A 576716-nucleotide genomic window follows, 5' to 3' on the forward strand; every position below is an offset into this window, starting at 1 on the left:
AAAACAGTCTGCTTTAGTACTGCCAATTCACTTTATTTAATTTGCTGTTAACATGACATGAGCTCCCAGAGAGCTTTTCAGCAAAATACCTGAAAATATGTATCAAAAAGAGAACAAAATCCTTAAAAGAACTTGCTAGTATTAAAGTGTTACTATCTGAAACTTAACTGAATAGCAGTCTTTTTTTTTTTTTATTATTATTAATTTAACTGAAAGACCTTACATTTACATTTGGGTTACCAAAACCCACTGTTATCTTTAATGTCATTGTAATTTCAGAGGACATCTATTTGGTTATTTTCTGGGTCCTTTCCATTTCTGGACTCTGGCATATAACTATATTAGTGACTATCAGTATTACCTTAATTTTAGGAGCTTGTGACAGCTGTCAGTTCAATCACAGGTGCTTGAGATACTGGTCTTCAGTTATCTACATAATGTGCAAATCAATCTTTGGTCTTCTCTCTGCAGCACTTGGGATCTTTGGGTTCACCCAGCACCCACTGCTCAATTGCCTTTGATTGAGACCCAAATGTGTTTAAGAAGAGTAAAGATAGACTCATCTGCCATGGAAAGAAGAATTCCATTGATTGATGATTTATTCATATTTCTGTGTTGACTTTAACAAGATTCTACTAGTGATAATGAATCTGTAAGTCAATAGCTTTCATACCAAAAGCAGAAATGTATGTTTAATGGGACTGGTGAAGCTGAGTGTTTATTCTGGGTTAAAGTCTAAAAGGAGAAAAATATACTAGGGAACTTTTAACTGATCCACAGTAATATCATACATATTTTCATTCATATACATTTCAGAAGAAGCAAAAAGATCTCTGTTAAATTAGTACTCATCCAAAGCCAGGAAATAAAAATTGTAAAGGATAGCTTAAAAGCAAGTTTCCCCCATTGTCAAAACCCATCTGAAATGTCTACTGGATACTCATGATTTCAGGATTCATACTGGGCTGTGAGGCATTAAGAATGTGCTTCATAAGTAGATAAATTTACACCCAGATTCAAAGCTGTGTTACTCAGGTTTTCAATCCAGAAAATCCAGACATCTTTCCACTGTGCAGAAATTAGCATTCCAGCTTCATCAATAACAAGTCACGCTCATTGATGAGTGGTGGTAAGTGATCCTTTCTGAATGTAGTATAACTTCCATGCCCATATGTATCTAAACCATGGAAAATGCTTTTGAAGATACTTTGTACAGTATATATATTGTTTCCTTTTTTATGTTGTTAATGTTTATATTACTAACAAGACTTAAGCTAGACACATACACTTGCATACATCTGTTGGATTTGTACTAAACGTTCATGTGCAAATTCAGACTCCTGAACTAGTGTATTCAGGTTTGTACAGAACTAAAACTTATTTACAAGTACAAAGTATTTCTCAGCTGTCATAAGTTTGTAAATAAAATTTCTTCAAATTGCAAAAATAGAAAATGTAATTAGATCTAATTCTTCAGTTAGTTACAAATCCTAGACTCCCCAGCCTCTGAGAAAACAGATGGATGGACACATCCTCCTTCAACAAAGAAATACCTCAGAACTAATACTGATGATATCAGCAGTCTGTCTTTGGAAGGCACAGGTGATGAGTCAAAACTGGTCTCAGATTGCATGTGACTTATGAACCTGCTCTTAAGTTTGGGCCAATAGTGGAAATTCGTGACAACAAAACCCACAAAAGCCCAAACCTCACAGAACAAGCTTACCTTGGGTATCTTCAGGCTGTCTTTGCAGGTTTTGTCTTTTGAAATATTTTGCTTAGTCAGGCTATTTTTGCTCAAGTAATTTTCATGGGGCAGCTTTAAGTCATTTTTTTTTATGAGGTACAGACAAATGGTGCAATACATCTTCTCCTCAGAAAAAGAAAGAAAAAAACGGAAATCTTTGGCAGCCTACTTCAAGGAGAAGTCATAGACAGATACGTTAAGGTTGCTAAATGCCTTGTAATACTTGGCTGTGCTGAATCCCCAAGGATGCTGGTGACTCCAGCCAGCTCTGTGTGCATTTGTAATAGCTCAGTTCCTGGCATTATCATTATGTTTGTAGGCAGATCTGCATAAGAAGAACAGAATTCTAACAAGCTTCTAAAAATGTAGGAAGTCATAAAAGTGGGGGAAATTAGTGTGTAAACAAATGTATAAAAAGCTACTGAAGAGAGGAAAGGAAGAATTCGTTCTCTCAGTGTGTCATATATTATGCTAAAGGCAGCAAGGAATAGTCAGAACTAATATGATCGATGAAATGGTAAAACATTCCAGCAAATGTGTTCATTGCTTGTCATCTGTAGTCTGTAAAATGGGTTAAATAAACATTTTATCTATGCTTTCAAAGGGTTGCTATGAGTAGCTCCTGCCTTTTGGAGGACTGATTGACTAGTGATCTCTTGTGTTCCTTTCCAGACTTGTGATTTGTGGTTCATAAAGTACAATAACAAGATACTGGCATTTGAAACTTTACAGTGATTAGTATTAAAAAAAAACCAACAAAAAGCTAAAAATAAAAAATAAATATTAAAAGGACGCTATAAACCCCCTTTTATTTACTATATCCTAAATGAGAAATCACAAATACTTCAAAAAAAATCTAAGATTTTTAAGTAAAGTACAGGAATAGTTTAACTGATATTAATAAATTCTTATAATCCTGCAAATAGATATTTTGGTTATATGTTACCAATATTTTCATAAGTAAAAAAAGGGAGAAAAAGCTGTATATTGCAGCATGCAAATTAGCATCTTGACATATCTTTCCCCTTATTTTCAATATGTATCTTTTATTTTGTCTGTTTCATAAGACTCTGCAAATGGGACAAAAGAAGTTTGTGGTAGTTTATGATTTACAAGGAATCACAAAAAAATAAAATATTTGAAAATTTCCCTAGATTGCACAATACACAGTTAAGTCTTTTTCTGTAGGGAAAGAGGCTGCTGTCTGAGTAATGAAATACCATCTTCAGAAGTGAATGCCTAAGTACAGCAGCCTGAGAAAGTATCTTAAAAATCAACTTGCATTAAGCATTTCTGAGGCCTAAGAAGTCATCAGCAAAATTAAAAGAACATTCTCAAAAAAAAAATGACATGGAAAAAAAAATCAAAACAATGAAAAGAAAAAAAATCCTAAGGCATCTTTGCAATTTTCAAGTCTTGTTAATTACAACAGATTGTCTGCAGGTGGCTTTTTGATCTTTATTCTTCTTCATATTTTATTTATCTTGTGAAAATATGCACTTGGAAAACTTGTTTAATTCTGTCTTAAAAATATTCCCAGTTTTAAAAAGATGCCTTCTAGTTTTCCTAAATGCCAAGCAAAAATGCAACATAATATAAATTCTGCACCTCAAACTTTTCTACATTAGGTTACCATCAGAACAGATGTCTTTAAAAGAAAGAGATGGAAATAGTAATATCCTAATAGAAAAAGACACTTTAACAAAAGTATTAAGCTCCTACCTTCTGTCTTAAGAATAGGTATAATTCTCCTCACTGTGTGAAAAATGAAGAAGCTACCTTTCTCATGCACTGTCTTATTCTCTGTTCTTTTCTTTCTGTGATGGTCTGATAAATTTCTAACTTCAGCTATCTTTGTCATCAGATTGTTTAAAATGTATTCACATAATTTTCCAGATTCTGGAGGACCTCTTTGTCAGAGAAATTACAGAGGATATAGCCTCTATTTGATGAAATTGATTGTTGCTAACTTAACAGATACGATTAAAAAAAGATTAACAATTTGATTCATCGTTTGTAGTAGGAACCCTGTTTTACCAGCAATTATTTTTAAAGAACCCTAAAACAACACATATGCCTCTACTTCCGTGTGCTAGTATTTTATTTTCTACCAAGTAAGACTCAACATTTGCGAATATTATGGTCTGTGGATGTGTCTCATTGGTAATTTGGACCATAGCCTATGTGCTTGCTACCCTTGGCCTTAGAGCTTCTAAATGTGTAATCCAAATTTGAACTAATTTTCCTAAATCAGTTTCTTTTTTACATTCTCTGAGTGTACCTGTGGCTTTTGGCACACACAAAAGCCCTATGTATAACAGCTGGTATTCTGAGTTAAATCCTCAAAGTTAAAGGCTATCTGCATAGTCAGGAAAGAAAGGCATGATCCTAAACTAAATTAGATGCCTAAAATTATATGATGATAATGTGGACTCTGCTCTAACACTGGAAATTACTTGCTGTATTCCATTTGCAACACAGCTTTTGTTGATGAAAAATATACTCTGGAAAGATACAGTTTGCAATCAAAAATTTATTCTGAATGATGTTTAATGGCACCTCATCGGCTCATTCTTCTGATTGCCTGGCTCTTGAGGTATCTGTATTTAGCTATTATGCTGCTAAATTTGCAGGATTTTTTTTTTAATTTATCTGACTGTCATGGGTTCAGCCGTAGCAGTCATTTTTCTCCTTCTTGTGGCTGGTGCAGTGCTGTGTTTTGACTTCTGGGCTGGGAACAGTTGCTTGATAGCGAGCATGTTTTGAGGGTGTTTTTGTTCAGGGCCTTTTCTGAGCACGTGCTCTGAGGAGGGGAGGCCGGGAGGAAGGAGAGACAGGACACCTGACCCAGGCTAGCCAATGAGGTATTCCATACCATAGCACGTGATGCCCAGGATGCAACTGGGAGAGGGAGCAGGGGGGGGTGGAGCTCTGGAGGGAAATGGAGGAGGGAGCACGCGGTGCTCGGCCGGGCAGGGTGGAGTGAGTTATGGGTTGGTGGCTGGTGGGGTGTTGTATTCTTTTTGCTTGTTATTGGCTTTATCATTATTATTTGTAGTAGTAATGGCAGTGGTGATTTGTGTTGTGCCTTAGCAATTAAACCATTCTTATCTCAACCCGTGGGGGCTACATTCTTTGGATTCTCCTTCCTAACTCTCCGGGAGTTGGGGGAGCAAGGGGGGGAGTGAGTGAGAGTACTGTGAGGATTTGGTTTAAACCACGACACTGACTACAAATATTTTTTCTCAGAACAGAATAGAATGCTTTTCAAATTCTTTCCCATGGTTCAGTCTCATGGAAAAAAGGACCAATGAAATCTTTGGATCGGTAAAAAATTATTGAGAAGAAAGAGAAGCTGTGGGTCTTTGTCTATGACATTGAGATACTGCTAGTGAAATCCATATTTTTAAAAGAATATTGAAAAATTGGAGCTGATGAAGAAAAGAGCTATTGACATGCTGCTAAGATTAGAATGTGTCTTGTTGTGAGGAGCTGAGCTCAATCTGTTTACTTTATGTGAAATAAAATCGAGATGTTACTTGATTACAACGTATGAGTATATAGTGGTTAATAAAGAGCACTTAAACCCAGTAGAGAAAGACGTAATTAATTTCTGGTAGCTGAGCCACAGGCATTTGCATTAGGAATTTGGGACAGCTTTTTAACAATTATGATAATTAAGTGCTGAAATAAATTATTATAGGATTGCTAAATTTACCATCTTTGAAGTCCTCTGCATGGCTGGAAGGACTCACAACATGACATTCTGCACTTGTTCCAGCTGAAATTCTGATGGTTGCATGAGAAAGGTGCTACTGTCTCCCTCATTCTTCTTGAAAAAAATGCTGTGCCAAAGAAAATTGGATTGTTTTCTCAAATTTTTCCCTTAATTAAACACCAGTTACTGCAGTTGAACACAGAGATACATGACTGAGATCTAATGACTTGTGATATGGAGTCTAGCAAAATAAATTGATCTGGTTTTGTCTTTTGATTTGCAAATCCACAGACTTCATACAGAGTACTGAAATCTGGAGTAGCAATGTAACTGTACTGACTGCACACTTGGCTTTTCTCCTCATTTTGTGATGGTTGCCTACTTTAAACAGTTTTAGAGTTGGTTACAAGGATGCTGGAGAGGGACTTTTCATCAGGGCCTGTAGCGATAGGACAAGGGGTAACAGGCTTAAACAGGGGAAGTTCAGGTCAGATATAAGGAAGTTCTTTACTGTGAGGGTAGTGAGGCACTGGAAGAGGTTGCTCAAAGCAGTGGTAAATGCTCCATCCCTGAAAATGTTCAAGGCCAGCTTGGGCAGAGCCTTCAGTCACATGGACTAGGATGAGGCGTCCCTGCCCATGGCAAGGGGGTTGGAGCTAGATGATCCTAAGGTCCTTTCCAACCCTAACCATTTTATGATTCTGTTGTTATATTCATAATCTGCATGTTTCTGGGCTTGGGCTTCAACCATTTTTTCCCCCAAGGGGTTACCTATTTCAGTGGAGAGGTTGTTGTGTTTTTTGGAGTACAATCAGAAAATCTGAGTAAGTTTTTCTGAAGCTGTTTATATTAGTTTTACAAAATAAACCTACTTACTAGTACAGACATTTTCATTCAGGTGAAGAAAAACTTAGAAATAGTAGTCATGGCAGAGCAATTACCAGAATTCCAGAAGGCATGAAATCTGCACTCCCTTGTTCTGGGCGCAGGCTTTAAAGAAATGCGATATGAGAGATAAAGATGAGCAAATATCACTCAAAAGCAGTTTTATTTATCTAAGATGTGTCACATCCAAGTGTCTCATGCTCGTGTTTAGTTATATGATATGTTAAAGTCAGTGTGTTCTTCCAAAACAAAATCAATCAAACATGTCAACTCGTAATCCCTACCAATTAGTGGGGTTTCCATTCATTCATTCATACAGGTAATATGTCTTGAATACAATTAGCTACAATACCAAACCTGTATTACAATTGCCTATTATAAAAAGAAAAAAAAAAAGAAAAAAGAGAAAAAACTTAACTATTCATTTAAACTATTATTGGAAGTCTAATTAGGATTGCAGACTCTTTGCTCAAGGCATTGCATGAATAGACTGTCTCTGAAAATTTATATTTTAATTAAAGGTGGAAAACCAGGAAGCATACATGCAAAATGTTAGTATTTTATATCTATAATGTCACTCGAAGATGTTTATAAGAAAAGAGGATCACATTAGTGTTGTATTGCAAACATGACTGCGTGTTTTTATAACTATAATTAAACCAGTAATCTGAATTATGATAGCTCTGCATCGTAATTCCTTGCTACCTAATTTCACGTAAAATAAATGCATATTTACACCATGCTCAGTAAGGAGTGTGTATTAAGGTGCCATTTATGCTAAAAATCAGGATTTTTTAAAAAAATATTTCATTTCATAGTGAATGGAAAAGACACATTAGAAATTTTGAATAACATCTTAAAATTAAAATTTTGTTTCAGTGAGGCTCAAACGTTATGATTAATGACACATCATGCCATTAGACGTAGAAAGTATTTTGGTGGTTTTATGTATGTTAATAAATATACTGGAAATAGGAAGTCTAAATGAACTATATCAAACCAATTAAATAAAATATTTTGATCTTCTAATATAAATTGTTCTGCCAATCTAATGTTGAAACATATGGGGAAGTTAAACTATTCTCTTTCAATCAGTTTACCTTAAAGGGAGACATTATTAATATAAATCTATGTAAAATCCAGGTGTCATCCCATATTTGGCACTAAAACATGAAAAATGTAGCTTAAAGTGGTCCTACAGAAAACAATTTTGTTAGCCAACTTGTAAAGGTATGTAAAAGTCAACCTCTATTGTTTTGGAAAACAGCTTCTCATTTCTTTCCTACAGCCCTTTAGAGCACAAAGTATGATAATGGCCCATTTTGATACGTGCTTAATTGCCTTTGCATGTATTTTTGCTGTATGAATTTGTGGGGCTTTCTACCAAAGTTTCTGTGTCAATAAATAATGCCAGATGTGTCTCTGTTCACACAGACAGTTGCGCATATGCTAAAGTCTTCCTGAAATGCTAAGTGCATACCAAAACTGTAAGCAAAGAAATGCCCAATGAATGAAAAATAAAATCTGGACAGGAAGATGTATTCAAGGACTTGTACTTTCAGTGTGATTAATCACCTTAAGTGTTTTTAACTTCAGTCAGTGAGTTGACAAATAAGAAATAACTATAATTTAGAAAAAATACCTATTTTAGAAAGTCTTTTGCAGTTCTCCAAATAATAATCTCATATTTGATCACTGCTTTATTTCTCAAATTATTCATTTAATTCTCTGTTTGTCAAATTGTCTCTCAAATAATTCTTAGTGCTAAAATGAGCATAATTGAATAGATCTGGCAAAGGGCAATTTATGATCTCTTTACATAATGATACATTGGAGCATAATTTTTTCTTTATTTTGGATGTAAGACATACCTACCATTAAGAACTTTGTTTTTTCAATATCTTTCATGTAGAATAGACTCAATTAGTTTTAAAGCATGTATGCATTAAAAAGTTGGTTTTTTTCTAAATGCTTACTGGGATTGAACTATGTCTTCATGAATGGACTGGAAATAACAACGTATTTTTTATTACCAGGCAAAATGTTATATAATTTAGATTATTGTAATGAGTAGAAGGTAGGACTATGTCAATTTTCAAATGCTCTGGTTGAAAAGGAATAGTGATTGTTTGCATTTTTTTACTGTGAATTTTTAATGGTTATTAAGACAGGCATTTTTCTTTGCTTCTATGCAAGGACAAACGATCAACTGGTATCAGTTTTATAAGGTTTAAAGTTCTTTTCCTACAAATACTTACTATACTGCATTTAATTTTTTTTTTCCACAATCATCAGGTGTGAAGCATAATGACATAGTCAATAACCTATTCTGCTTTTAAGGGTAATTCCTGAAATGATTTAGTTAGTTTTATATTTAATCTCAAGACATACCACAGAAGAAAAGATAGGAAGAAGAAAACAAGAAATGAAGGGCTGGGACTATAGCTGCCTACCAAGAGATTTTCTATAAAGCCCATGAAATAATGCTTTAAGACAATTACAGTCAGCATTTCAAATATAATCATCACACGTTTGATTTCTACAAGATCTGGATTCATAAGATAAAATCCCAATCTCTTTGAAGTTAGTTTCAAAATTCTCATTAACTGTCATTAAAATATTCTCATTAGTAAGGTTGGAACTTAGCTGTCAATACTCAAAGGAGTTACTGCTGAGCATTATGATTATTAACAACATTTGTAATGATCCTTCTCTTCCATATGAGAATATTTTTTCCATTTATATGAGCTTGTTTGTCTGTTTCGTGTGATTTGACTCCAAACTCTTGAGGACAGAAATTAATTTAAGAATGTTTTGTATACCCTCTTACTGAAAGGGCCTGTGATTTCGATTTGAGCATCTGTGTGCTATCAGAGTGCAGTGGTTTAATAATAATGGCATGCTAAACAGCTAGGAAGAAAATTACATACAGAAAGACAATTAACTGGAATATGATAATATAGGCTACCACCTACATTGTCTTTTCATGGTAATGGCTGTTGAAAGAGACTGAGCACCACTGATAAGCATTTTAAAAATGGAACAGTGGCAGGTGCTATATAAAATTCAAGAGCTATTGTTTAAATTTAAGAAATATTGACTAAGAGTCTGATTTCACCCTAGGAAGCCAGTTAATTATAGCTGAGTCTTTATTCAAAAGCTGAGATGACATAGCTAACAGAATTACGGATAGATGAAACCAAGCTAGTCTTTGACATCAGTGATATAAAGTACCCTGCTGCTTCCTATCTCATATGAAGGAATAGCTACAAATTGCTGGCATGGTTGGTGATACACAGTGGTTAAGGACACATATAGTAACTTCACTATGGAAAAATAAAAATCATTCAGATGTAATTTATATGTATTTGATATAGACAGTGTTGCTGTCCTTAATGGAAACTGGTAAACAGAATGAAAATTGTGTGGTTACATACATAATTTCCTGCAAGGTAGACCTGAAGTACTAAAGGGAGGAAAACCTTTTTTTACTGGATTTTGATAAATTTTAAAATAGTTCTTCTATTTTTATGGGTTAGAAATGCAGCTTTGGTCTGTGTTGGATAACTCTGTAGAGAGTGGAAAACTATGAGAAATAAAATTTACCAGGAGGTAAAAACTGAATGTCAGGGAAAATATAATTGATTTGAGTAGTTTGAAATATGCAAGGGCAAAACAATTCTAGTTCTGATAGAAGTTACCTAAATGCCTGTTCCTTTACATCAGGAATATTTTGATGTAGAAAATAAGAATAAATCTAAAGTCTTCTAACAGGAAATCTTGTATCTCAAGTGTAAACGCTTATCACAGGAAGACAGATAGGAAAGGATATGTAAAGAAACTTGTTAGATATTACAAATAAAGAGAATATGAAAGTACATTCAAAATTAGTAAACTAGGTAAACCTGACAAAATAATTAAGAACAAAAGTCTGAGCAAGGCTTACAGAGTTCCTAATCCTCAATACAATACAGATGGCCAAACTTCAAGAACTCCTATGGCCTATATTCCCAGAACACAAATACTGCTTTCTGGTTTTACACAAGAACAAGCCGTTGGCTAAAAAGACAACCCAAAAATACTCCCTGCAGTGCAGCCTTAATACTTACCCCATTTTAGAGACATGCAGGTTTACTTTCGTGAGCTGTGGACCCATATCTCCTATTTATAGGAAAGAACCATACTACTAAGTTAAATTGTGTTCTGGGGAAGGGGTGGTTTTTTCTCTGTTCTTCATGGAGTTTCATCCTTTACATTCTAAGTCCAAAAGTTAATCAAGAAAAAGAATGCATTTAGTACTTGGGACATTCACTTGGGTAAATGGATTTAGAATTTTATGTTTCTATTCTGATGAATATAAAATGTATTAATTTAATTACTCGAGCTACTGGATAATTGTAAGACCAATGTGGTGTTTATATGGCTGTTTCCAGAGAATTCAGGGGATTCTGTCCTTAGAGGAAAAGTGGTCTTTTGTACAGCTCAGATAAGGGGCTTAAGAGATCTTATAGGAATTTCTAGTGGTTACTTTAGCAAGACATCACCTTATGGATGTGTATTTAGGCAGCTTTTGGTGCTAGCTCTGTAACTCAGATGTTGGCTCAGGCTGTCCCACTGTATCTAGCAGATGCATGCCTAGTCAGTTCCCAGGCTATTATACCAGCAGCAGCAAACGTCTAGTAAGTACAGGTTTTACCCACTTTCATCTTCTGCTCCTTTGGCTAGATATGGTTGGCAGAGCCACATAGCTGATGTCTTGTCACAGAAACTCCTAGCGAAAAAAAGGTGGGGAGACAAGCAGACCATTCACTTTGCAAGCTTCTTTTCTTGACTTCCCACAGCACTCTGCAGGCTCCCTGTGCTGTTTGCATAAGCACAGGTTTCAACAGACACCAAAGCTTCTGACGCATTTTATAAATTACTATCAAGATAAGCTCTCCTGCCATCTAGACAAATTACACCCTGGGCCAACATGTACTTCATCAAATGCTTGGTAGTCACTGCTTGGGATGTTTTTCATTATCTGATCCTCAGTGAGAGATCAAGAAAAATCTGTTAACAAAACCTAGAGCTTAAAAGAAGTCAGAGATCTGAACCAGTATTTATTCATTTTTAGTTTTAGTTTTTGTAAACTCTGGTCCAGCATAAAATATTCGTTACCAGATAAGTCCTATGCTTCACCAACTGATTTTATTTCGAGTTGTCTTTCTGTAGAGATGTTAGTGTGTGGCTCCTAATTACTTACTTCACATATTACCTCACACCCGATGGTAACATAAAAGCATATTTATGAATGTAGGTGGGAAATTACTAATATGACAGTATCTGGAAATGTCTCAGAATGTTTGGGAGATTTCAGATTCTGGTAACTTTGACCATATTAAGGAAAATGCTGTCATGTGCACCAGCACCTCAGAGCTGAGACAATAAGTTATATCTGAGATTTGAGACATACTCAACCTTACCAGTATAAAGGATACTGGGCAAGATTGACTCTAACTACAGTAAACTAATGAAAAATGGTGGAAAGCGTAAAAAAAACAAGATAGCATTTATTCTCTATCAAAATGTCTGTGAATGGACCCAAAATATAAAAGTTAAGTGATGCATTAAAATCAGAGGAAAATGTATTCCTGACAGTAAAACTGCAGGTAGCAGATTTAATGGTGATATAAAAGTGTAACCAGCCTGGAAGAGCTGCAATCCTAACCTTTTTCCATAGTTTGGTTTCTTCATTGTTATTAAATGAACTTTTATTTACTTAAGCTGCTGGAAGCCCATATTCACTGCATTGTCTGCATGTATCTTTTACATATAGCCTTCATACAATACAATCTTAGTTTAATTCCATCCAGTGTTTTTAAGACATCTTTCACTACTTCTTCATTTTACAGTCCATATCCGCTAGTAGAGTGTTTTGTTATTTGCTCTTGCAGTTTTTAGTCACTGATGTCTTACACTTATTTTGTTGGTGGGTCAGGAAAGAAGAATGCTGTGAAATAACATATAGCAGATGTTCTTAGAAAATACTGTAATGGTTCAGCTACCTCAGAAAAGACTTGTTTTTTCCAAGATACCTCTTGGTCTCTCTGTTTGGTGTCATAATGTGCATGCAGTAGGATTAAATCATGTGTTCACCACACACAGTTCTGAGTATGTGCTATTTCTGGGAGCTGACATGCCTAATATTTACACAGTAAATAGAATTCACTTTGCCGAACTCTGAAAGTTGCAGTGGCATATACTCATGATATCTCATTTATTTAATCTTTTAATAGCTCAGGAAATTACACTTGAATTATTTTCTATCAGTCTTGAGAGCAGAAAAAAAATTACTCTAATGTCCTATACTTTAAAAACAAAGAGGGATGTCTATTGTATTGGTTAATATATATTCTTGTCTGGAAGAAAAGGTTCAGGAAATTATTTTCTCTATAGAGATTTTTCACAAAGACTTTCACAAAAAAAACATTTTCATGAATTAATGACCATTAGTGGTATCAGCTGTTTTCGTGTTTAAGATGGTCATTCCTTAGTGAAAACAGTTACTTCACAGAAAATTGACTAATTTCCAAGGAATGTAAGTTACAAAGTCACATATTCAAGTGGATTTTCAGTGAATCATGACTAGTTTAACCACCCACAACATATCTAAAAGAACAGTTCTTTAATTCAATGATCTGATGATCCGTTATCTATTTTAAAGGACAATACCTATTTTTTTTTCTGAAACAAGATAGAAAGTGCCTGAATCAGGTCACTGTGAAGCAACACAGGACATATAGTTAATCATATAACTGAAACTCTTTTTAAGTGGAAGCACTGTGGTAAGTCCATTTATTTTAGCAGCATCTGAAGAAAGGCCTCTTCAGGAGCCTGCTTAGTCAGGTTCCATGGGATATAGCCCTTGAGGGCAGTGAGGCCCAAGACTGTCAGTTGATATTCAAGGATCACTTGCTACAGGCTCAGAAGTGTAGAAGAAAGTGCAGCAGGAGAGTCAGGAGATCACCTTGGATGGATAAGGAGCTGCTGAGGAGACTTCAAGGGGAAAAAAGAGGCTTATAAAGAGTGGAAGCAAGGGCAGGCTGCCTGGGAAGAATACAGGGATGTTATCCAGGAAGCTAGGGATCAGGTTAAGAAAGCTAAGGCCCAGTTAGAATTAAACTTGGCTAGGGATGTTAAGGATAACAGGAAGGGATTCTACAGGTACATTGTGAATAAATGACAGACTAGGGACAACACAGGCCCTCTTCGGAAGCTATCAGGAGAACTGGCTGCCCTGGATTTGGAGAAGGCTGAGGTTCTTAATGACTTCTTTGCCTCAGTCTTCACTGGCAACTGCTCTGACCACACCACCCAAGTCTTGGAAGGCAGATACAGGGACTGTGAGAATGAAGACCTTAGGTCCACTGTAGGAGAGGATCTGGTTCAAGACCATTTTAAGAATATGAATGTGCACAGTTCCATGGGACGTGATGAAATCCATCCGTAGGTCCTGAAGGAGATGGCAAATGAAGTTGCAAAGCCACTGTCCATCATATTTAAAAAATCATGGCAGTCAGGTGAAGTTCCCAAAGACTGGAAAAAGGGAAATATAACCCCCATTTTCAAGAGGGGGAATATGGATGACCCGGGGAATTACAAACCAGTCAGTCTCACCTCTGTGCCTGGGAAATCGTGGAGCAGATTCTCCTGGAAGGCATGCATGAAAAACAACAAGATTCTTGGTGACAGCCAACATGGCTTCACTAAGGGGAAATCCTGCCTGACCAATTTGGTGGCCTTCTATGATGGGGCTACAGAACTGATTTACAGGGGTGGAGCAGTTGATGTCATCTACCTGGACTTATGCAAGGCATTTCACATTGTGGAATCCCACATCCCAACCTCTAAATTAGTGAGATATCAATTTGATAGGTGGACCACTCAGTGGATAAAGAACTGGCTGGCTGGATGTAGGCAAAACGCTGTGCTCAATGGCTCAATGTCTGGCTGGAGACCAGTAACGAGTGGTGTCCCTCAGGGATGGGTGTTGGGACCGGTCTTGTTCAACATCTTTGTCGGTGACATGGACAGTGGGATTGAGTGCGCCCTCAGCAAGTTTGCCAATGACACCAAGCTGTGTGGTTCTGTTGATACGCTGGAGGGAAGGAATGCCATCCAGAGGGACCTTGACACACTTGTGAGGTGGGCTGATGCCAACCTCATGAAGTTTAACCATGCCAAGTGCAAGGTCCTACACCTGGGCTGGAACAATCCCAGGCACAGCTATAGGTTGGGCAAAGGAGAGATTCAGAGCAGCCCTGTGGAGAAGGACTTGGGGGTGTGGGTTGGTGAGAAAACGAACATGAGCCGGCTTCAGTGTACGCTCACAGCCCAGAAAGCCAACTGTATCCTGGGCTGCATCAAAAGGAGCGTGACCAGCAGGTTGAAGGAGGTGATCCTGCCCCTCTCCTCTGCTCTCCTGAGACCTCACTTGAAGTATTGTGTGCAGTTCTGTTGTCCTTAACATGAAAAGGACATGGAACTGTTGGAACAAGTCCAGAGGAGGACCATGAGGACGATCAGGGGACTGGAGCACCTCCCATATGAAGACAGGCTGAGAAAGTTGGGGCTGTTCAGCCTGGAGAAAAGAAGGCTGCGTGGAGACCTCATAGCAGCCTTCCAGTATCTGAAGGGGGCCTACAAGGATGCTGGTGAGGGACTATTCATTAGGGACTGTAGTGATAGGACAAGGGGTAATGGGATAAAACTTGAACAGGGGAAGTTTAGATTGGATATAAGGAAGAAGTTCTTTACTGTGAGGGTGGTGAGGCACTGGAATGGGTTGTTCAAGGAAGTTGTGAATGCCACATTCTTGGTGGTCTTCAAGGCCAGGCAGGAGAGAGCCTTGAGTGGCATGGTTTCATGTGAGGTGTCCCTGCCCACTGCAGGGGGGTTGGAACTAGATGATTGTACAGTCCTTTCCAACCCTAACTATTTTATGATTCTATGATTCTAAGGAATGGAAAATGAATATCATCACCACCATTCAAAAAGGAAAAGTCTTGTATATCACTCTTACAGTAGTTAATACAGCAATTTGTCCTTCCAGGAAATCACAATTTTGTCAAAAGTTTACAGTCATATTATTCATCTGCCAAAGGCACTACAAAAGTAAATATTTTAGCAGTTTCTGCAATATGGCTTTACCAAACAGTTGTCCTTGATCTGCAATTTAGAAAGACTTCTGAGGAAGTGTTTTTCTTAATGAAGAAAATATTAGTTTTAGATTCTCCACAGATGATAAAAGGGAAAAGAGAAAAGGTGCTTTGATGCTTTTATGAAAAGATGGAAGCAATTCACTTGATAGTCTAGGAAGGTAGACTGTGCAAGGCTACTGTAAATGGAAAAATAAATAATGCGAATGTATATCTTCGTGAGTGTGCCCATGTGTCTCAATCAGTATAGAATCAATAGCAGGAAGGACAGGGCTTTGAGCAACTTGGTTTAGTGGAAGGTGTCTTTGCCCATGACAGGGGTGTTGGAACTAGATGATCCTTTCCAACCCTAACTATTCTATGATATGTGTGAGGAAATTCATATGGTCTATTGTGTTGTCTTTGAATCTTGTTCTGTTTCTTACACAAATACTCTTGTTACATGTTAAGTTAAACACTGGAGTAATATGAATACTTTTTTTGTACAAGACACTTGGATTCATTCCAGAAAACAATATAGGGTTTGGTTAAAATTGGACTTCCATGAACACTAATTTCCTGGTATTGGTACTCATGCAAATGTGCAGTAACTCAATCTTAAAAAGTATTGACAATATATGCTTCCAGATCTGTATCCAAAGGAGTACAAGTGTCAGAAGAGAGGAAGATTTAGATAGGAGATTTGGTAAAATAAGTAAGCCACATTTTTGGCTTAACCTAACTGTGACTAAAACTTGGTAATTATTTTATTTATTTGTAACTTCTTTTGTTTTGTTAAAAGCAAATAATTGCTCTTAAAGATTATGAACGCTAGAATACTCTTCTTATTTTGACCCGTATGGTATCTAGTGGAATTAAAAACTTCTTGTGTTTCACTTCATATTTTGGTTCAGACTTAAAAAAAAAACGTAAGAAATGTAAATCTAGACCTGGAGAGGAGAAATTTCAGGAAGTAACAATAATGCTCTGCTTCTAGGAGTAAAGATTTGGGATAAGGTTCCTGTTCTCATTATGAGGGTAGACAGACTTTCACAAATTCCATCAGAAATCAAGTTTTTATTGAATAAATAACATTCCCTTAAATTTTGATCCAATTATCTTTCATTTTTAATTCTTAGAAATGTTTCACTTCTTACTAAGTTTTTAATGATCCCTTATTGCAGTGGCCTAGGATAATTTCATGATTTCTACAGAGCTCTTGCTGTAAAGGTATTGATGATTGAAGCAGTATATATTTTTGCTTCAAATAATGAATAATTATATCACGTAAAGAAGTATTTGAAACAATAACTCAACAATAACTTTCCTAGTTAAAACATATGCAAAATTTCTTAAGTTAAATCAAGTATTTTTTGCACTGGAAGCTTATTAAAATGAAATGTACATTTTATATTTTTTTTTTCCCCACTTCCTGTCTGCTCTTTGATGTTTTCAGAGATTTGTGTCTTTCACTTTCACAGGAAACTGCTCTGATTGAATTCTTAAAACTTTCTCCTTTAGTTAGCATTTTGCATTCTAAATTCAAGAAAGAAGTAAGAGTCCTGAGATGAAAGCTGACAACTGCATGACATGTAGTTCTTGATTTAAAGTTGTGTTTATGTGCTTAGAATCAGCTTGGAGCCAAAGTAGTGAATTATTATTCTTGGTGTCACATGAAAACAAAGAGTGTCACAGTTTATAGAAACAAAACAACTTAATGTCCACAGCCAGGTTAGCTGTTAGTAAATGTTTGCAATAAGGCAAAATCCTGAGATATTTAAAAGCTTTTTAACATTATTAACAACTGAGTATTTATTCCATTGGTAATTAATGTGATCCTTCTGCTCTCAATTTCTTATTCTTTCAGGATGCTGGTTTTCAGGCAGTAACCGGACAATGTGTCTAAAATGCAACATTAGAAATCAGAGTAGTGCTCTGCAAGTTAGAATGATGCTGATCTTCCACAATTTTTATCAATCACATGAACAAACAAAAAAAACAGCAACCCCAAAACCCTACCAGAAATAGATCACAGGTCATAGTATTTAGGCATTCTTTCAAGATGATGGGGAGGGGAGAGTGTAAGGGTGATCTCTGCTGCTGGTGACAGGGTATGAAGGAATGAGTGAAATGTGTCAGAAGTTCAGACTTGATGTTAGGAAAAAGTTCTTCCCTGGGAGGATGGTCAAGCATTGGAACAAGCTCCCAGGGGAGTGATCACAGCGCCAAGTCAGTGTTAAGAAGCATTTAGAAAATGCTATGCCTTAGCTTGCTCTTTGTGGACTCTGGAGCTGGACTCAATGATTTTCATGAGTTTCTTCCAACTCAGGTTGTTCTACAGTTCTGTTCTACATTTCAGATCTGTTCATAAGCAGCCATTATTAGACATAATTTAAAGATTTTACGGCCTCCAGCAAAATTTCTTTGTTGAAACTCTTCCACATGTTGATAACAAAATAATTCTTGATCAGAAAATAATTCACAAAATAATGAACATTACTCATAAAAAATCAAAGGTAGGTAGAATAAAAAGTACTGTGGAAAGCTTCTTCCCAGGTAGCAATCAAAAGATGAAGATATCTTTTAACCTCTGCTACTTTAAATTTGCCATGTTAAAATTAGTCACTTCGTTGTTTGTGCAACTTCTATGGTATTCTCTAACCAAAGTGACTTAAACACATCTTAGATTCTGTGTTCCTGTATCTTCTTCCCAACGGAGAAATGCATACAGCAGAACATTTTTCTTCTGTGTGTTTTTGTGTGTTTTGAGGGGGAGTGTGTGTGTGTTAGTTTTAGGTTGTTTTTTTCAACCCTAACATTCACAATTATTTCTGTTAATAATAAAGAGAAAACTTCAAGGAAACATGTTTCACACCTGGAATAGCCAAAGCAATGTTTCATAAATTTTTTTTCTAAGAGAGCATATCCTGAAGTACCAGCTGAGTCCTTTACATACCTGTATTTCTACAATATATATTTTATAACCTAACAAGCCTCGCTACCTTTGATTATGAGTTTTTTAGGAAGAAGGGATAGGAAACGCAGTGCACAGAGAGAACTGTGTGATGAGAGGAAGGGCAGTCCTGTTAGAGATAGGGAAAAGATGATACAATCATCAAGGACATAGAGAACAGGCAGATATAAAATCAATGTATTTTCAGAACAAAAGGCAAGAATAATGGGAAATTTAATTTTCAAGGTTTGTTTCTGTGGAAATTTAAGAAGTCTTTAAAACATTATGCTATACCAGCTATTTTGTATCAGCTTGCTATAGTGACAGATGTGCTCTCTCTTTTTCTCTCTTTATTTAAGTCCAGACTTAAAGATCTTCAAGAAAACACTTAGCAGAATGACATCTATATGAATGTGCACAGAAAGGTTCCCAATTACATTTCTCCTGTTGCTGACTTTCAATAGAAAGACTTTTTTTATGATGTTAGAGAAGGTAATGATGCAAAAAGTGCAAAAAAGTTCAGGCGTGGATGGTATAAAAAGCTTGCAGAAGGTATGCTGGAAAAAGATAATGGACAAAACTTCAATACATATGCAGAAGTAAGTATCTTAAATGTTTGAAGAACTTTAAATTGTTCATTTTCCTATAAACATGTCCTTCAGAGTAAAAAAAAGTTGTAATAAATGTCATTTATAAGTATTCAAATTTCAGATGAGAAACACATGAATATGTATTAAAATTCTTTACTAGTAGAGTAATAGTGTTGATGTTCTACTGCTTAAGTTCTATTATTACATTTGGTCAGTGTCCATAATCAACTTCAAGATGCTTAATGTTAGTTTCATACTGTTACATCCAGAAAATATACATGCATGTAAATTTCATGAAGTATTTTATTAACTGAACTATTCAGACTGTTTGGAAAAACATGAAGTGAATTTGCTGGGTTGAATGGAGAAAACAGTGGTTTACACAAATGCTGCATACACATTTTAAACTGTTTTGTTTTAAAAATTTGTGCTGTATTTATTCTTCTGTATCTTGAAAAATGTATATAGGTCTTATTGTTTTATTGGTATTTTTAATTGTTTTTCTAGGTCTATTTATTATAAGTTGAAGTAACATACATAGCAAACTTAAGGAGACTAGGTTAAAAGAAAAAAACATTTTACAAGTTAGAAAAACAATATAATTAAATCTAATATATCAGTTCATATCGAGAACATTGATTTTTAGTGTGTGTAAAACAACTGCTTTTTAGGAAAGATCCTGATATTTGTGAAAGAATGAGTTTTTGCTTTTAAGTTTATTCAGAAGTTAGGAGTTACTTTCCTATGGAAAGTAATAAATTTTACCAGTATTCTAATTTCCGTGTTTTAAGATCTTTAGGAATAAAAACAAATTTTACTTCAGTTACTTTAAAATTTGTGTTTCCCATTCAAAAATAAGAAACTTTTTAGTTCCTTATGTAACTCTGTTACTTTTGAGATGTGCAATTACAACTTTGAGACAAGATTTTTTTTTTTTGGTAGATGCAACACATTTTCTCCTCAATAATAGTAAAATCAGTCAATGTAATAACTACAGTAAGGTATATACTTATGAAAATATTATGTTAACCAGGAAAGTCTTTATCTAACAAAATTGAATCAGTTTTTTTGTCCAGACTCAAAATAGTAACAGTTACTTTTCCAGTTATCAGTTAAAATATATGGGATGCAAATTTTTAAGTAACTATTTAGATTAAGAATTTACCTGATGGAGTAAGTTCAAAAGTCTATATTGAAGCAGAAATACTTAAAAATGATGTTCAGATGAGACATTCTTTGAGCTTTGATGTAACTGAGATGTTAGGAGAGGAAATGAACCAAATAAGTAATTAATGTATCAGCTTGAAACTACTCCCCCTAGTATTTCTTACCATACAAAAAAAACAATTAATGGGATGCTAAATGTCCAGTCATTAGGTGCATGTCCATGAGCTGAAGTGGTAGCTACCAGTGTTTGAGGGCATGTTCAGACCTAGAAGAAGCTTGATTGATCTTTGGTGTAATATAAAGCTAATCTCTCAAGCAAAGGAAGCTGAGATGTGATTTTATGGTTCTCTACAGCTTCGTGAGAAGGGGACATAGAGAGGTAGGTGCTGATCTCAAACACTGGAACAGGCTTTCTCCAGATGTGGTCAATGCCCTATGCCTGTCAGTGTTTAAGAGCCATTTGGACAATGCCCTTAACAACATTCTTTAACTTGATCAGTCCTGAATTCATCAGGTTGGACAGGATGATTACTGTAACTCCCTTCCAGCTGAAATAGTCAATTCCAGTTTTATTCTAAAACCTCCCTCCCTTTTGGCAAAATTCCACTTGCCAATAAAATGATTTTTCATTCAAAAATTTTTTATAATGCCCATTACTACTGTCCTTTTTTTTTCTTTAATTTTTTAAAAAAGAACAAACCTGAAATTCAAGACATGATTTGTAAAAAACAAAATAGATGTCTATAAAAATAATGCAAAGAGGTTCTTTAAAAGGACATTTTTTCCCAAGTATAATAACTTAGAGTATATCAAGAAAGTTTAATTTCTCATATATATTTATAAGTATATATTTTACAGAGTGGTCTTCTCCCACTGATTTAGGGCCAATTCTTCAATAGCATTTTTGCTTTGCAATAAGGATCTTGATGCTTAGTAGTTCTTACATTTGGGGTGTCATATAATTAGTCTTTTTGCTTGACTGACTTTTAATCCCATCAAATCCAGTATCAGTTACGCTTCTAATGCTTGTGCAAAAAGAATCAGAATGTCAGGTGCTTTCTGGACTCAAAATATGTATGGGCTGACTTTAAGCCACAAAAATTTATATTAAGAATCTGTGAAACTGGATTTTAAAACAAGAAATTATATTTTTCCAGCATACCTGTATTCAGTACTCATGGCTATTCCTGTAACACAACCCTTATGAAATGAAACCCTCTATTTGCCAGGAAAGAGTTATTCACAGAGAAATCACCAAACAACTTTATTTTCAATGGGAACACAATGGAACCTTTAATTTTGAAGGTGCACGTGATTGATTCCGTTGTTTTACGCAGTCAAAAATGCTTAATAAAAATACTAATTTTAGTAATATAAAAATTATTAATATTTTATGTCTTTTCCCAAGCATAAATCTGTATTTGTGCTGTCAAGATTTATTGAAAATAGATTAATGGAGGATAAAATGGAACATTAGTTCCACTTTGCTGCATTGTGTAACTTATAGGGCAGTGCTGGTTTTACAGATGGTGGTCAAGGAAAAAGACATGTAAGGGAGAATTTAAATTCTTAATTTTACAGTCTTGATAGTTTTGAAATCCTTAATGTGGGGCTTATTAATTTATGCCAGCAAACATATTTTTTCCAAAAGCCCTGGAGGAAAACAGTAGATTTTGATTGGAATGCCAATGTAAAGAGGATCTTTTCTCTTTATTGCATTTCTTTCTCTAATAACAGATTAGGAGGAGCTGCAAGCACCTCTGTCATCCCTAAAGCCTTAATGCAGCTGCTTGTTTCAGTCAGTGATGCTAAAGTAACATGTAATGGACAGTGTGAAGTAATAATTGTATCACAAATGTTTGGTAAATGTGCCAGTAAAAGTTCATGAACACTGAACCACCTGTTTTTATATTAATTCATGTACATTGCACATCTCTGAAATCATATTACTAATAGCCATTATTCATTAAGTTGCAGAGTTAACTTGTTCTTATTTAGGACTTTGAGTGATAGTACCGTATAATACCAGACTTTTTTCATTAATAGGCTGTCTGAGGACTGAATGGATCTGTATACAATAAACACTGTTTTAAGAAGATAATTGATTCCCTGAATTTCTGAATTAAAGTGAAAAGTTTGAATTTCAGTGTTTTAGAGGGAGCATCTAACATGAGCAAATCAGAGAATGAATGAATCCACAGAGGTCTTCACTGACTCTAAGAATGTCTACTTTTAATTACCAGTTGTATTAATAAACCTCTGTGTCAGTACAAATGGCTTTCTCGATTAAAGGGCAGTCAGTGGAGATATAGCCTATCATATCTATCATATCATATCAATCAATCACCACTTATACCCATATCATAGTGGAGATAACCCATCTCCAAGATGAGATGGCCATGGAAAACAATTTAACAGTGAAAGCATGAATGACATTCTGTCTTCTGATGGAAGTTATAGTTCTGGAAGGTATTGATAAAAAATAATATAGATATGAATAGAAAATATGTATGCATCTGTTTCTTTTTTTTGTCATAATAAGGAAAACAGATGGCATTTTTATTGTTTTCTTGAGGAATTTGTTAGCTGAAAGTATATTTATATCATCTGAAAGTTCTTGTAACCCAATTTTCTTAGAGTATGTCTTTGTGTCTCCCATTTGATCTCTAACACCATATGGAACAAGTTTGGAACTGGACTTTATTGAGTGACTTCTCACCATCAGTCCTTTGACTCTGAAAACCTTTGGAAGTCCCATTGACAATCTTTACCTCTGCCTTTCAAACTTTTATAGAAACGGATATTGGATAAAGTATATTTTCACACTGTGCTTGTCTCAAAGCAATTAGTCTCCATCAGCTGTTCAAAACTGTATTCTTCAGACTTTTAATGATGCACACATGTATTCTCTGCCAAAAATGCAAAGGAGGAAAAAGAGACTTGATAATCTGGGTGCTGAAGCTTTAATGAAACAAATCCCGTGTAATCATGTAAATCACCATTTGGCTGCCTTTTCTGGACAAAGAAGTTCATTCTCTACCTGCTAAATGGTAAGCCTGCATGGCACAAAAAGATAATTCTTCCTGCTTTGTGTTACCACAGTTCAGTGGTAATACTGTGTCACTAGTGTTTGCATTTTGCTATACTGATACTCAGTGGGGATTTTTTATGTAAGCTTTCTGTTCCAACAGAAATTCAAAGATAGCCTAATACTAAAATAAGACTATAAAATTACTGACTCTCTTTGATGTATCTCAGAGTAGCAATTAGAATTGTTCTTCTTTAACAGCCAAATGATAGTGGAGACTGAATCCTTTAGGATTCAACAATGTTTTCACATGTAAGGAATATCCTAAACCATGTTGTGCATTGAATTTGCATTATAAACTATACTGTGAGGTTGCTGAAATTGTCTGGGCTTTATACAGTGAATTCCAAGTCATATCTGCAAGTTTTCATTTTAGCCAGTGCTTCCACAAAATGTGTAAGCAATGTTATTCTGGTATGATCTATGGCTTGATACTAGTTATGTTGCTTTCACTCTTGTGTTTTGGTTTTTTAATTAATCAAAGAGCTTGCTTATTAAAAATTACTAATAACTTTGGAGAGCTATTCTTATCTAATCCAGAACAACATTTTCTTAAATGATTACCATCTAACTTCATTAACACCTCACTCTCTGTCTTACTTAAAGAAGATTATTGAAGCTATAGGTATACTAAGTACATATTCATAATAACTAATAAAATATAGCAAGATATCTTTCCTTTTTCATTCCAATAAGCATACAGCTGCCCTTACTTTTAGACTACAGCAGACTGTGATTAAAAACTTAAAGCTTATTTACATTTCAAACAGTTCAAATTTATCTTCGCACTTCCAATGCAGCTGCATACTTAGCAATGTGTTCTTGGAAGGTCCTTCCATTTCCCCCTAGGGCTGGTGATGCCTGCTGGAGTGTCACTGTGCTTCCTTCTGTCTATGCTCTCTAGCTTGCTGCATAGACTAGCAATTTGTAGAACAGACAACAAGCTGTGAAAAGCATTTACTGTCATGGTGCTGCTTCAGCTCTGTCTTATTTACTGGATATAATGGAACTACTGTCCAGGAAAATAGAGGTTTTTACTCTGCTCTTACTTCAGAAGAGTGAATGTTAGTTTGGTCAGGCTTCTAGGAAGCCTCTAAGGCAGCCAAAGTTTGTACTGCAGCTAAAAGAAGCATTTATTAGCTTAGTCTCACTTCTGTGCCACTATTTTCTTTTTGTTGTTGGCAAAAGCTTTTGTGCAGCTTTTTGCTGAAATGAGTTAAGGAAACAACCCAGGTTAAAGTTCCCACAAGGAACAAACAGAAATGGTTACTTTGAAATCCAGCTGATAGGTCAGACCAGATAATATTTAGAAACCCTGTGATTAAAGTCTTTCCAAAGATGAATTACTCAGAATCATCCATCATTTATACATTTTCTAGACAAGACCTTGTTAGGATGCCAGGTCTCATCTAAGAGATTGCTCAGATCTTTGGTAATGTTCCTGACATGAATGATAAGGGTTCAGTTGAAGTCAAATCTGATATTACAGGGTATATTCTGCACCAGATCTGAAGTGTAGATTTTAGGGCACCCAGGAACACTGAACCACCCGTTTTTACGTTAATTAATGTACATTGTACATCTCTGAAATCAGATGCACAAAATAGAAAGAACTTTTTAGCATTTAAAAGGGAAAAGGATAAAAGGCCTTGGAGCACTTCTCAGGTATTTGTATGAAGCATTTCATAGTAGAGCTCCAAATTTTTATTCCCTGCAAACCAGAAATGAGATTTAACAGATGTGATTCCTTCTTTGTTGTGTTTTCAACATTGAAATCCATGCCAGACATTTGGCTACAGCCAAATATATTTTTTAGCAAAAACAATTTTTGTATTAATTTTATATCTAATTTTACAAGACAGTACGCCCTGTACTCTCAAGACACATTTTAGTCTAAAGTCAATCAATATTCTATGTTGCATCAACTTTATATAGATAATCTATATAAAGATATATAGATTATATGTAAAGATATATAGATTATAGAGAATATACCTGAAACTGTGAATAGTTTATACATATAATTCACCAAATAAAGAATAATTCAGCAGACTGCTTAAAATGCCACCTTTTGCTGCACTCTTTCTTTTTTATGTGTCACTGTAGGGTGGGTTCTTCGTGATTTATAGTAATGAAAAATATGAAATGAGAATAAGGCACACTTTTGGATCTTCCCAAAGCCTCTCAGTGCCCAATTTTATCAACTTTATGATTTTTCAACAGAATTACATACCAAAGATAAGGTTTTACATGCATTTAAACTACTAAGCAGTTAACTGGTTTTACTGTAGGAAAAATCATTATATATTTGTGCTATCTAAAAGAAATAAAAGTACACAGAATGTTACTCTATAATTTATTAACTTACATTTGATCCTTTTTGTAAATTTATGAGCACTTGTTGCCAACATGGGCACCGCAATATCATGTTTAAAATGCAAGTAAATCAAGAAATCGTTCATTATACCTTGCATCCCCATAACACAAGCCCTTAATAGAAAAAACCTTTACATTGAATTAATAACAGCATTCATATAACTGTAATCAGTAGAACAAAAGAAATAACCTTGAATACTAAAAAAATGAAGGATTAGAGACAAGCTAGAACATTTTAAATGCTTACTATTTCTTCTTTATCTACATGTTTTTCATGTAATAGTATGTTATTCCAAATTTTGTCCCCAGTTGCATCCAAGGAGTTTCCCTAAGGGCAGTATATATATGTAATATCAGAGTAGACAGTCAGTGCACAAAACATAAGCAGTATAAAAAGGTCAGAATTTAGAGACTGTGGAAGGGATGGCTTCCAAATCCACAGAGAAATGAACCAAATGGGACATTATATTTAGTTTATTTAGTTATATTATAATCTTTCATTTTGAATGGAGTTGCAGTTTCTTAAATTTATAATTTATATTACAATAGTATTTTTATGAAATGGAAGGTTTAATACTTAATACATACTTAACCATGTATGTTATGACTAGAAAGTGCATACAATGATGAAGGAGTGAGATATGGGCAGAATATGGAGGTACTTAAAGAGATTTTAGCATACTTCTTTTAGAAATGGTTGGCAACTTCATAATCCCATTCAGGTTGCCTGCTCTGCACCATCACACAGAAGATGTGACATGGCCACCCTAAGAACTGTTTTGATTTACAAAGTGCTATGCCTAGTTTATAAGTATTTACACCTCACCTCATTTGTGTTATATCCAGTCAGATATAAGCTGTAATGCTCTATTTCAAAGCATCAGATACATGGCTGCTGAATTCACATATGGCACAAGCAAACTCTGATCATGTATTTGGCTGAATTATTCCTTTTGTCATCTGCAAGCTTTTTCATAGATTAACAGTGGTCTTCATGTTTACAAGACAGGACTTTCTGCTGTTTTAACTCATGTAAGTGGTGGCAGGAATAGGGCCTAAAAAGGCTTGATCACACATGTTCTCTGAAGTACAGAAAATATTCAAACATGATTTGTATAGCTATGCTCTTGTTTAGGTTCAGCTTCTGATTGGTCACTTGAGATTAGAAGAAAATATGCTGGCAAAAGCACTGTGACCTGATGGAATTTTAAGGGTACTGAAGAGCTTTTTGCCATTGACATCCTTCAGAAATCATAGCCTCAGGCCTTTCTGAAAAATAAAGTTGTGTTCTGTATTTTATATGACTTTCCCAATGCAACTTCATACCTATTTATCTGATAAAATTCAACATACTATTTTGCTGTATTTATTACAATTTGGTGTGTGTTTTTTTGTTTGTCTGTTGGTTTGTTTATTTAGGGCTTTTTTGCTTGCTTTTTCTGGCATTCCAAAACAGCTCATTTTCTGCAGGTCCAAGATTCATTCTTCATGACTATGGTAGTGAGGTCCACTCATATGCAAGAGGCTTCTGAGAAAATTCAATTCCTTTTTTTTTTTGCTTCCCATTTTTATTTATTTCTTTTTCTTTCAAGCAAGTTGCAAAGCATGAAATGGGCCAGATTAGTTTCAGAGTTAAATATGGCAAATTAGTCATTTGTGATTTAGCTAGCTGTGTTTTTAAAACTTAAAGCTCACAGGTTCTCTCTGTTGAAAGGGGAAGGTCTTGTGATCCATTTCTTGGCCAAAACAGAGCTCTAAACAGGTATTCCTTTAAATAAGCATCTTATTTTACATATAAATTTTTCAAATGTTTAGTAACCATAATAATTAGTACATCAAGAGCCCAATTTTTATTGCCTTTACAGACTAATCTTTTATATTTACATAAATCCTGCATCAACAGTGTAACCATGGTTACATACTTATAATTTAACCTTGCAAGTGGCTTATCAAAATATCAGGTACTAAACCAGTGCTGTGACTGAGTCTACATATCCCAGCCAAACAAGCACCACTTTTGTTTTCTAATTAACTACAAGTTCTTCTGCGTAAAAATAGTACTTCCTAATCAAGAGACTTGTGTCAATCAAAATTCTCCATCCTGAAATTTCTCTTTTGCTTTTCCAAAAATCTGAAACTATTAACAGAACCTATTGGCTTGGGTTTGTGTTTTCCTGGATCAGTATTCCTCTAGTGAAATTTCCTTGCAGAAAAGATTTTCCTTTTGAAGGTGGTCTAATTCACTTGCTAGAATGTCTGCATTTTAGTGAAACAGAGCTTCAAATGTCTTTTATTAGTTTATTGACTGTCAAACAACCATGTAACTAATTTAAATTAAACAATCTGTGCTGGGAAACTTTATGTTTCCCAACATCATCTCACAAGCTATCACAGAAGTTCTGGACAGTTGTGTTATGTCAACTCAGCCTTTCTTATGTGAGTTATTTCAGCATCACCACTGACCTGCTGGCATCTCAGATGAAAATGGGAAGGTCCCACATGACCTACCAATCAACAACACATCACAGGAAAAGCCCTGTAGCTACGTAATCATTTTTCCAGACCATCTGGTTCCTAGTCTTTTTAGGAAGAAAAAGTTCATCATAGAACTCTACATGGGAACAGCCACAACATTGGACATAGTAAAAAAGTACTTCAGTAGGTAGTGGTGGTCTACAACACTTTCTTACAGAAAAATTTGTATTAGCTTAATTAGTCCTGCCTCTTCAGAGTGCTCATGTTTGCTATTTTCAGTTTCTCACAGCACACAGTTCATTTTTTTCTTTTTCATTAAACCTCACACAAACATAGTAAAGAAAAGCACCTCTGATCACCAGTTACACAATTCACTTGTTACTCCACTTAGAATTTCTGGTAGAAAACATTTTGATTCTTATTGTTCTTGTTTGGTTGTGCTGTTTTGTTTTTTTTTTTTTAAACAACACCAATTCAAATATGGCAGTTAGATGCAGGTTGTGTTAAAGTCCAGACTGCAGCATTTGGTACACATAGGGTCTAGATTCTGCAAAATTTCTCTGGGAAGCAGTGAAGGAGAATACAAAATACTGCAGCTGCCTAATGCTGTGATCTCCCCTCTGTAAGGTTTGTAAGCTGTATCTTGCTCTGTAATGGCCTGCTGCTGCTCCTGAGCTGGGTCAAGGTAGAGGGAGAAAGTTTACAAAATTTGAAGAGAAAGGCGAGGGGAAAAGAACAGAACCTCCACCTGATGCAACTGACAGCTTTATAAACTTTTCATTATTTCAATACAACTCAAAGAGTAGCTGACTTGGCTAAGATTGGCAGAATTAGGAGTCAGAAAAGTACTCCAGAAAAGTACTATAGATGCATTGTGCCTTCTTGCATTCCCAAGCTAACTGTGCAGAGATAAAAAAAATAAATAAATATGATTCTGAGTGCATATGCATTCAGTACCTATGCAACGCTCTTGTGGAATTCGAGCATTATGGATTCAATTCTTTACCATTATTATTCAACTTTTTTAACATACGGAAGCTCAGTTGGTGTACAAATTGTAAACACTCATTTAATAATATGCTTGTTTTTTCCCTGGGACATTTTTCATTTTGAAACAACATTTTTACTTCTTTCTTGGCTGCCTGAAGAGTCTCTCAGGGACTCAGTTATGTGGAAGTGTTTAGTTTTCTTGGTTTTCTTTTTCTTCTTCCCTCTCACCTGTTTCACACTCTTTGGAAAAGGCAGCAGGTCTCAGTATGTTAATAAAACATTTTTATCCTCCTTCTCCTGCTCCTAACTTGTTTAAATGTTTAAGTCTAGAAATACTTACAGACTGTGCTGTATACCTCTGTTGGCACAACAGAAAAAACAGGAAAAGCATCTCCTAGGCTGAAATACAGTATTGTAACATTAAAACACAACAAAATAAAAATGTAACATCCGATGCCTGGACTATTTCCCTATTGATCACTCTCAGTCAATGAAATAATAATTAATCATGTAATTCTTAAAGTGAAGAACAACAAAACCTCTATGCAGTCCCTGAGGAAACTTGCATATTCTAAATTATTTACCTAAAATTGAGATACTTGTGACTACAACATAACATTTCAACTAATACATCCCTTGTAGTCTGCTGCATCTATTGGTACTTGAAAACTGTTGTAAGTAAACCAAGGAACATATTAGTTAGGAAAAAAAAAAAAACCAACAAACCACACATTGTAAGTCAAACAAGATTGCACCAATGAAGTATGGCAAGGATAATATTTTTCTTCATATTGTTTGGTAAAATCTGACTCTTTGGATCAGGGAATTCCAAACTGTGATGCTATATAGCATTCTACCTTCTGAAGTATCTATGTAAGTACGAACTTGCCTTCAGTTTTAAAAACAAAGTTTGCCAGATCTCTGTGCATTTTAGGTCCCTTTTGAACTAAGCCATATGAAAGAATAACACCATACGACTGTCCTGCTTCTACATGTTGATTCTTTTCACTCTTTGCATTACAGCCCAGTGTTTTAAATCAGCAATCTAAAACAAAGAATGTTTCATCTTTAATGTTTGCCACATTAGAAATTCAGTATTAGTAGTAAGGTCATCTTAATCTTACATTCATACTCCATTCCCTTGATCCCAAAGCCAAGACTGAACAGAAAACCTCATGGCTTCTAGCATGTAATAAGTAATATTCATTCCAAACCATCTCTCAGCATCTTGCAGTACAGAGTTTTGTATGAAACCACACTACATTGGCTGTCGATCCCCCAGTGAAAAGTAAGGTTGGCAAAGAGAATGTTAATAAAATCAGATTTAACAATGTTAATCCTTAAAAGGAGACCAAAGAGTGCTTTCAAATTATTTGAGTATCCATGAATTTCTAATAATAACTGATATTTTCTGGCCTTACAGAGCAATTGTTGCAATCAATCTAACTTACTCTCAGTTGATACTTGATTTCAAAGTAACAAAGCATCATAACAGCCCAAATCTTGCATATGGAAAAAGACTGGGCAAAGTTCAGTAATAGGAGAAGCAGATTACTCTAGGATAACACCCCAAAAGAAACAAGACATGACATAATTGCTGAGGTGAGCGGCTCGAGAGAGGACGCCTTCAACACCTGAGCGGGTTGAAGCTCAGCATCAAGGAGCCTCAACTCAGAGCAGCGAGAGCCACTGAGGGAGCCTCAAGTCCTCATCAGGACTTGCCCGGGAGCCGGCAGCTCAGCTGACGTGAGCAGGGACTCGCAGGGGGCGGAGCCGGGAGGAGCAGCGCCAGCCCTGATTGGTTAAAAACCTGCCCAGGGAGTGCGAGTGATGAGGAGTGCGGCAGGTCGAGCAGGATGGTGAGTACTTGACTTACAATGAGGGCCCGGTCTGGGAGCTCTGCCCTGGCTGCCCCGGCGGTGCCCAGCGTAGGCACCCAGACAGAGCCGATGAGAGGGGAGGCTGCAGTGCAGAGCTCGGAGTGTGGAGGGTGCCTGCACTGGTCTGTGAGGGAAAGGTGCACAATAGGCAGGGCTGCACTCGGTGCTCCCTGGTGGAGGTCCTCCTGCAGCGGGGGCTGAGCTGTGGAATACTGTTAATAGGCTGCAAGATGTCAGGGAAGCTGAGAGGAAACAGGACTGCTTGCTCCAGGCCCAAACTGTGCAGGGTCCTCAAACGTCCCCTGTAGTTCATGGAGGAAAAAAAGAAGCCGTTAACCAGAGAAGCTGGGAAATAGTAACAAAAAACCCCAATCCAAAAAAACAACAAAACAACCCAAACCCAAAAAATTAAAAAAAAAAAAAGAAGAAGAGGACAATTAAAAGCAAGGGGCTTTCTCCTAAATCTGATGTCCCCACTCAGAACAGCTTTGTTGTCCTGCAGGGGGTTGATGAGGATACATACTCACACCAGGAATAACCAGCTGATGGATGCACTGGTAAAGATCACTACTGGTGCTGCCAAGAAAAAGCGGCGGGTCATAGTAGTAGTGGACTGTACTTTGAAAGGCACAGAGGCACCCATCTGTCGGCCTGACCCAGTCTCAAGGGAGGTGTGTTGCCTACCTGGGGCACGGATCAGGGATGTTGCAGAGAAGCTGCCTGCTCTAGTAAGTCCCACTATTACCCACTTCTAGTGATCCATGTGGGCGCTAGTGATATAGATAGCAGTAGCCTGGAGAACATAAAGAAGGACTACAGGGCCCTGGGAGAGGTGCTTAGGGGCTCTGGAGCTCAGACTGTCTTTTCGTCAATTCTCTAGGGTAAAGGGGAGTACCTTAAAAAGACTAGGTGGATTGGCCAGGTTAATAAATGGTTAGAATGGTGGTGCCATAGTCAGGGGTTTGGGTATCTCATGGGAGATGGGACTCAATTTGGGAGGCCAGGTCTGCTGGGGGCTGGTGGAGCTGATCTGACAAGGGGAAGAGCAGTTTTGGTAGGAGGCTTGCCAGACTGGTCAAGGAAGCTTTAAACTAGATGTGTTGGGGGAGGGGGCATCATTCCATCCCAACACACCCTGTCCATTGCCAACACTTATAATAAATGCTTGGAGCAATGTAGAGATATTCCAGCTGCTCCAGCCAACGAGCTGGCTCTATTTGGAACTCGGCTCATATGCCTCTATACAAATGCCCGTAGCATGGGGAACAAACAAGAGGAGTTAGAAATGTGTGTACATCTATGGTGGTATGATGTAATAGGCATCACAGAAACATGGTGGAATGGCTCTTGTGACTGGAGTATTGGAATGGAAGGTTACAGGCTCTTTAGAAAAGACAGGCCTGGCAAATGAGGAATGGGAGTTTGCTATTTATGTTACGGATAGGCTGGAGAGTACAGAATGCTGTCTCGGGCCAGGTGAGCAGTTAACAGAGAGTGGGTCAGGGTTAAAGGGAGAACAGCAATGGGAGGCATTACTGTGGGGATCTGTTGCAGACCTCCTGATCAAGAGGACTCTGTAGATGAAGCACTCTATAGACAGATAGGAGCAGCCTCATGCTCACAGGCTCTTGTCCTCATGGGGGACTTCAACAACCCTGATATCTGTTGGAGTGATGATACAGCCCAGCACAAGCAATCCAGGAGGTTCCTCAGTTGTGTGGAAGACAACTTCCTTATACAAGTAATACAGGAGCCAACAAGGAGAGGTGTCATGCTTGACGTCCTGCTCACCAACAGTGAGGAACTTGTTGGAAATGCAATGTTCCAGGGCAGCCTTGGTTACAGTGATCATGAGATGGTTGAGTTAGGGATCCTTATGACAGTGAGAAGAGTGTGGAGCAAGCTCACTGCCCTGGACTTCAAGAGAGCAAACTTTGGCCTCTTCAGGAACCTGCTTAGAGGTTCCATGGGATATATCCCTAGAGAGCAGAGGGGCCCAAGGCTGTTGGTTGGTATTCAAGGTTCACCTGCTACAAGCTCAGGAGTGTTGCATCCCAACTAGAAGGAAGTGCAGCAGGAGGGCCAGGAGACCTCCTTCGATACATAAGGAGCTGCTGAGGAGACTGAGGGGATAAAAGAGGCTTATAAAAGGTGGAAGCAAGGACAGGCGGCCTGGGAAGAATACAGGGATGTTATCCAGGAAGCTAAGGATCAGCTTAAGAAAGCTAAGGCCCAGTTAGAATTAAACTTGGCTAGGGATGTTAAGGATAACAGGAAGGGATTCTATAATTACACTGCAAATAAAAGACAGACTAGGGAAAATGATGGCCCTCTCCAGAATCTATCAGGAGAACTGGCTACCCTGGATTTGGAGAAGGCTGAGGTTCTTAATGACTTCTTTGCCTCAGTCTTCACTGGCAACTGCTCTGACCACACCACCCAAGTCTTGGAAGGCAGATACAGGGACTGTGAGAATGAGGAGAACAGGCCCACTGATGAAATCCATCTGCAGGTCCTGAAGGAGCTGGCAAATGAAGTGGCTCAGCCACTGGCCATCATATTTGAAAAATCATGGCAGTCAGGTGAAGTTCCCAAAGACTGGAAAAAGGGAAATATAACCCCCATTTTCAAGAAGGGGAAAATGGATGACCCAGGGAATTACAGACCAGTCAGTCTCACCTCTGTGCCTGGCAAAATCTTGGACCAGATTCTCCTGGAAGGCATGCTAAGGCACATGAAAATCAACAAGATGGTTGGTGACAGCCAGCATGGCTTCAGTAAGGGGAAATCCTGCCTGACCAATTTGGTGGCCTTCTATGATGGGGCTACAGAACTGATGGACAGGGGTGGAGCAGTTGATGTCATTCCACACTGTCCCACATGACATCCTTGCCTCTAAATTAGTGAGACATAAATTTGATAGGTGGATAGGTGGATAAAGAACTGGCTGGATGGCCACACTCAAAACACTGTGCTCAATGGCTCAATGTCCAGCTGGAGACCAGTAACAAGTAGCGTCCTTGAGGGATCGGTGTTGGGACTGGTCTTGTTCATTATCTTTGTAAGTGACATGGACAGTGGGATTGAGTGCGCCCTCAGCAAGTTTGCCAATGACACCAAGCTGTGTGGTTCTATTGATACGCTGGAGGGAAGGAATGCCATCCAGAGGGACCTTGGCATGCTTGTGAGGTGGGCTGATGCCAACCTCATGAAGTTTAACCATGCCAAGTGCAAGGTCCTACACCTGGGCTGGAACAATCCCAGGCACAGCTATAGGTTGGGCAAAGGAGAGATTCAGAGCAGCCCTGTGGAGAAGGACTTGGGGGTGTGGGTTGGTGAGAAAACGAACATGAGCCAGGTTCAGTGTGCACTCACAGCCCAGAAAGCCAACCATATCCTGGGCTGCATCAAAAGGAGTGTGACCTGCAGGTGAAAGGACGTGATCCTGCCCTTCTACTCTGCTCTCGTGAGACCTCACTTGAAGTATTGTGTGCAGTTCTGGTGTCCTTAACATAAAAAGGACATGGAATTGTTGGAACGAATCTAGAGGAGGGCCACGAAGATGATCAGGGGACTGGAGCACCTCCTGTATGATGACAGGCTGAGAAAGTTGAGGCTGTTCAGCCTGGAGAAAAGAAGGCTGCGTGGAGACCTCATAGCACCTTCCAGTATCTGAAGGGGGCTATAGGGATGCTGGGGAGGGGGTCATTTTTAGGGACTGTAGTGATAGGACAAGGGGTAATGGGATAAAACTTGAACAGGGGAAGTTTAGATTGGGTATAAGGAAGAAATTCTTTACTGTGAGGGTGGTGAGGCACTCGAATATGTTGCCCAGGGAGGCTGTGAATGCTCCATCCCTGGTGGTGTTCAAGGCCAGACTGGAGAGAGTCTTGGGTGTCATGGTTTCATGTGAGGTGTCCCTGGCCATGGCGGGGGGTTGGAACTAGATGTTGTTAAGATCCTTTCCCGCCATAATTATTCTATGGTTCTATAAGTGAGTGTCCTGGGTTCAGCAGTAGCAGTTGTCTTTTTCTCCTTCTTGGTAGCTGGTGCAGTGCTGTGTTTTGACTTTCAGGCTGGGATCGGTGCTGATAGCACCTATGTTTTGAGTTACTTCTCAAATATTTGGTTTGTCCAAGGACTTACTGAGCCTCATGCTCTGCTAGGAAGGAGGGGAGCCTGGGAGGAGGGAGAGACAGGACACCTGACCCAGGCTAGCTAAAGAAGTATTCCATACCACAGCACGTCATGCCTTGGAGGCAACGGAGAGTTACCCAGAATGTTTAATACTCTTGGGGGTTGAAGGAGATATAGGTCAGTGCTCAGTTGGGCAGGGTTGGGTGAGTTATCCATCGGCTGGTCGTGAGGTGTTGCATTCTCTTCACTTGTTATTTCCTTTATCATTATTATTGTTATTGGTGGTAGCAGTAGTGACTTGTGTTATACCTTGGTTCTTAATCCGTTGTTATCTCAACCCGTGGGAGCTACATTCTTTGGATTCTCCTCCCCAACCCTCTGGGAGTTGGGGGAGCAAGAGGGGGGGAATCAGTGAATGAGGTCTGTGGTTGGGTTTAAACCACGACTGTGAGGAATGACCACCAATTTTTATATGAATTGTATTTAAATTTCCAGGAAGACATAACACAATAGGGAATTTATTAGTAGGTGGTTTTTAGTATTTATCATCATGGAGCGTCTAAACTTCAGGGCGTTGACTACAACTGTCATTACAAGAGATGAGATTTATGTTTGTAGTTTTAACAAGTTATGAATACATGCTTTCATTGTGAAAATGTTTACAATCATCCATGTATATTTGTCTGCTCTCTCTCCTGCTGCTTCTGTGCGCACCAGTGTAGGAGCAATGTAATTATGGAATTGCTTATTCTTGGTTAGCATCACTATATTTCTTAAGCAATCAACACTTTATAATGCACAGTAATTTAACAAAGAAAACTAAAACTCAGCGTGAGAACTGCCAGTAGGGATTTTGCCTCAGAGAGCTGACACTTGATTAGATACCTGTGTTAGCACATCTCTGCTTGTTTGTTTTCTTTCTTTATTTTTTTTAACTAAAACTGTTCATGTTTTTGTCCTATTTCGAACAAATTCAGATATATAATGTTTTCTTTCTCACAGCTTGATGCTACAGACTTTCATTTTAATAGCAGGTTTAGAGTGGGCTGGTTCTAGTGCCTAGATATCACTGACATTTTTGCTTTTTTCTGACTCATTGTTTGAAACATCTGCTTGCACTGTCAACCTGAGAGCTGTCTTTAAAATCATGCATCTTGACATATAATTAACCAGTTTGGAGAAAGATGGTTGACCAAAGCTGTACAGGGTCAGGAAAGAAGCTCGTTGCTTGGCACATATTCATATGACCTAATTAACCTAAAGGAGCTGGAGGAATTAACCATGCTTTCAGTCATTTCTCCTGCCACTGTCTCTCTACTTTTACTATTTAATGTACTCAGTTTTCCCACACAAGATTTCCAACACATTTCTGCTGAAGATGACTGCAAGTTTGTCTGCTTTTTACTGATGGTATATAATTGCCCACCAGGAATGAAGGCTAAGAGGACCAACTTTCATAAAGTTGAAAGCAATGATGTTAACTACAGATCTGCAGAACTGCAGGTAGTAAGCATTATGGATGTCATGCTTAGAAGGGAAAAAAACCCTAAAATATGTAGGAAATCACTGCAAATCATAGTAAGCGTCTGACTTGGGACATTATTGACTGGAAATCTTAAATAATATAAATTTATTTTAATTCAAATATTAATATGTTTTGAAAAGCACAGATAATCTGAGTTATTTTATCCAATTCTTGTTTTAAGAATTTATCTAAGTAGGTCATATGTACTCCATCCTGCATCTTTAATTATTAGAAAATGTTTTAAGATTTTCTTAAATGACATTCTTTGGCACCAGAGTAAACACATATGACCATTCTACAGAATGCCATTCTTCCATATTTAAGCCTGGCCTCCTTTCCCTTGTAAAGGATAATAGTTAAAAAAAAACTTAATTTTCTAAACATTTGTAATTTCTTCAAATTTTCACTTCTTCTGTAATATTTGAAAAAGACCTGTGTATTATGAATTAAATTAAGCTCACTTTTCAAATACAGCCTCTCTTTGACCTTTTGTTATTTAAATGTATGTTATCTTTGGTTCTGCTGAAAATTATTTTCTCCTCACACACTAAAATCATGAGGTTTGCAAGCATGACAGCATGCAAAGCACTTAAGCTTGAACACTGTGGTAGAAGTCTTACAATGACTTAGTATGTCAATGTTTTGGGTGTTTTGCAAATGAGAATATTTGTAGATATGCATTTTCTCAGAAATATGCTTTGTTCTTTTCACAGTTCAGGGTGAGACCCTGCAAAGGAGAACCACTGGGAGGGTTCCTTAAATGAATAGCATCAAGCTCAGGATACTCTGAGCTGAAAGCAGTTATTTGATATTAGATAATTTGAGAAATCCTTCATAAAAGCTTCTTGCAACTTGGCATCTTTTCATAGCCCTGCTAGAAAAAGGATGCTGAATTAAATGGTCCTGGGTCTGAACAAATACCAGCATTCTTATGTTTTGTTAATAAATTTTAGATTAACATGGCTTTTTCATGAGGAGACTATGGCTAGTGTAAGGCTTACCTTGTCTCTCAGAAGGAAAACCAACTTGATGATTTCACAAACAGGATTAAAAATAAATGCCTAAAAATTGTTCTGCTTGTAATTATTAAGACTCCCAGCCTACTTCAGTGGGCTAATAGCTAATGGGAAACAATGATATTCTGGTCTTCTTTTTATTAATGTATTGATTGGAAGAAACAAAATCTTCTTTTTTTTTCAAGGTTTTCTACTATTATAGGTATGCCCAAGATTTTCTTTTTTTCTTACATAAGAGAGAATATAGAGTGCTTCAGTAACTTTAGTCAAGTTGCATAGGATGTTCATTTGGCTAACCAAGTAAAAAAGAGACTGTAGTTTTTCATATCAATTTAATGTAAGCAATATTTTTATTTAGATAGTATAATTGTTTATCTGGACATTTTCAAGCATATTATGCTAGGTTATAAGCTGCTTTTCCTACCATAAAAAATCTTTAACAATAAAGATCAGAAAAGAAACAAGAATAAATTAATGGGAAGAAATATGTTATTCATAGGCCAATATTAGTACAGGTAGTATAGCCCTACCTCCAAAATTATAAATAAAATACATGGACCTTAAAGAAGTGCAAGCAGAATGTGCTTATTATGAACATTTTATTTTTTTTTATAGCTTTGGAGAGCTGTAAAGAATCATGATTCAGTGCACATTAAACCAGCTAATGACATACCATTATTTTTAGGTATTTTAGGAAGTAACTTAGAGGTTGCTTTACGCAACATACTAAGCCACATTTTGATTCTCTTTAGTTGCCTTTACATAGATAGCATAAAAACCCCAAGATGGAATATTTATCTTTAGGATATTTCTTTGGAAATAACTTTAATTAAGAAATAAGTATGAGTGATTTTGAAAAGCAGATGAAGAAGGCTATAAAACCCCTCAAAATTTAAAGTGTCTAAGTTAATATTCTTTTTGTCAACACAATCTTAAATTTAAGATATAATCCTTTATTACAATTCATAAAATCACTTTAATGAATATCGTTCTGTGTCATAGAATGACAGAATTGTTTGGATTAGAAACGATCTTAAAAATCATCTAGTTCCAACCCCCTTACACAGGCGGCAGCTCCTTCCATCAAGCCAAAACCCCATCCAATCTGTCCTTGAACACTTTCTCTTAGTGATCTGGACATGTTCTGAACATAATAGTACTTAGGGAACATTAAAAACTCCCACTTCTGATGAGACTATTTAAAGCTAGGTGTCAGATTAGGGCTGGCATTGGTTTGGTATTGGTCAGAAGATGACAAATTATAAGTAAGGTTTTGGAGGGCTGCCATCCTGGATGATGATAAAATTAAGTCCTTTTGTAGACATTGTCCTAAAGTTCAAAAAGAGGCTTCTTGAACTTCTGTATTTATGCTGATTCAGTAAAAATTAACTTGAAAATGCAATGTGAAAACTGTGCATTTCATCTTTTTGGGTCACATTTAGTAGTATACAGACTACATCAATACTAAGTTAAAAAAACCAACATTATTTACAGTCTGCATGAAAATTCAACATTTAAATTAAAACATTTAAAAGGGATTGAAAATTATTTTAAAAAATTGTGATTTGCTCTCTCTGAGAAAGGCCCACCAGGAATTTAGATGCAAATTGTCAAAACTTGTCACTGAATATAATGAAGTTCATAGCATTCACTGTTATATCCTGGTGTAAACCAATTTGCTACAAACTTTGTAATCTGTCATGACTACTGTTTTTTTGTTTTTTGGTGTTTTTTTTTTTTTACTTAACAGCATTTACATATTTAAATGGTATAGGACACATATATAGAATTCATCATTAAAAATGGTTATCTTAGAGCACATGAATTTCATTTAAACTGTAGAAAATTGCAAATGTAGGTACAATCCTAACACCTGTCTCTGCTGCTTTGCTAAAATACTCCAGCACAGCCTAGAACAGAGATGTAGACTTTTCCAGCATGCTCAGCACCTGAATTCTGTGTTTTTAATAGCAAAAGGCTGGGCACTCCTTACCCACTCTCACAACCACGAAGAGGTATTTCAGCCCTGATGGGCATCTTTTTAGACGTCCATGGTTGTCATGTTCCTTACAACAGCTGCTGCCTCCCATGCACCCAAGCATCCATGTACCTCATCTGAGGCAGTGAATCACAGCACGTGGTTACACATGCCTCTGGTTCTCTCTCTTTTCTCCCCTTCCTGCCAGTGTTACTCTTTGTATCTTTGAATTCAGCCAAAAGGCTCACACTTTTACAACTGGGTGATGTCTATATGCTTTTTTGAAAAAGTGCAAACCACAATCCAAAAAATACATGCTCAGGAGTTACTCTGCTATGTAAGCAATGAGAAACTATTTTTTTTAGCTCACTCCAAATATATATAAATGGTAGTGGTTTTAGCAATTATTATTTAAACTCACAAACTACAATAACAAAAGCCATAGCTTTGATGCAGCTTCATTAACTAAAGTATTTCTACTGCATGTCCTTTTCTGTTTAAAAACTGGGTGTATACTGTATCTCTAAAAAATATAAAAATAGTTCTCTATTTTGCTCATACAAATATTTTAAAAAATGAGTTTACAAACCTTTTCTAGTGCAAACCAAAACTTTAATCTTCATAGAAGCCTCACTGTAAATTACTTTTCTGAAATACTTCACCTACTTAGAGAAAAAAGTGTCATTGCACATTTCTAGCAAAGAAAGAATTATAGTACTTACCAAAAAATTATGCTCATGTAATTCTTACAAACTCAAACATTGTACAAAGAAAATAAAGGTCTAAACTTGGTTTACCATGATCTCCTCTGCAGTAAATAAATTTGATAACAGATTCATTTAAAAAGTAAAATACAATGTCTTAAACTCCAAGGTTAAGAGCACTTTACAAATGTGATAACGTTCCTGTATGTGTGTGCATAGTTGTGTAATTGTCGACGTCCCTTGCTGGGACACTGTAACTTAATCTTCACAGTACTTTGGATCCTTTGTTAGACCACTCACACTGTCTGTGCTAGACTGCTTGTAGAATTTATGTGAAAAGTTTTTGCAGTTTATACAAATTTAGAAAGCCACTATATGATCACATATTCTATTATTGCATAAAGAGCATGGATGTTCCTGTTTTGATAGACATTCTCCATGTTAGGAAACAAAGTATGCTGAGTTTGTTCTTTTGCAACCTTCACCTGCAGTGCCGTCACATCTACCAACCTGGAGCGAGAATGGAAAAGTAACTGGAGAAATAAACTTGGAACTGATAAAGGCATTTAGTGATTATTTCTGTTAGTACAGGAGTTCTCATAAGTTACTAGAGAAATCTATTGAATCCTAAACTCTGAGAAAAAAAAAAAAGTAATAGGATTTATTACTTCAATCTCCCAGTTTAATTAGGTGAAAGATATGTCCACAATTGAAAGCAGTTACTTGCATTTTGTAACTTATTCTTTGCTATTTAATTCAGGCCATATACAAAAAATGGTACAGAATCAATTACTGTACTTTGAATCTGCAGTGAGCAATATTTGCAATGATTTAATGCGAAAAAATGAAGTAAACCTCTTGTTTGTTTATCTTGCCTTGAGCATGACAGCTCAGCTTCAAATGAAAGTGCAGTTGCTGCACTGTTGCATTATACAATAGACAGCTTTCAGTAGTTGTTGCATTGAATCTTTTTGAAATTTAGTTTAATATTAGTTTATAAGTATGAACTGTTTTCTATACAGTACTTCATAAAAAAAAAAAAAAAGTACATCTAATTATTTCCATGAAATGTTGTGTTCTCATTTTAAGGAGCCAGTCTAACGTCTCACATAGCAAGAGAACTATGATACAAGAGTGTCACCTAGTGAACGATTTGGATGAATGACACAAAACCAACTAACTGCCTCAGTAGTATTGTGGGAAAATCACTGCTGGGGGGGAAATTAGAGAAAACTGAGGTCTAACAGAAGTTGTAATATTACAGAAACCTTTTATTGGTAAAATACAGTTGCCAATTGATGCGCAGAGTCTACTCCACCATGACAACATAACCTGCTACTCTAGAGGAGCAACGGAGCGTGGAGCAGATTGGAGACGCCATAGCCAGGCTTTGTTGTACCCCCTGCAGGATTGGGAACTCGATGGTACTATGCGGCTGATAAGCTACATAGCAGCTGCCAAATGGAAAATATAAGAGAAGATGTTCATTGTTGAGCCAACAGCTGTGGTAAAATCACATTCCTTAGGTGAACCTTGCTCATTATAATATTGTAATACTAATGCACACATCCATCACAAAGTTACCCACCTCCAAGGTATGACCACCCCTCACTGAGCATACACTTTATACTTTTTGCCAGCTATACCTTTAAATGAGAAACAAGATAATTTCACACCAATCAATAATAAAAAATGTATTACTGGAGTCATTCAAGCTCCATCTGAGAGTAAAGAAAAGTATAAAAGTGAATGAAAGAGAGAGGGAGATAAGGAAGACTCCATTGTAAATTCTGGCATCAGGCTAAACCTGTCTTCTCCCCCATAGGGGCCCCTATTGGGTAAGAAATTTATCTTATGACACTAAATAACTAACTCACATTAGCTATGATTAGTGATTATAGTCTGGTGGCGTATCATTTCAAGCTTGGTTTTGCAGACAGTCTCTGTCACTGGCAATCACGAACCTTATTTTGTCATGATTTTATAGTAATAAAGGATGTTATTCTGTACCTGTTAGTAACAGTCCTTTGTGGAAGCTAGCAGTTGCCAGCAGCAGGTAACACATTCAAACAAAGTGGGAAGACATGCTGAAGGGTCCCCCTTATGCCATTGGTATGTTTCCCTGAACAAGTGAGTCAAATTGCCCTCTGATCCAGAAAGAAATTTCAGTGGAGAGTCCCTATAATGCCATGCTGACAGACTGATCAGGCACAAGTGTGGAGACAGTGTTCTCACAGGAGAATGGATATTTGGTACATGAACTCTGAATAACTCTGAAAGATACAGCAAGGCCATGAGAGGCCCAAGGAAGCTCAAGTAAGCAAGATAAGAAGAAGCTGGAATTCACTGAGTTATGAGAACTGTGGACTGTTGGCAAGCTTTCGAGGTCAAGTTCTCACACCTGTGCTTAACCAACTATATGTTAGTCCTTAAGGGTCTTCAAGGCATGTATCCAATCATAATATACCAAATTGCTGTAGGTGTGTGTAAGCAATAGTATATAAGAAGTTAATGCTTTGCAATAAATGGCTTTTTGTCTGATCATATTGATCTCTGACTGAGTCCATTCCGTGGCACACAAGGGTCTCAGCTTACCTGGGGTGTTGATTGATAGACAAATCAAACACTAGGGGTTAAGAAAATCTCTCCCCCCACCCCCACTTTCATGAGATAAGTATCCAGATTTTGAGTCATACTAAAAATATAGCTGGTTAAACAGTGGAAATACTCAAAGCATTTTTAAACTTTTCTTCTGATCAACACTACACACTAAAGAAAAATTATTTGAAGCTTGCACTATTAAAAGGAAAAGAATAAATTGTCACTTCTCACTTCAAGACATGGTACATATCCTTCCTTAATATCTTCAGTTTTTGTGTACTAAAAACTCAGTCCAAAATTCCAAACCCCAAATACTAAATGTAAAGTCAATTAAATTAGAAAGTTAATTAGATTTATTTTTCTAACACAAGCTTAATATTTTCTGAATTGTTGAAAATATTTATTTGCTTTACCTTAGGAAGCAATAAATGTTTTCTTCAGAAAAGTCTGAATATAATATTACCTGTGGAGAGCACTTAGCACTAAAGAATTTTTTATGTCTTTAAAAAAGTTAGTAAAATTCCACACTAGTCTATTTTAATATTATGCCATTATGCTATGTTGCAGTGCAATAAAAGTTTTAAGGTAAATCTGAATATAAACTCTATTCTTATTATAGTGTTGTCTTGTTCTTTGGTATTCAATAAATCAATGATGTATCAGGAGAGATAATCAGAAAATACTTACAGAGTTACAGCTACAAATTGCAGTTCTCACTAAGCAGACTATTTTGTTGGAATTTCACTGCATGTGAAGGAAAAAAGCTAAATTAGGCAGTCATTGTTGACAATTTTTACCCTACAGATAGCTAAAGACTGGGGGGAAAGACTGGGGGAAATATATTTAGTAACATGCCATTATTTTTAATTACACAAAAATTATACATTTTAGAGTTTTGATATTACATGTGCACTATAAAAAGACCACTTATTGAAGTTTATTAGACTTCTAATATGAAAAATTAAATAAAATTTAATTGCAATGAAATTAAATTTTAGGGTGAGACACTTAAAGTGATAGCATATCCTGTTATTATCCAGACCATGAAACGGTTCATCCACTTAGTTTCAGCTGTTCCTTTATGTTCTTCCTATCTGTAATCATTCCCTGGACTAGATTCCCTAGGACTAGAATCCCTCTAGATTCCTTTCAGTTATCAATTCCTCTTTTAAACTCAGTCATACTTTTCCCAGTTTTGCCTGTCTTGTTTATTTGTTATAAGCTACCCTTTTATTTTCTAATAACTTCCCTTTCAGCCCCTTAGTCCTCACTTTTTTTAACCAATGTTGTAGAGGAATAATGAGGAGAAATAAAATAGCTGTGGAATTACAATAGTTGTGGAAATAAAAGCTACAAAATAGCTGTTAAATAAGGTAAACAGTACTTAGTGATTCAGTCATGGCTGACTTCAGTGTAGGTTTATTGATAACAGTTACAAGTTCAACACTGTTCTGACCATCTGAGGCATGGAAATGCTATACTTCGAAAGTCTGAAAGCTTGAGAATATGATCAACAGAAAGTTACCTTATTCTGGTAATCAGTATAAAATACTATTAGCCACTCGGTGTAATACTATGACAGATTTGTAGCTGTCCACAGAATACAGGTCTGTGACAACTGCTTTAAAAATTTCGAGACTATCTTTTCATCAATATAACAGAACACTTTTTCTTGGCTGAATATTCTTTTCTTATCTATGGATTCATTGTGAACTTCGAATAATGATCATGTTTTGTAAAATCTTCCAGCTTGTCTCAAAGAACAGTTTGTGCATGCAGATTCTTCCCTTTAAGAGTACTGTCAATTTTCTCTACTTATTAGCCAAGCTGTGAACAGTATTTTATTATCATAATAAAAAAATCCATGCTGTGCTTTCTATGTAATATGTGGCTCTAAATCTCTTAACAAGTTGAAGTTGTAAATAGCCTTTAATAATGCAGACATTTATAATTCTTCTATTCTTCCATGTTTTATTCATGAATGACCATTTTTTCAGATTATGATCATTGAAGATCATCGAGGATCATCTCTCCTGAGAGAAGGTCATTCTTGGACAATGCTGATATCAGCTTTTCTTCCATTCTTTAGATGATTTTTCCTCCATTTTCTTCTTGTAATGACTTCTATGCATAATCATCTTCTTCAGGAAATATGTCTCTTTTCCAATGAAGGAGAAAAACCCTGTGCAGTCATAAATTCAAGTTTGCCTGGAATTTAAGAGAAAGATTTTAAATTGTACTATTATACTCATGCACAAAACACTGTAATCTAGCTCTAAACCAAAATAATTTTTGAGTGCATTCCCAGAGGCAGTGTAGCCAAATCTATCATGCTATACTGCAAGTACAGCAGATTTCATTCGTTCTCCCAAACAAAAGCCCATATAGACTCTGAGTTCTGAATGTGCATATTTCTTTCTGTGCAATAAACAAACTTGGGATTTTTGAGGTATATTACTTGTTAAATTAAAACTGTTTCCACCCAATCCTCTTTCCATCTGCTTTATAGATTGCTATTTCATTTAGTACAATAGCAATCTATTTACCAGTTTGTTTCTTCTGGTACTAAGTTTCCAACTATATCTTCTATTACACTGCTGGCAGCATGCTCAGAGCTACATTTCCCGCCTTTCAACAATCTTTAGAAAATGAAGTGTTCTCTGGTACTATACTGAGACAGCCATAGTTCAGCACCCATGGAAAAAAATTAGGAAGGCAGTACTGCTTCAGATGCAGTGTGTTCCTGGATGTCCTGCAACACCAGGGACCACAAGACCACCATGTGGTGGGTGGCCCTCAGTAAGAAACAGATGAGGAACACCTGTACCAAGGTGTGTGAACACCTGTAACAAGGACACTGACAAAACAATGAGATTAGCACAACCCCCCCACCCCCAACAAACCCACAACCAATTTGGAATAATTCTGATGGGCTTGCTGATGTTAGTATTAAATCATTAGCTGTCTGGGTCAGTCAGCTGCATTATGTCCTGGCTTCTTTCATCTAGCCATCATCTGACCCTCTAGCTCTTCCTCAGGACAAACAACTGCCAGGCTTTCACACCTAGGAGTCAGCTTCTCTTCCAACAGCCATTCTGAGCCCTCCTACTAACACAAACAGTAGTATTTATACCAACATCTCCACAAGTAGTTACACATATTACTCCAATATAAGGGAAATTTCCCAGAATCATCTGGGCTGCAGGTGTAGTGTGCTAGTGATTCACATGCATCTCATTTAAGCCTCATGGAGAGGAGGGAACCTAAGGCTTTTCTGCAAAGATTTAAAGAGAAGGCTAAAAGCAGGAGCTCCCTGCTCAGAGCAGCAGGATGATTCCCATTAACAGGCCAGTAGCTGTGCTTCCTCAACTGTACCTAATAGAAAGAACATGCTTGTGTGATCAGGTCATTAATAACAGCACCTTTCCTTCATGTAAGTGCCAGCTGTCCCAGAATAAGAGGACATGATTATTCATGGGGTTTGTTGTTTTTCCTAGAGATTCAGCTGATTTTTAGCAAGGGGGCTGAGGGCATCCCTGTTATAAATGCTTACAATCCAGCAGGATTGCACTATTGAAGGCAAAATGTCCTTGTAAGCTTTAAGGCTTCCTGGGTGAAGAAGGAACACAGAACAGCTTCAGCTGGGCCACAGAGGTCATCTTCTGAAGGACAAACGTATTGAGTAATGCTGTGCTTAGGAGAAACAGCTTGTCTTGCTGGAGAGCAGTTCACCAAGAGTATAAGCAGATGAAGGAAGGTAGTGTTAAAACAGGTAAACTCACTCCTTCTGCTGCTGTTGTGAGACACTTGCCAGAGTGTGAAGGAAGCATTTTGCAGGCTGCTCCAATGACCAGAGCTGTATTTATCCCAGGGTAACTGGGAAGCCTATGTGGACAACTGCTTCTACTAGGCATGTGGATTCCACCAGCACCTTTGTCAACAGCTCTCGGGGGGCAGAAGAGTTGGCATCATCTGCTCAGGAAGAAGAAGGTGTAAACGTTAAAGGTAAATCTTAAAAATCTGTTTTGTTTCACTTTGAAGGCCCTTAAGCAGTAGGGGGGAAGATGTACATATCTGAATTCATGTATAAGCTTTATGACTGTATTTATAGTAGCTATTGAAGTACTAATGATATTACAAATATTTTGCAGTGTAAAGCCAAGTACTCCATTTACTTTTCTAGGCTGAAGAAGGATGTTCTTGTTCATTTTCTCTTAGTTCCTGAGAGTTTTGTTTTGCCTGAATCTAGCTAATGATTTAAATTCTTCTCCTGTTATACAGCTGGATAGCATAATTAAAGATATAGACAATCTTTAGACTGTGCCTTAGCAAGGTGTTGAAATGAGCAAAACTTTCAGATGTTAACTTTTCAACTTCTTACACAAAAGCCAGAAGTATTGTGTTTAGAAAATCAGGGTTCCTTTTGCTTTATTTTAAATCTGTTTTAAATTTCTGGTTTTCTCCTGTGATATGCACAAATCTTTTTCTGAATAAAAAATTAAAATACCTATATTTACACAATGTATTACGGAAATCTATTTTGTGGAGGAACATGATAATGCTGCACTAAATAATACCACAGAATTGTGATTAAGAGGTGGGAATGAATTATAGTTTAATGACAGCAACATCATCAGAATTAAGTGTATGGGGATCTACATAAGATACTTTTAAGTTTAAGGTGCTGTAAGAAGCATGCTCTTCCCTTATGTATGCCTAAGTCATATGTAAACATGTATTGTTTCCAGTTTTAGCTGAACTGATTTACTTTCTTGTAAGATTTAGCAATAAACACCAGACTTGCATTAAATACATGCCTCAACCTAGCAGTATTCAAGGCCAGGCTGGGCAGGGCTTTGAGCAGCCTAGTCTAGTGGAAGGTGTCCCTACCTGTGGCAGGGGGTTTGGAACTGGAGGAGCACTAAAGACCATTCCAACCTAACCGTTTAATTAAAACCAAAAATATGAAAAATGTTCAGGGTTCCTGTCCCTTTTTTCTTCCCTGCCCCCTTTCCTGTGTATAGCAATTTGCCAACTAAGGTACTGTGAGCAGCATTAGTGAAACTCTTGCCATTGTTGGTATAGATCTGCAGTAGCAGAGCAAGTTTTTGTGCTATGATGAGTGAGTTTTCAGCTTATTACTGCAGCTGCATTTTCAGTACTACTGTTATCTTCACATGAAGCTATACTACAATGCAGTGTTTAAAGTTGGGTTTATTTTAAAGCATGTTTTGAGCATAATGTTAGACTAGACGTCTCCTGTGGCTCTTCCAGCTTCAATTATCCTGTGATATGATGAATGTTGCTTCAGAGGAAGAGTTTTTCACACTTGATGAAATATGCTTTTCATTTTTCACAACATATTGAAAACCTGTAGAAAGCTTAAAAAAATATTGATTTCTAATAAAGAAAACTATATTTAGTAAAACACTCCACACATCTCAGTTCTAGGCAGAGAACCTATTTTTCAAGCTTTGTTTTTTCACCAAATTGCATAAAAGTAATTTGCCTGCTTTTGTTTTTAATCCATAAACGAAGGTAGGTAAATTCAGTATTATTTTTGTTGTAACAAGTAAATATATAAATAAGCTTCAGTCTAGAGGTTCTAATTTTTTCTTTAGACATTTTACTAGTCTAATACAGAGGATTTAATACACTTAAAATGTGGTTCTTTATCAGATCATGTCAATTAAAATGCTTCATATAGATGTCAGAAGTGAACATAACTGCTATTGTTTTTCCTAAGTATTTACAAATCTGTGAGGGGTCTATGTAATTCAGATTACACTGGAGTATGCGTGACTGTATCTGAAAGTGGTATCAGCATGTCTCTATTTTTTCTCGGATTAATTTATTGTTTCTTTTGTAGTGTCTAGGAATGGTTTACTAAACTGTTCTTAGTGTTAGAAAAAAGCCTTGAAGTTGGAGTATTTCTTTCTTTGGTAATATTTTATATAGGTAGCCTGGATGAATGGTAACACTGATCTCAGAAGAAATTCTTCAATCAATCATTCTCAGGCTGACTTAAGTGAGAAATAAAAAGAACAATTATTTAAATTACAGAATAATTTCTGTTGGATGAACTCTCCAAAGGTCATCTGGTCCAAAGCTAACTTTAAATTCAAATTTTGCTAAGAAATTTCAGCCTGAGATTTATTATTGAATCTAAGTAGCAGGCTATCTCATCAGTTCAAAATAATCTCTTTCCAAAATGCAAGATAAATGAGTACTTATCTAGTGCATATTGATACATTCATGCTGGGAATGATGGCTTATGCATTTCTTCTTTTTTTAAGATGCAGACAGACTTTTAACTCAATAACAGTTGTGCAAGCAAATTACTTCTTACAGCTTGTGGTAAAGACTGGCAGCTTATTTGCAAAGATAATGGGATCATGCCTAACTTGCATGCTCTAAGTACTGTTCTTTAGCACTTCCAAGAACCTGTAGTTTATCTTTTTTTTTTTTTTAGGTTGTTTCTAACTTTAGAAGCTCTAAATTTTAATATATTTCAGTTCTCCAGATACTCATTTTCCTTCCATCAGAAATAACATTGAATGAGACTGAATTATATTGCCTTTACTAAAAAATTATAGAGCTTTAATTATGCTCATTCTTTAATTATTATTTTTTGTAAACACCTAGAAAAAGCAGAGGTTTTTGTTTGTTTGTTTTTGTAATAAAAACACATTTTCTTCAGTGTTATGTTGGTCATATAAATAAATCATATAATCTAGATAAGCCACAACAGTAAAGGTAACAAAGACATCCACTCTGATAACGTAAATTCTCTTTTGCAACAGAATAAAATCAGTCCCTGAGGGTGTTTCCTTTTTCTAATGTACTGGGAGCAGAAATAAAGGTTGTCCTGGTGGTGCTTCATTCCTATTACCTGTAGTAAACCTTAGGGGCACCTCAAAGTGGAAGCTATTTTTCTTGTTCAGGAATCAGCTAAAACTTGACCATCCTGTCTTATCACTAAACTTGGAATCTACATGTTTCCTAAGGCATGAGTGTAGTAGGTGTAGATCATTTGATTGAACTGTGACATACAGGTAATAGGTGGTTTTCATTGGAAAAAGGAAGGAAATGGGAGAATCAGTATTTGAAGGAACAGGATCTACACCAGCTACCCATAACCAGAAGTTTTAAATTTTAATTGATGAGGCTATCTTTATATTTAGATTGCAAAATAGAAGTTGACCACCAACTACATCAGTACTCTTGATATTGGTCTTTTGACAATCCTATTGCAACTTTAATGCACTTCATAAAAAGTTACTTTGTGTATATTTCTGGTTCTATTTAGGTGCATAAAAAATCTGTAATATACCTGAGAGTTTTGAGGGTTTTAATTGGAAGACAACAGGAATGTTGCTCCTGAAAGTCAAAATAATGGTAACATTGTATTTGCTAAGCCAAACTGATATCATCATCATCAACAAGACTGAGATAGCATATTGCAACTTCGGAAAAACAAATAGATTTAAAGGAAGAAACCAGTTTGAAATGACAGGTTACCCTTACACTTTTTCCTGAAAAAAAGATTTAATGACGTTTTCCAAGTAAAGAAAGCAACAAATCCAGAAAATTTTCATAACTAAGAAAACGAGACGTTCAAAGTGCTTACTGCGAACTGAATGTTGTTATCTCACAGTGAGAGCCTGCCCACCCCTAGAAGCTAGCTCAGCTTAATTTCAGTAGCTAGCACATGTCTCTTTGTTTTGCTGAATTGAAATGTTCATTTATATAGAGTGTTATTTGTATAAGTGCACTCACAGAAGGTTTAGAAAAACAGTAATTAAATATAGAAATATCCTGTGGATTTTACATTAGGTAGTGCCATTTTCTGTAACATAGCTGTAAACATGAAATACTAAAAAATTGTATCTGAGGAACAGCTCTTTGGTTTTTCGCAAGGATTTGAAACATAAGAGAATCATTATAGAGTATCAAGACATTAATCTATGGTATCTGCAGGTATTTTAATGTGATTTGGTTAAAGGTAGTTTTTCTTGAAGCAGCTTACCTTTCACTGAGAGCATTGGAGGAAGAGTCACAGCAGCCTCAGAGATGACAGAAAACCCCTTCTCCTAGGGACCTGGTCTAGAGTTTGTCTTCACAAATACAATGAAAGTATCTGGATAGATAGCTAACCTGGGGAAAGGACCATACTCTGGAAGAACACAGTGAGTAAGGGAGCCTTGTGTACAAATAATTTTATATTAAACTTTGAGTCTGCTTTAAAAGTTGTTAGAGCTGTGTGTGCTGTTGAACACCACTTTAACCACACTTAGTGATAATAATGTGCCATCCTTACCAAAAAGGTGGTGTTCTGGGCTGCTTAGATGCTGCATTTGTGCATCTTCTTTCTTTTGGCTTAACTAACTTAATTCCCACTCCTGAGGAAGTGTGCAGTCTTGCATCACACTTGTCAACTCTACCTAAAATCCGTCTTACTCGAGCCTGATTTGTAATCATGTTCTTGTTTTTCGTTTGCCTAGAACATAGCACCCACAGTTGGATGTAATTCCTGGGTGCTCAAGTTTTTTTTCTTTGTTGTTTGTTTTTTGCTTGGTTTTTGGTTTGGGGAGGGGGAAGGGGGGGGGCTTTTTTTTTTAATGGATGGTTTGGCTTTTACATCTGTTTTTTTTGTCTGAAGTGTTTGGTACCACCTGAAGGTGCTATTAGAATGAACATGCAGACAGCCTATGCTAGGTCTGACAGAAGACTGTCAGATCTGCTTTGCATGGGCAGTAAGATGAAAGAAATGTCTCTAGTGTGACCTGTGCTTGGCTCTATTCTCCTGGGCTCCTCCTGTTCCTCACTTGCCTTGTTTTGAAGTGTCCTGGCCTCTCACTTCAGCATTCTGAAGTCCACATAACACACAAGGTGTCCTCAACCTATAAGGAAAAAACAATTTTTTTTTGAGTTGTGGACTCAGTGGGTATTGTACAGTACTTCAGATGACTATGATAGTTTTTCATAGGGTAATGCAGTGGTTCTTAAGTGCCTAATTTATCGAGCAGTGGAATGATTCTCGCTATCAACTTTTACAGGTTCTCAGCATGTGTATAAGGAAAGGGAAGAACAGAGATTGTTCACCAGCATGTTAGTTTTTTGCTGCTATTCTTTTTCTTGAGTTTCAATTTTATTTTGCTTTTTAAGTTTGGATTAATAGTTATGTGCAATAAGAAGTTTAACTGGGGTTCTATGTATTCTATTTAAGTTGTGGAAGTAGCACAGTTTTCAATCTGTTTTTCTGCAGTAAAATAACATGTTATAAATATTCTGGGCTTAGAACACTGCAATTGAATTGTACTGCCAAATTGATTCTTTATTTAAAAAGGAGCCCTGTTGGGAAAAAAAGATTAATGTTACTGCTCTGCAGTAGCTCTGCCAATATGCTTCCGGCTCATAAGTTAAAAAGCTTTGTTTTTGTTAGGGTGAATGTTTAAAGATTTGTATGTTTATTTGTAAATATGTATGATTTTTTATATTTTCACTTCTTCCTAAGCAGGACTTCATAAGCTTACAGTAGTTTATACTGGATTTTCTCTCATAGCTTAGGTAAATTTATAGATACCTTTCATTACACAGGAATCAGAAAAGCTCTGAACTTGAACTGGTAAGAGCTCCACTGACTTCACTTTTCTCAAAAGGACTTGCAGAAACTGGGACAATTTAAATTTGAATTTTTAAAATTTGAATACATTAAGTCTGTCCAAGTCTAGTTGAAATTATTTTGCTTGCCAAATGCTGTTTATTATAGCAGTTCATACATGATTCTATTAGCAACTTAATTCTTCAGGTAAAAAAAAACCCTACATATTGTATACAAACATTTACTTACGTATGTTTATTATTCTAACGTGTGTATGTGTATTTCATAGGGGAGAGGGCAAGAATGTATAACAATTTTTGTCTTTCAAAGTAACACTGGTTTTGTTCCCTGTTTACTGCAAATTTCTGAAATGGTTTGCAGAAAAAAACAAAACCAGAAATAAAACAAAACAAAGTGAACAAACCCTCCCCCCCACCAAGAAGAAAAAAAAAAAAAAACAGAAAAAATCAAGGAAAATACAAATGCTTCTGAAAATGGTAAAAACCATTATTAGAGCACCTCTCATCAGAACAGTGCTTTGGTGGGTGGAGAGAACAGGGAGCAGGAAGGAGATTCACAGGGAAATGGAAGACAAGTTATTGGGAGTTGCTGCCTCTTAAGAAAGTATTCCAATCTTGAAGATTCAGGGGAGAAAACTATTTAAATGAGACCTTTAAGGTTCGGAGTTCAGCCAAAATCAGGGTTGGTTTGTTTTGTTTTTTTTTAACGGCATATAAAGTGTCTTTTTCTCGACCTGCAGTGAGTAAGATGCTTACAGCAGTACAATCCCTATACAAAGGTGAAGGAAAGTACAGAACTTGCAGAGGTGCACACTGAAAAGTGTAACAAATATTGACTAGTCGAAACATTGGTTACCCTAATTCATTGCTTTACTTTCATGCTCTGATATTAATCAGATTTTTGATGAGTTTGTTCCCCTTTTCAAACATTATTCAGAGTTAAACCTCTCATGCAGATTTCACATGGAGAATAGTGGTATCTGTAAGTTTTCCTGTGCCCGAGAAATGCCTTACTGTTTGATATGAACAAACCCACTGAGCCCCAGAAAGGAAAGAATCCAAGTAGATTAGAGGAAGTGGCAAGCTTGTGGGTTTTCTGCAAATTAGTGTTCAGGTTTCTGTTATTTTGGGGGTAGCTGATACAGCTGAACAATTGGCTGATTGTAGGGGAGAAAGGAGTGAAGGATTGGCCAAAATTTCCTAATCAAAAAAGAATAACAAAGTAATACAAAGAATCAACTTTCTTTATGCATAGTGGTGTCTTCTGATGGGCAAGCACTCTTTTGGATTGATCACCTTGCTGACAAGGATGGACAGACTTTCTGTTTTCAATAGGAATGTTGCTCTTCTGTCTCTGGTGCAATTCTAAACACTCCAAGGGGTCTTCTGTCATGTACCTTAGCTTCCAAAGCCCTTCCCTTGGGGAAAATGTGGTATAAGCCCCCAGTGGTAGTTGTTTTCCTGCTTCATCTATTTTATTCCGAGAGTTTCTGATTTGGGTAAGTCTTTTACATCTGTGATACCTGCTAAAAATATGTGTTTGCTACATGCAGAAAATAGTGTTTTCTATTTTCTCAGAATAAAAGCAGTATCTTGAGCTTGTTCAGAAAAGAATTACTAGCTTAGAAACAGGACATCCAGCTACCAAAATACACAAACTTTTAAGGCTATTTATAGCATTTCTTTTTACTCCATAGAGTTCCGGTAAAAACAAAGATGTCAAACCAAATTATCTGAAGAATACACTTTTGAGAATTTCAGTATTTGTAAATTCCTCAGACAGAGGATGGGATGGTGTCATGGGTTCAGCAGTAGCTCATGCTCTGCCAGGGAGGAGGGAGAGATAGGGCGCCTGGTCTGGGCTAGTCGGGGAGGTATTCCATACCACAGTCCTGCTCGGGGAGGGGACTGGAAGCTGGCCGGAAGGGAAGGGGTTAACACTCCGGGCTGGGCTCGGAGAGGGAACTGGAAGCTGGCCAGGAGGGGAGGGGTTGGCTCTCTCTTCCTGGCTGGCCTTGTGTTGGCGGGTGGTATGGTATTCTCTCTCCCTGTTTGTCTCTAACATTGAGTTGTTATTGGTACCGGTAGTGATTTCTGTTATACCTTGATTGCTGGACTGATTTTACCTCAATCCATGGGAGTTGTATTCCTCTGGCTCTCCTTCCCATCCCCCCGGGAGTGGGAAGGGGGGGGGGGGGGGGGGGGAGGGGAAATAAAGGGGGAACTGTGCAGATTTAGTTTAAACCACGACAGAAGGCAGTACTGCACATCCAATCAAGTAATGCTCTCTCACACTTTAACCCAGCCTGAAGATGTAGGAGTTATCAGTGAGTTAATGCTTTCTAAAAATCACAGGCTAAAATAATAACAGTTGGGAAGAAATTCATTCCACTTTGTGAAGTGAAAAATGTCATCCAATATTTTTTGTTATTAAAATCAGTGTATAATTCAGTCTTGTTCCTTTTAGCTCTCTTTATGAAAAGGAGAAAAAATTCGTTTAGGCCTAATTTGTTTCCATGATCCACATCTGTGCACTTGGAGTACATTTTTCCTCATAATAGCAGCTGATGAAACAACTGATGTTTACTCTAAACAGGGCTTCAAATTTAAGAAAAAAATGTAGATGAATTCTTTCCCTTTAACTGCTTCCTTGAGGATGTGAATTTAGGATAAGTACTTCTTTGCCTAAAGCAATAGCTACTCAACATTATGAAAGTGTGAAAGTTATAATCAAGAAGCTAGAATGTGGGAATATGTGGTTTGGATACATGTGAAGAATGGCCCAGGCCCTTGAAATTTATTGAAGGGCTTGTTACATATTGAAGAGCATATCTTCCCTTGCCTCCTCAGTCTTTCCTGTACGACTTTGCTTTCTAGCTTTTCTTTTGCACCTATCCCAGTGCAATACATCAAGAATACTTTTCAAATATACATTGCTTACCCTTAAGGAAGGCAGTATCTAATTTTTTTTCTTCCTTTTGGTTTTGTTTATTTGCCTTAAAGGTCCTGGGACTACCTCACCCAAAAGTACTGCTCTGTGGGGTTCCTCTTTTTCTGTCTTCAGTGGAACATAGCTGGGACCAAACACATGGCAGAAACAGTATTTTGGTAATTATGGCCTGCCCATTCATGTAATAAGTGGCTGGTATTTCTTAGGACCATTTTCAGATTCTCACTGTTTTCACTGGGCACCCACAGATCTTCACCTATGCATCCTCTTTTGTTAAGACTCTTGAAACATCCATTCTCATTTTTATTGTACTGCAAATATAGGGGACTTTTTTTTTCTTGAGTTGTCATAGTTGTTTCTTTTCTGACTTCTAGGAAGATAGAGTAACTTGGGGTTCTTCTTAGTGCCAGGTGGGAAATTAATCTGCTATCTCCTTGAATCTGTTTGAGGTTTGTATCCTATGGATGAATACAAATTTCATCTGTTTATTGTTTAATAATGTGGATAAAGATTCCCAACACCGCTGCTGAAGGTGGAAGAAGGAGCACCTGTACCATATTTCTCACCCTGGTTGATTACACTGTAAAGCAGGGTAGGAGCTACAGCTTTGTCGCATCACAATGTCATTTTCATTAATATATCCAGTGACAGCTGGGATGGCCTGATGATGTGCCAAGTAGCCAGGCAATCCGAAGAAAGACAGGCTTCTGAGTATAGCAGCCACCTGAGCAAGAAATACAGGAATTAAAAGTTAGCAGAGCACTAGGCAGAGTGATTCTGCCAGCTGAGAATTGCCTAACCCATACTAACTGAACATGGGAAGTTCTGCTTGATCTTGTGAAAAATCTGTTTGTGACATGCTAATCGTGTAGTGTCCATTGACTATATGATGGAAATTCTCAGATGACTGAGAGGTTTTGTATTCTAAAACCTTATTAAAGGTGCAATGAGAAAAGTCACAGTAATTCCTGTCAGCCAGGGTATAGTCTGTTTTTATAAAGTTTAGTGTGCTTTCATGAGCTGAGTAGGTTCATTTTCCACTATTCATTGCTGAACCTCTTGGGAACAATTCATGTTGCTCTGTGTTCTTCTGAAGACTATTTTGTTGGAGGATTGACCTTTTGCTTAATCTTCGGTGGTTTCTTTTGGTGCTTTACATTGTGTAGGTACTTTTTTTTGCATCTACTAAGCTTTTGTTGTCGTTGCCCTTTCATGTAGTCCTAGTGTGAATCTTGAAGTAATAATGACTTTGGGACAGAGGTGAATGCTGTCCCTGAGAAGGTTAATTCCACTGAAGATCAGATTCTATTCAAGCTAAAGACATTTTACTTTCCTTTTTTAAACACTCTAATCCTTCATTTTTGCAGTGAGAAGAAAATAGAAGTTAATGATTTTACTATTAACATTTGAAAATACCTTTTTAGAATGCACTTAAAGCCAGCAATTTTTAATAAATTACCAAAATAGATCTTGACCTGATTCACTGAATATATGTCCTCCATTTTTAGGGAAAATAACTTCAAAACTACCCATCTTATCCTGGAAAAACTACTGGGTTAAATAGTGAAATTAAATGTAGCAGCTACTACTAAGAGATTCATTTATTTATGTAATTTTTATTATCCTTTCTCCCTTCCCTATCCCTCTTCACTCACCCCCCAACCCACCCTCTCATCATAACAGTGAGGTTATAATATGACTATCCAGTCATTCAGGGAGAAACTGAGCAGAAACATAGTGACAATTTAATTTTTGAAAGCTGCCATGCCTTTCCATGTAGCAAAATTGAGCACTCTTTTAGTTAGGGAGCTTTAGGAACCTTAAATGTGACAGACATGCAAATTCAGTAAATCAAGAAAAGCTTTCTCAGCTGGGATTTCATGTCTAGGTGGGCTGCTTTCAGACCTATTTAAAAAACAGTATGTTTGTTTACCTTTGTTTTTCTTTTCCTTCCTTTCTTAGTTTAAGTTTTACATTGCAGTCTCTATAGCACACTAGCTTCAGTAAAGACAGTAAGACAGATTTTAGTTTTGGTGACTTTTAATTTGGCATTTTCATTTAATACAACTCACCAGGAGGTTCATTTTTCTTCCACAAAATTACATGGAAAAGTTAGACAATTCAGCCATTGGAATAGTGACTTTAAAACCTCTAAATATTTCAAATCTTTTTCGTAACAAAAGAAACAAGTGGATTATACGATGTTTTTACTGAATCCCACAGTTACTTCTCAATAGAATAGCACGATATTCAACAGCCTATATGATAAAGAAATTCAATGTTTTTTAATGTAAATTTCTTTTCTTTTGGTTGTTTTTTTTTGTTTGGGTTTTTTTTTTTTTTTCATTTGTCTCTAGCACTTGCAGGCAACCTCTTTGTAAGGTACATTTAATTTTGCTCTAAGATGCCAGACAGCTGCTGGTAAAAGCTATGGAAGGACTATTCAGAGAACAGAGGGACAAATAAAAAATTAATCATCCAAGTGTTATGTAATTAGAAGTAATTGACATTTCAACAGCATCCATGTGGAAGTATAGCCCTATTTTTTTTTTTTTTTTTTGTGAAGGAATATGCTAACACACAATAACATCATGTTCACAGAAAGCTCATTATTCCTACTGACTGATCTCAACAAACAAATAACAAGAATATTGTTAATAATTTGCAAATCTAAAAAAGTAGAATTATATTCTTTGTTCTAATATTTGTTTGCTTGGTTTTGCTAGCAGAGGAGGAGCTCATATTTTCTGGTTTTTAGATCCCCAACAGGAAAGATGATGCATGTATTCAGGTAATTTAATGAAGGTAGAATTAATGGAGACTTGAATGCTACCAAACCTTCTGGCCTAATTTTACTCTTGCTTCCTAACCATTCCCTTCCCTCCCCTGCTTCCTACTATTTGCAACCAAAAGCATTTCGGCTACAGAAGAAAAGCATATGCAGTTATAATGTTGCTTATCCACCTCCCCAGTCATTTCACATAGTAACTTTGCCATGGCTCTCACATTGCAGCTGTAGCTAAGCCAATCCTTGCTGCTTCTACAAAGGGATGTGTAAAATCTCATTCCTTTTGCTTGCCCAGGGAAGTCTATACAATAATTTGATTCTAAAATACATTCTCTGCATCCTGGAAGAAAGAAACACAGCAAAGCTATTTGCACAAACTCATTTGTGATTCCTTGGTTAGAAGTACTTATTCAATAACAGGCTGAGAAAGGCCCCCAAGCAGTTATGTTTGGTGAAAAAGAGATAATGTTGTGCTAGGAAAGAGGATGTAATTATTCTGCACCCCATCTTTTTGGGGACTGTGAATGCACTATTCTTCGCAGAGTCTCTGCTCCAAATAACTTTTAATGTACAGCACAGAATCAATATTTGTTTAGGCAGACATGAACTGGACATGTGGACATGTATACCTGGAGCTGGAACCATTCAAAGGCAAAAATTGGTTTTATTTGGATGTTGCAGAAAAACACAGTAGCAGTTTTTCACTACAGACAATTTCAAATGCTTCATTCTTTATGGACTTTGTTTCCAAATAAGTAAGATATTAATCATTATCTTGATTGTCCTGCCTTTTCTTCCACTGCTACTTTCTTGCTAGTAATTGTTGGACTATATATGTTTTAAGACTTGACGGTTAGCAGCTACTGGTTCATTGCGTGACATACATACTTTGAGGATAAGAACTCTAAAAGCTTTTATAATTGCCCAAGTGTAATAGGGGAAAAAAACCAAAACAAAGCAAAAACAAAAAAAAAAAAAAACCTTTCATTTCAGTTATTATCAGAACTTCTCTGTCTTAGAAGTATCAGTGAAAGATGGTTTGACCTATTCTTCACTGCAGGGAGATTGTAAGAAGTACAGAGCATTTGCCTTTTCAGGCTTACAGATACATGTCATGTCTGATGGCTTTCCAGTGGAATATGAATCATTTCCCACCTGGAAGCCATTAATATGGCACTCTACTGGTGTGGAAGTCCAGTGCAAAGGCAGGCTTTACTGCTAGTGCTGTGTTGTGGTTTAAGCGCAGCCAGTAACTCAGAACCATGCAGCCACTTGTTCACTCTCCACCTTTCCCCCCATGCCACCCCAGCTCCTAGAGGGTTGGGGAGGAGAATCAAAAGAATGTAACTCCCGCAGGTTGAGATAAGAACAGTCCAGTAACTAAGGCATAACACAAACCACTACTGCTACCACCAATAATAATAATAAGGGAAATAACAAGGGGCAGAATATAAAACTAAAAGGGGAAAAGGAAAAGAGAACAATAAACTCAAGTGATGCACAACTCGCCACCTGCCGACCAATATCCAGCCTGATCCAAGCGGCCATCTGGGCCTTCCGGGTGACTCCCACAGTTTATATGCTGGGTTTGACATGCTGCGGTATGGAATACCCCTTTGGCTAGTTTGGGTTTGGATCAGATGTCCTGTCTCTGCTTCCACCCGCCTTCTCGTGCCCCTCCTCCCTGTCAGAGCATGAGACTGAAAAAGTAAACACTACTTAGCAACAACTAAAAACATTGGTGTATTATCAGCACTGTTCCCACACTAAGGTCAAAAACACAGCACTGCACTAGCTACTAAAACAGAAAAAAATGAGTGTTACAGCTGAACCCAGGATGCACTGCCATCTGCTGATGTGGCTAAATGGCTTCTTGGCTCATACGTGTGTATGATGGCATATTAGCAATAATCATAAAGAAAAACTCATTAACAGTCTCACTTCTATAACAAATGCAGTAGAGAATGGGATATCTCTATTGTATCTCCATACTTTGTCTTGCATTTTCATTTATGTGTTTGTGAGGGGGCTTGTGGTGTGTGTATGTGATTTTAAGCTATATCTTCATGAATAAAGGATCAATCTAGAACATGAAACTGCTGAACTTTATCAGCTGTTTATAGATAGATTATTATAACTTGTATTTTTTTAAGCATGACAGTCTTTGAAGTGTGCATAGATATAAACTCCCCTAGCAGACTTATTTCAGTTTAAAAACTTAATTAAAAAAATGTATTAATGGAGCCAAGCACATTATGCTTAAATTAAAATTAAAGTGCCATGGACTATTTTCAACAATTCTCTTTGATTGCCATCTATTTTCAAATACTGTATTGTTTCATTTTTGTCATGATATGCCTTATTATGTTTAGCATTTACATCTTACCTGGAACATTACTGTTCAAGATTTTAAAGAACTGCTTTTTCTCCTAGATGTGAAAAGGAAGTCTCATTCAAAAAATCAGCACTTGGTGAGGCCATTATCTACTTTTCAAATGGAGCACAGATTTAAAGTTTCCTCTGATACAAAGGATGACAAACAGGAACTGTGTAGACAGCTATTGATTGAATCGAACAGGTTGTGTTGCCAGCACAGGAGGGCGCTCCCAAAGCTATACCAACAACAGAACTGTTGGGCTAACAGCAACCTGATTTGGAAAAGAAACTGCCATGTTTTTCAGAGTGTAATTTTTCCTTCTGTTTGTAGCACACCGTCACCCATCAGGTTAATCCATGCATCTCAATTAGTTGAGAAGCATAATAATAGTACACATTAGTTCACTAATCTTTGAAGCTTTTGTATAATGGCCAGCTACACTGATTGATTTGCAGAGAGGTAGAATCTTTTACTATGACTTGATGCACATAAGTTTTTTGTTCCTGTTAAGGAACATTAAGTAGGTTAGATTTGTCACTGGTGTCACTCTGTTAGCAGACCAAGTGACTGACAACATCATCTAATCCCTTTCATCCTGATTCTGTGATATGGATATAGTTGAGAATGAAATGTGAAAAAAACAGAGAGGAAATTTTTTGAAACTTATGAGCATGCAATTAAAGTAACTACTTCCCTGTTGCGAAATTCAGCAAGAATATGCCTGCTTTGCAATGCTTGCAAGCAGCTGCAACCAAAATAATCAAAAGTTGTTGTGTCAGATAATTTCATGCTAATATGGTGTCCTGCTGCCTTTTCTAAACAGAGTAGGAAATGGTACAGTAAAGCACCCTTGTGTAATATATGCAGAGGTTTTAGGACCCTTCACAGTATTTGTCTAAAATACGCTGAATAATTCATGGTAAGCTAATTAGTTAATTAGTGTTGTATTCCAGTGGAACTTGAGCTATCTCTGAATTTGTTTTTCTGCCTCTTTGCTGTCATGTTACATTCTGGAAAAAAGTGACAACAGAAGTCCTGTCTCTTGCATCTAAATTATTTCTCTGCAGCATTTTTCTCAGTTTACAAAAAATATTTTGTCCACTATCTGTTCTAATTTTGTAAGTGTGTATAACAATGATTCTGCATGTGAAATGCAGTGAAATGTATCTGACAGTGTAGGAGTGTTGAGTGTTGTAGCTAAGGGTACAAGCTACTGCTACTGCAGGAAGCAGAGCTTAGTGGCTCCCTATTTTTAGGGCCTGCAATAAAGCTTAGCACATGACCATCATATTGCATTATTATCTAAAATGAAAGATTGCTACATAATGAAGGGCATAACCATTTTGCATGGTCAGGTTTGAAGTCCATGATTCAGCATCTCTTGAACTCCCACCCTTGTCGTGCCCACTTTTGTACTGTCAGACATGTTTCAGCTGGAGGGTGGCAAAGCCCAAGCTGACACAACAAACGAGATTATTTTGGGGTCTCCCTTCAGCTGCTTTATTGCATTGCAAAAATAAACAGGCTTGTTTGTTGTTACCAAACGGCTATCCATAATCCAGGAATTATCAGTACCACTGCTGGTTAACAACTAAAGCTAAAGTCTTGAACCTTTCCTCCCAGATATCTGGGAAGTGCTCACATAGTCACACACAGATTCTTTACAGTTACTGAGCTGTGATTTTTCTGAGCACTTGGGCAAAGTGGAATGGCCTGTCTTAAATCACTAGTGACTGAAGGCTACCCATGGTGTGGAAAGAGTAGTGACTGTTTGCTCACCTGGCCACCACACCTGAAATACAGTGTAAAAGACGGTCAGGACAAGTAAGTGATGCTCAACTGCTTCTGTATGCTCTGTTGGACACACAAGACAATGATAAGAGTGGATAGTAGAGGAAGGGTGGGAATTTCATTAGTTCCTTAAACCACCCTAAGTCTCAAAATAAGAATTGTTCTAGGAAAGAGCAGAAATTAGGAATGTCAGATAAATTGCAATGTATATGTTGTGCTGGATTCACACTCCTTTTCTGGGCCCCCCATTGCCCACCATTCCTTGCTTCAGCACAAGAGGAGGCAAGGATTTCTGTGAAGAAATTTGCTCCCAACTGATGGTTATTTTGGAAGTTCTTATAAAGAACTATGAGTGTGTGACTATTATTGCCTTTAACAAGTACGACTAATAACAGGAAAAAATGCTATCAGATGAGATACTTCTTTCCCTGATAGTCAATATGTCTTTTTGCATGGCTGTATCATTGGTCAGGATAAAAAAAACCAACCCAAACATAAAGTAACTATGGAAACACAGAAACGTCATCCAGTGTCTTCATCACTCATGTTTATTTTTAACACTATTGAATGCAGTGAATGGTGCTTCACAGGTTGAAATAGATTTTTCTGAATGTCTTTCCTTATTGTGTAAAAGGTGCAAATGGGTTTTGACATAAATGTTCAACCAGATTTGATTTAAATACTTCTTGCTAGGGATAGGTAAGGCACACAAGATATCCCCATTTAATGAAATTCTTCCCAACCTTTGTCAAAGTGCAGTCTCTCAAATTTTCTGAACTGAATTGGTGTCAGCTCAGTTCCTGGCATTAAGGAAATGAGGAAAAGAAGAGTGGTAAGTGGTAAGAGTGCTTCTTCTTGGTAAGAGAAGCAGTAGTTTAGATGTTTTGAGTACTTGAGTACATGGTATTGTGCTATTATATAGACAATCACAAATATTGAAACAGCCAACAACTGACATTTATAAGACCTGCTTCATTTCCATACCTTAAGAATTACAGCTGCATGCTTAGATTACTAATTTTTAGGAGGTCTACATTAGAAATCAATCTTTCATGTCTTTGCCAGCTGCTTTATCTAAAATCAAAAACCATTCTATGAGGAAAAATTACCATCTTTTTATCAGGCTGTGTAAGTTCACGCTGTTGGTCAAAAGCAAAGGTGTTATTGAAATACCATTATTCTTAAATTGATGTTAGCAGGGACACATATGTAGTGATCAATGTCATCAGTAACACTGAACACATAATTTTTTAAAAGGCAAACATTTTCTAGCTTTATCACAGTAATGGGCTGAAATTTTCCTCCACTTCCCTCCCCTCCTCTCCTTTTTTTCCTACCCTACCAAATTTTCAAAACAGCAGTAAATTTCATTTCACTGGTAGCCTACATGTAATTTGAATCCAGTAGAATTATGTAAGCCAAACTTGACAGAATGGGGACATATATTTTAAGGAAAAAGAATGCACACACGCCACTTAGGTGTTTTTCCCCTCTGAAAATACAGCACCATTGCAATTTTACATCAAAACAGCTGATATTTACATATGCATATGCTCTGAATATGATTTTTTTTTGTCAAAATCATTCATTGCAGAATAATTTTCTTCATAGTAGCTAGTATGGGGCTACGTTTTGGATTTCTGCTGAAGACAATGTTGATAGATTAAGGGATGATTTCATTACTGTTGAGCAGTGTTTACACAATCAAGGCCTTTTCTGCTCCTCACACTGTCTTGCCAGGACTTAACCTTTAGTTATGTCCTCTTAGTTAAGTCCTCTGCTGCAAAGACAGTTGAAGATTTTTGAGATTTGCCTTTCTTTGGCTTTCATACCAACTTGGGACAAGTCAATATTTCTTCAGTTTTTCTAGTAGCATCTTTAGGCCTGATGGTTACTAGCCATTGTTATATCTTTTTGAGATGATTCAAAAAAGAACTTAAAATCTTCTTGCACAGTCATGCCAAAGACTTCATAGAGCCTTTCAAGCCTCTGACAAGTGGCTTTAATACAAAATTACTGATATTGTTTAAATGCTTTCTCTTGGCATTTCCTTCTATAGCTGCTCCATTTGTGTGGATCAATGAAGTGGTCATTATTGACATGATCATGCTAATCATTACTACAACTGAGATTTTTTAGTGATGATTCTTTTCTTAAGCCATTTATAATTTAATAAATAGCAGGGCTATTCTACTGATAATGCTACAGGGATTATCTTTGAAGAATTCCTACTGGACATGTGATTACAACCCTCAAATGCGATGTGAAGAAACTTGCATTCCCATGTGGAATTGTTTAAGAATTTCCTTCCCTGATCTTGACCAGAATGTTCTTCCTGAGGAAAATGCACCTCTTTGAAGGAGAATTTAATTAGAGAAATTAGATTTTGGAAGGTTTTTCTCCTAGTCAGTCGGTATTTGCCAAAGTAAATGATTTCAATAGAAAATGTCTGATAGATTCCTGTCTCCAGGTAGATAAAATTTGCTTTTTTCCTGTAATGATATGAATATTTATATTCCTTTTGAATGTGTAGATTGTTTTTTTTTATCAGTCTTTAACATCCTTTCTACTAATTCCAGTTTGAAAGAGGTAAAAAAAAACAACCGACCAAACAAACAAAAAAATCCTACCTCTGTATATTGAAAAAAATGAGATACAAAGAAATAATTTTCCTCAGGAATGGCTTAAATTAGATTTCTCAATGAGTTCCTGCATCTAGCTTCAGCTTTGTAGGGAAGCAGAAATAAAATAAAATCTAATTATGTTGTACAGGACAATATATGTGTTTCCCTTTTAGCTACCACTGAGAATAATTTAATTTATAGATGAATGAGGAGCAGAATGTAGATGAGAAACGGGATGTCTTCGTTTGGTTATATTAGCATACCAGACTAATATGTAAATACAATGTATGTTTATTGTGGTGGATTTTATTGAAGTGCTGTCAATTTCATTGTGTAACTGCCAATGCAAAGAAGTGGAAGAGAAATAACAGTTAATGTGCTGCCTTCTACCATTTTTTTTTCATTCTGTTTTGTGAAGAGAATGAAGTATAGTAGGTTCCCAAGCAGAATCAATAATAGTTTGAGGTCAACTGTATATAACTTTCCTGGCACTATTGTTTTGTAGAAGCAGAATGCTGCAGCCCATGCTCTTCAAAGTCACAGTTTGCCACACACCCCATTGGGACTTTGTTTTTCTTGTGTAGGTTTCCACAGAATTCTTATAACAGCCATCATTATTTCTTACTAACATACACTAGCTGCTTTGTAGTTTTCTGAGAAATCTTGAGTGGTTTTTAGCGGAGATGCTGAAAACGTTAAAAAACCTCACCAAACAGCAATCTAAACCTGCAAAACCTGACAGATCTATATGTGTGCACAGAGTCCAGCATTTTTCTGAAAATGGCCTTTGACTGAACATAACTGAACACATGCAGTTTTTTTGGGGGGGGTTTCTTATGGTCAGTGAACCCAGCCATGAAGGAGGCTCAGAAGTTGTGCAGATATATCAGGTGCAAATATCAAAAGTGCTAACACTTAAAGCCTGTTTTCAGAGAGGCTGATGGACCTTAAATGGGACTGGAGGTGAATCTTTACCTGTGGCAGTTCAAGGTTTTTCTCAAAGACTATTTACTGGATGGGGACAGATTGGTTATGTGTCCCTGCTTCAATATTGCATGTTGGTAGATAATATTGAAACATTTCTAAAAGATGTTTACCGTGAATTGTTATTTTGTTAAAAATGGAAAAAGATAACTATTGAAATAAACTAAAATCTAAGCATAAAAAGGGTTTAACTATGGATTATATGTGGAAGATGTATTTCTCTTTTTTTATAATTTTAGGAAATGAAAAATATAATCAGATGCTCTAACTCTAAGAGGAAACTTGTGGTCTCAGCAAAATTATTGTGGCATGAAAGTATGAGGCTGAGCCGAGCTGGTTATCACCCACATGTGCTTGTGTTTTGATTGAAAGCCTCAGAGTACAGGAGTTTATTTTAGTTTCTAGCAATTATTCTCTATTGGTCAGTAGCACCAACATGATGAAGGTACAAGAACTACTTCAAAAATTAAATATGTCTTGGTAAAATACTTTGAGAAGCTTTCATAGAAAGTGCACTAAAGCAAGTGAAAAATAGAAACATTACTGAAACTATTTAGCTGTTTCATATCAGTTGGTAGCGTTTTGGAGATATGCCTTAAAAACATTTCTCCTTGAGTGTCTGTTGATCCTGGCCTGTGTGTTACACCATTCTGAAGATATTGTATATTACAATCCAGAATACATTGCTAAGATAATGATATCTTAATTATACCTAATTATGCTTTTCTCATTCTTGATTTCTCTTATGCAATTCAACATATTTCTACCAGGCTTATTGGCTTACTCCGTAAGGATACCTGACAAGAAAGTAAAGCCCACAGAGGCTTCAACTTCTGGGAATCAATCCTTTAAGCAGCTGTCTCCCATATTTCTGGTGAGCTGGGGGAGGGCAACACTCTCGTGTGTTTCAGAGCCATGAGGTCAGTAGTGTCCCCTTCTAGAAAGACATTTGCTCCTGTAGATTCCTGCAGAAGAGAGCTACCATGACTACGAATAGGGATATGGAAGGTCTTTCCTCTGCCTTCATCTTTTTCCCTGGTAATATAATGTATCTTAATAAACTCTGAGGGGGGGGGGGGGGAAGAAAAAACAAACCAGTCTGTTTGGCTTGATAAAAATGCCTCTATAGATGCTTCATTTTGTTTCTCAATTTCTTGTATTTTTGGGAAGGCATGTTACTGAATACACTTGTGGGTGGAGGAAGTATGCCTTTTGCATAATGAATGACATGTCTAAATATACATCTTTTGATCACTATTTCTAAATGTGGACCCATCTGTTTTTCTAACCAGTTATGCAATCAGGCCTGGAAAGCTTTAGTAGGTTGAGGTGACAATGGTGGAAGAAACATGCTGTACTTTAATATTATGGCAGAGAAAGTGTTCTGCTTAAAAATGAAAGTAGGTGTACTGGTTTGAGCAGTAGCAGTTATTTTTCTCCTTCTTGGTAGCTGGTGCAGTGCTGTGTTTTGACTTTCGGGCTGAGAGCAGTTGCTGATAGCAAGTATGTTTTGAGTTACTGTTCAAAAGTTTGGTTTGTCCAAGGACTTTTCTGAGTCTCATGCTCTGCCAGGGAGGAGGGGAGGCAGGGAGGAAGGAGAGACAGGACACCTGACCCAGGCTAGCCAAAGAGGTATTCCGTACCATAGCACATCATGCCCAGGATGTAACTGGGAGAGACCCGGGAGGGCTGGAGCTCTGGGGGGATGGAGGAGGTATCAGTCAGTGCTCAGTCGGGCAGGGTGGGGTGAGTTATAGGTCAGTGGCTGGTGAGGTGTTGTATTCTCTTCACTTGTTATTGGCTTTATCATTATTATTTGTAGTAGTAATGGCAGTAGTGATTTGTGTTATACCTTAGCTATTAAACTGTGCTTATCTCAATCCGTGGGGGCTACATTCTTTGGATTCTCCTTCCTAACTCTCCGGGGGTCGGGGGAGCAAGGGGGGAGTGAGTGAACGAGCTGTGAGGACTTGGTTTTAAACCACGACAGTAGGAAAACTTTAAACATCAAGAAATATGTATATAATCCTTTATAATTACATAGCTTGTGCAGTAAATTAGATATATCTACTATTGCAACAAATATCTGATTAGTACCCTTAGAGATACTATTGCAAGTGAGGCTTTAGACCAATTCATGTTAAGTTCAGGGGTAGGAAAAAATTATATAGGGAATATAATACACATAAAAAAAAATGAAGTAAAATTGGAGTCTATAAATAAGGAAACAGTTATTTTTCTTGTCTGAGGACTATATGACTAGAGGGATTGAATGACACATTAATGGTCATTCACTACATGTATTTTATTCTTAGTTAAATAACAGTGACAAAGAAGAAAATTACTTGGAAAAATGAGATTTTCATGGTAGAAAGAGTAATATCTTATATAGAACAAGGACGTTGAAAATGAAGAAAGATAATAAAGTCTTGGTTGTGTGATCTGTGCCTGCTCAGGTTCATTAAAGTTTTCAGTGGCAATCCAGGATTTAAAATGCTTTTAGTTTCTTGTATCCTGAAAACCTGAGTATTTGTCTTGGTTTGAGGAAACCTGCATAAAAATTAAATATCTGGTAATTTTCAAGTATAAAATAACATTTGATAACATAGCCATTTTCAGAACATTATTGGAACTTGCAGGACAGTTTAAAGTAATCTGAAAGGCAGTGTGACTTTTATGTTGTTTTTTTTTTATCACCTATACCATGTGCTGGGACAAAAACACCTATCAAAATCTATTCTGATAGGTGGACGTAATCTTTGAGTTCTGCTCCTGTTCAAGTATCTTTTTGGTTGTTTGTTTTTTTTTCTTGTTGTGTTGTTTCGTTTGGGTATTATTATTATTGTGTTCAGGGTTTTTTTCTCCCATTTTGGAGGACACACACTACTTAAAGGAAAGTCACATAAGTCCAAGACCTTCAATAAAACATGGTAACACTGAATTCCTCCCCATCCTGCCACCTGCCCCACCACCCTTTAACTTCTGGAACTTGCTGAAAATGACTATTTTTAAACTGCAAATGCTACATAACACTTTACTGTACTACAGGCACTGAAAGAATGAGTTACATACAATGGTATATATATGCTTTAAAGTGTTTTGTGCTATAATTGAAGTCAGAGGATTTTTTCTTTTGTCTGTGTCAGGTATTTTTGTAGCAAATTATCTTGTAAGTTAATACTGGAAAATATAATGTTGAGATGACTGACAGTGTATTTAAGTTTGGACTGAATTTCAGAAATATGTGAAGTAAACTGAATTGGAGAGATAAATTAAGAGGAAAATGTGAAGTTGAAACTCTATATTTTGAACTTCCATCTCAGAAAGTCTGGTCCAGATTTGCCAGTCTCAGATGTTCTCTGTAGTGTGTTGGTTTTCAGTGCTGTAAGACTGCCACACTAGCTCAGTGCTCCCATAGCCCAGGGCTTGTCTACCTGTGTCTTAAAAAAGCTGGTCACAAATTCTCTTTCTGATGCATTCAGTGCTGCAAGATTTCCTTAGAAGTTTTCAGATGGACAACAGTCACTTTATAAACCCTTTGTGACAGCTTTTGTTTCTGGTTTATTTCTTTTTTTTTTTAAGTGTAGAAGAAACAGCTGTGTAACCTCAGCTGTGATAACCTGTGAAATCATGCCAGTGTAACCACAGAATGGGAAAGTTTGACAGTAGATTATATGAGGTTTGGAAAATTACAGCTTTTTATAATGTTAATTCATAGCACAAAAGAGGGATTTGATTTCTTTTTATAATTTAAACACACTTTCTGATAAAGTAGTAGAATGGTTGTTATGGATTTTGGGTTGGTTTTCTTTTTTTCTTTTTTTTTTTTTTCTTTTTTGCTATTCTCTCCCTGAAGATCTCAAAGCAGTTTTTCAAAGTTTTGTTTAGATCTGAGAATTGTATGAGCGAACTTGGTGAGATTTGATTATTTTTCATGTTTTTATAGAGAGATACAGTTCATGTTGGAAATGGCTTTAGGAAAAAAAAAAAAGACCTGCCGTCCTAATTGTGTTCCTGTACATTAGATAAGTCTATGAAGTGTGATGGTTCTGTGTTCTGCAGTGTTGAGATGAACAATATTATGAAATTAGATAAGGCTTCTCTGACATTTCTTGCGTAAGTATCAGGATACCATTATCTTTCCTTGCTGAACCATATGCTGATTGCTTTTTTTATGTGTTGCTGGATTTAAAATTGAGTGAAGAAGACATATTTCCTCCCCTCTCCCCTCCCATCTATCTGTACAGCATTTCCAAATTTATATTACTTGGTACATTATTTTTAAACCAGTTATGTGTTCTCATTCTCTTTTCCAACTTGGGTAGCTGCATGATAAAATGTGTTCAGTAGACTGGGTGTTCTAGTAGTGATTTCTGTTTTTGTGGTTTAAACTGGCAGGCAGCTAACCACCACACAGCTGTTCACTCACTCCCCATTGCCACTGTGATAGTGGAGAGAAACAGGAAAATTCATGGGTTGAAATAAAGACAGTTTAGTTAAGACAGAAGAGGAAGGGATAATAATAAGGATAAAAGAAATAGGATATACAAAGTCAGTGATGCACAATGCAATTTCTCACTATATTTTGAAGTCACTTTAAAGCACATACAAGTCTGTTAAGCCTTACTTTACTCTTTTACATTTTGATTGACATATGTCATGTTCCAAAGCCTCTGTGATTCTGGGAGATGTGTTGTTCACCCCTGGCTGTCCTGTGAGCTTCAGCATATGCTGCTTGAACAGAATGCTCAGCAAGTTCTGACATGTTTCTGTTTCATTAACATGAGCAGATGGTGTGCAACGTTGTTGTCATGGTTTGAGCATGTTTTGAGGGTGTTTTTGTTCAAGGTTTTTTCCAGCCAGGTGGAGGAGGGGAGGCCGGGAGGAAGGAGAAACAGGACACCTGACCCAGGCTAGCCAATGAGGTATTCCATACCATAGCACGTGATGCCCAGGATGCATACTGGGAAAGAGAAGGCTGGAGGGGTGGAGCTCTAGAGGGAAATGGAGGAAGGAGCACGCGGTGCTCGGCCGGGCAGGGTGGAGTGAGTTATGGGTCGGTGGCTGGTGGGGTGTTGTATTCTTTTCGCTTGTTATTGGCTGTATCATTATTATTGTGTTATGCCTTAGCTATTAAACCGTTCTTATCTCAATCCGTGAGGGCTACATTCTTTGGATTTTCCTTCCTAACTCTCAGGGAGCTGGGGGACTTGGTTTAAACCACGACAGTTGTCACACTGTATTTTCTAAAATGTACTAAGGAGTAAAGACAGCTGACCAGATTTCTTGTTCCTGTTGTAATGGCATATAAGGTGGCTACTGGCTCTGCAGCAAGCCTTGGTCCTGAATCTTATCCTTGATTAATAACACACAGAGTTAATAGGGTTTCTGAACATATATTTTCTCTCTCCTCTATAAAGTAGCAGATACTACTTTTTATAGCTTATTCACTGAAAAATCTTTATTCTTTTCAGTTTTCAATGTATTCTTCAATAATAATAACAAATCACAAAACAGTATAAAAATGAATTGGCTTGCCAGCTTCTGTTTTAATGCCTAGTTTTGTTATGATGCCATCTTGGGGTAAGACCTGTCCACCAGTCTTCCCACTCCATGGTCTACATCCTACTGAGGGTTGAAAGGAAATCTGGGTGCAACATGAGCTAGGAGACACCTTGGTTGCCTTCTGCTGAGAAGCATCTTGTCTTCAGTGTGTTTTGAGCTAAAGACTACGCTGCCTGTGGTCTTAGGCATGTCTTTGTTTCCATTCTTCTTAACAAAGAGAACAACAAAACAGACAAAAAAAAAACCCTCTCTGACAAAAGTCAGTTTTCTGACATGGCTCTGGGGCCTTTCTAAATCAGCAGGAGAAGCTGACAGAGTTGCAAGTCTTTGTAAATAGTAGTTTTCAACAGAATTAAGTGTGAAATCACGTTGCTTTGAGCACAGTATGGACTGATAAAGATAAAAACTTCAAGCTGTTATAGACAAACTTTCAGCCAGTGCTCAGTGTAAAACATATTTCTGGGTTTATCTGTATTAAGTTAATGAGGAAACAGATCTGAGTCCCTGACTATTTCTTCTGTTCTTCTGGATGCTGTTCTTCACTGCTTTTTTCTCTCTTTTGTTTTCAGACACACACATGCATCCTTGAGTGTGGAAGGGCTGGCAGGAAAAAAGGCAATGGCAGCCCCTCCTTCACCCCTGTAAGTCTTCCATATCCCTTCCTTTTGGATGATAAGGTGTGCCTGCATGTACTTTCAGGATAATCCTGTGGTGTCAGGGAGGCAGAAAGAAGCTAGATGTTTTGCTCTGTCTACCTTGACAGACATGTGGTGACAGGCATGTTAAGTATTAATAGTACTGCATGTGGCAAGTGGAAAACAAGAGGTCTGAAGAACAGATGATTCAGTATAAAGGTATCTGAAAGAAAATTTCAATCAGAATGTTGTTCTCCTTTCCCTGCCCTGATATCCTCTGATACCTATGTAGCTTTATTCTCATCCACATATTTAGTTAGGGATTATGAGTTAAATAACATTCACAAGGCTGGCCAAGGTTTCTATAATAGAGCTAGGTGTGAACAAGCAGGTGATATCCTAACTTGTGGCTTCATAATTTCACAGGTATAAATTTCATCCCAGATTTACATGATTCTTCTGAATTTTGGAGCTAATATCAGCAGTTAAAGCCACTTCCCATTCCTACTTGATTCTCAACCCTCTACAAACAAAACCCTCTTGCTCCTTCTTTAAAATGTTGCAACAGCCTTGAAAAGGATGAGGTTTTACCTAAACGTACGCATAGAATCATAGCATGCACAAGAGGAAATTATTATTTAATACAGTAAAAGTTCCATTGTGAATTACAGAGAAAAATTGAATTCAAGATCTCCTCCTATGCATGTGGCAAAGAATGGATATTATTATTCTTATGTGAAGACAGTATAGCAAGTACAGCAGGTACACCACCCTGACAAAAGCCCTGACAAGGACCTAACAATAGCCCATGAAAGCTTCAGAAAGAGGCCAGGAGAGGTCCCCAGGTGAGCAGTTCTGGTCCCAACAACGTGGTGGCAGTCAGTGGGTGCAGGGGCCAAAGAGTTGAGTCCTGAGCCCATAGCAGGCTACATGACCACTTCTGACCACATCTCAGTTTCAGATAGGATATAAAACAAGCCTCCACAGGCAGCTATTTGGAGTTGGTCCTCCTCAGAGCAGCAGTCCTGCAGATGAGGACTCTCCCCTTGGGTCTGGGTGTTGTTTAATGGAACCCCTCACTCCCTTTTAGGTGAGTGAGTGCCCAGTTTGGATCATTGGCCATAAAGTTTAAGAATCAGCAGTAGTGATGAACCCATGTGACATCCCAAATCTGTAGTTAATGTTGGTGTAGTGTGATCAATAAATTTCATTTAGCCTCAATGAATTGGCTCCATGACAGACAGGTGTTGGTTTGGGGGTTTGTTTTCTGCGTTTTTTTGTTGTTTTTCTTTTCTGAAGTAGTGTGATATTCAAGATGCAAACGGAAGGTTTTCCTAGAAACTGAGTATCGATAAAAGGAAAAAAGATCACATAAACACAATCTGTATCTCTTTTAGGGCTCTTGTTATAAAAGATCTTACTTCCTTGGAAACATATTTCACAGATGGGTGAAATTTCCTGGGTTTTGACAAGATTTCTGTCAGGAAAGTTGTTTCTTTTTTTTTGGGGGGGGGGAGGGGTTGATTTTTTTTTTTCCCTTCTATCCAAGGTAAGGTGTGAAGGAAAGTTGGCGTTTACCTCCCTAATGGCATTTTTAGAAGCAATGTCTATGTACCCAATTAATTACTTGCCAATGAACATGTAAGATTAAGGCTACATTCCAGCATGAGATGCTGAAATATTTTTTTTTAAACAAGTAAGGAGATACATATATGCACTTCCCACCCTCAGACTGCTCTGGTCCTCGGAGTTTGAACAGAATAGAATCATAGAATAGTCAGGGTTGGAAAGGATGTTAAGATCATTAAGATCATTATGATCATTAAGTTCATTGATGCCCCTGCTATGGCCAGTGACACCACACACTAAACCATGTCACCTAAGACTCCATCCAATCTCGCCTTGAACATCACCAGGGATGGAGCATTCACAACCTCCCTGGGCAACCCATTCCAGTACCTCACCACCCTGACAGTAAAGAATTTCTTCCTTATATCCAATCTAAACGTCCCTTGTTTAAGTTTTAACCCATTACCCCTTGTCCTGTCACTACAGTCCCTAACAAAGAATCTCTCCCCAGCATCCCCGCAGGCCCCCTTCAGATACTGGAAGGCTGCTATGAGGTCTCCACACAGCCTTCTCTTCTCCAGGCTGAACAGCCCCAACTTTCTCAGCCTGTCTTCATACAGGAGGTGCTCCAGTTCCCTGATCATTCTCTTGGCCATCCTCTGGTGTTCCTCCTTTCTGTAGGCAGATATCTAGATACAAACCCAAGGTGAATCTTGCAAAAGTATTAGCATTCATTTCCTGAAAGCTTCCTTTAAACAAATGTTCTGGGGTTCAATCTGATCACGTCCACATTCCTCCTTCTGCCCTTGTGAGTCTGATGCTAGAGTTATTGTGATGCACATCTGTAGCAGTCTACTGAAAATGTTGCAATTGCATCCATGTTTTCTTGCCTAGTTGCAAGGAGGAATATCCTGTACTGGTCATGAGTATCCAAAGTAATACTGTAAAACTTCCTTTTTCCTTTTTTTTCTTCAAATTCTGCAAATTCTGAAGCAAAAGCTAGTGCTTTGAATTCTTTTCCTCACCCCTTTTAACAATCAATTAAATCAGTTGAATCTGAGCCTGTGAGATTTCATGGTTTGCAGATAACTCTTCTGTATTGAACAAGTCTGAAATGCTAACATGAGGCTGAGAATTCAATTTTGGCCCATGGCCCATAGACATGTTGAAATTTTTTCATAAATGTTCCTTCCTAGTCCTTCTCCACCAAGAATAAATATATCCATGCTAGAAATTCAGAATTCTGTTTCTGCAGCAGAATTTTTATTTCAACTTTGAATTGAAATGTAAATAAGAAAGATGATTTTCATAAGTAAGATAAAATACCAATCCAATTCAAGTTTTGCAATGAATGAATGACTTCTAGTGAATGCTGGTGAAGTGTGAGGAGACTAAAGTTTAAATGTTATAGTAGTATATAAATAACTTTGTCAGATCACATGAATAGCAACAGCTGTGAGAAAACACAGTTGTAAGGGCATGTATGCATTTTATTTATTTGTACAAAAAAAAAAAAGACACAGAGTCTAAACTAATCCTGCTCCAAAAGGAGGCTTGCTTTTTCTTCTGACTCTCCATCTGCTCCTTAAACATAACCATTGGTCTTTTCAAATAAGGTGTGCAGTATGCTGCATATAGTTGTTTGTAAGAAATACCCCAACCTATTTTCTACAGAGCTCCCAGCCTGTCAGGCCGTAGTAACTATTGGTCATTGCTCAGGAACTGAATCAGTGTTGCTGAACAGTTAGCGTAATGGGTAATCTCTGTAGCAATAGTTCTGGTCAGAGTCGAGGTCCAGGTGTTTAACTGTATTTTCTTCCTTGAATAATTTTGTATTCAGAGGGAAAGACAAGTGAGCCCAAAATGATACACAAGAAATTTGAAGATCTCTCAGTTTTTAGGGGGATTTTTAACATCTTCCGATGCAGCATGTGTGTTGATTATAGATCTGTGTTGCCAACAGATTAGTTTTATACAAACAAGGATATATTTTCAGACACCTAGAACTGACATATTTTGCTGAAAATCGCTGGGTGTCAACTTCAATTGCTTAAGGCATTTGGTGATCTTTCTGTAATACAAGCAGAAACACTGTGTTCAGTATATGGTGACTGCAGAAACTGCCATCTCAAAATGTGTAACTTCTCTGGATGAGGTGAATTTAAACATCATTGCATAATAGAGTGCCTGTGGGGTTTTTTTGTTTCCATGGTTATTTTTTCTTCTATGTGTATATATATATATATATATATATATATATATATATATATATTTCAATAAGTATACCTTCAAATATGCTATCTATACTGGGTATGCTTTGAGCTAGAACTGCATTGCTGTTACACTATGCTAGCTGTCTGAGGACAAACTGTGGGTGGAGGGAGATGATTTTTTCCAATCAGTGCAGAGGAGGCAAAAATGAGGATTATAGGGAGGAGAATGAAGATAAACGAGAAGTCTGAGAACTCAGAGCAAATTTGCTATTGAGATGATCCTCCCCTAATCATCATCTCACTTCAGGGAATGAGCTTACGTGGGGACCATGTCATGCTCCTCACTCAGTGAGGGCAAGGTGCCTGGAAGTTCACTAGCTGCAGTCTGGTTAACAATGGTTATAAATCCAATTTATGGGATACCCCTCTGGCTAGTTCAGGTCAGCTGTCCTGGCTCTGCTACCTCCATGCTTCTTGTGCCCCTCCTCACTGGCAGAGAATGAGACTGAAGAGTCCCTGATCAGTGTAAGCACTATTTAGCAGCTAAAACTTCGATGTAATCATCATTGTTCTCAAATTAAAGCCAAAACATCGCACTGCACCAGCTACTAGGAAGAAAATTAACTCCATCCCCGCCCAAACCAGGACAATCTGCAACTCAATATATGCCAACATGTGAAATAACACATTCAATTATTGTCTCTGTAATTAGTATGAAGTGGCTAAGTTTGGTACTAGCTCTTTCTATGTGGTTTGAAGAAAGTGTGGAGAATGTGTTTGATAGATTTTTGTTGTTGTTTTACTTCATTTTTCCAAGAGAATATATTCTACTATCTTGTTCCTCTTAGGTCTAAACTGTCTGAAGGATGGAGTGCCAAATTTAAAAGTAAAGAATCTTTTAACAAAACCAATTGGAAATTTATATCTACACAATTTATTTACCTTTGTCTGGATAACTACAACAAGGAGATAAAAATAAGCTTATCTCAAAGAAGATGTCAAAAAAAAGTATTAACAACAGATATTATTAACAGAATAGTGTTCATGTCCAGACCTTCATCAAAAGGCATGAAGAAAAGCTTTCTCAGCAACAAAACCAGGCAAACTACTTATTAATATAAATCCGTAAATAATTTGTTGAATATTTTAGTGGAGGAAAAGCAGTGTAATTTTTTAAACTAAATTATTCATGCTTTGATAACTTAAAAAAAAAACAACCTAAGAAAAGAAACGTGCTTAATAAAGGGGGAAAATTGGCAACAAACCCTCAAACAAACAGAAAATTAAACATTCCACTTGATCCAAGGTTTTTTTTAATGGTTTAGCCAGCACAATGAAAATCAAGCAGCTCAGCTGTGCAGTAAACTCTAATACAAAAATACACTATATTAATCAAAACTGCGACAGTTGATAGAGAAGCATTGAACTGGTAAAGCAAGTCCACACGAAAGGAAGGCATCTTGAAATTTATAACAGTACTAGAAATTTTGTGGAATGACTTGTATATGAACTATTTTATAAATCAAACCCATACACTCAAAATTGAGTGTTGTGGGGTTTTGTTGGTTTTGAGTAGTTGTGTTTTTTCATTATTATTCCGTGTGTATGAAAGAAGAACTCATTTTCTGTTTTATTTTTTTAATAGCTTTATATACAGAAATTATAAACCATGTAATTTTTCACTGTGGTTGCACAGCATTATTTTGAGTAAGGCCTGTCAAAAACTGCTCATGCCATGGAAGCCCAGCAGTATTTCTAGTGCTGCAGCTCAAAGAAAAGGCTACAAACACTTTCCTTTTAAAGTGTGCTGGGTTTTTTTGTTTGGTTGGTTGTTTTGGGATGTTTTTGTTTGTTTGGGTGTTGTTGTTTTGGGGTTTTTTTTTTTGCTTGTTTTGTTTTGCTGGGGGTTTTGTGTTTGTTTGTGTGTTTGCTTTGATGTCTTGCTTGGGATTTTTTTTTTTTTTTGCCAGAATTAATTTGTACCTGACAAAAGTTTAAGAAATCCTCTTTTCTAACTGCAAGTCATTTTGAACAAATCCTCTAACCAGCCCCACTAAGGAATAGTTTTAAAAGGAATTTTAATATTCAGTACATGATTATCTTTTTAGTGTACTTTGCTGCAGAGCAATAAATATAGAAGCACCATAAATTAATACTATTTATAGATGGCATACTGTCACTTTTCCTATTAGTGACAGGAATATTAAAATTACTGTAAGTTTTTTAAATGGTTAGTTTCTAGTTGTGCTAATGAAAAGGAACTAAATGAAGGAGTATTAATATCTATTATCTGAAAGAACAGAACATGATAGAAATGTCCAAAAGCCAAGTATTCACTTCAAAAGAATGACTCAACATGTTAATTGATGAAATAACAGGAGATATATGTTTCTGTATGTACTCTAAATGAGTAGGCCACTTAGCCCAAGAAGTGAAATCCTGAGTGGACCTGACTTACATCTTTGATGTGAGACACAGTAAGTCGCAAATGAAAACAAACAGTAGTTTGAGTTCATTTAGTACTTCAAAAGCTGTTTATGAAGAAGTGAGTAAATAAGTTATTGCATATTTGTTAGGAAACTTAAAAGTGTTGACTACCTACACTATGATAAAGGTCAGGGTAATAGGAAGCTTAAAATATAATAGCTAAATAATGAGACATGAACAAAATTCCTGTCTATGCCAAGGGAGGATGGGGAGAAGGAGGACAAAGAAATACTGGTGGGTTGTCTTTTTTTTGTGTGTGTGGTGTTTCTTTTTGTTTAAATTAGTGTGAACACTGAGTTTCTAAAGCCTGGTAGCAAATGTTGTGACTCTAAATATGAAATATTATGGTAACATCTGTTACCACTGATGCCTTAGCAAAGAATAATTTATTCTTTCTGTTACTACAGACAGTTTTTACATTATTCCACTAACAATATAATGAGACTACACAGGGAGGCATAGACTTAAAAGTGGCTTTGGCTTTCTGTGGTGGTCCAGTAGTCTGCTGTAAAACAGGTTCTTTCCAGCTTCCCCATCTCTAACGCCAGTTGAACGGATAGCAGGAGGCAGAAAATATGTGCCTTTACAAATCAGAGCCTTGTGGTTCTTGAGAATATAAGTGGCCTGGTGTTTTGAAGAACTGACAGTTTGTGTTCTATGAATTACCTGAGGAATCCTAATGGAATAGAAAGTGAAGGTGAAATAATGCCAATGGAAAAGAAAAAAAAAAAGAAAAGAATCTTGAGATCTTGGACTCTTTGTAGATTCGACAGGTGCTGTGAGCTGTATTATGTGGAAATTGTAGGCTCGTGGTTGGTGTGGAGCTGCTGAGTGACATGCTTAGTGAGAAAGGACGTGGATAACTGCAAAAGCCCATACATCTCCCACAATGTATTGTATTACAGTATTGTTTTCACTTCCAAATCTCTGTAGCAATTTATGGGGAAAAAAAGGAGAAAAAAGAAAAAAGTCACTTTATGTTTTATCCAAGCCATTCTTCAATGTTTCTATTATGATAAACCAGAACATTTTTGCTACTGTTTTCTTTTTAGACCTCAAAAGAAGTGAAGAAAATAACAAGTTTCTTTCAGGTTTTTCTGATAGACTACTTCCACATCCATCTTCTTACTTTTTCACAAGCTCTTGGGAGATACATTTCTCAGAACATGTTTTCTAATGTGTGACAGAAATAAATTGAGACACAGCATTTTACTGGAAAAACTGTGACAGTTTGGGCTCCAGGATAACATTTCAGCACTTACTGATAGCACCAAATGCAAAGAAACCAAACCATTTTTGGGAAAAACAGACAAATGACACAAAAGTCAACTTTGTTATTTGTAAAGTGAAACCAGGAGTACATGAACATGTGTCTGAAGCTGAGTTGGTTTGTGTGTGTAGTTTGAGTATTAAAACCCATTAAATGTCAATTGTATGCTGTAGAAATTTGAAGCAGAGTGCAGTTCCTATGAGGGAAACAAAAGGCATTTTTATTCGGCAGAACGAGAATATGACTGAGGAAAAAAAATGTATGCAGTCTGATTTGACAGATGGTGATGACTGCAAAGCAGTCATTGGGATTAATATCAAATTAAAAGGACCTAATGTTTATAGGGTTTTCTCTATATGAAGAGATGGCATATATAAATCGAGTTAAATTGCATTTGCCTGATGCAGATGCTCTCTTGTTTGCTTTGATGAAGCCACTGTAAATTATTTGATTCTGTTTCTGGGAGATATGCAGGTACTTGTTTAAAACCCTGCCTTCTGTCTCTGAAATGATTTGCTTTGTCAGTATGTGTTGCTGTTGTGTGCTTGTGTTTGTAAGGGAGTAAGATAGTTGGCCTATGTAAATAATGCTGCATTGAGGCACTTTCTACTGTCCATTTTAAGTGTGGTGAAGGGGTGTATCTGGGGATGAAATAAACTTATTTTTCTAGCTAAAAGGACAAAAAAAAGCATTTTATTTCTTTTTTTAAGAAGTCTATCCAGAATTTTTCATGTTTGTTTTTGTTTTTTTTTTTTTAACATTTTCAGCACTAAAACTCATTTTCTGGATAGTTATACATGGGGATTGGGCTCAGGTCTGAGGATTGATGTTATGAATAACACTCAGCTGCATGGTAAATGCTAGACATCACAAGATCCTTCAGAAGGTGATAGTTATAAATTTTATCTAAGCAAGGCTAGGCCAGCTCAAACTGTAATGTCTGTTGGTCATATACTGAATAAGGCAATAGGATTTATTTTGTACCACCTTTGGTGATGTCAGAGACTTCAAAATCTAATACCTCATTCAGATTTAACTATTTTGTGAAAGGCATATGGAATGAATAAATTTGAAGAGCAAGTACCTTCTCATTTTCAACAACAGCATGATAGGAATATAGCTGCTAAAAATAAAGTGTTTGATGGTGTGTGTGTGTGGAGGGAGAGTCAAAACAGATGATATTTAGCTGGGGTTTCTTAACTAGTTTTCGCAGTGTGCCCTGCATAATTTCTTTAAGGATACATACTCCTGTCCTTTGGAAATTTTGTCAAATATACCAGGAAGTTAACACACTTGCTAAAAAAATCAATTTGCTATTCCAGTAAGTGTTCCAGTTACTGAATTTCACACATGAAATGAGATGTATTAACCAGTTACCTTAACACTCTTTTACCAAATTAGGTAAAATTTAAATGAACTAGATGAATGCAACATTCAAATTGGCACCATATCTACATTTCCTTATAAAAGCCACCATGAAGAAAAGAGAAATCCTTTTGATTAAGTAGGGTTTTGGGTCTAGAATTTTAATCCATGATTATGAAAAACTACTTAATGGCCTTATTCTGTCCTTCAATTTATCTTATCTGAGGCTGTGCTCTGAGGGAGAACTTTCTCATCCTTGTTTATGCGCACTGAATTTTACAGCAAAAGCTTCCTTGCAAACCTTCAAATGTCCAGAAAAATACACCAATTTCTGAAATATATTTACATCTAAGTGTTTCCAAAAAATCTCGGCACCTTTTTAAGTAAACTGAGGAATGTGTCACTCACCTAGAATTGTGTCGATTTGACAGAATTTCAGATCTCTCTATATAACAATTTCTTAGTTTGACAAAGAGTAAAACTTTCCTAACTTTCAGTGTGAAAAACTCTTTGTGGTGAAATGTCTTCCTGTCAAGAGAGCTGTTGAGAGACAGTAGTGCAATATTCATAATGCCTTTAATGAGTAAGGTAGCTTCAATCCCTTAAAAACCTCATGAGATTAATATAAGTTGGTTACATAAAGGACAACTAACTTGCTAAAATTATGTTCCCCATTGCTTATTTAAATAAACTCTTTCCATTTAAAATATATGCCACAATTTAGAGCAAGACAAATGTTACAAAAAAAAAAAATAATTCAGCTGGTACCAGTGAAATATTCTTCAATAATGTATTATTCGAAAACCTTTCAGCCACCTATACCGTGAATAATAAATACTGAACAATTGCAGTGAAAGGTTCCTAGCACACTGGAGCTAAAAATTGTTCAAGATGCTGTAGAAAGAACCACAGTAAAAGTTTTTATTCCCTTATGGGTTTTTAAGTGCAAAATTTGGCCACATCAGCAAGAAAGAGCTAAATGGTAAGTAACTTAACATTGAATCCATGTACATTTGATATCTATATTACATGAATAGAGGGGTTTCATCTTCTTTCATGCTTTCATGAGCACTGAGAAATGCTGAACTACTTATCATTATATGACTACATTAAAACATGGTTGTCTAAGGTTCATAAATTTTTCCAGACTTTCAAGAAAAAGGAAAACAGAGAAAGGCATACATTTCCTCAATTTGTAGAAATGCTTATCAAATAGTTCATGTACCTTTTATCTTGATTATTTCACTGTGCATGATATCTGTGAAGCATTTCACCTGGCCCACTGTGGAAAATGGGAATGAAAATGAATAGTAAGAACCCTGGCCCTTTGTATCTTCAGTGTGTCTTTGAAGCTCTTTGTTGTTCAGCTTTTTTTTTCTCTCATATATACATTACATAACTTTCTTTACCTGGTACTAAATAGAGATCAAACATTGGAGAAGAGTTATCTGGAAGGCATATGCTGCAGAATGTACAACAGCAGGGTGATTTTCATTTAGAAGCTTAGATTTGTTTGCCTGCTTGATCAGGAGCTTCTCTTTCCCAAGTAATAATAACTTTGATAATAGCTATCTGTGAAATCACTTGGAAAACTGAAGATGGTAAAGAAAATAACAGCTTATTATCCAAAATTCATACTGTAAGTCTGTATGTATACTTGATATACCTGCAGAAGTTTCTTACAGAAGCTTTGTGTGTTACTGTCATTTAGAACTTAACAGCCTAAGAGGGGTTTTCTGATTAAGCATATATTCAGTTTCCTAACATTACACTGTATGGATATACTCATTTTTATTACTAATACTATTAATGGCTGATTATATACCCTTATTATCCTTATCTATATAACTTCATAATTTTCACCCAGTTCTTTAAACTGTCTTTAACAAATAGTTGTGAGTAATCACCCTAGAAAAGGATGCACTTTTGTCCTTCTAGTTTGATGAGACACAGCATTAGAAATTAGAAATTGTGGTTTAATAAGAAATCATAGATTATAAAAGAAACAGAAAAATCTCCGAGCATAGGCTTCTGGAGTAGTTAGTAGACATGGAACACTATTAGGCTTCTATATAGGTACTAGAAATGTATTTGTATAAACCAGGAAATCCTGTCATTTATTGTTCTTGTGTTACCTTTGTGTTAAATGAGTCAATGTTATGACACACATTTATGTGAAAAAAGTGTTTTGACTAAAGTCACAGAGGGCAACAGCAAAAATACTGTTTCGTTTGAAAAGAAAAACATTCAGTCCTGCCCAAACAGGATATTATTCGATGCAGACAGAATAACATGCTTAACAAAAGTTACCTAAAATAACAGAGTTGACAAAGCTTATAAACTCATATTTTAAATATTCCTGAATTTTAATATTCGCTTAGTCTGAAGGGGAGTATCTGCCATCTGGTGGCTAAAATGTGCAGTGCACTTTGAAGATGAAGGATTAGATGCTCAAATGCCAGTGATTACCTTCATTGTCTGTAAGCAAACGCTATTAACTGGGGACAAAAAAGTTCCCATTTTGAGTAGGACTGCAGTGTTCATCTAATTTTGGTTAGCTCATATCAGTAGCAGACAGACATAACCTTAATAAATGCACTGCTAAATATGATTGGAAATACTGGAAATACTGAAACATGATATTTGGCTCATACATCTATTAAAATTGAGTATGATTACTTTCTCTGCCCTCCTATGGGGGACTGGGTGGGGAGGATGAGAGGGAAGTCCACCAAAATGCAGCAATAAACATGCCCATTTTGGTCAGTCCTAACCACCAAGAAACAGTTTTTCATACAGGTGATCTTGGCCCAGTGAACAGTGATGATGATACCTTAGGTAGCCTACCAAACAGAGTGAATTGAGAAAAACCAAAGATTTGCCAAGAAAAGGAGGACTGCAGATGCAGTTGAAATCACACTCAGACAAAACTTTAAGGTTTTTCTTCTCTCCTGCTTTGTATGCAATTAACACCAAGTTAAACATCCTTGTATTTGCATGTGTATGTAATTAGGCTGCATGGGATACATCAAAATTGTTAAGCTTTTCTGTTTCTTTCTTTCCATCTTCCCTGTAGCCTTCAATTACTTGCCAATCTTCTTTCCTTTTATCCTTTACTGCTACCTTGTGGTGAACTATAGAAACATCATTTTTTTCCCCTCCCCTTTACTTACTGTAAATAAGAATGCTCAAAGAACGCTTTAAAGCAAAGAATGGCAAGTGATTTAGTTGTATGTACTAAGCCTCACCTTGCATTTAAATATTTCTCTGCTTTTAAACTGCAGGTGGAATATGAACACCGCAGAGATGTTTCAGTCGAAAAGCTGCTCTGACCTTCTTAGTGTGGAAAACGCAGTTCTGAAAACTACCTCTTTAGAGGAGCAAGAACCTCCAGGTACTAGCACGGTAAATTGTTAAGTATATATCCTTCAGAGTACTGCTTATTTACATAATTCATGTCTCTAACTTGTAACAAATGAAATAATTGTGCAGCAACTGCTGTGTGAGTGATTATTCTAATGTAGAGTGTAATATGGACATCTTCCTTAAAATTAGAAATATCCATAGGTAATTCAAATGCAAGGAGTACGAAAGAGTGAGTAGGAAGGAGAGAGAGGAACCTAAACTGTAACAAAGTTCAGGATGGATACAAGAAATGAAATTGCTAGAAATAGTGATTTATCAATTGCCTTTAATTGTATTTAAGATGGTTACAGGAAGTGATATAAACTTTACTGTTGAAAAGAGAAGTTTCCAGAATAATTTTTTTCATGCCATATACATATTTTCTTTTCAAATATCAGATTTGCACAGTGTAATTCAGAAGTGGACAACAAATGCAGAGTTCTCTTTCTTTCTGAGTCTTTGTTACCATCTTTTATAGTAAATTAAATGCTGAAACTTTTCAATTTCTACCATTTCTACCCATCCCACCCCACCAATTTCTACCTTTGGCTTTCAGTTACTTTTTCTTTGGTGTGCATAGCATGTATTTAGCTTTTCTGCTTTAGAAACCATCAAAAGCAATGTGATATTTATGCCTCTTTTCTTTACTTGCCATATCTTTTGTATGTAATTCAAATTTCTTTTTTCTGTTTTCTGAACCTCCTCAGCTTTCTGCTTAGCTTTTGAAGTCGAGAGACTGTTAAATGAATTTACTGCATCAAAGATGATTGGTTTAAGTCATATGACTTCCGCCTCTATTTATTACACTGGATTGGTTTCTCTCAGATTAAAATGTTGTTCCTAGTGTGTACACTGAGAATTTTATTGTGCATCCAAAGTCCATTTTTATCTTAAACCTGACTGAAATAAAACGTATCTATAGAGTAAGTATAGTACTGCTGATTACTTTTCATATTTGTACCTTTTTTTTTCTGTAGTCTAGCTTGTAGTAAACACTTTTGTTATAAAAGTTAGGAAATCAAAACCAGTTACCTAAATGTATTCCATCAGCTTTCTTTCTCCCTTTACCTGCCATTATGCTCAGTCCAGGCAAGTTTTATTGATACTAAATGATGGCTAGTAGATTTCATGGGAAGCTTCATGCTTCTGGTAGATACTTTCAGGTTCTAAAATTACAATAAAAATACAGAACTTTAAATTCTAGTTATTTCTTTTTTTGCACAAGTTAAAATTGTCCACAAAAATATGCACATATTTTCATTAACTCCAGTGACGCTTCTGCTTAAATACTTGAAAAGAGGTATCAAAGTCTTTGGCCAAAAAATCCTTTAACAAAAGAAGTTAAATAAACCTAGTCACATGCAGACATAAGCCAAGTCTGAATTTAGTTTTATTACAATATTATTTTTGTGTAAAACTAAGTCTTTTAGCATAAAGGTCAATGTACACAACATGTCAAAACCTCAAGTGGTTCTAATAAAGTACTGAATAAATGGAATGCTTCTTTGTTCAGCAGTATCTAATACTTCAATTTGATGGTTTTTAAGCTGGTACATGGTTACAGTATTCACTGATAGCATTGATAGGTAGCAAACTTACAGGTCCGTTCTTTCTGTGTGTAAATTTAGTGTATTAAAGTTAATTTGTCTCCTGGATGTACACAGGTGAGACCCGAAAGTACACATAACAGTGACCTTCCTTACTTCTTTCAGTAAACTGGGTGTGTTATATATCAGTTCTACTGTTCCCTTCATAGAAAGTCACTTAGGCTTCTTAAAGCAGTGGGGACATTTGTGAACTGCTGTCCGTGAGAGGCCTCTGCTGAAGTGTGCTGGGTCCCAAAAATTTACCTGCCAGTTCTAAGAGTTTAGGTGATAGACATTGCTTTTATTGGTGCTGTCCCGACTTTGTCAATATTTTAGCCTGCTTAATGCAGAAAAAAAGGTGGCTCTGCATATGTCACCAGCCTTATGTTGTCATTGCAATGAGTTAAATAATCCAGACTGTATGTGATTACCCTTGCCTTCCCCATCACCCACCACAAAATATTGGTCAAAGTGCCTGAGGTCTTCAACGTCCACCAAAGGAAGAATAACAGCACTCCCTCAGGTGGGCTGGATCAGAGGTCTAGGCACAGAGAAATTATCTGGAGACCTGTCACTGACTCTCAGGAAGTCCCAGCAAGTCACTGTAGCCTTTTCTTTATTCCAGTTTGGAATGAGAAGATCTATAGGGACATCCACTCCTCATAGTACTCTCATCCATGTCTAGCTGAGGACAAAAAATGCATTCAGAATGCCAAAATGCCCTACAAGAAGAGTTGTCAGCAAAAGGAATGACGAATAATTGGGTGGGGGTGGGAGGGAAGATATACTGGACATAGCATACTTTAATCAGTCTTGGAAATGGTTTAGACAGTAAAGGCCAATGCTATCATGTACTCAGAAGAAGAAAGTCATGCAAACAATAAAAACAAACTGCTGGAAATTGAATGAGAGAACTCTGACAGCCAGTGTATAGACAGTAGCTGTTAAAGAAATGACACATCTGAATTTTTTTCTTGTGTGCTCAGTCATTTGTCAAGTTTATAGAAGAATAATCTGTCTGTCCAACAACTGAGAAATACCTAGTAAAGTTATAAAAGAAAAACCCAAGGTATAAAACAGGTAGGAGGAGATATATGCATATGAATGAAAAGATGCATAAGAAGCTTTATGTAAGAAGTTTTGAAATAAAACTAAGAATCTTTTAATAGTAATGATGTTATTTTCAAGCAAGATATAAAAGAGTTATATTAACAGTAGAGTAGTGCACCCAGTAAAATTTTTCTTGTTTGTGGTGCCCAGTAAACCCAGAATCCAGGCATGGGTCACACTGTAGTGTCTTAAAAAGATTCCTTCGTAAGTGTGGCAAAAGGTTATTCCAAACAGTGAATTTGACATCAGGTTACATCATCCACACAACAAGCCTCATTAGCTACAGCAAAATGCATCTACTCTACAAAGAAATGTGGTTGCCTTTTTGATTTTTGTTTTCCCCAGAGTTATTTTTTTAAGCTCTCCCATAAAACTATTTCTAGGCTGTTTGATATTTCCTGCTTTAATGAACCGTGATGTTATTAGTTATACCCAGTGGGACATGCCATTTTCTATACAAGCAGTTAATATAATTGGCATTCCTGGGGAAGTTCGGAGTCTGAGCGAACAGTACCACCTGAAACAGAACATACTTAGGAGTATATGTCCTTTAAGGGAAGATTCTCCAAGGAGTATTTGATGATCATCACCTAGATAGTAGAAACAATTGTCACTAAGTTTGTTGAACAGACATGAAATCCTGCTTAACTAACCACTACAAATGGTTTGTTAATTAGAGCACCAGAGACTTATTTTTTCTACCCTGATTCTGCTAGGATACTGTCAATGATGTATTTCCTCCTTGTACTTTCAAGTACATTGACCAAGTTTTGCATGTGTACAAAAGCAAAAGGCCTCTCTTCTAACAATTAGCTGAACCAATGTTCAATGGTTCAATGAACCAAAGACTTATAAGGCTTTGGCATGGATTTTTTGCCTCTTATTATTGGCATTTCAGTTAAAGACTCCTTTATCTGAATAACTTAAGTTGCATTGCAGAGAGATACTTTCATGTATGACTGCTTGGTTATGGTATCTTATCGAAAAAATGCTATAACACAAAGGGAGATGAGATATCAGGGCATGAATGTAAGTGTCTTAAAGAAATCTCTCATATGAAATAAAGCACAGAACAACATCTTTGGAATGCAAAACCAGAAACACAATATGTATTTAAAACAAAAAGGGAAGTAGACCATAATTGCTCGTGTCAATGGTTCCAATGATAGCTTATTTATCCTTAGTGTTTTAGAAAAGTAAAAGGGTGTGCTTTTGGGGAAGGCAGGCCATAGGAGTGGAAGGGAACATGTGGCCAGAGATATTGCCAAGGAAGTAATATAGGTTAAGATGCTGGTACAGAAACGCTGAAGTCCTTTGGGCCATGGAAGGCTTTTGCACCTTTTGAAAGTCTGTGTCTCTTCTGACATCTTCAGTATTTCTCCACTCCAGTCCCAATACTTATTGGAAGAATATTTTCTGCATACTCTCCAGGGTGTTGTCCTTTTCATTCCTTCCTGCCACAGGACATCTACTCTTGGATGAAAGTGATCCCAGAAGATAATATGTATTCCCTGGGGGAAGTGGAGGACGATTTTGAGAGATAGAGGGGGACGGCTTTTTTAAAATACAGATTGATAACCATTGATCTGGATCAAAAGAGCTGTGTTATTTCCAAAAGACAGCAGAAACTCTTCCAGAAGCCTGTTTTCCTTGACTCATTAGCCAGGAATTTGCTAAAGGAGCCAGTATGGACAAATGCAGTACTTACGTTAAGGCAAAAGGAAGCAAGAGGGACAGGTGAAAACAATATCTGTTCTTTGAAGCAGGTAATCCCTCATAACTGTTATGTATTTCCTGTTTTACTAGACATTGGGTAAGACCCTGTTTCTTGTTTAGAAAATATTAGAAATCTAGTCTGTCGAACCATTATCTGGTTAGGATTTTTAAGACCTTTAATTTTGATAAGAGTAATATATGCAAACTCTATTAATTACCAGTGTTTTTGACATCTTTTTCTAATCAGTGCCTAAAAGTCCTGTACACTATTTGAGATTTTTTTTTCTTTTCATGAATCTGTATGTGCACAAACACAATAGGAAAGAAGTGGAGAATAAATATATAAGCTTTGTGTGATGTTTTTTGGAAAATGACAGTATTTTCCTCTGACAAACTGCTTTAGAATTGACATTGGTTTTCTTCCCAGTAGATTTATCTGATTTAAATGGTGTTAGAAACCACTTCTCAGGTGGTTTCAGGACAGGACAGAAATATTTTTGGTTATTTATGAAAACAATTTATTGCTCACTTGCTATTTGTGTTTGCCATTAAATTTTAGCTATCTGTGGTCTAAAACAGTTTCATGAATATTTTTTCTCTTGTAAAATATTTTCTAGGTAATGAAGATACTGTTCATTTTGGGTGACCGAAACTGTGGTGTTGGCCTTAGTGTTTTTCTTTGAAATAACTTCCTTTTCTGAGTTGTTACTTCTTTTATTTTCTATTTTGGTTTACTGAAATGACACAAGGCAAAATTGTTATTTTCTGCTTTCTTATAAACTAGGGTTGAACAAATTTAACTTATGTCGTGTGAAAATTATTTCAGTAGTCCCATGGTGGGATTGTAGTTGCTGGTACCCAGATCTCCATACACACAAATGCTCACTGAAAGAGCCCTCTGACCTAGGAAAATAGTTAAGCATCCCATAATAACTCTTGTGTATTTCCCAAGTTTTCCCTGTATCCCATAACAAATCCTGTGCTGGCATAAGCAGCAACCTACTTCAATCTTTTATTTGCTTCATGTAACCTATTCTGTCAGCTCACAGTGATGGGCATACCCCAACCCTAAGGGTTGTGGGTAAGGATTTCCTGGGATATGGACTTCCTCTTTCTGATTTGCTTATTGCGGTTACCCCACCTGCTGTCATGCTTCTCTGCTCCTTGTCTGTGGAGATGAGCTTTTTATCACATAACCTAATGTATGGCAATTAGAGCAATTTTAGAACTTTATAAATTACTGTGGACCAGAGGTGTTCCTAATAGGTAGTGACCTAGAAATAGCACAGCATTATGATTAATTAGGTTTTTAAATTACAGCAGGATAGTAGTAAAGCTAAACAATAAAAAGAGCAGCACCAAGGAATTTCAGCTGCTTCAGCCAGTAAGTTGTATGTGGCCCAACTTAAATGCCTCTATGCAAATGCATGTAGCATATGGAATAAACAAGAGGAGTTGGAGACATGTGCATGCCTGCAGGGCTACAATCTTGTTGGCATCACAGAAATGATTCCTGTCTGGCATGTTGGAATAGAAGGATACAGCCCCTTTAGGAGAGGCAGGCAGGTGTGATGAGGAGAGTGTGCTGCCCTCTATGTCAGTGACCAGCTGGAGTGCACAAAGCTCTGCCTGGGGATGGAAGAGGATCCAAGCAAGAGCTTATGGGTCAAAATTAAAGGGAGGGCAGGGACAAGTGACATTATAGTGGGAGCCTGCTACAGCTGCCCAAATATTAAGGCCAAGCAGATGAGCCCCTCAATAGGCAGATATGAACAGCCTCACATTCACAAGCCCTGGTCTTCATGGGAGACCTCAATCACCCTGATATCTGTTGGAGAAACAGGGCATAAGCAATCAGGAGCTTCCTGGAATGCACCAATAATAAATAACTTCCTTCTCCAAGAGGACTAAATGGAACTAGATGATCTCTAAAGTCCCTTCCAACTCAAACATATCCATGAGTCTATGAATAGAAAAAGATATGTAATATATGAAAAGAGAAGACTTGGCAAAATGTAGAATATTGCGAATTTTTTCATGAGAACCTTAACTTCAGTTTGGGAAGCACTGATATTGCAGATTTGCACTGCAGGCATGCTTGGCTACTTGCAGAAAATACAGGCTGGGGCTTCACAGCCTGTGATGTGTAGAAGATGGGACTGGATGATCATGATGGTCCATCTGGTTTTAAGTCTGTTACTTAATGAACTGCCAAACTCAACTACTTACCGATGCCACATGTAACTCTCTTCCCTTCTCCAAGTAAAAGGAAATTTCTAGTTTTCAAAACAGAAATATGGAAGTGCCAAAAAAACACAATGTACAAGGTGAGGGTGTTTGTTACCCTTCTCACATAGTAGAAAAGTAATGTACCATGAAAGCAAAACAAGCCCAACAATAAATTATAAAAGAGAAAACTGTGCCCTCAGTTTCAAACAGTAATAATTCCTATTTGATACCTTCTATTCTAAACTGCCTCATAAATAGTATGATTTAGTGAAAGATTTATTTAAAATCAAACTTATCATCAATTTACTTTGTGAGACTCTGTGTCTAGTCAGAAAGGGAATTTTGCTGCCATTTTCCAAAGCTGTCTGGAGGTGTGCAAGAAGGAAGCCTGTTTCTAAAGCAACTTAACTTACAGATCTGCAAATAGAAAAGCATCTCTGCTTTTGAAAGTGTTTTTCTATCATCTTCTTGGAAAGGGTAACAGATCAAAACATTGTACTGAAGATGTCTACACAAACATGACATTTAATATGTGGACTGAAATAATATGTCAAAATTGCACTTAACCAGTGAGAGAGAGACAAGACTTAACACTTGGTATACCTTTTTCCCCTATTAGCTTGTTCCTGATAAGCAAAGTGTTAGAAATGGAGAACAAGAATTATAAAATCTTTCCAACATGGCAAACCACTTGTTCTCTCACACATGACTACTTTAACACCAGCCAATGTCCCAAACTTAACCTCAGGTATCCAGCAAGGTTTCTTGTCTCAGGCTTCTCTAAATAGCTTTCAGAAAAGTATTGCTGCTTTCTCTTCTCCCACTTTTTACCCTTTGCTTTCCTAAGCCTTCCTTTTCCAAATCATACCTTCAATTGCTGTGCTGTCTCTGAAGAAGAGCCATAGAAGTTATGTTGTGGAAAATTTCATTCACGGAGATAATATAACTCAGATAGACTTCAGAGAAAGTGAACAGAAGACTAAACTGGTTTTATCCAACAATACACACATAGAGCAGATGGATGAAATGTGACTGTCTGTATCCCAGACTAGCAGCTTCTAAAGAAAACCAAGATGAGCCTGAAATCATTAGGTACTGCCACCTCTTAACAGTCTGCAGAAATTCATTTTAAAAATGCTTATGTCTCTCATAAGCACCCCTGTATGTTGTACTGCTGGTATAACTGTAATGTTGCAAAAAGATGCCATTCATTACAATGATATACTAGGATGCTGGCCAAATAACATCTATTGTTGGTCAATAATAGCCAATTGCAATGTCTAGTTATAATCACCTTTTTCCTAATCATGGGTTGTTACTGGTTTGCTTTGTATCAGTACTTTGAGCAATTCACAAGGACCTTTATTAGTGCAATATATCCTGCCACCATTGTTTTTTAGTCCATTACCTGTTTCATTATGTTCTTTGAAAAATATATGTTAGTCTTCAGTAAAAGAGGCTTTTGCAGACAAGGTAGTTGTGCTTTGTTGGTTTTTGGTTTTATCTGAGTACAAATAAGTACATGTATTTTTTGTGTTCTTTTGCGTATTTCCTGTCTTTTCAGAAGCAAAACATAAAACCCCCACCTCCTATAGCTTTGCCAGATGACACTTTTTTATGGATCATGGTGTTGTAATTGCTGAATTACTGCGTCTAGTAATTTACGTTCTCTTTCTTGTTCACAGTGGGCTGAACTGCAGATGGCAGAAGCCTTGAGGCTTGTTGCTTGTAACAGAGTGGTGATTCACCTATCTCTTTCCTCTAAATATCAAGTCCTGCCAAGAAAATGGAGAAAGTGCAGTTTCTTTCAGTTCCTAGCCATGTCCTTTCCCTGTCTGAAAGGTTTATGTATTTTTTGTAATTGACTTTTTGCTGTTCTGAAATAGGATACTCAGGATTGCAGACAGAGGTGCTCTTCTTCCACTGCCTTTTCTGGCTGGGGTACTGCACATACCAGTAGTACAGACTAACTGTATTTCTGGCTCTTAAAACACAGACTGGCCTATAGCTGTAAACTTCATCATCTATATGCTGCTGAGGGGTGGTCTATAATAAAACTTGCAGTCCTGTTGGGATAACTTTTTAGAGTCTAGAGCATCTGTGGTTATTCTGTGCATTCCAAGTTAGTAATGATAGAATGTCATGGTTTGTAAAGCACACAGAATGCTGTGTACTGAGGTAAGAAAGTGTTTAATAGTTTGGTGAGGGCAGCAATAATCTCTGTTGCATAGTACCTGCTGGAGACATAAAGTCTGGGCAAAATCTTTGGCATATACCAAAAATCCCAGAGGAAAAGGAGAAGGCAGAGTTTGGGGAAAAAAATAGCAAAATGGCAAACTGAAGAATTATTTTATACAGTAAGATGTTAGAACTTCTAAAAAAAAAAAAAAAAAAAGAAAAAAGAGGTAGAGGCTTTCTGGCAAAAGGAAAAAATTGAACTAGGTTTTCTCAGAGCAATAAAGAGGATTTTTCTCTTTGAATCAGTAAAACATCAAAATAGTAAGAAATGTCATGAATGAACTGAGAAAAATAACTTATTGGACTAACAGGAAGCAGAAGTTTTAGAGAACTGTGGTAGATGGAATGGATTTTGGATTTTATGCTATGTATTCTGAAGGCACATGTGTATGATAGGCATGACAACTCCTGTCTTAAATAATAAGAACTAACTTTCTTGTACCATCAAAGAAAATTAGCAGTGAATAAGTCAAGTCAATCTATCAGTTTTTATTTATACTATTTAAAAAGTAGTAATATATCAGAAACAAATATTAGTGTCCTCATTGTATGAATAATAACTGTTTTGTGAAGTTCGGTGATTTTAGTATTAAACAATAAGTTTGAGAAATGGCATTTACTAGAGTCATGTGTTTGTTTACTAGAACCTGATAGTGCCGCAGATTACCATGTAATAAAATCTTTCTATACCAATAGATTGTAAACAGGGAAAGTAAGAAGAGGGAAAAAAGGGGGAAAAGGATAGGTTGGAAAGGTGGTATACACAACATTGGAACAATATTATTGAAGAGTTTCTTAATCGGTTACAAAGGTATTTAACCTTGAGAGCAGTTTATACTTTAAAAAGTGTTACACAGCATCCTCTGTGAGACTGTAAGGCTGAAAAACTGGGAAAAAAATGACAGCACAATAATAACTGTGTGCAATTCATTAATTTATTGTGCAAAATATTACGGTAGTCTAGCTCCCAAAGTTCTGTGAAAGGCTCTGTGAGCAAGTGGCAGCAAACTGTCAAGAAGGATGAAGTTTAGCCTTTTACAAATATCATGAAGCTATCATTTACATAAATTAATATAAGATTCTACATCACATTTCTAGCCAAATGTTTAACTGATGGGCTTAAATAAGTGTAATGCAAGTAGAAAACATCTGAATGTATTGCTCTTATAGAATACTGAATGCGCTACCTAAACTCCTTCAAACTGCCACTAGATGGTGACACTAACCTTGAAACAAGCTGAGCTTGATGTATGTAGCTTTTTCCTGCTATTAAAGCACAGTGCTGAAAACTGCATTTCAGACTGGTATATATAGTCTGGAAGCAGTAATATCCACTAGCTGTGTAAAACTGGGAAAAAGTGTAACCATTTTTTATTTCAAATTAATTTTTAGAGCCATTTCTGAGTAAAGATCATTCAGCCATCCTACCTTACTGTCTTTCTTCAAAATGCATTGCATTGCATACATTAGTGAGGATGTAAATGTCATAGCTCTACAATTTTATAATTCACTATTAAAAAGGACAATACTAGGCATAGTTTGGAGCAATTCAGATAGCTGTAAAGCAGTTTTGGGGAAAAGAATTTATGGAAATGTTCTGTTCAAGTATGTGTATTTACTTATTTCCTACCATCTCAGCAGCATTGTGCAATAGATTATGCTTTGCAGATTAGAACTGCAGGTTTTGGCATTGGGAAGGATATGTAATTTTGTGAAAGGGCATTTCATACATAATATGAGCTACTTTTGAAATTCTATTCAGTAAAATATTTTTACCAGACATTAAAACACACACATACGTGTTTTGCTCAGTAAGGGCTTTGTAATTATTTTGAGTTCCAAGAATAATTATTTATTCTACCTATATCAATGATCTCAACAAAACAACAGCAAATTCTATTAATTTTGCAGTGGGCAGAATGTCACCTTTGAAGCTTAACTCACTCTTTGGGTCCAAAGCAATAGTTGCTTTGAAACTGGGATTTAGTTTGGCATCTTCCAGAAGACAGCCAAACTAATTTATACTCTTTCTTCTCCTTCTGTTCCCTTACCTCCCCTCAGACTTTTAAGGTTGCAAATAAATATTTCTGATATTATCTGTACAATTTAAATATCTTCAGCTAATGATCATTTTATATTAGTGACATTTTCTGGCCTTTTAGATGTCTTCTACTGGTTGTTCTTGGCTGTATATACACCTCCATTCATCATGGAAAATTCTTCCAAGATCTGGAGTATTATGCTGTAAGGCTTGAGGTCCACTCTTAGGGTTAACAGAGTGTCCAGTTCCCTCAGTTAGGGACATGCAATCCCCATGAGGTACTGATCTCTGAAGCTCTTCTTCTACATTAGGGTTGCATCTGTCCTTCTTAGCGTTACTTATCTATGCATAAGTATTAACATGTAATTCGCTTAACAGATGTAATCGAGTCTTCAATTTCTTATTTTCCTTATCTGAAAGAAAATCTATCAATGTTCTTCAACCTAGCATGCCATTCTGTTCCAAAATTAAGATGTGGTGAATTCAAGGTTGAAGTCTTGTCAAAATCACTGACAGCATGACATAACTCATCTTGGGTTTGCTCAGTTTCCAAATTGCTATGTGTAGAGATTAAAAGCTGAGTGCAAGCTGATTAATATTTATCTGATAAAGAGGACTAGATGTCTATGGCTTCCTAGAATAGCTATTTCTTACTATGAATAAAAACATTTTGTTTTTTCATTGTATATTGAAATCTTACTTCCCCATTATACGTTGAAAGCTCAACTCCCTTAGGGTAAATTTTCCAATAGCTTTGTTTCTTAAGATTATTAGCATGATCATTATCCCTGAAGAAATTTGCTTGTCATCAGATGAGGATCAATGTGTAATTCTGCCTTATGAAATAGAATGATATACCTGGGAATATGTCAGCGTGATGAACTTTAGTGTTTTAGTTTGAAACTGAAGTGTGCTTTTCAAGTAAATAGCCCAATTACCTGTGTTTGCTGTGCTTTTGTTGATGTTGTGGAGAAGCCTCTGAGTGCTTGAACTGGATTCCTTTCAGACAAAACTAAATCACAGATGCTCTCCAGGAATATGCTTAATGCACATCAGCCATCCTTTGGCATTCGGTCCCTTGAGCTAGAGTGGAGCTAGTTGAAATAACCTATAAAATTCATACACTGTGGGCAGTAAGTTCCCAACCCAATTATTCATATTTGCCAATGTTCTTTTTTTTCTGTGCTGACTGCTAAATACATATGGGCTTGTGCTACAAAATTCCAAAGATTTTTTGCCTATTTATAGTCTGATTTCTATTAGCAACACCAGATCCTTTAAAATTGCTAGACAGAGCAATAGGAGCTGTGGGGCAGAATTAAAATCTCAATGGCTAAATAAAAAATACTCTTATTACCCAGTAAACCACATATTCAAATGTATAGTTGGGGATTGGGAAGGGTTAGGTGCTATACCTATAAAGTCACTTCTTTAGATTATGAATCCTATTAAAGAAGACCAGATGTCCCACTGAGCTGGTTTTGCTCTCAGTATTTCTCCTGTAGGTACTATAAGAAGTAATTATTCTGGCTTCAAAATAATGAAGTCAGCTTGGAAGAGGACAAGCTTTCAATAAACATGCCAAAAATTGCCTCTTTTTAAATGCTGTTTCTTAGAGTTGGCTGAGGAAGTATTATTGTTGTTTATTGCTTTATAAGAAAGCCATTCCAGCTAACTAGTTTGTCAAGATTATTGACCCACAAGAAAACAGCACTTGTTATAAAAACAAAACTGTAGTCCAAGCTTTAGATAATTTGATGTGAACACTGTTCACAATTAATGATACTGAAAATTATTAATGCCAATAAATACATTGGTATGCCCCTACATAATTTTTCAAGCCTGGCAATTGCACACATGGTGGGAGTTCTCAAGTCATTGTTTATCAATGAGAAGTAGGGAATGAGCCAAAATATGGTCTCCAGATATCTTCTTATTTTTAATATAATATTTCTATATTTTTTCATCTAAGTTTACAAAACAGCATGGAATTACCTACTTTATAATTACCTCCTTGAAAGGCATCTGCATTGAAAAATCTGAACCACCAAGTATACACGCTTAGTTTCTACCTTCTATATGGTTCTTTATTTCTGCAGTGTTCCACTATGATCATGCTGCATATGTTTACATAAATGGAAGTACTTTTCATGTACAAGATTTCATTTCTGCTCTTCACTTTCCGTCAACTCTTGCCTTTACTCAGGATTTAGTTTTTTCTTAGTCAGTCAGTGCAAGATTTGCAAGTTATCACTGCTTCATTTATTTAACTTATATATCTGCAAAGCAGGGTGTTTCCTGCAGGGAAGCCTACAGGAATTCTAGAAACAAGAGTCTGTATCATCAGATGACGAAAAAACACAATATAATAGATTCTATATTGCCCTAAAATGTGTCTCAGTGTGTTCCTATTGATGCAGAAAGACAATTGCCATTCCTTTTATACAGTGCTGGAAATGCTGGTTATATGGCCATGAATGTTGCAGTTGATTGATGTTTTACACTGTATGCACTTCCCTTGCTAGATAGAAAAATGTTTTACTGGAACCATAAAGTCAGAGAACTAAAGTTATTTGTTTTAATAAGAGAAGAATGTCCTAACTTTCTGATCACAGAAGCCATTAATAATCAAAGACAGGCTTCTTTTTCTTATAACCAACAAAACACCAAAGAGCAAACCCGAAACTTTTCTTGTTAACTTTATTTATCATGCTTTACAGGGTTTATTTCTCCCTTTGCATCTACTATTAATTATTTAAGAGATAGAAGGCGAGAGGAGAGAGATGTTTTCAGAATAGATTAAAGGAAAAGAGAGACTAAAAGCTGCAGAAAGGAACTGGCATCCTATTACCATACAGTAGAAATTACAGAGAGAAATTATTCAGAATGGTGCTGAAGAAGTGAGAAGCAATGCTATCTGTATATATTATATTTGAAGTTTTGCCTGCTCCAGTTGCTTAAATAAAAATAAACAACATCTTCTGGCTAGCCCTTGCAATTTTCTTTAGCCAGTAACACCTATATTATTAAGCTTTTCCCCAAAATAATGAGAAATAACCAAGTTCTTGAAAATGCAAGATTATAACATAAATGTAACACAAACATTATTACAGGGGTCAAATGAATGCCAACACAGGGACAAAATGCGGTAAGGAAAGGTCCATAAGCTTCAATAAGTGCTTGATGAGAAACATATCCAGCCTCAAAGGTATGGTTTCAAAGACCAGTCTTGAAGTTCAATAGGAAGACAGACGAAGATAATTAAGCTCACATATACTGACATGTTATAATGACATGTAAGATATACCAGTAGTTCAGCCTTGTAGCTTACATGTGGAAGTTCAAAACTAATGCTGGTAAATTGTTTTGTAATTGTTATTCATGGTCTATATCGCCAGTAACTTGAGTTCTACAGCATTTTGTTTCATATTTTACACTGCATAATATATGGTCCAGTTGTAATACGCCTTTTACTCACAAGAGAAAATTTTGCAGGCTGATATGAAAAATATTTTCAGGGCTTTCTGATTAGTGGAAGATTAAACATCACACACGTGCAATACATAAATAATTTTCTATTCTGTAAGGAGGCATATATAAAAAGGTAACATAATGGATTATTACACAGATTCAGAGAAATGGAGAATTATTATCTAGTGAATGCAAAGAAGGGTGTGATTATCATGTAGCCTGATAAGTTGTCACCATGCAATTGGTGAAATTTAGAGCAGTAGAAATTATTTTATGTTATTTTGATCCAGCCAGACCCACTTCACAGATCAAACAATAACTCTCTACAAAAAGCATAGTAGAAAAGAGACATATTAAATTTGCAGGATGAAAAGTTGTCTGTGGCTTGTAGGAAAATAAAGGGAGTCCCCTTAAACAGCTGTTGAAAACCATGGAGTTGCAGTAACCAGTAGTAAGTGGCTGTGGTTTCTCTACTATGGGCATCATAAATAGCTGTACATGTCACCTAGACATTTCTACATTCTGATGAATGAACAATGAAAGGAGAAGATGAATATGGAATGTACTTTGTTAACAACTGAGGCAATATTATGTGCATGTAAAATATAGCCTTCCTCACTGCCAGTATTGCACAAGTGTGCACCTCATGTACATTTCAGACATGTATGTAAGATTAAGATTCATTGAGCATGAGTTCCCTCACTTCATTCTTTTTGCATAGCTCAGAGGCATAGATATAGCTACAAAATGTGATCAAGTTGGAATTTTAGTTATAACAATACAGTTGTCCTCTCCAATTGATTATTTTGGTAAGTAGGAGGTAATGGGATCACATGTTGGTAGGGATGGAGCATCAATAGTAATCTATGCAGTTGCATCAATGGTAGACTGCAAAGCAGTGCTGACTGGAGATGTGTCATCTCCTAAATGTGATTGTGCCAGACCTCTAGTAGGTGTAAGCATGGAACAGGTCCAAACTTTTCTAGTAGGAGCAAGTATGAAAACAGGACTTATGAGATCTTGCTCAGTCTCATAAGATAATCGGCATGTGACTTTTTTTACTTGCTTTCCCAAACAAGCTTTGTTCCATCAAGTAGACTGTTGTTTGAATAATTACTCTCATTTTAAGAGGCACGAAGGTGACACTATATTTGTGAAAACGTAAAGCTAAAAGTTCTTTCTCATTGCTCAGCAGAATGAAAGGTGGGGAGAGCAGAAATGCATAGCAGCTTTTAAAAATGGGACAGGAGATAACAAGGAGGGATTACAGAGAACCAAAGATGAGGTAAGTGGGGGGAAAATGGTTCATCTGCCAAAAAGTCACGGAACCGTCTAGGTTGGAAAAGCTCTTTGAGATCATCAAGTCAAATTATTAACCTAGCACTGCCAAATCCACCACTAAACCATGTTCCTAAGCACCACAGCTACACTTCTTTCAAAGACCTCCAGGGATGGTGACTCAACCGTTTCCCTAGGCAGCCTGTTCCAGTGCTTGACAGCCCTTTCAGTGGAAAAATTTTCCTAAACCTCTGGCACAATTTGAGACCATTTACTCTTTCCTTATTGCTTCTTACTTGAGAGACTGACACCCACCTCACTTAAATCTCCTTTCAGTTACATGTAGAGAGTGATAAGGTCTTCCCTGAGTCTCCTTTCCTCCAGACTAAACAACCCCACTTCCCTCAGCTGCTCCTCCCAAGACTTGTTCTCCATCCGGTTCACCAGCTTCCTTGATCTTCTTTGGACATGCTCCAGCACCTCAACATCTCTCTTGTAATGAGGGGCCCAGACTGAATAGAGCATTCAGGGTGTAGCCCTCAGTGCCAAGTACAGGGGGATGATCATTGATAAAGATATTAAACAGAACTGGCCTCAATACTGAGCCCTGGGGAACAGCACTTGTGACCAGCTGCCAACTGGATTTAATCTTAGTGCATTGGTTCTCAGAGATGCTAAGGTAACATTAAAGTTTCCTGCACAAAGTCTATTTCCTAAGACTGGTAACCAGTTGAACAAGTGTCATTACACTGAGCTAGTGTTTGTTCAAACATGCATGTGAGAGAGAGCTAGTATCCCACCTGGCTGATCTAAGGACAGTACACTTGTACTGAATTCATAGGAAACAGTTTAGGTTTTTAGTAATGATAGGAAAATGGCTATCCAATTTGATTTTGGGGCAAAGCTATGGCAGCCCAGTGCCTGTTTTGTGTTTTATTGACTTTTTTAAAATCTAATAGCTTTCAGATTAAGATTCAGGATAACGGCTTTTAAAGAGGAAGCATCATACCCAAGTTACATTCCCTGGTACTTGTATCTTTCCTTCTCTGCTCTTTATTACTTGTTTGTTTGTTTTTCAGCTTCCTGATATTATTTTTCTCTACTCTTGCTGCTTCTTTAAATTTATTTTCGTTTCCTAAACAAATGAGGAATTTTTTAAGCTATGAATGTATTTGCACTTGAATATATGTACTTGAGTATATCAAGTACAACTACAATATGAATGTATTGTAATTAAGGGAGAAGAAACATCTTCATGTCTTGGTGTCTTAGAAAACTGAATATTGCAGAACTGTAGTTTTTCTCAAGTATAACCTCTTGGCTACTACTTCTGGAGACAAATAGATTACAGTTAATAGAAATGCCTAAAATAGCTATAAAAGGTGTAAAATAGGACTTTAAAACAAATGGCTTTACTTCTGTATGATTTTGAAGTTTACACAGTTATTTACACCTCTGCAAAGTCACTGAAATAATCCCTGAGGACAAAATCACTATTTTGTAATTTTGGAATGTTATTTGCCTGAATTTTACAAGGGCAGAGAGAGAAACAGAGAAAATCAGTTTTTCTCCACACTTGCACTATCGTGTTGTCACTGAACATATTATATAGTAAAGCAAATTTTTTAATGTTAATTTTTATTTAGCGTTTGGTTCTTGTTTGTTTTTTTTAGAACACAGAAATTTCATTCCTTTAAACCCCCTGTTGTTCTTTATGATAGCTCCCTTTACTATTTACGCTTATGGTGTTACTTGCTTAATCAGTCTTGACTGGGCTTGGTTGTGGTAACTGATTAGTAAGGCACTACATGAAGATTAAGGGGTAAAACTATTCAAAGCCAAGTACTGACTGTCTTAAGTTGGGGTCACAGCTGCAACTGATTTCCAGCGCCACATTGTCTTTTTCTTTGTATGCTTAAGCCATGACAGTACCATCCCTTTTTCTTTTACTTTTTTGATGTAGTGTCACTGGAAGATTAGAATCATAGAATCATTAGTGATGTCACACAGAAAATCTTGAACATCATAAACATTCTTCATTTCTTTTACCGTGGAAAATATATTTCATAACCCTTAGATTTTCCTTATGGTTAGCTGTTGAAATTCACACTATGTATTACACAAATCTTGTTTGGACAGTTGTTACTCAGGAAAAGTTATATGAATCACCATTTACATGTTCTATAAAAGGAAAGAAGCAGTGTGTCTCGCTAGACACTGACTTTCTTTTCCATCTGTAGAACCCACTTGAAAAATATTCCAATGTAAATGTAGTTACTATGTCTAAAAGCCTTTTAAAAGCTATATGAAACTATTTGAGACAGAGCTAACAGTCTTGTGTTCACCGGCAGTGAGAACAGAATGTGCAGTCAAAAGCAGTATAGTAAAAACAGGAAAAAAAAAAAGAAATTTACTAGGTTAATTTTTCATACTGTGTCAATACCATTGTAGTACCTGAGCTTTTGGGAAATGAGTGTCCCTAAAGGATTGTTTGAAATATTATGCTTAATACGCAAGTATATAAGAAACTAAAAAATAATCTGATGTGTTGTATAATTATAAGCATAATCCTAATATGGAAATGTAGTGATACTGTCCTGAATAGCCACAAGCTAGACAGGGACATTCTTCTGCTTCTGTGAGACTTTCTGTTTCCAGCCAGGGATTGCTGACTGTAAGTAAAATTTCTAAGTGCAGCTATTTGAAAAACATCCTGCTATTATTTTTCAACTGAAGAGGTTATTTTGTAGCAGGTTGGGGTATGGTTACTATAGTAGGATTGCATCCTGCTTTTAATCTTTTTCTGTCCTTTTCTCCAAAAAAGAACCTTATGAAAGTACTGAGAGATTCAGATGGGGGAAGTGCTTCTGCATGTGCACATAAAGGACAAAGCTGAGATACATTCTGTGAGTACATTTAGGATTTGGATTATTCGATATCCACTTGAAATTTGAACCTTTTGCACTTTTTGTACGTCAGGGTAAGTAGGAATGAGCTTTCTACCTCCTCAGTAGGGAGGAATGAACTTTCAGTGGCATTCCTGAGTCAAATGAGAGTTATTAATATGACCACAATTCTGTGCATATGCTACTTGAACGTGAAAACAGAGGCAACTGGCCTAGCCATACTTCTAAAAAGTATAATGAACTTATTATAGATTGGGTTAAGGTTTGACTTACACACGTAAATAGAAAAGAAATTTGGATGGAAAAACACTCTCCTGTATTTATTCTTCTCCAACATAAATTTAAAATGCCACTTAGCGTAGAATGTATCCTTGCACGTTTTAATTTGTAAGTATATAATTGCAGATAGCCAACAAATCTTGAGCTGTTCTAGTATTATAAATAAGTATTTGGATATGACCTAATATGATAGATCCAATGAATATATTTGTCACATTTAAATTAATCATTTATTACAGAAGAAATGAGTAAAAACTTTCTTTATTTCATTGAATATTTAAAGAAAGTTTGTTCTTATTCTGTTGAGACTTCCACAATTCAGTAGCCTAAATTAAAAATGAGAGGGGGAACAAAAGGAAGGACTAAAATTATTTTGGCAGATATGGTAGGAAACAAGCATGAAACAGCTGGAGCGTACTTAGAATATGACAGTGTTATTCTGTATTTCTTTTTTGTTGATGCTTCGGGAGTATAAGTGAAAGCCAGCTTCAAAGTAAGTATCTACATGAATTACAGGTGTGGCTCTTGCTGGAGCACATTTTTATCTCTGTGCCACACGCATCTTTAGTTTAAGATGCTTGTCATTCTGGTGTGCAGCCTCTAAGATTTGTTTCGTCTGTTCTCCCGTGTGAGGCCAAGTAAACTTCTTAGCTTTGCTGTCTGCATTTCTGCATCTGCTATGTCTTTGCATGTTGAATGTATTCTCCTTCATATGTTTGACTGTCTCACGAGTGTCAAAACGGTTCTGGTTAAGCAGAAGGAAATTTCTTATAATAGACCTCCATAGGCCCCTTTCCAGAGGTTTCTAACTGCTTTTCTGGGTTATTATTTCCTTCCTAATTCCAGTGATACATTTTCTTCCCCCTCCCCTTTTTATGTTTTTTGTTTTGTTGTTGTTGTTTTTTTTTATAATGGTTAGGAATAGATTCTTATAGGAGTGAGTGCACTCTAAGTTTTAATTTTTTTTCACCAGTCAGTAAGTGCCTTCAGGTAATGCATCTTCCAGAATCAAGAGGATTTTAAATGATTAGGAGTGTTAGACAGCTTGGCTTACCCTGACTACTGATCTTAGATTTCTTGTATTTGCCTGAAAAACCTACAGACAAGACAGATATTAAAATTGACTTTCCACATTTTTTTTTCAGAATCACTAATCCCTTGCTCCAGGTAGCTTTATAGAAGTATTTACCAGCAATTTGTTTTGTTGTTGGTTTTGGTTTTCATTTGTTTTCTTTTGGGTTTGGTTTTTATTTAATGCTCATTACATTAGCATATCTAAAAAAAAAACCCAAAAAACAAAAACAAACAACCAACCCCAAAATAGTCATTCTATTAGTGTTTTACCAACAAATGCAATAATTTGTATATGAGAAAAATGAAATACAGAATGGAATTGAGTTGCTTACTTTCTGTCTGAAGGCCACTTTGAATTTAATTTTCTTCTGGTGAGATTGATTTTTTTCCAGGGGGAGTGTTCTCTCTGTCATGATGATATACATGTAGAATAAACCTCAGCAAACCTGATTTCAACTTTATAGAAAATAATTACAGCATCCTGGTAATCAGGCTCAGGTTTCTGAAGACTTTTGAATCCGTTATTGTGCTGATTATTTTTGCCCACTCATACAGTTTTCTTCTAATACATTTTCAAAAAATCTCAATTTAGTCTTTGCATGGGCTCATGGATATCCTGCAGTAGCTTTATATAGACATAATGTTTATTTTTCTGTGTTATAATACCTCAACTAAAGTCAGATGTTCTCAGGTAAGGGTATTTCATGTCTTTAGGACACTGAACTCGTGATAGTATCTTCAATTGTATGCATTAGCTTTGGACTAGTTTTTGAGCTAGTGTAATATTTTTTTGTAATTCAGCTTACTACTGCTTGCAAGAATCTTGATTAGCTTCAGTTACAGATTACTAGAGACAAAGATATCTTTTAGTATTTTGTTGTTGGGTTGGGTTTTTTTGGTCTTTCACTTGCCTCACAGGAACAGTGATAGGAGCTAAAGTTGCTCCTTGTTGAAGCAGCTTTCCTGTTCTGACAGATTAGTCCTGAGGTATGCAGTTCCTTTAAATAAAATAAAGGATGCTACTGCTATACCAAGTCAAGGCAAGTCAGACACTGAGGTAATGAGGGACAGACCAAGGAAGCAATCTTTGATTTAAGCCCAGCTGCTCCTCAAAAGTAAGCTTGAGTGACACTACACTACGAGGTGTAGATTCTGTGGGGTTCAGAGGGAGTTGGTGATGCTTATTAAGTTAGTTAATCAGGAAATTGAATGTGGAGATTAATTATTTTCTCATAGTAACAATTATTTTCAGCAGTCTATTTAACTAGAAATAGTGTTTTTGGTTGAAAAGATCTGTGATCATAAATAAGTTCATTATATGGCAGTATGCAATATACTTGAATTCTCTATTCTTAAATGTAACACCGAATGCTGTGTTAATTCAGTTGTATATGGTTTTAACCATATACTGCCTTAGAGTATATGTAGTAAGAAATTTTCTGTCATACAAACTCTTCCAAAGAATGTGATGATAATGTAAGTGCTGATAAATACATTAAAGTATAAAGTATTTGCATATTTAATTTGCATATTAAATTTTCCTGTGGCTCTTTGCAAGGCACTTTTGTTCATAGTAGAAGATCCTATTGGAATCTAGCTCTAGTAGCAAAATAACTAGCCTCAGATATACTCTGATAATGACTATATTTAGTTCATGATTTTTTTTATAAAGCAATAGGAAACCATGCTATTAATCCCTTAATTTAAATGTATATTTTATTCCAAAGAACAATCAAATATTAATTTGTTTTGTCTGCTACAGATAGAGGATCACAAATATTTATATGCAGGGAGTTCAGAGATGGTGCTAGGAATTATTCCCTACTGCATAGATCCAGGTGTTTAATAATGCTTTTGATACCGTATGCAACCACATTTATATTACGATGCTAAGCAACTTCTTATACGTATCTCTCAATTCCAGAGCGTGCTTCTCTAGACAGAAATATTTTAGGGTCTAAAATTTTAAAGTTATAACTAAAACTTTTGTCTATGAAGTTGGACATTCTAACCTTAACATTATGTATATTATTAATAACATTAATATTTTTAATAATATATTAATAAATTTAGATTTATTGTCTATGGTTTGTTCAGTAGATATTTTTATATGTCTTGCTTATTTTACTGTGACAAAACACAGTAAAAATAAAGAGTAGGGCTTTCTAAAGAGTAGTCTGTATAAGAGAGGTTTAAATTCATCTACACTGCCCATTTAGGCATGATTAACAGATTACTCATTTGAAGAGTTATTTGCCTGGCAAAATAGTAGCCCTTCACCAGTTCACTAGTTTACTTCTTATATTAGACACTCCCTCAATAAATACCTGGAAGGTCAGTCAGAAGCATGAGGATTCCCTTCTGGTTCTGTATGTACATCAACGAGGTCAGTTATCAGCAATTTTTTTCTTAAATTTTCTCTGACCATTCGTTCTGCTTAAAGCACTTGGTTGCTGAGGATGAAGAAGTGCTTTTATTCAAAGAACTAGTTTGTGATTGTTAGTGACAGTACCTGAAAATACAGGGCATTCAGCTAAGGAACAGTAGGACAGATTATTAGCTGTTTGTATGGGAAGAATTTCTACCTACAGGTATCAAGCAAGAGTTGAAGCATTTTTTATTTCTCTGTTTCAATCCAGTGATAAACAGGTTAATATAAGCCATCACAAGAGCAGAGCTGGAGCAGTCACTCAGATAATTGTCATCTTTGCTGCTGGCTATTGCTTGTTAATAAGTCCTGTGTCTCTACTGCATCGTGAGATCCTTCACTATTTGTGGACGCTACAGCAGTGATGCCTGGAGAGTTTTTTATGGTTATCGGAAAGAAAGTAAAATGACCCATCTATTACAATTTTTGCTGAGTTAAGCACTAGAAACAGGTTGGAACAACAAGAACAAACAGGCTCCTATCAAGCAAACATAGCTGCATTTATATTTCCGCAGTAGGATTTTCCACTGATGATCTCAACAGAAGGGTTGTTGTTGGGGTTGAGTTACCATGGGTGGTTGTTTACTTTCAAAGCTTCAACCCCTGTCTTCCTTTCCCTGTTTCCCAGGCTTTGAAGCTGTAAAATAAAGGCTGCATTAGGTAGGGGCAAGAAAATCACAAAAGACTAAGGGAAAACATGTTGAAATCATGCCATACAGCAAAGTCACTTCAACCTCAGATACTTTTTTCTTACCTCCATCACAGCTTTGTGCAACATGGTGGATATAGTTTCCATTTCCACAGGTGCTTTGACATTGTATCTCTGAGCTTTTCAGACTAGTTGTCCTGCAGAGTTTGTCAAGCTCCAGTATATGACTGCTTTTCCAAGGTGTGGTTACAGTTCAAATGTTTATCTGACTCAATGAAATGTAGGAGAGAAAGTGATCAATGTCAAAGAAATTGTCCCATTTCTCTTGCTGTATGAAAGGAAGACAACTTTCTTCTCCAGGACTATCTAGACTTTTGGCTGACAATCAATCTGGAGGTTACTATTTTACTAACCACCAGAAAATAACAGAAAAAAACCCCAAATCCTCAGCCATCCACAGTGAGATGGGGAAAGAACAAGAAGACAGAATGAAGGATAGCTCAGTAGATATAGCACAAACCTTTTGCTTATAACTAAGAGATCTGGACTCCAGGTGGACTCTATAACAATGACAAGGAAGAGAACTCTTCAGTTAATATTTAGGGGAACCAGTTAGAACCAGCTAAGGAGCTGGCAAACAAACAAGGCTGGCCAACTACAAAGTTCAGCCAAAGGATGAAGAAGATTATGAAGAAACGACCACCAGGGGTCCCAAAGACCACTATCACATTATTGTATTCATGTGGGAAGAATTTTCTAGAGATATGATGTAATGCATTTGAAACTTCATGAATATGCATGTAATTTAATGAATATGTATATTTAATTATTATATAGTCACAGCTTGTTTAGTGCTTGAGCAGGACAAGCTTGGAGGAGCTATCCCCCATGTCTCCTTGGCACCGCAATAAATAATACCTGCTTGTCAATTTAAACTTTGTTGGCGAGTTCTTAGAGTTTTTCTATAAATCACAGAAACAGCCATAAATAATTTCAAAACTGATAAAGGAGTATTTTCACAAATAATAGACTGCCACTTTTGCATGTGGTACACTTAGTTCCCATTTCTGTGTGAAGTGGTAAGACACTAGTCTGACTTACATAGTGTCTGGAGTGATGTATCAAATCCAGGGACCATTGCATTAGATCCCATAAATCTTTAGCAATCACTTACTGGGCTGTAGAATAGAAGCATTTCTTTTGCATGCTGCTTTTCCTCAGCTGTAGTATAGAACCTCTTTAAAGATCAAGAGATCCCATGCACACCAGACTCAACTTCTGAAAGCTCTATTCAAAAATGAGCTAAATTAATGTGACTTTCCTGCTGAATGTCTTTAGCAATTTGTGAGAAGTAAGCAGTTGGTTTTATTTTTGTTCAGAATTAATTTCAGCCCAAAGATCAAGGAGTGTGCAGTCATAAAGACAGGAAATTTATTTCTAGATGAGGAGTGACATGCATCTTCAGAGTAATTTAGAAAGCTTGACTTTCATTTATTATCCTGTACTTGCTCTTTTGGGATCTGGGATCGTAGCTTCTATTACTAGTAGTATGTAAGTTCTCAATCTGCTTCTTGAAACTGGAGGGTGAAGAATACAGTAGTAGAAGAAATACTTTCTTTTAATTTAAACTGCAGCTGAATAATTCAATCTTGAAACAAATGGAGTGTGTTATTCATTAGTGTTCTCAGCCTGAAACTTTTCTTTAACTATAAATACATTTTAAAGATTTAAGAGAAAAATGCTTCTGACTAGGAGGAACAATATATCTATGTAAGATTCTACTGTCTTTATATAAAAAGCATATTTCAAGTGGTTAAATTACACATGTGACACTTTTTTAGTGAGTTAATTTTGTAACTTTAATTACTTGTTAGACTTGAATTTATCTACAGTCTTGAAACTGTAAGTGTAAAAATTTGGACTGAATTGCATATTAAATGTGCCTGCTAACTGCCACACAATGACACTAGTCTTTCTTGCAGGAAGATAGATTTTAAAGAGAAAAAATGCTCAGAATAAGCATGCCAGAATGAGCAACAGAGAAGATGTTCTGTGACAATATTTTGACAGAAATATACAACAGAAAATCCAAGTTAAAGATGAGGTATAATGTCTTGCTTTGATCAGTGACCAAGATAGAAGAGCTAGTAAGTAGTTAGTGGATGGCCTGATTTCTGAACAAGAAACAAACAAAAAAATCTAACCTGAATGAAAAATGGTGTATTTATACAGCTTTATGTAGCTTACATGCAGAAAAAATCATACACACCCATATTACACAGATTTAACATTTTTGAGAGATTTACTAGTTGTGAACTTTCAGTTATGGTTTTAATTTAATGAAACCCACAATTTAGGTGGTGTTAATCTTCTATGTTTTCTACTTTGAGAAGATGAACTTTAGGTCATGACAAACCTGCACAGGAGTTGGGAATGTACCTTTCCAGAGCTGATAACCTATCCAGCAACTCTGAAAAGAAAATTCAGTTTTGTATGCTTCAGTGCTCTAAAATGATTGTAGTTGTTAACTGGCAAAATAATATGCAAATGAACTTAAATCTCATCTGTAAACAATTGGAAACATATCTCATTCAATCAAAGCTATAATTTTGAATAAAAAGTTTATTATTAACATTGCAGAACAAAGTTAATAACTGCTTTAACTCCAGTGAAGACCAACAGTGATGTTACTCAAAACCCGAAAGACTTTACAAAACAGTAACTCTACAATCTGCTTGCTCGTTATAGCAGTGACATGTCCCTTAATGCTACTTACATTGAGGAGGCACATATTTAGTCTTTATTCTGCATCTAGATAAGATAATAGATATGAGATAATAATCTCCTGCATTTGGGGAATAAAAAAACAGAATTAGAGATGTGTGCATGTCTATGGAGATATGGAATCATTGGAATCATGGAAACATGGTGGGATGGCTCCTATGACTGCAGTGTTGGAATGAAAGGTTATAAGCTCCTTAGGAAAGACAGGCCAGGCAGATGGGAAGGGGATGTAGTTATTTATGTCAATTTTAGCAAAATGCTGAAAGTTACAAAAAGAATTGTGTAGTTTCAGACACTTTCTATTATATTTGAATAACCTGATGTCCCCATAGAGAGGTTTTGTTTGTTTTAACTAATGCAAATAGAACATTTAACATAGACTAAGTTTCTTGTTGAAATACTAACAGAGTAACAAAAGTCAACCTGAACCAATTGAGCTTGAATTGTAGAATTTAGGCTGATAATAACTTCATAAGCAGTTTTGTTAAAAAACTCAATACATGCTGAATGATATGATAATGTTCTTCTACAGTTAAATAGTTTGTCTTGGCAAGTATGCATAGTAGAAAAAAGGTAAGAAGTCATGTTAATAATTGCCTTATTTTCTTACATGGTATAAAATTCATCATTATAGTAATTTATTAATTATTATATTGGAGGAAATTAGACAATATATTTTCTTGGTGTAGTTACTTGAAAGACAGAAATACATGGTTCTACAAGAGACAGATAGCAAAATAATTGCATGCTGAATTTATGAATATTGAATAGAAAGAGCTACAACATCAACAGTTGGGAAAGCTGCTGTCATAGCCAGCCTTACCTTTGGTGTAACTCCCACACACAGCTTTGAAAATGTATCTATCAACAGCTGACGGCTTAAATGGTAGCTGTAGAGTGAATTCTAACTTTGACTTCCTGAAAAAGGAGTCAGTCACTGTGTGGCTTATTAACATAACTAGTTGTCATAAAGATGCAAGCCTAAAGATGTACTTGCTAATTAGCCATCTGAAAACTGATGTTTCTCCCCCTACCCTTCCTTCCCCCCATTAATCATTCTTTTTTTTTTTTTTTTTTTTGAGAAATGAGGATGGCATCATTACTTCGAAATACCTTGGCTCCAATCTTCTTTCTCCCTGGGATGAAGCATGACCTGGAGAAGTCAGCTAAAGCAAATAAAGTTCAGATAAAAATTTCAGATAAAATTCAGATTTCACATTACAAAAAAGTTACTCTTGTGTGTATTGTTCTTGAAAGGTGGCATTTTTCAGGTTTTTAAATGGATCTTTTCACACTGTTGGGAAGACATTAAAATGTCAATAAAAGATCAGAAGCTAAATACTTGTTTCCCCTTTATGCATTACAGAAGCCTTTCTCATGGTCAGTTGAGTGTAATATCATTGTCATTTTGTGGTAAAATCTGTAAATAAATTTGTTTATCCTGTTACGAGGTTTGAACTGCATAAAGGAAACTTATATCTAGTTAAGTTCTGAATCTCCAGTGAAATCAATAGGAATCACATGGGTTAGGTGCCTATGAAGATTCTCTGGTACTTAAGTGAATCCTAATGACACAACTACCTTCTGCCTTTTAAGAAATGCTTTTGTATTTCTGCACAGGGGTAGGGAAAGTATTCAAATGTTCAGGATAACCCACTTGAACAGGGATGTTCCTTTTTAGCAGAGTACTTTCATTGCTGCTTTTTCAGACTTTCACAACTTCTAAAAATCGTTTACGTACTGACATATTTTGTAGTGTAAACTCTGGCATCAAAACTTATATACATGGTGCAACATTTCTTGAGATGAGCTTAGTGTTGTGGGGTTCAAAACAAAGGTTTTGACTGATAGAGCAATCTGGAATTCAAGATGTTAGTTTCACCTAGCTCTAGACATGGGGGAAGGAAAAACTGTGACTCAGTAATACATATTTTCAGTTATCTGCTCCCAGTAAGAGGAAGTAGAGCCCAGGAATGATAAAAGAGGCTTCTGTTGGAATGAGATGCTTTGCAAGGACAATCCCAAACTCCTGCTTCTTTACCATGAAGCTGACAACAGAAAACAAGAGATACCCTCAGCTCTGGGTAATTTAGAATCTAACCTAAAGTGCATATATTTAGAATTTTTTCTTATATTAACTGCACTGCTTATTTTAAAACTGATAGTCACCATCTTTTCCCTCACAACTTTATGCAGAACTCTTCTGGGAAACAGTAGCCCTGGGTTTTGTATAATTTTTTAGTGGGAGGTTAAATGCCACGTCTCCTAGGAAAATACCCTATTCACCTAATTAAAAGCCAAAGCAGGCTCTGCTAGCCTCTGCAACTGTGTAAATATCATCAAACAGAAGCAAACAGAAAGGAATAGAGTGGTAGGAAGGTCTTGCTCCTTGCTCTTGCTCCCAGAATTGTTTTTGCATTTTACAGTTTAGGATCAAATATATTAAATTGTCTTCTACTTTTGAGCTAGGAGTCCTCAGTTTCAAGTTAGTGGACTTTAGGTCTTCTCTGTTCCACTCTCTTTTTGGTTACATGACTGTCTCTCAGAGAGAAAGCTTGAAGCTATCCCTGTCTGATTTGGCATATAAGATGCTTATTAGGGCTCTTTTGCATGTTCACACTTGGGACTCCTTGGAGGATTTGGTCACTGTACTTGTGTTCTATGCGCTAAAGAATTTGATAAATTTTCTTTACTATAGATGCTGTAATTGTGCAAAGACACAAAAAATGAAACACTCATAACATTTCTGAGTTCAATAAGTAACCATGTTGCAAAATTAAAGCACCCCCAAATTGAGAGACAAATGCTGAGCTGGGTTTTGTGGATTCAGTTTGGGGATTATCTAAAATAATATTGAAGAGCCTAAATCCTGACTTGGATGTAAGTGTTGATGAACACTGGCACATTGCCAGTGAAGTTTGGCACCAGCCTTTCAGTTACTACCACCAAGATTTAAGGACAAAAAGTTTTATTATATTTTTTGTGTAGTACTTCCATACTTAAAGATGCAGCTACTGCAGGGTGCATATAAACAGTTAATAGCTTGGAGCTTATTAACAATAAGCAAGCAATAAGTTGGTGAAGAAAAAACCCCGCCAAAATAAAACAAAGTGTTAAAATAGCAGGCAACAGTAACTGCAGACTTCTGTAAGAGGGAAGAAATATACCTGCTTACTGTTTCAAATTAAAACACTGGCAGCTGCATTTCCTCCATCATGAAGCTGATCAGTATTTTGCAGAGTATGATTGTGTTGGAAGTGAAACCTAAAAGTATTAGAGTCAGCATTAGCATACCTCTAAAATGGTTTTCTTCCGTGACTATGGATGGGGAGAGTAATGTCAGACTGAATACGCTGCATGTCTGTTTTCATTCCCTAGAGAGTTAAAAAGTCAAACAGAAAGAGCCCCACAGCAGTGCAACATGAGCATTCAAACTGTTACATCACCACAACTCTCTTTTATTGCTACTGTAAATTTTATTTTTATAGTTGTTTAAAGGAGAAATGGTTAACAGGATGTAAAATTTAGATTTGAGAAATACATTAATTTAAAACCAAAACCAAAGCGGACACCTCCAAGCCATAGCATTTATGGTGTACAATCTAAATAGCTTAAAATGCTGTCCTTGCCTATTCATAGCAAGAGATAGAGCAAATGAAGCTCTATTGCTAGAAGAAATTATGAACTTTGATGAGGTGAGGCATATTCACCTAATAAAAGTGAAAATGAGATTTGAATGGTAAATATTACAGGAAATCAAGAAAGCTCTGCAAGGGAATATACTTGCGGGTTTAGTCAAAAAGTTGAAGTGCATAGGAAACAGTATCACCCACAGTAACTATGGCAATTGAACTACACATGTTCATGCTCAAATCAGAGCCAAATTTTACAAAATAGTTTTTGAGGCCACAAAAAATCTGGCAGGGGCCCCCAGCTGGCACCCCCTCTCCCCAAATTGAAATGGGTTCAGATTTTTCTTCACATTAGAAAATTCAGTAGTCATTAGGACATAGAATATGAATATGGCAAAAAGTTTCAACTAACATTTACAGAGGAGTACATGTATAAAGAAGTATAGTGTGTGTTCTATATAACGGTGAAGTACTGAACTAATTATTTTTATTTATGCAACACTCCAGCATTCATTAGCAAACAAAGTAAACACTGATGCTCCTGCCTTTAAATTATCATAATATCAGCAGAAAAGGGGAGTTTTAAAATTGCTGACATACCTAATATGTCAATCTAGGACCTAAACCTGGAAGAGAACTCTCTGTTCTACATCACATTTGTTTGTCTGTGTACTCACCACAGGTCAGTTTTCAGCACCCTGCCTGCTTTGTTTTGCTACTTTCAAAGTAGTGGATGCTTTTAGATCCATTAAGAGAACAGTTGGCTCCTAGCTAACTAATTTATTTGAAACAGCTATTAGCAATGAATGTGTATGGATACATTTGAAATTTTAGATAATATCTTCTCAAATTTATCTGGAAAGTTATTATCTGAATTTAAAATGGTAGAACATTGAGTTAGGTAATTTCAGGATTATAACTGCTCCCAGACATTTTTAATGGAGTTATAAAATTAGAAAATATGATCACAAGTCTTCTATGGCAAGAATGCAGTGAGATTTGCTTAAAAATCCTACAGTGTTTTTAAAAATAAAAAATAGAATTGTTTTTCATCTATTCTGGAAATTTGTTCTTGCCATTTAGATCTGAGACATTAATATATGCTCAGAGACAATTCCAAGGTTTATTCTATAATCATGAGAGAGAAGAATTTAGACTAAAATAAAATAATAATAATAAAAAAGGTCATTTGTTAAGATGTTAAGAAAAACATGAAAGACACCAACGGATGTAGCATTTCAGTTTCTCTATTTGTTTAACATTATGTAAGTAGCTATGTTTGAGTTTATTCCTTTGAAGTTAATAAGAATCTTTCAATTGCAGTCTTTCAATAGAAATTCTACTGTGCTTTGGTTTAGGCTCTGAGGGCCCTCTCTATAAAAGCATTTTGTTACCTAAAGATGTAGATGAGTCACTGATGCAGGTGGCTTTGTAAACCCTAACACACTGATACACTTTTAAAGCTGTGTACTTACTTGCTGTATGAAAACTTTATGCCACTGAAGGTGTTTTGCATTGAGTTGCCAAGTTTATTGACTCTAGAAGGTCTGTGGAGAATAGAAGACAGCAAATCATCTTAATTATGTTGGTCTCCCAAAGAAACATAATTAAAAATGTAATTTGCCCCTTTGCATGGAACAAGTTTAAACATGAATGCTTCAGTAAACAGATCTACCTATATAATTAAAGAAACATTCAAAATCTATTTAAAGCTCATGGAAAGAGAAGTATAAGGCCACCTTAGTGTTTCATCCTACTGTCATTTTCATTGCCAATTAGACACAGGTGTACGTTACATAAATAAGAAAAAATGAGTGTGATGGATGTGATTATAATTCATCCCAAGCATCCTTTTTCATTTTTTCTCCCTGTTCTAATTAGGTAGTTTCCAGCTGTTCAACATTTGCTACTGAGATACGCCATTGGAGAATCACATCCCAAACAAAACACAACCATTCTGATTGCAGCGTTCTCGTAAAATAGAATTAGAAATATTATGGTAGACAATTAAACAGAGTTAAATAGACAAAAAAAATAAGTACTGCAACAAAAACAGTGAAGAGGAAAATGTGTTTAAACTTAATAATGTAAAAGTAGAATGAGGATTTGGAGAAGGCTGAGGTTCTTAATGACTTATTTGCCTCATTCTTCACTGGCAAAGGCTCTGACCGCACCACCCACGTCTTGGAAGGCAAACGCAGGGACTGTGAGAATGAAGACATTGGGTCCACTGTAGGAGATGATCTGGTTTGAGACCATCTTAAAAACCTAAATGTGCACAAGTCCATGGGACCTGATGAAATCCATCTGCGGGGTGTGATGAAAACCAGCTGCTGAAAGAAGTGGCTAAGACACTACCCATCATATTTGAAAAATCATAGCAGTCAGGTGAAGTTCCCAAAGACTGGAAAAAGGGAAATATAACCCCCATTTTCAAGAAGGGGAAAATGGATGACCCAAGGAATTGCAGACCAGTCAGTCTCACCTCTGTGCCTGGCAAAATCTTGGAGCAGATTCTCCTGGAAGGCATGCTAAGGCACATGAAAAACAACAAGGTGCTTGGACTTGTGCAAAGCGCTCGACACTGTCCCACGTGACATCCTTGTCTCTAAATTGGAGAGACATCAATTTGATAGGTGGACCACTCGGTGGATAAAGAACTGGCTGGATGGCTGCACACAGAGTTGTGGTCAATGGCTCAATGTCTGGCTGGAGACCAGTAATGAGCAGTGTCCCTCAGGGATCGGTGTTGGGACTGGTCTTGTTCAACATCTTTGTCAGTGACATGGACAGTGGGATTGAGTGCACCCTCAGCAAGTTTGCCGATGACACCAAGCTGTGTGGTTCGGTTGATACGCTGGAGGGAAGGAATGCCATCCAGAGGGACCTTGACACTCTTGTGAGGTGGGTTGATGCCAGTCTTATGAAGTTTAACCATGCCAAGTGCAAGGTCCTACACCTGGGTTGGAGCAATCCCAGGCACAGCTACAGGTTGAGCAGAGAAGAGATTCAGATCAGCCCTGCAGAGAAGGACTTGGGGGTGTTGGTTGATGAGAAAATGAACATGAGCTGGCTTCAGTGTGCGCTCACAGCCCAGAAAGCCAACCATATCCTGGGCTGCATCAAAAGGAGCATGACCAGCAGGTCCAAGGAGGTGATCCTGTCCCTCTCCTCTGCTCTCGTGAGACCTCACTTGAAGTATTGTGTGTAGTCCTGGTGTCCTCAACATAAAAAGGACATGGAAGTGTTAGAACAAGTCCAGAGGAGGGCCACGAGGATGATCAGGGGACTGGAGCACCTCCCATATGAAGACAGGCTGAGAATGTTGGGGCTGTTCAGCCTTGAGAAGAGAAGGCTGCATGGAGACCTCATAGCAGCCTTCCAATATTTGAAGGGGGCCTACAGGGATGCTGGTGAGGGACTGTTCATTAGGGACTGTAGTGATAGGACAAGGGGTAACAGGTTAAAACTTAAACAGCCGAGATTTAAATTGGATATAAGGAAGAAATTCTTTACAGTGAGGGTGGTGAGGCACTGGAATGGGTTGCCCAGGGAGGTAGTGAATGCTCCATCCATGGCAGTGTTCAAGGCCAGGTTGAACAAAGCCTTGTATAGCATACTTTAGTGTGAGATGTCCCTGACCATGGCAGGAGGGTTGGAACTAGATGATCTTAAGGTCCTTTCCAACCGTAACTATTCTATGATTCTATGAAAGCCATATATGCAATGGAAGGAGAATGTAAGGTCTCTTGCAAAAAATAAGTGACTTTTTTGCAAATTAAAATTATTCATGTGTAATTTTATAATGTTAAAAAGTGTCATGAACACAGAAGCAGCTGCATCTTTCCCTAAATTAGCTGTAGTTGCATCTAGCACACTTAAAAATGGGCTGGACTCCTAAGGAAATCAAATTGAAAAACTGGTAGTGAAGTACAGCCCTACAGATTTAGGCTTGTCTGGTTTGCAGTTTGATGTGATTCCCATGGAATACGAGAAAAATACTTTACCCACTCTAGAGTGGGTCATGAACCCAAAAATTACAGGCAGTTGATGTGGGCTAAAGAAATGCACTTACCTACAGAGCCATCAATTGACTGTTAGTCTGATTAGGTAACAGAGAAAGTGGTTACAGGGACCTCTTGAAGTATATGATGTGGCAGATTTCTTACTCCTCTCTCTTAAGTGCATCAGTGTTTTTATATGTATGTATTTTCTAACACAGTCTGTTTAATTGCTCTGTCTTCATTAATCTGCAAATTCCATGCTTGGTCAGGGTCTTACAGTGTGTAGGGTGTTTCATTTACTGTGGATACCTGCTCTTTGCTCTCTCCCTGTAACCCTGAAACTGACAGAGATTTGTGTTTGTATCACCATGGCTTCTGCGATCATCTTGTGCTTGCCATTAGGATATACACAAATAGAATATATATATGTATATATATACGTATAATGCTTTCAGAACTACTTGTTATTCATGTCTGCTAGGTATGGCAGCAACACCAGTACATAAGCAAAGTTGTTTTGCAATACAAATAATGAGTTGCTTTTGTTGTTTTCTTTGTTTAGAAAGTCTAGGATAGGCACCATACATGGAAGCCAATGTATGGCAATTTTATTCAGCTGCTGTTGAACTTCTGGTTTCCTTTCTGTATTTAAATATATGAAGCAGTTTGCAGTATTTTTGGTGGCTTGCAGGGATAAACATTAATAACTAATATTATGAGATTCTGTGCTCCTTTCCAACTACAGTACTGCCCGTATCCCCTGTATGCTGGCACCTGAGTTGTGTCTGCATAGGATTTGTAGGTTAAATGGCAGGAAACCATCCACTAGCAGCTGATGGTCATGAAGTACCAGCACCCTGTGCTCTTCTGGATGGGATGGATGCAGCTGCACAGGCTGCCCATGGCCAGAGATTTAACACAGGTGCTGGAGTATTCCCTGATGGTCTCAAACTTGCTAATTAGTGTTAGAGGCACCTGCTGCTGCTACTCCCTTTCACCTTCACCCAATCAAGAGGGCAAGATCTTCTCCCAGGGCACAATGCTTGCTTGTTTTCATCCTTGATGTCTTTCCAAAGGATCATCAAGACTTTAAAAGTGTTTTTCCTTGAGTTTCTTACAGCTGTACAGTTTCTGAGTACATAGCAGGATGTTGCTGTTTTGTTGAGTGCTGGTAAGTATATAGAGACTTGAAATAGTGAGTGCTGGGGATTGATTTATTTATTGAGTAGTAAAATTCTCTCAATGTTCAGAGCTCAAGAAACTAATATAAATGTTGAAATACCTCTTTGATTTCTGCAATTAGACAAAATGTTGCAAAGACTTAAAACTCTATTGCTAAAGGAAGATATGTAGGGAAATTTAAAGTATGCAATCTGAGCATTCAAAAAAATGTAAAGCAAAACTTCAAAGTTATTGCTGTTGTTGGAAGAAGTTCACAGTTCTGGAGTAACCTGTGATTAAATACTTGTGGCTTTTGCATATTGTTTTCATTGCTAATTATTAAATATTGTTTTGAGATTTGCTAGCTAAGTACTTTATTCTTACTAATTGTAGGTAAATATTAAAACTTCATGGTTTTATAAGTGCTAAGTTTTAAAATTTTGCCTGCTTATAATGTCTTACCTGGTAAGAGCTGCCTCTTTCTTTATAGACTTGGTCATATAAACTGTAACTGTTTGTTTAGGTTTTTTTGTTCTTAAGAGTTTTTTCACTAAGAGGATAATCTGCCAGTTCAAGTGCTATAACTATAACTTTTAACAAAATTATTTATTGACCAAGCTTCAGGGGAAAAACTTGCTAGAGAAGACTTAATTTGACAATTTTTTTAAATTTTCTAGGTTTCTCCTATTTACAGCTGCACAGGGCTGGCTGACTCTTTATCTCATTAATAGTGTTTAGAGGAATTATTTAGATGTGAATGTTATTATTTCTGTTATGTGTTTGAAATTCCAAATGTTTATCAGATGACAGCAAAAAAGCTGAAAAAATTTTGGACAAGGTTTCCAGCTGTTACTGTGCCTACCTTTAATGCATATATGCTCTAATCAGATAGAAGTGAGTGTTAGACCCTTTCTCTTCATCATGCCTTATAGGTTCATGTGTTCTCTAATTTAAGGTCTTATTGTGGCCTAATGATAATATTTCTTCTGTCCCTCCTTGCATAAAAACTGATGTTCATCTATCTTCTCAGCTTCTATTTGATACTCTCTTAAGTGTTGTTTTTGCTCTTAGTCAAGCTTGAGGATTAAAAAAACATTAAAAAATGTTTGCTTAAAAATATTTACATCAGACTAGGTGATCACAGATATCAAGCTGTTCTAACATCCTGGGGAATCACATACAAAAGCTGTCTTAAGTGGCCATACATTCAATAAGTGTTATCAAAATCCCACATTCTTGGCAACTGTATTTTATTTATACGAAATTCATTCTCTATAATAACTGTTACTTTGGCTTTGAAACAAAGCAGATTGTGGAAAATCAGTGGCAGAAAATCAGAAGCACTGGCATTTAGAGAAAATAATGACTTGGGTCTTTAATTTTGGTTTTTTGTTGTTATTCCTTTTTTAAATTGCTTTACATATCTTTACTGATAGCTGGAGTTAGCAGTCAGAACCCAAAAATTGTGGTGATGGGAAGGGCAAACATGATCAATTGTGGTGTTTCTAAAGTAGAAAATAAAGGCTGAACTATATGACATTGTTATAGGTGATAAGAGAGTCTTATGGTCCCGTCATCCTACCACTCCTTCCAAACCAAGGAATATCAAATGAGATTTTCTAGTTGCTCAGATTCAGGTCACTATCTTGTGTAAAACCTATTGCTTTTGTTTAGTTTCATTGAGCTATAACACGGTTTGGCAAAGAGAGGTAGAAATGGAGTTAAGCATCCCCGCTTGCAGAGACTTGAATAATATATAATTGTAACTGAGATGATAAACTGCATCATACTTTGGCATGTTTTAGGATAAAATGTTCAGTCAGAACTTATGCTTCAACTGAGTTGTTGGAAGAGAACTTCTAGTGTAGGAAGTATACAGCTTAAATAAAACATTAATCACTAAAATAATTAAATCTTGCCAAAAAAGTCAGGGAAAAGAATATATAATTTTATTTCCCTGTTCTTGCAAATAAAATTTATATTGGTTAATTTAATTCATGGACAGTCTGAAAAAAAGAATGAAGTTCACTTGACCCCTTGTCTTAGGGGACAGAAAGGATTGACTTTCATGTGTAAACTGGAAACAGCTTGTAAGACTTGCTAAGATGCTTCACACATACAAAGGTGTGTTACTAGTATTCTCTGTTGCAACCTCTGTGTATATGTAATATGCGCCTTTTGTGTGTATGCCTATCAGGAACAGGTCTTGCAGCTGGTTGGGCATAGACCTGTGTTGGACTACTAGATCTGGCCCTATTCATCTAACAAAGAGGTGGTTTTGTGATACAGCTTTTTCAAAAAAATAATTTATGTATTTATTTATTTAGCTAAAGCAATGTCTGCGTAGTGGTTGTATTGGAGCTAAAATGGAGTTTCTGCCATGCCCTCTTATGTTTTGTGTTTGAGGAACAAAGTGTTTTCAAAAGGGAATGACCATATGGAGTCTGGCCAAAATTGTCCCTGAATCAGGTATGTTGTTTTGGGTAGTGGCAACAGCTTTTGTCTAGGAAAGCATGTGAGTTCTGAATGTGGTTTGGTGCTTCAATAAAACCCTCTCTGCCTTCCAGGATCTTCAGGTAAATGGAAAACTTAAGAAAAGATAAGAACTTGGCACGAAGCCAAAGTAGGCTTTTTTGAAGACTGTAAGATGGAAAGTTGTCGTGTATTAATACGCTATTTCAGTTTAACCATGTCTTAGCACAAGATACGTGTTGTGGTAAATACTGGAATTTAAATGCCAGTTCTGTTTTATGGATATTAAGGTCCTTTAGAATTTGCTTCTGTTTTGTCTCAATGACAATGAGATACTTGGGTATTTTGGTTTATTTAAACATTTGGTATCTGGCAGAAAAAAAGAAGCTATTCACCATCTCAAAAGATCATAATCACACAATTGTGTGAAGAAAATATGAGCAGGGTTCCCCTTTCTCCAATAGGTTTCCTTGTGATTTTGTCCATGTCTTGTTTGCTTGTCTTCAATAACTGTCAAGCCTAGCACTGCAGTGATGGCAGGGGAGTAGCAAGAGGAAAGGATGGAGGGGGCAGTGGGTTTTAGTTTGGCCATTTTTAACTGCAGTTCTGGGTGTATGCAAGAGAGCTTCTTAGGGAGGATCCCTTGTGCAGGGAAGGTGTAGTAGGAACAGTATTTCTGTGGGGCTTAAAAGAGCTTACTGTGGCGCTCACAAGCACTTTAACACTGTTTCCTTAAGTGTTTCATATCTTTCAGAGATCAGATTTATTTAAGGCAAAGAAGGAATAAATCCTGCTAATGCTGCAACATGCCTATCACATTAAAAAAAAATCCTATTTGAACTACTGCGATGTTTTTCTGTTTACTTCCATTACATTTAGGAAGCTGGGTGCTGCATCAAATAGAAATTATTTGAAAGAAGAAGTATAGTCACTATTTTCACTTTGTTTAGTTTATTTGTAACAATGAAGGCCGACAGCTTGTATTTTTTGTATTCTTTTCATAATTCATGTCTTTTTGATCAGTTATAGGATAATTTAATTTTCCATTATTATCCTACTTTTTAATGGTTCTTTCTAGTCCATCTGTATCCCCTGCTGTTAGTATCTTTTAACGTATTGTATCTTTCTGTTTTCTTCTGATAGTCTAAATTATTTTCCCACATCTGACCAGTTTGCCACCAAAAAGTGTAGAACTTGTTATGTTGCTTTCACAAATATTTGTTTTAAAGTTCAGAATTTCTTAAGCCCTGGTAGTATACATAGGTGTGCTTTTTCTTCAGCTGAAGATACATCAACCTTTTATAATTTTTATGAATACTTATGAATGTCTATTCATTAACTAGAAAGAACGAGTTCATTAGTGTAATAATATGATAAATGCTGTTGAACTTTTCTGCAGAATTCCTGGCAGTTTCATTAAATATGAATAATTTAGTGGTCTTTAATTAAACTTTCATGCACTGTTCATGAGAAGGTTAGTTTAAACTCTAATATGTATCTCTAATTAACACAATATATTGTAAGATATATTGCCACAGGGAGGTCCAATTTTTAAATACAGACTTTTTCCAGTTTAAATGTCAAAATACCATAGAATTTTAAGACTAGCAAAAGCAAGCTTCTGTGTCATCTTTTAAATACTGTGTCAGTCTTTATTATGAATACATTTCTCAAATATCTTAAAGTTACATCATCTTAGGGTAATCAACCCCTTTTTAACTTTCTAATGAACAGCTGAATCTAAAAAAGAATTCCTATCATATGATATTATTTTTTACAACATTCTTTTAAGCAGATACATGAATTGGCTATGAATTTTCTCTATTTATGTAAGGCACCACACTTGTCTCTGCTAATACCTAACTCAAGCTAAGTATTATCTTAAACACTAAAATTGAGCAGTGTGTGTTCTAATTACATGTGCATTCTAAGAGGTAATTATTTTTGGACACTCAATTTCAGTAAAGGAAGAAGCAGCTGTCATATTTCTAGATATGTACTAAATTTTCTGAAAGAGAGTTTGAAATTGATGGCGCTTTCACGAGGTTCATTAGCTAAGCTGCCTTATTTATTTATAATTTTTATAACAATGGCAAATAAGTAACAAGACTTGAACTGTGTATTTCTACACCTCTTACTTCTGACGGTGCAGTTGAGGTGAATGCCTGTGAAGAATCTCAGTGCCAGAACTTTAAAACGGATTCACAAGGGGAATACATTTCTAAACTGAATCTAAAATGGTGCCCTCTTCATGCTGTCCTATTTTAGGGGGTCATGGCTATAGGGTAATGACATGTATTTGTTTTTTGGGTTTGTGTCTTAGCTAGTAGACTCAATTCTAGACTGAATTTTTTGTTCTAAACCCAGAAGAAAACAAAAATAAAATGCTACCATGTTTTTTTTATATCACTTTAATTATTTTTCACTTTCCTTTTTTCCTTGTGTCACTCAGAAAAAGCTTGTGCATGTTCAGTGGCACACTAAAAAATGGCACCATATGCTCTATGAAGTCAACTACCAGTGCAGGTTGGTTGGGGAATAATGACATAAAAAAGTAAGCATTCACATTAAATTTTTTTGCTTTTGTTCACATCATATTATTTCAACTGAATTGTGGGCTGATTTACTGAGTAGGTTACTGAATGACTCCTCAGTTATACCCTCACTTGTTCCATCATGTATTGCAGCCAGAATTGTGGAATCACCTCACACACTGAGATCTGCCTGACCTCTGTCAGCCTAACAGTCTATGAAATTTTAGTAATTGACCTGAGCACAGTGAATATACTGACACACAACGTTCACAAAACAAGCTGTTTATGTATTCTTATAAGAATTTCAGTTAATGATTTAAACTTCATTTTTAATGTTTCTTTTTATATACATATATACACACATACGTATATATATAATATATATATATAAATAAAAAATGTCCACCTCTGTTATTTCATAGGCTTTTGGAGTTATGGAAAACTTTCAAATTGCAGAAAGAGATACAACCATGTATAGTGTGGAAAGGGATTGAAATTCTTAGTGAAATAAAGTCTAAAGATCTGGCAAATGCTTGTATTTATACAGTTGCTGTTTAAAACTGTTCACATGCTTATTTTTAATAAAGATAAGAAAGTGATATTTAAATTCCATATTTTCCTTAGGCTAAGCATTGCTGTTATTATCTTGGCAATAAAATCTTCATTTAAAGTCACATATTCCTGATCACCACAGTGTAGGTCATCTAGACATACATGGTTTTAGTTCAGAGGACATGACAGCTCTGACCTGTGCTCTATTTGCTCATGGACTCTTGGCTACCCTCTAACACCATTATGGCACTGAGTAATATTTCAGTGACCTAAGCATGCATATGCTGTCGTGCTGCTGATGTAATTTTGGGTTCCTACTCCTCACCCCAGAACAGGATTTTAATGTCCACTTGAAATGGGGAGGAGTGTGTATGTAGTACTCCAAAGCATTATGTTAATAGCTGCAGTAAAAGTGTGCACTAAAAGTGTAAAGTTTAATCTTTTATGAAACAGTGAATTGTCACCGCAGAGGAGTACCAGTACTGAAACTAGCATTGTTACTAGTTTGGGGAACAAAAAAGAAGTCAGCATTTTGAGAAGTTGTTCTGTTTGCAGCACTGAAAACTGCTAGATGTATTGGTAAAAAGTGAAAGGAACATAGCTGGTAGAGATATAGATGACAACAGTTTTAAGAGGTCTTGATATGTGCTCATGAAACTATAACATGTTTACCACCTTTTTAGATTTTCCTCTCCTTTGGTCCATGTTGGGTTTGAACATCTGCTAAAAATGCCCAAGAAGCATAATTATACTTCTTACCCTGTTCAATCACCTCTTGCTCTCTTCTTTAATTCATAAATTATTTTGAAATTTGTAAAGTAGTGCTAGAAGCCCATTGAACAGGAGAGAAGGGAAAGCGATTCCAAAATACAACAAACAATATAGAATGAAGACAACAACCCCTCTGCCTCTACCAAAACCTATATTTAACTAATAGATTTTTCTATTTCATTGACAACATTTTGTGACTGGCAGAACAGTCACAATATATTGTTAAACCTACATGTTAAAACAATTGCTAATTGTGTTTGAAGGTCTGAGTGTATATTATAAACATTACTAGGATAAGAAGCTAATACGCAAGAATCTGTAAAGCTGTAATTACAAATTTGCTATACCGTAGCTCTTCGTATATATTCCACATTCACCTTTTGGTCATTTGGAAGTGGTACAAGCCAATGCACAGGCATCATTTTGTGTTAAAGAACTGGTATGTCTCCATTGAAAGTGCAGGTGCCTTACTCAGTGTGTTCTCAAGCAGGGAATGATAGGCTGACAAAAAAGGTGGATGGAGGAGCAGACTGTTTCTGAGACGGCTGTGTCAGGGTAGAGCACTGAGCACACTTACATGTATGCATGCTAGTCTGAGGGAAGTGCGTCCCTTTCAAGGCAATATGGTGCAAACCTCATTTCCAGAAGCAATGGAAGTCCCATGAGCGCAGGAGTGAAAGGGAATTTTGGAAGCAGTCACCAGCTGCAATCTTGCCTGCTTAATCATTTTCTCAGTACAATGAAGTAGCAGTCTGGCTTGTGCTGATAATTAGTAATGTCTACTAAGAAAAATATTGCATATAGTGTTGCTATTTTTGAAGTCTGAAATTTTGCTAAGGACATACCAAGCTAAATAGCTACAAGGCTTTTATTTGGGTTTTTTTTGTTTTGTTTTTTTAATTTTTTTTTCCTCTGTGTGTGTGTGTTTGGTTGGGGTTTTGTTTGTTTTTTGTTTGTTTCTAGCAGGAATTGAGTCAGTCCTTTGCTTAAATATTGCTATTTTTGAACTTATAATGCAAAAAAATTTGCAATCCTGATTGTAGATGAAATATTACTGGAAGTGTGAAACACTGTTATGAAGACACTGAAGTATATACATTTGCACATTTGTGTTTGATATTTCAAAATGATATATGGGTATTTGACATTCACACCTGACGCTGGTTTTCATAGGCCTGTGACTGGCTCTAGTTTTAGTCATAAATGTGTTTTATATCCTCTCACCTACTCAAGATTTACAGTCAGAAAGAGTTATGAATTTCACTACAAGCTTTAGAATTTTCCTACTGCAGTGGATGTCTTAGTACTAGTTTCAATGGAATTACTACATCAGTTGGGCAAAACTAGGTGATCAGAGGTAGGTTATGAGGTTCTGGTCATATGTCAGTTTAATTAATTTTCACTTTTCAGTCTTCTAATAAAGTATATTTATTACTTTGACCAGATACAGGGTAAAAGAACCCTAACAAATCAAAACCTGATTGTTATGTTTGCTGATGCTAAGTTGTTAGCACTGCATTTCAGCAAATAAAAGAAAATAAAATAATGGGGTAAGCATTATCCAAAGTAGCTTTCAGAAGAGGCAGATAAAATTTAATAGTTTATTCTAGTTTCTACAATTATTATTAGGTATGGGGTTTTAAAATGATAGTGCAAACTCAATATTTAAAGAGTATGAAAATGATTTATGCTTCTAGACAGAATAATCAGACTCCCAGTAAAGCAAGCTACAGGACACAATTATTACAAATAGAGACCTTATTCAGATGTTTTTGAGAAGAAGGCAGATGAATGATACACGGGAGATTGCAATTTTAATAGCAATTTAAAGGTAAAAAGCCTTCCTTTAACAAAAAAATATAGATGTGGTTTTGCTGAAAAACATTCAGTTTTATTTACCGAAAGATTACAGAATTTGCTTCTAATTTACACGAAGAATGCTAGGGCTGAAATGTAAATTGCTCTCAATTGTAATTCAAAAGATACTTGAGCATTTTGAATAGCATTCCATTTTATTTTAGGCATGTTACGTTCTTTTTGCAAGTGAGTCACACTTCTCTGACTATGGTGAAATACTATTCCTATGGAAGAGAGTATCATAAATACTCTGATATCTTTTGGTTCCTTAGCAGATATTAAGGCAATGACAGAATCACCTATATAGTACAAAAATAAAAAGAAATTATCCTTTCTTTTACGTATTTTTTTTCTCATGTCTGAAAAAATGTGGTGGTGTTGACAAAGTCCACTGTGGCAAAAGGGCAATGACTGGGCAATTTTCAATATAATTACTTATACCCAAAAAGGAAGTACTGAGCAACTAACACTGGAGGAGAAAAAAGTGGTTGGAGTATGGAGGAACAGGAGGGAATGCTGTCACTGTCTAACCCTTCCATAAACCTAACATTATAATCTTGGCAGCTAAGAAAGAAGAGATCCAAGAAATGGAACTAATGCCCATTTAAGAAATTCAAATACTGCTGACATTCAGAAGTGTTTTATGAAGCCTGATATTAGACATAAAACAGTTATAGTCTCAGCTATAAAAACAAATAACCTTTTCCTCTCTCTCAAACCTAGTCTGAGTTTTCATTACAGAAAGCCTCTCTTGAGAAGGATTTTTCTCAAACTACCATTTCACAGAACTTGTGTAAAAAGCCTGCTTAGACAAAGTATTACTATTATTAGTTGTATAAAGACTTTGACTGAAAAGCAGTTTCCTGATAAATTTTAATGTAAACATCCTGTACATTATGGGCTGATGTAGATATTTTTTTACATAGTTGGATTGGCGCTTAACTTAGTCTCTGCTCTAAAGCAAGCTTTACATCTTTAAGCAGAGGTTGGTTACATCATTAAGAGGGGTTGTGGAATCTCCATGCCTAGAGATATTCAAAGAAAAAAAAAAATAAATGGGGGGAGAGGGGGAAGGGGGAGCACATCAATGTACAAGATAGGATCTACCTGGCAGGGGTTGGGGTGGGAAGCAAAGATCTCCAATAAGCAATGGCTCTTGTGCTCCTTGGTGCTTGTCATCTCAAGGAGTAGGGTTCTTGTCCTTATCTAGAACCTTGAGAGAGGCTGGGGAAAACAGAGAGGAGCTATGATTTTCCTCAATATTTTAGAGCTATAGTCTTCAAATTTCCTGTTTAAAAATGCAGAGGCCTCAAAATCATTGGCTATTAATAGTAGAGTAGTCCATCCATTCAGGGGAAATATATGAAGTATGAGCATCTGTGGAATTTTCTACAGTAAGTTTCAATTGACTATAGCAGATTTGTGTGTTCATTTCCATTAACTAGAGTAGCCTAAAATTCTCAGTGTTATACAACTTGTTTTTTATTATTTTTTTCTAAGACCTTTGTATTGCCTTTTTTTTTTTTTTTTTTAATAATAAAACCCCTTAGTCCTTAGTAGAGACACTTTACTTGGACAGAAAGAAAGCAAAAATAAGACAAAAATATTCGTCAGCTATGCAGGGATATGTGTGTCTTATTTATTGCAGTTTTTCAACTGAGCCTTGTAATTATTTTAGGTTAAGCATTTGAATGTGTTTGTGTCTTGCTTGATGGGACAAAAGTGTCACCTGTAATATTTTGAGGGTGAAAAAGCTGATAGATAAAGCAATAAAGCCAAATGCTGTAGGTATGCAATTACAAGGGTGTGGGAGTTTGCACTGACCTTTGAGTGGTATGCAAAACTGTCTATTAATATCTCATAAATTATTTTCATGGTGCTGTTTTAGATAAATGTCAATATTTATTTCAGCTTAATATTGTTTTTAATGAATGCAGCAGAAGCAATGTGATTAGGCTGTGTAGAAAAATGATTCATAAGCAAATAAGGAAGCTATCTAAAGCCCTGGTTTTTGCATAAAAATTCTAAATACAAGCTAGATAGGTACTGTATTTTACTGGAGCTGGTTGCTTTGGGATTTTGAAAGTGTGTGTGTATGTGTTTCTTTTTTGCCAGGTCAAATTATCATTAAATACATGCTAGTGTAAAAGTGCCATCAAGCATTAAAATGCAAGTCAAACCACACAATGAAATGTGCTCACTATATTTTATTAGTATATACCTTTGTTTCAAAACTACAGATTTCCTGTCCGCTTCTAGTCACGGTTATAGTTAATATGATCTCATTCAAAACATATTAGGGGTAAGAGAAATTACTTTTTTATTGTTATAATTTTTGTACATAGGGTAATATCTGCTTTGCAGCTATTTGATTTGGTTTTATGCAGTTTTGTGTGGTGAAGCCTCTTGGGTCAACTCTATATCAGCTTCACTAGGAATTGCTCTGTACGGAGTAATTTATCATCTTGGAAATAGTTTGCACAAAGTGGTAGCTAGGCTCTTCCTGCTGCCTGATTCACCTGCTTGTCTCAGATAGCATCCTGGTATAGACTCAGCCTATATATTAGCACCCTTCAATACCTGTAAAATCAAACCCCTAACTAACTAGGCAAGTCAAACGTGTCTAAGTTATAGATCTGAAATTACTACTGTCTAAGACCATTTCTGTGCTATCTGAGCTTATGCTAGCACCTTCATTAAATGCTGGTAGCTAGGAGCTTTGCACCTGTCAGATTAGATACATGAAAGCACATAATTGAGCCTTCTTGAACCCTGTGGAATTGAAGTGCTGTTTTAAGCCAAAGAGTGCACCAAGTGCTTTACTGTATTTGAGCTTTAATGCATCATGAATTTTACAAGAATAGGATCATGTTTCTGTATATGAGTTTAAATATGCAGGTGCCATTCTCTGTATGCATGGTGCAAACTTTAGCAAATGCTTCTCAAGCAGTCACTGAACTTCAGAAGTTTGTAACTAAGAGCATGAAAGTCACTTGCCATCTTGATTTGGCATTATAAGAAGCATCCATCTTTCTATATTAGTACCTTCATATGTTTGATACAAAACCAGTAATGACGTAAATACGGTATTTTTAGAGTAAGGATTTGCAAGATGTTAAGTTACAGCTTAGAAAAAAAACACCTAATCAAAATAACACAAGTTTTCTAATCTCGGAATCTCCGCGATGCAATTGTACACTGTATCTGCTGTGACCAGAATCTCCACAAATCCCTCTGTCTCCTTCCTGATCACACAGGCACACTACTACAAAATTAGCATTCAAGAATAAATTTCAGCCTTCTAACACTTCCAGAAGTTCTGTATAGGGGCAAAAGTCTTCCCTCCATCCAAACTCATCTGTTCTGGAAACTCCAGGGAAGAAATACTTTAATGAGCTCCATGCACATTAAAATACTCTTTATTCAATGCTCTATATCAAATCCTCTCTGGAGGAGATGCTGTGAAAGTCTCCCAGAAATGTATAACATGATAGCTCCTTGCAATTTGTTTGATTAAAAGCATAAGTTTCTGCATACCGACGATGAAATTAAATCTTCCAAAACTCTTGGTATATTTAAATTGTGCTATTAAATTTCACAGACAAAATTTATAGTTCTTCCTGTTGGATGCATATGTATCTTATTCTATGCTAATAAGTGCGAAGCCAAACTCAGTTAAGAAGGAATGAACTCAAGTGAGAGGTGCTGAGCTGAGGTACTTGAGCTGGGCAACTGACTGTGACTTTTATTTTGGGTAGCGTACATTATGAAAATGCCTTGTATTGAATCACTAAAACATGCAGTCATTGACTGCAACAATTAAAAGCAATCAGAAAAAAATCACTCTTGTGTGAATATTATATGAAGTGAACATCTTTCTAGGAGTTCTGTTTATTTTCTTTGCTTAGGCATAGTGAACAATCCCATGAGGTGTTCATCAAATATTGTCAGAAGGGTGTGTGTGGGGGGAAGTATTTGGTGGTTTTGATTCAAAAATCAGCTTATATACAGAGTATATTTCTATTTTCAGACAATTTTTATTGGTATAACTGGCTGCAAATTAAAAAATCCGCTTTCCAGAGCAAGTAATATTCTTGGGGGTTTAATGAGTTTACATGAAAGGAAAAGAAAAAAGAAAGGCTAATTTTATTATAATAAATTTGTCTGCTAGAGTATGACGAAACAAAAAAAACCAACAGTTGAAACTGGATAGGAGGTGATAATGTCCACTTAAAACTGAATTGCTAAAATATGCACATCAAAATTACAGTTGTTTTGTAGGGGTTTTTAAAGCAGAATATAAGGACTGCTTACTGACTTTATTCTTTTTATTAATATCTAGATTAAATAATAATTAAATAGTGTTCTAGGAATAATTCAGCTGTTGTCCATGATCTTGTTACTGTCATGATACTTGTCAAAACTAACACAAATGTCATGCTAAATACTTTGTTACAGGCAAAACAGAAACACACCTTTCAAGGAAAGTGAAAAGCTGTTACATTCTTAATTGAAATCCTAACAGACTAATCTAAGAATTATTTTTAGGAGTTCAGATTTAATTATTACAGAAAGATAAAAATAAATAGAGTACTAGTACAAATACCCCTCACAATAGAGTTAATACTGCAGGTAAATAACAATTCAGTTAAACGCACACCTTTTAGTAGTTCTTAATCTTTCACTGCTGTGAGAGATAGTGAGGTGGAACAACAGAGGAAAATATGGCAAGTTGTCAGCATCCCTTTGCCAGAAGTCTGATTATGATGTTTTCTTCCTCTTTGCCCTAGAACATATAAACTTGAGCTATTCTTATGCTTGCTAGGACACCTTTACACCTTGTTGTTTCCTCACTATTCTGAAAATGTGTTCTGTGACGAATTTTACATGTGTTAGATTCTTGTTTCTTTGCTCTGTTACCTGCAAAACCATTTTTGTCCAGAGCTGGATTATTGATTCTTCAGCTGCCTGTTAATCAATAGTTTCAAACCCAGGGGTATCCACTGCAAGCTTGTGCCCATCTCTTGACATTCCAGGTACTCCCAGGTGCTGCATCTGACACTACCATTTCTAGAGGCTTTTGCTATTGTGACAGGTCTGTATTCCTCTTATGCAATATTATACTACTGAAGCCATAAATACTCCACTCTACACAGAACTTTCAGCTACTATGCATATATAAAAAATATGTGTACACCATACAAAGATAAGTACATGAAAAACAAGTTAAGCATACCCATGTGTTTGTTAACAAATTCCTGTTTTAGCTAAACCGAGTGAAAAGAAAGCTTGAGGCAGGTCAAGACAAGTTCAAAGCAAACCAGCCTGAGAAGTGTTAGTCCTGAGGCCTTACAAACTCAATAAGAAGCTTGAGACCTACTATTAGTGATAGGAATACCATATTTATAGGACCATGGGGTAACACATATAGTTTGTCGTTTATTTGCTTCTGAAGGGACAAATACAAACCATTCTGCTATTGTGAAAATGTGTGTTTTGATTAGGTATTTACACCTTGTTTTAATTGCATGAAGGCAGAAAATATTATTCATAATCAGTGCAAATATTGACCCTAACTGAAATACACACATTTCTTATCAGAACAAATTACTAGGCTTCCAGACAGTTACATCAAGAAGGTCCAGTTTATTGTAAATAAATAAATAACATCTTTTGCATGTGATGTTGGCATGCATAGCAGCAATAGCTAATGTTTGGAGGGAATAGCTTTCACCTATATTTCAGTATTTACAGCATAGTTTATTAATTTTCAACATTTGATTTCTTGTTCTTTTTTCTAATGAACACAAAAATCCAGTTCAGTGACAGCATTTCAGTTCAAAACCTGTAGCTGCTCAATATGTCTAGTATAAAGGGGCAACATTGCACTGAGGGTCCAGTATATTGCTTTTATGCCTCTAACACATTTGCATTTCTAAGTCTCTGGAAAATTAGCCACATAAACCCATTTTGGTTTATCCACTTGTCTGGGGTTTATGGATAGGGCTCGTACACTTTTTCAGGAATACTCTTCTCTTAAGAAGTTATAAATTTCTAATGCCTTTATGATATGATCTTTAAATATAATCAGAAGGGTATAAGCTTAAAATATGTATAATTTCCATAAAGACATGAAGCTATTTTTTTTCCAGATCAAGCAAAAGCTGTAGAAATACATTTTATTTTTAGAATCATAAATGTTGCCTTATCCAAACTCCTGCTCAAGGTTAGAGCAGATTGATGAGGCCAAGCAGATTGTGCAGCCAAGTTTTGTTTGACAGTTGTCTTTGTATGGAGTGTTTTCTTGCAAGTAGTTGGAGTTCCCTTGCTTCAATTTTTGCTTGTTGCTTCTCCTTTCACTGAGCACTCCTGGAAGAGACCAGGTCTATCTTCTCTCTAGATCCCTGTTAAGCAGGTATAGGCAACAAACAGATGACCCTGAACTTTTTAAATAAGACACAGCTCTCTCAAACACCCCTATGAAGACAGGCTGAAAGAATTGTTCTGCCCCGAGAAGAGAGGGGTCTGGGGAAAACTTAGAGCAGCTTCCAGTTCCTAAAGGAGACCTACAAATGTGGATAGGGAAACTTTACAAGTGTAGGTAGTGACAGGACAAGGGAGAATGTCTTTACACTGAAAAGGGGTAGATTTGGATTTGATATTGAAAATAAGTTCTCTACTGTGAGGGTGGCAAGGCACTGGCACAAGTTGCCCAGAGAAGCTTTGGCTGCTCCACCCCTGGAAGTGTTCAAGGCCAGGCTGGATGGGGCTTTGAGCAACCTGGTGTATGGGAAGGCATCCCTGCCCATGGCAGGGGGATTGTAACTAGATGATCTTTTAGGTCGGTTCCAACACAAACTGTCCCATGGTTTTATGAAGCAAAAACAAACAAAAGGAAAACAATAGCCTGCTTAGTTACAGGATGTAGTTCAGCACTGCAGAATTTCTCTTCTCTTTCTCATGTGGCTGAAAATACGGATTTTCTCCATTCTATAAGGTATGATGCTTTTTACATCAATGTTTTTCAGCACATATCTGAAATGTTTATTAATTTCAGGTTTTCATTACATGAAACAAAAATGGTATTAAACATTGTATTTCATTGTTTTCAAAGCAATGTACAAGGCTTTAAAAAGTGAATCTTGTTTTGGTTTTATTGAATTGATCTAAAAACTGGCACAGAACAACAGGAAATATGAACATGGGTATAAAAGAAGGTAGTTATTTTCAAACTAGTGAAAGACATTTAATTATTCCTTTCATATGGTGACCAATTTAACATTTTAAAGCTGTGTGTGGCTGGGAGGCTTTCTCAGCCTAAATGTACCTATATCTGAAGTTTTACTCCTGGGATTGTTAGGTTACTGTTTTCTTTAGCCTGAATTTATAACCAGGTGTATATTTTTTGTAGTTTGTTTCCTTATGCCAGTATTATCTTTACTTTTCCATGGAAAGAGATTTTTATTTGCTTTGCTTTTTTTACATAATGCTTTTTTATAAACATGAGTTATTTTCCCTGTTGGTCTGTTTCTTTGACCAAGGTAAATAAGCCAATATCCTCTCCTTTGACCAGCTCACCTGCCTATTTCCCAGTTTAGGATTAATTTATTTGTTTCAGCTGTAGTCTGAATATATCTTCCTTGAATACAAATGATTATTCAGTCTTCATGTGAGTCTCTGTGTGTGCTACTGCCTGGGGGTTTGTGTGTAGAACTAAACCTAATACTACACAGGAGCTGTAGTTTTCCTCTTTCTTCCCAAAGTTTATGATATAATAACATCATGTGCTGGTACTGTCTTCAGGCCTTTCTCTCTCTTTCTTATAGTTACATTTACTTTCCATATACGTAACTACCCAAATTCTTCTCACCCATTTCTACAAAATGCCCTACAAAAGTTGTTGCCTGCAATTTTTTGTATGACAACAAAATATCTATTTTTTCTACTTGCTTTTAATCTTCTACTAGTATTGCTCTTTAGATTGGTCCTGAAACATTAGGAACTTTAAAGCAAAGCTCTTCAGTCCTTATTCCTAATTCTCAAAGCAGAGGCTAAACTCAAATAAGTGGCTTTATTTTTTAAATAGACAATTGCAATTTTGCCACATTAAAATCAGTGTGATTTGATAAGAGAAGACTATGACTAAAAACGTGTTGTAGAGCCTTTCCTAATGAACATCTCCTCATTTCCTGGCTTGGTTTCAGTCAGCTCTGTGGCTTTCTGACTTCCAGTCCTGTTTGCACAGTTTGGTCTGTAGAACCATGATGTTTCTGTCCTGGAAGGGTCTCTATCAGTTCAGTCCTTAAACTATTTCTTGGACTTTGCTTAAGCTTCAGATTTCTAGGTCCTTGCTGCTGTCTCTGCTGATCGTACTTTGGACTTTCTTACTCACCATGGGAAAAGTAGTCTTCCTAGAGATTCCCATTGGAAAATTTAGAGTTTTCCAAACAAAGGCTTTCAACCTAACAGAAGTGAGAAGAAACATAAAACAGGCATTAAAACTGGCCTTTAAAACACTTAAGAAAAAAAAAGCTAATTTCAACACAATATGACAGTAGTAGAACAGTGATGTGTCTAAGTGCACATGAAATAAACATGGTAGCTGTAGGGTCGTTTCCATTCAGAGTGCTTAAGATTTTGCTAAAATAGGTATTTACATAACTCGGTTTTGACTGCCAAGAAAAAGATAAAGGCAAATTCTAAGAATTATTTGCAACGTATGTAAATTCCATTTAACTCTAATCAAAGAATATCTCTGATTTAAGTAGAGTCTTAAATTATATGGAAACCTATTTTTACATGTCTAATTGTGGAAGACAGTGTTTGGGATTTGGTTTTGGTTGAACAGCTACAAACAGATGAATAGTGAAAAATGGGTGTGACACAGTGAGATTTTATTTAAGAATTCATTAGATATGTTACATCAAGAAACTCTTCAGTTTCAATTGGCTCAAATATTAATACTGTAAAATTCATTTTCCTTGGAGGGAAAAAAAATTGTATAGCTTGGTTAGATAAATATGATACTTGAAAACATTTTGCAAGTATGAATTTGATCAATTTTTGGAAGTATGAATTTGATCAATTGAAAGGAACAAGAAACCTGATATTTTGCACAGCTATTTTTCTCTTAAACAACATAAATATTTCCTTTGTTTGTGATTATATTTTTATTTGTATTTTATTTTCAGTCCTGTGCTTCACAGTCTGGCTTTGTTAATGTCTTCCTTATACTAATTATAATTTTATGTAAAATATGAGTCTTGTCTATAGTAAAAAAACTATGGGGTAGCTGTTGAATTTTCAAGGGATAATAAAGGAAACTTACGAGATCTGAAGTCGGAAACTGAGCACTTTAAGAAGTTATGCATAACTTGCTGAGCAATCAAATTGCTGTGAGGATGAAAAGATGGGAAATTTATCACTGACTAAGAGTTAAATGAAAAATAAAAGTAACATGGCCTTGCATCTATGTTTCTTTCAAGGAAAACTTGTAGATCTCCCGTTCTCTGAACAGAGCTAAGTCATCCATCACTTTTGAAAGCAAAACAAAATTGATGCAGTTTGCTATATCTGATTAGAAACCATCAGGCATGTGCACAAATAAGCAGGCAGTGAGCTAAGGAATAACAGAGTTACCAAGTGAAAATTAGTACAATTTATTTTGAAATAAATTACCTTGCAATAGAAATGCCTCGGAGGTAATATTAAAGACCAGTAACATAATTCAGATTATGTTTTCTGTACCAGTCTAATATGAAGCCTATTTTTAAAAAGTGGTTTTCCTATGAATAATTGTCATTGATTATATTTCTGAGGGTATATATATATATATTTTCCTTCTTTTCCTTGAAATTATTTCTTTATGAAAGACATACTGTGAAATATTTCAATTAAAATGTTATAGCACACATCTTTGCAATGGATAACCTTTATACATAGAGCGCAGAATAAACACGTTTACTGTGGAGTAGAGTAAGTATGTAGTAAGTATGTATATACATCTATATATACACACACAAATCTGGATATCTATGTACAGAAGTAGATAATGCAAGTGACGGTATCTATATAGCAAAGGATGCACTTCTCATTATCCTCTTTCTGTGTATCTAAGCCTTTGGAAGAATTACTTCTATTTCTCATTAAGTGGAGTTGTACTTTAAGTGCGCAAGGATCAGCATCCTTTTGTTGCAGTAATTCAGGTGAAAGTGGAAACCTCTTCAGCTAAAGTCAAGTGAAGGACTATAGTTGAACTGACCACTGCAGTATTGACTCATGACGTTCTTGGGTTTTTTATGGTTTGTCATGTAACAGAGGTTTTCTAGTAATTTTAAAATGTCTTCAGCCCCCTCACTGTGTGTGGGATTAGTTTTGGTTGTTTCACTTTTTAATAATATATTTCTAGAGCATAGGATGGCAGGAGTATGTGATAGTGTTAAAAAGAGAGAGGATGTTGAGATGAAACTGGAGAGCTATCCTGGGTTGTCACATGGAAGGGGGAGATTTTCTCCACCCCTTGTGTTTGATCAGTTGGATGATAAGAATCTAAGTAGGTATTGGCTTTAATAAACTGCCTTATCAATTGTGTTAGGCTTCTCCTTGAAGAAACTAGTTTGTTAGATTGAAAAATACATTATGAAAACAAGCACAAAAACATTCTATCACAAAAGCAAATATTGGATTGGACAACCAAGGTATAAGGGAGCTGGTGTGAAACAGGGAACACTAGCACCCCTTCTAGTTTCCATTTCCCTCATCTGCTACTTCTTCATGCTTAATGGCTCTGAACCTTTCACCTATATGCTGAAAGGACAGCAATATATAAATGAGGAACAGTGCTGAGCCAAAAATCTTGGCTTTTTCTTACAAGTAAGAAAAGTACACATAACTTTTTGTTTTACGTTTCTTTTTAGTTACCAACACGAAATATAGACTTAACCCCTGGTTGGTTTGTATATCATTATGTAAACATTGGTTAGTCAAGTGTTGTCCAAGTCAAGTGAAAAAAGCTGGGTAATTTTAATAGGACCAAGACTAAGGTCAAAGGCATTGATTGTGATGAGCATGGAAAAGTATAAAATATCACTTGTTTAAAAAAAAAACCTAGCCAAAACCCAACAGAAACAACAACAACAAAAAAACCCAAATCAAAAATGAAACCAACCAACCAAAAAAAACCCAAACCTTAAAAGAACCAGAAAAAAATCCCCAAACAAAACAAAAAGCTAAAGTCCACTAGTGGCAAAGGAAACTCTACCAAGTTCAAGTTCTATGAGATACTTAAGTCTTGTCTTTTGTTAAGTCAGTGTGTATTTGCTGTGATAGGCAACCCTTCTATCAAGCCAGTACTGATATCATTCACTATTGTTATTACATATACAGTTAAGGAGAAAAATACGATGACAAGGAACAAGAAGTGCAAAAGGTAAAGAGAAGTGCTCAAGTATTTATTTAAGGGGATTAGGTAATGGAATATCCATAATGAGTTATGGATATCTACCTGAATCATAGCCAAAGTTTGGTAGTCAGCCAACACCTGAGAAATCCCCTGGTGGCATAGAACTTGTGCAGAAACAGCTCCTGGATTAGTCTGGCTCACATTTGTGTAATCTCAAAGCAAGACAACCCTGCTGACTCCCTGTTGACTCCCAGCAAGCAGCTACAAGAAGTCAGAGGATTACAAAGTCCTCTAGTACAATATGGGCACATTAGCCAGATTAAAAAGAGCACAAGTACTTCTGTGGGATGGTTTTCATAATTATACTGTGTATTGCATAGCTATTTAATTTCAGGAAAATACTTGTATTTCTGTTGTACTTACAAATTAAACACCATCATTTCAAGTAAGTACATATTCTCATGCGATCTCTACTCGAGAGTTAAAAAGGGTCAAAAGAAGATTTAATTTATTTGACTGGGATTTCTAGAACTGTCAGCAAACTCAAACTTTTATAAGTGTTGAAATTAGAACCAAGAATACGATATATTGTAATATTCGTCATCAAATAGGTAAAGTTATTTTTTTAAGGGCTGAATATTATGATTTGAAAAACAAATTCTTGTTTTAATCATCAAGAAGAAATAAAAAATTAATATTGGTATATTCTGACATACAACTGAGGTTTATAGTTTGTACCTTGTATTAATGTTGGTACAGACTTGTATATGTAAAAATATGTATGCAGTATGTGTGTGTATACACACTATGTGTATATACACAAGAAAATATAGTAAGGGCTGCTATTTGTGCAAAAAAGCTTTTTGATCTTAGTGCTGCTTTCATGTAAGAATTTGTCTTTCTAGAAATTTGTCTCCCTTTAATCATTCCTAGCCATGGTTTTGGCAGTAATCTTTAAAACAGCAACAGTAATGAATCAGGAGTATGCTTAGGAACCTTTAACATCATCTTTTGAGGTTCCTGAAAAGGCTTTGAATTCACTTAATAATGACAATTTTTTTCTTTTAACATGAAACAAATGTTATTATTTGAATTATGCAAATGCATAATCCTTATTGCTTGCAAAACGTTCAAAATTAGAGCTGCTCCAAACCATGGCAACCTGGTTTTTATTTTGGGTTTGTCTGTCTATCTTAATTGAATACTAAGTTTCTTGCAGAACTCCAAAGCTCAAGTACCAATAAAAAAGTTTAAGTGTTGTAAAATCTATTCTAAAGCTAATAGATGTGGTGGACTTTTTTTTTTTTCTCTGCTTTATTTTGTGATATTCATTATTCAGTAGAATATAGTACTCTGTGTTACAGTAAACCAGTACTAAATGCAGAGGAATAGCTGAGTGAGAATGAGGCTTTTGCCAGTGTTGTAGATGTGTTTGTGTGTATGTGAGATGGCAAGCCAAGGACTGTGGATGTTTTTCTGCCACAGAGAAGACTTTCAGCTGTGATGCCAAGAGTACTATTAAAGCTGATATTGCTAGTAATTAGATACAATCATCACATTTACACTGCAGTCTTGGATGTGAAAGTAACTGCTATAGCCACTGATGATCTACATATGCATGTGTAAAATTAGCTAACTCATTTAACTAGATTTGCCTCAATTTAATCAGTGACTTGGTACAAAAAGTATCTTAAGCATTCGTTATCAATCAAGGAGAAATAAGCAGAGGTTATGACACTAAATAAACATTATTTCTACAGTTTGATATACTTAAGAGATTAATGCAGTAGTTCCCAACTTGTGGGGAAAAAACATGAAGTGTTTATATCCCAGTTCTAAAGACTATTCAGAATATGTGACTGTGGCTGATGAATATTTACATAAACCAGGACAACATATCTGTACTCAGTTTTGTTTTGTTATTTTCCCTCTCCTCCCTCCCCTGCTGCCCCAGTTTAGATCTGTTGCATTTTAATCCTCCATCAGCGTCTATGTCTCAGTTAAGTTGCTACCGTGTATAACTGCCCCTTTAGCAGTTTTATTTGTTGAATAAATATAGCATATTAATTTGATTTAGTCAACATTTATGGGTATTACTGAAGCTGTACTCTTCTGCCAAGTTTCTGTTTGTGTTCTTTTACACTGTAGATGCTATACTGGTATTTTTTCTTTGTGACATATAATCATCTATATATGCATCTTTCTCTTTAGGTAGGGCCTCAGTTTATTGTTTTATCTTCCCAGCTTAAATGAGGCTTTTTTGTTTTTTAATTTTCTCTTAGTAAGATTTTTTTTTCCTTTTTTTTTTTTACCTCTTTTTTTTTCTTTTGAGGACTAAAAAACAAGTTAAAGGAGAAATAAAATTTAAATGATAGAAAGCTTGGAACTGGTATATCTCTACCCGTTTGTAATTGATTGCTGTAATTTTAAGAGACTGCGGGAGAAAGCTACGGATTTTGAGTGGTTAGGGAAGAGCACTGGAAAGCACAGGTGGGTGATGGGGCTCTTCTTCAGGGCCTCATGTCCCAAAGCTGCATCCTCCAATACAGTAGAGAATGTTGTGGATCACGTGGATGTTATCAGGTTAAAACCACAGTTAAACTGTACTGTATTTCAAGTTTACGGTGTTGAGGTTTTTACTGTGTTGCAGGGGCACAGAACCGATGGCAGTAATCCAATGTGTATTTTTTCCTTTTCCAGACCCTAGATAATGTATAAGACCAAATGAAAGAAGTAGGACACATTTTCAGGTATCCAAATAGCACAGTTCTTCTATTTATTAAAAATTCCCTGAAGGCTGAAATCTCTAGCCCAATTATAGTTTTTATAGTACAGATCATTTGTGAGTACAAATAGGAAGCAAATCAAAGAAAGACAAAGATAGGTCCTTAGAGATCTAAAAGTCATGATGGAAAGAGAAAACATGACTCTCTGAAGTGGTAAATTTTAATCTGATGAATAGCAAAGTATTGAAGAGTCTGTTTCAGCATTCTGTAACAGCTGTGTTCTTTTGTAGTCAACAGTCTTCACTGAAATGTAATGAAGGAACAATCTCACTCAGCATATATAACATTCAAGGTACGTCAAGTACATATTTCAGAAGAGTAACAGAAAGAAAAGATATACAGAAAACTGTCAGGGTAAGCCCTTTTGGTACAAATACATAGAATCGTAATTTACCCTACTTCTTTACACATGCCGGATTAGAAAATAAAAAAAAAAAGGATAATTTTCCATTAAAAAAAACCCTCAAAATTACATCTTTTGAATTAGAATGCCTTTATTTCACAAGAAGGGCAAAGCAAGTAGGTGAAAACCTATCCTCTTGATGTTTTGCTTTTTTTTTCCTCCGAATTTGAAAGAATTATAATTTCATAAGGACCCCCTAATAGATTGCACAATAATCTTGCTCAGATGAGAGGATTTTAGATAAAAACCCTCCCTGATGCTACTAGAGCTTTTCCTGTACAGATGGAGACCGCTGAATTATCTGGCCGTTATACTCTGTTGCACAGGATTTAATAAGATTGAAGAGAGTTAAAAAAATATGGGATAAAAATAAGAGACACTCAACAATTTTGCTGAAAAAAGACTTAAGAGGGGTTGACAGAAGAACTTGTAAGAGTTACTGGTAAGCATTCACATAAACCAAGAAATGATTGATAAGGATGAAAGATAACCAATTAAACCTAGTAAAGATATATTTGTACAATGCCTGCAATTGTATAATTAAAATGTTCACTGTATAATTCTACATCTAGTAGTTTATCGGATTAAAACACAAACATTTACGTACAAGAAATAGTAAAAAACAAACAAACAAAACCTAAAAGTGTCAAAGTGCAATTGTGGATTCTCCTAGGTTTGAATTTGGAAACAGTGTTTTTCCACATTCTTGTTGATTTAGTGATTTGTCTAGTGTGAGACATCAAATAATCTGAGCAGGGTCAGGAAAATGGGTGTCATTAATGAAGATGTCAAACTGCAAACCTGGTCTTGTATAAAGTTATTCATCTTATCTGATGAAAGTTTGCATGTATTAACTTTAAAATTAATTTACTTAAGGTCATTGAAACATTAGCAAATTTAGAGCAAGTTATGTAATCTATAGATTGAAAGTGTTCTCATACAAAATTAAACTGTTTCATTTCTCTCTCAAATTAGTTCCCAAGGTAGCTGCACTAGAAACCAGAAGCATACAAAAAGTATCACTCTTAAATCAATTTGGCACCAGAGAAAGTTCGTATTTTATAAAGAACTGATAATCAAAGACTCGGGCTGCCTGTAGCTGGAAGCTAGGTTTCCACCACAGAGTTATGATATTGCAGGCAAATTTGCGGTTGGAAAGAAATTGTTTTCTCACATGGGTAAGATGGATAAATTCTGTAAATTGCCTTATTGTATCTGGAAGTATTACAATAGTTAGTCTACCTATTTAACTAGTTTTAGTGACTTCCTTAATGCTCTGGTTCTTTCAGGTAGTCTGCTGCTGCCTTTCTAATGCCTTTGCTTTTTCAGTGTTGCTACCACAGGGACTAATAAAGAAGGGTACTGTTTTCCTTTAATGTAGTCTCTGGGTAATAAGCTAACAAAGTAACAAACAGAACTTGGGCCATCACAACAATGTCTCACCTAGCTTAACTAAAAACCAAAAGACTATCAAACAAAAGTGTGCAACTCTGAATATTTAAAACTATGATATAGTGATAAAATGCAATTCTTCCAGTAACTGGAATTTATACACCACAGAATGTATTTCTTATTCCTTCCAAAATGGGTTTCAAACAATATTAATATTTATGCCTTTGATTGTTTTGATAATTGCTAGACATGCTTAAGCATCTGCATTAAGCCGCTGATGCTTCATACACATCAGCTATCGCTGGAGAATATGAATGCGATAGGGCATAGAAATGGTATCACACACATTTCTGTAAGCCAGTGTTTGAAAGTTTCCACAAGTGCTTTGTTCTCAACTCAGATTCAAACTGCCTTAAAATTTTCTGGATAACTCTTTATAAGCAATGTAATTGAAGATGTAGGGCATTTTAGCCAAAATCATGGTCACTCTATGTTAGTATGAGTGCTGCCTTGTGTTTCTCTCCTACAGTTTCTGACGTTGTACAGCAAATCTTTGAGATGCTGACAATTTTCATACCTCCTTTTATGCTTTGACGAAAGCACCACACAAAGAAATAAATGGAGAACAGTTTAAAGTATGTAACAAGAACTGAATCTGGGACTAATCAGATTCTTGGGTTTTAGTAGTTTTGGTAACATCCTCTTGAGCTGAATTCTTGTTGGATAAGTAAATTGATATTTGGACATGGTTTCTGCAGTCTGGTTTACTGAACATAAGGGAAATCCTTTAATTGTTCTCAATAAATAAGGAATTCTACATGAAATACTTCATATGCTGATGTTGAATATTTTTAGTTAAACATCTTCTGGAATAGGTGTTTCAAGGAGCATTCATGTAAACTTCTTTAGAAGAAAAAGTGGACAAAATCTCAGTTACATGGGTGGAAGCTAAGTTATGGGATTGCAGCTAGTGTGGTTGTGTGAGGGCTTTAAAACACTTGAAGAAACGCAAGGTACTCCTTACTTGACAAAACTCAAAAGAACACTGAAATAACACCCTTATAGAATGGCTGACGAACTTGGAAGTTTAAAAGGTGAAAAAAATACAGGTAAAATTTTGGGGTTTATACTGAATTTGGAAAAAAATGCAGTAGAATAAAGATTATACAACTAAGGTAACTACCAACAATTTCTTTTCAGTATCCTGAAAATGTGTTACTTTTAATATCTGAGTTTATAAAATATTCAATTATTTAATGATTATTACCAAGAGATCATCAAAGTCAATACTGGTTTTTATAACACTGTTTTAACATACCTGGGAGGTAAATAGATTGAAAACTTCCTTAATTCTTCAGTTAGTCACAGAACACAAAATCAGTAGAATTAATCATCTTCTGCAAGGAAAGAGTATGTGATTAGATGATTCACTTTTAAGTATATGTCAAGTTCTAAAAAGGAAACAACTTCAGTTCTTCATCTTGGTTGGGATGAAGGATGAAATTTGAAATGCCCACATCTCTCAGGAGAGTACTTTCTCTTCTGAAAAATCTGATCTGAATTGCTCAGCGGAGTCTTACAGTTCTACATAAGATGCTTTTATGCGTGCTGTTCACATTCTGAGTCATGTAAACTTGCAAGGAAAGGAGGAAAACAACACAGACTGAATGCTTGATGTTCTACGAATTGCTCCACGTTATTTTTTTTTTCTGATAACACAGATTACATTTTTACATTTACTCTGTAGAGCACGGGGTGTGATAGCTATATTATAGATCACCAAATAGTTTCTCCTGTTACATGTCTGATGAAAAATGCACAAAAGATAATGGGAAACTCAGTTTTGAAACAAAAAGAACAGCTACTAATGCCAACATGAAATTTTGAGCTGTACGGAGCAAGACAAAGCAGAGTATGGTAAGGTGTGCCAAAATACAACAGAACCTTCATATTGAGAGTTTTCTAATTATTTTACATGTATCTAATCAAAACAAATACTGCTGGAAGAACTCAAGCAGAAAAGGAATGACTATTCTTCAAGTCTTGATGCTTAAAATTATGTATCTAAATCTTCAGTTAGACTCTATGGGAGTCTGGAAGTTAATAATGCTAAAATACAAACCAAAATGTGAAGAGTTGGATGCTTGTATATCAAATCAATTGTCCCCTTGCTTTAGAGCCCCTTGAAGAAAAAACATAGGAATAGTCTCGGTCATATGTTAAATAAAAAACATTGTCCTACACTTAAAATCACCAGGATTATCTGTTCTGGGAGATTTGGAAAACTGTCAGATACATAAAATCATGACTATTCATAAAAGGAGAAGTGTTTGATTGATTTAGAAATACCTATAAATTGTTCATACTTGAGTTTGAAAACAGACAACAGTTTCAAAAATTGCAAGATGGAATCAGATGGAAAATCAGTTGCAGTTTGGATCAGTAGGAATTTTATTTAATTCCTTCAAAGACAACACATGGAAAGAATCACTCTAAGAATGCCTTATGAGAGTTTTCCTAATATGACACAAATTTGTCCATCCAAATAGGCTGCATGAATAGACCTGTACCTGAAATACTTTCTGCAGACTTGTTATTAGTATATTAAGAACTTTTGGGTATACATATGTATAATGAATAAGCGCAAGTTCTGTGTTGACCTTTTTTTAGTTTTAATTACAATCATTTAATTGTTTTAGATGGGTAGTAGGTGAGGGATTTGAAAGCAAGCCTTGAAAGCTAGGGTAGAATTTTAAGCAGGTTGGCCATACATACAGGTGAGATTTATTGAACAGTTATTGCTTATAGATTTGAAATGGCATTTCTACATCTTAATATGAAGGGTTAGTCTTTGACAGAAGTGAGCTTGGCAAATACACAGAAATAAGATCCATGCATCATAATATGTCTAAATGACCTAAATTATTTTGCGATTTTGTTTATGACAATGAACTTTTTCTTCCTTTTCCAGCTAAGATTTAATTTTGAAACCATCATACTGTTTCATATGTAGTCATGCACCATTTCATATATAGTCAAATACATACACTGGACTAGCTGCATACTTACTTAAATGGACTCACAGGCAGCAAATGAAAGCACTTTCTACAATACTGCTTTTAATGTTTGAAAATAGATACACCATTTTCATTTTTGTGAACTCTTTAACTTTTTCTTAAGTTCCTGTTAGAATGCTTTAGCATATTCACGGTGCAATGATCTTGATTTTGCTTTTGCATATTTTGTTTTAAAGTGAGGCTACTCCATTGACAATTTAGAAAAGAATCACAGCATAATCTCCACAAAAGCCCTTATTACAGTTTAATACTGTGTTTACTTTAAACTCTAAAACAATATTTAAACTAACTAAAGCTTCACTACCAATAGGTTGTATATTAACTTAGTCTGCTTTGCCACCACATACACACTGACACCTCTATCTGACCTAGTGTTAAACTAGCTACTGAGATATCTCTGTGCTGCGTGGATGGGTTAGCAGCCACAGCTGGGACAGATAAGAACTTCATACTTGTTTTTTTACATCCACAGAGACTTAGACTACAATATGGTCTGAATAGCAGTCTGAATATATATGAATATATGTCAGACATATGAGTACATGTCTGAATAGCAGTTTTAAGTAAGAGAATGTAATTTTGCTACACTTTTGTAGCTGGTCTTAGCAATTCTCCTAATAGGCCTTTGTATTGCTTGGCACCTAACACAGGTTTGAGTGTAATATGATTTTATCTTGAAGGGCTTTGGGTAATTATCTGCTATCCAGTCATATTGTTGTCAATTCCGTTATAAGCTACATTATGTGTGGTAAAGCCTGTAAGTAGTGCATAGTACTGGAATGCATCTGAACAAACACTGTCCTGCTGATTTCCTTTCCTTCTTCCCTACTCCTTATTTTTGGAGCACTATCTAATAAAGGCAAGCACATATATCACATAAATAATTCATTCATTTTGCCATTCCCGTATTTGCCAAATCACTGGTTCTCAAGCTTGAATATTCATTATTCAAACTCATGTGGGAATTTATTAGGTGAATAAATCTTCATCTGTAGGCAATTTTTAATAGATGATTATGAAGTTTACGAATTTACATTGGGTTTCTTCTCTAACAGGAGATTTAGACATTCTAATATGACTTGCAAATTGTTATTTTCAGATAGATGCTGAACTAAGTTTCATAGTCCTGCAATTGAGAGTAAAAATTTTTGTTTAGTTTGCCATTCAGTGGATGGAACCATTAATGATTCATCCCTCAAACTTTCTCCTCTGCTTCTTCTCTTTTGAGCAAAATCTTGCTAAGTACTTTCCAGAGGGGAAAAAAAAATAAAAGCAGGTGAAACATGAAGTGGCCTTTCTGTATCTCTTTTCCTATTCTTCTACCATATGCAGCATTTTCTTATTCATTCTCCCATCTCTAGCCCTTCCATATGGTCCAGGAGTTTAATTCTGTTCTCCCTTTCTCCTTCTCACCATGTTTTTTCCTATTCCTTGACTCATTCTTTTGTCTCTATCACTTCATAATCTTTCTACTTCCTGTACTCAGCTGTCCAGAGAGCATTTTAATCTGTGGTCTTGTCTTGCCATGTAACCTAGTGTTTCTCTCAGGAAATACCACTTCCTGTAAATATAGTTAAGTCCTATGTTTTTGTGCTTCAAACCCTTGTTTTTTCATGCTATTTTTAATACTGTCGATTCAGTGCCGGTTGTATGTCAATTTACCTCAATTCAATCAAGTCAATCCACACCTCTGTCTAAAATGTAACTAGATTTTTCTCAATCACTCCTCAAGACTGTGGAAGACACCATTATACTGTGAGTGAAGTAATTCATACAGGAAATGTGTTACCAGTGACAAAAAAAAAGAAACAGAACAGTGTTTTGTGAATGGAACAGCATAATTGCAGGTGGAATAAGAAGTGTTTCAGGGTTTATCCACCTGATTGCTGCCTTGAAAATTGTCTTCTGCATCTTTGTTGTTTAGTAAGTCTCTAAGAACAACCTCCTAGGTGATTAGCAATTATATGTGCCTGGAGAAAATATTTTTTTTGCAAGTAGACATTGTCTCAACTATTCACTTACTAGAGAGCTGCTGCAGAAAACCTGTTGTAGTCTGCGTGAACAGAGATTGTGTTAGAATATATACAGAATACATATACAGAATATTTACAGAAAAGTGCAAATTGAATAATGCATATTGCACCTGTGTTTCAAACCTTGTGATTTACTTAGCAAATTAACAGTCTTTTATTAAAACTTTCTAATGTAATTTTATTTAAATATCACTCAATACCTTAAGCATCTATACTTGCAAATAGCACGTAGTGGTTTTTTTATAATATATGCTATGTACTGTGTGACTCTAGGAATTCTGAAACTTCAGATTTCCTGACTGAAACCAAATAAATGACTTCGCAGAGGTGCAAATCACAAGATCATAGAATGGTTTGGGTTGGAAGAGGTCTTAAAGATCATCTAATTCCAACCCCCTGGCATGGGCAGGGACACCCTCCACTAGACCAGGTTGCTCAAAGCCCTATTCAAACTGGTCTTGAACACTACCGGGGTGGGGCATCCATAGCTGTGGGCAACCTGCTCTAACACTTTCACCGTGGTAGACAGAACTGCATAGAAGCATGTATCTAGAAATGTAGAGGTGTGGCATGTATTTTGATCCTGTTCCAAAATGTTGACAATGTAACTGTGTTATATGCATCTTTGTACTTTTTTAGTGACAGAACACAATGCATATATATTCTGTAGAAAACATTGAGCAAATGAGCACAGCATGCATATTTTACAGTGAATATATATAGTTTCATTAAATCCACAATATTGGATCATATCAGGCAAGCAGTACCATTTATGTTAAGAGGAGTGCATGCCGTGATTTTTCTGAACTCACTTTGAAGTTCAGTGGTGTGTCTTTTTCTATTGTACTCAAATATTAGAACATCACTACTGATGACTTGTAATCACTGCTTTTAAATTTACATGTTGATTGATAAGGCAGGATTATCATGTGATTAAGAATGAATAAGAAATAGGAAACTTCTGTTCTCAGCAGTGTCCCAGATTTCTTTTGTGACTGCTTAAACAGCTTATCCTCTCAGTATTCATTTTCCCATTTAAGCAAAGAGGGCATCAGTATTTTCTTTCCTTGTGGAAGTATACAGGAGTGATGTCTTCTGTATTTGTCAGTACTAGTAAAGTAATCAGATGTGTGTTAAGGATAAATACATAGATTTCATTTTCTAGTGGATTTCAACTACTGATTTGCTTTTAGAATCAGAATAAGATTTTTTTTTTCTGGCATTTTTCTTCAAATTTCAGTATATTCATATGCAACTAGGTAATCCTTTTAAAATAAACTCCTATACATTTAGGAAGAATGAAGAACAACAACCTACTAGCCTGTTTCTGACTCCAATAAAAATTACATGAAGGATAAGACATACTGCAAAAAAAAGAGATCTTCTAACTGAATATTTAACAAGCTGCTGTGCCCTCTCTTTTTCAGCTTTTTGAGTAAAACACTTGTGGAAAATCTGATATTTTTGACAAATCCCAGCTTTTCAAATATTGCTGTCCTGGTGAACATAGATTTTTACAGTTAATCGCATAGAATGTCATATGCAATTGTAAGTCTGTCGTGTTAAATTAGCTAAGTTTTGGAGGAGAATTAGCTAATCCTGAAATGGGTTCATGGAGGTGTACAAAAACTGGAGTTTCAAGTAATCTTTTTGCACTCCTCCTGTTATTTAAGAAGTATGAACCTATTAACATCTCACACTTCATATTATTGGCAGGATTAAGGTGGTTTCTTGTGAATGTCAGAGTTTATAGAGTGACCGATGAAAAAGAAAGTAAATTGGATGCAGAACATAAGACTACAGCTTTAATTCTGTCTCAGGAGCTAAATTATAGGTAAGAAGTATGACAATATCTTTTTTGCCTTAGGGCTTGCCAACATGAAACTGGCATGCTAGCCCTTTTATTTATTTTATTCCTCTCTACAGAACCAGTGACAAGAGAGTTAAAAATTATTTGCAAGGAGAAAAAGAGAGATTGGGATGCAAGCGATGAAATTGCCATACTCCTTGAAATTCTTAGCTTTTTCTTTTTTTTTTGGTTGTTGTTCTGTTTTTAGTTTTATTATTCACTTATTTTGCCATAATGTTGTCTGAAAAGACAAAGGATTCTGGCTGAGTGTAACTGTGGACTGAAATGTGAAACAATGACAATGTCTCACAGCTGAAAAGTTAGTTGCATTCTTTACCATATCTAATTGTTGTAATACCAGTATGAATGTTTGATGAAATTTACCTCCTAAAATGCAAAATCCCTTAGTAGAAAATTCTGCCATATCAAAGTCATAAAGACAATAAGCCAGAATATTTGCCCCATTTAATATTTCCTCTGCTCTTCCAGGACAGGCTGGTTGCTATCAAGGAGAGATGGGTAAGATGTGCCTTATGAACCTTATTATATTCTCAACTTGTTCTCTAGAGCTGTAGGAAATGTCTCTCACCCTGCACAGATGCTGGAGTGCCAGACCTGCTTGTTTCAAAGTCAGTAAATGCATTTTTGAAGGACAGGTTACTTTGTTCTTAGTACAACTTGGAATGGAATCAGATATATGATGATATATATGGCTAGGAATGAATTGGGCTTCACATCAGTTCCAGACATGCAATCACTATTTAGATTGATTTGTTCCCTAACAAAATCCACTTGAAAACAAGTGATCATTCTTTGTATCCATGACAAAGAATTAGGACGAATGCAGGAACCCTCAAATTGTAGGAGAAATGATTCTTTGCTGCTGTAATGATCAGAGTTCATGGATGCTTACAGACTGCATGGGTCATTTGATAATATCTAATGTTTGAATGCTGCCACAGAAGTCTGTGTGACTTTAAAAACTTCTGTGAAGCTTCATTCCTACAATAACATGTAACATAAACAAAAGGATGATATTTTAGGTTGCAGTTTTCTGTGCCTGTACAAAAGAATACTTTCATACCTTGTTGAAGCAACTTAACCATTGATGCTGAAGGGGATTTTTATTGGTTGGGGAAAGGTTACTGAAACTGCAGTGGCAGTGAATATTAATGGTTTGCTAGTGTGCCTCAGGTTAGGTGTGGTGTTGTGGGTTTGTTGGTGGTGGTGATTTTTAACAAGGTGTCAGAGAGGTACCTAGAGATTGTAGGTGATTGTTACAGATCACTGTCTCTCGGAAAACACAAAAATATGTAAGGGAAGATGACAGAACTGCTTAAAAATAAATCCAGCCTAATGAGGGCTCCTCCTACTTTATCAATAAAATTTCGAAAGCTATCTTTTCTGTAACATAAGGTAAACAATTATTTTCTGGTCTATCACAAACTAGCTAAGACTCTCAGCCACACAGCATCTGTCTGCAGAAATCTGTGTGAGACATACAGTATATTCAGTGTTAGCTGACAGAAATAAATCATGCCAAATGTGTAAAGATATCATGATTTCTACCATAGAGCTCATAGGTAATAAAAATTCAAAGAATCTAAATAGGTTAAGGCTAAACTTACAGGCTAAACAAGCCTAATCCAAAACTTTGCCATTCTTTTTAATACTTAATCCTTATGAATTAGAGTTCTCAGTATGGTTTTAGCACACACTTTCATGCTTATACATTAATTTTTCATTTTCTAGATAAACACATCCTGATATGATCATCTTAATATCCATTTAAATATTAGATTGAATGAGCTGCCCAATAATGAAATGTAGAATATTAGCTCTTTCATTTCCATAAGCGAATACTTTCAGCTGTGATATTTTCTGATTTGACTGTTTAGTTTTTCTAGTCAATCTAATAAGGACTGCCCAAAAGAGAGGGGGGAAAAAAAAGTCATAATTAATATTCTTGTTTAATCTGTTATCAGAAAAAGAACTTGTTCCTTTCTTGCCAACGCTTTCTACAAGCTCCTCTCTTTAGAGTGCAATACTAGGATTCCCCGATAGATGCCCTAAGAGATCTCTTATAAACATCACGACAAAGTACTGAAATTAAGTATTTTCAGCTTTCTCTTTGTGTAGGGGCTTCTTGTTTGGTGGGGTTTTTTTGCTTTATTTTGTTTTATTTTTTTATATTTATCTATCTATCTATCTATATATATTTAATCTACCATCGAGTGTATTGATTTTGGATTTCAATGATAATGAATAATACAATTATTTGATCCCAAATGGTTGAAAAAGGCTGGACGAAAAGAAATTTAACATTTATCCTCATAGCTCAATTGTTTTTCAATAGTAAATTTTAATGTGGATATTAATTCCATAGTGTATTATCTCCTTCCTGTTTAATCAGTTGTTACTTTATATTCACACCATGAGAGTGGCGGCAATGTCATCTTGTCAGAATCATTATCATTGCAAAGTAGCTGCACACTGAAATGAACCTGTAACAGTTATTTCATTAGAAATAATGTAGAAATCTACAGATCTACCCTCAGAGCCTAATCTCCCCTCCCTCCCTCCTCCCCCTCAAGTTTACATCTGCTGTTTTGTGTTTTCTGTTAATTTGAATTCTTTGATGAATTTTAAATATAGGTTTCTTGTGTGTGAACACTATTGCATATCCTTTATTTAAGTAACTAAGTGCCTTTGTGAGAACTGGCTTTGAGGAGATATGGGGTAAACCTTAATGTGCCTTTATTATCCTTTCGTCATTTGGGAGATCTCCTCTGCCAGATGGTTGGCACAACCTTTCTCCAAGCCACAAGTAAGCTAATTTTCTTCTACATCATTTGCCAGTGTGTCTGCCATTCTGGTGCTTATAGTGCCCTGCTGTTACAAAAGCACCAGTCCAGGTCTCAGGACACATTACTGTGCTTTTTTGATCAGGACAGAGCTGATAGTGGATGCCTTATCATCTTTCATTAGAACATTAAACAGACATTGAATGAATTAGACTAGTGGAAGATGAGGGAAAAATGTATGTGTCCAAACTTCATGCTGTGAGACACACATATTTTGAGAATTATTCATGCCATCTCATGTCAGAGCAGGCTGAGAGTTCTTTTGCTGTCATTGCCTTCAAGCTAATCAATGATCTTCACTAGTAACAGCTGCACTGAAGGGGCAGGTGTCTTCCTCCAACAACAAAACCAAAAAAAGAATAATTTGTTAAAAAGGAGTGGAAACTAAGCCCTGTAAAGGGCAGTACTGTGGTTTGTATATTTTGAAATAAGATTTCTTTATTGCTTGAATTTATCAGGGCCTAAAACTATTTTTGGTATTAACCAACTAATGGAAGTATGTTTGACGTGTTGCAAAAGAAGAAGGGTAAAGACTTCTTTTTTAGTCTTGTTTACTACTTTGCAACTGCCAGGTTAGCTGGGACAGTAAAGTAATTGATTTTTGGTAGTATCAGATTTTAATATCCTGAACTCCTTGGTAGCCTGATAATGTGATTCATGGGAACACTTTTCTTGTTTTGAATGTTTAAAGATTTATCACAGAAAAATAAATTGTTGTTTTTGAACTTACAGGTTGTGAGTGGTACCTGGATATACAGAAGTCACTGGACTAATCTGAAGAACTGAAGAGTAAGTAACAGTGCAAGTTTATGAAATTTCCTGGGTTTTTTTTTCCTTACTGTGATTGCTCTTACAAAAACCTAAGCACATAAAAAAGAAAACCAAATCCAAAGATACTTCAAATAGCTTTAAAAGTATTAGCAGTGGAAAAGCCAAACAAAGAAAAATAGCTACTTCTGAAATACCATGCTTACTCTCTAATTCTGCATTCATTTTGTGTGCTGTACTGTTTGCAATGTAAGTAACCCTTTCTCCATAATTACTTGCAGTAGGAAAGGAGATCCAAGTTTGTCAAAGAAAGTGACTATTGTTCTATATTCATTGAGTTATGGATAGGCTGTGAAGTATGAGAGCAAATATTTTGGACAAACACTGAACAACCAAACAACTTTTATCATCTATTATTTGAACTGACTTCCACTTAATATATTCAGACTTTGATCTTCTTTTTGTCTTACATGAGGTTCCCTGCTGTATTGGATCCTATATTAAACAGCTCTTCATAAATACAAAATAGAGAATCCTTATTATTAATACCTATAGTCTTGACAAGCATAAAACAACTTTGAAGTTCCTCTGTCTTTCTCACCTTCACAAGAAGGCATTAGTATCTACTGCACAGATTCTCCTCTGCCCAGTACACACTCAGCAAATTCTTCAAATACAGTAATTCATGTAGAAAAATGAAAAGCAAACATAACTGACTGCCAAGCACATGAGACTCTATATCAAACTCTGAAAATTGCACGGCATACTATGTGGGATCATAAACTACCCAAATTAAGGTTATGGAAACCAGAAACATACTACTAAGCATCAGCAGTCTCTCTGGACTAACGATTGATTCTTAAACACAGAAGAAAGTCTTTATTAAAGTTGTGTGCATTGGTCTGCATTACATCACATAAAGCGATATTGCAGGGCAATCCTCTGTGGATAAAAATGTTTCAACTGCAAGCAGTGGTGATGTAATGTACGGGTTGCAAAAGAATGAAAAAAAATAATTAGTTCATTCACTTTTTTGTAGGGGTCAAAAAATGGACCTCAGAAACTATATCCATTAAGAGAAGACAGAAAGCTCTCAGGAGAAGAATAAGCAAAATTTATTTCTAACTGTTGCCTATGACAGCTGATAGTGAGCTAAATTGGAGGAAAAAGTAGAAAATGTGTGTGCTACAAATACATCAAAATAATTTAAATTAAATATGAGCTTTGTAAAGTGGATGTCCCAGTGAGTGTCCAATGAAGAAAAATGAGCATCATCAGATGCATTCAAAACTGCAAGAATGCCAAGATACCTTAATGTATTACACTGTTGTATCATTATTCACACTCAAATTTAAGAGTGCAAGTCCTCACAAGGTTTAGAGATTTCAAGAATTTTTTTGGGAGTCTTCCATGTGGTATTTTGTGGGTTTTTTTTTTTTTGTCTATCTGTTTGCAAAGCCAATCAGTAAGCTATAGTATTTCAGACCCAGCATAATTTTATAGACCTCCTGACTTCATTAATAAGATTATATAAATGTTTCTGTAATTGTTCATCATTTGTTTCATGCATGTTTATAATGGCAGAGAAGAATGGATGAGCAAGGTCCCTGTTCACCCTCACAAGATTTCCACTTAGCTTGGAACAAGTAATTTTTTGGGTTTACTTCTGTCACAGGAATTTCTAGTGCAGCTATGCTACTAGGAAGCAAAGCTGACTCAGTATCAGTTTTGTACCCCAAAACTTGTCAGTAAGTAGCATAATTTAATTCTATTTATGCTTTGCAAAAAACCTGAGAAGGCTTAAGAGAAAAAAGAGGGAAGAAATAGAATAATAGCGGTTTAGAAAACACTATCCGGATGCCAGCCAAGCTTTATAACTCACAATTATAAAGGACTGTATCAACGGAAGTCTGTGTGATCTGGCTTTATATTCTACACTTTGTGTGTAGAAGTTAATCATGTTATTGCAGTGCCATGACCTAATTAGCAAGAGCCCCTTACAAAATTGTGATAAGCTAATACAGTCTGACCTATCTTGTTTCATTATTTCCCCTGTTATCTAGTTCAGTTCTTTAGCTATGGGATTTAGCTGGTTTTGCTTCTCAGTACAAGTTTGTGCCACATGTAGAAGTACAGTACAAGTCATCCAGCATGCCTGTCAAAACAGATGACCTCCATCTGGCTTTACCCTAGTCACGGGTGATTTAAAGACACTTTAATACTTTAATCTGTAGCAGGTTTTCCCAAAAGGCCTGAAGCAGGTAACATAATGCCATGATGAATAGATACTTAATTTTCACAGTGATTTCACATTGAAGATTAAGTAGCTTATTTTTAAAAGTGGTGGAATGGTGGATAATAAATTAATTTGAAAGTAGTAAATCAGATAACTAAACCTATTATCTCACTGTAAAGCAGATTCAAGCGAGACTTCAAACCATTGTTTCTTTGCTTCACTTCCGGTAAATGTATTTCTAACTTTTTAGGCCATTAGCTCCCAGCTGGGTGCTTTGTTTTGTTTTGTTCATCCAAAGGATGAGCAGGGGATATAATTAACAGTCTTATCTGGAGGTGGATTTTTTTCCCGTGTGTTTTTCATAACTAAAGATGATTCACAGTAACATGTCAATGTTTTTGGCATGGGTTAGGCGCAAGGAGCTCTACTTGGACATTCAAGACATTGAAACTTGCTACAGATGGCAGGGATTACTGACACAGGCTGCGCAAAGCCACCAGCATACTCGAGCTTTCATACAGACGGTCGATATATTAAGACTTATTGCGTAACATCCACCCTGCGTTAAACATGGAAGCACACCAACCCTCTGTGCTCCGCTTGGGAACTACTCGCTGTTTCACAGCAGTTGCCACTCTTCCCGGGGCCGCTACCTTGTGCCCTGAGCACTCCGAGGGCTGCCGCTTGGGAAGCGGACGGTGTTTTCCGTGTTTTGTGGGGGCAGGAGACGTAGGTCCCGCAGGAGGGCACGGAACAGGGGCGATGTCCCCAAGAAGAGGAGACAGGAGCGGGGAAACGCTGAACTCCGTCAGGTCAACAGCCCTCCGATGAGAGGGTAAAGGGTGAAGTACGAGGTACTGCTTCCCCCGCCCCATAAAAGGAGATGGGACAGTAATGACTTTGAAGATGGGAGGGGGAGTTAAGAGCAAGTTTCAGCAGACCGAGAGCGACGCCAGCAGCTGTGGGGGAGCTGGGCGGGCCAGGGGCGGGCCGGAGGCGGGGCAGCCCATGCCGCGCCGGGCCGAGAGGAGCGGTGCCGAGCCGAGCGGAGCGGAGGCGCGGGCAGGCGGTGGAGGCGGCAGTCGGGCTCGGCAGTAGCGGCGCTGAGCGGGGCCGGTGCTGTCCGCGGCGCTGCGGGTGCTGAAGGGCGGGCGCCCCGCGCCGCCTCCCCGCGGCGCCCCGGGGCCGGGGGGTTCCGACCGCCACCGGTGTCGGCCGGAAGCGGCGCCGGGAACTGCTGCCTCGAGTTTTCTCCGGGCTAGCGGCGTCCCTGCCGGATCAACTCTTGGCTTTGTGAAACGGAGAAGCGTTCCTCATTCCGCGGTCCTTGCACGGGGAGCTGGCGGGGTTTGTTTTCTCTCCTGTGGACTTTAGTGAGTCTTGGGTCAGGTAAGCAAGAATACATATGTATGTTATATAGCTGATATCTTCATATAAGTGGTGGTGGGGTGGCCAACGGAAGAAGGAACTGGCAATTAATGGTAGAGCAAAGTTGGGAGCTAGTTAGCCTTTAGGTCAGCGGAGGGGCAATGCTTGGAAAGGAGGTGTGCAGTTTTCGGTGAAAAGGGCTCTGTAAACAAAAGACGAATCACAAATGTGAAGTTAGAGGCTTATTTTCCTTCAAAACTTGCTGGTGGGATAACGTTTAAATGTTTGAAAATATTTTATTTCAGAAACCCTGTGTATTATAGAAAGATATCAGAGGACATTGTAGAGGCTGCTTTGTGTTAACACCAGCTTTGGGGGACGCAAAAAGCTCTAGCCGATTCTGTCTGGGGGAAGGTGGGATACGTGAGGTCATTCTGGGAAGTGGAGAGCAAAGTAGGAATTAAGGAGGATTTAAAAACGGCCTCATGTTGCTCTGTGTTCTTGTGCGTGCACGTATGTGCGTGTGACAGAAGGACAGCGATACCTTGTTACTCGGTGCACAATTTAATGCTGTAACACTATGAACATGTGAAACTACACCTTTGTGAAAAGGTGTAGAAAGGACTTCTACCTCCAAGGTCAATGTAGTGTGCAAGTGCCCATGAAAGTTGAGGATTGTTTCCTTTGGTATTGACTGATAAATGTCAGGCCTTCCTCCAGGCTACAGCCAGGTGTAACTTCGAATCCCCAATTTAATAGTACCACATTATGTTGCATTATAGGACTGCTCTTGTAGGTAATTGAATGGAAGTGGGAAATGTGGGCAGATAAAATGTCTTGCTATTTCAGCTGTGTTTAACCTTTTGCAAGCTTGGTGGGGCACTCTCCTTCACAGAGGGGTTTTCTACCGCTCCTGTGTGGTAAGAGTTCTGCACGCGTGGAGCTGAGTGCTTCGCAGGGATTTCTGCACATGCAGAGAGCTGAGTGCCACACAAGGGTTTCTATATATGCAGGGCAGAGCACCATGCAGGGATTTCTGCACACACAGAGCAACACAGGAATTTTCATCACTCGGAGATTAAGGCTGATTCCAGAAGGAATGGGCTGCTGCTGCTGCTTGTAGCCAGTGCTGCTGAGATGGCTGAACACAACAGGCAGGTGAATGAGGTCTCCACCCTGTATTTTTTAGCGCTATGTATCACTTCATACTCTTGTGGCTGTGATGAATTTTCTTTGGAACTGAGATCTAATCCACAATTGTTTCCTTACATAGTTGTCCTGCACAAGTGCTAGCATGTCTGAACTGTGTGAGGTAACTTGCTGATGAGATGAAGCTGATGAAAGGAAGCTTGCTTCGTATTATATGGTATTATTTTGTACTCTTGCATCACTTATTTAAAATTAAGATGGGTTGTTTTTACTGAATATTTTTATCAGCTAGAATATAAAGGTAGCTATTGGGCAGCAGCACAGAACTACTGAAGACTGGTTCTCAAATTGAGGAGAAAGTAGTTTAAATTGTCAAGGCTTTAATTAAGCTAAGGTGGAATTAGGAAATACATATCTTTTACTGTTCCCTCCTCTCTCTGTGCCCTCCACCCCTACCCCATTACAGCTGTTTCTGTAAAGCATCTGTTGCCTTCCTTTCTCAAATGGTAGGGAAAGTTTATTACCCAGCACTTGCACTGATTGCAAACCTTCACTGCTTGTCTACCCATCAGCTAGGACAGCTTTTATCGGCTGTCATTGACATGAATATTAATTTGCTTTGAAGCATTTAAGTATAATTTTAAATAATTATACTTTCTGAAGTATGAAGATTTTGCATACTTGCTTTCTAAAGTTACATTACAAAAATGTTTGGGAAAAGTTAGTTTTGATGCATGTGGTACAAACAGGAAAAAATCCAAAACAATCCCCAAACTGAAAAAAAAAGAACCCAAATAACCCCAACCTATTAATTATATGGCCAAACTTTTGGTGTTTAAGTGTAAATGTACAGGGCCTGATTTGCAAATCCTTGTTCACTTCAGTAGTCTTTATTCATACACAGAGACCTGTTAACTGCAAAGGGACTATATCCATCATTAGATGAGTAAAAGTCATTGATCTTGCTGAAATCAGTCATTTCACCAGCATCAGTCAGATGATAAACTTTGATACTAAGACATTAATTCTTCGCTTTTAAATTTATGTCTTATATCTGATTGTATTTTCTGTGTAATTTTTTGCCTTCATTCGTACTGGGCTCCTTTATTTTCAATCACATTAAAAAATTGAGATTTGAAATGGTATGTAGACTGTCAAGGAAGTAAAATGGCACTGCTGTTTTTCAATAAAATGGTGGGTCTTTTTGTATATATATATATATATTTATATATATGATGTGTATATAGATGTATAAACACCAAGTGTGGTCCATAGCCATTTTGGTTAACTGTTCTAATTACAAATAGTCTTTATTATTTTTTTTTCTCAGTAGTAATCCTTCAAGCATATTTGTATAGTTCTAAGGATCTGATTTTATATAGTGCACAGTTCCAAGACCTTGAACACCACCATTCATAAGCTGAAGAAAACTGGATTCTAATGACTTGACCTAACAGCTGACTGCAGAACTAATACAAACTTGGGGAGGAGTCTTGCCATAACATGAGTATTCAAGGAAACTCCCTATTAAAGTGCTGCTTTGTAGACCCTGCTTACATGATCAACACAAAAAGATAAGAATGTGAGGGCATACATTTACAATTATTGAAGTTTTCAACATTCATACAACCTATCAGACATCCTAAACTTACATTTGATGGTGGATCACTTGGCTATTTATTTGGCTATCTTTGACAGTAAATAGGACTCAGAAAAACTCAAATAAGATGGTTGTTCAGATCTAGGTGTGTTCTAGATCTATCTAATCATGATGGTTTGTCATGCAGATATTTTTGTGTGTGAGTTTACCCAATGATCCTCCATGTTTGTTTTAAAACCCACAGATATTAAACCCTAGAAAAAAAGAACTTTTACAATCACATAATGAAGTCTCTAATAAATAGCAAATTTTTACCTCCCTCCCTCCTGTTCTTCCCCTTGGGATAGATGCACACAGTTCTAAACACGTTTTTTATATAACATTTTAGAAGCAGAATGTAAATTTTGTGTCACCCTTCTCATACTCTTAAGACACTATAAAATAATAATGAAAGCAAGCCTCTGCTTGGTTTTGTTAGTTTCAAGAAAGGTGGAGGTCCAATACAAATAGTTCTGCTTTTTAATGATTCTGAACTTGGCTTAGAATTTTTAAAGCGAAGAGGTCAAATGAAACTTAGCCAATTCTGAATATTTTTCTCAAGACTGGCAAATAGTATGAGATAATTCAGGACATTAAATATCTCAGGAGTAAATCATGGGCTCAAGGGGGAGTAATACCACTTTCAACTTTGTTCTTTGGTTTTTCTAAGCAAAAGGAGGAAAATAATTGTTAATTATTAAGTGTACATGTCCTATTATGCTACTTAATTTTAAAGCAAATAGATTAACAAGTTTATTTGCAAATCTCTTTAACCCTGCTTTATAGCTCAAGCTTTTTTTTTCCTTTTTTTCTTTTCCCTTTTTGTTTTAATCATAAGGAATTGCTGTCAACAAATAAAAAGGCTGAGAACCTTTTTGCATAGGATATTATACATATTTAATACAGTGCTCTTTTCCTTGTCTCTTGGTAGACAGAAAAGACAAAGAACACCCTTTTAAGTTATTAGAAGAACAATAAGTTAAACTTTATAGTAAAGAGATAAGTTGTGGGTTGAATAAGAGTTGTGGTTGACCAGCACCTTTGAAAACAGTGCTATATGAAACTGTCTAATACCAATATCAAAGATTACTAGTGCCTAGGGAAGTAATCAAGAGCAATGAAACCCAGAGGCTAACTCTCTTTTGTGCTATTTTACAATTTATTTTTTATTTTTTTTTAGGTTAGTTGAGCAACCTACAGTTACAAAGCCTTGTCTCCTAGTAGGCAGGTTGTGTTCCTTTCCAGTACTCACATTTATTAACAGACATGTCTTCATTTGATGGACCAGTGCAGACAAAGAAATTTCTGCACAGTTAGCATGGCAGAAGAATTGCAAGAATTCTCCTAATTTTCATTTCTTCCTAGTCATTGATACTTCCAGTGATATGGACTGAATATATCGGCCAAGAGGTGTAGTGAAATAAGCTGAAATCAGCCAGACTGTTATGGTCTAGCCAGTCATGTTTTCTTACTAACTGGTTATGGCAATGACTTGAAAATATGTATTTGTTATCTATTTGATAACAAAGTTTATGCATGTATTTACCCTTACTACCCTAGAAATTATCATAGTAAGTCTATTCAGTTAATCACTCTTTCTACCATACACAGAGTGAACTTAGTGGTGAATTGTTTGCCTGCATTGCCAAGTTGTGCAAATCTTAAGAAAATAAGAACTTCTAAAGAGTTAAATGAGGGAAGAGTTGGCAGTGCTTGCACTGATTGCTTGAAGTAGGTTGAAGTTCAGGGTTTATTTGCATTTGAATTAATTGAGATTGGTGTCCAGCAGTGCTTTTCAGCACAGGCTTCAGAAAGACTTTTTTGTATAATGAAGTACTTGAAAATGTTAGTTGGAAGATGAATGATATTTAAAATACTTCGTTCCTGGCAGAGGGAGCTTTTTTCTCATTTTCCTAAGTAAGGCTTATTGTAATTCTGAAACATTTTTATCAGTGAATGGGTGTTCTTGTGTTAAAAGCCACTATAATTTTTAAATCAGCATATTAAAAACTTTCTGAAATAATTTTTGGTTTCTTCATAAAGAAGTTCTTAATACCTACAAAAAGGAATAAAATAATCTTAAAATAGCTCATAGCATTAATCAAATAAAATGTTATTCCTTACTAAAAATGCTCTTTTATTAAATGATAGGAACTTCTAGTTTATTATTTTGCATTCTTTTGGTTCCATTAAAACCCCAAATATTTTAGCTGTTTTCTGTGTTGTAGCTCTGAATTGTATGTATTTTCGTTATTATAAAAACTGTCATCCTAAATAATATGTAAATTATTATACTTTTTAATCACTTGTCAAGAAAATAATGAGTAATGAAACAAAAACAGGAAGAAAATTTTATTCTTTCATGACAGGTATTGGAAATAAACTTTTTCAAATACTTTGCAGATGATGAGATGCTTCGAAGTTGAACATTTCAAGTTCTGTATTTTTTTATATTTTCTTTCATAAACACCATTTAAAACAGCACTATAGTAATATGTTACTCATGGGTTTTGTTAAATGTTGTGAACCATATTTATTATGAAAGAAAGAAAAAAAACCCCACTTTCACAGCACTGTAGCAGATCAATGGAAATCATAATTCATGTGGAAGAGCAGTCAAAAAAACCCAAACCCTTCTTTTGTTTCCGTAGAGACTGAATATATTGCTACTAATATTACGATTATATGTATGATGCTTTTTCATGAAGACTGTATTTGATGACAGTTAAGGCCTTTTTAGTGATAACAGGAAACAAGAGCAACAGAAGCATTGGATACATGAAAATGCCATGATATCCAAGAAGATTTCTTTAGGAAAAAAGTTAAATTAACTGCAAAAAAAGTGGCCAAAATATCTATGAATATTATTCCTTATCCAGTCTAAAACTCCCCATTTCAGTATATATATCCATTGCCTTTTTTGCTGAACTCACTCCAGTTTATCTGTAGTTTTCTTGCACTGGGGCTTGAAACAAGAAATAGTATTATAGATGTGGTCTGACTAAGATGTTGCTGACCAGTCTTCAAAAAAAAGTTGCAATATGTATCAGGTCGAAGGAGGTGATCCTGCCCCTCTCCTCTGCTCTCCTGAGACCTCACTTGGAGTATTGTGTGCAGTTCTGGTGTTCTCAATATAAAAAGGACATGGAACTGTTGAAACAAGTCCAGAGGAGGGCCACGAGGACAATCAGGACTGGAGCACCTCCCATATGAAGATAGGCTGAGGAAATTGGGGCTGTTCAGCCTGGAGAAGAACAGGCTGCATGGAGACCTCATAGCAGCCTTCCAGTATCTGAAGGGGGCCTACAGGGATGCTGGTGAGGGACTATTCATTAGGCACTGTAGTGATAGGACAAGGGGTAATGGGTTCAAACTTAAAGGGGGGGGGGTTAGATTGGATATAAGGAAGAAGTTCTTTACTGTGAGGGTGGTGAGGCACTGGAATGGGTTGCCCAGGGATGTTGTGAATGCTCCATCCCTGGCAGTGTTCAAGGCCAGGCTGGATGAAGCCTTGGGTGACATGGTTTAGTGTGAGGTGTCCCTGGCCATGGCAGGGGGGTTGGAACTAGATGATCTCAAGGTCCTTTCCAACTCTAAGTATTCTATGATTCTATATAGAAACAAAATATATATACATAATTGAAGAAGAAAAGTAAATTAGATTAGGAAAAATCTCCGTAAATTGCCTCAAAAGGATTTCTTTTTTTCTAGGAAAGCATAGCATTATGGCCTTTAGTCAAGACCAGCATAAAAATGCCAATGCTGACTATCATGCCTAGGATGTTTTTGTTCCCTGTATAAACCCTAGATGAGAATGCACCAAGTACAACTATATATAATTTTAAAGATTGTTTTCTCTACATGGAAAAGTTATAAAAACTAAGTTTTGTTTTAAGAAACTGTTTGGCACCATCAGAATTTTTTTTAAGCAAGATTCAAACATATTTAGTATATAAACAGAAAGACTAGTATCTGCTCATCCTGGGGGCTGTCTCTAAACATGAGGAAGGCCAGAAGGTGATCAGGTGTAGTCAACGTGGATTTACGAAAGGGAAATCATGCTTAACCAGCCTGATTGTCTTTTACAATGGGATAGCTGGCTGGATAGGTGAGGGGTGGTGCCACAAGGACGTTGGTCTAGATGATCCCCAGTGATCCCTTCCAACCTCAACCATTCTGTGATTCTGTGATTTGGTTGTTAAATCTGTAGAATGAAAACTAAGACCAAGTACCTTTTGTAAAGGCAGATTTCCTCAGTGTTGTCAGGTATTCCTCAAGTCTGAGGGGTGAATGCTCAGAAAATGGTCAGAAAACCAGTGTCATTTCCAAGTGTTTGCTCAGTTAGCCCTACAGTATTTACAGGAGTACAAAACCTGATATTAAAATGTAACATCATATTTTAACACTGAGTCCTTCTTTTCTTCTTCACTTTGTTTAAAGATAGAAACAAGTTCAGCTCATCATCTGTTTTAGCAGTGGAAAGGCCACAGAGAAGGAAGAGAGGCTCTCCCTGACAGTATTTTTGGCTTGTCCTTGTAAAATGGAATTAAGTCACATGGGTCCTCCCTCTCCTTGCAGCAGCCAAGGTTAGCCATAACCTCATCTTCAGTGAGAAATCGATGTTTTTAATCTTGAGTGCTCATTTTCAAATTGAAATACAGTTCATCACATTGCTGTTCTTCCATATTATCAAGTCCTCTGACAGAGATAATTCTAATTTAAAATGAACCACAACACACAGCACCAGGTTATGATAGTTTGAAGACTGATCATATTTTGCATTTATTTCCTGTGCCTTTTAAGTTGAATGAAGCTCAGCTAGTCTAATGCAAAGTTAAAGTAGTGGTTTTAAATTTGTTGTTTCTCTAACATACATGTTATTCTTCTCTCTTCCACTGTACACCTTTCATATTCTTAGGTAATTCAGAAACCAAGCAATAATTAGTATTGGTAGTATTTCCACATGAGTATTATATTTCTATTTTAGATTTTGTGATTTTTGCCCCAGGCTGTTTTTAATAAACAGTAATAGTCTGTAAAAAATGTTCTACACATTGATGCATGGGCTGATTTAGTTCTTTCCCTGGGACACTGAAAGAAAAGCATAATTAACATCACTCCTGAGATTTAACTTTTATATTATGCTAATTATTCCTTGAACTGGAAACAATTTTTCAAGTGAATTTAAACTGTGTTTCTTAGTTATAATTACATTTTAGTCTATTGTCTAATAATAGGCTGATTCTCTTTTCTGCTTAGAGAATTATTGTCACAAAAATATTTGAACAGTCTACATTTGTATGTTCTTGTTGCAGTCAGTGGAGCGAGGGGAGGTTAGCTTTACCTTAGGGGTTTCATTTGAAGCATTAGTAGAGTGCTTTAGGCATCAGATATTAAAATTTGTGTCCCTTATGGACCAAAAATCTAATATTCTACTATATGTGTCCTTTATATCTTTTCAGAATGATAGTCATATTCATCCAGTGCTTTAGGTTCCCAGTAATTTCTTCCATGCATAAATAAACTTTACAAAAATTGCTTCCATGCTTGTCTTTGTAGAAATTGATGTGGCATGTATATAAAAAGTTAATGAAGCTATACTTAATATTTGATTTATATTTCCAAAGCCTCAGAAATCAATATAAAAAATAACACCCCATATTGTATAATTTCTGAGTTAAAACAGCTTTCATATTAACAAAAAGATATAAATGAAAGTTTGTTATATATTTTGCTGACTATACTGGGAGTGTTTTTGTGAAATTGTGCCATATCTGACTTCTCCATGAGCTGTGTGAAGTCATATGGCTAAGAATGTTGGGTTTACCATTGTCTGCTTTCCTTGTGAGAGACAAAAGGTCCAAATTCAGTGAGTTAGTCTTGCATTTTTTATAAACAGAGTATTTGTTCCTGAAATTATATATAAATGCTAGAAGAAAACTTTTAAGATCTGTTCATGAAACTCTGAATGCTGAAAATGTAAGCAGGAAGTCTTGTACCTTTGTTATTCTTTCTAATAAAGAAAGTGAACAGTAGATTGTATGCATGCATAAAAATTCTGAATCATAGAAATTTGCCTTACTGAAGTATTAAATTGAGGCTCTTCCAAAAAAGTGTTTCAGTGTTGTGTATAAGATATTGCAAAAAGGATGCCATGGCAGATTGATTTATATCCGTTAATATCCCTGTAAGACCCAGTTCAGTGTCTTTATTGCTGTTGCTCTTGTCAGTGAATATTTAGGGGCAAGCAGCTTCTGAGCATGCTGTTTGTCCTGCATATAGATTAGGTTTGTAAGCCAATAATCATTGAGGTTTTCACTGTTTTGAGTAGTGTCAAAATTCTCCAATAATTGCATCAGAATTATTGGTGAGATAGATGTAATGCATAACTATCTTTCTTCTATTTGTGGTATTTATGTCCAGCAGTAATTATGCACTTCAGTTTTCCCGTGTAATCTTTGTAAAATACTTAGGCAGAGGCCTTTCATATAGCTCATTAGAAAAACTGTTCCTGTTTGCTGGATGTCATAGCATCTGTTAAGAGTAATAACATTGATGAAATAATCCTAAACCAGAAAAAACATTACTCATGACTCACCATAAGAGAGTAAAATAATGAGATAGCTATTTCCTTTAAAGACACAAAGAAGGGATGTCCACCGTAGCTGAACTTGTGATATTGTGGCTACTTGTCTTTCTCCCAATTTCTAGTTGGAAAAAAAAAGGTGGAATTATTTGTGTAAAAGTAAAAAAAAAAAAAACACAAACTTTTCTGTGCTCCCAGACTGACTGAAAACTGGTATGGTTACATTTACATTAATATTATCATAGCAGGTTTGCATCAGTAAAAATATGAGGATAAATGAGACACCATATGTGCAGCTCCACACTTAATTGCTACAAGAACACTTCTGTAATGAAGATCATGGCATTGTTTCGAAATTTGCTTGCTTCTCTTTATCCTTGCGTGCATGTTATTTCTGGCCATCTGCGGGAAATATTTTGAAATTATAGTCAGTTGGCCACTCTAACAACAGAAGAATATTAATGGTAAAAATTGGTTTTACTAATGAAGGCGCCTAAATTACTGGATGCTTACCAAGGGCCATTATGACCCACAATTTCAGTCTTTTTTTTCCCTGTTATATAATGCAATTAAACAACAACCCCCCTAAAACCTAGAATGCTGCTTTAGAACGGATACAGCATCAAGAGAAGTTAATGTCACATAGTGATCACAAAACTTTGCACATGTCATCTACAGGATGAAAACGTACTACTACTTCTGTCTAGATGATTCAGTGTTCCAACAGCAGAAAAGCCTTCTATGTTGCTGTGGGATTCAGGGGCAAGTTTATAGTCACAACAGGAGAAAACAGACACCCATGTGACTAGGCTTTCTTAAACAGCACTTCAGTTATATTTTAAGTATGTTGATTTAAAGTTTATTGTGCTTACTTTGACATTATAGGGGGAGCAAAACCATGAATCACAGAATAAGCTATGTATTTTCACATTGTAGCTAATCAGGTAAGTCCTTACTGGACTCTGATACCTATCAGGAAAACAAAAGGTAAAAGTATTAAACTATATTAATCCATCATTTTGCAGTCAGTCACTACATGGAACTGGTGGAATGATTTAAAAACATTATTTGTTTTGCTGAAGTGAATATGATTTTCCTGTGGTGTGTAAAGATATTGAGAAAGTAGGTGTCATGCACAGACCCTATAAATAGTATAAATACTTAAGTGTTTTACTTAAAGACCAGTTTAGACATCCTTCAGTTTGCCCAAACCCAAAAATGAAAATTAAGCTGCATTAAAATGCTGAGAAATATCAATCAACATGTACTGGAATTACGATTAGAAAATATTAGCACAGCTTTTATAAAAATAAAAAAGTTTCTGTGATGATAAAGCATACACAGAGAAAGTACTATACCCTAAAACAAGAAGTGAATTTTTAGAATAGCATTAGTTGATTTGTTTTAAGGCCGCTGCTATTCCTCTTATCATGTTATACCCATTGATCATTCTTTAATTTCCTTCTATTGACCATATACTGACCAGTATTTCTGGCCAGAGATTAACCATTTCCTCCACTGCCCTCCACCTCAACTAGCTATCAGTTGGTATACCGTGGCCTAAGATCAACTTGACCTCTCATAGAACAAGCCAGCTTTGTTCAAACTTATGTGAAACTGATTCAGAGTAGTGTGTTACTGTGGACATATAGCAGGTTCTAACAGTAATTGTCCAAGATAAATTAGAACAGAACAGCACAGAGCTATGATTTCAGTCACTGAGCTGCAGGTAACCACTCCCCTAACCCCCCAAGGCATAGTTTTGAGCTTTTCTGTCAAGGCTTCTGCTGGGATACTTTGTCCTAATGGTGTAAATTCAAGTGGGTGATGAAAGTCTTATGGGAATGTTATTCTAGAAAGAGATTGCTGTAAAGCAAACAGTCTTATAGCTACATTTATCCTCCCAGGCATGTGTCTGATATCTTATATCGTATATCTGATATATTATGGTTTAAAAAAAAAAAAGAGCTGAAAAGGGCTGGCTTGCCTGTCATTCTATAAAATGGTTATTCTGGAATAGTTTTTAAATATCCCATTTGTAGATTTGCACCTCCCTTGGGCTTTTAGAGTAGCCAAAACTGGGGTAAAATATAGACGTGATAAAAGGTATTTTTTTGTGTGTGATGTTCAAAGAATTCAAGTAACTGAAAATAAAGGATGATTTTGGATTCTTTTAATGACATGACTCTCATTTTCCCACTATATCTTGTGTATTAATGTGATCCTGCCCCTCTACTCTGCTCCTGTGAGACCTTCCTTGGAGTATTGTGTGCAGTTCTGGTATCCTCAACATAAAAAGGACATGGAACTGTTAGAACAAGTCCAGAGGAGGGCCACGAGGACAATCAGGACTGGAGCACCTCCCATATGAAGATAGGCTGAGGAAGTTGGGGCTGTTCAGCCTGGAGAAGAACAGGCTGCATGGAGACCTCATAGCAGCCTTCCAGTATCTGAAGGGGGCCTACAGGGATGCTGGTGAGGGACTCTTCATTAGGCACTGTAGTGATAGGACAAGGGGTAATGGGTTGAAACTTAAACAGGGGAAGTTTAGATTGGATAGAAGGAAGAAGTTCTTTACTGTGAGGGTGGTGAGGCACTGGAATGGGTTGTCCAAGGAAGTTGTGAATGCTCCATGCCTGATGGTGTTCAAGGCCAGGCTGGATGAAGCCTTGGGTGACATGATTTAGTGTGAGGTGTCCCTGGCCATGGCAGGGGGGTTGGAACTAGATGATCTCAAGGTCCTTTCCAACCCTAACTATTCTATGATTCTATGTTGTACACTCAGAACTCTGAGGCTGTAGTACTATTACAGGCCATACTGTACTTAACAGCACCACTGGATTGTCAGTTGGGCTGACTTTAAGCATGGGAGGCTGCCCAAAACAGCCAGCTACTGGGAGAGAGCAGCAGTGGCTCTGCTTTTGTTTTGTTTCCAAGCATTCCACTGGGAAATTGTGGCTACCAGCTGCAGTGCCAGCACTGAGCATTGATAATTTTTTATTAAGTGAGAAATTAGGGAGCATGAGCAGTATGCACTGCTACAAGTGATATCCCCTCTCTCTCCTTATCATCTTCCCCTTCCCCCTCATCTCCTACCCAACTCCAATAAAAGGAAAAGTGAACCTGATTCTTCAGTATGCCTTTATCCTTCTTTGGCATTCTCTTCTTCTTGCTGGAACTTTCTATTGTCTCAGGCCTTATTTTTGGAGAAGGCAAAGAGAAAAGGCTTGACCCGGGCTTGTCATCAGGTGTGATTTGTGATGATCTGTGCACTGTATTGCTCTGAAGGACAGAAATTGTTATTCTCTGTCTTCATTAGCATATAGATTTCGCACATTAATGCAGTTGTATGCTTAAGATGTTGAAGTTGAGAAAGAAAGGTGGATTTTTTACTCTTATCAGTTGGCAGGGTAATCCTGCTTTTCCACCATAGACCAAAATAGGAGATTCCGAGAATACTAGAACAATTATTTGAAACTTATTAATATGAATGTGATTAATTAAAGAAAACAACAGAGGCTTTCTTTCATCTGAATAGCCTCCACTGAGGCTCTTTTCTCTGTTTAGTAGTCACATAAGAGCTGCAAGACTATAAATGTAATAGTTTGCTTTCTATGTTGCTGAACAAGGCAAAACTTTTATTTTCTGCACATATAATCTGCAAAATAACTTTCAAAACCCTCTTTTTCTGTTTTGATTAATCATTGGGGGTTTGCAGAAAATCTCACCTGGGTAACAAGAAGTATTTGAAATTGTTGAAGGGTGGGTATTCCCAGACCTTCAAAATACAGACAGAGGCAAGAGGAGCTTTCAATTTTAATTGTGTAGAGATGCTTACCTGAGTCAGCACTGAGGATACATTCATGCAGACAGTAATTGATTCATCAATAAAGGGCCTGTGTGTAGCTGCAGTACTTGGACATTTGCCACCAATTATCTGATCGGCATCTGTGGCTTATAATGTTCAGACACGTCTCCTGGCTCCTTGTCATAGAGTGTTGCGCTTCACAAAGGTGTCCTAGACAATCCCAGTGTCTATGTGGTTGATTCAGAATTAGGAACATTGTCAGGGTGGGATGAAAGATGAAGGACAATGTTATGTTTCAGGAAAATAGGGTGATTATTTTGGAGATTGTAGTTTCAGAATGGATAACTTTGTATGAGGAAAGAGATGCTCTTGCCTGTACAGACAGTTCATACTAGATGTGTTATGGAGTGTCTGGTGATGGTCGTACCTAAGCCATCTGAGCTTTCATTTCTGGTTGAAATGTATTTTTTTTCTGTTAAGAGGCTCTTGTTAGTGTTTCCTGCCACCACAGATGGTCAGAGCATTAGTTCCAGTAAATTTTACATTTATTTTTCCTGTATTTCTATTGTATAAATAAAATTGAAGATGTTTACCATTTTTTTATATTATATAATACAGTGGTGGTGGAGGAGTCCAAAACTCATTCCTTTGGCATAGTGAACGTTTCATCACCTCATACTAGCTACTCCATACTTTATTTTGTATTATCCTCCTTCCATTCTTAGAAGTGACAGTTTTTTTAACTAATGAATAATTGAAAAACCTTATTTTACAATCCATTTTAGCTACAAGATCATCAGGACACTCTAGGTTTTCTGGTTTACTGTCAGCTCTCCAGTATGCATTTGGAAGGCTTTTGTCTAGTAGATATATTGGAGCAGTATAAAACCATAAGCTGTAAAACTTTGTAAGATAGTGTAGCACAGTTAAAACATAGCAGAAAATGGAGGTTCTGATGTTAACGAATAGGATTGTGAATAAAAATAAAACAATAAAAGAAATGCATTGTTTTATTAAAAGTATCTATGCAAATTTAAAGAAGGCTGCAGTTGTTCAATGAAAAAGGAATATGATATACTATAAATAGTAGAATGTAAAAGACCAAGTCAACTTTCACAGTCAAAAAAGTTGTTTTTTTTTTCATCAGGTATGACAATGTGTTTGCTTCATTCTACTCAACACTATTCATTTCATTTTACATAAGGGAAGAAGATCCTTCTTTTATTCACTTGGAATTTAACGTCCAAGTGAAGCAGCAAGTTTAGCAGACACCAGAGTTTCAATTTAAATTGAGGCCAAAGATACCTTCAAACTTGTTCCCATAGCATTCCCAAAGATTGCAGCTGAGCTGACAGGTTTTGGACACTTCCCTAATTGATGGATCCAAGAAAGCTATTGAACACAACACATGGCACTAGCAACCCAAGCCAGCTTTATGACTGACAGTACAAGTGCAATTTTCTGTATTTCTTTGTGACTATGCTGACTTCAGGCTCATGAATAAAGTTGACCTTTGTGTCAGTAAAGAAGAGAGACAAGTCAGTGCAAAGCAGGAAAGAAGAGAAGCAAAAAATTCCACAAAAGTTAAATTAAAAAAGAGAAAATGCGTATCACTATTTTTGATCTTCAAGTACGGAACACTTTCATCTATTTTATTATTTCTGTGCAGCTGTATGATTAGACACAGACTTTTTAAAAAGACATTCACAAGCAACTTTGGATTTAATTAATTTTAGTTAACGGAATTATTTTAGAGTTTTGTTTCCATCCTTGTGAACTTCTACTGTTACTAAGTCCTATAAATAATGTAAAATTCTTGACCCAACATACTATATGTTGATTTTAGAATTGTTTTCATGTTTTCAATTAGGTCAGGATTTCATCTATAGTTGACTTAATTATATTAGTGCAGTCCCTGGAGGAGAGCACCAGAGGGCAAATGTATTTGTGGTTCAATCCTGATAAGGACAGACTGCCCTCAGCTACAAAAAAGTCCTCGCTTATTTAAACAGCTGCAACATTCATCAGCCCTTTTGCTTACCAATTGAATTGTGGTTCAATGCAATGATACCAAAATTTGTGTGCACTTTTGTTCTCTGCAGTCTGATGATTTGATATTTCCTATTAGTGTTTGTACTGTTGTGCATACTCTCAATTACAACATGATGTATTCATATCCTGCTAAGTGTTCATCTGTGTTTAAGGAAGCAGGGAGCTCATGGTTCCTTGCATGTCATACTTTCCCATATCATGTTTCTTTCTGATATGCTCTCTACCTATCTTCCCGTGTTATGAAGGCTGCTGAAACACTACTTTGCTGCCCCTAAACTACCATCTCTTTTTATAAGTTATTTTTTTAGCACCTTCTTTGGTCCTTTGCAATTTTATTGTTACCTCAAACCCTAGTAGAGGTAAAACCCCCAAACCTATCTGTTCTAATGTTTGCCATTTTGATGGTGGTCTTGAGCCACAGTCTCCCAGTGGGTTGACTTTAAATCAGCTGTTTAAATATGATTTAAACAAGCTTAAAAACTCCTTTCGCTGGGTAACAAAGATGAGACACGTCTCTGTTGGCTAGAGCACACCAACAGAGCAAGTTTCACAGGTGTAAAGGGACAAAATGATAATATTAACCAGAATGCTTACTTAATAGAAAGAAATTCTCTAAATTATCATGGTAGTTTGAGTAATGGTAGGCATATCATGGTTTAGCGTTCATTCAAGGAGTCCAGTAACACCAAGGCTTCAATGTTTTTATTGGTAACTAATGTTTTACCAAACCTCCAAGTTTCCTTGAATAACAAAAGGGAGAAGTAAGGGTGATAGATTAGCATATCATAGCAAACATGGAGACACTTTAGTCTTTAATTCAGCAGCTTACGTTTTCTAGAAAAACAAATTTGTCTTTAGTGGCCATTTTGCCTTCTCTAGAATGACATATTTGCTCAAAAGTACACAATGATTTGCTCAAAAGTGCACAATGGAAGCATCAACAGCTGTTGTTTCTTCTTATATTTAATCTGTGTTTGCAGTATTTTATTTAAGTATTTTATTCTACTAAGTGAACGACTTGAAAACCAAAATATTTACCTTTTGTAGCATGCACAGAGCACACAGTTACATCATGGTATGTTAGTTGTTAGTTTAAAAATGTTGTAAAATATTATCAGTACCAAAGTATTTGCCTGACTTCTAAGATGGCAGATTTTATATTTCTGATTTAATAACATAAATGAGTTGAATTCCCATGGGTTCAGATATTGTCATGATGATAAACATTAACCCTCTAGGATATTGAGGAACCAGCTATAACAAGCTTTCTTAATGAGTGAAGGAAGAAACTGCCTTGCTAACAGTATAACTTCCACAAACTAGAACTTTTATATATATTAATGATGGTAAAAACACCAGTTTCCTGAGGTTGATACTGAAGTGTTAGGGGAAAGTAAGATCGGCACACGCAACTCAGTTCTATTAAAAAAATCCCTTCTGAGAGATGTGAAATGTAGTTCCCTCATTTTGTTCTGCTTTCTATAATATTAAAGATATTGTGAGATTGAAGTTTTGGGATTGCAGTAGTGAGATCATGTGAAGAACATGATAAAAAAAGGCTTAAAATCGCCATTTCTCATTTCATTATAATTCACTGAAATCTGTGTCACTGACAGTGAGACATCTGGTGTTATCCTTTAAATAAATAAATGTACTTAAAATGGTAAGATTCAATTAGAGCATTAAGTTAGCAGCAAAGATTTCACCTCATAAGTGTCCCTGCTGCACCTTCATTCCAGGTGTTATGGCCTTTCAGAAATGCCCCCTGTTACAGTCGGGCCAATTGTGTTCAGGCTTACCACAGCCACCTGTAAGCTTTTAGGCCTAATTCCAAATAAACTCTTCTAGGGTTTGCATCTAGGCAGATACAGCTTGTTTGCTTCCCCTGCACTTGTTCTCTGGGCTTCTGTTGTTACCCAGCAGCATGTGGCAGTGCAAGCAATGTGAGGGGAGAGAGAGTTCTAACAGTGAAGAGCGGGGAAAGCTTCATCCTTATGCTGGCTGCTCATGATGGAGGTGTCCTCAGGGATACATCTCAGAGCCACCTGACATGTTTGTAATGTCTACACAAAGACCAAGTGTGGTGGTACAAGATAAGGAGCACAATGGTCTGTATTCCACCTTCTGCTTGTGTGGAATGATAATTTTGCAATTTAAATCCGGAACGGAGTCAGGGAGAGATGGACAGGAGTCAGCAGAAGGCTGAATTCAGCTGGCATGGTGAGTGCTTTTCATCAGAGTTTAAAAAACTGTTTTTCTGTGCTTATGTGTTCCAGCCCATGAGCTGTCAGCAGCATCATTGGCTGTGTCTGTGCCAGCCTCTTTCAGTGGGTGAAGGATGAAGAGCGTGTGCCTGTGTAGTCAGTCGCTGTAGCTGCATAAAGTAAGAGACAGAACAGATTGGTATACAGATTACGAGCTGTATGCTGCTGTGGCAGCACAGTGTTTTGCTGTTGCAAGCCCCAGGCTTGCTGTATGTAGTTAAGGTGACCTAGCAACTCTGGTTCAAAGTGTGGCTGCCACTTCTGGAGGAGAACTGGAGATTGACAGCATAAAGTGTGCTATGTGTGAAAGCTGGCAGCAGGTCCCAGGGGTGAGAGTTGCCATCATGGTACTGTGATCTGCATTGCATTTTAGCAAAGACAAACTTCACTAGGTATAAACTATGGCTGCATTCACAGAGATAATCTGATACTGTGATTACTCTTTAAGAACTTGCAGGTGTGATAACACAGCCAGCTTGGAGATATCTCTTGTGAGGTTTTTGAGGACTTGGGACTGCATGTGTAGATGTGGGGGCACAAGGGTGTGGTACAGTAGAAGCTGGCTAATGGGAGAAAACCTACTTTTGGCTAAAACTCCTGCTCCTGATTCAAAGTTCATGTAATATAATAATCCCTATTTACATGAAAATTTGCAGATTCCTTTCTGCCATGAAACCGTAATGGCAAATAAAAGCCTTTTAAGAAAGGGTAGTGGTTTCTGTTCTTTCCTAGAAGGTATTTGCATCCATCAGTATGTACAGTGAAGTCCTCAGAGTCACAGGCAATGGAGCATAATTTATATTTATTACTGTAGCTGTATTATAAACCTATTAGTAACACTGAATATGTGGCAGAACTTATGCTTTTTATCTGATCCACACAAAACAGACAATTAATTTTATTTTTTCAGATTAATAGTATGTAAAAAACAAAGACTGACATGTCCTGAGGGACAGTTCTACTGTCTGATATGTTAAAAATGACCTTTTAAATAATTCCTGGTTCATATCTGATGTGTCTCCTCTCTTAAAAATAGGAATACAGTGATCTAACTAGTTTATAAGACTTAATTTATTGTACTTTGTAGATGCATTAAGTTGATTAAATCAGTGTATCAGGATGGACTGCTTCTGTTTTCAAATGGATTATGTCTCTCTTCTTAATGTCAGATATCATGGATAGTCACTATTTAATAACACTGAACAGGAGCATAATAGGTGAGGAATTTTGGAAACATTTATTCAGAAGTGGAAATTTTCTTAATTTTATGTGCAAATACAGTTTAAAATAGGGCATTCTCCTATTGAATTTTAAACTTTCAGTCTTCATATGGATTCTAGCTTTCATTAATTATGTATCTATATAATCACATCTGGAATTGGCTGTGTATAATATGATATTTTTCAGTGTTTTCAGTTTGTGAAAAGTGCAGCATGGGGAGAGGTAAAAAAGTGCTTAGTATATATTCATATATAACGCTTACAATAACGGCATTTCTCCTAGTCCAACAATTTCAAAGGAAGAGCCAGGTGGAGAACAAAATTTGCATTACTAATGAACTGCTGGAAAAAATTTAGAAAACATAATAAACTTTGAGAGGAAGCACTCACCATGGTATTGTAGAATATATTAATCATGATTAGATATTTGTAAGGAAGGTGTCAGAACTGGGTTTTAGTTTGTTTTCCACAAAATATTGAACTTGAAAGGGTGTGAAAAGTACTAGCAGGAGCAAAAAGGGTGATGGAAGTTTGCATTGCATTTTCTCAAGGATTGGAAGACATTTTCTCCAACTCAGGGTGATTAGCTCATCCACATGGATAACTAGCAATACCGTGAACCTTTTGCTTACAGAATAATGTATGTTGAATTTACTAGTGATAGCTGAAGTTCAAGGAAGTTGCATATTCAGCTTATGTAAGACTGTCTGCCTCAGTTTTGGATGTGTGTTTGAATGCTATCCCTGTCAATAATATTTGAGGGTTTGAGTGCAATAGAAATATTAGAGATTATTGTGTATAAATCAGCAGATTTGGAAACACAAAGAGTTTAATGCTGTAGCATCAATAGCTTAAGTAAAGAGGCAGTTTATAACTTTATGATATTTTGTCCTTTTTATTAATTAGTAAAATAGTGATTTAAGTATAACTGAGCATCTTGCAGCATAAACCACTTCTAAAACAGTCCAAAACTTTCAAGGCTAGATTAGCTCCAGTTGTTCTCCTGAGCAGACTAAATTGTGTTTGACTGCATTCTACCAAATGTATTCAATAACTGCATTTTAAATCAAGATCAGTGTATACTAAGTAGAATTTTACCAAGCAGAGTTTTCTTTAGTGAAATAAAATATCTCATACTTGTTCTTCATCTGTTTCAATAGAAAACTGATTAGTTCTTCTTTGCAGTTATAGTTTGAACAGTATTTTCCCCCTATTTCAGTGGTAAAGGTCAGCTTGACGAATATGTGGATTCTCATAAGGCAACTAAATCATAACTGTTTCTCTGTGAATGGCTGCAAACTGAATACACGAGTAAATATTGTTATAAAAAGGTTTTGAAGATAAAATTTTGGAAAATTTTGGGAATTGTATGAAAAGAAGATGACAACACAAGCTACAAATTATATGGGGTAGAACAGGTTACTTCCATGACCTTACAGGCTGAATTCCTTTACCTAAATTAGAAAAGTTACATGCTCTATGGTATTAGGTCTGCATGATTCGAAGGTACAGCTCTCCCAGCAGTGTTCCTCAACCAAGAGTTTTAAAGAAGAAATTTGTCCCAGAGTAAAAGAATCCCCTAGTGGATAGTAAATAATAAAAAAATTTCAGAAGTAACTGAAATGCAGAGAATTCAATAGTGAGAAAACTGCAGTATGTATCAAATTCATGAATGCTGTAAGGATTTTAAGATTAATATCATTATGAATAGTCTGCTGTTTTCTACAGATCTCAACTAACACCTGGCATCTTTTGGCCTTCTGAAATTGTTTATTAAGTTATTTCCAAGGCCCTGCAAAAATAAGAAGTAGTTCCACCCCATATTTACACCACTCTAATGTTTAAAAGATCTTCTGTTTATTTCACTTTTCACCTACTTCACCAGAGGCTATCATTATATAGCTGTTAATCAAAGTGTACCTTATATTTCAGAAAACCTTGCTCTGGTTCTTTATTTGTAGCAAACACTGATGTGATACTGTAGAGAGAGGCCAATACTGTTTAATAACTACTTATTAAATTGGTGGTCTATGGTAACAGCTTAAAGGACAAGTAAAGAGACAGGGAAGGAATGGGCAAATTTGCATATTTTCCTGAGTTTATTTACTCCCTGAGCTAGAAACTGCAGCTAACCTATGTCTAATACCCACTGATGAACTTTAGCTCTTTAAGTTTGCTTCCTTTTTAAATTCATGTATATTTTAATTTCTGTAATATTACGTGGATGTGAAGAACATTGCTTCTGTATATTCATATAACCATGTTTGGAAATCTGATGAGTTTATTTAACCTATTTTGTTTACTCACTCTTCAAACAGAGACCAATATGTACCTCAGGGTTTTCCTGTTTCTTCCTCTTTACGTTCCTCATTCTATTATATTTTTAAAGGAATTTAAGCAGAGAGTAATACAGTATTTAGTACAGTGATGCACCAAACACTTAGATAAGAAAACCTCTATACCCTCATTACTTAAGCATAAAGAGTAGCTGTAAATTAGATGTTTGCATTCATAGGACATGAGATATAGGAGTTATTGTTAATAGTGGTCTGAATTTCAGTTCAGTGTTTAGTGGCAGACAGAACATATGTATACACTATAAGGTGTGCTGGAATACTTTTTATTTCTCTATTTTAATTTACAAGTTATAATATAAATATATCAAAAGAGCTATATTGTAATATGTGGAGCTTTTATTTATTAAAGTGAAAAATCACTGCATGAGAGAAAAACATCACTGGAAAAAAATGGTAAAGGTCACGAATGTATCTGCTTGACAAGCTCATTTCAGAACTTTCATAGCAAAAGTAAATTCACTACACTGCTTTCTGGGTGATGTCCCAGTGATGTGACAAACCCAAGAAGAAAAATATGTGTTCAACAGCATTTCACTGAAATTGTCAAATCTAATTGAATAACACTTGCTTGTTTCTTGGAATATTTCTCAAAGCTGGTCTCTCCACTGCCTTCTCTGGCTATGCAGCTGTTTAATTCAGATCCTAAGTGTCATTCTATGGCAAGTCTGCTAAGAGACAGAAAGTGAGAATAAAGCCTTATTCATCTTTACGGCACACATGCCATCCATCCCGCCCATTCCAAAGTTCTCAAAAATATATATATGTATACTGCCTGGGAGATTAAAGTAGAACATCTTTTTCCACTTTTCCAAGCAGAGAAAGCAGAAAAATACAAAAGACTAAGTTGCTTGTATTCAGGGGCTCTGTATTTGTCAAACTCTAATATTTCAAAACATTTACTAAAATCTGTTTTAGTAATGCTTAAAATCTTTGATTTTTTTTCAGCATTTTCCTATGACACATATACTTTACCTTCTGAAAAGGCAAATACTAACTGCAGACATGCTACATATTTGGGGGATTTTAGGTGGCATCTGTTCAAAAAGCTGACTTTTTAATTTACATTTTAAGTGTTCATCCAAGTAACAGGCAATGAAGTCAGAAACTGAACATGTAGTAATTTTATCTTCTTATGGACAAGTACAAAGGAGAAGCCTTTCAAGGTCAAACAACTTTCAAAACTATAAAGACTATGCTTTTACACCACATGAAGCTAATATATATGCTGTTTAGGTGGGAGGATGGTGGAATGTGGCTGCCCTTACAGTCCTCTGTGAAATGACTGTTCTCTAACATAATTTTCATTGTATGGAGAGATATTCCACAAGTGCACAAGGGGAACAAGGGTTCAACTGTGCATAGCTAGTTTTAGCATGCATAACTGCTAAACTAATCTGATTTGACCTTGAAAGTCAACAATAAACTATTTTCAAAACCTTTTTTTTTCCAGAAATATAACAAAGGGGTGTTTTCTTGAGATTAAAACTCAAGATTCTGATTTTTTTCTTACTTATTTCCCCCCCTCCCTGTAATGGACTTGTTCCAATAACAGTGATACTGAGAACTAACATGCAGGCAGTGAAGGAAAATGCTATGTCACAACACACTTGAATTTTTAGACTTTGAAATAATCTTTTCTGTTATTTGAAATCAGTGAGCTAGACTTGTAGTAAGCCCATAGCAAAGGTCCACTAGAACATCTGACCGGCAATTCTCTTTTGGTGGAAGTATGAGGGAAACCCAAGAAAATTTTTTCACTGTGTCACTTCCTATCATCACTTTAATATCTAGTTACTGGACAGGTGTGAAAGAACGAGCCTCAAGTTATTTATATGAAATGTCTCTCTGTAATAGACATTGTTGTCTTTGTTTCAAGTAATTTACTGCTTAATATATTTTATGAAAGATTTCCTGGGCGAGATACCTCCCCTGTGTTTATTTGAAAAGCTGGAATACTGAAAAAAGGTACTTGAAGTAGGAACTGTTAGAATAAGCAACAATAAATGAGAAGAAATCTTATTTTTTTTAAGGGGGAGACTCAGAATGAGATTGGTTTTGGTGGAACAAAAGATAGGTGATGTCAAAGTAGTATGGTATTTTAATCTTGAGTTTGAGTATGATAGCCAGGCAGGCAAAAAAGTCAGGTAAAAGTAATATGAAATGAGAATGAAACAAGTGGCAATCATCAAGTGATTTTACCAAGTTTGGTAGGCTAGTCCCCAAAGAAGGGTAGAAGACTTATGCAGGATCCTGTGTACTGTGACTATAAACAGAGGGAAAGCTGGAGTCCATTTAATACCTTTGATATCCCCACAGGAATTAATTCTGTGCAGGTCCCTGTCTTTGAATGACTGTGAGGACTATTTACTGTTATATGAAGAATGATAGGAAGGAAACACACAGTTTGTGTAACAGCGTTCCCAGAAGCATAACTGTAAAGAATACAGGATAACAAGTGATCCCCACTTTGTTCACATTTTATGCTCAGCTGATTTCCTATAAAAAAATGAAATGTTAGACAAGACTTAACATTCTGTACACACTCTGGGCTCTTAGGGCTCACTATGGCATTTTGCACTTATTCATGTATATCATTATTCTTATCAGATATTTCTACATTAGCATGGTAAGTGCATTAGAAACAAGGTAGAAAGGAAAAAAATAATAAACACTTCTGTGTAAGTCGGCCTGCATAGATGTTATTAATCTCTCTCACATATTCCAGGACTACATAATATGGGCTAAACAGAATGACTTGCACGTGTCTCAAAGTGTTGAGGATTAGTGTGCCATGTTGTTTGTTTAGCTTGATAGTTTCAACACAGATGCTGAGTATCAGTAATAAATATTAAATATTTCTAATAGGTACCGTAATTACTTACAAAATGAGCATTTGTAAGTCCATTAAGAACCATATAAGGAGACTGTCATGCCACATGTATCTAAATATTCTGTATGATTGTTATAGGTCTTCCATAGATCTGATATTATCTTTATGAAGTTATAATGTCTTTGTCCAGTTAAGAGCAGCTCTGGCACACATTCTCTGCTTTTTTCAGCATCTCCTCTAAGGATTTTCTCATAAATTTCAGAATATAAGTTTGTCAAGGTCTTTAACATTAGAAACAATTTGTGTGTTCTTCCAGATTGTTGTGTATCTCCCTTTGTAATATCTAAAATCCTAGTTTTAGTACTAATGGGTCACACATTAGCGTGTCATAGTAGCTGGAGGATGTAATGTAGGACTAGCTCATCAAACCAGTCCGCTTTTGTCTGAAAAAAACAGATTTTTTGTTCATTTGCATAGAATTTTTTTTAATAATCTGTTTTATAATACATCAGAACACTTCAATCAGCACAAGCTAGGTTCTTATGGTGACTGTAGGATGACAAACTTACAGGCAGAATGCAGATGAAGTGGACGATATCTATAACTGCATAACTGTACATATATCATATTGTATGCAATTGACCAGATACATTTCATCAGTAAGTGCCAATATCTACATTTAAAATACAAAGTCTTAAACTGTTAATTTGACATTCTAGTTTAATATAAAATTTGCAAATAAGTAAGCATCCTTCTCATAGCTTCTTCCATGAAACAAAAGGTTACATCAGCTATTAAGACTGGCCTTGTCTTTCCCCTTCCTCATTTCTTTATATAATGTTTCAATTTATGAAGGTGAAATATATGTAAGGAGTCCACAATATTAAGGTTTGCATAAGAATAAAAACTGGATGTAAATTTCTTTCAGTTTTCAGTGCATCATAATGAAGTTACATTGATTTGTTTGAAATCTGTAGCTTTACATGTTGCACAAATTTCAACAAGGTGCCATTGTTTATGCAGATGAGAGTAGTTGTTGATCCCCTTCTCTACATGCAGGAAAATGCACTATGTCACAGTGTTACCAAAGATCTGTTAAGAAATATTGCAGTCTCTGGGATAAGAATATTTTCTTGCTAATAATAAAAGATCATTAGACAAGTATGAAGCAATGTGTATGTAGAAAACTGTACCAACAACAGAATATGAAACGACTATTTCTGAATGTCATTAGTATGAATACAAAAGTATTTATAAAAATGTCCTATGACCTGATAGTTTTTAAAGATGTCAATTGTAATTTTTGACTTTTTTCTAATAAGTAGTAGAATGCTGGTGCATTTACCACGGTAGTGCTTTGCCAGCTCAGGTCATCTGCAACGTGAGTTGTAGGACTCTGTAACAGAACCAAAAATCAATACCAATCTAAGAAAAGGTTTTCAAATAATCTACCCAGAATTTTGCACTTGATTGCAGTGAATTCTGGGGCAAGATGTGGGGAGTTTACTTAATAGATTGGAAATATTTTTATAATGCTGGCATATGCAATAAAGCTTATAGACTATACATAATTTCAATAATGCAATTTAAAAATTGTTCCAGAATATTGACAGAAAATACAGTGATTTGCTTACATTTAAGATTTCAGTGGTGATAAGATAAAGTTGATAATAGATGTATGCTAGGTGTTTTGCACTTTTTGGTTGTGAACAGTGCATCATAGGAGATGATATTTAAAAGAAAATATTGATGAACATGTGATTGATAATCATCTCTTTTTCTTCATTTGAGAGAAAATGTTGATTTTTTTGCCACTGCTTTTCTATGATGTCTTTTCTGAGGCTTTTCCTGGTTGTTTGCTCAGCAAGTCTCTCATATGAGCGTTGAATAGTTATGATGAAACATTCAGTTCAGCACAACCTAATTGATACTGTGGTTCCAACTACCTGTGTTTTCTTTCTGCTGTTGTGCCAGATGGATTACTCTATTTCTGTGATATTTATTCATGTCCACACATTGCATATCAGTATTGTAAACTTTTATGGTATGAATTGTGCCAAAGTAATACTGCAGTCAGTCACTGAACTTTAACATTTTATTTTGATAGGAGCAGACCTGTAAAGATGTTTATGTGGTGGTCAACTGTTTTACTTCTTGGATGCATTTTGCTGGGAGCAGGCGGGTGGCCAACCAAGAAAGGATACGACTTTCGGCCTTATCAGCCCCTAGTAAGATTACGTCACAAGGTACAGATTATTCACTAAAACTTCTGACTTTTCTTCCGTGATGGATGGATAAATTACATACAGCCTTGTCATGTTTGTGTTTATTGGCGTAATACTCAGAATTAACTTTTTCAGTAGCAACACCTGCAAAATATTGACTTGATTTGGCAAATAAAGGGGTGCTGGTTTGATTTGAAAATCCAGAAATCTGTCAAAGATAGTGAGCTAAACTGTTCTAGTTTCACAGAGATTATGTATATCAACAGAAACTTGGAGAGAGAGCCAGGAGAGGTTGTCTCTAAAAGCAACTGTCAGCATCTGCTTGAGGCAATGATTTGTCCCAGTACTTGCTGGATTTCAGTCCAAGAAGCCCAGAACTGCCTTTCAAAGAAACATAGTTTTGAAGTTAACTGATGAACAAAAACTTGTCTGCACGAGGTAGATGTTCACAGCGCTCGCTGAATTTAGGAGTTTTGAACTGTCGAATAATGCAAATGTTTCCTGAGATTCTGGGTTTCCCAGCTTCAAGATCTGTATGCCATTCAAATTTTCCCCACTTGCCACACCTTTGTCGTGAATCCAGGACTTCCAGAGCAGTTCTCGGCTAACAAATCCTGATGCTCTTCTGGTAGCTAGGAGGAAAACTGCTGTGGAAGTCATGTAAAACAAGGAAAAGAGCTGTATGAAGCTACCTGATCAGCTTCTTCATTTCTTCTTGGAATTGTAGTTATGGAAGCAACATCTGAGGGGCCATACATAAGGCCGACAATTAGGACAACAAGGATGATAAAACTTCTTTTCCCCCTTCTGAATGTGGACGCTTCAACTAGAAACTCTAAATATTTGCTTCTATTAATGTTTCAAGATCTGAATAGTTTAATTTCTCCATAGTTTTTATAAAATATGAAAGCTATTTCTTCTTGGTCCTCAGTTTGAAAAAATGATCTAATGTCATGGAATCGTGGAATCATAGAATAGTTAGGGTTGGAAAGGACCTTAAGATCATCAGTTTCCAACCCCCTTCCATGGGCCGAAACACCTCACACTAAACCGTATCACCCAAGGCTTTGTCCAACCTGGCCTTGAACACCGGTGGTGATGGAGCATTCACAACTTCCCCGGGCAACCTATTCCAGTGCCTCACCGCCCTCACAGTAAAGAACATCTTTCTTATATCCAATCTAAACTTCCCCCATTTTAAGTTTTAACCCATTACCCCTTGCCCTGTCACTACAGTCCCTAATGAATAGTCCCTCCCCAGCATCCTCATAGGCCCCCTTCAGATATTGGAAGGCTGCTATGAAGTCTCCATGCAGCCTGTTCTTCTCCAGGCTGAACAGCAACAACTTTCTCAGCCTGTCTTCATATGGGAGGTGCTCCAGTCCTGATCATCCTTGTGGCCCTCCTCTGGACTTGTTCTAACAGTTCCATGTCCTTTTTATGTTGAGGATACCAGAACTGCACACAATACTCCAAGTGAGGTCTCACAAGAGCAGAGTAGAGGGGCAGGATCACCTCCTTGGATCTGCTGGTCATGCTCCTTTTGATGCAGCCCAGATTATGGTTGGCTTTCTAGGCTGTGGGCACATACTGCCAACTCATGTTAAGTTTCTCATTCTCATTTTTCTCTTCCACTTCTTTATATCTGAAAGTTGTAGGTGATAAGTTATTACCTGATTACCTGCTCTGGTTTTAGGTAATAAGCAGATTGCCCCAAAAAGTTTACTTTTGCTTTTGGCATTTGATCCTATCTGTCTCAGCATATAAAGAGGAGGACCTGATAGCTGAGTTCTCAAACAAGCAAAATATTTGCCTATTAGCTGATTATTATACACTATTTAGGTGAGATATAGAAAGTTTCTAACAAATGAAAAATAAAATATTGAAATTTAAATTTCACTACAGTATTGTGCATCCTCTAGGGAATGCTGCTCAAGTAGAATAAAGAATGCATCAGACCCCACACAAATAAATACGTAACTATATAAGCACATAGGTGTTTACAACAAATATTTTGAAAACCACAAACTTTGTCTCATCAGTTTACTTCCACTTATCAGCTTTAAACAAAATACGACAAAATAGGACAAGTAGTTTGAAATCTAGAATTACTGAGGGAGACCAGTAGTGAAACCATGGAATAAACCATGTGTGAGAGAAATCACATGTACAAAAATCCCCAGAACAATACCATGAAGAATGTGAGAAGAATTAAGGACAGGACATGAGGTGCAGTGAACATAATTTCTGAGATTTAGATGGTCTCTTAGATTAATGATTGTATGTGCAACTGGTAGTATGTTGCTGTTTCTTAATAACACTTCTAATCATCTGATAATGCTCATAGAATACTTAGAATAGGCTGTCTTAAGCATTTTGATAGTGGAGGCTTTCGTACATGCACGTGTGCCTGTGTCAACATACATATATATATATACAAAAACGAAAGGTAGAGAGACTTTGCCTCTATTTTTCATTCATTATATATTTCTGAAAAACATATAAAAATATACATGCATACAGAACAGAAGCAAATGGAAGTAGATTTTGTATTTTCAAAACAGGTAAAGCTTAAAGGGAAATAAAATGAATGCTATAAAAATATAAAAAAAAATTAAAAAAAGGAAAAAGAATGATGAGACATGATATAAAACTTTAGTCTGAAGAAAACCAAAGAAAATATGTTGGGTCTTTTTCCTAGGCAATATCTCTAGATGAAAAAAAAAATGGTTTATAGTTCAGCTTTTGGTATTATGGATACATATTAGTATAAAGAAAACCTAAGAATGCAAAACTTTTCTGAAGACAATTTTTAAAACAACTTCTGGCACAGATACTCTTATTCAAAACATATAAATAATATATTAAGGAAGACTTCCTGCTTCAGTCAAACACTTGATAGATCAAGTGTCAGATTAAGTTATGAGAGTAGAATACTTACTACAAATGGAAGATGATAATGCATACCAGCAGAGTTACATTTTCTTTGACCAAGCAATATGTATGCAAGTTTATGAGTGCAAAGATTTGAAATAAAATAGATAAAAAAACCTCCAAACCACCCCCCTCCATAACTGCTCTTCCACTAATAAAAGTTTATTTTATTTAAATGGTAGTCTAGCCAGAGAACTCCAAATGTCAAACTGCAAAGAAAACCAATTCTGTTGGTACTTAGGTATTATTTTGAAAAAAATTGTGTTCAAAATAGAAACATGCATTCATATGAAAAAGGGTTTGCTTTTCTAAGAGGGATTATGAACAAATTCAGCACCTCATGCACAGAAATTCCAAGTAGGCCTTTAGTCTCAATGCATGATAATCTGAACGTGTGACAAAAGCCTGTGTAAGGAAATAACTTTATAATTAGGCAAAAACTTTACAGATAACAAAACTTTTCTCTTTTTTTATTTTTTTTTTTTTTATTGTGAAGGTGATGAAGTACTGGAGGAGGTTGCCCAGAGAGCTTGTGAAATCTCCATCTTTGGAGATAATCAGAAGTCTGCACAAGGTCATGGGCAACTTGTTGTAAGTGACCATGCTTGAGCAGGGAGGTTAAGCCAGGTGACCTCCAGAGGTCTCTTCCACCATTCTGTGATTCATTGTAATACATAATAAATAATGACGTATAGTAAAATATAACCTGTTTATATTTTTTAATGTTTTCTATATTTAGCCTAATAGTTGTGGTATTTTACTGAAAGGTTTAAAGATACTTAAAAAAATCAGAATTTTTAAAAAATCTTTTACAAAAGTTTTTAATAAAGTTTACAAAAATCTTTTATTAAAAAAATATTTTTAGAAAATCTGAATGTTGAATTGTAACAAGAGACAATATTCCTCAATCTACTGTTTTAATGGGGTGACAGTAAAATATGTGCTGAATTAAATTGAGAAGTTCTTCATGTTTTAATAACAAATATTTGTAGCACCAGTTGATTAACAGGTTGTCCAAAGTGTTTTCAAATCATTTTACTTAGGAAAATACCTATAGTATCTTTATCATGTCCATTAGCATTCCTTTTGGATGTTGCATTCGAAAAGGACTATGAACATTTATTTTTCTAGTAACAGAATATTCAGATACGTAATTTTCATCCTCCACAGATGACATTGTCTGTGTTCATGTTTCCATAGATTTTTGGGTCTTTTTAGATTGTTTATAATAGATTAAATAGAAGGACTGATTCTTTTAAAATTATATGGTGATATCTCATGTTACTTGCAATAGAACAGAATGTGTAGCTAATTTAATTCTTATGCCACAGCTGTATCCATTTTCAGTGGTGGAAATTCTTATTATTGATAGAAATTTTCAGTCCTGCAGTGTGTAAGATTCTACATCCAGGTTTACTTTAGAAGATAATAGTGCTGCCTTTAAGAAACCAGAATATTCAGTGGCAATTGAAACCACTATTTTTCAGTCTCCAACATTACCTTTTTTTTGGTTAGAATTGTAGAAAATCGCAGTAAAATATGATTTAAGTATATAGATGTCTAGTTTCTGAGTCTGGGCTGCAGTGTTTCCTTGGCTAATGTCAGAGCAGTTTGACAGTCTGTGAAGTTGCCATGTTTTTGCAGTAACTGAAAGTTAGATCTAATGCTATGGACAATGCTGATTTCCCAGCTTTCCTCTTTTTATTCTTTAAATATGCAGCAATACCTTACCACGTAGAAATTTTTTTTTGTGTGTGTTTAGCTTGATCTGTAGGAAATGACAAACTATTCTCCAGTAAACTTTTTAATTTATCATATGTTGTATTAACAAAAAGGTTTTCTAATTTTATTGTATGTTAGTTGGAACTGCTTTAGTATTACAGTGGAGTTTTTAATATCCAGTAACTAAGATGAGTTGCTGACTTTCAAGTATTAGCTTAATTTTTTTTTTTTTGAAATTTTCTAACAGAAAATCTGCAGTAATTTACAAAATATAAGAACTTGCAGCAGTTAGTGCCTAAATTATAATTATGGCCCAAACTATAATTACAATAATGTTCATTAACATGGCCATTATAATGGCGATGAAGATCAAATGTTCAATTGCATCGTTTATATATGATGGGAAAAGATGAGTTGACTTGAACTAGAATGGAGAAAAAATATTGCAAAACATTCCTCTAAATTTATTTTCAGCCCCTTCCTTTGTTAAATGACACATCTTATACTTACATGGTTATGCTGAAAAATATCAGGCTATGTCTGAATAGCTTGTGAATTTCTTGTTAAGCCAGTTAATCCTTGGTTCTTCATTTGTCAAAACACTGAAAAATTTTGTAAGGGACTTTCCATTTGGGAGTCTTTTTGCATTGCTGCTGAAGTATTGTAAGCAATTTTTAAGTACCTGGGTTCCCACCTGAAATCATTAGGAAGAATTTGTAGCATCCTAATGAATATTGTTGTAATTTGCATGGCTCTGACAGAGAGCAGTATTTATGCAATGTCTTCAGTAAAGAAATGTATGCTCTGAGATTTCCAGGTAAAACAGGAAGGCAGCAGCCAATAGAATGCTGACTGTTGGCTTCTGATTCTCTGTCAGGGATATATGGAATATTAATTAGCCTGCACATTCATATGTTATTCCAGAGCATGCCAACTCTGCATATCTAACACATGAACGCACAGCCCTCCTCTACAAGCCAAGTGATTCACATGGTTTAGGGGAAATAATATGAGCACAGTGCTCCATTGTGAATGATATTATGGGTAGGGAGTTTGGTTTTAGTCTCAAGGAGCACTCTGTGAAGATTGCTAACCCAACTGTCATCGCCTAAGTACCTTTTTACTTAGGACTAATTCTCATCTTGTGGATTTAAGACCATTACATTCATTATAGTCAGGATTGTAATGCCCACCTAAGAGCAAGCACGGAGTGGGCAGAGGATGAGGAGCAATGATCAGAGGAATCTGTATAATGGAGAGAGGGAAAACAGGAAATTTGGAATCTGTCTGGGCCTGTTTCTAAGCCTCAATATGGGCCTGGGCTTGGGAAGTAGCTTTGATCAGGAGCAAGGTTTTTTGTCCAGCTGAGTATGTGTACAGAGGGTACAAAAAAGTGGACATGCTTTGTTTTTAACAGCTTTCATGGACTCCGTGTAACAACTGATTTTGTCATATTGATTCAAATTGTTTCCAGCCTTGTCCTTATTTTGTCTTGTTTTACCAAAGGGCTAATGGGATCTGAGTCGGACATGCAATGCTCACTCTTGTTTGGGTTATTTGTCCAGACTAAAATAGTTGTTTTGACTTCCTGTGAAAAACCTGCCTCTCTCCCTTTTCGCCCCTCCCTCTGTTATTACTGTTGCTGTTTGCTGTTAAATTAGGCAGTTCAGTTCTCATTAATTTAGGCCTCAGGATTAGGTCAGTTTAGGTTTAGATTAGAATTGGGTCCATTTTAGAAGTGTTTAGGCAATAATGATTTTGTATGAATGAAACAAAGCAAAAGAGCGGACAAACTTGCATAAGCATGCACTTCCAGTTTATTAAAGACAAATTTGAATGTATAAGCACAAAGCGTGGAATATATGCTCTGTATTTAGGTTTTAGCCTAAAGGTTATAAAATGTTCTGCCTCAATTAAAAGCACATTCTGTGTTGTAATGAATTGCCTGTAAAGCACAGACAGGCTGAGTGTTCAATGATTTTATTTTCATTTAAGGTATCACAGCCAAAAAAGAAATGCGCAGACAGTAGTGCTTCAGGATTGAAAAGTAGCCTGAGCTTTCCTTGTGTGGTCTAGTCTCCAAACAACTGAAGGTTTATGGTTCACAGTGTTTCTCTGGCAAGCCTGTTTGCCTGCAGGATCTGAGAAGTCATAAAATTTGATCTTCTAAAATCCTCTGTTAGAGAGAGAGAGGGTAGAAAAATCCATTGCAGTAATATGCAGCAGTGACTTCTGAGGACTAAGAACAGAGCTTTTCCTGAGCATGTCAATGCTGCTCTCCGCTGTAAGGTAACAAGAGGTTTTTTCTTCCTTCTGAGGCTCCCTGAACACAGTATCTATGTCCTATGCAAATTCCAGGATTCCATTTAAGTAACAAAGCTCACTTTCTTCCCCCACGCCCCCTCCTTAATTTATTTTCTAACTGTAGTCAGGAAGTCTTAGGAAACTTATTTTAAATTTTATTTTGCTGTTCTCAGGGATAGGGGTGCATTCTGCATTCTAATCTGCTTTTTTCCCATGGGCAGTAGCATTCAAAAGGCATAGCTATTTTTTTTTAAAGTCCCATTACAATCATTGTATATTAATAAGCTGACACCAATTAAATGTTATTTTTGCTGTCTCTCAGTACATGCTCAAAGCATTTTTAATGAAGTCTTAGGAAAGCTGCTTGTAAAATCTGTGTAATTTCTTTTACAGTCCTCCTTGCAAGTAGTCATTCTCTGGTAATTCATTGAGGGGTCTGGGGCAGGATTTAAAAGTCTGGAATTAAGGCAGGTGTAAAGTTCTTTCAAGCTGCCTGCTGGTGCTTCCATTGGTAACTTATTAGCAACACACAGCTGTAAACATTTAGTCAAATCTTTGGGGCTCATGAGGAAGAACAGCTTCATCTTTACTACTGTACTGAATCTTTTGCTGTGCCTTTCTTTGTGGTCCCATTACTGAAAATCACCACTGTGGAAAAGTTTAATCTCACCCAGTTATTTTAGGAGGTGACAAGATTCAGGTGTGTTATCTACCTTTTGATTAACATTGCCTTTTTAATTTCACCTGTCAGCTTGGCAAAAAAGAATAATATATGAAGTAGTGGTTGATGAAGGTAGTGTAATTATCTTCTGTAGTACTCAGCTTGGCCTTCTCACATTGCGCTGTAGGAAGATTTGCAGTTAGCCTCTGAATAGATAAGACAATGGTTTTGTTCCTTTCTGGTGTTTGGGAGTTGATGCAAACACAATCTATATCAGCCATTACTTTGGATTCTTGGTTAGTATTTTTTTTTCTTCCATAATCAATTAAAGTGGCAAATCATTGTCAAAAATTGCAATCAAAATCAAAGCAAAACAAAGCCAGAAGGTATCTGTTTTTTTACATTTCTTGGGATGCTTTGCTTTTGCTCAGATTCGTGCAGTTTTGATTTTGAAGATGATGAAAGAGTCTAGATACTTGAAGTGTATGTTGCTACATTGAGTTTGTGGGATCTGGCTGGTTTCCCATGCCCTCCTTCCTGTCTCTTACTCTTCAGATCCTCAAGACTACTCTGTATGTAATTCAATCTCTTTTTTCTTCCTAACAGCCAAATGTTTTATTTTATTCTTTTCCAGAGCTTCTTTTTCTCAAGCACTGTTTCCAAGGATTTAATACCTATTTTCATTACCTAGAAGACAGTGACTTTTATTATCTTTATTTGAGCCTTATTATCTTGGTTTGTTAAAACAAAGGTTATATACTGTAGCATAGACATATGCTTATAATGTGAAAAATAATATGCAAAAATCAATGTCCAAATATTATTAAAGAATAAACATATATAAATGTGTATAGTAGCCTTTCCTTTTGAGAGTTTTGTAGCTGGAAAGCTCTTTAAGTTTATTTCCCTTGTTTATCAGTGAAAAAGCCTCTTCTCTCTTTTTAACTTGGGGACCTTTATTACTGAAGTAGTCTCTGCTTACTGAAAATGCCTCTTGTTCTGGGTGAGGTGAATGCATAGATTACAATAGTTGTCATGACATCATATTTTTATTCCTACTCTTTTTTTAATTGCTTTTAGGATCATGTAAATTGGCCAGTTTAGGGCATTCTGTTTGTTTCTGTTAACTGAATCCATGGTAAATCTTACCAGACAAGAACACTACATCCATCAGTATGCTCAAATCTCTTCAACTGAGAGCTAAGGAAACGTGATGTCTTTCAGTTTCAGGTTTTTCTTCCCCATAAATAAAGCCAAACAGCAGCAACTAAAAACCCAACCCACACAAACAAAGCAACCTGCAAAAGCCCCAGCAAACAACCAGGAACCACTGGGTTTGTCTTTCAAATAATGGTGTCTGTCATCAAGCTGCCTATTGAAAACATTAAAGGTTTTGGTAGCTCTGCTTAGGCCTGATACACAAAATAAATGGAAATTCTAATGTCAGCTTAATGAAAAGATGCCTTAATTATGTCTATTTTGACATTTATTCATTGGTATGAGTATGCTTAAGTGCTTTTAAGAACATGGAAGGTTAATGCCTAAAACATAAAAGTCAAAACAAAGATCTCTCAAACTTTAATAAAAAAACCCTAACAAGTGTTACTATTTGACCTTGTTAAAAATGATCCAAGAGATGAGCAGGAGATTATTGTTTCACTTGGCATGCTTTTTTAGCTCTTTGTCAGTTTGAAGTTTTTATTTAATGTAGTTTGTTAACTAGGCTACATTTAAACTGTTCATACAAATGAATGTGACGTATCAACAATGCAACGTATGAACAGTACATTTATATAAAATAAGTAGAACAGCAATAATTTCTTTAGCTCTGTGTGATATTAATGACATCTGCTTAATGGTCACTCTTCATTCTGTCAAACTTTTGCAATTGAATTCCTTCACTCAATATGTTGTAACAAAATATTAATCTGAAATAAGAAAAATATAACAAGCTTATTCTTTCTATGTCCCCTTGTCCCATGAAAACAAACCAAACAAAAATTATCAGTCATTTGTTTAATGAATAGCCTATAACTCTGGGTTTGTAATCTGGAATAAACAGACTATCATTCAACTGTAATTTCTAAGAAGTAAGGTCTATCTCTCTTCTGAGGCATCACCTCCTTTGACCTGTTGGTCATGCTTCTTTTAATGCAGCCCAGGATACGGTTGGCTTTCTGGGCTACAAGCGCACACTGAAGCTGGCTTATGTTCGTTTTCTCATTGACTAACACCCCCAAGTCCTTCTCCACAGGGCTGCACTGAATTTCCTTTTTGCCCAACATGTGGCTGTGCCTGGGATTGCTCCAACCCAGGTGTAGGACCTTGCACTTGTCATGGTTAAACTTCATGAGGTTGGCATCAGTTCACCTCACAAGCGTGTCAGGGTCCCTCTGGATGGCATTCCTTCCCTCCAGCGTATCAACAGAACCACATAGCTTGGTGTCATCGGCAAACTTGCTGAGGGTGCACTCAATCCCACTGTCCATGTCAGCAAGAAAGATGTTAAACAAGACCAGTCCCAACACCGATCCCTGAGGGACACCACTCGTTACTGGTCTCCAGCTGGACATTGAGCCATTGACAACAACTCTTTGAGTGCGGTCATCCAGCCAGTTCTTTATCCACCGAGTGGTCCACCTATCAAATTGATGACACTCCAATTTAGAGACAAGGATGTCACGTGGGACAGTGTCGAACGCTTTGCACAAGTCCAGGTAGATGATGTCAACTGCTCCACCCCTGTCCATCATTTTTGTAGCCCCGTCATAGAAGGCCACCAAATTGGTCAGGCAGGATTTTCCCCTAATAAAGCCATGCTGGCTGTCACCAAGCACCTTGTTGTTTTTCATGTGCCTTAGCATGCCTTCCAGGAGAATCTGCTCCAAGATCTTGCCAGGCACAGAGGTGAGACTGACTGGTCTGTAATTCCCCGGGTCATCCATTTTCCCCTTCTTGAAAATGGGGGCTATATTTCCCTTTTTCCAGTCTTTGGGAGCATCACCAGACTGCCATGATTTTTGAAATATGATGGCCAGTGGCTTTGTAACTTCATTTCCCAGCTCCTTCAGGGCCCACAGATGGATTTCATCAGGTCCCATGGACTTGTGTACATTCAGGTTCTTAAGATGGTCTCGAAGCAGATCCTCATGTACAGTGGGCCCAAGGTCTAGGTTTTCACAGTCCCTGTGTCCGCCTTCCAAGACTCGGGTGCTGCGGTCAGAGCTTTTGCCAGTGAAGACTGAGGCAAAAAAGCCATTCAGAACCTCAACCTTCTCCAAGTCCTGTGTAGCCAGTTCTCCCGAAAGCTTCCGGAGGGGTCCTACATTGTCCCTAGTCTGTTTTTTAGCTGCTATGTACCTATAAAATCCCTTCCTGTTATCTTTAACATTCCTAGCCAAGTTTAGCTCTAACTAGGCCTTAGCTTTCCTAACCCAGTCCCTAGCTTCACGGACAACATCCCTGTATTCATCCTAGGCCACCTGTCCTTGCTTCCACCTTTTATAAGCCTCTTTTTTTCCTGTGATTTTTTCTCAGCAGCTCAAGTTTTTTTTGTTTTGTTTCAGTTTGGTTTGTTTTTTTTTTAAGATCTGAGCATTAGCCAATCTGACTTCCCATATAAAGACCGCCCTTTTCTGTAACTCATTCATTCCGTCTGTAACTGGGGCATAAGTAAAGCATGTCTATCAAACAAATTACTGAGTTTTCAAATACTTTCTTTACCTTAATATTTTCAAATAATCTCCCTTGATGGTTTACTGTTAACAATTTGTAAATAACAGAGTTCATCATTTGGACACAAATGTCTTCCTTCCAATGATTGCTTCCTGGTATCTACTCTATCATTAGACAGAATGTAATGAAAGTCTTTGGTTTGGTATAAGAAAATGTTTGCAAGACATTATTTATAGTTTATTATTAAAAGCAAACTCTGGTTTAGTTGTGCCTACTAGTATCAGTCCAGGGCAGGGAAAAAAAACAGATGTCTTTATATAAAGAAGGAACTATACTATTTATCTGTATATATATAAATATTTTCTTTTAACCTACTTGCTTCCAACATTAGCTCCAAGGGAAAATAATTAAAAGCTTTAAAATACTTTGCCTACTTCACAGTGGGGAAACTGTAACCAACTGTTGCCATATCTGCAGTTTATATAGCTTTACTTCATGATTCATTTTGAAAAGTTAGTTGAAATTCAGCAATCAAATACTGAGCTAATCTTGAATTTTCTAAGATTCAATGGAAAAAAAGTAATCTTAATTTTACTTTGCAGTTTCCTGAATGTCACACAGTAGGTAATATGGTATAACCTTTCATCAAATCTCTGGTTAAAATGAATGTATTCCTCAAATATATAGTAGAATACATCACAGAAGGGCAACTGATTAATATTCCTATGATGAAGTTCTCTTTTTCCTTTGTAACACTACCTTATCTGCCCTTGTAAGATGAATGGTAGGAACAAAGCATCATTCCTAGAAATTCCTTAGGATATTGGTTTTAATCAATATGGTAGATGTACTACAATTTCACCCGTAATTATGTCCCAACACTGACTAAATATTACTTGTATTCATGGATTGTAAGAAGGTGATTGAGAATGACTATGCTCTCTAACTGTCATTCTTCCTGCAGATTTTCTTTTACCTAGACAAAAATTTACAAAGAGGAAAGATAAAGCCTAAATAAATGAGCCTCAGACTGGCTGAATTATTAAATGCAATGTACATTATGTGGTTTTTGGAAAATTACACTTAAAAATCATCTCTGAAATTTTTAAAAAAAGGGGGTGGGTTAGATAAATTACTCCTATTGATGTCAGTGGGAATTATGCAGTTAAGATCCATCTATACTGTTTTTTTCTGGGGAAAAAAAGCCTACTGTATTATCAGGAAATATAATATTTCTCAGTAATTGTGAGGGTACCTGGATTTTTAGGAGCTGTCAGGAGGGAGAAGATAACAGAATACCCATTAAATACTGTCCCTTAGAATTTCCAGTGATCATTTAGTAAGCTAAAATATTGCCTCTTGGAGATCTTTCTACCCCTTCTTTGTCAAAATAAATATATACACTGAATATGATTAGCTTATGTCTGGAGGAGATGAATATACTTTTCTACAGCACCTTATCTCCACTGTCCTGTGTTTTCTTATTCTTTCTTGGCAGGCTGGAAGAAAGTATGTCTTATGCAGTCTTTACATGGGAAAGTAATTCTACCCTGAATGACCATTTCAAGTTTAATTCAAAATATGCACAAATAGCAATAATCTACTTCTGTATAACTATCATTTATGTAGGATGCATAGCTCCTCCAATTCAGCTAAAGAGAATTGTAGCCTGGATTTAACTACATAAATTGGCTTATACAAGTGTCCTGGGTTCAGCAGTAGCAGTCATTTTTCTCCTTAGTAGCTGGTGCAGTGCTGTGGTTTTGACTTTCAAGATGTGAACACCACTGATAACACCAATGTTTTTAGTTGCTGCTCACTAATGTTTACTCTGACCCAGGACTTTGTGAGTCTCATGCTCTGCCAGGGAGGAGGGGAAGCTGGGAGGAAGCAGACAGGACACCTGACCCAGGCTAGCCAAAGGGGTATTCTATACCACAGCATGTCATGCCCACTCTATAAACTGGGGGCAGTCACCTGGAAGGGCTAGATGACTGCTAGGTTGTACTGGGTATCAGTTGGCGGGTGGTGAGCAGCTGTATTCTCTTCCCTTGTTATTTCCCTTATCATTACTATTATTGGTGGCAGCAGCAGTGGTTTGTGTTATACCTTAGTTACTGGATTGCTCTTATCTCAGCCTGTGGGAAGGATGTATGTGGTCTGTCATCAACAAAGAAAGTACAAAGTCATATTAAATAAGTTATAGTTATATTTTATTTCTGTAAGAGTGATCTACCTAAGAAATTTATGCAGGGTAAGCTTTTATGCATGTTCTGTTGGGTAAAAAAAAAAATACTGCTTTTTTCTATTCTGCTCAGAACTGTGGCCAGTTGTTTTAGGACAGTTGCCCTAATGAAGGCAGTGTATGTGTGAAAGGGTAACAGCCCATGAAATAATTGACCCTTAAAACCAGCATGAAGATTTTCTTATTTTTTCCATTTTAAAAAAGACAAAATTTGGAAAAACAGGCCCTTCTCTACTTCAGTAAACTTGAAAAAAGACTGTATTTGGCCTTTGCTTTCTGTTTTCTTGGGCCTGTAGAATCCTTAAGATTCTTGAATTCAAAGATAAGATAAAAATCAAAACTATTTCTCAACGTCTTTTCAACTGCAATAGTAATCAGTGTATAAGCCTAACTCTAAGGTGCTTACTTCTTTTGGGAGCTGCCTGCAGCCTGATGCACAAAGGTCTTTTTACACTAGGCAGCAGTTTTGGAAATGTGTCTACATGAACCATGAGCAACTCTGCCAGAAGAATTGTTGCTTTTAAAATGCATTTATCTTTGCCTATTTTGGAAAAGGATTGTTTTATTGAATGTAATACATGGTGTATACATTTGGTGTATACAATGTTACTGTGACATTGCATTGCATGAAGTTTGGCTTGGTACTGCAGAACATTAAGAGGTAGTCTGTAACTTTATCCCAGAGAAGTTGTTTCATCTTGAAGGTGATGTTTTTTCATCTGCTCTGTTTTACATGGTACAAGGATTTCTTTAAGACTAGTATGTGCCCTATCAACACATCTGGGGGATAATGCCTAAATAGAAAAACTGCGGATTAGGCTTTGTGTAGAGCTTCCACAGCTGGTAAGTGGGCAGAAGAAAGTACGTCTTTTGTTGGACCCTGGTCTGGAGATAGCTTTTCTTAAAAGTATATAGGTATAGAAATGATGTGGAACTTCTGCATATTGTTATTTCTCCTCTGCTTCGCTTTGAGGGGTTGTAATTTGATGCACACAAAGAAGAATAACTGCTTTATACTTCCCTTCCTGGGTCTGCAGTGATTGTTCTCTGTATTTTTTGGGTTTCTAAATCAGCAAATCAAGAAACAAATCATCAGATTTCACAGTTCCCCCCAACTCTGTGGGGCTGGTGTTTTGGGGGGTTTTTTGTTTCTATTTTTTAATTAAACGAATCTTTCACTGTTATCTAGGCCTCCCTAATACTGTTGAGTCCATTTCCATAAGGGTTCATGATTCAAGATTGCATCAGATTTTCTCCAGAGGCCTGTAAGGCTTATTTTAAGAATGTAGTATCTAGTAATACCTAATCCTGTGAATGTCATTACTTCTGAAAACTTCAACAGTTGTATACTTTATTTTATCTCTCCCTAGCTACCTTGCTTCACATCTTGTTTTCTTCACACAATCTTACATTCATGCGGTGTGTTAATTGAAACAAGAACAACCTGAGGTGTACTATTTTACCATAATTTGCTGCCATAAATGGTGGTTGTCTCTAACAGTACTGGGCTGTGTATGCAGAATACCAGTTCAAGAGTCCTGCTGCAAGCACTAAATTACAAAGCTCTCTTTGTAGTTTAGTAATTTACTAAAAGTAGGTAGTGTTCTGAAAAGAGCAACAGGAAAATGAATCAATTTATGCTCATTTTTTCTTCCTTACTGTAGTAAGCAAGGCCTCGTTTACTGCTCCGAACAGAATAGCTTTACAAACATAAATGTTGTTGCTTCTGCTTTGCAGGTATTTTTAGTTTAAACTGCTCTTGTACTGCAGTTGCTGAGAGTCTGTTGAAGTCTGATTCTGTGAAACTTTTTGAAGCACAAATATTCAGCATAATGTCACTGATCAGATTGGTTCTGGGAATAGTTTAATAAATTGTTTTGTGCTGTATGTGCACTTGCTCTCTATGGCTGTGACCACACTACTGTTTCATTCATGAAAAAGAAGTTTCTCCACACTTAGAATTCCAATTTCTTGTAATTAAAGCTGTTACATTAATATAAGCTAATATACGTTAATACAAGCCAATATAGCTTATGTGTGTTTTAACAGCTTGGTAGAAAAAATTATCTTAGTACTTCTCACACTGAAAAATTATCTTTAATAACAATTATTCCTTTAATTATTTCTTTAAGTGATTAGATAGTAACAAAGTACCCCTACCGCAGAATGAACATTAATGAACACAAACCTAATTTTCTGCATTTTAACTACACTTTGATATGACTGATGAAAAATTTTCATTATAAAATGTTAATCTAGCAAATAAGTTCGCACTCCCTTTTCCAGCGGAGTTTCTGTAATTAGCGTTTTATGTTTATTAAATTATTATAATTTTTGTCACATATCAAGGACAAGCTACCATATGTTTTAGACTAATTAGCACTTTGTTTATTTTAAGAATTCCATTAATTCTTTCTAAATACAGCCAGCTTGGAAAAGAAGACTTTGCCTGAATTTTACAAGAAAGAAACAAGGCTCTTTACCACTAGGCCACTCTGGCAGAAACAGACCCAGATCCTCGGCAGATGTTTCAGGCAGAGAGATGAGTGAGTTTCTAGATGTAGTATGTATGTACTACATGCAAGTATGTAGTTTGTCTTTTCAAAACAGAATTAAGTGGAAGTCGGTATGCTTCTGTTTGCCATCCATGGTATATAAATACCAACTCTTATTTCAGAAAGGGAAAACCAAAGAAAGTGTGCATGATACGTATTTACATGGGGCTAAGAACTAGGTTTACTGTTTCCAAATTGCCCGGGGGATTTTCTTAGTCCTAGAATATTACCTATCTTTACAGAGCAGCTCTAGTCTTTTGTGTAAACAACTGTGTGCCTTCTTTGGAATCACTGTACTTTACGAGTTCCTTTGGCCATCCTGCTCTACTCCCCATTTGCTAAAATGAAGCCTTTTTTCCTAAATAAAATTTGATCCTATACCAACATTATTTACTAAATATGTCATTTCTGAACACTGACAATGTCAAAATGTTAGGATGTTTTAAGAGATATTGATACTATTAGTGTGTTAAGACGAAGAGAAAATAGCACTAGAAAAGGAGCTTTTATATCTTTCAAAGGCATTTCTGTTCATATTTAAATCAGTTTCTTTACTGAGCCTAATTTGATATGTGTTGCAAGTAGTTTATAGCTTATGATTTGCCAGAATAGCAATTTGAGTGGTTGGCCATCCATGATCTTTTTTAGTTCACAAACACAGCAGAAAATTTGACATTTTCTCCACTTTTATCCACTGTGCTTTGAAAAGTTTACATTCAATTAAGTCTGTTAGATGCACAAGAAAGGTTTCTTTACGGTTCTAATATGTTCTGCATCAATACATTTTATCAGGCTGACAAAATATGATGCAACATGAGACCATGCAAAGCCATGCAACTTTTCTGATTAATTTGGTTGGAAACTGTTAAATTCAAAACTATTTGTTATCTTGAAGCTAATAAAAAAAAGCTTGGAATGCAAGATGACTTGTTCTGCTTAGGGATGACTTATACCAATAGAAAACAATATATATTATGGTTCGTTTAACCATTCCAGCATTATTTAGATGGTAAATATATGTCATATCTTTGACTGTTAACAAGTGAGGTGAAAATATCTTGTTTATGTAACATAATGCAATACAGGAGAAAAGCAACAGAAATGTGTGTGAAAGCAGGTCTGCTAACTCCTCCACACCATAGGGTTTATACAGAATTAGCATGTTTTACTTCGTACAGTGATGTTAGCATGTTTATATGCTTTCTAATCGCATACTGGTAGAAATGCTTTATTTTCAGGCTGAATAGCAGCAAAGCCATTAGCATGCTGCACAAGTACAAGAGGAAATATCTGTAATGATGAGCAATTGTTTCTTTACTTCTCTCATGTTCCGTGACTCTCAGAGGTTTTTTGGTTGGTTTGCTTGTTTCCAGTCTGGGTGAACAGCTCCCATTTCCTTGAGGATCTGACCTTAATTTTTTGAAGTTATAAGTGCTTGTACCATTTATTCACTAACATAAGTCATTGCATCATAGTTGTTTTCTGCATAAATTAATTCACATACTTTCTTTTAATAATGAGGAAAATCTGAAGGTATATTTAATGCACCTTCAGTATAATTTCTTCTGGTGTTTTTACTCTCTCTTTTCAGTTGAAAAGTCTATTATAGTAGGCTTTCCCTAGGCAAAAGGTTAATTTCACAGTTCAGAGATGCTACACCCAGTCTAATCACTGGTTAATCTTGAAATAACTTGAGGCCTACAGACTTCTTTCTACCTGGATGCACTTGGCTTCTACCAAGGGTCTTGCTGGCCCAAGACATATCACACTGAGGCTGGTCTATGATCTGCTAGCAAAGTTTTTCCTGAGTAGGGTGAATGGGAGCTTAAAATTAAAATTTGAGTCTTTTGGGAAATCTAAGTAATGAAAAGCTGTCCTCAGCTGATATTAAAGAAAATAAATATATTAGAAAAAAATAAAGTATTTAAAGAAAAGGTATTTTCTGCTAAGGCCGCCTTTTCTTGAAAATGTTTTTCTTTTTTTTTCATTTTGTTCTGTTTTGTTTTTTAGTCACTGAGATCTTAATGTATTCCATTAAATGAAAAATTCTGTGTTTCTTTTATTTTAAAATTTCATCTGTCACTTTTTTTCCCTCCCAAACTTTGCCAATCTTCTTGCGCTCTCTTATCCGTAAAAAGGTCTTTCTTGATCTTTATAGTGTTTCTTTTCTCCTTTGAAACCAGAATTTGATTTTTAAGATTGCTTTCCTGCAAGGCTACTCTGATCTAGGAATCAGTTCTTGAATTCAGTCTTCAGAATCTGCTTATTGTAGTGTAAGCATCAGACATTATAGGCTTTGCAGCTTTGTTGGAAAAAAAATCAATTAATGTAATTGCAGACTAAAGGAAAGGAAAAAAGACTAGTGAGCTCTGTGAGAATAAACAGTGTTCATGGAGCATATAAACTGCACGGAGTTTCACTCTGACCTCTTAAAAGATATACAATTAAAATAAAACCAAATTCTCCTTTGTGAAGACTTGAAGAAAGTACTAAATGGATCTGTTAAATCAAATGCTGTCTATAGCTTAATGAATAATAGAATAGTTATGGTTGGAAAGGACCTTAAGATTATCCGTTTCCAACCCCCTGTCATGGGCAGAAACACCTCACACTAAACCATGTCACTCAAGGCTCCATTCAACCTAACCTTGAGCACTGCCAGGGATGGATCATTCACAACTTCCGTGGGCAACCTATTCCAGTGCCTCACCACCTTCACAGTAGAGAACTTCTTTATATCTAATCTAAACATCCCCTGTTTCAGTTTAAACCCAAACATGTCTTATCATATCCTGTATTTCAGGAAATACCGTTCATTTTATTTATTAAGAACATACCTGAAAATGCCTTACAGTCTAGTACACCATATTTTAATGTGAATAAAGGCAGAAGTCCTCTTCCTCTCACTCTCCCTCTTCTCTTCCTTTCAGTACCCAGAACAAAAAGCATCTCATTTGTAAAACTGAAGTTGCAAATTCTGGGGACAGATAACTGCCTTGGGTAAATTCTCATAGCTGTTCTTTTTCATGTTATTGAGGACAACTAGCTCAGTGTATACTTAACACTAAATATCAGCTTATGCAGGAAATTGCTTACTGTATTCATTCTCATATAGGTGATATGAGGGTGATTGGTGAATACATACAGTTGTGTACAAGTGTGTTATTAAGGAAAATGTATTGATTTACATACTTTCAAACTTTCTTTTTATATGGACTTCATTGTTTCTGAAGACCTAACTTTTTATTCAAAACATAAAATAAACCTAAAAATACAATTGGGAGAACATGCTGTGGTAGCAATTATTGTGTGAGTTGTAAATAATTCTTCAGTGTTCGCCAAGCAAACAACAGGATGTGTGTCAGACCATGAAATCAAGATGAATAAACAGAATATCTGTCAACTTTCGTTGTAGTTTCTGGGTATTTAGAGTAAGTCCTTTGGTAAATGAACTAAATAAACTTGCTGCTTTTTATTTTTTTTCTTTTTTCTTTTTTTTCTTTTTTCTTTTTTTTTTTTTTAAGGGAATCTTGAAGCTGGAAGAAATGGTTGTGTGCTTATTCAAAAATAGGTTCAGAAGTTTTATCAGCTGATGTTTTCTAACCATGGAAGTTTATATCCATATTTGTGTCGTGTTGCCTCAGTAGAAGGCATCTTTTCCTGTTATTTGATAATGTATTTTTATGTTATTTTTAAACACATTTTTACAGAATTGTAATATAATAGTATTTCAAAGAAAAAAAAGATGAGAAATAATGAAGTAACACTACTATGGGAAAAGATTGGTGGATTAAACAACTAAGGGGATTATAGTGGAAAATCTGTTGACTGTGAATCAGCTATGTAATTCTATCTTTTTGGAAGCAAAATGCTATTTTGAAATATGTTAAGATATGTTATGTGTTGCTGATGCAGCTTTAGAGCTGATGTGTTTAAAAAAATCCTTATAGACAACTCTGAATTGGAATATCGGAGTACTTGGCAACACATACTAAAAAATTCTTAAAAATAGAGAAGACTTAAAGATAACTGAAGGAAGAGAGGATGACTTTGTTTTGCTTAAAAGTTGAAATGTTTTCTATATTCACTGAGATGGAGGCAAGTCAGGAAAAATAAGAAAAAGTATTACTTATAGTTTAAGGGATTTTGACTTTTTTTCAGGATAAAACTCAGGACAGTTAAGCACTGCTTCAGGTCTTACACGGTTCTGGAACACTGTCTGCATATCATGCAGTAAGCTGGCAGTGGCCTCTGCAATTATCTAGCTAAACCAGTTGCTTAAACCAGATGTAACTTCAAAATTAGAATTATAGAATGCTTAGGGTTGGAAAGGACCTTAAGATCATCTAGTTCCAGCCCAGATTGTATAGGGTCTTGTTCAGCTGAATTATGAGCATCTCCCAAGACAGAGATAAAGTGACAGAGACTGCACAGGTTCTTTAGTCAGTGTGTTCCAATGCTTAATCACTGTCATTGTGAAAAATGTGAAAAATACCGTGTGAGTTTAAAACCAGGTTATATAGGAATCTTTCTGCAGCAGGCAAAGTGTAATTAATTTTATCTTGGAGCAGGAAGGAGGGTGAATTAGACTGTCTCTGTATGTCTGTTGTTTTTGTGTTAACTAATTCCTTAAATAATACATTTTTCTGCTTTTAATTGCAGCAGGAAAAGAATCAGGAAAGCTCAAGAAATAAAGGTAAGTGTTAATTATTTTCAAAATGTGGAGATAATTGTTATCATCAAAAATCTAACATCCATTGTTGGTAAAACATCCAGATAAATTGTTTCCTGAGTGTTTTGGTATTTGATATTACAAAACTATATCCAGGAAAGTGGGATGAAATGTAGAAAGTAAGTTAATAAGCTACTATTTTTGAAACTCTGCTTGAGATGAACAAAGCTGACTGCTGTACTCTGGATAGGATGGGCTGCATGGCTTCTCACCAAGTTTGTGTCCTCAGCTATGAACACTTATTATACTTCAGTGAAGCATCAGTACCGTCACTTTAGCTTCTACCTCTCCAGTAAATCTGTGACTGGATGTGATTCCAGTTTGTGCACAAACTGATCACATCCTTAGTAGGCTGCCTTGCAAAACCAGTATCAGCTACGTGTTTTGCATACAATTTTTTTATACTTTCACTGCACTTTACTCAATGCCAGTAGCTAAAAAGTACATGAAATAGAATATCCAGGTTAAAAACCTAGCCTTGTTTCAAGAAAATTAGAAGAGTTCAGGAAACCAAATAGTGTATTTCATGCTTACTCGTATGACGCGAGTTAGCTGTTTATAATTCAGCTATATATATCACAGTACTCATTAATCTCAGTTTTCTTGTTTTCCTTCCAACTAAGACTACACACAGACACCTGAAGACAAGCTAAATCCAATAGCTGTTTGGAGTTGTGTCAGGACAATTACATTATTCACACTGATATCATGTTTTACATCATCGAAGGATCTGTGGTCCTTCATTTGAAGCATGTGCATAGTAAAACCCTTTCAGTTTCAACTGTCATATTAATTAGGTGTTAATTTAGTTAACTAACCAAAGAAACAGTTTTCAAAAGCTGGCAAAATATTGCCCACAGCTACATCCAAAGGAAAGCATTCTACTTGTAGGGAGATATCCATTACCTCCAAACAGGCAGTGACATTGGTGCCCAATTGCACAGAATTTATTGTGATTATATCTGTAACATCTTTTGAGAAAATTTTCAATCTGCTAAACTTCCTTCATGCTGTGCATGTCTCTGCCTGTACTGACAATTCAACTTCGAAGATTTCGGTGGTCTGGAAGACTACTCGTGCATGTAGTAGACTTTGGGATATATATGTAGGAACTCTTAATTGATTAATGCTTTGGGGGGATTGTTTTGTGGCTTTTTTATTTCTTTTTTTTTGCCTATTCTTTTCATATTCTTTAAATTTCTTATTTGTTTTCATGTGTTCTTTTTCCATGTTAATGCAAAGTTTCAGAACGATATTTTTATTTCACTTCTAACTTAAGACATATAAGATCTTGAAGGTGTTTCTTCTTAAAATATTGGTTGGTTTGGATGAAACAAGGTTAAATTAATATTTCATCATAAATATTCTTCATTGTCAATAAGCAGCTACCCTTCACGTGTGCAGTATCTAAATATGTTGTTCTCTGCATGTGTTCTTGTGAGATAGGTAAATGCTGCGGTTTATCCCCAGCTGGCAACTAAGCTCCACTCCGCCACTCACTCTCTCACCCCCAGTGGGATGTGAGAGAGAACAGGAAGAATAAAAGTGAGAAAACTTGTGAGTTAAGATAAAGACAGTTTAATATGTAAAGCAAAAGCCACACACACAAGCAAAGAAAACCAAGGGATTCATTCACCACTTCCCATCGGCTGGTAGGTGTTCAGTCATGTCCACGAAAGCAGGGATACATGCCAAGTAGTTTCTTGGGAAGAAAAATGCTATAACTCTGAATGTCCCTTCCTTCCTTCTTCTTCCCCTAGGTCTATATACAGGTCGTGATGCCCTATGTTATGGAATATCCCTTTGGTCAGTTGGGATCAGCTGTCCTGGCTGTGTCCACTCCTAGTCTCTTTGTATATCCCAGCCTCCTCACTGGTGGGGGTGGGGGGGGGGGGTGTATGAGAATCACAAAAGGCCTTGGCTCTGTAAGCAGACTTGTAAACAGCAGACTTGACTCTGTGGAGGCCTTGACACTGTTCAGCAATAATTAAAACATCCCTGTACTGTCAACACTGTTTCCAGAATAAATCCAAAGCCCCATACTACCTACCATGTGCAAAATTAACCCTTTCCCAGTCCAAACCAGCACTTAAATTATCTCCAGGGTCTTAGGACAGGGTTCTAACAATATTCCTTACTCTTTCCACGTATGGCAGATACCATAGAAGGTAAAAGGACAAAAACATTTTCTGTGCTTCCTTTAATATTCTGAAACTCTCAGAACCAATATTTTAGTCTTAATACAGAGCACCACTATAGCTCATGTTAAAGATTCCTACCAAATGAAACCGGAATCTCTGATGTGCCTCATAACTTCCATTGATACCAATGTTTCAGTAGCTGATTTTTATCAAGAATTTTTTCATAATAGAGAAGACTATTTTTACGAGGAGGGTATTGCAGCAGAACTATAGTCAAATACCTTTTGACTTCAGAAGGATCCAGACATTAGTAACAAGCACCATTCTATATCTTTTACTATAAAAGCCTAACTTTTTAATTTTTCTTAATCTATTGCTATAAATCTGATTGCTAGTCATGTTTTAGCAGTGATGTTATTGTTTTGTAGTGTTTGTGGTTTTTCTCCTGACATTTTTCTGACCCATTTGGTTTTCCCATCTGTTACTTCTGTCAGCCACTAAATCAATCACACCAAAATAGAAACCAGTACTCAGACATACCCTGTTCTGACACTAATCCCATCTCTCTCTGATCTGTGATATTCTTTTTCATGTTTTATTTAATGGATAATAGACTAATAGACCTTTGTTGTTACTGTCTGAGGAAAAAAAAAAAACAACACTGCTTTTATGTAAAATGATACATTAACATTTTACAAATTTTGTATATACTGGCAAACTTCCTTATACTTCTGAGACTTCTTCGTGCATGAAAATAGTTATCACCAGAGCAAAATAAATATTAGTTTCATAAAACATGTCTTTAATATGAAAGAAATAACAAGGCAAAGAATTACCAACTAAAATCTCACTAAATTTTCTTCCTGATTTGGAGTCACAATTTGACCTCCTTTACGTCTCCTTTCCAGTGCTAACTCCCTCAGACAAATGAATATTTTATTCTAAACCTTCACTGGACTTTAAAATAGATACTTGTGGAGTAAATTGGAAATATGTTTGCCAATATCAAATTGTGTTGTATTTAAGCAATGTGCAGAATTTTCTTCTCAGCTTGCTCTTAACTTTGGAGACTTTCAGGTGCTTTTAAAAACTTACATTACAAACTTTAAAGTTGAAATAGTTTCTGACAACATTATTCTGGAAGACTTTTCTTTCTGAAGAACCAGAAGGCTGACTTAGTGACACATTGATTAGGCAAACTTCAAAGCCATCTCAATTCCTTTGCTTAGAAAAAGCACAAGCATCCTGGAAATAGTGAGTCACAAAATACTTCAGTTAACTGGTAATGTTTCAGATGATCCATTCCTAAACTCAGTCATGGTTATTTTGAATTACAGAACAATAATTTTCTTTTTTAAGAACTAAAAATCAATCTCGGTATGGAAAAGCAGTGTGCAATGTATATTCCTAAGAAACAACAGTAGCAAAACCAGAGAAAATCTACTAGACCAGAAAAGCTAAAAACTGGTTTTGAATTTAGGTGATCATTTTGCTGATATGGAACAAAGAGATGATACTGTATACAACTTGTGTATTTTTGGCTGTTTGTTTTAGCGAATTAAATAACAGTTGTGAAGGATACAAATATTGCTCCAGATAAAATTTGGAAAGCATGCACTTTTTGTAGCATTTGCAAAATAGCCTGCAAATTATTTTAGTGATATTAACTTGAATGTTAATATTAACTTTTACTTGAGTACATTTGAGACTGACTCTATAGTATACTGATCAAATTTTTGCTACCTACTATTGATCTAAGCTTTGAATATTATTAACAGTCAAACCTAGAGTTTAGAGAATACTGACTGACAGTATTTTAATTACAACCTGAGTTTCTAATTGTATTCAGTCCTCCTCATTTCGTGCTTACCTTAATAATTTGAATGTAAAATCACTGTTGACTCACAGATCAGTTTCAAAAATATAATTATCTATTCTTATGAACATATTGCCAGACTCCTCTGATATCATTAATAAACATCTATTCCTTTTATGACCTTTAGCTACTAAAATAAAGAGGATACCATATGGATATCACTTATATATCTTACTTGCTTTGTAGTCCTTAAAAACTTAGCATACTTGCACAACACTTGTGGCCTTGTCTGGGATTCCAGATTGGTGGTGGTGTCTTCTTCTATACAATGATAAATGTAAGACAAAAAGGAGTGAAAAAATGCTTAAGACTGTTCACAATTGAAAGAATTTAAGGGAAAAAAAAAACAGTAAGGCCTTAATTAAAGCAATAACTTCTAAAAGTGACAACTTAGCTGAGATACTCTCAAATGCCAGTGGGCAAGCAAGCTGTTATGTCTGTCCTGCATTGTGACTGGCTGTTATTATTTTTTATAATGGCCAAACCTACATATGTTCTGATACAGTATAGATGGCATCAGCAGCTTATGTCATGTTAAACCAATTAACTATGACAAAAAAACGCACTTTGTTACTTTCTGTAATGTATCCAGTGACTCATTATGTCTGCTTGATCAAATTATTCTAAATGTTTTTCAACAGACTTGTATTATATGAGTGTGGTTAGAATGTGAACTTCAGTCCTCCTAGACTGAATTGATTAATGTTTTAGTTCATTACATTGTAGTATTCAGTCTCTGCTGGAGCAGTATGTATCAGAAAAAGAAAAGTATATGTATATTGAGAAAACATTTTCTGCGTATATCTCTTGCAAGCAATTTAAAGGAGAATCAGATCTTATATAACCTTGAAAGATGAGTCTGTTGAACATGATTTCCACCCTTACTCTTAATTTTTGCACCACTGTATATCACTCAGATGCTAGCTGAAGCAATCAGAGTGTTCATTTTTACCTTACTCGTTGAATAGCAGGGATTGATTCATTTTGTTATCCACTAAGGTCATGTTCTAGTTTACTCCAAGCACACTCTTGCCACTGCTTCAGACACTAGAACACAATTAACAGTGTCAGATCCTGTTAACGTTTACATCATAACTGGAAGCAGATATTAAAGTGAAGTGCAAATTAAAGGCTGCTAAAAGGGCTGCCACTAACAATTATGGTGGGGCAGTATTAAATTTCTCATTTGTTTCCAAAGGTCAGATTAATAAAGCTGCATGGCACATTATCATAAAGGGTGGACCCAGCTGTCTGCTTTGATTATGCTTAAAAGTCTGGTGTTTCTAAGGAGACTTTGCAAGGAATGAAAGCATCTATTTTAACTAGCAGTTTAAATGTGGGTAATTATTAGAACCTTTTCTGAAAAGATCCAAAGAGATTGCTGTCGATAAAATGGCTTTCTGCTTTTCAATTTACAGATATAAGTTTTCTTTATCAATTCATTTCAGTTTTTAATCCTTAAATGTTAAATACCTTCTCAAGTACCTGAAAAGCTAATTCCTTAGGTGAATCAGCTGTAAACTAAGCTGCCTCAAATATTAATAATAGACCTTTCTATATCTATTCCAACATGACTTAATGAAACTTTCTGGTTTTCTTTTTCCTTTCATTACATTTTTCTTGATTCACAATGGTTTTCATGAATTCTGTTACAAGAAATAGTGTTGGGGTTTTTTTTCCATAACAGCAACAGTTTCCTGTTGTGTCGTCTACCTGCCTATATGAAGAAAATACTCTCTACCATTATTTCTACTGTGAAGAATATAGGGATCTTTAGGAAAAATGTTAATTATATGGTATCTAGTACAAATATCTATCTACCTATCTAACATCATACTAATCTAGTACCCTGATACATGAATAAGCAAAATCCTATGGGTATTACAGAAATGAACATAACTTCAGTATCACAGGTATATTTCCCATTTGGTACTTAAAAGACCACTAGTATTTTAAATTATTTGGAAGATAAAATCCAGGTTTGTTGGTAGATAGAGAGCAAACCGTTTTCGATCCAAAATTTACACTGGAACTGATCCCCATTTATGCACAGCTTCTTCAGAAAATCGTTTCAGCACTACTGGGATTTAAATGAGGAAAATTTTGTCTTCTGAAAATACCTCTCGGACCATACAGATGCTGGACATAGATATTCCACAGATAAGAACTACAAGCAGTTTAACTATTTATAAAGACTTTAATTCAGGTAAAAAAAAATTGATAGATTGTTTATAACTTAAAATTTAATTCTCTAGAGTCAAATGAAAAACTGTGTTTACATTGCAGGCATTCAAGTAATTAGTATGAAAAGATGCAACACTTCTTTGCTTATGCAATTGCATGCATCTTTAGTAAATTAATGCAACTTTGTATGCTTTCTACCTAGTAATAAAAAATCCAGGCATTTTTGCAAATAGCTATTTAAGGTTTTGTTAAAATGTGAAAATTAATTAGATACTGGGATTTTTTTTTTTTTTTTTTAATATGGCAAAAAGTTGCCAGTAGTTACTAAGATACAGATGTGCATATCTTAGAATCATAGAATTATAGAATAGTTAGGGTTGGAAAGGACCTTAAGATCATCTAATTCCAACCCCCCTGCCATGGGCAGGGACACCTCACACTAAATCATGTCACCCAAGGCTTCATCCAGCCTGGCATTGAACACCATCAGGCATGGAGCATTCACAACTTCCCTGGACAACCCATTCCAGTGCCTCACCACCCTCACAGTAAAGAACTTCTTCCTTCTATCCAATCTAAACTTCCCCTGTTTAAGTTTCAACCCATTACCCCTTGTCCTATCACTACAGTGCCTAATGAAGAGTCCCTCACCAGCATCCCTGTAGGCCCCCTTCTGATACTGGAAGGCTGCTATGAGGTCTCCATGCAGCCTGTTCTTCTCCAGGCTGAACAGCCCCAACTTCCTCAGCCTGTCTTCATATGGGAGGTGCTCCAGTCCCCTGATCATCCTCGTGGCCCTCCTCTGGACTTGTTCCAACAGTTCCATGTCCTTTTTATGTTGAGGACCCCAGAACTGCACACAATACTCCAAGTGAGGTCTCAGGAGAGCAGAGGAGAGGGGCAGGATCACCTCCTTTGACCTGCTGGTCACGCTCCTTTTTATGCAGCCCAGGTTATGGTTGGGTTTCTGGCCTGTGAGTGCACACTGAAGCTGGCTCATGTTAATTTTCTCAGTGAACAAAACCAAGGAATGTTGTTGAAGGAATTGAGGTTTAAACGGAAAATGAGATTGTGATGGTACAGATTTCAGGGAGCCAGACTAATGGTTTTTGCTACAATCAAGGCTATAATTTGGAAACAAATGAAAGAAGGAAAATAAAAACTTTATGATGATGTGAGTAACCAACATGTCATAAAGAAGCACGTGTGTTTGTATCAAGGAAGGTTTTCCTTGCAGGGAAGAGCAATAATAAAAAGTATTAAATATATGGCAATACTTTAACCTCATCTGACATACTGTATCTATGTCTGAATGTTCACATTTCATATTGAATTGAATTTAATCTTGAAAAAGTACAGAGAAGTGCTACAGTGATCAGACAGTATTTTATAAATGCAAAAGCAAGATCTTAGCTTGTTTTGCCTAGCAGAATGGAAGACTTGAAAGTATTTTGGTAAAAATTCTTGAAATGAGTATGGAAATCCTGAGATAAGAAGTCAGCTAGGTTATCATTATTTTAAACAAGAGGCAATTCTCCTTTTATACAACAAGACATTTCTCATGTGCAGATAATTCCTCTTTGCATGAATTAATATGATAACACCAGATTTAAAAATAGCACATGTGATTGCGAATGGTAAAGTAAAACTGAAATGAAACCTGTTTCAGGATGAATTTCCATAGTTCTGTGGGACTAAGGAGGAGATTTGGTGCCAGTTCAGTTCATGCAGTGATACATTAATGAAAAAAAAACCCTCAGGAAATTACTTGAAGATGGTAGAAGGACCCACAGCCTTCTCTTTAAAATGAAGCACAACTTATCTAATGCATAATACCTTAATCTGGTTGCAAACATGAGGGCTGATGGGGAAATAATGTTGTAATCAGGAATGACAGTGATGCAAAATAGGAACCTTTTGCTTCAAAGATTAAGCAAACCTGAGTAGGTAGTGTTGTCAGGTGTGCCCTGTAACCAGAAATAGTCCTTACACGCTGACTTGAAGCACAGAGGCACTCATGAACGTTGAATCTTTCTGCAAACAGCTTGTCATGTTCCCATCTAAACCTGTTACTGATCTCTGGAAGATCCAGTCTCAATTTTTCGTACCAGCCATTCATATCTTTGATGATATGATATGGCAGAAAGTAATCCATGTTCTCAGAAGAGGACATGTATAAGGCTTTGAAATGCAACCTCCTTGAATATTCAGTTGTAGGATATGCCTTTGAACTTCCAAAGCTTTTCAGAGATCACATATTTGAAGTAACTTCTAGATTTTTTTTCATAGTCATGGAACTTAGCTTCCAGTTTCAGATTCCAAGGAAGAGTTAACTTCATGTGAGGTAGTCTGTGTGAAAACAGTTCAGGGGAACATTCAATTTGGATTATGTTTTTACTTGCATATTGTTTGTCATTTGACCTACACTTCCATCATCTCTGAGGACCTGATGAATCTTTAAGAAATAACTGTATTTTATTAATTAATAGTAAAAATATTTTCTTGTTTTTAAGATGTTATCCGAAATCCTAATAGGATAAATTCCTGATGATTCTTAAGTTTTTTTTTTTATATTATGTATGGATAACTTTCAGAAGTGTGTCTTACAAAATTTTAACAGTTGACAAGGTTTGCCAAATTATTTTTTTTTGTTCAGATTCTGAAGGGATATCCATATGGTATAATGGCAATGGTAGTAACAAACTGTCATTCTGTGTGGCCCTCCATAAGCTAAATTTATTGTTAATAAAGTCATGGTTGATCCTCGGTTAAAATCATAAATCATTACATATCTATAATCAACTGCCTTTGTATCCGAAAGTGAAATGATATAGTAGGATGCTTTCTTCTCTTCCTGCTTTTTGGACTTTGAAATGTGTAGAATCTATTTGCACATATGTTGTAGTGTCTATATGTTTTTTATTTTTCTAGCATGTGGCTTCTTGTCTAGATTTAGCCTAAGTATAGGCTTAGATTGCTATGCTGGCAGAGTCTCAATACCAAAACTTTCAGTAATAAGGTTAAAATTATTTCCCTTTTAAATTATGCAAAAAGGACACAGGTACAATTGTGAATGCTGCCCCAGTAGCAGTAATCAGTGAAATCTCAGGTTTTGTTCTTTTAAAAAAACATTAGAATCAATGATGGCATTGCTTCAGTAGAAATTTAAGAAAAACTTTTATTATGGTTCAAAAATAAATAAATCTGAGAATATTAAAGCAAGTATTTTTCTTGGCTTTATAAAATTCTGCATAGTTCTGATTAAATGAAGGCTCTCAGGAGAAAGGGAAGAATAAAGTATTGTAGCAAATAGGCATACAAAAATCCTAGTAGTATTGTGAGTGCCACCAATGTTCTAATTAGCACACATTGATTCTTCTTCATAAAATGTAAAAGCTGTGATTGTGTAGCTTTAAGAAAATTGCCCACTAAAAAAAGGCACTACAAATGGGGAAAAAAACAATAAAATACTGGTATCATAATTTCTATGGTTAAAGGATCATATATATAGTTTGCACTCTGGTCTAATTAGCAGTAATCTGACCCCCTTTCCCCAGAAACAATGAAAAATCTTGTTACTCTATAATCATCATTGACATCTCAAAAGCGGTATATACAGTTATCAATATGATTGTTGACATAAAAGTGACAAAAGTCACATAGCATCATTAATGCTAAAGAGAATGTATTTATATTGCTTAAACAAAATCTTTCTAGGGTTGTTCAACATGCTTGTATGTAAGCATATATGAATAAACTTTTAGAAATACACGTGTTTGTGTTCACAGCCGTATACACACAAAATGTCAGGACTGAGCCATAAATAGATGGAGTTTTAATTTTTAGTTTTGCTGCGTTTTGCAAGTTTAAAGGTGAAATTAGTTGTGTGAAGCGGGAATCTAGGCTCCTTGTTCACAATGAAAAATGTCACAGTTACACATTTCTTCAATATTGCAGTCAAAATGCAGATTAACTTTAAACTGTTTTCATTATAACTAGGTAATTACAGTTTAATAGTAACTGAAACCAATTTAGATTTTTTTTTCTTGTACATCATGAAAGATGTTATCTTTGCATCTTGAGACAAAAATGAATGTAAAACAAAGAGTGATTTCACATGAGCTACACTTGCATGGTTATGTGAGGAAATCATAACCCCTGTGCAAGTACTTATTATTTAACACTGAAATTTAAAAGCTTATTTTTGATGTAGGAAAAAGAAATGCATTTTAAAAAATTATTAAAACTTAAGTTAAATGCTTAAGGCAGCCAGTGCAAGTATTTTCTGTACCATTCATTAATATAAAGGCAGATAGAAAACATGCTGAAAGAAGTATGAAACTTTTTTCCATACAAAGGTTAATAATGACGCTGAATGCAGAAACTTGTCTATGTGGTAAAGATGGCTTTAAATTATATATTGGGATGGCTACTGGTAATAATTTTGCACATGGGTAGTCATTATTTAGACTGTTCATAAATTTGAAATAGACCTGGCTGGATAAAGCCCTGAGCAACCTGGTCTGATCTTGTAGCTGACCCTGCATTGAGCAGGAGCATGGACTAGAAAATTCACAAGGTCCCATTCAACCTGAATTACTTATGACACCTGAGTCTTTGTTCTGTGCATTTCTAACTTTGCTTAAAAACATGAATAGCTTGACAGAGATCACTCTGAACACTGATGATGCAAAGAAAAATCTTACAAAGTTACTTGATAATAAATATTTTTCACAGGGTGCTGGTTGGAAAACTTTACAATTTTTAAGTGAACAGCAAATATTTTTGATCATACCAAGTGCAAATTTTTAAAGTGACTGTTACTGCATGTTTAATGACTGTATTTTTAGAACCCACTCCAGATATCTGTAACAGAAGTTTAAATATTTTCTCTTTAAAATAATTCAGTGTAAGAAAAAAACTATCATTGAAATGTGGCATTTCATTCTATTGACGGAAGTAGTGAGGTTACATTTACATAACAGTAAAAGCAATGTCATGCCATGTAACAAAGATGAGCTCCATCAACTAACAGGCTATTTAGGTTTTATGTAATGTCTTTAATACAAGCCCTGAGTTTGGTGTTTTCTCTGTTCCAGAAGATTGGGAATTAGTTGTTTCCCTTATTATCTGATTATTATTCTGTGCTTTGCCTTTATATGAAAATAATGTTAAATAAATAGAAAATACCCCCAAAACAAACAAAGGAGCAAAAATCTCACCTCATGATCTTCATATCTAGGACAAACGATTTTCCTTTGAATTGCATAAAAGTGTTGTTGAGTAAAATAAATACATTAGTGGAAGATGGAGTTAAGGATTTGTCATTGGACCATATATTAATTTAGACAGGAGTAAAATTTCCCAGAGGCACAGGGATGGAACCATTTGTTTCTCAAAGGTTTCACTCACAGATATTTCAGCAGTGTAAGGAGTACTGTTTTTTTTAAATGTATTTGTATTTCTGAAGCCTTTTTACTATTTAAGCAAAAGAATGGCATACTCCAAAATGTACACAAAATCAGGGTTTGTTTTTTTTTTTGTGCAAACAGAATATCTACCCAGAAGAGAAATGAGAATCTAGAAGAAAACATTTCTTGTGAACCTGTAATAGGCTTTAAATACGTATTTTAAAACCCCATCTGAGGGTATCATGTAATCTGCTGCAAGTTAATAAAATTACCAGGAAATCTTGAGCATTTTCCTGTCCATTTCTTTATTTCCTCTCCAATTTGAAGTGTTGAATTAGGCAAGGTTTAGAAGTATAATGTAGTTCAAGATTAAAACTAATCAGCTGAAGTATCCAGTAGCACAGATAGTCTTGGTTTAAGCTTGGTTTATGGGAGATTTTTTGGTACAGCATGTCACCAAAAAATTACTATCTGCGTCAGTGTACGCAGTCTAGATCAATGTCATTTAAAGCATTAGCATTTTTCATATGTCTATATTCCAAAATACTTGCTGGGCATACTGATTACTGAATGTGCAGGTGTGTGACCTGTTATAATCCTCTTTTCTTGCTTATTAAAAGAGAAAGAGTCTTTTTATAGGGCCACTTATGTTTATAAGCAATCAGTTGCAAATGACATTTCTTCCTTGCCTCTCCTGAGAGATATCGTGAGACATGAAGCCTGCTTACTTTCTTTCAAGTATTTCTGTACTGACGGAGACTGCCTTTTTCCACATGCCTACTTTATTCTTCCAATTGTGGCAAATGCTTAGAGGTTCAGGGAATCATAAATGCAAGCAAGCTACATGCTAGCCATACAGAGCATGAAGGTCAGTACTGTTTCCCTCACTGGGATTGCAATGTCCCATCAGACATTTTAGCAATCTGATCTAGTTGCTATCAGAAAAGTCAATATTTGCATTTTGTTGAATATGCATGTCCACCAGTGTTTGGAAAAATGGCTATTTGGTGTTTGTGCTTCTATGATTATCTCGTTTGCATGCACAAGATACTATCTGCAAATCCTCTAATGATTCAAAGACAATGCCGTATGGAGTTATTAGATTATTAGGATTAATTCATTGCTATTCTAAATTAAAGAGGCTTAGAATCTGAGGTTCTTTAATTTCAGTCAGGATGCTGGAAGGACAACTTGAAGAAAAATTAAAAAAAAAAGATTCATAGAATGTTAAGTGTACACAGAAGAAGCTATTTTAGTACGTGGTAGGTTTGCATATCACTTTACGAACTCCTGAATCATACTGATTACTGAGAAATATTAGTTTACCTGAAAACATTAGTGCAAAATAGATTACTGATTTTTAAATGGCCTAAAAATTACCTAAGCAATGGAATTTTAATGAAAACCAATTTAAAAATTAAGAATTTTTAAGTGGTGTGCAGTCATGTTTTGCAGGCCATAGAATCAAAAGTTGTTCTGTATGGGCAGAATCTTGTATATGTATACTGAGCCTGATTGACTTCAGTGGGCTTCTGCAGATGTATTGAATTTTGACTGCAGAGAGAAACTTAGAATACATTGCTCTGAAAGCTTTTATAACACAGAAAAAACCCCATGATTTTCAAAGATCCATGGAAGTATCTTTGTAATACATTTACAAATATTGCTTCCTTATGCTTTGGAAAGTATTGGGTAGAGATCAGTTATTTAAGTATTTGTAGCTCTTTTCAGACTGATTCAATTAATGAAAATACTCTTGCTTTCCGAATGCCAGTGATACAGACTACCATAAAATATTATGAAGTCACTTGCCAATAGTGTGACTTAGCACAGTTCTACATTCAGTGACTGAGTTAGGAAAGGTGGGCTGTGTTTAGCAAAAAATTAGGGGCCAAAAAAAAATAATCTTGCAGTCTTCCAGGAATCGATGGGAACAATGCATTTTAGAATTTTGTTTACAAATAAATACCCATCTTTAAACATAATTTTGACCAGCCCATTTCATCATGCCTCTTATCATCCAGGATGGCACCTGTAGAAAATGGAGCTTGTCATCAGAGAATTTAGGGAAGTGTTTTAAGATACTAAGAGGTATACCTGGGCGCTTTTGGCCCCAAACTCAAAATAAGAAAGAAAATCTGGACACTGGTGAACCATTTCAGTTATTTGTGCTTTAATTTTTTCCTTGGTGTTTGACCCTAGGACTTGTGAACTCTAATAACCTTTACATTGACTGTGTGAATCATGTCATATATAAAAAGAAAACTAACAGACTCATAAATTTTCAGTCTGCCCTGAATGTTTTGTAACTCAAGATGGTGACAGTACTTTGAGAAACATTAGAAGATTTTCCACTAAGCAAATAGATTGAGGGGAAAGCTTTCTTAGAAGTCAGGAACAGGAGATTTTAGGGTCTAAATAGGTTGTTATTTTCTAAATAAAAAATAAACAGCACTTTATTATCCATGAAATATATCAGCAGAAGCTGCAAAGATAACATTACATTTAAAACTGTCTATAGAATGACATCCTTTAATTTGAAGGCATGCTCATGTTGTGTTTTGTCTGGTTTTGTTGGTTTTGTCAAAGTTATGGAGCACATATGTAATCCAACCAGCTACTGAAAAATACCTTTATTTGCAGAATCTGTATGTGCAGTTACTGGTAGGATTTTTTTTCCCCCAGCATCTCTATGGAAGAAAGTAGGCCTTTAGGAACCAGGAACTGAAATCCATGTTACATCAAGTGAATTTGTTAAAGCTATGTGAAGCCTATGGTGAAATGGCTTGAGAGGCAGACCCCTACTTACTGATTCTGTGAGTCTGCCTGGTCTTTCCACACAGATGTATAATCAAATCCACAGTTTATCTCTTATGTTATCGTGTGTATTTTTGTTTAGTTGGTTTTGTATTGCTTTATTTTTCTGAGAGAAAGCAGATGGAAAATGTCTTGCTCCTTTTTTGTCCACCTTTTACATATTGACATGTTTTTCTGGAGTTAGAATGTCATTTTTAAGAATATCAAACTGACTTTCTGGCTCTTGGGCTGAAATGTTTGGCTAGCCCTATACTAAATAAATAACCAGCAAATTATAAATAATTTGGTAGTCATTTTATTCTACTAAATAATAAAATTCATATAATGAAAAAATAAACCATTCAATTTTTTATTATCTGAAAAATTGATAACTAGTTTGTGGTTTTTACATTATTCAGATAATAGAAAATGTGTAATATATTTGGATTTGATCTGCTTCTTCCCTTCAGCAACACAAGTATGAGGCTTAGCAGAATACATATTACCTACTAATCTCTAAACCCAGAAATATTTATGTTGCCGAAAGAGGTATCTGAATACCAGAAGTAGTATTTCTGTGGCTCTCAGTGGTGTAGTAGGCTTTGCTTATAGTCTAAATGATAATCAGAATAATCACTGGGATTTCTTCAAATATATGAACGTATTAGTTAACTGCTTGGTACTAAAATTATATTTAGTGCTTGTATTTTAAAAAGAGAGCTGCAGTCAATAGGTGGTATAACACTGCCTGGTTTTTCCATAATAATTAATGTCCACAAAATTAGTATTACCTTGATTTCAGTTTGCATATATCACTAATAGAAAGCCATATACTTGTCATGCAAATTTACAAAGAAATGTTCAAGGCCAGGTTGGACTGGGCTTTGAGCAACCTGGTCTAGTGGAAGATGTCCCTGGCCATGGCAGGGTATTGGAACTACCTGATCTTTAATCTATCCTGTGATTCTAAGGAGATGTTAAATGTTTTTTATAGTAATAGTTTTAAGATAATGTGTTTGCTATGTGTACTTGCTAAAGCTCATGGTTATTGTTAATTTTTTTTTCTTTTTTATTAATAATATAAATGCTTGAAAAGATGTTGAAGCTAAGGAAATGATGCACTGGAATTTGTTTATTTGTTTTAATTATTGCAATTTGTTTTTCCGAGCTTTTTGTTTGGACAGATAATGATGAAATGATGATATGCTATAGAATTTAAGAGAGTGGAAAACTTTTGAAGATAAATTAGGATATATAAAAGTTACTTTTGGTATGCTAAATGACTACTGAACTTACACCCCTGTTGAAGTTGCTGAAAAAAAAGATTAGTGTACTGTCTAATGCTTTTAATACAATGATACAAACCCAAAAGCTACTAAATAACATGGAAAGTATTTTTTTAACTTCAGACAATAATAGGATTTTTAATAGAGGAGGCCAAAGTTGCAGGAGTGCATTCCTTAGAGGACTTAAGGAAAAGGCATGCATCCTGAACGTGAAATGGGCTAAAGTGGGAGATATAATTTATGATTCCTATGCAAATTTGAAGAAAGCCTGTGAAATTGTAATCCACAGGTAAGTAAAATCTGAATTTGAGTGCCTATCAAAGAAGGAACTGGTTGGAAAAAGTTAATTTTATGACTGTAATTAAAAATCAGTTAAAGATATATTTGTAGTGACCTGGTTATATAGTCTGGCAAGAAACACATAAACTGGAGCCTACAAATATTATTTGTTTTATAGATGTTATCTGTTGACAGCTGTCAGATAGATGGCAACTCTAACCTTAATGTACAACCAGTCTAACTAGTGTTACAAAACATGATTTTTTTTATGGGTGAAATTAGTTTGTTAGCTAGTCTTAGAAGCTAGGGCTTCCGCTAGAACAAAATCTAGAAGAAAAAATGAATTTAATAAGAAACTGCTCCATATATGCACACATAGTGTCAGTTGAAGGGAAGATTCAGGAAACAGGTATGAACCCTTAATGTTACATTTTGAGTAGCTTACTCACAATTACTTGCCACTGCTAACCACCCGTCTTTCCCACTGGACAGGCATCACTTTCTGAAATGAAGAGTCTGCTCCCATTTTGTCATGTAGAGATTAATATGCTCTTCTAGGATATGGAAGATCTGAATTTGAGTGAGGTCCCCCTGATTTTGCTATTGAAATTAGACCATAATACAGCCTTAGAAAGATGAGAACTGAGATACAATTCAGCCCTGTAAGTCTGCAGATAGTTTGTTTTAATTCAACCTCAGGTGACTGTTATTTGTCAAAGAAGTCAGATTAGAAGCTATTCTGATGATTACAGTGTTGAGTTCATGAAGCAGCTGTGGATATTTTGTAGCTTAGTGGCTGTAATCTTACAAAAATTCCACGGAAGTGCACAGGAAATCTTTTCAGGCAGCAGAACAAACACTGTTTCTGACTATCTGGAGTTTCCTTCATATATATGAACTAATATAATTCATGCAGTTTTCTGGTCCAATATACTCTTGAATGCTCATCTGGCCCATGTAGCTGCAACTGTAGGATTCCACATGTATCTCTGTATTGGAGATTCCTGCATATATGGGTTGTCCAACTATAGAGTCCAGTAGTCTAAAATGCGGAAGTTAGTGTTAGCCCATGCAGTACTCCTGTGTAGCTAATTCATTCTCCAAGAGTTCTACTAAAGTTAAAGGCTTCCTGTGCCTTTATTTTTGGGACCTAATAACAATGCATTTTGCACAGGTAGCACATCAAAACTGGTCAGATTTTCACAGAGAAATCATGTATCTCTGGAAGAATAATACAGCTGCACTGACCTTGCTTGTCCTTCTTTAATGTCCTCAAAAGTTTTAATCTGAGAGTTTCTTCTGTACATTTTTCTGTCATCGTTTCTCATGGTACCTCCTTATCCTACAATATACAAAACCACGCTCCTGGCTTTTAAACACCAGGTAGATCACAAGTTGTGTCTAACAGGTATTTTGCTGATTTGGTAGCAGAATTTTGAACTGAAGAGTAGCCCCAGTATGAGATTACATTTGTAATCCTTGCTTGCATTAAAGGAGTCCAGAATTTTGTCTCAGAGGAAACCATTACAATATTTGCGAACCACTAATCTGTTCAGGGATTTTCCGTTGTTTATCTAGGGCAAGTTTATTGTCTAGTGATCCTCTTTAGTATTTCCTTATTTGGAGGAACATTCCAAATATAGGATAGGCAGGACAAAACTAGTATACAAGGTAGAAATTAATCATAACAAAATAAAACTATCCACATAGAGTAGATTCCACATAGAGCCTGAAAGTGGTGGGGTCCTATGTTTATCGTTCTAAAGTGAAACAAAAACCAAAAAGCAATTAAAGAAAATCTTCCTTTGATCCTGAAAAAAATTCTAGGTTCTTAAGAATTTCTTATTTGACTCAGCTAGACACAGTTAAAATATCTGATTGTGACAGAAAGTGGATGTGTTATTATTAAATGTTTATACTACAATGTAAGATGTCTGAATGGAAAAAGATTATATCATTTGATGATATTATTTGGAAGTTTTCTTGGGAATCACTAATACTCACTTGAGAGAGTTGTTAGAAAGTTAGGAGGATGGACAACAGACATTAAAAACCTTAGGTTATGAAGACTACATTCTTAAGGTATCATGTTTTCACTGAAACGAGTGTGCAATCTACAGAAGAATTTGCAAAAGAAAAGCTAGACTTATGTCAGCATGCAGAAAGATGATTGTACTCATATTGAGGTTGCCTAACATGACAAACAACCTTCAACTTGAATTGAAGAAAGGAATTTCATATTTATTTATTTTTCATTTCAGTAGCAAGAAACTACTTCAGCCTTTCAATTTTTCTAGGGTATGCTATTCTGTCATTGAGAAGAGAGGCAATTTTTATGTCTCCCCAAACCATCTAATGTTAAAATTGGAATTCTACCTGTAAGATACCAGAACTCATGCAGATTGCAGTTCAGTTTCTGATGTGAACTTCTCTATTAACGATCAGGCAAAACGCATCTATATCAGCCTCTCTCTGTCAGAGTTTAGTTCTGTATATAAAGTTCATCTATGCACCAAAGCCAACAAAAAAATACTTCTGACAATTGCAGCACAGAACAAAAAGAGGGGAGGAAAGACTGAGAAGATAAAAAGGATACTCCTAGCAAGTCATGACATAGACACAAAGCAGTACCAATAACCTAATAATATTAAGGCACTTTTTTTTTGATGTTTCTGTTCCTTTTCAGGGTGTAGAATGTTACTACATTCCTAAAAAAATATCATTATGTTCTTGGCTTTAGGGAGACGCCTGTAGGAACTGAAACCCAATTTTTTCAGAATATGCGTGTAGCATATTCTGGGTTAGTGAATATGGAGCATATTAGTACAATGGAGCATATGACTGCATTTGTTTAAATGTGGTCAACATTATCTGTACACCTTGAGTGTACAGTTTAAGAAAAAAACAAAAGCAAGGAAAACTAGACCACCACCACTGTTTGAAATAGCTGTTTCTCCAAGGTTTAGAGACAGTGGTAGAAATGGAACAAAAGTCACCAGGCAACAAATCCAGTGTATTAGACCTTAGAACATGGTTTCTGAAACATATCTATATGTATCAGAATTTTTAATAGCATGAAAAACAGTGGAAAAGTTGAAGATTTGAAAAGAGTGTTTCCTTTTTCTTTCCTAATCTCATTTTATTTCTTGAAGCTGAAGTTCGATTGGATGTTATGCCAATAAGAACAGCTTTAATTTCAATATTTGATGTGTGTTTATATGGTACTAATTTACTTTTTTTTTCTGGGAGCTGGTTACATTACCCACCGCAATAGGAAATAAATTTTCTGTGCCATGTTTTGTAGTTAATAAGAATTTTATTCTTTCCATCCCCATCTATCTGTACTGTCCATAGAAAACAAAATTCTTTTATAGTTATATTCGTTGAGCATTGATGATGGATTTTCTTTTTAGGAGGTTTTTCTCTAAATTTTTTTTTTGTTAGTGAAACATGGTGAAAATGTAAACAAACTGTATAATGAAAAGTTTAAAACTAAATGAGATAAAGCCACAGAAGCAGAGGAAATTGTATTTCCACATTATCTATTACTGCAGGAAAATTTTAGGCTTATGTAAAAGTCCCCAAAGCTAGAGAACTGGAGGTTGCCTAATATATACTGGGATTTCTTTAGGTGGATCTTCAGCATACAGCACGAGTTTAGTATTCCTACTTAAGGCATTTTTAATAGGAAAGTGTAATTTAACGCAGGAAATGTTATAATTTGTGAAATCCACTCAGTCTTTGTAGTAGTAGTTCCAAGGTACCATGAAGCAAGAATATATGATTATTAGGAACAAAAAGAGCTAATATGCCTCTTAGCACTACTATTGTAGTGTTGATGATGATGTACTCAAGGTTTACAATGCACTCATGCATCTCACAACAATAGGCAGCAGCCTGAAAAGTCTGCTGCTACCAAATTTTCTATGCTCTACAACAAAGGAAGTTAAAAAAGACAAACAAGGAAACACAGAGGGACTTGTGTTCTTTGACCTCTCTGAAACAATATTTTACCTGTAACCTTCCTATGTTCTGTCATTTACCCTGATAACTCTGGATTTGCTCCTGTGGTCTGTAACTAGGATGTCAATTCCACTGTGATTATAGAGCAGAGATCCATCCCTAAGCCTGATTATGATGGGATCACAGAGAAAAAAAGAAAGCTTTTATAACCCTAAGAAACTACAAAGATGGGGAGAGCTTTATGCTGGTGTGCCAAGAAAGCTGAAGATCAGGTGGAGATTTCAGGCTGACACATGACTTTTAGTACAGTTTCAGCAATAATCTGTTCTTCAGTGGTTGATTTCACAACTGATACTTTAAAAATGTAATCTACCTTAAATGCTGAAGGACAAATGTAGCCTATCTGCAATTTCAGGCTTCAGAAGTTTGATGCCAGTTTTTAGAACATGAACTGTTCATGTTCTTCTACTGCACTGTGCACAAGTTACTCCAGAGCACTTGGGTCCCTCCCTGCCATACCGTTCAACAGAAAATGTATTTTGTATATTTTAAATTGATCAGGAATCATGTTTGAAATGAACTGATTTTAAATAGCAGCAGGCTTATGAAGCTTTATTTTGAGTGCAGATTTAAGTTTTATATCATGCCTATTGAAAAAGAAAAAAAAGTGGAAAAAAGCTATTTATTTCTCCATATTAAGGTATATGACATGAGCATTGTCACAGAAGCCATCTGTGATTTAAGTTACAGATACAGGTTGCAGATACCAGTTACAGAGAAAAATTAATTTTAAGAGGATTACATATGATTGTATTATTGTAACTCTGACCTTTCCACACTTTCAGTGAGCCACAGGTAGAAGTCCTGTGCAAATTATGGAAAATTTTAGTTTGTTTTTAATATAGCACACAGGGCTATTTAAAAGCAGGTAATTGAGTGAAAGAACAAGCAAAATGATGGACTGGTGAATACAGCTAGCAATGAAATAAGCAAACAGATCCAGTAACAGTGCTAAAGTTAGCGCATCTTGCAGATGATGACTGCCCTTAGTGACTAGGGTGAAACTATTTACTAGAATTAGGAACGTGTTTACTTAGAAGAGGTCTTACAGACTTAGCACAAGAAATTTAATTGCTTGATCAATTTTAGGTAGCATTAAAATCTCTTTGAAACCCTTTCTCTCTTTAATAAAGCTCCTGGTTAGTCTACCTTGTATAAGTTGGTTTTTTTGCCTTAATAATGAGCTCTGTCCAAAAGTAATTTAGCTGTTTCCTAATCAGTACATAGCTACCTATTTATCAGCTACCTGAGGATTAGTTACACTTTTTTTCCTTTTTTATAGTCTGGCTTCTTTAAAAAATTAAGATTATGGAGTAATCTTTTTTCTTTTTTTTTTTCCTGTTAGTGTTAGTTGCCTCATAATAACTTTTTAAGACCATTGATCAGATTGAGTCAACTTTGAAGGAGAAATTGAAAACTCAGAAATACATTCTACTAGTTTTGTTATAATCAGCTACTTTACAGAGTGAACTACTTAATCTCAGAGAGGAAAGGACATGTTTTCAACAAGTGTTGCACATAAGTAATGTCAGGCCTACCATCACATACATGCTGGCATGTTGTCTGGCTCATCATCATGTACTCTGCCTGTTATCTCATAGCATGTTATAGGAGGCATGGGTTTACTGTGGAATGGGAGAAAATTTTGGGGCAAAAGAAAATAAAGAGAAAAGGCAGACCTGAAAGATAGAAGATGAAAATCTGAGAAGCCAAGTTTCATTAGACTGAAGGCGTACTGATCAATCTATGCTCTTTATTTTTCTTGCTGGATGATGCCAAATGATTGTCATTTTCTTAATAAGGAATTGATATAAATTCATAAAAGAGGTGGAAAAGGCAAGCTGTATCATAAACTTAATTTTTCTGGTACTGAATGGAGGACTGAGTGCCTTCCACAGAGTACACCTTGGGTAAGGTGTAGGTAGTACTCAGGATTTAAATAGAAACCTTAAATCTTAATTCTTATGCAAGCAGATATATAGACCTTTGTACTTATTTTTGGCCATAATCTCAGGGCTGAATCATGTGGGCTCTGAACACCTGATTCAAATTGGTCATTAGCCAGTGGGGGGAGGGGGGAGGATAACATGCCTGTCTTCCCTCTTGGCTTCCACATACTCCTCAGAGGAATGGATCACCTGCATGGACAGTTGGCTGATGATGTGTGTCTAAGCTCTCTGTTTTACCAGAGTGCTCACTGGTGGTGAGCAGTTGTATTCTCTTCCCTTGTTATTTCCCTTGTCATTATTACCATTGGTGGTAGCAGCAGTGCTTTGTGTTATACCTTAGTTACTGGATTGTTCTTATGTCAACCCATGGGAATTTCTTTCGATTCTCCTCCCCATCCCTTTGGGAGTGGAGTGAGTAAGTGGGGGGGGGGGGGGGGGCGGTTGCATGGCTGAGTTGCCGACTAGGCTTAAACCACGACAGGGGTGTTGCTGTGTAGTAACAGCTACAGTGGTACAGTATTCTGGGGGAGAACAAAATTTTAAGATTCCTTCTTCTTACCTTTACTAGAATTCAACAAATGAACATGAAAATTATCTTGGGGTGAGTGAGGATTTTTTTTCACTTTTAAAAAGGTTTAACTCAGAACGAAGGAGACATTCAGATGATGCAATAATTTGAAGTTGGAGTAGCAGAAATGGGGAAAAAAGAAGGAAGTACTAGGTTCTGTACTTTAGAAGTAATGACACAAAATTCTGTTCTAAAGTATTGCAAATGACAGCAGAGAGATGTGCATGTGTATTAGTGCAGAATGAGCAGTATTCATCATTTTTCTTTTCTAAAATGACACTAGAAAGAATACTCATTTCATTGCAAGAGAATGGAAGAGATGAGAGCTCTGAGCAGATTATATGACTCCCGTACTGTGTTATCTGTTGCTAGATTTTTATATGGTTAAAGCTTAACCCTAGGTGTACCCTCTATAAAGAAGCTTTATACTACTGAGTACCATTAATGTGAATAGTATTAATGGAACAAGCTGTGAAGGGAACAGGAATTGCTTTCCAGTATAGAAACTGACTGCACTGTTTCAGAGATATATGGAGAAAACTTTCTCAGTATGGGGAAAACTGAAAGTTCACTCATCTTGAGCTTACTGTCCACCGGGACCTGCAGGCCCATTTCCACAGAGCTGCTTCTCAGCAAGGCAGATCCCAGCATGTGCTACGCTCTTGGATTTGTGTTTACATAGATAAGAACTTATATTTGTCCTTTTTGAAGTTCATAAGGTTCTTCTTAGCCCACTCTTCCAGCCTACACAGGTCTTCCTGCAGGGTGGCTCTCTCTTCCAAAGTGTCCACTTCCCCACTCAGTTTGGTATCATTGGCAAAAAATGTTCTCTGTATAATTCTTATGTAGATGATGTTTATAAACTATGCATTTATTGCATAGCGGCAATACAAAATATATTTCAAAAGTCATCTGTTCATGTATTGTTTATAAGAGTGCAAGTCAGAAAGCTTGGCGTAGGAAGACCAAAATAGAAGGATGACTTTTCATCACATCTTTCAGCATCATATAATTATGAATTTTATTATCCCACTGCCAGAAATGCAAGGAAAAATAAATACTGAATAACAAAGTTGCCTAGCAAAGCTTTTCACATTAAGCAAGTTTTGACTGACTAAGGAAAAATACGTATATGTTTGTGAATCTCAGCAAAAGAATCTAGGCCCAGAATTTCAGCAGAGGAAAGGTTCCTTTCTCTCTCATTGGAACAAAAGAGAAGATCATAGGAAAGAAGGTTTTTTGGAAGGAAGAACAAGAAATGTTTGACTGCAACACCTTATTCCCCCCAAAAGAGCCACTAGCTGTTTTTAGAACTATTAGGATAGCTGAGAGTCACAGCTTTTTCTTGAAGAACTATACTTCCATTTTACTTTCTAAAAGGGATAGCAGTATTAGGAGAAGCAATCAGAGAGTTCCAGAATAACACCTCCCTCACTCTCTAAAGCACAAAGAATGAAAGTGTCCTTTGCTCTTCATGCATCCCTCTTCACACACAAGCTATGTGAATTATGTTGAAGAATGCTTGATAAATATCTGCCAATAAGACTTCTTTTCACCTCACATTTTACTTCCCTTTTTTGTTTTCCCTTCTTCAGAATTATTCTTCAGAATTACTACATTTTTTTTGTACTCAGAACATAGTACACATGTCAGTATTCCATAAATCCTGTTGTAAAATAGATTGGAACACACAGTTTATAAAATAGTTGGATGTATAGCCTAATACAGGGATACAGAGTTATTTGTCTGGTGATAGATGTTGTTGGACTTATTAATAAAATGCTTTTTTTTTCAGTTTAGCCTCAGATTTTGTTGATGTTTATTTTTAAAAGACTGTGTCAGCACTAGAATTAAAATAAATCTAGTTTTTAATGCTACTTGACTTGTTTTCATGAGACATTATATAAAATGAATTATGCATTATTTCATGCATACTTGCAATGCTGTCTTTTTAAGATTAGGTTTCATTTCAGAGTAGATTTAATTTCATAGTTTTATTTAACACTTGAATCATCCTGGCCTTTGGGTTATGGTTATTCTACTGTTTTCTGCTTCAGCTTAGGTTTTATAAACATATATTCCTCCCATTTCTTTACATGCCTGTAACATTTTGCTTTTCTTCTTTGTTTTTACATCAGTTGTTTTTCAGGAAAGCTGCATTTTCAATTAGATTTTTTCAGAATAGTTCAACAAACATAAAACAAAAAAAAAATCCCACTGAGTTTCTTTAGTGTCATGGTTTGAGCATGTTTTGAGGTTGTTTTTGTTCAAGGTTTTTTCCAGCCAGGTGGAGGAGGGGAGGCCGGAAGGAAGGAGAGACAGGACACCTGACCCAGGCTAGGCAATGAGGTATTCCATACCATAGCACGTGATGCCCAGGATGCATACTGGGAAAGAGAGGGCTGGAGGAATGGAGCTCTGGAGGAAAATGGAGGAAGGAGCACGTGGTGCTCAGCTGGGCAGGGTGGAGTGAGTTATGGGTCGGTGGCTGGCGGGGTGTTGTATTCCTTTCACTTGTTGTTTGCTGTATCATTATTATTTGTAGTAGTAAATGGCAGTAGGGGTTTTGTGTTATGCCTTAGCTATTAAACCGTTCTTATCTCAATCCGTGGGGGCTACATTCTTTGGATTTTCCTTCCTAACTCTCAGGGAGTTGGGGGACTTGGTTTAAACCACGACATTTAGATAACTTTATTTTCTAACATTCTCTTGTTCTAGTAGGAGTGAAGAAATTATAGTCTTTCCTCACAGCCTGGTCCTTGTCATTAGGGTTTTTTTTTTAAGAATTGCCATGCTTGAGGGAATTCATCTTCCTCTTAAAATTTCGTAATCTCAAGAACAAATTCCTACTGCTATGTCCAAGTCTCTAATTACTTTTTTCTACCTATGCTAGAAATTCAGGCTATTGAAGTCCCAGAATTTGCACCTGTCGTGGTTTAAACCAAGTCCCCCAACTCCCTGAGAGTTAGGAAGGAGAATCCAAAGAATGTAGCCCCCACGGATTGAGATAAGAACGGTTTAATAGCTAAGGCATAACACAAAACCCCTACTGCCATTCACTACTACAAATAATAATGATACAGCAAACAGCAAGTGAAAAGAATACAACACCCCACCAGCCACCGACCCATAACTCACTCCACCCTGCCCGGCCGAGCACCATGTGCTCCCTCCTCCATTTTTCTCCCGAGCTCCCCCCTCCAGCCTTCTCTTTCCCAGTATGCATCCTGGGCATCACGTGCTATGGTATGGAATACCTCATTGACTAGCCTGGGTCAGGTGTCCTGTCTCTCCTTCCTCCCGGACTCCCCTCCCACCTGGCTGGAAAAAAAAAAAACCTTGAACAAAAAACACCCTCAAAACATGCTCAAACCATGACATTATCCACCCCTTATTCCATACCATTCACGTCATGCCCAGATCCCACATTTTCAATACACCATCACTCTTAAGTCCACCCCTCGATCATGAGACATCTCTAGTTGCATCTCTGGACTGATAGCCTGAAGTATCTGGGCCCACCAAAATCATTCACCGTCCCCTTCAGCAGTTCTACAGCTTGCTGCTGGGGACTCCATACAGCTGCCGTCCACTTCCAATGCTTCCAAAGCACTGGAGGGGCCCAGTGGATCAGATACCCGGCTATACTGTCCCACATGCCCTGCCACTCATGACTGTCCAGCCTTGGGAACAGTCTACTGGTGCTCCTATGTACTTGTCTAAGTTTAGACAAGACCCAGACCTGACTCTGCTTAACTTTTGGGATCAGACAAAATGGTTGTGGATGGAACACACTCTGTGTGTGTGCCACCATGCCGAAAACCATCACAATCAGCAGGCAGGTCCCAAGGGCACCCAAAAGCCATTCATAACCGTCAGAACTCTCAAATGATGCTGCTGCACTTGTCACTGGGGCTGATGTAGCTGCCCTGCTTGCCAGCTCTCCCACTATCAGCTTCTCTTCTCCCGAGTCCAAATCTTCCTCCTCTGCCTTGCTGGGAAATGCTGCGTGGTCTCCTGCCTCCTGCTGGGGCTCGGCGGGTGACTTCCGGGGAATGTTCTCGGCTGCTGCGGGGTTCGGAACGGCGGCAGGACTCGGTTCCTCCTCTGCCTTGCTGGGAAGTGATGCGTAGTCTCCTGCATCCTGCTGGGGGTCGGCGGGCGACTTCCGGGGGACACTCTCGGCCGTCGGAGGGTCGGGAACGGCCGCAGGACTCACCTGCCCGGCTGCCTGATCCCCCTGCTCAGCTACCGCCCTGCTCCGCTCCTCCCCCGCCTGCTCCCGCTGCTCTGCCACAGCCGTTTGGCTCCCCGTGCCGCTCTCCCTGGCAGCCTCAGCTGCCGGCAGCTCCCGGGGCCGCTCCTTCCTGGCTTCACGCAGCTCCACACAGACGACGACGAGGATAAGGACAAGGACGGCGAAGAGCAGCGGGACGGCCTGGTACAAGTCCAAGTCCACGGCCACGTCCATCCCCCCTGCTGCCGGAGCCCCACCGTATTACAAGCCTCCGACACAAACACAAACACATCCAATCCATATACAAAGTACACGGCAAAATCCCGAAACAGCGAGATCCAGAGAAAAACCTCTAAGAGCCAATAAATCAGCATTGTGACAAGAGACCATAAATCCGCTCAGATCTGTTCTTATCTCAATCCCTCGGGCCCCACGTTGGGCGCCAAAAAAAAAATGTCGTAGTTTAAACCAAGTCCCCCTACTCCCGGAGAGTTAGGAAGGAGAATCCAAAGAATGTAGCCCCCACGGATTGAGATAAGAACGGTTTAATAGCTAAGGCATAACACAAAACCCCTACTGCCATTCACTACTACAAATAATAATGATACAGCAAACAGCAAGTGAAAAGAATACAACACCCCACCAGCCACCGACCCATAACTCACTCCACCCTGCCCGGCCGAGCACCATGTGCTCCCTCCTCCATTTTTCTCCCGAGCTCCCCCCTCCAGCCTTCTCTTTCCCAGTATGCATCCTGGGCATCACGTGCTATGGTATGGAATACCTCATTGACTAGCCTGGGTCAGGTGTCCTGTCTCTCCTTCCTCCCGGACTCCCCTCCCACCTGGCTGGGAAAAAAAAAAACCTTGAACAAAAAACACCCTCAAAACATGCTCAAACCATGACAGCACCTGACTGAATTAATGCAAAATTAGTTTCTCTTGGAAAATATTAGAAAAGTTAGGAGAGGTAAGAAAGAACCATGCAAAATAAGGCTCTTGTGAAGAAGCAGTAAAGAAACATACACATCCTTGCATTACTTTACATTGCAAAATTGAATTTTGTTTTCTGGTACTGAGGAGGATAAAGCCTGTAGTTCAAGACAAGGCTTCTGTGTTTTATTTTCTTTTGCAAAACAGTTGCCTTATTTAGTTCCCTTCTTTTCTTAATCTGAAGCTGAATTATTTTCTGCGTGATCACTGAATGTTTAATTCAAGTCCACCCAGAACGTTTGAGTATCACAAACTTAACTGGAGAGTTCAGTAGATCTCTGACATATTTTTTTTCAAATTACAGCAGGTTAAAACATGAATGGCTGTTGTTTTGATCTTCAGTTTGTCTTCCCTTTTTTTGGTGTAAGTTATCAACAATGGAATGGTATGTCATATGAATAGGAGAATATTCTTACACTGGAAAATATTTAAAAGAACTTGGTATTGAAAGCAATTCATGGTGGAAGTATTGATTATTCACTCCTTTGACATCATAACATAGATGTGCCTTTTTCCAAATACTGTAGCTGAACCAAATAAACAAAAGGAACCAGGTATTCTACAATTTCTTTAGCTGTGTTTTGTGTCTTTCCTTAGATGTGAACTTAGGAACCAAAACCACGTGGTTAAGATGTTTCACTTTATTTTTATTTTTCTTTATCTTTGTATCTTCTATCAGACTCAAGTTCAGTCTTGACAAATTAATTTTCCAAGAATTACACTGACTGTTTTTGGTTTTTTTTCAGACTGATAGCTATTTTCCAAGAACTCTGAACAGCAGCAAAGGTTCTTACCTCCCACAGATTTTAATAAAGAAAATAAGGTAGCCAAAATGATCTTGAGGCTGAATTCAGAAAGTCGTAGGAGTACGGCCTTTGATGGTCATTAGATTCTAGGGACTGACTTGAAAATTGGGAGACAAAGTAATGCTTTGTTCATTTGCTGTTTTGAGGGGTGGTTTTTCTTGAAAGGTGTCTCTTAGGTATTGTTATGAAATTGTACATTATTCTATAATCAAAAGTACTACTTTAAATAAAAATAACAAATCACTAAATACTATCCGAGAAACTGTCAAGATAGATTTTTTTTTAATTACAATACAGTGTTAAAAAATAAGTATAAGGTTAAAAAAGATCACTCTACTAAGCACCTGTCAGTTGTTTTGTTATTTGTTTATGTATAGTTATATATTTGTTCAGTATGAACTTAGCTCACTGTCAGTCCTGTTCTAAAAAATCTGCTGTTCACTACAGATTGAATTCAATCAAGAACACAGCTTGCTCACTCTACTTTCATATCAGTGTAGATCCAATTATCTAGCAAGGGTCACTTGTAAGCTATCTGTTAATGTCTGTACAGTAAAGCGGTATTTCCTTGAATACAGTAAACAGAAATTGATAGAGGCACAAAAACCACACAGCATGACTTCTCATATTTTCAGTCCTGAAATTAAGAAAACGCTAAACTAAAATGATAAAAAGTCCAATTATAGGGAAAAAAACCCAAAACCAACAACAAAACTAAACCAAGCAAAACTCAGACTTTAATAATCTACCAAGTTTAGTCATTAATATTTTGCATGCTTTCTGTTAGCTATAGAATCAGATGGTACCAACACAATTTCAGATGGTGCACTCACCGCTCTGATACCGCCTGCACCACTGATATTATGTCTTAGTTCACTGCATGCACTTTGAATGTTCTGCATAACAGTGCATATACAATTATTTTCTTCTTGTTACAATTGTTCTATAAAAGCCTAAGGCATATATATATATATATTTGTAAAGGGGCACATAAATGTGTAGATTGTGCATAGAACAAATAGAAATAGTAACCTTCTCAACAGACTGAGAGGGTGCCTATATATGTTAACAGTAATCTTGTTTAATAATACATCATTAAAAGCAGTTGTGTTGTGTGCAGTCACTGATGTCTAGATCATTAATGAAAACCAACTTTCTGAATTTTAATCAGGAAAACACGTGCAACATTTATGATTTTAAGAATCGGTGTGAGTCAAATAATTTCAGATGTAACTAATTTTTATCTATCAAGTATATTTACCCAGGAAAATCTTTTTGGAAGATTTTTTTTTCCCCTCAGAAGTTGTTTTCCCCTTTGTTTTGATTTTGGTTTTGTATAATGGTTTATTAATGAGTTGGTAGTAATGAGAGAAAAGAGAGAATGTTAATGTTACGAGGTTTCAAGCTATTGATGTTATTGAATGACTGATTCTTTTCCTAAAAGATCAAAACAGGATCAGCACAGAAAAACAGGAAAAGAGCTGGTTATCAAAGGCAGAAAATACAGCTTCTGCCTCTGAGGCCATTTCATTTGTACCTAGTTGCTACAGAGATACAAAACAAAAACATGAATTTATGTGCTGTTATCATATCTGGGTAACTCGTACAGCTTGGGAGGGTTGTTTAGGATAATGATTTAGGTCAAGGTGTCAGAGCAGTGCTCATAGCCGGTGGTGTTGTCCAGAGGAGACCAACCTGGACCAACTATCTCTTCCTAGATTATAGTAACAGATTATCTCCAAGGTGGAGTAAAAACCGAAGCCAGAACAAAATTATTTTTGATTTCAAAGAATATAAACAACTGATCAGTTATTCAGGTTAAAATAAAACCAAAGAACACCCCCCCCCCCCCAACCAAAACCTGAGCAAAAAAGACCTTGTAATAGATCACTTTTTCCTAAACATATCTTTTATGCATAATTATTTAATGCTCATACATTGTTTAAATGAAAACTACCCTCTTCAACACCACCTCCTGAGTTGGACAGTGACTCATGATGCAGATTTAGAAATTCATATTCTCCATATGGATGGTCCCGACATCCCAGCATTCATCAGTTCAATCTAAGCTCTCTATGTAAATGGAGTAACTGGTATAGACCTAGTCTGAGTACTATTTTTCAGTTTTTCTGGATTATGAGTACATTTTTTCAGTTTAGATTTTGGGACCACAGATCACTGCAAAGGCTGGAATAACATCAAGGTTTGCATCATTTCCTCAGCAGTCCTACCTTAGATGCATGATATATGGAGGATTAGAATAAGTTATTTCTCAAGGAAACAAGCTTTCAATTTCTTGTTTTCATGGAAAAATACAAGCTTAGGAAAACAGGATATACTGGAAAAATGTGCCAGAATATTTACTGGGATAGAGTTACTGCCTCTAAATCAAACTTTTGGTTAACAGGGAGAAACCCAGTCACTTCACAGTAGCTTGCTTACAGCAGATGAAAACGCGCAAACCCCAGAGTCACAGGAATTATTTGATCAAAGATTTCTGCATCTTATGTACTCACCCACAGAAGACTGACAGCTTCAAAAGATCAAAATCATGAGACTATTCCCCAAATCTAGCTTTCACATTTTAATTTCCCATTACGTTTCTAACAATATAGGCTTGATAAAAATAATTTTTAAACTGTCCTATGCCATATGCATTAACTATGTTACTTTAAAGAGCAATACTTATGCTTATGTGTATTCTTTATACTATACACACACGTTCAGCAATTTTTACACATTTTCAGAATAGGTAACATATTAGGCTATCTAAATATGTCTGACAGACTGTACCTGTCATATTTTACATCAGCAATATTAAAAGAGTTCTGCAAGGACTGCAGATAGAAACTTGTGTCATTTAATTTCAACTGATCAAATATAAGCGAGTTCAAGGCATAAGGCAAGCACATTCTTATCTGTTTCAGCTGCCATCACTGCCTTGAAAGTCTGGAGCATGTTTCACCATAGCATGCAGGTAACAGGTTACAGGAGAGTATGAGTGTGCACCTCCATCCATCTCTGAAAAAATCAGTTTGATTTGACTGTGCTGTAGAATCCACAGATTTTTTTTCTTGCTGAGTTAATCTGTGGTGTTCCTGTTGGTGGAATATGACTGTGGTATTCCTGTTGGTGAAATATTACTACCAAAACTACTGTACACTCAAAAAATTTCCTTCCGGAAGGGAAATACGGGATGGAAAAGCATGTAATTCTTGTGGGGGTAAGGAAGAGGGAGGAAGAAGTATGTTGAGTTACATAATTGCACATTTTCATAGTGTACATACTAGGACAAAAACACTCCAGTAAGGTTATGTTAAAAAAAATAGGCCATATATATTTATGGATTTTTTTTACACTCGCTATTAAATTCAGGTAGAAAATTAAGAATAACTATAAAGGCAATAAAAAGCATTCTTTCTAGGTGATGGGTTTTCCAACTGTTTTTCAAGAAATGTGTATGTCAGCTGTACAGAGCTTTACACACAAATACATTATCTATAATTTTGCTGTTTTCTAAAAATTGTAGCAGTAACAGAATTCTGTGAAATTCCTTTATGAACACGTGTGTAGAAATACTATAAAGCTGCCAGTTAGCTTTGGTTGGACATTCAAAAAATGATGCAGATTAAATGCTGTATAAAATAATGGATACATTTAAGAGCACCAATTAACAGCAAGATTGTGCTAACCAGCATGACTGAAAGTATACTGATGTCCAAATTCTTCAGAAAGAGCTGTAGCAATTTATGTCTTAAACTGCATTAAAAAAAAGTGCATACCCATTCCTATTCCTACTTTTTTTATTTGGTTGGTTGTTTTTTTTTCCTAGACTGTAGTAATACGCTACTTCATCTGACCACAAGATAAAATTAAGACAGTAAAATAAGTTCTGCCATGACTTAAAATGTATGTAAGCATTATATGAATGTTAATTACAATGCAGTAATAGAGAGACAACAATATAGTTATAATTCAGTTATGCCTGTAAGGACAAATGTATAGTCTAAAGATGCAACTGGTTTATGGAAAATTAAGCAAGTTACTTGCATCATTCCAGTAACTTTAAACTAATTAGTCTGTCACACAGATCTTGATTTCTTTGCCATTTTTCAAACTGTTATAAATTGAAAAATCAGCTGGCAGCCCTTAAGCACAGAGAAAAAAATATTCTGCATTATGGTTTCAGTCATTTAACTAAACTGTTTATGATAAAAACTACTGTGATAATTTAGTTAAAAAGGCATTGCAGTTTCAAAAGGATTTCTGATTAAACGTTTATTTTCGTTGCAATTAGTAATTTAGAGTTGCCAAGCATAAACAGGGTTTGTTGACCTGCAATACCTTTCAAGTCCATATAATAGAAAAAAGTTGAGTAGCTGAAAATTCTTTTTCCTACATCAGTGCTTATTTCTCTAGTTATAAAACATCTGTGCCTCTATTTCATAAATTACTTGAAATCACTTAAGAAAGCATTATGTATAGCAAACTACTTATCTTTATTAATTTGTATGTAAATCAGCCTTCCTTTTGGTAATTATACATATAACAATTATTAGAGCACGGTTTTAGTTTTCATTCATTTGAAAAGTTTCTGTTCTTCAGTAGCTAAAACACTGAAACAGTTTACAGTGACTTGGTAGCTGTGCTGACCACAGTTTGTAGTTTAACTTTGCCATTTTCCAATGGGAAGAAATGCAACAGCTGAACCGGAGGTGTGACAGTTATGAATCAATACAGATGTTCTTATAGACAGTGCTCTCTTGAATAAAAGTTGAAAATGATCTTCATGCTTTTCTACAATTAATTCTGTATCTTATATTTCTGAGAGGCTTAAAGATTATCTGTTACTACAGCCCTACATTAATCCACATGTAGTAGTACTAGTGGGTTTTATCAATTTTTAATATTATAAAAAAAATAGCATTTTTTCCCATGCTTATAATAAGGGCAATTTGTCATTAGACAGAATTTATATCAAGTAATACAAAAAGCATGACAGTTGGATATCTGACTGGAATTTTTCTTTCTGTTAAAAGCTAAATGCTCTTATTCATAAAGATATGTATGTGTTTTCTTACAAGATTGATTTTCCATGATGTAAGAGATAGGACTGTTTGTATTTTTGCTTTAGTCTGCTTTTACATATTTGTTAGAAAAAAAAACCCCAAACAAACAAAACCAAACCAATTCTACAGTGAACTATTTCTATGAAGAATACCAGACTTATGAAATTAAAACTGCCTTACTATGATTTAGCAGCACAACTGTTCTTTATTTGTTGTTGTTGTTAATGCTTATATTTTATATTTAGTTTAAGCACAAAGCTAGAAAACCTTTTTGGCAGTCATGTAGCTTGAGTCATCTCACTAGTGCATCATATTCTGTGAAAGAAATTACTTTTATATTTATTTGAATAGACTTTTCTGGTTTACTAGGTAATTTTTAATACGTATAAAAACATGCATAGATGTAGAAAAAATTTTAACAAGACTGTTTATGTGGAGTATTGCTTTTATAATCTTCTAAAAAGTTATATTCTCATATTCTATGTCAAGATTGGAAGATTTTTGATATGTCACTTGCTCATCTATTTTTTTCTTGTCATAGAGCAAAGTTCTCTCCTAACAAAATCTGGAAAAACATTTTGCCCTTTCAGTTTTTCATTTTAATACAGATTATTTTTTAGGTTTGTTTTCGGTTTTTGGGTTTGGGTTATTTTTTTTTTTTGATTGTAGATATTTTGGGTGAACTTCTTCAGAAAAAAACCCACAACTTAGCTAACTATATGGAGCAGATAGGATCAATCGTGCTCTGCAAAAAAGAGGTGTGTACACAGTGCATTTTGCTCTGCTTGCCTTGACAGCCTTTAACTTAAGCACTTTAACTGCTTGCCTTTACCTTAAAATGACAGAATTAAGTCATTAACGTTCAAGCCTATTTGAGATGATTACTTTCTTGTAACAAGGTCTGGAGGCAACCAGCATTTCTTCACTATGTATATGTCTATTCTTTGTAAAGATGTTCTTTTTAGGACTCCTTTTTACTGTCTCTAAAACTTTATTTTCAGATATTGCATGTCTTTTGGCATGGCATTTATATTTTGTAGGGTTTGGTTGTAGGGTTATTTGGTTTTGGTGGGTTTTTTTGGGGGGGGGGTTTGCTTTTTTCTGGTTTTGTTTTTCTTTCAGAAATCCACGTATGGGACATTGGTGTCAAAGTTTGTTAGCTGAGTTAAGTGTCTATGAGAATTATACTCTTGTATACAAGTATGCAGTGTTTTGCTATTTTCTTTCTGATGGGTGTGTAAAAGTCATAGCCTGCCTTAATAACCCTTACATTGTTACAATGCACATGTTTATCTTCCACAAAGCTGGAATATACAGGACATCAAAAGTATTAGTTTCTTACTGTTTATTGTCAAAGAATCTGAACTAGAAAATCTGTATGTAAAAATAGTTATAATAATCTTCTACGTAATTTTTTTCTAAAGGAGTCCACTGATGAACAGTTTAGATTAACTTCCTCTGCCCCCTATCCCTGCTCACCTTCCTGGATTTACTAATGCCAACAATGCTGTCACACTGTGTTCCTGTACTGGATCTGTCTGGGATTATTTTTTTTCATAGCAGTTCACATACTGCCATGTTGTGGATTAGTGACCAAGCCAATGCTGGGTTAGCTATTGCTGAACAGCACTTGCACAGTATCAAGGCCTTTTCCCACTGTGTTCCCCTCAAAGCAGGAAGTTGGAAGGGGACACAGCTGACCTGAACTAACCAAAAGGATATCCCTCCCCATAGGATGTTCTGCTCAGCAGTAACTGCTGTGGGAAAGGAGTAGAATGGTGGGACACTAGTGGTTAAGGCATGGCCCTGTAACATGTGGTCATTTCCCCGAGGCAGCTAGGTATCTGCCTGCTGATGGAAGTCAATGAATGAATCCCTTCCTGAAGTCCTTCTGAATTCTTTGGGGGGGGGGGGGGGGGGGGGGGGGGGAGGGAGTTGAGCAGGCAATGATTGGGCACTTACGTGCTATCCAGGGTTGACCACCACAGTTGCCCAGTAACAACTCAAAAAAAACAAAACCAGAAAGACAATGTCAAATTTTCTAGAGCAAATCTTTCTAAGTAATAAAACTGAAGATGCTCGTTGTTTCTTTTTTAGCTTTCCTCAAGCAGTAATGATGCTGCGCTTCAACCACATGGTATAAATGCTGCCTCAGTCTATGTTACTTTACTAGTAGAGATCCCTGGGGAAAGTAGCAGAAAGCCATCACAGCTCTTCTCTGCAGGGAGGACTTTGAAGTAAAAGAACCCAGCAAAACGGCATTGATTCAGTGTCTAACACGGGAACTGTATAGTCTGGATTGTGGTATGCTAGTTTGTATCATGGGTAATTGAATGAAATTTTTCATGCTGGCTACTTGACAAGGAGATGAGTTAAATTTTCTGTTTATAATGTTGTTTCATATTGGAGCATATCTAACCCAAGAGAAACCCACATACGTCTGCTTATTGAGACCAAATCATAACAACCTATTTTTTAACTAAGTAAAAGGGAAATTTCTGTCAATAATTTAACAGAGTTTTGCTTATTTTGATCACTGTGGCTAAACCTCATTAGCCTGGGTTTTAAATGACATGTGAGCAGTACTGAGGCTGTTTTGTGTGTCTGAGAACTAAGCTCGCCCTTTGTGATTTTCAGCAAATTATATTTCAAATAAGCATTAACAAATGTGTGAAAGTTTGTTCAAACTATGACCTTTTCAGAAGTGCTGTCACTGTGATGCACGTTTCCTGCTCTTGGTGACATTGGATAACACATTTGGCAGAATACAGGGTTGCCTGCTGTGCTGCAATTGAAAAGCAGTCAACCATCTGAATAAAGGTCCATATATCTGTTATAAGGCAAATGTGTCATTTCCCACTTTGTTTGCCACTGGTTTGGTGTTAAACGAATAATAAACATTTTCAGAACACGAAGATAGCATGTGAGAAAAACTCAGTAAGTGCTAGGTACAGCAAAGTACTTAATTGAAAGTAATGAGTTGCTGGCTTGAAACTGCTCAAGGATGTCAATCTATATTTACACGTAAAGCCAGCAGTGATTTTATTCCAGATATGTTTAGCTTCTTGTTTGAGACTTGTATATATTTTGTATTCTGCTATATAAGGCGAGTAGCATGCCCTGAACCCATATCTAATGGCTACAGGTCAGCTATGAGGAGGATGATCAAAGATCACCTCCTAGCAGTGCAGGAGACTTTGGCGTGCTTTCTTGGTTCCCAGGAGCGTGTGAACATCCCTGGCCAGGACAGTAATGTCTCCTGTAGGAACTGGCAGACCCTGGGCCTCTGGGATTGCATGCAAGGCCTTGCTGCCTGGGCCAGAGCATTGCCCAGCAGCACTTCGGTGGTGAAATCAATTTTGGTTCAGGCAGGAATCTGAACAGAGCACTGCTCTGGAGGAAAGACTGCTGTGGAGCTGTTGTGGCCATTTATCATGTTCTGAAGCCAAAGCAAGGGTTCAAGAGCTCTGTGGGTGAGCGAGGAAGTTTATAGAGACGGGGTCCACAGAAGGTCTCGTTAATGGTGGGAAGAGCGAGCTGGGCAGCTGCTGAGTCTCCAGCTGCTGCTGCCAGGGGTGGCTGGCGGTACAGGGAAGGGGAGAAGCCCGCTGTGCACTGTCTGTGGGAAGGGGTAAGCGGCAGCTCCTGGGCCGTGATACAAGGTGTCTGCCTGGTAAGGAGTAGATGTGTTTATATGGTGCTGGTTGTGTTCTCGTTTCTTTGCCTTTACTCATGTGGTGTTTCTGATCCCTGTCTTTGATTAGATTCAAGCAGAGGAGGTGTGATTTGATCTTTTCTCTGAGGGAGCTAAATTTTGTGAAGTTTGCTCAAGATATCTGCAAAGTGCTGGTAAAAGGATTCACATGGGCCAAGTTGCTAAGGCATTCGTGACCAACAGATAATGCTGTTTTGGGAGGTTTCAGCATTTAGGTTAATAGCTGGATGTGCAGTGCTTCGAAATCTCCTTGGTGTTACAGGAGGTTACTTTTCCTTTTGTTTGCTGTGATTTTGCATAGTTACCCCTTTAGGAGTGTGTCACTTTCTCGTCTTTTCTCCCTAATTTATCTTTACAAGACCACAAGAAAGTCACTTTATTTGAATATACAAGCATTCTGTTAAGTCCATTTAGCCTGAATTTTAAGGTAAATTCAACCAAAATGAGCAATTGTAACGTCTGTGTCTGTTTCTGTTAGTCCTTGCTGATAAATGTTGAGCATACCACATTTTACTCAAATTCTAAGAAGGTGCAAATTTTTGCAGTACTTGAAGTCTTCCTATAAAGGCAGGGGTCTTTTTTTTGTGTGTAAGCATAAGGGAGTTGGGTAAGGAAGGACAGGACAGTACAAGATCCAGCCAAAAACTGATTGTATGCACACGCCAAAGTGAATTGTTGTACTCCAGGTTACTTGGCTGATGCTGAAAGAAAACCATGGGAGACAAAACCAATGGCCAGCCAACCATGTGTAATATCGCTCTTAAGGTGGAAACAGGGCTGCAAGGTGGAAGATGGAAGTGACTGTGGCTGAGGGCAGTAGGTTGTAGGTGCTTATCCTGTCCCTGCACCTGTGTGATGCTTGCTCTAGTTTCTGTTTTTAATTCATTCTCCCATCTTTGAACTACTGGAGCTGCTGATACAACCTTCTGTTTTGGCTCTGACTCTAAGAAACTTTGAGATCCAAATTGCTTCTTTCAATGACAGCTAGGGCTAGCAGAGTTATAGCAGAGTACATGAGAAGGAATTGCCTGACAGAGCTGCTAAGAGGAGCTTTTTCTGGTGTGGAAGTGGGAGCAACTCACTCTTGTTTTATCTTTATCTTCTTCAGAGCAAGTTTGCACTTATGCTCTTGAAAGCCTCCTGGGAGGAAGAACAGTATGTTAACAAAAGCTTATTTTTGTCCTTTTTTTTTTTTTTTTAATTTTTAAGAGGTCTTACTGTACAACTATTTTACACGTCAAAATCATTAGAAAATATTGATTTAAGTAACTCTTACGTTGCTTTCTCGCTGTGCAATAATTATGTTGAACTCCATAATTGTAACTTATTTTGTGATTTAAAACTCCAAGGCAGCAGAGTCCCTCAGACTTACTCGTCTATAATTCTGTGTACTACTGAAAAATTCTTCACATGATCAGCCTTTTGTCAGTACTCTTCCACCTTTATGAATGGGGATCTATTTCAGGTGGCATTTCTCTATTTACTCATAATCATTGTATTCAAACGCTATGACCGTATTTGAATTGCTGCTATATATTCTTGTGAAGGGCTGTAATTTTAAGATTTTTGTCTTCCATTGTGTTTTTTCTTCATACCTGTTGTGACAGATTTTGCTTCTTTCTTGTGTATAAAATTTAATTAGACAAACAAGTGGAAGGACAAAGGAGACTTCAGAGTTAATCTTGCTTTCAAAAGGAGGTAAGATTGGATTATTTTTTGAGACTGAGTCTGTGAAAGTTAAGGTTTCAAAGGTGATCTGGAGCTCCGGCGGGGGGGGAGTACATTTCCTTCTAGTTTTATGAGCTTCATATTGTACTTAGTGATATGAAAGACTATTTAAAATAGTAAATTTTAAACATAATCATTAAGGGTAAGTCAGTCACAGAAAAAGGAAAGTGAATAAGCATGGAGCATGCATTTATGTTTTTGTCACTTTAAGAGTTAGCAAGAAATACTTAAGTGTTTTTATGTAATTTATAGAAGACATGCATTAAAATTACTTTTCCTGTAAATCCATGAACATGATCATGAGTGAGATTCCTCTTCAGCATCACCCTGCCCTAGGTGACCATGTTCCAGACATGTTTCTTCAGCAAAATGTATGAAATAGAAATGTCTAGTAGTGTTTTAAAGCTTGGTTAGAGTTTGGAATACAGATAATGTAGTAGTCAGTTGTTAAAACTCTATTATCTGTTCTGATATAGGCTCACACAACAAAGATGTGTCTTGTAGTTTAAAACCAAGGCATGTGTTATGGTAAGCCACTGTAATACCATATTTAGAGAATATATTGGTAAGGAGAGTTCAAAATCCAGAACCTCTTTAGCTTGTTGAGGTACGTGTTGTTAATCACTTAGGGAACTTTATTTTTGTACTTTATCGAGAAATTTATAAATAATGTTTATTTACTTTCAAATAATTCATTCTTTAAGCTTCATCCCCTCACCAAAATATTCCTCACCAGAATATAAAATCTGAAATTACTGAAGCAGCTCATATACTAAGAGTTCTGGGTAATGGCTAACACAGATATAATGTCATGTTCAGTCAGGGTAATTACAAGCTGTTCTTGCTAGCAATATCAAAATTTGTCAAAGAACTGCTGTTAAAATACTACAGCTTAAAAAAAGAAGAAAAAATCTAGATCTCTAATATTTATGTGCTGAGGTCATGCTCACATGCTCAGTGTTAATGCCCTATCAGTGTTAATGGTAAGTGGTGATCAATCTTCTTTTCCTATTATTATTATTATTATTTATTTTTTTCTCCTGTTCTCTCCACTGCTCTTCGTGAGGTATTTCTGCTTCATGTGAAATTTAAGGCTACACTGAACACTTAACATTAGGATTACAGATTACAGTCTTAGTTGGGCCTTTCATAGACAGTATATTGAACAAAAATACAGCTGTGTAATTGGAATTGTCATTTACAAAACCATTTAAATAAAAACGGGGGTGAGGGAGGATGGGACTGTTGACCTCAGAAGTCAGCATCAATTACTTCTACAAAAGATCTAGATGTGTTGTCTAAAAAACATTTGCTACTTTGTTTTAGGTAACACAAAGGGCCAGCTGGCCAATGTGGTGATTCATACTCTCATGAATTTCCTGTTTCCATATATAATGTTTCTCTAAACAGATTAGGCAAAGGAATAAGTGTGTATTTCTGTGAGCCTTTTGCATGTTAAAACATGCACTTAAATTCCAAGTGTAAATGATGCAATTGTGACCTAAAACTTGCTCGACTCCATGCTGTTGAACGGGCCTTCAGCTGAGAGATGTGTATGAGGAGTCCTAACTGACAGTTTGAAAATGTATTTATTAAAATTTATCTTAAAAGAAAAAAAAAATGAAATTTGCTTTCTCCAGTTTTTAAAATTAAAGCCTTTTCTTTTTGTTTGTACTCTCATTTTATGTCTGTTTAGAGTTTAAGTTTCAAAAGACTGAAAAAAGTCCTGTGTGACTGCTTTGTCTGTTTTAGGCATAATACATTTTTAATGCTTTTTCTTCAAGTGTAGGCTTTTGGGCTTTTTCTTTTTTTTTTTTTTTTAACTTATAGCTATGATAATTTAAATGTTTCCAGGCTTACTTTTAAACTGAACAAAGTATATTTTGTTTTGTTTTTTTTTTTATAGTGCTATAGATCCTCTCAGAATGCATATGTATTACACCTTTATGGCTGAAAATCTAGAGTTGATAGATAATATGGATACACAGTTTCGTACTGTGTTATGGCACTTGGCGAATGCAGTCTTACCATCACATAAGCAATACCAATTGAATTACTGGAAAAAATTAACATTAATGTGTAGATTATTTATTGTCTTGATTTACTTGTTCTCAGTCTCTTAATATTGGATATGCTGGCTGCTTATCTACTAAATTACTGAATTATGTCCACGTTTAGGAACCTAAGTGCCTTTTGACTAGTTTATTTTCTAAACTGAATACTTAGGTAGAAGAACTGCCTTCAGAAAAACTTGGTGTTATTTAATTTCATGAATGCGTTGCAAGTCACAGGCCAAATGGGTTTAAAAGATGGTTTGTTTGCTAATGACAAGATTCCTGTAGCTTTGTACCTAACTAGAAAGATTACTGATGTTGTATCATTGTACTTGGGTCAAATGTCCTGCATTTTTTTCAACTCCGACAACAGAATGCTAGTGCTTTTTATCCATAGCGAATAAGTCAGTGCCCCTTAGTAAGGCTACTCTAAACATCTGATATCTTCTCTGTTTCCCTCTGTAAATTAGAAGTCTTGTTGTTCCAATGTTTCATTAATAATTCCTGAGAAATGTAAAGAGGAAATGTAAGTATCTGGGGGAAAACGTCCCTCAGTAATACTTAAAATAGCTCTTTGCAGTTGTTTCTTTATTATGCAATTGCAGTGCTGTATCACTTACTCATGGGAAAAAAAAACAATCCAAGGTGACTGCTTGTGCCCTGTAACTTTTGCTAATTTGGTTTGATCCTCTACAGTAAAGTTAGGTTTTGACTTAACTAATGAAAATCAATCCATGCTATTACATATAACCTCGTTTTCTGTTGATAATCTTAAAATCTCTAGATTTGTGTCACTAGTTTATTTTTAAAAAAAAAGTTTTCCTTATGTCTAAATGTGTTTATTTTTATCTCAGCGTAGCTATTTAATATTTATTGGTTTGCTTACATATTCAGAATTGGGTGCTCTTTTAGTTCAAATTGATATCAAAGTTTTATGTTTGTGAACATTTTGTCACCTCATTTGAAATGGCACAGTTTTTTTATTTTTTTCTGAGTAATCTGATATCCACTAGTTTTGTGAGCTTTTTAAGAAAAAACATTTAAACTTTTTAAATAAATATGATTAAGAAATACTTGAATTACTGCCTAGCTGCTATTTTTCATCAAATACATTAGAAGTACTGCAAGTTCCTAAATTAAAAATGGCACAAAACAGTGCTTGTTGAGCATACTGAAGGCATTAAAAATAACTGAACTTAGGCAAAGACTGAGTATGAAGAAAGAATCTTCTCTCTAATGAAGCCAGTTCAAATTTTACTCTAGACTTCAGTTGAAGGAATTACATGTGCAGTGATATATGCAAATATATGCATTGTTTTTGAATAGTTAATGGTTTAAAATGGAGACATTTATAAACCACTTCATAACAAAGTAATATAGTTTTTCATTATGGCAAAAATCTTGCTTGTCAATCGATGTATATGATTGGTATATGTTGATGTATTGATATTTTAAATGTCAATATATATCATGCAAATCATTCTCATCATTATTCCTCATCTGAAAGTAGCTGTTTTGTATTCAGGCGTCAGATTCAATTATAGTACTAATATGGAAATCCCAAGTGAAGTCTTAAATTGGTTTCTACTTTCACAGCGATATACAGCACAATGCATTGTTTTAGTCGCCACACACCTCTCAATAATTCAGAGCAGCTGTCAGATTGAGATCTTTATCTTCCAATTCAGAAAGTAGAAATAATGATGATCTATGGGCTTTGGCCTCAAACTGCAAAAGTTGTATAATTTCAGAGAAGTCCTGAAATTGTGTAATGACCTGTGCTATAAGGTACTCTTGGACATTGCGAGACCTAATTTGAGGTTAGTGGTAGTAGAAGGAAATTGGATTTACATTCATTTCTGTCAGTTAATGTCTGTTGCTTGTATATCATGGTGATATATTGGCACAAGGAGTGGTATTTTAAAAAACAAACATTTCAAGTCAGTTTAGTGCATGAGCAGTTAAACCCTACTATCAGCCTGATCTGTACTCTTTCATGTGTATAAAAATCATGGTAGTGTAGTTACATCAGGTATACAACATCTGAGGTGAATCTGTAGTCCTTTCAACTTTGTTCTCAAATTGTTATAAATAATGTACTGAAAGCATTTGTCATATTAAAGACAAATGTCATGGTCTTGTGCTTTCTGCAGTGTGTTTGTCTATAGAAAATTTATGCTGTATGAGAAAGCAGAGAATGAAAGCATTGTTGTCTAAGGTCTAGCAGACCTGTAGGCTTGAGAAAAAGTGAGAAGAATTTACTTCTGCCATTGAAGCCAAAAACAAATTCTCAGTGGTTAGAAGCAATATGTGTCAAGCTATGGTACTGACATATTAGCTCTTCAAGAAATGAATGCAGTACTACCAAATTACACATTACCATTTGTTCATGCTATTTTTTACATGGTAGACAAGTGTCATTCAGCTAGGCTGTGAGGAAAAGTATTGCAAGGAATTAGAATACTAGGTGTACATAGTATTTGGGGATCAAGTTCTTTGTTCTGGAAGTTAGAAGTGTACAGCAAGAGAATAAAGTGAAGTAACTATGAAGGGCACTGTCAATTCCCATATTTGAAGGCATTGTACTATTTTATACTTATTTTAGACACAGTTATGGTATTGGAACACTTATATTATTGAAGTTTTGTTAATTGCAATTGAGATTCTATTGTGGTTTTTATGATGGTGTGGTGTTTGATATTTTGGTGTGTTTTTTGGTTATTTTTCTTTTTTTTTCACTTGTCATACCCTTCCTGTCAACAAGAATTTACTGTATAGTTAGTTCAGTGTCAGCCAAGATGTAAACTGAGGCTATACCATGGAAATACTGCTGTTCGCTTAACTTCCCCTTTCATCTAAAGATCTGCTACTGACCTCAGCACTTATGCCACTTAAGGTGGCAGCAGCAGAGAGAGGATAGAAAGTGGATAAACAGCTTTTGTAGCCTAATGTAGATGATCTGTTTCCATGTTCTAGGAGCAGAAAGAACTGGGATTTGTAGCCAGCAGAAGCTCCTTTACCTCTACTGTAGTTCTCTTAAACCTCTGCTTGTTATCCAAATCTCACTAGTCTTATTGAAACACAAGAGTCTTGTTTGACTCCTAGCCAGCATTCACTTGATATGGCAGTCCTGCTCTTCCACCATGCTCTGTTCCCTGAAATGTCATTGTCTTGTCACCCACAGAGGTTTGGGTGTTGTTTTTTTTTTTTGTTTGTTTGTTTTTGTTTGTTTGTTTGTTTTCCCCACTTCTCCCTTCTCCATGTTGGTTAAGAGCCTTGTCCCAGCTCTCGTCAGTCTTATGTATCAGTCTAAGTGTGTGAGTGCCTGTCAGAAACCAAGCAGTGTCTGGAGGGCACTCTTAGTTACATGGATTAGTTTTGGGTAGTCCTGTGGGGAGACGAATTGAACTCAGTCATCCTTAGGGGTCCCTTCCAACTGAAGATACTCTGTGATCTAAATTCTAGAGGATGCACTATTCTATTACATGCAGTGGCATAGCAATCCTAAAGTGACAAGCTGCAACATGCATTTAAAAAGACGTGATTTACTATGTTTTTTTCTTAATGAAAAGTAAATCTTCTTACTAGATGTTGCTCTTAATTACAGTTAATTTAGGACATGAAAATGATCACTAGTGTCCCCAGTCATGTTAATGAGATTAAATCAGTTTCTTTTCAAACTGACCTATGTTAAGCATTAGTCAAGGATGTAACAGGATATATTCTCACTTCATTTACATTATCCAATACTATTTATATCTTGCATGCAGTTAAACAGAATGTATCTAATATATCAAATTTTTTTGTTTGTTCTTTTGGTGTTTTTTTTTTTAGGTCTTACGGGTCAAGATAGCCATTTTGGATCATGTGAGAACAAATACTGCGGCTTGGGTAGGCACTGCGTTGTGAATGGGGAGACAGGCCAAGCTGAGTGTGTGTGCATGGAGCACTGCAAACCGCATTACAAGCCTGTGTGCGGTTCTGACGGAGAATTCTATGAAAACCATTGCGAAGTGCACAGGGCTGCTTGTCTGAAAAAGCAAAAGGTCACCATTGTACACAATGAAGATTGCTTCTTCAAAGGTAAGCACAGCTGAACAATACCTGGAATATTGCTATCAGCATGTGTTTTCAAGCAGCTCAGTTAAAGCTCTGTAGAGGCTGCACTGAGTGTACAGTGAATAAATGACTCGGTAAACACAATAAGTATCTTTCTCCAGAGATATCTTATGGATTTTTGTTTTTCCCCCCCCCCTCCCCCCCTTTTTATTTGTACTCAGTGCTTTGGGAAATCACCTCTTTTAAACCTGAACAATCCAGTTGTCTCTTGGAAATTAATCCACAGTAGCTTGTCTTAAAAATGTGGCTCTGTTGACCTCATTCATCTGACTGTACTTACAGTCCCAAAGCCCGAAGGATATTAATCTCTGTTACATGATAAACAGATTCAGATTTGAGAGGGGTTTTGTAAGGCTGCAGGACCTACGCTTGTGTTTGGCATTGAAACTGATATACCAGCAGTTTGTTCATGGCTAAATGGGTCTTCCTTGCTTTGAATTTGGACAGTGAAGAGTTTACTTGGGTGTTTACTGAAGCATGTAAGTTTAGCTACTTTTTAATCTTCTGAAGCTGAGAGATGCTAACCTGAATGTTGGGAGATACACCTTCTGTTAAGCATGTTATTGACTAAAGATGTCAACAATTGCCGCTTGCTCTTTTTTTACGTCCACCTTGCAGGTTTCTGGAACTTTGCCAATACACACCCTGTTTAAACATGTTTGAATACTTGGACAGATTTACAGCATGTTTGTACTGGTTACAAGTGGCAGATGGCTTTGGGGGTGGTGGTGGTGAGGAAATATTTTTAAATAAGGGCATTTTTGATGAGCCTACCTAGGGGTTGAATTAATTCATATTCTTTTTAAGCTGTTCTATTTTTGTTAACATTATGTTGTAGATATAGTTGCATTTTCAGTCATAGCAACTAATAGCTACTACCACCACAGAGAGAAGTGTAGTGAGATATTTCCCTTAAATGAATTCACTTTTGTAGGGAATACTGATTTAAATTACAATATGCCACTTAAATTTTAATCTGAATTTTCAAAATTGTATTCTTGTATAAGGTTGTTCAAGTGGAACTAATTAAAAAAAATCAAAGTTGAATTTTTCACTACGTTTATGGTTGAGGAATTGTCCTTTAAATGAAAAGTTGGTGGTCTTTTAATCAAATCCAAATAACTCAGGTCATGCACAAATTCAAGTATCTTTATTATTATGAAGGGATTTGTATACAACAATGGAATGCGAGGGGTTGGTGGAGGCACAGGGAACCCACCAAAAAAAAGCCAACTTTAGTCAAGAACTCAAGAAAAAAAATATAATGTATGCACAACTGGACTTTAGGTAATTTTTTCTTGCTGAGTAAATGGGGTGACTGCCAAGGTGAAGTGTCTTTCCTCCTTTGCCTACTTCAATTGACATGTTAAGCTCAGCAACTTTGAAACATATTAAGGGACAGGGATTCATGGATTAAAGAGAGGGGATGAAAATCTTGTAAAGGGGAATGCACTTGTAAGTAATAGTGAAAGTTTAGGTAGTGTTCTGAGGTAGTGGAAAATTAAAGTTTGATTTTAAGAGTATAATATATGGGGCTTGTTCAAGAACTCTCTTGTGTCTTAACAATCACAGTCTTTTAAAAAAAATCTTTTTTTTTGATGACACAGTACTCACAGAGCAAATGACAGTAACAAACACTAAAATGCTTAGATTCAGGGAGCTGATTTCTTTTCTTCAGTGTGCTATATACAATACAAATAAGCCTTGAGCATGTTTGTGAAAAACTGTAGTGTTTTTTTTTTGTTAGTTTGTTTTTTCTGAGGGAGGAAAATGTAATGAGATCTATTTACTGAAATGGAAAGTGAGACAGTATTTTAGCTACAACCTGATCACTCTCAGGGGTGTCAGGAAGGCATTGCCACATGTCCTCCTTGTTAGTTTAGCTGGCGTCCTTCAGCACAGGTGATTGATTTCATGTCAATGAGCTGCTTCTGAGACCAGAAAGATCAAATAAAGATCTTGCGTTCAGAAAACAAATATTAAGAGCTTTTTTTTTAGTCTTTCACAGAATTCTTTATTAAAGGCTAGTCTGAATATGGGGTGGGGAAGGAGGGAAAAGAGGTTTGTTGTGCCTACGAGATTCTGTTACATGATATGGTAGTCACAGTGACTATACAATGATTGCAATTAAATGCTGATTTCTGGTGTATTGCTAATCTGGTGGGGTTTTTGTTTGGTTGGTTTAGTTTTTTGAGGGTTTTTTTTGTTATTTTTTGTTTTATCTGTTGCTTTATATTTACCAAGATCATGCTTTGGGTCTTTTGAGTTTCAAATCCTCATACAGGGTGATCTTTTTCCTTTTTCTTCTGAGGGAAGGTGGAAGAATATTTATTCATGCATAAATTTTAGGTTTTAGACATTATGGTGGTATTGAGTGCAAAGAAATACACCTTATTGAAAGAAGTAAGATTACCAGAAAACACTTCAGTATTCTGTGTTTGGAGAATAAAATTTTATAAGCAGATGCTCCATATACCTAATTAAAATTACAATAGCAGCTACGTAGCTGTAATTATTTAAATAATACATCTTATAACGGAATAATTTATAGTTTATCTGAAACATCATGAGGTCTACTTAGTGATTTGAAAATTGCCCTTTTAAACACTTGATGAGTGGAATTAAAGGATCGACTTGCTAAAGGGAAGAGATCTTTGGTTTATATGTGAAAACTCTATTAACGTCACTGGGAAAAGTGTGTGTTGCCCAAGTTCAATGTGAAACAGCATATACACAAAGAGTAAGGTCTGAAACATTTGATAAATGTGTTTTGAGGTACTGAAAGCTCCCTATGTCAGAGCTGTACTTTCCTGATAGGCTGTTTTTCTAAGCTGAAACTTCAGGTTCTTGTCCCATTGTAGGCTGAAAGGTGGTGCAGGTAAACTTGGAACAGTTAATACACAAATTGTTCTGTGACTGACATGGGTACACCCAGATTCACTGTACTCCTTCCTTTTACTTTGTCACTAGCTGCCTTTATTGCCTCACACTGACTTAAATGTTTTTTCCCAATTATGTGCAGAACACAGGCGTAAAACAGTAAATTAAGTGAAAAGTTTAAAGTAATCCCTTTCTTTTCCTGATGACTGGGCTATTATGCAAACTGTACATTTTAGACATGGATCAGGATAATGGCCATCCTAAATTAGGAGTTACTTTTTCTTCACTCTTGGTGCATTTTTTCTGTCATTCGCTTATTGGTATTTCATGATGTCTTGCATTGGACACTGAATGATGTTTCGTAATGGCTTGGTTAGATGTTGGCTGTGACTCTTTGAGTTACTCAATAACCTGTCTCAATTTCTTCTGGCATAGAGGCAAAATGTACTGTGCAGGGAAGTTAATTACTTCTAGATCCATAGAAAAGAGGATTATATTGAAAGTGTTTCCTATACCAGTCCTCTGTTTTCCACCTGTGAAGTCCAGTGTCCTGTGACTTGATGTTGGAGAATTTAAGTTCCACAATCCCTCTCAGAGGTGCTCTCAGGCCTTAACAGTCTAAAAATGTTTTGAAATATTTATTCTAAGAATGTAAAAGGCCTCTTTAGGAAATACTTTGTCATCTGAGGAACTTTCTGTGTAAGAATGATCTCAAATTATTTTTTTCACCTGCTAGAAGAAGGAAAGAATGGGGAAGTGAACAGCTGGCTTGCTGATAGCAGCTTGTGGCTTTATTTTTAATTCCTGAACAGAATACAGAAGAAGATGTCCTGGTTTCAAGAAAAGAGAAAGCAAAGGAAAGAAAATGATAGAGTTGGAGGTAAAGAGCAAGTATTTCAAAGAGGCAAAAAAAGGGGAAAAAAAAAGGGATAAATAAGTGCCAGGATGATGAGTTCAGTGGTAGGAAGAAGAGGAAATGTAAATTACGAACTGAAGAAAATACTGCTGACAGAAATCAAAGTTCAAAGCTTAGATTATTCATTAGATTGATGGTCTGAGCTGGGAAGTGTAATATGTTAATGCCATCTTCTTTTGGCACCACTTTTGCTGGCTTGCTGACTACATAATTCTCTGGCTAGGTTGCTTCTGCATGCTTTCTGCTTCCAGTGTTGTGGCTGTTCTCAAGCCATACACTCTTGCATTTCAGAGAAGCTTATTGTTTAATACGAGACAAGAAATCCAACCATGTGGCTAATGCTGTGCTTGGTACTTTTGTATAACCCCTTTTTAGTTCCCACTAGTCATAGCTTTAACAAGCCCCAGAGGGTGGCAATTCAAATGGACTAGAATTGCTTTACCTGCAGCACTATCTTCATTCTGTGAAGTGGCACTATGAAATTAATGGGTTTGTGATGAGTTTAAAGGTCTGGAGGCATTATTATTCTTTGTCTTGTAAAAAATTCAGTTCTGTGGGACAGTGTACTTGAGGGTGAATGCCTCATACTGAATGTCAAATAAGCTTCAGATATATTTTCTTGTATGTGTTAACTTCAGTTACATCATTTTCTTAAATCCAGGCCAGTAAATCTAAATAAGAGACTAAAACTTCCCCATGAGAAAATTAATCTTACAATTTTTTTCACCCTGAGCTTCTTGTACATTTTACATTAAATCTAATTCTACACAGTGGTATACCAAATCATTATTACGAACCACAATTTACTAGAAATCCTCAGGAATGCAACACATATTTCTATGTACTATGAGTTTTATAGACTGTTTCTGGAATAAAGGTTACTTCAGATATAAGCTTTTTTACTTATAAGTAATTTCCATAATATCTGTATGATATTAAGATTATTTTAATTCTCTATTTTTGTCTCACTTTTCATTTGGTGAAGCTTTTAATTTGTTAAACCGTCTGTGAGCATCAGATTTCTTACTACTATTGCTAAAATCTCTAGATTTCTGAAGACTGCTATAATACTTGCTTTTCAGCCTGTTCCCAAAAGAGAAAACAGAAACATAGGTAGGAAAGTTTGCTGCTGATACAAAGTTTTTTAGGGTAATGAGGATAAGAGCTGACAATGCACCATTCAAAAGGGGTATGGGAAAACTTGAAAGCATTCAGAAGACAGCAGCAAGAGTGATACGTACTAACTGGCTTAGAAGGGATATGAAGGAGACTTACAGAATCATCAGGGCATGCTGAGGGTGTGTATGGGTAGACAGCTTTCTATTCCAGTAAAAATGGAAAATTAGCAAATAAGTTTTGGTGTCTGTTTTGTACACACCAGTTCTCATGAGTAAAAGCAACACAGGGTTTCACAAGCAGACTTTGCAAATCCTTGGAGGGAAAGGCTGTAGGCTTTTTCTTTTGAAAGAAGCCTGAAGCGAGTTGAAATGAACTAAATCCTATGTCACAGAAAAGATCTAGAACACCTGTTTAGCCTCTCCAGTGACTGCAACAGAATTATGTTGAAATTTTTTTGGGGGGGTTTCTTTTGCTTATTTTGGTTTTGTGATTTGTGCCCTAGGTGAGTGTGGTCATAGACTGATTCCTAAAATATTGAAACATTAATTTAGAAACATTGACATTTATTTAATCTCATTTGCTGTTCAGATACTTCAGAAGTAAGCGTATAAGTCTCTGTTATCAATTTCACTTGAGGATATATTTAATCTGGTCTTAAATCTTGTACACTCATAATTTAATGTTGATCATTAGACAGTCTTTCAAAATAAATTTAGGATATGTTAATTATGTTCAGGTGCAGTATTTTCACTGCAAAATCATTTTTTTCCTGAAGATGTCTTTGTTTTTTTCTCTGGCTTCTTTATTTAAGTCCTTAAAACGATCATTATTATACTGTGTGAAAACTTGGATTCTTGCAGATAGCATGCACCCTTAAGGTTGCTGCTAATAAACTCTCAAGCTTCAACTGTCACGCCAGATGTATATTTAACGTAAACTGGATTATTAAAAGAAATATGAAAATTCTTTCAGAACTCTATCACAAGAATAGGATTAAGAAAGATTCTGCTTGATCTTAAAACATGTTTGATAGAGCATAGGAATTATTTCACTAATACTAGGAATTCAGCCCACAATCTGTATATGTTCACTTTAGTGCAACACAATTTAAAATTCTCAAGTATGAGTTAATGCAGGGATTGTATATGTTTTTACCTGTTAGTAATTACACATTGACAAGAGTGTTAAGGCAGGCTTATATTCTGGTTCTTTCAGTGCTTTGTTGGAAAGAGATGCTCTAACCAATGGAAAACTGGTTCTTTTTATTGCCCTTTAAAACCATGAGCTAAATTTTAGCACTCTTCCTCTCATCTGCTGTCCCCACCTGATTCATTTTTTTTAAGTTGCATTGCTCATAAGATTTGGAAGACTGTCATTTTTCCTCAAACATCTGTGGAAGATTTGTCACAAAATTGCCCACAACTGTCTTAAATAATGCAAACTAACAGGTGCAAGGCCTATGTATTTAATATCAGCTACCGAGTCTTCAAGAGTAAAGTTGAGTGCAAGATACCTATCATAATATGCATATCACATTTGATTTAAAAAACTAAACATCCAACATACCCTGCATTCGTTGCTGTTGGTGATGTACTGCTTTGGAACTAAAGCCAAGAACTCTTCTCTCTTCCTCCCCCTTTGAATTAAATCCATACTTCTAAAATGTAGGATGGGACAGTGACAAGCCTCAAACACATTATAGGGGGTTTTCTTGACTGTCTAAAGACATACTGCAAATACATCTCATTTTTAGTAGCTGGAGCAGTCCCAGTCTTTGTATATTAATTCCTTCAACACTGGAATAAATGTGTTAATAAGCTCTAACCTATTATGTGTTCTGCATTCATATAGTGATGAGGAATTGGTGTTCGCCAGTTAATCGCTGTACAAAACTTAATGAAGTTTAAAATTGCTTCTAGGGGTGTCACTGCTGTTTATTACCTCACAAAGAAATGGGACTATGGACATCATGGGTTTTCACTGATAGAAGAACTGATTTTTTTTTTTTTTCTGCTTCCAGTAATGATGTTGAATCTGCTCACAGGAGCTGCATTTTTACTGAAAGCTGCATTCTAAAATCTTATCAAGTCACTGAATCAGACAATCAACATTTTAAATGCAGGTGTGATTACCCAGGTTGTCTGTTTTCTTAGTGTACAAGGCAACTCATTTCCTGTTTATGATAGTATAGTCTACTTAGAGACTGTATGAGCTTCAGGAATTTGAATGAAGCTACATTTAGTGCTTTGTGTTTTGTTGAGGTGTTTTGTGTTGTTGTTTGCTGTTCTATCCCCCTCTCCCCCTTCTCCAAGTAAATTGGAAAGCGTGCTGAAAGGTAGAAAAAAGAAATAGTTTTAGTGATACCCTTTTTTTCTGGTGGCTTAAAATGGAGATCCTCTGTTTGAGTGAGCAGTTTCATAAATGCTTATGACTCCTACCTGTTTGCCAAGTAGAGTACAATAGTTCTTCCAAATCGATATACCTGAATAATATATACTAGAAAAAGAAAGAACCTTGAGACCTCTTTCATGAGGTTTGCATATGTTGCTCATTCTTGCTCTAATTTAAGCTATTCTTAGACATGGTGTTTTTTGTACATTGAATGAAGTGCCTCGTTCTCTTTCTTTTACCATAACAATTACCCCATAAAGTTCAAGTTTTCAGTTCAATTTGCATTTGATTGAATAGTACAACAGTAGTTATTTCTAAGTGTTTATTTATAGAAGCAGATAATGTGCAGCTATCTGTTTTATAATTTCTTCTACACAAGGGACCATGAAGGCAGAGGGACGCTGTGGCATGGTACTGCTATAATGAGAAGTTAAATGGATGAGCCAACAAAGTGCCCTTGTGATAAAGAGGGCTAATAGTACCCTGGGCTGCAGTAGACAATGCACTGCCAGCAGATTGAGGGAAGTGATCATTACTGATGAGGTCATACCTGCAATATTGTGATCAGTTCTGGGCTCCCTAGTACAGTAGAAGACATAGACATACTGAGAGAGTCCACTGAGGGACCACAAAAGGACTGGAGCACCCCTTCTATGAAGGGCAAGGATTGTTCAGCCTGGAAAAGTGAAGGCTTGGGGGATCTCATCAATGTATATATATACCTGAAGGGAAGGTGCAAAGAGGATGCAGCCAGGCTCCTTTCAGCAGTGCTCAGTGCTCGGACCAGAGGCAAAAGACAAAAAGAGAAACATAAGAGGTTCTGAATGCAATAAGAAACCACTGGAGTCTTTTCTCTCTTTCTTTCTTTCTTTCTTTCTTTCTTTCTTTCTTTCTTTCTTTCTTTCTTTCTTTCTTTCTTTCTTTCTTTCTTTCTTTCTTTCTTTCTTTCTTTCTTTCTGTCTTTCTGTCTTTCTGTCTTTCTGTCTTTCTGTCTTTCTGTCTTTCTGTCTTTCTGTCTTTCTGTCTTCTCTCTCTTTCTGTTTTCCCTTTGTTTCCCTTTGTTTCTTAGCTGTGGAGGTTACCAAGCAGAGGTTACCCAGAGAGATTGTGGAGTCTTCCTTCTTCGACATATTCAAAACTGACTGGACATGGTCCTGGGCAGTGAGCTCTAAAGTGGCCCTTGAGCAGAGTGATTGTACCAGTTGACCTCTGAAGGTCCCTTTCAACCTTAGCTGTTCTGTGATTCTGTAGAGCAGTGTCTCAAAAAAAATATTCTTACTTATGTCTTTGGCGTAATTTTGAAGGGGCAGAAAGTAGCATGCAGTGCTACAAGCCAACTGGTAGTTTCCAGTACCACTGTGGGAGAATTGGAGAGAAGAGAGGAAAAGAAACAGAAATGGAATTCTGACAAAGGTGTGATCAGTGGAGAAGTAGCATTAAAGTTCTACTAGTTCCTTCTTTTTAATCTGGTAACTTCGGCCTGCTCTTGCAACTATGACACAGCAAATCACAGGATAAATTTTCTTTGCTCTCCTCTTGCTAATTCGTGTTGTAAATGAAAGTATTGACAGGACGCTAGGAATACAAGGATTGTGCAAGTATGGTTCAAATAATCTCTGTATCCTCAACTTCTATGCTCATATGGCCCTTAAAAAGGTCTTTTGGAAAAGACAGAAAACTACTACACACCTTTTTGTGGCACTCTAAAATAAATATTGGTACTGTCTGATATTGAGGGTACTAAATGTGATCAAAACTGGAAAAGCAGGTCACAGTAGTCCATGATGTAGCCACACAATGACTGTATATACGGTATTAAAACTTATTGCTGCCAATTATAATTAGTTATTCTTATCAAATCCAGTTATTTTAAAATATCAAATAGGGTAGTATGGGATAGTGAAAATTGTTACACAATAAATTTAAACTGTTTTGTCATGTTTGTAGTAAACAGGAAGTTGTTTTTAGGCAGATGTTTGTTTAGAATAATAACTAAGCATTAAGCTAATGCACATTGGTTTGTCTAATGCAAACTTTTAAATTTTTTTTCATTGAAATAATGTCAGATTTATTAAGTCTTGTGGGAAATTTGATGGAACACATAGTTGGCCTTTAAAAATCATTAGCAATTGGATACATATACAAGGCATTGGCATAACTGGAATTCAGGTTGGCTAGTATATGGTATACCAACTGAAAAAAGCACTGGTTTCTTTTACAAACACTGGAGAAATACAACCATGTAAAAATGATCCTAAATTTCCATTTTAGACTCCAGTAGCTAATAATTGATGGGGAAAGTAAATCTACAGTGGGTAAAAGCTGCCTTTTGCAGTTTGCCTCTCAATCCCTTAACAGAGTAGTAGAAATATTTCTGTGTTCACAGTAAAAAGAAAACAAACTTGGGAAAGTAGTGTTACCTTTTTAAGGTAATTTGCTTGCTTTTAATGTGTAGTGCTTCAGTGGAACTTGAGAAATTGAATATGTTTCAAATAACTTAATTTACATAGTTGGCAGTACCTAGTTTAGACAGAATTCTATCAATTCCTGTAAATATTGTAGGGTTTTTTTTCATATTGCTTGTAATCTGCTAGAAAATGGAGAATATAAGTGATGCTATTCAAGAGCTGGACACTTCCAAAATAAAATTTTTAGTAGATCACTACCTAGATAACTTCAAATTTTCCCCTTTCTTTTGTCACATCTTGTGACTAGAACACATTGAGGAATAGAGGTGACTTACACCTCCATCCATGCTTGTGATGACAACTATCACATTGTCATTAATTTTCAAAGTTGTGGTATGGGCAAGAGTGAGAAGTGATCAGAAAATATTTAGCTACAAGCAGTTTCTAACAGAAGAAGACTTGGGTGGTATACTCTGTTAATTGCATCAAACAGGTAAATAAGTGAAGTAACATGATTTAGATAAACATTGTACTGTATATATTCTATTTATTTCCAGGACTTGGAAGTTTTAATGTATTAGATGTATTACGTTAGTTTTTTAAAAAATGTGGTAGCCATCACTAGACAGAAAACAGTGCAAGCAAAAGACAATAATTTGAAGCTTGGCAAGGATCTATAGTAAGTGGAGTGATCCAATGACAGCATTTTCTTTATTTGATATGGAATTGTTTATGCCATACTCCTTTTAACAAAAAGTACAATTAAAATAGAGTGTATTATTAAATTAAGGGAAAGACTTTGTCCTGAGATAAGCTAGACTTGGCTCATATTGAAATTTATATGGGATGGCCCAAAGAATCCTCCAGCTGCAGTTGATTTTAAAAGATAATTTCACAAATTCAAAATAGATAATTTTTGCCACAGTCTAATTTAGTTCTCTCTTTGAGTCTGAACTTCTCCCTTCTGCTGTCATTAAAATTACAGAGCTTTGGTACTGATACTGAAAATTAAAAACTTTAAATAATATAAATTTATTTGTTTTCATGGAGAAACCAGACTGCTTAAAAAAAGTTGAGATTGGAAGATTTTTCTGCTGTCATTGGGCCTTGACAGATGTATTTTTCCTGTTACTCAAGCAAGGAATAAACGAAATTTGATAAATTGGACAATGAAATCTAATTAGAACCTTTAGTTTTCTCTTTATCTGGAATGATAATATGGATTTAATTTAAAATTGTTGAAAGCAAACAGCAGAAATAAAGGAAAACAGATTACAGAAAAGTAGGTTAAACTGTAGCCCAAAGAAATAAGCTAAAGTAAAATTATACAAAAATTTCCACTTGCTACAAGTGATGTTTTATATTTTGCTTGTATTGGCTTTGGGTGCGATTAAATGCTGAGCTGTATGCTGCCAGGGATGTTTGCCTCTCTCAGGGGTGGAACAGATGGTGGAATTATTTTTTTCCTTTTTTTTAAATTCTTTTTCTTTCCACCATTTAGAGACCAAGACAGCTGAATCTCTAGATGTAGTGTTTTTGCCACAGAAAACTGCTGATGTTGGCCTTAAAGCAGTAGAGCTCTTAGCTGTATTCTTAAAAGTGTTATTACTAAAACTCCCAGTAAACCTGCAGTGTATTGACGCTCTGGTATTAGCAGTGCTTTAATACAGATTTCATATCTATTTAATAATGTAACTAGTACAGAATAGAAAAGTGCTACTGACTAATAAAATTGCAGCTTTTCATTTCTTACTAAGCCTTTTTGTCAGGATATTTCACAGTGCAAGGCCAAAGATATGAATTTAGGATTTCCCAGTCATCATTTGACAATTAGAAGAATAACAGAATACTCGAAGGATCTTAACTGAGCTGTTGTTAACATGGAATTTACTTGTGCTTATGATTAATCCCACCTGGAAAATGAGAAAAAAAAGCACTCCTAGAATCTAGTGAAATTACAAGTCTTGTATATCAGTGAAACAATCTTGAAGTGAGAAAAATATCACTATGGTGTTAAATACTTATTATGGTCAAGATGTTGTTTCAGTAGTGCTCCTATATTTAAGACAACTGCTGAATGGATCATTTCTTTGTTATTTTCCGATTCCAGCGTCTCTTTGATAATGGTCCTTGCCATTCACATGGAACATAAAGGCCTTTATTGGTCCCTAATGGTGCAAACTATAGCTGTACAATTATAATTTTCGAATATGAGCTCTGAGCACTCTTAGGTTTGCTGTCATTTTATCACAACTGTAGAAGCATCTTTAAGTGTATTTGCTTAAGCAGATGGTAAATGGCCACACTGGGAATATATCCATCTTTTTTACTGTATGATGAAGTTTTAAAGCAGGCATTTTAGCTGTGGTGGTTGGGAAAACATGCTTTTGTAATAAACGTTGTAAGAAAAAAAAAAAGCTGGTAAAAGATTTTTCCATAATGCTAATTATATGAAATCTGTATATGTATGAGATGCATCAGGAGAAGTGATTTACACTACATGTAAAAATGCTAATGTGTTCTATAATCTTTATTATATTTTTAAATTAAGTATTTTTTAACAGAAATTGGAAAATATGTTTCAAATTTTGTATACAAAAAAGCCTAGTGCTAAGGGTTACTGTTACTCCTTTCTACTTGGAATTGAGGTTTCTCTGATACTGTCATTTCAGTGAGCTCCCAGTTGAAACCTTCCTACTGAGTCTAATGAAGATATGTACATTGAAGCTGGTCGCTTGAAGTATAAGTGGCATATCGTAAGCATGAAAGATGTAAGAAGGAGTCCAATACTGGAGGAAAAACTGGGTTAAAAGTTTGAAATAAACAAGCCTTTTAAACAGAAAAAGTTAGGCAGACTGAGAAATTTGGGGCTGTTCAGACTGGCGAAGGCTCTGCGAAGGCCTCATAGCAGCCTTCCAGCACCTAAAGGGGGCCTACTAGGATGCCAGAGAGGGACTTTTCATCAGAGGCTGTAGTGACAGCACAAGAGGAAATAGGTTTAAAGTTAAACAGGGGGAGTTCAGCTTAGATATAATGAAGAAATTCTTTACTGTGAGGGTGGTGAGGCACTGGAATGGGTTGCCCATTGCCACATCCCTGGCAGTGTTCATGGCCAGGTTGGACGGAGTCTTTGGTGATGTGGTGTAGTGTGACGTATCCCTGCCCATGACAGTGGGGTTGGAACTAGATGGTCTTAACATCCTTTCCAACTCTAACCATTCTATGATTCTATGAACTGGAAAAAATGCTGTTTATTGAAACTGTGCTGTATGTACCAATAATGTGATGTTTCTTGTTGTCTTGAGCTGCCCTCTTGCCTTACTTGCTGATTTTAGTATTCAGGTAGACACTGGAGAAAAACAGTACAGAACAGCAGTAAGGGAGAAATACACTGACAAATATAGTCTTCCACAGGCCTCATGGTTCAAGGACTAACCTTAAAGGTGAGAAGAAACATTACAAAGTTTTTGTTCCAAACCAGCATAAATAAGCTGTTATCAGGGATTTTTCATACACCTAGTTAATAAACCGCTGTATGGCTGTTCCAGTGGCATGTTAGTATTCCTTGATTATTTCCAGAGGTATTGGGGTAGTCTAATATCAGAACAAAATGAACATGCCATCTTAAAAATATTTTTATGGATAACAAAATTAGTTTTCGGAAGTTCATTGCCAACAAGTACCAGATTGCTGACAGTAAGGATTGTAAAGTAATGTGTCATAGATTGCCTGTATGCTGAACTGGGTCTTTTCCTGTCGGTATACCTGAGGAACATAATCCTTAATGGTGCAGGAACCACATCCTTATTTTTACCCTGCTTGCTCAACACATTCCACAGAAAGGATGTTGTCCTGAAATGGTCTCAAGATTTTCCCAAAATGTAAATCCAGAAGCAAGGAATAGCTCCTAGCTCCACTCTTCTAGACATAGGTGTACTCCCACAGTGAACTGGTGCTGCATTTTGTGTAAACTGTTTGCCAAATCATCAGCCTTTCAGAGGTGGTTGACGATCTGGTAAGCACCACAGCTGCTGGTAGTCCCTCACTTATAATGTATATGGTTTACCTGCTTCATATGTTTTATGAATTGACATCACCGATCTGCTAATTTTTAAGAAATTTTCTTGCATGACCCATGCAAACTGTTAAAAACTTTAAAAGTATTCAGCAAATTCTGATGATTTGAAAAAATAAAGTTAGACATGCTTTATGTATCTCCAGTGTTTGTAGAGAACGTGCACTTGCAGGGATTATAGCCACAGCAGTTGTCTTGATACCCTCTTTGTAACTGTACATACATATATAACTTTAATATCAGTTAAAGTCCCCCACTTCTTTCCAAGAAAATAGCGCTTTATAAAGAAAACCAAATTGTTTCTTCATTTTGTCAATTGTTTTACTCTACTTACAAATATTAGTGGTGGTGTTGACCACAGGGCCTAGGTGTGTATCTTAACGTTCTTATTTATCCTTACCCTTATATCGGGTATAGCACATGGAAAAACAGCACAGAAAGGTGGTTGGTGACAGCCAGCATGGCTTCACTATGGGGGAATTCTGACTGACCAATTTGGTGGCCTTTTATGATGGAGCTACAGAACTGAGCACCAAGTGCAGGGTTCTACACCTGGGTCGGAGAAATCCCAGGCACAGCTACAGGTTGGACAGAGAAGAGATTCAGAGCAGCCCTGTGGAAAAGGACTTCTGGGTTTTGGTCAACAAGAAAATGAACCTGAGCCAACAGCGTGCACTTGCAGCCCAGAAAGCCAAACGTATCTTGGGCTGCATCAAAAGGAGCATGACCAGCAGGTGAAAGGAGGTGATCCTGCCCCTCTACTCTGCTCTTGTGAGACATCACTTGGAGTATTGTGTACAGTTCTGGTGTTCTCAACATAAAAAGGACATGGAACTGTTGGAACAAGTCCAGAGGAGGGCCACGAGGATGATAAGGGGACTGGAGCACCTCCTGTATGAAGACAGGCTGAGAAAGTTGTTGCTGTTCAGCCTGGAGAAGAGAAGGCTGCGTGGAGACCTCATAGCAGCCTTCCAGTATCTGAAGGGGGCCTACAGGGATGCTGGGGAGGGACTCTTTAGGGACTGTAGTGACAGGACAAGGGGTAATGGGTTAAAACTTAAACAGGGGAAGTTCAGGTTAGATACAAGGAGGAAGTTCTTTACTGTGAGGGTGGTGAGGCACTGGAATGGGTTGCCCAGGGAAGCTGTGAGTGCTCAATCCCTGGTGGTGTTCAAGTCCAGGCTGGACAGAGCCTTGGGTGACATGGTTTAGTGGAAGGTGTCCCTGCCAATGTGTGGGGGGGTTGGAACTAGATGATCTTAAGATCTTTTCCAGCCCTAACTATTCTAGTATTCTATGATTTTATTTCATATCATGAGCAATCTATGGATAGGGTCAGTCTATTTTGCATACTTGTTTCTGGAAGATGAAAATCTGATTATGTTGACTAAAAAGGGTTGTTTTCCTGAACAGTACTGTTATTTAGATGATCAAAGGATTTGGACTCTCAGGTTCCTTGTGCATGCATTTTTCAGTCTACATTTACAAAGATACTTTTTTCAGTTTTATAAAAATGTTTTCTTAAGTATTGTGAACCTTGAAATGAAAGGAATTTTTAAACTGAAAAGTGAGTAGGGCACAGGTAAGTTTCTAAGTTGGTGCTTGTTTTTGTTAAATTCAGACAGTGCTTTCCTCCTATTTTGACAGAGAAAATGGGACTCTGAAATGATAATTTGGTAGCACAAAAAAAATTATACAGAGTTCACCTGATGAATGGTTCAATATTTGCAGTATTTAATTGCTCTTTTATAATGCACAGTTTAAGGACTTGCACTTTCAGAACAGGCTGAGTGGGGTATTGTTATTTCCAAAAGCCAGATGAGAAATCAAAGAAAAAAGGATCTTAATTCTCTCCCTCTTGTAAGAAAAAGTGAACATACATAAAATTACAAGTAAAGGTTAAATACCTTTATTCTAGTATGTAAGCCTTTTTATTCACTCATTGGACTAATGGAGAAGATGAGTCTCACTTCAGAAGAAGCTGAATGCAAAATTTGTGATAATTACTTGTGCAAATAAAAATTAAAAGGAATGTTCACTGCAAATTCTACCATTGTCACTTTCAGAAGTTTTATTTAAAAAAACCCACAATTTTTTAAAATTGTTATGCTGGCAGAAAACAGATGGGCAAATCTTTTGTTTGCATAAAGCTGAATAGATGCTATACTGTAAATGTAGGATCATAAATCCATACAAGTTGTATAATAAGGCCTAATAACCCTGCAGAAATGGCATCAACTTTTATTTGTTTAAAATATTTGTCTGCAAGTCCATAAAAAAGAAAAGACTTTGCAAAAACACTGCAAATAAAAGCTAAATATTTAGTTCAGAGATCCATCTTTTCACTTAACAAGAACTTTTATAATACAGTGACATTATACAGCCAGAATTTTGACTGATCAAAAAAGGAATTCTTTTTGTAATGTTGAAACACAAGTTTTGGTGGAAAGGTATTAGAAGGGATAATTTGTATTTTCTCTCTAACTTAAACTTGCTGGTTTACTTTTTGCTTTGCAGCACGCTGCTGTGTTTCCTGATCATTGGGAGTGTTGTAGTGTGTGATATTTTTTTGTCCAAATGATTTCCAATAGCTTTTACTTCTTTTTTTTTTTTTTTTTCTCCCTTGTTAATAAAAGCTCAAAGCTGGTGAAAGACTGAGAAACTGAGATATTAAAATTGGGATGATAGAGTCATAGTCCTTAAAATAAACACTCCCCTACCAAAGCCGATAACAACCCAAACAGCCCAAACAGGCAAACCAAAAGAAACAAGAACCCCCTACAAAGGAAGAAAACTGTCAGGCTGGAATTCCTGTCAGAACCAATTCTAAAAAATTTAATCCTACAGGCATTTCACTATTTCATGAACATAAGAGTGTTGACTGCTCCAGTCTGCATCAGCAGGCTGGGTGCTGTCCTTGGTGTTTCAAGTCTGTTACGTTCATGAGATCTGCAGACTTACTTATGCCAGAAAGTAGCCCAGAATAAACCGCTGGTACTAGTGGTTTATCTGAATACAGTATTACTAGATTAAAAAGCATCCTAGAACTGGAGGTCTCACAGTAGCACTGGTATTCACAGTCTACAGTTGTTACTGCATCTTTAATCTTTACTTTGATCCATGAAATCAAGCTAGGTAATGCTCTCTGAAGGCTGAAAATGTGCAGCTGCTCCTTGATTGTATGTGTTTGGGTTTTTTAAGTATCTCTTCATAGGAGAAGTAGAAAACCCGTAGGTGGCTCTGAGCAATAGTTTCTCTTCTGAGCTGCTGGAAAAAAATGTTATTTGTGTGTAAGTGAAAGGCTGTACAATTACTGAACAGCAATTTTATGCATTTCTCACAACTTTCCTAATTTAAGGTTTTGAGGGAGTTTCTCTTAACTTGAAATGTATTTCAACCCACTGACTTTCATAGATTATTAGAGATTTCAGAATGAGCTGTGCTCTCGAAAGTGTTTCTGAATGCTGAGAGGAGGCCATACATACTTTGGTCTGCTTGTTTCAACAAATCACTGTCTTTTGAAGTTTAAAATTACCACATTTGTAACATTAAATTTTTAGAGTTATGTACATTTTAAATACTTCTAAATTGATACTCTGGGAATATTGGCTCAGACCTTCGAAGTGACTTACATCTGGAAGAGAAGTCAATTTTGTTCTTCCCTCTAAATTCATATGCTGATTGGTAATTGAAGAATAGTGATGTTCAGCAGAGTTCATAGGTATTTAATGAATCAAGTAGCGCTAACGCTAGTTTGTGATGGAACAGAATGCAGGGATGGAGATTTCTTCAGCAATGCCATTTCCTGTTGACAGACTTCACTGGTGTTAGCATAGAAAAAAATACAATTTACTGGTACATTTTATGATTTTCCTGCCTGTGAGACTGTTCCAAGTTGAAGAATTTTTTCTCCCTGATTGACTTGGGGGGAGCTGTTTTCTGTCCTGAAGAGGATGCCCTTCCACTGTGTGAAACCACCATCTTCCTGTAGATTTTAGGGAATAAAATCCAGCAGAGATGCTTCAGAGTCTTGGTGTTTTGTTGTTCTGCTTTGTTCTGTATTTTGAAAACTGTGTCAGTGAGTTATTTCCTCTTTTACATGACAAGTTTGACATCTGAGACAAATTGTTGTCACCTCAGTGTCCTGTTCTTTAGTATTCAGGATCTGCTTGGTCTTTTTTAAAGTGTCCTTGATTAAGGTTTTTCCTAAGGTTCAGCTTTTTTTTTCCCGTCTCCAGCAGAATCCCTATGGCTGTAGAAGAAATTGTAATGAACTAGTATTTCAAGAGTTGTTGTGGCAGGCAGCTAAATACCACTGGAAAGTGTTTAGAAAATTATCCCAGCTGAAACCAGGACACAGTGGACTTGTGTTGTTGTGTAAATTGTAATATTGTATTATGCATTGCTGTTTGTTGTGCAGTAGCTGCTGAAGCCTGCGTTATCTGGCCAGTTCCTTTGTGTCAGTGTATATAACTGCCTGATGATGAAAATTCTTAGTTTCTAAGGCAAATTAGGCCACACAGGTCATTATATGTACATACAAACAAACTAGTAAATAATACTAAGTTTATATTTACATATTTACACATATGAATATGTTTACAGTGACACCCTGACTATGGAATTGCGAATGAAAACAATGACAATTTGCCTTCACTAATTAAGCATAATTTTATTTTTATTTTTTTTAAATCCAGAATGACAACTAGTAACCAGAAGAATGTGGTAGTAATTAGTCAACATTCTGCAGATGTGTGCTGTCACAAATCTTTGGACCTGATAGGGAGATGAGAGACACAAACATCATGAGGAAACATATAACACCCAAATGAGGAGGGAGGGGCACACCTAAAAAAACCAACACTCTCCAAAAACCCCCAAGCCAATGAATTTTATCTTCAATGCAAAACATGGCTGTAGTACAGTAGTAGAAATAAAGTTTGAAATAGCTAAGAGGTAAAGAATAGTGGTCTATATGACTGATAAGAGATGGACAAAAAGAAAAATCCCAGATGTTCTTGAAGTTCTTAAGGAAAGAATGAAAATTGTCTTGTTCCTCTGCCTCTTCTCTTACCTTCCACTTTCTCATGCTGTATCAGTGTCCTGAAGTTGCCGTGTTATGCCCCTTCCTTTTAGCAAATACCCATTTGTTACACACTGACTTAAATTCAAAAGAAGGATTTATTTAGAGGAACCTTGATGATTTTACCTTGTGCTGCTGAGACTGAGCATTCATCTCTCTGTTTTGAATCTCTGCAGAAAATATTTTCATCACTATGATGAAAGCTAAATGACCAGTTCACACTTGCCTATGGAAACAGGTTCCTTGATTACCCGATTAGCATTTCTGCAGACAGTAAAAATTGGTCTGCTATGGGCAGTATTTTGAAATGTTTTTGGTGATCTGAATTTTCTTGACTGTTAATAAGATTCAGGAAGAGACATCTAATAGCTTTGGGATGTATTTCAAAATAGAGGCATTTAATAGCAGTTTAACTGCATTTACAGGCAATAGTACCATTTCCTTTCTTAATAGAAAGGGAACCTCTTAAAGGTAGAAACCTATCAATTGAACTGTTTTCAATTTCCTCTGCTGACATCCAGTATCAACTCTCAAATACATTCCATACCATTATAACAGTCATAGCCATTCAGCCAACTTAATAAATATATAATTATTCCCTTAATTCACATTTTGAAAACAATGCCTTTGACATTAGTTTTATGGGATAGTTAATAAAATTTGTTTACATATCTGTAAACCTTTTGCTGATTTATCATAATTTGAGAATGCACAATATTTTGCTTGTGGTTGCAAATCAAACAAATGTTTTCATTGTAATTGAGTTTATATGATTAAAGAAAAAGGAAAAATATAATTCCTGTTAAATTATCTGGTACGTGAAAGTAACATACAGCACTACTAACAACAAGGACAGGACTTTGGTATTTTTGATTTAAAGCCTAGGATGAAAGCTGTCAGTGGCTATCTGTCAGCTGACTTCAGTAGCTCCTTGAGCAACTTCGCATAGAGTTATGCAGCAAACAGTTTAAGTGACTGTCCTAAATTGACCTTATATCATGACCCTGGGAATCACTTAATGGTGTTTGGCTGCTTTGCTGTGAATATTATAATTGAGTTGCATTTCTCAATGGTAAGTCTCAATCTCAGCAAAAAAAGACTTGTTAAGAGATACACCAAAAGATATAGTTGCTGAATTTTCACCAGCTGTAGGCATTATATGATGCATAAAATATTCAGTTCATTTGCACATAATCATTTCAAAAGGATGAAAATATTTAAATTTATAAGTTTATTGTTGACTAAAGAAATATTAGAAATTGCTGTCATTAAAATCTTCAAATTACAAACAGGCAGTAGCAGTGCAAATTTCCCATCCATGCTGTAGCCAGTATACTTCATCTCTGTGACAGAATTAACAGAAGTTCTATACCTGTCTTTGCCTCTTAGCTGAGTTCAAGGGGAGCATTACATTTACTGAAAAATAACTTTGGTAGTGGGTGATCTCTAGGACAGAGACGGACCTTCTGTGCCAAGGGTCAGGCAAGAGGTAAGCTCTGTAGAAAACTGCTGCTGTGTCATGGAAACAGTAATTTGCATTTTTCAGTGGGTAACAACTCATGCAATTCTTTAAACTTTCCATTTCTTCTGCTGGGAACATGAACTATGCTCAGTGGTCTGCCTGAGTCGCATCATTGTTGTGTTTCTATTCTACTTTACTTGCATAGAAAATGGTGGAAGTTGTAGTTATCTTATGTTGAGTCTTCAATAGGAGAAATTGTAACTGCATAGAAATATTAGTAACAGTCAGTAGAAGAGACATGTGACATAGCCAGTTGAAGGCAGAATTGCTGGGGAAGGTCATACGTGTGTGTGCACATGCTCGCATGCACTCTTTTTTTCTCTCCCTTTCTTTTTCATAGAATCACGGATGGTTTGGGTTAGAAGGGACCTTAGAGATCACCTAGTTCCAACCTCACTGCCATGTGTAGGTACACCTTCTAGTAGCCCCATCCAACCTGTCCTGTTAACATTTATTATTGCAGACAGGTATAACATACATGTGTTACTTAGGAGGTCTGCTTTGTTCTGTTGCTGTATGAACTTTATAAACTACAAATTTGGGCAGGTCTGCTGGGGATAGCCTACCTCTAGTTGCTTGACCATGTAAAGTTTAAGACAGCAGCTACCAAATAGCTCCGTAAAGTGAATGTGAGGCATCAAAGTGTCTCAGTTTTTACGTATTCATAGTTTTCCAGACTGGAATTTACAAATGCCATGCTAAAATACATCCTTGTAAATCGAGTTCAGTATTTGAAATAGCTTGAACAAGTGTGTGCAACAAATGAGTTTTGCTGTGTACAATACAGAATTCTCATGCCGAACTAGCAGGTGATTTGTGGATTTACATAGTAAGTCAGTAGGAATGTTTTCTTACAAAAGCCTGAATTAGACTGGAGCAAGTTCTGGTAAGACAGATACACAGCAAAATGCACTATTTGCATGTTCTAAAAAGAAAGGGTTAATACCTCTCTAGCTATATGGACAACAATTTCCAGGAGGGAGGAAGAAAGACTGAAAATGAAGTGTAAGAAGGGGTATCAGTGATGGATGAGCAAAAAAATTTCTCAGGAAATGTGATCAGAGGTCTATCAGGAGGAATGGATGAACCTGTGACTCAGGCAATTCTAATGTAAAGAGCTGCAAAATAAAGTATCTCTGTGAATCAATATGAGGGGGAAAAATTGCTCAATTTAAACCTAGGGAAAAAAGCAGGAAAATAAGTCATGAAAAAAAGTGTTTTCAGACTTGCCAGTTGCAGTCTGCAATACAATTAATTCTACAAATATCGTCCAAGCCTTAAGCCGGGAAAGGGGTTTTGGAATCTTAGGACAAATACTGTGTGATTGATGTACGGAGTGTTTTATGTTTAAAACAGATCTTTAAAAGACCAATTTCTAAGCTCTGAGTCTTTCATGTCATCTTTCACCAAGAAGTAGCAATGCTATTTTGACTAATTAGTTAAGGAAGAAATAGTTATAGAGGTATCCAAGATGTCCCTTTAAAGATTGGTACATTCAAGATCCAAGAATTAAAACAACTGCAGGAAAACTACATGAGATCTTAAATTGCAGAGCTAGTGATTTTCTGTACACTGACACAATCCTTTAGCAGGAATTTGCGATTTATATGTTGCTGATTCATCCGATGAGTTAGTTAAATAAAACACCCTTGAGTTCCTGCTGCATTTAACGTCAATTTTTGATAGCATAATCTGCTTTTGGGCACTGCTGCCTTGAATTTGATGTTGGATGGCAAAACAGACTTTGAAAAAATAATGCAATAGTTTTTATGCTTTTCCCTGTCTTAGACAAGTGAGAAGTAGGTGTCATCACACTCAGGGTTAATTATTTTTTAAAATACTTGTTATATTGAAAAAGTTACTGTCCAAACATAGAAAATACTAGACCAACCTTCTTTGTCAGTGTCATGTTTTTATACGTAGAAAAACATTTAGACTTATTTTTCAGGACATGAACTGTAAAGGGGGAGAAATTTATGAGAAATGTTTCACTAATAAGTATATTTTGGCAACACCTATTTGTTATTCCATGTGCATTATGCAAGGTAAAACTGTTAGCTTTTTGATTTTGAATTAATGATTCACATGATTTTAAAATTGTTTATGAGCTACAAATATCAATGAGTTGGTTATAGTTTCATTTTATGAATTTGAATGTAAAGCACTATTTAATTTGAACTGGTGATCATATATTTAGATTTTGCTTGCTTAGTGGCTTATCACCTGGAGAATACTGTGTTGACGATGTTTCCATACAGAGTATGCTTTTTCATCATGGCAGATTTAATGTATCTGAAGACCCCCAGAAAGTGAATAAGTGTATGTTTTGTGATGTTGTCATGAAGAGTGATTTTTAAATGTTTGCAGAAGGTACTAGGGTTAGTATTGCATAGGAAACTTTAATGCTGCATTTCTGCTGAACAATACAGCCTGGTTTACTGTTTCAGACCCATTTTTATTTATTTATTATAGATTTTATTTGTCATTTCTATGCTTTAGAGAGAGAGGTTATAATTCTACTTAGGTACTTGCTTTATTTTTCATGTCCCTTTCAAAAATTGACTCAGTTTTAGCTGAACCTATTGGTGAGCTTGCGCTGGTGCATGCTCAGTGGAAGGTATGTTTGGCACAAAATGTGCTAATTTGAGATGAAAGGTTTGCACAGAGATCTGTCTTGTTACTAAGTTGGAATTTAAGTAGAATATAGAAGAGAAAAAAAAAGCAAGGCCCCTTCCACTATCCACAGCACTATTGAATTGTACAGCTACCACGAAACTTGCAGTATTTCTTTGAGTGTAATGGCTAAAATAGACACAGCATTAATGGTGATAATTCTGGCACATCCATATCCTCCATGACAAATTCTCGTATATAGCTTTTTAGTATTGGTATCATCCTGTGAAAATCACTGTATGTAAAAGTGTATCTACTCTTACTGACTAGAGGGTGACTAATTGATGTCAATTTTTATCAGTTAAAGTAATCAGTTTACGTTACTGTGCTTGAGAAAACAAGATTCTAATGACAGTCTGTATGCAATATAGTATATATCTGACGTGTGGGACTAACCATTTATATTCTTCTAGGAGCAACTAGGGAAAATATCAGGCCTATATTCCAGTTCTAAAGTATTTAATCAATTCATAACTTTTTATAACGCTATTTCAAAAATTCTGTGCCTTAAAATTGGTAAGTCACAGACGTCATAAAAGCTACGTAGTTTAGGATCACTTGTAAGGAATTAGTAGTTAGATTTTCTTCCTTTTTATTTTTCAAATTGTTTTAAGAAGTAATAATTGACTGTAAGATAAGCTCATGTTCTTTTTATCTGGCAAATATGCACATATTATTTTCAGCAGGATAAACACAGGCAGCATGTAAAATCCTTATGTAAGGAGTCCTGATTTTTGCTAGTGTAGACATTTGAGTTTGGGTTTGGTGTAGTCAGATGTGTAAGTACTATTGAGAGATTTTTTTTTTTCTGATTTCCTAAAATGTATTCATATCTCTGCCATAATGGACCTGTGACTGTAGTGGGGTTTAATAGCCTGCTCACTTTGTCTTCTAGGCTGCAGTAGGAATCACAAAAAGCTGACTCAGCTGAACTCACTGAGCATTACCTCATTTGCTTTGTTATGGCCAGTAAATTTCATCAGAGGGGAGGAAAGGACTCATAAGGAGACAAAAGTAATACCATGTATCACATCACTTGTTTCGGTGTTAATTGGCATCACTTTATAAGAGATATTTTATGTATTCTATGTCCTTACCTTTTGTAATCAATTTGTAGGAGTTAGAATTAGCTGCTTATAACTTCAAAGTTGATCTTCACTGTTATAAAAAAGCTGTTTCAAATTATTATGCATTTCTGGGCAGAGACTGTGGTTTGTGTGATGATGTAGAAAAATATTATTTACTAACATTTTGATACTTGGTTAGAAGATTCTTGAAAATAAAGCAATACTTTGGTATAATGACCTTATAATATGTACAAGTTACCCTCTGATTAACTTGTGTATGGTTTTGATATTTTTCAGTTCATTTTTTTTAGAGTTTTCATCAAAAAAATTAGCTAGTAGAAAACTAGTATATAAACTTCACTATATGTTATTGGTTACTTCTAGCAACATCTAGGTATATTTTACATGTATTGAAATAGTAGATTCTTTGGAACAGAGAACTTCTTTAAGATCTGGCACAGTTTAACCTTGTTTCACTCCTGACTTAGGATCATTAAAATGCTAATTGACACTGAAGATAATACTTAATTTTATTTAAAAAATTGAAACTACAGGAAAAAAAAGTCACAGGAATTATCAAGAATACATTTTGCTAGACGCTGATTTTTATTATTTTTTAAAATCTCACTTATTTTTATGTATGGCTGCCTTCAGACTAAAAGTGAAAAACAGAATGTTGTTTTGTCTCAACAATTTGAAGTTACAAATCTTGGATAGCTAATAGCCTGCAAATATAGAGATAATCAAGGCAAAGCATGACCTAGACTAGATATCCTAGCCCCCTGTCCAGCTGAATCTTAGAAGTGTCCAATGTTGGGGAATCTACCACTTCCCTGGGGGATTTATGCTAATAGCTGGTTACTGTCATTGTGAAAAATTTTCCTCTAGCGTCTGATCAGAATCTCACAGATGGTCTTGTGCCCATTACCTCTGTCTTTGTCATGTGACTCCTTGTAAAAAGGGAGTCTCCATCTTCCTTGTAACCACTCTTTAAATACTTGAACCTGGTGATAAATTCTCCCCTGAGCCTTTTTTTTTCAAGGCTGAACGAGTCCATCTCTCTCAGCCTTTGCTCGTATGCAGGCTTCCCAGTCCTTTGATAATCTTTGTATTGTCTCCATCCTTTCCACATCTTTTTTGGATAATGGGGTCCAAAACTGAAGACATGAGTAGAGTGGGATAAAGGATATGGAGCTGTTGGAGCAAGTTCAGAGGAGGGCCACAAGGGTGATCAGGGGGCTGGATCACCTTCCATATGAACACAGGCTGAGAAAGTTGGGGCTGTTCAGCCTGGAGAAGAGAAGGCTGCATGGAGACCTTATAGCAGCCTTCCAGTATCGGAAGGGGGCCTATAAGGATGCTGGGGAGGGAGTATTCATTAGGGACTGTAGTGACAGAACAAGGGGTAATAGGTTTAAAGTTAAACAGGGGAAGTTCAGGTTAGATACAAGGAAGAAGTTCTTTACTGTGAGGGTGGTGAGGCACTGGAATAGGTTGCCCAAAGAAGTGGTAAATGCTCCATCCGTGGCAGTGTTCAAGGCCAGGTTGGATGGGGCTTGGAGCAACCTGCTGTAGTGGAAGGTGTCCCTGCCATGGCAGTGAGGTTGGAACTAGATGATCTTAAGGTCCTTTCCAGCCCTAACTGTTCTGTGATTCTATGGCTTCTTATCTCTGCTGGTGATACCCTTTTTCATGTAACCCAGCATCCTGTTGGCTTTCTTTACCACAGCTGCACATTCTTCACTCATGTTGAGTTTGTTGTGCATCAGGACCCACAGGTCCATTTCCACAGAGCTCCTCCCCAGCCAGGCTGATCCTGGTCTGTGTTGCACTCTTGGATGGTGTTTCTCCAGGTGCAAGACATTACACTTGTCTTTGTTGAAGTTCATAAGTTTTTTGTTAGCCCACTCTTCCAGTCTACTCAGGTCATCTTGCAGGGTGTCTCTCCCTTCCAGAGTGTCCACTTCCCAGTCAGTTTGGTGTTGTCTGCAGACTTAGTCAGGGTACACTTACTCCCATCTTCCGGATCATTTATGAATATAGTAAACCGTTTTGGCCAAATCTAGATCATTCAGGGACCCCCCTAGTGATGGGTCACTGTTTTGAAGAGGAGCTGTTTGACATGCCCTGTGGGTGCAGCTGGTCAGCCCTTTCCCCATCACCCACACAGACCCCTGTCTAGACTGTAACAAATCTTTTTCTTGAGGAGGAGGCTGTGGGAAACTTTATCAAAAGCATTGCAGAAATCCAGGTAGACACTGTCCACCAATTGCCTCATATCATCCAAGCAGGTTACTTGGTTGTAGAAGGTAATCAGGTTTGTCAAGTGTTATTTGCCCTTGGTGAATCTGTGCTGGCTTTTTCCAATTACATGCTTCATTTGGTTTGTGATAACCAACAGCATTTGTTCCACAACCTTCCCAGAGACTGAAGTAAGACTGATGGGCCTATAATTCCCTGGATACTCAGTTAAGCCTGTAGGTGGGGGTGACATTAGAGTTCTTCTCGTCTTCTGGGATGTCTCCAATCTCTACTACTTTTCAAAGCAGTTGTGGAGAGTGGCCTTGCAATGATGTCAGCCAGCTCTTTTAGCATCCTCAGGTGGATATTGTCAGGGTCCATTGATTTCTAGAGGTCAAGCACATGTAATAGTTCATATACCAACTCTTCATTCACTGACAGTGGGTCTGTGTTGCATTAACTTGCATTTTTGTTCCCAAAGCCTGTGTCCCAACAGGGCTAGTAAATACAGAGGTGAAGAAAGTGCCTTTTCAGCATTGTTGGTGACTAACTCCCCTTTCCTGCTTAGCAGCAGGTCAGTATTTTCCTTTTGTTTCTGCTTGTTATTTATGAACCTGAAGAACCCTTCTAGTTTTCTGATGTTTCTGGCCAATTTCAGTTCAAGATGAGCTTTTCATTTTTTCTGTACTGAAGTATCTTTCCTTACCACCTCCATCTGGGTGGATGTGCCACATATCTCAAGAGCTTTTTTTTTCTGTAGGAACACTGTTTTTGACTCTTGAGTCGAGTGTCCACCGTGATGACAGAGATGTAGGGCACTTCCCTGGGCTGTGGGCCTACAAGCAGCGTGCATAGGTCTTCTCACCTGCAAATCTGTGAAATCTGCAGCACCCTCTCAATCCCGTTTTATATGCCCTATTCACAGCACTCCCTAGGGCTGTTGCAGTCTCCCACAGTTGCTTGCCCAAGCTGCATCAACCTTTGTTGTGAGAGCTGCTGGCTTCTGGTGGATGCTTTGCACTTCCTCGGGTCTCCTTGGCTTTGTGAACCTCCCTGTATACCTCCATCTAGCATCCAGCCAGAGGACTTACCACTGCCATTGCTGCATATCTTGCCAAATGGGTCTTGTCTTGCCTTAGCAAAAACATCCTTTGCCACTTCTCAAAGCAGTTTATTCTTCTGGTACTTTATTAGTATACATTATGCATAGCTAAAAAGTTGTGAAAGATATTAAGTTACTTACAGTTTTACATAGAAACTTTAAAATAGCAGCTGCAAACTTCAGGGTTTTTAATAACATTTTTAATTTCATCTCACAAATGAACTCATAACTACATTTCTTGAAATTCCAAGTAATCTACTCAGTTCTTGTGATTTATAGCTCCCCTTCCTTTTTGTTTGAGCATTAAATATTATTAGTAGTATTTTTTAAATTGAAGCTCTGTATTAGAGGGGTTTAGGGAAGAGAGTTTGGTTTTGTTCCTTTATGCACTAAATATCCTTGACTATCTTAACTTTTTGCTTTATGATATTTTCTTCATTTCTTTTGCATATTGCTTTGTCCATTTAGGTTTACATAATTCATCAATTAAAACACGCTTTATTAGAAACTTTTATATATATTTACCTCTTTTTTATCTATACTTGCCCCCCACCCCCCATTGGCTTAGTATCATCTTGATATTTTTTTCTGACTCTGGACATAACCTAAAGTAGTACTGACTCTTCATTGCCAAGAAGTGAACCTATAGTGAGTCTGGTAAACCACAGACTTACAAATTATCTCTTTTTATTCTTTTTTACTTCGTCGCTCAGCTATTCTACTCAACATGCTGGCTTTAAAGGAAGGCATATACTTTGTCAACTTACTATAGAGGAAATGTGAATATCATTCTTGGCACTGCATATTAGTAGGAGTGATTAATTCAGTTTACATATCTGCCTAGTTTAATATCTTGGTTTTGATGACAGCCAGTAGTGAATACTTCTGAAAAAAATCCAAGAAATAGAACATAGTGATTCTCCTTGTGTATGTCTTCCCAGTTCCTGGTAACCAGAAATTTAAGGACTTGGAGCTCAAAATTATATTTATATATCAGTTTGATATCCCCTTCTCCTCCCCACAACTGGGCTGTTCTGCAGTTAATCCTATTTATACTTTTATATAAAAACGTCTGTAAGTAGAAGTTCTTCAGTTGAATCTTGCCATATATGAAAAAGTCTTTTGTATTTTAAACCTGCCACTTGGAAAGTTTATTTCCAATTCCATTCTTTGAGTGAGACAGGTAATTCAGGGCATGGCTATACCATACATCACTGTGCATAAATCTGGGATTTTCAAGCTACTGAAGTACTATTTCTACAGAAAATCTTACCTTAATATTGTAAGATACACTGGTGAAGGGTTCTCTCAGAATATAGTATTTTGAAATCTATTTTACTTGTCTTGCTGTTGTTATGCTCCTTTATTTTTTATTAATCATAAATATTGTCTAGTAATTACCTTCATCATATCAAAATCTATAGATCTGAGGCACTGTGTATAGGTAATTATCAAAGTAAATACTCTAGTTGCTTTTCCTAATGAAGATATGTTGCGTTGTAGGTTTTTGGGTTTGGTTGGTTGTTTTTTGTGGGAGGCAGGGTGTGTGTGTGTGTGTGTTTAGATAGCTTTCTATGAGTAATTGGGAAAAATTACATTAGAACATTGGGAACTAGTGTAAGGCTAAATTTATTGTCATAGCAGAAGGAACAGGTGTTGGAAAGGTTCATTTAAACAAATAATGGGATAGGAAAGTGTGTTGGTAAGGCATGGCACTCAGAAAATACTCAAGATAAATGACATAGTCTAGCAAGACTTCAGAAGGGTAATGGGAACATTCATTGAGACAATTCCATGAAAATTCTCATGGTGTTTTCCTGTGTATTTTACCTGTAGAGACTCATTTTGCTGGGTATACTCAAAGCTTTGTGGAAGTACTTGTAGAACTCATTGAGGTGAAAGTGTCAGTGTCCCTTTTGTATTCATCACATAGTGATATGGGAAACAAGCCACACATGACCCTTCTGCATCATTTAGGGTGGAGATTCTAACTCAAGAATTGCATCTTACAGCAGCAGTGCTTATAATTAGCTCTAAGGGTTGGCCTATTCTGGTTGGAAGTCTTATAAAATCACTCTGCCAGCTAATAGGTGGGAATTTTTTTCGAGCTTGTTAGTTGAGCACTAATGTGGAAGGATCAGGACCTCGTCTTTACTGTTTTAATATATAGAAGTTTAACCAAAGAGATTAAAGGTAGAATTCTTTTTTTTTTTTTTTTAATGCTACTTTCTAGTGTCATAGCTAAAGAATCTTCCTGGGGATAATGTCTCTGAGAAGGATTAATTTGCCTAAAGAAGGTTTCAAGTTCTTCATTATTTTCCTGTAATTATCTTAGTTGTAAGAAATATCCCCCACTGTTTTAGTTATTAGAGTTGCACTTCATTTCTGATTGCTTTTTTAGTCTGAAGGCTTTTGTAAAAAGAATCTAAGTTAATTTAGAAAGATTAATACTAATTCAAAATGGTGTAAATGAGGGCAAAATTTGATCCCAAATGGTGCTTTGGTATGGATGTGGTGGTTATGATAGAATCACTCAAAATTCCTTACCTATGACTGTTACAGTTAAAAACTTTAGGGATACAGTTAGCTGGCTTGCCATAATTAAAGCAATTTCTCATTGTAATCTGACTTTAGTCAGGCATACCTGAGAGCTGAAATTAACCTTTTTAAAATTCCCATCTTTCACGCCTGAGAGGTGTTTGAAGTGTGAGTGTATTAGGAAGACTTTTTTTTTTTTTTGCTTATTTTATCCTGCAGTAGAGACCTTTTTTGTAGCAAGCTCCTATTTAAGGTTTAAGTAGGTTCTCTCTGAACTCTTGCCTCTGACGTGTTTCGCCTGTGTTTGTTCATTTGATTCTCAGTGATCTGGTTACTTTCAGAGTAAGGTAGGCTCAGTTTGTAAGAAAGTTAGGTGTTGATTTTGATTTGAGTTATCTTGCCTAGTTCAGTTTTCACAGTTATAATACGTGTTTGCGATAATTGATGGCAGAATTTCTAGTCAGAATAGCCTGCAAATATGCATTAAGTATTTAAAAATATATTTTATAGAACTAAGTGCTATAGAATGGAAAGTACTAATCAGCAGAAGTTCTGAGATATTAAGTGAAGTGCTGAGAAATTGTAATTTTGTTTAGGAGTTTATGGCATTCATGGGCTCTCTGTTTTTGCACTGGTTTTCTTTTCTCAGATATTAAAGCTTTGCTATTTCATGCTGTATACTAATCTTGTCCCTGTCCTGGGTGTGTCTTCTTGGCTTCTCTTAGTCTGTAAAGTTCTTGCTTATCCTTGTTTTAAATTTATCAGAGAAGCTTTTCTCAGTGTCACAGAAAGAAAGTTGCATCAAGTACTTTTACTATGGTCTTAGAATATTTTCCCAGATAAATACTTAATCTTTTTAATTTTTATATCATTTTTTGTTTCCTATGAAAATTGAATCCTCTCCAAACATTGTATTTAACTTGATAATTATATTTAAATCATGTGGATATAAATATTCACATGCTCTCCTTCCTGAGGAGAGCAGTTCGTATTCACCTAAGTCTTGTAACATAAAACTCCCTCAGGCATTTAATTCCTTCACTATTCTTCAAGTCTGTTCTAATTTGGCAATAATTTTCTGGTCATATGCCCAGAACTGAACATGCTGTTCCAGAAGCAGCTGTGGAAGTGCAATAAACCAAGTACCCAAACACTTACGTATGAAGCTTTTGGTATAGAAAGCCTAAAGCTGCAAAAGGCTTTCTTGCTACCAGTTCACACAAAATATGTATCATGTTATACTGTTTTCTCTTACTCCTCTAATGTGAAGTTGCTCTGAAAAGTCCTATTTTTGTTCAACAACTATTTCAAATTATTTTTCCCAGGCTAATCCAATTTCATTATTTTCAGATCATGCTTTGAAATTTTTTATCTCAGTTGGTATTGCTTTATCTCTGGTGTGATTTGTATGTTTCTTCAGCTTATTACTTATTGAATCTTCTAGGAAATTACTGAAGATGTTGAGTACCAAGCCTAATAAAGATCTATATATCATCCTGGAGGGGACCTTTCACTATTCGACATTCACTATGTCTTAAAACTATATTGAATGTAGATTATTGGAGTTTTCTTCCCTTATGAATTCAAATAAGTATGAATTAATTTTGTGACCATGTTAAATTGCTCACTAAAATAGGAAGAGATTTCATTCATTAGATGCTTTTGTTTTCCTTTTCCTGGTGCTCTTCCGATTAACTATAAAATTCAATGAGAAACTGTATGACAAAAATTAAATGACTGTTTTCTTCCCTGTGGATTGACACTTTCTTTTTTATTTCCATTTTTAAATTAACTTTCAATATTGCTTTCTAATATTAGTTTTTCATGTTATTAATGCAGGCTATTAGTTTTTTAATACAAATGACACAACGTATTTTATAGACCTAATTCTATAGAGTGAACGAGCTTACATCCTTACTTCAGTTCTAGAAAAATAAAACGCCTAAATTCTCCCTCTCTCAGCAGTATGTTTATGTCCTTTCTCGGGATTTGTAGAATATAGTTTTCAGGGCCCAAAACAGTCTAGTCCTTTATTCAGCATATTGTTTCATTTCTCATCATTGAAGGTACATACATAAGACTTTTCAAGATAAGACCTTTAGTTACATGTAAGTGGGTAATTGGTATAGCAATTTCTACTTGGGCACTTTCTGACACCTGTGAGAATAATGAGCTCTCTTCCCTCCCTCCATGTTGCCTCCCAGTGCCTTTGGTGAGGGTGGGCAGAAAAGCAGACAATATTGGGAAGGAATATATTCTCAGGAAAAGAACATATTCTGTAACATATCCTGTGAAATGCTTTCCAGGTGCAATGTTTTTATATTTATCTGACCATGTAGAACTGTTTAGTTTATTATAGTGAGGCAGAGATGATAACCATTTATTTGAACCAGAACACTTTTTTTCCTGAGTTCTGTTTTATAGACTTAATGACACAGATTAGCACTTGTTCCTTTAATACTGTATTTGATTGGGTATGTTCAATGAAGTCAAGTTAAGTTTGAACTCGACTACATAAGCTAGCATTTTCCTAAAACTTATGGTGCCCTTTAAAGTTTTTGTATATCTTTAATATTTTAAACTCTGCAAGAAATAAACCAGAACAAGTAAGTTAGTGTGTGCTACTACAAGTTAATGTGTTGCTTCTGCGTAGCCAGGCTGGAGTTCTCAGGTGCATGAAGGGGATCTCTCCTTTGTGTTCAAACAGTGTGACAGAAGCAGTGGCTATTTAAGCCACTAGCAGCCTCTGGCTTAGAGAGAATGAAGTACATACCAGTCCATACCTGTCCATAAGTCTGATATTTGTATTCTAGAATGTCAGTGGAAAAAAAATGGCAATTCAAGGTCTGTGTTCGATTATAGATCCCAATAACTCTTCAACTTTTAGCATTTTCTGGCCTGGCCTCTATTGTATGATTAGTCCCTTCTCATGTGGTAGCTCCTTCCCCACCTCATCTGGGTGCAACTACTCCAGACTGTTCCTCTTTTAATGCTCTGCTGATCAAAGTTGTCAATGTCTTATTTCCATTATAGTGCCTTACCCTTTAAACTGTCCAATAAGATGCTTTCTCCTTTATTATGTATGGACAAGAAAAACACTGAGATGACTGCTGCAGTAGAATTGCAACTTGTTTTCTGTTTCTAGATCTTTTCCCATTGTGTCCTTTGGCTTTTAGCAAAAGCAACTGGGGAAGACTAAGGGGCAGTAGTCCCTTTGTGGTCTGCAGTCTCCCTGTATGTGAGGATTGTTATTTAGCCACCAAAGTCAATAAAACCTATGTTGAATTTATTAATTTTTGTGGAGTTATGTATCAAGCAATACTGGAGGAATTATTAAAAGGAAAATATATCTATCTTTGTAGTTGCAGAATAAATGCTTCATTCACAGTTAGGTTTCAAGTGAGTTTGCTGGAGACATTCTTTGTATTTATGGAAAAAAAAAACTACTTCAGAAATTATAGGAAAGCTGTATCCTTAAAAAAACATGGGTTTTGCATGTATTCTTATATGAAATAAATGGCTGTCATTGTTCGGTTTTTAAAATAAAATACATTACAAACAATATTGCAGTCCAAATGGTTAAACCTTGGCATTGTTAGAATAATGTAAAGCAGGGCATGTAATGGAAAATGCTAAATTAATAGTTGTACAGAGTAAGATCTTAATAGCAGCTGTCCCTTGGCAACGAAGTAATGGCAATAGTATTTAGCTCTTATATAGCAATTTCCATTTTCAAAGTACTGCACTTATTAAACAGAATTGGTAGAAGGGGAAATTACTCGTCTAAAGCTCTCCCATTTCTTTGCATAGTCTCCTAGGACTGACTGAGGAACCCTTCACAAGGGAGAAAAGCTTACAGCCATAAAGAATTGCTTCATTCCTATAGAAAGAGCCAACTGATCTCCTTTTATGTATTCTAAATGTATAAAATGACATGACCAAAACTAGAGACATTTCTAGAAGAGTGGAAAGTGGAGAATAGCAAATGTTTCCACCACTGGCTCCTTATAACCAGCAGAACAGATATTCCATCAGATAGATTTTAAAGAATAAAACCATAATGAGGGTTGTAAAAACTAAAGGAAATTTTACTTTCTATCTCCTCTCACAGTGGAATATGCCTGATGAATATATCTTAAGTTTTCTGGCAACTAAAAGTCATGACACTTTCAAAGACTTTTTAAAAATAAATATATTTATATAATTGATGGAAAAAACATGGAGAGATACCCTTATGAGATCATCATTGACCTTTAGTGAATCAGTCCCTACAGAAGAGCTAGCCTTTTTGGCGTTTTGTTATTTTATAGTTCAGTAGCAAGGGATTCTTTCAGAAGCTTTCTTCATTGCTACTCAAGTATATAGGTAATTAAGTAAAAATGAGATGGAATGAATATGCAGCAAAGGACTGTAAACATGTTTACACACTTTGATAAACTTTCCTGATTTTTTTCCTCTTGTAGCATTGATTCATCTGCATCATACTAAATGGAAATGAGCAAGATGTAAAATTAATCCACCCTTGTAACTATCTGAAGAGAGTAATTATCTGATGCTTGCAAGCTGTTTCTAAAATAGATCCTTCCCAAGCTACATTAAATTTTATTGTATCTGTGTTTGAGTCTTAAATTACAGTGGATCACATACTTTAACAATATAAACAATGTAGATCCACTAATCTCAGTTGAGCTGTACAGATTTTCTCTCATGGGAGCAGTACCCCAAAGTATGTAAGTCTCCACTGGAAATTTGACAGTACAATAAATGATAGCAATTTGTATGCTTATCAGTGTATGGATAACTTAAAATGCCTGGTTGTGTTCAGTTCCCACGTCAGAGGTGCTCAAACTGTGGAGTCATGGAAAAAAGGTCTTACCAAGCATCACTCTGTTTGCATAACAAAAGTTCAAGAACAAGAAGAAGAAAACATTCAGATTTGATAGCTAAGTTGTGATAACTATGCATAAAGGTAAATACCTTCTCCTGGAAAACCAGTTTGAAACTTTTGGGGAATGGAGAAAGGAAAAATGGAAAATTAAAGGATAGACAGCTGAATAGGCAAAGGAGATAATTTGCTGCTTTTCTATTAATTCTTTTTGTTGATTGGGTTTTTCTTGTGTATCGTTGTTGTTAATTTTTGTTTGTTGTTGCTTTGTTTTTGTTAATTTTGGCTTTGGAGCAAGTGCAATAGTTATGTCCAGTGCTTCATATGTGCACTGAGCTCCACCAATTGCTGAGTTACGTAAGAGATTCTTTTTATAATAAACGTTCACATAAACGTAGCCAGGGTGTAGTTGCAGGAACCTGTGGGAAATTCTAACCACATCAGGCCAGGAAACTTTATAAATAAAACAGAATTTAATTTGAGAGTTAACAATTCAAACATTTAAATATATGTTGGTTTTCTAATTTCTTTGCAGGGCATTAGAGATCTAGTAGTGACGAGGAGGAAACACACTGGCAGGGTGGAAGGAGCAGGGGAATTGTAACTTTTTTTGCAGCAGCAGCATTTTGGATTTAGGTTGACACAACTAGCTCATGAAACAGCACCAATATCCTTCTCTAGTTCTTCCCTGTACCTCTATGCCATAGTGACTTTGGAATATGACTTTAATAAAAAGTCCAAACACACAATTAAAAAAGAAAACACCAAAGTACTTCTGTATGGGGTGCTGGAAAGTTGCTAGAAGACAGTCAGAAGGCTATCTATCTAAAGCTGAGTATGAGGCTACTGAACTTCTGAACAGTGGAGGAATTGAAAAGAATGTGAGACTCTAATATGTTCAGAAATGTCTTCCTGAAAATTTATGAAGTCTTCTCCAAGTGATTCTTCTGAAACCTGATTGACAGAATTGATATCATAAGCCATTATTAAGCCAGAAGTTTGAAAACTTTGGGAAAGATCTTGACCTTCTGTGAGTTACTCTCTTTGTTAAACTTGTAACACATTGCAATCCTGTTTTTCAGTAGTGCAGTAGCAATTTCCAGAACTTGTGAAAGCGTGAGTGATGTGAGTACATTATGTGAGTCTCTGAGCATAATTACTAATTGCATTGTGTTTCAGAAATGAAATGTGACTATTAATACTCTGTAAATCAAGTACAATTCTTTCAGTGAAAAAGGTGTGTTAGAGAAATGAGGCATCAAAGAAAGGTTTATGGAAATTTAAGCTCTTCTCTTTTACTTTTCCCCATATTGATGCACTCATTTTTTTATTTGATTTCATAAATTATTTTAAAATATTTACATTAGCAACAAAACAGCTTAAATTTCAGTAAATACTTACCATAAGATTTAAGTGCTTTTACTGGATTTGTGTGGCCAGGTTTTGGTAGTGGGGAGGCTATGGCTTGGGTTCTGTGAGAAGCTGCTAGGAGCTTCCCACACCTCCACAGGGCTGATGCCAACTGGCTCTAAGATGGACTCATCACTGGCCAAGGCCAAGCCCATCAATGATGGTGGTAGTACCTCTTGGATAACAGATTTGAGAAGGGTGAAAAATGGGACTAACAAGCACTGGAGAGAGGAGTGAGAATATGTGACAGCAACAGCTCTGTAGATACCAAGGTCAGTGAAGGAGGGCAGAAGGTGCTCCAGGTGCCAAAGCAGAGATTCCCCTGCAGACCATGGTGAGGCAGGCTGTCCACTGCAGCCGCTGGAGGTCCACGGTGGAGCAGGCATCCACCTGCAGCCCATGGAGGACCCTACACTCCCTCCCTCTGAGGAAGGGGTGGCAGAAACAAAACCCCCATTCCCCATCCTTCATCCCCCTGCCTGTTGATGTGGGGCATATTAGAGAATTTGGGAGTGAAACTGAGCCTGGAAAGAAGGGAGGGGTGTGAGAAAGTTGTTTGTAAGATTTGGCTTTATTTCTCAGTATCCTGCTATGATTTGGTTGGTAATATATTAAACTGATTTTTCCCTAAGTTGAGTCTTTGGCCATGACTGTAATTGGTAAATGAGCTCTCTGTGTCCTTAACACACTAGTCTTTTGGTATATTTTCTCTCCCCTGTCCTATTAAGGAGGTGTCGTGGTTTAAACCCTGTCAGCCACACGGTCTCACTTGATCATTTTCCCCTTCTTCCCTCCCCCCCCACTCCCAGAGGGATGGGGAGGAGAATCAAAAGAATGCAACTCCCACGGGTTGAGGTAAGAACAGTTTAGTAACTAAGGTATAACACAAAACCACTACTGCTATCACCAATAATAATAATGATAAGGGAAATAATAAGGGAAGAGAATAAAATACCACCTGCCGACAGCCCAACCGAGCAGTGAGTGCTCTTGCGGGTAACTCCCAGTTATATCCCAGGCATGACGCTCTGTGGTATGGAATACCTCTTTGGCTAGTTTGGGTCAGGTGTCCTGTCTCTGCTTCCTCTCGGCTTCCCCTCCTCCCTGGCAGAGCATGAGACTCACAAAGTCCTTGGTCAGCCTAAACATTACTGAGCAACAACTAAAAACATTGGTGTTATCAGTGCTGTTCTGAGGCTTAAAGTCAAAACCACAGTACTGCACTAGCTACTAAGAAGGAGAAAAAATGACTGCTACTGCTGAACCCAGGACAGAGGGGAGTGATAGAGTGGCTTTTGTCGGCACATGGCATCCAGCCACGGTCAGCCCACTACAGGTCCATTGGAGTATCAAACAGAAAGATTTTACTAAAACTTATCTTGGTGTTTACTTTGCTTGTGGTGTGATTTTGATCTCAGTGATCTGCTCTTCCAGATTTTGCTAAAAAATTCTTGTCTGAAATGCTGTGAACTCAGGTTTGAGATTATGAAATGGAAACCGCCAAAAGTCTTATTTTGTTGTAGCTCATGCTGGCCAAATCAGTGTCTGGAAATCAGTGCATTCTGTCTTACCAGGTTTTGCTTTTGCTAGTGGGTATATCATCATTCTCACCCTTCTGAGACCTTGCCTTTATTTCTGGCTTTGTTAACTGTGTTACTGGATAGAGCTGGGGTAAAAATAAAAATAATTTCTAGGAATCCATAGTCTCAGAAGCTAGGGACCCTTCTTCCATTAGTCTCCATGGATGTCTAGACAAAGGAACTTGAGATTTTGCAACACGTTAAGGATATGGGAGTTAGTTGTCAGCTTTGGAACCTTGTTTACAAGTTCTTAGGTGGTTCCAGCTTTGAGAATCCCCCTTGATTGGGGTTCCGTATGGTTTTACTTACTGTAAATTGAGGGAAAACAATACCTTATTTCCTCTGTGAAGTGCTATAAAATCCACCAGTGAAGGTTGTTATACAGTGAATTTTCCAAGAGGCTGGAGCTGTGGAAAAATGTGTCCCTAGTGAGGAAGAGCATTAAGCTTAGTAGTATTCATTTACCCAGTCTAAATGTGTTTTCTAGAAAGGAATCAAAAGAAACTTGCATTGGATTTTAGCTTTTCTTAGCCAGTTAAACACTGAGGGGGGGAGAATAAAACCCAAACCAACTGTTCTTTCATCTCTTAGGGACTGTTAACACTGTAGGCAGAGTACATTGCTTTCTCTAATTATCTAATTCTTCAGAATTATCTTCTGCTGACAACTTATAACCTATTTTGTGGAATAAAAGTAATTCTTGATACTTGATCATTCTTTTGCTGCATCAAACTGAAGATCAAAGCATTATCCCTAGATATTCTCTTCTAAGAGTGTAGCGTTGCTTTTAAAAATTCTTGTAGTTGCTGCTTTATTATTTGCTATTACAGTAACTCTCAATATGTAACTTTTGGTATTTTGAAAGCACCAGTAGTGGCCATTTTAGAGGAAGTGCAGGGTCAAAATGTGGAAAAAAAAAATCAAGAGTTGTAAGTTGGTTATGAAATCATAAGCTTTGATTGTGGTTTAGTCACAAACACAATTTTGAGATTATGTCCCATTTCTATTCTTTGTCCAGTTTCAAAGCTGCTACTTTTTACTGTTGTTTCAGTACTTGTGCTTTTGAGGGAAGTAGATCACTACTGAAGAATTTTCTGTTTTCTTATGAATAGGGTCATATGGGTTATCATCCTCTTCATCTTGTTATATGTGTGCTTTACCTATGCTATTGCCCACTCTTATAACCTTTACTTGAGGATTGAGGCCAGTTACTAAAATACTTGATAAAGAACCTTCTTTCTTGAATCAGCATTTTAAAACCCCCTTTGTTGTATGTTGTGATAACTTCCTGGTTCTTGTTGGGTTTGATAACATGCAGGAGAATCATCTTCAGTGGCAAACAACATACTCCCTAGAAATGTATAGAATTCTGCCTCAATGCCATTTACTGTCATAGCCAGATGAGGAAGTCACAAAGCCTCATAATTAATTTTCCTGGTTTTAATGCATGGCTTTGTTAAACTCTGGAATAAAGCTTGCTTAAGGAAGACACCAGGAACCAGAAGGAATGGTGTTGAATTAGATTTATGCAGTTTACTTTGCTAGGAAATGCTATGCAAAGTAAATCCTAAGCATGTTATTTTAATACTACATGAAGGCCTTTGCTGAAGATCCTATAGCCTCTGTCTCTAAAATAATCAGCAAAATGCCACAAAACTGTATCAAACTGTACCCAAAGCTTTTCTTTCATTGCTAGCTGAATCAAACTGACCTTTTAGACTTGAGGAGTATCTTTTCTCCCATTATATGAGATGCTGTGCCTGACATAATGGGAGTAAGAAGGAGATTTGGCACAAAGCTGGTGTCGGGACTGAGCCTATTATCAAGACTGCTTTGAATATAGGGCACCAATAAGCAGTAAACGTGCAGCTGCTGCACATGACAATGGCCTTTTCACCAATTCATGAGACTGTACACTGAAGCTGATAATCAGATTGTGTATGAGGGTGGTCACTGGTGCTGTCAAATAAGGGAAGATGAGTGTAAGAAAGATGACGCTGCATGCAGCACAGCACTGCAGCATATCTAGCACTGTTTGACCCAGCAGGCAATTATTTATACGTCCAGCACTGTGAAACCATGAGATTACAGGCTTAGTAGAATGAGCATGTGTGCCTGAGGAAAGTAACCACATGCCACATGAGTAGCCATGAAGTGTGATTTACACCCCAGTATATGTGAGATCTGATAATTTATTTAGTATCTGAAAACATCTCTTATCAATGCTCTGTGATGAATTGGAGTACTTTCTCTGTCTCCACAGAAGCTAATCCATTATCTGAACTCATTGCCTACTCAAAGCAAATTGCTTAATCTGGTTTTAGAGATCTATAAACCGTGTCAGAATTTATTAGTAACAGTTGTTAGTATTAGCCTAATGCAAAAGGACTGTGCATTAGGTCTTTTTAGATGTGGATGCACCTTTGTCTGCATCCACAAAAGCCATCCAGTTTAAATCCCTTCCACAACTTCTTGGTCATCCAAATGTTTAAAATTCGGTGGAAACTGGGTTGTAAGACAAATTCAGTCTAAAATTTGTATCATAGAATTGTGTGTTCTTTTCCAGCCTGTGTACATAACCAGTAGCTGGAATGGCAAGAATTACTTGTTGAAATATGTGGGTAACGTACAACTTTATGCCTTTGTTCAAACTGGTTTTGAGTGAAACTGAAAGACAAGTTAATGATCAAAGAGGTGCTTTTTAATAAGTCATTGGGGAGTTACTTTGGTGGATGGGACTGTACAATTATACAGCTATGATAAAGTGATGTGAGATTCCTCAGGGATGTTGGTATTTGAGGACTCGGAGTCAAAGAATATTCTGTCATCTAGACAGGCTAGATTGCCCCAGCCTGCTCCAATAATTAACTTTTGGTATGTTTTGCTGCAAAGTTTAGATGTCACATTCTGGATTATGGGTGTGAAACTTGAGTATATACTATGGTCCAGAGTCAGAGTTTTGCTTTACTCTGTTTTATATCCTTAATCCATAACAGGCTACCTGATCTCAGGTGGAAAGCATGACTAACAGTTCTTCTCCAAGAAAAAAGTAATTTAAAAAGAATGATGTGGAAGTCTTACCTATGCAGGAAGCAGTTCTATTTGGAGGCCTGTTCAAGACTATAAATTGAATTCTGCCAGGACCAAGGGAAACATCAATGTATTCTGCTCCAGTACCTGGAACTTTTTTTGAACATTGCTTTCTCTAGCAGTAGATATATATATATATAGATAGGTAGATATAGATATGCACAACAGCACACATACCAGTCTTCAAAGGAAAATGCTAATAAAGTATGTCATTCTGTGGTACTATATGATTTTAGTTGTATGGCTGAATTTAAGTCAAGTCTAGTGTTCTGCCATCTGTCTTTCAAACACTCTGGTGTGTTAATGATTTTTTTCCTCAGTCCCTCCTTGTAAACAAAATCTGTTGTTGGTTCTTGCTTGAGTACTTTTTTCCTGAGCCTTTACAATATGTCTTGGCACTAGAGTTAGTTTGAATTATCCTTTTGCCGCATGATAAGTTAATGATCACTGCTGATGAAATTGAGAGCAGTGTTCTTACAGCACACCTGCTAATGTACAGGGACATTGATTGCAGTAAGACTTTTATATGCCAGCTATTTTTAGTGAATCAGTATGGTAGCTTAAAGAGATAACTAATTTATTTGGGGGCCATATTTGTTTCTGAGATTTAAAGGCAAATTCGTTTCTGTGTTGGCCTGCTGCAGTGCTAATCCTGATACTGCTTCCTGAAGAACTGAAGAGAGAACTCTCTAAAACATATGTGCAGAAAATAAAATTTAAGAAGTATTTATAATTTTAGATCAACAGCTGTTGTGTATTCCTTCACAGGCTTATAGGAACTGTTACATGCCTGTTTGTGGATGTGCACCCTCCTTTAAATAAGAAAGAATATGGAGATTAAAAAAGATAAAGTGATTGTTTATCTTGGAGACATGGTTCCCTGTTACAATTGTATTTAGAGTGTTTCAAATTTTATGGGAATATCTCTTTGAAGTAAGCTTATACTTCTTGTGTATTTAAAGAAAATAATACATTGAACATGAAGCTTCAGTCTATAAGCCCATCATATTTGTACTTTCAGATCTCAGTGTTTCTCCAGAACACTGGCAGAACTAAAATCAGTTTCTAGTCAATAATATTTGCTTATGAAAAGTCAGTAACACTCTGCTTAATAATTTTATTTTCAAGTGGCTTGTGTATTTCAGTAGTCATATTTTTTAATAAGATTTGATGTATTTTAAATCTTAAAAGAGCAAACCTCGCACATATATATATTCAGTGACAACTTGATAATTAAATGCACAAGGTATAAAGTTAAGCTTCCATTTATGAGTTACCTTAAAACAAGGTAATGTGTTACAATGTACATACTGTATTGACTCATGTTTTGGTTAGCGTTTGGGTAAAATGTTTTAAAGGTTTAGATTTTAGCTACTGTTTTGAAGAGTTGAGGAGAAAAGGAAAAAGAAAAACTGACAGCTGTTCATAATGACATGGGCCATTATAAAGGACAGGATCTTGAGTCATCAGGAGCAACATCTTGTGCTCAGTCCATCTGAGGTAAAGAATGATAAATTTTAAGATTAGTTAAAATAGAGTTTTTCATAATTTAAGCCAACACATACTTGGCTTTGCAGAAAAGGTTTGGTGGTAGGGTGCTATACACTAGAGAGTTAGGTAAAAATTAATGTGGACTGAAGGCAAAAACCTCTCCCACCTTCACTCATTTTCTGCAAAGTTAAAAACACTTGAATTCTTAGTTTTCTCATTCGTGGGGATATCTTCATTATAAATTTTGGCAAAGCATGGGTGTTGTGGTTTAAGCCCAGAAGTAAAATCAGCCACACAGTCGCTCTCTCACTCCCCCTTCTTCCTCCACCCACTCCCAGAGGGATGAGGAGGAGAACCGAAAGAATGTAACTGCCACGGGTTGAGATAAGAACAGTCCAGTAACTAAGGTATAACACAAAACCAGTATTGCTACCACCAATAATAATAATGATAAGGGAAATAACAAGGGAAGAGAATACAACTGCTCACCACCTGCCGACTGATACCCAGCCTGACCCCGGCAGTGATCTAGCCCTTTTGGGTAACTGCCCCCAGCTTATATACTGGGCATGACATGCTGTGGCATGGAATACCTCTTTGGTTAGTTCGGGTCAGGTGTCCTGTCTCTGCTTCATTCTGCCTTCCCTCCTCCCTGACAGAGCATAAGACTCACAAAGTCCTTGGTTAGCCTAAGCATTACTAAGCAGCAACTAAAAACATTGGTGTTATCAGCGCTGTTCCCAGGCTGAAAGTCAAAACCACAGCACTGCACCTGCTACTAAGAAGGAGAAAAATGACTGCTATTGCTGAACCCAGGACAATGTGTAAAAAGTGGGGTTTAAAACCTCCATATACATTTGTCTTAATTCTGTTCTCAGTTTCTTTCTAGTGTTTTTAAATATAATAATTCTGTGTAGAGGAATTTTAAAAGAATTTATAAAAAGAATATATTTCTTTTAACATGGAAGAGCATACATATGTAGATGGACAGAATTAAACAAAACAGTAGCACTGTATGCACATTTTACAAACAGTGTCTGAACTCAGTTATGAATAACCTCAATTAACTACTGATGTTTTCCTGTTTGCACTGTACTGTTTGGAAACACGCATTCATCTCTCTTAAGTCACCTTTCATCAAAGGCTTCTCAGAATGCATTTCCAGCTGGGCTAATTACCTCTAGCTGTACTGTTTCCAGTGTTTTACAAATCTCAATTTTGTTGCAAATTTATTTACTATAAGCATTGAGGATGTAGTAGCGTATGTATGTGTATGTAATTGTTATACGATCAGCAAGTCAACCCTCAGTTAGAACTGGAATGCCTATTAAGTATTTTCTAATATGGATAAAATGATTCTTTACTGACTACTGCAGATATTGAAATTTGAAAACTGTGGTGGACCCTAAAGTTTCTACTGTGCCTAACATTATATTTTTGGTAATAATTCTATTCCAGCAAAGGTTTATTTAAAATTATTTGTGGAGGGTAACAAACAGTTGATATATAGCCATTTCGCTTCCTTAAATGTGGTGTCTCCATTCATGGAATTAAGATAGAACAAATACTTAATGCCCTTTGGATTCTGATTGTATTAGACTTGATGGAAGTCCTGATGCCAGTTGTAAGAGCAACCGCATTTGAATTACTGTGTGGTGAACACTCTTGGATCCTCCTTCCTAATGCAGTAATAACAGGCTTGTTTGTTCCATTAAGCAACAGTGTGGTTCAACAATTTGCTCTTGTAATTCAGCATTAAGACTGAGTCATTGCAACTCCACCATTCTTTATGAGAACTGACCCAAGACAGCTTTGAGTCATATCGGTTCAGAGATGAATATTTACAAAGTGCGTAGATATCATGGAATAAAATGGAAATGTTCTTTCAAGAATAAGATTTATGCACCTTAAAGATGCAAACTCAGCTATGTGTAGGATCCAGTCTTAGAAAGAAGCAGATTTCTTGGAAAGAAGATTGTATATTTCCTTTATTTGTCCTTAGCTAAAATACTAGTCTTAAATCTTATTTTCCCGGGGGGGGGGGGGGGGGGGGGAAAGGCAGCCCATATTTCTCTCCTCTCAATAAAAGGGTGTGCTGCCCTTCATATAGAAGCCTTAGCTACCCATGATAGCTAGAAATCTTTTAAGTAATGTTAATTTGCTTTAAAAGCCTGAGAATTGTGGAAGTCAACAGCTGTGGCCTACAGTGCTATTTGAGCATTTTGGGGTTTAAAGAATAATATTTGAAAGATTCTGGACTACATCTAGTCTTAAAATATCCCAGGTGTGTAAGCTTTTAGTAATTGCTTAACTGAGATATCTAGCATTATTACATAATTACAGTTATAAAACTGCTCAATATATCTCAGCAAGTAAGACCTCCTCCAGTGTTTTTGTTCCATCTTGCCAAAATATAAAGATACACGGCTGATTATGTCCTTATTATACCTAATAATGTAGATTGATTGTGTTGGTTGGATTATCTGTAAAACTTTGCAGCAAAGCAATATAACAATTTCATACAGATGTTTAAAGGAAGGTGGAAAGATAGAGGGATTTTTTGGGCTTTCTGATTTGATTACTTAGTATATTGCCATGCATATGCAGGTGGCACAATGTGAATACAGGGCAATAGCCATTACGTTCATCTACTTTGCCATTTAGGAAGCACAGATGTTAACTATATAATAACAAGGTGCTTCTCATTGTAACAGTCCTGCTTTTAGGTCCTTCAGCTATTGCAATAGTTCGCTACTCTGCCATGTGTAAGAATTTCATTGCTGGGAACTTGTAACTGTATTGTGCATTATTTTTTTTATTAATACTGTTTTCAAACTGCCTTTTTTTTTTTCCTTTGAGATGATAAGTTCTTAATAAAAAAAGATGTTTGTTCTTCATGAGATATTTCTCATTTGAATTTCTGACAATTTATTCTCTAGGAATGTGTTCCCTTGTTGCCATGAACAGATGTACCAAACATGCATTTTGAATAACAGACAAAAGTACTGCTCTGACTTTTTAAGGGTCTATTATTTATAGTTCTGCGAATTGCTGTTTGCTACTTCATCTAACAAATATTCATCCTGAATGCTTAAAATGTCCTGGTAATGCCACTTCGTTTCACTCATGTAACCTAAATTTTATCAATATCGTATATGTCCCTTGCAACAATCTCTGTGGCTAAAAGATCTTTTTGGAGGACAAGCAGAAATTAAAGCTGAACAATGAAAAAAAGGTCAAAGCTCCAGGGGAGATGGGAAAAAAAAACTAATTTAGTAGAACTGCCTATGTCTCTAATTTCTCTATTCATCAAACATTTCTCATCCTTGAGTTACTAGGACATCAGAGAACTGGAATCCTCAGTGACACTATTGTCAATGTAGTTATGTCTACTTGAAATTTAAAAGATCTAAAAAAATAAAAATCCACCTAAAAGATGAGCTAACTTGTAACTGCTGCAAAGCTGATTATCAATGGTTGAACTTAAATTACTGATAACTGTACATGGAAATAAATGTCTCAACTCTGAGAAATGTTTCAACATGCTTAGTATTGAGCAGCCTGGTTAATGACAATAAGCAGCACTGCTACCCCTCCTCTGTTGTACTGTGCTTGCTGTGCTAGCTCACATCTTGTATATCAATTGAAATTCAAGGTCTTGATTTTAACCATCAAAGCTATTAATAGGATTAGTCTAAAATATGAGAGACCATCTCTTTTACCCCATGGCTATGATCTCCTGGTAAGAATTGCATTCCTCTGGAATAATGAAACTACCAGGCACTTCAGACCCCTGAGCACAGCTTGTTAGACCAAGCCTATTTAGTTCACTTCTGCTATAAGGAAAAATGCAAAAGAGGAGTACACAAATACTGTCAGCATTGTTGAGCTGAGAGGACTCATAGTATAATTACCAAGCCATTTGGGTACCAAAGAAATTTGCATGCCATAAGCATGTAGGGTTTTTCCTTCCTAAAAGATTACAAGTATCTTTTCCAACTGGCGGCTCATTCTTGTGCATTGCTTTAACTTCTCTGCATTATAAGAAAGTTGTGTAGTTTTTGTTATTTTTCCTGTTGCTCATTGTACAGAGACTTTTAGTTGTTCTTTTTCATGCTCAAGCCTTTGAAGACTCTCATTGTGGGTATTTAAAGTAGCCCGATAAAGAATATAAAGTATTTCATAAAAACCTAACTAAATTAAATATTGAGAATATTGGGAACATTGAGTTGATCTCTTCATATGTCAAAGGGATATACAGATCTTGTTGAGTTACCAGCACTGTTATCGTTAGGGTATAATTGATTCATAAATTTTGCTGAGCCTTCATGATGATGCAGTGCATCTGGAGTTAATGAAATGAAAACAAAACTAAAATATTTTCTTGGACTTCAGAGCAAAATGTGTTTATTTCTGTGGAAAGATGTTTCCTATGTGTTTGCAACATGCTGCACTCAAATAATTGATCAGATTTTCAGAAAGAAAGGGCAATTCCTAAAATCAAAATTGCATATATTTTTTTTTCTACTGCCTAATCTGTTGCTTTTTAAGCTCTGTACAAGTCCACAGTCACATCAACATTAGTTTCTAACAGTGCAAGCATACCTGTTTCTTGGTTTTGTTTTTTCTTGAATTAAATGTCAGCAGGTGACAATCCATGATTCACTGGTACCACTTTGTAGTTTTACAGTCCTAAGTGCAGGTGAGATTGATTTCTTATCCGTTTCGGTGGGTGTCAAAGTATTAAGTTGGGATGCTAATAGCTGAAAATAGTCTTTGAGAGCTAGGATTGTCCTGACTTTCTTGGTATTAAACATTCTGTGATCAGACATACAATCAAGTTACCAAAAAGACTGCTAGTTGGGTGAGTGTTTTACTGCTCTGCCCTAACAGCATTCACATGCATTTTTTTTTTTTCCCCAGTAGCAATCATCCTGTTGTATCCATTGAGTTGCTCTCATAGCTGCCTTTTTGCACTGTACTTCCCGGTACTGTTGGTGCTTTTGGAACCATACTGGCTTTCCCTCTTGAGTTATAGTTTACAGGCTGTGGAATAGAGGAATTCACTGGCTGGTGGCTTTCTTATACTCCACTTGAGTATTGTCATTTCCTCTTAGTCAATATCTTATCCTTTTTGTCCATGCTGAGCATATTACACTGAAGCTTTTTCAAAAGCAGCCCAAGTGATGTAATGCTTTGCTGCCTTTTTATCTTTTTTTCCAGATAGCAGGTATTATCCTAGCTTATGACATTTGCCTATCTCACTGTGGTGTTCTGTGCTTTGACATTGAATTCTGATCAGCTGATTTGTGACATTCTTCTGGTAGGCTTTTGAATTCTCTGTTAGGACTTGGTCGTCTCTGAGAATACTTTGTTTTGGCAGATTCTAAACACTTGGTGAATAATTACATTATAACCTTCCAAAAATCTGTTTTGATCCTGTCAGTCTGTTGTGGGTTTAGCAATAGCAGTCATTTTTCTCCTTAGCAGCTAGTGCAGTGCTTACTGCTCAGTAATGTTTGACCAAGGACTTTGTGAGCCTCATGCTCTGCCAGGGAGGAGAGGAAGTTGCGAGGAAGTAGAGACAGGACACCTGACCCGAACTAACCAAAGAGGTATTCCATACCACAGCATGTCATGCCCAGTATATAAGCTGGGGGCAGTTACCCAAAAGGGCTAGATCACTGCCGGGGTCGGGCTGGGTATCAGTTGGCAGGTGGTGAGCAGTTGTATTCTCTTCCCTTGTTATTTGCCTTATCATTATTATTATTGGTGGTAGCAATACTGGTTTTGTGTTATACCTTAGTTATTGGACTGTTCTTATCTCAACCCGTGGCAGTTACATTCTTTCGATTCTCTTCCCCATCCCTCCGGAAGTAGGGGGGAATGAGCGAGTGGCAGTGTGGTTCTGTGTTGCTGGCTGGGCTTAAACCATGACAGTTCTTTTTGAAGCCCAGCGTGGGGCACAAAGGGTTCACAGGTTGACCACCTGAGGTGGGGAAAAAAGATGTGTAATTGCTAAACATTTCTATTATGTACCTCCCAAAGTATAGAGGTGGTGACCACACTGGAAACGCAAGCCAGATCAGTTTCATGATCAATTATTCTACTGTATTACAAGTCATTGCCATAAAGTACAATTAAACAAGAACCTCAGCCCAAGGCCCCCAGCTGATAAACAGTAACACAGCAAATACTGGCTGTAAGTAAGGTACGATATGCTGAAACTCCGAGATCAAGAGCAACAACTTTGAGAGCCAATAAATCAGCACTGTAACGAGTGACTATTAATCCAAAACAATGGATGCTTATTGCAAATATGATTAGACACACTCTGGTCATATCTGTTGTTATCTCAACTCCTTGTGCCCCATGTTGGGCACCAAAAAGAGCTGTCATGGTTTAAGCCCAGCCAACAACCCAGAACCACACAGCCACTCGCTCGCTCTCCTTCCTCCCCCAGCTCCCGGAGGGATGGGGATGAGAATTGAAAGAATGTAACTTCCACGGGTTGAGATAAGAACGGTCCAGTAACTAAGGTATAACACAAAACCAGTACTGCTACCACCAATAATAATAATGATAAGGGAAATAACAAGGGAAGAGAATACAACCGCTTACGACCTGCCGGCCAATACCCAGCCCTACCCCGGCAGTGATCTAGCCCTTTTGGGTAACTGCCCCCAGCTTATATACTGGGCATGACATGCTGTGGCATGGAATACCTCTTTGGTTAGTTCGGGTCAGGTGTCCTATCTCTGCTTCCTCCTGGCTTCCCCTCCTCACTGGCAGAGCATGAGACTCACAAAGTCCTTGATCAGAGTAAACATTACTTAGCAAGAACTAAAAACATCAGTGTTATCAGTGTTGTTCGCAGGGTGTAAGTCAAAACCACAGCACTGCACTATCTACTAAGAAGGAGAAAAATGACTGCTACTGATGAACCCAGGACACAGCCTTTTGATGAGGCATGGTTTCAGCCCATAACCCCAAGAGTAGCATGCTGTAATGAGTTGCCCATTACTGTGGATTTCATAAATGTAAAGGATTTTTCTTTTTTTGGGGGCAAAAGGGTTTCCAGATGTTGTTGTTGATTTGAAGTCTGTTTCCTTTTTTGTAGTTGTGATATTTAACATTATAAAAATAATAGGAATAGAAGTGTCAACTCTTCAGAACATGCAGTTCTCCGAAAGCAAGCTACATCCCTGGAGACTTTCAAGGCCAGGCTGGATGTGTTTCTGGGCCACCTAATCTAGTTGAAGATGTCCATATTCATTGCAGAAGGGTTGGACTAGATCGCTTTTGAAGGGCCCTTCCAACCAAAACTGTTCTATGATTCTGTGATTTTGATGTGTCTATCTGGTATACGTCACTGCAGATACATAGAGTGCCGTCAGCTGTTGTCTTCACAGTTCTCCCTAGCTGCCCAGCAAAGTTCCTCAAGTGTAAGTCCAGAGTTACAATGCTGGACATTTAAAATGCATTTAATTTGCTGGACATTGTAACTCTGGGCTTACACTTGAGGAACTTTGCTGGGCAGCAAGTACAAAAGTGTGTCCCTGCAGCCTCTGACAGGAAAAACCCTTTGCAGAATAGATAGGGCAAGGGAAGAAGGAGGCAGCATTGTTATACAAATATCTAAAAAAATAAGTGTATGCCTGGTTTATATTTAGAAATTATTTTGGTCCCTCATGTCATTGTCATATGCGTCATTTTTCCAGTCTTATGATCAATGACTGGCTCATTAACTCATCTGCTCTGAATAATTAATATGCAGACTTGCTTTATTGATTTTTTTTAAATCAATAAATCTGCAAATCGTACTTTTTTCCAAGTTTTTTTGTGTATAAATTAAACAGACTTGACTTGTACTTATATCTTTTGGTCTTCTTTGGAAAAATAAAATAAAATGGTACTGTGTCATACATTTGGTACTTTAAGCAAAGAAAGCTACTTATGGAAGAAAGATGGGGTTTTTTGTCTTGTTTAGACTGAGCACAATTTAATGCAATTAATTGTCATAATTTATAACAGGAATTTATAGAAGGACTTGCCTTTTTAAAAATACAAACAGTCAAATGAGATGAGAGATCTATTGCAACTGTTATGGTAAAATAATCATTAGAATGGTAACACAGGTTTCAAAATATAAGTTAGCTGTATTCAGGATAAATGGTCTATGAAAACGTATTTTTAGCATTGAGCAGAATTCAGGTTTTCATCCCACACACACTTGTTTAAAAACTCATTTAAAGTTCATTAAATCCAGTTAAGCATTAAATATTTAAACTGTTTCTCTTCCCACTTTTTTAATTTTGAAAACATTGAATTCCATAGTAAATAAAAAAAATCATAGTATAGACTTGGTTTTAGTTGTACTTGACAGCAGAAAAGTTAATTTTTTGATTGAAATGTTTTAGCCTTTAAATATGTTAAAATGCAATTAAACTTGACATAAGGAAGCGGTTATCTTTCCATTGTGTTAGTGGGAACCACAATTTCCAGTTTTCTAGCTGCAGTTTCCACAAACCAATACTATAGATAATTTTCTAATAATGTAACTCTCTCTACGAGCGAAGAACAGGACATGGAAAAAAGTTTTGAAAACTACCAGCAGTAAGCATATGTGACAAATTACTGGCTCCACTAGTAAAAACTGAAAGTAATTCTGTGAACTGATTTTTCAGTTGGTTGCCTAAGTTTCTAGAAGTTTGTGGTTTCTGACAAAGTTAAAATTTCCCTGTGTGTGTATGTAAATTTGTGGTAAAATAATGTGTAAAGTAAAAAAATTATTGTTAGTCAGTTTGATTACCTTTTCATGAATTTGTTGTGTTCTTGTTGGCTTTGTAATCTAAACATGCAAAGCAAAGCTGCTGCTATTTTCATTGGCTATCATTGATGGAACTGGATAGCTCTTTTTTTTAATGCATGCATGGTAGGCTATGTCCTTCAATTTACCTATGGGAATAGCCATTCAAGTTCTTCAAGTCTCTGTATTAGATTACTAAAGAAAACTGTTTCTGAGTACACATTACACTTGAAATCAGGGATGACTACATTCTAAATTGCACACTGTTCATTAGAGTGTAGTTGTCTGACAGCAAATCGTAAAATCCATGTACTACTAAAATTGTTGACTGGGTTTGGATAGAATTGGTAATGTAGGTACGTTTTGTACAAGAACATTAATAATTTGAGGTACAAATAGTATTATTGGGAACAGCTTTACTCGTTTTAGAAATTTACCAGAAATGTATTGTACAATGAGGTACAAAAAAGCTGATTAACCAAAGCTTCACTTAACATCTGGTACATGAAAATTCATTATTATTTTGGAATTGCATCTCATATTACTATCTAGATAGAGCTCAAATACTCCAGTAAATACAATTTATATTTTAACTTCACATAGGTTTTTTTCTTTGTAAGAAAACACATTCCACTCAGATTCACAGCTTTACTATTGTTCTGAAGGAAGAAAAAAAAAGGCAAGCAGCAAAACAGTGCCCCAAAACCATTATTTTAATCTGTTTCCAGTGTGCTTTTTAAAATTAAATAGGTCCTAAAATTAGACAAATACTAATAGATAAGTTATATTAAAATGTAAATATTGGGTAAATACTCTTATGTCTTGACAAAATCTATTTTCAATTGGTTTACTGTTTTATCAAAAACAGGGATTAACTCTCTGATTAGTTTCTTTAGATACACAAGTGTGGAGCAGAAGATTACATGGGGTCTTTTTTACTCAAAAAATAAACATTTAATGGAACTTATAAGAAAATGATTGTTTTTTAATGTATAATTTCTGAGGCTTCAAAGCTTGTAACTTAATATTTTATTAGGTTATCAAGATATTCATACTTGAGGAAAAAAGATATTGTTATTAGGATATTTAAAAGAGCCAATTCAAATGGATTTATCATAAATATTCTTTGCAGAGATAGTTTCTTTCCATACATAGTTTTTAATCAAAGAAAAGTAATATTCTGTATAGTAATAAAATATTATGAGAACATAAAAAAATGAGCTGTGTTCTATAATTTCAGTCCTAGTGTTTAAAACCCAGGAATGTTAGATTTTACACAGGCATGGAAATAAACAAATCTCATGTTCCCTTTGCCCAGTGTTCACAAATATGTCTTCTGGAATAAGCAACACTCAGCTGTGAGCTGGAATACTGGGCTGAACATTCTTTGCTAATGTAGTACCTGTCTTCTACAGAAGACCATTCAGTGCCCTGTGTTTTGACATGTCTTGGAAACATGATGTGAATGCAGAGTCCCCTGTATTATTCCTGTCCTGAAGAATGAAGTATCAAAAAGCCTTCAGCAGTGAGGAAAATGTAGGATTGAGAATGAGTGAGCTCCACCTGCTCACAGGGCCGGGTGAACAGTTTAGTATAGTTTTCTGCCTTTGTATGGATTGTATTAGCCAAGAGGCAGTTGCTGATGGCATTAAAACTTCAGGAGCAGCAATATATACCTTTGACAAAGAATTCTGTTAATCTGCTGGTATCCTAACTCAGCTGTGAAAAAGGGAGGTGATGACTCTTCATTGTCTTCAAATAGCAAGTAATTTTTTCCTAATACGAATATGTACTAGTACTAATGTGTGTTCATGTCTGTGGGAGTTTGGGTAACATTGCATCAAAAAGCTCCACTGTATGTGTGTTTTCTTCTAGCTGTTCACCTTTGCATTGCTCATGAGGAACACAAAACTAATGGAACCTATTAGTAGACAAGGAGGAGGCTATAGCCTGTGAGGAGCTGGCACTGCAGGAGACAATTTAAAGTACATACAAAGGCAGCAACTACTTAAGTCTGAGGATAATGCATTTTATCATGACTGTTTTTATAGGCTTCTTCTCAAGAATGCAAAGTAGGCCTGCACTATGTGTGGTGATCAGGGGATCTTTGATATCTTAGCATGGTCATGTCTGACAAAGTGAAAAAGTGTTTATTTCCTTTCAAAATCTGAGCAGGGCATTGCTAATTTAATGTAGAACTAACCTTTTGTCCACAGCAAGAGGCTGAATTTGCTTTCTGTGTAATTTATATGAGTCATACCTCTGCAAAATCCTTCAACCATCTGCCATCCGTCAATAAATCCTTTTTTAATTTCCATTAATTCTTATTAGAAAGATAGAGGAAATCTATCCATCTGCTTGATAGAAATGTTATGTCCACAGGGTAAACACACTGAAACTTTTATCACCCTTTGCCTTTAGGCATGTGGGGCAGTGATAATCTAGAACAATTGCAGTAATCTATGGAAGTGTCCAGTGTGTGTTTATGAGAGAATCTTTGCATATTAATTAATTGAGTAATTGAGGATCAAAATAGTATCTTTGTCCAGCAACTCAATGCTAGTACAAGAATACACAGTCCCTTTTGCTTTTAAAAAGATTAATTCTACTGTAGTGAATAAAACAACTTATAAAACAAGTCAGAAACTGTCAAGGAAAGTTTAGTGATAGAGAAATAGAATGGGGTGAGGGAAAGAGATGTGTGATCATATTCTGTGAATTTGCCTTTGAGATATATGTTCTTCTGAAGAGACTACATTTATATTTGCTGAGCATCTGAGCATGACCTTTTTTTTTAGCATTGAATAAATAATAATCAAGATAAATTGGACTTGGTTTTTAGGGTCAGATGGCAATAGGATGGTAACAGAAACCACATCTGTTTTGAAAGCTGCTATTTAAACAGCCAGTTCTTGTTGCTGACCAAATATTTCTGTTCTGACAAAATATTTTTTTTTTATCTGCCATTATCCTAATACACACCAAGAAATAGTTATACTACTTTGTGCCTCGTGAGCTTCTGCTTAGAGGACTACCTTTGGCAAAAAAAATTCACAGTCAGCATTATCTGATGCAAACTAGCTTTGAAAGAAAATACTGACTACAAACTCTGTTTTCAGGTCACACCGTGGCAATGTGTTGATGGTAAAAGGGAAAAGAAGAGTCAAAGAACTACCTAAATATATCTACTTTTGAATTATAAACTGAAAATTTTCTGCTGAGAAAAATTTGAGTATTCCTCAACTCTTCTGCTGAGATATGCACCATAATGTTAATTAATTCTCAGAGTTGAGTTGAGAGTCCTATATTTGACCCTTTGCAAGAAGCTTTGTAGCAAAACAATGATAATGTTTTGTTCAGCAGGAATAGCAGTTTATTTTTAAGAATATGTTGAAGCACTAGTTGACAGAAGTATTAGTTACTGGTAAGTGTAGATAGTAGCTTCAGAAGTATATAATGGGGGTATTTTGTGGTCATGTATGGTAAAGATGTCAGTTTGTGCTCCCACATCATTATGTCTTTTTGTCCTGATTTAAAATACTCATTTAAAATACTCTGTTGTTTTTAATTGGAATTACTTTTAAAATACCCATTCTTACTGTTACAATTTTTCTTTTTGCATGTTTGGTTTCTCCACCCTGGAGAAAAAAACCACGAAAGAGCAGATTTGTTAATCTGCATGTGAAATTCACAGATCTGGAATTGCTTGGGTGATTGTTCATAACCCACCTGGCACATGTTGACTTGTAAATTTATTCTGCTGAGGTTTTTTTATATATCCTTGTCACAGTCCCTCAGAACTGTCAGAAGCTGGGAATGTAAGAGATCATGCCCAGTTAGCATATAGATCGGTTTCGCAGTTTATAGCCAGAATGGCTGCTCTTGGCACTTGGAATGTGCCTGAGATCATGGCTTGTAATCAAAAGTTTCCACTGTATAGATAAAAAGGGTTGATCTGAGCCAACAAATGGATAAGAGACCATTAGCAGTAGCAATGTCAGTGAACATGCCGTGATTTGGTAAGGCGTTCTCACTTTTTTTGAGTACACATTGGTGTCAGGCCTCTCACATTTAAATCCTTTCTGAAATAAATTCTCTTTTCCAGTTCCAACTCTTCAGGCTCTTGGTGCCCTCTGGCACCTGTTCTGAGACGGAGTCTGCCAAGATGCTTCAGGGGTATCTCTGAAACCTGGGCACTCTTTCAGGCCTAGGAAGGTTGTTCCCATGTTCTTTAAGGTCAGATCAGCTTTATCAGGAGTACAGACTCTCTGATGCATGGTAATTTACTGAACATGAGAATTAAGGCTCTTAAGGACGAGTGTCCTCTTGTCTGTGAGATCATTTCTCTATTGCTTAGAATAGGTTGGGGGGGGGCATCCTCTCTATCACTAGTGATACATACCGTATCCAAATTAATTTAAAGCATTCTTCAAGAGGATTAAAAAAGTACTGACACTTTGTACATTTAAGCAGATAAGTTAGATGAAGAATTTAATATTTGCCTAGGCAAATAAGTACTTTGATATAAGTGACTTCTTTAACATTTCCTCCTCATTATTTAGGTTATTCTTAAACTTGAAAGGACCTTTCAGAAGAAGCCCCTTCACATCTCTTTGGGAATAAGTGCAACCACTGTGTTTCGTTGAGGTAATAGGTTCATATTTAGTAACCAGTTTCAACCTTCAGTAGCATGTCTTCTGATTTTACTGATACTTTTTTCAGAAGGACTTGTGTAGCTGGCCATGTATCAAACATTAGTTTGTAGTTCCAGAACCCTGGAACATTTGTCCTGGTGTTTTTTTGACTACTTAACAGATTGCGTTGAAACCTCTTACCAAGACAGAAAGGATAGAACTGCCTTGAAGGTTTAGAAGACATTGCAGCTGACCTACAAATGTAACTAGAACATCCATTTTCTTGAAGAGTTTCTTGCTGTTTCTGTTTACTCTCACACACACAGCAGTGTGCACTTGCTGTATTAACTGTGGTTGACAGCCAGTAATGAAGATCATTATTCACAGGAATTACTCAAAAGTAATCTTAGGTGGACAGAGCATTGCTTGGAGTCAGTAACCTTTTGAACTGACATGATGACAGTTCCTTAGATTTTAAAGAAACATTAATTTAACAAAAAGGGAGATCTTAAAGATCTTTGTCACATGTATTTGCTTTCCATTATTATCCTATTCAGTCCAATCTAGTGATATATGTATATATATATATTATATACTATGCAGAATATGCACAAGGGACCAAGTTCTAATTTACACACTGATATCTTGGCTCATTTATTACAAGGACGAAAGAAATCTTTCTTAACTCATTGTAGCAGTCATGATATATAAACACAGGTGTGGACTTTGCATCTCGGTGAATTCTGGTTACTGGTAATTAAATTTTTCTTAACATTTGCAATATGTTTGAGACTTCAAAACCGTATCTTGACTATTCGGGAAAGGATCTTGACTATCTCTTCCAACAACACAGCAGGTGAAGTTAGAAGGTGAAATAAGCTTATTCATTTATAAAGGTGAAAATCTGTAACTAAATGCTGTTCATTTTATTTCCTGTCAATGCATGTAACAGGAGAGTAAAGAATTTCTAAGCATTGAAGTGAGAAAGTTTGTATTCCTGTTTCACTTTCAAACAAAACAAACCCCATGAATATACCATTGCCAACCCAGATGCAAAGATTGTCTGTTGTTACATCTCCAGAGTAAAAAATGGATACCGTTGGCTTTTAACATCTTTGGGTTTTATACAGATTCAGTGTTACTTTATTCCTTTAAAAGACCAATCTTATGTCCACCCTCCCCCTTCTGCCTTTAATAGCTGGGAAGTATAGAAAAAAGAAGAGAGAAAATTAGTTCATTCTCAACATTATTTGTGGAGAACCTCTGCAAAGCCTGCAGTGTATTAGTTTGGAGAGCAGGCAGGAAATTCAGCTTTTTCAGGGGGCACCGAACACTTAATGCACAGTCTAAGCAACCAGAACCATCTCATAAACAAATTTAGTCTTGCAGAGCAAATCTGTGTAGTGCGTTAATCACACTTTTTTTCTCAGGGCTGGGATAATAGTAATAATAAGCATAAGAAAGATATTATTTCTTGCCCCTACCATGTGAATGTTGGGGAACCCTGTGTTTGTAGATGATAGAATTCAGTCTCGGTAATGGGCTAAGTTCTAGTTACCTGTCAGTGGTAGACAGCTATGAAAACTTCCTAACCTGAAAATATCTTGGAATTAGGGTAATATGAAGCTTTTTTCTGCCTTTCCCACCCCTCTTCTTCCATTTTCAGTTAAGCTCTGGAGGCAAATTTATGTTAACCTGTGCAGATTTGCAAATCGTTAACTAAGTGTCTTATCCTTTCACACATTGGGTACATATCATAGTACAATTTTATTTCCAATGTACTGCTTTACTGAAAGTTTTCAGTCTTTAAAATCAGTTTAGTATTCCTATGAATTCTAGAATTAAGACTTTGATCCTAGTAGTACTTACTACATACTTTTTATGTCCAGACAGGGATTTAAAAAAATGGACTTTATTTGCCTAATTAATAATGAAATTAACCCCAGATAAAACTCTTGTACTACTATACCAAATTGAGTCATACAGAATCACCAGAGACTTTGTCACCATTTTCAAGGCATATAAAATATGATTTTAGACATTACATGAATTTTCTGTGAATTCCTTGTACTTTAATTTGGAATTAGAATTTGCAGAAATAGAACAGCTTAACTAATCTGATAGTAAAATTGTATCTCCGTGTATTTTTCTCTCATGTAGGAAAAGGAAATAACTTTATCAAAGTATTATTTTTTTTGGTCAAGTGTTGTTTAATATAACAAACTAAAATGGAGGGAATAGTATTTAAATTAGATCTGTGCCTGCTGTTTTAAGCAACCAGCCAAGATGAAATCTATATGAAGTTTGTTTGTCGTTTCCTAAATGGGTTTGCAGAGTTGATTGCTATTTAGTAAAAAAATAAGAACTGAGGATAATTGTTGTTTATAACTATAACTGCAATTATTTCTGTGCAACTGCTAGAGGTTTATTGTTATGCTCCCACTGTATTCCATTGTTTTTTGGAAACAATGAAAATAGAATAGCAGCTAAAATTGGTCTGCCATGAATGTAGTTATCTTAAGCAGTCTTACCCAGTTATCATTTTCCCATTCTTAACTGGATAATTGACACTTTTCAAAATAGTAAATACTTCAAACAAATATTTATCTATTATTAATAAACTTAGCTGTTGCTTTATTTCTATTGCACATAAGTGTACATATTTGTATATATGCTCTGTTTCTGACGTAATTTCCCCAAATCATACTTTCTCTGGAACAGTAACAGCAATATCACATGGCAGTGACTTTTTAACGTCAGTTACTGTTGAATATATTTACACTTAATTTTTGAACTTGTTTGAAAGTTGTTTCTGTTGTTTAGCAGTCTGAAAATTCAGGCAAACATGTTTTCACAATAAATTTCTGCTTAAGAATTTCTGTGTTTCCCAGGCCTTTCGTCTCATATTAGTTTCCTGATGTTGTAGTTTTGTTAACCAGCACAGCTGCTGCTGTTCTTTGTTTATACCGGTAACTAGAAAATTGCATTTGAAACTGGAACTGATTTTACTCTAAAATAATATCATATCTGATAACAGACTAAGATATTTTGAAAATTAGTGTTTCCATTATGTAAAGGAAACATTTGAATATAATGATTGCTTCATAGTTTTGAGGGAGAATTTACCTTTTTTTTCATAATTCGTTTGGAGATTTATCAGATATATTAAATGTTGTTAAATGTTCACACTAATTTCTTAACAAATATGCAAATATTTTTTAAGAAAATACTTGTTAAACAAACACGGTCTCTTCAATTTGCGTATGTTGTTATAATTCAGTTACTGAAAGCTTCTCTGCTCTTGCTGTACCTTGTCCTGACATTTGTACTCTGATCAGGTAGAACTTCCTGGAGCAAGAATGTGCCTCCTTCTCCATAGAACAGCTGAGCCTGTATGGCTCCAGGACTGTGCAGAAGTTTCACACAATATGTGGCTGGGCAGAGCATTTTAGTATAGTCTGAGATTATAATTCCCCAAAGGAGAAATACCGCAAAAAAGTAACCTGGAATGTTGCCTTTTTCTCCTTCAGGAAGCCTATTTACTTTAAAATGAAATCTTTAAAAGGAGGAGTTCCATCTCAGGCCTTCACCTGATGCTGGATCATGCCTCAATATTAAATTCTCAAAACTCTCAAAATCTGCTAAAAGATATTGAAAGGTGGTTTGTGTCAGTAAAAATGTGAAAATGAGATGTAATTAGTGAGTGATGTGTAGATGAGAATGGAAATGGCAGGCATGGGTGCAAGCTCTGTAAATGGACAAGAATTGCATCCATTGTGCAGGCTCAATATTCTGAGATCTTACACTGTCTCTCTTCATTTGTCTGTGAAGAGGGGGTGCATGGAATTAAAACTGTCAGCTTTGCCACAGTTATGCAGTCTGCTGTGAGAGGATAGATGGACCCAAAATGGCTGTGCACCCCATATTAGCAAACAGGTTGAAAATAGTCCTTGTTTTTATGTGTTAGATATTTTCATGTGTTCAGTGTCATGTTTGCATAGATAAACCAAACCACCTACTTCAAATTATTTATATGAAATATAATAAGTATAAATATATCTTTCAGGAAGCAATATATAAGTGTCAGATATTACAAGAACAAGCTTCTGTGATATCCTAGCACTGTGTTTGGTGATCCCTAAAATAATCCCTTCGATAGTCATTAACTAGGCAATTGTAACATTATCAAAGAAATATTTAGTTAGATTTGGAGAGTAATAGAATATTAATGGAAGCTTTCCACTTTCTATTGACATGAAATTATACATATCTAGCATATGTTTCTAACTTGTAAAAATTGTGTCAAGAATTGTTCTATGGTATTTTAATCTACAAATGGTCTCTCAAGTCAGCTGTTTTCAGTTAATGAGGGTATACCTTGATGTTTGGTTGTGGTGTTTTTTTTCTTAATATCTATTTTTATTTTAAAATTTTGGATAAGTCAAAAAGACATTGCAAAATGTCTTTCTGCATCTAACCACAGATGAAGAATAAATATAAAAAGCTATACATAAAGACAGAAACATGTTTGAAACAACTACTAGGTCAGCATACTTTTTGTAGTTGTATGGAGAAATCTCTGACTAAAGCATTTATTTCTTTATAGTGAAGCTAGAATAAAGTTATTGATCACTCTCTTGGTAACCATTTATGTGGCTGTGAAAGGAAACTATGATCCAAATTCTGTTTAGGGATGACTAGTCAAAATATATTTATGTATAATCCCACAATGTTGCAATTTACATGCTGCATCTTTAAAAGTAAGTGAAAGTGGGTTGGTGTAGGCCAAGTTTTTCTCTTGCTTTGATCTGTACAGGTCTAGCTTCAGGGATTAATATAAGCAAAAATTCAGATACGTGTGTGCGTGTGCGTGTATGATGCCAAATTATAATTAAAAGAATACAGAGGTTTTGTTATTAGAACTCCTAGTTGGTATTGCAATAGTATGATTGTTGAAGTACATTACCTTTGCCTCATCCATTAGAGTATTGCAAGACCTGCGATATGATGTATCATTATAAAATGCTAGCAGCTGTATTTATAATATGTAAGCCCTTTGCGCATAGCTGGACAGGCTGGATTGATGGGCTGTGGCTGGTGGTACGAGGTTCAACAAGGTGAAGTGCTGGGTGCTTCATTTGAGCTGCAACAGCTCCATTCAATGCTACAGGCTTAGGGAAGAGTGGCTGGAAAGTTGCCTTGTAGAAGAGGACCTGAGATGCTGATTGACAGACAGCTGGTTGAACATAAGCCAGCTTGTGCCCAGGTGGCCAAGAAGGCCAGCAGCATCCTGGCCTGTATCACCAATAGCGTAGCCAGCAGGGCCAGGGCAGTGATCATCCTCCTGTGCTTGGCAGTGATGAGGCTGCACCTCAAATCCTGTGTTCAGTTCTGGGCCCCTCACTACAAGAAAGACATTGAGGTGCTGGAGTGGGCCCAGAAGGCAACAAAGCTGGTGGAGGGTCTGGAGAATAAGTCTGATGAGGAATGGCTGAGGGACCTGGGGTTCTTGAGTCTGGAGAAGAGAAAGCTCAGGAGAGACCTTACCACGCTCTACAGCTACCTGAAAGGAGGTTGTAGTGAGGTGGGGGTTGGTCTTCCAAGTGACAAGTGATTGGACAAAAGGAAACTGCCTCAAGCTGCTCCAGGAGAGGTTTAAATTGGATATTAGGAAAAATTTCTTCACAGAGAGGGTGGTCAGGGTAGTGGTGGAATTGCTGTCACAAAGATGAAGCGATCAGTGGTGTGGCTTAGTGGTGGACTTGGCAGTCCTGAGGTAATGGTTGGGCTTGATGATGCAGCCTAACTGATTCTATGGTTCTACAAGGGAGATACTGCTATTGGTCTTCATAGGACAGTGCTGTCTCTTCCTGAATCATGTTTCTTTCCTTCTGGAACAGTGAATCAATTAAGTATGTAAAAAATTATTGTAGATAACCTGGTGACATTAAGTAAATGGGGCTGCACACAAGTCTTAGCAAGGTTTCAGATTTCACTGAAATCCTTTTTGCATCCTCTTCCCAACCATAACTGATGAGATTTAAAAATTTTAAACCTCAAAATACAATTTAAAGCCTACACAAACTACAGTAAGAATACTTAACCTGGAAGTGATACATGAAGTTGTTGAATTTTAATCGACCCGACGACACGCTTATGTTGATGCCAGACAAGTATAGATAGGTTAATTTATGATGTGGATTCAACGGCAGATTGCATGCTCCTTTCCTTGAGTTTCAATTTGTAAATCAGGCTTTCCTCCTTCTATTGCCAAACGAGCCTACTCCCTTGTGTTTCTGTGGGAATGAGGGAAAAAGCAGAGAAGTACAGATACAATGCTTAACCTGGGAAGCACTGTTTATGCCTCTACCTTAGGCGTGCTGAAATGAAGTTTCATCACATACACTTACTAACCTTGGCCCACTGTAGCTCAAATTTCTGTGACTTGCTTTAGCTTATGCTGTAATAGTGCCTCAAAGATGAATAGTCCTGTAGAATGTGATTTTTTCTTTTTCTTTCCCCTTTCCCGGTGGCTAAAAAATATCCCCAATGAACCAAGAAAAAAACCCCTACATACAAACCCCTTTGTATTGACCTGACAGTGCGGGGGGGGGGGGGGGGGGGGGGGGGGCTCAGAACGGTTTTGCCTTGGCGTGAGCTGATTTTATGTGTTTCAAAAATTGCTTAATGGTCAAATGACTACTGCTTATTCTGTTTGCCTTAAGCTCTCTCAAAACTGCCTGTGGATAATTTATGCTAAACAAATAATAGCTTTTTATTTCAACTGAGGTTGGGAGGAGATTATTTTTCTATTTTCACACTTAACCTTGTTACCCAAAAGAAGCAGGTTCTGATACTTTTTTTTCTAAAAGTAATTGAAGCAGATGCCAGGTCTCTCACCATACTTTCATATTCCTACTGATGATGATCTCAGGAGGCTCTTGACTCCTTATGGCTTTTCCCTCCTAACTCTTCCTGAGGAAAAGGTTGAAACTTTAGTATCCAGAGAAAAACTACAAGGGAAAGCATAAGAGGTATTTCAAGAGGATACTAGGAAGGTTTTTAAAGTAATTTTTTTCTATGTTAAGACTTTTCTGGATTAATTAAATTGGGCTAACAGGCTGCTTAAAATATCCGTTTGAATAGCAATAAAATTTTGGTTCCACATATATATCCAAATTATTTTTCCTATAGGAAAAGGCTGAGTGTAATGACTTCTGTAATTAGCACCAAAAGCCAACTGTGCTAAAGGTGAAACAAAAGGAGTAGTTGGAATAGGTGATGGAGGGGAAGAAATAGAAATGGAGGTACAGAGTTGGCAATTTTAACTGTAGTGTGGTTTTAGTTAGACTTAACCCAGTCTTGAGACTTCACTTTCATAAACCTCTAAATACCTTGGGAAGCCATGGGAAAAGGAAGACTGTAACTTAATATAAGTCATGTTTCATCTCTTTCAGTAACTATTTTAAAATAAGAGAGCCCTCTGACACATGCTTCCTGAGAAGTAAAAGCAGAATTCTACATAGATTTGTGGTGAAGCTTACATCCCAGAATTATTTACCTGCTGGATTTGGGGTACTTTTTAATCTGTCGGGTTTTTTTAATGTAAGCCTATAATATTTCATAGCTTTCATAGTACCACTCCAGATACCACAAGTCAAAAACTGTGTAAGCTGTGTGGAAGGAAGACTAACAGCAGTGGTTGGATTAACGCCACCACAGGGGAAAATAAAATGCTGCATTAAACTCCTGTCTCAGCCTTCATTTTTACCAATGTCTTCCTTTGGGACTCTGCTTTTCTCTTTTTCTCTCTCAGTTTTTTCTTCTTATAAGGTAGGATTATCTTCTTATTAATGTTGTATATGAATTTTTACCTATGAAGTTGAAGTGTGGGTATTGGGCCTGGTTTCTGGTTTTGGGTTTGTTTTTTTTTTTTTTTTTTTTGTATGGGAAAAAGGAAAACTGATCTGAAACCTTGAGCTGGATATAAGAAAATATAAAGTTGTCAAGTAGGAAATCTCTTCAGCACATGTTGGGTAAAGAAGAATAATATCTGATATGTTTGGAAAATTGAGCATATTTGTTAAATGTGCCCATTTTAATCTCTTCTTCTTTATGTGGAATACCCTGAGGTAAGCATCGGAGGCATTAAGATTTTCAAGAAGTGATACCACTTATTGAAAGAAGTGTAGATTTATCAGTTGTTTGAAGGCAGGGTCAATCTCATAGAAGAGTTTTGACTTGCCATTTGCATATTAACTCTGCTGATGGTGTTTGTGATCTGAATATAGTCCAAGCAACCTACACATTCAGTGTTTTCTCAGCTGTGGAAAATGATGTTTTGAGCATTATTGCCAACCTGCTAGAGCTTTTAAATGTCATCTTGAAGGTGAAAGTTTGTATGACCTATTTTCTTCTGTCAAGAGATCTAGGATATGTTAACCACTCTGCATTAACTAGTAGAAGTGTCTGTCTTCATTCCCTCCACTACCCCACATGCTGATGTTGGTTCTTAATTCCCTGTTTACTTGAATAATCTGTTTCACTCAATATATCATTTGTTCTAACTAATCCTGAAAAATAAAAAAATAATATTAGCTATTTTTCTATTTTCTTGATGCAAATTTGATTGAGCTTCTAGTGGTATTTAACCTACCTAGTATATCTTCAAGAAAAATCTGAAATTTTTATTTCAGATTTTAAAAAAAGTTTATCTGAGCTATAAATTGTTTGAGCACTGAGAAGCTATTTTATATATATATGTCTGCAGATAAGACTGGACACCAGGCTTGTGCAGATATGTGTAACTAAAATTATGATTTCTGTGTTATGAGTTATAGTTTTGAAAGATCAGAATAGTTGTGAGCATTTTAACTGGAAGTATCTGAGGAAAGGACAGCATTAGATGCGCTTTGTAAATAAGAAATAAAGTTTTGAAAGGCTAGCTCAATTCTATTTTATATAGCAGCTAGGGTAATCAGTTGAAAGTATATGCCTAAGGACAACAAACAGATACAACTTTAAAATGTAGTATTTGTCTTCCTGTCTCTGGATAGTAGGTAGTTTACATATTGCATATAAATAGACAACACTGCATTGTAAGTTTTAATGATTTTTGTAGCTGCTTAGATCTATTTACACAGAAGAACTGAAATCCTTAACACCCAGGTATCTAACTTTGACAGTAATGCTGAATTTAGATATAAAAGTCATTGAAAAGTATGGATCCTACAGAAGAACATGTAAAGCAGTCCATGTGCTAATTGTGTTATGTATAAGTTAAATAATAAAAATAATAATAATTAAAATAAAGCCATATCCAAAGAAATTAAATATGTGGATTTTTTTGGTTGCTTGTTTTTTTTTGTTTTTTTTTTTTTTGCTTTGGGTTGTTAGGTGAGATTTGCAGCTCTAAGCTCTCATGTTTTTACAAAATGGGGGAAAATTTTTATTTAAAACATAGTTGTGACAGAGAAAGTTTTGATGTTAAACCCTGTTTATCCAAGAATTTTCCCAGAAAAATTGTAGTTTAGAGTGTGAATCTCTCCTCACTACCCCCTTCAACTTCTGAACCATAGATCAAAAATGAGATGGCTTATGTTCAAGTGTAGTTCCAGAGCTTCAGTGAGGAGAGCAGAGAATAAGTGTCTATTGAGCTCTAGATTTTGAAAATAAGTTTGATATTGGGAAATAAGATATTGTGTAACAATATCTGGACCTGAAATTTCTTCCACATAAAACCTAAGCAATTTGGTGGTTTAAAATGTTCCTTTATCTCTGAGGGCTATAAGATTACAACTTTCATGTTTCATCTATGGAGACTAGATCTTGAAAAATAGCTGAATGGGTGAAGACCTTCAAGTTGTCTCTTGCATTATGTTTGAACTTGAATTGATATTTAGCTGTATCTATAGTAACTTCATCTTGTCAATGGGGGCGTATGTATGCACATGAATGTGTATGGCCATATTTGTATTAGTCTATAAATGTATGTGTTTTTCCATCTGTGTGTTGGATTAATTTCTCTCTTTTGCTCCACGGAATATAATTCGTAATTTTGCAGTGAATTATTTTGGCTAATGAGATTATTCTGAATGTATTCAAAATGCATGTAGAAGATTGAACATTAAGCTTGGTGCTTCTTAGGTCTATTTCATTTTAAAAATTTTCATGTATATATTAGTTTTGGAATACTTAAAACTGTTTATAGGTGGTATGGTCCATTGGAAACTAGTTGCCATTTTTGTGAGAGCCAAAGTTATTTTAATTTTGAAGGAAAAAATGGCTTTGTGAAAACCATTACTGCTATATGGATACAACTCAGCTCAAAATCATAAAAATCTTGGAATCCTGTTGTATCTCAGTGGCTAATGATTTTCATGGAGATAGATCCTCCATGAATATTATTGATTTGATAGCTCTCTGACATAAGAGCTGTTCCTGCTAAGTAGATGGAAATTTTAAGGCGAAGAAGAATTAAAATGTCTGTATTAACCATGAAAGTGGTAAAAGAAATAAGAACAGAAACGGAATGATTTGTCTTTATTGTCTTTTTAAATGATAGGTTCTTTCCTTCCTTCTCTGTGTATTTTTCTACAAACTGTGTAATACAAAACCCTTATATCTGAATTTGAATTTAAATAGTGACCCCTAAACTGTAATCTTAGTTGATTCTTTAATATTTTTCTACTGGTGTTAAGAATAATGTGTATATTCATTTGCCATGTTTTCATAAAGAACTGGTTAGTTTTGATATCTATCTTTTTCTTGCAAATTAAGTAAGACTTAAATTGTCAAATACAACTTTTTTCTCTATTATGGGCAAATAGCATCTATTCAATACTGTTTAGAAGGACAATAGCACTGAAAATCTAACTTTGAGCTGTTTCCAAGGTAACAGGGATATAGCTGCAAAGCTGTTGTACCGAATAGAGGAAAACAACCAAGTGTTTCTAGTTTTCAACTATTTTTGAGTTTGGAGTATGTAAGCCTTAGGACTATCACTATATTACAAAATACAGGACCAGAGAACTACACTTCAATTTTAGTGTGTTTGTTTTGGCACTTTTAGGTGCACATGTTCTAGGATTGTGCAGATGATGTCAGAAAACTTGTAAAATAAATCACAGCAGTGTTTAGGGGGTTTTCTGTTTGATTGGTTGTTTTGCTTTGTTGGTTCTTTTTGACAAAATGTTCTGTGTAGTAGAATAGGTCCATTCCATTAATTAAAAAAAAAAAAAACCAAACCAACCAACCAAAAAAAAACAAAACAAAAAACTGAAAAAAATCCCCAAGAAAACACAAGATTTGCTACTCTTGATTTCTGCTATTTTTTTTTCAGAAATGAACTATTTATTTGTGTAGTAATCCTAGTTCATAAATGGAGAAAAGGTTATGTAAATTATGCACAATGTGTAGGTTGCTCTCATGTATGTAGATAATTATATAGAATTTAGTAGGTCTTTTCAGAAGTAATATATTCCCAGTAGTTTGTTTTTCTCAATTACGTCAAGCATAAATTACTTTTCCTCACTATAAATGTTTTTGTACTTAGTCCCCATTTACCATTTGTGTGTCATTGAGACAACAATTTCACAAGTGATGCTTTCTAAATTAGAACATAAATAAAGCAACTAATTTTTTCAGTGTGCTGCTACTCCAGCCTGGGGAAGGTCTCCTGTAAGCAGAGCCTCATTCTTGTGATTTAAACATCTGCTTTACATTTCCTTAACATTTCTTTAAATACTACAGTGAAAGGCAGTCATGGAAATGAGACAAGAGGATGATTTCATAATGAACCTGTGCTGTGCATTGTGTTTCCTTATCATCCCCTTATCTGTCAGTTGCATCCACTGGTCATGTTTGTCCTTATGTTCAAGACTATGGAGTCTTTGGTGTAAGGCTACCTTCAGTGATATAGGTTATTTTTGCATTACTTGTTATGATCTGTCATAAACAATACCTAACACCCCTCCCCCCCCCCAAAATCTAGGGCAACAGAAAACAACACATTTATTTTTAATAAAGTTATTTAAATATACAGTAGAGTGCTACCAATGCGATTAAATGTCTGAGTATTGTTCTCCTGATCCTTATATACAAACCATGTGCTCATGCGGAGTGACCTTGACATCCTTTCCAGATAAAAAAGGTAGAGGAATACTACTTCCATATTAGAGACCTGTGGCAGAGTGTGGTTACAGGGAGTGTGAAGCTACAGTTGATAAAGCTGTCTTTTCTATGGGTCAGACTAAACTAATAAGTGAGAAACAAAATATCATCTGTTTCAAACCATAAATGATAGCCAACAGAGATTTTTCTGAAAGGTGTTAGCAGTACTTTCATCATGTGGTTGAGCTTTCAAACAAGTTAGTGAAGCACCTGAAGAATCACAGTGGGCTCTAGCAAACATAAAACCCACACTCTAGAAGCCAATGGACTATTATGGTTGGGACTGTGATTCAGTGAGGTTCATCTGCAGGGTGAGCAGGTATACACTGAGAGCAGATTACAGCTGTTACTTTACAGAGATGGTACAAATAACCTCATAAAGAGGGTAGGCTTTAACATTGTTGAGTATAAAATAAGCATCTGCTGAAGATGGGTTGTAGAGATATGAAATTGTTTTGTGAACCATATTCAGCTTACTTGCCGCTGGTTTTAAGAGTGCCATTGTTATTTTATGTTTTAGTGTCAATATAAAAGCTACTTTTCAGATTATTAAATGACATCATCTACCCTTAATTCTATTTTCATTAATATTAAAGAGATTAGTATTTTCTGTTAGTAATTAATACAACATACTGATAAGTTTGAGCTATTTTTCAGGTTAAAAATATTTCCAAAGGACTTTATGTGAACAGGATAAATAAAAATGCAAAGTTATCTTAGTGTAGAACACCTGTAATAGATTTTAGCAAAATGTTCTCAGGAAATTATGTTCTTCTGTTGATGAGGTAATATAAACCATATACACTAATACCGTGTAACTATAGATATTTTTGTGACACTGGTGGTGGAGAGTGTGACTGATAACAGTTTTCTGTTCTTAATTAATAAATGAAGTTTTTATGCAAGTAGTCAAAGTTGTGGCAATAACAATCTCAGATAACTTTATATTAGACAGCATTTATGTCATATATTAAAAACAACAGTACAAATATTTTTCCCTTCTGGAAGAATGCAAAAGTAGTTTATAAACATGTAATATAAAAGTGCTCTTATATGACTATTATGCTAGATTCAGAAGTTTGTGCTATGCAATGTTAAATGTACAAAAAAGAAATGCTGTAGAAAATGTCTGTATTCTTTCTCTCTGAATAGTTATTGTGAAAGAATACGTTAGTTCATAATTTCTTAAGCTTTAGATGTCAAGTAGAAGTCTTGTCTAAAGTGCATTGAAATATCTTAATTGGAATGCAACCGAACTTCCTTTAAAACTTTTTTCCATAAACTATTATAAGTTAGAAGTAGGAAAAGCAGCTAATTATGACAATGGTTTTCATGATCATGTGATACATAGATATTTTTTCTCTAAATTTGCACTACTTCGTATATATAGTATCTCATGCAGAGTTTTTTGTGTGACCCATGCAACTGTTGTCCACATTTAATAAATAATCTTTAATATTCTAATGAATATTAGCATTATTGTCTTTGCAGAGGTGAACCTCTATCCAATTCTTGATTGATTGTTAAAGTAAGAGACATTGCCCTGTGCCTCAAGGACACAAAAAAAAAAGAGAATTGCCAGTGTAACTTTTTTGTTCATTTTTTGCTTCTTTTTCTAACTCAGACATGTAATTATTCATCAAAAATACTGCATCAAATCTGGGATTTGACAGATATTATTGAGAAATAAACAGCTTTACTTGTGTATCTGTAAGGTAGAAACAGCTCTCTGCATTTTTGGAATTACAGAATGAGAACTGTTTAATTAAAAATAATTTACAAGAGATAAAATCTGGATATCGTAGCTGGGTCTGAGCAGTATACTATATAAAAAATAAGATTTGTCTTTTCACCTTCATGCCAGGAGTATAGGCAAAATGATATTAGACTTCAGCTGCACCAGGGTAAACCCAAACTGTCTCTCTCTGAGGCTACCACAGCCGGAAAAATTACCTAGGGGAGAAAAGGATGGTGCTTATTTTCCTGGCCCAGTCTTTTGGAGTTCACACAAATGAATTAGTATATGCTGAAGTTAAATGCTATCTTCCCTCCCCACCACCTGGAGCCCGCAGCCTTTCAGATGGAAAGGTTTCTTCACTGCAGCTCCAGAATAGCTATGGAATAAACATGTTTTCCTACTGAGTAGTTTTGCATTAGACCCCTGAAAATCAGTCATGTAGAACTTAGGTCTTACAAATGGTATGTCCTCAGTCTCCATGCCTCTTGCAAGTAAGGACAAATATGCAAATCGTATGTGTAGCTCAGGCTGTCAGCCAGCCACATAACAGGCAGTGGCTTTTAGAGGAAAATAAAAAAAAAGGTAAAAATAAATAAATAAATTATTAATAATAATTAAAACCAAGCCAGAGTGGGTTTGATTCCTGAAAATATTTTGTCTACTTCCATGATTTAACTTCTATCATAGGAACCCTTCTCTTCTAGGTCTGAGTGTCACTAGGATAGAGAGAAGCATTTAGGAATTCTTTTGATCTGCCTTACAAAATGGTGATAGAGGTGTACATAGTGATGCAGCCACCATAATGCATATACCACTCAATACAAGAAAACAATAAATAATTGAGGTAAATAATTGTTCCTCATTAATATTTGTTTCTTCATCATAGCATCTAAAAAACCCCAAACCTGGATGTGGCTTTCTTTGCAAATCAGGGTATTGCTCTAGCCTTGAATTCATTACTTGAAGCTAACTTAGGTAATAGCTAACTGTAAATATCTATTTGCAGCAAAGTATTTTTGCTGGTCCACGTTTACATATTTCATCAAAACCCTTTTGAAAAGCCAAGGTTATTGTAATAAAAGCAAAAACCTCTGAGCAGTTTCTCTGTTCAATTTAAAATGCTGAGCGACTGATAGAAGGGAATACCAGGCATACACTCTATGGTGCTTTGGCTTAGATTGAGTAGTGATTGTAATCAATACATATGGGGTATTGGCTGTAGCATTTTCAACTTTATAGAAGACTTCATAATGAAAAGAATAAGCTAGATCTTGTAAAAAGATACCACTTCTCTTCTTATAGCAATCCCACTTGTTCAGATAAGTTTGCTATGGCTAGTAAATGAAAAGTCAGAGCTAGCTTATGAGTCCTCAAGTTTAATTTCTACTTTCTGAAGCCAAATCCTATGATGAAATATATTCCTTAGGTATTATTTTGTATCATGTGAGCAGGTTTTTCTGCATATATTACATTGCATTAGTCACTTTATGAAAGTGTTACATGAAATGCTTTGTGAAAGGTAAAATTTTTAAAAATCTTCAGACGCACCTTTCCAGAAGGCTTGCAAATTGTTAAAATTTTCTTTAGTTTCCATACAGAGATAATTTCATCTACAGAAAGTATCTAGAAGTGCAATAATTTTCTGGCCTTATTCTGAAGACCAGACAAGGAAATGGTATTGATCAAACTACTACAGAACAAATTCCTTACCTGTTTAGGTTTTTTCTTAATTTAGCTTTAAATTACCTTTAAATATTTTCTTAATAAGAAAAGAAATTCAAAATAATGTTGTATTTTGTATTCTCTTTCCAGGGGATAAATGTAAACCTACTGAATATGTCCAAGTGAAGAATATGTTACTGGATCTACAAAGTCGGAGATACATTGCACCATCAGAAGATAAAATCATTGATGAGAAAATGGCTTTAAAGAAACTTCTTGTAGATCAAATGTTTCATTATTTTGATTCAGACAACAATGGACTTGTGGACACTAATGAGTTATCTCAGGTAAGGTTTATTTCCAGTAGCGCAGTAGCTATTCAGTTGTCTTTGTTAGGACTTACACACATGGAATGTTATGTCTTGGGATGCTTTCACTTTTGAAAATTTATGTGAGTCTCTGAGGTAGAAAACTTCATTCAAGAATTTTTGAAAAGATTAATTATTCAAAAATTTGTCATTGATTATTCAGAAGCTTGAATGCATTGTGATATACCTTAGGGGGTTAGAACACTATAGGTTGCTTTTACCATGAGCTGGTTTATTATCCACAGCATGCTATCATAAAGTCCAACTGTATAGATGTATTATAGAAATTGAAAGCAATTAAATATTTTAAATCTCTTCTATAATGCTAAACAGGTATTACTGCTTTATACAAGTTGAGGCTAGAAAAGTGCAGAAATGATAATGGAAAAAGAGTTCATGGTAGTCTCTAAATGGCAAATTTTAACTAACTACGCGTCTAAACCAGTAGTGGCTGCTCTGGTAGATGTGACAGCACTAGCTTTAATCTTAACTAGAAGGATAGATTTGGTGTTTTATTAAAGAGTCTTTTTCTTTTTCTTTCTTTTTTTTTTCTTCTGATTAAAGACTTTTATTAAAGAGTGTTGTTATGGCAAATGTACTTTGATTTACTAGCTAATATAGAAGTCCATGTTTGAGAAGCCTAATCATAGCTGAGCCATATTAATGAGTATACCAGAACCAGAGGCTGCATGCAAATATAGGTATAATTTCAAATAATAATAAATGACTTGTTTAAAAGAATGACACTGTTGCCATAGCCCTCACTTAACTACTGGAAAATAGTTGAACACTTTAACCATTGCAAATCCACTATCTAATTATCAGTGAATCATGCTTTTTTAGAGGAGCAAGACTAAAGTACTAGTACTGAATGTCAGTATCAAATATATTTTTAGTAATTTCCAGGTTTGTATAAAGAAACAGTTCTCTATTCAGCTGCTAGACGTATACTATTATACTTTCTTTTGGTTTTTTGTGTTAGACATAGTTTAAGAGAAATAAATTCTTGCATTGAAACAGGTCAGACAGCTTTAAAATCCAAACATGGTGCTTTGTGGTTTGGCTGACATTCACTATAGAAACATCAAAGTATTCAACCTACAGAATAATGTAAAAAAGTTCATTGTTAGTGCTGTGTGGTTTGTTATTGTGTGTTTTGACAAGAGACACAATGAACTAACCTGTTGCCCTCAGAAATTGCTCTTTAGTCAGTCTGAACTGAGAGAAAAAAAAAAGATAAGCTATACCTGTTTTTTTGTGAAGCCTTCTCAATAGCGGAAGCTTCAACTGAGAACCTTTGTCTCTTTTTCCTATGACAAAAGGAAACAGCAAATCACCTTTGCAAAACACAGAATATATGTAGCTTTTCAGTTAAGAACCTAGCTCCTGTATAATCTCAGTATTTGTAAATCTATGCCTTCATCTGCTGGAGGAAGATTTTAGCCTTCATATGTACTGAAAAGAAACAAGGTGTGTGACTCAGTTCTCAGTTCTCTTGATTCAAATTAAAAAAACTTAGAGCAGTATGCTCAAATGAAATGTGTTCTTTTTCAGAGCATTATCTTTGTTGAAAATTTGACACTTTGTTTTTCATCCTCCTGAGTTTTAGACCAATTAATGGTTTTTGTTCTTATCAAACATAAAAGCTTGAAAAATCAAGATTGTTTTGCAAGGTGGGATCAGACTCTTGCTGTTTTCTGTCCTTCGTATATATGATAGCTATCAGTATTTCTAAAAAAATTGGAACAGTTGTAGTAGGAGAAAAGAAAAAAAGAGACCTTGCCTTGAATGCACTTATCTAGAAGGCATTGTTTCATGATGTGAGCAATGTCCCTGCCACTGAGAGAATGCTGAGCCCGTAAACTTTCCTGGAATGTGATTATTGAGGGGAAAGAGGTTGTGGTGGTGGAAGAATGTTAGGTCTTTGAGCTTTCCCGGAGCTAAATGGGAGTGTGTTTGGTTCGCGTGGCAAGAAGGGGTAGCTTCTTTGAGAAGCTACTAGATGTTTCCCAACTCTCTGATAAAGCCAATGCCAGACAGCTCCAGGATGGACTCACCACTGGCCAATATGTGAGAGAAGCAGCACTGCGGACATCAAGGTCAATGAAGAGGAGGAGGTTCTTCAGGTGCTGGAGCAGAGATTACACTGCAGCCTGTGGAGAAGGCCATGGTAATGTAGGCTGTCCCCTGCAGCCCATGGAGGTCCATGATGGAACAAATACCCACCTGCAGCCTGTGGAGGAACCCAAACAGGAGAAGAGGGATGCCCAAAAGAAGCTGTGACCCCATTGGAAAGCTGCAATGGAGCAGGCTTCTGGTAGGACCTGTGACCCTATGGAGAGAGGAGCCCACACTGCAGGAGATTTGCTGGTAGGATTCACACTGGAGCAGTCTGTTCCTAGAGGAGCTACTGGACCCACACTGGAGCAGTTCATGAAGAATTGCAGCCTGTGGGAAAGATCCACATTGGAGCAGTTTGTGGAGGGCTGTCTTGAGGGAGGGACCCCACAGTGGAGCAGGGGAAAAGCGTGAGGAGTCCTCCCCCTGAGAAGGAAGGAATGGAAAATATAGCATGTGAAGAACTGACCTTAAACTCCATTCCTCATGCCCCTGTCAACCCACCAAAGGCAAGCGTTAGTGTAGTCTTGGAAACGTTCTCAGGATTAGGAGAATTTTGATTTAGTTGTGCCCATAGTACAGACAAAATTCTGAAATCTGCAGACCTGTCATAAATAATAGTGCCTGCCTGCATTTAAAATTTAATCATATTAAGGGACTACGAAAAATAACATATTTGTTGTAGAAAACAACAGGAACTTCTGAAGTTAATTTATGTTCACATGAAATTTTGTTTTTTAGTGCATCTTAAATTTTATATCTCTTCAATCTTTCTCTGCAGTGAGTGCAATCAGGCTCTTGGATTGCATTTTATTGTCTCATAGGTGTCCATATAGTCACCATACCTAAAATAAAAATGAAATTAATCAGTTGAAGGTTGGAAATAGTGGCAGGAACACTCCAATTTTTATTGATGTATTTTGGATTAGTAATCATAAATTTCTTGCATCTGTATCTCAAGGCAAGAGAAAGGAATGTTACCCTCTAGAAAAGCAAAAAATAATGCTATTTATAAAAAAAAACTATTTCAAACAGCAGGAAAGATTTTTTTTTTAATTAAGTATTATAACAAATCAAAACTTACCAGGTTTTGGGTTTTGGTTTTTTTTGTTTTGTTTTTGTTTTTTTTGGTTGTTTTTTTTAGTTTTAACAGTTCTGGCATCTGAGTATAATTTTTTTTCAAGGCTGTGTAATCGTCTAGTACAGAATTGCAGTTAAAAATAATAATCCATTGCACAGTGTAAATGTCAAGACAAAGTATTCTGCAATGAAGATAAAGCAGTGAAATTATGTAGCTCCATGCAGGCTAAGTGAACTTTTTTTCCCATACAAATTCTTCTCTGACTTGACTGCTTTCACTGCTAAGCCTAACTCATTTAATCTTATAGTTTCCAAATCCTGTATTGGCAAGTCAAATGTGGCTTGATATTGGAAGAAATTACTAAGGAAGTTAACCTTTTTAGACCACTCTCTTTTCAGGGGTAGGTACTAATCAGGGTATCTATGCTTCCAGAAGGGTGGGCTGTCAAAATTATTATCATCTTCATCACCTCTGGTCAAAGATTAATGCAACATATCTACATGATTTCTAGTAAAGTGGGGTGGTTCCTTGAAGGGTTTGTTTTGGCTTGTTTCTAAAGCACTCTAAAAGAATTTAAATGAATTTGTCCATCATATTTGAAAAATCATGGCAGTCAGGTGAAGTTCACGATGAATGGAAAAAAGGAAATATAACCCCCATTTTCAAGAAGGGGAAAATGGATGACCCGGGGAATTACAGACCAGTCAGTCTCACCTCCGTGCCTGGCAAAATCTTGGAGCAGAGGAGCAGATTCTCCTGGAAGGCATGCTAAGGCACAGGAAAAACAAGGTGGTGGTGGCAGCCAACATGGCTTCACTAAGGGGAAATCCTACCTCACCAATGTTGTGGCCTTCTATGGTCAGGCTACAGAACTGACGGACAGGTGTAGAGTAGTTGACATTGTCTACCTGGACTTGTGCAAAGCGTTTTACACTGTCCCACATGACATCCTTGTCTCTAAATTGGAGAGACATCAATTTGATAGGTGGAGCACTCGGTGGATAAAGAACTGGCTGGATGGTCACACTCAAAGAGTTGTGGTCAACGGTTCAATGTCCAGCTGGAGACCAGTAATGAGTGGTGTCTCTCAGGGATCGGTGTTGGGACCAGTCTCGTTCGCAATCTTTGCTGGTGACATGGACAATGGGATTGAGTGTGCCCTCAGCAAGTTTGCTGATGACACCAAGCTGTCTGGTTCAGTTGATACACTGGAGGGAAGGAATGCCATCCAGAGGGACCTTGGCACACTTGTGAGGTGGACTGATGCCAACCTCATGAAGTTTAACCGTGACAAGTGCAAGGTCCTACACCTGGGTTGGAGCAATCCCAGGCACAGCTACAGGTTGGGCAAAAAAGAAATTCGTGGTAGTCCTGCGGAGAAGGACTTGGGGGTGTTGGTTGATGAGAAAATGAACATGAGCCAGCTTCAGTGTGTGCTTACAGCCCAGAAAGCCAACCGTATCCTGGGTTGCATCAAAAGAAACGTGACCAGCAGCTTGAAGGAGATGATCCTGTCCCTCTACTCTGCTCTCTTGAGACTTCACTCAGAGAATTGTGTGCAGTTCTGGTGTCCTCAACATAAAAAGGACATGGAACTGTTGAAACAAGTCCAGAGGAGGGCCACGAGGATGATCAGGGGACTGTAGCACCTCCCATATGGCTGAGAGAGTTGGGACTGTTTAGCCTGGAGAAGAGAAGGCTGTGTGGAGATCTCATAGCAGCCTTCCAGTATCTGAAGGGGGCCTATAAGGATGCTGGGGATGGACTCTTCATTAGGGACTATAGTGATAGGACAAGGGGTAACAGGTTAAAACTTAAACAGCAGAAGTTTAGATTGGATATAAGGAAGAAATTCTTTACTGTAAGGGTGGTGAGGCACTGGAATGGGTTGCCCAGGGAGGTTGTGAATGCTCCATCCCTGGTGGTGTTCAAGTCCAGGTTGGACAGAGCCTTGTGTGTCATGCTTTAGTGTGAGGTGTCCCTGCCCAAGGCAGGGGGGTTGGAACTTGCTGATCTTAAGGTCCTTTCCAACCCTAATTATTCTACGATTCTATGATTCTAAAATAAAGGAAGATAATTGATTCTTCTGGTTAGCTATAAATATTCAGTTATTAAAAGACTCATCTGTTGTGTTTTATCTTATGCAAAACCAAATTGGAATTTAATGTAAAGTTATAAATGGAATTACTGTTAGCCAGTGTTTCTGTCATTGTAGACTGCTTGATTGTTCCATATTGTTGTTTGTGTATAGAAGTGAAAAAACATTAGAAATGTTATAGGGAGACATGGGAATAAAATCTATTTTTTCAGTGATGAATGCAGCTATTCCTGTATGGTGGAATTGCCATTTTATAAACACTAAGCCTTTTCTGGTTGCCATCAGTGAAAGATACATAAACTGTAAGAATACTTCATCTTGCTCAACAGGGTAATACAAGTTCCTTCTGTGTGTGAAAGTGAAATAATCTATACCTGATTAGACTTACATCTGCTATCCTTCTATTTATTTCTCATACTAGTGAGCTAAGAAAGCAAAATATTATGAAAAAGGAAGGGAAATAGTCTGAAAGCAAGTTGAATATATCATAATAATAATAGTAAATTTTCGTCTTCCTTTCCTGCTTTTTAATGATCTATTTTCTGTAGTCAAAGAAAGAAGTTAGCTTGCTTACTTATTAACTAGTATCTGTGGTTTCAAATACCTGAACACTTTTCTGTTATTCACCAGGCTAACATAGGACAAATGAAAAATGTTGTGTTTTATAAAGTTTTTTATTACTTTTTTATAAAACGTCATCCTTCTGCATTTTGTTTTAATATTTTCTTAGTGTTGTTTCATTCTACTTAGAAAAAAAGAAAAAAACCACCCACAACAAACAATTAAGAAACAGCTAAATTAACTACTCTTAGAAAATGTACTAAGCTCATCATTTTTTCGAGGAGTGATCAGTAGAAGTTATGGGACCTACTGTAAAATAAATTTGACATTCTCACATATCAGTTTAATGTGCTTCAGTTACAGGTGTCATCAGAAATACAGACTGTTCATGAAGTGTTATGAACCTTTGGATAGTGTTACATATCCATGTGTGTTTATAGGGAAATACACAAATTTGGGGGGTGGGTGTGTTTAGGTATCTGTAACATCTTTATATAAAGCATCAGTTCAAAAGTTCTGATGTAAAAAGTACTAAATAAGAAGCAATTTTGAAGTAGGAAAATAAGTACTGTTATTTTTATGTCTGTGTGTAGGTATGTATCCTTACCTCTAAATCTCAGGAATATACCATACCTTAGAAGAATACACCCTCTGTAGATATGTAAAACTAAGTCTGTAAATGGCTCAGCTACTATGTATTATCTAAAAAAAAGTAATCTGAATTAATTATAGATATAAATAATTTGTGTAATACAACATTAATGGCTGCTAAATGTATAGGTAAGATTTTAATGAGTTTCTTTCCTTTTTTTATTCTTTAAGAAATTATTTTTTCTCATATTTGCTTCAGTCAATGTCAGTTGTTATATTTGCTAACAAACTGTTCCTTGTTTGCAAATTGAGAACAGATGTCTTTTTTTTATGTCTCAGCTTGGCGAGAGTTATGGCGTCATCTTTCCCTTTAAAGATTAAGATTCCAAAATTTATTCCTGTGTTGTGCCACTGAGATCTGAAAGAAAAAAAAAAAAGAAATCAATGCCAAAACCTGTCTGGTTTTATTTCTGTGTTAATGATAATATTGTTGCAGTTTATGCCAGCTGATAGTTTGTGGCACTTGTTTGCAAATCTGCAATTGTAAATTGCATGTTTTATGTCAGCATTGGTTTCTCAAACTCTGATCAAAATCATTGGCCTTTAGCTTCTATTGACTTTAACTTCATGACTTCTGATTTTGCATCTTATCAGTGGTATTACTATGTGTTATTTGGAGGACATGAAACTGAGAGAAAGGGTAGTATGTGTTGTGGTTTAATGCCTGCTGGCAACTGAGCACCACCCTTGCTCACTTCCCCATGGTGAAAGGGGGACAGAATCAGAAGAGGAAGAGTGCAGTAACTCATGGGTTGAAATAAAGACAGTTTAATAAAGCAAAAGCTGCACATGCAAGCAAAGCAAAAAAAGGTATTTAATTCAGCTCAGAAACCTATCTCCTATCTTTGCATTTTAAATCAGCTTCGGTGTTTTGTACATGTGGCATAGGCAGAAGCATTTTTTGCCTGTTAAGCTATATTTCTGACTATTTCTGACTATTAGTTACGTATATCTTATTATTTAGGTTTTATTATCTATTTTTAGTATCACTAATCTCAGAGAAACAGAACATGCACTAGATTCAGAATAAAAATAAGAATCCTACCTGGAACTTTAAAATGGGGAGAGAGGGGGAGATAACTTTTTAGGGATTAGTAGTGGGATGTAGCTTACAAACGTTATGATCATAGAACTAAATCCTAACCTGATCTGTGTTTACTGCCTTTGCTTTTTATCAAGCAGAAGCACTTCCCATTCTTTTCCTGTGTAAAGGATAATTCAGTTTGTTTGCTGGATTAGAATTATTTAGCTACTGGAATCTTATGTAAGGAAAAAAAAAGGCTATGAATGGCTTTTAAAATTAGATTTATTCTACCCTATATCTAAGAATAAATTTAATACCAAATATATTTACAACATGTGAACATTTCATATACATGGGTAGCCAACTTGAAGTCTTCCATCCAAATGGAGTGTTTAGGGTCCTTAGAAGTGTGTAAGCCTTGCAAATCTAACTGCTAACTTCAGTCTTACAGCTATTAATCTCTCAGCTTCTGTGTAGGAACAAAGTCCATGCTTAAAGTTGAGAAGAGGACCTTAGACACTTGATTGTGTGGGCGCAGTCTGGTGGCTGGCTAATGCAAAATACAGAAGAAACAGTTGCTGAAGGTGAAGTTGTCTAGGATATCCCTTTCTCTAGCCAGTGACCTCAAGGTTAGGCCAAGTAGTTAGGCTTCTTCAGTTACTTCTCTCTGTCTGGATGCTGCTTAAATTCTGTCTTATGAAACAGTGTCCTTTAAAACACACCAACAGACTGTAAAGGAAGCTGGACTTATGTTCATTTCCTGGCTAGATCCAAGAATAAACTGTGATTTAGCTGGGTTAAGGGAAGTTAAAGCAAGGAACAATTTACCAATCTTTATTATGAATTTTATTTCATAAAATACCAATTCGTTTTAAAATTTCCACAAAATATTACTGCTGTGGGAGATGGTGTAACAAAGTAACTGAGCCCCCTAGTGAAGTCAAAGTTAATTTGGAGCACAGTTCTCACAGTGTTTGGTGTTTGATGTACTCTACATCAAGCACTGAGTGAAACTTGTTACAAGGTACTTGATTTTAGGAAAGATGAACACACTTTAACTGAACTATATTCTCTATAAAGTTTTTCTTGTAGTTGTATTTCTGTAGCATTTTATTTGGGGAAGTACATAAGGACCATCAATCACTGACAAAATTTTTGGTAAGGTGGACTAATAAAGGAAATGCGTTGTTTGTGATCTACTTTCAAAACATCTGCAGACATTTCATTGTGGCTCTCAGAAATCAAATTGAAGTGAATGAAACAATCTACTCTGACATGTAGTTTGTCAGTTTTAATCAGATTATCTTTCCCAGTATCCTGGAGTAGTACTGACTAAATTCCTGAGGGGTTTTGAACTTAGCTAACAATGTGTAATTTCATGGGAAAAAAATGTGTGCTATATTGTTAAAAAAACCAATATTTCCAAATGATAAAAATCTCTCATCTGTGTTTAAAAGAGCATTTAATTCTCAAGAATAAACATGTTTTTTTTAAAAAAAGCCATATCCAATTAGAAAATTTAGATAAGTTTGTCAGTTTTCCGTATTTATGAGGTTTCACAATGAGCCACAAAGAGAGAAGTAGTTTTGCTATATGCCTTACCTTTTACATGTTCTTGAAAGTAAATACTTCACTCTCTTCATGAAAATGTAAAGTAAGATCTGTGAGCATAAATGTTTGTGAACATTCGCTGATATAAATTTTCAGCTCAGAAGTCTGAAATCAAATAATCCCGTATATGATTTGTCTAGCACAATAGTAGAATTGTGCAGTGTTTAGCTTTTATAGTAAGGATTTTGTTTCTAGCATGTGACTCTAAAAATGCTTCTATCCTACCTCCCATATTAGTTACTGTCTGCTTAGTTTAACCAAGGAGAACACAGACTGTGTTTAAAGAATTGGCTCAAGAATCGGTTTCCTTGAATTTTACTTTTCTGTCCTCCATGGACAGAGATTTAGGCAGACTTAAGGCACATGGTGAGATTTTGTGTGATACACCCTCATGTAAACTAACTTATGTATCATATATGTGGAATTTCATTCTATTTATCCTACACTTTCTATTAAAAAAATGTAATGTCTTGCTTTTGGCTGAAGCAAAAAAGGTCTACAGGTGACCTTTGGTATTGATTTGAAAACATCAAGGAGAACCTGAGATTCAAGCTTAATTATTTCTGTAGCTTTTCTTTTTTTGCTTTCAGAGGTGTTATCTATTTTTCCTTTCCTGTTAACTTTTGTTTGGCTAATTGAAGTATCCATATTTATTCCCCTCTCCCCAAAAGTTCTTATGGAATGTGATATGGTCAATTCTTAGTTTCCCTTAAAAAAAAACACCAAACAACCACCAAAGCAACAATAAAACCAGTACCCACAAAACTATAAAGATTAATATATTGTATAAAAGTTGATTTTTCCCAGTTCTCTTAATCTAAAGTGTCTTCAGCAGGCTTCCACTTATTTTTATTGACCCTTTCTAACTTGAGAACTTCCCTTCTAGTTTCTCAATATTAAATTTTAATATATTCAAGTCAAACTGAATGTTGTGTTTCAGAATCAGTCCAACCATCAGAATCATTGCCTTTTTACCCCCAGTTACTTTGTTATACTTCAAAAAAGTTATACTGCTTAGTTAGGCTAGAGAATGATCCTAGAATTGTAAGACATCCTTTATCCACAGCAAATCCTTCCTCTCAGATAAAATGCTTTCCAGGGCTCATTTATCCTCATTAAGGTATGGTCTAGGTTCTTATTTTTAGATGAATGACCTTACATTTGGCTGTATGAAAATACAGATCCTGTTCCTGAAAACATCCATCCATGTGATCCATTTGATTCCATGTGCTGCCAATCTTTTTACCTTGTTATTATTCATCTTAAGAGCATATACCATCAGCCAATTTTCTTTGTTTTTTAATATTTTTTTAAACTATTAAAAAGGATTGAGGTAGCACTGCAGATTTTCAAAATGCCTACTGGATGTCTCCTCAGCCAGTATATTAGGGAATCCTGTGAACAGGCAACTTGATCCTGATGATTTTTAAAACACTTGATGCTAACATAAGTCGTTAAATGACTTCTCTGGCAGTTATTGGCTTGATAAGTAGTCAGCTTTGCTGGTCCAGTACAAGACAATTCCTGTTGGGTAAAAATTAGCAATTTTAACAGCAAATCACAGATCATTAAGATTAATCATGATATGAAATAATTTCTGTACCTTCTAAAATCTGTCCTCAGTGAAATTTTTTGAGTGTTTATCAGAACTGATTGAATTTTCCAGAGAACCCCAAAGTATATCACCAGCATAAAGATGTCTGTATGTAAGCAAACATTGAATCTTGTTTCTGTAATCAAAAATTTTAGGAGAGTTCAACAGTTCTCAAATCCACCACTGTACTGCTATTAGGGATAGAGGCAAATCCACAGGGAGTAGCAGGTATTAAAGTGAGATCAGGTTGTAAATGTAGATGAAAAAGGTTGAAATCTAAGAATTAAAACCAGTCACAAGCACACGGTCAAGCTCAGTGGGCAGAGGGCCATGTGAGGGGTCAAAACTTCTACAAGCATTTCTTATTTAAAATAATAGCTGAAGATAAAATTTTTATGAAAATAATTTACTGAAGATGAAAAATAATTGCCAGGAGAGTATATCATACCCTGTGATCCATTGCATCATTCTTGGAAATATCTCAATCATTCTGGCTAATCTTTTTTAATATTTTTTCTATTTATTTTAAATAAAAATTACCAATTATAAATAAAGGGCATCATAAGATGGATTTCAAGTGAAAGGATTGAAGCTGAGAACACTAATATGCAATTAAAAATGTGGTACTGCAGTGTCAGGTGCTGATGGGCTTTAGCAAAGTTTTTATTGTGCCACCTTAGGTGTGAAATATAATCCTTGTTTGTACAACTGAAGCTAGTGGGAATAAGTGTATTTAACTGTTTCAGACTACCTTTTATGAAAAGCAAAGAAACAATTCTTCTCATCCTAAATGTTCCTTTTTCATGAAACAGGTATGATTGAAAACACATTTCATGGCCTTGAAATCTCAGAGATTTCTCCTAGAGTGAAGTTTTGGGTACACTCTTTAGTGCTACTTGTATACATGCTACATCTTTAGTGCTACTTGTATAACTACACTGGGCTTAGAATTACTGATTCTTTCCAAGCTACATTTTTAGCCTTTATGTTTCAGCTGTAAGACCTACACAATTTCATTTTTTCTTAATTTAGTTTAATGTGAATGTAATAAGCACTCTTTTAAATTGTGGGAAATAACTAACACTAATATTCAGCTAGCGTAATGTGCATCTTTACTTAATAATAGCTAAAGCTGATTTTGTGGTGATTTTTCTTATCTTTGTGAATGGTTTCCATAATTTCTAATGTACTAACAAGGTTATATTTTTTTTTTAATAATGCTTTTATATTAATATATAGAAACTGCCTCTGGTAGAATAAAATACTTGTGTCCTTTCCATTTGCTCTATTGTGCCTTATATTCTCCATTACTTGTTTAGATATTGTGTATTTGCATGAATAATATCTGAATACATTCCTTACTATAACTGTAGTTACATTCATTTATTCTATGCCTGGTACAAAACTTTAAACTGTGTAACGTTACAGCAAGGAGTTGCATTAGGTTTGGTTATTTCAGTTATGTGACAGTGTTTTCAATACATGCAGCATATAAAAGAAGAATTCTGAATATTTGTGGTTACCAGCACCTTCAGAATTCTTTGGATGAAATTGAGGGAGATGTCTATGACATATACAGACTTTATACCAAAATGGTCTGCAAATTAAAGAATACTTCTCTGGGAGAAGTTAATTTGAGTTAAAAATCTAACAGCTGTTAATTATGAACTATTTACAAAGCATATGCACTCCCATTGAGAAACAGGAGTCTTTTCAGGTCAGCTACTTATATAACAGGTCTTTGGGAAGATAATAGGCTTGTCAAAAGCCTGTAAGAAGTTGATACAATTAGTAGTGTTGTAAGAGTTTAGTTATTTTTGAAAATGTCTGAATTTGGATTTTATGGTGAATTATTATCTCAAGTGTATTCAAATGTTTCTTAATCACCATTCCTATACATGTAAAGTAAAATCAGCTTTAATGTTCAGAGTGTCTTTATAGTGCTTGTGTCTATCCGCATTATATATACTCTCTATATATGTTAAAAAATTTTGGGTAATATGCTAAAAACTTTTGTGTATTATGCTAAAAACTTTTGTGTAATCTCAGTAAGTCTATTCTGAAGGCATTAACTTTTAAAACTGTAATAAATAATTACAAAGTAACTGGAAATCCCTTTACACAGTTGCAGTTCATTGCACCAGAGCAACCTTAAAATGATCTATTAAATGATTATTAGAAACAATTAATTATACCAGAGAAGCCTTAAGAGCGCAAATGTAATTTCATGGTTATAATTTTCTTGTCAGGTAATAAAACGGGATGAGCTTGGCAAGGATCTGTCTGACTGCTCTCTGTTCGATTTGCTGAAATATGATGATTATAACAGTGACAAGCACCTAGCTCTTGAAGAATTCTATAGAGCTTTTCGTAAGTACAAAGATCAGCCTATTCTTCATTCAGTTTTCTGTTTCTTTTTTTTCTAAAATGCTATTATTTTATATTTAAATCTTGATACATCCTGATGCTGTACATGAACAATGAGCACAATTTAACTGTCATGCTATGGAAGAGAACTTCTTAGCAGAAATCAGTGAGATCCATTAGCATCCAGATTTCTGATGGATTTTTGGTAATGGAGAATTCATAGATAATCTTTCCTTATGCAAGCAGCCATTGGTAAATCTGTGTTGCGCACAAGTGGGAAGTAGTGTGGTCTAGATATTATCAGTAGAACCAAAAATCTAGAACACTTCCCCACATACTATATTTGTTAGGCGCTGGTAAGATCATTTCTGTCAAACCAAGCAACAAATGCACCACTTCTGTCACATCTGCAGAGGACTTGGAGGGATACAGATTTGTGGTGTAGTTTTGACAGGTATTTTTTCTAAATGGCAAAGGTGGGTGGGGACAAATCTGTACAGTACATATAAAGTGAAATAGGAATGTTGAAAGTATTTATTCCAAACAGAATGAAAAGTGTTTTTTTTTCCCCAGAATTTTCTTTAAGTATTTAGCAATTTAAATTTTGTACTTCAAAGTTATAACTATTAGATTTTAATTCTGAAATCATCATATTGTACAGTAAGGAAAAGATTTTTCACCGGCTTTGACAGTTTCAAACTTGTAGGAGTATCTGCAGGGGATCGTCTTCTAAAATATTATGATCTTATTTGTTATTTAAAGAACTTTAAAAGCCGTAGCTATTATTTTAAATAAGAAATGCTTGTAGAAGTTTTGACCCCTCACATGGTCCTCTGCTTGACTGCATGTTTGTCACTGTTTTTTCATTCTTTGATCTCAACCTTTTCCATCTACATTTAGAACCTGATCTCAGTTTAATACCTGCTACTCCCTGTGGATTTGCCTCTGTCCCTAATAGCAGTGGAGTGATGGATTTGAGAACTGTTGAACTCTCCTCATTAAAGTTTTTCTGCCTGACTGCTGGAGCAAGAGTTACTGACATTTATTCACTCTGAATGGCAGTGGAGAAAATTTGGGCTTGCAGTGCTGGAGAAATTGATCCTAATCAAAACTGCTGCACAGAATTCTAAGGGTAGAGGTGTTTGTTTATTGTTTTCTTTTTTCTCGTTATTTCTGTAGCTATAAAGAGTCCTTTTTTAAAGTGTTTTTAAGTAGAAGAAAGGGTGTAGAAGCACTTCCAGTGCCTTGTTTTTTAAGACAGTCACATGAGCACAGAAATGCTAGGACTTCCTGGTAGAAGTAGAGGAGTGGCAAATACAGGTCACAGCACCACACTTCTTATATGTAGCAGTTCCCCAAGGGTACTTTTTGAAGTCAGTTTGTACAAATATACTTTTAAGACGTACTAGAATTTATGAAGGTTAAACAGCTCTCATTTTCTAAATTGAATTGTTCATCACCATCCCCTACTCAGCACAGAATCATGTTGCACAGAAGACTGGAAAAAATAAGAAAGCTGGAAAATGAGTGAGAGAAAGCAATAGGGATATTTGTTTCATCAGCTTGAGCATAAAAAACGCATAGCAATAGTCAGGCATACAGCTGGAATGCACATTTCTAGCAGTGATTTCAAATGGTATTTCAAAACACTTGGATAAGGTTTTGAACACAGTTGGATAGGATTAAAAGCTAGCTTTACTATGCTGTTGAACAATCCATTCGCTTAAAGTGTTTTCTTTTTAAAGGATTAGGCAATTAAATTTTATTTAAATATGAATGCTTATCAGTGGGATTATTTGTTCAGTTCTGTTTCACTAGCATTTGCAGGTAGAAATCTTTTCATTGCCATACTTAATCAGAAATTTGACTGTCATCTGAAGATTGTAAATTTAGAATCAAACATGACTAGATTGTGCTTTCTTATGAAAACTTCCCCACAAATTACAACAATTCTATTTTTTCCTTTAAGGGTAGGAAGAAAAACCCCACCTTAAGGGCAAAATTTAATCACTACCTGTCTTAAAGATATTAATATGCACATAAATATATATCTGTACATATATGAGTGTACATGCTTGCTTGAATTCTGTGAATTATTTTTGACAGTCTCCTTTTATATGACAACGTTCAAAATAAACAGGGCAACCAAATGTGATAACTCTCTGCAGAGGATGAAAAATCCCTTTCTGCCTTCAGAAGGTCAGATACTGAGGCAGTAACAAAGAAAGAAGATTCTTGAGAGTGTGCTCTCTACCCTGGAGGTTTGTGCCAAGTTCAGGTTCAAAAAATGCTTCAAGCTTACTGGCTTCTGTAGGGTTTTATATACCAGAAAGACCAATGTGTTTTTTCTGGGTGTTGGCTGTTTTCAGTCATGCCATGAGGGCCATAGCATCCAGTCCTAGATATCTGTCTACTAGATGCTGTAGCAGTTTAACAAGATCAATAGTGTATGCAGAGGGGACTGAAAAATAATTACTATTAATATAAGTAGAAAACCCAGAAAGTTTAGGGTTAGCTAGGCTTTGGGAGCTTGGCAGTAGAGGAATCATGTGGTTTGGCCCTCTACTGCTTTGGCCATATCATGTAAAATTCTATCTCAAAAGTGATCCAGCTTCATCTTAGTGTTTTGTTTTTCTTTTTTGTTTCCTTTCCTCAGCCAGCCCCAAGCTAAAGGGTTTTCTTTCAGCAGATGTTTTCCTTGGACAGGGAAAAGTATATTTAACTTTTTTTTGAAAGGGTGGCTGAAAGCGTCAGATGATGGAGCCGGACAAAAGCTAGAAGGGGCAGTATGGATTCTTGAAAGCGTTATCTTCTGTAAACTAGAAGTCAGCCAACGTGCTTCCTTTATTTTTCAAGGTTTTTCTTCTTTGCGTAACGTCTCCTATGCTATTAAGATAATTCCGTGTTTGCTGTGGATGCTGTCTCAAATTTTATTAGTCCTCTAGTGTTCTTTTCTAAAATAAAAAAAAAAAACTTATTTATTTTCCTCCTTTAAAATGCCATCTGAAATGAAATTTCAAGGCAGGTATTTCAGGTGGATTGCAAAACCTCAAGGTATACCAAAAGCAAGTTAATAGTTTTTATCACTCAGCAGATGCAGACGTGTATGTAAGCACTTTGTCATTGCAGTAGAAAGAATGATGTTGATTTAAACATTCATGAATAGCATTGATGGAATACAATGTGTACAAATATCAAGTTTATTGTAAGTAATAGAACTAAATGCTCTACGTAATAATTGATATACTACATAAAATTAAGAAACCCTCCTTATCTTTCAGAATAACTCCTTATTGTTAGTATAGAACTATATTTGATGTTATTTTATGCTCCAAAAAGGGGTTATAGAAGACTCTCACATTCAGGAATTGAGTGTAAAAATTAATACTAGATTTACAAGAAATTGTCAGAAAGAGTTAGCTAGCCAAAACAAAATATGACCTAATTTTATAGTTGCTACTTCTGTTAGTTTCAAGAACTACTCATGCTTTCAGGAGCCACATAACACTGTTAAAAGGATCTAAGCTGTTATGCAGCTTTTATTCAGGATCATGCATATTATTACTGTATGTACTATTGCTTTATATATTTAGAAGCACCTGCAGTCTTGATATGCTGTTCCTGTCCAGATATCAGATTCAAATTTCAAGCATTCCTTATTGCTGAGGTATTTCCATGAAGCAATAATAAACCTACAGTAACAGCAGCTATTATAGAAGTTGATCTAGGCTGAAATTACAGAGATTGTCTTTGGGCTCAGCTTTTAGGAGGAAATGGGAGGCCAGTGCCTAATATGATTGTCAGTCATGTAGAAAGGCAAACAGCAAGAAGTCCCCATAAACACAGGGCTCATTATGATTGCATATGCTTAGTTACTAGATTCTCTCAGTGCTTGAAAATTATTCCAAAACATCACTTCTTTCATTATGATAGCTTTACTTCTATTTTAATTTGTCAAATGTAGTTATTACAGGGGCACGTTCAAAAATCCATTTATTTTAATGTCTATCTTTATTTCAAAAGCAAAATGAACTAGAATTTAACAAAAACAACAAAAAATGTAAATATAAAATCTATACAAGTCATTGAAATAAATGAGACTTTGCATTAGCTTCTGTAAGTTATCCTTAAGTCCACAAAGCCTAACTCAAAAAATACTTGCTGAGTTCATGCTTCCAGAGACTTCAGTATGAGGTCTCAAGTATTGTATTTAATATACAATCTGAGTCAGAGCTTTAGAACTATGATGAGTCTTCAATAGTAACACAGGTGAGCAAATAGTAGAGGAAAGATTTTCTGAGGGAGGAAGAGGTATTATTCTGTCTCCTGCTACCATTAATTCCTTTTCAGCAACAACTTGTGTGTAATAGCTTGTTCCAGAGGGTATTATATTTCAGCAATAACCTCTGAAAATACCAGTTAGCATCATACTGAGTAGGAGTTATTGGAGATAGTGGCAATATTTTTCTGCTCAACCTAATCTATCTTTCAAATTCCTACCTCTCCTATGTGTATTTTCAATCTAGACATTCTAAGCTGAAAAAGAACGCGGTCTCTTCTGTTGTGGATAGAGTTTTAAACTGATCATTTTAATCAAGTAAATATTCATGGTATTAAATATTGTTTCATGGATTGAAGTAGTACGCCTGAAACTTCTCACATGCCACTAAGTAATTAATTTTGATGCTAAGCAATTTCCAGATGATGATAAATTAGGTGTTCCACCACATGTGTTCACCATGCTGTGAGGGGGTTTTGTGGGGTTTGAGTCTTTTTTGTTGGTGACGGTTTTTTGGGTTTTGTTAGAAATATTTTAATTTTTTAATTTTTTTAAAAAAAGTCACTGAGTAAAATGGGCTTTTAAAAAAAAAAAAAGAAAAAAAAACAGACTCTTAAGTGTTTTTGTTTGACAATGTAAAAAGGCACTGGAACAGGTTGCCCAAAGCCGTGGAAAATGCTCCAACCCTGGAAGTATTTAAGGCCATGTTGGACAGAGCCTTTGGTGACATGGTCTAGGTTAAGGCGTCCCTGCCAATGGCCAGGGGCTTGGAACTCAATGATCTTAAGGTCCTTTCCAACCCAAACCTTTTTATGATTCTATGATTTTGCCTAGATCTATGTTGGTAATAACTGATCTAACCATTCTTCTCTTCAGAGCTTATGTTAAAAACATTTGATGAAACTTAAACAGTATCGTGTAGTTGAAGTTTGTTATTCTTTAAAACTTTTGCCTGATTTTTGCTTGCTTTCTTTTTGGATAAACACAAAATTAAAGATTTTATCAAGGTACTGGGAGATCAGATATTGTATATGTTTGTCATGAAGATCATAGCCCTGCTAATGTCTCTTCTAGGCCATAGAATGGTTGCACTGACTTGGTAATTTAAGAACTGAATAAGAAGTGTCAAAATGAACCAATCACATTTAAGTTTGAATAAGCTGTTCTTTTTTAAGGTCAGATATCTAGAAATTAAGTATTAATAAAACATTATTACATTGTGATGTGAAATAAATGAGTTGCACTTCTGTAGACTCAGAATTTGAACTTTTGCTAATTCCAGATGCCAAAGGGTTCTTTTTTCTCATGTCTTGGGGGAATCAAGTAGCAAATTTAAGGCTGCATTAGCTTTACATTAGAAGGTGAAGCAGATATTTCACAAGGTCTTTGGCTATCAGGAAATAATGACAAAGTTAGATTTTGTTTATGAAACTTGAGTTCTGCTGACCTCTAATCCTATCAGTGCATTCACCTGGGAGTACTGTAGGTTGCTAGAGGACACTGTGAAATACGGGATTGCAGAGGATGAAGATTAGACCCAAACACCTTAGTTACAGTATCATTGTTTCAGACAAGAGGATTGGTAGAGATTGACTTGTGTAATATTTGTTGGTGGCTCAAAGTGTCTGAGAATGAAGTCTTACATGCCTTTCAGTGAGCTTATTTCAATGCTATGTAGAATTGCACATAATGCTGAGGGGAAAAAATAAATATCAAGCAAGTTTTTGTGTGTAGTTATGGTTAGCAAAGTCCCTCAGTAATTGACCTATTAGCTGTTTCTCAGGAATCGGTTATGTGGCATGAGTTATAGTATTGTTGCAACTATTTTATTATGTTGCTAATTCTGAGAATATTTTTGCCTTTGCAAAGCAGTGTACATGTAAGATTAAGCTATGGCTGATGTTCCAACATTCACAAACACCTTTCTCTATATAGCATAAAGAACACTTCAAGGCAAATTTAAAATAATGATTCATAATCGCAGTTTCATTTATTAACAATTTGAAAGAAAACAGAATTTCTCCATAAAGGTGGGGGAGGAGGGAGAAAATACAATCAGAACATAAGAAGTAATGACTGTGCATTAAAGGAGACAATCACTAGCTAATCCACAAGCAAGAACATTAAGTATCTCTACTTCAAGGCAGAATTACTCTTCTGGAACTATAATGAATATTAATAGGCTCATAAAATATTATTTAGTGTGAAAGCCTCAGTAACCACTGCATTACTTGTTTCTTTTGCAGACATGGAATTATCTCTTTATCTGGATTTCATTCTTAGAATTGGTTACCAATTTCAACTTCCAGAGCAACAGGCTACAAACGCTGTTAACCAACAATAAATATTCATTTCAGCATAATTTCTAAAGTAATTTTCAATATAATCATTATATTAAATTTCAGTGCAAGTTACCTTTCCCTTAACAAGAACTGAAATCATAGAAATCCTTTTCTCTTACAAAATCCAGAGTGTATTAGTGTTGTGCTTAAATTCCAACTGGCAACTAAGAACCACGCAGCTATGTGCTTACTTCCCCTGCTCCCCAGTGGTATGGGGAGGAGAATTGGTGAAAAAAAAAGATAAAAAACATGGGTTGAGATACAAACAGTTTAGTAACTGAAATAAAGGAAAATATATTAAGAATAATAAAAAATAAAGACAGAAATATGAACAAAGCTAAACCCCAAACAAATAGGGGGAAAAAATACAATGCACAATTGTGTGCACAATGCAAACTGCAAATACAAAAAATGCAGACACAAAAAATGCACAATGCAAAAATGCACAATATAATTTCTCACCACCTACTGACTGATACCCAACCCAACCTGAGCAGCAATTGGTCCCTTCCAGGTAACTCCCCACCGTTTCTATACTGGGGATGAAGTGCTGTGGTATGGAACACCCCTTTGGCTAGTTTGGGTCAGGTGTCCCGTCTCTGCTTCCTCCTGGTTTCTTGTGCTCCGCCTCACTGGCAGAGCAGGAGAGACTGAAAAGTCCCTGATCAGGGTAAGTGCTACTTAGCAACATTAAAAAAAAAAGGAAAGAAAAGGTGGTTCTAATTTATTGCCCTGCCATCAAAAGGGAGTGTTTGATCACTGAGATAATTTAAGTATTTCACATGAAGACTGAATAAGATGACTTTTCTATCTAAGAATCAATTTGTTTCTCTGGAGGGTTTTTTGACCTGCTTTATGTTACTTTATGCTTCATACAAGATTGAGTTTACTGGTGTGTTCCTGAATATCAAGCACTAATGTTACTAAGTAATTCTATATTAAAAATTGCTTAGTTGTTTTTTAAATTACTAGTAATTTTTTACTAAAAATTCAGGACATGCTGTTTCATCTTTATTACTCAGGCTGCTCTGAAGTCAAAAGGAACAAGCTTTCCCAAAAGAAGTCTGTCAGATTTTTTATTTGGACTTTTTGGTAACTCATCTACTCTTGTTTGCTTCTTTGGTTTTGTTCTTGCATCTGGTTAAATAAAACCAGAAAAATTATTACAGTCAGAAGTTTGTAAAGGTGGTTAGTAATTACTGAGATACCTGCATTTCCTAAGCATATCTGACATTTACACTATAAAAAGAGAATCTGGAGGCATAGTTTTACACTTAGATTATATGAAGGTGCTTTGAAAATGCTGTAAATGGTGTCAAGGGGATAAAAATTAATAATTCTTATTTTGCAGAGTTTGTGTAGGCCTTAGTGTTACAGAAAACTCTATTATGAGATATTGGGAAAGTTTTTGGATTGAATGTCCTCACATATCCATTACATACAATAAAGAAAAATTGGCTCAAAAAAGTGTGCATTCAAAGAAATATATTGGAGAAGAAACCCTTTTCGTTCACTCCATTGTTCATAGTGTCTTACAGTCTGGCAAAGCGTTCTTATTTCAGGAAATTTAATTACTAACTTCATTTCCAAAATATAACACAATTTCTAATGTTACTGTAGTATTCCTCCATAATGAGGAATACTCATTAATCAGATTCCTTTGAGTTGGTATTTTTTTCCAGTTTAATATTTTCCTTCTATAATGTGTTTTGTTGTCTTGTATGTCTTTGAAGTTTACAGCTGTCCTAGCACTTCCATACATGCCAGTTGACAATAAGTCTGTAGAAATTGCCGTGATCTTCATAGGTAGTAAGTTGCTTTCACTGTGTTCAGATAGTTGGATCATTTTCCTGTCTTGTCATCTATTTATTGTATATTCTGCCTTAGTTTTATTTAATTAGTTTTTTAACTTAAATTATTTCCTATTTAGTTTCCTCTTAGTTAATGTTCTCAGGCCTTGGGTTTGTCTTTCCTAACTTATTCCCAAGTCAACAAGGATTAATTAAAGGCAAAAGTTGTGCTCATATGTTCCTGACCCATCTGTTGAAGGATGCCCTGGAATAAAAATGAGAAATTCATAGCAGCCATGGGATTTTTGAGCTTTTTTACCCTATATTTGACATCTTTTTTGTAGTTCACTCATAAAATATGCTAAGGGGGAAAATTAAAAAGGCAGTGATTTGTAAGGGGCTTGGTGATGTGTCCTTTTGGAAAGCAGAAATGTGTATCTGTCCTACTGACTTGTGTTTCCTGAACTAATTTGAGCTACATGGAGGAGAGGCCTGCATCTGAATCAGAATCATCACTACTCAGTACTAAGCTCAATCTAAAAATCTAAAGCTACAAATTTTGGAAAGGGTAGGAGAATTGCAATATTCCGTAAAATATATGAAAGTGTTTTTAAGAGGCAGAATACTGTTCTTGAGCACATCTTATGATCTTATTAGTCTTGTTTGCAACAGTTGCTAGTACAGATAAGGCTAGTATTTTTAGTGCATAAACAATATGCTTAGATAAAAGGATTCTGTCGTGACAAGTTCTTACTCCTGACTAGCTGATAGCATCATTTTCTGAAGTCATATATTGAATGAAGGAAAATGTAATTTACATATTGTTAAATTTTGACAAATAGGATCAATTTAATCCTGTAGTTATAGAAGTTTTATGTTTGAAGATATGCATGAAAAGGTCTTTTTTTTAAATAAATCTTATTTCAGTAAGTCTTGATCTCTTATCATCAAGAATTTGCCTGGTTAATATACCACTGATCTCTCAAGTGTTTATAAGTATTTTCCCATATGCTGTCACTGCTAAAAATATTTGGATATGTATAGAGTTAAGAGTGTTGAACCCCGGAATTTAAGCTGCTACAACTCTATATAAATATTGACAACTGTATGGTTAGGGAGGAGAAAATATGAAATACTCCAGTCTGTCAAAGCTATTTTCATGGTCTCAAATAACGGTATTCTAAACTCTGATGCGTCGTCATCACTCCTGGCTTTCTAACTGCTCAAAACCAAAAATCTCATAATTGCGTATAATAATTACTCATATATTCATTAGGGAGATACATGCAAGCTGACTTCAGTAAGAACATTGATGTATGTGAGAGTTGCATCCGTTTGGTGAAATTGTATATCATGCTAACTCCACTTCCACTGATCACTGGAGCCCTTACTTAGTAGGATGACTGTTATATGTTTTATATGCAACTTAAAAACATGTGTACAGTTATCCAAATTTATTTTATATGCTTTTATATGCTGGATTTTAAAGAAACACACGCACAAAACTCCATTCTTCCCTCCCTCCCACCCCCCCCCCAGATGCCTCAAAAAGACTTAACATTTCCTACCAAAAGAAATAAGGAAACAGACTAAAAAAATATCCCTGTGTTTGTGTTGTATACAGAATTAAATTGTCATTAGATTCTTATGCCAGTTTTCTAAACAGATCATGCTCTCAGAGAATGAAATCTTGCGTTAAGTAGGTTAGCAAATGATTTATATGGAAATGCAATTTTGGCCATAGTAAAAAGAAGGTGCTATAGAAAGGCTGAGCTATATGTAGTGCAGTATTGTGTCAAAACATGTCTAAAAAAAGGATGCAAAACAGTGAAAACCTAGAGGAGAGGAGAACCACATAAGCTTTCTCAATGTAGTTATTTAGAATAGGAACTGGGAAGCTCGGTTGCCTATGGTGGTAGGGATCCAAACAATTCATCTAGTTGCCACTTTGCCATGAATAAAAAATTAGAGAATATGTCATTCCTTAAAAAACCTTGCTTTGCATTATGGTTATAATTCTTCCCACCCTAGACATATGGGAGAGATGTATTTGTTTGAGGGAATAGTTATAGTGGTTTAAAACTTGCTGAACACTCTATTTAAGAAATAGAACGCTCTATTTAAGAAATAGTTGATGCTAAACAAAGATTAATGTTTTGTTTGTGCTTATGAAGTGCTGAGTTAATGTCTACTTTGAGTAACAACACATACATGCTAACAACTTCTCTAGGGTAGAAGAAAGATACATCTAGTCCGGTATCTGCTCTGAGATTGCTTAGGGAAGATTGTAAAAGAAGAAAAAGCATGCAAGACTCCTCTAATATATTTTCTCTTCTCTAGTGAATTTTGTCTCAGAGACTGCATGTCTTTAACAGATCTTGATGGATGCTTCACTCAGAAATTTGATAGCTTTTTGGACCCATGTGAAGTTAGCATCTACAACTTTCTGTTTCATTTAATGACTTATGGATAAAATAAGTTTTGGGTTTTTTTTTTCTTCATTGTATACACCTTCTGTTTAGTTTATGCTTGTATAATAAGAAGCCATGGACATTTGCTCCATATTCTTAGTCTCCAAGACACTTTTTGGTTTTTCTAAGCTCCTGACTTATCTTTGTAGTCATCTTTTTCCTATTCTGAAAAATAGCTGCTTTTATTCCATTCATTTAGTATTGGCTTGTATAGACCCCCCCCCCCCCCCCCCCCCCCACATCTTTGATCATTCTTGTTGTGTTTCTCTGTTATTTTTCAAGTTTCACTGCAAGTTTTTTTTACAGAGGGAGGGACAAAAAGCAAACAGTTAAGATGCACATGCAACATAGATTTATAGTAGCATAGTAATGTTTTTCTGTTCGGGTACCGGTCTTTGCATAATAATTTCTTTTATTGTCATATTGTCAGGACTGAGTAGATGTGTTGGTAAAGCTGCAAATTATACTTTTGAGGTCTCATACCAAAGCAATAATAACTCGTTCAGAGCTCATCACTATACAAAAAAGGTTGGGCACTTTTTTTTACCTTCATGCAGTACTTTCAATACTGAATTAAATATGCTGAATTTGGCATGCCAGTATTGTAAGTAAGGTCTTTAAGCAAATCAGCTTTTACATTTGCTACCTAAACCACCTAATTAGTTGTTGTCTAAAAATTCTGTCTCAGAAAATTTTATCATTTCTTTTTCTTACCCCTTCTCTTGGGTACTGTTGGACAACGTGAGTTCCATTGGAGATCCATGTGGAACTGCACTGGTGGTTTTGTTTGTAAGAGACCTGCAAACAAACTCCTTCAATGAAGTGAAAGAAGATAGTTTCCCAGCCCATGACAAGATCTGATGCATGTTGTTTGTGGGAGGATAGATCAGATGATACTATGAGTAGGACTGTAGTATGCAGGACCCAAGTGCTAAGAACAATAGCTTAATACAGTCTGTTCTTAGTTTGCTCTTTAACCTTTGTGCTGATTTTCTTAGATTCATAGCCCGTAGTCTGCTTTGATCTCGGGGAAGTATACCAGGTTTGCAAATCTAAGAAAGGCATACACAGAGGAGTCCTTGTTTTCAAAATGCACCACAATGCTCAACACAAAATTGCGGTCCTTTGCACAGACATCTACTCTTAAAAGGAGTAAAATTCTATTCAGTAAACATCAAAAGTTAGAAGCTTCTGTACAGTCAGGTATCAGAGCCTATCTTGAATTCTAGTTTCTTTTTTTCCCCTCTAAATATAAATAGTCACATCAGCCAGCTGATCGATTTTTCAAAATCCCCTTCATCCTAAAACTGCTCACATCTGTGCTTATTTCTGTGTTAAAGATTTCTATGAGGAGCTGCTTCATAACTAGTGTTCAGATTGCAGTGAATTGTTGAATAACAGTCATGTGGTCCTCCTTTTTGTGTGGAAATATAGTAGTTCTGCTATGCTTCAGGCTTGCTAACTACATTTACAGTTCAGGTAATTTAATCCCGAATTACTATTTTAGAATATTGTCCTGGTCATTTTCCTGACAGAACTGGACAAAGAGAAAATTTTTACAAAGTTGGGTTATTATAAAACTCATAAGTCCAGAGATATTAAATGTTTACAAATTCTGTTATCGTCCTGTGAAAGAAGCTTTGAAATTTGAAAGTGAAATGAAACTGCACAGTAAATAAAATTGGCAAATTATTATATTTATAGACTGAAATCTTCATGCATAAAACTGTGAGTTACCAGGGCTGTCAACTCTCCTCTTAAAATTCCCATTTCATTATTGATTAGTTCCAGAATTACTTCATAGATTGAACTGCTGCATTTTAAAAGTTTCATTTGAGGTAACTGCAAGCATGCAGTATTGATGTTCAGCATCTGTTTTTGCAATAAACCAAAGAAGCTTAAAATTTGGATCTATACTAGTAAAACTGGTAAAAAATATTTATGTTAACTCTTAGCATTTAAGTAAAATGTTTTTTCTTGAACTAGTAATATGCAAACACAATAAACATACAGGAATTGATTTTTGCATTAATTCCTTTCTTTGTTTAGACAAATTCAACCGCTTGTTCTACAATAAATAAGGTCAAAGCCAATTATCACTATTACTTTAGTGAATTAGCACTTCCATGTTATCTGGATAGGAAAGCTATGTTTAACACCTAACTTCATTCACTGTGAAATTTGTTTTCAGGAGAAAAACAGAAAGCATTTTAAGAAGTAATGGCCTAGTATGCCTTTTTAATTACGTTTTCTTGCTTATGCATATTACTGCTTATTCTTACCTAAATGCTGTTTTTATTAGTTTATTTTGAGGTATGTATTTTTCAATATGTACTACAAGCATAGCTCATTGCAAAATTTGGTTCTGTGCCTATTTTTGAATAATACAGTGTTACAATTGAAATTTGTTCTTCATCACAAGTGCACTGCAAACAGGTGGTCTAGGTTTGTAGATATTTGGTGTGCATTTAAACTTCAGTTGTTAATCTAAAAAAAATTAATAAGGAAGCATTCTCTGATCAAAATTACCTTAAGATACTTTGAAAAATACCAGACTCATGCAATGATAAAATTTGTGTCATTGAACAAAGTTTTTGAAGGCTACTGGAAATAAGTTTTTTCGTAACAGTTGAGGCACTATGTCCTCTATTTTCCAATGATTTAATAGATCCCATAGAAATAAGGAGCTACAAAAATTCATTGCATCTTGGACAATATATCAGTTGAAACACTGAATATTTATGATGCAGGCAATAAGGTTGATTAAAATAAAATGAGTTAGCTTTAAACTAACTATTTTAGATTAAAGTATAGTTTTGGACAGTACAACATGTAGTCTGCATTATCTAATGCAGCAATTTGCAGCAGGAATGCTTCTCCTTCCAACTAAGCAAGATATTTTGGGTGGCTTTATACTTTACAGTGAACCCATTATGATAGTCTGACTACTAGTTTTTTTGGAGATCTTGTGTTATTCAGGTGAGATTGCCATTAATTTCAGTTTATTTCATTTATAGTAGCTAGAAATGAGATCAACAATAGCATGGGTGGCAATAGTTGCTGATGATAAAAAGCACACAAGAATGCAGTTTAATACAGTGAGGGAGGAAGAAATTTGCTAAGCAGATGCCAGAGAGCCTATAATTAGGAAACACTCCCTCAGAACCTAAAACTGAAAGCCATGATCCTTGGTCTTTTCTGTTGGTTGCCACCAAATAATTGTGCAGTCCACTGAAGGAATAGTGAATGACGCTTGTAGAAAGATGAGACACTATGGCAGCGCTCAGGTCTATAGTTTCTTAGATCAATTTAGACTTTTGTACTCTCTAAAGATCTAAATCCATGTAAGCTGGGCTTTCAGAAGTTCTAGATGATAAGATTTTTATTACCATCAGCCTTTTAGTGTAATTTATAATAAGTCTTTTAATTAAGATAATAAAAGAAGATTGTATCAACTTTACTTGACTTTTTGTTACTGCCTTATGAATCAAATTTTAATTATATGTTTGCACATAGGGCTTGATATTCCTGTCTTATTTGATAAAAAGAATGGAAAACAAATGAGAGGTATAGTGTAAAATTAGCTTTTGTTTGTTAAGATCTCCCTCTTTTATTCCTGGAGCTGAAAGGTGTTTGGTGAACAAGTGTCATGGTTTAGACACAGTCAGCTACACAGTCCCTCTCTCACCACCACCCCCTCCGTCCCCCCACCCTTTCTTTCCTTCCCCTCTTTCTGCCCTGCTCCCGGAGGTGTGGGGAATAGAATCAAAAGAATTTAAGTCCCATGGGTTGTGTCATGGTTTGAGCATGTTTTGAGGGTGTTTTTGTTCAAGGTTTTTTTCCAGCCAGGTGGAGGAGGGGAGTCCGGGAGGAAGGAGAGACAGGACACCTGACCCAGGCTAGCCAAAGAGGTATTCCATACCATAGCACGTGATGCCCAGGATGCATACTGGGAAAGAGAGAGCTGGAGAGAGATCTCTAGAGGAAAATGGAGGAAGGAGCACGCGGTGCTCAGCCGGGCAGGGTGGAGTGAGTTATGGGTCGGTGGCTGGTGGGGTGTTGTATTCTTTTTGCTTGTTATTGGCTGTATCATTATTATTTGTAGTATTAAATGGCAGTAGGGGTTTTGTGTTATGCCTTAGCAATTAAACCGTTCTTATCTCAATCCGTGGGGGCTACATTCTTTGGATTTTCCTTCCTAACTCTCCGGGAGTTGGGGGACTTGGTTTAAACCACTACATTTTTGGCGCCCAACGTGGGGCCCGAGGGTTTGAGATAAGAACAGATCTGAGCGGATTTATGGTCTCTTGTCACAATGCTGATTTATTGGCTCTTAGAGGTTTTTCTCTGGATCTCGCTGTTTCGGGATTTTGCCGGGTACTTTGTGTATGGATTGGATGTGTTTGTGTTTGTCGATCCTGGGGCTTGGGCTAAAGTTTTTGTTTCACTGTACTTTGTGTCGGAGGCTTGTAATACGGTGGGGCTCCGGCAGCAGGGGGGGATGGACGTGGCCATGGACTTGGACTTGTACCAGGCCGTCCCGCTGCTCTTCGCTGTCCTTGTCCTTATCCTCGTTGTCGTCTGCGTGGAGCTGCGTGAAGCCAGGAAGGAACGGCCCCGGGAGCTGCCGGCAGCTGAGGCTGCCAGGGAGAGCGGCACGGGGAGCCAAACGGCTGTGGCAGAGCAGCGGGAGCAGGCGGGGGAGGAGCAGAGCAGGGCGGTAGCTGAGCAGCGGGATCAGGCAGTGGGGGGGGGGAGTTCTGCGGCCGTTTCCGACCCTCCGACGGCCGAGAGTGTCTCCCGGAAGTCGCCCGCCGACCCCCAGCAGGATGCAGGAGACTACGCAGCACTTCCCAGCAAGGCAGTGGAGGAACCGAGTCCCGCCGCCGTTCTGAACCCTGCAGCAGCCGAGAGTTTCCACCGTAAGTCACCCACCGAGCCCCAGGAGCATGCAGGAGACCGTGCAGCATTTCCCAGCAAGGCAGAGGAGGAAGATGCAGACTCGGGAGAAGAGAAGCTGGTGGTGGGAGAACTGGCAAACACAGCAGCTACATCAGCCCCAGTGACAAGTGCAGCACAGGCAGCTGAGAGTTCTGACAGTTTTGAATGGCTTTTGGGTGCCCTTGGGACCTGCCTGCTGATTGTGATAGGGATCAGCATGGTGGCACACACACAGAGTGTGTTCCATCCACAACCATTTTGTCTGATCCCAAAAGTTAAGCAGAGTCAGGTTTGGGTCTTGTCTAGGGTTAGACAAGGATATAGGGGCACCAGGAGACTGTCCCCAAGGCTGGACAGTCATGAGTGGCAGGGCATGTGGGACAGTATGGCCAGGTATCTGGTCCACTGGGTCCCTCCAGTGCTTTGGAAGCATTGGAAGTGGAAGGCAGCTGTATGGAGTCCCCAGCAGCAAGCTGTAGAACTGCTGAAGGAGACGGTGAATGATTTTGAGCCTGGTGGGCCCAGATACTTCAGGCTATCAGTCCAGAGATGCAACATAGAGATGTCTCATGATCGAGGGGTGGACTTAAGAGTGATGGTGTATTCGAAAAGTAGGATCTGGGCATGACGTGAATGGTATGGAATAAGGGGTGGATAATGTCATGGTTTGAGCATGTTTTGAGGGTGTTTTTGTTCAAGGTTTTTTTCCAGCCAGGTGGAGGAGGGGAGTCCGGGAGGAAGGAGAGACAGGACACCTGACCCAGGCTAGCCAAAGAGGTATTCCATACCATAGCACGTGATGCCCAGGATGCATACTGGGAAAGAGAGAGCTGGAGAGAGAGCTCTAGAGGAAAATGGAGGAGGGAGCACGCGGTGCTCAGCCGGGCAGGGTGGAGTGAGTTATGGGTCGGTGGCTGGTGGGGTGTTGTATTCTTTTTGCTTGTTATTGGCTGTATCATTATTATTTGTAGTATTAAATGGCAGTAGGGGTTTTGTGTTATGCCTTAGCAATTAAACCGTTCTTATCTCAATCCGTGGGGGCTACATTCTTTGGATTCTCCTTCCTAACTCTCCGGGAGTTGGGGGACTTGGTTTAAACCACTACAGGTTGAAATAAGAACAGGCCAGTAACTAAGGTATAACACAAACCACCACTGCTACCACCAATAATAATAATAATGATAAGGGAAATAACAAGGGAAGAGAATACAATACCACCCACTGAAACGAGCCCGATCCAGAAGAGACCATGCCCTTCCGGGTAACAAACTCCCAGTTACCTCCCCGGGCATGACATGCTGTGGTATGGAATACCTCTTTGGCTAGTTTGGGTCAGGTGTCCTGTCTCTGCTTCCTCCCGGCCTCCCCTCCTCCTTGGTAGAGCATGAGATTCACAAAGTCCTTGGTCAGAATAAACATTAGCATCAACTAAGAACATCGGTGTTATCAGCTCTGTTCCCAGGCTGAAAGTCAAAACCACAGCACTGCCCCAGCTACTAAGGAGAAAAAATGCTACTCTTTAACCCAGGACAACAAGGCAATAATTACAATAAGTAAAAAGAGAAAACTAATGGTAAAGAAACGTGATTTTATGTGGCAAAATTGTCTTTGCTTTTGCATCAAAGCTCCTAACTTCCCTAATGAATCGGACTAATAAACAGTTCATTCAAATTAGCTGATTTTTTTAACTGTACAAGATTGCGTATTCCTCCCATTCTGGATATGAATTGTGAGACAAAGATATATTTGTAGACGTTTTGAATACTCTTAGATGAAGCTAAAGTTAACTGAAGCTGTACTTTGAACAAATAAAATGGTATCCAGATAAAGAACAGTGTCATGTTGCAAACCTAGGCCTCTGGACACTTTGGACAGTTTATTTTGCTGTCCCTTCAGAAGTCTTAATAAAGTCTTGAGGGATACTGTTAAGAACTTTTCAGAAATCCAGCTAGACTGCATGAACTGGTTCACCTCTGCACTTTGCAACCCCCACCCCTGCCGTTGGTAATTGGATTTGTCACAGACTCGTTCACAGCTGGGATCACTGAGTTGCAGAACATGTCAGAGGGGAATTTAACCAAACTCTGTTAATCAGTTTCAACGCCTGGTCTACCTGGATCCTTGTCTGCAAAGCTGATTTCTAGTCAGCTGCACCCCTGTATTGTTACATGGGCTTATGCTGTCCCAAGTGCAAGACTTTTAATTTGTCTTCATAGAATTTCACAATTTGTCAGCCTGCTTATAAAGTTCTCTCTGAAGTGCAGTGTTCCAGAAATACACTTCCTGATCCTGTGAATGCGGTGCCAACTGAAGAACTGCTGCGGGTGTATTTTGTCCAAGTCACCGTGAAGATGTTAGACAGTGTCAGCCCAGTATTGAAACCACTTGCAGCAAACTGACACTTAGTCTCTCAAATGCTGACCACTGCTTTTATACCTGAAGGTGAAGTAAGTTACAGGCCACTTATGATGTGTACACCTCCCTGTTTGAGATCCAGCAGTGCTTTTTCATTGAAAGGAGTTCAACTTTTAACCCTATTATCATTTAGCTAGAACTGTATTTACCACATGAATTTCAATTATGTCCTATTAATAAAGGATATAAGGACAAAGTTATGACTGAGAGTTTAGTGAAAATTAAGAAAATAAAATTTGTTATCAGTAGTTTACACTCCAGCTTTCACAAAACCTGGGAATCTGCAGGGTCCTGCAAACCAAATGGTGTTGAAAGTAGCCAAGATAGAAATTGAATATTGTCTGTTAGGCAAAATTGTCTTTAATGTCAGATCTTCACTCCTCTTTTCTTGTTTTCCTCATCCATCCTGGAATTAGATCAAAAGTGACACATATTAGGGAATAGACAAACTTGACTCAGTTTGGGGCACAATTTTAATCAATACAGTTTCTGGAGAATATATCTTCTCTTGTCTGCCAGATGAGTGACAGGGAAACTGGGGAAAGGTCTCCTTCCCAGAAAGATAAGGGCTGAGAAAACTGACGCAAATGGTGACCTGCTGTGAAGTTGGAAGAAAGAGAACTTCAAGGGTATATGCAAGCTAGGGTGAATTTCTTACCAGACAGCAAACACTTAAATTGAAGATGGAAGTTGGGTAGTAAGTGAAACAAAATCTGTATTTTGGTGTAAGCAGCCCAGGAAAGTGAGTGCACTTGGCTTTAGGAAAGAAAAGAAATTGTTACTTTGATTCTACATCGAACTTGCAATCTGTAATAAGTAATATATTGTGGGGTGAGCAAATCAACATGGTTTATATGGAAGATCTTGTGAAAGGCTTTCTGTATTTGTGTTAATCCACAGAGGTTTATAAATCAGCCTGGTCCTGTTTCAGCCTAGGCAATCCTTTCTCTTTATTTCATTTATTTTTTGTAGTGAAGTTGCTCATGAATGGATTTTCTATTTGTATATGTGTTTGTAGACAGACATGTCTCAAAACTTCATCCTCTGACTTTCTGCTTATGTCATTGGAATAAATTAGTGGTTGTCACAGTAACTACAGTTATTTGCTTCTGACAGCATTGGTTTGATCTCTTTAATCTTTGAAGGTCTCAATTTTGTGGATTTCAACCATAGTATTCAAAATAAGTTCCTTAGATACGAATAACTTAGAGGAGAAGTGCTTGATTTTAATTTAAGGGTCATAATTGTTATAAAATCTTAGACATATGAGACTCAAAGCTTTTTTTTCTTCTTCTTCTATAAGAAAAAATAATTGTGTGGGTTTCATGGGAGGAGCAGTGTGTGGGATTTTTTTGTTCAGGTGTTGGTTTAGGCTTGGGTTTTTTTGTTGTTTTTGTTTGTTTGGGAGGTTTTTTTGTGGGTTTTGTTGTTGTTTGCTTTTTTCCCCTCTCCTTTAACATCATATTATTGTACAATCATAATGATCTTTATTTTCTTTCTTCCACATGGGAAACTACCTCTTCCATTCCAAGTTAAGGAATTCCTCAGGTTAAGTCAGCAGAATTGTTGAGTTGCTCAGCTAACAGGCCAGATAATGTTCCTGTGCTTGTCAGATAATTTACTCTTTTGACTCATCATTTTAGTGTCACTACCGTAAAGTGCCTTTGACTTAGGCAGTACTGTATTGATGGGTTCTAAGACAGAATTCAGGGGAATTACCATTATATGCTTGCCCAGTATTTTCTTCCCTGAGCATTTGCCATTGGCTGTTACCAGTTACAGGATACCTCTGACCATGTGGATTTTTTTATGTGTGTAGGGGTGGTCATCTGATTTCAGCCAGGATAGAGTTAATTTTTTCTTAGTAGCTGGTACAGTGCTGTGTTTCGGATTCTCAAGAAAAGTGTGATCTGGGATAGGGGGAAGTGAGACTAAGATTACTTTTCTAAAAACTTTTGAATATTTGGTTTTAAATTTCAAATCTATATCTGCAATATGCATTGGCTTGTTCTATGCATGACTGAGAAGACTGAGAAGAAGTGTAAAACTGCACAGTCTTGGATAGGATGTTGGAAAAGCTTGTATTTAAGCTATGGAAGTGTTCCAGAGATGTCAGGACTTGACATTGCAGACATCTGAATGCTGTTCCAGGTCTTGGCAAAAAAAAAAAGCTATGCGGAGAGATCAGAAAAGAGTGATTTAGAGGGAGGTGTCTAGATTCTTCAGTTTCTAGAAGTTTAAAAGCCACGAGGACCCAGTGTCAGGGTCCTTAGCAGAATTCTGGTGGGTGAACTCTACAGTATGTACATGGAGAGACATAATCGTGCTTTTTTAAAATGTATTTGATACACAAATGAAAAATTAATTATTAGTACTGACTGTGAATTTATCAGTGATCAGTGTTTTGAAAACAACCTTTTTCTCATCTTGAAACAAGTTAAAAGTTTAGTAGCAATAGAAGATAATCCAGTTTCTGTATTTAATTGTATATACACCTGCTGTTCTGACAGCTAATTATACTTCAGTGGCATCTTCTACAGGGTGTACTGTTGTTCAGAATAAGATCTAAATCTGACTGAAATATATGAGATAAGATACTGGACATAAGGTGTGTACTCTCATGACCTCCCTGTTGTGCAGACTTGAATAATCACTGAAATATTGCAACTCATTTCTTCCTATACATGAGAAGATATGCATGTGGGAATGGGTGCATCTTGCCCAGAATTCAGGCAGGAAGTGGCATGGATACATTCCTACAAACTCTGACTTGTGAGCACACTAACTTGTATCTCTAAGCTACAAGGAAGATGTAGCCATCAACTCCCCTCCCCTACCTCACCCAGTGATAAATCCAAATAAGTGAACTCTAGATCTAAAATAAAATAAACCGGTGATGCTTATTTCAATATCTTGAGCTACTGCATAAATAGTATATGTGCATCTCTTTAAGAAAGGACAAGTAGAACTAATAGGATCTATGAGTGCAAGTAGTGAGAAAAATATAAAGGGAGGAAGGGCTGGAGAGAAATAAAACAAGATGATAATTAAGAAGAGAGGAAAAGAAAGACAGTGAGAAGAGGAAAAGATAGGAATGGAGCCTGATCTAAATGCATCTGAGTTTCTGTAGCTGGGAATGAAGAAAAAGCTTTAAAAAAAAAGAAATAAAAAGAAAAAGATTTAATGACAGTTTTTAAATGGAAGTATACAAGAAAAGCTGGCAAAATACTGCTTTTAAACATAACAATCTTGTGTAAGGTTGTGTATCTTTACAATTAGAATGGATATTTTTTGGAGTGGTTATTGATTTGCAGATAAACACTGAGGTTGTTGGATGTGAACCTCCTTGTTTGCTTTCTATGAAGAATCATTTTCATATAGTCTTTTTTATTTTTCCTGACCAGAGATGTTTTTCTAAGGTATTCTTGAAAAACTAATCCTTTTGTCTTCTGAGTAGAACAGGCTGCATCAAATTTTAGGTATGTTTCAGTACACTGCCCCAGGCAGAGCTATACTGGTTTTATGAGTTTAATCTACTTTGATAAATTTTGCTTTAGTTGGACTATTCAGAAGCATTGCTTAGGCTGCTCACAGCTGCAAGTAAAGACCTCTTGTAGGAGTTTTGTAGCTTGATGTGGCTCTTCTCTGAAATTGTTGCTGCTGCCTGTTACAGCTTCTGGTGAAACAGAAACATTCAGTGTTGTCTTCAGCAGAATAATCAGTTCATACTGCGTGTTTCTGCCTACATAATTCCAAAATTTAAAAGTAAGCTACTAAATTTATGAGTAAGTATAAAAACAAGCAAAATGAAGATTTTCACTTGAGCATATTGTGCTGGGGTAATGAAATATAGTCATAATTTGAATACACTGATATCTGTGCAAGATCCATTTAAAATATATTCTAAAATATATATTCCTGGTGTAGATAATATCCAGTGAACAGAAACATGTCATGAAGGAGTGGGTGAAATGCACAGAAGTTGACAGCATGCGTAGAGCCATCAAACTGAAGCTGTTTGATTGGAGATTTGGCAACGTGCATAAGGAAGCTGATGTTAATGTGATGTTATGAGGAAAACTAGAGATATGCTTTGGGGATGTTGCATTACATTTGACAAAGCTGAGCAATGTTCCTCCCCGGAAGAAATAAGATAGATCATGTTGTATTTATTTATTTTTCTCCCTTCTTGAATATGTAAGCACAGGTAAAAATCAGTGTAAATAATAGCGACACAGAAAATCTCATTCAACCTAGGTAACCTCCTAAAATTTTCTGTTACTATCTTTTTTGTATGCCTTTTTTTTTCTTTCTTTCTTCTTCTCTTCCATCTTTCTCACCGCTGTTGCAGACTCACCACTGCAATTTTGGAAGATTTGAAGTTCAGTCATATGCATCTAGAAGTACTAACTTTAGAAAATTAAACACTGACATTCCACAAAAAGTTTTGACACTAAATTTAACATCCCATCAATGTTTCATTATACTTGGTAATATTCTTTTGTAATATTATTGTTTTTAAAAACCTAGACATTTCAGTGTAATTCTGCAAGAGCTGTTATTAACAATATACTAGCATAACAAGAAGTATTTTTCTTTTAAAAAAGAAACCATATAAAACTCAAGCACAGCAATATTTATTTACTGATACTCCAGTGTTGTTCTTGAGTACCATCTTATTTTCCATATTCTGAACAAAACCACTTATTCTCTGCTGAATTTACAATGGATAAGAGTGTAAAGTGTTTCACACTAAATGGGAAAATTAGTTGCGAGTCTCTGAGGCTTGGTTTTTTTTTGGTTTTTTTTTTGTTTGTTTGTTTTAATTTCTAATGTATCTTGTTCAAGGTACATATGCTAAGATTGCTTTATCTTTGTACAGGCCATTCCTGTCATATGCTCTCTTCCTATCATAAAATAATAATAATAAGATATTTTTAATGGGTTTTTAAAAGATAACTACTACTGCAAGAACAGCTGTGTTTAAAAAAAATGTCTCCAGAAACTGCTGCGGTGCTATGGATGCACAGTGAACAAGTGTGTCCATACAAATGATCAAACAGATAAGATGGCTTAGCTGTGTGTGTCATATCATTGTATATGAAGACAGGTATTATTGGAGTAGGTTATTTGTCATATTTTCTTAAACAGCGATGCAGCATTCTGGGTGAGAGGGTTTATCATATAATCTGGACTGAGGTGGTTTCTATAATTTTTCAAAATATTTTTAGTGTGCAACTGTTTTAATTATATCTTAACTATCTGAAGTATAGCCTTTAGAATGGGGTTGAAATCTAAAAATGGCAATAGGTTATTAGGAAATTACTGTTTTGCTCACTCTGAGATTCCAAACATACTTTAAAACTGACTTTCACTGCAACTTCATTGGCTAGAAATATATTGTATGTCTTTGAATATTGAGTCTATAAAAGTTGCAAGTTTATTTATACACATATAAACCTAAGTTACCATATTGGACTACTGTCAGATCAGCAATTCTGGTAGCATGCATCGAATCAAATTTTGCCCTATCACAATAACTTTGAAATTTCCCTTAGGTTTCATTGAATGATGCATAAAATCAGTTACAGAGCATACTGAGGTTATGTTAAGGTTAGGCAGGCAATTTCAGTCTGGTGGGGTGATGACAGAAAGAGGAATGAGAGAGATTTACTGTTTACCATTACTTTTCACTGTCTCTTTAAGAGATGTAAATTCATGAAACCCAGCCATCCTTCTTTGTAAGGAGAAAGAACTAATCTGCGAGTCAAGATATGCAAAGTTTTGATTGTTTTGTTTATCCCTAATAAATAGACTATGAGAAACAGGCTGTCACAGTGTTATGGGAGTAGATTACTGATTTTGCCTGCAATTGAAGACTTTGAAGTCCAATATAGATAATGAGTTGACTTTCTTGGCCTGTGTTTTCCTCTAGGCTGAAGAAGTTCTCATAAGAATTGAATGGCCTCTGCAACTTCAAGAGTTTCTCATAACAAACTAGTCTGTAGGGTAAACCCATTATCTGCACTGTTGTAAAAATACTGAGTAGTAATGAAACTTTTCAAAACATGCTTAGGTATACCTAATATTCCTGTAGTACTGATACAAGAATATTAGACAAAGCCAAATACATATAGATATTTATCCGTATTTTCCAAAGTGGTTTTAGCTGGATTTGAATGGTGTATCTTTGCAAGTTTATTATTTTATGTATTTCATCTCCAGAAATCAATTCTCCAATTCTCTGATCTATTTCAGGTGTTGGTACAAAGTAACCTTAATGTTCTGGGTTCAGCAGTAGCAGTCGTTTTTCTCCTTCTTAGTAGCTGGTGCAGTGCTGTGGTTTTGACTTTCAGCCTGGGAACAGCACAGATAACACCGATGTTTTTAGTTGCTGCTCAAGGACTTTAGTTGTTGACCAAGGACTTTGTGAGTCTCATGCTCTGCCAGGGAGCAGGGAAAGCTGGGAGGAAGCAGAGACAGGACACCTGACCCAAACTAGCCAAAGAGGTATTCCATACCACAGCACGTCATACCCAATATATAAGCTGGGGGCAGGTGCCAGGAAGGGCTAGATCACTGCCGGGGTTGGGCTGGGTATCAGTCGGCAGGTGGTGAGCTGTTGTATTCTCTTCCCTTGTTATTTCCCTTATCATTATTATTGGTGGTAGCAGTGGTGGTTTATGTTATACCTTAGTTACTGAACTGTTCTTATCTCAGCCCGTGGGAGTTACATTCTTTCAATTCTCCTCCCCATCCCTACGGGAGAGGGGGGAGGAAGAAATGGAGCAGTGAGTGAGCAGCTGTATGGTTCTGAGTTACCGACTGGGCTTAAATCATGGCAAGTGGTCACCTGAGAAACCTGATGAATATATTTGGGTTTTCAGTGAATGCTGCTAATACTGAACTTCTGGCAATTCTTGACTTTGTGCAGTGTATTAAAAGAGGTGCAGCCCACAGCCACATAGAAGTATTTTGCATTTCATTATATAATGACAAGGGGAGTTGTAGAGAGTCAATAATTCCTCATATTTCCATGAACAGTGCTTCTGAACTTTCTTTAAATGATCCTAGTGCCCTGCAGAGCAAATGAAATTATATGTTTTATTGATTTTTATAAAGGCTTAAATCAATCATTATAGTCCACGTTGCTCTCATTTAAAACTTGAGTCTTGTTGAGTGCTTTAGGATGTGCAGATTTATGAGAAGCACAAGGTCTTGAGGAGAAGTTTGATTCAATGGACATAGCAAGTGAAAACCATTTCATTAAAATAAGAATGAAATTTAAAGCATGTGTGACGAGCTTTGAAGTTTTGTTTTAGTTTTATCAGTTTATGTATTAGAAATTAGAAAAAAGTGGTTATCACTGATTTCTATGATTGTCATCATTCACATTAGAAAAAAAGAATAATTAAAAGGAGCATTTGTAATATGTAAGCAATGTAGAAAATATTCTTTGTCATTCAGAGATAATCCTATTCAAAGCAATGAATAATATCAGAAGGGCCAGTTCACCTACTGAGTAAAATGATTTTCAGGAGGTAGCATGTACTGTTTATTAGCTCAACTGCTTTAAAGTAAAATTGTTTGGTTTTGGTTTGGTTTGGTTTGTTGTTTTGTGGGGTTTTTTTTCTCATTAAAGCTGTGAAAGTACCTGAAACTGTTTTTCACTTAAAGCTGGACCATGTAAACACCGTAAAGAAAACTTAGAAATCACATTTGCTGGGTGAACTCCATGTAAAGTAAAGAAGAATGCCTTAAGACTACAAATGTCTGTACTGGTCCCAGGTCCAGATAGTCCAATACTTTCTCTCAAAGAAGTGTAAAAATAATATCATTATACTTTTACATTTGTTTGTGTGATCTTGTCCTGCACATGCAAGCTTCTGGGATCCACAATATCCTTTAACAATGATTTTTTTCAGATCTGTCACTGTAAGTATGAAAACTACTGTCCTTCATTTTGAACCCAGCCTCACGCTTGCTTATTTTGATGTTTTTCCAGTCTTAGAAGAAACAATAAGCCATCAGTAGCTATTCCAGCTTTCCATGAGAGCTATGATTTTGTAGACTGCTGTCAAAGGTCTCTACATTGTGTTTCGTAAAAGAAAAATACAGGTCTATTTGATAATTTTCATATTTTAACTGTTATATACCCTTATCATGTTTGTTTTGCTTCTGCATTCTGCTTTGCAGAGGACCCACAGCTGCATATGGTTTTCAAGTGAATAAACCATGAGGCAAAATTATGACGATTTTGTTCACTTTTAGTTCCTTCCTTAAGATATGATTTTTTCTCTGCTAAAGAGGGCAGAGTTGATATAACTGCATATCCTCACTCACTGTTTCTCTCCTGCCAAGTCAGCTTACAACCCATTGATCTAAATTCAAAGGATTGCTTTTGCTGTCATATGATACTTTTACCCCCATTGAATTTATCTACTATTTTATTGTTTGGGGGTTTTCAGTCTCACAAAGTTCTTGGGATACTTCTCACTGTCTGCTGCTTTCATTCTTAGTACTTGAAACAACTATTAGAAAATAGAGACTTTGTTTTAAGGTAAACACTTTGTAAGTGCATACATTTATAAGCTTTTGTAAGTTATAATTGTCTGTGTTTTATTTAGTCCTGTTATTTAATTCTGCTGATTATTTATTTTTATTTTTTTTAGAAATTTGAAAAGAAATGTGGTCATTTTAGATCCTTACAAAATCAAAAGTTGAAAGCTGCTTCAATAATAAAATAATTGGAAGCTAAATTCACCAAAGCAAGAGATCAACTGCCATATCCTTACTTTATCCTAACTTTTAAAACCTGAACTATCCATAATGTTTCTCGGTTTGAATAAAGAATACTGTATTCCATATTTGTAAGAGGAAATTGAAACTGTAGGGTTTTTTCTTCACTTTTGTCTTTCAGAGAAGCTTTCAAGTTCTTCTATAAAATAAACGTTTCCTAGCATGACCTACGATTCACTTTCCATTAAATCTCATTGACTAATTTTAGGAATAAATGCAGGATTGTGTTTTCTTTTATGGTTTCTGTTAATTTTTTTCATGGGATTGTTTTGTACAGGACTTCCTAAAAACCATGAGCTATTACAGTATTATAATTGTCAACAAAAAATTATTTTCAAGTCTCTTGTCAGCAAAGATGAAGGATGAATAAATGTTAATTATAATTGTAAGTCTATTAAGAACTTTTGGTTTTGAATAACAACCATGCTACCATAAAATAAAAGTAGAATCTGCTCTGCTATGCTAGTCATGAGGCTGGAAATAAGACCTGAATTTTAATCCTAGATCTGAAGCTAAAACATTAAGGAGTAGTGAAAAAAAAATAGCTTTTTTTTTTCTTCTGTGTACTGTTAAATGGACCATGAGAACAGAAAGACTGCTTTGCTGGTGTAAGACCTTAAAGAGCAGCCACTGGCATAAGACCCTAAAGAACAGCCACTCGTGAAACATGTTCTATTACTTCTCATATTGAAATGTTCTACTAAATATGCAAAAAAATACGTTTACAACAAGTTCAAAGCAGAAGATATAGCAGAAAATGACAAAATTAGTCGTGCTAATGGTGATGTGAACTGATTTTAAAATTGCTGTTGAAGAACAGCAAAATGACACTGATGGGCCTGAAGAGGAAAAGGAATGTTACCTATCTGCATTTCAGCTATTTCAAGCCATCAAGTAATGCTATCCATGAAGTACAGAGCTTACTCTGTTGATGGACAAAAGGCTTCTTTGCTTTGTTTTAAAAGGTGATTGCTTTTAAATTAGGTTTGAAATAGGCAAATAAAGTAAATACAGGCTTGATGGGGTCTTAATTTTAGATAGTGATTACCAGTCTGCATAATGTTCATTAGTTTAGAGTTTTTTGTGGCTATGTACACACACAACTTATGTAGGTAAATGAAGAGGTTCAAATTGTACATTTATTGATGGAATTAAGTTAGCTAAAACAGTCTACAGTTGCATAAGAACTCTCTTCCATAAATAATAAATTATAAACTGATATATAAAGTCCCAATATAATATTTAAAAACTTTTGTTTGGAGTGATATTGCGGGTTTTCTTTACTGATTATAAGACATAGTAAGAACCATTTCATGTCCAGAAATTTCATATGCTTCACTGTTTCTTCTCCTATTATCCTGATTTGGTATTCTGAAATACAAAAGAGTTTTGTGATTGCATACAGTCCCCTACAGACTGTTTTAGGCCATCGAAGGAGTGGGCAATAAGATTTTTTTTGTGTATAGGGAGAGAACTGAAATAGCCCAACTTTTACTGCCTATTCTTTAACTTCTTCAGAAACCTAAAATAAATCCAAGTGTAACAACACTTTTTATAAAATGTTCTCATTTTAAAGCATCAGAATTTTACGTTATGCACATCAGCCCATAGTATTTAGGATTAAGAAAACAGAAGGTTGATCAAATCACTGCACAGCTGTAACTGTCTTTTTTCCCTTACACTGCCCTACCCCTCCTTCTATGTTTTAAAAATACATTGATACAGTTTTATATGTTAGCTTACAATAATATTGCCATAGCTTAACATATATGAAGAATGACAACCTAAGATATATGACTCTTGAAAAAATAATGCTTAAAATAAGGTTCCATTATTGATTTATCTCTATTGCTTTTAAGATATTTTTGCAAAATGTCAGCTTTGAAAACTCCATTTCCCTGCCTTTCACATTTAATTACTAAATATTGGGCAAAGGAAGAAAATGGAAAAACACTGTGTTCTGATTGATTTAGGTAATAATAAAGTAAAAGTTGATTTTCAAGCCTTTTGAAATAGCTTATCAACACGAGTACTTTATACTGTGTTGCACAGTAAATGCAAAAAGTATGTGGCAAATATTTGTGGAATAAGATAATTCACGATATGTCAAGTGATGCATGGCATTTAGTTCAGGTTTGTGTTTAACCCTGTTTTCTCTTTTTTGTGTATTTAAAGAGATTTATTCAAGTACACAATATTTATTTTTCTGGCTCTGAATTTCTGCAGTTGTAAAAGGAAACATGTTTGAAACGCAGGAGAAATCATTTTAATACAGTTTTTAAAAAATTACATTAATGGGTACACACTGTGATTAATGCATCTTCTTTTGAGACTGAAATAGAAGAGATTACTAATGTTGTTTTGATCTGGAAACCATGTTTTCACTGATATCAAGAAAAGACTCATAAAGGACTTTGTTGTCCATCTCATTCTCAGTCCTGTATGTTTTGTACTCTGAGCTCAGTTATTTTTATGAATGCATATTTTAGTAATTCGGCCATTTTAGTTCAGATGAATGTGCTGACTGCTCTGCTGCATTGGCCTTAACTGTCAAATAACTTGTGGTGTCAGACTTTGTGTATACTGTCATGTTTATAACAGTCGTACCTCTGAAATTCATTTTCATATTAAATGCTTATTTCCTTACAGGGTGATACTTGTCAGTCAATTTAATTGAAATGTCATGCTGACCTTTATTTGAAATACTCTGAACTTCCTGTGGTTCTTGGAAGTTCTTTTTACTTTGATTCCAATTAAAATCCTTAAATTACCAATGTACAAAACCTGCATGCTAATTAACCTTCTGAATCTGCCTGCTAATTAATCCTACAAACAATATATCTTTTACAGAAGTAGTTCAGCTGAGTCTGCCTGAAGATCAAAAACTAAGCACAACTGCAGCAACAGTGGGACAGAGTGTGGTCTTAAGTTGTGCAATCCAGGGAACTCTGAGACCTCCCATCATCTGGAAGAGGAACAATGTTGTTCTGAATAGCTTAGATTTGGAAGATATCAATGTAAGTAAGAGAAAGCTCTTTAACTGCTTAACAATTTATTATCAAAACGTTTCATAAAGAGTAGAAAGATGTGTAACAAGCTGCATGACTCTGATGTTTCGAAGAAAAGAAATGGAAATGAAATGTTTGTCAGACTATTTTTATTTTGCTGTGTATTCCAACCTTTATTGTTAAACATAGAGAAAACATGTTTCACAGACCATTTAAAAGAATAAATATAACAAAAGCACATGAGTATAAAATTGCAGCCCAAAATATAGTCAGCATTATACATTCAGGATTACATTGTCTTCAAACATCTGAAAGAAATCTGTGAAATGAACATTTTAAGAAATACATAGTGACTTATGACAGATCATAATAATAACCTTATTTTCTAATAATTCAATAAAAATTTAGTTTTTCCAAAACAAGCAATTTACTACAAAACTGGTTGTTTGGCTCATCATCCAAATATTCAGCGGTGTGTATGGTACTTTCAAAGAATCACATCACCAGTGAGTATTAGTATAACTTAGAAATCTTATTTTTGGAACAGCCAGTATTTGCCACCTAACTTATTATGACCTCAAAATGTGGAGCAAAATTGAGAAACACAATTACGTCTTCTGACAAAACTCTAAAAATAAGCTTTCAGCTGTATTTTGTTTGCTTGTGCATATTCTTACATTGCTTTGGCAATTTTGATCTAAATGATGACAATGCATTACATTGGAAGTTGCTTGCTCTCCATTTCAAGTGAGTGTGAAGTCAGTACTGGTGTGGAAAATCACCACAATCAGATATGTAGTCTGTTTATTTATGTTTCATTTTCTTGTGAATGCTTTTAATTCTAAGGTGGCAATTGCACTCACACATCACCTTTGTTTCATTTGCTATTTTGCTTCCTGTTTGCAAATTGAGCTTCCTCACAGTGGTGCTTTATAAAATAAGAGACAGTGTCAAAGCTCATCTTTCTTGAATGGTAGCTTTAAGTCACTTGAGAGGCTTAGGATAAAACTAGTGTCCTTAGAAAATTCTCAGTTAAATAGTTGTTGCTTTTGTTAGTTTAGTATTAATGATATGACTGACATTCACAAGTGTTCACAAGCTCATGTTCACAAGCTCCCTTCTGCAGCGTTTGTTAGCTTTCTGTAAATATTCATGATGCTCATAAACAATGGAGTTCTTACTAATCCCTTCTAAGTATAATACATGGCATGAGCTGTACATAGAAACAGGAATACACATCTGGACAGAGGAATAAAAAGGGAAATGATGAATGGAAATAATGAAGCTAACAGCTCAGTTGCAAACTGAGCAGTTTAGTTAACTGTATTTGCAGACGCGATAAGAGTGAGTGCTTTCAAAGCCCAGTACATACATTTTGAATATGAAAATGGAAACAAAAACCCCACAAAAACACCAAAACCAACCAACCAAACAAAAACAACCTAGAGAAACATTTTGTGCTGGGTGCAGATCCCCAGGTGTCGGCAGTGAGGGCTGCAGCCAGGAGCCCCTCAGGTGTGCATGTGGCACCTCTGAGAAAACAGTCGAAAAGGAATGTTTGGCATAGAAGACCAGAGAAATAGAGGAGAGAGCAAAGAGAAACAGCAGGGAAGTCCAAGGTTGGAGGAGAAGGAGGTGTTCCATGGTGGAGCAGAGAGCCACACTGATGTCTAGGTTCATCTTGAAGGACTTCAGCCCTTGGAGATTCCTGTCTGGAGTAGATGAAAAAGGTGAGGAGAAAGGAGACACGAAGAGAAACTGCTTCTCCACCATTTGGGTGGAGGGTAAAGAAGGTCGGAGGGAAGGAGTGAAGTTGAGCCTGGGGAAGATGGGGAGGAAAGCTGTTGTTTTCATTATGTATGTCTTTTTGTTTGCCACCACCTAGATTAGTAATTATGTGTTTATTGTAGTTGGCAATAAATTCAGCTAAATTTCCCAAGTTCAAGTCTTTTTTGCCCACCATAGTTATTAGGAAGTAATCTCCCTGTTGTTATCTGAACCCTTTCTCATTCATATTCTTAGCTTTTCTCCCTGTTCTGTGACGGGGTGGGAGTGGAGGGAGAATGAGTAAGTGAGCAGCTGGGTGAGAGTGTGACTATTGGCCAAGGCCAAGCCAGCATACTTCGGAAGTACTTGTCACAAGTGGAAGAGTACAGTATGGGACTCACGGGGTTCCCAATTTGAAGTCAGATTATTGTGGTGATCAGATATCCAAAGCAAAGTTGAAATTGCTAGAACTGGCCAGATTTGTTTATATTTAATAGGAGAGGAGGAATGTGTGACAGTGATTGAGATCCCACAAACAGAAAAAGTCTGTAAAGTGTTACCTGAGTGCTGAGATGATGTCTGTGTGTGCATTTTGTGTACAGGTGCAGTAAGAACTGTCAAGGGAGTAGAAGCTTCCAGTGACAGGAGCACATAATTCTGAAGATGAATGCATTAGGTTTTTTTTTTTTGTTAGGTTAAGAAAAACATAAACAAACTGGAATGCTTGGAAGTCTTTTAAAGCAAAAAATTATGTTATAGCCTTAGTCTTTTAATATTAACAGTTCAGTTGTGATACAAATATAGAAAGAGAATGGCATCTAGTATCCACGGAGTGAGGCACTAAAATTAATAGCACTCAAATATGTATAGGTGATAAACTAACATAGGGTGGAAGAAAGAGTTAATGGAGTCTGGATATATAAAAAGAAAAATGGCTGTAAAGTCATTGAGTTAAATTGTTCTCCTGAGTCTCTTTCTTTCAAAACTTATTTTGCATGTTTCACTGTTTGCACCGATTTGATCCCATATATTTATTTCTAGACCTTCCCTTGGTTTGTTTAGGTTTTTTTTCCTTCCATGTTTTTTTTGGTCATTCCATACCTTTCTGAACCTTGTTCATCATACATTCTCTGTTTTGTTCTTGCACTTTCACATTTGCTTAAATGTTGTTATGGAGCCATAATTCAGTATACCTTCAGACAGTGTAATAAAAATAAAACCTTGGGGAAAACAAAAATAATTGGACAAAAAATAGGGGGATCTTATATTTCACTATGGAAAATGAATTTAGTACTTAAATATTACCATCAAAGAAAAAAATGCAGAGGGAAACATAGTGTGCTCACAATTTACAGACCAAAGAATGTGTTGTTACTCTAGCAATTTTAAACATTCAGAATCCCTAAGCCCTTGTATAATTTAAGTTGTCCCCAGAGGCTATGTATCCTAGGCTTTACTATGGCTATATTATAAGCTATAATCATGTTTGCCTTACTGTGGGAATTATTAATTTACTCAGTTATAAAGGAACTACATCCATGCGTCTCGAGACTAATAATGTTGTGTAAATAGTAGTACACTTTATAAAATAAAGTGACAAGCTGGCCTGGGAAGATAGATAAATATTTTTTTTCAGCAAAATGCATCAGAGGTCATCATAACTGGGAGTCAGCACATATGTAGGGAACCAATTAGACTAAGCAGTAGTGACAGTGTGATTTTCTAAATCATATCAAGTGCTTCTCACTTAGAAATAAAAGTTTTTGCACTATGCAGTTCTCCATATGACTTGAACTATTCACTTCAGGAGGGACAATATCAGAACAATGTAATATCCTAATTTTTTTTCTGCAAATGGAAAATGCAACAAAAAGCAGCAGAAGACACCAAGTCTAAACTCAAATTATGGCTGTTGAATTTCTGGTTTTCTTTTTAAATAGTCTACTCCTCTACTGAAATTATATAGGATATATGCCTAAGGGTGACTAAAAGCCAGTGTTATTTATACTCAAAGATACTGTTTGGATTTCAAAAGTTGATAATGAAAATTGTATGTAAGTAGTGCATTTAAGAAGTGATAAAATAACTTAGAGGATGCTGTCAAGTGTGTGGTCAGATTAATAATGTTACTGATAATATCCAGTTGGTAATTTTAGAAGTACTTAGTATTCCTCAGCTCTTCTTATGGTACTTAGGATTATTATTTGCGTAAGTAGCATCTTGCTACTCATCTTTGTCTTATGGAAACTGATTGGAGTCAGGGATAATCAGCATCCATCTGAACGAAACTGTGAAAAATCATATGCCTCTGCAAATTTTACTTAAATTGTAGTATAATTGTGCTCTGACTCACTATAGAATTGCTATCATGAGACATTTTGCTGATATTTTAGTACATTTTTTATTTTAGTAAGCTTTTATTTCATAGAATCATAGATTTTTTTTGCGTTGGAAGGGACCTTGAAGATCTAACATCCCTGCCGCACAATAACACCTGCTACTAAACCAGGTTCCTCAAAGTCCCATCCAGCTTGGCCTTGAACACTTCCAGGGACAGGGCAGCCACAGCTTCTCTGGGCAGCCTGTTCTAATGTCTCACCCCCCTCATTTCCTGCTGTTATCCTGTGTCTTAATTTTCTTATCTGCCTTTCCACTTACCTCTTTGAATATGTTTTATCTAACCTATTATTTATTACAGAAAATAATTCACACTTACAGAAAATTCCAAAATATCAGATTTTTTCCCAAATGCAGTATGTATTACTTTCTCATGTTAATCGATTCATTATGCAACAGTTTTTATATCTCATTTTCCTCTGTTCTTTTTCTGACCTTTTACCCTGGTTTTACTTTCAGCTTCTCCCCTATACCTGTCAGCAATCACATTTCTCTTACAAAATGTCTTCCCTTTGTTCTTACATTTATACAAGATCTTCTTAGATGACTTGTCCATATAAAAAGTTTAACACCTGCTAACATACTTAAGATAGGTAACTTTTTAAAAGAGAGTAGTTCAAATTTTACCTTTTGAGAAAAGCTCACAATATTCTTCTTTCGGCTACCTTCATGGGAAGCATGCAATATTTCCATTTAAGGGGTTTTGAAGTTGTTCATTGATTAACATTCTGCCAGAACTTTTCAGCTGTTCATTTTGTTAAAACCAATTGATCAGATCAGACTTATCAGATTACAGCTTTCACTTTCTTTCTATCAGTCTATATTCTCTTATTGATATATTTCTTCCCTCCCCACCTCAAACTCAGCAATCCCACATCTTAATGGAGATACCGTTAAAAGCTAGTGTCCTTTGAAGGAAAGTGCTTCATTCCATCTTACATTCTGGAGACTTCCACTCAGCAACTGATGACAGAAATGTTTTCAGGTTGTCCACAATACCAAGCATATTTCCTAGAAAGGACTCTTGACATCTGCCCTCTTCTTCTCCTTCTAACTTCTTGTCCTTTCTTTCCCCCTTTTTTATTCTTAAGAAAATACTCAGGAGAACTTTTCACATTGTATTCTCCCATGTGATTGTATGGACCTACATACAAACTTTATGCATGGATAAATTGTTGTTAGTACTACAGTTATGACTTTAAGACTGTGGTCATAGATACAAATGCCGTTTCTCTCAAGAATTTACTTTTTTGTGTTTGTATTTATGACAGAATCCCAGGTGAGCCATAAATGTCAGAGAAATATGCCTCTTTTTTTTTTTTTTTGTGCTCCTCAAATACAACTCTTAAAAGTAAAAAAAAAAAAGGCTCAACAAAGCAAACAAACCAAAAAACAACAAAAAACCTTTCTATGGACTAAACCTTTAAAATAATCCCAGGCAAGCCATGTTAAACTACCTGGAAAAGCATTATGCATTTTGACATCTACAGACAGTAATCCTCAATGAAATAGAAGGGATGATGTGGATCTCTGAATTGAGTGGTTCCGCCATTTCTTAACAGAATGCGCTGAACACATCTTTAGAAGAGTTGCTGAAATGGTAGTTCTGTATTACTAGCTGTTATTATTCTCCTGTGTGAGCTGAAAAAGTTTTTTTTTAGAAACAGAAAGTTCTAAAAGTAAGCTTAGACTATAAAGACAGTAAATAAGAACTTACTTGATTATTTTTTGTATATTACAGTATCCATCCCTGGCATTGTTCAAGGCCAGGTTGAGCAGAGCCTTGAAAAACCTGGTCCAGTGTGAGGTGCCCCTGCCCATGGCAGGGGGGGTGGAACAAGATGATCTTAAGGTCTTTTCCAACCCTAACTATTCTATGACTCTATGATAGTTATATCCACCCCTGCATGTTCTAAGTTTTCTGTAGAAAATACCAATTAGCATCCTCTCTAGAAATGTAGAAATATTTTAAGGAAGATACACAGGTAGCGATTTCATTTATATTAGTGTTTTCCTTTCAGCAAGCTATCTTCTAGAAACGTTTTGATTTTTCTACCCTATTATTCATTCAAACATTGTTTATTATTGGCCTACTTCTATTGTAGCCTATGCTCCTTTTCTCAGAGACACCAGAGCTTCTATCACACCTACCTTTCTTTTTACTCTTGTCCATATTTCCTTTATCTTAAAATTACTGGAAAGCTATTTGATCTATTGTGCTATAAATTGACTTCAGAATTTTTGTAGACATCTTTTTTTCACTACCAATCTTGCTTATTCAACCTTTTCTTTTCAATTCAGTTCTCTCTTTTCTCTGTTCTCTTTTATATATGTATATATAGTGATGCAGGGTATGTCTGCACTTTATATTGCTGATACTAGAAAATCCTGCTTGTGCTATTAGCTCCTGATTAATGCATGCAAAAATTGCAGTTTGATTTTTATGTGCATTTATAGAGTTACTCTTCTGATTATTTTTTTTGTCGACAGTATACATTCCCTCAGCTGACTTGAAACCAGCATAATTTCTTCATGCTTTTGTTACTAGCTACATACTTATTTTTCCAAGTTGTCCACGTCATTTTGCAGTATTTTTGCAATCCTCCTAGACTTAACGCTTTCCACAGCTTTGGTGAGAATTGTTTGAAAGAGTTTTATAGGATGCAAAAAGAACACTAAGCTTTCCAGGTTATTATTTTAGAAAAGAAGTCTCAAAAGAGCAACCTGGACCAGGCTACAGCTAGCAGGAAAGGTCAGTCCTTCTTGAAAGCATGAGAAAGATGCTTTGTTAATAATGGCCTCCTGTGGCTCACAGCCCTGACTTTCAAATCATCACTATAGTACATTAAATAGGAGGGCTACATCATCAGTAACAAAAGTGCTTTGATATCGAAGAGTCTGTCTCACTGAAAAGAGGCACAATTGCTTAAACACCAAGAAAAGAAACTCTTTCTGCCTCTCCCTGGCATCTTAAGAGGAAGAATTAAGATAGGTAGGACGTACTGGGAATTTGGCTCACCTGGCATTTATAATATTTTAAAAATAATTTTAAAATTTGTAATATTTTTAAAATAATAATAGTTAAAAAATTAATCCTCCAGAAGTGTGTACCAATGTATTGATTCAGTACTGACTCAAACAGAAAATTTCCATCCACTTGTAAAATCACTGGTACCACTACTTGATAAAGTGACATGAAGCAAGTTACTTATTCAGATCAGGCTTGATTAATTTTTGAGCTCTGACAAGATTACGACAGAAGATGGTATGTCTGCCATGATTTTCAAATTATGACATTTAAGATTTCTCTGTATCAAGTTCCGGAGTGATTTGTCTACCCATACTCCCAGTACCATGTATCCATTAATATCTAAATTTTCTTGATTTATTACAGACTGATTTTTATTTCATCACCTCGTGTTCTTTGTCATATGTAAATGTTATCACTGTCACCTTCCTGTGTATGCTTCCTTCCCTTGTCATCTTTATACCATTTTTATCTAGCTATCTTGATAATCTCGAGCTGCTTTTCAAAAGCTTGCATTCAGAACTTTGTTGTATTTCCCTAAGTTTAGTATGAATTCTGGCAGTGCCTTTACCTGTCGGTACTTTTAATAGTTCCTGTAGTTTTTCTTGGTTTTCATGCAGGTTTCTGTTTCTAGTTCACATCTATATAGCTAAAATACTGAATTTTAGCTAGTATAGTTTACAGCATTAAAATAATTTTTATTTGTGTACGTTTACCATGATTAATACTGTGTTGAATTCACGTCATGATCATGAACACCTTGGAGCATTGGAAACATGGGGAACAGTTGCTCAATAAAGCAATGGTGCTCTTTCTCCATCCATCATCTGGTCACACTTCAACTCTAAGCTGAAGGAAGTCTTGAGGATGGCCAGAAGTCTCCTTCTGACTATTCTCAGCTGTGCTCCTTTTGCCTTTTGTTATGCTTGCTGCTCTGTCTTCTCCTGACTCATTTTGGCAATGTTTTGCAGGTAATAAGATTGATAGAACCATCCTGTTTTACAGGTTTTGGAGCATCTGTGTAGCAATGACATACTGCTTGTATGATGGTTACTTGCTTGAATTAGACTTGTATCTGGAGATAAAACCTTTTGTTTTATATTTTCTACATTTCAAAGCATTCTGCCAAGCCCTAATGGAGAATCAACCTTACAGCCTTTCCTGCTTTTTTTCTTTAAAGTTCACTCTGGACTCTGATAAAGTCTGATAGAGAATGTAGGAGATGTATTGTTCAAAGTTGGTTGGAGTTACAGAAAGGAAGATTTTTGACATTTAAGCTTTGGAAAACAGATGCATCAGTTATGTCCCTCTAATTCACCTTTCATGTATGCCTGGCTATTGTAACACTTAAAACTTCAACCAGAAACAGGGAAGTTGAAACAGTGTTCCTAAATGATAGCTAGTTTGGTTTGGTATAAAAGTTATACTAATTTATACACTAAGGAAAATTCAGGTGAATTTCAGGTGATCACTGAATCTGCATTCTTTATTATACTTTTGTAAGTAAAATAAGATAAAATTACTGGATTTTTGACAGTTGCCCGAAAGTACTTACTAAATATGATTCTGTTTTGCTGATGATTAACAGTTTTCTTTTAGAACTTACTAAGGGAAATATCTTAATTTTCTCCAATGTTTTCTTCTCATATAGATATTTAATTGGATATTTGAAGCAGGAAAATATTAAATAAATTTAGAGTATCTAATGAAGAAAAGCATTATTCTCCACTCTCATCTGAAGTAGGTTGTCTTCTCTGGTTTAAAATGAGATTTGGGTGACCATTTATTCTTAAGAATTTTGATAACAACAGTATGTATTTAATTTCAAGTTACCCTGTTACTCAATTGAGATGTGATGTAACTTTTGTAGAGTATGTGCTCTTCCAGGCAAAGGTTTATCCTTGCAGACCTGTTTATGATACTGAGAAATAAATTGAAAATTGCCATACTCTTCCACAGTAAAATATTAATGCCATACCACTTTTGTCTATGATATGTTTTAAATTTTGTGCAGAAGTTTGGGAAATGTTAGGAATTCTGTGAATTTCCTACTCTTGTCATTTATAGTTAATGAATGATTACTGAAATCTTGTTTTTGTTTCATGTTTTTGACATGATATATATTAGTTCTAACATCAGACAAGAAATTCATTCATGAAAAAGGTTTTGAAGTTTAAGCTGTGGGTGTTAAAAGCTAACATTTTGAATTATAGTAACAGGAAGGCAGGGGAAAAAAAAGCAACCAAAACAACAGCTTCTTCTCCCACCCCTCTGTATTAAAGATCTTATTTCTGACATGAATTTTATAATCAGTTAGCAACTGCTGATGTTAGGTCTGTGTCGTGGGTTCAGCTATAGCAGTTATTTTTCTCCTTCCTGGTGCAGTGCTGTGGTTTTGAGTTTGGTCTGAGGACAACACTCATAACACACCAATGTTTTTACTTGTTGTTGAGTATTGTTTGCTCAGATCAAAGGCTTTTTCAGTTTCATGCTCTGCCAGTGAGGAGGGGCATGGGAAGCTGGGAGGAAGCAGAGACAGAAAACCTAACCCAGACTAACCAATGGGGTATTCCATAACACAGCACATCATGCCCAGTATATAAACTGGGGGCAATTACCCAGAAGGACTAGATCACTGCCGGGGTTGGGCTGGGTATTGGTTGGCGGGTGGTGAGCAGTTGTATTCTCTTCCCTTGTTATTTCCCTTATCATTGTTGGTGGTAGCAGTAGTGGTTTGTGTTATACCTTAATTGCTGGACTGTTCTTATATCAACCTGTGGGAGTCACATTCTTTCCATTCTCCTCCCCATCCCTCTGGGAGCTGGGGGAAGAAGGGGGTGAGTGAGTGAGCAGCTGCATAGTTCTGGGTTACCAGCTGAACTTAAACCACGACAGTCTGTAATATAATGTTATTGATGCCAAGGGTTAGCTAGAGGGATCAGCAATAGAAAAATAACTTCTGTGCATTTCAGTCTTCCAAAGAAGATGACTGTACTGTATATGTGAAAAATTTGTGCGATGCTATTTCAGTAATGGTTACATATGGTGACAGCAGCATAAAAGCTTTCCAATGAATAGCACTGTCCCTTTGTTTAATATGAAAGCATAGAATAAAGGTGAAAAAAGATGGTATAGTATATATGGTTTCATGACTCATAAAAGATTTGTACTTCTAAGGAATTCCTGGGGCTGTTACAGAAAGCAGTAGTTAAAAAAGTAAAAATTAAAAAGAGACAAATATAAACAAGAATGGTATACTAAGAGGTAAAATTATTTTGGTAGATCTTGTAGAAACTTGAAGTCTGTTAACAAAGAGTTATTGTTGCAGCAAAAGAGGATTGCTTACTAGGATTGGTGAAGCAATGGATGGCTCAGAAGTGAGAACCTGTTACTCTCAATTCAGAGATCACATGAATATGGTCATAACTCAGTGTAATACTCTGGTTTCTATATAAACCTTTTATATAAGTGTTTTGTTTAACTGGAGTTTATGGTCTTATTTTCAACTGTGTGATTGAAAGAACTTTGATTAATTTTTTTTTTCTTTTTAAACTGTTGCAATGAGAACGCATGTACCTCAATTAGGCACTTTGCTTCAAAATAATACACAGTTAACCTTGCAAGTAGCAGGGTATGTAGACTTCGTATGTATAACAAATGTGAGTGTTTGGTAAGAACAAAGCTTCTAAATATCAGCACGATTTCTTTACTTTGTTAATAACAGCCAGAAAATAGTAATGACCATTATTCACAATCCCTTTAGGAAATGGGGAATTTCCATCTTCATTTCTGTGGCTCAAAGACAGACTAGATCTGACAGAGATATATATACCAGAAAGAAAAATAACAAATATCTTATGGGCCATAATGTGTAGGAAAGATGAGATTTTATTAGTCTATTGTGGTTGTGTATGAACCTGTAGGATTATTAACTTTCTTCATAATATCTTGGCTTCATATTAGTAAAATAATGACATCATACTTGGTACAGCTCTGGAAAATATGTTCGTAAGTACCACCCCATGCTGAAACTTTTTTTTTACAGGCAATTTTCTGAACACTGTAATTTATCTTGTTGTGTACTAGCATCTTCTTGCAATAGCTTGCAGTTTACCTGATCAGGAACCATGGCCAAAACATACAAAGACTATCACTAACAATTGTTATCAAAATTCATGTACATACAGAAAGGAAAAGGGAAAAGAAAAAATGTTCCTATGCAATTAGTTTTAGTGGTTTCAGTGAGCCTTGAGGTAGCTGCCAGTGAAGTGGCTTTTCTTTCTTTGACATCAGAGAATGGATCTTGCCTAGTAAAGCTTTCTTGTGATATTAGACTGATTAACATGTAAGGTTGTATTAATAGTTTGAGCAAAGACAATTATTTATGTGATGCTTGCAGATAACTAAGATTGGTTTTAAATGTAAATTGTCTCAGCTTTCAAGTTTTTTATTAGTGTAATTCATACTAAATGTTTAGTTTGCTTAGATCAGATTGACTGGGATTTGTGCTTCCCTAAAAGGCTCTAAGAAAAATATTTCTATAAGTATTGAGTATGTCAGCCTGGGCTAAACCCTTGTTAAGTGAAGCTTCTGTGCTAGCATTAAGGCTGTCAACACTTTGATTTTATAAACCAAGAGCAAAAGATATCAGCAGACAGGTATTACTGACTTTGTTGTATGTATTCAGGTGTATGCCTCAAAAAACCTTTTGTATAGGAATTCCATTCAGTCTTTCTAAGCATGTATATTTCCTTTTCTTATGCTATATACTTGATAACAAACTGACACAATGATGCTGCATTAATAATCCAGGTCATGTGTTTGACTAGCCCTGTTTTCCCTCTAATGTTGTGTTTTCATGCTGCATATAAAATGAGAGATAATCTTGAAGAAAACTATCCAAGTTACAATTTGCCTTTTTTTTCTCAACCTTGTAGCTTAAGAATAACAAGTGGATCATTCAGATTTTCAAAATCAGGTTTGAAGTTACTAGGTTTATTTTTTCTTTGTTTTGTCCCTATATCTTCTTTTTAGCTGCCACACAGTAGGAGATCCCCTATCAATCTCTCCCTTTTTTTTTTGTTTGTTTGTTTTAGGTAATTTTGTCTGCAAAATATTTGAAAGCTGTGTGTGTTTGACAGGGTATTTATTGTTCATTGGTCGGTTTATCATGTGTACACAGAGTAGTTTGCAATAAAACTAAATTTATCCCACAGAGCTTTTGCAGACTGCGTAAAGCTTGAAGACACCCTTCCTGCCTGTCTGACTCACTCCTGAATATTTCAGAAATATGTGGGATGGAGTGAGTGAAAATTGGATATTTTAGTAATAAAAATGTTAAGGGTTATTTTTTAATTGTTTGTAGATTATCTAAAGTTTGTAAAGAAATATCTGCAGAAATTTGTTTATGTGAAATAAAATTTCTATTACTTTAAGATGAGAGCAGTTCAAGAACCAAATATATGAATGTCCTGGGTTCAGCAGTAGCAGTCATTTTTCTCCTTCTTAGTAGCAGGTGCAGTGCTGTGGTTTTGACTTTCAGCCTGGGAACAGCGCTGATAACACCAGTGTTTTTAGTTGGTGCTCAGTAATGTTTACTCTGACCAAGGACTTTGTGAGTCTCATGCTCTGCCAGGGAGGAGGGGAAGCTGGGAGGAAGCAAGAGACAGGACACCTGACCCAAACTAGCCAGAGAGGTATTCCATACCACAGCATGTCATGCCCAGTATATAAACTGGGGGCAGTTACCCAGAAGGGCTAGATGACTGCACGTGTCAAGCTGGGTATTGGTCAGCGGGTGGTGAGCAGTTATATTCTCTTCCCTTGCTATTTCCCTTATCATTATTATTATTGGTGGTAGCAGTAGTAGCTCGTGTTATACCTTAATTACTGGACTGTTCTTATCTCAACCTGTGGGAGTTACATTCTTTTGATTCTCCTCCCCATCCCTCTGGGGGCGGGGGGAGGAGTGAGCAAGAGGCTGCATGGGTGATTTGCCGACTGGGCTTAAACCACGGCAATGGGTTATTTTCAGCATAAGAGATGGGGGTTGTACTCATGAAACCAAACCTGAAACACAGTATTTTATGCAATACGAAGGTCAAAAAAATTTAATAATCTTTATAAATTTAAAACAAAAGTGCTTGTAAGCTAAGTGATTAAACAGAATGTCAACCTTATCCCAGTGTACTTATGAAGAGTTGATGGTTTTAGAATCAGGAAAATTTAGGAAGCATTCAGTGATTTCTTTTACTTTCCTACAAATAAAATATGTTTAAAGAAAGTAGAAATGGGAAGTGGTTTTGCCAAGCTTATTCCACAGATGTGACCCTAAATCACGTCACCTTAAAGAGTGAATTGTGTCAGTACTTCTGCTTCTTTGGGGTCTCCTAGCACTTAGATATCACTTTGGAATGCGATCTGATACAAGTGAAGTGCACAGGACAAAGCTAGTTTCTTTTTGCAGATCTAGCTTGGAGTGTAATAATAAATACATCTACACTTGTCCTGGGTTCAGCTGTAACAAGCACAAGCTGGTGACCTTTCTCATCCACTTCATGGAGGAAATCAACAAGAGATCAGCAAGATGAAGCCATCTTTCAACACCCATGGAACGGAACAAAGCTCCTGCCAGCACCAAGCAGCAGCACTCAGTCAACATGGAGCTGCTGAGGAAGACTAGGCAGCACGTGGAGGCAGTCATCAAAGAGAAGAAGATCATCCACAAGCTGCTGCGGGCACAGAGCTGGGTGGAGAAGTAGTTCTTCAATATGGTCAGTGTGGGAACCTGCTCAGGGCAGCAGCAGGACACCCAGAAGCTGCTGAAGAAGATGAGGAGGGTGGTGGTAATGATGAGCAGTGGGAGGCAGCTCTGCATTCAGAGCCAGGGTCAGCATCGGGTTCAGTCAGCCCTCAGTGGAGATGTGAGAGCCTCTTGAGGAAGAGGAGGCCCAGTGGTATGATGAGGACCCCAATGGCATCCACGACATGATGGCCTACATGGTGCAGGACCAAACACTGACCTTCATCTGGACCAGCCAGTGCGATGCTGTGAACTATTGGCAGCTGCAACAGGACCAGGTGATGAACCACTTTACCGGCATTGGGGCCTTCACCACCAAGGAGGGGCTGTGCCTCAACCTCCAAAACTTGCCCTGGTTCCACCAAGCCAATCCCACCACCTTCTTCCCACAGTGCCTCTGGCTGTGGGCTAAGGATGAGCGCCAAGCCTTCATCTAGGATTTCCACCTAAACCACAACAACACTTAAAACTGATTTATAAAAAGAAAAAGGATATTTTGGGGGAATTGTAATAATCTGTGGTAATTATAAATTCATGTCACTGGTTATGATATTAAATTGAAAAATATGAGAAATTAATGTCAGATAGCTTTATCTGATTAAATCTGATTGTATAACAATTTGTTTTGTTAAAAAGTAGTAGAAATTAAATGGTATATGAGTCATTCTGAAGATCTCAGTATGTAATATGAGCCAATAAAAGAGACAGCTGTATTAGAGCATGCAGAAATTTCCATTTAAAATTAGCTTGCATCTACTCAGTTGGAGTTTTTGAATGTCTAAATAAATTAGCAGTCGTTATTGCAGATTCATAGCAAGATAACATAAAGTTACAGAGGTTTTTTGGAAGTAAAAGATTAGTGATGTTTTACAGCTAGCCTCAAAGAGCTCTAGTCCTTTGGCAAAGCTGTCACTTATGTCTAGTTCATATCTCCCATATACAAGATCCAAATTCTCTTTACACCACTACATATAAAATGAATTTATTATTCTCACTGGTGATCTAGGGATGAAGGTGTTTATGGCTCTTCTCTGTGTCGTTCCTCTTCAGGTTCTTAGGAACCTTGTAACATTATTAGGTTTTGAAATAGCAAAACCAATTTTAACCAACTGACTTTGAAAAGCACAAAGCTGCTGCATGTTTTCCGTAGAATAATGATGTTACCATTTATTAGCTATTACTATTTCCTCATGAAGTGAAATTGCAGTCCTTACTGCATCAAAGAGAATAAAGGAAAAATCATATATTTGTACTTATTTAGGTAGATACAGTGTTATTCTATTCATTTATAGCCAGAGAATCTTTTTCTCAGGTTTGCTGAGTACAGACAAATCCTCTTAAATTTAACTAATGATGGGCTTGTGCATTACAAAGTCTTCTTTTAGGAAGAGATAACAGTGATCTCTGTATTGACCATTTGTAAGACAAGCTTAGGAAGATGTGTGCAGATCCTCAAAATTTGAGAGCTAGTTAAATGTTCTGAATTGCTTACTGAATGATCACCGTTTTCTCCCCTGACAGCAGAGTGATGCTAGTGAGGCTACCTTTCTTCTCTCCAGTCTCCTCAGTGTCAAGAAACAGAAGGATCAATGAAATACTATATCAAATTGTAACTAAGAAGTTTGTCAGCAGGGACAGGTAGGCAGTAACTCAGAGTAGTGAGGGAAGACAGATCCACTGAACTGGTATGTGAAAGGATTTTGCCGCCTTTAGCTTTCTCAGCTGTGAAAGAAACTTTCCAAGAATAATTTCCTTTGGCTAAAGTTAGCCAGCATTAATAATGACAAACTGTTGTCTGGTGTTACCTTCTTCAGAATAGCATTTCTTTCAAGATCATGTCACTTCCTATTGTATCTACTATACTACTACTTACTGCATTACACTGTGTTCTTTCTTTCTTGAAGCTTTGCTCTGATTTGTGATTTTCTGTCAGGCTGGTTATTCAAGCAGTGGATTTACACTAGATTCATGATTTGTTCTTATTGCAGCTGTAAAATAAGAGATTGAGAGAAGACATGAAAAATTTGTGCTTAGGAAATTTAGGTTTTGTTTTCCCTGTTGAATTAGAAGGAAAGCTTAACACATGTTGGATTTGTGCCAAGTGCAGTCAGTCTTAGATTTCTTCCTGGAATTTCATTTCTTTCTGACATGCAGTAGCAAACTGCAGAGTTGCACTGCTCTGCCAACATGAACAGAAAAACTGATTACTTGGAAAGTAGTTATTGTAGCATTGAAATTAGCATGAAAAGCCTGAGATGAATTTAGCTAGCAAACCAAGCATACATCAATAATTATTTTAAAAAACGTTTCCAGTTAACCCTTAAAAGGTTATCTGTTCTCCGTCTCCCTGTAATAAATCAAGTTACAGATATAGAGAAATAAATACGTAAAATATGTGACATTACTGTTACTGGTACTTCCATGAATTGACTGAAATGAATGCAGAAAGGGTGGAGGAATATACAGGGGAAAAAAGGGGGATTATTTATACTGGCTGTGTTTTATAAGCAAACAGCTGCCGTTTCGAAAATATCTGGATGGCAGCAAGTATTGAAGCAGGTTGCCCTTAGCAGACCAATGCAAAGTTTTAATTCTTGGGTGCAAATTATTTTCCTGATCAGTTCACTGATTTTGTTTTTCCTTTTCCTGTAAGAAAATCAAGGTTTCTTTTTAAAAACAAGGAAGGAAAGCCCCCCACCCCCCCAAATTGTGTTATCATTATCACTGAGCTAGTATAACAGTGTTATAGTGTTTACATTACTAAACATCAGCAAAAAAAATACCAACCAATGTTATTTTCTTCTTTGTTGTAGGTTTGTCAAAGACTGCAAATATAAATACAGGTTTCATATGTAATCTAAAAGCTATTCATTAAAAATGTTTGGTGCTTGCAAATTCCGTTTATTAGGGACCCAATAAGATATTTTTTTCTGATTTAGGATAATGTAACTAAGAATTCACATCTCCAGTTCTCATGTTTTTATTGCTGTATTCTGTTCTTTATTGTCCTTGATATCTTTTCTTTTTTTTTTCTATTTATTTTTTTCTTTCCTTCCCAAAAGGGTGGAGTTTTGAAATCACAATTAATATTTCAAAGTTTTTTAGAAGTTAAAAATGTTAAAGCTGTAAGATTATACCAGTTGTTTCATCTGACTTATATGAAAGAGGACACATAAAATCAGAACTTTGAAAATGTGTAAGTGTAAACTTTGGTGTATAAAAATCACCTTTTTACTACATAAAAATCACCTTTTTACTATGTTTACTACGTATCTAGACTAATCATGTTTTCTTATTTTAAAAAATTCTCTCGACTTTGGCTGTGGTAGCTTTGGATCACCTAAATCTAGATGTCATCCCCAATTCAATTTTCTGAACTCCTTAAATTCTCTGATACGAATTCTTGGTTATATGTTAGAAATTAGATTTGGGCAGGGGGAACAGCACTGAGTGAATAGGAAAATGAAGACATGATATTTTTAATTTTCATTTTGAGGGAGATTTTTCTTGGGGTGAGCACTGTGATCTCTAGATGAAAGAATAGTCAAAATTTGGAGTACAGAAGGCTTTGAGACAAAGCCAAAAAGTTATTTAAGAGCAATATATTAGTAATAAATTAACTATGGTGTGAAAAAAAAAAAAACAAACCACAGACCAGACCAGACAAATCCTAGGCTATAGGATGATGAACAAAGTCAAGTAGTCTGTTTCATTATACGTTTTCCTGTTGGGGAGAAAGCTGGCAACAGAGCTGTAATGAAGAAGTGCAGGCAAATGATCATAGATTCTCTCACGTGAAAAGCATTAGCGTATGAAAGTAAGTTATAAAAGTGAAGGAAGTCATTATTGGTTTAAAAACAAAAATCACCTTTAGGTTTCTGTTGTATTAACAGTAAGACAACTAAGCAAAGATTCACGGACAAATGAATGTTTTTTTTCCATATTCCTTTACTCATTATTCATGACACGTATCATGATTCTTAAATGTCAAGTCCTTCAATAGAATAGAGTTACAGTGGATTCATTGTTAAAATAATTGTTCAATTCTACCTTTTTTTATGTATGACAAAAATAGTTTCTCAGTTTAATTATAGAAGTATCACACCATTTGAACAGTAGGATATTTAGGAAAAATTGAGCTTGTAGCAATTTTTTTAGGATAACCAAGTTTGGGTTTTTTTTTAAAAAAAGGTAAAAAACCCTTTTCTATATGCATTGCTGTTGATGTTTGAAGGTTCTAGTTCAGTGATGCTTGTGTGTCTACAGATGCAGGTTTTTTCAGTGACTTAGCTTACCAGTGATTCTATAAACAACTAAATATACATCAACATTCACTGTTGAAGAACTCTGTTTATACTTCATTATCCCTTTCCAAAGCTGCTTAACTTTAAGTTCTGTTTGTATTGAATTGTTTGCTTTAATTAACAAAGCAAACACTGAACTCATTTAGGGACATTTGTTTTGTAGTTGTAAAAAAACCCCAAACCAAACAATAAAACAAAACACAACAGCAAGAATAATAAAAAAGCCATCCATAAAATTCAAGCTCTTTGACTGACAAAATTATGACATCATGTGCAAATCCTATTGAAACACAGATATCTCAGTAAAATAGCCACAGGGATGTTTTATCCATTCTATCCCCATGATTTCTATGAAAAAGAAGGAGGTGGTAACACAGATATCCATTTACTTGGAGGATAGGTAGGGTACTTAAAAATATCACACTATAATGAATCAGTCAAAGGCTTGGAACAGGTAAGCACGCTTCAAAACAATATCTAATAACTCAGTATAAGGAATGTTAAGTTAAACAAGTGTCCAGACTGCATTGCAGCAGCTAAATGTTAATACACTTCATTCCGTGTCCTATTCTGTTCACAAATACCTTTGGCAGAGACTAGGCAAAAAATTGTAGGCAGCAATGTTAGACATTTGCTAAATGAAAGTACCTCTATTGTGGTTCCTTTGAACATTCTTAATTTTTCCACCAATAATTTGAACAGCAACACTTTGAAAACGTGTTTAGATAGTAAAGGGATGAAAGTTGATTGCAATTCAAGCACTTTGGAAAGATATAAAGAAAAAAAATATCAAATTAGAAAGTTTGTTGGAGTTCTTCTGGTTAGTTTTTTGACAGGAAATCCAGTTGTATTCATTCTCATAATCAAAGTTAAAAAGTATGCATTAAAGCTTTTTTATTATAATTTTTATTTTTATTATTTTTTGTAAGGGTAACATATAATGACATATTGAAGACTTGGTGGAAATATTATCTGCGTAACTGAAGTGCTAATACAGAAAGCTAAGTATATCTTGTTGACATTCTTACCAGATGGGTTAATTTTTATGTGGGTTATTTTTGTCTCTTAATAAGCAACTATAAGAATCATCTGAAGCACAGTTGTGCTGTGTGAAATTTAGTTGCCCAAACATATCTGGGAGAAGAAACACAGTGAAACACATGTTTGGGGTTTTTCTAACAATATTTTGAGTATATTTAAGAAAGAAAAATGAGACATTAATAGCAAGTTCATATAGATTCCAATTTTCATATATTTATGTTTCAATCTACAAGAAAACTAAAGATGTTATAGTGAAAGGCAACATGAGTGACATATGAGCATAAAATCACTGAGATTATGTTCTCTGGGAAAGAAGAAAAACCAGAAAGTGGTGACTGAAAAAAATAAATCCAAACAACTTGGGAAAGTGGTAGGTGGGATCATGGAATAATATAAGAATTGACGTCACGGACCAGAGGTTAATCTAGTCCAATATTTTGTCATTGATACTGCACATAGTAATATTTTTTTATCTAAGTTCATTTACTGTGCAGCTTACAGACTCCTTGAGTGAGATATTACAGCTGAGTTTTCTGTTTTTAAAAGCTGTAATACTGTTCTGTGAAACTGAGGAATTTGAACTGGTTGTGGATTAGGTCAGGATGGTACAGTGAAGGAGCATAGGAGAAGGCATCAAGGTAAAAAGCAGGAGCATAAACCTGGATTTCTGGAGAGCTGACTTCAGGAGAGCAGACTTCAGTCTCTTCAAGGACGTACTTGGGAAGAATCCCATCGGAGACCATGCTGAAGAGAAGAGGGGTCTAAGACAGGTAGTTGTTTTTTAAGGATCACCTGCCTCCTCTATGCTTAAGAACAGTCTGTCACAATGAACAGGACACAGAAGGCAGCCAGAGGCCTATCTGAATGAACAAGATGCTCCTGACAGAACTCAAATAAAAAGGAAGCATGGCAGAAGCAAGGACAGGAGACCCAGGAAGAATATTGCAACACTATTAGAATGTGCAGGATTAAGAAAGATAAAGCCCCTCTGGAACTGAATCTGGTGAGGGACATGAAGAACTTCTACAGGGCTTCAGGGCTATATCAGTAGCAAAAGGAAAAGTAGGGAAGATATGCACCTGCTGCTGAGTGGGGCACTGGTGGCAAAAGAAGTGGAAGAGGCTGATGTACTAAAAGCTTCCTTTACCACGGTCTTTGCTGGTAACACTTGGCTTCAGGAATCCCAGATCCATTAAGTCAGTTTACAGCAGTGCATCTGTAATGAATCACTGTAATGAGGCGCATACCTATTGCAGCTTGGTAATTATTCCTATTCTAGTGAATCAGACACCTGTTTGATACTTGGGGCTCTGTGAGCATGTGTGCATGAATATTTGTGTTGCATATAATTATAATGTGTATATGTGTTATTTTATAGAGCCGTATTCTGTGGTTAATTGCAAGGACAGGGTATTGTAAGTTTAAAGATTTTAAAGGCTATTTCAGAGCTTATTTATGTTAAGGTGTATAAAATGGCTATAAGCTGGCCATGAATAATTTTAGGATAAAAATAAAATGAAAAACTGTATTATAACCATAGGAATATTGAGAAACTTTGAAACAGCTTTTTAGTACACAAGAAAGGTAGCTGAGTTTATGGTAGAATATATTAACATTAGGCATATGATTACAGAGTACAGGTATCCTTCAGGAACATGGGCTGACCTACATGCCATATGAGATTCTGCATACTTTTTCTAGTTTGAAACAGATTCTGTTTTGTATGTTTTTTATCATAGGTTATACACTTTAATTTCAGAATTAAATATTCTACAGTAGAAACTATCTACTGGGCTAAATGACATTTGTCACTTTTCTACTCTATATTCAGTGCTCGAATAATTTGTTGTTTATGTAAATACAATGCATATATAATAATAAAAAGATTGTTATATGAGACTGAAAACAACCTGTCAAAAAATGTCCTTGAAAAAGTAAATCATGAAATATAATGTAGAAAAAACAATTTTGGACTTGTACAAGCACTATAAAATCTGAGTCATACTGGAAGGAACTAGACCATGACTGTTATTTTAGCATGGTCCTTGCAGACTTGAAAAACAACAAGGAAGAATAAAATTCACTATTAAATGTTCCATACATTTTTACAATAATTGATATAGTTTACAACTGGTTGTAAATTTTAAATTATTTTTTATTAATTAAAATTGAACTGAAAATTGAATGGAGAGTCCACATGAAGGTCATATTTTCTACTGTAACCCAGTGTAGCCTGTATGCCAATTAAATATGCATAAAAGGATGGAGTTAAAAATTATTACTTCAATTGGAGAAAAAAGAGGATCTTTTTTTTCTATGTGTCTGCTCATTTCAAAGGATAACAGACTTCTACAGGATGTCATTTGCCTTGTTAAATTGTGCAGAGATTTAGTTTTTCAATCTGATCATATCCAATCCTAACTAGCTCTTCTTCTGCAAATAACTATCAGATCTAAATAAACAAACATATTACTTCTACAGTGTTTAACTAATTGATAAAATAATAGTTTTATTTTCTTTTACAGGCACAATATGTGTGGCAAGATCCAACAACTCTACCATTCACAAATATAATATTTGGGTTTCAGACTATTGTCAGCTGTTTTGGTTTAATATTTACGATGTTTGGTATTTACATCACAGCTTGGTTGCCATGATGATGAGCATAATTACTGTAGAGATGCAGGCATAATTATGATAACCTTATTTTTAATCTTTCCCGGTAGGATTTTGGAGATGATGGGTCCTTGTACATTACTAAGGTTACTACAACTCATATGGGAAATTATACCTGCTATGCTGATGGTTATGATAAGCTCTATCAAACGCATATTCTCCAAGTGAATGGTAAGGAAAGATGTTCTAATTATCAAACTCATAGGAGACTTGGATTTGGATTTTGTTAAGCAGATCTGTTGTTGCTGGTTTACTTTTTTTACAGTGTGTTACAGCTTAACAGAAAAAGAGGACTTTTTTCTTCTTGCTCTAAGTAATGAAAAACAATACAATGCAGTAATATTCATTTTATTGCTTCCTATGAATAATAATTATTAAAGGAGTAAAAATAGGTCAGAGGATTTGCTTTGCACTGTGAACTGTTGACTTGTGAAGACTTCTAGTGTGCTATGTGCAGAATAAGTATTTTGCATTTAATGTAAGGTTTAAAAAAAGCACTACCCTACACTTCTATTGTTTTGAAATCTTACCACGATTTTAGTAGATTAACTGAAGGCATCTGGATTTTAAATCTTGATCTTTAAATTTTCCTACATCTGTTCAAATTCTAAGGACCACTTTCCTGAACTCTGTACTTGGACAAAACTTCACTGCAGTTGTTACTGGTGACCTCAAGATAGGTCTTTCCCTTCTCTTGAACAGTAATACCCTCTCCTCCTGGCTGTTTTTCCTATATGTGGTTTTTTTTTCTGATTACTTTAACAAGTTGTTCCACTCCTCTGTATCCTTCATATTAATTTAAAGTTGTCCAAACAAATTGACTAGGCCATGTTTGCTCTGTTCAGATAGTTGTTTTTTCTCAAGTTGACACTAGAGAGAGGTACCTTCCAATACAATTTTGGATGTTGATTTCCTGGGAGGCAAGGAAAAGGGAGAGTCCCTCAGTGCAATAGGATCATTTGCTGTGGTATTTTGGATAAATGGAGTTAAAAACGTCGAAATAAGTGAACAACATTTCCATAGTTTAGAGCTTCACTTGTAAGCAGTCATATTCCTAAGCACAGGTATGATGGTCAGTACTTGTAGCTGTGATAATGACTAATTAATGTAATGATAACTGTATTAACAGGAGAGCCAGATAAAAGGTTAATGAGATAAAGAGGCTTTATTGGTCACTAAGATCTGATGTGAAGGCTCAATGAAAACAACAGAACTGGATTTTAAGTTCTTTCTTGATTTACCTCTGTGTAAATCTATATATTTTTAGAAATAAATATTTATATATTTTACATCGACTAGTTTGCAAATATTTCATATATGCATCTATAAATTTATTTTTTGTTTTAAGATTAAAATTTAGGATTTTTTTTTTTATTTCTGAATTTATTTGTACAGTAGTAAAGAATAATGAGCTTGCTTTGGAACAATGCAGGTAATGAGGGCTGCTAAAGACATGGCTTATGGTGAAAAAATTTAGACTAATCTTATAAAAATAATGTGGTAAACTAAATATTGTAAGCAATTTTATAAGTTGGTATTTAACCCTTTTTCATATAAATAATTAATAAAACCTGTTAATAAAACACCCCAAAATACAAAATTTTAATGGTGCAGGATGAACTATTTCACTAAATGATGCTAATTATTAGCGTTTATAATAATTGAAACTTTCAACCACATGATTATGAGACTATGACTATACTAATCTGAGTCTGTCAGTTTGATTTTTTCTTTTGATGGTATTAATATATTCAATGAACCACTTTATATATTAATATTATATACAGAGTTGCAATGCCTTGCACTTGGTCCTAAAAGTTATTTGTGTTGCTGAGATGCTCCAGAGTGCTAAATTGTGGCAGTTCTATCTCTAAGGAAATGGTGATCCTTGGTATTTTCAAATCAAGGTGGAGAAATAAACTGTTTGGCTTTGATGAAGTGGAAAATCTGCAGCATGGTGCAGGCCACCTAAAGCACCTTCTGTCAAGAACTGATGAACAGGGCAGACATGAAAATTGGATCCTAGGAAGTGAGTCAAAGTCAGATGGGGAGCTGAGGTGCCAAAAGAGGATCAGGCTGTCTGTGTATGCAGTCGAATAGTGGCTTAGTCTGAGGAGTCTCAGTGGGAGCAAGGTCTCAGTATGGAACACACAGATCCTATGGGAGAGGAGAAAAAGGATTGGAGGGGGAACAGGAATAGGAATGTCAGGCTTGAGGTGAAAAGTACAGATCCATGTCCATAAAAGCAAAGCCCTTTCCAGAAACTCAATAGAATCCTTAAATGCCTGATTTTTCTATACTTTTGCTCTCAGCTCGTAGTCTAAGCAACTAGCAGCCATAATTTCCATATTTTTAATCTTCTTCCATGTTCTTTTATTGTGGTTTTGCAGTTTGCATGTTGAGGTTATGTGTAATTTTTCCTGTATATTATTTGAAATACCTTAATTTCTGACTGGGTTTAAAATAGCCCTGAAACCTACTGGTTTCCGCATCCACTCTGAGATACAGTACATTTGTGTATTTCTTGCAGTGTAGAAATATAAGGCATTTCAGTGTGTTAATAGGGTGGCATGCTGAGACATTTCTTGTAAACAATCAGATAGCATTTGAAAATATTTAATCTTGCGCCAAGATAGACACAGTTCATTTTTGATCTTGTTATCTTCTTTCATTATCAACTGATACTTCATCCTCTACCCAGCTGTATTTTGTGGCAACAGCTAAGTATTGCACATTTTTAAAGCTGCATTAAACAAAACTTTGGAGAATAGGAATTATGCTTCTTTAACCTTCATTACAGTTATTTTTTTTATTGTTAGAAATAACCTCAAGCAAATTCTCTCTATACATAATGAAGATCAGTAATTATTCATCTAAAAAATCTACATAGCAAGATTTTTAAATCATCTTGCTTAGTCAATAGTAGTGATATGGCAGGGGGGTTGGAACTAGATGATCTTAAGGTCCTTTCCAACCCTAACTATTCTATGATTCTATGACCACTGTGATATCATATGCCCTCTCTGCCAATACTGATGTGTGCTGTGTAGCAGATTTTTAGCTGGTAAGCATATACTGCAGCAAGTTTCCAAACCTTGGAAAAGTGATGTCAAGAATTCTTACATATTTTTAATAATGAAACTCAGAATTGTCTTCTAAATGTCCTGCTTAACATCTTCATTAATGGCAAGCAGCTCCTGTCTGGCATGATTAGCAGTGGGATGCTCAAGCTTAGCGCATGGGTGGGTTTCCTGAGCCAGGGGAACCTCAGGGCTCATGCCATAGGAGGCTACAACTTATGCGCACTAGTGGATGAGACCTGACCAGCCCCTGCTTTCCAACTTCATCTATAAAAGAAGCCATTAGGGAGTGTTATCAGGCACAGTTATTTTTACTGTGGCAGTGACCAAGTGCTGACATCTGTTGCCCAGAGAGATGTTAGAGTCTGCCTTCTTGGAGATACTCCTGAACCTAAATATGGTCCTGGGCAACTGCGTTCAACAGAGGGACTGGACAAGGTGATCTTTGGCAGTCCTTTTGAACTTCAGCCATTATGTGATTCTATAATTACATGTTTTATACAGGTAAAATGGATTGTTGGTAGACTTTTTGAAGAGAGGGAAAGGTGGAGATGAAATGTTAAAAAAAGGTTTGTGAAACAGGACAGTTGCAATCTCTGTACATCACATCATGACTTACTGGTTGTGCATTATTCATATTTTATAAAGAAATTTAAGGAAAAATAAATATCATATTACTCAACCCCAAAATATTGAATTAGAGTTCGGGCTTTTTAAATTGATACCACAGGCAGTGAAAATAGGTTTTACTCACAAAGCGTTCTTTCTGCTTCATAAATTTACTGTGATGGAGTTCAACCTTGAATGTCACTGAGTATGTGGCTAATACCACATCTGTGCATTGCTATATATATAGCTGCAGGAGTCTTTAGAATTGCTTATAATTATTTTTCTTAAAATGACAATAATAGTGTTCTTCACTAAAATATAATTGTTTCCTTTCTTCAGTTCCACCAGTCATCCGAGTCTACCCAGAGAGCCAGGCAAGAGAGCCAGGTGTGACTGCTAGCCTTCGGTGCCATGCTGAAGGTATTCCCAACCCACAACTTGGTTGGCTAAAGAATGGGATTGATATCACTCCAAAGTTATCCAAACAGCTAACTCTTCAAGGTAAAGGGGCATATTTATTTTTTTCTACAGGTTGTGAATGCTTTATCAATGCATCCTTTCTGTACTAACTCTTCTTATGTAGTTTTAATGAAGGGTTGAAATCTAAGATAAAACATTTCAGAAGATGTTTTCCAGTTTCTGCCCAAGACACATCTTTGTTTTCTTTGTGTTAGAAATAATGGTTGTACTTGCTGGCAGGATCGCCGGTAAATTCCCATATGTTCTCTATTAAAAAATCCGCAGTTTCTGAGTGGAGAAAGCAGCTCAACAGTTCATTAGAATGTGTCACTACAACTATATTAATGCCATTCAATGAGTATGCAACACTAGTATTTAAATTGAGAAACAGTGCTTTTGTCTGTAAAGATTTGTTCTAATGTGATGATATTAATCTATTGTCATGGTTTAAGCCCAGCTGGCAACTAAGTACCAAGCATTCACTTGCTCACTCCCCTCCCCAATGAGATGGAGAGAATTGTAAAAAAGGTGAAACCTGTGGGCCAAGAGAAGAACAGTTTGATAATTAAAATAAGGTATAATATTAATATTACTAATAATAACAATGAAAGAGAAACAATAAAAAGAGAGAAAAACAAAGCCACGAAGAACAGTAATGCACAGTGCAACTGCTCACCACCCACTGACAGACACCCAGCCTGACCTGAGCGGTGATTGATCCCCCTGGTTTATATACTGAGCATGGCATTCTGTGGTATGGAACACCCCTTTGGCTAATTTGGGTCAGGTGTCCTGTCTCTGCTTCCTCCTGGCTGCTTGTGCCCCTGCTCACTGGCAGAGAATGAGAGACTGAAAAGTCCTTGATCAGGGTAAGTGCTACTCAGCAACAACTAGAACACTGCATTATTCTTGCATGAAAGCCAAGGCACAGCTCTGTACCAGCTACTAGGAAGAAAATTAACTCTATCCCAGCTGAAACCAGAACATCTCTTTATTTCTCATGAGTCCTGATTTAAATTTAGATCCGAACATGGACAGAACTTTACTTTTACTATAGCTCAGATAAAAACAGAGTTCTTTTAACTGATAAAAATCTCAGTGAGACTTGGGGACCTTATGGCAGAAAAGACAGGGAGAGAAATTGATGTGTGAAGGGTCTCAGCAGACCTCCAGCAGAGTGCAAAGTCACTATGCACACGCCAAAAAACCCTCACTGCCAAAACCAGAAGTCACAACCCCACACAAAGCAAAAAGTATCTTCTGCGAATCTTCAGGACTCAGCCAATTTGGTGAACCTGCCTAGTGCAAAACCTTTGAGCAGTCCTTCTAGTGATTTTTGATCAGCCATAGGGAAAAGAATCTCATGCTGCCAGTGTTCCTTTCAAAACCTTCTCTCATTCATCTGCAAAAGCAGGATGAGCCTTAGGATAGGACAGCAATCAGCCTGCAGTGTGAGAAACAGTAGGACAGACAGGTGGTGAATGCTTCTCTGAACAGTCTTACCTTCCCTATAGATGTCACAGACCTTTGTTCTTTCATGTCCCTCTCTCCTGGGTATATGTGAGCAATTGGCTTGTAGAAACACTTTCTACTATGATTAGAAAGGGATTGACTCCTTCATAGCAGCATTTTGTTAATTTCCCCTGTAGGGATTAGAGTGTATTCTTTTTTTCCTTTGCCTCTGTATCATATATTTATGATAAATCAATAAAAATTTTTTTTCTCTAGGCAAAATACATTTGATTCAATGATTCAATTTTCTTGAAGGTACTTATTTGAAATAAAATTTTGAAAATACCATTTTCCCTGATTTTTTTTCCCCAGGTTAAAGTATCTATACACTAGCTTCAAGAAAAAGATGGTCTGAAAGGAGTATTGCACCATAACCAGGTGCCCCTTCTGGTCCATATTTTAGAATGCCTACAAAGCTAGTTTTGTAAAATAGATCCTACAGTTGAACAAGGATACTGTACTTCAAATGCAATTAATCATTGATCATTTTATTACTCACATTGCATAATTTAAAAGACATCTGCGTGTGAAACCCTGACTGTTCATATTCCTATTCAAGCTGACATACTTGTGGTTTCCATAAGCTTCTACACTGATGTAGATGGAAAATTCAAATGCAGCTGTTTTTTATTGTTGTTACACTAGAGTCACACAAAAAATAAACTCATGTGCCTCTGGTTACTAAAACCAAATAATTTTATTTAAAATGTTATTTAAAATGTTGAAAACTTAGCCCATTATATTCCATGGAAACCTGGGTTATTTTGTAAAGCCAGTGACAGTGTCAAATGACCAAATGCAACGTAATAAAAACCTAAAATTCACCTGATTTTAAAGACAACCATAGTCATTTAAACATGTATAAAACCTCAGGCCAATATTTGGCTCTGAAGTGCAAAATCAGCTGAGGCATTCTGGATATCTGTGAGATGAATAATAGTGCATGTAATTCACTAACCAGTTGAACACCTTTGGATTAGTTTGGCATACCTCCAAGTTATGAACTCAGGAATGAAAATGGTTTAATTAGCATGAGCAGGGAAAGCCTTCTGAATGTACAATTTGAAAGCACATTAGCATGTCTGCATGTTGAATTTTTCCTCTCCTTTCAGCAAATGGTAGTGAGGTTCACATTAGCAATGTGCGCTATGAAGATACAGGAGCATATACTTGTATTGCAAAGAATGAAGCAGGGGTGGATGAAGACATTTCTTCTCTTTTTGTGGAAGATTCTGCTCGGAAGACCCGTAAGTAATATGAGAAATATAAAAATACATGCAGCCCTCATTCAAACTTTAAATCAGTATTAAAAACTATGAAACACTAAATGAAATTACCATATATAGAGAGCTGATTAAAAAAATATATTTTAAATAATGATATCCAAGAGTCACCAAAGGCAGAGTGTTTGAAGAACAATCTGAAGTTTATTTAGAAGCAAAATGAAATCTCTGATTCATTCTGTGAATTGACATATTTTTCATGTTGTTAAAATTTGGATAGTTTCCTCATGATGGATTTGTTGCATGTAAATGGAATATGAAGGGAAAAATAACTGCATGCCTAAGTAAGGCAAAGCTGTAGGCTTGGTGTGGTTTCTGGGAATTGGGCGGGGGTGGAGAAAGACCTTTTCCAGTCTTCCTGTATCTTCTTGGGATATACCAAGAGTCCAACTTGGCCCTCAGAACATGAGAGTCATGACAGGACTTGATCTCACCTGCTGGAGTGATAAGCAGGTCAAGATCAGTGCCAGCCTGCCCATACTATCTTATGTCTATATAACTGGCTCTCCTAAAATGTGGAGCAATGGTGACCACATTCACTTGCTAAGCTGGGAGTTCAGTATGCCAAAAAAATCTCTACCACTATCAAAAAATAACTTTCTTTATTCTCATTTGAATGGATGTGGGGCTTATTATAACCTTGTTTATCTATTATTTGTCTTCCTTGATACGTTTTTCCCCTTTCTTTCCTCCGCTTGAAAAAAGATCCATTCCAGAGTTTATGCTTCACCCATCTGTTTTTTGCCTCTTTTGTTGGGCTTTTTTTATTTTTTTCCTTTTGAATCTGTTACTTTAATGAGTACTACATATTCATTACAAATCTATCTAGTAAAATGATATTTTACTAGTGAATCTAATTGCATTAACTAAAGGCATTCCTATATATCTAGAAGCTTATTCAACTGTGCCAACTACTCGATAGAAGATACTAGAGGCAGAATTAGTAGCACTGCAATTCTGCCTGACACTTCCTGGGAAGAGAAACTGAGTTCTGTTATATCTAGGTTTATTAAGCCTTAAATGTTTCAGAGGAAATCTTCCATGCAGAAAAAAGTGTAGAATCCAAATGGTAATGTCTTTACTTAGCTGCTGTCAGTAACACTAATTACGGCTGTCATTTCAAAAGTCTTAACATGTTTTCTTTTTTAAGTGTCATGAAAATGACTGCTCAGACATTTCTGAGAAGGCAGCTGAGGATAAATAAGTTGTTTGATCATGCTGAATTTCTAGAAATCTGGTAATATGGGGTAGCTCGGTCACCTCCATTTGCCTTTTGCAGTCTGTGAAAAATGTTGTGAATGTTGCCAAATTACAAAACTGGAATTTGTTTGGCCTTAAAACCAAAACATTTATATCCAACTGTCAACTTCCCAAGTCGTTTAGTTACATAATCATTGTATCCTCTGAAAACCTGGTGTGCAGTGAGTGTGCAGGAATATCCACATCTATGCATAGTACAGTTTTCAGGAACTGTAATATGTTGCAATAACTTTAGATCATCTAAATTTACAAGATTTGTAAAATCTACTAGCAGTAGTTTGTATGGGTGTCCATTGCTGTCATGAAAGATGTAAGTACAGGGAGAAAGAATATAAACCTGGTTATTTCTAAGACAATTCATTCAGAAGACACAGACTCCTTCCTTCCTATAAAAGTTCTATGTTGTATGTTGAAGGGAGGCATTTTACCATTGTGTTCCTTGGTGTATGAACTTGGTTTCCTAAAAAACAATGGATGTGTAAATATACATAGTTCATATCTGCATAATTATTTCATTCAAATATAAGTGGAACAGATATTTACCTGAGATGTTTACTCTGATACTCTGGCTTGCCTGATTTGAGTCAGAAGCGTATTTCTGTATATGCAAGAAGACTAAGGTATGTACTAATAAAAAAAAAGAAGTTACTGTCAATATCATTAGCATAGCTACATGAATAAACTACTTTCACAAGGTACAGTTTTTGGTAGATGATACTTCTAAAAAATATTTATGTTTAAAACAAAGTCCTTTTCTATTAGGGAGGAGTTGCTGGTATTAGAAATCTGAAATTAAGAGTAGAAGGGCTTTATTATTCACTATTCTCTTCTTGGTTTTGCATTTCTCCCAAAACACTGGTTCATGCAGCGAATTAGGGATTCTTGGGGAATAAAATGACACAGGTAAAACCACCTGAATAAGATTGTGGGCTTTTAATTCCCCACCCACATGTTTTAAACACAATGATACTACTACTTGAGTTTAGAGCCTGCTGATTAGGTCACAAGTTATATTCTAAAGATAGTCTCTGGTGATGTAAATGTGATTTCATATGATCTGATATAAACTATATCTGTCATAGATGACATTTTTATAAATCATTTTGCTTTTATGCTCCTTTAAGGGAATAAAGCAGCAATGATTACTTTTTTAATATTTTTTTTTCTTCTTACTGGAGTACTCTCTTCTGGAAATCTTAAGATAGTGCATTGAACAAAAGTAGAACAGATTCTCACTAGCTCCTCAGTTAATCTGAGCTTGTCTACTTTTAAAATGCCACATAAGGTAAAAATCATAGCAAAACAAAAGCATTTCAAAACATAGAGTTGATTTGCTATTGTGAGGGTAGTGAGAACTTTTTCAGCAGAGCATAGTCATATAAATTACAATTGCACTGCATTGAGCATGACAGTAATTTTATAAGCCACATAATGAATACAGAACATGGTTCAAATTTTACCAATGTATGTATTTCATACAAAGTTTAATAGTCAATGGAAATGTTTACTTTTGTACTTACCTGACCCACTATTTATGTGCATATAAAAGCTTTTTGGTTTTAATCATACTTTGCATAATAAGCTAAATTTTGGTAATTATCTGTGGAATCTCATTCAACATATCCTGTATTTGTTATGTGCAGAATTCACTACAGTGCTTTGAGAGAAAAAATAAATATATGTAGCAAAAATGGCATTCCTAGCTCATTCCTTTGGGAATGGCTAGTGTAAACAGCTCCTAGGAGAAAAATATTTCTGTCACCTCTGTCTAAATTAAAACTAGTTGTATTACGGATAAATAGGTTGTTAAATAATAAGAGAAGCTTTCCTTTACCCGTGTGCATAAAAATGTTATCAGATTGCTAAGTTTTCAAAATTCACAGCATTGGTTACAGAGATGTCTAATGCATGTCTGTATTATAAACAGAAGAGAAATACAGTGAATTGCAGACCTATAGTGAACTGTGGGAAATGTGATGTTGGTAGCAAAAATAAATGTCATGCAGGTGCAACTTATGGGTGCCAGAGCTTTGTTTATTTTAAAGTTTCCAGATTCAGAAATTTCAGTTCCGATTCCCAAGAGAAGTCAATATATGTTAATGGTAATGATTTGTCATCAAGATGGTAATTTGAGATAGAAGTGAATAGAAAATACTGTGAAAGACTGTCATCCACATCTGTTCAGTAGGTGCCATCACTGAACACCGAACCAGTGTTCTGTCACATATAGGTAGAATTATTAATAGTAGATGACAGTCTCAAGAATAGTCTGGCCTCTTCTTAGCATCTCAGCCTTTTCCAGTGTGCACTAAAAATAAAACTCCTGAAAATATGCTTTCATTTTGGCATTGCCTCAGGTGAGAGGAATTAAATTATTTTCTTTAAAATCTGTTAGCTTCAGTATTGTTTTTAACAGTTAACTCATTGTGTAGCTGAAATTCCATATACTTTTACATCTGTGTCCAAACACACATGCATTTTTTGTTAGACTTGTGAAGTTGTAATGGAAATATTTAATTTTTATTACCTATATAAACCTCTGCTATAACTACTGCTTATAAATGTCTGATGCTGTCTATTAGCATGCTGTTTAATTCCTCTGCTATCAACCATTTAGATTAAAGCTTTCTGGTTTTGCTGTCTCAAGCAGCTTTTTTTGTTGCCTCTGATTTTTAATGTTTCACTAATATGCTATGGCTACTCCTGAAACAGGCGTAGGGAAGAACACCAGAGTTTACTCATATTGAAAATGCTACAGTCATTTAACAGATAGCTTTTTACATTACAATCCGACCTGATATGGGTGGCTCATGCATTCAGATTATCACCAGAACATACTGCAATAAAAGCAGAGATTTCTCTGGTGTTTGACAGAGTAAAAATCTCCAAGTAATCAGTGATTTATATAGTGGGTGGACATTTCTGGGGAGTTTGGTGGAGTTCCGAAGATGCCATTCAAACCCATGCTTCAGAAATACCAGAAAAGAGTAGATTCTCAATGTAACTGCTTTTTTGGGGGTTGTTTTCTTTTTTTGCTTTTCTGGATGTGAAAGTGAGGATAACTCACTTACTTCTCGTGCTCTTGGCTCCTTCAGTGATCCTCCAAGCAGCATCCAAACAAGTTAAGGAAGGAGGAATAAGAGTAAATTGAAGAACTGTAAGAGACCTGGGGAGAGGGACAGTGGAAGAGGCTGGTAATGTGGGGAAGAAAGGGAGGACACAAGCAACAGCAGGTGTAAGAGGACAGGTTGGTGAAAACACTTAAAAACTAAAGGAGAAAGAGTGTGAGGAAAAAGCAATAGGCATACAGGGCCAAAATGATCTCTTAAAAACTACCTAATAATCCTCTATAAGATGTGGAGTTGCATCAATGACTGTCTGGGCACTTTAATGTCTTGTCATTAAATTTCTGTGATCACACAGCGGCAGTGTATATCTTACACTGCTGCTCCTTTTTAATACATGTGGAGAATAACGTTACTTCTAATAACAATTAAAACAAGTAAGAGAGATATCTGAGAAGGCTGATTTTTTTATTGTTCTAGTAAGCGGAACATTTTAACTTGCCTTCTAAGACAGCATATTAAAGTATAAGTGTATATTAAAGCAAAATCTGTAAACATGAAACAAATTAGTCAAAAGAAGGCTTGTACATAGAAACAGCCTATATTGCGAGGTAATTTTGATAGCATTTATTTATCTAGTTGTTCATATATTGTTTTGTCTGTCTCTAGAAAAAAGCAGTTGGTTTCCCTAATCTCAGTGTCTAAATGCAGTTTTGTTCATTAAAATCCTAGTAGTTCTTCTTCAGGCATTTGTGTCTGCTGCCTCTATATCAGACCTGAAGTCAGCTTGTGTGTGTGAAAACCTGTCTTTTTTTCCAAATTTACCAATTGCTGCAGAGCCAATTGTGAATTGCCTAACTCTCTCTCCTTGAGAACCTCTGAGTATGTGTTGAAAGGTTGCTATTACGTGCTTTGAAAGCCTTCTCTTCTTCAGACTGACCAAGCACAGTTCTTTCATTAATTTCATAATGCTGTCTTTGTTCTCCCTTCATGCCAGGAGGGCCCTTGCCTAAGAATGTTTAGATTCTTGTAATCTCTGTTGAAAAAACTGTATTTTAATCTGAGAAAATTTGGCCTTAATCTGAAAGCGTTTCATGAAAATGCTCTACTGTAACTGGAAACAATTTATGATTATTATGACATTTCTTACAAATGTAAAACATTTTTTTAAGCTTTTCCCACTCAATGTTAATTTTTCTGTATTAATTAGCATCATTCCTCAACTGAGCATAAGTTCTAATTGTCTTTGTAATTATCTAAGGAGCCTTCTTTATTGGCTTCTTACATACCTTTTTAGAACACTTACTTTATGGTGCCATGACTTTGATAATCAACAGGATCATGCAGCGTACAGTGAATAGATCTGTACAGCCTATTCGTACAACAGTAGCATCTAAAATATTTCTGAATGCAAGAACCATGCTATTTTAATTCTCTAGAGACTGGAAATTCTTTTTGTGCTGTGAATTCAATTTTCCCTCTAGTTTGCAGTTAAAGCCATTGAGAATGAGATAGCTGTTCTGGGTGATAGCTGGATAACCCCTATGGTGACTGGCAAAAACATTCTGGGGATTAACGACCTAGTCTAAATCTCGTTGAAGACAGCAGTCTCCCCTACTGTCATGATCCTCTAATAATACCTGAGAGAACTCATCTGTGTTAGAAGGAGTCTTTGGCGTAATCGCATTTGTAACACAAATAGCAGTTTATAATCTGGTTTTAGTTTCATTCCAATGTAGTTTTATTTTTCAGAACAGATATTTCATGGATTCGTAGATTTAAGCATGATGGAACCATTTCATCCACCTCTAATCTGTCTCCTCCATTTCACAAGACATTAAACTGTGTCCTGTTCTGCCTGAATATTGATCTAAAGTTTTGTTTGCCTGAAGTGTATAACCCAAGAAATGCATCTACCTGAGTTAGAGACACAAAGACTCAAAGAATCCCACCTTTCTCTTGGTATTTTGCTTTACTAATTAATCAGTTTCAGTACTGAATAGAATAATGCTTAGTTTCCATTTTGAAGTCAGTTTTTCCTTCAGTTTCCTCCTTTGATTCTAATTATTCCCCCAATAAATTGATCTCTTAAGAATTTTTGCCCTACGAATATATCACTGTTAAATACTGATTACTTTTTCTCATACAAACTAAATAGAAGTTTCTCACAATAAGACAGTTACTGTTGGACTCAGATGGTCTTTTTGCTTTGAGAATTGTAATTTGTTTTGGTATGGTTTTCTTAAAAATGGAAAGTGCTCTTTGCAGGAGCAAGTGTATTATGTATTTCTTTCATGTTCTGGAGAGAGGAATACATGCTTTATAACGTTCTCTGCTTCCACATCCACTGAACCCTTGTAACTTTTTTCCACTAGTATCAGAAGTGGAATTTTATATTTATATATTTATCTACCACATGCCCTATATCCTATCAGGCCTCACTTTCCAAATCCTGCTCCTTCCAGCTGTCTCAGCACCTCAGGGTAGACATAGTCTGCATTATATTTCCCTGGATGTCTAAATTTGCATATGCCTATATCAGATGTAATTCATTTTAGAGATGTACTTGAAAAAGTAATTCAAACAACTTTTTGAAACTCTTGTTATTTATCATAACAGGTAATTTTCAGACTTCTTAGGAAATTATTTTATGTTTGTTTACAGATCATTGATGAAAATAGGTAAGACAAAACTCATTACCCATTGCTCTGGGCACATTCCAGTGCTGTCTTCTTCACCTTTTACTGATGATTTATCAATGAAAGCTACTTTTTTTGAATACTCAGTTTGGTAATTTTTAATTCAGTTAACATGTACTTCACTACTATTGTGTTACTTTAATCAGAATACTCTGTGTTAACAGAGGTTTATCAAAATTCTGGGTTACATCTGTATGATTTTTTACATTCTCAAACTTCTAATTGCATCAAGGAATATAATCAGGTTTGTTTGAGAAGACCTGGTTTCAATTAGAACACATTAGCTGCCCTAAAATTACATTCTCATCCTTTGATTTCTTACTGAGTTAATTCTGTGTGTTTTCTTTTGTCTGAGACATATCGCAGTCTAACTAGTTACTTGAGTTTCAGGAAGTGAGAGATACACTAGGGGCATATGTAGTGGTACACCTCGAATTTTGTGATTTATTCTGAAATTTATTCAAAGATAATAGCACCAGACCAAACATCTAAAAAATCTTTTACCAGATATTTTTAATACTTCATTTGGACATGGTTGTTTTAATTTTTTGTCTTGAATACACATCATTTACATGCTTTTTTGTTCCTTTGTAAGGTAGGAAGTATTTAATCAGGCTCTGTTTTCCTGCTTCTGTGCAAATACAGGACAAAAATATTTACAGAGTAATATTGTCAAAATAACACTGAAAAAAGAGTCAGGTTTGTATCAGTACAATTTAAACCTTGAATAGCTCTGGTATCACAATGTTTTCCTTCTACCTTTGGCAACCATCTGTGATGATTTCTGGGGTCTTTGCTTCAGCATTGATTGTAAAGGATTACGAAGCTGCTGGCAGTTCTGTTAGCACAAAGATGGGATGTTAATTGTAACTGAGGCTACTTCTTTTCTTAAGGACTGCTATTTCTCTCTTCTTTTTTGTAAAGGGGATATTTATTCTAGCACTCCAACATCTCTGCAGTAACTGATAAAGGTGGCCTTTCATTTTCTACCTTGCAGCACACACAGATGCATTTAAGGAACTCTCAAATCTTTTATTAACTGATAGCTTTCCCCTCCATACTACTGGATTTAGCAGCATTTAATGTGTGAGTGCACAAATTGACAGCTCCACTGCAAATTTATGTTGATGGCTACCTTTGATAGCCATGAACACAGATATTCATCAACTCAGTTTCTAGCAGCCATAAGGCAAACCAAAATCATCAGCTTGCTTTAGTTGAAACACTGTGTGAAAGCTGAGGATTTACATATAGAACAAAGATAACTTAACAGTGAATCTCGACAATATATTTTTATGGGAAAATGGAGTGGGCAAGATGTTACTGCCTTTTTTGTTGATACAAAGTACAATAGTAATCACAAATAGAGGAGGAATAAATAGTAGCTTCCACTAGGGCATTTATTTATTTATTTAGGTTACATTCAGGACCAATAGAATTCGTCCAAATTTCAGTTTTTAGTTAAAGTAAGGTTAGCTGAATATGGAATATAATACATAGCTAAGGAGTATAAATAAACCCATTTGTGAGCTCGAAAAGAAAAAGATAAGAAGGAAAAATTATAGCAGCATGGGAATATTTAATTGAAATAATGTAATGGAGTATAATCTACAGATCTAAAAAAGAAAGTCTGACAGTACAGAAAACAAAATAACAAAAGGTTGATCGTCAAAGACAAGGGAATAATTTTAAGGGGTGATTTTCAGATACTTAAAATTTTTATCTTCACTACTAGTGAAGTATTTTGAAGTAAAATTGTTTTAAACCATTTTTTTCTTTCTCAATGACTTTGACAGGCATATTGGTTCTGCTTTGGTTTCTTAATTTTAATTTAGCATAATTCTATCAAGCTAGAGCCATAGATCATGGAAACTTGTGCTCTTCACTTTAAAGCTAAACAGTTTTGTGGCTTTGTAGCTGTTTATTTTATTTGCTGTTTTTTACAATCATTTCTCTTAATGAATTCCAAAACTGCATTTTTCATGCAGTTTAGTTTGCCATCAATTAATATGACTTCTTAAGTATTTATCTAAATTTTCCTGAGACATACATGTGCACCTTGGGGAGACAACTGTCATGACAAAAAGTTATCAAGTTATGCCATTAAGGAATTTTCAAGACCAGTTTGACAATACTTGATGTCATTTTAATATTTAGTAGCTTTAACTCTTAGTCATCAATCACAGCCTTACTTAGTTCACTCAATCTGACATCATCATATATTGTGAAGCAATATGTAAGGATTCTTTCACCTAGTCACAAAAAAGAGGATAAAAATTATCTGCCTCATGCACTGTGTCCCAGGGCTAAATTTAAAAAACAATATACCTGTTCCATGCCATTAAGTAAATCTATTTCTAACTATGCCTTTTTTACAAAATGTCATAGTCCTATCACCTAACCAGAGATAATGTGATCTGAACGCTACTGACTTGACAGGTTTACGGCCATCATAAGCAACCAGGCATCTCTACTGCCTAGAACTTGGAATGAGACTAAAAGCCTTTTGACTGTGATTTATGGCCAAAATTCTCTCTGAAAGGCTTTATGCAACCTTAATAGAATCTTCCTGTCACAGCTTATACTGAATGGTACCTATTTACCTAATTTCCTCAGAGATAATTTATGCTGGCATTTTATTTTATGGTCGAGCTAAACAATTTTATACTTGTTGACAGTATTGTAGGCAAAGACTTTATTTCAAACTTCCAAGTATAGGGTAGAAATTCAGCTCATGAACCATTTTTTATTCCTATCCATTGCAGAATGGATTGAGTTAGGGACTTCAGCATAATTCATTATGAAGATTTATATAAAATTGAGTAAGCTAACATGGGCATATTTGACCAAATATAAAGCATCAGCAGTGCCTTTAACTGATAAATAATAGTTTAATATTCATAAACCCAGACATTGGTTTATTGTATTAACCTAACCTAAAATGAAATTAAATTGCATGTCACACAAGAGTAGAATGTAATTTTGACAGAATTTATGTTGACATAATTACTTTTAAAATAGTTGAAAAAAATAGAGAACTTTGAAAAAAAAAAGTTTACTTTATAAGTAAGTTAAACTTTACATACATTTGTATATTGACCCAACAAATCCGAATTTATTCTAAAATAAGAATAAAATTAACACCAAATATGTGCATAAATGTATTCATTCTGCTTAACAGCGGAAATTGACAAAAAGCAAATCACCTTAACCCCATCTTTACTTTTAGCACTACTATTTTAAAAATAATCATAAAAAACTTGCATGGTTAGCAACCCGATAGTAATAATGGTATAGATAAGGGCATGTGTTATACATTAGAGATATGAGAAAAAAAAAGAGTAAGATAACAGATACATTCTCTTTATGATGTGTATATGATTAACCAGAACAGTTGACAGTGGTGGTGGCCATCAGTGAAGTAAGCAGACATCATTCCTTCAAACATCTTGATATTACTATTTTATGGAATTAAAAGTGCAGCAGGTTATGTTGGGACAATTCTGAAAAATAATGTTGAATTCCACACCTTTGCCATATGACCCTATTGCATCTTCCTCATTATCCTATTTTCTATTAGATCCATCTCTTGCCATTATGGATTAAAGGCTTGGAAAGGGGCAGCAGTTTCTTGTCAGAGGGTGCAAAGTCTAGCACAATGAGCTGATATGAAACTGTTGGTTGTCAGCTGCTATAGGCTGATAGAAATTCAGATAAAATATTTACAGAAATTTTAAATGCAAAGCTTGTATTTTAATGAGACAAAACCTGGAATTAACAACACTGGTTCTATATTCAGGAACAATCATTATTTGCATTCAGAAGATATCAGTGGATTTTTCATCCTCTATTTATTGGAATAATATATAATGCGGAGAAGATGTCTTTCTACTGTTTTTCCCTCTTCTTAAAGGCATTTTAAACTTCATTGTTCTCCTGCTGCAGAAAGTTAGGAAATCTTTCAGATGCTGAAGTTTTAATTGATACAGCTTTGTTTGAGTACCAGTGCACCAAAATGACATTTTATGAAAGCACCTTATTTAGCTTTCCTTTAGAAAGGAAAAAATCAGGGTATTTAAGCACACATGCATGAAATAGGTCCAAAAGAATGAGTTTTCAATTTAAAAATAAAAAAGGAGTTAATAGATCTTAAAAGCTCTTTCAGCATTTTCTTGGATAATAGCCGCTGAAGCGTGTCATAGAAGAGATAAAACTGTTCCTAGAAGTTCCTATTGTGCTTCAAGCACAGATTTCTTTTTCTGAGTCTTGTTTCCCTGATCTTGTTTTTCTCTGTATATATAGAGTATTGTGTGCTGATCACTGATAATGTGAATATCTAATTATATTACCAAAAGGAAGCAGGAGTGTACATTTAATTTCCAAACTCAGTGAATGTCAATCTTACAAATATAAATATATATATATATATATACACAGACACATTATTTCCAGCTGTTATGTTTGAAACTAATGTTTGGCAAACAGAAAAGTAGGGAAGAATATCAGTGTAGCTGACATAGCTGAAGACTTTGACATTTTTATTGAGACAGAAAAGTGAACATGATGACATATATTATCAATGTGACAAGAGGAGTAGGATATAGACTCTATTTAGAAAATAACATTGTAGTACCCTTGCATTCATTTAGTAAGCAGAAATACCGTGGAGTTTTGCAGTTGTTTCCATCCAAAGGCAGTAACACTGCTGTTACAGTCTGCTACAGAATTTCATGAAGTGCTAAGGACAGAGTTTACTGAAAGATGCACAACCTATTACTGTTTAGCCAACATAGAAAATGAATAACAAAGATGAAGAGTAGGCTTTCAGATGTGATGTTAACTATTGACAATCAAAGACTGGGTCTGAGCACAGAAGCATAGAATAGAATAGCTATGTAAGTACCATGAAGAGTGATTTTATGGAGCTATAAGTGCCCTTAAAAAAAAAAAGAAAGAAATCTTCTTTCAGGAAAATGTGGATTCTCCCCTCTGGGTGGGTGGGGGGAGAGACATGGCACAGGGTTCATTTTAGATGTCAGTATAAAAGGACCAACAACAATTAGTGTAATAAAACAGCTGTTTTAATAAGACAGAGTAAAAAGAGGAATATATACAGCAAGTAAATCTTATGTCCCTTCAGATGCTGGCCACCCCACATGCATGTGGCTTCAGATGAGCTATGTTAACTTTAAAATTAATAAGTGTGAGCCTTTTAAAGCCCTTTTTTTTGTCACACAACCTTTTTTTTTTTTAGCATAACTTAGAGCCATACATACAATTTTGCATTAATGTGTTCTGTATTTAGCATCTTAAATCATCTAATTTGCTGTGTAGTTCCACACAGTTGAATAATTATAATTACTTATTTTCCTTCCTATGTCAACCCTAGAAAAAAATCTACTGATCAAAATCAGAACTTTATGTCTAAATTTACGGGACCTCAAGTGCCGTATATTACATAGTCCTTTCCTCACAATGTGAAGAGAAAACTAATTTTAAAGACAATCTTCCAAGTTGCCCTGGGGAAATTAATTTGCTTTATTACAGAAAAAGACTATATAAGATGACACAAACACAGAACTGTCGTCTGCATATAGAGCCAGTGTCTGGGCATGCAGGGATAGTGTTGGAAGTTTCAGCTTCTGAACTTTGCAGCTGACTCTCGTGAAGGATATGAACAGCAAAAGATAGGCTTCCATAGAGACATCAGCAGCAAGAAGGCTAGGGAGAATATGGGCCTTCTGCTGAGTGGGGCAAAGGAAGTAGGGCTGGAAGAAAGCTGATGCAGCTCTTCAAGAAGAGCATGGAAATTCCGAGACATAATAGGTCCATCAGCTTCATCTTGATTTCTGGGAAGGAGATGGAGTCTGGAAACCATTCCCCAAAACATGAAGGACAAGAAGATTTTTAGGAGCAGTCAGTGTAGATTAATGACAGGGAAATAAAGTCTGGTCATACTTCTGCAACCAGGTGACTGGCAAGGGAGGGTGAGATGAGGAATGGATGTTGTTTATCTTGTCCTTAGAAATGCTTTAGACACTGTCTCCTAAGATAACCTAGACAAACGGATGAAGTTACAGGGTAGATGCACAGACAGTGGGTTGAATTGAAAATTGGCTGAACTGACAGCCCCAAAGGTTGTGATTGGTGCCACCAATGCCACCCAGGAGCCAGTCACCTGTGGCATACCCCAGGGCTATTTCTTTGTCCTTTCTGTCAAAGTACAAATGACTGATTTAACACTTCAGCAAAGAGCAACAAACAAAAACACCTTAGCATTCCGTCTTCAAAGTTATCAGCTTTTGTATAGAATGGCTTGGCTGCATAGTGCTCACAAGGCAGGTGCTTTAATTGATGGGAAGGACAGTACTATATTATCCCAAATTCTCCTTTTGGTGATGCTATCTCTGTATGAGACTTCAGTTGTTTTCATCCTGCAGTGAAAATTTCCATAGCTCTAAAGTCATATAGTTCTCTCTTAAGCATTCTTCTTACACAAATCAACACCTCTTTCTTTTTGTCTAACTAAAATAATTCAAGATCTCTGAAACCTTTTAGTTCATTTTTTCTGTAATTGCAATACTGATGATCTACTGATTAGGTCTTTATTTAAAAAATAATAGCTGTCAATAAAACATCAAATTAATATTCTATCTCATTATTACAATTTACAGTCAAAGGTCTAGTTCAGGAGAAAAATCAAATAGTTTAAAAATAAGCAGCCAAATGTTATTTAGAAGAGATATGTTAAATACTCTGTTCTTTTCTGCCACTGAAATATAACAGTAAATCAAATCCATTTTGTGCTGTCAGCACTGGATGTAAATCTAAGAGTCATGTTGTTGTTAGCAGTTTAGTCACCAAGCAGTTACATTAAGAGCAGCCAGATGTCTGGAGGACACACACGTACTCAGCCAAAGTAATGAAGACTTCCTTCAAAACTAGTCTCTTCTGAAAGCAATAACCTGGAATCAGAAAAGCAAGTGTACAGGCTTGAGAAATAAAATATGTTGGTACCATTTTGACCTGAGTGGTAGTCCAGCAGAAATTCTCCTTCCTGATGTAAGGGCTTACTACGCAGTCTGAATAAGTGACAAGATAGCGCATTCCATTTATCTTGGCATTTGGCAGTTTACTGGATCCTAATGGTTCAAATATTAAAGAAAAAGATAATATTTGAAAATAATGCACACATAATAGTGCAGAGAATTAAGCCGTTTTAAGATAATAAAGCACAGACTGAGCATGTTCGAAAGTTGCACTGATGTGTCAGGAAACAAGGAATTTTTATTCTGGCATTCACTGTCACTTCACTGCAACAGTATTACTTTTATTTACGTGGTGATCTCTCATTTGTACACTTCAAAGCACTGAGGGTAAAAACTAGGCATGACTGTAATTTTAAATTGGGATAACCGAATGACACAGTTTAAATATTGGGTCTGAAGTCATATAATGAGGTAGCTCTGTGGAGAAAATTTGTGGGGAAAAAAGATAAAATCAGAGGACAAAAACTAGTAGAGGAGAGGAAGGAAAAAAAAAAACAAAAACAAAAACAAAAGCCCTGTAGCTCTGTTACCCTGAGTTATCCGGATCATGAACTTGTCAGAAGGTAGATTGATGCTTTTTCCAAGGACCCTTCTATATATTTTGGGCTCTATATATTCTTTCAGAACTCGAGAATGAGAGAAATGCTGCACTACTTCAGGGAAAAAGCCCATTTTGGTCCTGTCTTCAGCAATGCCTGGTAAAAGATGCTTGGGAAAAATGATTGTCCAGATGTTCCTGCAGTGATACTTGTTCTTTTTTCTTATCTGGAGCAGGCAGTAGCTGAGGGACTTTTGTGTACCAACATAGTTTTTAATAATGTGTCTTCCATTACTTTATTCAGACTTTTTCCTAAAGCTTTTGCAACACATTTTTTCAATGAGCATCACAACTTCATTGTCTATGTGTGAGGTAGACATGTTCTCCTTTCCTTTAATTTTTTTCTCACTTTCTTAAGATCATTACTTTACAAAGACTTTATTTTTCAGTGATGGTGTTTTAAACAATTTATGTTGAGCTCTAAATATTTTAAATTTGCAAAATTATATTTGCTTTCTTTTTTATTCTCTCCAGGCAGAAAGAGTAAGATTAATTAGTTTTCATTGATCTCAAAGATCCAGTTGTAAACAAGATGGCTAAATGCAACTTATTTTTCCATGGAAATAACCAACTTAAACACTTAGTGGATACCATGCCATCTTATAGTTCCTATCTTGGTCTTCCAAAGATAATGTCAACCATTATACAGCATGACAACTTTGATAGCATGGCTGGATTATCTTTGATGCATTTAATTTTGCATGTTTCTGTCATAACTATGTCCTGAAATAAATCTCTTCAAAGTCCAGTGCTTAAAGGATACTATGAAAATTATATCACTGTAATTAGTGTGCATAATTTATGTGTTTGAAAACACCACATTTTTAACGGATTATAAAACATAGTATTGATAAAGGCTAATGGAGCTAACTTGGGCGGTGGGGCTGTAGTAGGCGGTAGTGATGTTTATTCCAGTAATGTGTCATAATTATTTCAGAATTGAGATATCATTCATGTTTTTTTTCTTGTTCATTTGTGTTTTCTGTTCTCTTACATGCTGCAGTTGCAAACATATTGTGGCGAGAGCAAGGTACTAATACATATGGCTTTTTTTGTATTTTCTGAATTATGATGAAATGATCATCTATTGTTCCCTTTGTGTGCTCTGTGTTGGAGAGGTTTTTTTTTGTTCATACTCTGCCATTACATTATGTTCCCCCTTGCAACATTCCAGGTATTTAGAAGGATTTAAAGAAAAAAATACAGTGGAAAACGATCCTTTAAATGTGCATGTCTTTGTGATTTGGAGAGAGAGAAGGAAATAAGCTGTTGAAAAAAAAATCAGACAGATACTCAAAGAAGTACCGCAGGAAGCTCAGATTTAAAATGTAGATCTTTAATTTTTGTTTATTTTCTGACATGATAAAGCTTCCAGCCAATCAGACTGTATGCAGTTGGGATTGATCTTGTTTGAATCATTCTTATTTGACAAAATTATAACTTTAAACAATGGAATTAAAATTCAGGCACCTGTTGTTGCTTAACGAGACAAGGTATTTTCTTCTTATACTCAAGAAGGGTTTATATAAATGTTATATAAAAGGGTTTAAATAAGTGTTGGGAGAAGGAATGGAAGTTTGTAGTTTGTGACCAACTGAAAGATAAATATAAATAAAATCAGTATCAGGTGTTAAAATCATAGAAAACATGAAAAGTATATTTAACTGACAATGACTGGCATTACTTTCAAATATATGAGATAATTTCATAAAGCATATTGCAGAAAAATATCATAATTCAAGTGTCATGAGGTCTCATTTTGTTGCTCTCAGTAGCCGATTCTTAATTTCAAGTTGCAATTCACAAAATAACATAATGTATTTCAGGAATAGAAAGGGTTTTTTGTTATTTTCATTGGAAGACTGATAATACTGTAAGTGAATCAGGCTTTGCTATAAATTCATGCTGCAAGTGGTATTTCTGCGTGTTTCTTAAAGGTATATTTTCAGTTAAAGATTCAGAAATTTTACTTCTCTAATTACTTAGCAACCTTTGGCATTTTCTAGTGTGTTTACAAATCTGAACTAGTTTTATTTTTTGTATTCTTGTTTTACTGGTTGCTCAGCTGGTATAAACAATCAGTTTCTTGATTATGGTGGAGCTCACCTGTAATCCTCCTGCTCTATTGACCTTGCAGAGTAAAAATTGCATGTTCATAGTTTCATACAATTCAACTGTTAACAATTAAACTGATGCACAAGAAGATTCTAACAGCAAAGTTTTAAATGTATGGTATTCTCACCACTTACTGGGAAGGTATCTCTTGTGGTTTATCTTATGTTTTATCTTGGATAAAACTGAAAACAGGATTGTCACCACCTTGATTTTTCAGAGGATTGTCTTTTCAAGTCAGGTCCTGTGTTGCTTTGAATAGCTAGAAAGCACTTAGGAAAACTTAAATTCCAATAACGACCAATTAAAGATAGTAGCTTACTAGAGTGCTAATGGTAAAGGCATTCAAATTTCTCTGTGACTATTGTGAAACTTGACAGAAATCAATTTATAATAGAGATTGTGAATGTTAAGTGACAGTATCATCTTCTAGAGTAGATTTTCTTGCTCTCTCTTGCATTTCTCATCACAACATAAGGCCATTCCTTGCGTTTCCAACAAGTACCGTTACTGGTTGCAGTGTTGAAATTCATTTACAAGAGAGCAATGCCCTGAAGATGCCAGTAAGCATTACCACTAGCGTCTCTGGATCATGCATACTCTGTCATCTTCTATGATCTTAGTATTAAAAGATAGGAAGGGAAGGATGGGTAATTAGTAGGACAATTAAGACTAGCTTTAGAACCTGCAGTGCATATTTCTGTATAACGTACACAAAAGACTACTTGCTTGTGTAAGTGTAAAAAGGGTATGTATCAGAAAATCTGGAAGGATTTGGAAGGCATGTTAATTTTTTATTACAATGATAATACAATACACACACACAAACATATCCATATATTAATCTATATTCAAAAGAAAGCCAAAACCACCACCTTTTTTGTTTTTTCAAATCAGTTAACCATATTTAAATGTAGATTCAGTGTAAATGAGGCAAATATATTTGTGTTTGTTTTTGTTGCTTCTGGCATTGTATCATAAATGAGCTGTGTTGGTTTTGGTTTCGTGAGAGGAAGGTTGCAAAATTAGGTCAGAAGTCTTTATAGGAATAGCTCCTGTAGTTGTGAAGAAATATCTTGTCTAGGTGATCAGATATTTGTATAGATTAGATATTCGTACAGATATTTGTAGACATAGGCTCAAAGGAAGAGTTCTGAGGTAATAAGAACTTGTAAGGGGGGATTATTTCATTGGATCTGCAAGTAAAGGTTCCTTATATAAACTGATTTCTTTAACTCAGTATTGAAATGGAAGGAGATTTCTACTGTGCCTCCCTCACTGATTTTGAAGAATGTTTTGGTGGGCAAATCATTTTGTTATACCGACATTCGAAATAAAGCTTTAAAAGTTTAGGCTGGGTTACTATATAGGAATACCTGTGCATGGGAAAGCCGGCCTTGGAGTATTGATAACTGAGGAGAAAGTTTTAGGAGTCTGTTTATCAAATGTCTTTATTGCCTGGGGACATCAGCTGATTTACTTCCTCGTGTTCTGGTAGTACACTTTAGCCAATGAGACCAAGGAGAAGGGAAAGCCTTGTTTTTCCCCTACTAGGTCCACTTATTTATTTATCACCAAGATGCAAGAAGTCAGTTGCTCAGCTGTAGATCTCTACAACCCAATGCATATTATTACATTTTAAATGTCTGTATTACCTATGTGATTCCTCCTGGAGACTGGGAAGTTTTACGTATGTGCATATATATATACCAATATATAAACATACACTTCCCCCTCCACTCCCCCACTTAATATTTTCATTATTTTATTGGATATTATGAATTGTTCTCTCTCTATTAATATAGAGAGATTTCCTTCAGAATTTAGGATAAGTGGAATTTCAAACTCAAATATATTTTTCCTGGGTTTTAATCCCATGTCACTATGCCAAATGGTTTTAAGGTCAAGTGAAAGCTTGGACCTGTATCTAGGATATGTGTATGTTTTTATCAGCCAACAGTTTAGCTGTCAGAGTTTGTTATAGTGATAATGTTATGAGTACTATGATTTTCTTCATAGAATTTTACAAATATGAACTGAGGAACAGGATGCTGGTGAGGGACTCTTCATTAGGGACTGTAGTGGTAGGACATGGGGTAACAGGTTTGAACTTAAATAGGGGAAGTTTAGACTAGATATAAGGAGGTTCTTTACTGTGAGGGTTTTGGGGCACTGAAATGGGTTGCTCAAGGAAGTTGTGCTTGCTTCATCCCTGGAGGTGTTCAAAGCCAGGTTGGACAGAGCCTTGGGTGATATGGTTTAGTGTGAGGTGTCCCTGCCCATGTCAGGGGGTTGGAACTAGATGATCTTAAGGTCCTTTCCAACCCTAACTATTTTATGATTCTATGATAAACTAAGGAGAATGTCCTTTTTTGTGGTCAAGAGCATGACCTCAGGTATTATGAGACTTCATGCCACACAAAGAGTTTACATCAAGCTCTCAGTCAGCAACATTGCTGTAGAAGTACTGCATAGTTCTATGAACATTTGTGGCCCTTCAAAATTTGAATGACTATCTGCCTAACTATGGCATTCCAATAATATACATTAGAGAATATTTTCTTTTTTGACTGAAAGAAATTTCAAATAAGGGTTTATAATAAATATCCAGAACTTCTCTTTCAATGTTATGCAGAAATTACTTTAACACTTCCATCCCTCAGACAAAAATCAGAATGATGGAGAGTTTATATTAATTTGATTTCAGTGTAGATGATTTCACAAGATCACTTTTGTTACTGCAGCTGTCAAACTATATATTTCTCGATCTGTATGTGTAAAAATACTGGTTTGCAAATGGAGAATACTATGTGAAATTCTGAATAATATAACAGCTTTTTTTTTAGTTTTACAACAAAAGATCCTATAGGATGATCTGTGTTAGCACTATATGCATTAACAGATTGGTTTCATACCAAAAATGTGATAAGGTTTTTAATTCAAGGCAAGGATTTTCTTTTTTTTTTGGTTGTTATTTAATTTTATACATTTCAATGTTTTTTTATTCCTAAGGTCTGGGAATTGGGAACATGTTTTATGTTTTTTATGAAGATGGCATCAAAGTAATACAGCCAGTGGAATGTGAATTTCAGAGACATATTAAGCCTAGTGAAAAACTCCTCGGTTTTCAGGCAAGTCGTTTCTCTTAAATCTATTTATAGTGTTTTCTCAATTATAGTTTTCTTTAGATAAGAATTTATTATTGTTAGTTTAGTTCTTTCTGCTTGATATATTTAAACATATCTTCTCAATTAATAAGTAGTTTAACGTTATAAACTCAAAATTTCCTGTGTTTTCCTTGATCAAATCCAAACTTTCAATCTCTCTTTTGGATTGCATATTCCCTGAATACTTTTCCAACCCTGTATTTTCTTTGGCTGTCTTTTCCCAGTCCTTTAATATCTCTATTCCTTGTTTCTGGTTTGGTGGTTGTTTTTTCTTCCTCCCCTCCTCCCCAGTTAAGTGCATCTCTCTGAATCACGGATTGACTCTATTAAATGTAGGATCTAAAATTATTATTTTTAATGGGTGTCCATTAAAACATCCACTGGATGTTTGTCTGTATTAAACTGTCAGCTATCGTGAGGCAAATCCCTATCCTGATAAATCCTCTTAACAGCTCCACTGAAGTTAGTACAGATGATTGATGCTTTGACTCGAACTTACAATTCATATAAGTAGTTTTAGTAACTTTGTTGTTAACATATTTACAGCTATTTCACCAAATTCTGTGCATTTATGGAGTAGTTTCCATGTGTAGTATACATCAAAACAGTAGTGTATCCTCCACTTCCATTTATTCTTTTGATACTTTTCCTTTACTGCTAATCAAATTGCTAGCTGACATGATGCATGTTCTCACAGGAACACTTGGTTCTCATCACTACATTAAGACTTGTTTTATATGATCTATCACCTATCAAAAATAATAACTTTTTCTCATCATCTGGATTTGAATGAGTGACCTTGAAATACATAACAACCCATGATCTGTACACTGGGTTTTTTCTCTAATGCCTAAAGCACAGTGAAATAATAGCAGAACTGTCTCAATGGAATTTGCCTCTTCAGTTATCATTATTGATGTCAAAGGCTGCTGTACTCAGCAGCAAGATTTATTTTAGTGTGAATAATTATGCTTTGAACAGCTAATCATACCTTGATTTGCACTGCTTATGTGAAATTAGGTTGACATGGCCAAAAATAAGCCAAAAGCTTTTTTTATGGCTGTTTAATTCAAAAGCTGATTATTTAAGAAGTCTGTAAAATTTTATTGGTCTAAAGTGCAGCCTAGATTTTAAGGGTATTTTTATTGAAATGTGGTAATAATCAGGATGGATAAGTCAAACTTATTTCTTTTTCGTATAATAATTATATTCTAGGGAAAAAAAAAAAAAAAGACCAGGCAAGTAGGCTGTTTGATAACTTTCATTTTAAAGTAGATATAGACTTGTCCTTCTTTAGACAGCTTTGGTTTATCGGTAGGTGTGGTAAATAAATAGCCAGAAATTAAACTTTGTACCTACATACATGTCTTTTTTTCCATTGAATTCAACAATATTTCTAGCTATTTCCCTGAACACTAAAAACATGTTCCCTCGCATAGTAGTTAATAAATCTTTACTCCTGCAATAAAAATAAGAAATAATTGGAAAAGATATCCTTATGTATTTCTACTCATAGTGAAGATATTGTTTACTCTGCATTAAAAAAAAAAATCAGTATAAAATTTTGCAAAAAAATCCTTAAGATTACCTTCCTCTTAGAAGGATTAAATACAGGTTTAAAAGAAATTCTCTGCATATACTGCTAATACTGTGACAACTCTAGTATATTCTCAAAAAACCTCATTGTCTGTGAAACTTTAAACATCTTTTTAAATAATATAATAAATCTTCAACCGTGTTTGCAAGATCTGTTTACTCTAAATAAGAATAATAAAAATAACCCAGTTTTCCAGACTTTTCAAGTTTACCATGTGATCATTTAGTGGTAAGAGTTTGTGTCATAAATTGCTCGTTAGTAATTCTCTTTGACCTTGCTTTATGACTTTGCTAATCAGAGATGTTGGTATGCTGCATGTTTGCATGTTTTGAGTTGGCTTTACTTAGCCTTTCACATCTATGGCAGCTATTGCTAATAAAATCTCCATCACTTATCTCTTGACATATACCTAAAGGAAATAGATGCTTGCTTAAACCACTCCCATTTTTCATTTCTTTGCACTTTTCTGTATTATCTATTCAAGTGATAAGTAAAACCCCAGTAAACCTGTTTCATTCCAAACATTTGCTGAATTCTAGGAATAGTTCAAAATTCTGCAGTGTAGTTCAGGTACTAGAAGTGCTACAGAAAATATCTGATTACATGTAATACTGCAGTGTTCCACACCAGGTTTCCTGTTTGCCTGTCAACAAAATTAATTACCTTTAGCTGAGCTCCTGTAAAAGAATGAACTAGGATGTCTCTACATGCCATTACATTGTATTGTGAGCAAATGTTGCAGACGTTACATGTGCATATTTAAGTATGCTAATTTTTCTAAAGGTAAATACAATTTCTCAATTAACTATATATTTGAGGACCCTTATCTAAATATTTAGTTGCCTCTTATCCAGTCAAGTGTCAGTACAGCAAAGCACTTTCATTGTGTTTAAAGCAAAGCAAAAGGTTTTACTGGATCATCATGGTTCACAGAAAATTATAGAGCTTCCTCCTCTCCTTCCCAGAATCTCCTGAATTTTGAATCATCTAAATTAATATTAAATGAAAGTAGACTTTTATTAGGCTGATAGTGAAAATTCTATTCACATGGGCACAAAAATAAACTTATTTCTGTTTTCTGATACAGTTTATTATTTAGTTATACCGGCTTTGACAGCTGTTTATTTGTTTATGTCAAATGGATTCTTAACCATGGTCCAAATGGGGTCTTTCAGCTGTTAAATGTCTCATCATACTGAAGTGTTTGGGACATTTTCCTCGCTAACATGCAACCTCTATTTATCTTCTGCAAATTAATATTATCCAAAGCCCTTACATTCTAATTCTTATGCAAAAGTGGTTTTATTTTCCTTCCCAATATATCCCAATTAGAATAAATATTTCAGGAGGCTGAGGGTGGAGAAGGAAGCAGTTGAAACATATGCCTTTGTGGACACCAATGGAAAGATTGTTTTGGTTTGAACGTTATCCCGATTTCCTCTTCATTACAAGAATAGCACATAATGGCCATATTTCAGGCTATTTTGTGCTTGAAGTTGAATATGTGTTGGAGGCTGGAGAAAAATAGTTAAGTTCAAAATGGTTGCTCTGCCATGTGGTTGCATTACAGCTTCCACAGGAAGTGAACTCAAAGCACACTTGTGCTTTGGTTAACACTTTTAAGGGCATGGTAAGTGTAGTAAATGCAAAATTAACCTTTGTTGAAAAAAAGGATATGTGGAAAAGTTCCACAGTCTGGTTTATTTTTTTTTTTTACTAGAGAATGTAGTAAATGTCAAGTAAATAGCAAGTTAATATAGAGTTCATATCTGAATACATGCACTGTTATAACCTGTTGATGCCAACTTACTCTTAGATAGGCATAGCATAGACATTTCATACTGGTTAAAGAGTTTGTCTCAAATCTTTTTAAAACACTGAGGACCCTTGCATTAAGTATAAGTTTATAAACATGGAATTTGCACTTACAGATCTGCAAGTACATATTTTCTCTTGAGAATTTTTTGCCCCAAACTTGAAGAACTTTCTCTGAGGATTTATTTTCCTCCATCTGCTGACTTGTAACAGGACAAGTCACTTTTTGATTAAAAATTGTAGGGGAAAACAACTATTAAATAAATTTATGTTTTATCAGATGTTAGCTTTTTTTCAGAGAGAATAAATTAGAAAAATCTAAATTGCTAATTGCTTACATTTTAATTAGAAGAAAAATGGTGGGTTTATACTTATATTTTAAGGAGAAATTATTTTATCCAATTACCCAGCCACTGGGGAAATTAATATGGAGCCTCAGAATTAATGCGTATAATGTCAAAGAATGTAAAAGATATCCAAATTTTCTAATCAGATTAATGTGAAGTTTTCAAATGCATGATTTAAGTTCCATTAATTGAAGCTATTCTTGAGGCATCTAGATAAATGTGGGTTTGGATAACTAGAGAAACAACTGCATAAACCGATTCATGCTAGGAAAATACTGTTTTGAACATGAGAACTTTAAGGCATAATTTTCACTGCTACTTTGGAGAAACACTTTCTTGCCCTTATTTTAATTTTTTAGGTTTGGGCACGCAGTGAGGGTTGGCATTGGATTATACAAATTTATGACAGTGTAAACAATATTCTAGAACTTGTAAACTGCATTTGTATATGTAGATTTTTTTTTACTTAATAGTTTTTACTTTAGCTCTGAAAGTGTCATGCTTTCTACTCGCTGCATTTAAAGTGGAACAAGAGAAGCAAATTTTATTAATTATGTAGATAATAAGAATAATACACAGTAATGTCTAAATAATATACATACGTGCATGCATACATCTATATACATATATAAGCCGCTTATGTTTATACTGCTTTTCCTTGAAATAATATTTAGAAATACATTTCAGGCAGTCTTTTTAAACTCAGATCCAGGAAAATGTTTAAGGAAGTTGATGAACTCCTGTTGTAGTTAGAAGTGCTTGATTTACAGTATTTTCCTGTTTTGTTATACTTCCCACAATGGGAGGTATGATTAGTGTAATAATTTAATCTATATGATGCCATGTGAAAGAAATTTAGATTCCTTCATCAGGAGCTGATTATTTTTGAATAATATATCGCTTGCGTCCTTTTAGGATTCATAACAACAAAAACTTGTATAAACTAAGGTGAGCCCTTGAGACATGAAAGAAATGACACAGTGTATTATAAAAAATTGCTGATGCATTATTTGAAGAAGGGTTTTGCTGAGGAAGAAAGAGGACTTTATAGAAAAGTCTGAAAGTACTTATCTGTTTAGCTAAATATGGAACTAAGATAAGACATATTTAGAATAAATGTAAAAAATAATTTGAGATCAGTGAAGCAACCTTCCAATTGAATTAGTAATTGTACAGAAGTCAAATGATCATTGATCTGATGATTATATATCTTACTAGAGACATACTTGTTTATTTATACTTGCTGGCACTTCATGTGGTAAAAAGCTTTTAGCTACATTTAAGAATTAAAGTCCCATATACCACATGACCATCATTCTTTAAAAAACAGGTTTTCAACTGCTTTTCCCTTCAAAGTGCATGGCTTTTTAGCAGTGTAAAACATATCTTACTGGTTTTACTTATTTCTGAGTTCTGCTGAAGTTTCTGATTATGAGCCATCCCATGGTACCTGAGTTTAGTAACATTTCCTTATCAATGTAATTTTTGGAAGACCTTCACTTTGTTGAGGATTAAGCACCACATCAGATCATGCAGCGAATTTCAGTCTCCCGTAAAGAAAACTCCTCTGTGAGAGAGAAAAAAAAAAAAAAAAAAAGAAAAATTGAAATTTATTTACTTCTTATTTTGAGTGTACTTTTTCAAACATGGAGGCACAGCAGGCAAAGAATGTTGATGATACAGAAAAGTTAGTGTTGAATTGCATCATCTTCTCGAAAAGCATTGCTTAATGCCAGATTAGTTGTTCTGTCACATTATTTTCTCCTTTCTTTTGAAAGGAGTTTAATGCTTAGAAGCAGAATTCTTGTTTAAGATCTCATTAACTCTTGCTGTTCATTCTACACTGAAGTCATCATCTGCTGACATATAATTATTTTCACAGCTACCAGTTATGATGTACCAGAGTATTCTAAATTAGGAATAAGCAGCAGATAACTGCTAAAAAGAGATAATACTTACAATCTGGTGAAATTGTTCCCTGTGGTGAAAGGAAGAAACATTAAGAGGGAAAAGGAGAATAGGTCAGTAATACAAAAAAGCTTGACACATGCTGTATCTTTCCAAGCAGATTATTTTCCAGGTATTTTTTTTTTTACGTAAATTTGATGTTCATTATAGAAAATTCATACTATTTCATAACGGGAATTTCCAAATATGGTAGTGTATTTGACCAAGTAACTCTTAATTTTGATAAAAGCAAGCTTTCACTAGGAGTAAATAGTTACAAATAGATAGATATAAATATAAATATGTTTAGAATGACTGGGAATATGTTTATATAAAAATATGAGTAGTGAGTATGTAAAATACAGATAGCTATTTTGAGTGAGAGTGCAATAGTTATATTTTCAAAAATATAAATTGACTGAAGTCAAAAGGAATTTTGCTTTTTTTTTTCTTCAAATTAATTCTTTTGCAGAAATGGAAAAATAGAGGGTGAAGGAATGATGCTAAGAAACCAATTAATTTACATTTTTTAACACTCATGATAAAGGCCTTGAGAATATCTTATGGCAGAAGTAGCAAAGCTTCTTGAAGTTTGAAATCATATATCAGATTCTTTTAATTGCTGCTACTTTGTCTCTATGCATGTGACAACTTGCAGCACCCCTCCTCTTATTCCTCTCTATTTATGTGTTACTATTTTCCCAATTTGGTATTTGTCTGCCTTACTGCTGTGTTCTTAGATGCAAATGTAAGCCATGTCTATAACTGCTTTTCTTTGCAAGATGCTGTGATGGTGCAGATGGGGGAGCTGCTAGCTACTGCACAGTAATGTGACTTTGTGTATCTAGTCTGGTTTTCTGGTTTTAAGCTCTCGTGGCTCTTGCTCACTTTATTTCTACATGTATTATGGTTTCAAATGGGTTTCTTTCTCTGAACAACAGTGCTAAATACCTGAATGTCTTGAAAATATCCATAAATGCTGATTTATGGTTGTGCTTGTGAGTTGTGTGGTGCTTATGATAGCCAGTTTGGCTAACACTGGTCTATGTCCTAATATTGCCTATTCTTTTTCCCTCCCTAAATTGTCTTAGTTTTATTTTACAGTTAAAAATGAAGAAATAGCATGTAATTTACCTTTCCATTGCATTGTTGACTGTTTCAATTCTTTCACTTTTCCTGTTTCTGCTGAATTATAGGATGAAGTTTGTCCCAAAGCAGATGGAGATCCTGTTCAGCGATGTGTATGGGCAACAGCTGTTAATGTAAAAGACAAGTTCATTTATGTAACTCAGCCTACACTTGACAGAGTTCTTATTGTTGATGTACAGTCTCAGAAAGTTGTACAGGTATTTATTTCTCATTTTTAAATTAATATCTAATTTGGACAAATAAATTTAAGGTTTTCTTTCATACTTTTTAAAAAATGCAATTATCTTGAGAGTAAACACAATATCCCAAAAAAAAGCTCATCTACTTTGGATATTTAGCTTAGTGACTTCTTGTCAATATGCAACTGTGAGGGAGAGAATCAACATGATATTACATCTTATAAATATTAGGTAGTTGAGGAGACTAATTATTTGGGAAGTTTCAGGTTCAAGGTACTTTTCACTTGAAAATAAAGATTCATGAAAATAGAGTCTTATCACAGGAATGTGTCTATTAGTTTTGACAGAAAAGGTTAGGGGGGTAGATTTGGCTACAGAAGAAAGAGGACTGTAAGGACTGTAAGCTCTTAAAGAGAGAAAGTGCTAGAATTGTGGAAAGACCCAGCACAACCCTTAGCCAACATCGGAGACTATGAAGTTGATTTTTAAGGTCCCTTCCAAACCAAACCATTCTATTATTCTGTGATTCGCTATTCCTTTTTACTTTTTAGGTAGTTTGATCAGATTCTCAGTGTCTAAGATGCTTTAGATACTCTGCTTAGTCAAAATAATTCATTGGGTAAAAGAGAGAAATTGATGCTATGGTGCAGGGATTAATGCACTCATATGGTTTGTGAAAAACCAAGGCATGACAATGCTAAACTTAATAGTTTTTCGGAGCAGTGCAGTTCCCTCAGGAGAGCCCAAGAGTCACAATATACTTCAAATGATCAGTAGTCTTAACTGAGATGGAATAAAAATTCAAGGTTTCATTGTCACTACTCAAATCACATACTATATCCATTGCCTTGTCTTACTGTTGTCTCACTTCCTTTTTTTTCCTTTATGTATGTGGTGATATCACAGAATCACAGAATCCCGAGGGTTGGAAGGGACCTCAAAAGATCATCTAGTCCAACCCTCCTGCAAGAGCAGGGTAACCTAGAGTACCTCACACAGGAACTTGTCCAGGCGGGCCTTGAATATCTCCAACGAAGGAGACTCCACAACCCCCCTGAGCAACCTGTTCCAGTGCTCTGTCACTCTTACAGTAAAGAAGTTCTTCCTGATGTTAATGTGGAACCTCCTATGCTCCAGTTTACACCCATTGCCCCTTGTCCTGTCACTGGATATCACTGAAAAAAGCCCAGCTCCATCATCCTGACACCCACCCTTTACATATTTGTAAACACTGATGAGGTCACCCCTCAGTCTCCTCTTCTCCAAGCTAAAGAGACCCAGCTCCCTCAGCCTCTCCTCATAAGGGAGGTGTTCCACTCCCTTCATCATCTTTGTGGCTCTGCGCTGGACTCTTTCAAGCAATTCTCTGTCCTTCTTGAACTGAGGGGCCCAGAACTGGACACAATATTCCAGATGCGGCCTCACCAAGGCAGAGTAGAGGGGGAGGAGAACCTCTCTTGCCCTACTAACCACACCCTTTCTAATGCACCCTAGGATGCCATTTGCCTTCTTGGCCACAAGGGCACATTGCTGGCTCATGGTCATCCTCCTGTCCACCAGGACCCCCAGGTCCCTTTCCCCTTCACTCCTTTCCAGCAGGTCAACCCCCAACCTGTACTGGTACATGGGGTTGTTCTTCCCCAGATGCAAGACTCTACACTTGCCCTTGTTGAATTTCATCAAGTTTCTCCCTGTCCAACTCTCCAGCCTGTCCAGGTCTCGCTGAATGGCAACACAGCCTTCTGGTGTGTCAGCCACTCCTCCCAGTTTAGTGTCATCAGCGAACTTGCTGAGGGTACACTCAGTTCCCCCCAGTTGATGAAAATATTAAACAGCACTGGTCCCAGCACCAACCCCTGAGGGACTCCACTAGTCACAGACCTCCAGCTAGATTCTGTGCCATTGACCACAACTCTCTGCCTTCTTCCTTTCAATCAGTTCTTGATCCACCTCACTACCTGATCGTCAAGCCCACACTTTCTTAGCTTATCTATGAGAATGCTATGGGAGACAATGATATCCTTGGTTAAATAAGGTATTTACGTAAGAACAGATTTTAGTATGTGCAATTGTTAAAGAGATGTGAAAATGCATTTGGAAAATAATAGCATAAAATTATTACATTCTATAAATATATTTTCTGAATATGAAGAGAATTTAAAGTATTAAAATGTGTTAACAAGCCATATGGAAGAGGCAAAACCATAGTATTTTTTACTATTTGGTTTCTGCCTAATATTCCCACCATATTACACAATTTTTCTTTCTTTTTGTTTTTAATCAAACATATATAATAGAATATATTTCATTATATAATACTTAGCCTTTCAGATGGTGTCATTTGACCAGAAAAACTAGTTTTGCTTTCAGTGGCAAGAAAAAGTCAATCAATTATAGTTGGGGAGTGTCAACAAGACAGCTGACTGTCTTGTCAGCAAACAAGGGGCTTGGTTTTCAATTGAGTTTGTGTGTTTGTGGGTGTTTTTTAAGTACATTGCATATCATATAAAAAATTGATATTTACTTTAAGGCAGGGTTCTTCTTTTTCTAAAATAAAATTATTTCCTGTGCAAATATCTCTAAAGCTAGTTAATAACTTATTAAGTCTTGCTCTGATTCTGAGAAGAATGGACACTTTTATGTGAAACTCATAAAGATGTTTTGACACCATAGTGGGTGTTCTGATTTAAATTTTAATCATACAGAATTACATCTACAGGGTTACATATAGTATCATCACATTCGTAGGAAACAGACATTTTTAACTAAATAAAACCTTTTTTTTAAGTTTTTTTAATTAGAAATCTAAATAGTTAATAAAATATTTAAATAGAGCTTTTCTTTATGCCATTTGCCTTTTTCTTGGATAGATGAATGAAAATCTTTAATGTATAGATTACATATTGTATATTAGGCTCTGGAGAGAACTTACTAAAGCCTTTCAATACTTTAAGGGATCTTGTAAGAAAGGTGGAGACAGATTCTTTAATAGGACGTATAGTGGTAGGACAAGGGGTAATGGTTTTAAACTAAAAGAAGATAAATGTAGACTAGATGTAAGGAAGAAATTTTTTTATGTTGAGGGTGGTGAAACACTAGGACAGATTGCCCAGAGAGATGGTAGCTGCCACATCCCTGGAAATACTCAAGGTCTTTTTGGACAGTGCTCTGAGCACCTGACCTAGCTGAAGATGTCCTTTCTCATTGCAGAGGAGATTGGACTAGATGGTCTTTAAAGGTCCCTTCCATCCCAAACCATTCTATGATACTACTATGCATTATGTATACTAAGGTAAAAATAAATTTAAAAAAATAGCTGAGTTGCAATTTAAAAATTATATTAACTTCACAAGAAAAAAAAATTATAATTTTATAGACTTTAAATGTCTAAATCTTCTGCCTTCTATATTCTGTCATCTGGCTCAGTAGACAGCTTCCTCAAAGCCTGACCTATCCAAATGTTGATAGGGACTGATATAATGTTTTATGTAAAAAAGTTAATAATGAAAGTTTGTGTTTTTTTTGTTCTTTTGCCTCTTCGTTGTTAAATTGGCCTTTGTGTATCAAAGTAGACATGAACTGAGGAGGTAATATGTTTCATTTTCTGAAAACAAGACTTTTTTTTACAGTCAAGTCAATATGTTTCTTCAGGAAGGAACACTAAAAAACTTGCTGCAATCTATAGACTTGAAGGACTGGAATCTCTGGCAATGGTTTCCCTGGTCTCTGACTGATATTCAGGTGTCACTTGCCTTCCTCCATATGATGGATGAAATACCAATCTAATTGCATTTATTAGTATTTAGACTTCAGTGCCTTTGGAGATGACTGACAAATATCAGAAAAATTTAATGTTCTTTTAAATTTAGGAGTAGTTTGATTTATAGACTCTTCTAATTTGCCTTCAGATTCACTAATTATTATTTTACAGAGTGCTTTACTACCATTAGCTGAATGTTTAGAGATACTCATCATGATGATATGTTAATTTAAAATAAAATTCAGTGTATTAGTCACTAATAAAAGTACAGACTGTCCCCCTGAATTATGCAAAGAGATTCTCCAGTTTTTGGATGGAGTTTGATAGGTTGCTGTGCTATCACATGCATATTCAAGTTTTCTAATGAGCTGAGAAGCAGATGTACAGAATGACTAGGTGTTACATGGAGATTTGTGCACTAAGTCAGTGCTCCTTAGTAAATATAATGAGATAAAACCAGATACTCCACAAGCATTCATGCAAATACAGAAAAAAACCTGAACTTTCAAAGAAATTTTATTTTGAGATGTAGACAAGCACTGGTTTTTCATTAATGTAATAATTTTGAGATCATTAACTTAGGGAACTGTGGAATGAAATTTATCCCTTTTGCAGGAATGAAAGTCTCAGTTTTGACAGTTCTAGGATGTTTAGATATAAATGATAAATTATCTTTCCATTTCACAATATAGACATTTGGTAAGACAATATGACTAAGGGTAAGGTAAGACAATATGATAACAGATGATTAGGATAAGTAAATTAGGCCAAATGTGTTACTGTCACTTTTGGGCACCTGAAGAGAATTTCTGCAATTTGTTACTGACCTGAATATTATTTACTGCGAGACTTGCTCTGTGTCTGGCTTAACCATACCGATATTCAAAATGAATCTTAATTAAACAACAACAACCAAAAAAAAAAACCAACCCCAAGCCATGTAAAAGTAGTTGCAAACAAAACAAATGAGGAAAGCATAAAACCTTTACAATCGTTTATGCATAGTATAAAACTGTAAAAACTTAAACTTGCTTCTGATTCACATATGGCTTTTAGAATTGAAATAGGTCTAATTTGTATTTTAGTGACAAGTCAAGAGATACTTTGTTCAGCATTTCTTACAAGAAGCGTGGCCCTGTCTTCCTTGTCTTTTAACAATAAGCATTTATTTTTGATTTTGGTTTGTTTTTGCAAGCAACAAGGATTTTTCTAATCATTAAATGTTGCTCTGCTCATTTCATATGCACATACATAAACATTCATACGAACAGGAAGCAAGGAAGGGAGTTTAATTTCTCAGATCAGTCTATTTTCATTACTTACAGTTCTGCTTAGCACAGAAGAAGAATCAAAATATAATTGATTTTTGGAAAATAGATGCTAAGCTGTTAAGAAATTAGAGCATTTTGCTTACTAGCCTGCCTTTTCTTTAAGTGTCATATTACTACAGAGTATATCATTTACATTTTAACTCTTTCTAGTCTATATCTTAAAGAAGAAACCACCTTTCTGCTCTGTAAAACCAGCTTCTTAAAAATCCATGCTCTAGCAGGAGCAAATGTGAAGAAAACTCCATATTTTGGAAGTGAGCATCAGTCTTATAAAAATTCTGTCAAAGTACAAAAAATCCTAAAACAACTAAAAATGGTTTTGAAAGGGCCTTAAGTTGTGTAACTGTATAAAAATAATGTTGATTTGGTTTTGTTTACTATCCTTTTTTCTCTGGTGTACTATGTATGTTTATTTTTTTCTGCGGTGAAAGTTAACGTAGATGATGTATGCACATAGGTAACAACTAGATTTGAGAATGATATATTTCTGACTATTACATTTATCAAAATAAGTACTTCAAGAAGATTCTAGAGCAGAATAAATTGACTTTTTTTTGGAAACATGGATGGTGTATCTTTAGAGAGATACATGTATACTTTTCAATTTAGCTAAGTAATTCTCATATAAAGTTGAGAGAAATAATTGCTTTCATTCATAAATTCTTGAGAGCAAGCACTGTCACCTGCAATTGTTCAGTATTGCTTAGCAGCACACCTGAACAACGATGATTTAGAGGCATTCTGAAGCAAGCAGAGCTCATCATTAGTCAGTCCACACTGTGCGGCTGACAGATTAGGCTGGCTAGGTAGAAACAGCTGTGAAAGCCTGCTTCTAAGTTGCTCGGCTACTTTCTGCCTCTAGCTCATCTCTTGAGAGCTAAATTACCCATGTCTGACTCTGAAGGCTATTCCTTCTCCTCCTCCAGGCAATGCCAGGGCCCAGACCCTGAATGCAGCTGGCACTCATTCAGCAGAACACGTATGGATCAGACCTTTTGTCTGGGGAAGCCAAAAGGAAATTTGACACACCTGAACAAATTAGCTGTACAACAGCACAAGTATTATTTTAGATAATTTGTCTTCTAGCCTGCAGCAGAAAAATGTTATCAAACACAAATGACCTTTTTGAAGGGGTATCTTTATGATTTTAAATGAGATGGTGAGCAACCTGGCTTCATTTTCAAATTTCAAAGGGAAAAACAAATTCTGCCTAGATGAAGCTGTGGCTTGCAACACCTCAGGAGTACACTTAAGTATCATCAGCAGTCTCAACCAGCCATTAGTGCATTATCTTGAGGATCTACATCATTAGTTTAAATTAGGTTCACTTAATTAGCCAGCTGGTACTCTCCTTGACAAACTGATAAACAAGCTGTACTTTACACTTCCATAATGGTGAGACTAAAGAACAATTCCTGCCTATTTTTTCTACTCTAATGATGAAAATAGAAAAGTAATCCCCCCAGTTGTTTAGCTCATGCAGAATGTCTCTTAATCAAATACATTTTCCTCCCATTTCACACCTCTGAAATCTTCAGTTCTTCTCAGAAAAAGGAAGTATAAAGGCTAACTGCCTTAAAAGGTTTCTGGTCTCAAGAGTCAGTGCTCAAGGTTGTAATGAAAACACTCTAATTGCAAGTCTACAAAAAGTAGCAACTGTAATTGGAAAAAAATATGAAAACAATCTATCCAACTTCAGCAAAATTCACCCAGTTCAGCAGAAATCGGAAGCTTTGGATGTATCAACGTTGTGTTGGGTTTACAGAGGGTTGTGTAATAACACCTTGCATTGAGTTCAGTATGTCACTTGAGAATACTCTTTCCCTCATAGCCGTTTTCAGTAATTAAAGTAGTTTTTATACTGGCCTGGCTAAAATGAGAGTAATTGTAGAGAAAGAAAAGTACTTTTTTACTTGATTTAAAACCTTTGTTTTCAGCTTCTTAATAGCGTCAGTGCAATGTCATTTTGGTGCCAAATGTTAGAGCACATAATAAATAAACCCCCCTTTTTCAGCAGTTCAGTAACCTTGAATTAATCAGAAGTCTGTTTCAACAACTGACAATGTAATTTTTAAATACTATATGAAAACATCAGGAAATGCAGGTCCAGTCATCATTTTAATTCAAGCATATATATTATTTTTCTTCTGAAAATATGGCAGTAACTAAGGATTTTTATTTTTATTATGCTTCAGGCAGTAAGTACAGATCCTGTTCCAGTGAAACTACACTATGATAAATCACATGATCAAGTTTGGGTGCTAAGCTGGGGAAACATGGAAAAGAATTCACCAACTTTGCAGGTGAGGTTATTAGAATAATTATATGCAAGGAAATCTAGACAAGTTGGACCTTTGTGTAATTGCAATATTTTGTATGTTTTCCTCAAAGTGATATTATCATGACCCCAGCAGGGGCAGTGAAATGTTTTCAGGTAACTGAAAAGCAGCTCAGACAACAGACTGCTAAAAAAGATATTTTTCAGCACATTTACTCAGAAGTAACAATGCTAAATTGATAGAAGGATAAGGAATACAGTAAAAGCAGCAGCATGTTTTGTAACTGCCAGTCTTTTGAGAGCAATCTCTTGCTGTTTATTGTGTTTGTGTCCCTAATTATAGGATAAACTGATTTTAGGCATATTCCTATTTCACTAAAATTATATTGATACTCTAGATTTGACAAGTTCCATCTTTGTTTATTGCTTTTTTTGATGTGGTATACTAAAAAACTTTATTTTTCCCATACCTCTAAGCAGTGGCAAGCCTAGTGGCAAGACAATCACTAAAGAAATTTTTCAAGAAGCTGTTCTTTCATTCCTAATTTCCCCCTACTTCATGTTCTTTATTTAAAGTAATGCCTTGAAAATAGGGTGATTGTCTTTATGTCATAATTTCAAAATTCCTTTTTATTTTAACATATTTTTATTTTCTATGGAAATCCTTATGTATTTTAGAATATGTATAAGATAAAGAATAAGAGAAACTCAAACACAGGGCTTAAGCAGAAAGAGTGAGTAATGTTCTAAAACACCTTTTTAGCACCTACAGACTCTTATTGAGTATGCAGGGTAATTTGCGGGAGTTTAGCTATCACCCTTTCCCAGAAAAGGATTGATAATTGAGTCTGTCTCACCCGGTTTGAAATAACTGATCATCTTCACTCTCATTTTCCCTTACAGAAGATAACCTATTATTTTATTTTTATTTTTGTTCACTTTTAAGTGCATGTGTATGAATATAGCATAGTGGTTATTATGTGGAATTGTCTTGCATTCACCCATAAACGTTTACCTCAGAGAAGCTCCAAGACTGGGAAAATTAGTTCATAACAGCATAAGGAGTGTGTGAACTCAAATTAACTTCCTCTTCTGAAATACGTCTGTGCTATGTTGAATTACCTCATAACTGACAAGGAGTGTGCATAGCCATAACTTCCTGTGGATCATTTGATAACACCTTATTTTTTCACTCTGGCTGAAGTGCTGAAGAAATTTAGACTCACTGGGGGATCTAGTGTTACAAAAAAATCCCCAAAACAACAGAAAACCACCAACAAAAATCCTAAATGTAACTAAAGGATAATAGAAGGGATGGGATACAGAGGTAATACTGTATTTATTTATTTGGATAGAGATTAAATTTTGAAAGAGTATTTCTATTGTTTATAATGATGTTACTTATGTAGGTGATAACACAAGCCAGTGGGAGTGTTTCTCATCACACAGTCCATACTCAGCCAGTGGGAAAGCAGTTTGACAAGGTGGATGACTTTTTCATTCCAGCCACAACCCTCATCATTACCCACATAAGGTAAGTTTTTGCTGAATTATAATTAACTTTTAAATGAACTATAACATTGTCTCCAAAGAAAATATAATTTTAAAACCTTGAAAATCTGAGACTATGTCACCTACTTCAATATTGCTTTGGAACATTTGTCTTCATAAACAAACTAAATGAGAGTTTTGTTGAAAACATGCTAGATGTCAAAATAAACACATTTATTAGAGTTTTTCTTTATTATATCAGCAAATTCAAAAGTTCCACTGCTCTACATGTTAAAATTGAGATGTAATGTCATCTGGGGTTTTACCAAGGAATTGATAACTTTAATAGTCAGGTAATTCCCTAATTTAGGAGCATAAATCTTAATTTGTAAATAATATTTATTAATTTCCACTACTGCTCAGAACAGTTGACATATTGTATTGCATGTGTGTTGTATTGGAGTTATTCTCTTGATTAAAAGACCAGAAAAATAACAAACCCTCTTTTGAGTTTTGAAAGGAGTTGTGATACAGCATAACTCTTCATGAACTGGATTTTCCTGCACATTCTGTTCTTTCTATTTGTTTTGGGGTTGTTTGTTTTTTTTTTGGGGGGGGGGGGGGAGGCAAGGGGTAGAGAGGTGAGGAGGGATTTGGGGATGGGAGGGGTTAGAGTTGTTTTTTGGTTTGGTTTGGTGTTTTTCTTTTAATCAGGCTTTCTGCTTTTAAACCAGACCATGACTGAACATGTAACATGAACTTTCTTTAGATACATGAATATAATCGGACTTATTTCATGGGTGATGAGTATATGATGTTAAAATGGTTCATATTGTAATCCATGTCAGGAAACACTGTAAATTCTTGTGAATTTAAGTATTTTTCTTAGTTAATGTAGAGTTATCTTTTCTGTCACAGCCAGAACAAAGAAGTTCCGGTTGTGATAGAAATACTCTTAAGTACAGAAGAACAGAGCAAAGTGACCAACTGGATTTTAAAAGACGTACAGGACAGAGAAAGACAATGTGTGATAAAGAAGGCAATACTTAATACAGGCAGAAGAAACCTTTTCAAGTTCTCCCCAAGGGCTCTTAAATGAAAATCTATTTTTCTTCCTCAAAATACATTAGTGAGAATGTGAAATATAATTTTCTTTTCATATTTTTTCCTGTAACATTTCTACCTGTAGGCACTGAAAAATTCTGCAGTCTAGGTTTTTTGCATCTGAATATTGCATTAATATGTATTAGCACTTTGTATGTTAGGACTGTTAGATTCTTTGCAAGCTGAAACAGACCCATTTTAGCTCAAAACACCTCTGCAAATAATTAACTCAGTTGTTTATTCTGCTCTTCTAACTTCAAGTTTCTTTAGAAATGCTTTCATTAGGATGATCTTAACTGTCCTACAATTATGAGACATCGTTCAATTTTAGATGAAATCTCAACTTGTGTATGTAAATGTGCATCTCCATTACAAGAAGATATAATTTCTGATTGTAGTGAGTGGTAGTGTGTTAAATCTGAAAACATGAAATTTAAGATTAATTTACAGTCAGTTCTAGGATTTACTCTGTACATGACTGTGATGAATCTCGTCTTCTGTATCAAAATCATTTGACTTCTCTGAAAGAGACTATTGATGGAAAATTTTTTTTCTGTCTATATATTCTACAAAATTCTTAACTAACAAGTAAATTAACAATCAGCAATATGCAATTTAGAAAGGAATCTTTAAATTAATATGGCTGAATAGTAAATTGACTCTATGTACCATCAGTGCCACATTTCTGGAGTAGATAAAATGCGTGTTATGTCCCTGAAGTAATTTGCAGTCTTCAAACTCAGCTATAGAAGAGCATTAAATAATTCTGCTACATTTGGAACAGGTATGCCTTGAGAGAAAAAAAAAGTGACTGTTTCATAAACTATCAAGTACTAGAGGTGCTACCCCAACGGAACTGACATTTAGACGCCTTTTCATGTAAATAGAGGAAGAAGGAAGAAAAAAAACCAAAACGTGGATAGGGATAAACATCATACATTAAGGGGAAACAGGACGGGGAAAAGAAAAATAGGCCCAGTCCAAAGCAAGTGAAAAATTCATCTAATTCAAATGATTTTAAGTTGATATTTTGCCTAAATAGTCACAATTACCTTCAGCTGATGAGTCATTTCACCTGTCATATATGGAACTTAGGATAAAAAAAAGGATTGAAGAATAAAAGAGAACACACTGAAATCAAAAAGGAATACAAAATTAAACAGTGAAAGAAAAAAAATAAGTAGCTGCAGATATGTAATAAACATGAACAGATACATCAGTTCAGGCCTAGTGTGATCATCTTGTGATTTTTGTCTTTTTCTTGGTTCTGTTGTTTTGGGTTTTTTTTCTTTTTAAACTCACATGACAGATAATGACCAAAAGAAAATTTTTAAAGTCTGACAAAAAACCTGCATGAATAAAAGCCAATGCTAAAACCATAGATTTTGGGCGTTTAACCAACAAAATAAATTCACCAGCAGTTAGAGCTTGCTTGAAATGCAGTATTTTAGTTTTCTAGAATGCTAATTCTGCATGCCTTTTCTAGAAAACAAGCAAAAAACAAACCAGCCCCACAACAAAAAACTCCAAACACACTACATAGGCAAATACTGTATTTTTATTTTTTATGTTTTCTTTCAAGAGATATTTATGTGAAGTTAGTCATTAAAGAATTTGGCTTAGGTAAAATTTCTGGCCTTCAAGTACTTGATTTTTTTGTTTAAATAAAAAATGAACTGTGTGAGCAGTGTGTCAGGACAGGTTTTAAATTGACTGTATTCATCAAATTAGTAGCAACATAGAAAGAAACTGTCTATTAAATCTAACTTGTCAACAGCCAACAATAAAAATCCTCAATAACAGCATGTGTTTGTTAAGGATGTCATGCAACAAACATAAAGCTTGAGCTTATTATTCTTTGGTGTATATACCAGCTAGGGGAGCATTTTATGAATGTGAATCACGAAGAACAGCTAAAAGGCAAATAACCCCATTGGCTGAGTTAGCTGGTATATTTAACTGCTCAAGGGCCCTATTTACTCTTTGTTAGATGTCAGTTCTCTTTGGTCATGCAACACCAGCCCTTTCAGAAAAATGAAACCTTTCTGTAACTAGGTGTATTTGTCACCTGTAAAGTAAACTTTTGAATGATGGAGCAGAAGACAAAGTGTGCATGGCTTACGAAATTAGCATCCAGAACCAAATTTCTGTTTGAATAAAGGCATTTCTAAGCAAAAAAGATATACCACTTAAAAGTATGAATTAAGTTTCATAACACTGTTAGCCCAAAATATCTACTACTGTCTCCAGTGTATCACCATGTATTGTGTGTGCTGTCCAATGAGTTACTCTTTAATCACTGTTAAGAAGGAGACAGAAGGTAAAGATAAGTAGACTTGGTGACATGTAGGAACAGAAAAAAGGGCAAATAATTTAAAGCAATGGCAGGTCATGAATTTTTCTTCTTTTTAATAATATCTAAAGTGTTACTTGGTGATAATATATATGTGTTTAAAACTTGTTGCAATTTAGTTGTATGTAAGAAGTTATGGCAGTATACATTTGCTTTATCTAGGTTGGTTATTTTTATATATGTCAATGGAAATGGGATGCCCATTATTAAAAAAGGAAAACTCTACACATTTTAATGCTGTCTTGGGCATCAGATTATTTAGGATGCACTTCCACCAGATCAGACATTTGAAAAGGTACTAAAAATTTTTGTCTGAGTTAAAGAATAATTGATCCCAAGAAAAAAGAAAATGTTTTCCCAGACTTTTCCTAACACAGGCTAAGGCAGTAATTGGTTGTACTTACAGTACAGCTGGAATCAGGGGAAAAAACTTTTTGGATTGATAACCAGCAAGCACAACATTCATTCTCTGAACAACTGTTACGAATCATCAAAAAGCAGACAGTATGAGATCTCTTAATCTGTAATAAATGGTAGAAATCCTAAGGTTGGACTTCTTTAGGTTTTTTGTTTGGTTTGGATTTTGGTTGTTCATTTCAGTTATTACTGAAGCTTATTCTTTTTGTAGGTGTACCTTTTAAGAATTTAGTACATGTATTTTCAATATTTGGCCTTGTATGTTGGCTGAGAAAAATTCATTCAGTTAACTATTTTTTTGTGCCAAAGCATTTTGGAGCAACCAATGTCTTGTCCTTAATTGTCTACTAATGCCATTCCTCATCATAAAAATGGACATTTGCAATTAGTATTTGTGATGGCTGCAAAAAGATGACTCGTACAATACTCATGAAATACATTCTTGGAAGTCTAAAGAGCAATGGAGCTGATTATTTCAGCTCTACTGTTCATAAATCAAAGTGAACAAAAGATAATTGGAATAAATTAAGGTCTGTCATTACACTGCTGTAAAATGCTTTAAAAGCAATATTAAATGAACTCACTGCAATAGCACAACTCTTAACTTTTGAGGTGTTTTAATCCTTCAGCAAATATTTTAAATGTCATACAGTTACCTGACCTAATGAGTCAAAGAATGAGCAATCAACTCACTGGTGAGATGGCTCAGGATCTGAATAGAGTTACAATATTCTCAGTCTGAGTTTTTACTCTCTTTTAATTCTCCATTGTGTATAGTAATAGGGGAAGCAGTCTTTCTAAAATTATACTTATTTATTTGTATTTGGACAAACCAGTCCAAACCCCAAGCTTTTCTTTAAGAGGTAATTGGAATGTGCTGCCAATGCATTCCTGTGAACCTTCCTAAATGAAACCCCTGTGGGTTGATGATTCAGTAAATTCACACTTCATTCCAGAGTTTAAGCCCCTACAGAGGTGTGAAGTAGCTGAAGGGCTCTGAAAAAATTTTCAGTATTTCTATGCAAATAAGCAAATAGAAAATATTATTTTGCTTCAGAAATCCACATAATCAGGCAGAACTTTCTGTTCAGTGATTTGCAACTTAAACAATGGAAATGTTAAATGTCAAGTCCACTGTAGACAAGGCATCAACAATAGAAGTAGAATTCATCTTGGGGTTGAATTTTTCACATAGTATGATTTAGCTCAAACATTAGGGGCAATTTAACATTTTAGAGATTCAGTCAATAACATTAGAGGAGTGGGAAGTTTGAAACAGTTCTTGGTCATCAAGCTATAATGTATACAGTACTACAGGGGAAATAACTTGGAAGGTTGTGGATTTGGAGAAAGGAGCTCTGTAGTACCAGGGAAGGCAGAGAATCAAGAATGCAGAGGATCTAGAAAGTAACTACAATTTCTAATGATGATTGTGGAATCCTATATGGTTGCAGAGCACGTGAAGGAGATCCATCTGTGTTAGAGGTTTCACTCTTCAGTCTCCCAATCTAAACTGTGTCTTTGTGAGAGCAGTGCTTAATGAAAACTTTGCAGTCATTCTTTCCCCTCTCTTTTTGCCTCTCAAAGAAGGACCCTTCTGTTCAATGAATGGCTTGCCTGTGAAGAAGACATTCATAAGAACTTCTGGAAAAAAAACAGAGGGGAGACACTAAAAAAAATATTTTCTTACATCTTTTTTTTTTACTTTAAATAGTGCATTTTACATCATCTTTGTTACAGAGGGAATATGAAGAATGAAATATTGAGAATTCAGTTTAGACAGTGTTAAGAAATTCAAATTATTATTTTTACATTAAAATGCAACTAAAATAAAAATATTTTTTTTTAGCGTACCAAAATCTGTGATTGTTTCTGACCTTGCAGTACATGTGTGGTTCGCTGCCTCTTGCCAGCCTTTATAGCTAGCTGTTTGTTCACTGTAGTGGATTGGGCAGACTTGATAGTTACAGAGGTATGACTATCTGCAAGTGTTGATACCGTCTGAAGTATGTATTGAAAGCATCATCTAAAATCTGTACCATACATCTGTTATATCATTTTAGAAAAGAGTAGATGTTTCGTACTTGGATAATTCTGTGAATAGAATAATTTGGTTTTATTATACAAAATTAAGGAGAGTCAAGGAAAATGTTTACAGCTGTGAAGTGATTTTATACTGATTGTCACAAGACTTTCCACTACTGGAATTGTATGACATAGCCTACTGTTTGTTCTTTATCCCACTGAGAATTAGGCAAAATTACGTTCTGTGGAGAAATGAAGCTTTGGTTTCCAGCCTTAGATTCATGAGTTAAACTTCAGGTTTCTCTCTGGTTAGTGAACAAATATTGTTGTTCTTGGTCCTCAGCTGATACAGTCTTTGGGTAATGGGAGTGATTCTGCAGTGTTTTCAAGAGACTAAAAGGGAAGGGAATGTAGCTTGAGAATGATAAAATAATTACACAGAATCACAGAATCACAGAAACCTAAGGGTTGGAAGGGACCTCAAAAGGTCACCTAGTCCATAATTGTGCAAAAAACAAGTTGCTGCTGTAAAGGTCTTAGATCACCTTCTGCAGAAATGGATTAAGCAGATGGTCTGATGTGAATACATACCTGAGCCAGGTGTCTAGTTTTAGTATTGGTTGAGATAGTTTCAGAAGCTGAGCCATGATTACGCTCACTTGGAAGGCATATAGGTATCAGACAACTCCCAGTCCTTTAGTTTCATGCCTATCTTGCATTTTACATGTGCAACTCACATAAGTTACTGTTTGTTTTAACCTCCCTTCTTGGTGAGGTTCTGCAGCTATGGTGTTTTAAGTGTAATGTTTAAGTAATAACACAATTCAAAATTGAAGTGATGCTCATTAAACTTCAGATGTCATAGAGACCAGTTGACTGTCTTTGTTACAAATGTTAAGAATGTTAATCTTGCTCACTAGCAGAATACTTCTTTGTAGGTAAAAACAGACAAAACTGAACTAAGTGCTCCTGTGTGGAGCCCTACAGAAAGCTGCAAGGATATATATATGTATACCTTAGAGGATAATCTCGGTTCCTTACAGGACACTTTTTATGAGGAGAGGGACTGTGTTTGATCTGAGTTCATTGGCCAGGGAAGTTCTGAAAAGCAAGAGAAAATAAGCAAATCTTTAAATCTTTTCTTGTACATTTCTGATTTACAGATAGATACATTAAAGAAATAGCTGCAGTGTCTGTAATTCCTTTTGTGGAGAAGCTGTTTTCAGGACTGGCCTGTTTTCAAGACTAGTTCTACTGATACTGTCAAAAGCAGCATGGGCCATTTGTTAGTGTTGTGGTGTAAGCCCAGCCATGCAGCTGTCTCTCTCACTCCCCCTTCTTCCTTCCCCCCCACTTCTGGAGGGATGGGGAGGAGAATTGAAAGAATGTAACTCCCACAGGTTGAGATAAGAACAGTCCAGTAACTAAGTTATAACACAAAACCACTACGGCTACCATCAACAATAATAATGATAAGGGAAATAACAAGGGAAGAGAATACAACCGCTCACCACCCACCAACTGATACCCAGCCCAACCAAGCAGTGATCTAGCCCATCTGGGTAACTCCCCCCTTTCTACATCCTGGGCACAACATTCTGTGGTATGGAATACCTTTTTGGCTAGTTTGGATCAGGTGTCCTGTCTCTGCTTCCTCCCAGCTTCCCCTCCTCACTGGCAGAGCATGAGACTCAGAAAGTTCTTGGTCAGAGTAAACATTACTGAGCACCAAGTAAAAACATCGATGTTATCAGCACTGTTCCCAGGCTGAAACTGTGCTAATGAACAAAAAGCCCCTTAAATGTGTTTGGGAGTTGAAAAATACTCTTTCTCAGATACTTTCACTTCAAAGTATGATAGGGCACATGGATTTCGATCAGAGCTGTTGACAAAATACCTTCCTTTATGGTTATTGAATTTACTACATAGTCTTCATGGAAGAAACTTGTTTAATTAAGGCATAGAATTAAGAACTCGTTTATAGTATTGTAAAGGGTGTGACTAAAAATGTGTCACTTATTTTGCAACTAGAACACTATATGTCTACCTAGGAATTTCCTTTGTGGTAAGTTGTTAAATTAATTGTTGTTTTTAAAATGTAGCTGACAAGCGTTTTAAGTAATTTCTTTTTCTCACAGTGGTGTTTGAGGATTATGTTTCACTTCTCAATATAGATTGGTTATTGAAGTCTGAAGGAGATGGAATTGTGAATATACTTTTCATTAAATTTCTGCTTGCATTTTGAGAATTTAAAAGTTCTGAGCAATTTGAGGATATCCTTTTCCGCATTAGTCAAAGGTGCAGCAGCTTTTAAAATAGAGCCTGGGGGGGTTATTATTATGCTACTTCAATTGCAGTTGTCATTTTAACTTTTTCTTTAAATGCTGGTTACATTAACTTATGGTATGAGAACTTGCACAAGAATCTAGAGTAGAATAATTAATTGAAATTAAGGCTCTACATTTATGTATCCACCACCCTGCAGTAACAGAATTCAAAGTATTCTCTCTCTCTGTTGCTCTTCATCTGTGCTAGTGAAACCATTTTGGGACCTCTGTGATGAATCAGTCTGGAGAACTGATTTGGATAGAAAATAAGCTAGTAAAAAATTGAAAACTCATTAGTTTTAAATAAGCAGTACTGAAGGTTACTAGTAAGACAAAGTTTTTAAATTTTAGAAGAGCACACTTCAGCACTTTCAGAGCTCATCCAGGAGGGATTCCATGGGAAGTTTCCATGGAGGATAAAGGAGCTGGTGAGTAAGGTGATTTTCAAGAATGCTCTCCTGAAAGCACAGGAACAGTTCATCTCCTTTAAAGGTAAGGGAAATAGATGGAGCAGGAGACCCCCTTGGCTAAACTGAGAGCTTTTTAGTGCTCAGAACAGAAAGAGAAGCATACCATTGATGGAAAAGCAGTTGAATACCCATTGAGAACTACAGGGGTGTGCAGAGATGCAGTTAGAAAAGCAGAAGCTCAGCTAGAATTAAAATTTACCAGAGATGTCAAAACTACAAGAAAGGGTTTCTCAAGTACGTAAACAAGAAGCAGAAACAGAAGGAAAATACTCGCCTGCTGTTAGGCAGGTGAGGTGAATTAGCCTCCTTCAAGGCTGAAATGCCAGAGGTTCTCAACACTTTCTTCACCTCTGTCTTTACCAGCATTGTTGGGCCCCATGGCTTGGAATCAAAAACCTAGATTGATGCAAATGCAGACCCACCATCAGTGAAGGAAGATTTGGTATGTGAACTGTTACAGGAGCTTCACCCCTACAAATCAATGGGCCCTGACAATATCCACCTAAGGGTGTCTGGCTGATGTCATTGTGAAACTGCATTGGGGGATGTCCCAGAAGACTGGAAGAAGGCAAAAGTTGGCCACATCTACAAGAAAGGTTTAAGGGAGGATGGAGGAAATTTTAAGCCCATCAGTTTTACATCAGTTCCTTGGAAGATTATGGAGCAAATCCTTCTGGAGCCTGTCACAAGTCAAATGAAGCACATGACTGGGAGAAGCCAGCACAGATTCACCAGGGGCAAACTGTGCTTGACAAAACTAGTTGGCTTCTGCAACAAAAGTAACCGACGCAGTTGATGTGGGACAAGCAGTGGACATTGTCTGCCTGGATTTCTATGAGGCTTTTAATGCGGTTTCCCACACATTTCTCCTGGAGGAACTGATGTTGCAAACTAGATGAGTGGTCTGTGTGGTGGGTGGGGAAATGGCTGACAGTCTGCACCCGGAGGGAGGTGGTGAATAGCTCCTTTTCAGACTGGCAATCTGTCACTAGTGGGGTCCCCTAGGGGTCAATATTGAGCTCAGCACTGTTTAGTATCTTTATGAGTGATCTGGAAGATGGGATCAAGTGTATCCTGACCAAATTTTCTCATTGTACCAAACTGAGTGGGGAAGTGGACACTTTGGAAGGGAGAGTCACCCTGTTGGATGACCTGAATAAGCTGGAGGAGTGAGCTGTCAAGAACCTTATGAAGTTCAACAAAAACAAATGTAAGGTCTTGCACCTGGGAAAACATAAGACTCCAGCACAGGCCGGGATCTACTTGATTTGGAGGAACACTGTGGAAAGGGTTCTGGGGGTTCTGGTGGATAGTGAGCTCAATATGAGTGAACAGTGTGTAGCTGTGACAAAGTCAACAGGATGCTGAGTTACATCGAGGGCATCACCAGCTGAGATAAAGATCTCAGTATCTCACTCTACGCAGAGCTTGTCAGGCCACACTTGGAATGTTGTGTTCAGTTTTGGTCCCCACTCTATAGAAAAGATATGGACAGGCTGGAGAGGATCCAGAGAAGGGCCACAAAGATGATTAAAGGACTGGAAAGTCTGCAAATGAGGTAAGGCTGAGAATACAGGGTTTGCTCAGCCTTGAGAAAAGGAGACTCAGTGGAGGCTTTGTCACCATGTTCAAGTATTTAAAGAGTAGCTACAAAGAAGATGGAAACTCCCTTTTTACAAGGAGTCACATGGGAAATACGGGTAATGGGCATAAGTTACTCTCAGGGACAATCTAGTTGGACAGAAGATTATGATTTTTCACAATGAGAACAATCTGCCATTGGAATAATTTTCTCAGGGAATTGATGGATTTCCCAATATTGGACCCTTGAGGTTTAGCTGGACAGGGTGTTGGGACTTTTAGTCTAGGTTATGCCTTGCCTTGAAAAGTTGGACAAGATGATCTTTGAAGTCCCTTCCAACCTGGTATTCTATGGTTCTATGTACATATGCATACAGACAAATCTGTATGATAAATCAGCCTTGAAAACTAATTTGTTTCTGGAATCAACTATCCTGCAGGCTTTTTCCCAGGTCAGTTAACAGTACAATACAATTGCTTCTTGGCCAATTTATTTATCTCATGTTCCAGATCTTTTTCTTTAAAGTAGCTTGAATAAGACTTCATAAAGCTCTCAAACTAAAAATGCCAGCTTTCAAAGTGAAACAAAACAAGGCAAAAACAAAAAAAAAGCAACCCACAATATTTTACCAGAAAACTTTTTCCACTTCAGTGTGGCTATTTAGAAATGAAAATTCACTTCAAATATTACCAAAAACATGAGATTGCAGCCAGCCTTTGTATCACTATAAAATTTTCAGCATCAATAAAGGAAAATTCTTTGTGTTTTACTTGTCTTTCCTCATTAGCCCAGGAAATGGCCAGAACCTGGCTTAAGTAAGTCTAGTTGGCTCTACTAATGTGAAGAGCAGTTTTGCTAAAATGTAGATGTGCTTCACACTGAATTTTTTTTCCCTTTTGCAGGTGTAGAAGTCATTACAGGAATATTTACCTTTGGGATAATGTGAATTCTCCATCTGAAGTTGCCAAACCAACCATTATTATAAATAACTATATATCTGTCTTCTAGTACCTGTCTGTTTTTAAAAATTCAGCATGTATTACTGTGAAAATACATGACACAATGAATGTATAAAAATGTAAACAACCATAAGAAGAAACTAATCTCTATGGCACATAATTTGTTGTACCCAGTGATCAGAAGATATCCTAGTGCTGCCTTAATTGCTCAGAGCACAATTACTTAAAAAAATTGTGCTGGGTCTGGCTTGGATGGAGTTAATTTTCTTGATAGCAGCCGGAATGGTACTGTGTTTTAGATCTGTGACTTTGGAATAGTGAAAAATCATTTGGAAATTTTCACTTGCACATTTCTACTTTTAAGCATTTAGAATTTATTTTTATTCATTATGGTTACACTTTCCTCTTTGATGTTATGTTACAAACCTGTCTTTCCATTTTTAATGAAGCTGAGATACTTTACTATGTGTGGTCGTACAACTAAAGATTTTAAGGAAACTTCCAAATCTACATGGACAGACTGTTTTGTCTGTATTCCTTCCGTGGGATCCCAGCTGCATGCAACATATTCTTGTGGGTAAAAGATCAAAATTTCCATCTTAATAGGGCCATTACCACAAATCCTCAATTCCCATATTATCTGTAAAGTAGAATACAGCCATTTAACGTGATGTGCCTGATTTTTTCCCCTGTGATTATCTTACAGTTTCAATACAGGTGTCATCTCTGGTGCTTTTATGTTCTGAAAATAATATTTTATCATATTTTTTACAGATAATTTGCTTTGCTTTATTTAGTCTAATATTTCATTAATTTGGGTCACTAGTCAAAAACAAAAGAGAGAGGAAGGAAATGTGGTAAGGTTCAGTACCTGTTGTTTTGAATATTCACATATCCCCAGCTATAACAGTATGTGCACTTCATTTTTAAAATGAAGAAAAAGATCTCTTGAGACTGTTTTGACATATGTAATTTATCACCTTTGTAGTCCTTATTTCTACCTCATTATTAATTTTCTACTAGTGCTGTTTCTTTTGGCATATATAAATTTGGCTGTGCATTCCATATGACATCTGCCCACTTTGATGTTATGATATTTTCTGGAGTGCCATATCTTCTTAATCCTATCCTCCCTTTTACTGACATTTAGGACCATCCTTAGGAATGTCTTTTGCTCACTGTGTCTTTGACTTCTATTGCTCTCCTTCTCTACAAGGTACAAGAAAGAAAAACACATTTCTGCCAACACTGCAAATATACGTTTGCTGAGAATAAATTCCTTTATTATGTAATACAGATAGTTTTGTGTATTCCTGGATTCTAAAAATCTGGAAATTAAGGTGCTTTCCTTTGTCCTAAAATTTCTCAGACTATTTTCTTGTCAGCACTGTAATCACTGGAGAGCTATTTGTAATAATTAAAATGTGTATTGTATAAATACATGTTGCAAGTGCTCCATGAGTGAGCCCTCAGTCAATTCATAGGCTTCTGTATTGCTAGTGCACTAAAACTTAAGGATTTATCCCTACAAATATATGCTAAACGTGATTAAGAAGTCCAGAGCTGTGCTTGACATAGAATCATAGAATCATAGAATAGTTAGGGTTGGAAAGGACCTTAGGATCATGTTAAAACAAGACAGCTCTTCCAGCAAAATCTAAAATAATGACTGAGGAAGTCACTGTAGCATCTGGGTCAGCTATTGGGAAATTTTTCCTGTTGTTCTTTACACATGAGTTGTTTGAAAATACTCTTCAACACAAATTTGCGATGACAGTTCATTTCCTTCTTCTGGATCTCTAGTGAGATATGGCTTAAATGCTCGGCAAGTAAAATCTTAAACTGAAATAGTAATAAAATAAAACTTATAAAAAGAAAAATTATTTCAGACAGGATACTATTTTTGTCATCAATATAGGATTTTAAGTAAAAAATGTTCAGCTTTGTCTTGTAAGGACTTGGATGATTTATCCAGCTGAGTTACAGAAGACAACTTGCATGGATCTGTCCCACAAATAAGTGTTTGAAAGATTGTATCATTTGTGATTTTTCTGGTCTAGTGAAAACTGTTGCAATAAGGATGTGGATTTTAATGATGGTACTTATAATGACATTCACTTTGGCTCAGCAGCATTAAAGCTGTGGCACTCAAATTTTTAGAGTCTAGAGCTAATCTTATTAAATATGATGTAGCATAAACTCAGAAACTCTGCTTCCATTATTGTCCATTACTGGAAGCTTACTAATGCTCAAAACCTGTTTCTTTTATAGCATCCATTCCTGTGTCTTTCGCTTACTGTCCAGAAATGGAAATTTTTCTATTCAAATTCAAGCTCTGAACACAAATCTTAGTTTGAGGAAATCCCTTTATTCTAGCAACATAGCACTTCTCAGGATTCCTTCAAGCCCTTGTAGTAATTATGTTTCCTTCCTTCTGTGTTGCATGTCTGTTTTGAAGTTCTTGATATCTTTATTTTTCCAAATAATGGTCAGTATGTGCTGAGAGAGAAAGAATCATTTTAGTATGTTTGGCAACCATTGACTGAGAATTGAAATAGAGAAAACATGTTCACTGCTATGAGGTATGTACAAAGCCATAACAAAAGATCATTCAGATCTCTCATGTAATGTTCATCAGTTCTTACCACCTTTGTGAAGCACAACAGGCCTTTTGTGGGATTAGCCACACACACACCTTTGCAGTATCCATCCCTCTTCTATGTCAGAATATTTTAGGATCTTATCAGAAATTTTATCATTACTAAGAAAATCCTCTCCTGTAGATCTAAAAAATACTGGTTTCATAGATCTTAAAATTAAGTTCCTTTCTGAATTAATCTATGAAGGTTTATATTTCTTTATAATATCAAATAAACCTGTGAAGTGTATATGACTTCTGCTGGCATCCATTTTTCTTCCTAAAAAGGTATTCTTAAACTGCATCCACAATTAAGAATAAAAATAGTATTGATTTTCATTGAAGGCAAGTTATATCTATATGTTAATTTTCCTCTTTCCTCCCAGAAAGGTAAAAAATTTCAAAGAATTCCTGTTACCTATGGACATTTTTGTCTTCTAATTGGAAAGGTACAGATGAGATATTTAATGCTCAAGTCTATAAGAAGTCAGAAACCTGAAGTTTTCAAAACCCAGAACTTCTTCCTTGAGAAATTAAAACAAAATAGTCAATACTTTCAGAAGATGAGACCTGCCGTCAAATTCTGTTCTTCATCAGCACTGACCTTTTCATTCATCTAACAGAACTGATAGTGATGATCTTGTTTTACACTGAAATTGCTCATTTTCCATAAGAGTGACCCCACAACCTTCTGTTCTTTATCTTTTAATTTATTTTATTTTTTTTTTACTAATTTTTTTTCCCCACTCCTATTTCTTAGGATTACTGCTTATTAGGACTAGTATTTCCCAGGTAAATTTTCACAGTCACACATTACTACAACAAATGTTATTTCTGTCTTTTTTTAGAAGGCACTTTGAAATGTTTCATTTGGTGAAGAGGACAAAAATCTTTTAAAGATGTGTATGTGAATATATGTGTACACACACATAAACACTTAGAAAATAGAGAATTATCAAGATGTTCTTCAAGACGTTAATACGTCCTTATACAGGAAGATGCTTTGGGCTTAATGATGTTATAAACAAGTGCAAAGGAAAGAGAAAAAAGCCTTTTCTGATGCAAGCAGAAATATGAAGCAAGTGTTCTTGATGTTATGAAAAACATTGGGAACAAAATTAGGAAAACTTTGAAGGTCAAAGACTATTACAGTACCCAAAAGAAAGGCACCATTGTGCTGATGAGCAATAGCTACTGGACAAAATCCACTTAGCCTTTTGTTATCATCAAACAACCATTTCTGAACTTCAGAAATTAAAAAAAAGTCTCCTCTCAGCAAACTACCATAAGTAATAATAATTTTATAAGTCCTGAGGGGAAGACTCGTATGCCATTGCAATGCTGACAGGTTTTGAAATCAGAAACATTTCCAAAATGAAAAGTGTGGGTTTTATCCAGGGATAAATACTTTATTTGTGCAATATACTACAGTAATTGTAATAGAAAACAGCAATAAAAAATAAACTGTGTATTTCAAAGTTACTTGAGGAAAATTAATTGTGTGATAATTTAAATGGTATGAATGCAAGGCCTCTGAAGTAAAATAAATCCATGTGAACAGTTTTCTTTAGAATTATCTGTGTATGATTATAAAGTGAAGAGTAATTTTAACAAAGTAAATAATGGTTGCAGTATTGTATATCAAGTTCCTAGAAAATCCTTAGTCTGAGTCATATTGTTGCGCTGGTGACAAATCTTGAAGGGCAGACAATTGAGCCATACAGCTAACAAAACAGTTCTAAGGCCAGTTTTACTTTCTCCTTTCGTTGATTGTTAATATTTCCTTCATTTCATCAGAAAAAAAAATGGTAAATATACAAACTGCTATTTTAGATTATTTTTTAAAGGGCAGTACTTTCCTATGCCAGAATAGAAGCTTTTTAGAAGATCAGAGTCTACTTTGGGCCTGTAACAGATTGTTCTTGGCCAGCTAATGACATTTACTTTGAGTTCCAGAAAACTTCTGGGCAGCAGAATTGGTCAAACTTTGTAGTGATAGAGCTTTATCTTAAGTGTTTGATCTCAGATGTTTCTCTAAAAAAGTCTGTTGACTTCATGAGGGTAATCTGTGGGTATATGGCCAGAAACAGAAAAGACATGAGTTTTTTACATGATCATCATTATCTTCTATTCTGTTGATCTTTCTGAACTCAACAATAAATATAATCTTATGTAAATATATTCGTTAATGTATAATAAAATTTATCCTTATTTCTAGGAAAGAATTTCTTAAGCTTTTATTTTTTAGGGTTTTTTTAACTAGTGCTTAGAAATTTTCTCTTTTATAATGAATGAAGTTGCAGCAGTAAGCAATATATATGGCTTGTCTATAGGAAGAAAATAATATATAGGAAGCCAGGTTGTTAATTTACTGCTTGTTAGCAGGTTCACACTAGCATCTTGATTGGCTTTTCTTTGTGTATAGGAAATACAAACTAACTTGCTCTATCTGAAAGGTAGAACATCTTGAAAAACAATTTTGAAGATTCAGTGTCAGAATTCACACTTTGGAGTTTTGGAATATCTTGTTCATTAATAATTCATACTTTACTTGACTAAAACTTCCTGTCAAAATGAGATTGCATCTTCACTAATTTTTATAGTTACCGGTCTCAGTATTATCTTTCAGTCTGAATAACTACTGGAGATGCAGTATTATTACAGAGTGACCTGCAGGTTTTCAAATGCAGCAAATTACTATAAATTTTGTTCATACAGGCTGGCCCAACTCCTTCCTTGAGTTTCTATTCTTCTTCATGACTATTTTCTCCTTCGACCTTTGCTTTAGTATGTTATGCACAGTAAGCTTGTATAAATCTCACATTATTATAAAGGCAATAAATAAAGGTAAGACAAGTTGGGCCTAACTGTGGTATAGTTAACTGAAGTACTACTGCCTCAGTAGACCTCAGTGTCTTCCTGGGCTATCCACACAGGACACATGCTCTAGAATGTGAAAAATTGTGTAACCTAGGTGGGGTACCATTCCCTTCCACAGCTTTCATAGTTCCTGCCTACTCAAAAAGAAGTACTTTTAAAATTAATCTTTTGAAACTGGGAAGCTTCCTAAACTTAAAATCAGTAGATACAGCATGATTAGTAGCCAGATTTCATTCTATTTAGTATTTCTTGAAAAATATTTGTTGTAATTTGCAAATATAGTGTCAGAATGAGAGATATTAAAAGTTGTATGATGTAATTCCGCCTTGGTATTTTGCAGTAGACAGTGCTGTTAGTTCTAACAGGCTATGTCAAAACACTAATAATAACATGAAAAAGTAGTTCACTAACATGAAGTGATATACAAAGTTGCTTTTGGAAAATTCATTTATAAGATTTGCATGCAATTCTTAAGAGCTCTGCAAAACCCTAAGAAGGTAAAAATGAAAGGCAGATTCTGAAGAGCTTTTATTTTTCTTCTTGATGACTCTCTAGCCTTGAGAAAATATTGAAGCTGATCCTTATGGCTGGAAAAATACGCTTTGTATAGAAAGTAAAGTGAATTAATGGTTTTCTATTAAAACTGCCCTTTGAGATCTGTGACAGTCATTGTCAGAGACCCTGAAAGTTCTGGAAGGAACATCCTCTCTGATTTTAGCTGTTTTGCATGGAGACTTATATAATGTTGTTCTCTATCCAGGCACTTTTAGTAGTTCTAGTTGCTCCTCTGAGCAGTAATTTTAATTTCTGACCACAAAAGGCAGTTTTAATAGCTTCTACAGCTATGAATTACCTGTATTTACTATAGTGACTTGGCGAAACAGTCACATTTCAAGCATAACTGTAGTTCTTCCTTTCATCCTGACATAGTGTCAGTCATCTAAACCTCAGTTTTCCAAATCTGTGCAGTTTCATAAGGCTGGTTTTGGTTATTATGCTTTCATTCTGATAGGATGCTTATGGTATGTGGTTCAGACTATGGGCACCTAGATTAAGGTGTGAAAATATAGTGCATCCATGGGTGTAAACTGTCTGTCTTCTGCTATAGTTAATGGAGATCTATTCTATACAGGTAATGGAGTCCAGAAGGTGATTTTGCCCACCCCTGTAGGGAGGGCTCTGGCACTGGACATCTTAATTTCTCTAGACTGTTGACTGTGTGGACTAGATCTTTGCTGGCAAAAATAGCAACTTCGATGTTTAACACATATGCAGGCATGCACAGTTATCCATAGAAATGTAGGTGTCTGCAGGAAAGAAATGCTATCTGTAGAGAGTAATTTTTGTGGTAAGGATTTCTGATGAGGCTGAACATTTATAATGGCAATTCTTCAACTTATTGCCTACAGATATGATTGTAGAAAGGAGAAGCAGTGATGCTTGATTAGGACTGCAGAAATACATTTTTTTCTTGTTTATTTTAGAGCAGTAAAGATATAAATATAAACAGCTTTATATTTTTGTGTACTCTGGAAAAGACAGGGTTAAGCCATGTACTGCTTTTGTCTTTTTTTTTTTCCTGGTTCATATATCAATTTTTAATAAACTGATGAAAAGACCAGATTATAAAATTAAAATTAAACTGGTCACTGTGGTAGTGTACTCATTTTGTACATGTGCTTTGTCTAAAGTACATATTTTTTAATTTTAAGGTATATTACTTAAAATCCTTATCAGAGCCACCTAAAATTCAGCTCTGTGTGGTTTGAAATCTGGTACTGCTCTTCTGAATGATACAGATATACCTACAATACACAGAACGATACTGAAATACATACATTCAACTATCCAGTTCATCAACTGTGTCATGAAAATGTTTATGTTTAATCCTAAGGGAAGAAAGCATGCTTATCCCTTGAGAGGACAAGGAAAGGTCATCACTTTTGAGGGTTCTATCATTTGACCTGAAAAAGCATCAGTGGTTCTTCACAGGCAAATTTGGAAGCTACAGGTGCAGAGAGCAGTGAAAACTTTTATAGCCTGAGGCCTGAAGCTCAGAATATGTGAGGCAAAAATTATTTTTACTCATCCACTTCTTGTATTAAAAAAAAAACAATCAGGGAGGCATACCCTAGTGCATGGTTTTTTTCGCTATACCTCAATTGCAGACTGAGATTCTATACTTTCTATACATATACATATGTGTATATGCATATTTATGTTAGGTAACACATGCACTTTTTATATCAAGTAATACATGCCTATGTTAAAACTCTGCAGAATGGAAGCAGGTAAACCACAGGTATGTGAAAGTCCTAACTCATGCATTCTCAGCACTACATCAGTGTGGGCTTTTTCCCTCTTATCCCTTCCTCTGTTCTAATTTAGATGACAGAAGTGTCAGAAACTAGGAATTCTTAGATGCTTAAGGATCTTTTCCTACACACCTATGCACAGTTGTGACATAACACATTCTATCAATATTTCTACAATACATACAGTAATCAATTTATTGAAATCTAGCTTTTTGTTATGGAACAAACTGGCAGAAAACAGATAAGGAAGCTGAACAGATTTTAAATTGTTTAATCACATTCAAAGCATTTTTGGCATGGATAGAAAGAACAATTATGTACAAATATGGAACAACAATGAGATATTCAAGAGGAAAAAGGAGTTCTTGTTCATTCCTCAAAAGCAAAATATTCCCATTGTGCTGTGCAATAGTAAAAGCTATTTAGACTGAATAGACATGATGAGGAACTTGACAGGAATTTTGTATGAAACCAGCATTACTTTTTCAAAACATAATGAATTATTCTCCGATAGTAGCAGGGGGATTGGCTCTGGTTTGAAAGTAGCTTATCTCCTTAAAGGACAGTGAGAGATAAAGTATTCAGTCACCTTAAAGGACAGTGAAAGGAAGCCAGCAATAAAATTCCTGCTGTGGTAACATACTCTACACCTCCACATTTTTTCATAACTGAAAGTCATCTGTTATACACCATGTGGGGATCTATATTAAAAGAAAATTTGTTTTTACCCTTTATAACTGTCATGAACAATGGAACTTGAAGTGATGGAAATTTCATGAAAAATAATGTGAAAATTGGATATGATAAGAGAGAGTTAGGACTTGTAAAAACTGGTAATGTTGATGTATGACAATAATACCTAGTAAGATTTCCAAATTAATATCTTTTAAATATGAGTTCAGAATTTGTGCTTCATGGCACATTGTTTCATGGACAGGTTCCTGTGCACAGGTTATTCCAAACCTAGCTGGTGAAAGATTTCCTGTACTATGAGGCATTTGGTACTCTAACAAAAGAGAGAGTAGTCGTTTTGGTAGAGTATGTGTAGATTCCTTTGTTTGTCAGCTTGTCAGTAGGAGTTTTCAGGTTAACAGTTTTGCAGTAGTGTCCTGGTTTGAGCAGTAGCATTCATTTTTTCTCCTTCTTGGTAGCTGGTGCAGTGCTGTGTTTTGACTTTCGGGCTGGGAACGGTGCTGATAGCAAGTATGTTTTGAGTTACTGCTCAAATGTTTGGTTTGTCCAAGGACTGAGCCTCATGCTCTGCCAGGGAGGAGGGGAGGCTGGGAGGAAGAAGAGACAGGACACCTGACCCAGGCTAGCCAAAGAGGTATTCCATACCATAGCACGTCATGCCCAGGATGTAACCGGGAGAGACCCGGGAAGGGCTGGAGCTCTGGGGCAATGGAGGAGGTATCCATCGGTGCTCGGTGGGGCAGGGTGGGGTGAGTTATGGGTCGATGGCTGGTGAGATGTTGTATTCTCTTCACTTGTTATTTGCTTTATCATTATTGTTTGTAGTAGTAGTGGCAGTAATGATTTGTGTTATACCTTAATTGCGGATTGGTTTTTATCTCAACCCGTGGGAGTTATATTCCTCCGTTTCTCCTCCCCCTCCCTCCAGGAATGGGGAGGTGGGGGGGAAAAGGGGTGTGTGGTACTGTGGGAGACTGAGGTGGGGTTTTAAACGACAAGTAGTTAGGGAAATACCGTAGGGATAATTACAGTAAGTATTTTGGAGAAAAGAATTATAGAGTTCACGAGAGTTTACTGTTGACTGTTTTTGTGTTACATACAGGCTTACAGTTCTATAAAACTAGGACCCAAATCCTATATTTTAAACATATTGGAATGCTTTAAAAACTCCAGTCTTGAATATACTGTGAGACAATAGAAGTAATAATTTTAAACATGTTGTTAAATTAGTCATAATTGTTCTACTCATGAATGTGTGGGTGGTTTTTTTCCATTAAAATTAGGAAAATATGGCACTCATCCATGAGCTTCTTAGCTTTTTTTTTTTTTAGTGCATTTGCAGTTAATGCCTTTTAGAATATCCTTCCTGTTTTAACTTAGTTTGGAGAAGTTATGTACCTCAGATTCCCTTTATCCGGGTACATTATATCCTATAGCATGGAATATCCCTTTAGTCAGTGGGGTTCAGCTGTCTCACCTTGTGTCACCTCCCAGCTTCTTGCCCACCTGGTGGGAGGGCAGAGTGAGAAAAAAAGAAAAGGCCTTGATGCCCTGCAAACACTGCCCAGTGATAACTAAAACAGAGTTGATTAGAAACACTTTTGTTCACAAATCTGAAACACAGTACCACATGGGCTGATATGAAGAAAATTAACCCTATCCCAGCCAAACCCTGTATACTGCTCATACAAAGTGTTATAGAGTTACTAAGTATTATTATTCCTATTTGTCTTAACTATATGTAAAAGTTTAGGTTAGAAATCTTGAAAATCTGGGATTCAAATGTTATTTGTTCATATGGACTGAGTGAAGAAAGAGACAATCTCAGATGTTACAGTTCTAGCATGTACTCCAATTGGACTGATATGCCCACAGGCTACATATTCCCACTTGCATAAACTGTAAAATAAATTCTTGGAAATGTAAAGATTTGTTCTGAAGTCTTGCAGGCTTGAGTTGCAGTGGGTCCCAATATGCACTCTGACAGTCACCTTTGTGTGCTTTTTGATACTGTGCATTGAAGAGACATGAGGACTGAGATTCTCGTAATTAGTAGCAGATTAATGAGCAGTGGGAGGCTTCTGCATATCTATCTATATGAGAGGAAACTTTGCATTAAGTATGCCACCATCTATCTATAAAACATCTGGAAAAAGCGAAGGTACTCTGAAGTATCACTTGTTTTCCAAAAGCTTAATCATAAAAAACAGGTTAACAGTACATAGGTGACAGATACAATTTCATTGCATGATTATGGATGGCTGTGGTTTTTTAGTCCCTTTAGAAAACTTAACTGTTTTTGAAGAGTTATGGTAGCTTTGGGGATTGAACTCCACTATGCACTGAACACAGAGTAGTATTGCAGGCTTCTTTACTCAAATTTAATAGCTTTGCTTTACTTTGAATGGAACAAAAAAATAGGATAGTGAATGTAATAGGATACTCAGGTACTTGCTGATTTGGTTTACTGAGACCTCTAATAAAACTCTCTTACTAATGTCAATTTTATGCAATGTCCTTATTACACTGGGCCTGTAGACACCACTGGAGGACATTTTGCTACAGCTCTGGAAAATCACCCGCTTTATTACATACGGCTTTTTTTTGGGTCCCCCAATTCACTAAGCTGTGCAATCCAAAGCTGTGTTTAACTTTAGTGAGTTGCAATACAGTTTTCTGATAAATTTGGTATTACTTATATTTTTACAGTTGCTTTTGCCTCCTCATCAGAAAGATCAAGGCCAACCTGGCAATGAAAGCAGAGTTAATAATCTGACACTGTCATGCTGAGAAGGTTCTTAATACTGGGCAGAACGGAAGTACAGATAAATTCACCTGGTGGTTAGAAGGCAGCAGTTAGGTTATTGGACAGTGGGCTGAAATTTATTTGCAACTGATCATTGCTATGTGCAAGCAGGTAATTGTTCTGAAGCAGGTCTCTGTGATCTATCACTGTTCCCCCAACTTATCCCCCCATGGTCTACATTTAGATTAATAAACCTCAAAGGAATGACCATCCCAGTGTTAGAACATTTTTCTTCCCAAGTGAAATGATAGCTGTTATAGTTGTATAGTTGTAATATTATACAGGCTATTCACAAGCTTCCTGAATTTGGAGACCAGTGTGTTGTCAAGGGGAATATTCATTTTGAAGATATATCTGTGTGTATGGAAGATCAGTAATTGTAAAAGTTCCTAGTAACTCTCGTGTGAAATTAAAAATTAATGAAGACTAGAAACAGTGTAGGATTCATTCAAAAAACAGCTTTTTTTTTCTGTACAGTGGATGTAAAAGTACCATCTAAACCTGAGGCCTGCAGAAAGACAAATTCCCTTGCATGCTATTTTGTGTGTGTGTGTGAGAGCTAGGGTATTGTGTCAAATCACAGTTTCGTGAGATTTTAAGCACTTGGATGCATCTTAAAATCAGAACATAAAATGATCGAGTAATATAAGATAAATAACTACTGTACTTATGTAATTTTGATTGTATGAAGGCAAAAAATTGATGTTTAACATATTCACAGGCTAAAGCAGACTACCAGGACATCTTGTGTAGCATTCTGTATATACTCTACATTCAGGTAGATACATGTTGTAAATAAGCCATGTCTTGGTTATATTTTTCATAAGCCAAATATACTGAACTCTCTCAGACTTTTCTGTAAAATCATTGTCTCCAGCCTTCAAATAATTTTATGATTCTTTCTTGCCCCTGATTTTTTAATACTCCTCTGTAGAAGGACAGAGATAAAATAACATGAAGCATTCTTCATATAGTCTCCCCAGTGTAGAATACAGATATGGGACTGTTGCATTTTTCTTGCCTCTCTCTGTGTGTTCCTCCAAGGACTGTATGAAGACCTTTGGGTAATGCTTTTTGAACTCATTAGACTCAGATCTCATAGTGACTTGCATGTCTTCTATGATTCTTAAATCCTTTCATAGATGCTTCTTTTCAAGTTATTGTTCTACATGCATGTCCTGCACTCGGTGTTCACAAGTAAAGTTGCTTGACTTCACACTTGGCTCTGTTTTGCTTAATACATTTTGCTTAAATTTTTGCTTAACACATTTTTCTTAAATGAGCAACTGACTAATGTAATAACTTTCCTGTCATTATTTGCAACTTTAATGTTATGGACATGTATTTACATCCAAATGGCCTGTGAAAATTTTATGAAGTATCAGAGCTTGTACCAAGCAAAACCAAAATTTCCCTGCAAAATTATGATTCTGCACTGATAACTGCATTTTACTGCAGATAAATTGTTTTTCTATAAGGCATCAGTATTTATTCCAAGAGAGGACTGATATTCGGTTACCTTCAGCAAGGTTTTGTATTAAAAAAATTCAATTTGCCTGAGAAAGTTCATTTGTCCATAAACCCAACTGACTGCATTATGTTCACATTTTTCTCTAGTTGGTTCTCATATCATATATTTTTTTATTTCTCTGGGATATGCATCAAGCTATTCAGCTTAACTAGGATATCTGGGTTTGTCTGATGAATATTTCAACAATCATCTTCAAGACTTTCCAAATTTTCCTTTTATTCTGAGATTTATCAAAATGTTAAGATCTAGGCAACTCTTTCAAAATTATCAGGAACAAATTACCAAACCTGGCAGATACACATTCCTATAAAAAAACCTGTTCATCATTTTCCTCAATTGCTAGTGGCTCAGAAAATGCTGCTTCATCTTTAGGTACCAAAAGTATAATTTCTCTCTCTTTTTTGTTGTGGTTTTGGTTTTGTGTGGCTTTTGTTTTTGCGGGGTTTGTTCTTTTTTTAACTGTACCAGACATGGAATCCTTATCAATTTACTTCACTTCCCCTTTTCCTTTCTTTATCTTCCCCCAGAACTTCCATTACTTTTACTATCCGTACGCCTCTGCATGGCAGTTCTTGAAGACTAAGAATCAGTCACACAAACCTCACAGGCACATGAAAAGACTGTACTTGATTTGTGCGAGACTCTCTTTTGATTTGTTGAGTTTCTCAAAACCCCAGCCACAGCTCTCACTGAGACAGGCAGACAAACAAATATATCAAACACACAGCTTGCCAAATCCATTTACATCCAAGAAGATTGGCAGCTTTGAAACTACTTTTTCCCCACTTCTCTTTCATCTGTATTTATTGGGCTGATGGGTATTTACATCTCTGTACAGCTTTACTGAATTCTAATTGGGGCACTGAAAAGTTACAGGTAACATGACAGGCTGAGAAAGAATTGTTTGAACAATAGTATTTATAACATCCTGTTAGTTCTAATGAATTACTTTTGGCAGCCTTACTTGTTCTGGGGAAGGGTAGGTCCTTTGTGAAGGTTTATCAGCTTTCGCCTTTGAATCTTCTCACCCTCCTAGGTCCAGTATCTAGTTTTAGTACTCACAGAAATTATCTTGACAAAGTGATTTCCTATATTCTTATTCAAACTGATGTATTTTAGTTGTCTGTACTTGCTCCTCTCTGTCTTTTTAGGATCCCAGTTGCAATGGTAACCTGTAGCATTTAAGAGCATGAAAATGAACGATGACATAAAAAAAAAAACATTAAACTGCCCTTTGCACACTTTAAAAGTAAAATACATTGTAAAGAGGTATTCAGGTATAGCAGAGTATTGGCATCTGCTGCTTCAGTATGAAAATTAAGTAACCTAATAGCTTTAGAGCAAGGGACAGTACATCTCCCAAGTACCACAAACAAGGATAAGGATGCTGCAACCTTGAATCCAGTTTCTGTAGTTTTTAAGTAAACTCAATTATTAAAGCTCAAGCCACTGTTTAAATTGCAAAAGAAAAAACAACAATCTATCCAAGATACTGTAAGCTTTTCACTTGTGGCTTTTGGACTGGGAAATAAATGTTACAAAGAGATAGCTAAAGCTGCACAAGAAACTGGAAAGCTTTGGAAAGTCTTGGTTGAAATACTTGAGACATGTTATCATCTGGTTTATGCTTTATAATGTGTTTGATGATTCTTTGTAGAATGAGGGTGTAATTAACCCTAAAGGCCTGGAGTCCCTTGCTGTAGACAAACATAGTTTTTTTAAGCCTACCTGTGTAAGTAGGAAAACACTCACATTCTGCTCTGGCTCTTAAATGATTTCATTCATACCAACGAGGCTAATCAACAGACATTATTTAAAACATTTGAATGATTCCAAAATACCTAAATTAACCTTAATGGCATGTACTGGGGAATGCTCATGCAAACCTCTTAGCTGGCAGAATTCAGAGGATTTGTCTGGTAGGAGGTACCACCAGGTAATGAGAAAATGCAGAACAAACCAATGGCAACATCCTTCTTGGAGAGAAAGCTAGTTGTCAAGTGTGAGTCTTTCTGTACCTTCAACTGATGTACCTTAGCTGAGATATGTAAGCCCTTATCCTTAAATTTAAAGAATAAATTCACTGTTTTGGTAATCAAGGGTTTTGTGTAACCAAAGTTAACATAAGCTGAGTGTATTTGTGGTTCAAAAACATATGCTGGGAATAATATTTGAGGAACAAAGATTAGTAACTTATGTATTCCTTTTGAAATCAATTACATTTGAAAGTAAAAATATCATATAAATTGATAATTAACAGTGCTTAATCAAGAACTCACAAGTAAGGCAGTTTTTTTTTTTTGCATGAAACTGACTTTAATCTTTCATTTAATTGTGATTTAAACTGCCAAGTAAAAATTGCTGATTTAGATAATTGATTCTAATCTTGTTTTGCATTTTTATTTTACTTCAGAAAGAAAGGGTCATTTTCATCAGCTGGAACAATCTTTTAAATAAATAGATATGCAGGCAGCACAAAGGTTTCTGTTAGTTTGATACATGATATATGAAAACAATTATGAAATATTTAATCATGATTTTAGATGATGTCTCCTGGGATTTTCAAAACCATATAATTACTTTTATATATGTTTGTATATGTCTGGAAATGTGACTTAGTTATAAGTCTGTGTTTTAGGTACTTACATAGGTTAAAAACAACTTCGTGAGAGCTTTTTCTTTCTCTTTAAAGTAAGATTCCCTAATTCTCCCTATTACTAGAAGAGAAAAATAATGTTTCCAAACACAAATTTAGCCTACCAGACTCAAGGAAAAAAAACTTTTATTTCTGTTCACTATTGAAATTGAGATCAGAAGTAATTAAGGCAAAAAATATTTTCAGTGTGTACTTATATTAAAATGTTTGAAATAATCCTGTAATACCTGAAATTAAAGTATTTAATGTATTCAATTCCTGCCATCACATTGACCTAAAATTAGATATTTTCTCTTGCTTTCACATACCTTTCACTCATTAAAATAATGAGAATTGAGAAAGGTTCCTGAGCATCATATTAATTTTTGGATTTACACAAATGAGATCACTAATAGAATGTTTATCTTTAAACACAGATATTCATAAACTTAAATGTAATTTAAGTGCATTTCTCCTAAGAACAGAAATGTTAAAAATCTTATTGAATACGAGCAGACCTAAGTGAAAAATAAATTTTTATTTGAAAAGGATATTTTTTATTTATTTACCTCAGAAGTCAAGTAATTTTCTTGTATTTGTAATATTCACAAATTTGTATTACTGATTTTGTCTTCTCAGAATTATATCAGTTAGCTCACTTTTAACCAAATTTTACAGTTCTCAGAGTAATTAACCAGTGTAATTTTTGTCCCCTGTGCTACACTGTTCCACAGTAATTGCAGATTCTCCAAAGTATCCAGTGTCTCACTCGAAGAATGGCCTAATCTGTCCTGCATGTTGCAGCCATCTTCTTTCACAGCAGTATGTCCACTTTTCTCCATGTTCCTCCTCCATGTTTTTAATCTGCCACCTGTACAAGCTAAGCCATAAGATAAATTCCTGTTAAGTTCACTCCACACTTTCCCTCTGCAGGAGCATGGTTATCCTCCACTCAGCCACCAATCTATATTGCAACACAATCTATACCAAACCAAACTAACACCAATCTGCATCAAACACCGATCTATACCCTCCCTACATTACAATGTCTGCCTCTCAGATATGGCAAATGGATTCCGTTAAGACTGGAATAAAGCAGGGCTGAAGAAACAGCAGCCTACATGTATTCACATGAACCTTACTGTGTTAAAAATAGGACTCAAGTTCGATTATACACAGTAAACCTGACAGGACAGAAAGTTTGGCTGAATTGATATCATCTATAATACTGACTCTAACGTTCTGTATTTTTTTTTGTTGCTTTTAGATTTTCTGATATTTTAATACCTGATCTAGCAACCTAGATATTTCAGTTTTGTTTTGCATTTGATATTAATGAAATCAACAGTGATAACAATGTCTAGCTTTCAGTCAGTTCTCATCCAAAAAAAACTCATTTCAGAAGGCACTGTTTCTTTTGGTCATTGTTTTTGCAGGATTAAGTAGCAGATATGTGTAAGTCATTGTCCAGAATGTTGTGAATGCTCTTGGACAGTTTCCTGATTGTTGCTTTATATTGGACACTGCTATGTTAAAGACAATCAATAAGCTAATTATATTGTCTTTATAATCACTGCTCATATGTGTAACACTGATTAACAGTGAGGTATATCATAAACATTTGAAATTTCAGAATGTTGCTTGCTCTTTAGCCTCTTCTATTACAGAATGATTCTGTACATAATATAGTACAAGTTTGTTTCTCATGACCAAAAATTGCCTACTACATAATAATGGAATAATTTTTTGCCTGCCCCAAAAGATTAGGAAAAGGATATTAGATGGCCAAAACAGCTAAAAATCAAATTTTACCTGATGATCCTAGCCTTCCTTTATGACAACAGGCCTTGTGAACAGAAAGTAACACTAATTGTCAAGTTATGTTGACATAAACTTCGTAAAGCCTCACTCATCCTTTTCCTAACCAAGACAATTCTGATTGCATGTACTTATGTATAAATAATCATCCTGGCTGAATACTCAAAGACAAAGATGATCTCATAATCAGCTCAACTTGAAATTGCAGGCAGTCTGATTCCTGCTGGCCCTTCTCTGGGTGGGAGTTGGACCAAATGAAATCCAGAGGTCACTTCCAATCAAAATGATTCTGTAGTTCTGTGATCCAGTGATACTGAAGCAGTATGCAAGAACTTTGAATGTGGGGATAAAATTAAAAATGTTCTTAGTTCAGTAGGAAGTGCAAATAGAATTCACACTGTCTTATGTTGGAGCAATGTCCAGCAACCTTTTAGCTTGCTGCTTTGGTGGTTCACTGATTGCTAAACATATTGGGTTTGCAAAGTTTAGTGTAAAAATTTTGTGCTATTGTCAACTCAATTGTTGGAACATTCTAGCTGTCATAGTGTTTCGTATCAACAGGATGTGAAAGGTATTTTTATATTATATATCAACACGCCCCTTCATTCTTAAGATCAGGTATTCAGAGGAAATTGCTAAGTGTGCCAGAGGAAAACATCTGTCTGGGAAAAGTGCTGTGAAAGCTACTTAGATAAGCAAAACTAGTTTACTTGCATATGGCTCCATAATATTTAGGGTGGTTGTATTTGCATATATGCAGTCAAATGATTTTGCAGTCAGAACTTATATGTTAACATTAGAGAATAATAATATAGTTTATATTTAAAATGTTATAAATGTTCAACTCTAGAATTTTAAAGTTTAATCATATTATTCATGTGCAGTGAAAATTCCTTGATGTATGGAAAAGCATAAAGGGTCATTTAAATTGTAAGAAATAAGGGGCTTGGATATTTGGGAGGCATAAACCTAAATCCTTTTATGATATTCATTTCTCCTGAATTAAAATGAGAAAGATTCAGGTAATTATCTGAATAGCAATGAGTGCTAGGTTAAGCTGATGTTCCGAGGAAGTTGAAGAACTATGTGAAGTGAATTAAAACATGTGAGATGTGCAGTCTATTGATATTTAAACTTTTTTTCCCTTCCTGGCTTTTGTAAAAGTTATAACTGAATAGATATGCTCAGAGTAATATTTACCTTTCCCCCTGTATCAGTAGGAAAAAACTAATTTTTCCATTAATCAGATAGTTTTTAGACATTTCCTTTGATCCAATCTGAATGTCAGTTACAGGAACACTAAGAAATATTTTAAGCTGCTTAATAGCTGAAATATTTGAAGCTGAGATATATAGCAATACACCTCTGAACATATCAACTCATCTACTTTGCTTATAATGACTTTACCCATTTGTCCATAATGAACACAACAGCTTTGCCTTTCTTTGATTTTGTGTTTTTCCTTCCAGATTTGGATTTATTCTTCATAAAGACGAGCCTACGCTCCAGAAAATCGATCTAGAAACTATGTCATACATCAAGACAATTAGTTTAAAGGATTATAATTGCATTCCTCAGTCACTGGCTTATACGCATCTTGGAGGATATTTTTTTATCTGCTGCAAGCCTGATACCACTGGGGCTGTCCTACCACAGCTTATAGTGGATAGTGTTACTGATGCAGTGATTGGATACAATGGTGACGTAACAGGCACACCACATATTTCTCCAGATGGACGCTACCTTATCAGCATTGATGATGCAAAGGGTCTCATGAGGATCCAGTCCATAACAATGAGAGGAGAAATACAGGATGCATTTGACATTCACACTAATTTGCACATATCTGATGTAGCTTTTCAGCCATCATTCACCGAAGCTCATCAGTACAATGTCTACTGTAGCTCCAGCACGCAAACTGATGTTCTTTTCATGGAGCTCTCCTCTGGCAAGGTTAAGATGGTGAAGAGTCTGAAGGAGCCTGTCAAAGCAGACCAATGGCCTTGGAACAGTAAGAACCGTCTTATAAAAGACAGTGGCATTTTTGGTCAGTATCTCATGACCCCTTCCAAGGAATCTCTCTTTATCCTTGATGGACGGCTCAATAAGTTAAATTGTGAAATCACTGAGGTTAGCAGAGGCAACACAGTAATTTGGGTTGGAGAAGCATAAGGATCTGTGTTAAATATTTGCTGAATTAATAGTTTTACAGTACATTGCACTCAAATTACACCATTCTTCAAATTTAAACTATTTTAATTTTAAATTGTTAGATTCTTCAATACCTGTTATTTCTTTGACTTGAACACAATCTGAATCAAAGTCCACATAAAAGTTACTAAAACAATATCTATTTGATAATGGTACTCATTAATTTGTGAGCTGAGATTGTGTTGTTAGATTGAAATTACTAAATATTGAAATTGCTGATAAATATACATTATTGTAAAGCAATTAGGAAAAAATCAAAAAGCTTCGGGGAATTTAATATGATACTTTGCATTTGAAAATGGAAGATTTAAATATTATTCAAAATTTGGATAAGTTTGCTTCAGACACAAAATAAGAGCTGTTGAACAAACTTTGACTCCTTAGACTGAAATGTTCTGTCCTGTTCTGTCCAGTCCACTGTTTAATCTTTTTGTGCCTTGAAGCGAAAGTTTCACACGAAAGGTAAAGCATAGAAATTGTACTATTTATTCCCACTGTGGCTATAGGATTGCTTGTCATTGGAAAAAAACTTTTGGTAACATATTTCTATTCTCAAGTTGTGGAACATACAAGGAGAGAAAAGAAGGAGAAATTACATTTGCAGTGTTTTCTGATCACTGCAATTTGAGGAGTTTATTTTCATGGTGAGTCTTAGTTGAGAGAGCTGCTTGCAGAAGCTTAACCTTTTTTTTTTAGAAAAAAAAAAGTGTTACGTTCTTCAGCTGCCACAGGGTTTCATCAGCAAGGAGTTTCAGTTCTACTTATCCTACTATCTACTGTCCTCATACTGCACTAATCCTTTCAGATTAAACCATGTTCTAAAAACCTGGCATCACAAAGCTTCACTTATTCATCAAGGAAGTAGTTATTTTAAACCAAACAAAATGCATTTTGAGAAACTAAAAATGCAAAGAACTGAGTCTACAATCAATAGGTCACATTTTGGTTATTCACTGTACCACTGATTCATGTTTGTTGAACAATTTGGTTTGCTCAACAGGTTTTCTATTCCATGTATCCAATTGGATTAGTGCAAAAAAACAACCAAACGAACAACAGAAACTTTCTATTTTTTATAGTTTGTTTACTTACAAGTCTAATATTAACAATGGCTAAAAATGTAAATGGGAAAAATAAGATTCCCAAAAGTAGAATAAGGTCAGTAGGATCAGAAAGCCAGCAGTAAACACCTATCCAAACTTTGAGCAATGACTTACAAGTTTGGGAGTATTTTTATTTTTATTAAGTTTTTTTGCTAAAGAATGCTTATAAGCTCTTAAACTGACCTCCATTTACTGAAGGCAATCAGAAAAATAATATCTTTTTTTAATCAAAATTTTACTGCAATTTAGATTGTGTAAAAATGCTTAGAAATCTTGAATTTTCTAGCATTGTAATCCTGTGTGCATTTAGCATCCTGCCCTGTGTGATACAGTAGATCTCTCTTTAGCTTGAGTAATTCTCCTGGTAGGTAGGTTTAACTAAGATAAAAGTCTGCTTACATTTCTAGCTACTGAATCTGTTTTTCTTTTTAACAACTTTCCTCCATTGTGAACAAACAAGAATCATGTAAACTGTTACTCACTTATTTGCAGTAGTCTGTCTCATGCATTTTTGTTCTGTGACTTATACCATGTGAATGTTCTGTATATGTAGAAAATGCTTGACTAAAGGAGAATAAACCCCATAAATTTTAAACAGTACCGACTTCGGTGAGTGCTCCAGTGTAGCCACACTGATATGGCATGTAACACAGACTTAAATTGAAAGCAAGGTAGAAGGAAGTTTATCTGCCTCTTATTTTATATAGATGTATTTAAAAATAGATGTATTCTTATATATATTAAATAATATACAGTGTGGGAAGAAATTTTTTTAGATGAGGTTAACTAACTGGAAAAGTTTCCTTTGACTGCTACAAAGAAAAGCTCATCTAATTATCAGTTAGGCATGGAGTAATGAGACAGATGTCTATTCTTATGCCTAGCCTCTGGAGCTAAAACCCTCTAATACAGTCTATACAAACATATAAGCCCAAGCCAAGGAGCATGCATTCCAGTAGCACAGCTAAACAGCTGCCTATCCAATCTGCTCAGTGTGCATGGATTGTACACTTTATCCTATCCTTGCCTACCCATTAATATTAAAGGTAAGAACCAAATCCCAAGAGGATGGGGAAAACTGTCGTGTGTAGTGCATGATCTGTTACAATCTCTGTCAAAGTCCAAGTCAATGGGCAGTTTTGCAGCTTTTTACTCCTTTTATAAGCAATGTTTGGCAATCAGAGAAGCTTTAAAGCTCGGATAAACGATGTTGCTCATTATATGAAACAGGAGACCAAAATCTGTACTAGTAAAATTAACAGATGTAACTATGTCAATAATAACTGTAATTTGTACACTATAAGGTTATTCCAGTCAGTTTAGCATTCTTGTTTGAAATCAATTTATCTACTTCCACCCTAAGAATATCTCTGACTCTAGCTAAAGAAGCTTGATAAAGGACTACTGCAAGTTCCCTGTGTTTTGTTTAGGTAGTCCAGTGAAATAGCTTAAAGACCACAGTTTGTTTCTTTCCCATTGCTGTGGAACTGAAACTGGTTTCTGGAGTCCAGGAGTTGTTTTTATTCAATTCCCATTCTATAAATGTAAAATCAAACACTAACTTCGCTGTTTCAAATTTACCTTAATACAAACACAGATGTAGCAACAGTTGGTTTTAAATCCTGCCTTTGCTAATTTCTATTGGAAGCAGAGGCAATGGCTGCTTGCTCTTAATTTGTGGTGAACAAATCATAGACTCATAGAACAGTTACGGCTGGAAAGGACCTTAAGATCATCAAGTTCCAACCCCCCTGCCTTGGGCAGGGACACCTCACACTAAAGCATGACACACAAGGCTCTGTCCAACCTGGACTTGAACACCACTAGGGATGGAGCATTCACAACCTCCCTGGGCAACCCATTCCAGTGCCTCACCACCCTAACAGTAAAGAATCTCTTCCTTATATCCAAGCTAAACATACCCTGTTTAAGTTTTAACCCATTACCCCTTGTCCTGTCACTGCAGTCCATAATGAACAGTCCCTCACCAGCATCCCTATAGGCCCCCTTCAGATACTGGAAGGCTGCTATGAGATCTCCACGCAGCCTTCTCTTCTCCAGGCTGAACAGCAACAACTTTCTCAGCCTGTCTTCAAACGAGAGGTGCTCCAGTCCCCTGATCATCCTCGTGGCCCTCCTCTGGACTTGTTCCAGCAGTTCCATGTCCTTTTTATGTTGAGGACACCAGAACTGCACACAATACTCGAAGTGAGGTCTCACGAGAGTAGAGGGGCAGGATCACCTCCTTCGATCTGCTGGTCACATTCCTTTTGATGCAGCCCAGGATACAGTTGGCTTTTTGGGCTGCGAGCGCACACTGAAGCCGGCTCATGTTCATTTTCTCATTGACCAACACCCCCCAGTCCTTCCCCACAGGGCTGCTTTGAATCTCTTCTCTGCCCAACCTGTAGCTGTGCCTGGGATTGCTCCGACCCAGGTGTAGGACCTTGCACTTGGCATGGTTAAACTTCATGAGGTTGGCATCAGCCCACCTCACAAGTGTGTCAACGTCCCTCTGGATGGCATTCCTTCCCTCCAGCGTATCAACAGAACCACACAGCTTGGTGTCATCAGCAAACTTGTTGAGGGCACACTCAATCCTACTGTCCATGTCACTGACAAAGATATTAAACAAGACCGGTCCCAACACCAATCCCTGAGGGACACCACTTGTTACTGGTCTCCAGCTGGACATTGAACCGTTGACCACAACTTTTTGAGTGTGACCATCCAGCCAGTTCTTTATCCACTGAGTGGTCCACCTATCAAATTGATGTCTCTCCAATTTAGAGACAAGGATGTCGTGTGGGACAGTGTCGAATGCTTTGCACAAGCCCAGGTAGATGACATCAACTGCTCTAACCATGTCCATCAGTTCCATAGCCCCATCATAGAAGGCCACCAAATTGGTCAGCAGGATTTCCCCTTAGTGAAGCCATTCTGGCTGTCACCAACCACCTTGGGTTTTTTATGTGCCTTAGCATGCATTCTAAGAGAATCTGCTCCCAGATTTTGCCAGGCACAGAGGTGAGACTGGTCTGTAATTCCCCGGGTCATCCATTTTCCCCTTCTTGAAAATGGGGGTTATATTTCCCTTTTTCCAGTCGTCAGGAACTTCACCTGTCTGCCATGATTTTTCAAATATGACGGCCAGTGGCTTAGCAACTTCATTTCCCAGCTCCTTCAGGACCCACAGATGGATTTCATCAGGTCCCATGGACTTGTGTACATTCAGGCTCTTAAGATGGTCTTGAACCAGATCCTCTCCTACAGTGGGGCCAAAGTCTTAATTTTCACAGTCCCTGTATCTGCCTTCCAAGACTTGGGTGCTGCGGTCAGAGCCTTTGCCAGTGAAGACTGAGCCAAAGAAGTCATTCAGAACCTCAACCTTCTCCAAATCCTGTGTAGCCAGTTCTCCTGATAGCTTCCAGAGAGGGCCCACGTTGTCCTTAGTCTGTTTTTTATCCACTACATACCTATAGAATCCCTTCCTATTATCCTTAACATCCCTAGCCAAGTTTAGCTTTAACTGGGCCTTAGCTTTTTTAACCTGGTCCCTAGCTTCCCAGACAACATCCCTGTATTCTTTCCAGGCTGCCTGTCCTTGGTTTCACCTTTTATAAGCCTCTTTTTTTCTGTGAATTTTTCTCAGCAGCTTCTTATCCATCCAAGGAGGTCTCCTGGCCCTCCTGCTGCACTTCCTTCTAGTTGGGATGCAACACTCCTGAGCTTGTAGCAGGTGATCCTTGAATATTAACCAAGAGTCTTGGGCCCCGTTTCCTTCTAGGGCTATATCCCATAGAACCTTACTAAGCAGGTTCCTGAAGAGGCCAAAGTCTGCTCTCTTGAAGTCCAGGGCAGTGAGCTTACTGCATGCTCTTCTCATTGTCTTGAGGACCTCAAATTCGACCATCTTGTGATGGTTGCATCCAAGACTTCCCTGGAGAGTCAGATTTCCAATGAGCCCTTCCCTGTTGGTGAGCACGAGGTCAAGCAGGGCACCTCTCCTTGTCAGCTCCTCTATTGCTTGCAGAAGGAAGTTGTCTTCCACACAATTGAGAAACCTCCTGGATTGCTTGTGCCAGGCCGTACCGTCGCCCCAACAGATGTCAGGGTGGTTGAAGTCCCCATGAGGCCAAGGTCCTGCAAGCGGGAGGCTGTTCCTATCTGTCTATAGAGTGCTTCATCCACAGATTCCTCTTGATCAGGCAGTCTGTAACAGATCCCCACAGTAATGTCTCCCATCTCTGTTCTCCCTTTAACCCTGACCCAAAACTCTCTGTTAACTGCTCACCTGTCCCCAGACAGAGTTCCATACTCTTCAGCCTATCCCTAACATAAATAGCAACTCTCCCTCCCCGCCTGCCTGGTCTGTCTTTTCTAAAGAGCCTGTAGCCAGGACTCCAGTCATAGCGGCCATCCCACCATGTTTCTGTAATGCCTATTATGTCATACCCCCATAGATGTGCACCTCTCTAATAACTCTTTTTTGTTCCCCGTGCTACAGGCATTTGTATAGAGGCATCCGAGCTGAGCTCCAAATGAAGCCGGCTCATTGGCTGGAGCAGCTAGAATATCTCTACATTGCTCTGAGCATTTATTATATCCTATTGCACATTCTCTTAAAAACTTTAAATATTTAGGATTTTCTTATGGAAATACATTAGAGGAAAGTAGTGGTGGTGGAAATGTAACACAGGAAGCCAAATGTACATGATTATCAAGTTCTGTTACAACTGCTGAAAGTTTCCACTATGCTCCTGTACCCTGACAAATGCAAGGAGCACATGTGAGGGTAAGATAGGGTGCTGTTCACCAGGGATTGTGAGGATAGAGCTGCTTTTACTGAGGTGTAAAAAAATAATATTATTTATGAGACAAGGGAAAAGGCTCTGACAGGCTATTTTTAAAGTCACCAAAGGGAAAAAAAAGTGCCAAAGTAAAAAAATTATACTTTTCCTGTCAGTTTGGCAGTAGACATCCTTAATATTCTGTGCCTGAAAGTATCTTTTAAAATACTGTTAAATTGCATACTGACAAACAGCTAGTTATTTGCAGCACAACTATATGTACATCCGTCAATACGTATAAGGGATTAAAACCAAGAGGGTTTGGATTTTTTTTTTAATTTCTCTTCAATAAACTAGTAGAGATTTTTATTTCAAAAAATCATCTTGCAATTTTTCATTTTTTGCTTGTGGTCCACAGCATCATCATCTGTCTTCATTTATATACTTTTCATCTGCTTAGTTTATAGTACTAAATTGTGAGAGATTGCTAGTTAAGCAACTGCATAAATAGGTAAACTGAGCTCAGAACAACCCCATCAATGCATCTAATTATATTTTCCATAAACAAATTATGTTTGTGGCTGCCAAAGAGTTCATAAGTACAAAAATGTCTTTGCATATACATGGGAACTATATCTTGTATAAGCATTCTGAGCTTGAATATGTTATCATAGCAGCCTTCCAGTACCTGAAGGGGGCTTACAAGGGTGCTGGAGGGGGACTCTTCATCAGCGATTGTAGTGATAGGACAAGAGGTAATGGTTCAAACTTAGGGAAAGCTCAGGTTGAGTATAAGGAAAAAGTTCCATTACTGTGAGGGTGGTGAGGCACTAGAACAGATTGTCCAAAACGGTAAATCCCTGGCAGTGTTCAAAGCCAGGTTAGAGAGAGCCTTGAGTGATATGGTCTAGGGTGAGGCCCATGGCAGGAGGATTGGAACAAGATGATCTTAAGGTCCTTTCCAATGCTAACTGCTCTATGATTCTATGATTTCTTTGTGTAATTGAACAGCTTTTTTGTTACACCCATCTAGTGTCTTCATTCTGGTTAGGATTGAAATATTCCCAAATATGGATTACAGAATGTCAAAATTGCAAATTACAAATGTTGTATTAAGAAAAGGACATAGATATTACCTCATTTTCCCTACTTAACACAAGATACTCAGTTTGATTTAAACTGGAAGAATGTAGTCTTTCTTAATTAGGGCATTTGGTTTTACCTAGTGAAAGACCAGTAATAGGATGCTTTGCAGGATATTTCATAAAGAAATTTGTAGGTCTCAAATAATTAAACAAAAAACCCCAACAATTACCAGTCATATGTACTGATTTTTTGACCCTTTTCATGGGGCATTTTGAAGTGAGCACCTCTAATGCATCTCAAGAGCTTCTAGAAAAATGAATCAGGTAGTTGCTACAGTGAATATTATAAAAAATTCTAAATTGCATTAACTTTTATTCCCCTTATTTTGCCAATTGTTCTTTCAAACAACCCTAGGGGAAACCAATACAGAGGAATAAGCTTTGCAAAATACCCTATAGGTCAACAGTCTCCATTTTTTTCTGATTTAACTTTGCTGTGTAAATGTGTAGAATTGAACCACGCTATGGTGTATCCTGGACAAGTGCTCTCACCACTGGATAAGGTCTTAAAAGAAGGAAGCCATCTCAATCTTTCTGCCTCTCCATTTTTAAATGAAAGGAAAGGACACATCTTCAAGCACCATAGATGACTATTTTCAGATTTCTGAACTCAGATCCAAAACCACAGGAGGCACCTTCCAGCTGTTCTCAGTAGCAAACTGAAGTCATAGCAGAGTCCTACCTGCTGTGTAAGTTCCATTAGCTACAACTAGACTATCCTTTTCATCCTCTGCCTCTCCAAGCTCTAATTCTGAGATACCTAGCAGTTGATATAGAAGACTCCTTAAAATAAGCTCAAGAAAGCATCTTAGCAGCAATACCTAACCCTGAGGCACTTCTGACTCTAAATTAGCTCTGAGTACTCAAGCGGCTTGTTATCAACTGTGACCTTGTTTCTATCAGGTTGTGGCCAATTTCAGAGCTTCACTGAAGGAAATAAACCCAGGATAAAGATCATTATGGATGAAGAGAGAAAAGAAAACCAACACCAAAACCTTCCCTGCTTGCACAAGTAACCAGAAAAATGCTTAAACCAGGAATCAATATTCAAAGAATAACTTTGTTTCATGTAAAATACTAGACTTTCTGTGACTGTTATCACAAACTCATTTCTCACATTTATTTATGAAAAAGTGCAAAATTTACTAGATTCTTTGTTAAAACAGCAAAGGTTTCCAGCATGTTTTTTTTCCATAACTATACTATTCGTTGTGGTGTAATTCTTTGCCTTCATTTTCTTGCTTTTTTGATAGTATTTTCTGGACTGCGTATTTTAAACAATTGTTAAAACTTTTTTTGAAGTTAGACAAATATTTGATCACCATAGTTATTTTCATAGCTATTACAGATGAAGTTCAGCTTTCTCAAATACAGGTGGCCTGACTGAAAGTGTTAATCTGAATGAGGGGCAGAGCTGAAAACCCAGTTTCCATTTTTTCCTGGCAGCCTTATGTGGAGATCTGAGGTAAAGAGAGGTTTTTTAGCTTGGAAAGGAGACATCTTCAGGGAGGCCTAATAGCAGCTTACTAGTACTTTTGGAAAGGTTATAAAAAAGATGGAGCTAAATTCTTCACAGCTGTGCATAGCAGGAATACAAGACACAGCAGCATAGATTGAATCAAGAATTTCAGACTGGATTTAAGGAAAAGCTGTGAGGACAGCCAAGCATGGGAGCAAGTTACTCTGCTCTCTCCATCCTTGGAGGTTTTCAACACCTGGCTGGATTATGCCCAGTTGCACTTTAGCTGAACTGGCTTTGAGCAAGGTGTTGAACTACAGATCTGCCAAGGTCCCTTTTAACCTGAATTATCTTGTGATTCTATGATTATTACTTAGGAATAGAGACAATAACAAACTTAATTTGTTTCAGTTATTTATGTTTCTGAGTTTGCACAGCAGGTATGTAAATGTACATTTGTAAATGAAAAACCTTAGTGTTAGGGTTGAGCTGAAATACGTCCGAAGCAAAACTCAGAGAGCAATAAATTCTGTCACTTGAAATCCTTAGCTCTGAATATTTCACTTTAAACTAAGCATATTGTCATTTTGAAATCTGGAACACATTTCTTGGCTTCCAGGAGGTCTCAAGATGAACATAGAACTTGCAGAGGATGCAATATGGAAAAGTAAGTGCTCCTTTCTAAATACCTGAAGAATAGCTATACCAGGGCAAATAGGTACTTGAGAACATCATTGTAGATAAACTCTCTTAATGCCCTGAGACAGAGTATGTCCAAATGTGAACATAGTCACTTAAGCATATTCTTGGACTTAACTCTTCAAGTGAAGCTGTTCTGGGCATTTGGGACATAATAGGACCATAATATGGTTCGGTGGTGGAACTGAAGATTTAAAAAACTATAGTCTTAACTGCATCTCAGAAATCCCAATTTCTGCTAAATTAAGCAAAAGACAACACAGAACTTACTAGGTGAGAGAAAGGTAAAAGTAATTCAGAGCATGGCTATATAATTAGAGAGATGTGAGATGGGGTTCAGCAGTCAAGAACCTTTGCATTTCTACTCCATTGACGTTTCACTGTGACTGCCCTCCCCCTCACCCGCCAATGGAGGAAGACTCAGAGAAGGGCAAAAATAATGAGCTCAAGGAAGAATGTAAAGAATGACCACCAATTATTGTAAGGAAGGCTGAACTTTTAGGAGAACTGGAGCATAACCTTAGTTTTACATACACAGCTATACCAGTGGGTCATCAGGTTGTATAAACAACTTTCTCTGAGATAATTAGTGGAGAGTAATGTCTTTCTTAGCTAGCCAGAGCAGCATGGGGGCAGAAAGTGTATATGTGTCTCAACACAACAGTGTTAAGTTTAACAACTCTCCAGATAATGAAATGGACTTTGAAGAGAGCAGTAGGCTTGACCTGGCTTCAACTGTTGTATTCCTTCCCAGTGACTGGGCACGCCCAGGATCATGAAGGTGAGCATGTAGAGACTGGTAATGGGAATCATGTTTGTCTGATGATTCAACTGCATACTGCAATAGCTGTATTGTGCTTGTGTTGTGATTTCAGTATGCCATATCACTCTATTAAATCAAAATCCCATGCATCAGCAATTATATAAAATATTAAACTTTAAGTCCTCCACATGTGGAATATCTATTAAAAAACCTAGTCAGAGAATATTAGATTCTGAGATTTACCCATGAGCACTCCATTTTATATAACACTGGAATGAAAAAAGAAAAAATCAGCACTTACAGTACTTCATGGGATCACAATAAGAATGAAATTTGGGAGAAATGGGCAAAATACTCATTAATACTGGTGCTAGAACTTCTTTCATAATCAAAGAGCATCACATTACACAAAACACAGTAAAGGCAACAAAGACAATGCGAAGAGCCATTTCATTCTCATATTGGGGAAGGAAGAGTTTATGGTTGATGGGTCTGTAATTGAAGAGTTAAACTAGTGTCATACTTGCAAGGCAGAGATGGCTATATGCCTTGACACAGCCATTTGAAATCAAATTCGGGATTGTTTGAAGGCTTTTGTGTTGTGTTTTGTGGGTTTTGTTGTTGTTTTGTTTGTTTGATTGTTTTTTTAATGGTAACATGGAAAGAAATCTTCAGAGAAAGTACTAACAAGACTGTGTTCAGAACAAAAATCTATTTACATCAGTTTTATAAAAATTCATGGCTACGAGTTGAAAACATATTTCACTTGAATCTCTCCTGTTTGCCAGCTTTTAATGGGTTAAATGCCCTTTTGGTGTGCCACTGCTTTAAAAATTACTTTAAACTGTCTTCAGTGAGCTGTCTTTCTTAGTATGACAAATTTAGTTACTATTAAAAGACTGAAAGATACTGAAATTGCCTTTTTCTATTTAGAAGTAATGCAGAAAAATTGCTTCTTCTAGCTTATGAATATTAAAATTGTTCTTATTTTAATCTAATAGATGAAAAAATAGCTTCTTGTTATTAGTCATGATGCTAATGTTCTTATTTTTAATCTTCCTGAGGTAGTGTCCTTTATCTTTCCACAAGGATAGACAATAGTTCTGTCATTTTGCAATACTTTTTATCTTTTTCTTTAGTAATGAAAACTTAGGTACTTGCTTTCCTTTTGATTAAATGGTTATTAAACCTATGGCAAAAATAATGTATTTGCCTGGCAATATTTTTCAGTGCTTTCCATTTATGCGTTTCAAGAAAAAACAAACAACAATTCACCAGCCTCCATCAACTCCCTAGAGTCTTCCACAAGAAGTTTCCCTTCCCCCAACTGTCTGTCTACATGTTTTCACTCAGAAACAAAATTAATCACAGGGTTCTTTATATTATAATAATGAAAGATATTCTTTTGGTCCTGTGAAATGATGTCACAAGTTTAAAATAAAGATTAACACCCTCCCCCCCCAGCTTCCTGTGCAAGGTGTGTAATGCAAATTATTTATGTGAACACTCTCTTTAAGAGATAATATAAGCTGTAAACATAAAACAAAAAAGAATAATCAGCATTATTTTTTTCATCTCAGTAGACCTATGCTAAATCACTGTTAATGATGCAGCCATGCACTATGAGGAAGCAGAAGCAACAGCATGTTTATACTGAAGATTGCATAAGGAAAAATTATAGCATGAATGAGAAGGGAAGAGGAGGCATGTCTCCAAGTTACTGCAAAATTAGTTTTGAAGTGTCTTAATTAAAATTGTAAATAAATAGCCCTTTTGTGTATGATTACTCTAAATAACAAGGTACACTTGTAAATTGTACTTGCATTCTCTTTCCAGCTGAAAACTTTAATTCAATACTTTGAACTACATAATTTATGCCATTCAGGATGGACTGTCAGACTTCTGTATAATCTTCTGCACTGTTTGATGGCTTCTGGATTCTTTTATTTCCAGTTAAGTGAAATTTTAGGGTGGCATTCCTGCTATGTTGTCCTTTTTTGTGTGTAAGCTTAAATACAACATTCAGTACTGCTATGACAGCAAGTGAAACTATTTCCCACTAGATCAGCATGACCTTTCTGGTTGTATCTGAATCCTATTACATTTCAACAAAATACTGCTTTTGCTTTGCTTACTTTATTAAGCTACATGTAACTTGACTAACCTCAGTCTTGTATTGAAGCGATATTTTCCTGCTTTTCACTGTTTTGTTTTGGTTTTTTTTTATTTATTTATTTTTTTAACCCAACTAAGAGATCTTTTATTCAGCTCAAAAAGAGGTGTCAGCTTCATTTGATTTTGCTTCTCTTTGTTTTCTCTGGAGGAGAGCGGATATCTTGTAGAGTTTTTTATATGCCCTAGAAGCAGTACTTCATGTGTACTAAGGAAGAAAACCATGAAACAGAGGCATCATCACATCAGTCAAGATCCGTGTAGCAGGGAACAGAAGCAATAAGTACTATAGTACTTTCATCCTGTGTTTACCTCCTATTTCACATGCTGGCAATGCAGACAATTGCAGGGAGATAAAGTATGTTGTTTGGTGCAGTCTGACTGTGGCTGGGTGCAATCAGGTGGCATACTAACTTCAGTTCAGCACAGGAAACTTCTGTATTTTTGGGGCTCAGTAAGTGGTGATGACAAATGTCAGTTCCAGAATTCAAACCAAACATCTCACATGACCCTCCAAAACATGAGGTCTAACAGAGCTCAGTGCCAGGGCACTGCTGCCTTGGGCTGAGGAAATTTTCCCAGATGAGCTAGAAGTCCTTAAGGTTGCTTTACTCTCTCATTTTTATAATATTTTTTATTATTTATCTTTTATCATTTACACTGATATTTTTCCAATTACTAGTTTATGGAAGTGAACTTCATGGTTGAAATTCAACAACCCTAGTGTTCAGATAGTTCAGATAGTGCCGTATCGCCAGTCACCTCATGTTGTTCAAGACAATCATTTCTTTATTTGTAACTCTCAGATTTCTGTTAGCGTTTCTGTTACTATTTGTACGCAAGAGCCAGTTAGCTTGTAGGATAAGCACAATTTTACAATATTGCTTTTCACATTGACCAGAACAACTGTGAAATCTTTCATTTAATCAAAAGTGCTTCATTTCATCAGAATAAAAAGTCTTTTTAGTATCTGAAGTCAGGAAGTCACAGAGTTCAGTTACAATTTACCTAAAATATGACTCTCTTTCATTAGCTGTTGAATAACAGAGTATACTTGCATCAACATATTCTAGCACCAGACAGTGAATAGGGAGGATGATACTAAATGCTGTTATTGGTTGTGGTCACCAAAAGTTTCTAACAACGTAAGTAAACTAGAAAAGTATTAATGTTAGTTAAAGTGAAATATTTTTAAATTTCAGCTACACCCAAAATGTTAATTTAGAGTGCCCATACTATAGGAAAAGGCTAAAAAGATAAAATTAACTATATGGTTTTCTGTTGACACTTTCTAATTCAAAATGGTATCAGGTATTATTGATCTTAAATGCTCTAATATGGTTTATCATTCTTTGCAGGTAGATTGCATCTACTGAGAAGATTTCTGAGAATCAATATAGTAATTCTGTCTTTTTCAAATACATACAGTGTTAGGCATATCACAGATGACTAGATGATTGCAATAAAATGCTTCATAATTTTAATAAATGCATTGCAGTGCTCCTTAGAGGTTTCCTTTTTCCCAATACCAGCATTTTACTTCATTGTGTGAACAGTTTATCCTTCATCTCTTCATCATCAGTGACTACATCCAGAATAGTTATTTACTGATTTTTAACTATTAAGTAATACTTTGTCTGGGCTGAAATAATACACATTTCCTTGTCCCTTAAACTTTAAGAAAGCTATTTAGTTCAAAGTTCTATGCTTGCAATTTTCAGTTCAATAAAGGTCTTTCTATCAGGAAATTTTTGTCAGCAGTAGTCACAGGAATGGCATTGGCACTGTATATAAAATACTTAAGCAAATTCTTGATAGATTGATTTGGCAGAATATAGTTTGTTTTCCTTTTGGATGTTTGACAGATATTGTAAAAAGGTAGTTAAAAAGGAAACCCAACCTCATATGCTGTTGGCTGCTTTTGGGAAGAACAGAAACTTTTCTTTTGTTACTGTTGTTCAGAAGAACAAGTTTACAGGAGAATGTAAGCATATAATGTTATATCTGTAAAGAGGTTTGAAAGTTTTGAATCATAGAAAAGAGCTGGAGAGTGATTTATTTAGCCTGTTTTTCAAGTGCACTTAACCCAGGATAGACTTTTCATTTCCCTCAAGTGTCTGGTAACGACAACAGGAGAACAATCTCAACACACTCCACTGCCAAATTCAGACTGTGAACAGGCCTGAGAAGAAAACACAAAATTCAGCAAAATCATCTCAATATTTACACATTCTTAATAGAGTTTGAGCATTTCTATAAAGACACAAAGATGACAGAGGGCTGGACTGAAACAGAACTTACACTGAACTTCAGAGATGTGAGTGGCAACCCAGGGGTGAAAACCCTGGTTCCTCTGGCACAGCATGGGGAGAGCTGGTATCTCAGGAAAAAGATTCATAGGAACCATCAAGCTGGATGAGCTTTCTTATTTTATACATCCCAACATAGATAAATTATTTGGAAATTTGGGGCTTGAGGGAGGTGCTTTTAAATTTGTCTGTACTGGTGTTGTACTGGGTGTTGTAACAGATAGTTATTCGCTGGATCAAATGACTTATGTTAGAATGTCATCATCCCAATATAATTCATATGTTGCTACTATGAGCACAGACTAAGCAAATGTTTTCTCCTGTTCATAGGACATATATACCGAGGCTGATCTCAAGGCAGGTCAAGCAAATCCTGACCATTTCCGACCCATAAGGTTTAAAAAATGAATTTAAAAGTACTGGGAGAAATAACCACATGCCAGGAAGCTAGTTCAGTGTGTTTTCCATTTTTAAGCAATGGAAGTAAGTGATAGTGTCAGAAAGCTGAGAGGTCTGCACTATTTCACTGCAATAGCAGCCACTTGGTTTCCACACTTGCAGATTATTAGCAAATGCCAGAGTTGCTAAGAATTGCTCCTCTGCTGCACAAAGTAACTGTTGTGGCTTGTCTCTTACCTCTGGAAAAACATGCAAACAAGGCCCTGCAAGCAGGAAAAAAATGAGCCTTCTTCAATTTGTTACACTCATGCTGTCAGACTCCAGTTAAAAATCCGAATGACCAGGAAAAAAACCCCTTACTCAGCTTACCAGAAGCCTCAGCCAAAATAATAGCAATGTGCTCACTGCATTCCTTTATTTTATAAAATCAGAAAGATTTACTTGTTTTTCTCCATAATATTCTCTGATGCTAGTACCTGAGTTGGAGCAGGATGTGGCTGTATGCCCTATCAGTTTTTATGCTGAACAGAAGCATTGTGTGCCATTTTAAGGCAAACGCCTTTACGCTGGTACTCCACAAAAACTCGGTGGGATCCACGGGGTTACTCAGCACAAGATGCCACAGTATCTCTGAATATGGTAGCAGCTTATGTCACAGTCTCAGGCAAAATGCTATCTGTGGGTGAGGTGCCACCCACCAACAGGATCTCTTCCAGTTGCCTCTGCTTTCTCTTCCTTCTTAACACACAGTGAATAAAACAATGGGGGAGCAAAATTATGTGGTACTGCTTCCTAGGAAGCAAAGATTTCATGAATGCTTACACCTTGGTGAGCATATTTACAATGAGACTTTTAAAGGTCTTTTCCAATCTAAATGATTCTGCATTCTTAAATGAGAGTTCAGGCTCACAATGGGAGAATACTGTGTAAGTTGTGCCACAACAGTGTACTTACTGCTGAAATTAGCTTTCTAGTCTAGGTATAGCATGGTTGTTGAAGAGCTTATCAGGCACCTAGAAGACCCCTGGGGTGAGGGCCACGTTCACAGACAGACCTGAAACTCAGCCATCCAGATGGAAAGTCAACAAGATTCTCTACATTTAGATACTAAAGTCCTGGGATCATCTTGCAGAGGACAGACTGCCCTGAATGAGGGCCACTTGAACAAGTTGAGGGCAGATATGGGTCCTCTATGGAGTGACATATCATGATCTGTGTATGGGATATAGGTCCTCCTGCCTTTCAAAAGAAGATGACCCTTTGCAACCTAGTTGTGTAACAGAGTGGTTGAAGGGCTTGTCTTGAGCAATAATACTTCAGCTCTTGACTCTGTTGATGTTTTTGTTGCCCAAAGTCTATCAGTGCAGCCTACCAGCTGCAGAGGGAAATTCTGAATCTTCTCACCTTGTACAGTGGCATTACTATCTTTATATATGAAGGAATACCATCTGCTAGGAATACCCAAAATATCAGATTTTAATACACTGCTTACCTGTTCCAAAGCAATTTCCCCATCAATGATTTGGGGGTAGCCTATGTTCAACTAGTGTTCCTCTGCCTTTCTAGCTTCATGTGAAATTCCTGCACCACTGCTGTTGGCTTTCTAAATACCCCACTTAACTGTATGCTGTTAAAATTCATACTGTTTCTGTTACTCCAGTCACTGTACTGTCCATTTCTTCTCTGTACAAACTGTTAATCAGGAGTTCTGTTGGATTCAGCTTTTCAGGAAAGCTCAATGAAGGGATTTACTACTTTCTTAACCCAGATTGCATTATGGTATGAGTGAAACATTAAAAGCTCTTTATTTTTATCATAGCTGAGATAGCCTAAGACAAAAGCAGAACTTGGACCTTTCAGGATGGGGGAACTTTAAACTCAAAACCAAATGTAGGTTAGGCTCATCCACAGCTAGGCTACAAGTCATTGGTGTTTCTAGTATTACAGGTTTAGGATTTACTAAAATACACTTTGTTAAAATGTTTTGGATTTTTAGTACTTAAAGAATAAAAATCTCACCTTTTTTTGTGTAAGGGTATATGAAGTAATCAGGTGCAGCCAGGTCAGTAACAATGCTGTCAAAGAACAGTTTGGGTAGGCTCTGTCTTAGCATCTTCCCCACTGTCTGGACTGTTTTGCTGAAAGAACTTAATGCTGGAATACCTTCTCACTCTCTCTAAATTAATGTGGCACACTTTGTGCTATTAGATTCGTTGATGTTTAGTAACTGCAGTCTCTGAAATTAATTTCAGTGAAGTGTATACAAAGGGACTTCCCTGCAACTAAACTTTTTGCATTCTATATTAAATTCTATAGAATTGAAGAGTTTGCCTGAATGGCTGATGCACATACAATTGAAATTGCTGAAGAGCAGCAAGTTGCAAATGTTTCTTGAAATATCTCCCCCAGCCTTTTATTTTTTTTTTCCCTAGTCTTCACCTGGAATATGTTATCTCCATAGGAAATCAGGTTCTAAGAGTGGCAATTCATAGTGTTATGTAAGAAGAGATATGTCTTGTTCCATGTACCAGGTGTTAAAATAATGTCTTTAGGTCTGTATGTAGAACTAAAATGCTTTTTTTGCACTGTGAATTCACATATGATATTGTTTGTAACCAGTATATGATTTTTCTAGCATAATTTACTTTTTGATTGGACATATCAAGCATGAAAGGCATTCAACATCATCCTAGCTTCCCTATCCAGCATATATAGAAATTCCTGCTTTATCATAGCAAGTCCAGGAATTGCCTAGAGGTACACTGTAATAAACAACACAGCCATCTAGTGGTGAAAATGTAACTGGGCCTTTTCGAAGGATTGGACGTTTACTTCACCACTTGTGGGAACCATAAGATGCATCTCCTGGGTTAGGATCTTGGATGTGACAATTTTGAAAGCAAATTCCATATTTAAGTCACTTGAATAGTATCCATATATTCAGGGAAAATTCATCGTGATTCTCTTAAGACACAAAACTTTGACATTCAATTCATAGTAATTTTTGGAAGTGCTGGTAAGTAGATTTTTGTTGGGGTTTTAGGGGTTGTTTTTCTGGGGTGGCTTTTTTTTGGTTTTTGTTGGGTTTTTTTGTTGGTTGGTTTTCCAATACTTCATCATTTTCCACCTGCAAAGTGCTTTAACTGCCATAACACATTTTTACCTAACTGTTTGACCTCAGAATTTTAAATTCTTATTCAGAAACTTCCATTTTCCACTACATCATAGGCCTGTTCAGTTATTTTCCTTTTTCCAAACTGTAATGACCAAGCAGTCAAATTCTGTGACTGCATAATTTACTAAAGGAATTTCCAGTGAGCTGCATCTGGCCATTATTGCCATATTTTCCTTACCTCTAAGCCATTTAGTATGTTCTTTGCCATGACCAATAAAAGTCACAGGTTTTGTATTGGCCTGATAGTGTAGGTCTCAGGACATGTCTTGCCTTGATTTGGCCTGAACTGCTTTTAATATTTGGTCTAGTGATTAATGCCCAGCTTGTTTTAGTTAGTCCTTGTGAATAGGCTTTACTGTAAAGGTCTGACACACCACATTACTGATTAGCAATAGCAATAGCCACTTATGGCAAATAAATCTGTGGGAGGCTATGGTGTGGCTTTAAAACTTCAGTTCAGAAGCAGGGAAAGAAGCAGACTGTGGTAAGAAAACATGTAAAATAATCCCAGGTGAATGCCAGTGTTAATGCAGAATGGATTCTGTGCACACAGCTAAACTGAAGCCTTACTGGAAATAACTGAGGGGGTTGATAGCCTTCTGCAACATTTTCTACTGCCATCTCTCTGCTTGATCAAGATTTGTGTCAACCTTGTGACCTGAAAGACATGTGAACAGTGAGCACAGCACCAAAAATAAGCAATAGATATGAGTAAAGTGTTGAATAACCATTTCAATTACATGACCAGTAAGGTTTTTCAGTGTGAATTTTCACTATGGGCTAGTGTTACTGCAGCTAGACTGATCAGTTTGTTGTATATTAATTAAACTGTTAGGATTATTATTATAAAAAAAAAATTCTTGGCTCTGTGTGTAACATGATGTTCTTTTTTGGCCATAACAGTTTTTTGAGTATAACATACCCATAACAGGCACTACTATCTCTATATCAGAATTTAGAAGACCTATTTCACCTTTCATCCTTTCATTTCATTTCATCTATTCACTGCTCCTGAAAAAACAACTAGTCTGCAAGACCTGTCAGTACTACATTTTTTTTCTATTGGGTAGTTAAAATTGATTATATAGCATATCCATACTAAAGAAGAAAAGCCTGGAGGAACATTTTAGACTGTAAAGCACTTGTTGTTTTATGAAATCATTGGAATAAAAATAATGTCTTCTATGAGATCTGTAATGCCAATTGTCCTTCAATTGATACAATTTTACATCGTAACCATCATTTATATCTTCTATCAATTGGAGACATAAGTGACAGCACTAAAAGTCAGATGCTGATCTACCTGAACTATATCATGGGTTGATATAATTTTATGTGTCCCGGCTGTACCATTTAGGGTTTAAAATGACTGAGATTTTTGAAAAATCTCATCCATTGTGTAAAGTGCAATGTTTGTTAGATATTCCACAGATGTATACAGCTGAGTTATTGTATCTTGACTCCAGCTCTTTAACTGTTCCAGCATTTGAAAATAGATTAAATAAAAGTATAAATCAAATTAATATTTCAGAAAATAAAAGATTATGTAGTTTCCATGAGGAGGAGAAAATGTTAAGAAATAACTATTTTTAGTAATGTACTAAGAATCTGGGGAATGAAAGGTAGTTCCATCATTATGCAGACTACCAGAAGTCAGAAAGCCAATATGTGTAGCTCTTGTGAATATTAAAATGTTTTCTTAACATTTTTTTTAGCATCTTCTTAATGATTTCTAGATGCTTGAAAATATCTGCTGTTGGGTTCCTAAGGCAAGTAGCATGAATTCAGTCCAATATTTCAAGCAGCCATTAACATGTGATTTGTCATACACAGTAAACTCTGCCTTCTGGAAATGTTTTGTCAGAACTTTGCTTTGCATTGCAATTGCTGTCACAATGAATAATATGTCATCCTTTTTCTTTTTTCCCCCCCTCAAACAATCAGATTTTGCTATTTTTGAAAATTATCGCATTGTAGGACTTTCCAATAATAGATGGATTAGCTTTAAGTCTGAATATATAATAAGGAGCTGGCTATGCAGATACTTCACAGACGATGTTAGGGTTTTTTTTTCCCCTCCAAACTTTCTTAGCACTGTCTTTTATTTTTGTATTCTGTTCACCCTCAAAGTGAACAGGAAAATGTTGGTTAACAAAATGAAAATCCCTATCACTTTTTCCTGAGGAGCAACCAGGTTTCTAAGATTTTTTTGGAAAGCAAATGACTGCTCGTTCACAATGATGAAGCTACATGCAGGAAGTGTCAGTGTCGAAATCTACTGACATTCAACAACAAAGATCTGGTTTTAGGTTCATTGTACTTGTGGAGAACTGGCATAAAATTCTCAGCACTGTAGCACAACTACAAATAGTGTAGTAGTTCTCAAGAATTTTCATAACAATAATTACCTACCTATCTACCTACCTGTCTTTAGGTTGTCCCTGAAACAGAAGAGGAGCAGAGTGTAGGGAGGGAGTAGAAGGTGGGGGTAACAGTCCAAGATGTTTTTATGCTGTTGAAGACAAAATGATAACCATATTTTGGATTTTCAAATATCTGTAAGTTATTGCCAGGTGCAAAAATTTGCATGAGAAGGAAAAACAGCTGTTTTCTAGGAAAAAAACAACTGTATTTCTAATACAATAAAATACCATTGTCTTCTAAACCTACCTCACTCTTGCATAGATTTAGAAATTTCATCTACACCCTACACTGATCTGTAACCTACAACGATGTAGCCAGAGCCCCAGAATCCAATCCAGCTGGAATCAACTGGCTCACAACTTTTCTGTTCCAGATAACATAATCCAAGTCCCTTAAAAGTCACTTTTTCTGAAGTGGAAATCAAACAAACAAACAAACAAACAAGCTGGGTATTTGTCAGAAACACAATTAAACAGCAAAAGAATTGCATTACAGATGAACTTTTAAGTCTCCTTTACCATAAGAAAAATAGAAACCAGGATTATTCTGCTTTTCTACTGTTGGTTGAGGTGAATTTTCTTCTTACTAAATACAGAAATAACAACTACTATCTGTTAGAGGAAAACATATATTCAATCTTGAAAGTAAATTTATTTGGACAAGTGACAACTGGGAAATCTGTTTGGCAGAAACTGCCTGAGTTCTTAAAAACGCTTTAGGACCTGTGGAGTGTCAAGAAGGACTCGGGTCATGGCATTCACATGATGAAACATAGCGCAGATGCTAGCTTTAATGACAACCTGCAAATCTCTCTCTTATATTATTCCATTAGATAAAAATATAAATATATTAGAATGACATTTGCAACAAACTTTTCCTGATAGCCATCTTATATTTTTTCTGAATGATCCTAACTTCTTTCTTTAGCTGTCTTTCAGGGGCTTCTGTTTCACTAGCAGTTTTCAAGACTACTATCTTTAAAACAAAAAAAAAATGCAAAAACATTATGAAGTTGAGTACATGCTTAAAAGGTACTCAAACAGTTTACCAAACCAGTTAGTCCTACTTTCATGAAGCTGATACTAGGTAACTTCAGAAACAGAAGGTAAATACAAAATTATTCTTTCTGATCTGATCCAGATGTTAAGCATTTAGGTATTAGTTTCACGTCAAAACTTCATATCAGTTTTTGAAAGAGCATGGAGAATTAGAATCCCTGTTTTTCAAATGGATATTAAAAATAATGCTCTAGATCAAATCTCTAACTTAGGAAATCCCTAAAATCTTCTGAGAAGATGGAAAAGATTTTTTTCTACTTTCCCTCTTTCTTATATGTTTCATAAACAATAAATATTGTCTTCTTTTAGAGCAGCACATGAGATCAAATGAATCTTTGCTATGAGTCTGTAGAAGTTCTTACAACTACCAGAATATAAGATAAACCGCCTTCAGCCTTTTAGTGTTAGTTTGGACAGTCAAATCTATGATACCACAATCTATGATACCACATATGACATTTGTGGTATCAGCAATAAGCACATCATATCTATATACTACCAGTTTTATACTGCATTAGAACATACACAAATTTGAATTTTCTCTAACAAAGTTTCTTTGAGCAAAGTATTTGCTAACCTTTACTCACTGCCTTTGGAATGTTAGTGAGAGGAAGTACTAGGCCTGCTTTCTTGCGAGACCCCACTATATCTTTGTTATCACTTATAAATTATTTCAAGCAATATGGCTCATTTTGCAGCCTCATGCAGTATGACCAAAATATCAACAGAACTTTTGTCACTGATAGAAAAAACATAGAGCAATGTCTTACTCTGGGTTCCTGACTCCCATTATTTAGGCAAATCCTTGTTGCCCTGTTGGGATGTCAGTGAGATGCTTCATAAATTTCCATAATGACTCCCCTACCCATCATTATGATTAGCAGTGCCAGTTGTTAAGGGTATTTTCTTCTTTTAAGGCTAATGCAAATGCTTTGTTCCTTAGGAACTCAAATTGAGTTCCTAAGGAACTCAATAATGTTCCTAGAGCAGGGCACAGCTAAAAAATACTTTCACTTTTAAGAATTTGATATTTTTTAGAAGGATACACTACCAAACAAAACATTTTACTAAACTACTTTCAGGAAAATCTCCAGCTAAAAGATTAGCATGGCCCCTGTGCAAGGATGACATGCAAATTTGTGAAGCATTCCATATTTTTTCACTGGAAATGGACCAGCCTCATTTGTTTGTAGTCGGAATCTCAGAACACTCATTTTCATTCTTGACTCAGGTGTGCATTCCGACCACCAAGCATCGGAGCCCTTTCGTGATATTGAATGTAGTTCCTGCAAAGGCAGTAAATGGGTGATTATAGCAGGTAGTGCTTGAGACAACAGGTCTAGCTCAGAACTAAGAAAGAACACATATTTGGACTACAATTTTCTGTAGCCAGATGGAAGTCCTTGCCTTTTTCTTTTATTTGTTCATTTTTAAACTGCTATCTAGAACCAAGAAATATTTGTTCTGCTCAAACCAATGAATTTTCCTTGAAAATTTTATTCTGGAAAGGTAAAGATTTTTTATTATCTATTCAGTACTTTTCTTAATGATAGTAATTTTCTAACAGCTATTGTATGTATGGTTAAAGAGTTCTCTTGTTACTGACAAACACGACTAGATTTCCATTGTTTTTAAGGATTACACAGAGAATGAAGATCTGAAAATTAATTTTTTGTTCTTTTTTTTTTTTTCCCCCTTGGTAGAACAAATAATTTTTAAAGAAACCCTTAAAGGCCTGTAAGGATGTGCTGGGGCTTCGAACAAGACAGAACTTTGAGATTAAGCTGCTTGTAGTTAAACTTGAAATTTATTAAAGCCAAGCTAGAATTGATTAAAACACTGTTGGCAACAGTGGATTTCTTTCAATGGAAGACTTCAATCAAGATACAAACATAGCATTATTTTCTACCCGAACCTCCACTCTGCTCTCCCTTTCTTCTCATTTATTAATGCTGATGCCCACCCTCTCTTTGTAAATCTCATCCACATGTGTGATGGGATGGGGTAATTGCCCAGCTGAAGTTATTTAGATGCTTTCAGGAAGCAGTACTCCTCCTTTCTCTCCAGGAGAGAAATCTTGTGAACAAGGTTTTGTTTCATCTCCAAGAACAGACTATTCTGCAGCTCTTTTAAGATTCCTTTTAAGATTTCCTGCCCCTGAGTCAGAGTGGCTCCTCTTCTTCTGATCAGCTGTTAAATGATAAAACCACGTATACAGCTAAGAGCAAGTTATGAAGACCCTTTCTGTCACAGCAGGATGAAGGTAATTGTATCATGAATCTTATGGTTGTTTTGTTGGCTTGCTGTTTCTTTTTTTCCTTTTAAAAGAAAATCTAGTTATTTAGCTGGAACTAGAAATTTCAAGTGTCTTTAAAATGTGCAGTGAGGTCTGTAATGATTGATAGGCCTTTATGTGGGTTTGATGTGAGTGGCTGACTTTAACGACATATGGTACTCCTATTAGTACTGAAAAAATGATAGTGTTAAATTGTGTTGTGCAGTGTTTGCATTAACCTTTTGCCTTCAATCTTGTGCACCTCTAGGGAATTCACAGCTTGTTTATTTTGTTTTGCATAACTTACACTGGAAAGGGGCAGTAGTGAAATGTGTCCTGAACAGGTGCTGGTGCTTCCTTTGGAATGCAATCTTCAGAGTTTGCAGCAGCCTCTTAAAAAATAAAGGAGGCACTCTATTGTCAGCTTGGTGTTTCAGTGTAGAGTCTCGAAGTGGAGCTGGCAGTCTCTCTGCAAGCAAAGGGAAATAAAAGAAATGAATAGTGGAGAAAAAAAAAGTAATAAAATTATTTGGTGTTTTGCAAATTCAAATTTGTCAAAAATTGAATGCTTTGAAGGCACTAGATGTTATTTTTGTGTGGTAGAGACTGTAAGAGTGGAACTAGATGAATGCTTTATTCATGAGAATAGAACATAATTATCTTGCTTGTAATATCTACTAGATACCTGAGAAACTGAAAGCACTGAAAAGGTTTATTTTCTCTGATTCTCCAGAAGTTTGTATCAATTTGTTCATAGATTATATTGCGTGGTTGAATTCAGCTCTGATGAGATGCTTTTTTATTAGGAAGCTAATTCTGACTTTTTTTGGTATGCAGTGTTATCCGAGAATGTTTGCTGCAATAGCAGTCCAGACAAAAGCTCCATGTAGATGTGGAATTGTATTATGTAATTTTTCAAGTCTCAGTTAACAGCCATGCACTTGGACATAAGGTACTACCTACTATTCCACTGAAAGAGATTTTTTTGCTTTATCTCCAAAACTAGACTACCCTACAGGTCTTTTATGTCCCTAATAGAGTTGTCCCCTTTGACGGTACATCTATTGGGATAATTGCTAAATGACTTGGCTAGTATGGGGCCTGCTGCAGGTTTAGCCAAAGTTGTGGGCAATTTAGAAATACAAAGAAGCTGAAAGAGAGGGAATTCTGCAAAGATGATTTTATGACTGTTCATAAAACAGGTGTCTGTAATGTGGCATATAAGAGGTAGGGTTTTGTTTTGAGGAGCTGTGGAGCTCTGCATAGAGATATGAGGAGCTATTGGTGTTGCAGTCTTTAATAAACTGTGTCCTGGAAATATCTGTAATTAAATAAAAGTATTAAGGATTTGTAGTGTAAGGACTAAGCAAGATGCTTATGAATATATTCTGTGAAAAAATAAGGAAAAAAGGTGGTGTATGAGAACTTTCTTGTGTTTTGTTTGTTTTGTTTTCTGTTGCTGGTGGCTGGTTTTGGTTTTTAAAGGATATGAATAAAGAAATACAGAAGAATGGACAAAAGTGCATTAGCTGTGAAAATCAAAGCACATAATTCTGAAAAAATAACATGAGAATGAGGAAAGACATAAAGCTCTTATACAGTGAGAACTGGGGTCAAGATCACAAGTAATCTGGATGAAATCCAAACAGCTGATATTTTTGCATTAACACACACACTGATGTTAAGAAAAAGACCTCACACTTACTGAGAAGTGAAATACAATTTTTTTCTATGAAACCTTTAGGTGTTTCCAGTAGAAAAAGAAACAGTCTTTAAGACTGCCTTGTAGGTCACTGATGAGACCTCTTGTATGTGCAACTCATGAGTTGAACTCAGTGTTGAACAATCCTGACAAAAAACAGGCAGCATAATAATAAACTTGAAAAGTTATGTTGTGGACTGAGAGAAAAATAAATGATTTGGTTTTCTTACTTTATAATAACAATTATTGTATAATAACAATCGAAGGGGCTGTGGCTTCTAAATTCCAAAGGGGGAAAGTTAATGACAGTTAAGGTAGAAGACAATCATGATGTTAAAGCTAGCTGTTAAATAGTCACCACAAACACATTTAGTTTTAACGCTGGAAGTCTGTGAAGAAGGTGGTGAAATGGCTTTGTGAATGGAGTGATGAGGGTACAGATTCTTAAATATTTTGAGTTGGGGTGGGATCTTTTTGTGAAGGGATTATAAAATTGGTTTGCTGCATCTGATGGGCTGGATTGAAAGATCATAAATGTGACATCACAGGAGAAAAGCAAAAGCTCTAGCCTTTTGGAGGCTAACCATGCTCCTTAGGATCTAAAGGAAAACCAGATTCTTGAAAAATGTGACAAGATTATATATTTCTCACCTGTTCCTGCAGGTTTTGAATTTGTTTGTGGTACTGCTGTTATCTGACTTGTGAATTTGTTCTATTCTTCATAAAGAAAAATGTCCATTTCCATTTATTTATTTATCTATTTATTTCTTTATTTATTTCTACGCTTCCCCCTCCATAATCATCTGCCTCTAGCCATGGCTGAGGAAAGAAAATTAACTGAATTCCTTTCATTGTGCTTCTTGCTTTGAAAGTCTCTGAATAGGCCAGATTGAAATATATCCTATTGAAAATGCTTAGGGTTTTGTACTAGGAGTAATCTCTCCTTACAGAATATTGATATTCTTCCTTCCCTGAGAAGAGACTGAAGCATTTCTCATTTCTGAAAAACATATTTCAGCTTCACAGATGAGAAGCATAATTCCAAAAGAATACATACTGAGAATTCTTTAAAGTTCCGATTAAAGATGTGCCCCTTAATAGCAGGAGGCAAAAAATAATCATAAAGCTGCTTTTCAGACTATGAGGTGGTAAAATAAAATCAAATATGAAAGTAAATTCCAGGATCACTATATACAGAATATATTCTTTGCAGGAAAGCACTGTACGTCCTACGTAAGAAAGAACAGAGCCTTGAATTATATTATTATGCAAACCATGAAGCTCAGACCAGTATCTTTTCATTAAAAACTTCAAGCAGTGTCATGATACTGTTTACAAGCATTCCATATTGTATTCTATTTGAAATATTTTTCAAGTATAATGCATCTGATAAGCAAGACTTGAATAAGAATGTTTGTTTAAAAATACATTAAATATATTTAAAACATTTTTAGAACAAAAATCAGGAAGAGCTTGAAGCTTCCGTGCCTTTTTTCTTTTTTTTTTTCCCTGGTTTTAGATTAAAGCTCCCATGGATAAGGCTGTGGATTCAAACTGTAAAGCAAAGTAAAATGTTAGAAGTGTTCACTGGCTAAAAGTGAAGAGTGAGTCAAGTAATTGTGCTCTTCTTCAGAGACTCCAGTATCTACCTGTATGGGTGGTGGTTTATTTTTTTGTTTGTTATATTTTAGGGTTTTTTTTCTTTTTGGCTTCAGATAAACATGGTTGGGATGTAGAGAGTGGGATCTAGAATGAGATGAGTTCTTCTCTGTAGTGGTGACTGCTCAGCTGAACAGCTCTGCCTATTTAAACTCTGCCATGGGAGTTCAGAAACCTGGATCCAATGTGAATACCCAACTTTGAGTGACTCCATCTCCAGGTGGATCTTGTCTTGACAGACAATACTCAAGAGACTTGTAATGATTTAAGCTGGTTAGATACAGCTGATATTGTGGCACAGATGGATCTTCAAGGATTTTTTTTTGTCATGGAACTGTTATGTTTGAATTTTATTGGATGCTTCCAATGTTTTAGTGGGAGAAAATCATGGATGTTCCTCCTACATTTCTGCACTTCAGAGTGGTGTTTCAACAGCGAGGAAAAACAAACACCACCCCCCTCACCCCTTACACACACACACACACAAAACTTCAAATTGGAACAGGAAGTGAGATGGCAAGTTAGAAAGGTTAATGTGTGGGTTTTGTGCATTTTTTTAAAATGGTGAAAACTTAATTATGTAAACTTACACTTTAAATGCGTGTAACTTAGAATAGACATACTTAAAACTATGCAGAGGCTTTTGTTCCTTGAACATGTGTGAAGAATATCATGAGGTAACAGTCACAAGCTGTGCCAGGGGAGGTTTAGATGGATATTAGGCAAACATTTCTTCACAGAGAGGATGATCAGTGATTGAAACAGGCTGCTCAGGGAAGTGGTAGAATGCCCGTCCCTGGAAGTATTCAAACACCATGTATATAAGGCCCTCAATTACATGGCTTATTGGTGAACTCTGCAGTCCTGTATTAATGGTTGGACTTGATGATCTTAAATATCTTTTCCAACGTAGTTGATTCTATGATTTTATGTTGAACACCAGGGTAGCTTATAGTCATATTTTGTGGTGTCCATTTAATGCTAATGCATAAGACTGTTGCTGTTTCATAAAATACCAGCCACTGAATGTCTCTACAGGAAGAGCCAGCTTGCCCACTTTTCAACTTTTAAACCAAGGAATAGCCACAGTGTAATTCAGTGAGCTAACATCAGCAAAACTGGATGGGCAGAACTTGTCCTTCCTCATCAGTGAGCAGGGAGTTTTGCTGAAAGCTTTTTTTCTGTCAGAAAAATGCTAATTCAGGAAAACTGTCTATTTTGTTGGAATGTGTTGTTGTTTTGCAAAATTGTTTGAGAAGACTGAATGTGCAAAGAGGAGGGGTATGGTAAAATCAGTCAATTAAATTATTTACTTGGGTTTGTCTGATTTCTTACTTTTATTTTTTTATTCCTTCTCCTTCCCTCCCGCCTCCAGCAAGTGTGTGCTCCTGGGCCCTCCCGGCACACCCAATGGGTGTTCGACCCCTTTGTTGCTGGCAAACTGGGATGTAACTGTTTTTCTTCTTTTGTGCATTTTCCTGAGTTCAAAGATACCATTTTTGGTTTAATGTGGGATGAAAATTTTGGTATTTTCTCATGAAACTGTGCTCCTGTTCTTCAGGCAGCCCTGGAGGATGATGAATGATAGGTATCTGAAAACCTTCAAAATAATGCACATTGTTTCTGACAGCTCTCACAAACAGAGTGCTATTTACTGACTCCCAAAGGACAGGTTAGTAGACAAGCCAGTCCCCTGCTGTGAACATATTTATCATCTTTATTGTTTTCAAGATTATGAAATGGACAATTCCAGAGGGTATGAGTTCTGCTTCTGCAAAATAGAAGCTCCAGCATTAGGCAACTCCAGTTGCCCAGTTCACAATTGTAAACATCAGTGTCATTTCTGAACAGTTCAAAATGTAGGTTAACAAAACGTGGTTTAAAGCAAATCAAAATAATTCTTCCAGACCCTCAGAGTCACTGGAGTAATTTCTTCACTTTCTTTTTGGCTCCAGATTTATGTTGCTCACTTTTTCATAAAATAGCTAAAGTCTCAGTTGACCCAAGAACTATTGCAATCCAGTAATTTTTCTTCTTTCCAAGTTATTTTGCTATTACTAATTATTTGGTTGCTATGATTAGTGGGTCAAATTCTACTCAGCTAGGCTTTTGACATTTGCTTTGCTTGATCAGAGTAAAGAATTTGATATATGAAATCACACTCATTCTCATTTTAACATATGCAAGGGAGAACAGCCTTCTGAATAGCCAAAATATCTTTATTTCATGACTTTAGATAAAAATGACAAGAGTTTATTGGATCGATGGATTAGGAAAGATTACTATGTCTATTTGCAATATCTTAGCATTTTTGTTCTACTGTGAAAACAATGAAATGAATCTGCTGTGGGGAAAAATTAAAAACAAAATGAAACAAAAAACAGAACCAAAAAACCCAAACAAACAAAACCAAACACAACAAAAATATACCCCCCCCAAACCCCCCAGTGTTATTCAAACCTGTTCCACTTAAGCAGAGCATCACCACACACATAGGAATTTACTACAGATTTATAAAACCATTGCCCTTTCAGTTTTATTTAGTAAGTTCCAAAATATTAACAGGTATTGTCCTTTTAGGACTCTACCTCAACTGTCTCTGAAACTGTATCACAATTTAATAGTGAAGTAAAGTATGTCTTGTCTGAAAAAGAGGGCCATGAAACATTTGCATTTCAGGAGTTGTCACGAATTGCATCCTTGGACTGTTTCTAAACTTAGCAATAATAACATGAGACTGTTGAGCAATTTCTAAAACAGTATTTCTGTGGAACTGAAGCATTGCCTTCTGACTTTTTCTTATTTTATATGACTAATTGATACATGAGAGTTGCTAGCATATTTTTAACTCTTTTCAGCCACTGGGAAGTAAAGAAGCACATTATAATGAAGTAGAAGACCTTTTATAACAGATTTTTGAAATATGTGGTTCATAAAAATGCCAATAAGGTGTTGAGGTTTTCTGGGGGGGTGGGAGGGAGGGAGAGCTGCTGCAATATTCTAAGGGCCTGTTTAGATTTTACAAATGCATTCTTGAAGTAATTATAACCTGATGGCAGTTATTATTCATAGAAAAACATCATTGTATAATGATATTGACTTATTTTAATGAACAAGATGGATGACGTTATGGATATGAATAAAACCTGATGTTTAACATAGAAGACATCCACTGGGGGATCATAAGTATCGTTTGGTGTAAAAAAGCTCCTCAACTCTACTGTGTTTTCATTATTCTGCCTTTGAATCCTGGCATCAGAACCACCTTCCTTTTTAATTGAGTAAGAACATATGTCTCTCCCGTTGGAGCCTGTCTCTTATCCAGCCAGAAGGCTTACTTTTAAGTTACATGAGGTAAGAGGTAGTCTTTCTCCCTATGAAGTTAAGTGGGCTGTCAGTCTCAGCCCCTGCTGACTGAGGAGCAAGGCACCAAGATCACAATAGTATATGAAAGCTGTACTTCTGACTGGATGTCAGGAAGAGAGTCATTAGAACTAAAATGCCATTCTTAAAAGCACTGCCTTCACTATAGCAGTTACTTCTGTTCTCAGTTAGCCTTGTGCTTTCACTCCTTGACATAGCTACACTACAAATCCAACAGCAAAAGGGATTTAGCCTTCATATATAGACCAGAGAGACCTTGTGAGGATACATCATGAAAATTGGTGTAGCAATAAATCTGTTGCATTGCTGTACCTAAGTGAGGTTAACATTCATGCGCTGATGCTCTATGACACCTCAGTCTTGGTGGCTTTTTGTAGGTTTGCTTGAGCATGAGTATTTCTAACAGCTTTTGGTGTTTCTTAACAAAATTAAAGGTACAATGAAGAGACTTTTTCCTCTTCTCTGTTTCCTTTACACTATCCAAATATCCCATTAAAATCATAAATGTGTTCACACAGCAGAAAAAAATAAATTAGATTATATCATTTGTGTTTGAGAACTTACAGAGCACATAAAAATTGCATTTGTAGTATCTTTCTACTTCTAGATGGTTCATAGAAGGATAGATTTCCATACTGAGATTTAATAAGAATCTCTTAGTTCTACATGCCAAAATAAAGCAGTCACAGCACACAGAGAAGTGTATTTTAGTTTTACACCCATAACACACTTTCTCATTAGACAGTTCTGGTTTTGGCAATGGGAGCCTTGAAGCGCCTTTTAAACCTGTTTATAAAACAGCTAACCTTTCCTGTGTTTAAGGAATAGCCATTTAACTCATAGTCATTTACTGTGGATTCAGAACCCTAGTTTCCCAAGTCTCTGCAAAATTGAGGTAAGTCTTTGACACAGATGGCATAAAAATGAATACATTATTGATTGTGAAGCTACCTCACCTTTGGTATGGGGAGCAGGGGATGTTTTGGTATGGGTATTTATGAATATCTAAAATGAATTGAAAACTGCAAATGTCAACCTTAATTCTGTATACCAGGGAATTTCTGACCCTGCTATATAGGTAGTGGCAAATCAGCAATGCACCAAATAACCTTATGATTATGTGCTTGCCTAAGCACAAAGAGCCTTGAGTTTCTTTGTAGTGAAAGTGTAGAACAAGTTGCAGCAGTCTTGGGAAAAGCAGGAGTACAAGAATCTGTTTGCTGGCAGGCTGAAGTTGTTCAAATACAGCTGTTACTGCTGGAGTTCTGAAAGCAGAGTTACACCTGTGGATTGTAAAATTAGCTGCTGATGTTGCCATAAAGACACCTGCTTGGGGATACAAGTAATTGTGAATAAATCAACCTTGGGAATTCAGTAGTCTCTACTGTTATCCACTTATTTCTTTTCCAATAAATTAATTGCAGCACCTGGAATCAATTCTTTCCCAGCCATTAGGAAATTACAGCAATATCTCTTTCCCCAGAGTTTTGTATTTTTATATTGTAAGTATTGTGTTCAAAATCTTTTTTTAACTGTTACAATGATTATGATTTTACCAGTTTATGTATGTGGATGTCTGAGTTCTCCTTATAAAATTAGGAGAAGCATGTACTCTGCCACAAAAAAAACCAAATCATTAAACACCTTGGAATCTGAAGGTACATGGTAAGAACTCTAGGAAGGAGAAGCACTAGTCTAACAGTTTGAGGGCTTTTTACTTGTTAATGTCAAACACTACTAGAGAGATTCTCTTCCTTATGTCTAGCTCTCATGTTTGTCTGGTTGGTTGGTTGTTTGCTTGTTTTGCTGTAGACAACCTAAAATGCTCTACCGAGAAAACTGCTTGACTTTATCACAGTAATTCTTTTACTTTAGGGCTTATAACTAGAATAGACATTTTTTGCATTTTTTATGTAGAAGGGGGTGGATGTCGTAGTACTATGAGAGCAAATCGTTGTAGAAATCAGAGTTTTTCCCTTAGGCTGATACTCCTCAGGATATTTGTGCATATTGGCAGGTCTCATTTACATTCTGCTTTCAGGTGGGTATTTTTTTAAAAGCATCTAGAATTCTCTGTTGACATGACAAAACTTACGTTTAACTTCCTGGTGTTTTAATCTGAAATGATTCTTATTCCAGTGTTCATTGGGAACACAGACCATACTAAAGTGAGTTTCTTAAAATGGGTAATTTTTAATATTGGCAATTCAGACCTATGGCAGTGTAAGCAAGCAATGTTAAAATTATAGCTCTGCAAAGATAGACATTTTGCGCTATTGCACAAAAACTTATTAAACTTCAGTAGTTAGTACTCTTTCACAGAGCTGCTTCCTCCCTTCCTCCCCACTTCTCTGTTCTTACCTGTCTGATTTCACTAAACTAAAGTAACAACATCTTTGTGCTGAGAATTTACCAATAAGTTAAATGTGGAGTGGGAATGCTGAGAGTGAGTTTATTTTTCCTGAAAGATGTTTTCAGGTGTACAGGATCTTCAGACAGTGCTGAGGTTAGAAATCCCCCTCTAAGTGATTGCAGACTAGGAATCACTAGCAGTGCTTGAAATTGTAGGTAGGGTAATACAAAACGAAGTTCTACTTTGTTTAGACCTTAATGGTTTCAGGTACCAGTTGCTGAAATTCACTTCTGCTGTTTTCAAAATGCTGGTAATATTTGTCATTGAATACATTTCTAAAGACACCTCTGAGGTGTTAGGGGTCTGATTAAAAGGTTTTATGCATAACACTGGGTTAAGTGCAGACCAGAAATGTTTAACCGTTGTGTTTAGGTTGGGCTTTGTTTTTCTTTTCATGGTGTGTCTTTTGAAGGTCTATCACTAGGAAAGATGTTGGGGTTGTTAATGTCCTGTGACATTGTTTCAGGAAATGATCTGCATCAATCCTTTCAAAAAGCAATTCACTTCTAGTTTTAGAGGCCCCTGAAAGCCTGTTCCAGAGTCCTCTATGGCTAGATAATTATTTTCCTAGATCTAGGATACTGTGGTAGGTCTGATGCTCAGACATGGTTAACCCCCACCCAGCTGCTCTTTTTGCAACCACTACTCAGTAAAATAAGATGGAAAAACTTATGGGTCAGGGTGAAGACAGGGAGATGATCTGTTGATTACCATTACAGGCCAAAAAACTTGACTGTGGAAGGTTAATTGTCAATTAGAAATAGAGTAGGCTAGTGGGGAAAATAAAAATTTAAAAATTCAAACTACTTTTCCCACCATTCCTTCCTTATTCTCTGGGTCAAATTCACTCATGATGCTTCACATCCTCCCCCTCTGATCAGCACAGGGGGGATCAGGAATGAGGGTTCACAGGACTTCATCTGTACTGCTTTCTTCTTCACTCTGTTCCCCTGCTTCATTGTGGGGTTGCTCTCATGGGATACAGTGCTTCTTGAATCACTTCAACATGGCCCTTCCCATAGGGTACTGTCCATCAGGAACAGACTGTTCCTGCATGGGATCCTCTCCATGGAAGCTCCTCTCCTTGCAGCTTGCAGTTCCTGCAAGCAGCCTGCTTCTGCATGGGTTCTACACAGGTTGCAGCTTGCTGTGATGTGATATCCTCTGTGGCCTTCAATGTGGATATCTTCTCTGATGTGGTCCTCTCCATTTGTTTAGTGGGACAACCTGCTTCTCCATGATCTCTCCACCAGCTGTAGGGGAATCACTGCTCTGGCGCTTGCAGAACCTTCTCCCCCTCCTTCACTGACCTTCATGGCTGCAGAGCTATTTTTCTTGCTCCTTTGTCTCACATCTGGCATGAAGCACTTTTTACCCTTTCTTGAACACGTTATCACAAGGGCACCCACCAGTGTTGCTGATGGGCTCAGCTTTAGACAGTGATGAAATCAGCTGGAGCTGGCTCTGTCCAATTAGGGGATGGCTCCTGTTCTCACAGAAGCGACCCTTACAGGTCCCCACAGTCATAACCTTGCTGCATAAACCCAATACAAACATTCATTAATAATTTATACTGAGTAGTATAATGCTTTTCTCTGTCTGCTTTCTATTGTGATACTTTCCCTGAGGAGCAGTAAAAGTGAACTGCTGAATACCTGTGTGACCTGATGTTTGATACCCAGTCTTAAACCAGAAAATTTTGCAAAGGCTATTTGTTTTGTGTTTTCCTAGTTCACAATTTTAATTAGTTCTAAGTTCCACTGAAAAATATGTGAAGAGAGATGAACTGTTTGGAAATCTTACAGCTTTCATTAAAGTGAAAGCTAGGAAAAGAGATAAATTTAACTTTTTTTTTTAGTGTTTATTTAAAATATTCCATAGCAGAAGGAAGAAATTATTTGAAGTTTTGAAACATTATTAAAGTAAACCAACTATGACTATGAAATTTTTTCAAATTAATATACTACTTCTTAAACCAAAGTACTTTAAATCAAAAAGAGTACATTCTTAATACTACAGTCATGCATAAGCACCCGTTAGAACAACAGCACATTATTGCCAATTACTTGGGAATAATGGAGGTTTTACAGAGTTTTTAGATATGGTAGCAGAAAGTTTCATCAACTATGACAGTTATAGATTGCTAAAAATACTTGAAAATTGGAAACTGAAGGTCACACCAGCTATTTCACTGGTAGTTTTGGAGACTTACAACAGACTTGCTTCTGTAAAATAATGTTTTTATAGGATATGCATCACTTCCTACTCCAGTTAGGGGTGATAACCTTTATTTGATTTGTTGAGTGTATATGAGTAGATACGCTCTTTCACTGAATATTGACATGAATGCTCATGCAGTTGTGCTACAGTGTAAGGCAGTTCTTGGCAGTGCTGCAGGCAGCTCGTACCATGACACTTTTTATCATGTACTTTGTCTTATTGATTCCCTGGGATTTTCTTCACCACTTCAATGAGCTTGATGAGCAGATATTTATAAGTCTTTGAAGCGTGCCCTGACAGTAGAGAATTGATGGAAAGCATTTTGTACTTATTGGAGATTTTAATTATTTATTATGGGAGATATGGTAAAGTCTTATTCTTTCATGAAACCCTTTGTTTATATTCCCTTTAGGAATGCCCAAACTTAAATTCTCCTTTCTATATATCACCGTAGGATCTTTATGATACAAAGGTTTATTTTTTATATATCTCTCTGAATCCCTGATGTACAGAACAGTTTTGAGCTGTGAAAAGACAGAAATGTTTCCTTTTTTATTTCATCACCTTTGTGGCCAAATCTTTCAGCAAATCTTATTGCAGTTTGTGCACCAACTTACGCATCATACAACTGCTGTTTGACCAAGTGATGAATAATCAGTAGGGCATTTATGTCTTCTGTTTGGTGCCAAGTGAGGGTTACCAGTAGCATAGAAATATTTTCAAAGAAAAACAGTCAACCTTCCATAATTTTGAGTTTTGGCTAAGAAGAAGTTAATAAAGTGTTTCATTTGACTCCAGGCAAAATAAGCATTTAAACCTAGAGACTGGATTTCTTGAACTGTGTGAAGGACCCTAAAAGGGATGATTGTTTGTCTCGTATTTGATGTGTAACTGTCAAGTAAAATATTTGCAGGTCCCTGAATAGTTCCATTCTACAGGCTATAGCCTCTTCTTGTAGCAGCATATGGCTAAACAACCAGTTGTAATTGCTGTTAAGGGATCTTTATGATTTGCAGTGACGAATGACAGTAAACATACTCTACAGAAATTCTAAGCATACTGTAACATCTTTACATTTTAAAATAGTTTCTTATTAATAATGACAACAACAGTAAAAGATGCAAATGAAAATAAGATTTCCTAGGACTCAGGTCACTTAATCTAGCTCAGCTCTCCATAAGAAAGGAAATGTAATTCTCCACTTATTTTAAGTAAAAGCTCCATCTCTGCTTGTAGCCTTCAAATGAGTCAGATAATGTTCTTGGAGTTTTAGCCTGTTGTAAAGGTGATCATGTGGAAGAAACTCTAAATTTAAAAACAGAGTTGGGAACCTTACAAATAAATACAGAATAACTTAACCAGACTTAGCGATTGCTCATCTTACTTCGATGTTGTCAGTTGCCACACCTCATGCTATTCCTATGTTTTGATACTTTAGTTGGTGCTGGGCAGGACAGCATCAGGAGGGGCCACATACCTCTGCCTTGAGATGCTTTCTTTCACCTCAAGAAAGCAGAAGCAATGCATTTTTGAAAGGAAATTTGAAGAGAAGAAGGAAAAAATAAAGTTACCTGGAATATTGAAACATGTGAATTCATTTAGCATCTTTTCCAATACACTCTCAAAAATAAGCATCAGTGCCCTTAGCTTCTTTCAGAGGAGCATCAGGACAAGAAACATGACCAGGTTATTATGCTTGAAATACTATTAAATAGAAAATGTCCTCTAGCTTTAATAATCTGATTGTTCGTGAACTTTTGCCAGTTAATAAAAAAATGAAGTTAATGAAGAACTTATGCTTTAATAAGTAAGATTTTTTTCTATACAAAGTTAATGCCATAAGATATTTTTCAGACCTCCACAAAAGCCAAACACAGTACACTTACAATGCAAATCTATTCTTTCTTAATGTAAAGAAAACACAACTTGAAAAAATGTCAGTCTTTGAAATCAGAGTTTGGTTTGGTTTTGGGTTTTTTTTGTTTTTTTTTGTTTTTTTTTTTTTTTTTAATGGAACACTGTCTCTTTAATGACTAGGATGTACAAGAACATAATTTTTAAGAGGCAGCTACAAAAAAAAAAATCCTCTCCATCAGATGCTGTAATGTATGGAAAAGCACTTATACAAGTTATAAAGTATGGCTGATCAGATAAATTTGCAGGCTTGTACATTTTGTAGATTTGATGAAAGCCTTTTCTAGATAAGACATATTCTCTCAGAATCATTGTAGAGATTACTGTACTTAGAATAGCAGAAGAAACTGTGTCTTATAATTAACACACTGAATAATACCCTAATCCCCTAAGCTTTGCCTCCTCTGTTTATTTTCTTGGATGTTCAATAGACCACCTAACCCTTCTTACAGAATTTATTTGATAAGTCTTTATAGTTGTCAGTACTTTGCACACACTGAGATGTATGTGTGACTTTACTTGTGCCCTAATTGTGGGTCATATTCTAGAACTGTTTGTTTGGGAGGTTATTCAACAAGCGTGTACTAGTACTTATTACTAGAATAGAGAATAAAACCGTAGTATATTCCTGGTGGAAAATCGAAGTGGTTCTAGTTTTGCTCAGCTACTATCCAAACTACTCAGTATGCTTCTCAGTGTAAGATAATGGATAGCACAGCCCCATGATCACTAATGATCACTTTCTTTTAGCTCACAGTCCTTTATCTCTACATTTTTAAAGGACCTACTTATAATTCAGTGTTTCAGTTAAAATATTCAAGGGGTTGTATTATCTGTGAATGTGTAGGGTCATTTTTGAGGTCAAGTAAAACTCTGTTCCTTTAGTTGTTATTATTTCTGCAACATCCAAGTAGGAAGAGCAGCTGGGCAACAAGAGAGAACTGCTGGGTAAATGATTTCATGACTTAAAAAGCAGCAAAAGTCCCCCAAAATATCCATCCCAGTTTGGAATAAATTTACAAAACCAGCCCCATGGGGTATTTTTTTAAATTTGACTACAATTATTGTTGAGAATATTTAGGAATGTGACAAATTGAATATATGTACATAAAGCAATTATATTGGAAGGGTAGCCTTTATGAGACTGTTGCATTCTTTCCATTATATAAGAGCAAATTCTCCTGTCTTGTGTTGATTTTAGGAGCAATTATAACAGGTCCAGGTAGAGCACAGACAGTTCATCATCTAAAATGTTTTAAAGAAATATAACGTTGCTTTCAGGAATTTTTTTTACTGACCACTATGTAAGCACTGCCCAGGGAGTACGTGTAAGTTTCTGTGCTGAGAGAAACCTATTGACCTGTATTTGTTGGAAGAAACTTTTTCTTTATCAGTCCACTTTTCTGGTACTGATGTTAGTACTACAGTTACTGAGAAATCATTCCAAAAATCTGGCTTCTGTCATCTGAAAAAAAATGTACTTTCCATCACAGATTTTTTGAGCTCTTAATTTACACTTCTTCAGCTTCTGAGTCTTTTGAAAGCTGTTTGATATTTTTTTTGAGATTCAAATAGTTTTGCTGGAGGCTCTGTCAAGCAGAGCAGCTTTCCTAATAAGTACTAAGTTTATTTTGACTGTTTTCATGATTTAAACTGTATTTTTTATTTTTTTCTCTCAGATCTAGCTATTTTAGCCCCAAATTTTATTTTCTTTTAATAGGGGTAGGCCCATTACTATATATAGATGGATGGGATTTTTTTTTTGTCACTTGTATCTCTCAATATTTTTATATTCGATTTCATCTGCCAATTTATAATCCAGTAAATTTCATAAAGTCTTTTGCAGTTCTTTGCAGTTATACTTCAACTCATCTATTTTGAGCAATGTAATTTCATCAGCAAACTTTGCCAGTTTGTGTTTTCCCTTTTCCAGCTCACTTATGTATTTGTAGTGTTGAGTAGCATGTAACCCAGCACATGTGTAACCCTCTTCACAGCCTTTCCTTGCTATGAAATTTCACCTTATCCAGTCTTTCAACAAAATGTACAGGACTTACCTTTTATCCCATGACTACTTAGCTTAAGAGGCTTTGGCAAATAATCTTAAAAGCTTCATAGCTGACAGTACATTTCAGGTCTCCCTTATCCCTGGACTTATTAACTATAATAAATTATAGTTCCCAAGCGTAATGGTGTTCTTTCACTTTTCAAAAGCCATTCTGACCCTATTAGATACCATACCTAACAACGTTTCTTTTGATGTGTTTTGTGGTTGGATTTTGGTGGGTTTTTCTTGGTGGGCTTTTTGCCCTCTTTACAGGCTTTTGTTTTCCAGGATTTTTTATGGAAGCCTTTTGAAAAGAAATAATGCCACTTTTTCCTCAAAGAGACTGAATACAATTAAGATTTATCTCTATGTGCATCTGGCTACCTAGGTACTGTCAAACAATGCTGTTTTGGCAGCCTGTATCTCAGCATGGTAAGCAATGGTAGTACTGAGATAAGTACTGATGCAGTTATATGGTCACAGTAATCAAGCTTTTGAATTTGGCTCACATATCCAGATGATTGAGCTATGGCTGCAGATTGACTTCAGTGTAGAAATACTTGGGGGCTTTGCTGAGGAGGTTTGAACCTTGTCTTCAACTCCTCAGAGGAATATTCTATGAGGCAAATGTGAGGGAGAAACTGTTCCCAATGCTGCTGTCTTCATAGGCTGTACCTAGTTCAAGAATATTTGGAGGATGTTTAGAATCCTGCCTAGATAATCTGATGATAAAGCAATGCTTTTTGATAATGTTGATTGAGAATTTCAGGCAGCTTTTATGGCTTCATCATATACAGGTTCAGAAAGGGAGGCATACCTCAGAAGGAACTGAAGAAACAAAGGAAACAAATGAGTTGTGGTTCTTTCAGTATTAGGCACCAGTTGAAAATGTTGGTTTGTTGTTTACAGGGTAAACTTCATGGCCTGCGTTCTCAGGTTTCTTTAAAAGTGGGAATACTTTTCTAATCTTTGAAGGGTATTGTGAAAATACACCTAAAATTCACGACTTGTTTCAAAGGTATTTGCATAGATTCCAAAGAAGGATTATTCAAATGTTTGTTTGCAGGGTGGCCACTATTTCATTAAACAAAATGAAAGACATGTCTGTACAATTTACACTAAAAGTTTTTCCTGTTGTTTGATGGTTATAACTAGTTGCTTGGTAATACCAGTAGTGCCAATATATTCTGCAAGTCTTCCTTTGGACGGTAAGGTAGAGAGCTGGGGAAGCTGAGACGGCAGGCCTGCATGACCATTAGAAGTGAAAAAAATATTTTTTTGTGAAGTGCTCCATGTACTCTTGTGAATATCAATGAGGAAGAAATTTGCCTTTATTGAATTAGCTTCCATATAAAAGGAGGAAGTTTGTGAAGGTGCTAAACAGAGAATCACAGTTTTATATGAGATGATTATCACTGAAATGCACGTCTACTGTTCTCTTCACATGTGTTAGTCCCACTGAGGGACTATATACTTACCATATACTGAGAGATAATATACTTACCTTGGTTTTTCATGTAATCTTAAAATAATGAAAACACGGTTTTTGATGCCTTGGATCTTTTACTGCCCAGTACCTAGAAAACAGCTATAAAAATTTAGAAGTATAGATTCCCTCCATGATTACAATGGGAAGTTTTAGGTTATGAAATAGGGGAATACTTAAAAACCGACACTGTGCCTATGGCACATGACAAAAAGTTTCAAGGCATGTAATGAGTGTTATGCTAGGGGGTTCATCGAGGTTTCTTGGATTGCAAATCAAAATGTGGGTTTACTTTTGGACAAAGTTGCAATGCTTTGGCTAAAATCATGGGATTAATTTTCATTTGTTACTGTTAAATACAGATAGTAAAGTTAAAGTTTCAGTAGCAAAGTTCATGCTCCTTAATGCACCATGTGTGTATTTGAGCTAGTAGGACTATATTGTCATAACCTCTCTCGCTCTTTATTCATGATATGTGAAATAAAAACATTACAATAAGAGTCACTACATGAGTAGTTTGAAGAAAAATGAAATAGCTTCTTGGGTTTAATGATCATGGTATTCATCAACTGAAAGACTGGTATCACTTCTTTATTTCCTGGGAGCTTATTTGAAAGGAAAGCTTTTTGAATGAAGAAATTTAGACACTCAAATTCAGAAGAGGATTCAGGGCCGTGAATCCCCTTTTAAGAGCAACACTTCTCTACAGCCTACATTTAGATGCTTAGGCACTAAAGAAAAATTAAACTCAAGACTCTTCTTTCCTGAAAAGCTATTTCAAGGCTTTTCAATAGTGTAAGCCATATCTGAAAATCACTGGCCTAGGGATAAGGACAAAATAACTTAGTTATTTCAGGTACCTTGGGGGAAAACAATTTCTGCTCCATGGCAGCAGAGGTGGTTTTGAGGTTGTGAATTCTTTTTGATGTCTGGAATGAGTCAGAGGAGTTTGGAAAGAGACTATCAAATGACTGTGAGATTTGAGGAGACTGGGAAGTTTTTACGGTTTGGGGGTATTAGAGCCCTCTCCCTTCTACCCTCTCCTGAGCCCTGCCAAATTCTTCACTTACCCTCTCCCAGAAAACTTCCTCATTCATTCTTTCATAAAAAGCTCACCCTACATGAAAATGGGAAAAGTGATTTGGGAGGAGACTATGATTTCTTGTTGTTGTGTCCTGGAGGAGCTAGTCAGTAATATCACATAAAGCTGGCAGAAACACAAAGGAAATGTAGGCTGAACCCAAAACCAAACAGATTTTAAACATTTTACTTCCAGGTGATTCCATATACATTTCATGGAGAAACTGCTAAACAGAAAAAATAATATTTTGGCTACTGCACTGGGGAAGCTAAATATCCCTCTTTGACAGTGCTCAGTCTTCTGTAATCTGGCTATTTGGTTTGGGTTTTGTCTTGTGGTGGTTTTTTTCTTAACAGAAAGAATAGGTGTGTTTCGTTTTACACTGTATGCCAATATATGAAGTATTCAGCTAGTGAGAAGGCTGACTTGTTCACACTCCTAGCTTTAAGTGCTAAGCATTTGGTCAGATCAAAATTTTATTGGTGGCGCACCACAAAGCATGGAGAGTGTCCTGGTTTCAGCTGGAACAGTTATTTTTAACTCCTTCTTAGTAGCTGGTGCAGTGCTGTGTTTTGGCTTCAGTGTGAGAATAACGCTGATAACACACAGAAGTTTTAGTTGGTGCTAAGTAATGCCTACACTTTTCAGTCTCTCATGCTCTGCCAGGGAGGAGGGACACAGAAAGAGGTGAGGGAGCCGAGACAGGACACCTGATCCAGATTAGCCAAAGGGGTATTCTGTACCACAGCATGTCATGCCCAGTATATAAACTAGAGGTAGTTACTTGGAAGGCCCAGATTGCTGCTCAGGTGGGTCAGAGTATCAGTCATGGGTGGTAATTGCATTGTGCATCACTTTTGTTTATTGTTTTCTTTTGCTTTTCCCCTTTTAGTTTTATATTCTCTTCCCTTGCCATTCCCCTTATTGTTATTACAGTAGTAGTTTTATATTATATTTTAGTTACTGGACTGTTTTTAATCTGTGGGGTTTACATTCTTTTGATTCTTCTCCCCATCTTGCCTAGAGGGAGAGGGAAGATGAGGGATGAGTGAACATTACTGGCTGGACCTAAACCACAACAGCAGGCTTCAACATCAGAATCCTGAGGAAGAGGATGTAGCTAACTTCATCATTAGGCAGCCACTGACTGATGCTCTACTATCTCTGTGTTGGAATTTCCAAGTCTTTATACAGATCTGCTCTTTTATTCTCACTCTGTGTATTACTAAGTTGATTTTTTTTTCCTTTTATTACCAAGAGAAATAAAGGTGTAGGAATAGACAGAGAAAGACTTCTAAAACAGCTGGAATCTATCAGAAAAACAATACCTAGAACTGACTGCAGGAAAAACTTCTTTAAAATCACATCACTGGCTGGCTAGAGTTGTATGTATACGGTGTGACAGTCCTTGAGAAGTGTTGAGGAGAATCTAAAACAGATCTTTGCTCTAAACAAGTCTGTGTAACTTTTGATTTATCAGCTCCACGAAGTAGAACTTGTCCGCTTTGAAGAAGCGGGACCTGAGGTGATCTCCAAGTAGATTAGCTAATGAGGTTAAAGTAGGCAGTGATGAAAACATGACCATAGAAAGGAGGCAACAAAGTAAATATAATGCAGATAGAATTTTCTCAGCAGTATATAACCCAGTTTAGGTCCTTTATTTAAAAGAAAATGAAATTATTTATGTGACTGTGTAGTCACTAGAGCCAGGGAACTTTTAAATCTTTTGTGAATCATCTCTGATCTCGCTTCCACAGAGATCAGAAGTAAAATATAAAAATCTGCATTGGTTAAATCTGAGATGAATTGAAAATATTGAATCTTGATTTGGCCTAAGATAACTAGCTTAAACTATAAATATGTATTAACTGTTGTGCTACAGACATAGTAAAGTGTTTCATGCAGAGAGCTTATTCACATAGACTAAGGATATGAAAGTGCATAGGCACAGGAGGAGGGCAAACTTTAAAGCTCATACGAGAACAAGACTTGTTTAACTGACTTTCCTGCTCCTCATTCAAGTGTATTTAGGAAGAAGAGGTTTTAGGAAGAGGTGCAGCCACACTGTTTAGGAGTCAGTATAGTTCTGTACTTAGACAAGGTCACTATCTTCTCTGGTAAGAAAATGCAGTTTTAAACTGTATAGTGGAAATTCTGGGTTGAAGATTTTAACATCAGCAGTATGGCTAGGTTGTTTAGAAATTTTTTCCTCCCTAATTTCAGTATTAAGAATATTTTCTTTTTCTGCAGCTCAACTGTTGCAGTGTTCTTCATCAGTGATTTTTCAATATCTAATATGCCTTTTTTACATCTTATTAGTCACTCTATTACCCTTTGGTATCAGTCAGCTCTTCGAGTCTAACAGAAAACACCAAAGCTAAACTTGGAGACAAAGTTAGGACTCGCATAAGATTTAAGTAAAAATTCAGTCTTAGTGAAGTATAGTTATTTCTATTTTTATATATTTTGACAGTTGATAATATTAATCATTATCATGTCTTTTGTAAGTATAACTGGTAGGACAACAATGTTAGGAAAAAAGTAGAGGATATAGGTTGCAGCTTGAAGAATGTGCTCATGGGGGAGTGATTAGGAAAGCTTTATGCAAATACTTACGTTTTAAGGAAATGAGATGTAAACAGAATGTTTTTTTTTTTAATGTCAGTGCTATTCCTAGTCATGTGAGAGAATGTACTTTTTCTTGAGAAAGGTGCTATTAGTGAGTCACACAGTCCTTTTTGTTTCCTTCCAGAAGTAATGCAATTCAGTGGTTGGAATGGAGGGTGTTGGGAGGAGGTGGGAAACCAACTCAAGGTTTTTCTTCATATGTATTAGTTGCCAAGAAAAAAGGTGTTTGGGGCAATGATTGATAACCTTAAACAGAATGCTAAATTAATAGTATCTGAAGTGAAAAACAGTTATTTCAAATTCATTTTTTGTACTGTTTTTCACCAAGAAATACTATCATTTTTAACCTTAATTAGCATAGCAATTGTGCTGCTAGTTGTCTGTTAAACATAGACATATGTGACTCTTTGCTAAGCTTGTAGGCAGACCTCATATAACCCATTTTTGACCAGATATATATCCAGTATTTTGGTCACACAGGTCTTAATTTCCCTGGAGCTGTTTTAATTTTACTGGATTTTTATATGCACTTGCAATTCTAGTTGATCAAACTATCATTCTGTTGTCATTTCTTCCCTCTCTCCTCTCTTTTCTCTCCCTCCCTTCCCTCTTACCCCCAGCTTTTTTTTTTTTTCTTTGTTTTTAACTCTGGCTATGGATAGTGATGTTCATATGCTGTAAAAACCCCCACATACTGTAGTGCATGTTTTTTGCCCACCCATATCAGAAAGGATATCAGATTATGTGATCATTCTTATTTATCTCTAAATTAATGTTTTGCCTTCTGTGAGGAAAGGAGATTTCTCTTACATATAGCGATAGACAACAGTCTTCTGGTTTTCAATTTGACAGTGACTTCCATTTTCTGAAGAGTCTTGGGAACTTTTGTAGATAATAATACTGAGCTGTTCACAGTAAAAATGGGGATTCAGCAGTGCTGCTTTGTTCAAACTATGCTCCAAACACTGTGCTAATAAGGATAAGATATCTCCAAAGGGTTTTATCACTAAGACCTTGAAGAATGCTTGGCAGATCAAATCATGTTACACACTTTTCAATTAAACAGTCCTGCTTAAGTTATGCGATAAGTAATGTGTGCAAATTACTCTTGAGAATTTCTGTTCAACAATGTTTTGAACACCTCCTGGTTTTCCTCCCATTGTGGCATGTTATCATATCACATTTACCACTTGGGGAAACTCAAGACCAGAACTAGAACTTTAATGGGATTTTGGTTTTGGCATTTGCACTTAATTAAAATACTGAAATGAAGCCCAAGAGTTGTTCTACATGAAGGCATTTCCATGCTTCAGTGCAATAAATCTTCCTTAGAAACACATGTTCTGTGGTATAGCTATTTACATCCTCTGGGGTTTGTGATGCTGCTTTACTATCCTGTATGTTGCTTTGAGGTCAAAGAAAATGCCTGCTTTTTATAGTGGCTGCAGGCAACACTGAAGATATCTTGCTTGAAAAGGGGCTAGTGAGCTTAGAGGAACAGTTGTATGGAGAAAAGGGGGAAACTGTTACCTTTATCCTATAGCAATTTGAGAAACACTTTGCTAACAGAGAACCAAGGCTGAAGAAACTTGAGATGTAACTGAACTGATTAAAAGACAGTTGTGTATTTAGCTTGTCATAAATCTGAAATAACAAATTTGAGTAAGATGTCAGTAAGACCTTTTGTCTTTCAATGTCTTCATTTTCTCACTTGATGAATTAGGATATTTGAGTCTGTATTTTCAAGCATTATACATATTAGTGCTAGAAAGCACTTGATTTTTTTTCTGAACAGTTACAAAAAAAAATAAGTAGAGTATGAAAAAACACAAAGACAAAACCTGATGTCATTATTTGTGTTCCAACACTTTTCAACAACTTTTAAAGTTAATTTAAAATAAAAATTAAAATTTAAAAAATCATGATAAGGAGAGGAATATTAGTCTCTCTTCCCCTCCTTCCCCCCTCTACCCTGAATACATTTCTCCTGATTAATGATAGCTTGCTGTCATAATTTTTTTTTTTTTGGTTATTTGTTAGGGAATTGACTGATTTTTGTATATTGCTGTGGATAGCTAATTGCATAGTTGCTCTTTTCCCCTCCTGGACTGACTAATTGAAACTCTTCCTGTTTTTTCCTTTTATCTGAAGTTTTTAAACAATGTATGTTCATTTTACAGGTTGTTAGAACTGTATGCTCACTTAACCACAAATTTAACAAATGCCAGGGTTTTGTTTTCCGTCTATTGTATTTGTATTGTGTGTGCTTGCACAACTACTGCTGCTTTTAGCTTGTACTCATTTTTCATGACAGAATTTCACTGGAAATTAACTACTTCAGATTTTCAGCATAAAATTAAATGTAATCTATGAAGCTATAGTTTAACTTAAATTTCCACTGTTGTGCAAACTCACTGTTTCCATGGTACTTAACTCATTACATGTACACACACTGATTTCTGCCTTTCCTCTTTCTCCCATATTTTCAGAATATATCCTAAAACCTTACATGGAAAAAAAAATGCTGTGTTATTTAGCTTCTTTCTTCTTATTATCAATAAACTGAACTTACGTATAAGGAGAGTAAAAAAGTATGCTGGCATGGAGAAACCTCGAGGACTGTAATGGAAGGGAGAATATTAGATGAACAGAGAAAGATGGAATTTAAAGAAATTGAGGAAAGTCACACTAGAGTCAAATCTGTCAGTAGCAAAAAAAAAAATGGAAAAAATACTAATAACAAGAAAGTCTAGAACTATAAATTCTTGTTACCTGCTAAAACAAAAAAAAAAGCATAATATATGCATATAGGGTCTTCTGACAATACTGATTGTCTATAAAGAATGTTTCTATATGACCTGAAGATTGAAAGTCATTGAATACTTTCTAACATCATATAGAACAATAGAATGGTTAGGGTTGATATAAAAGGATTCAAGGTTGGTTGTGTTTTGGTTTTGTTTTGTTTTTTTTTTACTACTGCAGGCCTTATGTCACAAATAAAGAGGAAGATGAGTTGTTACATGGTTGTATTTACAAATAAAGCTTGTGCATGTTATTTCTTGTTTTTATGCTTTTCTGTCTTTTTTCTTTTTCATCACTTGACTTGTAACCACACCGGCTTGAATAGTGCTACATAACACTGTATGTTACCTTGGGTTCTTACAACTGTAAATAAGGCAATTTAGATATTAGGACACTTATTTAAATTAATGAAACAAAGAAATGTTCTTGACTAAGCTAATGTTGCAGTGCTTCCTTCAAATAGGTCAGAACATTTACATTTGGTGAAAATCTGGGTCTGATTTTTCTGGTTTTTAACCTGAGCCTCAGTGCATTTTCCCACATATTTAGATGCTGATCTACATACAAAAACATGTGAAGGTTTTCTGTGCTTTCAGTACCCTGTGATTGCTGCTTTGATAACCAAATTTGATGCATAGATAAATCTTTACACTTTTACTTCAAAACAGTGTTAATGGTTTGGGTTTCTTTTATTATCAAATTTTTATGTAACTTCACTGTAACAAGTAAACACAGAGCTACTAAAAGTTTAGAGGGAGAGCAGGGAGATTATATGCCTTCTCCAAGCTTTATCAGTAGACTCGCAAAAAGATTTCTTAAGAACCATTAGCAGTCTAACTGAGAGAAGAAATGCCAAAACAATACACTTGTAAAATAATTTAAAAAAATAATAATTGTTCATGATGTATATTTATTTTAATTATCAAAGATGAGTTCATAATTATGAACAATGATTATTTCAAAATTTACAGTTAAAATATTATTTTCACTGTTTTATGAACAATATAGGCCACCATGAATGTATTGTGAAAGGGATGGGTACTTCACATAGAAACTAAAAAAATCCCCTGTGCAGCAATGCAAAATTAAGTTTCTGTGTTTGCTTTTACTAATGACAGAAAAAATAAATCATTTTCAAAAGAATTATATTACAAACCAAAACCAGATTAGCTCTGAATAGCTCCAAGATTATTAAAATGTGTGTACAAGGTAGGCAAAGAAATCGAGAAAGTTCTAGAAATAAGCAATTTTAAAAAGTATGCATTAATATGCATAATATGAAATTAAAGAGACAGATGTGATAGAGCTTGTATGAAATTCAAAACACATTAAAAAGTTCGATTCTGGTTTTAACTGCTCAGTTACATAAGCAAATAATCAGAACTTGATTTTGTTCCTATTGGTGTTGATGATAGGTGCATAATAATTTTATTAACTTAGTTTATTTTTTCTTAAATGCACAAGAAGTAATATTTCACACATTATTATGCATTGCATTACAATTCATGCTAAAAGAGATAATTTCCTTGATTTTCATAACATTTCATATGAATTCAAGATCATTTTGCAAGGAGTTAAACTGTTGGATGTTGCTGAAGAGCACAGGTTTGTCAGCAATGTAAAATACAACATGCAGTTATTTGCTCTCTTTAAATTGCTGTCAGTGTGTGGCAAAAATCTCCAGGTTAGCTTCTGGAAGCAAAAAGATACCCATAATGCAAGTAGCCTGTACAGTGTTATGTTAGGCATAGTAGATTTATTTCTGAACTGCTGAATGTGTTCCTGCCATTGGCTGACTTTCTTAGTTCAAGAGGGTGCTGTCCTTGTGCTAGATGAGTGAACTGTAAACCCATGTCTCAGCTGACTTCAATGAAGTTCACTTTAGTCAGTGTTTCAAGGAGAAGACTATTGAAGTAAAAAAGAACTTCTAATGTTTAAGAGAGTCTTTCAGAAATTAAAGTCTGGAGATTGAAGAAGAGATACTTCTTTCAATTGACCCACACCAGAGTAAAGTATAAAGCAGCCTAATCACCCCTGGCAAAGCTTGAAGGATATTCTGAGCAGTGATTGTTTTTTGTTTGTTTTTGATGTAGCCCATCTCCTTTTCTAAGTGTAAAGCAGTGGGTTATCTAATACATTTTGTACATCTTTATTATCTGGAATTAATCTCAGAAGTTTGATTTGCTACTTGCAGCCAGCCAGCATCTGCAGATAAAAACAGTATTGTAAACTCTTCAGATTACTTCATATCTTGTTCTTGTAATGAAGAAATAATTCTACAAGGATGTGCTACTTTTCATACCTATAACACCTTCTCTAAGGTCAGAGTGCTGTTTGAGTAGTTGCAAGAATTTTTATGTAAATCATCTACCCATAAGCATATGATGGTGAGACAAAACAAAGTTTCATGTCAGAAGGGGAGAATAAAAATTTTAAATACAGTGAAATCAGTTGGAACTGGAGGATTTTGGACAGGGAAAAGAAAAAAAAGCAGTAATTTTGTTTAAGAACAGGAACTGTCTCTCTTATATAGAAATAATTTCTGTATGTGTTGAGTTGTTTGATTTTATTTCTATTTAAAAGTTATTCACATTTAAAAAGGTAATTATAGTAGGATATAGATATATAAAATATCAGCAATATAAAATATAAGGTAACATTATTGTCCTGGATTCAGCAGTAGCAGTCATTTTTCTCCGTCTCAGTGGTTGGTGCAGTGCTGTGGTTTTGATTTTCAGCCTGGGAACAGAGCTGATAACACCAATGTTTTTAGTTGTTGCTAAATCATGTTTACTCTGACCAAGGACTTTCTGAGTCTCGTGCTCTGCCAGGGAGGAGGGGGAGCTGGGAGGAAGCAGAGATAGGACACCTGACCCAAACTAGCCAAAGAGGTATGCCATACCACAGCACATAGTACCCAGGATGTAGAACTGGGGGCAGTTACCTGGAAGGGCTAGATCACTGCTCTGTCAGGCTGGGTATTGGTTGGTAGGTGGTGAGCGATTGTGTTCTCTTTCCTTGTTATTTTCCTTATCATTATTATTACTGGTGGTAGCAGTAGTGGTTTGTGTTACACCTTAGTTACTGGGCTGTCTTATCTCAACCTGTGGGAGTTACATTCTTTCGATTCTCCTCCTTATGCCTCTGGCAGCGGAGGCGGGGAAGCGGGAGGAGTGAGATAGAGACTGTGTGGTTCTGACTTATGTCTGAGCTTAAACCACAACAATTGTAAGTTTTACTGATGTTCTCAGCTACTCATAGCAGCCCATCTTCATGTTACAGCTTTGTCGTTTGTTATGTAGCATTCATTTCACTGCTGTAGAGAAAGGTGTTTTATTCATGAGTATGTTTCTCATTGGTTAGACATGTCACATGCAGTTACTGCTCCAAAATTATTACCATTGACACATAGAGTAAGAAATAATTTATAGATGTAAACAAAACTAGAGGGAAATGACCTACATTACTCAATGCATAGTCAGCATTCTACATAGAAACATAAAATAGTTAGGGTTCAAAAAGACCTTAAAATCATCTAGTTCCAATCCCCCTGCCATGGGCAGGGATACCACATGCTAAAGCACATCACCTAAGACTCCAAGCAAGTGAATAATTCAGTAAAAATTAGGTCTTAAAATTCTTCTTTAAACCCCAGTGTGTATAATGCAAGCTCATCCCTATAACTTTTAAAGAAATTAACAAGACTGTTAGAATTGTTTAGATGAAATTCTTATCCATCTCTGCTAAGATACAAACCAGAAATTGCCATGTTTGAATTAACTTGCTGCAGAAAGCACTGCTAGGAAAGAATGAAGATGCCCTTTTGTGGGTTTTTCTTCCACAAGCCCAGAAGTGATACTTGGAGAAATGCTGCTGTTGGCCACTGAATTCTTTACTGAAGTTTTTTTGGGTGGGCACAAAATCCCTTCAGTGGTTGCAAAGGTGTTATGTTGCACAGATCTCTATGAAACACAAGGATATAGCTTGTTATGATCAAAAGCATTGATTCTGGAATCTCTACTAATGACAAATAGGTGTGGGTTGGTTTTGTTATTTCTTTTGGGGAGTGGGGATGGTGTGGGCTAGTTTTTAAAGCATCTAGATAAGGGAAACATTATTCTGACACAGATATTAGCGTTATGTTGCATGTAGTTCCAAACTCAGAATATGTTCCTAAAAAAAAAAAGAAAAGGAAATGTTCAATGCTTCTTAAAAGGAGCAGACTATTGTGATATCATTCAGAGGGAAAATAGATGCTGAAATAAAATCTTCCTGTTTCTTTGGTAAGAAATAAAGGCATGTGCTTAAGCAGTCTTCCTGTAACATGTCAGTTTTGGAAAGAAAATTTACAGCTCCTTTTTGGAAACTTCAACAAATATCACTACTATTAAATAACAAACGGGTAAACACAGACTCAGATCTGCTTGATACTGTTGCAGTACAGCAAATCTAAAAGAAGAAATATAGGGTAGTAGAACTCATTTATGCCAGCTGGATGTTATCACTTGAATACCATGAATTTGCAAGCACCATGGAAATGATAAAAGTCAAAAAAATTGACCCCATAAAGTATACAATACCCGCAAAATCTAAGATGAGCAGGAACTTTTATTGCCTCTGTATGCTATCACTGGTAACCCAGGGATATTCCACATATAAGACAAAAAAGGAAGTCTTTACAATATAAAACTGAGATGATGCTTAATAATGAAATCTTGGGAGGTTTTACACATAAGGTATTTATTTATTTCTGCATTATTTTCTAACATTAATAGCAGATCTGTGAGTGTATATATCCATCCATTCATACTTTGTCTAGCTAAAGGAATTCCTATATCCATTCACCAGCAAAAAGGTTATCCAGTTTGAATTAGAAGAACAAATTATAAATAACCTAATGTTACCTAACCCCTCTTCATCTTGTAAAGGAAGTTAAAAGAATTGATACCTGTTATTGCATGCATTTTACAGTCCCTCTGACTTTCCAAGGTAGTGTAACAAGATGATGTTGTGACTGAGTTAAAATCTATAAGTTGCAGTGTTCTCTGGTTAATGTTGTTAGACTGCTATTAATTTGAATTTAAACCAGTGTGCTTATCCATATATAAATAAATTGACTTTTAGGACTATATTAACAGAAGCTTGCAATTTTAAGTAAATGATCTCCTTCATTTTGCGTGTTTGATTGTTAATATCAGATTGTGTTTTATCTGTGAAGAGTTAGTCCTGTGCAAGATATCATGAAGTTAGGAATCAAATTGTTTCCATGGATGTTAAAGCATATAGAGGAAGTATTTAATTTTCCCTTTAAGATTGTTTGTGAGGGTGTTTTTATTTTGCTTTAGGTTTGTTTTCTCTTTTATTTTGGTTGGTTGGTTGCTTGCTTTTTTGTTTGTGTGTGTGTGCTTGTTTTAATACGATACATTTAGTGTAAAATTAACCAGATTCTTTCAAAGGATTTTTAGTGCATTCATAACAAAATACAATAATTGCAAACAAGAAAAATTACGTTGTTGTTCTTTGAGGAGTTTGATGAAAGGAAAAGGGGAGAGTTGAATAAAAGTTTTAAAGAGGAAGGTTTTTGGTTTTCTATTTCTAAGACAAAAATGGGAGCATTCATATTGTTTCTTGTTAGAATCTTGAAAAGTGGAAATGGTTTAGGAATAACACTGTAAAACCACAGTATGAAGAGCCAATAGAAAGGACTTGATTCCAAAGAGTCTAGAAAAATATAAGAAAGAAGTGGCTAAGAATAAAACTTGCTGTCAGTGACTTTGTGATTTTATACTTATTGTGTCTTCTCCTGTTGCATCCTGAATACAATACTCCAGGTGGAGCAAAGGGGGAGAATCACCTCCTTCAACCTGCTGGCCATGCGCTTTCTGATGCAGCCTAGGGTATACTGCTGGCTTTCAGGGCTGCAAGTGCACAGTGCAGGGTCAGGTTGAGCTTTTTGTTAACCAACACCCCCACGTCCTCCTCAGGGCTGCTCTCAACCCAGTCGCCACCCAGCCATGTGCTTGGGATTCCCCTGGCCCAGTTGCAGGACCTTATACTTGGCCTTGTTGAACTTTGAACTTGTTGAACAAAAATGAAGTTGGCACTGGCCCACCTTTCAAGTGTGTCAAGCTCCCTCTGGATGGCATCCCTTCCCTCTAGCATGTCAACTAAATCACACAGCTTGGTGTTGTCAGCAGACTTGCTGAGGGTGCACTGATCCATGTCACAGACAAAATGTTAAACAGCACCAATCCCGATACCAACCCTAGAGGGACACCACTCATCACTGATCTCCACTTGGACTTTGAGCTTTTGACCACATCTCTTTGAGTGTGACTATGATGTCCTGATAACAGAATCCATGTGGAAATAGCACGTGTGGTTCACAAATCGCAAATGCTAAGGTAGTGTAATATAAGAGAAACTGAGATACAATGAATATTCAGTTTATATTATCTGTAAACGTACAATGAAGTAAAAAATCACTTTCTATTTAAATTAATTTTAAATTTTCCAACTTGAAATGTTCTCAGGACTTAAAGCTGTGTGTTACTGATAACTCAAAAAAAGACCAAGGGGTGGCTACAATAGACTTGCACAGAAGTAGGCTTTGCATGTTTTTTCAAAACTTCTTATGTATTTAAGATCTAGCTGTTTCATTTGAAATATCCCATATTAATGGACAGATTCTAAAATATTTGTTTAAACAAGTAAATTTAGGGGATCCTCACCCCAAAGTTTTTCAGAATAGGGAAAACTGATTTTCAGACAGTTCCTGTTGACACATTGCTTGTAATTCTGTGTACAATAATTTAGCTGTAAAATATCTGACAACTGATAGACATCATTAAGAACTGAGTGAAGTATATTCTGAAGTTTTTAAACCCTCTTCCTTCAATGCACTCCCTAAATAGTAATGAATGGGGAATTAAACAGAAGGTCTGCTAGTTGTTGATGTGATTTTTTTTTTAATTGATTTTCTTTAAAAAAAGGCTTCAAAGTTGAGGTGGAGGAGGAAGCAAGAGTGGAACTTTTTCTGAATTAAGCAACAAAACACAGGTATGTTTGACACAGTGCTCAGTGGCAGGAAAAACATAGCTTTTCTAAAGAAAAAAAATGCAGACATTTATAAAATAAAATACCGTACATTTAAAGCTGGTACTTACACCATATCTAAAAAAATCTTCCATGTTTCTTCAGGCCCTCTGGGTTTTCATATTCTCTGATTTGATTGGTAATAAATTAAACTAATTTTCCCAGGTTGAGTCTGTTTTCCCTGTGATGGCAATTGGTCAATGATCTCTCCTTGTCCTTACCTTGACCCATGAGTCTTTTGTTATATTTTCTCTTCCCTGTCCCTTTGAGGAGGAGAATGACAGAGTGGCTTTGGGTGGTACCTGGCATCCAGCCAGGGTCAAGCCATCACAGTTCCCAAGGGTTTTAAATATCTCCTTTCATTAAAGGAAAGCATTTGTTAGTTGAAGTTCCTTGAAGTTCATATGGGGATGAAACTTTTAAAAATAAATGTTTTTGCATACATATTTTAGTTACTCTAGTTATTGAAACCCTCTATTAAGATAAAATCTTTACTATTTCATTCTACTTATATTAACTATCTGGAAAACATATAAGAAGCCACATAGGAACTAAAGAAATATTAGGATACCTTCCCCCCCCCCCCCCCCCCCCCCCCAGTAATGAATGACTTGGGTAGTGCTTCAGAGGGTTTCTCAGCCCTCCCCTATGTGATCTAGTAGGTAGGTCATATATATAATATGATTCTTGCACTCTCCTGAACATAAATCCTGCTACCACAATGTCCTGTCATAGAACAGCATTTCTGGTGGTATTTGCTTCTTTACAACATTGCAAGGTAGGAAAGAGAGAGATGCTTTCCTTTTAGTGATAGTTCCCAAGCCAAGTCTTCCTCTATCCAAGTAAAATGCAGACTTTATTAAAATTCCTTAAAAATCCTTCACAAGCTAATCCTATTAGTTGTTTACTAATTGTAATTTTCTGTATAATAGATTTAAGAACAGCTCTATCTGAATTTATTTATTTATTTATTTATTTATTTTACAATGGCCTGCGTTTCTTCACTTTCTCTTCTCCAGGTCTCCTGTCCTATTCCTCTTTAACCACGCATCAGGTCTGGTAGGTCAGACAGAATATCAAACAAATACAATGCCTACAAAATTCTCTGAAACCCAGCTTTAACACCACCAAAAAAATCCAAAACTGGATGGTTGGAGAAGTTATGAACAAAAAGTAATTGGTAATTTTAATTCATGGACAGTTTATACCCAATTACATACTGAATTTGGATTCAATTCTTAATTGCATTTTAATTCTTTGTAATTATGGGTGGAGGGCTTGATTTTTTAGCTTACATTCTGTACAGAATAATTTGGCTGATAATGTGTAAATACTTGAAATTCATTACTGTACTGTTGTCTTTCACACAAGTATAAAGAAGCTGGGTCTCAAACACAGAGGAATGATTCTGGAATTCAGATGAATGGATTTCTTAAGACAGATTTTGGCATATTCAAACTAAAAAAAAAAAATAAAAAAATTTCCATCAGTAATTCACTTTTAATTGACTTTAGGTAAGACATGAGCAAAAAAGTGCTTGGAATTTCCAGTTTACCTAGCTTTGCAAAGTTTTGCACATTACACACAAGGACAAAGTGGATTATGAAACTTGATTTTGCTTTTATTTTTCAAGTTCTCATAAAGAGCTCATTGTTTTCACAGAAATAATAAACATAATTTGTTCCCTAGTTCATCAGCAGAAAAGATGACATTTAAAATACAGACTTGATTTTTTTCTTATACTCTAAAGATCATAAGTTGGAGCAGGATGGGAACTAGACCTTCATACATTTATTTCAGTGCTTCATAAAATGAAAGTAATGTACTGTATGAAGAGACTAACTGTAATCATTACAGACTGCAAATATTTTTTCTGTGCCTGGAGCATTCTAGGGCCCCCCACAAGGCTACTTTAATCCTCTAGCTTGCTGAATTTTCTCTCAAATTCCCAGGACAAAATCCATTTCTGTATTATATTATCCAAGGCTACTTTAATTTCTACGTATCTCCTAGTAAGTGCAATACCTGTAATGCCCCTCAGCTATCTACGTTATATCGTGACATATAAATACATACCATCCTTTTTTTCCCCCTTTTAAAAGCCTATCTTTGAATCACTAGTGAGTCTAAAACATCCTAAACTTCTTGTTTCCTCTTTAGCAAATGCAGTTTTCTATCAGAACAGCACATTTATCTTCACTTGTGTATTTGGACAACACCAGCACACTGACTGAGGATTGGTTTTATGCAAAAGTATGAAACATGGCCTGACTAATAGGGAGGGCTACATAGTTTGTTTTGTATCTCTCATCACAGGTGGTATGTTGTGAGAAAATTAGAAAGACCAAAGCCCAAATAGATTGTAATCTGGCTGCTGCCATAAAAGACAACTCAAAATATAAATATATTAGCAACAACAAGAGGATTAAGGAGAATATCCATCCTTTATTGGATGAGTGGGAAATATAGTAATAAAGGCTGAGGTATTTAATGCCTTCCTTGCCTTAGTCATTAATAGTAAGGGGGGTTGTTCTTGGGGTACTCAGCTGCCTGAGCTAGAAGACAAAGATGGAGAACAAAATTAAGCTCCATAAGCCAAGAGAAAATGGTCCGTGAGCAGTAACCACACGAGTTAGACACAAGTGTTAGCACAAGTGTGTACACCCAAGGGTATGAGAGAGCTGTGGAAATACTGAGCCACTTTACATAATTTCTCAGCATACCTGGCTAACCAGGGATATCCCAGTTGACTGGAAGTTGGCAAATGTGATGACCAAGAAGAGCTGAGAGGAGGATTCCAGGAACTACAGGTCAATCTGGCCCCAGCTCCGGGGAACGCAATGAAGCAGATCACCTTGAGTGCCATCTTGTGGCAGGTACAGAACAGCCAGGTGATCAGGCCCGGCCAGCACAGGTTTATGAAAGGCAGGTCCTGCTTGACTAACCTTGATGTCCTTCTATGAAGGAAATAGACTTATTTCCTTTGAGCAAGAGAAAAGGCAATCTTGGATCAAGCTTTAGATACTTAGTAAAAAAGGGTGATTTTCTGTGGTTTCCACCTATTAATTAAGCTTTGTCGCTCACTGCTGTTCAATTTTCTGTATTCAAGTTGCAATATCTATTTTTATTGTACCTACAACAGGACTGATGTTGTCTGGTTAGGATCATATTTACTAAAAGGTCACAGGAATTCTTAACACTTTAATAAATATATATATATATATTAAGGAGGACACCATCTATTTTCATTTGATATCAGAAAGTTAAATATGCTGTCAAGAGATGCTAAGAAATCAGGAAGTGTCATGGCTGATATTTGCTTCTGTATCAGAATACTGATGTAGGCTAATTGAATGTGTGGCACATATTTACGGCTATGTGCAGAATATCAGGGAAGTGGTGTGTGAATGTTATCATTGCGGTACAGATTTGTAACTCACTCATCCAGAAAATCCCACAACAATGAATAACACATGACATAGACACAACAGATTTTCACTTTCAAGAGGGAGGCTCTTCATGGCCAGATGTTAGGATTATTTCTTCAAGTAAACTTCTACACATTATGCATATTATCATTTGTATCATAGTCTGAAAATCCTGTCTCTGTTAATTTAATTCCCTTAGTAGTTCTTCTACATTCTCCAATATTAAGACCAACACCTCAAAAATTGTACAGGAAAGAGATGGAAACTGCCCAACAGCAGTAAACTGGCTCTAGTACATGTTTGGCATTAAGCAATGAATGTTCTGTATTGAAGACTTCTGAACATAAACATTTGAATAAGAGTCTTTTAGAGTGATTAATGTCGTTGGAGGGTGTATCCAAAAGGCTGCAGAGCCAGTAATCTATTTGTCATTCATCTCCATACAATTTATAAAATAATTACTTTTTTGGAATATTACCTATTTTTTCACTTACTTATAAAAATGTACAATCTATACTTTCCAGTTGCTTGTGTGAGGAAAAAATTAATAACTCTAAAATAATTTATGAGAAGAATAGAAACTACATCTTCATTTCTAATGTTTGTTTTTTTTTTTTTTAATTTCCAATGAAAATTATGTGATAGGGAGGTAAATTTTCTTCCCCAGTTTAAGAATATACAGTCTGTCATCTACCTTTCTATTCTGGGTATCTGCTTAATGAATGAACCACAGCAACTGCGTCATCCAAAGGTATAATGTGTAACAACAAATCCTGTCAGAGAATATCAGCTCCATAAAGGCAAATTCTGTTATTTCAGTCTAAAAATTCTGCTTGGTTTTGTGATTTTGTTTGTTTTGGGTTTGTTTGTCAGGGTTTTTTTTTGGTGGTGGTTTGGTTTAGGGTGTTTGTGTTCATGGGCTTTCTTTGTTGCAGTCGTGTGTTTTGTGTGGTGTGTGGTTTGGTTTGATTTGTTCTGGTTTGGAGGGGTTGTTTTGTTTTAGCTTAGGTTTAGTTTTTATTTTGTTTGATTTTTTGTTTGGTTTGTTTTTTGGTTTTGCTTTTTTTTTTGTAGAAGTATTACTATATCCATGTTTGCTGATAGTCCGTACAAAACTAGTATTTTTAAGAAACAAAATGTAGAATCTTGCAATATTTTCCATGTGGTAGCTTATCCTTCCAGTGTTCTGGACTTCTGGAAAGAAAAATGAACATAATAAAATACGGATAGTGTTCATGTACCATTAGTGAATACAGCTAGATAATATAAGTACTCAACCCATTTTTAAATGGACTTGCCCAAAGGTATTCCTGGAAGGAACTCCTTGGAAATTCTTGTAACCCATGAAATTATTTTAATTTCAAAATCAAGGAAAGGGGATGGACATGTAATTTTTAAGTTATTTCTCCATGATTCTCAGCTCAGTTTTTATTTTTGAGTCCTACCTAGCTAAATTTCCTGTATCCTTTAAGTGATGAATTAATTAAAACTGTCTCTTGCTTCACTAAATAAATTTCCAGAGCAGTAGTATACAAATATACTTTTAGTAATGTAATTACTGGTTCTCCTGTCTGTTGGCAATTTAACTGCTATTTTTATTTTGGTTTCCATATCACTGTAATGTGATACTTCCTTTAAAACTAACTAGAACACTGAAGATTAAATTTCTTAATAACGATAACAAAGATCACGTTAACAATGAAACTTATTGCTGCAGTCCTCAAGAACATAAAGTGAAGTACATTCCTGTACATCAGCTCTGCTCTCTAGCCTGTTGTGTAGATGTTTCATATAATAGCTAGTATATGATTCTAAATTACTTCATCAGCTATGTTTGTAATTGCATGACTTGATTGATGTTATGTAATTGAATTACTTTTAACACAATTTCTTGAAAAACTAATGTACACAATAGAGCCTAAATTTCACAGTGGGTCCTGCTGCAGAATTAAGAAAGACAATAACAAAGTTGGGTTCCAATCGAGATTGTGACTTATGGACACTTTGTGCATATTGTTCTTCTCTTGCACATGTAAGAGTTTAAGAAAGTGGTCATGTGTAAAAGTGAATATGAAATTGGCTTTAGCATTTGTGGAGATCTTTCATAAAGAAGGCATAGTTTGCTTAAGGACTACTTAAAATAAAAATATATCTGGCAAAGACTTAAAATCAAATGTAGATTATGCTGAAGCCAGATGCTTGGTTTTTTCAACAATAAGGGTTTATAATTTCTTGATAACTTAAGTTAGCTGTCTCAAACTGGACTATATTGATACACAGACATTCTACCCATACTTACTGTGCAAGAATGACTTTGAAAATTCAGGTAACAGCAGTGGTTTTCCTCCCTCTAGGATCCTGCTTGCATCCTGTGAAAAGCTAGGTCAAAAACATTGATGGTGGTGATAAGGGACAGATGATCTGCACAAACTAAGAGAGCTTATGTGTTACTGTTATGAAAGCATGAAAAAATAGGTATTTTGGAACTAAAAATAAAAATATCTTCATAAAATACAGCATGTGGAAACTTTAAGTCTTCTGATACAGATCATTTAGCAGACTTCAGTGATATACCAGTAGATTTCAACCTCAGCAATCATCTCTTCAGACATGAGTTATAAAATAAATGAGTATTTTTCATCAGGGACCAGTGTGAATAGATTGACATCTCTGGAAAGTATTAGCTTATCTTTTTCAGTCACTAAGTGAAATAAAATGAAAAATTCAAAGCTGTAGGCTCCCTTGAGATCCACTACAGTGTAGAAGTCTTTCTTTAAAGTGGTGTTTGGTGGTTTTTTGGTTTTTTTTTTGTTTCTTTTTTTTGTTTGTTTTTAATGAGCTCTCTAGCTTTCCTAGTGTACATAATAGATTATTTTTTCCATTCAGATAAAGGAGATAGATAGATATACATGAGTGATAAGTGAGGCTGCCTCTGGGGATGTGTGAAATATTTGATATGAACTTTAAGAACTTGCTAATTCATCTTTCTGTAAGCAATTAGATATTAAGAGTTTCATTAAAATATAAATTTGCTATCAGAGAATTTAATTGTAGTAGAACAAGTTGGGGTGCTTTTTGGAAAATTTTCTTGGAATTTATTTGGGTTTTTCTGGTATGATGTGTTTATTTCTTTATCTAAACTGACATGAAAGCTATAAGCTTTGTGTTCTATGGGACTGTCTTGTTTAAAAGTATTTGAAAAAATACTGGAAAAGTTTTAATTTTAAAGATTAAAAAATCTTTAATTTTGTACTTCATACTGTTAATATAAATGGCTTTAATTTCTCTCAAATAATATCTAATTGATTATCAATATTTTCTTAGAGTGTGCAGCAAGGTGAAGAAACCTGAAAATGTTTCAGCACCTTTTCGGAAAACTTGTATTTGGAAATAGCAAAATCACATATAGTATTGAAAGTTCTTTAGGTATTAGAAAGGTAATCTGCATGCTTTCTGTAGTAGTGAAAGCAAGTAAATGAATTTATGTGGCTCTGAGATTATAAATATAGAAGTACTCAGGACCTAAGAGAGCTTTGGTTCTCTTCACAAGACTGGCTGGTGCACTGTATCCTGCATCATCACTCTGTGTAGCGGCTGCTGTATTTATAGACTCTTCTCTCCCTGCAATGTCAGGCCCTCTCATTACAGCCTTTGTGAATGAAGCAATTGTGCTGTCATTTCCTACACCTTTTCAGCTTCATACCTATCCCCCACAGTATCTTGAAGGCACTCTTCCTACCAGCTGTAGGTCACTGGAGTTTTCATCTGTTCTAACCATGTCAAAAAAGTAAAAATCTACTGGGGTCAAAGATCCAGTATTGAAGCATATCAGCTATTAAGCAAACAGAAAAATAAACAAATTTTTGTTACTGTAAGAGATCAGTCCTATTTCTTGCTGTGGAAAGAAATCTAAGAAGAAGATGGGAAAAACATGCAAAAGTTAATTGGCTATTAATCACTAGATACTGAAGAATTACAGGCAACTGCAACTGATTTCTTTATGAAAGCGATTGTGAGAGAAAAGGGTAAACAGCTTAGAGTAATATCACAACTCCCATCCCAGCTATTATATTAAGTAAATTTATTTTACCTCCTCATAACTATCTAAATTACAAATAGTGAAAGCAAACATGTCTGGAACAGAGTAAAAGAAAGGAACTCTCCATACTGATGCTGCATCACTGTACTCTGGTAAGTAAAGCAGTATGTTTTCCCACCTATGGAAGGGTTAGTTATCTTGGTTTTAGTAAACCTTTTTGTAACACTAGGATGGACATATCAGAAACTGCTAAACTTTTATCAGTCAATCATTCCAGTTGCTCCTGTGTTCTAACAAATGCAGAAATGAATTTCACATTCTTAAGCGATACCATAATTACAGCACCCTGACCTCCACAATCTTCTTTCTTAATTTTATTTCATCTGAACTTTGCTCCATCTACTTCTATGATGTTTCTTCTCGCTCCTTTCTGTTACTGTAATTTTGAATTGAATTTAATTTGAGACAAACTCTTGCAGAGCATTTTTTCTTAAATTGAAGTTATGATATTTCATGAAGGTCGTCAGGTAGACGGATTTAGTTTTCATGACTGTATTTAAAGGCAACCTAAGAAAAACAATTCATATAAGATAGTTTGACCTTCATGTTGAGTATTAGCCTTGCTGAAGTTAATAATCATCACTCTTTTCGTACAAAGGCAGTGCAGTACAGCTGATCAGCATAAATTAGTCTGCAATAAATGGTTGAGATTTGTTTACATGAAAACTACAGGATTTTCTTTGTTAGCTTATCGCACTGAAGGTTTTGTTTAATAGAAATCTGGTTTCTGAAATAAGCATTGTAACAAAAAAAGTATTTGCTCAAGCGGGGATAAGAATGATATCTTTCACTGTGCAGATTGTTCTAAATAATAAATAGCAACCAAATACAATGGAGTTAAACTCACTTTGAATCACTAATAATGATGAAGAATTATAATGTTAGGGAAAATTGAAGTTAACAACGTACTTTGGCCAGTTCCACTGTTTACTTTCTAAGCATACTAAATAGAAAATGTTAACTATTTTTTAACAATTTTCTGCAAAAGTGTAAGTTTGAAACAGGCATAGTTTCAGCTGAGCTCTGCTTAGCTAATAACTAAATAAAAATTTTGGAACCTTTCAGACACCGGTTTTTGCTTCACTAAGGATGCAGACTGCATTTGTCTCCTCCCTAGAAATGATCACTTTTATAGGTCGGGATTGAAGTACAGAGGTGCAGCACAAGGTGGAGTTATTTTTTTTTTGATCTGTAATTTCATTAGCAAAAATGCTTATTGTGGAATTCTTATGGTTTCAGCATCAAATAGAAAGGTAAACACAGAAATGAGATAAACACAAAATGTTTTCTAGCAAATATTTGGCATCCAGGGAACTAATTTTGCTAGGTTTTTCCTGTTTGTGTTTTGAAATTGGTTGCACTGGTTCAGGTAGAGGTTTCAGTGTCAAATATGGTTAGCACATAATTTCAGCTGAATATCTGTTATTTGGCTTTTTTTTTAAATTATTAAGGAAAATAGAGTTTTCTTTCTAGCTTATGTTTTGTTCCATTCTTCTGGTGCCTTTAAGTAATTAAAATAATTTTTAGATAGAGTTAAAGCTAAATTATGCTAGTAATTACCGTACAATGATAAAACCTCAGGCTCTTGATCCTGGTGATATTTGTACTTATCTTTTATTCAGTGTACTGTTTGAAAATGATTTATTATTGCTTCAGGCTATAGTTAGGAAAATGAAAGCTCTGAACTTAAAATTTCCATTAAAGCCCTATGGTGATCCACAAGACTGTTATCTGTCTTTGCCTTAAGACAGTGGTCAGGCATAGGAGTGAATATAACCAAAAATACATTTGTCCCCACTTTTAACAAATAGTTGGGGAACAATAATTTCTTTTTTTTGGTTGAGTTTATGTGTACACAAAATCTGGCACTTCAGGAGGAAAAGTCATGTATGGTCACTGAGGGTTCCTATAACAGTTTGTGTTTGACACAGCAGTTAAGGGGTTAATCTCAAGGGTATATTCCCATCTATAGCATTTAACTCTCTAGGTGAAGTAAAAACATACTCAGGAAGTTTGTATTTAACAAAAGAACTGGCTGATTCTCAGATAAATGGAGACTTATGGGCAAATTGAAGCAGTTTTTGTCAAGAGGAAAGTCTAGGTCCCAGTGAAGCTTGTTCTCTATAGATAAAAATGTTTTTTTTTCAACTGTGAGTGAAAGGAGAGGGAGAGATGAGAATAAGTGAAATACTGGAAATACTTCACAGAAATCAGATACAGGATTTTATTGAACCCAAGATGAATTCTAGGTGTCCTCAGTCCTCATTTTGCTTAGATAATACACCACAGTGTTGCATTTTCCAGAGGAAAAATATAAGTGCTGTAGCTAGAGACCAGTTAATAACAGAAAGCTTCAGTAAAAGTAACTGGAATACAAAAGAATAAAAACTACTATTTGCAGAGAGCAAGGCAAAGGGAATGTGAAACATAAATTAAAAAGTTGTGACTAAAATGTTCAAATACCAAGATGGACTGTACTGGGAAAACGGGAGAGATTTGAGGCCTCATACTTCAAAGAGATTGACACTCCCAGGGAGATACTGGAACTGCTCCTCCAGGATGGCTTCTTGTGGCAGAAATTGCTCAATGCTTTTGGGGTTTGGGGCTTCACTTGCTGCCATGGTTGAGGAAAACAAACATTACAGTTACTGCACTGCTGTTATCAACACTTAGTGACTATGTAATGGAAAATACTGACATTAAGAATAATAGATTCAAAAAAAGTTTAAGTGGGTGGTAGTTGCAAAGGTGAAAACACAGGCAATTATTTAGCATAATTGAAAAGTGGCAGATTAAATTAGGCTGCTCCTGAAATCTTCAACATTTGAAAGGCCCGTGACTAAGTGGTTTCAGATGACTTAAGGCTTTAATTCTATTTTAGCTGTAGAAGGGAGTCTTATAGAGGATCTAGAGGATTTGCCTAAAGAATCTAGAAGCAATTAATAAAAGTTGAGGCACCCAACTGAGGTTATTCTTTTTTGTCTTAGAAGTGCTTTGATGAAAATAAATAAATAAAATTTAGCATTATGTTTTCTTCTGCCTAAGCTTGTGCATCTAAAATTCAGGTACCTAGATTAGGCTTGTCATGCAAAATTCCATAAGCAGGTATAAGAAAGAGGTCCAAGCTTGAAAAGAATCCATTCTGCCTGAGGTCAAAGACAGTAATTTTCCCCTGAAAATGAGGTTTAGGCTCATTCAGTTTTTCCAACTTATCTCTTAATCAACTGAATTCTTCCTAAGTGACGATTTTGCAGGACTAAGCTGCTAGTTATTCAAGAAGATTATCATATATTCGTGTATATATCTCATTTAAGTGTTCCTAAACTAATCTTGATTTTTCTAAAGTGATTTTAAATAAATTACTTCTTATGACTTATAAAATAATTTGGCAGATTTACAGACTTGTATGTTGAAAACTGCTATGTAAAGAACAATTTTGTTATTTCAGTTTTAATCAGATGATAAGAATATGTCATTTTAAGAAATTAATAGAATATTTTATAAAAAGAGGATAGTAATGAGAGTGGTGTAAATAAATAAATAAAAAGTAAACCATGAATTTTTCCTTTGCTTACTACACTTACAACAATGAAATACAGTGGTGATCAATGTCTTCAGATTATGAATTCCTTATATGTATAACCTAGAAATAGCTCTTATAGCTTGCTGTGTCTCGACACTTGTTTCTGTGTCTTAAATTCTTAGCTGGAATGTAAGATGACCAAATCATAGAATCAGAGAATCAAATCAGAGAATCAGAATAGTTAGGGTTGGAAAGAATCTTAAAATCATCTAGTTCCAACCCCCCCACACATTGGCAGGGACACCTCACGTTAAACCGTGTCACCCAAGGCTCTATCCAACCTAGCCTTGAACGCCACCAGGGATGGAGCATCCACAGCTTCTCTGGGCAACCCATTCCAGTACCTCACCACCCTAACAGTAAAGAACTTCTTCCTTGTACCCAATCTAAACTTCCCCGTTTAAGTTTTAACCCCTTGTCCTGTCACTACAGTCCCTAATGAAGAATCCCTCACCAGCATCCTTGTAGGCCCCCTTCAGATACTGGAAGGCCGCTATGAGGTCTCCACTCAGCCTTCTCTTCTCCAGGCTGAACAGCCCCAGCTTGCTCAGATTGTCTTCATATGGGACGTGCTCCAGTCCCCTGATCATCTTCATGGCCCTCCTCTGGACTTGTTTCAACAGTTCCATGTCCTTTTTATGTTGAGGACACCAGAACTGCACACAGTACTCCAAGTGAGGTTTCACAACAGCAGAGTAGAGGAGCAGCCTCACTTCCTTTAACCTGCTCATCATGCTCCTTTTGATGCAGCCCAGGATACAGTTGGCTTTCTGGGCTGTGAGCCTCAGTGTTCAGTATGCAATATAGTCAATAAAATTTTGCTGTTGGAGTTTACCTGTTTTTCTGGTAAGGAGGCTTGAGGTGAAAGTGGTTGCACTCAAAAAAATTCACAGGAGCATAGAATAGTTGAGGTTGGAGGGGACTGAAAAGGTCACCTGGTTCCAATCCCCCTGCCACAGACAGGGACACCTTCTCCTGGACCAGGTTCCTCAAAGCCTCATCCAGACTGGGCTCACACTCTTCCAGGCAGCCACAGCTTCTCTGTGCAACCTGTTCCAGAGCCTCACCACCCTCATAGTAAAGAACTTCTTTCTTATACCAAATCTAAATCTACCCTCTTTCAGTTTAAAACCATTCCTCACTTAGCCTTTTAGGAAGTCCTCTCCAGATCTTTTGTCAGCCTCTTTTAGGTACTGAAAGTCTGACAGAAGGTCTCCCCGGAGCCTTCTCTTCTCCAGGCTGAACAAGCCCTGCTCTCTCAGCCTGTCTTCATAAGAGAGGTGCTCCAGGCCTCTGATTGTCTTCATGGCCTCATCTGTAATTTGAATGAGTGTTAATGTCTTTGTTCAATTATAGACTCATTTGCAAAAGTATCAAAGCTATTTTCCCAGAATAAAGTTATTCTAAATAGTTTTGTTGTAAACAAAAATTTGTGATGCTGCTTATGTGAAATATTTCCTTTGTATTTAGCAAGGAAAGAGTATCTATATTTCTCTTTTTCTCCATTTTTTTTACAGCGTATTCATGATTTAATACGCCATGGATACAGTTTCACTGTCAATCTTCCAAGTCAGTCAGGTGACCTGAAGAACTTTATAAGGGGAAATAATATATTTTCATTATGTTCTTCAACATGATACTTAGAACTAGTGCCTGTTAATTTCCTCTGTGAAGATGGTGTTCTAATTTGAGTTTCTTTCACTGCATTTTTCCATGAAAACCACAGGTATGGGCTTATTTGTGGTTTGTATGTTTTGTTGTTTTGTTTGGGGTTTTTTGTTATTGGGGTTTTTTTGTTTGCTTTGTTTTGTTTCTTTTTTAATCTTTTGAGGGGTGTAGAGGCAGTGTGCACAGAAAAAGAATAGCTAAAGAAACAATGAAATTAGGATCTCTGACAGTGACGGTCACTGAGACCATTCCCTTCTTCTGTTTGATGAATGGAAGAGACAGTGGCTTGAATTCACCTCCTTCTGTGTTGTGCTTTAAGCTTCATATGTTGAGAGCTTTAGAAAGGGTAGAAAGCAATGCAGGTGCAAACTTAAAATGGCTAAAATGTTCACCAGAAATGGTTTACTCTTTTCAAACTTTGTTTTTCTGAACTTGCATTCTTCTGTGTCTATTTCAGACAAAAATCACAGCTTATGTCTCAACAAGGTTTATGGCCATTCCCAAAATCTCAATGTTGACGTGCATTGTCATTGCTTAGATGTCGCGGTAACTTTAACAGTAACAAAGAATGAACACATTGATACAGTAAGGAAAGGTGATATTTTTATTTTTTTCCCCCTGTTTACTTTTAGATTGAAATTAATGACTTATATTTCTTTTTGTGACAAGCAACATGATATACTCTAATAGCTCTTTCTGAGAGCTGTGCTAGGCATGAATAGAATTAAATAAATCCAGGAACTGTAACAAAGCCTGATGGGACAATGTATTATTTATATTACCAGTATAATGTTCCTTGGGATAGACTTTGGCTTATATTTATCTCATTTGAGACACTTTATTAGTTGCTCTTTCGTGCTATAGGGGTTAGTTTGGTTATTGTGAAATAAAGCGGTGTCCACAGCTGTTTTTATAATTTCATTATTTATGATCGGTTTTGACAAGAAAAGTCGATGGAAAATACAGACTGTGAAGTAAGATTTTTTATTTTTTTTTCCCTTCAACAGAATTTCTTGATATCCAGATACTGTAATTTGTTTTGATGCACCTTGTATCTATAAGGAAGAACTAAACAAAGTATATTTTAAGCCAGTCATAAATTCAGAAGGCAGCAGTTCCTCTTTAGGAATCACAAAAGTTGCTTGCATCAGGAAGATGGGGAAATGTTTTAAAATATCATCAGATAAGAAGTCAAGCATGATCTGGAAATCTAATGATACAGACCTAGTTTGGGAGGCTATGGTGATGTTGATATTATTCTATGGCTTGAAAAATTAGAGGTAGGCAGTAACTTAACCAGGATACTTGGGGTTTAGCTGATATATAGGGGTTGCTTGCTTGTGTATATAGCAGAGATGAGAATGTTTGCAAGCCACGTGTGTCAAATATAACCACTGTGTGTGAAAAGCCTCAGGAAAACCAAATACCTAATCAGCAAAAATGCAGTCTAGTGTAACAGGACATACACTTCACTAGAAAGGAGTCAAAATGTGCAGGTTTCAGTCTTTTTATAGGTTCAGGTGTACGTTCATATAACATTTGCTTTCCTAAGTATTTAATTGCTTTATCATTGCAATTGGTATAAGAAAGCTCAAAACCTGAATTCTGTATCACTGACATTACAACAAGGAAATTCTTTCCTCAGAACTGTCCTATATTTTGCATTCAGGTCCCACATGAAACAATGACAGAAATCATTTAAAAGAGTGAAGACTCAAATCAAGTTAGTCTGTTATGGTTGTGAGTTTTTTATTTTGTGTAGATTTTTTGAAGTGCAACAGCAGATGTTGTACAATATAATCCCAGCAGCCTTAGTCTTTCAGTCGCCTGATGTTTTCTCACTCTCTAATTATTCATTTCTGCATCGCAATTGTGTTCTAACGTGTTGGGCAATGTCCGCAAACTTTCTTCCCTTGCCTTTATCCCAGCTCCTTCCTAGGAGTGTGCCTGTTGCTGCATCTACGCTTCCTCTGAGTTGGTGCTGCGATGTCACCTTGTGTTAGATATCTGATGTGTGCACAGGTTGCTCTTTGAAATTCTGCAGTTTCAGAAATCACATACAAAACATAGGAAGTAGGAAATTAAGTACCATTCTTCCTTTACTGAGAGGGAGGTGGCTTGTGCTGAAATATTAACATTGGCCAGGTATTGCATCCTTTACTGGGGAGAATAATGCTGGAGTGATTCTCTCTTTGCTCTTCCTTGGTTCTTATGAGGAGTCTAACTCTCTTGTATATTTTCTTGGTATGTCTTTTATATTGTCTTTGTATTCTGCTGTTTCAAATGTACTGAATATGTTGTTTTCATTTATATCCTGTAAAGCTACTTCTTCCTAGTCCTGAAGACTACCTTCCTTTAGTGACCTAATGACTAAACTTTTTGGTTTCTATTGTTATCCTTAGAGATCTGTGTTTGGCATCCTGGGTTTCTATTATTAGGGATTTCTGCTGAATTAGTATTACTCTTGTCATTCTGTATGTCCAGTGAATAACATCCCATATTTACTGTAATTAGGAGAAACACTCTGTCCTTTTTTGCCTTTTGCCACCCTCTTGCTTTCCACCTCTCCCTTCTGCCCCCAAACATCAGATTTTATTGAATTTGAAAGTCTTTCTGGCAATAAGAAGTGATCTTAAGGATCTCTCCCAAAATAATTTAGAATCAGTATGTTAGGAAAGCATCGTAGGAATGGTACTCCCCTCAACAAGCTACTTGCCTGTACCCCAGAGCTCACTGTCACACAACAGAACCTGTTATGTATGCACACACTTCTTCACTGGTATGCTAGGGGAGTAAGATGTCTTTAGACTAAATGGGAACATAATCTGTCTGTGATTTAGAGGATCTATTCTGTTCTTTAGTTGTTTCCACATGTGCAGTATATACACCTTGATTATTAAAAGCAATAAGACCTCATTTATTTTTTATTATTATTTATTATTACTTTTTTGAACAGTTTTCAGTCACAGTTAATGAGAAGGTAATCAGTTGTTCTCAGGAAACTTGTAATTGTTTCATACTATTCTCTTTCTGCAGTCATTTATTTTTTGAAGTATGATAAAATGCATGACAGGCAGCAAAATGCATTTACAGAATTAAATCCCTGTATTAACATAACCAGAACAAGAATTTACCAGTGAGTGCAAAAGCATAGACACAAAATGATAGCAGCATCCTGGATGTTTTTTTCCGCTGAATATATGTGTTAAAGGTAGTTGCATTTTTATAGACAAAAATAATTGCATACACTTTGCTCTATCGGTGATGTTCTGTGTGAGCACTAATCAGTCTCAGTGAAACTTATTGTGCTCTGCCTGACCTCAAGCAGAGCGAATGAAATACTCGTTAGATGTGCATTATCTACATTGTTCGATACATAACTGTCTGGAAGAAGCAGGCAAATGGGTAGCAATACTGTTTTCCTACATCTCCTTAAGCAGTTAAAATAGCTTAAGGAGGAAATAGAAAGGATATTATTTCTAAGAAAGCCATGGATCTGTATTCCACTGCATGAGCTTCTGATTCTGATGACATTGCCATATAATGCATGTGATTTAAAAAAGTTCCTTTCCATGCTGCAAACATTACAATGTAATATTAATAAGTTAAGGAACCATTCTCTTATTCTTTGAAACTAGTCTAATAACATTCTTTAATTCATTAAGTTCTTTGCTACATGGATTAACTACCTGGTTAAGCATATCAAAGACTAACAACAGTGGAAACAGACTTTCAGAGCCTTCTGTTTTCTACTGGTCATGAAGAGAAATAATCATGTAATTCAACGTGGAAATAGTCCATAGGTGATTGTCACTGTCATGTTTAATGATCCACTGGCTGTTTTTTACTTAGAGTATAAACCATAGTTTGGCAAAACTAGCTGTGTTAGTTTCCCTGGACAGTGATCTGTCTGCTCTCAAGGCAGACCTCTGGCAATCAAAAGCTATTTGGAGGTGCCTGTTACTTCACCAGGACTGCTCTGGATATATGTGTGTCAGTGAAACAAGCTGTATTTTGATTCATGGCACTATGTATTTTTTTGTGGTTGCTCTTCTGTTGGGTTTCTGTTTGGTTGCTTTTTCAAGGGATTTACTATTAATCAGCCAACACTTCATGGCCAAGTTTATACAGAACATTGTGCTGTCAGCTACATCAAACTAGGGTAAGGTTTCCTTAAGATTTTTGTCTAGCACCAGTGTAAATAATTATGTATTTTTTTCTCGTGTCCTGCTGGTGATAGTGCAATACACAGTAAATATAATGATGTATTTCATCTTTACAATGCTTGCTGATTCAAGCAGTGGAATTTAATGAAAGCAGTGATAGCTTAGCATGGTGAATATTAAAATTTTTCATATACAGGAAGAATAAAGAAATATCACTTCCATGGGAAGTGTGAAGCCAACACCAGGCACTTCACAAGTAGGAAAAGAGGATGAGGGAACCCTTCAAGTAAAAGATGTTCTTAAGAAGAATGGGACTTCATTGACAAATGACTGCATATATCTATGATGCCAAAAGGAACAGTAGAATGATCTTTGGTGTGACAAATAGCTCTGACATTGAAAAAGAAACATAATCATGTCATAGTGGATGTGCTGGTTTAGATTTTCTCTTTCTAAGAAACCTTTAAAAGATATATTGTGAAAGATGTAGCACATTTGATCAATAGTTATTTTTTGTACCTTTCATTCTTTAATAACTTAAAATGTGAAATGTGCAGTAAATTAAGTCAGCGATTCCTAGAGTATGTTCTAGTTGAGCGGATTTAATTAACAATAGCTGTTGCAGTAATGTCAGAAGTCTGTGAAACATCACTATAAGGAATTTGTGTTATTGTCTGTTTACTCCAGTTTTCTGATAACTCAGCAACAATATGAAAGTGGTTATTTTCCCCAGATTTGTGAAACACTTGATCCTGTTTTCAAGATTATTCAGAAATACCATCACCTGCTGATCTTGTAGGTGTATTTTCATTAAGAAAAATAATTGTAAGAAGGAGGATGCCAGTTGCAGACAAATAAAAAAAGTGGAATGAATAATAAACCTGTCAAAAGCCTGATCTTCCATTGACAGGGTATAGAATTTCTCTAAGGAGTATACAAACACAGATTTAGCAAAACTGTAAAGGTAGATATCTCTGTTTTTCTAATTAATTCAAAACTTCCTTTCAGAGAGTAGTAGGCCCCTGCCACAACCATTTAGCAAAAAAATGGGAGAAATGTTGTCTGCTTTAGTGCTGAATTACACAAAAGCAATTGGGTTTTCCATACTGTATATGAGCCTCTTGTTAGTAAGTAGTAAGGATGACTGGACAGCAGCTGCTACTTTTGCCTCTTTGCTGCCTTGCTCTGTAGGCCAGTTTGACTCCCTACTAGTCGTGTTTTACCTCTTGGCAGGGTTGAGACCTTTAAGAGTACATGAGTAACTCTAACCCCAACTTCTGTCATCCCTGAGACTTTATTCCTCTGTGTAGTGGAGCTGCAGTGGTGATTCTACAAGGGACCTGGCTACTGCTCTGAGTGCTTGTCACCACACACTTTCAGTTGCATGCTCCTCAGTACACAACTGAAAAAGCTGAGATGCAACTTCACCCTTCTCACCATTTTGACAGGAAATATATGTACGTCTGTTATATAAACCGTAGCAGAGTCATGCATCTTAATGAAATCAGCAATAAAATTATTTATTTATACATTTTGCACCTTACTGAAACGTTCCTTATTACAGAAGTACCTATTGGTTGTTTGGGGGTTTGTTGTAGACTACTTCTCCAGTTTGGCTATATTAAGTTGTCTTTTGCCTGATTAAAGTTTGAATTTCTCTATCAAATTTGAGACAGTAGGTCTAGAATTATATATTTTGAATATCCTGTTGTGTTACATACATATGCACATGTTTGCCTTTCATCTCTGTGTAAGAGAAGAATATTTTTTTAAAAATCAGGTGAGGTCTTCCATGGAGCTAATACTTTTTAATCATCTTTACTTGTTATAACTTTCTCTACATCACAAGCAAACCAGTAGAAAATTGTGCAATCATCCTGCTTATAGGAAACTGTGAGGGGAAAACTCTTTACCTTATATTTTAGTAGATTACATTTATTTCAGTGCCTAATTGAAATAGGGTAGCCAAGAAGTAAATGCTGTCATCACACTGGAGCAGATAATACCGCTCTAGGGACTCTGGTGTCTGAACTAGCTATTTCAAGCTTTTGGCAAGTGGGATTCTTGTGAAACCATTACGGCCATGGGTAGAGCTCAGTTCTCTAAGTTAACACCACAGTGCAAGACATGGCCAAAAGTCTTCGGACAACGAAATATTACACACCATTTCTGTAAGTAAAAAAAATAAAGCAGAAGCATAGAGATATCTTTTTCCCTGCGCTGAATAACATTAGCATGGGATTTGGCATCACAAAAAGCTGGATAGACTCAGAGTCCAATTTATGGCAGTGACCTTCTTTGTTAGTGCCAGGACTCTGTTCCAGTGTTCTCAGCAGTCTTGGCTTCTCTGCGTCCCAGAGAGGCTAACACAGCCTTAGGCTTTCCCTGATCTCTCAAATAATTTTTTGTACTGAGTATGTGCAAGATAGCTAGTAAGTAAGCTTCTGTGTGTTCTCCCAAGCAACTTAACTATAAGGTAGGTAAACACCTTTGAGAACAACTATGTGAACAGTCTTCTCAAACTTCAGATGCCTACAAAAACCAAAGACAAATAAATGACACCACCACCCTCCACCCTCCTCCATCCCCAGCAAACCAAAACCTCAACAAATCAACCGAAAGTGCTGGATAGGTGATGAAATGAAATAACCATGTACCTAGTATTTTTAAGTCATTCTCAGAATGAGGAAGAAAAGGAGCTGGAAGAAGTGCTGAAATGTTGTAGAAAAAGAATGTTTATTTGCACAGGTGCACCTGCATATACCTTGTTCCATGCATTTATGTGTGTGTGTATACATTTGTTGCTGTTCTTACCTATCTTCCTTTCTGCCTAACAGAGTAAATCGTCGTCTGTTAGGATAATCTCAGAACAGCCTCAGGAGGTTCTGACTCAAAGCACTTGAGGAATTCTCCCAGGAATGCAGTGTAGTCTTCAGAGCTGGCTTGTGTGGGTTGGTGGACTATGCAGGCACTTGTCATGTATCAGGGTGGGACTGTCCTTTGTGAGACATGCAGTAGGGGAGGGAGAGAGAATGAGACTTTCCCCCATTTGGTTCTGTGAAGTTATTTGCACTAGTCAGTGTGTTGTTACCATAACATTGTCTCATCCATCTGAATGGGCTATTGCTGTTTGTGTGCAGTATGTTGAAAATACATGATCTGTGCTAAGATGAAGAAGAGATATGGTTGGGGAGATACAGATATGAGTGTATATAAATAGGTGAGTAATGAGTGAATTTTCCTTCAAGCCCAGGACAAGTTTTTGAGTAGTTGCCTAAACACAAGTTATAATTATAGCTCAGTTCATGACAGGCTGCAGCTACTGTAATTTGCCAGAATATAACTTAAAATTTCAAAGCTATGGAAGACAACACCTTTAAAAGTCTGAGACCACTGATTTAATCTTCTGAGGAAGAAAAGTGTTTGCTGGAAACTCAGCAATAAATCCATCAGAAGCCAAGAAATTCTTGATGCTAAGGAACAAAATTGAGGGCTTCCTTTAGAATAAGTAGCAATAGGGGGGTGCTTTCACCTGTAGGAAGATTACATCCTTTAAATCAGATTCTATACTTAGGGTCTGTTTTTTTTTTTTTCTCTTCTGTTTGCTAAGAAGCAGGATTCATTCTAGTCTGTATGAAAGCCTTTCTTGCTATTTTGGTGTAAAACCTTCTGGAGCTTATAAATCACATATAATTTTGCTGTTTCACTTCATAGCTCCCACATCCACAGTTCCATGTGTTCAGTATGTCATTCAAGGTGGCTAGAGTTTCATCTATCTTCAAAATGTGCAATGGGGTAAATTCCCAATGTGTGATTTTTTCAATCTGTCTCAAAACTTCAGTCACAAAAGAAGAAACGCAAGCCCATAAAACTGATGCCTACTTGGAGGATATAGAGAGAAATCTTTACTCATATCCAGAAGCAGCAAAATTTTAACCAATAACAGAATGTGAATCACTCTTGTACCTTATCTCAACCCAGTGTTTTCAGTGGAGACAAGGTCTTTGGCTTATAAAAGACAAAAAATAAATCGTTAAATTAAAATCAAGCAAATGCAAAATAACAAAGTCTTTGTTGTGAATTTTCTTGTATCTCCTTTTCAAAGCAGACTCAGTTTTATTTCTTTTTCTATTTACTGCTACAAGATTAGTTATTAATCATCTAAGTACCCTTTGCTCTTTATAGATAGAAGCTATGATCAATGATAGAACAATATTAGGTGTAAAAAGAATCGATTTTAGGGTGTTAAGAAGTTTGCTAAATAGATCGTAACAGGGCACTGGCTGTACTACAGGAAATACTTTCCAGTTTCCATAAATACATATTTCATTGTCTCTGTAACTGGAAATAAATTGTCTTTCAGGGCCTCTTTGTTAGTGAAGTAGTTCACTTCTGATAGTATAACAACTATGTCTAATTATATTTAGATATGTTATCAAATATCTTGTAGCTGACACCAGCTAGCATTCTTGATCTTCCCCGTAACTTACAGCTCATTGTATTATTTAATAAATGACAGAGCAGTATTCATCTTACCATTGTCCTCACACAGCACTAAAAATCAAAGTGCCAAATCATAAATTACTAGTAGCTAGTAACTATTGTCTGTTTGAGATTTAAATTTTGCATATAAACTCAGTGGTTGTTATTTAGTCTTTCTACATTTTTTCCCTAATATCCCTTTATTTATGACAATAGGAAATGTGTTATGGATTTGTTAAAAAAAACAAAACTAAAAAAAAAAAAACCCACAAAATCCAAACCCAAAAGAAAAAGGAAAACCAAACAAAAACACAACACCCAAACCAAACCACCACCACCAACAAAAATGCACAACCTACAAAAAATCCCCCAAAACCAGAAAAAACAACCGAAGTCCCCAAACAAGCTAACTTAACCACCCGTCCCACAACAAGCTAAACAACAGCTACCTCCAGAATGAAAACACATTATGGGAAAAAACATAACAAAAGCATTGCTATGGGCTTTTCAGAAGGTATGTAGTTTTAAAATGGAATGTGACAGCTAGGGAGAAATGAGGGAAAAAAAATCTAAGAAAACACAGGGTAAAGGAGACTGTACCTCCAACAGACAGGAATTCCTTTTCATCAGCTCTAGGACAAATGACTGATGTGACTACTGGTGCATTCTTGGCAAGTAGGTTGTTGTTTGATCCCATGACTTCTTGCTGGTTCATACTGTTCTTGAAGTAATTGCTGTGTGCTGGTAGAATGCTGAAACTCGCATTCAGCTGAGAAAAGGAAAAGAAAGTACAAAATTTTGTTCTTTTTAAGGAATATCCAAAAAGTGTCTGGATTTTTTTTTTATGTGTGGGTTTTTTGTTGTGGGTTGTTTTTTTTTTTTTTAGTGTGTTTTTGTGCTTGGTTTCTGGTTTTGGTGTGTGTTTTTTTGTGGTTTGTTGGTTTTTTTTGTTGGTTTGGGTTTGGGTTTTTTTACCTATGATCTTGTCTGTGCTCTGTCACAATCTTCAGGGGTGAAAGAAAACCCTTTAAAAACTTATGCCAACTGTTGTCATAATATACTTCTAGAGCTGTATAATGTTTACTTGCCTGTAGGTCAATTCTGCGCTCCTTGTCTATATAAAAGAAAGAAAATAACCTATTAAAGACCATCTTTTCTCTTTGCACAGACAAATGTAGTATCTATACCAGGAGGTTACACTGGCAATTTCTGTATTGGCATAGATAATTTTTTCTTTCTATGTCCCCTTCCCTTTGTGCATAAAGTTGCTGATAGCACGTATTAAAGTTAGAATACTTATTTTATCAGAGGGTAAGGGTGGGAGGGTGAAGGGTGAACGTTGGGAGGGGAAGTGAGGGAACAGAAAAAAAAACGCTTTATAACGTGCTATAACTATTGCCTATTTTATAGTAATAATTTAGCTTTTGCATTTCTTTGTACCAAAAGTAAAAACTCATCAAAATAGTGAGTAGTATAGGTTATATTTTTGGAAATAGTGAGCACTGTTCTGCAATTTACTGAGGGAAGATGAACAGATCAGACGCAACACATATTCCTCAAGTGTTCTGCCTTGGTTTTGAGTCACAGGAGCGAGCATTCAAAGCTGGACCTAGATAGGGCTCCCAAGTCTAGTCCAGCTGTAGGACAGCTCTGATTTTGCAATGAATTAGATTACTTGCTTTCAAACTTTTTTTTTTATGTAATGTTAGATTATCAAAGAAATTCAGCCTGCACACTGTATGGGTGGTTTGTGGGTTCTATTAATTTATTTTTAGTATGTCTGTAGTACACATTTTATGTGTACTAAAGTCTATCAAGAATGATCATATTGTTTTCCTGTAGGAAAAAAATAACACACATCTTATGTTTTCTGAAACTGATGTGTACTAAGAACTCATTGTAATAGCACTGTTGTTATTTGTAACAAGTATCAGTTTGGATTCACTTAGTTTTGTAAAATTAATCAAATTTTTTTCCTTACAGTTACTGCTATCTGCTTCGTGGCAGCTAATAACAAAAGCTAATAGTCTGTGGTACAGATAAACAATCTTAATTATTGTTCTATTTTCAATATGCTGCATACTGGTATTGTTGCAATGGCATCAGTTTAGCTTTTTCTTAAAAAAAAAAACAAGAAAAGTGAAAACCCAAACTGATGAATAACAACCTGCAGCAAATAAGCATTTTCTTGTGTTTCTCTCTTCACCCTAAAAAAGCCTCCAACAAACACCCCTGTCCCCATGTAGTATTATAACACCACATGTAAAAACACCCCTGAACTTTTGTCAAAGGTACTGTTGGGTTATCTAGTCTGTGTTGATGTGTTTCAGAAGCCATTCTTTTCCTTCCTGTACTATCAAATATATTATTGACTCTGTAGGCAAAACACAAGATCAGACACCTTTCTGTAAATTATACTCTGTATGAAAATTTCCATAAAGCTACCAAAGACTCCAAAGGATTGTTAATCCAGCACTTTTTTCATCATTTTCTCTATTCATGAGCCAGGTTTATTTTCTGTTCTCTAACTGAGCTAGAATCTTGAACTTAATTCATTTCTTGATTTCTTTTTTTTTTTTTTGTAGTAAATAAAACATACCCTCAATTTTGAAAACTGGCCTTTCCTTCTGAGATAATCAGTGTTCACATTTAGACTTGAGTCAAACATTTTCATATTTGTGATAGCTGTAACTGTTTCCAAAAGATTTCCTGATCATATGAGGGTAAGATGATACCAATAGAGCTCAGTTTGGTGTTACAGAGGTAAAGAATTTATTACTGATGCAATGACACAGGTTAAATATTTATTCCTCTAACTGAATATCTACTTAAAGTTGTCATATTTCAAGTGGTTGGTTATTCTTGAAACAGTTGCAAAAAAAACGCAGTATGAAGCTGAGTATAGGGTGTTTTGTGTTTGAAAACGGGTATTTTTAAATTATGACAAAATGCTTAATTTTACGATAGTTTGTGTATCTCCCACATGAAAGTTTCTGCTGCCACCAGAGCTGTATAATCAGTGTGTTACTTAGGAAACATTGCATAATTACATAGGTTGTTCTATATGCGTGTTGTAGCTTAGACCTAGCCAGTAACTTGGTATCATGCATCCGCTTTCTCACCCCCCCACTCCCTGGCCTGGATGGAGATGAGAATTGAGAAGAATGTAAATCCAGTGGGTTAAGAAGAGTTTAATACATCAGGGGAAGCGTGACCAGCAGGTCGAAGGAGGTGATCCTGCCCCTCTGCTCTTGTGAGACCTCACTTTGGAGTATTGTGTGCAGTTCTGGTGTCCACAACATAAAAAGGACATGGAACTATTGGAGCAAGTCCAGAGGAGGGCCACGAGGATGATCAGGGGAATGAAGCACCTCCCATATGAAGACAGGCTGAGAAAGTTGGGGCTGTTCACTCTGGAGAAGTGAAGGCTGCGTGGATACCACATAGCAGCCTTCCAGTATCTGAAGGGGGCCTACAGGGATGCTGGGGAGGGACTATTCATTAGGGACTGTAGTGATAGGACAAAGGTTTAAAACTTAAACAGCAGAGGTTTAGACTGGATATAAGGAAGAAATTCTTTACTGTTAGGGTGGTGAGGTACTGGAATGGGTTGCCCAGGGAGGTTGTGAATGCTCCATCCCTGGCAGTGTTCAAGGCCAGGTTGGACGAAGCCTTGGGTGATATGGTTTAGTGTGAGGTGACCCTGCCCATGGCAGGGGGGATTGGAACTAGATGAACTTAAGGTCCTTTCCAACCCTAACTGTTCTATGATTCTATGATTCTAAAGCACAACCTACTACTACTACGAGAAATAAGAATGGCAATGGAATTAAGGGGAGAGGATATAAAACCAAATGGGGAAAGGAAAAGAAAAATAGCCCTGATAGACAATGCAATTGCTCACCACCTGCTGACTGATACTGAGCCTGACCTGAGCAGGGATTGGTCCCTTCTAGGTACCTTCCCCCATGTCTGTTTATATACTGGGCATGATGTGCTGTGGTGTGGAATACCCATTTGGCTGGTTTGGGTCAGGTGTCCTGTCTCTGCTACCTCCTGGCTTCTTGTGCTCCTCCTCACTGGCAGAACATGAGAGACTGAAAAGTCCTTGAGTAAGTGCTGCATAGCAAGAACTAAACATTGCTGAGTGTCATGGTTTGAGCATGTTTTGAGGGTGTTTTTGTTCAAGGTTTTTTCCAGCCAGGTGGAGGAGGAGAGGCCGGGAGGAAGGAGAGACAGGACACCTGACCCAGGCTAGCCAATGAGGTATTCCATACCATAGCACGTGATGCCCAGGATGCATACTGGGAGAGAGCGAGAGTGGGAGGGGTAGAGCTCTAGAGGAAAATGGAGGAGGGAGCACGCGGTGCTCAGCCGGGCACGGTGGAGTGAGTTATGGGTTGGTGGCTGGTGGGGTGTTGTATTCTTTTTGCTTGTTATTGGCTGTATCATTATTATTGTGTTATGCCTTAGCTATTAAACCATTCTTATCTCAATCCGTGGGGGCTACATTCTTTGGATTTTCCTTCCTGACTCTTAGGGAGTTGGGGGACTTGGTTTAAACCACGACACTGAGTCATCAGCACTGCTCTCAGACCAAAGCCGAAACACAGCACTGCACCAACTACTAGGAAGAAAATCAGCTCTGTCTCAGTCTAAACCAGGACAATGTGAATTTTGGTAGTCTTGAAGAAGCAAAGGTATCATCTTTTCTGCTTACATTAATGTAGCCATTATTCATTAGAGATCCTATATACACTAGTTCTTAATAACTTTATCAATTAAAACATACAGTGCTAGTTCTTGCCTCTTTCTCTCAGCTCATTCTGCTCAGAAAATTAGGCACTAATGATTTTAACATTTGTCCTGCAAATCATCTGGCCTACTTTCAGTGTTTGCAAGTCATATTGAACCAGCACCAAGCCTGTTACTTTTTATCCCTCTACTGATATTTTCAAGTTAAACCAAAATCCTTTCAGGTTCATTAAGATCTTCCTTATTGCTAGCTAAATGCCTCTTTAACCTGGCTTTGGAAAAACACTGATATTTTAGAGGCAGTAACCACACAGCATACAGATACAATTTTGAGAAGAAAATTGGTTTTATGAAAATTAGGATTCTTGGTGCTCCCTTTACACAAACTGAAATGTCTCATATGAGCCTAAGCAGAAAGGTGTTGTCAGGAATGATTGCAAGGAGCTCGGAGCTCAGCTTGGGTCTCCAGTGGAAACTGTCAGCTACACAGAGCTGGAGGACAAAGCATGCAGTCACTGCCACTTCAATGCAGGACCATAAGGACAAAGTGGAGAAAATGTGCCCTCTGTCAGAAAGGGATAAACAGATCATATGCTCAAAGAAATTAGAAATCAGGGAAATGTGAGACCCTTCCTTTCACCCCAATCTCGGAGAGCAGTTGAGTGCGATGAGAGAATATTAAACACTGTGCTGTGCAGCATTATGAAAGCTGCAGCAGTTACTCGTTGTCTATGTGACACTGTAAATACCTTAACTCGTACAATAGAGTTAAAACCCAAAAGAAGTAAAGAAACCACAACAAGAGAACATAACAAAACAAAAATAGCACTTGGAAATACTGTTTTCCCAAGATGAATATGTTTTTGTGGGTTTGCTATATGCAATCCCTATTACAGGCCAAAATGCTGTCCTCAAAATGTCTTCAAAGTAGGGTTTTTTCCCTCTTAAACTAAAAATAGTTTGTGTTACTGAATTCAAGGGAAAACTCCATCTGATATCATCAGGATTTCACCACCATTTATAGCTTTTAATATGCTATGTTCTATGTGATAGAGTTGGAAAACTGCCATCTGCAAAAATCCTCTTGCATCTGGAGAAGTAAAAATACAAAGTAAATTGCTCTAAAAATATATGGTTACATCATTACTTGGAATTTCTCATCTGTTTTCTGTATATAATCTCATTCAGAAGTGTAAAAAAAAAAACCCAAACCAAAGCACAAAATCCCCAACAAACACCTAATATCATGTAAGGACTTCATGGATTCTTTATTATGAAGTTGTTTGTTTTATTGCGGAAACTAAAGCTTGTTCGCTGATAGTAAAAGGCTAAACAAGATTATTCAGCATGACCACTTTTATAGTTGCTAACAGTGGCCCAGAATCAAGGAATGGATTTAAATTAATAACAGTGACATAATAAGACACTACCTCATGCAAAAGATCCTCAAATATGGTAAAAACACAGTGCTAAGGTTATATACATTATTTAAACTATTTTTTCAGCACAGCGTCATAAATTTTTTTTTTATAAAGCAGTTTGCAGTTTCTTTTCACAAACTTTTTTTTTCTGACTGATTCAGAGTTATAATTTTAAAACTATAATTTTAAAACTGAGAATCCCTTAGGAAATAAGTTTTTGAATTTCAAAGGTGAGTGGCTGTCTCCCTTGTAAACCTCCTTTAAAAGTATAGGTTTCTAACTTTGTTTCACACAGGGGAGAGAGGGGGGATTAAAAAACATTCAGAAAAATAAGAGCCTCAATTTTTTTTTTTCACTGAATATATCTTTTTTTATGAACACTTTGTTTCAAAAAAATGTTATGAAAACATCTTTTTTATTTTTGGTAATGAATGTTTCTTATGGATGATGGTAATGAAGCCAGTAAGTCTTGTTAAATTCAACGTGTGTTCTGGTACACGGTAGAGGTTTCAAGGCCAGGTTGGACAAAGCCTTGGGTGTCATGCTTTAGTGTGAGGTGTCCCTGCCCATGGCAGGGGGGTTGGAAGTAGATGATCTTAAGGTCCTTTCCAACCCTAACTATTCTATAATTCTATGAAACAAGTTGAACATAGTATTAATTACAAAAAAATCTTAGAGAACTGAATTTTAATGATAAAACCCCAGTTGATTGGACTTCCCAAGCAATAATTACAAATGGAGGACTTTGGCAATTCTCCATGTGGTAAACCTGGCTTTTACTACTGCTTTTTAGGCAGGAGAAAACTAAAATTGTAAATCACATTGTGGTGTATTTCATTAAGATTTTTTTTACATGCTATTATACAGTTGACCTAATTGCATATTATGGAGTAAATGTTATATTTTTATTTCAATAGCAGTATTCTTAAATATGAATTTAACAAACTAAAGTAGATAATGGTTGTAGACATCTTCAGTAACTGCTTGGAAAAAAAATGTATTTCAGTAATCAATCTTTTTTTGTTAAAAACACTAACTCGTGACAGTTTTTAAATGTAGTAATTTAAAAGTGTGAGGGTAATTTTTTAATAACAGTTATCTTTATTTTAAGATAAACTAAAACTTGATGCCCTCAAATCTTCTCTCAGGCTGGAGATCTCCTGATTCCATAAAAATAAGGAGCCTGAAAACAGTAGGTCTGGAAACCTTAAAGGGCTTGGCTAGAAGGATGGTTCCCTGATGCAGAGCTGGAGTACCCATGGCTCCTGGGCTCCCCTGCAGGATGCTGCTGTTCTTTTAGTTACCTAATTTATTTCACAACAGGAGACTGATACTGCTGATCCAGAATGCTCATTTCACTTAAACTGAGGTTTAGTAAAATGTGCACTTGTTGTCTTGTATCCCTCTAGTAAAAGATATGTTATCTACCAAGGAAATTTGCTCTGACATCGGATTATGACCCAATTGATTCATAATAAAAATTCTTCTGTACAGATTCCCTCTTCTTGCTTATATCATTGGTACTACTTGTGCCCCTTTCTTTGTGCCTTCTTCATCAGCCAACCTAGGAGACAAGGCTTAATCCTTAAATTCTCTTAGACTTGGACCGGGTCTTATTTGTTGAAATGTCTCATTCAACTTCATCTCTGAAAATCTTGTATCTGTGCCGTCACCTCTGAAATGTGCTTTTTACAGTCTGGACTGTTAATTTGATGTTATGTTTAAATCTCTCAAGATTAGGCATTGGTTCTCTTCCCATAAATAAAATACTATTTCCAACACATCTCAGGTGGTATTTACCTCACAGGCATTCATCACAGGAATAAGACATATTTTTAAGAACCTGTGGCAAGCCATCCTATTCAGTGCTTCTTTTTTGATTGCTTGAAGTCCTCCATCAGGCATATAGCTGTACTGTGACATGTTGCTAGTTTATTTTTTGTGGTATAGATATACCCTAAAGTATGTTCTGTGTGGTGGACTATCTTCTGGTACTGGCAACCCCCTTATCATTCTCAGCATATCCTGCAGAAGAATGCTGCAGAATTTGATCAGCTAAGCAGTAGCTTCATCACAGAAATTTGGCTTGCAATTTCTCTTATAATGTTTTTACTCCAAAGGTATAAACTGAGTTTTTCACCTCCAAAATTTATGCAGCAAGTTTTGCATTTCTACCTGATAATTATCATTATCTCTGTCAAGTTTTTATAAGTTACTACAAAGAAATGCTGGCTATGTACTAGTGTTGATCCTAATGTTGCTTTCTGGGGCATAAAAAAGTGACTGAATGAGCAGTACATGACTTTTGCATTTGGGGACAGGAGTTTTACTTATGGTTTTCTTCATCAAACACTTTCAGATCACTAGCCCACAAGTTTCTCTATGTACATTTGTCCATACTTCAGAAAGATAATTGATCACATCTCTAAGTAATCTCTGTCATATCTTTTTTATCTGAATAATTTGATTGTCCTTCTAAGCACCCCAGGTAACACTTTGTCAGTAATTTCATGAGTAAGAATTTATTGTAGATTTCTCTCACTAGACTGCAGATATGCTCAAAGCAGTCACAGTTGCTACAGTGATGCAGACTTTCTGGTGGGAGATAGAGCTCTACATTTGTTTCCCCAGGGGATTTCACAAAGGAAAAGGTTTCAAGTGCAAGCTTGCTTCCTGCATGTTTAGTTTCTTAAAGTATAGGTTGATAAATATTGAACTACCTTTATGGACATTCATGTCCCTTCTCTTTCACATGGTGAGAATTGTGCTCAAATCTTGGAGTGCTCATTTTTAGAAGCACAGGATTCTATGTTAACTGAACGCCATGTATTCCTTGAGTTATGGAATTCTTGCTTATAGTAGGCATTTGTGAATAGGCATTTCAATTAATCCCTTGCTTACTATTTCTGGAGCCCAGCACTGTGATGGGAATTTCACTTACATCTTATTTCACCATTCTCTAGTCTATTCTGACCAGCCATTCTCTAGTAACTTTGTTAAAATAAGGTAGTTGAATCAACAGAGGCTACTATCTGCAGTGTAAAGCGTTGTCTGCTTAAAAATCATACTACAAACTTCGGCTTAAATGTAATTATTAGTGCTTCTGTTACTGTAGAAGTTATGAAATCAGAACATAAAGTTTTCACATCCTGTTATTCGTGGCTGTGGGACATTCTTTTTGCCTTTATGATATTTTCCACAGCACATGTGGTAATATCATAAGACTTATATTTGAATTGATATGTCTTCTGTCTTGAGTCCTGGTAACTTTTAGCTTGTCTGTCAATTGTTCTATACTAGTGGATGCCATAATTTAGAATTTCTACCTGGGCAGTTAGGCTAACCTTCCAAATTAGATCCATCTCTCCACACTAACTCTGAATAGGTGATGTTGTACAACCATAAGCATCTTGTCTTACATTAGAGTCTTAATGTTACCAATACTGGGTGTTTGAGTCAAACTTGTTTGCTCCTTGATTTTGGTTATAAAAGTATATATATACACATCATCTTTGCTACCTCTTTAGCTCACTTTATTCAAAATTGCAATCAGACCTTTCATCAGTTGCTCTGAAGTCTCAATCATCTTTTACATAAAGAATTTCTGTTTGATTTCTAGTTAATCTTAAACCAAATAAGAAAAATTTCCATCTAAGCCTCAGCTTCTTTTTCTTATTCTTTCTCCTCCCTCCCGCCCCCCCCCCCCCCCCCCCCAGCTCCTAATGTTGGATGAAAGCTTAATTCTCCATCTGTCACAATATATTTTGCTCAAATAATTACACAGCCCTCCACAGTACTCTGAGTTTTCCAGATTTTCTTTAGCTTTTCTTCACTTGTTTCACTCACTACATTTGGTGTAGTTGTACTCACTGGTCTAATGGAAGGTGTCACGTTTCATGAGTCTGTCAGTGGGTGAGAACAAAAAAAGACTATTTGCTTATAGTGTTAAATGATCTTAACAAAATACATGTTACCAAGCAAGGATGTTGTTAAGAGCAGCTAGAATTCTGACCATGCGCATATAAGTTCATTTCCAGATGCCTCTTCTTTATTTGCATTTTATGAGTAAGAAGCTGTAAGGCTTTCTTGGGATTAGGACTTACTCTTGTTTAGGTACAAGTAGCAGTATTCCGTGTGTATATGTTGGGGAGACAAACAGCAGAAAGAAATTTCTAAATTGAATGTATCAGGTTTTTTTTTTGTTTTCATTTGATGTCCATGTAAATAGAGATCTATGATTATGGTAATAGGTATATTGAAGTGCTGTAAGTAGACACAAACAAGCAATCTTTAATTATAAATGTTTTATCTTTTTCTTTTTCCAAATTACCGTGAAGGTTTAGGGATCTTATTGTTGCCTATTCCTTGCAGAACAGGTGCTTTCAGTGGAAATTCTTCCCCAGAAAAAAAGAAAAAATGCACTGCAAGTCCTCACAATGAATCTTAATTTGATCTGGCAGGATGGTGCAATACTTTAAACTGTGCCTGAGGTCTTTAAATCCTTTAGAGGTATAGATACATGTGACACGTATGCACTGTTTGATTTCAACCTTTTGACTCTGGGGAAATGTGCTGCAGATTTATTGTCCTCACCTAGATGCTTCCCTGTTTCAAAGTGGTCTGTGAGTAAGAATCAGCACAAAATTATTTTTAGCAAATCAAAAGATTGTGGTCTTAATTATGATGATGGAAACTGGGTTATGAAGAAAATACTTCAGTCTCAAAATTATCAATATTTAACAAGAAGAATTAATCTTGGCTATTCTGATATGTCTCATTCAATGTTATTGACACCTGTCCTATATAAATGTTTTTTAAACTTGGGGATGGATACTGCCCTTTAATACTGAGCCCTAAGGTTTTGTTGGGCAATTGCTGAGCAGCTCCATTTAAGCCTCAGTTCCTCTGCCTGGATTTCTCTTATGGATTCTGGGTATCTCCCCCTACCTCTTTTCCAAGAGAGATTTATGGGTTCCTTAACATAAAACTTTGCATCTTTAGTTTTCATTTCCTAGGAATGCAGTTATGGTGGTTTTATGTTCATTTTGTTTCCTCTCACCAGCAATGGTACCTATACAGAGGTGATAGCTGAGCCATTCTCCATTAACAGAGAATTCAAGATTTATGTGGGAAAAGTTACTTTGTTAGAATAATTTTAATACAGGAATAATAACTTATGTACATGGTTTACATACAATATATTATAAAATGTATAAGCACCACAGCCTTTCCAAGCCACTAAATTTCAGCATGGTCTTAGTTCAAAATGTACTACTACAAAATTTATTCCAAGGAGCTGACTGTTGCAGATGGCCATAGTGGGCAGAAATAATGTATCTAGGATTTTTAAAGCATCTTTCCATGATGACAAGCATTAACAAGCAGATTATCCGTGGTTTAATTGCAAGAGGTTACCCAAATAACACACTTTCTAGAGCTGGCTTTCCAAGCACAGCCTGCTAGAGAACAATTATTTTGGCCAGCACACAGGAGGAACTGGAGGCTCCAACTCATTTGTGATGCTGGGATCAGCCTGTGGCGACCCTACAGCCCTTGCTTAATTAATCCTATTTTGGCTTTAGACTTCTATCTCTGTTTGGCACAGCAAATACAGCTGTGCTGTGAATATTACTGGAGGCAGACATAACTATGTGCTATGCACTCAGAAAGCTTTCATGCTGGATATTCATTTTTTTAACTCATTTCACAGTTAACACGTGCAGGCACTTGTGACAGGTTGCTACTTGGTGACTGATTGGCACAATTAATTTCCATGTTGCACTTCAGCTACAATCTGAAGTACAGTTGGCTCATTCATTATGGGCTATTGCACATAAAAGGGAGGGGGGAACCCTAAAAATCTCTCACCTGAAAACTGATCTTTCTGTCAGAGGCTGTCAGTCTCCTGTTCAAAATTTTAAAATATTCGTAGAATCGTAGAATAGTTAGGGTTGGAAAGGCCTTTAAGTTCACCATGCTTCAACCCCCCTGCCATGGGCAGGGACACCTAACCCTAAACCATGTCACCCAAGGCTTTGTCTAACCCAGCCTTGAACACTGCCAGGGATGGAGCATTCAGTTTCCTTGGGCAACCCATTCCAGTGCTTCACTACCCTTACTGTAGAGAACTTCCTCCTTATATCCAGTCTAAACTTCCTCTGTTTAAGTTTTAACCCATTATCCCTTGTCCTGTCACTGCAGTCCATAATGAAGTGTCCCTCACCAGCATCCCTGTAGGCCCCCTTCAGATACTGGAAGGCTGCTATGAGATCTCCACGCAGCCTTCACTTCTCCAGGCTGAACAGCCCCAACTTTCTCAGCCTGTCTTCATATGGGAGGTGCTCCATTCCCCTGATCATCCTCGTGGCCCTCCTCTGGACTTGTTCCAACAATTCCATGTTCTTTTTATGTTGAGGACACCAGAACTACACACAATACTTGAGTGAGGTCTAACAAGAGCAGAGTAGAGGGGCAGGATCACCTCCTTTGACCTGCTGGTCCCACTCCTTTTGATGCAGCCCAGGATACAGTTGGCCTTCTGGGCTGTGAGTGCACACTGAAGCCGGCTCATGTTCATTTTCTCATCAACCAACACCCCCAAGTCCTTCTCCGCAGGGCTGCTCTGAATCTCTTCTCTGTTCAACCTGTGGCTGTGCCTGGGATTGTTCCGACCCAGGTGTAGGACCTTGCACTTGGCATGGTTAAACTTCATGAGGTTGGCATCAGCCCACCTCACAAGTGTGTCAAGGTCCCTCTGGATAGCATTTCTTCCCTCCAGCATATCAACCGAGCCACACAGCTTGGTGTCATCGGCAAACTTTCTGAGGGTACACTCAATTCCATTGTCCACGTCATGCACAAAGATGTTGAACAAGACCAGTCCTAATACGGATCGCTGAGGGACATCACTCGTTACTGGACTGCAGGTGCGCACTGAACCATTGACCACAATTCTTTGTGTGCACCCATCCAGGTAGTTTTTCACCCACTGAGTGGTCCACCTATCAAATTCCTGTCTCTCCAATTTAGAGACAATGATGTAATGCGGCACAGTGTCAAACGCTTTGCACAAGTCCAGTTAGATGACATCAAGTACTCTACCCCTGTCCATCAGTTCTGTAGCCCCATCATAGAAGGCCACCAAATTGGTCAGGCAGGATTTTCCCCTAGTGAAGCCATTCTGGCTGTCAACAGGCACCTTGTTTTTCATGTGCCTTAGTATGCCTTCCAGGAGAGTCTGCTCTAAGATTTTGTCAGGCACAGATGTAAAACTGACTGGTCTGTAGTTCCGCAGGTCATTCATTTTCCCCTTCTTGAAAATGGGGGTTATATTTCCCTTTTTCTAGTGGCTCAGGTGCCCTTCAACATATTAGTTGCTTAGTAATTTTGAGAAACAGAACCATCTCCTCAGTGGGGACTAAGAAGCACACAGTATAATTCAGATTAATGAATTTTTAGACTCAGTGGTGTTAAATATATAGACAATTCCAGTCTGTGTTCCACTCTTTTGAGTTTGTGCCATCCCCTATACAGCAACATTAAAAATATTTCTTAGGTGCTACACCATGGCTCTAAATAGGGATTATTACACAATGTTGTGTTAATATAGCTATCTGACTTCTAGACATGCTGATTCATTTCTGTTCAACTCAGAGCATAGAGCTTACTGTGTTTCTTCTCATATGGTCTTCATTGTTTCCATATTTTACAAAGGAATAATAATGTTATTCCGCAACTACAAGAGTTGTGTTTGTACTTTTGCTTCTTGCATAGTGAAAACAAGAATGAAATACTGCAAGACTCTATGGAGAACATGAAACATCCTATTTGTTCACTGCTTCAAAAATTAAGCAACTCTCAAGTAGGAGATGAAGTAGATGTGATTGGATGAAAGTCAAGTAGCTATTAAATAATAATTTATAACTCACCTGCCCTGAACTTCTGAAACATTTTTTTTTTATTTTTTTTTTCAGGTTTTTTAAATAAGGCTTTTCTATTGTAGATCCAACTTACCAGTGTTCTTTCGGGCCAGACAGTGCAGCACAAGAATAAAAATCTTTCCTAATGGACTCTACAAAGTATATGATTTACATATAGTGTTATTTATCTTAGAATGTGTGTCTAGTCTAGTTCACTAGGTGACAGAGACAGCCTCAAAACTGTAACAGCTGCAGAAACAAACAGTTCTAAACACTGACTGTCATTTGAACTGATTTTATGTGCCCTATTTTGCTCATAGTCTTAGTATATATACAATTTTTCCTGTTTGGATCACTTGAAAGAGTTAATTCTCTTATTAATTAATAAAAATAATAGAATGTTTTAATTTACATTTTTCTCAATTAATTATAGAGAAAATGTAATACAGTTACACAGAAAATTTAATAGAGTATGTAAACAGAAAACGATACCTCTCACATGGAACCTAATCAAGATAAAGCTAAACATAGGCCTATGTCATTGTTTAAACAAAAATATAATCTTAGTGTGCCACAAATGAAATCTCTGTATTTCAATGCAACACACAGTAATGGTTAAGCTAAACAAGGAGTTGCCATGCTGTAAAAAGTATGTATTGTACTGCAGACTTCTAGGACAGAAATAAGCCTTTTGTTAAGCTAATGAGGTGTAGACAGACATTCAGATTTGGGAACAAGTGTTTACAGGTAATTTTGTACCTAATGAGAAATAATATCAAACAAATAATTAAAAATATGCAACATCAAATAAATAGTATTCCTTCTTGTCTCATTCAGTGGGACCCACATAAGATGGTTACTTAGATGTATTGCTATGCATAAAACTATGAGGTTATTTCACTCTGTAAACTAATAGAATCTCAGTGGGTAGCACTTACAATGGGTAACAATTGCATGGCAGTAGCCCACATACTTATGAAAATCTTGTAACTTTTTTTCTTAGAATTATATACTTATTTAATAATTGTATGTTCTAGGCATATAGTTACCATTTTATTTTTTTGTTTTATTGTTATTGCTGTTAACAATTTTTTTTTTCCAGAAGTAATGCAGAACTGGAAATTCTTGGATTTGAAACAGTATTTTCAGTCCTAGTCCTCCTGTTCACCAAAATAAACAACAGTTTCAAGGTAGCATGGTACCAGACTCACCTGCTTCTGGTGTTTTCCAACTCCCTTAGTGCTTCCAGATCTTATTTGCAAATGAGTCATACCTCCTATATCTAACTGGGCTATGTGTTTGAGTTGCAGTTCCTACTACTAGTCATTACATGCGGCAATGGTATCTCTTTGTTGTTAAGACTAGCATCTGAAAGAAGAAAGTCGTTTTGGCTGAGAAGCAAGTAGTGATATAATTTGAAAGAAATCAGATAAATGATGGATTGTATACAGTCTGAGGTAGGGTAACAATATAGGAATTTTTTAGCACAGTTCTTTGTAGCCTTTTCCTCCTACTGGTTATCTCAATCAGCTAGTAATTCTTCTTTATACTTTTTAGTGCTAGGACTCCTAATGTGAAGGTGCTTTTTTCCATCAGTTGTTTTTCACAGCAGGTCACAGAAGAGGCGTGTTTTGTCTAGTGAGAATAATGATGTATTAGACTGCAAAATGACCAAGGGAAAGAAAGGCTGAAGATGAGTTAGAAAAGGACTGAAAGCTATGTTAAGGACTACTGGGAAGCATGAAATTGAAAGCAAGAATTCATGCAGTGCAAGAAGATATTGTTAAATTAGTGCAACATGAAAGTGTATAATTTGAGGACCCAACATCATTTGTTGTAGAAATCATGTTGAGTGAATCTATGAAAAAAAACAAGAGCACTGAGGTAGTGTTTTGCTTAAAAGGTCTTTATGTAGGAAAGATCCACCACAGAGGTTTTATTTGGAAGCAGTTTTTCCAACATCTGGGAAATAAGCGGAGCTGATGTTATGAGGTAATCCACAGGTCCAAAGAGAAGCGCAGGGCATGCTGAAAGCTAATTGATCAGGTATCAGTGATACCATGTAATTAAAAGAGTAAATTTAAATATTTTGAACTGTATGTGGTCATAATTCTCAAAACTTACGAATGTGTTGTGGAAATCACAGGTGGGGATTGTTATTCTATAAGCCTCTGACATGAATGAGTTGGAATTTACTTTTTTGTGCGTGTGTGTGTTTTACATTGTGTGCTGCCAACCAACTAGAAAGTAGATAGTGGGTTAATAAATCCTTTCCTGTGGTGCCAGAGTTATAAATGGTTTCTGACCATATTCTGACTAAAAAGTTTAAGTGTTACTTATGACATTAACATGATAATCTGTACTATGTAAGAGGTTCTAAAATTTAAGAGCATATATCAGCATTAATTTCCTAAACTACCTTTTAATTTAAAGTAGCAGTCTGAGCCAAGGTCATCTCATATCTTAACAAAAGTGCACACTGAACCCATTTTTAGTACCTGCTTATGGAGTAGTGATGGTATGTCCCTGTTCCTTGTAAGCATGTTTCAACCTACTGGGCAGATTCAGTAGAGATACCAAAAATGTTTCAGCTTGGGAGAACCAAAATATGTCTATTTTTCTAAGTGCAACCTAGAACATTTTGGGGCTCCAGCAGCACAATATTCAAATAGACAAATATTTTCCCTTTTCTTTTAGATCAGCATAGCAATGAATCCTGGTACACTGGCCGTTTAACAGAAATAAATCCTCATGATACAAGAGAATTATTTAAGGAATTGTATAAAGAGTTACTCATGGTCTTGACTCACTACAGTTACGTACCTTGTGACTATAGTGAGTACAATATATTATATAGAACCAACTTTTACACTGGCTACGGTCTTCAGTTTCTATTTCTATACTTTTCTGTTCATTGTCTTGCAGCCTCAAACTCTGAGTTTTCTCTCATTTTCAAGAGAGATGGTTAATTTTTTTTCTGTCTAGTTCTCATTATTGCAGATATTATTTGGATTTGCTAAAAATGTCTTCTCATTTCCTGCATTCTTTTATCTCTATTTTCATTTATCATGTTCCCATTTTTTTCAAATTACATGTATTAATTTTCTTCCTACATTCTTCAGGTTTTTAAAGATATCTCTTTGCTGTTTCCTGCCTGTTTTTTTTTTTGCCTCTATATTCTTGTTCTAATTTTATTATTTATTTATTATTATTTTTTTAATATCATTATGAGATTTTTAATTTGAAATGATGAAATTATGAAAAAATATGAATAAAACTGCAAATTCTGCAGCTAGTTTGATAGCAACTCCCCCCAAAAACCAAATAGTTTTTCAAAATTCTTGTCAAACCTGCTGTGTGGTAAAAGAAGAAACTGGAAAGCCATCACCCTCTGGTGAGGTAAGCAATGTGTCTTTCCAGCTTCTCAAAGCTACTTTTGCTAACACAAAGGCATCTTCAGTGGGAGGGCTGTTTGAAAATATTTACTGTGTCACAAAAAAAGTGTCCCCTTCCTTGCCTTTTGGATTTGTGACTTTTGATGCAACTTTGAAGTTCATCTGGTCCCACTTACAGCTGGAATCTATAAGAATATTTCTTTCAGAAACAAAAGCCATTTTGCAGTTCTGTGATATTAGAATTGCAGTGGAGGAGTTAAGAAAACACTAAAAACGGACCAAAAAAACCACCCTAAGACCACCAAACAAACAAAACTGCCAAAACCAAACCCCAAATTTTTGTTTGTTTGCTTCCATATGTTCTTGTTCCCACAGGAAAAATTCTTTGGAATTTTTTTACAATTACATTAAGAATAAGCGCATTCAGTTCAGAACTACTTTAAGAGTAAAGCTATGATAATTTGTAGTCAGGGTTGAGGCCTTAACATAGAGTATATTACATGTGCTTGAACATTTTTATTGGAAATTTAAAATTCCTTATTACTATAATAGGTTTGGATTAAGTCACATTTGATTTAAATTGGAGATTTAATATCATCTTAATGCATTTTGGGGCTCATGTTTTAATGGTTGCAAACAGTTAAGAGGTTAGTAATTTGTTCTTTATTTGCTGTGCCATATTTGTCTACAGCAAATAATAACTTTTTGCCAGTCTTCACTTTCATTCTTCCAGACTAATGACATGATTAAAAAGAAAAATTGTGGTGTTTACTTTTGCTTTCAAAGGCTGTGCTGTGTAGCAAAGTGCTAATGTCAAGTATTGCTCAAATACACAAAACTGACATTGCACAGACCAAGGTAATCTTTTCTGCAAACAGTATTATACGATTATAGGGTTTTTTTAAATCATTGAAAATAAACTGCCTAGTAATATTTTAAGTTTTTAGATATTTCCTGACCAAAGATAAAATCTTTTGGATCCTGAAAAGTATATTGAAGGGGCACTTTTATTGGGGAGAGACAAAGGTATTTTTTTACCCTTACACTGGTTTGTACGATAATCTTTGATGGGAACTGGGCAATAAAGGAATTAAGCAGAGATAAAATGTGCAATTACTAAACCAAATCGGCAAGCAGTAGAACAGTAGGTAACAAAGCAACAAATTGACCTAGGGCTGGAAATCTCCGTTTTGGTCTTTATTAAACTCAATGTGCACTGTAATGCATTTTCATATTTCTAGTTACAAAAAGAATTGAGGATTTATAAAAGGGCATATTTTGCTAACATGATAAAAATGAACTGGAGAGTTATGTGCTATATCTCGTATAGCTGAACACTGTAGATGCCACTCAAAGGGTAAATTTTTGGCCTCCTCAAAAAAAAACCTGAGGAAATGAACCTGGGAAGACATTTGCTTTAAAGGTTTAACTGGGTTTGCTTGCATAAAATTTCAAATCTAATTTAAATACTCTAATTGATTAAAAGAAGACTGAAATGTAGCTAACAGGGGCCTGTTCCTTTTGTTCTCAAGAGAGACAAGTTAATCCTTTGCATAACTAAGGCACAGGGTTTTTCAGCTGATAGCTGAAATCAGAGAACATATTTAAATCATAGCTCCATTGTGTAGCTGAATCATATTCCTACTTAATTTATACATCTGCAGTTCTGCAAAATTAAGACCCCACCACCATCTATGGCTAAGTCCAAACATGCCTCTTCATCTAGTCTACCTCTTCACTTGAAAAAAAATATTTGAAAGGGAATTAGAAGGAGAACATGCAAATTTAGTACCTGCAAATTTGTTCCCCTCTTTGAGATTTTTACTAAGCATTTTTTCTTACTCTGACAGTTGTTCTTCAAGAGAATACATGGGATATTTTGACCAGCTTCCACAAAAATTGACTGTCTTCTACTGTGCATTTTTCTCTATAGTACAGGGTGTTTGAGATTTGACAGTGTTGCTTGTTAACTTGATATAGTGTTTTGAACAGAATAAACACTAAGTTGAAAACTGAGTTGTATATTGTCCCAGGAGATACCTTTACCATTAAATTAACAAGGAACATTGTCAGAATTTCATTGTAAAAAGACCCTTGGAAATTCTGCAAGTTGACTGATCAATAGCCACAATACCTTTCTGTCAATGTGCATCAGAGTTCTTTCTATGTTCATTTTTTTTTAGTAACTTAAAACCACAGGTGAAAAAAGAATACAGAGTAGGTGCATGAAATTAAATTGATATAGATGACTTAAGAAGAATGCATTTAATAGAAAACTGAAGAAATAAAAGGAATTAAAACAGGATGAACAACATGGGTCGGGCATTCAATACTCATTAACACTTTCAATGTAATTTGATAGATTTGATGAGACTGCTATAAAAGCCGTGTGAAGTTTTACCACTATTTAATTTTTATCTATGCATCTATTAATTCTAGAATCATGATTCCTACCTATTTTCCTGATGGATATCCAATTTACTATTTTGCAGTTCCCTGAGTTATTATGTCTTCACAGGAGTCCATTCTCAAGAGTTGTGTCTATTCAGTCTTTTATTCCTCCTGTTGCAGTGTCTGATTTGAGCAATAGCTTATGTGACACAGTTAGTAACTCAGCAGCTTCATACTTCATACACTTCCTTCACTCTTGAACAAATTGCCTGGTCCTGACAATTGTTACTGTTCAATTTATTAATTTACACTAAAACCTCTTTTATTGATGCTTTTTTAAAAAAGAGTTTCTCCATCTCACTACTTGTGAATAAGGGACTTTCTTGACCTTCTCCATAGTGAATGCCGATGAAAGGATTTACTTAATATTTCTGTAGTGGTCTCACCTTTCTTTAGCGATCCTTTTGTACCTTGAAAATCTAAGGGCCCCACTGACTCTAATTCATCCTACTTCTATGTTTGAAAACATTTTTATTATTATGTTTTATGCCTTCTTCAAGTTTCAGTATTTTCTTACTTGCTTTACTGTAGTTCCACATTCAACTTGCTAGCTCTATTAATTTAATTTCAGATCAGAAAACATATGTATATATTAATACTTTTGATCTGCTGGGATTTTACTTTTAATTTAGTTATTTCTTTTATTGTTGACAAATCTTTATTTAAAGGTTCCAGTGTGTCATAATCAGCAGTCTTCACACTTACCCCAAAAGACATCTGAAAGATGTGTACTATGTCACTTTCTGAAAAGCAATTGAATGGAAATTTGGAAAAGTATAAGACTTGGGAATCTATGAAAGATGTGCATGAGATAGAAATGCCACACCTTGCTCTCAGTCACAGTAATGTACAGAATTAGAAATTTTATATATTTGTTAATTATTGTTAATGTATATTATTGTTAAACAACAGATGTGCACTGAATAAACCTGTGTCAGGACTGTACTTCCAGGTAGTATTTTTAGTGCATGACTTTTCCCCTAATTTTGATTTATCCTCAATAATTTAGTCCTTCTTGGTACCATTTTCATCTTTATAATAAGGCATATCTTTAAGTTCTTCTCCAGATACAGGTCTTTTTTACATATCATATGTATTATATGATGAAGTCTAACATTACTTCCTTCATCTGGTATGTGTCTATTGCACTTAATTTCTGAAATCCAAGCCTTTCCAGCATATATACCTTTAAGCATCTTGGTAAAGATTTATATAGGAATAGCAATTATAAGCAGTTACACATTTCCAAAGGACTATGGTTTTTTTGGTTTCGTTTTGTTTCGTTGCTTTTTTTTTTAAAGAATATTTTTCTGTATTTGTTCTCTGGCTGCATATTTGCAATGTTTGTTTTATCCATCTTCTCGGCTTGTCTGCAGATGGTATTACATCATGTCCGGCTGGAGATCAGTAACGAGTGGTATCCATCAGGGATCGGTGTTGGGACCGGTCTTGTTTAATATCTTTGTCGCTGACATGGACAATGGAATTGAGTGTTCCCTCAGCAAGTTTGCTGATGACACCAAGCTGTGTGGTTCTGTTGATACGGGAAGGGTATGTTGATAGAGGGAAGGAATGCCATTCAGAGGGACCTTGACACACTTGTGAGGTGGGCTGATGCCAACCTCATGAAGTTTAACCATGCCAAGTGCAAGGTCCTACACCTGGGTCGGAACAATCCTAGGCACAGCTACAGGTTGGGCAAAAAGGAAATTCATGGTAGTCCTGCAGAGAAGGACTTGGGGGTGTTAGTCAATGAGAAAATGAACAGGAGCCAGCAGTGTGCACTCACAGCCCAGAAAGCCAACTGTATCCTGGGCTGCATCAAAAGGAGTGTGACCAGCAGGTCGAAGGAGGTGATCCTGCCCCTCTATTCTGCTCTCGTGAGACCTCACTTGGAGTATTGTGTTCAGTTCTGGTGTCCTCAACAATAAAAAAGGACATGGAACTGTTGGAACAAGTCCAGAGGAGGGCCACAAGGATGATCAGGGGACTGGAGCACCTCCCATATGAAGACAGGCTGAGAAAGTTGGGGCTGTTCACTCTGGAGAAGTGAAGGTTGTGTGGAGACCTCATAGTAGCCTTCCAGTATCAGAAGGGGGCCTACAGGGATGCTAGGGAGGGACTATTCATTAGGGACTGTAGTGATAGGATAAGGGGTAATGGGTTGAAACTGAAACAGCAGAGGTTTAGACTGGATATAAGGAAGAAATTCTTTACTGTTAGGGTGGTGAGGTACTGGAATGGGTTGTCCAGGGAGGTTGTGAATGCTCCATCCCTGGCAGTGTACAAGATCAGGTTGGATAAAGCCTTGGGTGATATGGTTTCATGTGAGGTGTCCCTGCCGATGTGGGGGGGGGGTTGGAACTAGATGATCTTAAGGTCCTTTCCAATCCTAACTATTCTATGATTCTATATTTTTACAGTTGCCTTTCTTTCTAATGCAAATGATTATTTTAAAAACTAAAGAATTTAACAGGATACAACAGAAACCATCATAGTAACTGAAGGTGAGAATGTTTTAACATAAGTGTGTCTTGTTGACACAAAAGAGCACAATTTTCTCATATAATTTTCATTATGTAGCTAAGCTAAAATGATTCTGCATAGATGTTATGAAAAAATTTACCTCTTCCTTTCAACTTCCCCCTTTTTTATAGCAAGATGTAACAGTTTTATCTGAGAGGGAAATATCATCACTAGTATCATTTATTTGTTCAGATCTATGATTATGCAAAGGAAAGTGCCTATCGTATATCTTAGGCATCATTCTAAAATTACTTTTCAGGAAATCACAAAAAAATCATCGGTTTCCTCAAATCTATAGCTCAACCAATCAAAGCCAGTGAATGTGGTGTTGTTCATAACAATGCATTTGTTTGCACGATCGGGGATGTAAGTTTTATGTTCTGGAGTACTCCTTTCTCAGGTGTTTCCCTTATTTTTGCTGTATTTCCTAATCAGAAGAGAATTTAAAAGTAACCTCAATACTTACATGTTTTTGAAAATTTCCTTAGTCATCGGAATTGTTCATAAACTTGTAAGAATTAGTTGCAGTCACAGGAATCTCAGGGACTAGAAGCTTAAAGACCAAAGAGCAAAGGAACTAATAATCAGAAAAAGGACAGAATAGCTAGAAACTGTGAAATAAAGTTCCCAAATAAATATAACGCAGAATATGCTATGGATTGATTTTAGTTGGTATGAATAGAAATACTGGGAATTTTGCCTGTGGTTGCATCACGTATGAATTACTGACTTTTTCTTCACCTGTGAAATAAAAATCATTTATAGTGTGACATTTTTTTGTATAAGTACAACCAAAGGCTGTCATATATACTTGCTTATAGTTCCATACAAGAATAAATGTGCAATTAAAAGTAATTTATATTGAAAGGTCTTCTATGGGACTGAAAGAGAAACCTTTTACTGTTCAAGTACATGGTTTGTTTTTTGAGCTAAATGCAGAACTATGCATTTCTGCAGGAAATCTCTCATATTTGAACAGAAGTTAATTTCTTATCCAGCCTCAGTATGGTATAATTCTCAAACCAATGTTCTAGGGCTAAGATCAGCATTGATTTACATTTTTTGCACTGCCATCAGTTGTGTAGGGACTGCTCCACATAAAAAATCTACATTGGATTTCATCATTAATGGAATATTTCTTGTGGGCTAGATATAACATGGCTCAGTTCTCCCCTGTCACTTTTTCTTAAAAAAAAAAAAAAAACCAAAAAACAAAAACCCAAAAAACCTAACAAATATTTTTGGGATATTGCTGTGCAGAAAGATTTTTTTTTTTCCCCTCCATTCCACACTTAAAACAATAAAGTAGCCTTTTCTACCTTCTATGGACTATTCTTTATCCGTAAAGTTTATTTTCTTAGCCAAAAAAAGAAATTGTTGGGGGGGGGGGAGGGGATAATTAAATCTTTTAAATAAAAAGCAGTAACTGAAGAAACAACAATGAAAAACCTAGCTTCATTTTGCTTCAAATTCACATTATAAAGTAAGGACAGTGTTCAGAACTGATACTCAATAGGAATTTTTCGCTAAAAAAGTCAAAAAGTTGTAATTAGGATTACCTGAACCAAACATGATAAATGTCAAACAAATGGATTTAGCATAAGGCAAATTTTAATCATGTCTGGGCAAACTTTCTTTCAGGCGCATTAATTTTGAAGTGTAGTCATTGTATGACTTGATTGTTTGGACAATTAGAAGAAGAAGGGGGAAAATAGCAATGGAGAGTATATCAGTATATCAGAAGTCTAAGCTGTAGAAGGTACAGAGTTAATAGCAGTTTTAAAGCTATGTTAAAAGACATTTTACAATATGCAACTTCTAGCTCTACTAATCTGTTGGATGACAGAATATACGAGAATAAAAATAATCTGCATTAAAGATTTTCATTTGTATAGCACCTTTATATGTCATTTCTCCCTTCCAAATTTATGTTTATGTGAAATGTAGGGGGAGTAAGGCAGGATGTAGATACATAAAACAATTTGGTAAGCAAAAATTTATACTGGTGAGACAAAAAAAAGTCTCCTTAAGCCACTGGGATTTGGCTGTTGTTGCCATCATATTGGAATGGTATTGGGTAAGAAACTATGACAAACTGCTGCTAAGTGCACCTGCGTTTGGCATCATACTGTTGATTTAACATCAATTTCCCTTAGATAACAATGTATTCAGAAACCCAAGGGGAAACTTAGAGACACAAATGAAGGGCAAAAAATTATACAATAAGGAAAAGTAAGTAGTAAATACATAAACTCTATACAGTTAATGTGCAAGTATATTTATATTTGTTGCTTTATATGTGCCTGATCTATTGATTATTAGCTTGCCCAGAATAATTAAAGTACAGAATTTCATTTTGTAATTCCTGTCTGAAGCCCATAGTTTGCAGCTGGTTTGTACATGAAGAGACAATCTGGTTCTGCTGTTTAAAGTAGCCATTTTACAGAATAGTACTGCTATGGGTGACGAACAGAAGCAGGGAATATTTCTTGTTGGAAGCATTGGAATTTGCTCTTTCTTCACCATTTAGTCCCATAACAAAAAGAATGAAAATTAACATGCACATATATTTTATGGTCCTTTAGGGGTATCTGCTTCTTTCCAAATCATAACCTCATTTAAAGATTTGTGGGAATATTACTGTCCTCTTAAAGCATATTACCTGCACTTGAAGTAACAAATTTGTTGACAGAAACCCTTAACGTGTACATTTTAGTGGTATCTGATATAATTACTTATACATGGTTAAGCAAGAAAGAAACAGTATGATCATAGCTATTCTAAATAGGAATTTTGTGTACCCTTAAGCAACATATAGCTTTAGGGGGGAAAAAAACCCAATCTATCCCATCAGATATTATTATCAATTGCTTTGACAGAGAATTCATTGCAATCACTTCTAAATTGTTCCTATGATTAACTTCTTACGGTACAATATGTGCTCTGTTTTGTTAGTTTGAATTTATATTGCTTTGTTTTCAAGCTCTTAATTCTTTGTTGAACCTTTCTGTGCTGGACTGAAAAACTTGTCAAACATTCTGCTGTAGATATAAACTGAGATCTATTCACAACTAACCTTCTATTTGGTAATTTAAATAGCTTGATCCTTTTCAGTCTTTCATTATATGACATATTTTCCAATATTTTCCATATCATTTGTTATTTATTGCTGTGAGGGAAGTGAATCTTGCTAGAGAAGGCAAAAAACCTGAAAACTGCTTATGAAATAAGTCTCATCTACCTCTCCATCACTTCTTCTCCTTTCCTTAAAAAATAACGATGGGCCCAATTAACCTGTTTTTATTTAGAATAACACCAGTTTCCTCCAAATTATTTTTGTAATTAACTGATCTGTGGCTTATTTTGGTGTAAGTTTATCCAAATATAACATGAGGATAAAATATACAGTACTTTCAAAGTACTTGCTCTCTGTTTTTGCAAAACCTAATATCGACCTCTGTTAAAGGAAGGTCATGGTAGCCTTTATTTCTTGGGGTATAAAAAAGGATGTCGCCTCAGCTTTTGAATGAAAGATCCCAATATTTAAGGAAAGAGTTTCTGAATGCAGATAACAAGCAATAAGAAGACACTTCACATAATTATGATACAGTTGCTTAGTGCTTGAACTCAAACAGTGTCTTCCATATTTTCTGTGGCTATCTCTAGCCATCTGAAGGTGTAAGAAGCTGCACACTTAGTGACACTGTCTTTAGACAACTTCTGGCCAACTGAGCTGAGGTGGTTTGTGTCATTCTTAGTGGGATCCTGTGTGTATTTAACACAGCTTTCCAAATTTTTACTTAATGCACGTTGTCTCAAAATTATGTTTGCAAAGCTTCTGTTGGTTTGGTATGGTTAATTCCAAGATTAAGTATAAGACATCCTGCTTACAGCTACATTGCCTGAAAATCTCAAATGAAAAGTAGTTGAAGTCCCAAGCTGAAATGTCTCTATTTTGAATTGCTGTGATCACAAGATCCATTTCCTTTATATGGTGTGCTGCGAGTGGACTGGATACATTTCAAAAGCTTCTATTTCTTTTACTTTTCACAAGGGCAATGCTGTCATTTATGCTGGGAGAAATGTTTGATTGTAAAATACAATTTTTTGTCTCAGAAACCTGTCTTCTAGCATGGCCTGTGGAAATAAAATAGAAGGATGTTCCTTCCACATCTTTCTAAAAACTTCCTGAAACATTGTCATTTTAGCAATATGCTGTCTATCATAAACCATCAGAAAGTGTTTGATGGCTCACATTAATGAAGAGACTCCAAGTACTTGAGAGCAACCAGCAACTTAATCTGCATTACTATGAACAGCAGCTGAGCGATTATATTTAAGACATATTTTCTATGAATTTTTCAGTGCATAATGAAAAGTAAAATATTCAATTTATGTCTTTCTTTCTAAGTGACAGACTAAAATAGCACAAGCCTCTTAACAAAAACTTTTCAACATATTATTAGCAAGACAAAAACTAAACCCTAGTTTTCATTAGAATTCTCATTTACAAGTAAAAGTTTTCAAAATAAGTGCTTAATTTTGTTGCTCTTTTTCTAGCAAAACACTTTTCTTACCTGTTTTTTTTTTCCACTCTTTTGACAGCAAATGGCTACTATCTGAGTGCAAACAAGAAAACTAAGTGGTTGTTAAATAGTAAAGTATAATGATACAGCAAATTTACTCCTAGAGTTTGTTCTGTGAAGTTGCTGTTGAAGTGCAACAGTTGTCAAAAGAATTAAAGTAGTATTTTCTTTGTATAAAGAGGAAAACTACAAAAAAAATGATATGATGTATTCTAGAAGGGAGTTTTATTGCTAGAAATAATAGCAATATTTCAAGTTTTCCTACTGAAAATTCTACTCATCCCTTCACAGCATGATGTAACTACCACTGACAATATTCCGTACAAAATACACTTAAGTATTGGAACAGAACGTAAAATCTGTTTCATTTCAAACTTCAAGATAGATTTTGATACCCCACATTGAAAAATGAGAGTGAACACCAAACAGGGCTTAATTACCCTAGACGTATTGGAGACAGTAGGCTTTATATCAAAACAAAATATGCTTTGAAGATTCCCTTTTCTACAGATGACTTCTGAATCTTCTACTTATGTTTTTGGTTCCTTCTGGGCTTAGCACTTGTTATAGATTACCTTCTACTGTAAAAATCAGAAACAGTAACACAGCTAATGGTAGATGCTAAATAAGAATTAGTAACATGCAAAGACAATCTGCTCCAATCTCCAAGAAATAACAATGGAAAGTTTGAGAATCGGTGAAATCTAGCAGCATTCAATGACTGTTAGTCTTCATGTTCAGAGCTATATTGAAACACTGTAGAAAACATCCAGGTTTTTACTTATTTTCAGTACTATTGTAGCACTTAGGTGTTTTCTCCATTAGAAAATCATGGTATGCTGTATATACCCCACGGTTGTGTGTATTATTTCATAATGACGTTAACAAGCTCTAGAAGGAAGAGTTGAAAGAAATCTCCATTATTCCCCCAAAATTATTGTACGAGAAGTTTAAGAAATTTCTGCAATCTCACAATCCAGGACTCAGTGGTTTTAATAATGTGACATAGTTGCCACATAAAAAGACTGAGTAATATATGCAGAGGTCATTCTCAGCAGTGTTTTGTAAGTCAGCTTTACTGTTGGATGTGGACAGAAAGACCAAAGTTTTCTTCTGTAAATACTGTTGTTATGGTTACTTAGACTGTTATCATAGTTGTACCTAAATCTTCACTATGTCAGGAACTTTACAAGTGAAGAAATAAGAAATATTCAGGAAAAAAAAAATCTGTCTGCAGGTATGTTATTAAGGAAAAAAAAGGTAAGAGAGAAACAGGTTCTTTTATTGCAGGGATGAGCTACATTATATGTGTCCTTCAGTAGCAAGTTTTGATAAGGGGGCATGAGGGGCAAGGCTTCCTTCATATAAAATATATCAGTATAGGTTTATAAAAGACAGTATTCAGTTTGGGTAAGGGACAAGCAGCAGGCTGTCTGCTTGCTGGAAATAAGCTATTTTTATTTATTTTTATATTTACAATGCAAAGAAATGTTTGAAGGAGTGCAAGCATGAAGAAGGAAAAAAAATATAATCAAACAACAACAAAAAAGCCAAAAGCTGAAAATTAGTATGTGAGAAGAGAAGGAGAGGAATTGCAGAGGGGAAATTCAGAAGGTACAAGCAGCAGATGTTGCTATTTTGTTAACTTCAGATTTTCAGCTGCTCTCTCTTTCTGATACTTTTCCTAAGTCTATTCACTATTTCCTATATTTCCTATTTCATAGTCTTTCACCTAGTCTAGGTTGAGGGGAAATCTGTATAGATCTTACTGTGACTACACACTATAAGGTCACTCGTATCCACTGCTCATTCAAATTATGTTTTTAACGGGTTAATCTGAAACCAGTTCTATGTTTTCTCTTCCACTGATGTAGTATCATCCTGAACTGCTTTATGGGGCTGTTTTGCTAGATTCATACCATTTGGCATTTGTATGTATTTTCTTTTTCAAGCTGTGTTTACCTAATGAAGAATAACAGCTAGGGCCTTACAACAGTTATTATACCACTAGATTTCTTTTCTAATTTTGGGGGGAGGATGGAATGAGATTTGAGGTATGAAACAGTTAATTGCATCTGTTCTGTTCCCTCTGTTAAGCATCCTTTATGAAGGAATGCTGCAAGTCATCTTTCTATGGGTTTTTCCCAGTGCAAAAGAGATGTTGAGAAGCTGGAGTGGGTACTGTGGAGGGCCACTAAGAAAACTGGGCAGGCTGGACCACAAGACATACAAAGAAGGCCAGAGGAATTTGGTTCATTTAGCCTGGAAAACGGCAAGCTGGGGGAGAAGGGAAAATCAAATCATAGCGTACCACAACATAAGGGAGGGTTACAGAGAAGACAGAGCCAGACTCTTTGTGGATGTCCACAATTAAAGGGCAGGAGGTGTCAGTCCCAATCTGAAAAGAATGTAGGGATGTAAAGTAAAAAATTCTTTGTAATAACTGACCCTTTTGAACAGACTGCCCAGGAATGCTCTGGAGGTTTTCAAAGCATCTCTGGGAAAGTTTCAGAGAAACCTGGTCTACCTGTGAGGTTTCTCCTATTTGGAAAAGAAAGCTGCACTGAGTGGCATCCTGGGTCCCCTCTAATATAAAAGTGCTGTTGTTCCTTGAGTTATGATAAGGATAGACTAATGAAAAAGATATCAAATGTAAGATTCGATATTCCAGTGGATGGAAGAAGGTTGTTAAGTATTTGAGCTTGTACACATATGTGGAGAGAGAGACCTGAACAGAAGGGGAACTCTGATCCTGTAATTATTAGGCTTTTTGAAAAATGGATTTTGTTCATTTTTTAAAAATATTGTCTTATAAACAGACTAATGAAAGATATCCTAAGTAGTTTTAGAGCTACAATTAGCAGTAATAATCTATAGTTCCAAAGAACTACAGCTTCCTTTGGTTTTGTCCCATGGTGGAAAGCAGCAAAGTTTAATGCTTCTTCCAGAACATAAAATTGGCTTTTGAGATCAATAAAGAAATTACAGCTTTAACTTTTGATGAGAATAATGCAGGAGTGCTTGGGGGGGAAAAGCCGATTCTATTCTTTCAGTCTTGTAATGAGTGATAACATGGATATGTGGGAAGGTTTAGAGTCAGAGGGGACATTGCACCATTCAGAGGAAGATTGTTAATGTTCTTTGATAAACTTTGCATAGGAGGCATGTATCTCTGATACAATGATAAAACCATTGAACCTCAGTTCATTCTGTCACTGGTTGTTCTCACATAAATTACTTTGTTTGTCAAGGGAGAGCAACAACTCTCTATGACCAAGTGTAAAAAAATAGAGTGAATTTAGGGTGTTTGACCTGTTAAGAAAGAAAAGATGTTTGAAACAGAAAATTTCATAAATGTGAAAATTTCGTAAATGTGAATGTAGCAGGTCTCAAAAGAGACCTGAGTATCTCTCACAAACATATGACAAACATTATTCACTCTATCTGTACAACTTACTCTAAATAAAATTTAAATAATTTTAAAACTTTCTATAATGCCTCACAATACCTGCTAAGTATAGAGGTTGGCCAGTACCCAGAGTTCAATTAATTTTTCTTATGAATATATATAAACTTTCTTCACCACATGTATTCATGTTATTACTGTGATACATAAAATTAATCACATAACCTTAGAATTAAGAAATTTGGTATCTGGAGACTTCTATTTGAGCTCAAGTTCTTAAGAAATTCAGAGATGTCATTAAATCTGGGAAGATGCTTTTCTCTCATGCTGAAAGTACAAAATATCTGATAATTTTCAGGTATATTTATGAAGCTGTTTATAGAAGATTCTTTTTCAGGATTTATTTACAAATGTCTGTGTGTTCTCGTCATGCTATGTAACTTAGATTTACTTATGAAAGTTTATAGATGTCAGTGGGTGGGAATCAGAGGAGTTTCCAGGTTTCATGAAGTCAAGTCACAAATGTTTTATGATTAAAACTTTCCCTTCCAACTGGGCTTCATGAGGAAACATTATATGTCATACCTGGCTGATAATTACAGGTCATTACAGATCATGATTTCTGGCAACTAATATGAAATTAATATGCTCTGAAGATATCAAGCTTTTTTTTCTATTGAATCCAGACATTAACAGATCTATTTTAGCTAGTAAAAATAGGTAGAATTGGCTAACTTCACTAATATTGCCTAGTAAACAAAAATAAGGTTTTCACCACATTCCAGTGTGATGACTTGCAGTCATTTAGAATTCTGGTTGCCAGCATACAGCATGAAAACCTTCAATATCCATGATAACCTGCTTTCTCAAGCCAAATTATTTAAAAAAGAATGTGAAATTTGCCAGCTTCTGAAAGCAAAGTGTATTTAAAAATGTGCTACAAGAACAATTGCAACTAAATTTTTCATCATAATTTATACCAGTTGCTGTTGCCTTGCTTTCTATTTTGATGTGAAATATTCTGCCTTTGTCTCCTGTACACAGTAATTTATTATAATTGAGGAACTTTTTTGATATCAGCTGATTGCCTCAAACAACCATAAAGTACTTGTGCACATATGAACCAATATGAGATACCATGCATGAGGCCTTTTCCATTTATAAATCAATTTTTTGAAAGTGATTACGTTACTTAGACTAAGCCAATAGTGTTAATTCTCTCCAATGTTTTTTGGAATAAAGTTTTGTCTTCTGTGTTCCATAAGCATTATTACTTTATATATTTGAGCAGTTAATTTGAGCTTAGGTGAGAGATGAGAAAGTTTATTTGAATATATCAGACCAGACGTAAATGTTATCCAAATAACAGTTATTGAATTGTTCTGAAGCTTTGTTTATGTTTTATTTTTCTAACTAATCTTCAGATGTTTCTGTGTTCTTTCTTGTCTGTGGATTCTCCAAATCTAGAAAAACTAGGAATATACTGGATTTCCTTTCCCTTTAAAAAAGTTTTCCATATGCAAGAATTTAAGGGGGCTAGATGACAATCAAAAACTCAAAAAATTGAGAGTATGGCAGTGAAAATTTGCTGACTTAAGCTACTCCCAAATATAATGGTGCTTAAAGGAAAAAAAAGAGGTATGAGTAGCTTTTTTCTTACATAACTCAAGAGTTTCCAAATTAGGTCTTTGCTAATATCTGTAGTACAAAAAGGTAAGTAGTAAGGCTGAATGGACTATTACATGGCAAAGTAACAACAAACAGCTCACAGGAGCCTCTTCCAATATTATATGTAACATCGGTTCTGCTTGTTCTGTTTATTTTTGTGTGCTTCAAGCTATGAAATTTTATCCCATATCACAATGCAAACATAGTTCATTTTGGAAATATTTCTTGAAAGATCCTGCTTGCACTATCTTCTGCTCTTTCAAGCCTGCTATAAAACAAGAGAAATGTTGCAAGCTAGCTAGCTGAGTTAGCTAAGCCATTAATGTTTTATAGTACAAGATTAGCAATTCTAAAATTTCTTTCTCTATCCTTTCTGTTCATCTGACATGGATGCAGGGATGAACAAAAGTTAATAACACCTGGGACATCTGGAGAAATAAGAAATAAATTAACAAAAGAAAGACTGACAGTCTCTTCATTAATTTGCTAAAAAAGCTTTGTCTGCTCCCTTGTCTGTCTCAAAAATAGTGACAGGAATTTCTCACTAGATAAGAAAAAAAGCCAAAAAACAAAAAAACAGCTAATTTCATTTATGTGTTTTGAGTAAAGGGCATAGGAAATTAGTATGTGTACTTTCTATGACAGTTTAACATTCTTCAGCTGAAATTACTATATCTGTTGATGTTTCAGGATACTGTGAGGACTGTTTTGCTGTTCGTGTTCATTATTAAGTAACAGTTTAGGTGGGACTAAAACACATGAACAAATGTTCTGCTGAAAGTTGTTTACAGTTATTTTGGTGGGAGCTGTGTTTGGGTTTCATTTTGGTTTTTTGGTTGTTTTTATTTAAAGGAAACTTATTCATATTTGACTTTGTCTATTAGAACTGTTCTTATAAATCTTTTTCAAAATGGATACTCAGACCTTGCAGTATGGCTTTTTCTCTGCTTAAATTTTTCAACTTGTTTTCATTTCAGTATAACTGGCTAGCAAAGACAAATAGTACAATATAGATTGATTTTAATAATTTCTGGGGTTTCTGGTTTCTTCCAATAATTTCTTTGAATGCTGTGAAGATGTGCAGAATGAGAAAATTATGTTAGATAATTCTGTTGATATGAACTTTGTCATCTGCATTAATGTTGTGTGGTCTCTGTATGAGAAGCTATAAACATGTGCTAGTGTTTTTGAGGAAATGTATATATTACAAGTAATTATGCTATATGTTTTGTAAAATAGTCTTTGAAATGTAAAATTTTGAGACTTAAATGACAAACCTCCTATGTCTTACTTTCTTATGTGCCCCGCCACCTCCCACCCCCACAAACTAGACTGCTCCATTCATGCTACATGGTATTTTCCTCTCTTGTATTTGAATGACCACAGAGTCACAGTAAGAATGAGAAGAGAGGTAAGAAAGAATAAATTTTAAATGAAGGATAACAATAGGAACAGAAGTAATTGCATTTCAATACCTTAGAGGAAGGAAATAGTTTTGCTCTCCAACTTTCCAGTCAAGATTTGAATTACAAGTTCTGAGGTGCAGGTGACAGGAGTAGGACATGTCCTCCTCTTCACCTCTGTAATTATGATTCATCTTCAGAATCCCAAACCCAAAAGTTACTAAGGGAAGTTCTTATTATAACCCAAAATTTCATTAGAGTTGAGTTTGCTTGTAATTTTCAGTTTAGCTTTGTAACCTTTAAGGGATTTTAAGTGGCACCTCTTTTCATTACCAACAGTGTGGCTGTGAGAACAATTTATTTTTGGCAAGCACCTATCAGTACTTGTGTGCCTGCTTCCTGTAGGCATGACAGCTCTGTGATAATCTTCCATGTCCTGGTTATTTAAAAGTGTCTTGTGATCAAAAAGAATTGAATAGGATTTTTGAGAGGCAGAAAAGGAGGGATTCTTTAACTGTTGACAGCTAAACTTAAGATGAAGTATAAGACAATTGCTTCAAACCAATGTGAGCAAAGATATCCTAACTAGGTACCTTTGGCCATTTCTTTTATCTAGGATTAAAACTACCTCTTTCTAAGAAAGAAATGCATGCATATGTGTGGGTGAGAGGAAAGATGAATTCTGTCCCCTACAGCTAATCACAGGAGTCCCTGAATTTGGAAATATTAACAGTACACATTAGTTCTAACAACTAGCACTGCAATGATGTTCTCCTGTAGGACACCACCTTTCTTAGATTCCCTTGGCTGTATGAGTGCTGGTAAGTCAAACACCTGAAAATTTTTCTATTGTGAATCCTAAATTTTAATTTTTTTCAGACTGTCCTTAAGAAATCTGTTCGTTCATGAATATCAAAACTACTTAATGTTTTTATCCTACAAAATCACAATTCTGATTAGAGAGGACTTAAGTATGATTTTTTGATTTTTCCACTAATCACTTTAACGACTGGAATATTATTGGTTTTACAACTAGCATGAATTTAACACGAATTAACATGACTTTGAGCTATTATCTTTTTGAAAGAAAGAAAGAAACAAACAAAAAGCATTAATATCTGCCTGCAGTGAAGGGCAAACATTAAAGAATTTGTGGACTCAATGAAATACCTCGGTCCTTGTGGCTTGTCAGTGAATATAATATATCATCACTTTCTTAACTCCTAATCCTACTGTCTTAATCACACTTAATGCTGTATTTTTTCAGGTACATCACTATTTATCACATCAGTTACACTTCTTAGGACAACTACAACTATTTTTTTTCGTTTCACTATGCTCCTGTACTAGATGTTCAGTGTGTTCAGCAGTCCCTTCCTTCACTAATCCTATCACATTTGAATACCCAAGCAAAACCAGCTGACTTCTTACTCTGTGTACCATTTAAAAATCTTACTTCTAGTTCAGAATGCCTCTGATCTTTGATCCTGAAAAACAGTCAGTATATAGTAAATGAGAGTAGTCATTTTATAGCATTTCTCTCTTATCCATCAAATATTCTGAACCTTTTGGTCTAAGCCTAATCAAACTTGACAGAGGGGTAGCAGTCCCCTAGAAGACTGTGGATTGAAAATTGTATGATCCATAGAAAAGGGTAATTGGATATTCTTCTATGAATAAAACTACCAAATGTAAATATAGAGGTAATTAAGAAAAAGAACCCTCTATTCTGAGACTTTATTGCCCTAAGTGCTGAACCTTGAAAACCTCCTGCATCCTTCTTTCTTGTAAACCGTAGCTTTCCATTAGGGGAAAATTACATCTTTCCAGTGTTACCCAAAGAAGTCTAGAGGTATTTTAGCATCATTAGCAGCCTGTATTCTGTCTTCTTATAATAGCAAAATATCCTTGAGGAAAAGGTGAATGTGGTATGTTTTCTCTTTTCTCATAACTTGATTAAAAGTAAATAGAATTAAGTCTGAAGAGTTTCAGAATGTTCTGCAAGAAACAAATGAGTCTAGGCAGACCAAAGCAGCTACAACAGTACACATTAGCCACGATTTTAGATGCAGAAATATTATGACTCAGATCTACTTTATGCCCTGTCATTTGGCATGAGGGTGCTGTTGAAGTTAATCACCGAATAGGCTGCTATATCATTCTTAGCTGCTAAATACACCCTTCTTGCGGTGACTCGATCCTACTGACAAATGTTGCTGAAACATGAGAAACCATTTTGAATGTTAGTTAAATTGCTCTCAAGAAACTGAACAATGAAGATTCCTTCTGCCCTATGAAAAGTCACACTCGGTTCAACCAGTTTTAGGCAAAATAGGTACAAATAAAAAGACATAAAGGCATGCAAATTTACTTAGGTCAATGTTTATATTTAGAAATATCCTCTTCCCCTGCAAACAAACAAACAAAAACCCCAAACCGACAAGCTGGATTCCTGGTAGTTCTAACAAGAATTTGAGCTGCTTAGGTACCAAAAGGCAATTGGACAGCTATTAGTAGCTAGCTCTTTCCCTGACAAATTAATTTAGTCTGTTAGGTATGCCACTCTTTCTCCCTCTCTGTGATACTAATCCAGGCATGCAGTTGACATCCTGTCTTGGGAATTCTGAGGTAATTCCCAGTCTCTGCCTCTTAGTAGGGATAAGAGATTATCCTAAACTCTAAGTATCTGACAATGCTGTCATGTGTGCCTTAGCTCAAATACACTTACTTTTATGCTGACATTTGCCTATTGTATCTCACCAATGCAGATACCTATACAGTGGCATTTAGGGTTTCCTTGCTGGTTACAGTGACAGACAAAACCAGAAGAAACACAGAACATCTACTTTAAAGCAGTACATCAAGTAAAAAGAATCACTCTAAGGCAGAGATGATCCCCAGAGCATACCGGTTCAAAATAGAAAAAGTGATAAACCTTTGCAGCCAGTAATGTGAACTGAATTCTTATGATATATTCTGTTCTTTGATACTTCCACTTTTATTTAGCCCTTCTACATACATAATTTATCACTTTTTAGTAGGTGGAAGTGTGATGTTGCATAATTTGTTTAGATTTTCCAGGGGACTAATAAAATAGATTTCCTTCTTTTATTTTTTTTTTTTTGTGGATAAGTGCTAATTTAAGATTTTATCAGAATCCAACTGACATGTAATGAATTATGTATAATCTCCATCTAATGCAAAAAAGACCCATAAACACTGCTTGAAAACTAGTATTCCATTCTCATTTGCAAGATTCTACACCTGCTGTAGTACAAGCAGCATCCAGTTGATTTGTAGCAGGATTTGTACTTAAGATTGTTACTTTGCTGGGACCAGTGTGAGCTCTGATGTGAGTAAAGAACAATGATGGCTCTGATTCACCTGTAACAGCTGTCCTGGAGGCGCTGCCTTTTTAAGGCAGCAGCTTTAACACTATGCCATGTAATCCAACTACTTGGTGCCCATTTAAAACTGAAACACTGGTTAGGAGTTTCAAAAGTGGTGTGATTCAACACCATATGTTAAAGTAAATTGGGTCCTGAGTTTGAAAAGCCCTTGTGAAAAGTCTTTTTAGCAACGGGGACTATTTGTCTCCTGATAAAGCTTGGAGTTTGCAGCCAACAGGTAGGCATGGCTGAATATGAAGTAACATGTTATATCAAGTTAATACTATATGTATAGATAATACTAGGAAAGTTTTGAGAGGGCTTAGTTGCTTTATGTGATGAAATGCATATTGGGAAGAAAATGTGAGCTAAACAGTAAACTGCAATCCACTTCACAGTGAGTGTCTGATATGAAAATCAGACTTTATCATTGTTTAAGTTACTCTTCCAATTCATTGCAGTCAAGAGCACCCTGTTGTTGATCCCATTCCTGCTTTATCAATGGTCTGAGCAATTTTTTTTTGGATTAAAGCTTTCCTACACTTTCACACTTTTTGTCACTCTTCCACTCTGCAAAATTCCAACTGCATGTTTAATTGATCTACAGTGAAGCACTTTCTCCACAGTGAAAAACATGCACTCCATGTGTGTATGTCTTCACAACTTCTCTTAGTAACCTTTTAAATGCTGTTAAAGCCTGTTCAATGCAATTCGCAAAGTGACAAGCTATTGTAGAGGAAGGATAAGGAAATTTTTGCACTAGCTGACAAGTTCTTATGAGTGAACTTGTGTATTCAGAAGAGAACTGAAATTAGTTTTCCAAGCACTCTCAATATATAGTACACAGATTCCAGCAGTTCAAAAGGACTGAAGAATATGTCTGGATGTATGTTTTTCATTGACATCTGAGTGTCATTAAATTTGCTGAGTGGAAGTTATCCCAGTATTTGGTCAGTCTCCATAAATCTTTTTGGGTTTCAGAAGCACCAGATTGGGTTGTGCTTGCGGGATGGATGCCATAGAGAACAAAATACTCATCAATATGTAAATATAAAACAAAAGGAAATAATGAAATGGAGAAAAACATTTCATATTTTCTGTTTCAGGATTTTTAACAGTTATTAATTTATTAAAACAAGTTAAAGTTCTTTAATTTTAATATCTCAAAAAAAAAAAATCAAGTTCAATTTTCTTGCCTTCCATTGGCATGCTTTTCTACCGTGTGGGACAGATTCTGTTCTGCACTAAAGACAAAGCTTGGATTTTTTTTGACATTTTTGGCATTAATCGTAACTCGGATATCATTAACACCAGCTTGCTATGTAGGGAGAAAAGAAACATAGGGGAAAAGTGATGATAGCCACCCTTGTGAGTGATTTTACAAATGTCTTGGAGAACAAAATTTTCCAGCAGTCTCTTGTGGTGTCAAACATTAATTCCCTCAGTCATAAGCACACTGTGTCATTTCTGGTTTAATCACAGTTGCAAACGTTTCACACCTTGTTAGTGCTTTTGAAACTAAAGCTGCATACAGATCAGTGTGCTGTAACTCAGATTAGCTATGAGAAAGAACAAATATTTCAGCGTTTAGAATCCTTAACATGTTTTTTACCTTGTATATCCTTTTCTTTACAAAGGAAAACACTACATTCAGTGCCTGTGAGAAAAATAAGTGTCAGAATAACTTTGAGAAAGAGTTAGTTGCTTTTGTATGTAGAGGAATCATTTTCTGATTCCTGGAAAGGTATCTTAGCTATGAGTAGAAATGCCTATCTAGAGCTGTGAATCACATTTTGAATAATGAGAAAAAGGAAATTAAAGCTTTTTGGATGTTGTTTGTGCTGGATAATGTCCTTAATGACATGTTTTAGCTTTTGGTTATCCATGATGTGGTCAGACAGTTGGGCTAGATGATCATTGTAGGTCCTTTCCAACTGAAATTATTCTACTCTCTTCTAGAGAGGATTTTCCAAAACAGCTAGATCTCTTTCCAAAGTCAAGTTTTAAAACCTATCAAGGTGAAGACGTATCTTTTTTATTTGTGAAAGAAAATGTTGTGTCTTGGTACTTTCTTATTTCTGTTAGATGGGGACTAAAGTTCTCATTTTTCTTATTTTTTCCTAACCACTAACTCCATTGGAAAACATTTATGAAGCTGAAGAAATGTTCCATGTGTTTAGTGGGATATCTTCTGAAAAGTTTAACTGGCTTGACTTATTTCTTATGCCTGTGAACACAGAAAAGAATTTAGTTAGTCCCTGTAATTTTCCTGGACACACGTATAAGCAAATGAACTAATTTTTGGAAGCAGGAGTTAGTATTTCCTCTTAGAATTTTGTGTTTCTTGTATACTGTGGAGGATCGTTAACTATGTTAGGAAAAAAACCCAAACAAAGGAAACATGAAAAGGAGAAGATGCTTTCAGTATACACTCATGAATTTAACACAGTCTAGGACTGTGATCTTTTCTAGCAGTTCTAAATGCTGCTGGGGGGTCTTCAGGAGTTGTAGATATTTGTTAATACTCCTGTTTGAGAGTTTAAGTTGCTAATTCTTATGCTTCTTGGGACTAAAAAATGTAATTCATTGTCTGTTTTTATACAGTCAAATCCTGATTATCTCCTGAGTCAACATAGCACAAACATAAACCTACCTCTGAAAGTAAAAAATTAGGAATTAATGTTTAGTTTCTTATGTGTCGTGGTTTAAACCAAATCCTCACAGTACTCTCACTCACTCCCCCCCTTGCTCCCCCAACTCCCGGAGAGTTAGGAAGGAGAATCCAAAGAATGTAGCCCCCACGGGTTGAGATAAGAACGGTTTAATTGCTAAGGCACAACACAAATCACTACTGCCATTACTACTACAAATAATAATGATAAAGCCAATAACAAGCGAAAAGAATACAACACCCCACCAGCCACCAACCCATAACTCACTCCACCCTGCCCGGCTGAGCACCGTGTGCTCCCTCCTCCATTTTCCTCCAGAACTCCACCCTTCCAGCTCTCTCTCCCAGTATGCATCCTGGGCATCATGTGCTATGGTATGGAATACCTCATTGGCTAGCCTGGGTCAGGCGTCCTGTCTCTACTTCCTCCCGGCCTCCCCTCCTCCCCAGCAGAGCACATGCTCAGAAAAGGCCCTGAACAAAAACACCCTCAAAACATGCTCACTATCAAGTAACTGTTCCCACCCCAGAAGTCAAAACACAGCACTGCACCAGCTACCAAGAAGGAGAAAAATGACTGCTATGGCTGAACCCATGACATTATGCCATAACATGCAGCTCTGGAACAGTTAATGTTTTATTCAGCTCTGCTGTTGGGATTCCCCTTTGTCATTGCGGACAGTTTATGTAGGATCTCAGTTTGCAGTATTGTCCATACATGCTTCCGCTTATTTTTTGTGTTCTACAGTTTCCCTAGCTTAGTGGTGACAGTTATTGTTGTCTTACAAAGCAAGGAAAGATCTTCCCAGAGACTTGGGTAGGCTGTTTTTTTCATGTTGTAGAAGTTATACTCAGATAACTTTATTAACCATGCTCTCAAAGATGATCTAATTCAAGGAAAACATAGAAATAATTTTTCTGTTATTGAATCTTGTGTAATGAAACAGAGTTAATTGTTTGGTTACACCCCTTGAAACTTTAAACATTACAATGCACAGATAGAAGAGAATCAGTTGTGAAGCATTAAACACAGAAGCAAGTTAAGAACTTTGTACAATATGATGGAAGTATTCCCTGTGCTCAAGTGATCCAGTCATTGGCTCTGTTGTTGTTTGGTAGGGTTTTTCAAC

General features: G+C 36.1%; 1 protein-coding gene and 1 pseudogene across 1 annotated transcript; both read left to right on the forward strand.

Moving 5' to 3' along the window:
- Window positions 1–157574: 157574 nt before the first annotated feature.
- Window positions 157575–462068, forward strand: FSTL5 (follistatin like 5). Its single transcript, XM_031048784.2, has 15 exons — window positions 157575–157626; window positions 183618–183756; window positions 204494–204527; window positions 249512–249760; window positions 321432–321628; window positions 334637–334757; window positions 364642–364808; window positions 386865–386985; window positions 390843–391004; window positions 393587–393721; window positions 413553–413671; window positions 420610–420759; window positions 428028–428135; window positions 429520–429644; window positions 459624–462068. Exons 2-15 carry the CDS (start codon window positions 183634–183636, stop codon window positions 460324–460326), a joined length of 2514 nt encoding a protein of 837 aa, XP_030904644.1. The 5' UTR covers window positions 157575–157626; window positions 183618–183633; the 3' UTR covers window positions 460327–462068.
- Window positions 462069–482957: 20889 nt separating this feature from the next.
- Window positions 482958–483020, forward strand: LOC115946503 (uncharacterized; annotated as a pseudogene).
- Window positions 483021–576716: the final 93696 nt, after the last annotated feature.

The sequence above is a fragment of the Melopsittacus undulatus genome, chromosome 7, assembly GCF_012275295.1.
Source record: "Melopsittacus undulatus isolate bMelUnd1 chromosome 7, bMelUnd1.mat.Z, whole genome shotgun sequence".
Classification (NCBI taxonomy): domain Eukaryota; kingdom Metazoa; phylum Chordata; class Aves; order Psittaciformes; family Psittaculidae; genus Melopsittacus; species Melopsittacus undulatus.

Bases quoted from the DNA above. Each gene is read 5' to 3' on its own strand.
- FSTL5 (XM_031048784.2), top strand. From the start codon at position 183,634: ATGTTTATGTGGTGGTCAACTGTTTTACTTCTTGGATGCATTTTGCTG. The intron at 428,136-429,519 runs GTGAGGTTATTA...TTACTTATGTAG, and splicing joins AGAATTCACCAACTTTGCAG to GTGATAACACAAGCCAGTGG. The intron at 429,645-459,623 runs GTAAGTTTTTGC...TTTTCCTTCCAG, and splicing joins CTCATCATTACCCACATAAG to ATTTGGATTTATTCTTCATA.